Source organism: Sarcophilus harrisii, chromosome 2, assembly GCF_902635505.1.
Source record: "Sarcophilus harrisii chromosome 2, mSarHar1.11, whole genome shotgun sequence".
Classification (NCBI taxonomy): domain Eukaryota; kingdom Metazoa; phylum Chordata; class Mammalia; order Dasyuromorphia; family Dasyuridae; genus Sarcophilus; species Sarcophilus harrisii.
Genome location: NC_045427.1, coordinates 659,935,531 through 660,509,765, shown reverse-complemented (window position 1 = coordinate 660,509,765; position 574,235 = coordinate 659,935,531). Strand labels below are relative to the sequence as shown.

Genomic DNA, 574,235 nt, shown 5'->3' with positions numbered 1-574,235 from the left:
TACTCAGAATTTATCAGTTCTCTTTCTGGAGGTAGAGAGCATTTTTCATCATAGGTTCTTTGCAATCAGAGCAGTTAAATCTTTCACAGTTGGTCATCATTAGGATATTGCTTTTACTGTATACATTGTTCTCCTTGTCTTGCTCCCTTTATTTTGTATCATCTTATATAAATCTTCCCATGGTTTTTCCAAAAGCATGCCCTTCATCATTTCTTGCAACACAACAGTATTCTATTTTCTCTCTCTATATATATATCTATATATCACCTCATTTAGCCTTTCCCCAGTTGATGTGCATCCCTTTAGGTTCCAATTTTTGGCCACTATAAAAAGAGCTGCTATAAATATTTTTGTACATAGAGGTTGTTTTTCTTTGATCTTTTTGAGACACAGACCTAGTGGTGACGTTGCTAGGTCAAAGGGAGTGCACAGCTTCATAGCTCCTTGAACACAGTTTCAAATTGTTCTCCAGAATGATTGGACCAGTTCACAACTCTATCAGCAATATGTTCTTGCTTTTCCACATCCCCTCCAGCACGTCATTTTCTTTTCCCATCCTATTAGTCGATCTGATGGATGTGAGGTAGTACCTTGGAGTTGTTTTATTTTTTCTTTATTTGTGATTTAGAACTTGTTTTTTCTTATGACTTGATATCTGATTTTTTTCCTTCTGAAAACTGTTCATATCTTTTGATTGTCAATTGGGGAATGACTGTTGTTGGTTTTTATTTTTCTATAAATTTGGCTCAGTTCCCTGTATATTTGAGAAATGAGACCTTTATCAGAAAAACTTACCCCAAACACTTCCACTCCTTTCTCCTCAGTTTGCTCCTTTCCTTCTAATTTTGGCTGCATTGGTTTTGTTTGTACAAAGACATTTTCATTTAATGTAATCAAAGTTATCCATTTAACCTTCTATGATTCTCTTTACTTCTTGTTAAATAATAAATTCTTCCCTTATTTATAAATCTGTTTATGAAGTCACTCTTTATGTCTAAATCATTTTAATTATATCTTGGTATGGAGTCTGAGTGGTTGGTCTGTGTCTGCTATTTTCTGCCAGCCTGTGCTTTCCAGTTTTCCTAGCAGTTTTTGTTGAATAATGAGCTCTTGCCCCCAAACCCCAAAGATTTATCAAACACAAAGTAATTATGATCATTTATTATAAGATATTGTGTATATATTACTGCATATTGCATAATCTATTCTACTGATCAACCATTCTATTTCTTAGTCAGTTCTAGATTGGTTTGATCCTTACCACTTTGTAGTGTAGTTTTAAATCTGGTATTGCTACACTGCTTTCCTTTCACTTTTTAAAATGGATTCCCTTGATATTCTTGACCTTTTATTCTTCCAGATAAATTTTGTTATTTTTTTCCTAGCTCTACAAAATAATTCTTTGTAGCCTAATTGGCATGGAACTGGATAAATTAGGTAGAGTTGTCATTTTTATGACATTGAATTAGCCTTCCTATGAGCAATTACTATTTTCCCACTTGTTTATATCTGTATTTGGTAAAGAGTGCTTTGTTATTGTGTTTCTATAGTTTCTGTATGTGTCTTGGCAGATAGACTCCCAAATATTTTATACTGCCTGCAGTTTTTTCAAATGTATTTTCTGTCTGTCTCTCTCTTCCTACCGGGTTTTGGTGGTAATGTGTAGAGATATTGCTGCTATTTCTGGGTTTATTTTATATCCTGAAACGTTGCCAAAGTTATTAATCATTTCATTTAGTTTTTCAGTTGATTATGCATAGGCTCCTTTCCTAATGAGAAGAAATGTTTGCTTTCGGTGCATTTTGTTGCCATCAGTCTGGTTTGCCTGTTAAGACTAAAGAGGATTTTTTTCTTTTTGAGAATGTAAACATCTACAAAAAGTGATAGTTTTATTTCCTCGTTGTCTCTTCTAATTCCTTCAATTTCTTTTTCTGGTTTTTTTGCTCCAGCTATTATTTCTAGTCAAGTGTTGGATAAGAGGGGTGATAATGGACATCCTTGCTTCACTGCTTCTGATTTATCCCTGTTACAGATAATGCTTGACCTTGCTTTTACAGATACTATCTATCAATTTTAAAAAGCTCCCTTTATTCCTATGTTTTCTAGAATTTTTAAAAATAGAAATGGGCTTTGTATTTTGTCAAAAGTTTTTTCTCCATCTATTACTTTAATCCTGTGATTTTTGTAATTTTTATAATCGATATATTCAAATATGCTCATAGTTTTCCTAACACTGCCCCAGCTCTGCCTTCCTGGTACAGATCCAGTCTGCCCCTGGTGTGGGAGCTCAGGGATATAGCGCTTCCCGTCTGACATGCCATAATTCCGGGAATGGGGGGCCGGGCTCCTACAAGAGGATGGGCCCAGGGCTTCATTCTTAGGACTGTTTGAAGGCTCTTCCCCTTTGGCTTCTCTGGGACGTGAAGACAGCTCTTCCTGAGCTGCTTCTCCAGGCTCAGCCTCTATTTATGGCTCCTCAGCGAGAGGCAAAATAAGTCTGGGATTCATGAGCAAGGGTAGATCTGGGGGACAAAGAGAGTTGCTGCTGGTCCAGATTCAGCTTTGTGCTTCTGGGCCTCTGATGCTTACGGGACATTGACTTATGCCTCTGGTGAAGGAGGAAGAGAAAAGGGGGGGAGAAGAGGAGGCCCTGAGGAGGGGGGACTCAGATCAGTAGGGGGAAGGATGTCGGGGCTGTCGGCGCCATGTTTCGCTTCCTTGTAACACATGGTTTACAGCTTCTGTGAAAAGCGCTAGAAAGTTTTCTAAGTGGGATCCAGAGTGTTCAGGGGCTCACTGGGCTTTTGGAGGCATCGGAGCAGAGTTTGTCCCTCGCCGGGCAGTTCTAGAGCTCGGGGCAAGCACTGTGAGTGCTGCAGCGGTGCTAGAGCAGTGGCTCCTTGGGGCCCTACCCACGAGGGTCCCCTCTCTAACCTTACCCCGTCCTGCCTCTCATGGGCACCCACGGGAATCCCTTCTGGACATTCTCACCAGCGGTCGTCAGGCTGCCTTCTGAGACTGCCCCAGCGGGCAGCCCATGTCCTTCAGGGGAGCTGTCACGGGGACCCCAAAAACCTCCCCCTGGTTTTCCCAGTTCTGCTTTTTGGGCCCAGACCCTCTCCCAGGGGACGGCTCTCACCTCCCAGCCCTGCCCAGGCTCCTCTGGCTGCACCTCATGCAGTGGATGCCAGTCATTTGTGTTCCAGTGACTGCCCAGCAGGTCCACAGACTGTGGGAAAGCAGAGAGGGCTTCGGCTTGGTCGGGGTGGGGCAGGAGTGAGCCCTTCCCCTATTGGCTCCTGGGGTCCCTTGGGGACTCGCACCCATTCCAGCCCTAGAGAAACAAGTCCGAGACGGGTCATCCGTGGGCACGGGGCCAGTGGCGACCACCTCTGCTGTCCGTGGTGCTGGGCCCTGGAGGTCCTGTTGGTTTTTGGGACACGGTCCACAGTGTGACTCTGAATCAGAGGGGGTGTGGATCCATATCAGCCCCCAGATACCCGCCAGCTTCCGTGAATATCAAGAATGAAACAATGACTTTAGATAACCAACTTCATTCATTCAGTCACAAGATTCACCAGAAGTCTAGATGGATGAAGAAGATAAGAAATAACAGAGAGAGCCCCAGCTGTGTGGGACAGGAGGGCATGTCCAAGGGACAGCAGAAGCAGACAGGAGGCAGGAGTTCCCCCCCTCCCCTCACTTCTCTCTGGAGGCCCCCTAAGTCCTCTCTCGGTCCTGAGCTTTCGGTATCCCCTCCCCCCTTCACTGATGGAGCAGGTGCCAGCCCCCATGTCTCCCCCCACAACCTGCTCTGGGCAGTGAAAGGGGAGGGGCCGTCCCAAAGCTCAGTCCCAGTTTTGATTGGCTGTGGGTGACCCCAGCAGCTCACACGCTGCTGCCGAAGAGCCCCGGCCTTGTGGGCTAGGGGACAGTTGTCCCAGAAATCGGGGACATGGGTGAAAGTCGGCTCTTGCTGAGCCGGAGACAGAGCCGACAGCGCTTCCTTACGGACGAGCCCCTTCTCAGCGGCTGCTGGGGCTACTTTCTGAGGCAGAGGGAGTTCCGCATGAGTGGAGGCTGCTGGGAAGATCCAACACGGGCACCTGGAGTCGGGGCCCAAGATGACCACGTGCCCTAAGGCGAAGCAGGGAGGCCGAGGCCGTCGGTCCCGCTTCTTCATAAATGGATCAGGCCAAGGACGCAGCCTGGGCCTCGGCGGCCGAAAGCCATGAAAGATGCAGGACGTTCTATTTCAGTCCCTTGGCCCACATGGAAGCAGAATTCAAGACACCGGTGGGGAAGTGGCCCTTCCCACTCAGCGCTCGGCCCTCGTGTTAAGACGACCCAGTTTTTTCACAGCAAACCCAGTTTCGGTTGCCGGCTTCGTGAAAGGAAAATCTTTCTCTTGAAAAATAAATATTTTAATAACTGAACTTTTCAAATATTTATCAATCCCAGGAAGCCACAGCCTCCTGGGCCATGTTTAGCTTCAAAGTGGAATTGACTGGAAATGTTCACAGAGTCAGAGGAATTCTCTGCCTCGAGCCTCAGGCGGGGGATAATCAGCAACAAACCAGGGCCTGGGGTTCAATTTTTTGGCCCAAGCACCCTCGGAATCCACTAATGCAGACGTTCCTGCAGAAATGGGGAAAGAGAGCCCCAGCCAGTGGGAAATGGGAGGCCTTGGGGGTGCGGGAAAGCTTTCAGAAAGACATCGTTGAGTAAAATTCAGGAATTTCCTGAGAACTTCACCAGTAAAAGCTAACGACCCTGCAGGGCAGAGTGCCCGAGGAAATGCCTCCTGGTGCCGGGCTGTCTGGGCCAGGGGGGCTCTCACTTCTCCAGAAGAGCCTGGAAATTATGGGGGCCACAAATAAGAAGGGTCTCCCACGTGCTCAGCAGAGTTGGCTCCAGTCCTGGGCTGCCTGCTAGTCTAGTCTCTGTGTCGCAGTCTTAACACAGGTCATGGGTCACTAGTGGTGATCCCATCCGTCTCTCCATCCGCCAATAAAGAGTGTTTATTAACAAACTGCACACAGCCATGGCAATGATGACTGACCTGGAGTTATGTTTGTTCCTGAATCTGTGATTTCATAGCCATGCAGGGCTCCCAGGGGAGGAAAGCCCCTCTGCTGATGCTGATCTGCACATGCTCTATCACAGAGAGCCTAAAACAGCTGTCCTGGGCGAGGGGCTCACCAGCCTACCCATGTTCTCTGTCTCCAAGCGACGCTGCTGTCTTCACTCCACCTTGGTCATTGGGACACTTTTAGACTGTTGGAGTTTTTCAGGCATTTCCCAGATATCTCACTGAGCCGGGGAGCCCATCAGTTTGGGGGAAAACCAAGGCCCCCTTTATTTCAATAGAACTAGTTCCTTTGTGATGCTTTGTGTTTTATGCATTTAGGCACAGGGTTCTGAGAAAGGCCACAGTGGCCTGGCTGCCAGAGGGGACTCAGGGAGTATCAGGGGCCCCACTTGGTCCAGGCCTTGGCCGTGGTCACACAGCCGGAGATTCAAACCCAGGGCTCCTGTGTCTCCTACTCTTGTGGGGTCTGCTTCAGGGCTGCAGGCTCGGGTTGGAGGAGGTGGCTCTTGGCACTTACCAGCTGGGTGGCCTTGGATGGAGGCATCCCCCCGGAAACCTCAGCTTCCTCCTCTGTAAAGTGATGTAGTCGGACCACCGAAGCAGGGGCTCAGGTCCTTGCCGGCCCCTGGTCCTGGGCCCAATTTCCTTCACCTCCAAAGTGCAGGAGACGCCACAGGGGCTCTGATCACCCACCTGTGAGGGCTCTGGGCAGACGCCTCCCTGCCAGGGTCAGAGCTGCTGACGTCAGCTGCCCCCTCCATTCAGGGCTTTGGTTTGTGGTGGAGACTTTGGACACCTAAGCAAACTCATTGCCTGTGCCCAGGGAAGGGAAGATATTGTGTGTGTGTGTGAGTGTGTGAGTGAGTGTGTATGTGAGTGTGTAAGTGTGTGGGTGTGTGAGTGTGAGAGTGTGTGTGTGTGGGGGGGGCAAGGGTAATTCCTTGTCATTGTCTCTCTGCCTTGAGTGGATGGGTGACCCCTCTTCCCTGGGGATGAAGTGGCTGGAGGGACCTTCAACCACCTTTTTCCTCCCATTATTGCTCTCTCTGGTGCACGTGCTCCCCGGGGAGTGGTTTCTGAGGTGCTTTGCCCTGCTCAGGGCTGGTTCTCCCTCCTCAATCCTGCTGCCCCCCAGTTTTGTTTGGGGCCTGCATCAAGGAGAGCCTGCATGAATGCAGAGTGGAATGCAGAGAATGGCCTTGGCCAAAAGCCCGATGGACAGGGAAGGCGCCTCGAGCCTCAGGTGCTCCCAATGTCTCTGCTCTATGGGGATTTTCTGGGTGAGCAGATGCGTCTGTGCATCAGGGAAGGGGTTGTGAAAATGCTACACATGGTATTTCCTGGGGGTTGGGAGCAGAGGGACGGAGGACCGGCAAGTCAGGAGGGACCACTGAGGCAGAATGACCAAGTGAGCAGCTAGGGGACGGGGCTGCCTCCAGGGAGAAAGGTGGAAGGGAAGAATCACCATAAATGCAAAGTTTTGGTCTTGGGTTCAAAAAAGCAGCAGCAGAAGTCCAAGGTGGGGAGTCTGTCTGGGCAAGGTCCGCAGTCTGTTTGGAGGCCTGGTGGCCCAGTCGGAGCTGAGAACAAGCGTGTGCTTTTTGGCTGAGATGAAGAGACCCCGGGTCTGGGGAAGATCAAGAAGCTCCTGCTTTGCTCTGCTCTGCTCCCATCATTTGGGAGTTAGACTTGGGCATTACACCTAGGATCAGGAAGCCCAATGACTCTGGACAAGACCCTTCAACACTGCCTGCTTTGGTTTTCTTATCTGTAAAATGGGGAGCACAGCAGCATCTCCCTGGGGTAAATCTGTACCTTGCTCACCCCCCATCATGCTTTTCTGTCCATGACTTTGGATGAAGGCTCCAGGGTTAAGCCCCTGCTTTCTCATGGCATTGTTGCCATTCACAATAAAAAAACAGAAAAAGTCTGGGGTCCACAAAACCAAGATGCTGCAGCATTAAAAATAATGTCTGTGGCAGCAGACTTTGTAAAGGGCTTTGAGGCGTACCATAAATGTTTTAAAGCACTTTGATCAATCAGAAATGAAGTACTTATTGTGTGGTGGGCACCGTACCAAATCTGGGGCGACAATGGTCCCTGCCCAGGAGGAGCTTACATTCTAGGGCAGAGATAGCAGATAACTGGGCTCATCCAAGGTGCAGCAGAGACCAGCAGTGGGGAACCCTGGGAAGGGCCTCCCATGGAAGGTGGTAATCAGGCTGATTCCTGAAGGGATTTGGGGATTCTGGGAAGCAGAGGCAGAAGGAAGAGCCTTCTGGCAGTGGGAAGGACAGAGAGATCTTGTAATTAAACCCAGTGCCTCCTTTGGGGTTAGTCTTGAGTTTATCCTGGAGATCTTGTCTGTCTGTTGTCCCCCCCAGGAGCTCCTCGAGAACAGGGGCTTCCTTGCACTGAGGGAGAGAACATCTGCCCATGGTCAGGAGACCCCTGGGAGCAGCAGCCACTGTAGCAGCTTAAGGAGAGTCTCAGGCCATTTGTCAGCCGGCTGCAAGCTGTGACACGGCTGCTTTGGGCCACGGCCTCCCCCTGAGCCACTGAGAGAAAAGAGGTGGCCCACTTTCTTATCCGCCTTACCCACACAGACGCAGAGATGGTGTTGGACCCAGAAAAGAGGGTCACCCCGAACGCCTTGCACACTCTCCCACAGAGGGCCTTGAAAGGTGGCCACAGAGAGCCTGGGAGGGAGGGGAGAACCCATTCCTGGGCCGTCATCAGCTGGTTACTGGCAGGGCCGGGATGGGAGGGGCCGGAGATAAGGGAGGCCAGAGCGTCCGGCCCATGTGGCCACTCACTCTTCCTGGGTCTGGCCTGGGCAGGACAATCCCCTGGTCTCTGCAGCGAGGGGCCAGGGAGGGAGGAGACCCAGATCTTGTTTTGGCCCCTCTGTTGGGCCCAAATGATGAGATGGGCCTGAGGAAGGACACCAACTTAGGGGTCAGAGGGAATCGCAAACACCCAGTAATCCCTGAGACCTCTTGGAGCCCTCAGCTCCGTGTTCCTGTGGCCCCCACATGCCCCAGGGTAGGGCTTCACAGCCCAGCTCTCTGCCACAGCCAAGGTTTAAAAGAAAGGGAAACTCTCAGAGCTGATCCGGCAGCATTCGGGGCTATGGGTGCAGACCATGACCCTCACCCCCACTCCCCCCCTCAGAGACAGGCTGGGAACCCAGTGGAGCACACGGCCTGTGCCCAGCATGGGGCGAGGGGTCAGCTTGGGACCAGGAAAAGTCCTCCCAGCCAGACTTAGGCCCGGAGGTCAGGGCGGCCGCCCAGCCGGGCAGACTTCCAAGATGGCTGGGAGATCTCAGATATCTCAAGGCGGGGGTTTTGTGACCAGGAAGTGTAGGCTGTTGTTTCATTCCAATTGTGCCCGTCACACGACTGGGCCATGGGCCCGTCCTCCTCCTGAGTCACTGGGCATGGTCTGGCTGGAGAGCTGCTTCCTGAAAGCCGGGGCCCAGCTGGGGTGGCTCTTCTGGAAGTTTGAGTGATCAGAGGTAATCCGAGTGATCACAGGCAGAGCCCCCATCAAGCACCTTAGCAAGCGAGGGGATCTGAGGGCCAGGTCAGCACAAAGCGGACAGTTACAGAGGAGGCGCTGGAGGGGGTGAGCAGAGACGGCTCAGGAGGGAGCCCGCTCTGGCCAAGCCTGGATTTGGTTAAGCCCAAACCATCTACAAACGTTTCAAAGTGGAATAAGAATAAGCAGTGGAAAAATGGAAAAGATCTGCTGCATTTTTACCCGGACGACGTTCCTCCCAGCAGCTCATCCCTCAGTCCCAGCAGAAATGGAAAATGTCATTGGAGAAAACAGGGTGGGAGCAGTTGGATCGGACCAACCATTTATGATAGGAGCTCAGTGCACCATATCGGGCCGGGGGTCAGAGGAAAAACCGAAAGAACCTGAAATAAAGCAAAAGAAATGCCCTCCCTGGCAGCCCACAAGGGGCTTGCTTTCTCTTCTCAGCGAGTCCCTGAGCCAGGCATGAGTCTACCCTGGGACACCACTGACCAAGAGTGAAAACGGAGCAGAGGCTTCCACCGGGGCCTTTTAATAGGTGCCTGTTGATCCATTGGAGAGCAGACGGCCAGTTAGTGGAGAGTTCTGGGAGCGCACTGTTTGCCAGCAACAAAAAAGGCTTTGAACCCAAGGAGCTTCCTCAGTGGCTCTCCTTTGGCCAGGTGGCGACCAGGTGGCGACCAGGTGGCGACCAGGTGATCACCCCAGTGGTGAGTGCAGGAGATGAGCTGCTCATCAACCATCATGAGGTCAGCTTAAAACAGTCAGAATTAGGCCTGCCAAAAGTGGTTCCCTCTCCTCTTAGTGCAGGGGAAAGAGCACTGGACCTGGGTTCAGACCTCTGTTCTTCCAAATAACATGACTCTTGTGGTCTCCATATCCTCCTGCCATGAAAAACCAGGAGGGAGGATTTGCCAATTCCTCAGATACCTCCTAATTCTTAGTTTCTGCCCCTTGTCCAAGGTGGGGTCCAAAGGAAAAAGGCGCCGGATTCAGGGAGCATTTCTCCTGCATAGATATTTGGTGGCAAACAACATTGTGCTGATGCTACCTGGCCCAGGAAAACTGCAGTACCTCCTGGGGCCGCCGCAGCCACACAAGGGTTTGGCTTAACCATCCACATGGGGAAGCAAAGTGGATGACAAGTGCTTTTTGTCCAACATGCGGTTGGATGGATGGGCTTTAGAGAGAGCCCTTTAGAGAGTGTGTGTGTGTGTGTGTGTGTGTGTGTGTGTGCGTGCGCACACACACACAATATGTAATAATTATATGTGTGTGTATCTATATCTATACACACATGGTCAAGTACTTGAGAAATCTGAATGGGGGGCCCAGGAGTGGGGAGGAGGGAGAGAGGGCCTGGTTTGCATTTTGGAAGAGGCAGTATTTTAAGGGCCCTGAAGCTAACCCCTCTTGGAACCAGAGTCCTCTTGGTAACAACCTGTTCAAGGCTATGAATCACAGAAGCCTGGTCTCTAAAGGACCCGAGTTAGAAGAGATCCAGAGGCTACCAGGTGGGTCTAGCTGCCTACAGTGTAAGGAATGGCACCGACGCTGGTGGGGATCCAGAGGGTACCAGGTGAATGTAGCTGCCTACAGTGTAAGGAATGGCACCAACGGTAGCGTTCAGAGGATGCTGTAGCCCTAGAGCTTCATGGAGCCGAGTCACTTCCCCGGCTGAATCTCAGAGAATGGCGAGCAGGAGCCCCCACGTCTGTCTGCATCACAGGCTGACTGTGGTGGAGATCAGATGCGATGCTTTAGGCGACTAAAATAGTCACAGGGATGACTCAGTGCTTTACAGCCCCAAAAAGCATCTGTGAGTGTGTGAGTGTGAGTGTGAGTGGTGTGTGTGTGTGTGTGTGTGTGTGTGTATTTTTCTTTGAAAGTGCTTCGCACCACGTGGCGCCCCAGGAACATATGTTCTCATTCTATTGTTATTCCGGCCGAAACCTCCCAGGACTGTCACATCCCCGTGTTCCACAAGCCCGGCTCCCGCGGCCGACATTCTATCCACATGCACAGTGTCCTCCCAGCTCGCCTCAGGATGAAGGACGGCACCAGAAGCAATTTAGCGAGAACACGAGTCGATCATGGCATCGCAGTTGTGTCGGGTGGGACAAAGGCAGGCAATTTCTAGGAAGAAAAATGGCAAAATTCAGGTTTGGCTTTGTGTCTTCCAGGTCCATCTTCTTGCTCTCCAGGATTTTCTATTCCAACATAATTCTTATCAGATGGATAGACTGGAGAGCCTCTCCCTGGGGCAGGGACCACTCAGAAAGCTCTCAGATGCGGAAAGTGGTTCTCAGTGGCCAGTGACCAGAAGAAACCCTCAGGGTCTCAGTGGGCCACCTTTTCACTCCCGACTCCTGGGTACCTCATCTCAGCCCTGCTTCTGCCATATCCTGGATTCAGCCTCCCTCTCCCCTCCCCGCAGCCCAGACTTCTCCCCATATGCCCGGAAGAGTGGGGGCTGGAAAGAGGGAGAAAGACCCTCCCTCACACTTTTGATCTTTACTACAACGCCCCCAAGTAGCTCCTTTTTGGAGGAGTCTCCCTCTCCCCAACCTGGTTCCAAAGTCTAACTTTTAAAAATGGGAGGTCTTAAAAATTCAGGTTGCATATTCATTTATAATAACACATTTTCTTAAAAATTAGAAATCCAACCACCAACATTTTCACATATAAAGGAGAGAGAAAAGAGAGATTTAGGTAGGAAGCCACAAATCTCCATTATGTTTAGCTTGTTTAAACAAAAAGAATGTGTATCAATGATCCGAGATAATTCCAAAGGACTCATGAGGAAAAATGGTCTTCACCAACAGAGAGGGAAGGAATGAACTCAATGTGCAAACTAGAACTAAATCAGAATTTTCTCACTTTTTTATTTTTCCTCTATATGTGTGTGTGTGTGTGTGTGTGTGTGTGTGTGTGTGTGTGTGTGTGTGATATGGCTAATACAGAACTACATTTTGCACGATTTCACATATAATTGATATATCTCTTGCATTTTTAGTTAATTGGGGAGAATGGGATAGAAAGAATTTGTAACTCAAAATTTTAAAAGTTGGTAAAAATCATTTAAAAGTTTAAATAATTAAATGAATATAAATTACATTTAGCATAATGATGTCAACAATTCTTGGCTGGTTTGTATTCCCTCCTGGGCATCCTTTTGCTCTCTCCTACATATATATATATATATGTATATATTCGATATTATTGAAGACTGATTTTTTTTCTTTTCTTGTCATCATTAGCCCCCCTTTCATCACTAAAAGCTCTTTCTTGCTCATCAGTTTTGAGCTTATTGTGGACTTACAGTTCCAGCAATTCTTGCCACATGGGGAGTTATTCCCTGAGTCAGTTCCTCTTTCAGGTTTATAAAACACTGGCTATCAAGCTTTATTGCTGGATTGTTCCATTGCATTTCTTTACTTTTTTTTTTTTTTTTTTTAGCTTTATAGCATAAACTGATGATGAGAAATACAATTCCTTCTTTTTCCTTCTGTCTTGAAGGTCTAGATGTTTTGCTCTTCCAAACTGATTTTGCCCCCTCCCCATTAATTATCCCTTTGGTAATTTGAATTGTCTTAGCAACAAATCTATAAGTTAATTAAGATGAGAGAGAGAGAGAGAAAGAGAGAGAGAGAGAGAGAGAGAGAGAGAGAGAGAGAGAGAGAGAGAGAGAGAGAACGTGGAACATATTTCCTGAGGTTCTCCCAGCTGGTAGGATTTTATCTCTAGAAATTGGGAGTCTTATAAAAAGGGGTTCCAGTCTTGCCCAATCATGAGTAACAAACATCGATCCACTTGTTTGTCCTTTTTTATTTAAAAGGTGCTTTGAAATGGTATCTATATAAATCCTAATATGCCTCGGCACATCGCCCTCTAGGTAGTCTGTAGATATTTTGAATTTTGTAATGAATTAGACCAACCACATATTCCTTCTTGGACGTACCCACTTGGAGTGAGAGAGAAGCCCGTAGGAGAGAGGAAGGAGCTGGAGTCTCTCATAAGTCTCCATATTCTCATGCATTGGGTCTTTGACCCCTTGCTTTTTCTTATGGAGAGTGAGGTTCTGGGGTCTCCTGACATTTGTCCCTAGACTTGCTGTGACCTCCCATCCCCTCCTCCAATCTCTCTCAAGAGTCTGGAGGAATTCTTCCATGGGTGAACTAACTAGAGTAAGGATGTAGACGCAGGCCAGATTCGAAAAGTTACCGTCTCCTTGGGAGATGGTGCCTGGGAAATAGAAAATTACTAAAATTGACTGTGGATGTGAGTGGCCCCCCAGAGGGGGCCAAAATGGGCTGAAGAGCTAACTGGGGGGGGGGGGCTGGGAGTCAGTGAGCAGCTGGAGGCCAGAATCTTGGTCAGGTAAAGGGATGAGGGAGTCCAATAATTCAGGGCTTAAGAAGTCAGACATCTAGGGGCGGGGGGTCAGGGTCATTGGCTTGGGGCACAGCCTTATGCATTAATCTCATAGAGCCTCCTAGACAGCCCCTGCCCAGACCGAAGACCCTGAGCAGTGAACATTAGGGCTAAAGGGACAAGGAGCAACAGAGCTTCTGAAAGCATGCTCTGAAAAATAAACTATAAAGAAAATTGGATCAAAAACTGTACATCAGCATTCTGAAATGACCAACAACAAACCACCTTTCCTTTTGCTCATCCACCTTAATGTCTCGGTTTAAAATGCCACTGTGATGTGGAGAGGTGAGCGAGCTGCAAAACCTTTGAGATGCCCAAGAGAATCCTCGTTAGCAGCTTTGTTGGCAGAATTGGGTTAGTCGGAAAGGCTACCATTTCAGAGGACTCGCCTCCACTGGGCTGTATTAACACAGCCCTCTCAGAAAGTCCCACTGAGATGATTAACTCCAGTTTTCATGCTGATCTAGTGAAATTGCCCTTAGAGGGGGTCCAGAGGCTGGCCGGGGCAGAAGTGGAACCAGAGCTCCTTGTTTCTCAGGCAGGAGAAATGGCTCCACTCTTTTGTTCTGCTCCTTGTCAATTATAACTGGAGACTTCTCACGTCTTGTCTTGGTCCTGCCTCATTGTCTTAGATTGTAGTATTTGGTAAAGTCTGGGCCAGAACAGATGGAGTGAGTGGGGGGGGGGGGGCGAACTGAGTGCTCGGGTCTCCCAGGCTGATAATATCTAGCATTGGGTTAAGTATCCTCACTAAACTGAGGCCATTCCCATTTGTTAAGGAAGCTCTTTATTTGTCTTGAAAAGTAGTCTACATTTGGTAGATTTTGACAATTTCATGTTTTGCTAAGGGGTTATAAACCTTTTTTATCTGCATAATGGACCCCTATGACTATCTCTGCTGAAACCTATGGAGCCCTTCTTAGATTCATATTTGTGAATGGTAAAATATATAGCTTTACAAACAAAATCAGTTATATTGAAACCCATCCATCCATCCGTCTATCCATCCATCCATCCATCCATCCATCTATCCCTTTATCTATCTATCTATCTAATCTATCTGTCTGTCTGTCTATCTTTGTCAGGTGTGTGTTTCTATGAATATACAAAAAAGTGTACAGACCCCAAGTCTGAATGTTGTTTAGGAAGCTGAGGCCTTTGACAACCAGACTCAGTTATTTATTAATGGTCATCAATTGGTAAACATGTATTTGAATTTTTATCTCTGTATGTCTTGGAGCAAGAAGAGTATTTTCACACATTGAGCCCTATGAGAAAATGGGAAGTGTGAATGATAGAGTTGATACAATTATCTTTCTGAAGATATCCAGAAACTATGTGGCTTATGTATCTGCAAGCAGTTCTCTTTGCTACGGACATCTGTCATCTTTGAAAAAATTATGTATTCTTTTTCTGAACTTATATAAACATTCACACACACACATACCCACTAGCACGTGCCTATATACACAGAAGAACACAAACCAGAGGATTTTACAGGCATCCAAAAGTCTTCATTTTATACCACTTGCTTTTTTAAAAACTCCATAATAAATTCTATACATGACTTTCAAAACTGTCCTGCTGATTTGTACTCCTTTCAAACTTCCTTCTGTTCCTTTTTGTGCAATAAAAAGTGTCAATAATCTTTTTTTCCCTGTAACTATTTAATTTTAAAGCTATGGTCTTTTTACCAGAAAATCTTGAAAGTCTTTTATTCCTCTAAAGATCCATTTACTCCATTTGGGTTATAATTGGGGGCAGCTAGATGGTGTAATGGATAGAGTACTGAGCCTTGAGTCAGGAAGATTCACAGTCCTGAGTTCAAATCAGACACTTATTAGCTGTGTGATCCTGGATAAATCCCTTTGCATCGGTTTTCTCATCTGTAAAATGAGCTGGAGAAGGAAATGACAAGCCACTTCGCCAAGAAAACCCCAGTGACTAAACAACAACAAAGGGTTTGCAGATGAAATGATCAGCTTTGTAAATGGGCTTTACTAAGCCTGTATCTCTTGCTTCTTGTAATCTTGTCTTTCCAAGCTCTCTTTTTCTTTAGAGTTGAAGCTGCCATGTCTTCAGTACTATTGTCCTGTGAATTCCCTTTGGATGTGTGTCGCAGCTTTTCTTTGAAGTGGATATTCAGAATTTTTCCCACAACATTCCTAAGACTTTTAATTTTTATGGTTGGTAACAGTAATAGCAACACTACAACGGCTAGCATTTGTATATTACTTGAAAGTTTACAAAGGGATTTATATGTACCGTCTCATTTGATTTTTGCTGTGGGGTAGGTTGCATTACTATCTCCATTTTGCAGATGCATAAACTGGGGCTGAAATTACGTGACTTGCTGGTTAATGTCTGAGGTAGGTTTTCTCGACTCTCCATACACTAGCCACTGTGTCATTGGAGTGTCTTTCAGCATGTGATTGGTAGATTCTTTTTTATCTTGACTGCTGTCTGGTTCTAATATATCTCGGCAGTCTTGGATTATATATATATATATATATATATATATATATATATATATATTAATATGGTGTCTAGATTTTTTAATTATGGTTTTCAGGAAACCTAATCATTCTTAAATGATCTCTCCTCAATCTATTATACTATCCAGGACAGTATTTTTCTTTATGGCACATATATTATATTTTCTTCCATTTTTTCAGACCTTTGATTTTGTTCTATTATCTGTCTAGTCTAATTTAATCTAGTCTAATTACTAGGGAGTCTGTTACTTAGGTAATATTGACTAATTTCTATGCTAATTTCTCCTCTTAATTCTTTCTTTGTACCTTTTATTTAGTTTCTTATCTCTTGTTTCATAAGAAAATCCTTGTGGAAAATCCTCCCCCCTTTTTTATTTGACCTTTACTTTTAGTTTGGAGTTTTGCACATCACTATGGTTATATTTGTTAGTTTTTTGTTCTTTTTTTGTACTGCTTGATGGCTTCTTCAGTTTCCTCATTGCTCCAGCCTTAGCACATGAGTGGGGACTTTGTGCAGAGTCAGGCCACTGTACTTTTGGGTGTTTGGTCTCACCTTGGCTTCTCTGGGTCCCTGGGTTGATCTCCACCTCCTGGGGGGTTGGGGCTCCCTGGATTGTAGAGTCTGAGCCTTTTGGATCTTCCAGATCTTCTCTGGCATCTCTGGGAAGAGTGCCAGGGGCGCCCCGGTCTGAACTCTGCCCCCGCTTGTTGATGCCATTCCTGATAGCTTCCATGGCTGATCTCCGGGTTCCTAAACACCCAAGAACTTCCTCTGCGCTAATTGCCTTAGTCTGGAGCCTCAGAGGCTACATGTCACTGGTCAGTCCTCGGCTCTGCTGGCAGATTACCCTGCATTGGCTCATTAATGGCCCCTTTCCCTCTTGCTGTTGGGCTTCTGGTTGGCATTTTGTGTTGTTCTGGAGAGGTAAGAATTCACTTCCTGTGGCTCCTTATTGGATTTCTTGCTCATTATTCAATGTTATTTGAAGAGTTTTTTGTGGAGTGGGTATTTGGAAGCGAGGTGGTCTGTTTCCCTTCAGGCCACTGAGTTGGCTGGAAGTCCTGTAATTTAGTCTTGAGTCAGTCTGCTGCCGAGCTAAAAGCAGACTGTCAGAACTTTGGCCAGACTCCGGCATTTGGAAAGAACATCTCTGAGCACATCAGCCCTTTGTCAGCAAAATGCTCTGGAGCTGAGAGTTGTTGATGGGGAGACAACAGTAGATGACTGGTTCAAGGATTCTGATTCTTTAGAAAGAAGACAGTCAATATTTGGATGGACTCTTGAAATCTGACTAAGTGTCTCTGCTTTTGTTTTTTAGTGAACTTTGACCACTTCCAGATCCTCCGAGCAATTGGCAAGGGGAGCTTTGGAAAGGTAAGACAGCTAGGTCCCTTGGAGTGGGCTCCTATGGGAATAAGAGCTATTCTTATTATTCTCCAGACGCTTTTTCTTCCTAACCAAGCAAAATGTCCCGAATGGTTTTTCGTCTGCTGTATAAGCCTAAAAGATGGTCCTGGTAGAAAAGTCTTCCTTCTGGCCATTTCCTATATATTTCCCTGAAACCTCACTAAAGGGCACATATGATCAGTATTGCTGCCGAGAGAAGGACCTCTCCTTGTTACCCGTGATCTCCATGCCTTCCTCCCCTTCAGGAAGTCTAGACAAGAACCCAGATCTTCCACAGGTCTCCTACAGACATGGAGGAAGTTAAACCAAGAGGAGCTGAGACCGGCCTGTGGCTGGTCGGGGAGTGCTGGGCTCACATGCTGGTGAATAGGTTCTTCCCGTCTGTCCAGTGGATGCGGCTCTGCTGATTCTAGGAGCCAGGCTGTACTGGACAGGGCAGGGCTCTCTCCATGAGAACCATGATCCTGCTCGGTGGCCACATCCCTTCTCTGGGACCACCCTGGGGGCCCGGGGAGAGGAAGGCTGATGTCTTGCCAGGGGGCAGTGTGTGGGTGTGGGTCCCGCCCGGAGCTCTTGTGTTCTCGGAGCAGGTTGGCTGCCCCGGGTCCTAGGGAGTGCTGCAGCTCGAAGGCCCCAGGGCTTGCCATGATCTGCTCCTTCACATGTAATGAATCATCTCTGATGATTTCCTTGGTTTTCCTCTTAGAGTTTGGGATAGAAACTGCTTCTTGGGGTTTGCGGTTTTTCTTTCTTGGCCAAACCCATTTCCTCCTCTAGGCCTCTGTGTCTACATATTGGGGCTAATTATAGCTCAGAAAAAGGCTTAATAAGCTTCCAAGAACAGTAAAAATAGTTCTGGTAAAGGATCTTGGTTGTTTCATTGTAAATTAATCACTTCCTCATGGTGGAGACTTCTTTCCAGCGAGCCTTTAAAATGTTCTTTGGGAGAGCCTCTCATCTTCTGGGAAGGCGGCTCTGGCACAATCTCTGCTTAGCAGCCAGGTGGTACAGTGGATAGCACGTGGGGCTCGGAGTCAGGAAGAGATGAGTTTGAACCCTGCCTCAGACAGCTATCGGATCTACTTAACTCTCTCTGCCTCGGAATCCTTATCTGTGAAATGGGATAATAACTTCTACCTGCTTCCCAGGCTTGGGGTGAGGATCAAATGAATTAACATGGTTCAAATGCCTCAAAAGTTTTATATAGAATCTCTTATTCTTGTCGTTCTTAGTCATGAATAAGCATCGTAATGATGAGTATTATTTTACTGGATCCACTTGCCCTTTTCTCCCGTTGCCTGGACGGTGAAACTCCGAGGAAATCCGGCCCTTGGAGGAAGGGAAGCTGCATCTATGAGGAGCTCCCTGTGCCCAGTGAGGGTGGCCCTTCCCCACCCGTGGGCTCAGAGACGGCCTGGAGCAGGGACGGGAAAGGCCACACAGCCAGGAGGGGTCAGCTCTCCATTCTTTCCCAAGGCCCGTTTCTGGGGCACGACAGCTAAAGCCCTTCAATGCCGTTAATTATTCTCATTTCATCGTGTGGAAAATGATGCCGTGTCCCATCGTTGAAAGATTGGGGGCAATTAGGCCTCGGGAAGCCTTTCTGCAGGAATTCGTTAGGAGGAGAATCTATTTCTGTCCCAAGCACCGTCAGGCTGCTAACTCTCCCTGAGCCTGAAAAGGCGTAACTAGCTGGACCGGCATCATCTCCCGTAACGCCGATGATGAGCCACAGGAGCCAAGCGGTTTGGGGGGACGTGAAATTTGATCCATGACTGGGCTCCGCATGTGAGAGGAGCCCCCATCAATCTCTCCTTGCCTCAGTTTCCTTATCTCTAACGAGTATCTGAATACTCGCCATCTCTGTTTCTCGGGATTCCCGTCAGAACCAAAGGCACGGCAGCAATTTGCCAAACCTGGAGTGGGGCTGGAAGGTTGGCTGGGATCATTAAAAACATCTGGCTCCGCTGCAGAGGCTTGGCTGAAACCTGGCACTCGGAGCTCACGGCTTGGTGGCTCACGCTACCCTGAGGGGGAAGGCGGGAGCACACCTGTCCCAGGCTCTCAAGCTGCAGGTGCTGGTCCAGGGGATGCCTGAGGGCCGCTAAGCCCCAAGCCCATTTTACCCGATTCAGCGGGGCCACTCAAAGGTCCTTACCCAGCCATTAGAGGCATTTTCTAACTTGGCAAAATACTCACCCACGTGAGAGCGATCCCAGCCAATGAGAAGGGAAGCGCTAAGAACCCAAAACCAGGGCGCGCATTTATTGGTGGGGAAAATGGCCATGGATGACTGTTGGCTTGTTGCTCATCCTCAATGTGGATTTCTCAGCTTCTAGTGGATGTAGTAAGAGAAATGAAAATAAATGGAAAATGAAGCTCTTGTTATGTGCCAAGAGCCGTACTGAATACTGGGATGGAGGAGGAGGAATCAATGAGTCTCAGCCCTCAAAGAGCTCATGGGTTTTTTTTTTTAATTTTCAGAAAATTGGACATAAAATTTCCAGTAGACGAGTATCTATCCTTTCTCCCTCCTGCCCCCTCGCCCCATACACTTGAAGGACGATAGACTTGCAGACTCCTTGTCACAAATATTCAGTGTCAAGAAAAATAAAGGATCCCGTTGGCTCTGCCCCAAATGGAGCATCTCTGTTAGCAGGTGGGGGGCATTCTAAATCCCTAGTCTGCTACGATCATGGTGGGTCATTGCACTGAGCAGAGTCCCGGGTGTTCATTTTATCAGGCTGTTGTTTGGTATAAATTTTTCTGCTGATTCTGTTTCCTTTTGGTTGTCCCGGTTTAATGTAAGGTTCAGAGAATGCCTGTCTCCCTGCCCCTTCCACTGCCCCCTCCCCTTCCACTCTCAACCTCCAATAGCATGCGCTGATTTCCATTCAGTCTCCCCAATTCTCTCTCTGAATGCAGATGGCATTTCTACCCAAAGTTTATTGGGATTGTCTTAAGTCACTGAACCACTGGGAAGAACCGAATCTTTCACAGTTCATCATCATACAACCTCGCTGTTACTGTATACAATGAATTCCTGGTTTTGCTTTCACTCAGCATCAGTTGGTGTAAATCTTTCCAGGCTTTTCAAAAATCAGCCTGTTTATCATGTTTATAGAACAATAATATTCCATTACTTCCATATACCACGACTTACTCAGCCATTCCCCAACTGATGGGAATCTTCTTATTTTCCAATTCCTTGCTATCACACAAAGAGCTGCTATAAACATTTTTTGCACATGTGGGTCCTTTTCCTTCCTTTATGATCTTTTTGGGATACAGACCCACTAGAGACACTGCTGGATCAAAAGGTAAGTACAGTTTTATAGCCCTTTGGGCATAGTTCCAAATTACTCTCCAGAATGGCTGGATCAGTTTACAACTCTACTAACAATGTATTAGTATTTTGATTTTCCCCCATCCCCTCTACCATTATCATTATCTTTTCTGTCATCTTAGCCAATATGAGAAGTGTGAGGTGGTACCTCAGAGTTGTTTTAATTTGTATTTCTCTAATCAATAGCGACTCAGAGCATTTTAAATATGACTATAGATGGCTTTAATTTCATTATATGAAAATTGTCAATTCCCCCATTCAATTTTACTGGACATGTCAAATTTACTGGACAAGCTTATAACTTTTGGAGTGTCATCCCCAAATCTCTGCTTCTCAGTAGTAATAGAAACTAATCTTGTATGATTCTGAATGTATCTCCTCAGTACTTGAACTCTTTTCTTCTGGCTGCTTGCAGTCTTTTTTTCTTTGTCCCGAGAGCTCTATGCTGTGGCTATTCTATTCCTGAAGTTTTCATTTTGGGGAGGTGATGGAAGATTCTTTCTGTTTTCACTTTGCTCTTTATTTCTAAGAGATTCAGGCAGTTTTTTTGATGATTTTTTGGAAATACTATATCCATGTCTTTCCTTCCTTCCTTCCCTCCTTCCCTCCTTCCCTCCCTCCCTCTCTCTTTCTCCTCCTCCTCCTCCTCCTCTTTTCTTTTTTTTTCTTCTTTCTATTTATACCTTCAGGTCATATTATTGTTGTTCTTTAGTTGCATGCTACTTTTGGGGGGAATTTTTTTGACAGAGATTCTGGAGTGGTTTGCCATTTCCTCCTTAAGCTTATTTTATAGATGAGGAAATTGAGGCAAACTTGTCCAGAGTTATACAGCTGTTAAATGTCTGAAATCAGGTCTTCCTGATTCCAGGCCCAGCACTCCATCCACCGGATCACTAATTGCCCCAGATCACCTACTGATTATTAAATACTCTCATCTTGATCCTTTGCCAGTTTTTTTTTAAAGAAACACCTTACATTTTCTTCTATTATTGTTTCTTTTCATTTTATTTTAATATTATTGTCTTAAAGTCCTTAACTTGTTTCATCTGTTCTACTTTTTTTTTTAATAATTTTTTATTGTCAGAACCCATGCCAGGGTAATTTTTTACAACATTATCCCTTGCACTCACTTCTGTTCCAATTTTTCCCCTCCCTCCCTCTATCCCCTTCTCCAGATGGCCAGCAGTCCTATATATGTTAAAGAGGTTACAGTATATCTTAGATACAATCTATGTGTGCAGAACCGAACAGTTCTCTTGTTGCTCAGGGAGAATTGGATTCAGAAGGTAAAAATAACCCGGGAGGAAAAACAAAAATGCAAACAGTTTACATTCATTTCCCAGTGTTCTTTCTTTGGGTGTAGCTGCTTCTGTCCATCATTGATCAATTGAAACTGAGTTAGATCTTCTCTTTGTCGAAGAAATCCACTTCCATCAGAATACATCCTCATACAGTATCTTTGTTGAGGTCTATAATGATCTCGTGGTTCTGCTCATTTCACTCAGCATCAGTTCATGTAAGTCTCACCAATCCTCTCTGTATTCGTCCTGCTGGTCATTTCTTACAGAACAATAATATTCCATACATCTGTTCTACTTTTCAGAGAGTTTATTACTTAAACTCTCCTTGCCACAAATATTCAGGTATGGTGGATATGGTGGATAAAGCTCTGGGCCTGGCATCAGGAAGACTTATTTTCCTGGGTTCAAATCTGGTCTCATATACTTCCTAGCTGTGTGACTCTGGGCAAGTCATTTCACTCCTTTGTCTCAGTTTCCTCATCTGTAAAGTAAATTGGGGAAGGAAATGGCAAACCATTCTAGTATTTTTGCCAAGAAAATCCCAGCTGGAATCATGGAGATTTATATACAGCTAAAACGATTGAATAATTACAGCAACACTTTACTTGGGCAAGGTTTTTTACTTCTTGTGCAAAAGTGTAAATTACCTTTCCAAGTCTTTTCTCCATAGTTCTGATATTCCTCTATACTTTCTTCTCTTACTCATTTGATGTATAATATTATTTTAATTCTTACATTATTTCTTTCAGGAATTCTAATTGATATTAGAATCTAAGCTGCATTTTTCTTTGTGGCTTCTACATTTGGAGTTTGGACATTACTTTCCTTTTCTGGGTTAGACATTCTTAGCCTTCTAGAAGCTCTTTCTCTCTTTTTTTGTTTAGTCATTCTTCCATTTGTTTACTTTGGATCCTGGTGTTGCTGGGCTCAGTGAGACCTCTAAAGGCTGAGTGTGTGATTCCGGACCGGGGCCTGAGCTTGAGATTAGCTCTGGGCATCCTGTGTGCTGGCTCTGCATTTATGGTCCTTCTGGAAAACCTCTTGCTGCTGACCTGGACTAGGGCTGAGTACTTGATTGATTCAGGGTGTCCTGAGCCCTTCTGGGTTAACTCAGACATTTAAGTAATTAAGTATTAAGTTGGGTTAAGTGACTTGTTCAGGGTAACCCAGCTAGCAAATTAAGAGTTTGAAGCTGCCTAGATTTGAACTCAGGTCCTCTTGACTTCAGCATCCCCTCTGTCCACTGCAGAGGCAGCTAAATGCCTCCACAGACTCTAAGTATTGAGTCTATGACATTGGCCCACTTCTCTTGCCCTGGACGCATTACAGACGACAGTCTGAATCAAAAGGTCCTATTCTACAAATAAACAGAAAGCTGCTCCTTCAGTGTCATCAATCAGGGACTTCAGCCTTCACTGGAGCCAAGGGGGACAGGGTGTGTAATTCTGCTCCAATCCTTCGCTCCTAGCACTTCGCCGTTAACCAGGACGTTGCCCAGGATGGAGGAACAGACCTTTCCTGAGAACATGTTAGTTACATAACACATCTTTTTACATAAAAACAAGGGAGAAGCTTGCCCCTTCATTCCCTCAGTGGGATAGCATCATCAGTAGTGACAGAGAAGGAAGAAGAAAAGCAGCTAGAATATTCTGAAGCTTACAACAGGGAAAAACAACAACAAAACGGAGTCAGTAGTAAAACCTGTGACCTCCAGGATCCTTGCACACATAACTCCCATTTGGGCAGCAACCGAGACTGATTAGAAATCCCAATGGAGGCAGGCAAAACTGACCACAAATTTTTGCTGCAAAAAACATCACTGCGCTTTATTTCTGGGAGGTTAGACCATATATTAGAGCAATCAGATCGGTATTAGGGGTGAAGGAAGGTGGATATTAAGCTGGTACCCTCAAGAGGAAGTCTGGGAACCAGGGGCTGAGGAAGCTGATGGAGAAAATTTGGGTGAAGGTTAACAGAGAGAGAAATGAGTGATTTTGTCATTGGAGTAGGTTATAGGCCACCTGCATGGAAAGAGGAAATAGATGGAGAGTTTGGGAAATATCATGTGCCTGGTACTGAAGCACAAATAGCATCTGGACATCTGTGGGAACTCTGTGCCAAGAACAGAGCAACAAATAGCTTCTTGACTTAGTGATAATTTCATCCCTCATAAGGTGAAGGGAACAAGGGAAATTCTATTCTGGATCTCTTTCTAGCTAATAGGGAGGGACTGGCAGCTGGAATGGAAATGATTCTAACCTCGGGAGGAAATGACCCCATCTTCCTCGGAGAGTCGGTGCCAGAAGAGAGGGAGTCTGGGCACAGTATGACAGTAAGATCCTAGATTTGGGGAAAGAAGCTTTCAAATGGAGCAAAGGAAATATAAATAAGGTTCCCTGGTTTAAGATGGCTTCAGGCCCACCTGCCCAAGGGGAAGGAGAGATGCTGTAGAATGAAATCTGAGGACAAAAGCAAACAAGTTCCACAAAGAGGAAAAATAGAAATTCTCTGAAGACACTGATGTGGATGCACAGGAAACTCACCAACTGATGTAGATTTTAAAAGAAATGTGTACAAATGGGCACCGGGCCAGAGAACAGAGAATGAATTTAAGGGCAAGACAATTCCATAAAAAAACATCTTGCAATTGAAATCTGAGAATGAGCTGAAAGTGTTAAGTGAAGCTGGGAACCAAAAGAGGTTTGGGTTTAAAAAGAAAAAAAAGGAGCAAAGAAGGGAGAGGGTTTCTGCTTGATGTGGGCAGGACAAGGACAACGGAGGAGGCAGAGCAGGTCGCTGGGATTTTGCCACGGAGAATTGAACTTTGCACTTGAAATGATGGAGTAACAGGGAATCGGTACCCAGCTGAGCAAGGTGATGGGAGTAAAGGATGTACCCAGATGACCCAGATATAGAAAGAATCCAAGTCCCTTTTATTGGCTAATCTGCCTTGGCAGTTACCAAATGACTCCCCAGCTGTTATTGATAAGCCTGCTCTGTGATGCTGGAAAGAGCAAGGGAAACAAATGGGAGAAGGGCTCACACTCCAACCCTTGCCGAAGGAAGAGGGCAAACTGTGAGCCAACGGGCAGCTAGGGGCGCTGCCGTGGATTAGATGCCTGGCCTGCAGTCAGAAAATCCAAGTTCAAAGCCAGCCTCAGACACTTACCGGCTGGGCGGCCCTAAGCCAGTCACTGCACTGCCTTCTCTGTAAAAGGAGGAGAGCGATAGCAAGGAGTCGCTAAGGTTGTTGGGAGGATCAAGTGTGATAATAACTGTTAAGTGTTTAGCATAGTGCTGGCAGAGAGTAAATGCTATAAAAAAGTTAGCTGTTCTTTTTATTCCTAGAAAAGTTCTAGAACAGAGTAAATAGTAACTTTATGTCTAGAGGGGGAAATAGTAATTACAAAATAATCACAGCATGGGTATGTCAGGAACAGGGTTTGCCAAATTAACTTCACTTTCTTTTTTTAGAAAACAGTTTGCTAGCAGATGTAGGCAATGATGTGGACATATAGTTTTTCTGAACTTTTAGCAATAAATAATCTGTTACTCTTTTTGTTGAGAAGGAAAACCATGAATGATGGATGTATCCAATGGGTCTCAGATCCCTGCCTGCAGTCTGAGGTAATGGCCAGATTATTCAATGGATCCCCACCAAAAAAAAAAAAAAGTCGCCCAATAATTATAGAAATCAAACAAAGGGAGGAGAAACTGCAGAGTGTCATTACTTATGTCATTAGGATTTGAATTGTACTTTGCAATCAGTTCTAATTTGGGGCCTGGGTCCCAGGTTTGGGCACCAGGCCAGGAACCTTGGGTGAGTGCTCCGACTCCCTGGGTTATGTGATGGACGCAGTGAAGGTTGTGTTCTGGTCTCTGTGTCCTTCTTATATCTTGCTGTAGCTTGCCCCTGGTTACCATATCCTTCTTATGATCTTCAGCCCAATAGGGAGCCCACAAGGCTACATGCTGGTCAGCGTGAATAAGATCCCAGACACAGACAAGTTTTTTATGAGGCACAGTGTCCCTCTGATAGTTTCCCCCTTCCCCCCCTGTCTTTGGAACAGCTCTCACTCCAATAATATGGTTTTTCACCCCCATAGTATGACTTTTACCAGTCAGGACCCCATAGCACTCACCCATTGAGGAACTCTGGGAAAGGTGTAGGGAACCCACTACCTGCCCCACTTCAGAACAGTTCTGGCTGTCATCTTTTCCTCCCGTCCCGCCAAAACCCGGCTCTGAAACGTTTCCCTCTCGCTCTTACTGCTACATTCTGGGCTCCAGAACTGGCCCTTCTCTTGAGGGCCCTTGAAATAAAGGAAGTCAAGTGTTCTGTCCTGCCTGAGCTGCTCTTCTCCCAGACGAAATATTCCTTTGCTACATCAGCGTTTGGTGGGATCTCGTGTCCTTTCATCATCCTGGGCGTCTTCCCCCGGACATTTGCAATTGAACGATATTCAGAGTCACAGGAACCATGAGCTCCTTCAGATGTTTCTTCTGCAAACCAGAACCCGTCCGTCTGGCACAGCCCTTGCAGATTCACAACAGGGAGTCGGCTCAGGGCACTGAAGGTCAGATTCACTTTGTCCGAAGGTTGCACGGGTGCCAGTGGGAGGATCCAGCTCTACACGTTTCCTCCCTAACCACCACATGACCGGCCCGTGTTCTCTGCCCGACCACATTCTGCGTTCTTCTCTAAAGTTCCTCCTGTCTTATAAGTCACAGCCCGCTCACACCCACAATGCACCTTCCTGTTGCCTTCTGGGGGATGGTCATCTTCAGCTCTTTGGAAACTGCCATTCTATGCCTCCCCAAAATATAGTATTGCCCCTGCTTCCCCTCAGACAGCCAGGCTTTTCTAGAACATCTGCTCTGCAAGTCAGCGGGGAGCTTTGGCCTTGGAACTTGGTGAGACTGAGGCTATTTGGGAACTGAATTAATCTGTGAGCCTGTTGCCTTTGGGAGGAGCCTCAGAGTTCCCTTGGTTGGGAAACTTTGGACCTTAATGTTGTAAACGGGACCCCCATGAACGTGTATCCCACAGGATGCTCTTGGAAGCCGTTCTTCGATCTGAGTGATTTGTGATGTCAAATACCCTCCAGCCTGATACCGTCATTGATAAGGGATGTCCCCAAAGCTCTGAAGGGAGAAAGGCCTTTCCCAGAGCTCCTCAATAGTAGATACGGATGGAGGTGATGCTCAGAAATGGGGGAGGGGTGCTTTGCCCCTCTCCTCGTTCCATGCCCAAGTCTTTGTGTGCAATCAGGTTGGGTCAGCCAGGGAGACGGTCACAGAAGTGAGCAGAGTGTGCTTTGCAGGTCCCCCCTCCCCACTATAGGCCCCTTGCTCTTCCCTTTGGAATATATATGGTTTCTTCACTCCTCTCCCTCCTCAGCTGCTCAAGAGCCTCACTATGGCTTAGCCATTCTCTGTCCTATTCTCTCCCCCACTATAACATGACAACCCACTTTTCCAGGGTTTAGAAATGTACAGCGTGTCCCCTGCACCCTCCACGAGATGATGAGGATATAGAAATTATTACTGGTGTTTGCTGGGTGAGGAAATGGAGGACCAGGAAGGCCTCCCTCTGTGCCCATCATCCCACACATAGAGAGGGAGAGAGCTGAGCCTCGGTCCAAAATCAGCGTTATGTCAGCCCTGACGCAGGGACCTTCAGTAAAACAACACTGATAATTATTAATAACAGCAACAATACCTTTAACGGCTTTCTGCTTCCCTTGCCTCAGGGTCCTGCTGGATGACAGGCTGGCTAGCCCGAGAAAGAAATGCAAGATGAGAGGCTGATGAAAGGCAGGAACAGCTGCTTCCCCCTCTTGGCTTCCACGGGGACTGAGCCCGGGAGAGCTGTGCCCTGGGGAGCAGCAGGGGAGTTCTCTGTAATATCTGCCTCCCGGGGAAGGGACAGTCAGGTCCATATGTCCCTGGCCTTCCTTCCAGAGCCAACTGCCAAAAGATTCATGCCCGGTTCTCTCCCACTTTCTAGATTTCTCTCCCCATTTCAACTGATCCACAGCCACATAAGACATTTTATGCTTGGTCTGAGGAATACCATTTTTGCCCCAATCCTGCTATGGCTCCCTATCATCTGCCTAGAAAAGAGCCTATTTTTTTTTTAGCTTGGAGCCCAGATTGCCCCCTCCCCCCATCTGGAGTCACCCTATTTTCTAGACTTATTTCACCTCATCCCCCTAATTCTCTTTGTGCACCAGCCCGACGCGGCTCTGCTCCCTGTTGCCCACACGTACGTACATGTACCCCTGCTCACGCTGCTTCCACTGCAGGAAATGCCCTTTGTTCAGCATTTTGTGCCTTGAATTCTCACCTAACCGTTAGAAAATTAGCTGAGATGCCGTCTCTTCCATAGAGCTTCCCCTGCCCACAACACGTGAGAGCTAAGACTATTTATTGCGGGACTTTGTCGTATCCCTGTCAGACTGAGCTTCCCACGGTCGGGGAGCAGGTTTTACCTGAAGCCGGTGCCTCCCCCATGTCCAGCACAGGTTCCAATGCAGTCAGTACTTGCCCTTGGAAGCTTGCCTTTTTTTAGGCAGGTGCCTCCCACCCCTAAATATAGGAATGACTAATAGTGGTAATTTCAGGCATCGGGGAGGGGGCTGGGCTTGTGTGTGGTTCTGGGGGTGATCCGTGTTTCAGAGGCTAACCCTGTGGATAAAAGCTTTCCCTGTGCACGATGGTAGAGCTCAAAGAGACGCTTCCTTAGTGTCTGCAAAGCCCTTGTGGAAACAAGAGGGCTCCACAGATGCTGCTGTGGCCTCTTTGAGGAGGACAGTGGGCAAGCTGGAGGTGTCCAGACCAGGGTGGCCAGAGGGCTTAACACCCTGTCCGATGAGGATCCATGAAGGAAGTGGGATGGTCGTTCCGGAGGAACCGGCCACTTCCGGAACCTCAAGGGCTGTCACACGAAAGGGAGCTTAACCTTTATGGACCCACAATGTGGACCTGGAGAAATCGCAGGAGATTCCCAGGACAAGGAAGTTCCATGGATAGAAGGAAGACCAGGAAAGAACTATCCTTCCATGCAGCCAGCCGCCTTTGGAGATGGGAGCTCCTGGTCACCTGACCTTCAAACAGAGGCTCCGGGACCACCTGAAGAGGAGTCAGGGAAAGCATTCGCCCTTTGGAAGGGGCTCAGAGGAGACTGGGATTGTGGATCATCTCATACTTAATGTTCTACAACTCAGACTGGGAAAAGTGATGGACACTGAGCTGAAATAAGGGCCTGGTTTGGGCCAGTGCCTTTAGGGAAGGGCTTCTTTACCCTTTGGTGTCCTGGACTACTCTGGCCGGCTCGAGAAGAAGCTCTTCTAAGAATTAGAAAATACAGGGCTTTGATCCAGCAGTGCCATTACTGGGTCTGTATCTCAAGGAAATCATAAAAGAGGGAAAAGGACCCACATGTGCAAAAATGTTTGTAGCGGCTCTTTTTGTGGTGGCAAAGAATTGGCGAGTGAGTGGGCCCATCCATTGGGGAATAAGTTATGGTATATGAAAGTAATGGAATACTACTGTTCTAGTAAATATGATGAACAAGGATTACAGAAAGGCCTGGAGAGATTCACATGAGGTGATGCTGAGTGAAACAAGCAGGAATACACAGTGATCAATAAGAGCAAGAATGTGCGATTTTCAGCTCTGAAAGGCTCAGTTCTTCTCAGTGATCAAAGCAATCTCAGCTTTGGATAGAAAATGCCATCAGCCTGCAGAGAGAGAGCTATAGACACGGAATGTAAAGCAACACATGCTCCGTTCACTTTTTTCTTCTTTTACCTCTTGTGATTTTTCTTTTTTGTTCTGATTTTTCTCTCCCAATATGGTTCAGAAGGAAATGTTTTAAAAAATGAATATGTGTATAACCAGAAAAAACTAACCCAAAATACCATACTCCATAATTGAAGAAAATGCTAAATGTTAGCTAGAGATGAGTGAGAATGAAGATAGGTTTTTTTCAAGTTCATTGAACTTTTTTTTTTTTATTAAAGCTTTTTATTTTTCAAAGCATATGCATGGATAATTCTTTGACATTAACTCTTGCAAAATCTTGTGTTCCAATTTTTCCCCCCACTTCCCCCACTCTTTCCCCTAGATGGCAAGTGATCCAATATATCTTAAACATGGTAAAATATATGTTAAATCCAATATATGCATACATATTTATACAATTATCTTGCTGTGCAAGAAAAATCAAATAAACCAGAAAAAACATGAGAAAGAAAATAAAATGTAAGCAAACAACAACAAAGGAGTGAAAATGCCATGTTGTGAGCCACACTCAGTCCCCACAGTCCTGTCTCTGGGTGCAGATGGCTCTCTTCATCACAAGATCATTGGAAATGGTTTGAGTCATCTCACTGTTGACGAGAGCCACATCCATCAGAATTAATCATATAATCTTGTTGTTGCTGTGTACAATGATCTGGTTCTGCTCACTTCACTCAGCATCAGTTCCTGTGAGTCTCTCCAGGCCTTTCTGAAATCATCCTGTTGGTTGTTTCTTACAGAACAATAATATTCCATAACTTCCATATACCATCACTTATTCAGCCATTCTCATCTACTCAGTTTCCAGTTTTTGGCCACTACAAAAAGGGCTGCCACAAACATTTTTGCACATGTGGGACCCTTTCCCTTCTTTAATATCTCTCTGGGGTATAGAGACTTTTGGGGTATAAGTCCACTAGAAACACTGTTGGGTCAAAGGGTATGCACAATTTGATAACTTTTTGAGCATAGTTCCATATTGTTCTCCAGAATGGTTGGATGTATTCACAATTCCACTAATAATGTATCAGTGTCCCAGTTTTCCCACATCCCCTCCCACTTTTGTCATTATCTTTTCCTATTATCTTGGCCAATCTGAGAGGTGCATGATGGTATCTCAGTGTTGTCTTAATGTGCATCTCTCTGATCAATACTGATTTAGAACACCTTTTCATATGACTAGAAATGGTGTCAATTTCTTCATCTGAATGTCTGTTCATATCCTTTGACCATTTATCAATTGGAGAATGGCTTGAATTCTTATAAATTTGGGTCAATTCTCTATACATATTAGAAATAAGGCCTTTATCAGAACCCTTGAATATAAAAATGTTTTCCTACCTTATTGCTTCCCTTCTGATCTTGTCTGTAATTAGTTTTGTTTGTACAAAAACTTTTTAACTTAATATAATATAATAACTTAATAACCATTTTATGATCAATAATACTCTTCAGTTCTTCTTTGGTCACAAATTCCTTCCTCCTCCACAGATCTGAGAGTAAACTATCCTATGTTCTTCTAATTTATTTATAATCTCATTCTTTATGTCTAAATCATCAACCATTTCGACCTTATCTTGGTATATGTTGTTAGATGTGGGTCAATGCCTACTTTCTGCTGTACTAGTTTCCAATTTTCCCAGCAGTTTTTGTCAAATAGTGAGTTCTTATCTTAAAAACTGGGCCATGGAACTTCTTAAATCTGTACATGCATTACTTTCAGGAGCTCTCATTTAGAGGAAATCTTGTCTGTGTTCTAGCCCTCACTCCAGAGGACCACTTGTCCACTTCAACTTCAACTACATTGACCTTTGGACTATCAAGATGGACACTTTGAATACCCTCAAAACCCCTCCGTGAGTTTTATAGCTGGTAAATCTGCTCGCTGGTTTTATAGCTGCTAAAGCAGTCTTTGAACAGCCTCAACTTTGGCTCAAAAAAGAAGACCTGACCAGGAAATGAGAAGGAAAAGAATCCAGGACCTTTCCATGGTTTTGATCTTAAGCCTTCAGTCTGTTATTATTCATCCTTCATACTCAAAAAAGACCAATGACATAACAATATTGGGAGCAATGTGATTGATCAGACCAATGCAAGCTTGAGAGGCTCTACCACAGGATGGGTGCAAATAGTCCATCTCTGCATTTGGGCTGGAAATCTAGATCTGCACATCCCATTTTTCCTTTGTGCTCCTGAGATTCTGCTTTCCTCATGGAGCACACTGTCTTTTCTGATGTGGGAATACCAGGCTGGGTGGTCTCCCACATCTTCCTCTTATTCTGCCCTCCTTGTGAGTGCTTGCCTGTGGTGATTCTGGGCTCCACCCTGCTCTCTAATCAGATGGCAGAGGCTTCATCTTCCCCTTGGGATGCCCAGAATCCACTTTAGTGCTCTCAAAACATTAGTGAGTCTTTCTTGTCGCATTGGCTGTAGTGTATGGGATATATGGCAACGTGAAGGTTTCCCTGACTAGGAACCTTAGTCAGTCTAAGGATAAGTTAAAAGATCAAGCTCTGTGACCTTTTAATGGTTTTCCTGTGGAAACCATCGTATTCATTGTGATAATGAAAGCATTCAATCATATTTCTCTCATTGCAAAAAAGGTTTTTCTCTCTCTTACATTATGTCTAAATTTCCTTCATTGCAACTTTCTCGCTTTAGGGAACAAAGAAGGACGTCTAATTTCTCTCCCATAGGGGTAATGCTGGAAGAATGACATGCAGTCATTAAGTCTTCCCTCTTCCCTGAGGAAATTGGGGTTAAGTGACTTCCCCTGGGTCACCCAGGTAGGAAGGGCTGCATCTGACCACTGCACCACGTGGTGCCCCCAGTCATTGAGTCTTAACTTCTTTGGTGTCTGGGTGTTTGGTTAGACCCCTCCAGTTGCATCAACTGATCTTTATATAGTGTGGACTCAAGGTCCGGAAATATGTATCCAGAAAAAAAGACAAATTCATAGTGATTTGAAAGTCCAGGGAGGTGCTACTGCCTGGAGATTCTGGATTATTCTATTCAGAGTTCAGTTTGACCTGGTTTAGGAAGTAAGACGTGGACAAAGGGAGATTTCAAAAACCTTGTTTCCTCGGTGCCCTGAAAAGCTAAAAGCGAAGCTAAAATAGAAAGATAATACGTGATGGCATCAAGAGCTTGCCAGTGGGCTAAGGGTGTTCATCCTCAAGAATAGAGAAATAGATTTTCTGTGTTAAAGCCTGCTTCGTGGCGCTCCTGTTTAACTGGCCACTGCTGGTAGAAAATGCAAATCATAATTCTGGACTTGGTAAAGCGACAAATTGTAATCAATAGCTATCTTTGATCCTCAAAAATAAACTTTCACATTTTAAAAAACAATTTTAATGTACATGACAGAATGACACAGTGTATAGATAGTCTCATATATTTTTATATTTATATTTATGTACCTTAAAACACCTTACAAGTGAACATCATAGATGACTGGTCCTGCTCTGAGCTCTCTTCTCTCTCTCTGTCTCTCTGTCTCTGTCTCTGTCTTTCTCTGTCTCTCTCTCTCTCTGTCTCTGTCTCTGTCTCTCTCTCTCCCTCTCTCTGTCTCTCTGTCTCTGTCTCTCTGTCTCTATCTCTCTGTCTGTCTCTCTGTCTCTCTCTCTGTCTCTATCTCCCTCTCTCTGTCTCTGCCTCTATCTCTCTGTCTGTCTCTCTGTCTATCTCTCTCTGTCTCTGTTTCTTTGTCTCTGTCTCTGTCTCTATCTCCCTCTCTCTGTCTCTGTCTCTGTCTCTCTCTCTGTCTCTGTCTCTCTCTGCCTCTCCTCTTCCTCTTTGTTTTTGTTTCTTTGTTTCTCTCCCTCTCTAGCTCTATTTCTCGACCTCTCTCTGTTTCTCCATCTGTCCCTCCCCACCCCCCTATCTCTCACTCTTAGCCGAGGTTCAGAGATTTCATGATATCAGAACCTTGCAGCATGAATCACTGAGCGGTTACAGGAACTCTCTCCGGGAGATTCCAAGATGGGCACATAGACTATGGGGGCAGGCCGGGAGCTTTGACTCAACCAGTCCGGTCTTCTCAGGTTACGGAGGAGAAAATGTTAACTTAAAAGAGCTAAGAGACCACTGTGGCTCAGGTATAAAGGCTCCTTTGGAAGCCCTCTGCCCCCATCTTCATTCTCTGAGCATACAAACTGTTAATGCTGCCAGGGGATGAAATGTGAGCTTCTGACAAGGTCATTGGTGGCCACAAAGCCTGCTGGGTAATGTGAGATCTGGTTTGTTTTTAATGCAGGAAATTAAATTCTCCTCAAATGAACAAATGGTCAGTATAATCAAAAGCGTCAGGGATGTTAACCCAGGCACATGAGCCCTTTCCCTCTGCCGGCTCATTAGAACTGGAATGATGCGGGGGCTGAATTTAACTCCTCCTTAATTCCCGAGAATGATCTACTGCCCATGGGGATATGCCCTCTCCTCTGGGCTAAGACTCTCTCTGACTGAATGCAAAGGGCTTCCGAATGAAAGGCAGCCAGCTACTGGCGGCCGTCACTCCTGACCCCCGGACTGTCCATTTCCTTCATAGCATCACTGGTCATTCTGCCTAATCTCTGATCGCAGCTCTTCTGGGGACAGGAGTGAGCTGAGCTCTGGGGATGGAAAGGGGTCTGCTGTCCCAATTGCCTGAGCACCCAGGCTCCTCTGCTAACCCCAGGGCTATGTTTTCTCTCTAATAACCCAAGACAATTCCATTTGTGCTGAATCATGTTGTCCCCTGGAACTGTTGGTTATGACCTCCTGGTCCAGGTTTTGTTAAAGGCCCTTTTGTCTTGAGCCCTGAGTGACCCCCAGAGTCCTAAGCCCCCTCCATGCCTCCGCTTGTGCTCCCTCAGTGTATCTGCCATGCTCCCTGCAGACCTGCCCCACCCTCTGCTGCAGATGGGACTCTGGATCCTCCCTTTGGAAGGGGGACTTTGGGAGCCACGCCAGGCGTAAACAGGAGGGCTGTGGACCTCTCAGAGTCCACGTCTTCTCTTCCCAAACTTGCCCCTCCTCTGGAGCCCCCTCCCTCTGATCCTGCCACTGACCCAACCACAATGATCTGTGAGTAGAAACTTTACAGGAACTAGGTCCTCTTAGACCTTCCTTGGAGGGTCGGGATCAGATCTGAGCTCAAAGGCAGGAAAGAGAAACAGACCAGAGAGAATCTCCAGCAGGGCGACAAGGACAGCGCTTTAAAATAACTGGGGCTAGTTACCCTGAGAAAGCTTGTGGGGAGGTGAGAGCTGCCTCCAAACAGTTCAAAAACTTTTGGGAGAAAGAAGGATCAAATTCCTTGTCTTCCTTGAGGGCAGAATCTGGAGTACCAGGTGTTACCCTCAGTGCCAGGATCCTCTGTCACTTAGCAGTCCCCAAAGTGGGGATGGGCTACCCTGGGAGGTAGGGGGCTCTGTCTGCTTGTTCACATGGAAGCTGGATGACTGACCACTTCTCAGGTATATCATGGGAAGGATTCTTGGAGTAGCTGCTGAGCTGCTTCTTGACTGTACAATTCAGTGATTCTGGGAAATCTCTTCCCTCCTCTGGACCTCATTTTCCTGCTCACTTCAGAGATCTCTAAGGAGGAAGCTCCCGGCACTGACCTTCTATCATCAGGGGGTATAGACGGATTCCACTCTCAATGCACCCCCCATGGCTCATCTTCTGGCTCCTGAGATAACTCATTGCTTATGAAACCCAGACCTGATGTGGGAGACCCAAGGGAGAAGAGGAAAAAGACATCCCTGAGTCCTTTGTAGCTGTGCCTGAAACTGGGTCCGACCTGTTGTGTCTCCTACCCCTCTGAGAACAAATCTGCCCCCTGTGATAGCATTTAGTTTCACTTGTTTTGAATGAATATTATTTTTGTCATTGAACTTTTTTCTGACTTATCTGACATCAGTTCCCCTAAGTCTTCTCATGTTTCTCTTTATTCACCATCTTCCTAATATTTCTTTGCTTTCATGGAACACAAATTTGTTGATCCATAACCCACTTCAATGGGGATTGCCCAGGAAATAGGAAATCCCCAAAGTCTCACTGTATCTCAAAAACTTGTCCAAAAAATATTGAGTGCTTTGGGGATGGGGGCAGGGAGCTTTGAGAGGGAACCTTTTTCTGGTACCAGTGAAGATCTGGATATGTCCATCACTTCAGTGGAAGTGCCACATTCAGGAAACTGCCACAAATGTCTGCCATATTGAATTCTTGCTCTCTTTTCCTAAATTCCCTTCCTTCTCTCTCTCTCCCCTCCAACTTTTCCTGACAAGCCATTTCCCAATCCCAGCTGCCCCCCTGGGTTTTTTGTTAGTTTATTCTGGATCAACAAACTGGAGCCATTTGTACTTCATTCGGGCCAACTTCTGCCCCTGGACTCTTTCCTGGGGTCTTCTTAGGTTGTTTTAGGAGAACAACTGCTTTACTCTGACTCCAATTGATTTCTGCTGCTCTACATTCTCTGAGTCAATGTTCTGTCTTTTTCTATGGAAGAAATTTGGAAAACCAAAAGCTTTTAGACTTACTCCACCATCTTCTCCCACCATTTTTCTAAATTATATTAGTTTAATTCAGCTCACCTTTATATAGTGCCTACTGTTTGTAATGCCTGATTTGACCACCTAGGAGAGAAACAGAGCTTAGATTAGATGGGAATCCTTATTTTCATGGAGCTTCCAATCCAATTGGGAGCCATGATACCTGTCTGTCCTTATGTGCAAATAATAATCCACAGACTGTTAGATCTTTCTTAGAGATAAGAGTGATTCAATCCCTTCCTTTTCTTCACTTGGGGAAAATGAAACACAGAAAGATTAAACACCTAGAGAAATATTATTTAGGGAGACCAAGCCAATATAATAAAAATGATAATTCTATTTAAATTAATTTACTTCTTCAGCACTGTACCACTCAAACAACCAAATAATTATTTCACAAAGCTAGAAAAAAATCATAACAAAATTCCTCTGGAGGAACAAAAGGTTGAAAATATAAAGGGAATCAATAAAAAAAACTGGAGAAAGGTGGATGAGAACTACCAGATTTCAACGTATATTATAAAGTGGTAATTGTGAAAATGAAGCATTTATGTGGGTCAATGGGTAGAACACTGGACCTGAAGTCAGGAAGACTCATCTTCCCTGAGTTCGAGTCTGATCTCAGAAACTTACTAGCTATGTGACCCTAGGCATATTTCTAAATCTCCTTTGCCTCAGTTTCTCATCTGTAATTTCTCATCTGTAAACTGAGCTGGAGAAGGAAAAGACAAAATACTTCAGTATCTTTGCCAAGGAAATCCCCAAAGGGGACATGAAGAGTTAAATACAAATGACAAGAATCAAATTTGACAGAATTTGACAAAAATCAAATACTAAATAATAACAACCATTTAGTGTTTGATAAACCCAAAGATCCAAGCTTTGGGGATAAGAATTCACCATTTGACAAAAACTAAGGGTAAAACTAAAGAGCAATTTGGCAGAAATCAGGCATAGACCAACATCTCACACCATATACAAAGATAAGGTTAAAATGAGTACATAGTTTAGACATAAAGGGTGATGTCACAAACAAATTAAGGGAGCATGAACAGTTTTATCTGTCAGATCAGTGGGTAAGGGAAGAACTCGTGGCCAAACAAGAGATAGAGAACTTTAAAGGATGTTCATGTTAATGGATAATTTTGATTATAGGAAGTTTTAAAAGTTTTGCTGTGACAAAAATGCAATCCAGATTAGAGGAGACGCAGGAAGCTAGGGGAATTTTTTTTACAGTAAATTTCTCTGATAAAAACTTGATCAAATATATAGGAAACAGAGCCAAATTTCTAAAAATGAAAGCCAATTTTCAATTTTAGTTTTCAAAGTACCACCTTACACCCATCAGAGTTGCTAACATGATAGAAAAGGAAATGACAAATGCTAGAAGGGATGTGTAAAAACAATGCACTTTTGGTGGAGTTGTGAACTGGTTCAACCATTTTAAAGAATATATTTATTAAACATATATATTTATTTATATTTATATATAACCTCTGACTCAGCAACATCCCTACTATGTATACCACAAAAAATCAAAGAAAAAGGAAAAACACTTGTATGTATAAAAATATTTTTAGCAATCCTTTTTGTGGTGGCAAAGAATTGGAAACTGAGCAATGCCTATAAATTGGGGAATGGCTGAAAAAGTTATATTAAATGATTCTGATGGAAAATTATTATGCTATAAGAAATGACAATCATGCTGATTTAGGAAAAACCTGGAAATTCTTATTTGAACTGATGCAAAGTGGTGGAAGCAGAACCAGAACTTTATACATAGCAACAGCAATATAGTAACAATGATTGACTATGAAAAACTTAGCTACTTTTGTTCAATACAATGATCCAAGACAATTCTGAATGACTCATGATGAAAAATGCTATTTACCTCCAGAAAGAGAATTGGTGAATTCTGTGTGCAGATTGAAGTATATATTTTTTTATTTCTTCCTTCCTTCCTTCCTTCTTTCCTATCTTCCTTCCTTCCTATGTTCCTTCCTTCTTTCGTATCTTCCTTCCTTCCTTCTTTCGTATCTTCCTTCCTTCCTTCCTATTATCCGTCCTTCCTTCCTTCCTTCCCATTATGCTTCCTTCCTTCCTTCTTTCTCCCCCTCCCTCCTCTTCCTTTTTTCTTCCCTCTCTCCCTCTTTTCCTCCTTCCCTCCACCCTTCCTCCTTTCTTCTCTTCCTTCCTTTTTTTTTTCTTTTTCTCTTTTTTTTTGCAACATGGAAAAGATGTTTTACATGATTTCACATGTATAATTGATAATATATTATTTTCTCAGTAAGTGGGGAAAAGAGAGGAAGGGTGAAAATTCAGAACTCAATGATTTTTAAAAAATAAATACATTCATTTTTTAAAAGTAAAAAAGACATTAAATTACTTGAACAAGACTCCATGGACCTAGACTTGTACTCAAGTCCCCTGGATAAGGGCCTTCCAGGGCACCATGACATCACTTTCTGAATCCAAAGCAGTTGGTGGGGCTTTCTCTGGAGCCACTGGAGATTCATGTTGATAGAACTCTACCCCCTCCTCCTCATGATCAAAGGTGCTGGTCCTCTGAAAAGGTCAGCTATTATTCCAGTCCCCATTCCCGGCCAATATGGCCCCATGGCCATTTTATTCTTTCTCTGATTCCTTAAGGAAGGGGACCGAACATAAAACCACAGATCATGGCCCAGAGATGGGAGGGCCTGGGTTAAGCCCCAGCTCCCCCCTGCTCTGCCTGTGTGACTTGGGGGTTTCTTTGCCAAATGAAAGGGTTAGATCCTGAGCTTCCTTTGAGCCCTAAATCCCAGAATTCTTGGTTAGAACCCTGACAGAGCAGGCAGGTAACAAGGATTTGTTGAGCTGCAAAACCTTCCACCTCTGAACTCAGGGGCCTGCATCTGAACCCCGGCTCTGCCCCTTATACTCAATGTACGGGCCGGGAGAGCTTGTCCTGGGCTCTGAGGGCAGGGGCTGGGATGATCTCCCAGGTCTCCTCTGTCTCTCAGGGTGAGGATCTCGTGACTGGGACTCCACCATTCCCACTGAGGGACGTGAGCCTGTGCTCCTGAGATGGGGCCTGTGCCCGCCATTTTGCCATCCGTCGGGGGCCTGGCTGGGTGGGGAACAGGCAGGGCCGTGACCAGGGAGTGGAGGAAGCTGGGCCCTCCTGCCTTATTCCCCAGTTGCCGGCATTGAATTCTAGGCTCGCTGTAGGAGGCCGCGAAGGAAGCTCATCTCAAGCCTTTGCTTTCTTTCTTAGAAGTCAGGGTCTGTCCGGGATGGTGGAATTGTTCCATTAAATCTGCAAGTGGGAAAACAGGTGGAGAAAGGCTTCCAGCAGAGCGCAGATGCCATCTTTCAGCAGCTCCTTGGGAAAACTTTTTTCTTCCCTAATTATGTCACAGTCTGTCCCACGTGGGCAGGCGAGGCTGGCATCTGAGCTGACTCTGGCATCCCCTTTGGCAGAAGCCGCCTCACTCAGAGAGACAAGCAGCGCAATGAGGAGGGCTGACTGTAGCTCGGGTCCTTTCCTCCGGGACACTCAGGCTGGGGGAGTTTGGTTTCAGCACAAAGTTCTCTTTCTTCATTGGGTTTCCCCAGCAAATAATTTTATCCAATGATGGGGAAAGTTGCCAGAGATAGCTGAGACCTCGCTAGAGGTCTCGGGCCTAAATTTCTTCTTACCCAATTGACTCCAGTCCCTTTCAGAGCCTGGACTTCTTTGTCAGTTGATGAGGTGGGATGATATGAGAACTAAGGACTGAGTGGCAGAATCCCAGTGTTGGAAGAGACCTTAGCAGCCCTTCCTTAAGCTCATGCAAGAAGAAACATTTTGTGTAAGGCTCCCTGACTCTTAAAAAAGATGTTCATTTCTTTCCCCAATAGATAAAATGCCTTTTTCTTCCTCCACCTTCTCTCTTCCGACCATAGAACAAAAAATAAAAAAGAAAGCCCTCATAATATGTGATATGCAGAGTCAGGCCGAACCCGTTCCCACTTTAGCCATGTTCAAGAAGATATTTCTGATTCGAGCCCATCACCTCTCTGGCCAAAGACGTGCATTCAGCTTTGTCACGGTCCTCTGCGATGATGGGCTGCGGGGCTCAGAGAGCCTGCCATTGTCCAAGGTGACAATATGATAGAGTCGGGAGGATTTAGGGTTAGGGTTACCCTAACCCTAAATTCACGCCTAAATGCTTCTCCTGGTTCTATTCCCTTCCCTCTGGACCAGTTCAAATGTGTCTCCTTGAGTTTCAATGAAGCTTCCTTTTCATCATTTCTTTCAGCACAAGAATATCCCATTGTGTAAAACAATTCCTTTTTTTGAATCTCTGTTTTACTTAACTTTTATTGAAGTGTTTTTATTTTCAAAACATATGCAAGAACAATTTTTCAACACTGACCCTTGCAAAATCTTGTGTTCCAATTTTCTCTCTTTCTCTCCACCCTCTCCCCTAGATGGCAGGTAGTCCAATATATGTTAAACATGGTAGAAATATATGTTTAATCCAATATATGCAGACATATTTATACAGTTATCTTTCTGCACAAGAAAAATCAAATCAAACAGGAGGAAAAATGAGAAAGAAAATAAAATGCAAGCAAACAACAAGAAGGTGAAAATGCAATGTTGTGAGCCACACTCAGTCCCCCCAGCTCTCTCTCTGGAGGAGATGGCTCTCTCCATCACAAGATCGTTGGAACTGGTCTGAATCATCTCATTGTAGAAGAGCCACGGCCATCAGAATTGATCATCATATAATCTTGTTATTGCTGTGTACGATGATCTCCTGGTTCTGCTCACTTCACTCAGTCTCAGTTCATGTAAGACTCTCTAGGCCTCTCTGAAATCATCCTGTTGATCATTTCTTATAATGCAATAATATCCTGTAACATTCATATACCATAGCTTATTTTCCAGTTGATAAGCATCCACTCAGTTTCCAGTTTCTTGCCACTACAAACAGGGCTGCCACAAACATTTTTGTACATGTGGGTCCTTTCCCCTTATTTATGATTCCTTTGGGGTATAGACCCAGGAGAGACACTGCTGGATCAAAGAGCATGCATAATTTGATAGCCCTTTGGGCATAGTTTCAAATTGCTCTCCAGAATGGCTGGATCCATTCAAACTCCACCAACAATGTATCAGTGTTCCAGTTTTCCCACATCCCCTCCAACATTTTCATTATCTTTTTCTGTCATGTTAGCCAATCTGGGAGGGATATAGTGGTACTTCAAGTTATCTTAATTTGCATTTCTTGGGTCAATAGTGATTAAGAGCATCTTTTCAATTTCTTTGTCTGAAAGTCGTTTGTATCTTTTGACCATTTATCAATTGGAGAATGGTTTGAATTATTATAAATTGTATCAATTCTCTATATATTTCAGAAATGAGGCCTTTTATCACAACCCTTGAATGTATAGATGTTTTTCCATTTTATTGGTTCCCTTCTAATCTTGTCTGCATTAGTTTTAAAACAATTCCTTTAAACAGTTGCTTAAAGTGGTGGTAACTAAAATGTATCTCTTCTCATGGATAAAAAACTACTCATGTAAGTGCTTCCTGCCCCCCCACAGATCTGTGAAGTCGGGTCCTTGCAGTGCCCCTTTGCCCCCGTGGTTCTGCTTTGCTTTGGAGGAAGGTGGAGGTGCCGTTACCCATGCTGCGCACTATAACTCATTCCTCACCTCTTTTCCTCTACTGACTTTCTAATACAACTACCACATTCAGGGATATTCCAGTGAATCCTTTCCCAAGATGAGCATTTTAGTGTGCTCTGGGTCTTTGTCAACCTTTCCCTGATTAAGACTCATCTGCTCAATGTTTCTCCCATCCCATCTCATCTTATGCGTTACTGGGGTGTCGGTGGTCCTTAATGGCCCAACACCATAACCCAGTTCTGTTTTAACAGGGACTTCTAGGGCCTTCACCCGGAGTCAGAAGGTGAGACTCCCAGTAATTGTATGTGTTTGTATTTGGGGAGAATGTGGTGTGGGTGATGAGGATGGGGGGCCTTTTCTGCTCTAGCTTCCATCCATAGGGACTCGTCCTGATGATGAGAAAAGAGGAGTAGCCATGGGGATCCCAGGCCGGAAAGCTTTAAGTGCACTCTCCTGTGAGACTATGAGAGGAAGCCCCTTGGGGCAGGTGCTGCCTTCCATCCATGATGAAATGGCTGCTCCGAGATCACCTCTGTCCGCTCACTGCTTCTCCAGACCGGCCTGCTCCACCTTCCCAAGCAGAGAGCTCTCTGGAAACCCCAGAACTCGTGGCCTCCAGAATAAAAAGCTCCCTCAGCTTTTAGAAGGGGCACAAACTTCTTCCCAAATGTGGAGGCTTTGAGATGGCCCCAAAGACAGCACCAGCATTTGCTCAGCGGCTTGAGTCCAGGCTCCCACCTGGCCTGTTTTTTGGTTTGTTGTCCACCTAATTATACATTCGACCCTGCCCAGGGCAGACTTTCTGATAGCACAGATCACTTTAAGGCAGGTTTTCTATCAGATAGAAATTCAGTTTTTATAGCCCAAACCTGAGGTTTTGCTTGAAGGCTGCTAAAAGTGAATAGAGGTTTTTTGTTCTGTCTGCCATGGAGGAAAGAGCTAGAAAGAGACTTTTTGTGAGCCAAGCCCTCTGTGACCCATCCTTCCCTGGAAGGTCCCTGGCGAACATTATGTTGAGACGTCTCAGCCTTTTCTACATCCACCACAGGAAAATGACCATTGGTGAGAGAGTGTCTGAGAGCAGCAGCTCAGGTAATCAGCAAGAAATTCCGAATTCTTCACATTTCAGAGATTTTCCATCTTTCTCCCCCATTCCTGATGGCCAGAGTTTACTAGGAACGCCACTTGCTGCTGTTAGTGGGAAATTCCATTATCTTTTTCAACAAATCTTGGCTCTGACATCACCCAGACCCCCCTTCTTCAGTGAAGAAATACTCTGAGAAGAAAGGGGTTGGACTGGCTCATTTGGACAGCAGTACTAAATTCTAAGTTTGTATTTTTGTACTAAATACGATTACGATCCAATCACATCCCCATTGGTCATGAGCCTACCTGGGCCTTTCTCAATATCAAGCCCTCAAAAGCTACCTGGAACGATGGCTTTGTCTGCAACTTCTGAGACCGGGCAGGGCCTGGGCAATGGTGGCGTTGACCGAGCCCCCTGAGGCAGTTCTTTGTTTGGGATCAGATGCTACCAGGGCACTGGCTTCCTTTCCAACACTGCTTGTGGCTCAGGATGACTTAACTGGCTGAACCATACTGGGGTTTAAGGACCTCTTGGAAGGGATGGCATGTCGGTTGGATTCCACCTGACAGAAGAACCTCATTTTAATCAGTGCCAGAAGGCTGGGCTGTAGAAACAATGACGAGGGGTTCCCATGGGGCATTGGCTGGGGTACTCCCAGTCCTAAATGTTGCTTGGGCCTCGATGCTGCCAGAAATTGCAAAAGCCAATGAGCATTTTTTTATGGCTTAATTTAATTTAATTTTTCATACTTTCAGGAAAATCCCACCAGGTCACACTTACATTTGCAGATGTGTAACTAAAGGAGACGTGGATTCAGTCCAAAGGGAGCGACCAAAATATATTTTTAGTTCAGACACCACTTTTCTCAGAGAAAGATGTCTGCTCATTGCCAGTGTGACAGAACGTCTTAAGCAGACTTGGCAATTACAATTTATTCAGTCTGGACTTAAAGTCTCTCTGGTATTTACCACTCATGTGACCTTAGCCAAAGCCTTTCCCCTCTTTATACCTCAGTTTTCACAGCAATTAAATGGGGGAATTAGTGATTCCTTAGATTCTTTCGTTTGTAATTTCAAAATTCTAATCTGAGGTGGTTCAGGGGATAGAGATCTGGACTTGCAATTAAATCTGGCCTCTGATTATGTGGCCTCAGATAAATAATTTGACATCTTCCTCTTCAGCTGTTTTATTTGTATAATGTGGATCATAATAGCACTATTTGATAATCATGGTAATATTAGCATACAGTAGGTCCTATATAAATGCTTTTTCCTTTTCTTTTCCCTTCTCTCCTACCTTACAGAGTTGTTGTGAGAATCAAGTCAACAAACATTTATTTTATGTCCATAGGCATTGGGTAGGTGCTGTGGATACAGAGAAAGGCAAACACAAACCACAAGCAAAAAATCCCAGTTCAGTCAGAAGGAGCCCCCAGACAATATGCAAAAACCCTCTATGTACAAATATGGTATGTGTGGAATAAATTGGGAATGGTTGACAGAAGGAAGACACTGGAGTTAAAGGGGATATGGAAAAGTTTCTTGTAGATAGTGGGATTTTAGCTGGGACTTGAAGGAAATCAAGGAAGAAGGTGGAGATAAGGAAGGATAAACTTCTAAACATGGGGACAGTGACAGAGTCAGGAATGGAGGGCCTTGTGCAAGGAACACAAGATGGCCAGCTCAAAGGCTCAAAAATAGAAGTGGGAGGTGGAGACAAATTAGAAGAGAGAAAGGGTAGGAAGAGACCAGGTTATCAAATGAGATAGGATGTGTCAAGTGATTTATAAACCTTCAAGTGATACAGAAATGCTAGTCATCATCGTTGTCATCATCATCATTGTTATCATCATCATCATCATTGTCATCATCGTCATCATTATCATCAGTATCATCATTGTCATCATCATTGTCATCGTTGTCATCATCATAATCATCATCATCATTGTCATCATCATCATCATCATCGTCATCATCATTGTCATCATCATCATCATCATCATTGTCATCATCATCATCATCATCATTGTCATCATCATCATCATCGTCATCATCATTGTCATCATCATCATCATCATCATCATTGTCATCGTTATCATCATCATTGTCATCATTGTCATCGTCATCATCATTATCATCATCATCATCATCATCATAATATTATCATCATCATTGTCATCATCATCATCATCATTGTCATCATCATCATCATTATCATCATCATCATTGTCGTCATCATCATCATCATCATCATCATTACCATCATCACTATGATCCTAGAATGAATTTTTTTCCAGAGCAGAGAAAACTGGAGAATTGATGACTCACAAAAAGAGGATTTCCCTTGCTTCAACAACAGTGTTTCTGTGTTGGTATATATTATTTCTTATCTCTTTTCAATAATCATTTCTTATTCTTATCATGTGAATGATTCCTATTTTCCTTCCCCTCCCCAATAGTCCATATTTTGGGTAAATTATTTTTTCAATCAATAAAAATCTGCCTTCTCTCCCTTCCATCTTCTCTCCCGATTTCTCTGTTGAGAAAGTAAAAAAAACAAGAAAAACCTATGCTGCTACAAACATGAGTAGTCAAGCAAAACAAATTCTCGTGTTGGCCATGTCTAAATCTGGTTTTTGAGTTCATCATGGTTGACTATCATGGAGTCCACCATGGATTCGTGGTTTCATCATTGTATTGATCAAATTTCCTAGATCTCTTAAAGATTTTTGACTTTACCTGATTGTTATTGTATAAATTGTTTTCTTGGTTCTGCTGACATCGCTGCATCAGTTCATACTATTCTTACAGGATCCTCTGATTCCATTTCCTTTGTCATTTCTTATGGGACATTCACATACCACAACTTGTCCAGCCATTCCTTAGTTAGTGGGTATCAACTCAATGCCCAATCAAAGAACCATTGTATTTTCTGGGTCCATTTCCTCTTTCTTTGATCTTTTTATTGTACATATCTAATAATGATATTATGGCATCAGTAGGCAAGCATACTTTAATAGCTCTGGGGCACAGTTCCAAAATGCTTTGCAGAATAATTGGACCAATTCATAGCTCCACTAACAGTGCATTCATTGACCTATTTTCCTCTAGCTCCTCCAGCACCAATTATTTTTTTTTTCTTTTTGTCAACTTTGCCATTCTGAGGGATATGAGATGGAACCTCAGACTTATTTTATGTGCATTTTCTAATTATTGGTGATTTAAAGCATTTTATGTGACTATTAATAGCTTTCTTCATCTGAAAAATTGCATGTTCATATTCTTTGATCCTTTTTTGATGGCTGAATGGCTCTTATTTTTACAAATTTAAATGTTTGTTTTTTTTTTAACATATCTTAGAAATGAGATCTTTAGCAGAAAGATGTTGCAAAGATCATTTCTCACACTTGCTTCTCTTCCAATTTTTGCTGCATTTGATATATTTCTGCAAACCTTTTTAATTGTATGTAATCAAAATTGTTTACCTTTTTTGATCTCTTCTTTCTTTGATATTTTTTCATCATGAATCCTTCTTTATTCACAAATCTGATAGGTAATTACTTTCTTGTTCTTCATTTCTTATTCTTCTTATGTGACTGATTCCCATTTCCATTCCCTCCCCAATAGTCCATGTTTTTGGTAAATGATTTTTTTTCAATCAATAAAAATCTACCTTCTCTTCCTTCTATGTTCTCCCCCAATTTCTCTATTGAGAAAGTAAGAAAAACAAGTAAGAAAAGCCTATGCTACAAACATGTGCAGTCAAATAAAACAAATTTTTTTGAGATGGACTAGATATTTGATCTTAAGTTAATCAATCTCTGTTTGCCTCTGTTTCCTCACTCTAAAATAGGGAAATATTTGCCACTACTTTTCACAATTGCTATAAGGATCAAATGAGAAAGTATTTATAAATAGCATGTAGTAGCAATTATATTATGCTTTTCCTCATCCATTCTACTTTTTTTGTCTAAATGTAATGGACCATTTGGAACTTATTTTGGTATATAGTATAAGATAAGGATCTAATTCTAATTTCTACAAGACCGCTTTTGAGAATTGACAACTTTTTGTTGGGTAGCAAGTTACCCTAATAACTGTGTATCCGAGTACTATTTATTTGCCATTGAATGTTGTACGTAGCCAATATGTTTCATTAATGGACCTCTCTCTCAGACCTCAGAACCAAATCATTTTAATTATTACTCCTTTGTAGCATAGTTTAAATTGTGATAATCTTAGGTCTCTTTTCTTTCCACTTTAAAAATATTTTTTCATTGAGATTTTTGATCTTTTGTTCCTCCAGATGAAATTTGTTTTTAGGTTCTATAAAGTAATGTTTTTGGTAGTTTGATTGGTATATTACTGAATAAGTAAATAAATTTAGAGGAAATTTTCATTTTGTTTACTCACTGTAGTCATGATTAGTTAATTATTTGTCCTATCATTTAGATTTGTTTTTATTTGCATAAAAATTGTTTGGTAATTATATCCATGTAGTTTCTGTGTGTGTCTTGGCAGTTAGACTCCCAAATGCTTTATATTTTCTGATGTTGTTTTAGATGGAATTTCCCGTTTTATTTTTCCCTGCTGGATTTTATTGGTAATATACAAAAATGTTGATGATCTCTTGAGTTTATTTTACATCCTACAACTTTGCTGAAGTTGGTAATAGGTGTGGTTGGTCTTTTAATTGACTTCCTGAGGTACTTTAAATAAACTTTCTTATTTGTAAAATATGATAATCCTGTTTCCTTTATTGCTTAATGCTTATTCCAGTGGTTCTCAAAGTCTGGCCCAGAGCATCCTGGGAATCTCTGAAATCTTTTCAGAGAGTCTACAAATTCCTAATTAGTTTTTATTTTTAATGTGATCAATATCTATAACTATAAACCACGTAAATAAACTCTTTGGACAGGTCATTTTTAATAGGATAAAGATATTGAGAACAAAAGTTTGAGGATCACTGGCTTATTCCTTCAATGTTTTATTTTTTTGTTGTTGCTCTAATTAATATTTCTAGCACTATATTAAATATTAGTGGTGGTAATGGACATTCTTGCTTTGCCCTTGATCTTATTAGAAAAGTCTCTAGTTTATCACTGATATTCTTAGGTAGCCTTCCTTTCTACTTTTAAAAATGATTTTCCTTAAGATTTTTGGTCTTTTGTTTCTCTAGATGAAATATGTTATTGTTTTAGGCTCTGTAAATTTAATGTCATCTCTTAGTTTTAAAAAAGATATTGTTTATCATATTGAGGAAAGATGCATTTATTCCCATGCTTTCTAGTATTTTTTAATAGAGGGTAGTATCTTGCCAATAGTTTATAATACATTTATTGAAATAAACATATAATTTTGTTTTCTTTATTATTAATATGATCAACCTTGTTGGTAATTTTTCTTATTTTGAACTAGATTTGTATCCCTGATATAATCTGACTTAATCATACTACAAAATATTTGTAGTATATTACTACAATATTTAAGATTATATTTACTTAAAATGTTTGCACTGATATTCATTAAGGATATTGGTCTATACTTACTTACATTTTTTACTCTTTATTGATTCTCCCTAGTTCAGGTACCCTGACCATATTTGTATCGTTGAAAAAAGATTTGAGGATCTTTTCTTTTATTTTTTTTAAAATAGTTTTTATAGTAGTCTTTCTGATTCCAGATCCAGTGCTCTTATCTACTATGTACCCTATCTGACTGCACACCTGAAAAATATCTATGCTATTTTGTATTCCCATTCAGTAATATTTAGAAATCTATTATATCTAAGTTTTCTAAGCTTCTATTTTGGTTCTTAATATCTAAAAGGGGGAACTGCCTGCTCCCATTATTGTCTATTGCTTTCTATAATTCACTTAATTTTTAAATTTTTAGATATTATGCCATTATGTACATATGTATTTAATACTGATATCAATCCACCATCTATGGCAATTTTTAGCAAAATTTCTCATTGATCTTTTAAAAAATTAAGTGTATTTTTGATGTTTCTTTGTCTGTGGTCATGATTGCTGCCCCTTGTCTGAAATATAATAGATTTCATTCAAGCTCCTTGATTTTGCTCTTTATGCAATTTTTTTAATAAATGAATTTCTTTTAACCAACAAATGTTAGTTTCTTCTGTCCTCTTCTGTTTTATGGGTGAATTTATCCCATCAACAGAGCAATTACATGTAATCTTCCATTCTCTTTTTGGATAGTTTTGTATCTGTTTTTCCATATCCTCTTTATAAAGAAGGAGTATGCTCAGCATTAATGCTTTAAGTTTGATTAAATCTGCTTCGGCTATCTTATTCTTCTACTCTTTCCCTCTCTTTATACCCCATTACACATTCTTATATTTTTTTCTCATTTTGTTTTAAACCACTCTTTGAAACCCACCATACTTAACTAGTTTTTTTTCTTAGTACTAAGATCTCCCTTTTTTACTTTCCCTCTTATTATTCCCTTTATTTTCTTCTTCCCCTCATGTTTATTCTTGAGTAACTGCATTTTTGTAACCAAATGGTGTGAATGCTTTTTTGTCTTTTGACTGTTGCATTTGAGACTGAAGTTAACAGTGTTACTTGCTTCCTATCTTCCTTCTTGGTTATGAAGTTTTTACTTGTATACCTCAATTATGTGAGATAATTTTCCTTACCTCATCAAGGTCTCCTTTTCCCCCTTCTTTTCATTTTTATTTTAAGATCATTAAAACTTACAAAATCATTCCCAAGTTTTTTGTCTTAGTAGGCTCCTTTTATAGTTCCTTTAATTATTGTTGTTAAACTTTGTTCCTGTTAAACTTTGTTAGAGTCAAGTTGTGATGTGTCTGATTGTGGCTGATCAGACCGGTAGGAGTTTAAAATGCTCATGCACAAATAGTCCCTATGAACATTTGGGGTGGCTTCTCTAACTTTGTCTATCTTGTGTTTCTTCTGAGCTAATTTAATTCTGCTTTGCTAATAAAGCACAACACCTTCTTTAATGAGGGTATACCATGTTGGGCAGTCCTGTGCCAGTGTTTCCCACATCATACAATCAATTCTAAAATTCTTAAGAGAGACCTTGAGAGTGTCCTTGTATCAATTTTTCTGATCATCTTGTGAGTACTTGTTTTGTGTAAATTCTCCATAAAATAGTCTTTTTGGCAAGCATACATTTGGCATTTGAACAATGTGGCTAGCCCGATGGAGTTTGAATGCTTGGTAATTTAGTTTGAGAAAGCACTTTGGTGTTTAGTATCTTTTTCTGCCAGGTTGATCTTCAATATCTTCCAAAGACAATTCAAAGGGAAGTGATTGAGTTTCCTGACATAACATTAGTAGACTGCCCCAAGTTTCACAGGCATACAACAGTGAGGTCAGCACAACAACTCTGTAGACCTGCAGTGCTAGTCAATCTAATACCACTTCTTTCCCATACTTTCCTTCTGAGGATCCCAAACATTGCATTAGCTCTGGAAATGCATGTGTCAACCTATTATTAATGTGGACTTCCCTGGAAAGTATATTGCAAAAGTAAACGAACTTATCTACAGTATTCAAAACTCCATTTGCTATAACCTTTGGTTCCATATATGGATGGTGTGGTGTTGGATGATGGAGTAATTCCTTTGATATTAGGTACTGAGTGGATTCAAGTATCATCTTTCCATATTAGAATGTTAACAATTTATCTCTTTTTTAGTTTTTATGATTGTTTTCTCCTATTTACTTTTTTGCATTTCTCTTGATTTCTGTTTGTATTTTAAAATTTCTATGTAGTTTTTCATCAGAAGCATTTGAAAATATTTATATTATATATTTATATATGTATATTATATTAGGATTATACTCAGTTTGGCTAGGTATATTATTTATGGTTGTAAGCTTATACCTTCTGAAACATCAGATTCCAAGCTCTACACTTCTTTAAAGTGGTAGATGATAAATCTTGTGTACTCCTGATTGTGGATCCTCAGTCTTTATATTCTTTCTAGTTGCTTGCTATAATTTTTTCTTTCACCTGGATGCTATAGACTTTGACTCTAATATTTTTTGAAGCTTTCATTTTGGCAATTTTTTCAGGAAGTAACTGGTAGATTCTATTTCCCTTTTACCTTTTTAAAAAAAGATTAAAACAAACATTTTATTTTTCCAAATACACATAAAGATGGTTTTCAACATTTACCTTCACAAAACCTTGTGTTCCAAATACTTTTCCTTCTCCCTTCTTCCATTCTCCCCAAGAGAACTAGAAATCTGATATGGATTAAGTGTGTGCAATTCTTCTAAACACATTTCCATATTCATTATACTGTTCAAGAAAAATTAGATCAAAATGCTTTAGCTCTAAGACATTTGAAAACTTTTCTTTTATGATTTATTGAAATACGATGTTTTGGATTGTTTTTGGTCATAGCTTTCAGTTAGGTCAATTAATTTGTTTTTCAGATCAGGTATTTTTTTCTTTTATTACATTTTCTTCTATTTCTCAGTTTTTTGCCTTTAAAGAATGTTTCCTGTTGTTTTGTAGAGTCACCATTAATTTGTCTATTCTAATTTTCTGGGATTTTGTTTCTAGGGTAAGGTTTTATACTTCTTGTTCCAAGCTATTAATTCTCTTTCTAATTATTTCTTCCATAGTTCTAATTTCTTTCTCCAGCTTTCCTTTAGCACTCTTTTTAATCTCTTTTCTTAAAACAACAACAACTCCTGCTTCATCTCTTCTAAAAATTCCAATTAAACTTGTGCCAAATTTTTGGGGTTTGTTTTTGAGACTTTGCTTATAGATATTATAGAGTTTTCCTTTCTGGGATTTTCTGTTGAGCTTCCTTTGTCACCACAACAGTATTTTCTGGTGGGATTCTCTCTCTCTCTCTCTCTCTCTGTCTGTCTGTCTGTCTCTCTCTCTCTCTCTCTCTGTCCCTGTCTTGGTCTCTGTCTCTCTCTGTCTCTGTTTCTCTCTCTCTCTGTGTCTCTCTCTCCCTCTTTCCTGTGTGTGTGTGTGCGCGTGTGTGTGTGCGCGCTCTCACACGTGTGCATACATGTGCACACATGCTCATTCTTTCAGGTACTTCCTGACTTCTGACTTTTTGTTAGGACTAAGCTCTATATGCCCCTGGAGAAATTATCTGGACCGAGTTTGTGTCCTTATACATCTTTATGTTGTTTTCTAGAAGGGGAGGTAGTAACAAGTGTTGTGTTATTCCAGTATCTCAGGGACAGATCAAGATGGCAACCTGCAAGCTTTCAGTTCTCCCAAAGTGATATGATTCAACAAACTTTAATTTTCTGCTTTCTTTGTCTGATCTCTGAAATTCTTGACCTGGTTTTGGGTCTCACCAACACAGCCATGGGCTTCCCCAGGTTAGAGATCCAAAAAGACTTTTGTTGGACTCATCTGGACAGACATGTGGAAAGCTTTGCTGGTTTGGTAATAGAACTGTAGGTTCCCCTTTTTTATAGGATTTTTGTAGAATTCAGATTAGGTTGAAAGCTCACACAAAGATGCCATCTGCTCAAAGTATCGCGTCAAACGGCTGATGCTTGCTTGATTTTACCTATTCCTTAGCCCACTCCTCAGACTAGGTCCTGCATCCATTTCAGATCTTGGAATATCACCTTATACCCAGGTCCCCTTTTCAGTCCATCTTGTTTATGTCAAGTGGAACTGGATAGTGAGCCACAGCGTTACCAGTTGGCATCTGTTACTTCACTCTGAGTAAGATTGGGACCTTTTGTATGGGTTTGGGGTCTTTTTTGAACTTAACACACGTCCCCATTATTCTTCCAGTTGTTCTGGAATGCTCTGTGTGGCATATTCTTGGCTAAACCTTGTCTTCATTGTCCCTGGACCTATCCATCTCCTCATGTCAAATTGGACTTGATGTGATTTTTTCCCCGGATTTTTGAATCAGTACTTGATCTAGTTTTGTTCACTTGTTCAGTTATTCCTTGTAACCTCATTTGGGGTTTGCTTTGGAGAGCTACTGGAGTGGTTTGCCATTTCCATCTCCAGCTCATTTTGCAAATGAGGAAACTGAAATAAACAGGGTTAATTAAGAGACTTGTCCAAGGTAACCCAGCTTGTGAGTGTCTGAAGCCATATTGGAACAAAGGAAGATGAATCTTCCTGATTCTTGGCCTGCTACTCTATTACACCACCTACCTGCCCCACTTGATATAGTAGATTTTCTAAATCTCCGTGGAGGAGTTGTGCTGGGAAGCTAGCCTACACTTCTTGCTACTCTACCTTCATATCACTGCTTCCTAATAGCCCATTTCCCTGACATGTATCTGTCACTAGAACTGAAAACAGCACCTGGAACATGGTAAACAATAAGTATTTGTTAAGTTGACTCGATTTGACTCTAATGGCATCTTTTAAAGGGACAGAGGTTCCAGGTGCTCACACCCACCCTAAGCCTCCTCACATTCACTGATCACCTACTTTATGCAAGGTACTGTGCCAGGATCCAAGTACAAAGAATGGAACAATTCTCCTCACAAAGAACTCCCAATTCTAAGAATTTGCATTGTCTTGTCATTGCCTTTCTTGGAAGATACCAGTGAATACAACAAACGCATGTAACTTAATTGATTAACGGGATTCAGAGACAAAAGGGACTTAAAGATCCTCTTTTTCAGCCATTCCAGTTCACTAAAGAGGAATATTACATTTCAGAGCCATTCAGCCATTTAGTGGTAGACCTGGGAAAAGATCCTAGTGTTCCTGATTCTCGGACTTGTGATCGCATTGCTGAAGGGCATTCCCTGCAGGAAAACACCCTTCACCCATGCAGACCAGCCCTAGCTTTGCAATTGAGTCCTGGAGAGTTTTCTGGAGCTCCAAGAAATGATTTTCCCAGGGTCACACAGCACTGACAAGACTTGAGCCCAACTTTTCTTGACTCTGTGGTTGGCTCTGTATCCGTTACCTACTGCTGCATCTCATATTAAAGTTAATCATCATGAGTCACTTGTAGTTTGGGGCTTTCCATGTGCTCACTTTTGTTTTGCTTGTTTGAATATTTGGTTTTTCTTGGTTACTAAATGTAAAAGAAAAGAAAAAGGAGCCCGGCCACATTCCCAGTGACGGCACACCATGGCCCTCTGAAGCTTTGCTGACATTTCCAGGAAGAGCGTTCTTGTCCTTCCCGCCCAAACAGCATGGGTCAGTGATAGCTAGCAGGCAGACCATCTCCTTCGTGAGAAGAAGCCATTCAGATCCGTTGATGTAAGGCCTTACCCCCAGGAGGGAGGTTGGAAGAGGCTGGGACTTGGGCAGCCTCAGGGAGCTTTTAATATTTCCTTGTGAGTGTAGATAGAAGGGTGACATTCTCCCCTGGAAACCCTGGGCTCCCTCTCCCTTCCCCAGGTCGGGAGTTGATGTTACTAAGATACAAGCTCCTGTTCTTTTGTAGCCATGTGGAGGCTAATTATGGGGATGATGACAGCTTAGCTCGGATACGGGCCAGGAGCAGGGCTGGGACCTAGACCGTCGAGGCAGTCATGGGCAGCTATGGCAAGGTCTGGGCCTGCGAACAGTTATAGCTTCTCAGCTGGGAGTCTTCTGGGTCACTTCTCTTTACAAACACATTAGAATAAAAGCCCTCATTCTGGTTATTGAGACCAGAGACGAAAGGATGGTTATTTTCATTTTGCAAGTGAGAAAGCTAAGGCTCAGAGGAGCAATGACCATCCCGTGGTCAGTAACTGGCAGAATCGCTGCTTGTCTCCATCTTTCCTTCCCCCTAGCCCACGGCTCTTTCCACCCCTTCTGCAGAGGCACAGGAGGCACCGCACAGGCAGTGGGAAGCACATGCCTTCAGGTCAGGGCCTAAGGACTGGATGCCCCATGAGTCTTGTTCACGGAAAGTCAGGTTGCACTTTGTTTCCAGCAAGAAGAATAAGGAAAACTGGCCTCTAATGGGATAGCAGGTGCTTGTGCTATGTAGGTGTCAACTTCTGCTGCTGCTCCCACTGGTGGCCAAGCCACAGATAGATGTTCATCATATTCTCAGCATTGTGTGTTGGAAAGAATTCTGGACTTGGAATCAGCAAGTCCTGGGTTCAGATTTTACCTCTAACATATTCACTGTGAGACCCTGCTCACTTCTCTCTGTGCCTCAGTTTATTCCTCTTGTCCATAAAATGATGACAATAATGTCTGTTATCTTTTGAAAAGAGTAGTTGGGAAGATCAGGTTAAAGTACCATAAAGCATCAGTTATTATTTTTTATGATGATTTTTGTTCTTTACACTGTCTGGTTTTTTCTTTCTTATGTAAAATCACTTCTGAATTCCCTTCTAGCTTCACCACTGGATGATTTTATGACTCAAAATGTGATAATATGATGTGTGTTATTGTTTCCTGTCCGCTCCCTACTATCTGACATTTTCTTTCTTTTAAAAATATCTATTTAAAATTAAATACAAAATAAGAAAAAACAGAAAAAGAAAGAAAAGGAAAACAAAACCAAAACAAGGTCATGTGTCAAGCAGAACATCAGGGAGGATTCAAAATATGTAATAATACATTTTCATTTCAAGAAAGCATATATGATAATAGAAGAAATTATATTCATGACTGTCCAGACTTTCTTTGCTTCTTTTGTTCTCTGCTGTGCACTTTTTATTTTACTTTTCTTTCCTTTCATTCCCTCTACTGCCCCCAAGCAGAGTATAGTTAAGCGTGAATATATTTATATGGAATATATATATATATATATATATATATATAATATACATGCCCACACACATATATGTTCCCCCTCCCACATACATATATGTTGTCATACAGGAGCCACCTGACAGTGGCTGCTGGAGATCTAACTCAGACCTGTAGAATGGATCTCTTCATGTGAGAGGAGGAAGATGATGACACAAGGAGACTGAGAAACAGTTGCTGTTCTCTGACTTCTCTCCTCTTTCCTCTGCCTCCAATTTACTTCATTCCCAATTCACAAGGAACCTCTGCGAAGGCTGCTTTGCAACTCTTTCAAGTTTATGATTTACAGCTGCGGAGGCTCTTGAAGAATTGACCTGCCCCTTCACCCAGGCATGGTTTGTAACACATATACCACAAGCACACACATGTATATAAAATGCATATATATATATATATGTGTGTGTGTGTGTGTGTGTGTGTGTGTGTGTCTGTGTGTGTGTATGTGTGTGTGTGTGTATTATAAATGCCCATACATTTTCTATGGGGCATTATCCTTCAGAAGTTTTCACTGTTTCTCAGGCTATCAGGAAAAACACATGGGAGCTGTCCATGGCAGACTTATAAAGGCACAAATTCAAGTCATGGGATAGGATAACAAAGTAATGGACACCCATAGAACACTTCCAGGTTTGCAGAGCACTTGATATATATCAGCTCATTTGAACTTGTTGACACCTTGTGAGGGAGTTCCTACAGAGATTATCATACTTATATTAGAGAAAACTGAGGATCAGAGTGGTTAAGGGGATAGGGATCGGGACTGGAATTGTGATTTTATGTGTGTCAGGGACTCCCAGGGAGTGACTATCCCTGCGAGTTAGGATTCTCTTTGATAACTCTCTTTCTTTGAGGGTCACCAAGAGTCCTGAGAAGTTAAGGCATTTTCTTAGTCACTGGTCAGAGGCAGTGCTTCCTGGTCCCAAGACCAGCTCTCTTTCTGCTAAGCTACATTGCTTTTTCAAATAATTAGATGAAATTTAATAGACATAATGTATGAAATTGAAAGGGGCTATGGAGCTGTCTATACTAATCTATATGTAAAGAAGAATGACTTCTTGAATATCCCCAATATGGAGCCAAATACCTCCTGAGAAAGTCCCTTCCTCTCTTGTATATGAGGGGTCCCTGATATCGCAGAATTGGAGAGTTGGAAAGGATCTCAGGGAGAATTGGAAAGGATCCAATTCGACCTGTAATGCCAGAGAAACTGAGGCAGGAGAGAGATTAGAGAGTTTTCAATATTTTCTTAATTGGAGAGTATAATTGACTGGACAGGACTCTCGTCTCAAATTATCCAGTCAGATAAAGATATACTGGGACCAAGGAATCCATGTTGGTCCCAGGGCTGGGGGAGACTGTCATCTCAAAGAATCCAGCAATCAATAGCAGAAAACCAGCTTCTTAAATACCCCCTCTAGAAACAAAGAACCAAGAAGTGCGGGAAAACTTCTGTCAGGATGGGGGGAGACCATAAATCCTAAAAGCCCAGAGACAGGATGTCTGAATACCCAGAGATAAAGATGTCAGGGAGGTATCTTGGGATATTTTAGAAGGATAGTGTACATTCTTGAGGACAAGGAAGGGTCAGGCAGTCTGCTCTTCTTGTTTATCTTGCTAGCAATTTATAACCTTAGAGTAAACAGTTCCCAATCTTTTTTTTTTTTTTTAATTTTATTATAGTAACTTTTTATTGACAGAATAACAGTTCCCAATCTTAATGGACCAGAGTGGGTTTTTACAGTTTTAAGGAATTGAGACAAAGGAAACTAGTTCAAGGAAACCGAGTCAGAACAGTTAAAGAGAACTGTGGCATAACAGACCCAAACAATACAAGAATCAAGCTGAAATTTTCCTTTTTTCAATTTCCATGAGTGCCATGTAAGAGATGGAGCAATGGGCTTGAAATCAGATAAGGTTCAATGTAAACTCACACCTTAGAATTTTCAGAAAATCAGCTTCACAGGTTTGAGATCGGAGCAGACATGATCAGACAACAATTTGTCTGGAAAAGATCTAGGGGGTTTAATGGACCACACGTTCAGTACAAGTCAACCACGTGATATGGCAGTCAAAAAAAAAAAGCTACCTCAATGTTACAGTGAATTAAGAGAGGCTCGGATCTAAGAAGGATAAAGTGAGGATTCCTCTGTGCTTAGCCCCTATCAGGCCACATTTCAAGTACTGTATAAAGGTGTGGGTACCACAATTTCAAAAGGCTACTGAGAAGCTCTAGAGAGAACTGATGGAGGGACAAGTAGGTGCTGAAGACCCTTGAGTTTGGCCTGGGGAAATCTTTAGGAAACAGATATAATTACTGTCTGGGAGCATTGGAAAACCTGAGATGTGGAAGGGGGAGAATTGATTTGCTCTTTAAGTTCCAGAGAGCAGCATCAGGAGCCATGGGGGCTGGGGTGGAGCTTTCAAAGAAGCAATTTTAAATTGGTTGGATGAGAGGCCTCTAGCTCTGCTATTTTGCCGTGGGTGTTCTCCAGACTGAGTGCCGGGCCGTTTGCAAGCTGAGATAAGTCCCTCCCCTTCTGTGGGCAACAACGCAACCCCAGAGCAACTGGGCAACAAGCAGAAGCCTGTGCCTTTCTGAGGAGCTCACCTAAGGTCCTTTCTCTCTCCAGAGCCGGGAGGAGTGGCTGAGGCTCCCCACTGACAAGGCTTTGAGAGAGCCCGAGCCCAGGGAGCAGCTGGTTTAGGCGCTGTCCAATTCCTTTCAGCCTGATGTTATATTAAAAAACACCCCCCCCCCCAAAAAAACTGATCCTGGGTAAATAAGAAGGCTGTTACTGAGAAAAACTGACAAGCTGAAGCAGAAATCTGGGAAAGCTTTGGAACCTTGCCTGTAGTTCTCTGACACTAAGGATGACATCAAAATCTCTCTGGTCCTTGCCTCCACCTTGCACCTAGAAGGGTGAGGTTTCTCTTAGCTCCCGGCCGGCAGAGGAAAGGAGGGAGCCAGACTGGGAGGCCGTCAGTTCACATCTTCTCCCTTCCCTTCTAGGTGAAGGACACTGGACCTGCACTCACCTTTCTAAGCTTTGCCATAGCCAGTTTGTGTGTCTTCCCTCTGCGTCCCCAGGTGAAGGCAGGGAGCTGGCCCCGGTGATTCCTCAGGGTCTCCGGCAGCTCTCTGAGTCTGGAGTGAGAGGAAGAAGCCTTCTGTCCCCCAAGAGAAAAGCCTTGGGCTATGGGAGCCCCTGCGGATCATCCCTCCAGAGAACAGGCAATATCAGCAGGGGAGGGTGGTTAGAATGCAAAAGGAAACCGACTGCTTTCTCCATTTGTTTTCTTGTTCCCCTTTCCTGACTCCCCCAGAACCCCGGGGCTTCCCGTGAAGTGCCAAAGGAGGCCTCCGTCCTTGGTGGATGGAGCAGCTTCTGATTAGAATCCACAAGCTTCCCCGAGCCCTCCGCAGGTGCTGGGGAGTAGTCTGATTCCAAATTGAGCAGGAAGGTCACTGGCTCTTGGAACTTGGTCCTAGGAAAGGAGGGCCCGGACAGCATTCCCGGCTCTGTTTGAAGCTCCCTGGACTCAGGGAAGCATTTGGGCCGTGAGGGAGAGCTCAGATATAAACAGTCCCCGGCTAGAACAGTGCTGATGGTTTCAATACAAACTCCCCAGGGGGCCGTCGGGCAGGATGCCCTCGCTGAAGTTTAGTGGCCAAAGAAGGAGCAAGTCATGGAGCCTGCTGAGTTGGGAGAGAACGGCCCTTTGTTGCTAAGATACTCCACTCGGTCAGGTTTTAGGCATTATCATGGAACTGGCTGATCGGGACTCATTAGCCCTAGAGACAAAAAGATGAGTCCAAATCTGGCCTCAGAGGCTTACAGCTGTTTGACCCTGGACAAATCACTGTAACTGTTCGCTACCTCAGGACCCTCAAACATCAAGAGGGAATAATAAAAGCCCTTACTTATTTGGAGCAAAAAAAAAATCGTATTTGTAAAGTGTTAAGAATGCCAAGTGGCTTGTAGTAGGTGCTTAATGAATGCTTATTTCTTTCCTTCCTAAAAGGGATACATTAATGCTCCCCACTATTATTTCCCTGAGATTCCTTTAATTTTCCCCTTACGTATTTAGATGTTATGCTACTTAGTGCATGCATATTAAGTATTGATTTATTAAGCTGAGTAAATATCATGCTGTTCCTGGTTTACTTTTTAAAATCATGTTTAATTTTACTCTTGCTTTGTCTAAAATCATGATAATCCACTCTTGCTTTTTTTTTTTTTTTTTTTTTTTTTTTGCTGTTGTTTTTACCTCAAGCACAGTAGACTCCGTGAATCTTTTCTATTTCAAAGGTTTCTTGTAAACAACATATCTCATTCTGCTTTAATCCATTCTATGATCTGCTTAGTTTCCTCTTCCCTCCTTATAAAAAGAAACATAAAAAGAAGATCTTGCTTACCTATCGTATTCTAGCTCCCCTAATCCTTTTCTTTTCCTCTTACCCCATCCTGAATTACAGGCATTTGCTTTTGTTTCTTTCTTCTTAATCCTCATACTTGGAGAGGATATTGGAGTTTGTTTTTCTTATAACTCATGTTTCCCTTTTAAAATCACCTCTTCTTGTCCCCACCTATATCCTTTTGAATTTAATAAACTCTATGTCTAAAGTTACATATGTATTCAATCTTTTTTTTTCCAGTTTTTATGAAAGTGAGATTCATTTGATGCCCTTTCCCCCAATCTCTTCCTCCATGTTTGTATATCCTTCATTTAATATATTTCATTTATCTTTGATAATTAAATTTCATTCCCTTCTTTATATTCTGGATTTTTTTTCTTTTTCCCCTTCTCTTACGACCATCCAAATAGAAAAAAAAATCACTCTATCCTCTTTTTTTCATGCCCTCATCAGAGAAGGTGCTGTGCTCCGTGAGCAAAGCAGAACTGAATTAGCTTAGAAGAAACCCAAGATGCACCAAGTTAGAGAAGCACCTGAAATGTTCATAGGGACTATTTGTGTCTGACCTGTGGTGGAGCATTCTGAACTCCTAGTGCGATGATCGCAGTCAGACACACTGTAACTGGACTCTAACATAGTGGTAAAGCCGACAAGACTGATTGAGATGAGACAAATGACCAGGTCAGAACAAAGGCACATTAATTACTGATATGGGACCTGTGAGTGACTTCTGAATTTCCAAACTGAGGTAGGAAGACTGAGTCCCAGCCCCTCATTCCATCTCCCTCCTTCCCTATATGTACAGATTCATGCACACACACACTCACACACATACTCACACACACTCATACTCACACACACACACTCACACACCCACACCCACTCACACACACATTTACACACACTCATACTCACACACACACACTCACACACACTTACACTCACATGCACTCATACACACACACTCACACACATACACTTACACACACTCACTCACATACTTACACACACACACACACACTCACTCACACATGAAAGACGCCATATCCTATCTCCATATCAATTGTTAGTGCTTTCCCTATGAAATTACCTTCCATTTGCTTAGAATATAGTAAATACTTAATAAAGTCTTGTTGTCTTGAACAAAATGTGATACAGGGATCCCCAAGATGTGTTGTATGTAAAATGCTCTTCTAGTATGTCCCTGCCTCTGTACCTTAAAGTTCAGAGATGTTTTTCATTATTCTTAGAAACAATTGGTTCTTTTTTCTTCTCACTGGCTTTTAAAGTTACTCAGAGTTTGACTTTCTTCTGATAATTGTTTCCTTTATGTTATTTAAAATAAAAAAGTATTGCTTAAGAATCTATATGCTAGGCAGTGGTAACCTCTAGGTTATAAAGCTAAAAAAAACCCCAATTACTTCCCGCCCTCATAGTGCTAACATTCTGTTGAGGAGGGGAAATCTCTCCCCAAATCCAAATGTATGCTGTTTCTTCTTGGCTTTACCGATGTTTATAATGGGCAGGTATTATTTTTCACTTCGGATCCACTAGCTGGCCACAAGTCAGAACCTGCGACCTCTGTCCAGCTCTACCAGAGACAATGCACCAAAGCAACAATATGCCTGCTGCTTGTTAAATACAAACTCCCATTTTGGGCCCTCTTTGCCAATTGGCATGTTGGAGGGTAAGCTTTTTGAGATATTTTACTCCGTATTTCACTTATCTCAGGGTTAGTGGGAGCATGTTTTTGTGTGGCCATCTCTAGTTTACAATCTTTCCTTCTTTTGAAAATGGTACATGTATATGTAGACATATATATATGTACATTATCTGTGTGTATGTGTATGTATATATGTCTGTCTGTCTATCTATCCATTCTCTTACCCCATATTTACCAGGGACCAGCTCTTGGTAATAGTGGGGCGTGTGTGTGTGTGATGGTGAGATACATGTGTGGCGCTTGTAAGTGTGTGTGTATGTATATGGCTAATGCACGGGTTACATGGGGTATTTTATGCTCTTTACCTCCTCCCAACTTGCCTTTGCTTTGGCACATTGAATGCCCAGAGGGTGGCCACTCTCCTGAGTTCCTGGGTGTGTGTGGGGGGTATTCCTGTGGAGACCCACACTTAAGTCTATAGCTTTCAAGATGCAACCGGTTTCGCTCCTCTTTAACAATGGGCCAATAGCTCCAATTAGCTCACAGAAAACCCCAGAGTCCTTAGATGATCTCTTTGCATCCTCTCTGCTCATCAGTCTGGTTTTATGGCACACTTATGTGCTCTTCCTTTCTCCTAATCTCCTTTTCATTGGGTGTCATTGTTTCCCTCCACATTTTCCCCTTCCATTTCTGTCATTCTCTCTCTCTTTTTCCTGCAGAAAACGTGCTGTCAAGGAGAATGTCTGTCTGAGCCCTACTTAGACTTGCAGATTTCTTCCTAAAGAGTTCTGATATCCATCCTCATATCTTTGCTCCTTCCATGAAGTTCTTTGATGAGTTTGATGAGATACCTTTGCTTTCCCCAGGGGATTTGGCTTCATCTTTTTTGTTGTGCACTACTGAGATTGCTCTTTTCTTTCGGTGTTTGTTTATTCCTTCTCCCCAGTCTGCTATTATCTGTCCCTTTCAATCACTGTGCTGATTTTTCTGTCTGTCCTTGCAGAAAATATTCCAACCTTATCCTACCCCCTTCTGGGTCAGCCCCATTTTTATGCAACTGTGAGGTTTTCTGAGAACTCTTCACAATTAGTCTCTGATTCATCTTCTTCTCATCCTATTTCCTGGCCACCTATTCCCCCTTGTCATGTATTAAATACCCACAATTTTAAAAAAACCTACTAGGGAGTTTTCTGCATCAAAGGCTCTGCTCTCACTTTGTATCCTTTGGAACAGAAGGGAGCTCTCCCTGTCTCTCTGTCTCTCTCTGTTTCTGTGTCTCTCTGTGTCTTTCTCTCCATCTCTCTCTGTCTCTGTCTTTCTGTCTCACTCTCTCTCTCTCTCTTTCTCTTCCCCTACCCTGCTGTGCATCTCTCCCAGGCCCCTATTTCTCTGCCATCTCCTTCAGGTTCCCACAATCAATCCTGATTGCCCATTTTGGTGACTCTAGGACCCCGGGACAGCCCACCCACCAGAATGAGTCAGACCAGAGCCAGAAGAACAGGGGGGAACAGGTTCAGGAAGTCCCAGTTGGAGAACGGTTCGGAAGAAGAGGAGCTGCCATGGGCCTCGCCTTTCCAGGATTTCAGGGCCCTTTGGCTGACTGATCTCATAGTTTCGGGAAAGTCTGAGGACGAGGTCCTCTGGGCATCTGCATATTGCATTTTGGGAGGAGAGGATTACTAATCTGGCCGGAATCACCCAACCATGAATTTAAAATCACAGGATTGTCACTTTAGAGCTAAAAGGGGCCAGAGAGACCGGCTCATCCTTCCCCTCATTTCACAGATGAGTAACCAAGTGACAGAGAGATGGTTCCTTTCCCAGGGATGCACAGCTATCAAGTGTCAGAACTGGAGTTCAGACCCAGATTTCTCCTGATATCAACCTCAGTTCCCTTCCCTCTGTCTTGACAGAGGGGGAAGAGGGCCCAGAGAAAGCCACGGTCTTAGCCAAAGGCACACAGTCAGTTGTGCAGCCAGGATGGGAACCATGGCTCTTCTCTCCCGTCCTTTTGGATTGGAGTTGGAATAAGGAATAGTCTGAGCATAAGCATAGATGGCCTCAAGGGCTTCCCACAGGCGTATAGAAGTGGGTTGGGTTTAGAATTCTGGTGTTCATGCCTTTGTTGTTCGTTTGCTCAGAGACCCTGCAGCGACTGTACCCGCCTGAGCCAAAGAGCTCTTCCCAGTCGTGGCGAATGGAGACAGAGCGTGTCATAAATCGACTCTTTAAAAGAACCTATTGGTACAAAAATATTCATAGCAGCTCTTTCTGTAGTGGCTAAGAATGGAAATCGAGGGGCTACCTCACCTGGGGAGTGATGGAACAAGCTGTGTATGACTGAGGAGGAATACTATTGTACTGCAACCAAGGACAAGCATCTGGCATCACACACTTAACGCTTCCCAGCTGTGTCACTCTGGGCACGTCACAACCCCAATTGCTTCAGAAAAAAAGAAAAACAAAAGAGAAATGACAAGCAGGATGATTTCAGAAAAACCTGGAAAAACTTCCACAAACCGATGCAGGCAGGAGAACATTGGGCCCACTTTGGAAATGTCTGATTAAGGACTTTGGGGGTTTGGTGACTTTTCCACAAGGCAGAGAAGAACCAGCTATTTTCAGTGGATGAAGGTCCTTTTCCTCCCTGCACGTGGAGCTCCCTAAAGTCTTTGGTCCCCAAGAGTCATCTCGGGAGGAAAGTGGGCCCACTTCAGGTCCCGGGCGCCTCTCTGTATCTCCCACATCACCTCATTGAAGATTTAGTCATTGAAATTCTGCATGTGGCTCAGAAGGCATCAGCAGCTGCAAAAATGAATGATAATGAGCTAATTTCAGTAGTAATAGCCTCATTACCATTCAGCTGCTGCAGTTTCCAGGCTTCTGGCTCCCAGGAGAGCAAAGGAAAAGGTTCCATCTTGTTTTTCCTTCTCTTTCCCCAGTTTAGCCCAGCTTGCTCCGGTAGCCTTGGGGCCTTCTTTGTATCGTGATGTCCTGTCGAGTCCAGTGGAGGCCAGGGATGTGGTGAGGATTAGTGAGCAAATCCAGTTGCATCTGGATTTAAACCGTGACTTCACCAGAGTCAGTATGTGACCCCATACAAGTGGTTCCCCTTCTCTGTGTCTTAATTTCTTTCTCTGTACAAAGAGAACCCCCCCCCCCCCCCCCCCCCCCCCAGACATCCATTAGAAGCTCTATGGTCTCCACTCATAGACACAAGGCTCAGGACTGGCTCATCTTTAAACCCACAGCCCCAGAGAAAGTGAGCCTGACAAGGGACGGAAACATTTCTGCTAAAAGACAAACAAGCCAGGGAAGGACTCAGTGTTCTGAGCAGGGTTTGCTCAGTTCATCACTTGATGTGCAATTATCTGATTGTAATTCTAAATATATTGAGAGGGAGACAAGCACTAATTAGAGGCCTTCTTCAGGAAGGGTTAGGAGGAGCAATCCGGTCCACCCATCAAATAGCTGGCTTGCTGCCTGAGATAACTGTTTTTCAATGCAAATGATGATTTTATCGAAAAAAATTAAACACCTATCATGAAACTCAGCGGCAGAAGCTGGCTGGAGAGATGGGATGCTCCAATTAGGAAAACAAGTTAAGAAGGAGCGTTTCCTTCCCCTCCCCTGCAAACCTCACTCCTCACCCTTTAGCAAATCACTTAACAGCTTATGTTTCCCTTTTTTAAAAAGGAAAGGGGGAGATTAGGTGATCTCAAAGGTCCCTTCCAGCTTGCAATTCTCAGACAATCTACCTGATCTGTCTCTCTGTTCAGATGCCATCCTTCCGTTCACTGACAGTTACCCAGGTCCGCCCATCAGTCAGCCAAATGAGCACCCCCTCTGTGCCAGGTTCTGTGCTAAATGTTGGAAATATAAAAAAGGGCCAAAGGCAGGTCCTGCCCTTAAGGAGCTCACCTTGTGATGGGAGAGACAACATGCAGATCATTATGTACAAAGAAGCCACAGCCAGGATACATTGGAAATTACCCAGAAATATCATTTTGTCCCGAATTATCTCCCCCTTCTCTGTTTTAGATAGTTGAAATCCCAGTGATGGGAATAATTCCTTAAATTAGTGACTTCAATGAAATTGATTATCAATCCTTAGCTCTTTTGTGGCAATTATTTGACTAGATTCTGTTTTCCTAACAGCTAACTCGGAGCGAGCTTAAAGAGATATATAAGAGAATTACAGCATCTGAACTGGAAATAATCACAAGGCCATCCAGCCCAATCTGTACTCCCTCAGAAACACATCTGATAAATGGTCACTCCATTTTTGCTTGAAGCCCTCCAGGGAGGAAGTGCCCACTCTTTCCAAAGGTGGCTCACTCCATTTTTAGACAGCTCTAATCTTTCGGAATTTTTTCCTGTCCTGAAGTCTCATTAACCTGACTTAGCCCTCACTCTTACCTCTCCTTTCTAGGACCAAAGTAGAATCAGGCTGCTGATTCAATTGGCCATCCTTTCAAATACCCAAAGACAGCTGTCTCATTCCTGTAAATTTCTTTCTTTTGTTAAACATCCAGAACTCAATAATCTTACCTCATTTTCTCATCTGAAAAATGAGGAGGGTGGGCAAGATGGTACCTCAAGATCATGTCCCATTCCATCTTCTGGGGCCTCCCTAATGCTGCAGCTCAAGATCTAATTTTTATACGACTGTCCGTATCATCACACCATTGTGTGAAATTGATTCTGAAATTTTGGGGCCACTAAAACTGCCCACTCTTTTTTCAGCTTAATTGCTAGCTAGCCACGCCTCCTCCGTGGCTCCTTGTGAAATGGATTTTTGAAACTCCAAAGTCGCATCTCAGATCCATCATTGTTAAGTTGTAGATGACTGGATTCCAACAAATGCCGGTTGCCTTCCTAGATGTTCTCCAGTTCATCACAGTTCTCTCTGGCTAAGGATTCAACTTCTCTCTCTTCTCTCCAGGATTCTGTTCCATCACACATTTCAAATCCTTATCCTTATCATTTACACTGTTTCTTAATAAGTTTATGCCCAAAGCAGACCATTTATTATAAAAACTTTGCTCAACTTCTCCCCGCCCCCCGTATAATTTACTGACATTTCTTTCCACTAGGAAGCTAACCATTAAATCATCCTGAAAGGTCTGATATTCGAGAAACATTCATTAAACACACACCATGTGCCGGATACTGGACTAAACAGGGAGGATACAGAAAAAAATCTGCATCCAAGGAGCTAATGTCCAAAGGGGAGACAACAGGCAAACAGTGAAGTGCAAAGAGACAGGACGGATAGGGAGCAATCGCAGAGGGAAGGCAGTAGAATTGAGTGATCCTGTAGAAGGTAGAATTGTAGCTGGGGCCTGAAGGAAGCCAGGGAAGCCAAATGATGGAGAGAAAGAGGGACAGCATTCCGGGCATGGGGGATAGTCTGTGCAAATGCCCAGAGTCTAGAGATTGTGTAATGCCGGAGAAACTGAGGCAGGAGAGAGATTAGAGAGTTTTCAATAGTTTATTAATTGGAGAGTATAATTGACTGGACAGGACTCTCATCTCAAATTATCCAGTCAGATAGAGATAAAGATATACTGGGGACCAAGGAATCCATGTTGGTCCCAGGGCTGTCATCTCAAAGAATGAAGCAGCCCCGAATAAGAGCGGCCTCTTCCTTTAAATAACCCTAGAGACAAAGAAGATATAAAGGTCCGAAAGTTCCTGTCAGGTTGGGGGGAGACCATAACTCCTAAAAGCCCAGAGACAGGATGTCTGAATACCCAGAGATAAAGATGTCAGGGAGGTATCTTGGAATATTTTAGAGGGATAGTGTAAATTCTTGAGGACAGGGGAGGGTCAGGAGTTCTGCTCTCTTGTTTATCTTGCTAGCAATTTATAACCTTAGAGTAAACGGTTCCCAGTCTTAATGGATCAGAGTAGGTTTTTACGACTAAGGGGATTTAACAGAACAGCTAAGGAAACCGAGACAAAGGAAACTAGTTCAGGGGAAACCAAGTCAGAACAGTTAAAGAGAACTGAGGCATAACAATTGAGTGCCCTGCTTGAGGACCAATAGCATCAAAGTACAGGGAGGGAATAAGGCATAAGAAGCCTGGAAAGGTAGGATACAATTTGGGAAAGGCTTTGAATGCCTTTCTATTTGATTCTAGAGATGATAAAGAGCCGCTGGGGTGTGCTGAGTAGGAGGAGGTGACAGGTTCAGATCTGTGCTTAAGGAAAATCATTTTGATTGCAAAGTGGAGAATGGATGGCATTGGAGAGAGACTTGTGGCAGGAGAACGTCCAGAATGCTCCAGTTTCAAAAGACATGGGGCTGTGACCCCGGCAAAAGCCAAGGTCTCCTCTTCACCTTCTCACTCCCTTCCTTCCCCTTTTTGGGAATTTGTTTTACTGGGTCAAGTCATTTTCAGAGATCATAGAATAGTGAGTCTAAAGTGAAGCAAAGGGAGGTGGGAACAGATCAAGGGGAGGCCATGGCCCCTATTCAGAGCTCCAGGCGCCAGGACACTTTTTAAAGGCAGGATTCAGGAGAAATCTATAATTTCTCTTTTCTTTTCCTCTCCCAAGTCCAGAAGGCTTCTTTAACACACAACTAGGATTAAGGGAAAGCAGGCTAAGCAACTAACTACCCAAGGAACAACATGTAGGAAGATGCTGAGGCAGCAGTGAGAGGGATTTTTCAACAGGGCTTTATGCAAATGCACATTTTTAAAAGCCAGGAAAACCCTAAATGCCCTGGAGTGATCTCCTTTGGTACTGGAGCTGTCCAAAGTCTCCAGGAGGCAGCGGCACATCAGGATCTGATTCCCAAATGTTGGGTGTCAGCCACATAAAGACACGCTCTGGGCCATCTGTGCCCTCATCCCGGCTTTCATTGACAAAGTTTTGATTTGGGAAACTTCCGTTTAGCAGCCAAGAAGTGTTTGCATTTCAGACGGCAGAGAAGCAATGGCATCTCCAGAGAATGCTGCTTCTTTTCCCTTTTTTCACTTAAAACAAAACTTGCTGAGATCCCTTCTTTTCAGCTCACTCATAATTGCTCATTGTATCCCCGCTCTTCCTCCTCCCAGAACCATTTCTGTAACAAAGAATAAAATGTTTAGCAAAATACCCCAGTATAATGGAAGTCCAATGACTCTGTCCTAGTTATTATTCTTGTTATCTGCCTTCTCTCTCCAAGAGTACCAATGACATCATGAGGGTCAAAGGGGGACATCTTGACTCGCATGTGAATTGTAGTTGAGAGGGACAGAGCCACAATTATCAGCTTCCTTCTCTTCTCCAGTCACTGAAGCCCAGTGGCAAGAAAAGGTCAAGACAACTGGCAATGGCCCAGGATGCACAGGGTCATCTCGATCTTTATAACTTAAGGTCTTCCCCAGGTCCCAGTTCAATGTCCAATGGTTGGTAAGATTGAGAGAGAAGATGGCTCAATCTACCATCCCAAAGAGAGCAGTCTCAAAGTTTCAGGGCAGGACAGAAAGCAATGATTATTTACACTCACGCTAAGCTATCAAAATCTAAACAGTGAATCTTAAGAGACTTGGGTCGGGGCTATTCATTGAAAACCCAAGTGATTTGAGTTTTAAGGTGGAGTCAAGTAGCCTACCTGTAAGCCAACCTACCTGTAAGCCATAAAATGAGTAAATAAGTAACATGAAGCTCCGCCCTACCTCTGTCCTAGAAATCTCCCCTCTTCTACTTTCTCTTTTTTAGGATTTTTAAAATAAAACTTTGAATACCAAATTTTTTTTCCTCTCTCTCTGATCTGATCTTAGAGTACTTTCATCTAACAACCTGTCAATGATTCTAAAGTCTTCTGACCTTACAATAGCCTTACAAACATTACTGACTGTTGGTCAGTGATAATCAAGTTTCTGAGACAATAGTGAATAAACCACACCTCAAACCTACCTGTAAGCCATAAAATGAGTAAATAAGTAACATGAAGCTCCGCCCTACCTCTGTCCTAGAAATCTTCCCTCTTCTACTTTCTCTTTTTTAGGATTTTTAAAATAAAACTTTGAATACCAAATTTTTTTTCCTCTCTCTCTGATCTGATCTTAGAGTACTTTCATCTAACAACCTGTCAATGATTCTAAAGTCTTCTGACCTTACAATAGCCTTACAAACATTACTGACTGTTGGTCTGTGATAATCAAGTTTCTGAGACAATAGTGAATAAACCACACCTCAAACCTACCTGTAAGCCATAAAATGAGTAAATAAGTAACATGAAGCTCCGCCCTACCTCTGTCCTAGAAATCTATCTCCTTTCTCTTGGTTCTTTGCTAAACTCTTTTGGAACTTAGCCAGCCGGCTTCAACTGGTATTACAATTAAAACAAACTTTACCCCCTGACTTGGAGATAGATTCAAACTGCAGATTCTTTTGAGACACCTTGTGACACTGGTCTGTGACTCCAACCTTTTGGAGTCCCTTCTGAACTCCGACAAGTTCATCCTGTTCACTTCAGTTTCCGCATCTGTAAAACGAACTGGAAAAGGAAATGGCAACCACTCCAGTGGCTTTGCCAAGAAAATCTCAAATGGAGGCGCAGAGTCAAACATGACTGAGACAACAGCCACCTCTGTTTATTCCATTTTGTAGGAGTTTTTGATTTCGTAGTATTTGTTCATTGTTTCTTTATTCAACTTCATTCTATTTCTGGAACACAGTTTGCTTAGCCATTCTCCTGTTGATGAGCATCTACTGTATTTCTTGTTCTTCTACATAACAAAAAAGTTCTACAATAAATAGTTTGATGTATATGGAAGTGTAAGCAACATATAGAGTTGTATTTCCACATAGAGACAAAGATGCCAGATGACCAAGGTAGTTGTATAAAACAAGATATTGATCCATTGAACTGATAAACTGATAAAAATCACTTCAAAACAATAAGTGCATGAAAAGGAATTGCAAGTTTTAAGTGTGCATATTTAATGAGTTAATTAATATTAACCTCTCCCCAAAAGGGAAGTTTTCCACCATTTTTGAGCATGGCTTATATGATGAGGAAGGGGGAACATCTAAAGGAGGAATATACAATGGGAGGACCAAGAAGTCCCTTCTTATGTAAGTGCAGATCCACCCAGGGACCGCCCTGGGTGGGTCACTCATTTCTTACAAGAACCATAAATAAACCAACTGACTTCATAAGCTCCTGAATTTCTTAGTAGCATATTTTTTTAACATAACCACTAATTCTGTTTTTTTATGTCCTGTTAAATTCCCAACAATAGAACTTGTAAAAAAAAAAAAAGCAGAAAGTCGTCATTGTATTTGTATAAATCCAATGCATACCAGAAAGGTTGTACCAATTCGTGTTTCCACCAACAATGCATCAGTGTCCCTATCTTTCCACCCCACCAACATTGATTTTTCCCATCTAATGCCATCTTTACTAGTTTGGCTTCCTCCACAGTTCTGTGTGTGTGTGTGTGTGCATGTTCTTTGAACTGACTCATCATGTTTTGTTTGTTTTTCCCCTTTACTCTGGAGCTCAGCTATTACTACAGGTGATGCTAAGAATTTTGGGCATTTGGCCAAATCCCAGATATAATCAACAGTGAATTTAACCCCCATGGTGTGTGGTTGGTTGGTGGTTGTCCTTTGTTCTGGAAGAGAACCAAAATGACATCACTGTGTTAGAGTCGAGTTACAATGTGACTGTGGCTGATTGGATTAATGTGAGCTTGGGATGCTCTCCCACAGATCAGACACAAATAGTCCCTACGAACATTTGGGGTGGCTGCTCCAAGAGCTAACAATATGATAAGAAGTAGGGGTTTCTATTATTGGGATGCTTTATTTATACCTCAGAGTTGTTTTGGTTACTTAAGCTATTAGAGAATTTAGCCTAGTGGATTAATGAATCCTGCCTGCTAGAAATGCTCTGGCTTTGTTACCACTGATGAATCAATTATCTCAGTCAGGGAAAAGCATGAGAATCCTCTGGTCCCACCTCTTTGCCCAGATTTCCCTCTGAACTTTTACCAAACCAGACCGCTCACCTTTCCCTGGATGTGACATCCCCTAGCTGGATATTTCTGCTTCAGCTAGCCTTGCTTTTTGAATTCCTACCCATATTTTTCAAGGTCTATCTCCAATGCTACTTTCTTTTTTAAATTTCTTTAAATTTTTTAATCGAAATCAATTTTATCTTCCCGAATATACTAAATATACTAAAAATATTCACCGTTGCAAAACCTTGTGCTGCAAATTTTTATCCTCTCCCCCTTCACCTCCCTCTCCTAGACAGCAAGCAATCCAATGTAGGTTAACCATGTGCAGTTTTTCTAAACATATTTCCATATTTGTCATGTTGCACAAGAAAAATCAGATCAAAAGGGAAAAAAAAAACTCAGAAAAGAAAAAAACAAGCAAACGAACAACAATAAAAGATGAAAATACTATGCTTTGATCCACCTTAAGTCTCCATAGCTTTCTCTCCCAATGTGGATGACTCTATCCCAAATTTATTGGAATTGGCTTGAATCACCTCATTGTTGAAAAGAGCCAAGTCCATCACAGCTGATCATCACATAATCTTATTGTTGCCATGTACAATGTTCTCTTGGTTCTGCTCACTTCTTTTTGGCATCAGTTCATGTTCATATTTCTAGGCTTTTATGAAATCAGCTTGTTTCTCATTTCTTATAGAACAGTGGTATTCCATTATAGTCATCTACCATAGCTTATTCAGTCATTCCCCAACTGATGGGGGCATCCATCGATTTCCAGTTTCTTGCTGCTACAAAAAGGGCTGCTGCGAACATTTTTTTGCACATATTGGTCCTTTTCCCTCTTCTACTTTCTCTTTTTTAGGATTTTTAAAATAAAACTTTGAATACCAAATTTTTTTTCCTCTCTCCCTAACTTCCCCCTCCCTAAGATGGTAAGCAATTTGATTTAGATTTTATGTATATTCATGCAATCATGTAAAACATATTTCTACATTAGTCACATCATGAAAGAAGAAATAGAACAAAAGGGGAAAAACCCCCACAAAAAAAGTCAAGTGAAAATAGTATGCTTCTATCTGCATTCTGACTCCATCAGTTCCTTCATTGGATGTAAAGAGTTGAGTCAATCATACTTGATCATCCTACAATGCTGCTGTTACTGTGTATAATATTCGCCTAGTTTTGCTTACTTCACTTTTCACCAATTCATGTAAGTTTTTCCAATTTTTTCTGAAATCTGCATACTCATCAGTTCTTATAGCACAATATTATTCGGTTACATTCACACACCACAACTTATTTAGCTATTTACCATTCGATGGGCATCCTCTCAATTTTCAATTCTTTGCCACCATAAAAAGGGCTGCTATAAATATTTTTGTACATGTAAGTTCTTATCCCCTTTTTTATGATCTCTTTAGCATACAGACCTAGCAGTGATATTGTTAGATCAAAGAGTTTGCAGTTTTATTGTCCTTTGGACCTAATTCCAAATTACTTGCAAGAATGGTTGGATCAGTTTGCAACTTTACTGATAGTGCATTAGTGTCCCAGTTTTCCCACATCCTCTCTTACTTTATTACTTTTCTTTTCTGTTGTATTAGCTAATCTGATAGGTATGGGTTGGTTGCTCAGAATTGTTTTAATTTGCATTTCTCCAATCAAAAGTGATGGAGAGCATTTTTTTTATGACTATAGATAGTTTTAATTTCTTTATTTGAAAACTGCTTGCTTGTATCCTTTGACCATTTATCAATATTCTTATTAATTTGTCAGGTCTGAATATATTTGAGAAATGAGGCCTTTATCAGAGACACTTGTAAAAATCGGTTCTCAGATTTCCTTATACTCTTGCTTGCATTGATTTTATTTGTGCAAAATGTTTTTAGTTTAATATAATCAAAATTATCCCATTTCATAATATTATCTCACTCTTGTTTGGTCATAAATTCTTCCCTTCTCCATAGACCTCACAAGTAAAGTATTCCTTACTCTCCTAATGTTTATGGTATAACCCTTTATGTTTAAGTCATGTATCCACTTTGGTTTTATCTTAGTATATGGTATAAGATGTTGGTTTATAACTAGTTTCTGCTGTACTGTTTTCCAATTTTCTGAGATTTTTTTTTTTTGTCAAATAGGGAGTTTTATCTTAGAAACTGGGATTTTGGAGTTTATCAAAGACTAGATTATTATGATCATTTATTACTGTGTGTACCTGAATTATTACACTGATCTACCATTCTATTTCTTAGCCTGTATCAAATAATTTTGATGATCAGCACTTTATAATATAGTTTGAAATCTTTTATGGGTAATCCACCTTCCTTTGCATTTTTCATTAATTCCAAGACTGCTACAGAGGGTGAGCCTCAGGGGGATGACATAACTTGGATTGTGACTGGACAATTTCCCTGGAGAGTGAGACCATGGAGTTGATTGATCTCTATTAGTGCTTTCTCTCTGTTTGCCCCAGGGATCAAATTTATGAATTCTTCAATTTCTCTGTATCCAACATACCCACTATGCAAGACCTCATCAGTATCATCAGCAAAGAGAGAGAGTTTTATTTCCTTATTGCTTAGTCTATTCCCTTCAATTTCTTTTTCTTCTTTTTTATTGGTAATATTGAATAATGGTGGTGACAATGGTCATCTTTGCTTCACGTCTGATCCTGTTGAGAAAGCTTCCAGTGTATCCCTATTATATGTAATGTTTGTGGATGGTTTTAAACAGATACTGCTTATCATTTTAAGGGAAGCTCCATTTATTTCTATGCTCTCTAGTGTTTTTTAATAGGAATGGGTGTTGTGTTTTGTCAAAAGATTTTTCTGCATCTATTGAGAGAACCCTAAGATTTGTGTTGGTTTTGTTTTTGATTTGGTGAATTAGTTTTCCTAATATTGACCCAGCCCTACATTCCTTAGCAATTCATCTGGTCCTAGAGATTTTTTCTTAGGGAGCTCATTGATGGCTTGTTCAATCTTTTTCTAAAATGGATTAAGTATTCTTTTCCTCTTCTGTTATTCTGGGCAATATATGCAAGATCATCTATCTCACTTTCTCCTTCAGAGCCCTGTGGGTCTAGTGGCAGGATCTAGATCAAGATGACTGGACATGGCCCCGGATGCAGTGGAAGATCTGGACCTTTTTAAGCTAAGGTCTTCAACAGGTCTCAGTTTGACTGAGGCCATACCCATTCAATGCTTAGGGTTGGTAGCCATTGAGGCAAAGAATGGCCTCTTTCAAGTAGCCAAAAAAAAAAAAGTCTAAATAAATAAATCTGGAAGAGGAAAACCCTCAGGGTTCCTGGCCCAAACAGAAATGATTGTTTATTTGGATTCATTCTGATTGAATCAAGTCTCAAGCAATGACCAATTGGGGGCCAATCAATGAGAGTCAGGGTGGTTTGGTTTTAAGGCAAGATCCTTAAGAAAGAAATCTTGTCAGAAAACCCCAAGATATCTGAGGAAGTTTCATCCATCCGAAAGAAAAAGAAAGTTTTTTTTAAGAGCATCTGCAGTTAAGGGTATGATAAGGGGAAAGAAGAGAGAAAGGGAGGAAGGAAGAGAGGAAGGGAAGAAGTTTCACAATTGGAACTGGTCCATAGTAGAGGAACTCTCCTCACAGAGATCGTTGTTTGTCTCTCAAGACATGGAACAGTTAAATGAATGAAAAAGATCACATAACCTAAGTTTGACTCAGAGGTAGGACTTGAAACCTACTATGATGGGACAACTAAATGGCACACTGGATAGAATATGAGCCCTGGAGTCAGGAGAACCCGAATCCTAATCAGAGTTTTAATCTACTTACTAGTTGTGTGACCCTAGTGTAGACAGATAGAGAGAGATTTATAGTAAATATTCATTCATTTCACTTAGATTGCCAGATTTATTGGCATACAATTGGACAAAATATCTTCTAATTATTGTTTGAATATACTCTTTATGGGTTGTGAATTCATTTTTTATTTTTGATATGAGTAATTTGTTTTCTTCGTTTAAAAAATCAAATTAATAATGGTTTATGTATTTTATTGTTTTTAATAGAAATAGCTTAGTTTTATTTCTTAATTCAATGGATTTCTCACTTTCAGTTTTAGTGATTTCTCCTTTGATTTTTAGGCTTTTTAATTTGGTGTTTAATTGGGGATTTCTAATTTATTCTTTTTCTAATTTTTTTAGTTACATGTTCAATACATTTATATACTCTTTTTCTATTTTATTGATATAAGCATTTAGAGATAGAAAATTTCCCCTAAATATTTCTTTGACTATATTTCATAAACTTTAGTATTTTTTCTCATGATTGTCATTCTCTTTCATGAAATTAACAATTGATTCTATAATTTATTGACTTACTCATTCTTTAGAATTAGATTATTTAAATTTCCAATTATTTTTTAAATTATCTTTCTGCTTGCTGCCTTTTATGGAATGTAATTTTTGTGATCATGTTCTGAAAAGTATGAATTTATTATTTCTGCCTTTCTCTATTGAGTGTGAGTTTTTATGCCCTAACATAAGGTGCTATGTACTGCTGAGAAAAGGGTATATTCCTTTTTTTCTGTCCTCATTTAATTTTCTCTAGAGGTCTATCATATCTAATTTTACTAAAATTTCATGCACTTCCTTAGCTTCTTTCTTGTTGATTTTTAGGTTACATTTATCAGTTCTTAAAAGGAAACAGTTTTATTGTTTATTTCCTCCTGTAAAAGTCACTTAACTTCTTTAGAAATTTGAATGCTATACTCTTTGATCCAATAGTATTTCTATTGGGCTTGTATCCTAAAGAGGTCATAAAAAAGGGGAAAAGACCCACATGTGCAAAAATGTTTATAGCAGCCCATTTTTTATTGGCAAGGAACTGGAAACTGAGTGGATGCCCGTCAGTTGGGGAATGGTTGAATAAATTGTGGTATATGAATATAATGAAATATTTTTGTTCTATAAGAAATGATTAGCAGGATGATTTCTGAAAGGCCTCGAGAGACCTACATGAACTGATGCTAAGAGAACATTGTGTACAGCAATAACAAGATTATGTGATGATCTGTGTTCATGGATCTGATGAGTTGGCTCTTTTCAATAATGAGATGATCCAGGCCAATTACAATAAGTCTTATTGTATGACTTATTATATCATTAGACTTATGATGAAGAGAGTCATCTGTATCCAGAAAGAGGACTATAGGGACTGAATGTGAATCACAATATAGTATTTTCACCATTTTTGTTATTGTTTGTTTGCCCTTTTTCTCATTTTTTCTCTTTTGATCTGATTTTTCTTGTGCAGCATGAAAAATATGGAACTATGTCTAGAAGAACTGCACATATTTAATATATATTGGATTAATTGCTGTCTAGGGGAGGGGATGTGGGAAAGAAGGGAGACAAATTTGAAACACAAGGTTTAGTTAGCAAGGGTGAATGTTGAAAACTATCTTTGCATGAATTTTGAAAATAAAAAGGTATTAAAAAAAGAGATTTGGATGCTATACTATTTGATGCATATAGATTTAGTATTGATATTACTTCATTGCCTATGGTGCCATTTAGCAAGATATAGTTTCCTTCCTTATCTAATTAGATGTTTAATTAGATCTCTTTTTCCCTTTTGCTTTGAGATAATGAGTGATATCCCTGCATTTTTTTTTTTACCTCAGCTGATGTCTCATAAAGTTATTAGCTTCCACTTGTCTAATTCAATTGTTTTCTTCAGTTAATTTTTTTCTCCTTTTCCATTTGTTCAATTCTGCTTTTTAAAATAATTATTTAATTTAAAACTTAAATAGAAAATGGAAAGAGAAAAAAATTGTAATGTACATAGTAGAACATAAGAGGGGATTCAAAATATAAAGCAACAAATTTCTATTTCGAGATAGCCTATATATCTTGGGCTGGAAAAACATCTCACCATTTCCTCTGTCACAAATTCATTTTGAGGTTTGATTTAAAGTTATTTCAAGGGAAATTAAAGAAATTTCAGGCAACTTCCTGCCTTTTCTCTGCCATCTTGGCCCTGCCTCCAATACCACTTTTTCAGGAACTCTGTCCCTTTCCCCCATGTGGAAGTCATTTTTCAGATTCTTCAATTCTTAGAGTGCTCTGTGTGAATTCACTCTATCTATCTATCTATCATCTATCTATCTATCCATCCATCCATCCATCTATCTATATCTATCTATCTATCTATCATCTATCTATCTATCCATCCCTCTATCATCTATATTTATATATTTATCTACCTATCATCCATCTATCTATCTATTTAAGCACATCACATATATTCCCACACTTGACTCTGGGCACTTTTAAGTTTGTCTTATTTGATTTATGGTTTTTTTTTTCTTTTTTAGTAGGTCTTTCTTTGAGACAGCCAGGTAGCACAGTGGTTAGAATAGGTGAGTACTTCCTGGAATAAGGAATACAAGTTCAAATCCGGTCACAGACACTAGCTGTGTGATCCTGGGCAAATCACTTAACTTCTCTCGGCCTTAGTCCTTTACTCCATAAAATGAGGGTAATAATAATACTCACCTTCCAGCGATGTTGTGAGGATAAAATGAAATAATATTTGGGATGCACATAGCAAACCCTAATTCACAATATATAAATCCTCACTATTATGGGGACTTATTCACCTACAGGTGAACTTATTAGCAGAGATCTTGCATTGTCTATATTGTTGTTATAAATGCCAGTTATGTCCCCTTTTTGCTATATATATGTATATATACACATACACACACACACACACACACACATATATATATATATATATATTTACTGAGGCAATTGGGGTTAAGTGACTTGCCCAAGGTCACACAGCTAGTTAAGTATCTGAGGCTGGATTTGAACTCAGGTCCTCCTGACTTCAGGGCTGGAGTTTATCTACAGGGCCACCTATCAGCCCTTGCCAAAAAAAAAAAATATATATATATATATATATATATATATATATATATATATATATATATTTTTTTTTTTTTTAAGTGTAGTTCAGGTAGAACCATCCTGGGCCACAGCTCTCTACAGCTGTTCTTCTTTTATGGAATATCCTGCCTACTATTTCACAGGTGAATCACTACATTTTCTAATTGACTAATAGCACTGCAATGTGAGCTTCTTGTAGACTTGCTGGCACACCTCTGGCACAATGCCAGTGGGAGACAAGATAATGGGGAGGATGGGGATCCTATTCTCACATTTTCTTTAGCTCAGTTTCTATATTTTGAATTTTTTTTTATCTTTGTAGCTTAGAGATTATGAGTGATTAGTGTGGTGATAACCATTACAAATATTGTTTCTGCATTTTCATGGCTCAACGTTATGGTGAAGACAATCGTGGGCAGTGATTTTGTGAGTGTTAATGATCTAGTTCATTATAATTTATTTTTGGATTTTCAAAATTATTTTGAAGCTTGCATTTGTAGAATAGAGATTTGTCATCTTAGTTTATGAAAAATAGACTCCTTGTGCATCGCCATAGCTACCATGTCATCTCTTGCTAGGTATTTGTTGCTGTTCGGTTGTGTTCTGCTCTGCCCCATTTGGGTTTGTTGTTTGTTTTTTCTCTTGGCAAAGATAGTGGAGTGTTTGCATTTCCTTTTGCAGCTCATTTTATAGATGAGGAAACTGAAGCGAACAGGGTGAAGTGATTTGCCCCAAATCTCGCAGCCAGAAGTGTCTGAAGGTCGATTCCCACTCAGGAAAATGAGTCAGCCTGACTCCTGGCCTGGTGCTCCGTGCACTGTGGCACCACCTAGCTGCCCTTGCTAGGTATTTCATAGGTGCTAAAATTTCCCAACTTGATATACAGTTTCTTTCATTTCCTTTCATAATCAGCGAATTAGTCTGGCCTGGCCTGTATTTCAGGCTATGGTGCAGAATTGCTTCAGTTCCTCCTCTGTGAAATGAATGTTAAGGAAAAAGGAGAAGGAAACAGCCCCAGGATCTTTGCCAAGAAAACCCCAAGTGGGGTCACAAAGAGTTAAATTCGACTAAACTATTGAACAACAATAAGTACCTAACAAGGATCACCTGCTCGCTAGGGTTTGGCACGAAGAATCTGCTATTTTTCATCAACTAAATTCCTATTCTCCCCTCCTGCTTCTACAAACAAATCCACACAATTTAGCCGTTTGTGGACACGCCTTTCTCACCATACTTTCCCCTTAGTTAATTTGGATGTTGCCCATAGAGGACCCTTTGATTCCTTGGATCTTAGCTATTTCATGGGATCCATCAGGGGCAAAGCACTTTCAGTCATGCTCGGGAAATAAAGTCTCCAGTTTTTGCTCCTGGAGTAATATCTGTTTGGATGGCATTTCTATCCATCTTTAACCTGCTTATCATTTGCACTGTCCACCATCAGTGCTTTTCCTTCTTTTTTATGAGGTAATTTTCATCTTTGTGTAGCTGCCTTAGGTCAACAGGTCCTGTGTTTCATTATTATTTTACAATTTTGTTGTTATTGTTTGTCCTTCGCTCTTGAACAACAGAAACAGGTTTTATTCAAATAGTTCCAAAGTTCATTTTTATTTACATTTATGTTTCCAGAGGTGTACATTAGTAGTGCAAGTTCCAGAGGTATGCATGAGGAGTGCAAGTTCTGGAGCTGTGCGTGAGGAGTATAAGTTCCGGAGGTGTGCATGAGGAGTACAAGTTTTGGAGCTGTGCATGAGAAGTGCAGACTCCGGAGGTGTGCATGAGGAGTGCAAGCTCTGAAGGTGTGCATAATGAGTGCAAGCTCCAGAGGTGTGCATGAGGAGAGCAAGCTCTGGAGGTGTGCATGAGGAGTGCACAAGTTGTAACAAATGTCAACCATGTTAAATGCAGCCTTCCTGTTGATCGTTGACTTCAGGATGCCAGCAACTCTCTTAACATGCAGGGCTACAAATTTTTCTTTGAGAACTTCTTGCTTGCTGTGTCTTGCCTAGAAGGAGCTAAGGTATTTTTGAGAGCAGCAGAATGCTAGAAACCCCCCCTGCTGGTGGACAGAAATCCTCACCATTCCCTGATCAAGCCTCTGGGACCCTCTGATCAGTACAAAGTATGAATGACTGACTGGCTAGCGCCTCCTCCTGTTGCTAGAGAAGAGGGAGAGATGGGAAGTCTTCTGAGAAGAGAAAACAGCTTGGGAGGGCATGGAGGCCGACATGAAGTTAATGAGCAAATAGGATCCGGGCACAGAAGTGTGGAGTGACTGCCATGAAAAATAATGGAGTGACCACCTCCATCAGAAGCAGCTGATGGAGCTCTAGAGAGGACCAGCTCTGCCGGACACAATGAGCAGACGAGGCACGGGGCTAGCACAGCCCTGCTCCCCTGGCTCTTCTTTCCCTTCTTCTACATCTGGAAAATGGAGATAATAATAGCGCCTGATTCCCAGGCTTGTTGTGAAGAAATGATATTTGCGTTTGAGGTGTTTGTGACAGGACTTAGCACGTAGTAGGCCCTTAAAAACAAACCTTGCTTTTCTTCTTTCCTTCCTACTTTGGAGAGACTTCTCATTGTGATGCAGCCAGCAAGTGTTGGAGCCAAGACCGCAGGGCTCCTTCCCGGCTGCAAGAAGAATCCTATGAGAACTGTCGTCTTCTCTTTTCCCCCCAATGATGCAGGTCCCTGGGAACACAGGCCGCCCTTGTGGTTCAATTAATTATTGCTTGATTGATTCAGGTCTCTGGACTCTTTCCTGCCCGGTGATTGTGCCATTCCTCCCTTTGCCTTTTACCTTTGTGAATCTTGTACCTTCCCCTCTCCGAGGCAGTCCCCGCTTCGGGCAGGTCTTTGTAGATGGGGCTCCCTGGAGCCAGGGTCCCCGAGGCTGAGCTCCATCTCCTCCCCGCAGAGGTAAGCCCTGCACTCAGCTCTTACCAGTCGAATCCCCTCTGAGTTTCAAGGCTCCCATTCTCCAGCTGCCAAAACATGGAGGGCTCCCGAATTGTCAATCATGAAGCCTGGGAAGCTAAGAGCGTGATTCCCAGCCCCCTTTCGGAGCCCCGAGTTCCTCAACAAATGTGAACAAACAGATGATTTGGTTTTTAATGGATGCAATTACAGTTCATAAAACACATTTATTTTGATTGCCCGAGGCTTCTGCGTTTGAGCATTTCCTTCGTTCTGGCTCCCTGTTTCGGAACTTCCGCACTCAGGAAATCAAGGAGCCTGGGAAACCCAGACTCGGGAAAATAGCTATCGAAATGGGCCTGTGCCAAGGCCTCATTTTGGCTGAGGGGTTTCTTGCTCCAGAGACCCTTCGCCGATCCCTCCCGAGAAGCACAGAATAGGCCCCCTTGGGCACTGACAGGCCCGGGAGCCGGCCACTGCCGGGGAGGGATGCCCTCTGCCATCCCTTGCCCACGAGGCAACGGCTGTGGTGATGTGGAAGTTCTAAGGATGCTGTTCTAGCCAGCCCAGGATGAGGCCCTTAGGCAGGCTGTGTCCATGTGCCCATCCTGCCCATCCTGTCCCATCAGGCTCAGGAAAGGGAAGACAAGCCAGGAGGGTGACACAGTGTGGGCCGACAGACACTGACTGGGATCCTGGGTCCCACTGCTCCTCGCATGTGGAGCTACAGGAGAGACGACGCAGGCTCTGGAGCCGGGGTCTGGGTTCAAATCCCACCCCGACGATGCTCATTACTTGTGTGACTGTACATCACCTTCCCGGGACTCACTTTTCATATTTGTACAATGAGTGGGTGGGACTTCCGAAGCCCGTCCAGCTCCAGACAGACCATCCCTTTTAAAGTGTTTCGGGCACCGCACAGCCCGGCGTGTCCCTGAAAGCTCACACGTGTGCTGAGTTTTTGTAAATTAGAATCGTTTTTTCTTGCAGAGATGTAAGATCGGCTCCGAGATGCTTTTTAAGGTGAAGTTTTTCATGGGAAGGTCTTTCTTGTAACTAAGGCCCTTTGACAAGCTCATAGTGATCTACATGAGAACAGGAAGGGGATGGCCCTTCTCACTGTCGGCAGGGCTGGGCTTAGGTAAAGCTGAGGCTCAGTGGGGCTAGTCTAGGGGCAGCCCCTGCTCAGTCACCTCCATTCCTGGGGCCGTAGTTTCCTCCTCCATCTATCCAAGGCGGGGTGGGGGGGAAGCCGGAGTCTGTGCTCCCGGAGTCTGTGCTCCCAGAGAGCCCTCTTCCTGTGAGCGCCTTGTCTGGGATTCTTTCCTCCATTCTCTCTGTGCCCCTAGGTGTGCATCGTCCAGAAGCGGGACACGGAGAAGATGTACGCCATGAAGTACATGAACAAGCAGCAGTGCGTGGAGAGGGATGAGGTCCGGAACGTGTTCCGGGAGCTGGAGATCCTGCAGGACATCGAGCATGTCTTCTTGGTGAATCTCTGGTGAATATCTGCGCGCAGCCGGAGTTTGCAAGGAGTGTTGGGTAGGGACGGTCCAGAGGGTTTTCTCTAGGGTCTGGGAGGAAAATGCACCTGTTAAGTCAGCCTCAGGGGTGGTGCTAACCAAACTTTCTCTTCGAAAAAATACCAAGAGCTTTTCATTTTTCAAAGTAAATGCAAAGATCATTTTTACCATTTACCTTTGCAAAACCCCGTGTTCCAAAATTTTCTCCCTCTTCCCCTAGACACCAAGTAATCCAATATATGTGTCAGCCATGTGCAGTTCTTCTAAACATATCGCCACATTGATCATGCTGCACAAAAAAATCGGATCCAAAGGGAAAGAAGGAGAAAGAAAAAAGCAAGCAAGCAAACAGCAGCCACAAAAGGCGAAAAGGCTTCGCTGTGCTCCGCTTTCGGTCCCGTAGCCCTCTGTCTGGGGGCAGACGGCTTTCGCCATCACAAGTCTATTGGCAATTAACCCAAACTTTTACTGCATTCATGGAGCTGGAAGAAGTCTAAGGGTCACTTAATCTCTCTCTCTCTCTCTCTCTCTCTCTCTCTCTCTCTCTCTCTCACACACACACACACACACACACACTCACACACACACACACACACACACACACACACACACTTCAATTAGCATCTGCTCCACTGGTCATCCCTTATAGTCATAGAGATGACTTCCCAGACTGAAATACTTCTCCCTGGCCGCTTCTCCAAGCTGTATGTAGACTTCCTCATTAGAATATTCCTCGAGAGCAGGGTCTATCTTGCTTTTTGTCTTTGTATTCCCCCATTCCTTCCCACAGAGCCATTAATTCATTGACATAGTCCATCCCACCTCATATAACAGATGGGGAACCAAGGCACAGAAAAGAACAGGAACTTCCTCAAAGTCATACAGTTAATTGAGGGCAGATTTGGGTTTTCAGAATGTTGCTGTGGAGCTGGAGAAGGGTGATTACATATCCTGTGAAAGGTGGGGTGAGCGCCTCCAAGCCGCTGGGGGCAGTGGGTGGGGGAGACCCGACTGGATGGGCTGCGTGGGCAAGAATGAGAAAACGGAGGATGACCAGTTGGCTCCAAACCGGAGTGGAGAGCAATGATCTCGGCAGGAAATAGGCAGGTAGGAAGCAGATGGACTTCAAGAGGAAAATGATGGATTAAACATGTGATGGGATCGAAACTTGGGGTGTTTAAGATGCCTGTGGGAACTTGGTCCTGTACTGCCGAGCTGCAGGTCAGAAGAGAGACCATGAATGGCCAGAGGAAGCTGGCAATCACCTACCTAGGAGTGATAATTAAACTCTTGGGAACCAAGGAGATCTCAAAGTGAGATAGTATAGAAAGGAAGTAGAGGAGGATGGGGTGGGGGGTCAATGGCCATGAATACGCAGCAAAAACAAATCTAAACAAAGGAGGGAGGACGAGAGAGTGAGTGATGAGAGGAAGAGAAGGCCAACAAGTTTCAAATGTCAAATAGAGATCATTCCACCAGAAGTATTAAGTGAAGTGCCCAAGAAGGAAGAAGCCAGAGAAAAGACGACTGGATTGAACAGTGAAGAGGTCGCCGGTGCTTTCTGGCCAGTTTCCACTGATGGGAGGACACGGATCCCCCACACAAGGGCTGAGCAGTGAGTGGGACGTGAGAAGTGCAGCCAATCAGGGTGGGCAGCTTGGGGAGGTGCTTGGCAGACTGACCCATCCTTGACTTTGACCAGCTTTACGGAGCTGCCTGCCCAGAGGGCTCGGTCCTACAACAAGTCTCTGGTATGATGAGCAAGGGAACTTGGGGATTGATGATCCCGGGGCTCCTCTGGGTTTTGTGACTAATTCTTTGACTGCCCAAGGCCAGACGTGTTTTCAGCGAGAAGGAAGGACTGCCCTGCTCCTGCAAAGGCACATCTAGTGCCATCTTCCTGCACATGACTCAGAAGATGCTCAGATACCATGTTGCTGGGTGATCAGTTGCGCTCATAGTTCATTATGGGGCATTAGTCACTTCTGACTCGAAGGCTTAGTAATGGGGATGCAGTGTGGGAGGAGGGTCCCTGTCAGGGTAAGCAGCCAGACCAGTCAACCCACTGGTTCTCAGCGTGGAGAAGGCACCTGACCTAGGAGTCTCACAAAGCTGAAAAGCAGTTTGTGGAAGGCCTGACACAGTGATGGAAGACTCGGCTTCCCTGGGCTGCACCGCGTCTGCCTCGAGCACTCACCCTATTGATTGGGCCCCACTCACTCTCCTGTGAGAGATTTGGTTACTGTGGTGGAGTTCACTGTGATATAATTGGGAAGAAATGGAGGCCCCTTTGGCCTGGCTGGAGCCCCCCGAAAGCTAAGTCCTAGCTGCTTTGAAATAAAGCTCAATGTAGCAAATGCCAGGTGAGGCGATGGAGGTGAGGAATCTCTTGGTCCTTCTCCATTATGCTCTTTCTCCATCACCTCATCCCGCTGTCTCAGGAGACACGGAGACCCCCCAGGGAGAGCCAGGGGACGCCCCCAGAGTTTGCTACATCACATCAAACCACCAGGTTCATTGAGCCGCCTTTCCCTAAAATAACCGTGGCTCAGGTCAAGACATCCCCTGTGGAATAAGAGAACCATTTATTCCAACAGTTATTTATGAAGCAGCTGGAGCAGGCGCTTGGAGAGCCCCAGAGGCTGGGGAGACTTCGGTTAGACAAAGGCGTCCCCTGCATCTCAAGAGTCCCCGGTCATGTTGACTCTGTCCTGCCGGTGATGGGGATGACCCTGGAAGAGAGCCTGAGGCCCATGACTGGGCAAAGGTGCCTCGCTCAACTCCAATCTGTGCAAACAAAGGCTCCGGCCTTTCTGTGCCCGATCTGCGGTTGAAGCTTCTAAGCTCCTATTGGTCTGGTCAGCCACAGTCAGACACACTCTGCTTCAACTTGAACTTGGAGATGGAGTCATTTTTTCTTTGAGGACAAAGGAGGACAGGCCCCTCGAATCCCTCCAAATGCCCCTGGCTCAGGTACAACCTGAGTGATTGATGGGGAGCAGGATGCTGCTCACCCACTGCTCCACGCCCAGTATTGTCAGAGTGACCGAAGCCTGACAGTGAGGACCCACAAGGGATTTCAGGCAGCTTTTGCCTATTTACAAATGTAATCAGTCTTTTAACTTTCATTTATCTCTCCATCTGTGTATTTTTTTGCTTGTTTATCCTTCCTTCCTCCCTCCCTCCCTCCCTCCCTCCTTTCCTTCTTTCCTTCCTTCCTTCCTTCCTTCCTTCCTTCCTTCCTTCCTTCCTCCCTCCCTCCCTCCCTCCCTCCCTCCCTCCCTCCCTCCCTTCCTTCCTTCCTTCCTTCCTCCCTCCCTCCCTCCCTCCCTCTCTCTTTCTTTCTCTTTCTTGCAATTAAGGTTAAGTGACTCACCCAGGATCACACAGCTAAATGATTTTTTTTTCAAATAAATATCTACCTTCTCTCCCTCCTAACTCTTCCTATCCTCCTGTTGAGAAAGCTAGGAAAACCAAGCTCCCCTTCAAATATGCATAATCAGACAAAATAAATTTTTGTGATGACCATGTTAAAAAGAATCGGTCTGCACTGAATCCTTTATCTCTCTAGAGGGAGAGTGTGGTCTGTTTTACCCTAAGCCCTCTGGTATCATGGCTGTCTTAATCTTTTTGTAAGAAGGCGGTTTGACACCATGACAAGAGTGGCAAATTGGGTCACTGGTTCTGGATTCAAATCCTGATCCTGCTACTTAGTAACTATGTGATTGTGGGTAAGTCTCATCCAATCTCTGGCTCTCCGTTTCTTCTCCTGACAAATGAGCATGCTGGCCTGGGTGATCCCTCTTTCAGTCCTTAGTCAGGGACTTTGTCAAGGCCATCATCACGTGATCCCTCCTAGGCTTGGTGTCATGGTTTTATTCACATGACACCATCCATTTGCAGGCTTGGTGGCTTCTGGGCACTTGGCCAAAGGGCTTCCAAGATGGGAGACGCTTCATCATCTCTTGGCTTTGCTGTAGTTACTCCTTCTTAAGGAAATGCTCATTTGGTTCTCTTCCTGTGATGGACAAATTCAAGTTTCCCCCAAAAGAATTGATTTGAGGGAACAGAAAAGCTGCCTTCAAATATTTGAAATAAGGTCACATCAAAGAGGGATTAGCCTTGTCCTTCCTGTGCCTGGAGAGGGGAACCAGGAGAAGCTGTGGAGAGGTTGTATTAGGTTTAATGTCTGTTCCTAGCCCTACCAGCCACCTGGGAGTGGCCTGGGCTGTGAGGAGAGGTGCTGAGCTCCCCCTTCCTGGAGGGATTCAATCAGAGGCTGGCTGTTGGGGACATCCCAAGGGTGCCCATTCTCTCTGGATCCCGCGTTCCCTAATTCTGTGGCATGGCTAGGAAGGGGGGGGCTTTCTATCAACGTGCTGAATATGGGCAGACTTATATGGGGGGGACTTCCCACTTTCCATGTCTAGTCTGTGTTAGGACTCAAGAACTTCTCATGGAAATGTCTGCCTCTTTCCGGGCCCGTGGTGCTGATGGGCCCTCCCGGCCGTGTCCTCTCTTCCTCCCCCAGGTATTCATTTCAGGATGAAGAAGACATGTTTATGGTGGTGGATTTACTCTTAGGGGGAGACTTACGCTACCACTTGCAGCAGAATGTGCAGTTCACGGAGGAGACGGTCAAGCTGTACATCTGTGAGATGGCCCTCGCTCTTGACTACCTGCGAAACCAGCACATCATCCACAGGTAAATGGTCCCAAGCGGACAAGCTTGGCTGTTCCCGGAGGATCATGGGATGGGCTTCTAAACAATTAGTCGGTCCTTGGAGGGAAGCATGCACACTGTAAATGTTTGGATTCATTGCAATTCTATTCACGTCATTCATTCTATTTGGACTCACTGCAATCCTATTCACTTCATCCATTCTATTCACTTCATTCATTCTATCTGGATTCACTGCAATTCGAGTCACTTTATTCATTGTATTTGGATTCACTGCAATTCTATTTACTTCATTCCTTTTACTTGGATTCACTGCAAACCCTATTCACAACATACTTAGCTAGATTGGCAGTACAGCCTAGTAGAGAGAGAGTCAGCCTCAGAATCAGTCTATAAGTTTTGTCTCTAAAACTGGCTGGGTGACCCTGGGCATTTCTCGGTCATACAGGTGATTCCCTAGGACTATAAATGAACGAGAGGAGTTTCCTCACTAGAATTCCTCTTCGTTGATAAAGCTACAAGTTTGGACTCCTTCCCTGAAAGAGATATTTAGTAATCTAGGGTCTGTTCTCGGTGCTGGGAATATAAATAGGAGCTTCTTTTCTTCTGGGAGGTACAGCAAGTATGCAGATATAAAAACAAACAACAGCACTCTGCGTAAATATAAAGGATTTTTGGAAGGAGCGAGCATTAGAAACTAGAGGAATCAGAAAATCCTTACATCAGAAAGGCCACCTGAACAGAGTCAAAGTGTTTGAGGCAAAGAGAACATTTCCAGGAACTGGGGACAGCTTCTGTAAAGGCAGTCGGGTGGCCCAGTGGATAATGGGCTAAGCCTGGCCAGAAAGATCTGAGCAGACACTCACCAGCTGGGTTACCCTGGCCCTTGTTTGCCTCAGTTTTCCTATTTGGGAAACGAGCTGGAGGAGAAAATGGCAAACCGCTCTAGTATCTTCACCAAGAAAACCCCAAAGAGGGTCATGAAAGGTCAGTCTCTACTGAAATAAGTGAACAACCACCTGCAAAGGTGGGAAGGTGGGAGATGGGATGTTGTTCCCCTAGCTTGGCTGGAATATAGCATGCAGGGAAGATACATAATAGGAGAAATGAGTCTGGAGAAGTGGGCGGCAGACACATTGGTAAGGGCTTTATGCGGCAAGCCAAACAATTCGTATTTTTCTTAGAACCAGGATGGAGTAAAGTGAACGATCTTGAGAGGGAAATCACAGGGTCCTAAGTTCACTTCAGCAGCTGGGTGAGGATGGGTCATAGAGAGGGGAGACAAGGGAAAAGGGGTTGGATCATAGAGAGGGGAGACAAGGGGAAGGGGGTTGGATGAATATTCAATCGTCATTGAGACCAGAGTTGACAAAAGCTTGAGCTGGGGGAGAAGCAATGAAGGGGAAGATGGGGATGGATAAGAACTATGTTGTAAAGACATCTGTCAGGTGATTGGACGCTTCAGCTGGGATGGTGACAAAAGAAGGGTGGCTCTGAGGGAGGGCTGGGAGGGGATGTTGGGTTATGAGGAAGTGTTGGACATGTTGCATGGAGGCTTTTGGGGTTCGCTGGGATGGGGCCCCCAGTGGTAATGAATAGCTGAGTATGAACCTGGCTCTCCCACACCCTCCTTGGGGAAGAGGTGCAGATTTCCAGGGATCCAGGAGAGAGCTCTCTCCATTACGGGAGAATATTAGCTGCGGTCGGTCCGGGTGAGTTGGCTGTCCACAAGCAGAGCCAGTCAGCCCTTGTGAACGGCGTGGGAATGCTCTTTAGCCAATCGCCCCAGTCCTGAGCTGGTTTCCTGCCATCACTCACCACCTGTCACTGAGCCCATCTGCTGTGTGCACCAGAAATCCAACTATTTCTGTATTAGCTCAGAGCAGATGTAATCAGGAAGGGAAAATGCCAGTGTTAATGTCATTCTCTGATGTCTCACCACGGAGGCCGGAGAGCAGCCGCCGGGCCATTCCAGGTCCTGCCAACCTTGACGTGGCCTCTAAGTATGGCATCTGTGGCCCGTTATGGCTCAGTACGTGGCAGCTCGTTCGGGGCAGGAGGGGACCACGGGGAGAGCACCCAGGGAGCCTCCTGACAAGGACTGAAGGCTTTGGGATCTCTCAGGAGCGGGGGGGGGGAGGAGAACCCACACACCAGTGGGAGGTCAGGGGTCTCGAAGCAAAGCTTTGTTTCCTTGCCTTCAATTTACAAACCACAAAAGAGATTCCATAGCTTTAAGAATCCCCTGCTTCAAATAATGTTTTGGTCATGTATACTTATTGTGTATCTAATTTATATTTTAATATATTTAACATCTACTGGTCATCTTGCCATCTGGGGGAGGGGGTGGGGGGCAAGAGGTGAAAAATTGGAACAAGAGGTTTGGCAATTGTCAATGCTGTAAAGTTACCCATACATATAACCTGTAAATAAAAGGCTATTTAAAAAAAAAGAATCCCCTGCTTCATCTGGGAGTCACCGGGACAAGTCTCTCTCGCTGAGTGGACACCCTGGGAATGGGGCTACGGCTTCCTGATGATTCTGAAGCTGGTGAGCTCTTCACTGGCCCCTGGGTTGGACCTGAATGGTTTCTTCCGTCTTGTCCCCTTCCTCATTAGAGAGATGAGGTAAATGACTTCTCTAAGGTCACATGGAGCTAGAATTTACTTCCTAGGCCGGTTGGCAAACTCTGGGGGCACGGGGAGATGTTCTGGGACCCAAAGAGCATTGCGGAATCAGTGACTAAGGAAGCAGTTCCTCTTCTCTGCCTCATGTGTTCTTCTCTCCTTCTGCAGAGATGTGAAGCCGGACAACATCCTCCTGGATGAACAAGGTGAGGGACCAAGCCCGGCCCAGGACTGGCGGGGGGGATGTTGGGCGGGAGAGCCCCCAGCCAGACCCGGCTCCAGGCAGGCCCCCTTTCCACAGTGGCTACAGAATATTGGTGGGTCTGCCCGGGGAGCAGAATTCTACCTCCTGATCTCCCGGGGTTTGCCAGTAGCCAGCGTGTCTTGGGGAATCCTCTGTGGCTGGCCGCTCGCCGGTCTCTCTTAGCCTGACATTGCTGTCCAGAGGTCCGGCCTTTGAGTTAGAAATTCGTGTTCAAGCATGAATGTGTGACCTCGGCCAAGCGGTCTGAGCTTCCTGGGCCTCGGTTTACTCATCTGTAATTCAAAAAGAATGAGCTCGTGATTTGCTTTAAATCTCTAGGAAGCCTGAGTTTTACTCCCAGATGTCCCTGGGGCCCCTCACCCTCCCTGAGAAGCTTCTTCCTCAGGTTCTCTAACAAAGGTCAGAGGGAGCCCCCCAAGATGGCCCCCCTCCCCGGAATTAGGGAAGAGGACGCGATTGCTGCCAGCCCTGTGTCCTAAAGCGCCACCTTTGAGGCAGAGAGTTGGCTGTACAGATAACAGACATTATAAAGCATCCCCTATGTACCGGTGCTGAGCACTTTACAGATCCTATTTCTGGTGATCCTCACAGTGGCTCCAGAGCTAGATGCCTTTATTATCTCCATTTTACCGTTGAGTAAACTGAGGCAAATGGCAGTGACTTGCCCAGGTCACACAACTAGTGACTTTCTGAGGTCAAATTTGAACTCGGGCCTTTCTGACTTGGGGCCGGAGGGTCTATCCCCTGCGCCCGCTGGGGGCCTGCGATACCTGCCTCTCTGCCTGGCCGATGATACCTTTCCCTCCCGACCTGTGAAGCACAGTCCTCTCGGATTATTCAACAACCATTGGAGACTCACTGTGTGCCAGTCCTGGGATACAGAAACACATGGTCCATAGTCTCAAATAAGGGGGAACAACACATGAACTACTCGGTGGGTGTGAGCTCTAGACCAAGCAACTGGAAGAGAGCTCAAAAGGGTGGGCACTGGGGGGAAAGGGTGAGGAGGGGGAGGGGGAGGACCTGCAGAAGGTGAGACTTTAAGGAAGCCCTTTTGTTCTCTGTCATTAAGGCTGCCTCCCTGGGAGAGGAAAGAAGGAGCCGTGTATCCATTCCTCTTTCTTTCCCATACATACAGCCACATATGTGTGTATATATACACACAGACATATATTTATTTTTATATTTGGGTAACGTTATGCAAAAGAATAAAACTTCATTTTAAAAAAGAAGCTCCCCTTGTTGGATTGGAGGAGGCGGTTCCCGGCCCTCATGCAGAGAGTTCAGAGAATTTGCTGTGAGCCCAGAGGAGGGCTGAGAGCTGCTTGGGCCGTCGGTGCTTCCTCATGTTCTCCCAGATATTTAGCTTCAAGCTTAAACATTTCTTTTCCCTTGAAGGACATGCTCATTTGAGTGACTTCAACATCGCGACGATTATCCGGGATGGGGAACGAGCAACAGCACTAGCGGGAACCAAGCCGTACATGGGTGAGGAACAAGACTTAGCTTGGCTCAGGAGGCAGCTTCCTGGCCGGGCTTTGAAAGGGGCCCATGGAAGAAGGGTGGGGAAATATTAGGCTGGGGGCAGAGCCATTCAATCAAGGTAAAATGCCTGGGGAAGAGCTTTGTTGCTGCCCCCAATCTGATTTTGAATTATTTTTCAGTGGGGGAAAAAAAAGCAAAACCATAGAATCATAGATGTAGAGCTGGAAAAGATCTCAGCTTATTTAGACCAGCCTCCAGTTTTATAGAGGAGACAGCTGAGGACCAGGGTGCTGCAGGCACTTGTCCAAGGCCACCCAGCATGACATGTTAAAAAGGATGAAAAGTCATGATCCTTGACCTAAATATGTTGGTGGTAACAGGTTGAGGGAGCAGTAGTTGAGGTAGTAAGTGAAAACTATGGTGATTAAACCATTGCCTTCTCTTTTGTGGGGGGAAGCTCCAGAGATCTTCCATTCCTTTGTCAACAGAGGGACTGGCTACTCCTTTGAAGTGGACTGGTGGTCAATGGGCGTGATGGCTTATGAGCTGCTCCGTGGCTGGGTACGGCTTTCCTCGTTGGCATATGCATGATGTCTGATGTCACTCATTCGAATCTCCTAGATTCACAGACTATCAGGGAGGGGCCTGGAGGATCACCCGGGCCAATATCCAGCTCCCTGGGGTGTGATGGAACCTGGGATTCATGGAGGGAGTAATTGATTTCTTTTTCAATGCAACTTTCATTTTCGCTTCTTTTATAAGAAAAACAAGTATTTGTTTTCTCTACCTGCTCCCTGCCATATTGGGAAACACACACACACACACACACACACACACACACACACACGCTCTTGTAAGAAAAACAGTCGAAAAAACCAAATCCCATGTTGACCAAGGCTAAAAATGTATGTCTTATTCTATACTTTGAGCCCATCACCTTTCCATAAGGAGAAGAATGAGTAGCTTGTCTCATCATTGGTCCAATCCTGGTTCTCTAATTAGAAATTCATTGTCTTCTTCTTTTACAAAAACTCAAGAAATATTTTAGTCAGTTACACATACATTTTTTACTTGGAGTTGTAGATACAAAGACAGAAATGACCTTCTAAACCTGAACAATTCTTTTTACTGTGGTAGCTTCCTTTAAAGCATTGTTCCATGGGTAGCTCATTCATAGTCCATCAGAGCTCCAGAACAATGGGGGCAACAAATCTGGCCCTAAAATGGAAATCCAGATAGATTTAGGATGATCTTCCTAAGTGGGCCAGATTCCCTTTCTCTAGCAATAAGTCTGGTTCTAAAATGGAAATCCAGATGGATTTAGGATGATCTTCCTAAGTGGGCCAGATTCCCTTTCTCTAGCCTTAGCAAACTTTCCTGGACTAGAATCACTGGCTTTATCTTTTTTGGGGGAGACAGATGGGACCAATCCATGAGCCCATGTCTCTCTTACCACAGTTTGTTCTAATTAGACTTCAAAGTTACTGATTCAGCAGACCGAGGGCTCAGGGAGATCCAATCTCTTCCTTATCAGACTCCCTGACGTACTAGGAAGGAAACTGCTAAATAAAATTTTCCTTCTTCCTCTGTAAAGATAGTATTGCATCTCCTCAGTTACTTTAGCTAAATCTAACTGAGGCAGGCCAAAATTCTGCCAGCTTTTTTCCTTTCACCTTCTGTACCCCTCCAACCCTCACTCTCTTAATTATTCCTCTGGCCTTTCTGTCATTTCTAGAGTGTCATTTCTTGTTTCATGGTCTTTATTTAGTCTCTGAATTCTCATCAAATTTAAGTTTCTAGGTATCCCCTTTTGGGGTCACTCTTTTAAGTGGTTGCTATATTATTGGCTTATATGTCTCTCCTTCCCTTGATATTGTGCTTCACTTTTAGAAATACCAGCTCCTGCAAGGGACAAAAAGTATAATCATATTGCCTTCTGGTAGGAATGTTCTTGTGCTGCTGGTTGCTACCCTTGCCCTCTCTATGATCACTTTTTTCTCCTTTGCTGAGATCCTCTCTGGGTCCATGCCCTTCTACTCTTTGGGAGGGCGATCCACCCAACAGCTCTGATTTCCCTTTTTCTTGAAAAAGAGGAATGATCTCTCCAAGCAGCAAAATACTGCAGATTATACTCATTGGGGTCTTATTTAAACTGAGAGAATATTTCTCTTCCAACATCGGAGTGTCTTTCAGTGGAATGCCTTCTCATCACATCCCCTTTCTTTCCCCGTTTCAATCCATCCCTTTGTCTCACCATTCTCCTGTAGGTTTTCTTCTGAAAGATTATAGTAATTATTTCCCCTTCATTGTTATCCGTTGACTTGATTAGAATTCACCATATATTCCTCTCTTTTCCTCTCTTCTTCCCTTTTATGACCTCTTTCACTCTGCAATTTAATCACACACAGACATACACACATACACTCACTCACCCCCCGCCCCCCAATGAAACATTGGATCACCCCTAAATAGGTGATTGTGAGGTTTGATTCATGATAAGTGAGGCCTATTTCCTCAGAATCACTTCCTCTATTTGACTCACACTTTGACCCTTAACACACTGAATACCTTTAGAAAGAAATCATTTAATGGTTTCTTTCTTTTCATTTTGTTGACATTGTCAATGGTTGCCATGTTTATCTTTCTTGTATTTCTATTATCTGGAGTATATGAAAAGCAAATAATTGAATGATTCAATTTGTTCATGTCTGGTTTTCTTTTTAGGAATACTTTGAACACATCTTTTAATTGAATATCCATATTTTTTCATTAATGGTAAGACTCAGATTTGCAGGGTATGTCATCTTGGGTTGCATCTTGAGTTCCTTTGCTCTTCAGAACACATCATTCCATTCCCTTCTGTGGTTTTTGGTGAGTTCAGAATAGTCTTGTGTTATTTAAATTTCCTTTCCATTATATTTGAAATCTTTCTCCTTTCTCCTTTAGGGTGTGAATTCTATAGAAGGACTTTTTTTTTTTTTTTTTTTTTTTTTTGGCTTTAAGTTGTATCTCTAGCACTTAGCACTATCTATGGCTCATATTAGGCACTAAATAAATACTAGTTGATTAACTAGTCTCTTAAACAAATTGCTATAATTGGTCAAACTTACCAATGTTTCTTAAGAGTTTATAAAAGCATAGGGTTCCCCCCCAAATGTCAAGTACCAATTCATTTGATTGGCACATTCTTTTCTGTATTCTGAAGTTCTGGGACGTTTTCTTGTCTTATGTCTTGTGTTTTAATGTTCCGATTTTTTGATTTGTCATATTCTTCTGAAAGATCTATAATCCTTGAATTATTTCTTTGAATTTTGTTTTTAAAGTCATCAGTATGCTTTGCTTGTATGAAAATTATCATTTCTTTTGATGATAGTGGTTTTTGCTTCTCTTATTCTAGTTTATCATTCAATTCTGTGTATTTGAATCTCTAATAAGTGATTCTTTTTCACTTCTTTGATGAGGTTTGCCACCACGGATTCAAGCTTTTCTAGTCCAATAATTATTTTGGTTATATAGTCCATAAATCATGTTTTCACAACTCCTGTTTCTTTTTTAAGTGATTTATGAACATGTTGTGGCCTCATGCTCTCTTGGAAATGCAGAGTCATTTGCCTTGTCAGATACTGATTAATTTTCTTTGTCCTACAATACGTATTCACGGATATCTAGACATGGACGTTTAGTTCATCTGGAGGCCATATTCCCTTCTGCTATTAATATCTTCTCAAATGACTAGTTTACTTGTGCTCAAAGTTTTTAACTGAATTTTCTTGATCTTGAGATCTTTGGTGATTCCAGCCTTTTTTCTTTATATTCCCCTATTACTTACTTTCTCCTTCTATTTTGATTGGATTTTCCCTAGGATTCCAACCTCAAAATTACCCCAGCCTCCTCCGACACTGGGCATTTTATGTTTCATAATCCTTAGTCTCTGCCCCAAGTGACTTCCAGGGGAACAAAACCCTCTCGGCTGGATTGTGGTCTCCTTCATGGAGTGCACTACTCATGGTCCTGCCTCAGTTCCCCTGTTCTTCAGTTCTCTAGCTGCCCTTGTTTCGAGCCCAGAGCATTGCCACGCTGCGGTCCAAGTTAGAGAAAGCTTTTGGGGGTGGGAGCAGCGGGGAGGGCCACAGAGTGGCTTTATTGCCCGCATGTGTATTGGCTCCCGCAGCCTTGCTAGGGTTTGGGGCTGGTGGGGGGAGGGATGCCTCCTGGGTGACTTAGGAGTCGGGGATTAGCCTCCTCAGCTGTTTCACAGCTGCTGTTTTTTTAACCATGTGAGGCTCTTGTCTCCATGAGTAGAGATAGCCGGTATTTATCTCTTGCGCGTTATTCCTGCTTGGGAGAGCTTTGAGAGGTGCCGAGGATTAGAGAAAGTGTCTAGTCCTTCACCCTGGTGATCGCCGGGAGAGGAACTACCCAAACAGACGCTCCTTCTCGCAGGGCCGGGGGATGATGGGTTGCCATTTTCTCTACTTTCCAGAGACCCTACGACATTCATTCGAACAACCCAGTGGAATCCCTGGTACAGTTATTCAGCACCGTGAGCGTCCAGTATGCCCCAACGTGGTCCCAAGGGATGGTCAGACTCCTGAGAAAGGTAAGCTCCGCCTCCCTCTGCCCCGCAGTCCTCCCAGAACAGCCTCAGCAATCAGAGGCGAGGTCAGCGTTCAGTACCGGGTGCCCACAGCCCCCACCTGGCACGGAATTAGGGCTGCTCTTTTGTTACTTTATGTTCTAAAAGGTTTCAGTCTAATCGCTGTGATAGACCCCCCGCCTGGCAATCCACGCCATTAAGGAGACATGCCTTTTTTCAGTAGCACCTTATTCCTTGTTCCCTGTGGAAAGTTTGGGTTTGGAAAAGTGATTCAGTCTGGGCTGTTAGCAGAGGATCTGGAAGCTCGCCCCCGTAAGAATCAGCAGATTCAGAGTCACCGGGCCAGGTGTCGGGGCCTCTGGGGCCACCAGGCTTCCCGGCCCCGTCGGGGACAAACCTGAGCGCATCTTGGGCTAGGCCAAAGCACCGCTGGGAAAATGAACCCGACCCACGGAGCGGGCGGGAAGACGCGCTGAATCAGAACGGGGGCTCTTAGCCCTTTTTAGGACGCGGACCTTGCTGGCGGCGCCGAAGCCCCTAGATCTCGACGCTGAATAATCAGGAAACCCGGGAAAGGGAAATAAAGATGTATTTTCCCATCCGAGTTCCCTCCCCCAGACCTGCCCAAAGATCCCTTGGGAATTCATAGCCCAGCAAGAGACCCTGGAGAACGAAACAGGAGGAGGGTCGCCCGCCTCCGGACCTCACGGTGCTGGTGTGCGATGTCGGTCCGCGTGTACATGTAAGGGGAGACACACCCATTCAGGGATGAGCGAGCCCCACCCGACGGAGCTGCTCCTGGCGCAGGGAGGCTCAAGTTCCGCCCGCACCGCGCCCGGGCCCGGCCGCCCGGGCAGGGGAATCCGGCTCCGGGGCCCGCGTGCGCTGTGTCCTTGCCTCCCCTGCGGGGGCCGGGTGCGTGTTTATCCGCAGCGGGCTGGGAGAGCCACAGCTCCGCGCGGGACGTTCCGCGGCTGCTCGGCTTCCATGGGGCCAGAGAAGGAGATCCACAGGGCTCAGGTGCCACCTCCTGGCAGAGTGAGGGCCTGCTCCGGGGCTTCCCCAGGAGAGCTTCCGTCAGGGATGGGATGGGATGGGAACGGGGGCTCTGCCAGCTCCTTCCCTCTCCCCGACGGTAATCAGAGCTCCACGGTCCCAAGAGGTGATTCCATCCGACCTTCCCATTCTGTCAGGGGGACTGAGGCCGATCAAAGCCCCAGGCACCAGGTGCCACAGGCGGGAAGTCTTCTGGGCCCAGGGCCGGCGCCCCCCCCAAGCTGCTCTACAACATCCACCCTCTGTCCCCTGTGTAGCACCTGGTACATCGTGGCCACTTATTAAACATCTCTGGGTGCCCTGATGGGCTGGCCCGTCGCTGGTAACCCAGGCGCTCTCCCACGAGGAGCCGAGCAGGACAGAGACGTATTCAGGCCTGTGGATTCCGTGCCCACTGGCTCCCTCCCAGGCTGTCAGAGTGGTCCCCGTCGGAGCCCAGGGCCGGCCATCCCTTCTCCGGTTCTTGTTTGTGAGCCACATCTTCCTGATGGACCAGCTCTTCTGGGCTTCCGGGCCAGACTAAACTTAGCTGAGCAGGATGGAGCTGCAGGGCATCCCTGCGGGGGGGGAGTGGGCAAAGGTCACTGGTGGCTCTTGGAAAGCTGCCTGGAGGAAGGGGCTGCTCTGGAGCAGACGGCTTCGACAAAAGATGGCCGTATCCCCGCAGAAGCCTCTCAGGGCTTGGGGACTCCAGGGGATGCCCCCCCAAAGGCTTAGACACATATTCAAGGAGCCCCCTGAACTACCCCCCCCCATCCCGGGTTTGATCATACTCTTGGTTGTATCAGTGGGAACGCAGGTGCAGCCTGTGGCACAGAAGGCTGAGAGCTCAGAAAAGGGGTCCCTGGCAGCTCCCTCTCCTCAACACGGGGGTCTTGCTCAGCTCCCACAGAGATGAGCCGCGTTCAGTGGTAGCGCTGGCTCCTCAGCCCCCGACGCTTCTCCTTCCAGCTCCTCACCGTGAGCCCCGAGCACCGCTTTTCCAGCCTGACGGATATCCAGGCCTCCCCTTACCTGGCGGACATCATGTGGGATGAGCTGAGCCAGAAGAAGGTGGAACCCGGCTTTGTCCCAAACGTAAGGTCCCCATCGAGCCCCCGCCTCCTTTGGGTGACCCTTGCTTGAGTGGGGCTCAGGCGGCTTCCGGAGCCCGCCCCCAGCTGGAGCCCCAAAAGCTGCTGGGAGGAGGGCAGGCAAGGGGAATGCTGGGGGAGGGGGGGCTCCTGTGAGGCTCACGGGCCAGTGATGTCCCTGGGCACTCTCTCCACAGAAAGGACGCCTGCATTGTGACCCCACCTTCGAGCTGGAGGAGATGATCCTGGAGTCCCGGCCCCTGCACAAGAAGAAGAAGAGATTGGCTAAGAACAAGTCCAGGGACAACAGCAAAGACAGCTCCCAATCGGTGAGTGCCCCACGACAGATAAAGGGGGGCCATGATAGGGGGAGTGCCCAGGAAGAGCAGGGCTTGCAGAGGAGGAGACCCCCGTCTTCTCTGTTTGGGTGATCTTTCCACAGTCGGCCTTAGGTCAGATGGACACCTCCTTCACAAGTTCTGCTCTTTCTAATGCACCCAGACCCCTCCATCTTCATGGCTTCCAGCTGTAGCCACTACCCTCAGGTGGGGTTCTTTGGACCCCACCAGCCCCTGCCCAGAGAGTGGGATTTTTTTTTTGGCCCCTGGAAAACTGTAAGTGAATGTGAGGCCCAAAGTAAACCTTGAGGTTTTCCCAGAGGCCTTAGGGCAATTTCTAAATTGTACTGTGTTGGAATCCTTACAAAGTGATAACTGGAAGAAAAGCAGAGGAGACAGAGCTGGGAGGGATAACACTGGATCACAGCTGCAACGTCCAAAAGGTGTTGAAGGTGTTGGGCACAATCTAGTGCAGAGAAATATTGTTGGATGCAACAATGACAATTTACAAAATAATTATTACAAAATAATCTTGTATTAGCAAAAACCCAATTCACTTCACTTGGAAGGTCCCAAACCAAGCTTTCAGAGGCAGCGTGAGCCAGCAGCCTTTTCCCCTCACAGTTCGGTGGCCCGGACTGGACACCCTTCTCCCACTCCCCGGCCTGGACAAAAGCCACCACTTATCCACCTGATTCCCAGGAGCCACCAGTCCCCAAGAACAGCAGGCGCACAGAGGCTGCCAAGGGCAGCACTCAAACCCTCGGTAAGCAACAGCCACCGCTCCGCCCTCCACGCAGATCTGGCCTTCTTGCTCAGACTGTCAGCAACCTTCTCTGCTTCTTCTCCAGCTTGTCTTTCCTCGGGCTCAGCCGCCTCCTCCCTCCTGAGCGGGGATGGCTCCCGAGGTGCTGACCTGGCCCCTCTCCCTTAAGCTCTTGCAGGCTCCAGACTTCCCAGGATTCAATGACCATCTTTCCCCAGAAGCCGAATGCTTCACCGCCTACCCACCCCTAGGACCCCAGCCCGTCTATGGCAGCAGCAGAGGCAGGGATAAAAAATACCTGAGATTGCAGCAGTCGGAGGACCCGGGTCCAAACCCCGACTCTTCCGGTCACTTTCTCTCTAACACGCGTGGGTCACCTGCCCCAAGCCTCGGTTTCCTAATCTTTAAACTGAAGAGACGAGGGCGACGTCGTCCACGGTCCCTGCCCAGCTTCAAGCTGCGACCCCCGGTACTGACGGGAGGAAGCACGTGCTCGCTATCAGACGCTGGTACCCGAAGCCGAGTGCTGGGCGCCCCGTCTACGCGCCGTCTCTGAGGTGTGATGACGGCTCATTGTGGCCGGAACCTCGGCTCTCTCCCGAGCTCCGAGGCCCCGCATCTCTGCCCTCTCCCCGGCCCGGAAAATTTCGAGACCTTTGATCCAGTGGCTCAGCTGAGTTAAAGCCCCAAAGGAGTCTGGGACTGGGAGTGGGGACCACCTTGGGACACATGGAGAACCTCACTCAGGGAGCTTGCTCCGAACCTGGAAGAGACAGCACACCAAGAGGCAGGAGAAGCTTGAGCTCTCGGAACCTTGCCCGGAAGCGATCGCCTCTGAGCCAACAGGGAGAGGTTCTGTCCCTTCCACCCAAGGCTCCTGCTCAACCCCAGCTGAAAAGAATTCTATCAAAGCCAGTCAAGCCAGAGGCTGGAGGTGACAACGACAAGTCTGATCAATCGATCCCTCCAGAGGAGCTATCCCTGTCTCTGTGAAGTTCCCCGGGGGCTGCCGGGCCTGCCCAGCCCAGGCTGGGCAGCAGCATCCCATCGGCAAAGCAGCTTGCTCTGCGCATCCTAGTGCGGCTCTAGGAGCCCACCTGGTCCCTCCCAGAAACGAGGGTGCACAGCAAGGAGCCGGCCTGGCAGCCGAGCTGCCCAGCAGGGACTGGACCTGCCTAAAGGAGCCACCGTGACCTGGCAGGAGCACTCAGGTCCAACTCCCTCACTCACTTCTCCAGAGGGAGATGGCACATCAGAGCCGCGGATACTTCTGCCTTATGTGTGGTGCTGCACTATCATTGGTCATTGATATTCTGACCTTCCAGCCCGTCTCTCAGAATCAGAGTGGGGACGTGAAGTCCAAGTTCTGCAGGAAACTCCTTGTAATGACTATTCTTGCTCCACCACTTGGATAAACTTTTAAAAGATAATAATTAACACTTTAATTTATTAAATTTAATTACTTAATTGAATTAATTAATAATCAACGTTGATGCTTTAAATTTGCAAGTACTAAACAAATATTACCATATTTTATCCTCACAATATATTATAATTATGACTTACCTCAGTGACTTCATCTCACATTTCATCGGTGGCCATGTTTTACCTCCATCTCTCTCTAATCCATCTCACTTTCTTCCCCTGTCACCGTCCCCATCTCCTCCCCCGTCACCATCCCCCTTTCCTCACTCAGCCAGCCACCACCTTCCCACTTCTCCCCTGGATTAAGGCAGCAGACTCCTACTGGACGCCCCATCTCCTGGACACCGTCTCATGCTTCGGTTAAACAGATTCAGACCCTCAAACACACGCTGGGGGAGGCCCGCATAGGCTCTCCCCAGGCTGGTCACCAAGGTCTGCAGAGCTCAGGCCACTCTTGTCTCTAGGACGATTTCAGAAAAGGCAGGACTGGCGCCCAGCGGTCTGCAGGACAAAGGGCGGGCCTGAGGCCGGGAGGCTGGGGACGGGCTTGGGCTGGCCGAGCCATGCAGCTGTGGGACAGACTGGAAGGAAGGGGCCCAGGCCTTGCTCCTGCTCCTTTCTACGGCCCAATAATCACTGCTACTCTTACTTCTGGAGAGCTTCCCTCACAGAGCTCCTGCCCAGGGAGGCAAAGCCAAGGCTCCCATTTTTGGGATGAGAAAGCTGAGACTTGGAGGGGGCAACGTGGCGGTGCTGCCCGTGCTCATCAGTAGCAGCACTGGGGGAAGGGAGCCTCTCTGACTCACGTGTGTATTTTTTCCAACCAGGAAAATGACTACCTTCAGGAGTGTCTTGAGGCCATCCAGCAAGACTTTGTGATTTTTAACAGAGAAAAGTAAGTTGGGGGCCGGGCTTTGCCAGTGGCTCAGGGTGCGCAGCTCGGGGCTCACTGTCCAGCGGATGGGGTCTCAGGGTGAGGGGACAAGGTTTCCACAGGGCGGCTCTCATTGGGATGGGGGCCCGAGGAGCTCCGCCTGCACCTGGGGGCACGGGGGCTCTGGGGCGCTCTCTCTCCTGCTCTCGGCCTGGTCCGTTGCCTCTCTTTCCCAGCAGTGACCAGGGTCAGCCTTGTCTAGGATGGGCCGCTGAGCCGCCCGTTTTCCCTTCCTCCCTGCAGGCTGAAGAGGAGCCAGGACCCGGATGCCCCAGAGGAGGCCGCATCTGCCCCCGAGGCCCCAGAAGAGGCTGATCTGGACACAGACACAGACCTGGAGGGCTCCCACTTCCACATGTGCAGCTCCGTGTGCCCCTCGTCAGGGAGCAGCTAGGGCTTCTGCTGGGGGGCAAAAGAACCCAGTCCTCTGGCCTCTGGAGCCATGATTCTCAGGGGGCAAGGGTCAGCTTCTCTCTGGAGACCGGTCTGGAGCCCACTGGGGCAAGGCGGCTCCAGCACCTCTGGATTAGCTAGAGCCAGACTCAGAACAGCGTCTCAGCTCCCTGACTTAGTAGCTGTCCCAAACACTTGTGCCAGCTCTGAAGAGCGGTCTTTGCCGTGCCGCGTCCGGGCACCCAGGACTCTGCCGCAGGGGAACAGCCCAGGAGCCCCTGAAGCCCCGTCCCGGGCAGATTCCATGTTCTTCACTCAGTGGCATTGTGCAGAGCCTGGCTCCAGGCGTCTCCATGGAGGCAGGTCCACTTGCATGCAGTCAGCCTCCCAGGCTGCCCCGTTTGGTGAGGGGCCTGCATGGGGGTGCTCCCCAGGGGACGGGCACAGGGCCTGCCTTGTGTCTCCTCGGGGCGGGCAGCAGGGTCCAGTCGGTGCCAGCTGTACATACTGCCTTTTCCACTCTTTTGGAAGCCTTTTCTAGACAGGGCTGGGGCCGGCCCTCTTCCTTTCCCATGTGCCAGCCTCAGACTGCCCGTGCCGCTGGACTTGTGTCCCCCACTCGGCTGACCCGTGGTCCAGGGCCAGAGGATGTGGTCTGGAAGGGTGGGGGCGGGGAGAGCAGGCGCAAGGAGCCCGCAGTTCTCCCGGGCTCCCAGCTCCAGCCGGGCCTTTTGCTCCACTGCTGTATAGTTTTCACCTTCATTAAATTAAATGGTGAGGAATGAGCTGGCTCTGGTTGTTTTTGTTTTCCAACACTCCCCAGGGACTCTATGGTGCTGAGGGATGGAGCAGAAACTTGCTCCCTCCAGGAAGCCACGGTCCCTGTCCTTCTGCCATGGGGCCCTCATTTGGACGCCCCTGTGCCCAGGCTGGGGATCTTCCCGCCATTCTGTGCTCTGAGAGGGAATGTCCGGGATCTGCTAATTGGGGAGGGTCTTAAGGAGCTCCCACCCATGAATGGACCCGGGTCTCTGGATTGTGTACCATGGGGGATGAGAAAGCTGTGGTCAGTCATCCGATAACCGCTGAGTAGCCGCTGTGTGCCAAGCATTGTGCTAAGATACAAAAAGAGGCAGAAGATGGCGCTCTCAAGGAATTCCCGGTAGGCCCCAACAACAAGGGGGTCTTTCATCGCCGGGATGCTGGGAGAAGCAGCCCTCCTCCGGCCGGCAAGGCGCTCACCTTGCTGACAGGTGAGCGCCCATCTTCCTTTGCTCCGAGCCCATCATCTGAGATACAGCGATTCCCTAATGCTGAGCAGCATCATACACCTCATCTGGCCAAGGAGAGAAACAGGCCTCAGATGGGGAGGGGGCTTACCCAAGTGCAGAATGTCATTGAAGAGGGAAGTGGGGCCAGAAGCAGTCACAGGGTTGCAGATTTGGAAGAGAGCTTGGAGACCACAAGTCAAACCCCTGCCATGCTGAGAATCCCTCCTTATTGTTAACAGGAGATGGGTTGACCCTCCCCGAGTTTTCCTTTGAGCTCAGAGGATTCCTTTCAAAGTCCTTTTCTCTCCTCATCCACCTATCAATCATCCAGGAACAGGGGCAAGAGCTTCTCTTGGGGAAGATCTCTTATTTCCCCAAGTGAAATCTTTGAATCGCATCAGTCATGCTCAGAGAACTTGCCCTGTTGAACCTACTTGAGTCAGCTCCTCTCTCCTATAGACTTTCTTTTCAAGGAGAGAATTTTCAACAGGAAAGACAGGAAGCGGAGTGGCTCAGTTCCCCATCGGGGAAAAGAATGCTGCTTCTCTGCCTCACATGCCATGGAAATTGTGTTTGTGCAAATGCATCTCTCCATCTCTGTATGTATTTCTATTATTTCCATCTGTCCATTGCATCAATTCCTTTTGACTGAGCAATATCTATATACATCTATGTATCTTTCTCCATCTATCTAGTGATCCAGTTGTCTTTTATTCATTCTTCATCGTGTCCAATTCTTTGCGAACTACGGACGGTATAGCACACTAGGCTCTGCCATCTTCCACCATCAAAGTCTGTCCAAGTTTGGTGTTGATTGTTTCCCTGACACTATCTATCCATCTCATCCTCAGTCATCCCCTTTTCCTTTTGCCTTCAATCTTTCCCAAGACCCACTGGGTCTTTCCCACCGAGTCCTATCTTCTCATTATGTATCTAAAGTATTTCAGTATTTTGATCTTTTGGTGAATAACTTCAATTGATTTCTTTAAGTATTGACTGATTTGACCTTCTTGCTGCCAAAGGGACTCTTAAAAGGCTTCTCTATCATCACACTTCAAAAGTATTAATTCTGTGGCACTCAGCTTTCCTGATAGTACAATTCTCACAGCCACACATTGCTACTGGGAGAAAACAAACACAACGTTGACAACATAGATGTCGTCTGCAGTGATCGTTGAGCCCAAGAATATAAAATCTGACACTGCTTCCAATTCTCTTCTCTCTGTTTACAAGGAAGTGGTGATAGAAATTGCCAAGATCTCAGGTTTTTTTTGTTTTGTTTTGTTTTGTTTTGTTAAGCTTCACGCCAGCTCACTCTTCTCTTTCACCCCCAGAGTGCTATCATTTGCCAATCTAAGATTATTATTGATATTTCTTTCAGCAGCCGTAATTGTAGTTTTTGAGTCCTTTAGCCCGGCATTTAACACGATGTACTCTGCAAAAAGTTAAATAAATAAGGTGACAATGAACAGCCTTGTCATACTCCTTTCCTGATCTTCCTGATCTTATTAGTTGTGCCATGTTCAGTTCTAACTGTTGCTTCTTGGCCCACATACAGTTTCTCAGGAGACAAGATGATCTAGTGCTCAGATATTAGGATTTGCTACATTTTGTTGTGACTCCCACAATTAAAGGCTTTAGTGTAGTTAATGATCACACGTAGATTTTTTTCTGGAGCTCCTTTCCTTTCTCCATAATCTAGTGAATGTCGGCTATTAGGTCTCTAGTTCCTTTGCCTCTTCAGAAACCAGCCTGATAGTCCATTCATTCTCAGTCCTACATACTGTGGAATCCTAGCCTGCAGAATTGTAAGCACAGCCTTGCTGACATGTGAAATGAGTGCAATTGTTCAGTAATTCGATCATTGCTGGGTATTGTCCTCCATTAGGTTTGGGACATAAACTGCTCCAGGATTCACTGCTGTTTTCCAAATTTGCTGGCATATTGAATACAGCTCTTTCACAGCATTACCTTTAGCCTTCTTGTTAGCAGGACTTCCTCAGACTCACTGAACTTCATTCTCCAGGTGTTAGTCTCTAGGTCAGTATCATACCATTGTAATTATTGGTGATATTAAGATCTTTCTTGAATAGTATTCTCAACACATCTTCTTAGTCTCTTCTGCTTCTGATAAATCCCTAGTGTTTTTGTCTTCTATCATCCTCATTTTTTGCGTGAAATATTCCCTTGATTCTCTTAATTTTCTTGAAGAGATCTCGCCTTTCCTATTCATAAATACTATTTTTTATAATACTATTTGTTTATAAGTACTATTATTTTATTTTTACTTCTCTGCATTGCTCTTTTAAGAAAACTTTAGCTCTTCTTGTCATTCTTTAGAATTTTGCATTCAGTTGGGCTTCTCTTTCCTTTTTCACTTCCTCTTCAAGCTAGCTACAAAGCCTCAGATAGGCATTTTGCTTTCTTGCTCTTTTTCTTTGGAATATTCTTGTTGCTGCCTCCCATCCAATATTGTAGACCTTTGTTCATAGTTTTTCAGGTACTTGTATCTACCAGATCTGATTCCTTAAGTCTATCGATCAGCTCCCCTTCATATTCATAGGGGATGCTAGTCAGGTCATACCTATATTGTCTGATAGTTTTTCCTTACTTTCTTCAATTTAAGTGTGAATTAAAGTGTAATAAGCTCAGGATCTGAACCACAGTCAGCTCCAAATCCTGTTTTAACTGACTATAAAGATCTTTTCCACCTTTAGCTGCAAAGTATATAATTAATCTGTTATCTCTGAAGACCATTTACTGATGGTCATGTGTAAAGTCACTTTCTGAGCTGTTTAAAAAAGTTTTATGCTTTATCCAGGAGAGGAAAGCCAAGTAGACTGAAACAGCTTGTCCAGATGGTGCAATATTTAAACAACATCCCTGATGGGTCTCAAAAGCAGGAGGATGACGTCAGGGAACATGGGAAGGGGCTGGTCCACTTTGGCTTTCTGTGTTACTTGATTAGTCTTTGCTTGGGGGGGGTGGTTCTCTCAGAAGATTCCTGGGAGCAGCGTTACAGTCACTCTATGGGCAATAACATTATGTGTGCAAAGTGATAGTGAGTCCATCCACTCATCTGGACCGTGTGAGCAAGTTCTTTTTTTTTGCAGCCAATTCCTAGGAATCCGCAGGATATACCCTGGGAGGGGACCTCAGAGCTCATCAAACACCAGCCACTCATTATACAGAGGAACACTGGGCAGCAGCCCAGAGCAGGCATGTGACTGTCCAAGATCACCTGCGTGGTGTCAGATTCAGGATCTGAGCACAGGACTTAGACTAAGCTGGGAAGTCAGGACAAAGGGAGGAAGCTTGCCATGAGTGAGGTGTATCCACAGCTTGATTAATGTGGTCCCCAAAGTGCCCATTCCTTGGTTAAAAAAATTAGTGAAATGTCCATCCTCTTTCTAACATCCTTCTTTCCTTTCTTCCGTACCATTCTAATCATCTATTTCCCTCCCCTGCTCAAGAAGCTATTCTGACTCCTACAATTATAACTTTTCTCCTCATAAATCATGTTGTAGCTGTTTTGTATTTCATTTTATATGTTGACGGTGTCTATTTCTACTTAAAAATGTCCCTTGATGGAAGGGTAGAGGCTGACTTTTTTTTCATCTTTGTATCCCTAAAATCTCTAAGGACTGAATAATGGGAAGAGCTAGACTGTTCTTTCTAGACAACTATGGACAAAACACAAACTCCAATGTTCACCCTTCAAAGCTCTTACAATCTATCTTCAGAATACCTTTCCAGGCATATGTTACATATGTGTAACCTACATATGCAGATATGTACATATATGTGCATATAGAACATGCATATTCTAATATATGCTAAGTTTCATCATTCACAGATTCTGGGCTCCGGCCAACGTGTCCTGCATGGCATTCCATGGACATAGCATCTCAAGGATGCATCCAAATGGCAGAGGCAGAATTTTTGCCTTCACTCCTCCAAAACCTCCTCCATGACTACTTTTATTTATTTATTTAATTTTAATTTTAATTAATTAATTTTTAAAATTATAGTAACTTTTTATTGACAGAATCCATGCCAGGGTAATTTTTTTTTACAACATTATCCCTTGCACTCACTTCTGTTCCGATTTTTCCCTCCCACCCTCCACCCCCTCCCTAGATGGCAAGCAGCCCTATATATGTTGAATACGTCTTAGTATATCCTAGATACAATGTATGTGTGCGGATCCAAACAGTTTTCTTGTTGCACAGGGAGAATTGGATTCAGAAGGTAGAAATAACCCGGGAAGAAAAACAAAAATGCAAACAGTTTACATTCATTTCCCAGTGTTTTTTTCTTTGGGTGTAGCTGCTTCTGTCCATCATTGATCAATTGAAACTGAATTAGGTCTCTTAGTCAAAGAAATCCACTTTCATCAGATTACATCTTCATATAGTATCGTTGTTGACGTATATAATGATCTCCTGGTTCTGCTCATTTCACTCAGCATCAGTTCATGTAAGTCTCTCCAAGCTTCTCTGTATTCATCCTGCTGGTCATTTCTTACAGAACAATAATATTCCATAACATTCATATACCACAATTTATCCAACCATTCTCCAATTGATGGGCATCCATTAATTTTCCAGTTTCTGACCACTACAAACAGGGCTGCCACAAACATTTTGGTACATACAGGGCCCTTTCCCTTCTTTAGTATCTCCTTGGGGTATAAGCCCAGTAGTAGCACTGCTGAGTCAAAGGGTATGCACAGTTTGATAACTTTTTGGGCATAATTCCAGATTGCTCTCCAGAATGGATGGATTCGTTCACAACTCCACCAACAATGTGTCAGTGCATGACTACTTTTAAAAGTATGCCACGGGGCAGCTAGGGGGCTCAGGGGATGGAGCACCAGCCTGAAGTCAGGAGGACCCAAGTTCAAATCTGGCCTCAGCCACTTAACATTTCCTGGTTGTGTGACTCTGGGCAAGTCCCTTAACCCCAATTGCCTCAGCAAAGCAAAACAAAAAGTGTGCCAGACAAAATGCTGTTTGGAAAAGTAAAAAAAATCAGAATGAGAAATTTCCCATCCCAGGGAAGATTAGGATAGGCAGAAGCAGTAGTGACAGCGGCACAGGGGAACATCCTAGCACCTGGGGGCAGTAATAATAATAATAATAAACAAAATCAGAGTGGCCAATAAAAATTGGGAAAAGAAATGAGAGAAACACAAGAAAAGTATGAAGAGAGAATTAACAGCTTCGTAGGAGAGGTAAAAAATGCTCAAGAAAATAACTCCCTGAAAGTCAGAACTGGCCAATTAGTAAAAGAGATACAAAACATCACTGAAGAAAATATTAAAATTAAAATTGTTCAAGTAGAAGCCAATGACTTTATGAAACATAAACAAGTCAAAGATTGAAAAATAGAGGAAAATAGGAAATAACTCATAGGAAAAGTAATTTGAAATACAGATTAAAGGAAAAAAATCCAATAACAAAAAGAGAGCCCAGATCTCATATTTCAAGAAATGGTAATGAAAAATTGTCCAAAATAACAGAACCAGCAAGGTAAAAATTGAAAAACTCCACTCTTTTCCTGAAATCACCCCCTGAAATACATATCTTTAACTTCCATCTCTTTTCCCAGAACACCCATCTCTCTTGATGTTCCTCTTTTGTATATCAGCTCAAATTTATGCCTTTTCACAAGTTGTCTTCTGTGGTGGGATGCATTTGGGGCTCCCTCTATCTCATGGTTTTCTTCAAATCACATTTCTGGTGACACCTCCTGCAAGAAGGCTATTGTGATTCCCATAGTTACAATGTCTCTCTCCAGAAATTATATGGTATCTATTTTGAATTTAAATTCCTATGTTGCTGGTGCTTATCCCTTTCTAACTATAAGTTCCATGAGAGTGAAGTAGGCAGGAGAGCTACCAGGAGGATGATCAAAGATGGAGTTTCTCTTTTCCAGTTCTCAGTCCTTAAAATACCCTATTACATCATTACAGCATACTGATTATTTGTGAACTAGAGAACCATTACAATAACCATACTAAGCACTAAGTATATGTGAACTAGAGAACCATGATCTCATCAGTTCCACTGAGTTAACACCTTTATACTAGGGTCTCCCCAAAAGAAAATCCAGTAATGGCCCAGTATGATGATTATTTCCCTAAACCAAAGTAATGCTTAGCACACACAAGATGAAGTTTTAAAACCATAGTTTAATCCTGACTCCCAAGAGGTTAATACTTCACCAGATTAGCACTTGGTTTATCTGTTCTGTTGATCAACTTTTCTTTTGTGAAACCACAGTCAAATGGTTGAATGGTTCAACCTTAATGGTTGAACTTGAAATTGGGTATTTACACTGTCTATCTCCTCTCCTTGCCTTCTTTTCAGAGTTTCCTTTCAAACCACTGACCTTTGGTGCTTCCAGGTGATTTTCGGAATGGTTTTAGTCTCATTTCATGCGGTAAGCTCCTAGTAATTTGGTCGGTCATACCCTCTCCTCTTCTGTTTGATTAACAAGGCTTGAGGATGGGGAAAAGCAAGACAGAGGCTGGTAACTGGTAGAGACTGAAGGAGAGGGAAGAAGAGGGAGGGGTGTAGACTGAAGCTGGTGACGGGGGGACAGAGGAGGAAGACCGAAGGTTATACCTTCCTTTTGCTGGAGAGGTTGTCCATATAACTTCGTAGACAGCTGAGCTGAGAAAGGGGAGAAGTAGACCATCTATGCTACAGAGTTTAATTGGACACACAGGAACACAAGGCCAACCCCTATTACCATTTTAGAGGAGGAGGGAAGAGTGAATCAAGATAAGGCTTATTGTGCAATAAGAATCGATAAAACAGACAGATTTCAGAAAAATCTGGAAAGGCTTGTGTGGATTGATGCAAAGTAAAATTAACCAGGAGAGCATCAGGAATATCATGTGATGATCAACTATGAATAACTCAGTTCTTCCCAGCAATGCATTGATTCAAGACAAGTTCAAGATTCACAAAGGAAAATGCCATCTACATCCAGGTGAACTGATGGACTCTGAATTTAGATCAAAACATATTTTTTCACTTACCTTATTCTTTGTTGTGTTTGTAAAAATGAATGCTAAACATTTTCTTGAGTGTAACTGGGAGAAAAATAAAATTTCTATTTAATAAAAAATAAAGCTAGAGAAAAGCATTTTTTAAAAAAAGAAAAAAGTGAATCTGAAGATAAACACAAGAATCAAGACTTTAGCCTTACAATTGTAATATTCTTCTCTAAAATTTAATATTTTTCTGGGAGCAGGCTTTTTGGGGGCTTCTGGAGGCAGCTAGTAATCACCACAAGTGCAGCCAGGGATTAAAGTCCAAATCCTTTATTGTCTACTTTTAAGTCTTATCTCCTTCCTGGGGCCCAGTTAGCTTTCTTAGAGACCTCTCTCTCTCCTTGGTTCTGAGAGTTCCTGCCGCTAGTCCTTTGCCTCTGCCAACTTCTGCCTCTAGCTTCCTCCAAATGAACTTCTAATGGACTTCTGTGTCTGGCCCTGAGAGCTTCTTTCTTATATGCTGTACACTGAGTGTACTCCAACCATTATATCACTAGGAAACCATTATTTGTTGTAGGATTAAATCAATGATAAACTAGATTTAACCATTGTCTTCTCAATTCCACTTACTTAGCACCTTGTAAGAATCCTAACATACAATATCCAAAAAAGTATATCATAGTTCACTGGAACGTGCCTTTGGTGAGAGGGGAACATTTCATATTTCATGGAAAATTTGGGAGATTCATATAGGGGAAAATGCAATCTGATTAACTGAAAAAGTGCATGGGTGCACCCTTTAAAATTTAGCACAATTACTAAGAAGATATTTGGCAAAAAGGAAAAAAAATGTCTTTCAAAAGAATCTAGAGATGAACTAGATATGTAATCTTTCCAAGGAGAAGATAATATATTAATCTTGTAATGAGAGACAAAATTAATGTTTTCATGTATCTAGGGCTGGACAAATGATTTTTTTAGACAGAAAAAAGCGTCGTCTTCCTCAGAGTGTGTAAGTGTCTCAAAAGCAAGGACTATCTCTATTTTTCCATTTGCACATTTAGCACTTAAAACAGTGCTTAGAACTCAGTAAACATTTAGTAAATGCTTCATTTAGTCATCTCTTAAAAATCCTTATTTTTCTAAAACCTTCATCTCTCAGCCCTTTCCTAGGCCACCACTCTCATTCTGGTTACTTCTTGTCCTAAACGTGACCCATTAGTCAATCAACTCAACTCTACCCTGTTTCCCCAGATCTCATGTTTCTTTGTCCTAGCACCCCTCACGCCCAGCCAAACTTCAGCCCTGAATTATTGCCACCATCTGCCTCCTCCATTCCTACCTGTACACTGCCAAAGGGAGCATTCACTCTCACTGTACATTACCCTTACCTTGCAGCTTAACTTTAGTGAGAGACAAGAGGTAATTTGCTGTGAGCTTTTTCCTCTTCCATTTTCTTCTCACAACCGCCTCACATCATTGTCCAAATTCTTCTATATCCTACATCTGAATCAGCTCTTTTACTTGCGCCCTAGGTCCCATATCTCCTGTCAATTTCAGCAAGTCACCCCCATTATTATCCCACCCCACATTTTCATCTTTTCAAATGTACTCATCTCCTCCCTGCTATCTCTCCGATTTTGCCATAGATCTCTTCACCTTTGCAGGGGTCCTCAAACTTTTTAAATAGGGGGCCAGTTCACTGTCCCTCAGACTGTTGGGGGGGCCAGACTATAGTAAAAACAAAAACTTTGTTTTGTGGGCCTTTAAATAAAGAAACTTCATAGCCCTGGGTGAGGGGGATAATCAGTTTCAGCTGCCGCATCTGGCCCGTGGGCCATAGTTTGAGGACCCCTGCTAAAGCATACCATAAAGCCCACCATACTCTGATGCTTCTGTCTTCTCTTTCTCAGACAAATCCCTTTAAAATTCTCACTATAATCTCCTTTTAAAAAAATCAGGTGATGTTAGATGGATTCACAAGTAAATTCTACCAAACATTTAAGCAATAATCTTCTCTATATTATATAAAGTATTTGGAATAATAGATTCAAAAAGTTCTACCAAATTTCTTTTATTTCACAAATATGGTCTTGATACCTAAACCAGGGAGAGCAAAAACAGAAAAAGAAAACTATAAGCCAGTTTTCTTAATGAATTTTGATACAAAATTTTTTAAAATAAAATGCTAGGAAGAGATGTGTATCACAAAGATCATACACTATGAACAGCAGGGATTTATATCAGAAATGCAGAGCTAGTTCAATATTAAGAAAACTATCAGAATAATCAACCATATTAATAGTAAAACAATAGAAATCATATGATCATATCAATAGATCCTTACAAAGGCTATGACAAAATATATCCCTTCTACACTAGAAAGCAGCAATCAATAAAGCCTTTCTTAAAATGATAAGTTAATTTTTTTTATTTTTAGAGAATGAATTACAATTTAATACGTCAGTTGATTTCAGCATAGAAGATACAAAGATAAATGGAAGGAATATGACTTTGGAACAACGAACCAATTAACATTTGGTTGATTTGATGTAATTCCAAATAGTGCTAAGATAAATAATATTGTTCAAATTAATGTTTAGCCTCTTGACCTTTCTTTCTAACTCACATTGCTAACATTATGATGTCATAAATCCAATATCCTTAATTATGATAACCATGCCTTTTTAACTTTAGATATTTAAAAAGAAGACATTTCAAAATAATTAAACCAAAAATAGTTTAAGATTTAACAGTGATACAGTTTTCATCTTAGCCCTTTACTACATCATAATTAAATTTAACCAATTACAAAAATGATAAATTCCTTTAATGTATTTATACTATCCTATACATTTATATCTACAGCAAAGGTCTGTAACCTGGTTCAGGTTCTACACTTTGCCATAAAAACGTACTAGTGGATAGTAAGATATACTTTATCAATTATGAGTGGAGACATTTTCAATCAATTTTCCGTGCTGTGGTGAATGGTCGTGGTACTATGACAGAGCTGATTGGTGTTCTAAATCTCCTTCTGTCTGAGAGAATGTTTTTATAAGTTCCAGAAAACACTTACCATGTTCTGCCCAATCATAAAGTGCTGAAGTAGAAACAGAAAGGACCTTAAGTTCAAATCCTATCTATTGTTAAGAAGTAGATTGTTATGATATTATATTTTAACTAAGAATAATTAATTATATTAACTGACATAAGATCCCTTAGTAAGCTATGTATCGGAGGAATTTGAGTAAATCTCTGCCCGCACAGAAAAATTCAGTTTATTTCTCTGAATCTGGTTTTCCTTACTTATAAAATAGGTATGACATTATTTTAGTATTTCTTACCTTGCAGGATTCTTTTGAGAATTAAATTATATCATCTTGATCTTCACTTGTCTCTATCTATACCCATTTTTATTTTATCTATATACACATATGTATATGTGTATTCATATTATACACATATAATGTGCATTTATACACATATGCATATGTGTCTTTACATACATATTACATTTATATACACTATACATACATGAATACGTATGTTTTTATATATGCATGGATATATATATATATAATATATATATATACATGATAAATTTATTAAACTAAAACCAAGACAAGCATCATATGTAATGGGGATAAGCTAGAAGCTTTCCAAATAAGATCAAGAATGAAGTAAGGATATTTATCATCACCCTTATTATTCACTATTGTATTAAAAATGTTAGCTGTAGCAAAAAAAACCAAGAAAAATGAATAAAAATGAACAATAAAGAAATAAAACTATTACTCTTCACAGGTGATGTGATGACATAATTAGAGAACCCACCAGAACTAATTGAAACAATGAACAACTTCAGTAAAGTTGCAGGATACAAAATAACACCACATAAATATCAGCATTTCTATATATTAGTAATAATATCCAGCAGTGGATAACATAAAATCTTTGGAAGTCTGCCAAGAGAAACCCAGGGATTATGTGAACACAATTACAAAATAGTTGCGAAAACAAAAATAAAGATACATCTAAACACCTGGAGAAATATCAATGGCTCATGGATGGGCTGAACCAATATAATAAAAATGACAATTCTACCTAAATTGATTCACCTTTTCTGTGCCATACCCATAAAACGTCAAAGAATTTTTATGGAATTAGAAAAAAATAGTAACAAAATTCATCTGGAAAAACAAAAGGTCAAGAATTTCAAGGAATCAATGAATAAAAATGTTAAGGAGGTTGAACTAGCAGTTCTAGATTTCAAAGTGTATTAAAAAGTGGTAATTAACAAAACAATTTGGAAATGGCTAAGAAATAGTGTGATGGATCAATGGAATAGAGTAGATACACAATACACAGTAGTAGTAGTAGTAGTAGTAGTAGTAGTAGTGTAGATAGATATAGTAGTAGTATTGGTAGTAGTAGTAGTAGTAGTAGTAGTAGTGGTGATGGTGGTGGTGGTGGTGGTGACCCTAATAATCCAATGTTTAATAAACCCAAAGATCTAAGCTTTTTGGCTAAGAGCTAATATTTGATGAAAATTGTTGGGGAAACTAGAAAACAATTTGGCAGAAACTAGACATAGATCAATATCATTAATCCACATGGATGAGTGATTTAGACATACAAGGTGATATAAATTATGGGAGCATGGGAAAATGTACTTGTCATATCTATGGATGGATAAGAGAAGAGTGTAGCATTGAACAAAGGATAAAGATCATTACAAGAAGTAAAATAGATAAGTTTATGTGAAATTAAAAGCCTTTGCATAATAAAACGAATGCAGCCAAAATTAGAAGGAAAATACAAAACTGAGGGAAATATTTTTATAGTCAGTTTTTCTGAGCAATGCTTTATTTCTCAAACATATGGAGAACTGAGCCAAATTTATTTTTATAAAATAAGCCATTTATAAAGAACCATTCCATAGTTGATAGTCTAAGAATAAGAACAGTTTTCAGAAGAAGAAATTAAAACTATCAAGATAGTCATGTGAAAAAATGCCCTAGGGACAACTAGATGGCACAGTGGAAGATCACCAGCTCTGAAGTCAGGAGGACCTACCTTCAAATCCCGCCTCAGACACTTAACACTTCCCAGCTGTGTGAAGTCACAACCTCAATTCACAAACACGCGCACACACACAATAAATTACTACTAATTAGAGAAATATAAATTAAACCAACTCCTAGATATCACCTCACACTTGCCATCTAATAAGAAGAAGAGGAAACTAACAAATGCTGGAGGGGATGTAGAAAAATGGGGATATTAATGCATTGTTGATGAGGTTGTGAACTACTCTGGTCATTTTGGATAACAATTTGGAACTACCCTATAAATCTGTGCATACCCTTTGACCTAATAATCCCACTAGTAGGTCTGTGTCCTACAGAGATAAAAGAAAATTAAAATTATTTGTATATAAAATTTAATAATTTAACAAAATTTAATAATTGTATAATATCTCTAACAACTTTTTGGGATGGGAAAGAACTGAAAATTGAGGGGATGCCCATCAACTGGGGAATGGTCAAAGAAGTTGTAGTATAAAATTGTGATGGAATATTATACTATAAGAAATGAGCAGGATGCTCTCAGAAAAGCCTAGGAAAGGTAATATGAACTTAAGCAAACTAAAGTAAGTAGAAGCAGGAGAATATTGTGCACAATATGAGCAACATTACAAACATGAACAAAGGATGAAAGACTTAGCCATTCTGACCAAGAAAATAATCCAGGATAGTTCCAAAGGACCATAATGAAAAAATGTTCACCTTCAGAGAGAGAACTGATCAACACTGAATGAAAACAAGCATACCTTTTAAATTGTATTTTTATTGTTTTGTTTGTAATTTTTTTTTGCAATGTGGCTAATGTGGATATATATATATATATATTTTTTTTTTCCCCCTGAGGCAATTGGGGTTAAGTGACTTGCCCAGAGTCACATAGTTAGGAAGTGTTAAGTGTCGGAGATCAGATTTGAACTCAGGTCCTCCTGACTTCAGAGTTGGTGTTCTACCCACTGCACTGCCCCTGGATATATGTTTTACATGCCTTCACATGTATAATCAATATCCAATGGATCATTTTCTCAAGGTGGGGGAAAAGACAACAGGAAGGGAGGGAATTTGGAACCCCCAATTTAAAAAATATTAACATTTCTTTACATGTGACTGGGAAATATTTAACAAAATATTTGAAAAAGAGAACATGCTCACCATACTTTTGCCTTAACCTTTTCTAGTCTCAGTCTTTTCTAAACATACTACAGTATAGTTCTTTCCTTATCCTCCAAAGTCACCAGGGATCTCTTATTTGCTAAATCTGGTGGTCTTTTCTCAATCTTTATTCTTTCTGATTTCTCTTTGCCGTTTGATCCTCAACCAGCCAATTGGAGGCTCTCCTTTCTCTGGGCTTTTCTTGGTTCTCCTTTTACTTATCTGACCACTTCTTTTTAATGTCCTTTGCTGCCTTGCCTCAAGGATCTCCTCGGCCTTTTTCCTCTTCTCTCTCCACTCTCTTGGGGACCTCATTGGGAGTTTCCTTCTCATCCTTATGCAGATCACTCACAGATTTCTCTCTCCAGCCCTAATCTCTCTCTTGAGTTTACTCATGTACCACCAAATACCTGATGAATTCAGATGTGTCATCAACATCTTAAAGACAAACTGTTCAAGTCAGAATCAGTTTTCCTCCTCCTTCTCTTCTCTTCCCCCCTCCTTCTCTTCTCACCCTCCCTATTCCTTCCAAGTCCTGCTGCCTCCTCAGCACTTCAGCCTCCTCAGGTAAAAAAAAAAAAGGTACCTCCTGGCTGCTCCCCTTGCGTCTTCCACCTACTTCTAGGACCCCCTGTTCCCCTTGCTACAATTGTCTGTCTTTCATTCTCAGAGGACCACGACTTCAGGGAGGTGACGCCGTGACATGAAGTGAATTGGATTGAAGCGGGGTAGCAGCTGTGTGAAGTCGCCAGCCTCACTTACTCTCTCAGAGCCGTCTGGGTTCAGTGGCGAGCCATATGTCAGGACCTAGGGATGGCCCGACTGCAATGGGAGGCATGTTCCGGGACTGGCTTTGGCCAGAGATGGAGAGTAAGGGTAGATGGTCTCAAAGGAGCTCGAGTTTGTAAAAGGGAGCTCATACTGAATGTAACTTCTGAGTCAAATCAAATTCAAGAGTCCTCAGCTGAAAAAGAAGTGAGGGAAAGGTATGGAGACTTGAGGGAAGAGAAAGTTTGAGGGGGGAATGAGACAGAGAATTAGTTGGGGGGGCTGGACGTCTTCGGCGGTGGGGGGAGGGCACAGTTAATGAGTGGGAGCCTAGGAGGTGGATGAAGGAAGTGCTACACATCTGAGATGTGACAGAAGCGGGTCAGTAATAATCCAAGGGAGCGAGGGGTTCAGGAACCCCTTGGAGGGGAAACATGGTGTCTGAGCAGCAAGGTACTACGTGTGAGAAACTGGAGGTCTTGAGGGTGAAAGCAGATTTAAGAAGGGTGGGGCATAGGAGAGGTGAAAGGATAGGAGGTTAATGTCAAAGAGGAGGATCCATTTCTAAACAGGGTATTGGAGCATTTATGAGTAATGCTGAAAACTAGTGTGTGACCGAGCCTGAGATGGAGAGATGGAGTTTGACATGATATAAACTGAGAAATTGGTAAGTTAAGGGAGTTCAAGGGTGCAATTAAGTAAATATAAAAATCAGTATGGGGGCAAAAATGAGGGAAAAGAAGATGACGATGGACCAGGCATTGAACTGCCTGAGAAAAGGGGAAATCATCTGAGGATTAGTATATTATAGTTGGGATTAATTTGGGTGAAAATTAAAATGCTTGGAAAAATTTTGAGTGGAATTCAAAAGAAGAAAAGTTGGTGAATGTAAGAAATAAAGGAAAGATGGGGAGCAATGGAGACCAGGGGGCTATATGACTCCTCTCCAGGACCACTGTGTTGGGTGCTTGCCAAGCAAGTGGGGGATACAGATTTGTCTACATATTGTCTATGTATCTATCTATTCATCTATCGTTTATCATCTACCTATCTGCCTAGCTATCTATTCATCCAACCATCTATTCATCCATCCATCTATTCATCTATCTTTATATATTTTCACCTATCCATCCTATCCATCCATCTACTAATCCACCTATCTATTCATCTATCTATCTATCTATCTATCCATCTATCTATCTAATCTTTATCTACGTATCTTTTCTCTGCCTACTTAGCCATTTTATTTACCTCTCTTTAGACACATTTCTCCCCTTGCTAGCCTGTAAGCTTTTCAAGGGCAGGGACAGTTTCCCTTTGGTCCTTTTATCATTGAATCTAGAACCATAACTGGCACTTCCGTAGTAGGCATTTAATCAGCAAACATTAAACACCTGCTATCTGTCGGGGAGTGACTTCGATTTTGGTGACCCAAAACAAAGAGCGCCCAGTCTCTGCTTTCATCGAAAGAGACTGCATGAATCTTTTAAAATGCCATTGGGAATAGAATATGTATATGTGTAATATATATGTTAGATAATAATATATATATATGTATAAATACATACAGAGTGTGTGCATGTGAAACGTGAGCACAAGGCTGCTCTAAGCCCAAAGGAGCCCCGAATGTCCCAAGGGCCTTTGCCCCACAGGTGAGACAGAACAGCACCGTTTCATCAGGGGGACAATACAGCAGCCCCTGGTCAGAGAAAGCTCAGTTTGCCACATTGTGGGGAGAGCTAAGTAACGTAGGGATGAGGAGGCATAGAAATGAATGGGAGCTAAGACGGGCCTTCCCTGCTAGGGAGACTTGGGGTTGGGTCAGTGAAACCCCAGGAGTTTGCCCCGTTTCTTCCCAGCCACTGCTGGGCCTGGAGGGCTCAAAGGCAAAACTGGCAATTTGACCCACGTGTTGTACTTGGGAAGCCTGAGGGGCTCATCTCAGAGCAGGCAGGAAGGACCGATTCCTGCCGTGCCCTGAGCAAAGCCGGGTTTCCTTCCCCGCTCCTGTGTTCTGAATGCCTGTGGCTCTGACTGGGGCCAGCTCTGGGATCCAGCCCCTGGACTTCTCACGTGTAATCGGAGAGCGGCAGCCTGGAAACCCCCCAAGTCCCTTCCTTCCCCATCTGTGCCACGCAGAGCAGCCAGAAGGGTCTTCCTGAAGCACGGGTCTCACCAAATGGCCTCCTACTCAGTGAGCGCCAGTGAAGACTTCCTGCCCTGGGGTCAATGTACGGTTTGGCTCTCGAACCCGACTCATCCTCCTCTCCTTTCCCACCCCTCGTCTGGCCGAGTGTCTTGGGGCCCTCCCTCAGCCCACCCCGTGCCTTGTCTCCATCCCTTATATAATGGCCAGTGGATGTTTCTCCTGCCTGGAATCTCCGCCTCCTTTTCTCCTTCCAAAGTTTCGAGCTTCCTCTAAAACCCTCTCAAGCCCTGCCTTTCACCGGGGACGGGAGCCAGCCGTGCTCCGCCACCTCCGCCAGCGTCCCCTTCTAGCTTTGTCTAAAGTTGGAAAACTTTTTTAAAATTCTGAGTCTTAGATTTAGCGTGAAGTAAATTAGTGAAAGTACAAGTTCTTAGATTTATTAGGGAAGGCAATCAAATCTACTATTTGGAAACCAACATCCCAAAGATCTGGAATGACCTTCTGTCTGTCCGGGGGACTTTCCTGTGCAGCCCGTTCTGGACGCGGCGCCTGCTTTCCGGAGCACCCGCTCCCGGGGAAGGGACAACTGGGCCTTTGTCTGAGTCCTCACTTGCCATATATCGGAGGCTTAATAAAAGCCGGTTGTTGCTTGATGGAGCGCTGGGGCTTCCGAGAGGAGGCGGCGGGAGGGATGGGATTGCAGACCCCAGGGAGCAGCGGGACATAGAAGATCCTGCTCTGGAGAGAGCCAGGGGTGTGGGGGATGAAGAGCGCCTGAGGGGGAAGAATGGCTCCCTAGCCTTAAATGATAGGCTGGAGGAACATCATGGAGCCCTCCCATCAGTCGGTCTGTTCTGGGGGGCCTGCGAGAGCTTCTGGGACAATGCCTGGGGGCCCCGCGGTCTGGGGAGCTCAGCTGAAGGGGCTGCAGATGCTTGGGCTGGGGAAGGGAGGGCTCAGTGGGGACAGGGCTCAAGTGGCCGAAGAGGGGAGGTCGTGGGGAGGCAGCCTGGCTGGCAGTTGGGGAAGACATCCTAGTGGGGGAGCTGGCTTCCCATCCTTGCTGGTGTCCAAGCCACCGGGGGCTGGCAGCGGGAAATCATTTGTGGCTGGGGGGGACTTCTGTGACTCTGGGAGCCTCTCTGCTTGTGAGTGGGGGCCCCCCCGGGGGCAGCCCTAGGCATCGTGGGTGGGCAACGAACCGGCTGGTTCATTCCCTGCTGCCCTGGGAGCAGGGGAGGATTTGGGGGCTCCCCCCGAGGGGTGGCCAACCCGACCTTGGCCCAGCCTGAAGAGGGACTAGAGGCCTCCAACAGAGGGGGAGCTGGTGTGGAACAGACTGTTGCACTCTGGTCAAATCCCAGCCCCACTCCCGATGACCCGAGCAGCTCCCCCCCACCCCCACCTTGGGCCGGTTTCCTCAAGGGGCAAAGCCGTGATCTCTGAGATCCCTTTGCCCTTAACCCCATGATGGCGCCACAGGCCCCCGAGGGGGTGACAATGGGCAGGATGGTGGCCCCATAAGGGACTGTTACTGAGGGCCAGGCTTGGGGGGGTCCTTGCGGGGACCTTCTCCTCATGGCCAGGATGGCCGGCGGTGCTAATGGAGAGGAGGTGAGGGAGGCTCCGACTATACCCAGCCCACCAAGCCATCTCCTGGGCCCGAACAGAGCTGGGCTTGGGGAGTGGTGATGCAGACAGCTCAGGGAACCCCTGGCTCTAGAGCTGGCTCTTTGGGAACGGGGGGAACATCCCATAGGGCCTGCCCCCAACAGAGCCGGAGCTTGGGGAGCAGGAGTGGAATAGTCCAGGGTCTGTCCCACCATCACTGAACGGGGCTTGGGAAGCGCTGCCCTTCTCGGCTCCTCCCTATTCTCAGGGCTGCTTGGCACACGCCCCCAGAGCTGGCAAATGTGCCAGGCCCTCTCCAAACCGCTAGGGGCACCCCATCCCACGTGGCCCTGGTGCAACTGTGCTCGCTGGGGTCACCCCCTCCCCTCACTAATTTTTCCTTCATTTTGATTTTTCCCCTCTCGTGCTCCTGGGTTCCCCCTTGATTTGCCCCCGGGGGATTCAGATCCTTCCCTTCCACGGGGCCTGTTTCTCCAAGGGCGTCTCAGAGACCCCCGATCCCGCTCCTTGCTCTGTAACGGCTGTTACCCCTTCAGGAGCGTTTTGCAGATACCCCTTTAGGGAAGGATCTGGGGGGAGGGCTGGGTGGGCCAAGGCGGGACCAGCCCCCAGTTTTAGGCAGCCCTTGTTCTGTTCGGTGTTACACGTCCCGGACATTCGGTCCTAGCCCGGGGAGAGCCAGGGGCCGGGGCTGGTGGAGGGCGAGATGGGGGGTCCTTTAAGAGTCTTGGCAGTTTAGAACAAGGCCCCCTCCTTGGGCAGGGCAGGAACATTCTGAGGGGGCCGTTGAGGCTGGCAGTTGGAAAGGGGTCTTGTGAGGGAGAGGACCGGAGGGAGGGCTAGAGATGGAGGATGGGAGGCAGGCAGGTGTTGGGGGCAAACTGATCGAGCCGGGGCGCTCGCCCTGGGAACGAGGTGCAGAGCAGCCCTCGGTGCTGGCCGGGCCCCTTGCTCCCTTTGGAGGAGCTTGCTTTAAGGGGAGGCTCCTGCACCGGGGCTGGCTCTGAAGGGGAACGTGGCTTTCTCCCAAAGGCTGAGCTGGCCCTCCCCGGCTCACGTAGGGTCTCCTTATCTGTGCTCTCATGCCTCCCTTCTCCCCCTTGTGGGGCTTTTACACAGACGCTTGTTCTGACTCCTCCCGCTCTAAATCTGTGCTCCTCCTATCTTTTCATTTTTTACTTAGTCTTCCAGAAGGAGAAAGCTGGTAACTAAGCTCTGGGCAGGCCCTCTGTCATCGAGGGTGGGCGGGCCATAGGGGAAAGAAGGAGACTACCGGGAACCCGACAGTGGGGACGATCAGCCTGGCTCAGTTGGCGCTTAATAAATGCTTGTTGAATTGTATGTCCAGCTAGGAAGAGCCCATAAGCCCTGAGAAGCAGAATGAGCCTTGCCCGGGCAGGACACGGCCGGGGCAAGAAGGCCAGAAAGCTTTTGGCTAATAAAACCATGATCCTCTGGCGAACGGTCTTCCCGAAGGTCTTTTCTTGCGCCAAAGGCCCAGAGTCCAGAACTATTTGATTTCCCTGCAGTTTGATGCCATGTCCTCAATCTAACCTGAAAATCTGAGGAAGGGTCCCCTAAGCCCCGGGGGCCGAGGAGCGCCGCTCGGTCCGGCCCACGGCCCAGCCTGGTTTTCTCTTCTCCGGCCTCCACGGTCCCCACGGCCGGGAGGTGACCCTGGGTTCTTGCTGGCTTTGCCAGTGGAGCCAGGAGCACAGGCAGGTCCTACCAGGTGTGAAAGGCTTCAAGTACAGGCCCTGTGGTGGACTGGCTGCTTCTTGTCCAAGACCCAGCCTAGCTAAGTGCAGAGGGACTCATCACCAAAGCGCTCGCCGCCAGGCGGTCGCCGGCTCGCCAAGGCTCAGGCTGGCTGCCCAAGAAGGCAGGCCGGGCGGGGAGCTGTGCCGACCCCTCCCCCGGGCAGCCGCGGGCACGTGAGCCCATTCCAGAGGCTTCCCCCATGCGGGAGCACCTCGTGCCCAAGCCCATGCCCTGCAGGGGTGGGCAACCCGTGGCCCCCCCAGTTTTACGGAGGACCCTCTTCCAAACACTGTAAAGAAATTGGGAGGGGGGGCCTTGTACCCCAAGGGATGGAGTCGCTGACATTGTGTTCACCCCAGGGTTCCAATCAAAGCGTCCACGTCCATTTTGCCATGGCGGGCGGGGGACCCGGAGGAACAGGGGCGAGTGGGGCCTGTTTGTCTCTCCCCAAGTTTGTGCCCAGAAGATCCGGCAGGCAGAGCGCGCGTCCTGTGCAGTCAGGACGAAGCTCCTGTTCACCTGCCCTTTGTGGTTCCCTTGCTCTGGGCCCCAGTCCCCAACCAGCAGCCCCCCCTCTCCCTCAGGGGCTTGGCCCCCAGCCAGCGGCCCCCCTCCCTCCCAACCTGGCCCAGCCACAGGGGGCCCGGACGGCCAGAGACTCCCGGCCTCTCCCTCAGGGCCCGCACAGACCCAGCCTGATGGCAGGGGGGGGGGGAACGCACCTTTATTAGAAGGGTTGTTTGAGGGCCTGAGACACAGGTGAAGGCTGGGGGGCACAGTGGGGAAGGACGGGGCACGGTGCTCCCAAAGGTCCCATGCAAGAAATAGGGCGAGCGGGCCAAAGAAGCCCAGCTGGGGGGGGGGCTTGGTCCAGTTCATCGATTGGTGGGGACACAGGGTCTGCTCTAGCACTAGCATGCATCGGCGGTGGACTACGGAGAAGGCTCGCTTGGCAGTCGGGCTCGGTGGCCATCATCAGCGAGCTCACGGGTCCTAACATTTGCCTGGAAATGGGCAGCAGTGGGCGCTTGGCAGCATGGGACAGCCCAGCTGTGGCTGCCAAGGCCTTAAGGCCAGGCCCTGGAGGGCTTGATAGTGCTCTGGCAGTGTCCTGGCTGGGGACAGGGCCGGGGGTCCTGCCCTGTTAGAACAGAGTGATGGTCGTTTGCCGGACAGGGGTACGCCGGGCAGTGGGCACACCAGACAGGGGCACGCCGGGCAGGGGCACACCGGGCAGTGGGCACACTAGGCAGGGGCACACCTGGCAGGCTCCCGGGGGCCTGTGGGGGAGGCTACTTAAGGGTAAAGAGTGTTTCAGTTTTGTCTTTGTGTCTCTGTGCTCAGCCCAGGGTTCAGCCCATGGCAGACGCGCGGTCAATGCCCAAGGAAATGGAAAGGCATTGGACGAGGGGCATTTAGTGTTTGGTGCCCAGCCCACCCCACACCCAGCGAGGGGTCTCAATGTCTGAAGCAGCTACCTCCACGTGCTCTTCCTTGGAGGAGGAAGGCAGGCAATAGCTGGCTCTGGCGGGGCCCTGGCCCAGCACCAGCTCCCGGGCCCGCCTTTTCTCGGGCTGGTGGCTCGCACTGGGACCCAAAATGTTCAGAAAGGAAGGCCTACTGTGGGGAGAAGGGGCGGAGCAGGGCCCTTCGCAAGGGGAGTTTAGTAGGTGGCCAATGAGAAGCGGGGCCGAGGGCCGGCGCGGTCTCCCTAGGATAGAGATGTGATATTGGACCGTCCTCCCGGAGGAGCCATGATCTTCTGGGCCGGCCTCCGGGCAATGTGGTCGTCAGCTTGAGAGCCTGCGGGAAAGGAAGTGGAGATTGCCCACTGGGCCAGGGAAGCCCGGCTTTTGTATGGGCAGGGGCGGGCTGAGGGGGATCTTGGGGGCGGCTGGGGCTCGGAGAAGAGTGCATCCTGTGAAACATCGGGACCTCTGTGCCACTGACTGCGCCCAGGCCACAGCGTCGGCCCCCGTGGGTGTGTGTTCTCGTGGGTGTGTGCCCCGCTGTGGATGTGTGCCCCCTCCCCGTGGAATGTGCCCCCTGTGGGCGTGTGCCCCCCATGGGTCCCCTCGGGCTCAGATTTCCACTGACCAGCTGCAGGGTTCTAGTACACTGGAGGTGGAGCCAGGAACAGACCCACCGCAGCAGCCCTTTGGGTTCTCCCCAGTCCCTGGTGCCCCCTGACGCCACCCTCGCCCCTGCCCCCGCGGAGTCCCGGGCCGGGCGCTCACCGGACAAGCTAAAGCCAGACTGGTGCAGGTTGCGGATGGGGGGCATGCTGATCTTGCCGGGGCAGGAGGTGATCCTGGAGGACGGGGCCGGGGCCGCCGCCTTGGCTGACACAATCCCATCCTGGACAGGCCCATCATAGAGCCCCCTGGGCACGCCGTGGATCTCGGCCAGCTGGGGGCAGGGAGGGCAGAAGAGAAGGGGAAAATAAGGGCAGGGCCGGGTCTGTGCCACGGGCTTCCAGCCATCTTGGGATTAAATTTACCTGGGCGCTGGGGGCCCAGAGGGGCTGAGCCCAAGGCCCCGGGGCCCTCACCCCGGCTCCGCCCCGAACCGCTCATTGTTAATGGAACAAAACCCCGCGTACTTCCCACACGATGCTGATGGGGAGCCAGCACCCCCCCTCCCTCGCTCTGAATCCCAGGGGTGGCGCCTCCGCCGGCAGGCAGCTCCAAGAGGGGACCCCAGGAGAGCCCCCCCCGCCCGGGGCATCTGGTCCCCACCGTGCCAGGTCCCCAGTGGGATCCAGAGTTGCTGCACGAGTAAGAGAGGCGTCCGTCCTCTGACTTACTCACCTGGAGTTGAGCTCCCAGGAGACAGGGATAGGGTCCAGTCCCCCAGGGGCTCCCCCACATCTGACCGGAGGTTAGGACTCTGGGGAGAAGAGGCAAAATGCTTCCCCAGGGACCCATTATCAGGGAGCCTGGCCCCGACGCCGACCCTGCTGGGTTCCGGGGCCCGTGCTGGCTCGAGCCCGGAGGCCGACGCCTTGCACTGCTGGGCCCCGAGGACCCGGGCCCGTCCCTTGTCGGGCTCCTGACAATGCTGTTCTGAGGCCGTCGCTCCCCGTTCTCCCAGGGGGCTCTTCCCTTCCCCTCGCTCCCTGCGGGTGGCTCTGACTCAGCCCGGGTCCTGCTACGTCAGCTACTTACGGGCGGGGGTGCGCAAAGTCGGGCGGGCCCCGGGGCCCCCTCCACCGACCTGAGTGTCACGTGGGAAGAAAGGAGCAGGGTGGGGGCGGGTTGCACGCCCCGAGGCCCAGGGGGTGCCCACAACCCGTAGTTTTCACTTGAATTGTGTCAAGTGCCCCCACGCCGTCTCCCCAAGAGCGTCCACAACCGACTTCAAGGCTTTGCGGGACGGGTGGGTGCTCCCTACTTCCGGGCATGGGAAGTCACTGGCGCTCTCAGTGGCGGGTCCAGGAGAGAGCCCTTGCTCACCCGGGCGCTCCACGGAAGGACTGGGCCCTGAGGAGAGCTTGGGGGCTGCAGGGGCAGGTCCTGGCAGCTGCTGGCCAGGTCCTGGCTGCTCCTCAGCCCAAGAAGGGCGCGAGGAGCTGGCAGCCATTCCCTCTCAGGCAGGCTGCTTTTTGTGTGAGGAAGCCATAGAGAGATGGGCCCTGGGCAGCTGGCGCTTCCCGGGCACCGGGGGGCCACAGGCCGAGTCTCCGGGACCTTGCCCAAGCTGAAGAACCCGGGGAGGGGTGGGAAGAAGCCTGAGCCCGCGGGCCGCCGGCTCCCTGACAGGGAAGATCTTCCTTACATCAAGCCTCAAAGTGCTGTCCAGCCTCCTTTGTCTTTTTGTTCTTGAAATACCATGGGAGGGTCTCAGCTTGTCGTTTCCTGCTCTGTCCCCAGGGAGGGCAGGGGTGGGGAGCGCGGCAAAGATTTTTGAGGGAAATCACAAGTTGGCCAAGTAAGGAGGAGCCGTGGGGCAGAGTCCCTGCCCTCCGCCGGGAGAGCTGGGCCGGGCCTCCCACGGACACACTGCTCCTGCCTGGCCCGAACCTCCCTCTCCGGAACTCTCCGGAACTCTCCGGCCCAGCTGCGGGGAGCGCCTGCTCCCACCCGACTTTCCCGAGGCCATCGCCGCCGGCCCGAAGCTGCCCCGAGAGGGCCCGGCGCCCCTCACGGCCCAGCGAGCCAGGAAGGCCGGGGCCGGTCTGAGGGCTTCCGGCCGCTGGTTCTGAAAGCTCCCCCGCCTCGGCCCCGCTGGCTTTTCTTTGCACTCTCTCTGTCTCTGTCTCTCTCCTCCATACCTTTATCCACTTCTCCAAACCTCAAGGGAGGGGGAAGATTCCAGAGCCGGGGCTTCCCCTCCTTCCTCGGGCGTCCTGGGCCCTTTTCTGTGCTTTATATGGAAACCGCCCACGAGGCAAACCCGCTCCAGCTCTTTCTTTGCTGGTGCAGAACTCCCTGCCCCTCCGGCCAAGTGGGGGAAAGGCTGCCCGGAGCCGCCGCCCGCCTGACCTCCCCCGGGACCGCGGCGGCCCCGAACTCGGGAGCCGGCAAACCGCCCTGGGGCAGCATTCGTCAGTCACAGTCCGAGGATGAGGAGCCGGCGGTCTCCTTGGCCAGCGGAGCCCCGGGGAGACGGGGACAGGAGCCGGGCGGGGAGGGAAGCGCCCCCGGGACCCCCGGCTCGATGCCCCCAGCCCAGCGCCTACCACGGCAGCATCCTCTGTTGGGGTCTCCGGCCTCGGGCCCGGGAGCGCAGGGGGAGGCGCCCCAAACTCGGACCTTTGATGGAAAAAGGTCGTTTTCTCAGATAAATGCATTTGGGCCCTTGAGGACACCTGGGAGGCGGGGGCGAGGCGAGGCCCGGGAGGCGGGGGGCGAGGCGAGGCCCGGGAGGCGGGGGGCGAGGCGAGGCCCGGGAGGCGGGGGGGCGAGGCGGAGGCCTGGAGGCGGGAGGCGCGGCCACGGAAGGGCCCTCGAGGGCGCGGGGCGGGCGGGAGCTGGGGCCCTCGGAGCCGTGAGCCTCCAAACTTAGCTAGTCTGGTCCTTGACAGTCGACCCCTCGGGCCGACTCCCTCCTGTGCGAAGCCTCTCCCGCGGCGGCCGAGCCGGCGCTACTTCCATAGACTCTGAGCAACCAAGGACCAAGGGCTGCCCGGGGCGTAGCTGAAGATGGCAGAAGAAGAGTTAACAGACGGGGGCTATGACAGAATCTTCGGGAAGAGTGGTATGGCGGAGAGCGATCATTCACGTATTAGTAGGAAGTCAGTATCTATTCCTTCCGACAAGCAAGTGAGAACAGACTTGAGAGTTGAAAAGGATCCCAGGTACAGGGAGCTCACTGATCAGTACCAATGGGGAGGGAGAGGGGACGCGGGGCCCTCTGGGGAAGGGTCGGTCTGGAGAGAGCACCGAGATGGGAGCTTAAAATGGCCATAAAGCAGATGGCAGATGCTGGAACCCGGGCAACGGGAGGGCGAGGAGGCGGGCCCGGGGGGAGGGATCAGAGGGAAGGGACGGGAGGGCGCCGGGGCCCTCGAGCGAGCGTCCACACTGACCCGGGACAGCTCCCGGGACCCATAAGCCCTAGGTAGAAAGAGGAGAGAGGAGGGAGAAGAAAAATAGGGAGATGATAAAGAAACAAAGACCTCGGGGAGGGACGAGGGCCCGGCTCGGCCCGGCCGGACCCAGACGAAGGGAAGCCCAGCCCTGGGTTCAGGAATCTGGTTTCCCCACAGAGGGGGCAAGATCTCCTTTCCTTACCTCCCTCTCAGGCCCCATGCTGATGGATTCCATCTTTGTCTCAGTCAGCGCCATCATAATATATATGGGCTTCATCACACACCTCAACCCACATGGGTAATGGCCTCCATGCTTTACTCACTCCCTGGGTCTGCCCCCCAGGGACCAAGGAAGCGCTCCCACAGCCCCTGGGGAGCCTGGTCCGAGTCCTGCACAAGCTTGGCCAGGCCCCGGGTCCCTATTCTCCTTCCTCCCTAACTGTCCTCCCCACTAAAATACACTTTGACTGCCTTTCCATTAAGCTGGGTCAGGCCTCTGGAAGGCCCGCCTGGGTGGGCCCCGCCCCCTGGAAGGCCCATGTGGATGGGCCGGGCCCTCTGAAAGGCCCATGTGGGTGGGCCCGGCCCCCTGGAAGGCCGCTATGGACAGGCCCAGTCCCCTGGAAAGCCCTTGTGGGCGGGTCCAGCCCCCTGAAAGGCCCATGTGGGTGGGCTCGGCCCCCTAGAAGGCCACTGTGCACAGCCCCAGCCCCCTGGAAGGCCCCAGCCCCTGGGAGCCCTCCTCAGTCTGAAGGTCCACAAACCAAGTGCTGAACTTTTCAGGGTTCTCCCTGGGCATTGCCCTTTCTTGGGCCTTTGTCTCTATTTATGCCTTTGTATCCCTTACTCATTTGAGAAAGTGAGGATGGAGACTGGGGGCACCCCCAAGAACCCCACCCTTGATGATTTCAAATCCAAATGTTGCCACCAGCATTCTGCCCTCGCCCTCGGTGTGTCCGTCCACTTGCCTCACCTCAGCACTGTCCACTTTCCCATGGCTCCAGCAGCAAGCGGGAGTCAGACAACCTCAAGCAGTCAGTCCCCAAGGCCAGAGGGGACAAAGCCCTTCCCTCCAGGGAGACTTTCCCAGGACCTCCCTCCTCCCCTCAGGGCTGGCCTTGGGAAGTGCCCACCTGGGCCAAAGCCCCTCCTGGGCTCTGGCTCTGACCCACTTCCTCCCCCATTTCTTTGGGGTGCTGGGCTGCCAAACAAGGGGCGCACCCCCAGCTCCTGCAGAGCTGCCCCGGACTAAGGCGGTGATCCCCGGCCCCAGGCTGCCCCAAGATTGGGGGGCTGGGGGCTCCCAGCTGCTGAGCTCTCCTGGATTAGCCTTTGAGAGCCCAAGACCACATCTCAAAGACCCCCGTGAAGATGGCATGAGAAAAGTTAGCGGTAGCTCCAGCCACTGGGGACGAGGGGGCTGAGATGACCTTCCATCCGGAGAAGCCTCAGGAGGGGAAAGCCGGGGGGTTGTCCTGGGTTGGGGATCCTGGGAGGGAGCAAGGCTCCCATCCCGCCCCTGCAGGGCAACCCAGCTCGGGCTTCCCCAGCCCTGGGGAGATGAGCCCCAAGTGAACAGTGCAGTGGAGGGCAGAGCGGTGGGAGGCACTGCTGGGGCAGTGGGGGCACAGGCAGGGGTGCTACCCCGGGGCCGGGAGGGGGACAGGGCAGGGGCGCCATCCTGGGGGGGGGCAGGGCGTCGCCAGTTACAAAGCACTTTATAGTGCTTTACAGACATTGCTCCTCAGATGGCATTGCCTCATTGGAAGTAAGCAAAGGCTCCAGGGCAGCCTCTGACAAAAACCAAGGAGGTAAGAGAAAGAAAGATGAAGACAGAAGATGATGGCCATGAGGTCCGACCCTGGACCTTCAAGGCCCTCCTGCTACACTCCCCCAAGCTCCCCCCAGCCCCTGCTCCTGGGGCTCCCCTGCCTCTGCTCCCTCAGGGAAGCACAGCCTCCTGGTTATCCTGAGGAAGGGCCCTCCGGAGGAGCGACAGGCCAGCTTCTCCCTCCCTTTGCTGTGCTACTGTCCCCCAAAGGCCCTGAGCGAAGTGGCCTCGGGCCGTGTGGCCCCGGCATCGGGCTCTGAGGGAGGCTCGAAGCCTTGCGGGCCCTGCCCTCGGAGGGGCCGCTACATGATGGGCTGGGAAGAATCCAGAGCCCCGTCTGAGTGGCTGCGGGAATCCCCAGAAACTAGAAACCCGGGCTCCGCGAATGCCATTTCTTGAAAAGCTCAATGAAGAATACTCCCAGATTCCTGGTGAATGAGAATAAACGTCTCCTAAAACGCATTTATAACAACTTTGCTGAGTTCCACAAGGAACCGGGGGAATCTATTCTGAGAAAGGGGAGAGTGAATTCTGGCGGCTCAGATGTTCTGGGGAGGGCAGGCTGGCATGGAGCACGGCCCTTGGCTTTGGGGGGGGGGAGGCCAGTGAGATGGCAGTCAGCATTTGGAGGAATGGCCACTCCTTGGAAAGAGAAAGGGGAAAGCGGGAAATAAAAGCTCCCTCCACTTTTCCCCCTTAGTCAAGGCCCTTAAAGTGTAGAAGGAATTAAAAGCCGGGGGGAGAAGCAAAGAAGAAAGAGTGAGTAGGATGGAGAGAGGCATTTTTTCATTCCAGGAGCATTTGAAGGCAATAAACCATGCACAGAGTTCTGGGTTTGGTGCTGGGGAAGCCATCAATAAACCAAAAAAGAGCCCCAGCCTCTGAGAGCTTAGGGCTGCACGAGAGACTGGCATCTGTCAAAAACGGAGAGAACTTCTGCTCATTTTTCGGCTTCCGGGGAGGGCGGAAAGAGTGAGACGCGGGCCATAGAGCGCCCGGGGGAGGTCTGTCTGCCGGTGGGAAACACTCCCAAGAGAATTCAGCCCGTGAGCACCCCCGACATAACACCACCATTAACAGTTGGCGAGAGAGAGAAAGGGGTCACGTTGCGATCCATTCTACCTGATGCTGCCGAAAGGAAAATTCAGGGAGACAAAGTCTTCCAAAGTATCTGCCATGACAGATGTGGCCGGGGCCGGCTGCTTTCAGTCTGAACGTGTGGGATGAAAAAGGACAAAGAAATGGAAGCAGCAACAAAAAGCCAGCGTGTCGGGGTGGGAGGATGTGATGGAGCAAGCGTTTGGTGGCCGGCTATTAGCGTTCTACAGATCTCTGCTCAACATGATGGGAGGGCGAGGACCCAGAGGAGGCTGGCTCCCAAACCAAGGGAAGCTGGAGGAGGGAGTTTGGATGGCATCCTGGCAGCAGCTCATCCTCAGGACCTCCCTGAGTTTCACAGCCATGGTGAAGCGGGGGAAAGGGGTGCCCGCCCAACAGCCCGACAATGCTTTTCTTCCTGTGTCCACCTCTATCCGGAGCACCGCCTTGGCGGGAGCACACTTTGGAGAGAGCACCGCCTCGGAGGGAGCACCGCCTCGGAGGGAGCACACCTTGGAGGGAGCACCACCTTGGCGGGAGCACACTTTGGAGGGAGCACACCTTGGAGGGAGCGCCGCCTCAGAGGGAGCGCCGCCTCGGTGGGAACACCGCCTCGGAGGGAGCACCGCCTCGGAGGGAGCATCGCCTCGGAGGGAGCACCGCCTTGGAGGGAGCACCACCTTGGCGGGAGCACACCTTGGAGGGAGCGCCGCCTCGGAGGGAGCGCCGCCTCGGTGGGAATGCCGCCTCAGAGGGAGCGCCGCCTCGGAGGGAGCACACCTTGGAGGGAGCACCACCTTGGCGGGAGCATACTTTGGAGGGAGCACACCTTGGAGGGAGCGCCACCTCGGAGGGAGCACCGCCTCAGTGGGAGCACCACCTCGGAGGGAGCACCACCTCAGAGAGAGCCCCAGTCAGGACGTTGCACCTGGCCCTGGGCCCTCTGTCTCCTGTGGATCGCTGCTCCCAGCTCTCCTGGGCATTGGACACGAGTCTGGGACCCTCAGCTCCCACGTGCACCATCTTACTGCCATTTCATTCAGCCTAAGAACCTCAGCTCTCAAGACAAGACAACGTGATTTTGTGCCATTCTCTCTCCCCTCCCCTGGGATTTGTCCACTGATGGCCAGTCCCTCTACAGACTGGACCCGACGCCCGACCCAGCTCTGTAGCTCACGACTGTCCCTGGTGTGACGTTGCCTTCAGCCCAACTTGCGGAATCATGGAACCCTAAAATTTGGTTTTTTTAAACAAACTTGAAATTTACTTTTTCAATTTGGAATTTTGTCCTCTCACTCCTTCCGTCCCCGCGGTTTAGAAAAACGGATAGTCAAGCGAAACAAACTGCTGAATGAGCGCTGTCCAGAATCAAAGGGCCCGTCGACCCTCTGAGGGAGAAAGGTCCCCTGCTGCCTAGCAACCAAGAACTGCTGCCCCCCTCCCGTTCCTCATCCGAGTTCCATGGAACTTCAGTCAGATCATGGAAACCAGGTCTTCCCTCAGGACGCTCGGGGGCCTGGGAGTCCCTCTGATGCCGAGGAAGCTTTTCCTTACATCAAGCCTAAAATGCCTCTGCGGCCTCCATCCTTTGCTCTTTGTCCTTCAGATAAGATTGGGAAGGCTGCGGCCAGCCGGCCCCGCTATGAAACGGCCTGCTGTGTCCGCGAAGCCAGGGGCTGGGTGTGCGGAGCCCGGGCCTGGGCGCCCGGTCCTGGATTTGGCCCTAGGATGGAGGTAAAAGGCAGAAAGGAGAGAGGGAAGGGCGCCAGCCTTGTTATATTTAGTCACCACTTGGCCTAAGTAGGGGCAGGCCCCCGGACGGGGGCAGGGACCCCACGTACCTGGGACAGAATTCCCTCCAACGGGCCAGGCAGGGCCCCCACTGCCAGACTACACGAGAGTTTGGGGGCTGGAGGGGAGTTTCTTTTGGAAAGACATGAGGGTTAGAAACAGGATTAGGGTCCTGACCTTAAATGCTGGGGTGGGCTCAAGATGGAGAACACTCGCACACCTGTCCCAAGCTGCCCTGGGCCCCTATTTCTCTCCTTCCTTTCTTCTCTTGAACTCTCCCATCCCAGTGGTGGGAGACAGTGGGAAGAGAGTCCCCAGAGGACCAGTAGTTGGATGGCCCAACTGTGCTCTTTTCCTTGGGAAAAATTGCTCAGGGTCTGGCTCATCCAATGAGTCTGCCTGAGAAGGCCACCCGGTGCTGCCCGGGGAGGGGGGTCACTCAGCTGCCCGAGGGGGTCACTCAGCTGCTATGGGGAGCCAGCCAATGCTGCCCGAGGGGGGGGCCACTCAGTGCTGTCTGAGGGGAGCCAGCCAATGCTGCCCGGGGGGGTCACTCAGCTGCCGGAGGGGGGTCACCCAGTGCTGCCCGAGGGGGGTCACTCAGCTGCCCGAGGGGGGTGCCCAGTGCTGCCTGAGGGGGGCCACTCAATGTTGCCCAAGGTGGGTCACTCAGTGCTGCCTGGGGGGGGGTCACCCAGTGCTTCCCCAGGAGGGCCATCCAGTGCTGCCCAAGGGGGATCACCCAGTGCTGCCCAAGGAAGGCCATCTAGTGCTGCCCGAGGGGGGCCACTCAGTGCTTCCCGAGGGGGACCACACAATGCTGCCCCAGGAGGGCTACCCAGCACTGCCCGAGGGGGCCACCCGGTGCTGCTGGTATCAGCCCAGAGCCTGCCCAAGAGGGTCACCCTGCGCGACCCAAGGGGGGCCACCCAGCATTGCCAGGATAGACCTGGAGCCTGCCCGAGAGGGCCACCCTGTGCCGGCACCAGCCCAGGACTGGCCCAAGAGGACCCGGGAGCACCGGCCGGCCAGCAGGCTCCTGCTGAGAGCTCAGGTCCTCCGCCGGGCAGGAGCGGGGAAGCCCGCGGCTCTCTGGGGATCTTAGACTTCAGTTTCTTTCCTTCAGGAAGTCCCTGGGGCCTCTTCCTCTCCCTCACCCGGTTCTGGGTCTCGGTCTCAGCACTGAGTCTCTGCTTGTTTTCTGTTCTCTCTCTGTCCATGCCCTTCTCCAATTGAGAAGGTGAAGATGGGGTCTGGGAAGCTCCATCTGCCCTCAGCTCCCAGACGCCAGCTCTAGGATTCCAGGTTCAAAACCCCGAACCGCCATTGGCTCTCCATCTTCTCCATCCTGCTCCCGCCTCAGCACTGCCCACTTTCCCATGGCTCCAGCAGCAAGCGGGAGTCAGACAACCGCAAGCAGTCAGTCCCCAAGGCCAGAGGGGACAAAGCCCTTCCCTCCAGGGAGACTTTCCCAGGATCTCCCTCCTCCCCTCAGGGCTGGCCTTGGGAAGCCCCACTAGGCCAAAGTCCCTCCTGGGCTCTGGCTCTGACCCACTTTCTCCCCCATTTCCTTGGGGTGCTGGGCTGCCAAACAAGGGGCGCACCCCCAGCTCTTGCAGAGCCGCCCCGGACTAAGGCGGTGATCCCCGGCCCCAGGCTGCCCCAAGACTGGGGGGCTGGGGGCTCCCAGCTGCTGAGCTCTCCTGGATTAGCCTTTGAGAGCCCAAGACCACATCTCAAAGACCCCCGTGAAGATGGCATGAGAAAAGTTAGCGGTAGCTCCAGCCACTGGGGACGAGGGGGCTGGGATGACCTTCCATCCGGAGAAGCCTCAGGAGGGGAAAGCCGGGGGGTTGTCCTGGGTGGGGGATCCTGGGAGGGAGCAAGGCTCCCATCCCGCCCCTGCAGGGCAACCCAGCTTGGGCTTCCCCAGCCCTGGGGAGATGAGCCCCAAGTGAACAGTGTAGTGGAGGGCAGAGCGGTGGGAGGGACTACTGGGGCAGTGGGGGCACAGGCAGGGGCGCCACCCCCGGGAGGGGAGCAGAGGATGGGGGGAAGGGCGGAGAGCCCTCGTGGCCTCCCCCCAGCAATAATGGCTGCCATTTACATAGCACTTTATAGTGCTTTACAGACATTGCTCCTCAGATGGCATTGCCTCTTTGGAAATAAGCACAGGCTCCAAGGCAGCCTCTGACAAAACCCAAGGAAGTGAGAGAAAGAAAGATGGAGACAGAAGATGATGGCCATGAGGTCCGACCCTGGACCTTCAAGGCCCTCCTGCTCACTCTCACAAGCTCCCTCCGGCCCCTCGTGCTGGAGCTCGGCTCTCTGCCTTCTCAGAGCCCTCAAAAGGTCCTGGAGCCCCCAGGCTGCCTCACCTCCCAAGTCAGAGCCCCCCAGGGCCAGAGCACAGCTGGTCCTAACCTCCTTGTTATCCTTGGGGAAGTGCCCCCTTCCTCTCTTTGCCCAAGGATTCACCCCCTGGTGGTCCAGCTTCTGCTCCTGAGCAGACTGGACTCTGCCTTAGCCCTGCCCCTGCCCCTGGCCTCCTACTCCAAGGGAGCCCCGCAACCTTGCTTTGTGTTTATGTTGTTTTATCACAGCCAACGAGGGTTGTCTTCAAGGGAAGTCAGGGAGGTCTTTCCCGGGGGCAGGCGAGATGTCCTTGTGAAGTGTATGGCAGGGAGGGGGGCACCTGGCACGGGACCCTTCCTCCTTGGTCTGGGGGGCAGTCAGAACTTCCAAGGGGGCACTGAGGTGGGTGGCAGGAGGAGGGGAGATCCTCAGAGGAAGATCCTGCTTCTTTCTCCCTCTGGGGAGGGGAGATCCTGCTTCTTTCTCCCTCTGGGGAGGGGAGATCCTGCCTTCTTTCTCCCTCTTGACACGATGGCTTACAAATGTGGAGCAAGGTCAAGGAGCAAAGTGGGCGGGCTGAACCAAAAGAAAGAGGGTGACAAGGGAGCAGAGCGATGACTTTTCCTTTTCAAACTTACATCAAAGCGGAGGTTGATAGAGATATCTGGTGTTTGGCCCTGCCCCCGGACCATGTTTTCTGGTGAGGAAACATGAACCATCGAGATAGAACAGACAGATACCCACTTCAGGAAAGGCCTTCTGTAGGAGACAGGAAGAGGAAGAGAAGAGATGGAGGGGAGAGGACAGAAGCGGCTGAGAGGCCTGAGACTCTGTACTGCCAGTAAGATCAGAGGAGAGGCCCCCAGAGCTGAAACACGGCTCATAAAGCACCCCTTGGGGAGAAATCCCAATCCCGCACATAGTCAGGTGAAGTCGCCGGCTCTCACCCGTGGGACGGGCAGCTTGCTAAGTGGTGGCAGGCCCTCTGCCCGCAAACACCCAAGGCCATGTCATTGATGGCCAAAAGCTACCCTGAAAGCTGCTTTCCTTGGGGTCAAGAGAGCCGAGTCCAACAGTCTCAGAATTGAAGAATCTCAGGATTGACATGACCTCAGAGGCCATCTTGTCCAACCTGAACTTGATGGAGATGGAGCTCGCTCCCTCCAAAGGCCCCCACAAGTGGTCATTTGGTCTTTCCCCAAAGGCCTCCTGTTTTAGGAATCGGTACCTCTAAGAGCAACCCATTCAATTTCCCTAGCTCTCGTTTTTAGCAAGGCATTCCTTCCCTGAGCTGGCCCCTGGGCCCTGGCCTTGGTCCTGAAAGTCTCAGCCGGGAGAAGGAGGCGTGACCTTAGCAGTGACCATCCCTAGGATCTTTTTCATTAGACAGCAGACTAGGATGGGGGGGGGGGGGGAAGGAAGGAAGGCGGGCTGGGGGGAAGGGGACAATGCTGGAACCTTGAATGCAAGAAAGGGTGCCAAGCGGGGAGACGGACAGGCAAGGGCGCCATTCTTCTCTCCAGGGTGTAATCGGGGAATGGGAGGTCGGCAGGGACGGGATTAACATGCAGAAGGGGGGAGAAGGGCCTTCTGGGAGCAAGGCAGAGGATGGTTTCAAGGGGGGGCATCAGCCATGCTCAGGCAGATACCCTTAACCATGGCGGATGACCGGGGTGTGTGTGGGGGGGCAAGGCCTCTCGGTTGGGACATGGAGACATTAGAGACTAAAAGGGTAAGGAAGGTTTTCCTTACATCAAGCCTAAAATGGTCTCTGAAACTTCCAGTCTTCATTGTGTAGCATGCAAATATGATTGGGAAACTCGATACGTAAAGCTGTTCCCGGCCCAGTAGATCCAGTCAAATGTGTCAGTGAACCCAGGCTGGGTGGCCCCATGGGTCCCAGCATAGAGGTGAAAGTCAAAGTTGAGTTAAATTTGATCTACATCATCATCACCTGGGGGTGGGGTGAGTTCGGGGGTAAAGGGGGGAGTTCGGGCAGCTGGGCAGACCAGTGCCCACAGGGCCAGCTGGTTTTCAGGTGGGGTGACCTCTCTTTTGAAAAGAAAATGTTGGTGGCTCTGAGGAGGCCATATTAGGTGCCAACAGTCCTCCCACCGATGATAACCTGGGGCACTGCCACAGGATGAGTGTGGGTACCTCTCCCACCTGGCCCCCAAACCTCCCTTGGCCTCTTATTTCTCTCCTTCCTTTCCTTTCTTGAATTCTTCCATCCTACTTTTTGGGGCAATGGAGACAGCCCCCAGAAAGCAAGGCTCCCAGGGGCAGAATCCCCATAGGGCCATTGACTGAATGGGTCCTGCTTGCAGCCTCGGGAGCGAGGAAGCCCACGGGCTACTCTGAAGATGTTAGTAGACTTCAGACTCTCCTCAGAGCTCTTAGTGCCCATTCCCTTATTGGGTGGGTGTCTGTTTGCCTACCTGCCTCTGTTTCCCCTTCCTTTTGTTCGTGCCTTTATCTCCCTCATCCTCCTCTCCAGTCACGTGAGAAACCCAGTAGGATGCAGCTTAACTTCAAGGCCATTATGATTCCAGGATCAAAACTCAGCCAGCATTCCCTGTTCACTCCCCTGCCTCGGCACTCCTCAGCCTTACAAGCCTGAGAAGCTGACGCTCCTCCCTCATGGGGCCTGTTTGCTGGTGCTGTCCAGCCTCCCAAGGCTTCCGCCTTTCCCAATGCAGGACTACAGGAGGCCCCGATTCTCTCCAGGGAGACTTTCCCAGGATCTCCCTCCTCCCCTCAGGACTGGCCTTTGGGAAGCGCCCACCAGGCCAAAGCCTGGCTCTGACCCACTTCCTCCCCCATTTCCTTGGGGTGCTGGGCTGCCAAACAAGGGGCGCACCCCCAGCTCCTACAGAGCTGCCCCGGATTAAGGCGGTGATCCCCGGCCCCAGGCTGCCCCCAGACTGGGGGGCTGGGGGCTCCCAGCTGCTGCGCTCTCCTGGATTAGCCTTTGAGAGCCCAAGACCACATCTCAAAAGACCCCCGTGAAGATGGCATGAGAAAAGCTAGCGGTAGCTCCAGCCACTGGGGACGAGGGAACTGGGATGACCTTCCATCCGGAGAAGCCTCAGGAAGGGAAAGCCGGGGGGGGGGGTTGTCCTGGGTGGAGGATCCTGGGAGGGAGCAAGGCTCCCATCCCGCCCCTACAGGGCAACCCAGCTCGGGCTTCTCCAGCCCTGGGGAGATGAGCCCCAAGTGAACAGTGCAGTGGAGGGCAGAGCGGTGGGAGGACCGGCTGGGGCAGGGCACTATAGTGGGGGCACTGCATCCCCTGGGGGAAGCAGAAGATGGCAGGGGGGAGCAAGGTTGAAAGTGTCTCCACCTACTCTTGGAGTTCCTTCTGGACTCCCAGCCCTGGGTGGGGAAGCTCCTAAGGCCCCAGGGGGATGCAGTTGGGATTTGTGGGGAAGGGGCCCAAGGCCCCCGTGGGATACAGTTGGGGGATTGGAAATGGAAAAGCACCAAAAAGAAAAAAAAGGGTGGGGGGAATAAGAGACAGGAACAACTGTGCTGGGGACTAGAGAGACAAAGGGCCAGCCCCCTTCAGCCCACCTGCCACTAAGCGCTATGTTATTCTCTTGGGAACAAGTAATAGAAGTGGTATAAGATCATTTGCAGAGTCAGGATATAACAATGATAATTACGGCAGGAAAGCTTTTTCCTGGGGGTGAAAGTGGGAAAGAGAATAAGGGAAGGAAGGAGAAAGGCAGGAAATTGGTTGAGACATATTTCAGCAATCTCAAATTTGAAGAAAAATGGCCCTCAGAAGGCCCTCTGATGAGCAGCTACTGGTCTCCACTCCAGCTCAATGGCCGTCCCGTCTATCCCTGGTGACCTCCAGTGAGGGAGAACCCTCCCCTCCCAGGCAGAGGCCCATCCCCATGTCATAGGGCTCTGGCTTTTAGCAAAGTGAAACTTCCTTTGCCCCTGACCTCTCAAGTAGCCCTGGGAAAGGTAGCCCAGCAAGGCCCTTGCTTTGTCTGGGGACTGCAGAAAACTTACTGGAAGGGGGGAAGCAGAAAAGGCAAAAAGCCGCGGGCCTCTGTGGCCTTGGAGGGTGTGATGATGGAAGGGGACACTGAGGTTCTAGATCAGAAGTCAAATGTCAAAGGGAAGATGGGAGGGCAGAAATTCTGCCCCAACCAGGTGACCCATCTTGCTCAAGGAAGGCCGGTCTCCAGGACCCCAAGGCCAGCCTGAATGTGCAGTTTGTGTTTTTGCTTGGGGGGGGGGGGAAGGGGCGGAGCAGAGGGCACACTCCGGCACTTTCTGCAGCATCCCGGGTTGGGTCTGAGAGACTGGGGGAGATGCCGGTGAGGGGTGAGTGCTGGAGAGCTTGCCTGTCCCTGATTTTCTCCTCCTCTCAAAAGAGAAGGCTGGAGGACAAAGCCCCACTGTCTAACCTGCTTGTTCTAGAGTTCAGTTTCTTTCCTTCTGAGGGGTCTGGCCCTTTTCGGACCTTCACCTCAGTGTTTGTAACCTCCTCGGATGTCTCGGGCATCGGGTGCGCCCTCATGCCACCCCGGAGGGGGGCTACAGAGGATGGGCAGCTCCCCTTGGCCAGGAAGTCTCTGAGACTTCAGGATGAAGGCCCACTGGCAGCCCCTCGTAACTTCAGACCTCCTGCTCAGTCATCTTTGAGCTCTCCAAATTTTGACCAGTTGGAAGTTACAAATTTTCAGGGTCTTGAGACACTATCAAAAAAAAAGCCTTTGCTGAGACGCTCTTACTTTCTGTTTCCATCCTAGCTTCTTTCCTGGGCACCCGCAAACCTGCAGTGATTCTAAAAGCTGGGTCTTTGGGGGATTCTCGCTTGCGCCCATTTCTGTCTCGGACAGCCCCCTGGGAGGGGGGTTGACTGGTCTCTTAAGTCAGCTTCTGACCCACACCAGAGCCTCAGCCTCCCTGGGCCAAGTGAGCTCACCAAAGGGTCCGTTTCCAGCCAGTCTCCCCTCTAGCCTTGGCCTTAGGAGCTTGATGCCCTTAGTATCCATCTAGCCAAGGCTGTCCGGCAGGAGGAGGCCCGCTTCCTCCTGCCTCAGATGACTAAACGACCATGGCACAAGAACTCACCATCTAATGGCCAATGGGGAATCCCACCAAGCCTGGCCAACGGGGCACTTAGGGGATAGATCAGCTGGCTCCCGTCAGCCTCAGAACTGTTCCAGCTTGGTGGGCACGGATAGGGCTGCCCCTCTCCAGGCCTGGCCTTTGGGAACCCAAGGTCCCATCCCAAGGACACATCTGAAGATGGCAGGAGAAGAGTGAATGGCTGTGCAGCCCCCTCCTTAAAAAAGAAAATTAGTTTCTCAACCAAGTTTTTTTATTATTTTAAAAGTTTTTTTAAGGCTTAAAAAGGCTTTTAAAAGGCTTAGGATGGCCAGTGACCATCAGAAGATCCAGGAGGCCCTGGGAGGGGGAGGGAAGTAGGGCTTTTCTGGAGGTAAAAGACACCGAAAGGGAAGTGGGAGAACACCCCAGTTAGACCTTACTTATCCCAGACTCTCCCCAAGGGCCTTCCCAAAGGCTCCACTTACTCTAAAGCAAAGCCCGGGGCGAGGAAGAGGAGGAGGAAGGATAAATTCAGGCTGAATCTGGCCAACCTCTGGGTGGGTCCATATTGTATGTCCTCTGCTTGCCTGAACACCCCCTGCTGGGCAAGAGCTTCCCGACACCTCGCTCCTGTCCAAGGTACTTCCTGCCGGGGGCTCTGTCTGCCATGTCCCCACCACCTCATCTGGATCCCCTTTGTGATGCTCCCTGGGGGCTTCCAGCCCATCCCCAGACAGACCCTGAGCCCAGATGGGCTCAGTCCCCCCCCCCCCCCCCCCGGGACAGCCTCAACCAACCAAAGGGACGGATCTCTGAAGTCGGAGGACTTTTGTGTTCATATTCTCACCACTGCAGTAGAGTGCCTGGCACAAAGGAGGTGCTGAATAGGTGCTTGTTGAGGAATTAATTGGTGGAAATGATTCCAGAGGGTCCCTTTGTTGGAATATTGAGCCATCATGGACAAAGAACTGACCCCGAGTCCGGACTGCTGCTGCCTCATCTCTATGCATTTGGCTGGCCTGCCCTGGGAAGCAGCCGACCTGAGCCTGGGCTTGGGCCTGGTGCTGCTCTCTGGGGCAGGAGGGACCAGGCAGAACTTGGGCTCCTGTGTCTGGGAGGTTCTGAGGCCTCCGGGCTCAGGAGCACCAGGAATAGTGATGCAATCTGCGCCCTGGATCGCTGAAACTCAGCTGGGAGAGCACAAAATGACCCACCTCGACCTCAGCCTTGACAAGTAGTTCTCCCTTCCTGTTCCTAAAGCAGCCCACTCTCTTTGGAAGGAGAATCCCCCTAAGACTGAGCCCGGCTGACCCCTTGGCAGCCGCCACCCACCCACCGGTCCTTCCACTGCCTTTTGGGGCCGAGCGGCAATTTCTTCTTCCCCAAGAGAGCTCTCTTGCTCCCCCCCCCCCCACAATGGAAAATCATTTGAGTGAAGAACAACCTTCATAAATGGGAATATGAGTCACATTGGTGAGCAGTGAAAACTGGCTCAGCTGCTGATCTCGCTCAGATGGAAGAGGTGATCAGGTAGAAGATCTATCACCCAGCATGCAATTTTGATGAGGAAGAGTACGGGTTACCATCAGGGAGGGCACCCAGAGGGGCACTGGGGTGTGGGCTTGGGGTGATCTAAAAGCAGGCAGAGGGCAGGGGGTTGAGCACTGGGGGTCAGGAGAGTGGGGAGATGAGAGGAGCCTTTAGACAATGGAAACTGGACAGAGAAAGGGAGATGGAGTGGTGCCCAAGGGAAAGCTGGCCAAACCCCAACCTTGATGCCGGCGTGTAAGGGGAAGATCCAAACTTAAGAGGGGCCTTAGGGCAAAGTGCATGTAGAAAACTGGAGGTGGGGAAGGGAGGAGAAAAAACCTGGTCGGGGTATGGAATGAGGGCACAATGGACATTCCATTCTTTTCTGTTTCAGGCTAACCCTCTTCCCTCCGCCTTCTTCTAGTCCTAAATCTGGCATCAAGAGAGACTTGAGCCCGAGGAGGACCACGAGCTCCCGACCTGGTCCTGGTGTCCCAAAATTAGCATCTACAGAGACCTGTGCTGGAGAAGGACCACAAGCTCCTGAGCTAGTCCTGGTGTGCTAAAGCTGACATCTGCAGAGACCTGTGCCCGAGGAGAACCACGAGCTCCCGACCTGGTCCTGGTGTCCTAAAGCTGACATCTACAGAGACCTGTGCCCGAGGAGAACCACGAGCTCCCGACCTGGTCCTGGTGTCCCAAAATTAGCATCTACAGAGACCTGTGCTGGAGAAGGACCACAAGCTCCTGAGCTAGTCCTGGTGTGCTAAAGCTGACATCTGCAGAGACCTGTGCCCGAGGAGAACCACGAGCTCCCGACCTGGTCCTGGTGTCCTAAAGCTGACATCTACAGAGACCTGTGCCCAAGGAGGACCACGAGCTCCCAACCTAGTCCCGGTCCTGGAAGGGAGCGCTGTCAGTCCCCCAAATCATTGTGAGCAGGGGGAGACACAACTGGCAGAACAGAGCAAATGGGGATATGAAATGTGCCCTCAATGAGATCCTATCACTCAAATACGCTCCCCTCTCCCACCAAGGCCCAATGATGGACCGAAACTCCATAGACAATCTCTATTATGAGGAAACACGAGTTCAGGTGCGGCTCTGGCGTGTTTCCCTGCTTCGCTGTGCCCTCTGCCCCTTCCCCAGCCCCCAGAGAGGCTTTCTGGATCCAAAATGGCCACAGAAGAAAAGGAGAAAGATCCTGTCCTTCACCAGGGACCTGCAGCTAACTTCAATTCTACACGGAGATGAATGAACGTGTCCTTGGCTGAGGACAAAGGTTCAGCACCCAACCCGCCACCTGCCACTGGAGAACGCATTCCCGGGCACTCGGAGAGCTCGCCGACCGATCCTGGGGCAGCAGCGGGTGCCCTGGGGGGGCAGTGGGAGCACCCCGTGGGCAGCAAGCCGGCCACTTTGGCTGATGAGAGCATGCGATGGCAGGGGCAGGAGGGGAGGGGGCATCGAGAGCCACCTGGTAAGGGGCTGACGGCGGGCGGAGGGAGTTGCATTCTCTCCTATAGGCAAGGGCTCCGAATTCTAGATGCCGGGGTGAGGGGGTCAGACCAGTGCTTTAGGAAGACTATTTTGGCGGCTGTGTAGAGGGGACAGATCAGAGAGAGGAGGCAGGAACAGCCTCCACGTGGGGGCTATTGCCGAAGTCCAGGAAAGAGCTGGTGAGGGCCTGGTCTGAGGTGCTGGAGACACGGAGAGGAGAGTGGCAAGGAAGAGGGAGGGAGGAGTGCGATGGAGCATTTGGCAACTGATGGGCTACAGAGTGATGGAGGGGGTGAGATCGGGGACTCTCAGGTGTCTGAAGGGGCCAAGAGGGGAGATGCTGAACAGCTGGGAGTGGGGCTGGGCGGTTCAAGCTTGGGTCCCTCCCGCGGAGTCGGAGAACTTTGTCCCCCAGTCCAAGGAGCTGGGAGAAAGCCCTTGGGCCCTAGGAACCCTGTCCTCTCCTTCAGTGCTTGGCTCCCTTGAGCCTGGGGCTGCTTTGCCGAAGTTAAGCAGCGGTGTTCAGGCCAGGTTACAGAATGCGAGAATTTCCCTTGGAAGGCCCCTAAAAGACCACCGGGGCCGAGGCCGGCTTCTCGAGGACAGCTTGGCTTGCTGGGAAGGTTTTCCTTACATCAAGCCCCCCTTGACCTCAGTAGCTTCCACCCTCCGAGGCCACAGGACAGGTGCCTCCTGGAGCTATCAGCCTTGGATAAGGGAGTGTGAGCCTTTCCAGAGGCCTGCTATTCCTGGCAGGTTTGGATGAGGGCAAAGGGCAGTGAGCAAGAAGGCTCACCCTCTTCCTCAAGATCTACCCTCCTCCCTTCAGCTAATTATTATGGTCTAGGGCAGAGGTGAAAGTTGGAAAGGGCTCTCAAGGCAAAATGCACCTGGGGAAGCCACTTTTTCCCCAAAGGCTTTGGGAACAGGGACCAGGTAGAACCTGAGGTTTCCTGGCCCGGGGAGGGGGTGGGCATCTCTCCTGGTGGGAGGCCTCAGAGGGGCTGCCAGGCTGGGGCATTGCCCCTGCATTGTGGTACCTCTTCCTCCGCAGGGGTGCAGAACAGGACAGGGCTTCTTGGGGGAGGGGGAAGGACAGCGGACAGCTTTCTGATCCCCTCTGATCCTCCTGGGTCACGTTCCCTCTCCCCCGCCACCAACTGCTCCAGCTGTCCCTTCAATGATAGCCACAGTGCCCAGGGGAGGCCTTCGGAGGCCTCTTTGAGGGTTCACGTTCCTCCGGTCCGAGAGGATCATTCCTGCTCCATTTTCTCCTTCGGGAGGTCCCGAGTCGGGCCGGCTTTCACAGTCCCTTTCCTGGATGCTTTCCTCAGCCACTGTGGCCGCAGCATTGGGGGCCAGGGGAAGGCACGGGGAGCGAGGTCTCCCCTGACATTCTCTCAGCAGCTTTGCAGGGACTTCTAGGTTCAGATTCTGCTTGCTCTCCATTCCTTCCTGTGCCGTTGGGCACCTTTCCTTACTGCCTAGGAAGCTGTTCCATTAGTCTCTGGTAAATATAATTCTGGAGGGCAGGGCCGGTTCCCCCCAAGGGGAAGGCCGGCCCAGATTCCCGCCTCTCCCCTTACTGAAGGCCGGGCCTGCCTGGCAGTTTCTGCGGAGGCGCCCCCAGCCTAAACCACAGCCCTCTGGTCCCTGGTCGGCTTGCCTGTGCTGCTGTGGGAGACGCTAAAGTGCTCCACAGGCCAGGGCCGCCGCCGCCGCCCAGGGGACTTGCCCCTCGTGGCCGGAAGCCGCCCTCACCAAGGCCTCTAGAGAGCGATCGCCATACCTTCGTTTGTCGGAGCCCGTGGGAGTCTAGGCCAAAGAATTGATCACCACTGACCAACCTATCCCTGCCAAGACTGTGGATGTGGCTGGCCCCGTCCTTGGACAGCAGATTCTGTCAGGGTTTGGGGCCCTAGCTTATGCCCCCTCCCCCAGGTGGGTGGGCCCTGCCAGGCAGAGCTCGACCTTGCTTTTTGGAAACTACAGAAAGCATCGCTGAGGATGGCACAAGGTGCCAGTTCAGTCCACTCGGGATCACTTGGATCCCTCTTGATGGATTATTCTTGATGGATTAAAGGAGGATGTGGGGCGTTCGCACCTTAGGGGCAAGGCAGACACTTTCTTTCTCACACCTCAGTGAAACCAGTCTGGAGGCTGGGAAGCTTCGAGCAAAATGGGGGATCAGTGCTAGGGGGAGCGCGGGAGGAGGTCCGGTTCTCTCGGAAGGCAAGCAGGCCGGGGCAGGGCTCCACTGGGACTTGGTCAGAGCAGTGAGAGCGGTGGGCAAGGGTGAGGATCAAAGGGGGAAAGGTGGAAACCGTCTGCAGGAAGAGGGACGGAGAAAGCGGGAGCAGATGAGAAATCTGCTGTAGCTCAGCCTGGAGCCTGGAGCTGAGGGGCAGGCGTCACGGGGCTACAAAGGTAGGGGGGAGAGAGAGGGAACAGAGTGGAAGAGGGAGGGAGGAAGAGAGGAGGAAGAAAAGGGAAGCCGGGAGCTGGGAGTGCCAGTGACACTCAGCACCCGAACTGCTCCCTCCACAAATTGCTTTCATCCTGAAGCGAATGTCTTCAGGGATGTGAAGTTTAAGCCCAGCAGCCTGGGCTCTTCCCGATGGCCCGGCAGCTCCCAGCACCTTCCTGGTTTTGATCAGAGCTTCCTGCTCGCCTCTGCCAAATCCAGACAAGTGACCCCAGAGACCCCTTACTCTGACTGGTACCGAGGCTCGATCCCTAAACTACCAGAATCCTTCAGCAAAACGGGCCCACTAGGGACAGAAGCCAATCAGTCAACACAATCAATAAACATTTATTAAGCGCCTATTATGTGCCTGGCACTGTGCTGGGCACTGAGGATACACAAACGAAAAGGACACAGTAGCTTCCCTCAAGGGCACTCTACTGGCTCCAGTACCATCTTTCCTTAGCCTTAAAAGCCTAGTATCCATACAGAAACGCTGGCCCAAAAAGGAAATTACTCCTCCATTCCCTCATTGTTGGAATATTCAGTGACCGTGATAAAAAAGTTCATAATCTGGCAGTTATCCAGCAGAATGGTCCTTCTCTTGACTTGGTCAGTTTGCTCCCATCCAGATTTAACAAGCCCCCAGCCCCCCGTAATCCTCCTGGCTCAGTGGGACCTCCTATAATGTGCCACACGCAATAGAGCCTCTGTCCGCCTGAAGTTGTTCCCCAAGGACACACGAAGAGAGCATGAGAGCAGGAAGGAGACCCCCCCCCTAATTTACTTGGATGGGTAAGGACTTTGATTCCTAGAAAGGTGGGGGGAATATTAGTGACAACGTGGTAGGAAGGGCAAATAATTTCCTCCTGCATCTAGTGAGATCAGCCTTGCTCGCCTAGAAGCCGAGCACCGGCTCCCAGGAAGTTCTGAGCTGGAGGAGGACTGCGGGAGGGGAACGCTGTACAAAGGCCAGCTTGGGCAGCGGAGGAGAAATGGCAGCTCTGCATTGGCAAGGAACATATGGAGGCCACTGAGATCCCTGGGGTAGAGGGGGGGTGGGGCCCCAGATAAGCCATGTCTACCCCAACATTTAACTTGGGAGTCAACTCGTAGGATCTGTCAGTTGTTGGCTGGCTTAAGTTATAGGCAGGAGAAAGGTCAAAAGGGGGGAAGAAAAGGGCTGGTAGCTTAAAAGACTAGGAGAGAACAAAATAATATGTTGGAATAATACCCATATACGTATATCGGGGGGAAGCCACTGCCAAAGATGGATGTAAAACCATTTTCAAGGAGTGTGTCTTCCAAGTGTCGCTGTCCCTGGTCTATTGTATCCCGGGGGATCAGATCTGGGGTCACGCTCCAATAGTATGAATGCATACTGAGAGTGGGAACAGTTACAGATGAACGATATTCCTAAAATTCAGCTTGCACGCGACTAAAAGGAGTCTTTAACAGTGTTAGGTAGGCTGCTTGTATGTACTCAATGCAATTCATCAAGTATTGATCGTGCATTTCTTGTTAGCAAAACGTTGTGTTAGGTAGTGGGGATGCAAAGAGAAAAAAGAAGAAAAAGTCTTATATTGTACTGAACTCGTCAGCTTGGAAACTGATGAATAAGTATATAATGGGAGGATGCAAAGAGCCTGGAAAGATCCAGGAGGAATTCATCCCTAAAGGGATGGGCACCTGTGGGATTGACCCAAAGTGGGCTCCAAGTCAATGGAGTAATGAAACTGGGGGGACGGGGAAAAGGGAGCTGGCCAAGTACTCGAGAAGGACCTGATAGTCCCTTCAAATGCACCCCCGGCCAGCGACCGTGCTACTGTCATGGAAAACAGCTACTCTTGCCTGGGCAAGGCACGGTGTAGGTCTTCAGAAGAACAAAGCTCTGGACAAAGGCTGAATTCTGATGCAAAGTCCCTGCTTGAGACTCAGTAAGCTCTATCCTGTAGGAAGGAAACCTGCATTAGAGGTGTCCAGAACCTCATGGGAGAATCGGGGCTCCACAGCAGCCAGTAATAAAACCAGCAACTTCAGCTGTCTCAGCGCACAGAGGATGGCAACCCATGATGGGGTGAAGAAGCCGTTCTCGGGACTGAAAGCCAATTTTACTTTGGAAAGGCTTGTCAGTCAATGAATCTGGGGGGGAGGGAGCAGGGATGACAGACACAACATGCAGAAAGGAAATATGATACACAGAAGCACGGGGGAGGGTGGTGGGAAAAGCTGGGTAGCACTCTGTCCTTTGAGAAGAAAAAAAACAAATGACATGCAGGAGTCCTGAGCGGCGAAAGTAAAACTGGAGATGGAAGTGAGATCAGAAATAAGCAATAGGTGAGAAGTTCAAGTTTGCCCCGATGCAGAGAGGACCTGATGTCCTGGATCCCATTCTCATCCACCAGGAGGAAATGGTCACTAAGATGGGAAATAGGGGGATTCTGGGGGAAAGTAACTATTGCTTCATCTGAGAACTTCTGGTAAACCAGGAAAGGGGGACTGATAATATAGTCTGCCGTGCAAATGGTCTGTTTGTGAATAGAGCAGATGTCTCTGGGCTCAAAGAGAGGACAGACGGGAGCCTACAATTCTGCCAGGAAAGCCACAGGAGGAATAGGAAGCTCTTAAGAATGAAATTGTGAAGAAACAAAGAGAAATTATTGAAGAGACAGAGGTGGATGCGCAGGAAGCTCATTAACCACCCTAGATGAACAATGGGGACACGTTGTAGGATATGGGAATGAGGGGCCATGTTGCAGAATATGGGGATATGGGAACAGGAGAGGGCAAATGTGGTAAATGTGCCGAGGAGGAGGGGAGGCTGGCCAGGAAGCCCGGGCCCAGAAATGAGCGGGTTTCTGGGCAGAAGGAAGGAGGATAGGGTCAGGTCACCTCCCAGCACAGATGACAATGAGGATGAACAACAAAGGCAAAGTGGAGATGGTTAATTCTTCTTTTGTTTCTGGTTTCTCAGCCCTGGCAAAGGTTTGGGGACTGGAGGAAGCTGAAGAAAAGGACTGGTAGTGAATTGAAACCAAAGATAAGTAAGGAGACAGTAAGACAGCACCTAGATGGATGTCCTTGAGAGCTCCATTTCCCAGGATCCAAGGGACCACATCCTAAAACACTGCAAGGACCAACGGAGTGACTGCTGAGACTGTCGAGGATCTTTGAAAAATTACAGAGAACAAACAGGAAGGCGGCTGCGGGACTGGAAGGGGGGCAAATACTGAAAAAGGGAAGAGAACAGAATTCACCGACTGGAAGGCACGGAGCCGAACGTTCACACGATTTCTGGCAAAACTGAAGAAGGCGGGATTGGAGGGACAGTCAGGGCATAAATAGAAAAGAAGGCGGGGAGGACAGAGGGTCGGCATGGCTTCATCGCAAGCGGGCCAGACTTGAGGTGCTTTTTCTAAAAGGGGTTACTAAGATGGCAGATGAGGGGAGCGACGCAGGGGTGGTTCGTGTAGGTTCTAGCAGAACATTGGACAAGGTCGTGTTTTTCTTTTGACAAGATGAAGCTAAAAGGGCCAGAAAAGAAGTACCACGAATTTGGACGTCCCTAATGGCTGGCCAGGACCCGGCCAGGAATAGTTTACTATCAACTGAGAGGGAAGTCTCTAGTGGAACGCTCCTGGCTCTCCTGCCGAGTGAGATTCTCTGGCCTGAGCAGATAGCGCCCAGGGTCTGGTCTCTAAGCAGCAATGCTCTCCCATGGGCTCTGGTTTTAGAATCCTGAGTTGCTGGAGCCAAAGAATGATCCCATTCTGAGTGGTCAAGCCACTGAGAAACGCCAAAGTCAATGGAGGTCGTGGGGGCACCTGCTAGAACTTTCCCACCGCTTGCAGTTTTGGAGAATCCAGAACCGCGCCACAGAACCGAGAGAACAGTTAAATAACACTTTGCCTTTTTACCCCAGCGTCTCACTCTGCACAGAAAGTATGAGAGTCAAATGCATCCCACTGATACTATCCTGCCATTGACTCGACTTTGTATCTCCCCGAGATTTTGTATAACTGCCTAAGTCATGAAGTTCCTGGTCTCTGAATAAAGTTCAGAAGTCCAGTCTTCCTCTCCGAGTTAAGTTTAAAAGTTCAGTTTTCCTACACGTCACTTTAATGAAAAGAAACCTGTTATCTCTATACCACTAGATGTCCTTCAAGGAAGCCCGGTCCACTCTCTCGGTACCACGAGGCGGCCTTGTAGGTGATGGCATCGATCCGACTTTCCTAGTGACAAGATGGGAATAGCAGCTGCTGGGCTGATGCTTCTGGCTCAGTATGATATAGAACCGTTTTCCCCAGCTACGATTCTGCCGTCTGACTTTTGGCTGCTTCTTTTGTCCATAAAATAATGTGTCAGCTCTCATTCGGGGTCTTTTGGCTTTCCGAGGAGCCAAATAAAGCTCTTTTTGACTGGCAGCCTTACCAATAAACTGAATATTTTCAAAACTCTGTTGCTTCGGTTTACCTTAATTTCAATCATGACGACGGTAAGGGAGAGAGAGGAAGGTAAACATCCATGAAGGGGCTCAGTGGCCATGATGAGGGAGGGTTGGGAACACAAGAGCTATGCGGCCCGGACTCGCTGGAGCTGAGATTTTGTGGGTTTGGACCCTGATCCCGTGGCCATCAAGGGCTGGAGAGAGCAGACCGGATGTACCAGGAGCTCGTGCAGGTGCACATGAGCACACAATGCATGACAGGCGCACACGGCGAGCACCCCCCACACTGCTGACACACACTGTCCCACTGTTCCAGGGCTCCCGGGGACATCCCACTTACTTGGAAGGGAAGGGAAGAACATGAGGATTTTGGGGGAAATAGCAAAAGCTTCCCTGGGGAAGCCTGAGGGAAGTGGGCCTCCAAAAGGAGGGGACCCGCACCCCCAGATCCAGCCCACGGCCTTTCCAGTCGTGCCCAAGGAGCACGGCCCGGCCACGGCTGTGGAGCAGCCCAAAGAGCTGACCGAGAGACTCCTCGAGCCAGAGCTGGAGAGGGCAAGGGCTCGGGCCCCGCTCACACCACCCCAAGCCCAGGCCAAGCGACTGGGACCCACCATCTTTGTCTCCTTTCCTGGGGGGTCAGACCAGAGACACACACTTTGCCATCGTCCACCCTCTTTATCTTTCTGGGAGACGCGTTTCTTCTGCCATGAAGGGCCACAAAGCTTTTAATATTTCAAGAGAGAATATTGGCTTTTGCCACATATAAAATGACTGCAAGAAGGGAATCAAAAAGGACACGAGGCTGTGATGGAGTTTTCTGTGACAGCGAACATTTACGTAACTCTTACTATGGGCCAGCCCCCAGGAAGGAGGTGCCATTATCATCCCCATTTTACAGGTGAGGAAACTGAGGCAGGCAGCGGGAAAGGGACATGAACAGGGTCCTCTGGCTAGCAAGTGTCCACGGCCGAATTTGAGCTCTGGTCTCTCAGGCCCAGGCTCCCGGGCTCCGTGGCACCCCCGTTTGCCTATTTGTCCTCATTATGGGGATAGGGAATCGCACTGGCTACTTGCAAACAAAAGGCATCCATAAAACTAAGGGTTTTTGTGTTTTTTAAAGGAGAATAACAATCCCGAAGGACTGACTGACCAGTCCTAGATCACTATACCCAGTCTCAGAGGAAAGCCCGAGAGAACCGCTCTCGAATCGGGGACCCCTGCACCTTGCTGCTCTGTGGAAGCCCAAGGTCCGGGCACCTGCACAGGGGCCTGGAAGCTGGGGGGACCCTCCTCCCATGTGCCTGTTGGGTAGCCCCCAAACTCAGTGAATTCCCTTTCTAAAGCTACTCACTAGCTCCCCTCTGATGGGCGTTTCCCCCAAAGCCTAATTTCTGTTAAATTATAAAGTGCTGCTCAGGCTGCTCTCTCCTGGAGCTGAGAGGGAGCTGAGGGAGCTTGTGCAACCCCTCCGCCTCCCGATGAAGAGGGTCTGAGAAGTGAAGGGGCTTGCCCAGGCACACAGGTAGGAAGGCACCTGCTGGATCCAAGCTCAGTGTTCTAGCCACAAGTGGGTCTGAGGATCTCCTTCCTCTGTCTGTCTCTTTCCCTCTTTCTTCCTCTTTCTTCCTTTCTGTTTCTCTCCCCCTCATCCTCCCTCTCTCCTCTTTCTTTCTTGCTTCCTTCTCTTTCTGCTTCTCCTCCTCTCTCTCTCTCTTTCTCTTTCTCTATGTGCCCCCCTTCTGATCTCTTTGTTTCTTCCCTCTTTCTCCTTCTCTCCTTTTTCTTCTTTCTTTCTCCCCTCTTTCTTTGCCTCTTTTCTCCCTTTCTTTGTTTCTCTTCCTCCTCCTCCTCCTCCTCCTCTTCCTCCTCCTCCCCTCCTCCTCCTCCTCTTCCTCCTCCTCCCCTCCTCCTCCTCCTCTCCTTCCTCCTCCTCCTCCTCCTCCCCTCCTCCTCCCCCTCCTCCTCCCCCTCCTCTTCCTCCTCCACCTCCTCTTCCTCCTCCACCTCCTCTTCCTCCTCCACCTCCCTCTTTCTCCTCCTCTCCCTCCTCCTCCTCTTCTTCCTCCTCCTCTCTCTTGACCCGTCCTCCCCCTCTCCCTCATTCTCTCTGTGTCTCTGTCTCTTGTCTCTCCTTCCTGCCACTTCTCCCTGCCATGCTTGCTCCTTTCCTCAGCCTTGCCCCTAACTGTGCCCTCTCTTTCAGGCGCACAGGCTCTGGCTGCTCAAGCAGGTCTCTCCTCCCAAGTGCTAAGCACTTTGGGCACCCTGGGGACGGCGGGCGGTGCTTTTCCCTCTTACTGAAGCAGGTAATGGGCTCTGTCCCACAGCTTCCCCCCACATCCCTGCGCCTCTGAGACACCCCTGGTCCCGGGTCCTGGGCCTCACTTTGGATGGGGCAGTTCCCTAAGCGAGAGAGTGGCCACAAAGAGTCCAGCAACGCCGGCTGCCCCTCCAGAGGCTCTTTGCCAGCTGGGCCTGATGCCCTGCAGGAGCTTGTCCCTTTGTGCCCCTTCGTGCCCCCCCGCCCCGAGGATAGGCCCAGCCAAGCTCCCTGAGTGAGGGCCAAGGCGGTCTTACCCTGTTTCTCGCTTTGATCCGTTTATAGACAAAGTCCGGGAAGGTTTTCCGAGGAACAAAGCGCCCCGATCCTGGCGTGACAAATAGATTCCCATCTTCTAGCACGATTCTCCCTTGGCTGATGACCACGGTGGGGGCCCCTCTGCACTCGGTTCCCTCAAAGATGTTGTACTCCACATTCTGTGGGAAAAAGCCCGGGGTGAGTTCGGGAGCCAGGGGCAAGTTTAGGAGCCAGGGGCGAGTTCGGGAGCCAGGGACACGCTGTTCAGCTTTTTAGAATATATGGAGTGGACAAATAGCAGTGATTATGATGATGATTTTGTAGTTGTTCAGTCATGTCCGACTTTTCATGCCCCCTTTGGGGTGTTCCTGGCAAAGATTCTGGAGAGGTTTGCCATTTCCTTCTCCTGCTCATTTTTACAGATGAGGAAACTGAGGCACACAGCTAGCAATGTCTGAGGCTGAACTTAGGAAAGTCTTCCCCTCTCCTGACCCAGGGATGGGCCCTGGTTCCTGCTTGGCTGCTTCCCTCTGAGCTGCCTCCTGCTCTCTTTGGGGCATTTTAAAAGTGTTTCATTGACTCCAGTTAAGTTCATTTTGCAATTCAGACCAGCAGAAAAGGGATCCCCTCTTGCTGCTGGGGCCAGGGGTGCCCTGAGGGTGGAGGGGCCGGGGCATCCCTCCCTGCTCCCTGAGGGTCCCACTCCGGTGCCCGCCTGCTTGCTGGGGACCATGCCCTGGCCTTGGTCGGGCACAGAGGAGGCTCGGTGGCTGCTAAGGCGCCTGTTAACTCTCACCAAATGGCAGCTGCTCCCACCCAGGGCCAGCCAGGGGCCTCTGCTGAGCTGCTCTGAACACCGGTTCTTGGTCCTAGGAAAGTGAGTGTGCTGGGGACAGCCCGGAGCAGCCAGACAGGGGTGGACAGAGGGCAGGACAACAGTGCCAGCACGGTGGGTGCCGGGACTTGGGCCCAAATTGGGTTCAGTCAGCTACCAAATGGGTCACGGAGGCAAATGCGTTTCACCGTTCTGACTCAGTTGGGGCAGCCTTGAAGGCCCCCCCACCCTCCTGAAGTGGGATTTCCAGGTTCCCATTAATAGGCAATTATCGAGAGTTAGGGAGCACAGTGCTCTCTGACCCCAGGAGGCAAGCTGAGGGAGGGAGAGATTGGGAGGAGCCAGGGGCTGGGGCTCACAAACACACGCTGTGGATGCCAAGGCAGTTCCTCTGGGGGGCACCTCCTCATCCTGGCCCTCCACAGGGAGGGGACGTGACCCTCCCTCAAACGGAGGGGCAGGCCTTAAGGTACAGAAAATTTGAGTTCCAGCCTCAGACACCAGCTGGGGGGCTCTGGGGCAGGAATTTTCCCTATATCGCCCCAGTTTCTTCATCTATAAAATAGGGACACTAATGGCAAAAGATTATGAGGATCAAATGAGATGCTAACTGTAAAGTGCTTAGCTTAGTGCCTGGGACATAATGAGTGCCATGTAAAAGCTGCCTATTACTACCACTCCTGCTCCTGCTGCTGCTGCTACTACTACCCTAACTACTACTATTGCTACTACTACTAGTATTACAACTTCCACTATTATTACCATTACACCACCATCACTACCCTAATTACTATTACTATTACTACTACTGCTGCTGCTGTTACCATTGTCATAATCCCACCCCCACCTCTTCTCCTTTTCTCCCTCTTTCTCCTCCTTCTCTTCTCCCTCCTCCTCCTCTTCTTCTCCCTCTTTCTCCCTCCCTCCCTTCCTCCTCCTCCTCCTCCTCTTTCTGCAGACTTGGAGCCGACCGGTGAGCAGCTCGGGCAGCCCATCTTTGCCTCCGTGGATCAGAGGCACTGAGGGACGAGTGGCCGGGCATCTGCCTAGTTTCACGGGCAGGGGTCCAGGCAGGATGGCACGCCCAAAGCCGAGCAGTGCCGGCTCCTCAGTGCCCCCGACGGCGCCCTCCGGCATTTTTGATCTTCCGGCGGCTGGAGCAGGCGGGAGGTGAGGGGCAGGGGCAGGGGCAGGACCAAGCGGCTCTTACCAGATGGTGGCTCTTGGCGGAGATGACACTGGCAGCTTTGGGGTTCCATATGACGAGGTCCGCGTCAGACCCCACGGCTACCCGTCCCTTCCGAGGATACAGATTAAAGATCTTGGCGGCATTCGTGCTGGTCACAGCCACAAAGTCATTCTCGTCCATCTTTCCTGAGGCCTAAAAACCAAGAATAACTTTCTAAGGGCAGGAAGTCGCCAGCTGAGTCGGTCCCAGGCTGGTCGAGTGACCCTTTCCACAAGGCGTCGTGGAGCAGACTTCCTGCCCGCTCCCCGCCCTTAGCCATGCCGGAGTCAGAGGGAAGCGGTGGGAAGCCGGCCCCTCTGGCAGGGGGAGGACTGGGGCCGGAATGGTGTGGACGCCATCCCACAGCTTTCCGCTGGGCTTCAGGGAGGCTCAGTAATTACTTCGGCTGTGGATCTTTTGTACCTCACACTTATCAGTCAGGGTGGGAGGATCTCCCTGTGTGAACACTATGGGCTCATTTGCTAATCGCTCCCTCTCAGCACATCCGGGGTAGCCCGGGCCCTGAGAGGTTCGGCCATTGGTCCTCACCCCGCAGCCAAGGCAGGAGCTGCGCCGAGGGCTTCCCGCTGCCCCAGGCCCCACCCCGGCCCAACAGCCACGCTATGGGCTGGGGGACCACCTGTGGAACATGCTTCCACGTGTGCAATGAGCCAAGAAAGGCGGGTCTGGGATGGGAGCCCCTCCAGCTTCCCCCAGCAGCGCTATCCTCTGGCCGGGTCCCCTCAGGGCCTGTGTCTCGGCAAAGCCGTCAGCGGGGCCCTCCCGGCCCGGAGACCTACCACACATTTCTCCCAAACGATGGTCATCCTCTCCTCAATCCCATTTGTGCCTTCGGGAATCAGTGTGAAGTTGTCCTTGCCGACAGCTTTCTGAGCCGTGGAGAAGGTGCAGTGGGCGCTGCCAACAGCCTGCAGGTCCCCGCTGGAAGAGAAGGAACCGCAAGCATGGAGGCTTCCCCCAGGCCGGGCTTTCCCAAACGCTGCCTGGGCGCGGACTGGGCTGCCTCCTGACTGGGAAGGAGCGATTCCAAGCCCACCTCGTGCCTCTGCTCCTATTCTACATGCCAAGGACTCGACAGCTGGGTTCCCCTTTGGGAAAATGAGGGTGAAGGTCTCCACCAGCACAGGGCCTGGGGAGGGGGCGGGACGTTCGTCACTAAGGACGTTTCCCACAAGGCCACCTGCCCTTTCAGAGCCAAGGACCTATTTAGTCCTAGACACAGCCCGAATCCGACCTAAGGAAAGTGTCAGCTTCTCCCGTGGCCTTGGCGCTGGACAATGTCCGTGTCTGTGGCTCCCACCACGCTCGCAGAAGCACCCAGCCCTGGGCACACAAGCGCTTCTGAATCTGGGGGCAGCGGGCTGGGCAGAGGCGTGGAGAGAGGAACACGAGGGCTCAGTCACGGGGGCTCCAGCACGCAGCCCCTTACCTTGCAAGCAGAGATGAGAGGTGGTCGGGCGTCATGGGGTCCGGGCTTATCGGGGGGGAGGTGACAAAGGCTGCGGCTTTGGCCCAGTTCTTGCTCCAGTAGTGGGAGCCATCGGTGCCCAGGCCGGCGGCGAGGGGCTCTCCATACACAACAGTCCCTAAAAGCAGGTGGGAGTTTCAGGCCGGAGGCAAAGTCTTCCAAAGGAGCGGAGCAAGGCGGGGCTGAGGCGGGCAACGAAGCCAAACAGCCAGAGCCGGCTGACTACCCGCCGCCCGGTCCTGCAGCCTGGCTGTCTTTGGCCGGTCTCATTTGTGGGAAGCTCCGGGATAAAACCCGGGGCTCCTCGCCTCCCACACCCAGGCAGGAAAGCTCCTGAGCTATTTAGGGAAAGGACCAACCACCCAGGGAACCCCAAGCTACGAGATGGGAAGCTCCGCATGGCTGAAAACCCGACGAAATGCGCTGCAGAGGGAGGACGGGGACTCTTCGGACTGAAATCAAGGGCTTGGGGGAGGGGGACATGGCAGGGAGTATTTGGGTCAAGTCTAAACAATTTCATCATGGGCTGGGCCCGCAGACCAGCTGAGCAGAGGGAGAAATGGACGCCGGCACAGCACAAGCCTGGCCCAGAGGCGTGATGGAAGGCCTCGGCCAGCCACGAGACACCGGATAAAGCTCTGGGATCAAAGCAGGGAAACTCTTTGTTCATTAGTATCTTTTCTTCAGGAGGCGGCACCGGGGACAACTGGACGGGAATGACCAGAAGCACAAAGTCCCTTTCGTGTCTGCTGCTGGTTCAGCTCTGAGGCTAAGATGCCCCTCCCAGGTGAAGCTGCCCAAGCCTGGATTGACTCCCCCTGCCTCAGTCTCTCCCCATGAGCAGGCGAGGCTGGAGGGCAGAGTTATGCTCCTTCCCAGAAGGCTGACGCGGGACCCTCAGATCACTGCCCTTCGCATCTGCTGCCCTGCCTGCTCTCAATGCCATGGAACGAGACAGCCCCGTTCTAATGGCCCCAGGGGTCCCATCCTACCCTCCTGCCTCATTTTGCGAGTTGTCTCCCCTTTATACTATAAGCTTCTCAAAGGGGGCACTATCCTGTTAATTGCAACCTCAAATCTTAACCCAATGCCTGGCACATGGTGGGCACTTTATTAGATTGGACCAAAGTGTGTAGAGAAGAAGTGGGGAACATCTTGGCAAGCACCTGCCTCGGGGGAAAGTGGATTTTAAAAGTTCAGGTCTCCCCCTTTTACATTGTAAGCTCCTTAATAGGGGGAACATTTTATTAATTGCTTCCCCAAATCTTAACCCAATGCCTGGCACATAGTGGGCACTTTGTTAGATTGGCCGAAGGGAAGAAGTGGGGAACGCCTTGGCAAGCATCTGACTTGGGGGACTAAAAGTTCAGAGAAGACACAGGAGGCGGCTTCCTTGGCAAGCACCGGGTTTTAAAAGCCAAAGTCACAGGTAAGTGGCTCAGGCCGAACCATCAGGAAGAGAAGGCGGCCCAGGAGGCGGGCCAAGCTGTCAAGAATAAAATGGTCATGACGGACCAAGAACAGGAACTTTCTGAAAAAGGCGCCGGCCAGCTGAAATGGCCAAGATTCGTACAGAAGATGGAAACCAGAACCCTGCCCGTTGGGGCGGCGGGGTGAAAATGGGCCCCAAGGGACAAGGGACGGCCGGGGAGCCCGGTGGGGCTTTACTGAATGGTGCTGGAGAAGGGGAGGACCAGGGAAGCCATCTCAGCCCTGCCAGGAGTGGGCAGCGTGGAGAGAGCCCATGGCAGAGAGACGTGGCTTTTCTCTGCTGAGGAGGAAGTCGGGCTTTGCTGTCCAAAGCTCAAAGGGGGCTCTCTCTCATTCAGCTTTTTCAGGTGCTTGGTTCTCTGCAACCCGTTTTGGCGTTTTCTTGGCAGAAAGGCAAGGGCCACAAAGCTGGTATGTGAGGCTGGATTTGAACTCTGGGCTTCCTGACTCCACTTCATCCACTGCATTATTAACCAGCTGCTTGCCAGACTGTTGATACTCAAGATGGGAGTGCCTGGGCAGTGGTACGGTGGGCAGAGTGCCAACCCTGGAGTCTCAAAGTCACTTAACTCTATCTGCCTCAGTTTCCTCACCTGTAAAATGAGCTGGAAAAGGATACAGCAAACCATTCCACTTTGCCAAGAAAACCCCCAAAGTTGGACATGACTGAAAAACAATTAAGCTGGCCATGCCAATGAGTTCTAGCCCCCTCGTGGGGGTGGAGGGTGGTCTCTGAAAGATTGTGGGGAACAATGTACTACCAGGCTGGTTAACCGAGAAGGTGGTTCCAGTTTCCAAAGGGCAAAAGAAAACATTGTGCAAATGAGGGGCCAGTGTTGTAGACACTGGGGCCCAGACAGATGGGCTCAGTAAGCCCATAACAGGCCCATAAGAGCCAGCCTTGTCCCCCCCTTTCCCAAAGCAGCTCATGCCAGGCCAGCCTCGCCCCCTTCAGACAAGTCGCTACCATCCAGCTGTGGCCACAGGGTACAGAGAACGAGGCTCACGTGGCCAGATCCAGGATTCAGAGCTCGTGCTGGGAAGGACCTCCTAGTCTAGCCCTTCACGTGAGAGGAAGCGGGTCCACAAAGCGGAAGGGATTTGCTACAAGTCATACAGACAAGATGGACCCGAAGGATCCATGTAACCCCTCGGATTTACCCGGGACAGCAGCGGAGGCTAAGCCTCCAGATAATGTTCAGCACCGTGTCTGGCCCGTCTGGATCTCTGTTCTTAAAAAAGATCTGGGCAGGAGAGAGCCTGGAGGGAAATCTTTACCAAAGACGTTGGGGGAGGACCTGTGATTTCATAAAGTCCTGGTGTGTAACCTCAGCCACGAGCAGCTCAGCCGCTCGTCTGCAAGCTCTCGTCCCACGTGGCTTCCTGGAGCGCTCACTTGGGCAGCTTGTCCAGGGTCCCACGGTTAGGATGCGTCCCAGGGAGGACATGGATATGCTGGATCCTGGATCCAGTTCTCCCTCTTTGTCTGGCTCCCTCTCCCGATGAAAGTCTCAGCCTTGGCTTTGGAAAAGCCAAATACAGGACAGTGAAGGCGGGTGAGGGAGTAGTTTGAATGAGATCTGGGGGTTTGGAGGACCACCAGGGAGTCAGTAAAAAGGGTGGGGGATGTAGAGGTTGGGAAGGAGAGCTCGTGACGGAAGGCTGCCTCAAGCGGAGTCTGGCATCAGAGAATGCCGGGGGGCCGAGGCCTCCCTGGGACAGCTCGCACCCGAGTGCTGTGCTCAGGGCTGGGCGCCACACGGCGGAAGGGACACTGATAATTCGGCCAGCACCTAGAGAAAGGTCGTTTGAGGCAATGATCTATGGGGATTGGGGTTTCCCCTTGGCAACAAGCCCCCACACCAAGGGGCCTTCTCCAAGCACAGGTTGGATGGCAACTTAGGTGTGACAAGGACCATCCTTCTTCAAGCTTGGCTGGGAGTCTGGAGCTTCTGGGATCCTGAGAAAGCTCTCTGGGCCGTCCCACAGACGCCATCAGGAGCCGGGGGACATTGTGGCAGCTCAAGGCCAAGTGAATAAAGGGTGGATGGGGTTTTCAGTCAGAAATCTGCCTCTCCACTCACTCCTTTGTAGTTTTGGGCAGATGATCTCAACTCCAGGGGTCTGTTTCCTCCACAGTGATATGAGTTTTGGGCAACAAGATGCCTCTGGAAAAACTGGATTCATTCAGTGTCTTGTTTTTTCTCTTGGACTCAGACTTGGTCCCTCTGTCTCCTTTGCTGGCCCTCCTCTCCATGCTCCCTAGCCATGGGGCCCTCAAGGCTCTATCTCGGGTCCTCGTCTCCAGATATATTAGCTCGTCAGCTCCCAGGGATTTAATCACCATCCACTCCCTATCCCTCCCCAAACTTTCTCCTGACCTCCAATCTCACTTTCCCAACTACCTTCTGGAGATCTCAAACTGGAAGTCCATCTTAAACTTAAATCAGAACCAGATTTCTTTTTACTCCTAAACTCCCCCCACCAACCTCCATTACTCCAGAGGTCTCACACTTTTCTCAGTCCCATGGTTTACAACCTCAAGTCATCCTGAATTCCTCCCTATCTCCCCCTACAACCCCCTCCTCTTCTAATTCAAGGCTCACCAATATCACCTCTGCAACGTCTCTGGAACATGCTCCCTTTTCTCTCCCCCAATTGCCTTCTACCTGGACTACTGTAACAGCCTGCTGGGGGTCTGCCATCCTCCATCAGCCACAAAGCAATTTTCTTAGAGCCAATATGCTCCAATCATATCATCTGCCTGCTCAACAAACTCCAGTGGCTCCCTATTACCTCCAGGAACAATTAAGAAATGCCTTCAAAGTCTTATAACCTGGCTGCCTTGTCCCTTTCTAATTCCTTTAGACCTTGCTCCCCATACATATTGTCATCCAGTGATACTGGCCTGCTGGCAATTCCACAAACGAACTCCATCTCAAAGCTCTGGACACCATTCCTGGTCATCCCACATGCCAGGAGTGCTCTCCCTGCTCCATTCCAACTACTGACCTCTCCAGATTTAAGTCTTGCCTAAAATCCCACTTTCTACAGGAAGCCTGCCCCAGTCCCTATTGATTCAAGTGCCTTCCCTCCACTTCTTTACTTGCATATAGCCTGCTTTGTATATATTTGTATGTTGTCTTCTCCAGTGGATTGTAACTCTTTGGGGACAGGGATGGTCTTGCCTTTCTGTATCCCCGTCCCTTAGCATAGTGCCTGGCACATGGGTGTTTAACGAATGTTTACTGGTTGATTGCTTTGAGTTCCTTTCACTATAACGGACGTTCAGTAGGGTTGGAGAAGAGATCTGCCTGGAGATGGTGTCCTTGGGGGCTGCTAACGGACAGAGAGTCTAGGATTATTTGGTCTGATCCTTGTAGAGACAGAGCTGCAAGCAATGTCCTTGGGCAGCTGGAAAACAGACCTAGAAATCCTAGTCCTTACCCTTGCGCCTAGCGTGAGCAATTGTATCTGCTGCTCCTTTGCTCATCACTTTGGTGACGTAGAGGGGGCAATTGGCCTGCTTGGCAATGGTGATTGCTCGGTACACAGCTTCTGTCTCCACCTGTCAAAGGAGGGAGATGGAGATAGAATGAGCGGGGAGAGGAGAGGAAAAGGTAAGGGAGAGAGAAAAAGCACTTCCAGTACCTTCTGGCTGGTCAGGGCTCTCTGCAAACCAACCCTGTCCTACCCATGGAGATTATAGTGGGAGAAATGTGTGGCTGCTCTGGCAAACTGGCTGGAGGAAGGAAGGGAAGGGTTTTACGCGTCTCATTTCCCATTTGGCTTCTGAAGCCCTGCCATTTAGGGGAATTGAGACTTCTGGGTACATGAGACTCATGATTGTTGTTGGAAGGCTCTGAATCGGGTAGAAGTGCTCTGGTTCTGGCGAGGCCCCAAATCTATCCAACATAGGCAGCCAGGGACTAGTGAAGAAGAAAATCTGGAATGGTGGGGTTTGTGGCTGGAGCTGCTAAGGACAGAATCCTGATGTCCCAGGGAGAAAGGGATCCCAAGGCATCTTTTGGGATATCTTGGCTATGGAGATATGAGCAAATGATATTCCCATGAAAGGAGATGAGTGTCAGAGCCCTAAGGGAAGGCACTGATATTGGCACTTAGCCAGATGGACATAGGAAGACATCTCTTACCTCCTCAGGGTGGCTAAGAACATGGCCCTCTGGTCCAGTAATCCCAAGTTCCAACAATCGTTTCTGTTCCTAAATCACACGGAAAGAAACAGCAAAGTCTGCCTTTTAAATCATCAGAAATCTCTGTGGTATCTGAGTTCTGAAGAGGTCAGTGACTGCACTGAGCGAATCGGTCTTTGCTATTCCAAGAAATGACTATTGGAGTGTTTGCCTTTTTGCTAATGTGTTTGAAAATTTTCATAATGGCCATTGGATGACCTGGATGACAAAGAACCAGATAATAAAGAGAGTCCTCATTAACTATTATATCATGGGTATTTCCTTTTTAATCAGGGCAAACTATAGAACTCTTTTCCTCTGTTTCCAGGAAACTCAAAGGCAAATTCAGCACCCACAGGGTGACTATTCCCAGCTTCCCAGTACTTTCTCTTCCTCTTTTAATGGATTTCTGTCTTAATTGCAATTATCTTGTTTAATTTTGTTTCATTTTCTAAGTCCTCTTAAATTCATTCTGGACCTAGATAGGAATGTGAATCAGTCAAAAGAATAAGTGGGACTTCAAAGGAGTAGTTGAGAAAATTCTGGGTCTGGAGGCAGGAGAAGACCTGCATTTATATCCCGAGTCAGTTCTTTGCTAGCTGAGTGATTTTGAGTAATCACTTCACTGCTCTGGGAATCAGTTTTTCCATCTGACAAATGGGAGAAGAATTGGAATAGTTGGGATTTAAAATCTCTTCCCAAATCTAAAATCTCTGATGTTAGTGCCATCACATAACACACACCTGCAAAAATGGCCTTTGGGAAAATCTGAGGGCATGAGGACACCAGTAACAACTCATTGTATTAGTGTCTTATCACACAGTAAAAGTGTTTGCACTTTCACAAAAGTGACTGCTTTCATCCTCCCAAAAGACAGGGTACTGTCAACCAAAGCAGGTGGGCAAGGAGCAGCATTTTCTCCCAGTGAAGTCACTGAAGCACAAAGACATGTAGTCAGTCCAAGGTCACACAGCTGATTAGTTGAAGAACCAGGAGGAGAACTCAGTTTTCCAAAAGTTCAACCCTCTGGGTACATCCTTAAGGGGTGCAATCAAGGATCATAACACTTCCCATTTATCTGTGCTTTGTTTGTTAGAAAGTTACTAGGCACTTTCTTTGCACCAATCCTAGGTAGAAAGCAGTGCAAGGATAATTCTTACAAATGAGGAAACACATTTCCTCACAAAGTGACTTCTAAAGGTCACCCACCTGGAACCCAGGTTTCTAGTTTCCAAGTCCAGTGTTCTTAATACTTTACTATGCTCAAGTACCAATACTCACAGGCCCCAATGACAAAATTTTAATCATTTCTCTGGGGTATGCACAGACTTGATGCCATCACCTCATAGAATGCATCTTCTTAGAGCTCCAGTAGCCAAAAGGGCAGCTTCATTTGGCCATAAGTAACTAAGAACATATGTAGTGTTGGCCCCTGGGAGCTATTCTTAGAAGGTTCATAGGTGTTGAGAAGGGCAGACCTTGCTCCTGGTGTAGGGGCAGAACTCTGTGCACTAACATCTCAGCCACCATGATGCAGAACTAAGCTGAAAGTTCTGTGCAATGAACTATAGTCCAGGACACAGGAGATATACGTTGTTCTATGGAGCTCCAAACCCAGGAGATGTTTTAGTCATCATTGGGGCCATCCTGGTATTATCTAAATACCAGGACTTGCCAGGTTGAGGGAATGACACAACAAGGACAGACTCAAACTCGGGTCTTCCTGTCAGGAGCCTCTGATGTCAAGCTCCAGAGAGTGGGATACTTATTATTCCCTATTCTAAACTATTCTATAGTACTTTGAGAACTAGAGAATAAGTCTGTAAGTGCCAGGTTTCAGCCCTTCCTAATGCTCCCTCAGATTCAAACTCTCCCTTGAGCCACATTTTCCAGAGGGTTTTAGTTCCTAACAGTCCTCCTATTTCCGTTTCTCTGCCCTCTCCTCAGCAAGCATGAAAAGGTCCCAGTTTATTCCTCAAAGCCCCAGGAAGTGCGAGCCTGGTACTGTCCATGGTCCTAGGGCAGCCTCACTAAGGGTTGGACTCCCTCTGGGCTTGTCCCAAGGAGAGAGAGAGAGAGAGAAATTGCCCTTGTTTGTTGTGCCTCAGTGGTCTGACTTTTCATGACCTCATTTGGGCCTTTCTGGCAAAAACACTGGAGGGATTGGTCATTCCCTTCTCTGGCTCATTTTATAAATGAAGACACTGCAGCAGAGAACAAGTGACTTATCACACAGGTTAGAGCCAAGAGAGGTGTATAGTCAACAAAAACCTAGGGGAAAATGTGAAAATTGTCAGTTCCCTGGTAATGGTCTCACACAAACACAAAGTTCTTGTGTTTTTGTCCTTAATCTGTCAGACCAATTTGTCATGTATGCATTTGAACATATGTTCCTCTAAATGAAATGATACCTCATCAATAATATCTCCATTTTCGGCATGAACTTGTGCGATGGCTCCCAGTTCTCGGATGATGCTGAAAATTTCATACATCTGGCAAGGAAAAGAAGAATTCAGTATGTTCTTACACATGGAGATCTCACCCATAAACATCTTAAGAACATTTTTCCTTTGCCTGGTTCTATTTTAAGTGAAAGTTACCTGGCCATCAGTACACTGGTATTTGTCTTTATAGGCCATGAAAACTTGGAAGGAGTTCACACCTGAAAATGACACCAAAAGAACCAGTCATTTCATGTCTTTACTAAACTGAGGAGACACTTGTTAGTGACATCTGATTAGCTTTCTCTCAAACAGAACCTGGGCCAGACAAAGCTCAAAGTAGGGGAGCTCTGAGGCCTCTGCCTAACCACCAAGTGAGCACTCACCATAGGAGGGGCTGTTCATTCAATTTTGGCTTGAAAATCTCCCAGAACCTTGAAGGCATCCCAAGGAGACAGCTCTGCGCTCTCTTGGGGTGGGATCCCACTACCCTTGGAGGCATCCCAAGGGGACAGCTCTGAGCTCTCCTAGCCCCATTCTGGGCTGTGCCCCGAGACTTAGAGGAGGTGACTGGCCTGTCCCACCCCAAGGCATTGAACCTGACATTCTCACCTTTGTCTTTTACCAAGGCCTCCAGCTCCTCCCTGAGACTCTCGTGCCAGCGGGTGATGTCGATGTGCAGGGAGTAATCACAGCATGATTTGCCGTCGGCAGCTTCTCGCCACTGGTCATAGGCAGTGAGCAGGTTCACCCCGGGTTCAGGGAGCACGTGGTCCACTGTAGGAGAAGACAACCCAGCAGTTGTCAGCCTTGGGCCTGTCCCTGTCCCAGCTGGGGTAGGGGTTAGGGGCCCACGTGTGTCTACTGCTGGATCAGGCAGTTTCTGAGAGGAGGCAAGTGAAGGGGCTAATGGAGCTCTAAAGGAGCCCTGGGGTGAGGGATGGTCTGGCTCATGGCCAGATGGTTTGAAGCTCACCAGAAGCAGTGAGCTGAGTGTGTGCCTGGGGACTCCTGCTCTACTTCAGGGTATGCTCATTTCCCTCTCAGTTTTTCACCTGTTGCTTAATTTCCATGACTAGTTCCTTAAGGGCCTAATCTCAGGAGGACTAAGAGAGGTGGCAAGTCTGCAGCCGAACACTGCATTTGTTACATCTCTGCAGGTGAAATGATCAATGCTCCACAGAGACTGAGCTTCCCTCTGGGGCTCTGCCCAACAAGCCTTTGGAGAAGGGGACAGCCCTGTTATCCTCTCCCCGCTTTGGGGTGGGGGTGACTCTCTGCCCCTCAGGAGGGACAGAGTTCAAGGATGCCGCCATTGTCCGTCTTTGTAAAGGTAAGGGGAACAGATTGTCCTGTGACAATCACGGGGGAGGAGGGGGCGTCTCTCTTAGTCTTTGCTGGCAAGAGTCTCGCCAGAGACAATCTCCTGAATAGGCTGACCCTACATCTGGAAGAAGGTCATCCACCTGAGAGCCAGAAGGGGCTGAGGAACAGTCGACATGGCGTTTGCTGACTGGCGACTCCAGGAGAATTGCCCCGAGCAGGACAGAAGTCTGTATATAACACCTGTAGATCTGACCAAGGCCTTTGATACTGTCAGTAGTGAGGGGTTATGGGAAATTATGTCAAAATTTGGTTGCCCAGAGAAGTTCATCAGTAAATGTCAGTTTCATGATGGCGCGTTTGCCCGGGTTCTGGACAACGGGCAACGCTCTCGAGCTTTCCCAGTCACCAGTGGAGTGAAAAGTGGCCGCGTGCTAGCTCCCTTGCTAAATTTCTAACACGATCTTTTCAGATGCCTTCAATGAGGACAAACATGGAATGAAAAAGTCAGCAATTGCAACTTAAAAAGGCTCCGAGCCCAGACTAAAGTGGAGGGAATGCTGGCGAGTGATTTCCTGCCTGCATCTGGTGCCCTCAGTGCAGCCTCTGGAGCTGAAATTCAGAAAGTAGGGGGCGACTTTCTGCTTGTGCTAACTTTGGTCCAACAACTCAAGAAAAGCCAGGGCCTTCATCAGCCGGCACCGCCCCATCCATATGCGGAACCACCGGCTACAGCAAATGGTGAAGTTCTGATGCTGTGGGTAAGTGCGCTAACCTTGGTAGCCTGCTTTCCCGAGATCCACACTGATAATGGGATTGCCACAAGCATTGCCAGAGCTAGCTCAGGACTTGGGAGGCTCCGAAGGAAAGGGTGGGAGAGGAGAGAGGTTAGACCGACCACCCAACTGAAGGGCTACAGGGCCCTCGGGCTGACCCCACTGGGGTATGACTGGGAAAGCTAGAGAGCACCAGCGCCATGCCAGGACCTGAACGGCTTCCCTTAGAACGTCTCAGGAAGATTCTGAAGCTCCTGGCAGGAGGAGACAGAGACCCTGAGGTCCTTTCTCAAATGAAACTGCCCAGAATTCCAACCCTACTGCAGAGAGCACAATTCTGTCCGGCTGGCCATTGTTCGAATGCCAAACGTGCGGTTGCCAAAAAGAGTATTTTCTGGAGAACTCACACAGGGCAAGCGCTCACAAGGTGATCAGAAAAAGAGATACAAGGACACTCTCAGGGTCTCTCTTAAGAACTTTAAAATTGATTATATGATACGGGAGATGATACGGGAGACCCTGGCACAGGACCGCCCAGTATGGCGTGCCCTCATCAGAGAAGAAGCCGTGCTCTATAAGCAGAACAGAACTGAGCTAGCCCCAAAGAAACCCGAGATGTGCAAAGTTGGAGAAATCCCCCCTCGATGTTCCTGGGGACTATTTGTGTCCAACCTGCAGCATTGTGAACTTGGGCTGATCGGCCATAGTAGGACACACTGGAGCTGGGCTCTAGCATAGAATGTCATTTGGGTTCTCTTTGAGGACACAAGACAACAACCATTGCCCATCAGCCAATCTCTTATTTCACAGATGAGGAAACTGAGGCTCAGGGATTTGCTTGAGGTCCCACAGTCACTAAGTGGTAGGATATTGTACAACTTCTGAAGAAGAAAAGGGAAAGGGGGCCGGGAATGTGTCTTCCTTGGGGGCCCTGGCTCACAAGGTGGACTTGGGGGGGGGCGTGGTTTCCTGGCTACTCAGTCCTATTCACTATGAATTGACTGCATTGTCTGAGATGCAAAAACAAACACAGGCAAACTCTGACCCCAAAGAGCTGCTTTTCTCTCTGCAAGGAAGGGAAGCCGCCCGGAGCAGGTCAAGGAAAGAGAAACAGGAGTGATTCAAGGGTCTAAGGTTTGCAGGGGAGGGGGCCCCTGAGCTTGGGTGGGAAGGAAGCTACCAAGGCCTCCTGGGAGTGCAGGAGAGATGAGGAGGGGGCTATCCAGGCCATCTGCCTTGGGCAAAGGATGGGAGACAGAGGCAGGAAGGAGATGGGGGGGGGGTCAATCTGGAATGAGAAACAAGCCTGAAAATGCAAGGTGGCATCCCCTGGGGGTAGCTCTGAAGCCAAGGACACCCCTGGCAGGCGATGGGGAACCCCGATAGCTTTTCTGTAGGAGAATGAGATCAACAGGTGGTCTAGCCTATGGCTTAGGAAGACTGATGTGGAGGAGGGTGATCTAGGGGTGGGAGGATGAGCCTGGGGGCTAGTTTCGGGGTCTACAGCTAGCCCAGATGAGAGGCGAGCAGAGGCCATGTGGGTGGAGGTCACTGGGTAAGCCTAGGTGCCTGGATTTGGGAGGAGACAGAAAAGAAGGAGTTGAGGATGACTCCAAGGGTGAGTCCCCGGCACGTGGATGACCTCTGTGGCCTCGGGCCCCCCGATTCCCCAGAAATGAAGCCGTTCACGGGCGGGTGAGGGTGCAAGGAGCATCCCACAGAGCAGAGTGGGAGGACTCGAGGGCCAGCGCCCCCGCTCACACTTACAGATCATGGTGGTTCCTCCAGCTAGGGCGGCCTTGGTGCCATGATGGAAATCGTCGGCGGAGCTCATCCCCATGACGGAGACCTGCAGCCGCGTGTGGACGTCTACTCCGCCGGGCAGGACCAGCAGGCCGTAGGCATCGATGATTTTGATACCTCCGGGAACAATGAGGTTTTCTCCAATTTGTCTGAAAAGAACAGGTGAGGTGATAATAGAGTGGATTATAAAGAGAAAATGAGCTGGTGATAAGGGTCCGCAGCCAGAGACTCCCGTGGCCCTGTGTGAGAGGTGATGGCGTGTGTGGCTGAGCGTCTGGCTTACGGGGAAAGATCTTGGGGGTCTCCAGGAGGCAGTCGGGGCCGGCTCTGAGCGTCTGATCTCACTTTCTCCTCCTCCCCTACCTGCATATCAGGGACCCTCGGTTTCCTATCTCCAGGCAAAGCCCAGGCCAGAGTAATGACCAAGATGTTCCTAAAGTGCTTTTAAGCGTGCCGGGCTCTTTCCATACATCATTTCATTTGTTCTTCACAAGAAACTTGCCATCATTCCCATTTTACAGATGAGGAAGCTGAAGCTAACCAAGGTTAAGTGGCTTGTCCAGCTAGAGGCGTCTGAAGGAGGCTTTTCCTGTAGTTCTCTGCCCGCTCTGCCGGGTTGTCTTAGGCCTCCTGGTCTCTGTCCACTCAGGACCTCAAACCCTGAGCAAAATTCCTTCAGCAAAGCCGGCTTCTCTCCAAGGTTGGGAGCCGGTGGTCATTGCTAGGGTTCTTAGGGCATGGAGCGTTTAGGGAAGACTAGTACCTCTGGGGGGCTGCTGGGCCTTGTCAGGGCTCCTTTCCACCTTTGGGGCCCACCTGATCCAGCTGACACTCACCCACAGCCCCAAGAAGCTGCAGCACACTCGGCGGCCACATCCCGGGACAGCGTTTTGGCAAAGGGGCTAAACCTGGCTGGGGGTAACCGAGGGGTCTCAAACCCTTTGGTGAGTTAGGGGGTGTCCACCCCAAGCCCGTAAAGCTTCCCCTGTGGGGAATGGGTGGAGGAGAAGTTTGCTCCAATGGCCATGAAGCCCCCTGAGGCCCATGGATGGCATGCTGGCAGCTTTTCTCCCCTCTCTTGGGAAGCCTTTCCTCAGTGAGCGAGGCTGGTGCTTGGAGGACACCAAAGACTCAGGAAGGCTACGAGCAGGAGCTGCCAGAGCTCAGGGGAGGAGGGAAATGGGGTGGAGGGTTCCTCATTTCACAGAAGAGAGGGGAAGGGGCTTCTCCAAAGTCACCGGGCAGTGACTGGCAGAGCTCAGACTCCAAGCCAGACTCACCAACTTTAAATTTGCTTCTGGGCTGGGACTCTGTGCAGTAGGACCCTGCAGCTCCAGGGGCTTTCAGACCCAGACCCTCAGTCCCTGCCCCCTGACCTCCAACCCCGTGAGGGTGACCTCTCCCCCCAGAGCTGCTTGGAGGCAGCACTATCCTAATGGTTAGAGGGGATTCAGCAAGTCTCAGGCCCATAACCAGGGGAAACAGGCTTCCTTATCCCCCAGGACTGAGCCAGGCCAAGGAGCTTCAGTGTCCCCCACACAGTGGGCGGGATAAAATGAGCCCCCGCTCCCCTTCATGGGTCATTTAAACTCTCTGAGATCAGAGATTCTCCTTTGGCCTCACTTTCCCCTCCAGAGCCACCTGGGCCTTCTGGTCAGATCAGGAAGCCTGGAGCTGGTGGAGAGCAGTGGGAGACTGGGCCTTTTAAGCCTCTTTATCTTCTTTTATCTCTTTTATACTCCGTGATTCAGGTGAGGTGAGCCCTGAGGCAAAGAATGACCTCTTCTACCTGGTTAAAAAAATCAAGCTGGGAGAGAAAGACCTTGGGATTTCTGACCAAAACAGAAACAATCAGTGCCTACTTTCACTCAAACAGCCCAAACGATGACCAGAAGGGACCTGTTGTCGGCCAATCAATGAGAGCCCCCAAGCCCTCTGGATTTAAGGGATGGTCCTTGAAAAAGCCCATGAACCCCCAGATATCTTGGGAGGTTTCAGCAAATCAAAACTAATTATTTTTTTTTGGTCAGAGTACCCACGGGTAAGGGCATAATAAATGCTTGTTAAACTGAGTGATTGAACTGACTTTCCCTAGATATTTAAGTGCTTTACATCTGTCTGTCTTTGTTGTCTTTCTCTTTGTCTCTCTCTTGTCTGTCTCTCTTTCTGTCTCTGTTTTCTGTTTTCACTTACTCCTTATGGATGCACATAGAAATTCAATGACTTGTTCATATCAGGGCTAAATTTACGTTTCTTCTGTCTCCAAATCTACTGAATTCTGCTGCTTCCTCCCTAAGCAGGAGCCCAGACAGCTTTTTTCATTCACCAGGAAAATGGACTTTTGGTATCTTCCTTTTAGCCATTTGAACCAAGCCTGCAAACCTCTGGCATCTTTCCCAAACTTTGGATGTATAGATAGATCACTGGCCCAGTGACCAAAAAAATTATGCAGGGGATGGGGATGAGAGATTTTCTTTTAATTACTTTGGTTGAAAAGCAAACAGGTTTTCATAGAAACTTACTTTATCAAGCCATCCTCCAAATACACGTCAGCATAGAATGACTGATCATCGTTGACTATCTTCCCGCCTTTGATCAGAAGTCGGTCACTCTATTGGTGGGGAAGAGGGAGAGAAACACATAGATCAGAATGCTCCAGATAAATCGCTTTGATCATCAAAACGTTCATGCAAAAAGTCTCTAGAGCGATAGGGAATGTAGCAGATGTACACTTATCTATTCAAGACAGATTGTAATGGGAATGAATGCCAAACTCTGGCATCAGATTTTTTCCCCTGAGGCAATTGGGGTTAGGTGACTTGCCCAGGGTCACACAGCTAGGACGCGTTAAGTATATGATGCACATTTGAACTCACATGCTCCTGACTTCAGGGCTGGTGCTCTACCCACTGAGCCACCGAGCTGCCCTGGCATCAAACTTTTAAAACCTATTTTGTTTGTACAGGAATGTGCAAGAAGATATTTTTGGGAGAAAGGTGATTAGAAAGCAGTTCATTCAAAATAGACTTGGGAGTCTTATTGGGCAATCTTCTCTTTGACATCTCTTTCAATATCTGCCCCTCCTAGTTCAACAACTCACTTGAATGTCCCAGGACATTCATTCACCTTCACTTCACCTCAGCCACCCACCAAAGTGGTGGGTCACCATCACTGACATCCATCACACCATGATCTCAGTCTTTGAAATTCTCCTGTCTGGTCTAAAGCTCCTATTCTGGTAGCTTTCTCTCTGCTTCTCTCTACCAATACCTATCCTTTGCCTTCTCTGTGACAGCCAGCACCTCCACCTTCTCTCCTTGCCTAGACCGCTATCCTTGCTCTAGGCTTGCTTTCCTCCCTTCACAGGCTCAGTTTTGTAGTGGACACTGTCTTCTGCCCTGTCATCTCTTGCCTTCATGTTCTATGACTGTTCATTGGTTGTCTTTATAAACCATGAGTTTATTATGATCATATTTCTAAATTATGTGGTATAGTGAAAATTTGGAAACTGTTGTCTAAGAAATGCTGTTAAGAGGATGATACAATTGTATCATTAGAAATTAACTTCATTTGATAGTATGCTATTAATTACATTATTAGAAGCTATTGTCATAATGTTAAAACCTATCAAATACTTAATTAGATGTATTTTGCTTTAAAAAGAATAATTACTTATTATGTGAAATAAGTATGTTAAAAAAAAACCCTTGTAAAAATCTCATCTTTAAACTTCCCAGGTTCTTATCTGCCCTTTAAAAGAACTTGCCAAATTAAGACAACTCTAAGATACCCCTACACACCTGTCAGATTGGCTAAGATGACAGGAAAAAATAATGATGATTGTTGGAGGGGATGCGGGAAAACTGGGACATTGATGCATTGTTGGTGGAGTTGTGAACGAATCCAACCATTTTGGAGAGTAGTTTGGAACTATGCTCAAAAAGTTATCAAACTGTGCATACCCTTTGATCCAGCAGTGTTACTACTGGGATTATATCCCAAAGAGATTATAAAGAAGGGAAAGGGACCTGTATGTGCACGAATGTTTGTGGCAGCCCTTTTTGTAGTGGCTAGAAACTGGAAACTGAATGGATGTCCATCAGTTGGAGAATGGCTGAATAAATTGTGGTATATAAATATTATGGAATAGTACTGTTCTGTAAGAAATGACCAGCAGGATGATTTCAGAAAGGCCTGGAGAGACTTACACGAACTGATGCTGAGTGAAATGAGCAGGACCAGGAGATCATTCTATACTTCAACAACAATACTATATGATGACCAGTTCTGATGGACCTGGCCATCCTCAGCAACGAGATCAACCAAATCATTTCTAATGGAGCAGTAATGAACTGAACTAGCTATACCCAGAGAAAGAACTCTGGGAGATGACTAAAAACCATTACATTGAATTCCCAATCCCTATATTTATGCCCACCTGCATCTTTGATTTCCTTCACAATCTAATTGTACAATATTTCAGAGTCTGATTCTTTTTGCACATCAAAATAACGTTTTGGTCATGTATACTTATTGTGTATCTAATTTATATTTTAATATATTTAACATCTACTGGTCATCCTGCCATCTAGGGGAGGGGATGGGGGGGGTAAGAGGTGAAAAATTGGAACAAGAGGTTTGGCAATTGTTAATGCTGTAAAGTTACCCATGCATATAACCTGTAAATAAAAGGCTATTAAATTAAAAAAAAAAGAACTTGCCAAATGTTATGAAATTTGGAAATAAGGAATTGGTTTACTGAGATTTTGGAATCCCCTCTTTCATCACAACAATCACTCCCAAAATGTGAAGAGAGGACTTACAAACTTAACTTAGAATATAGAAATGATTTATATGCTCATCTGTGATGATGAAAATTTGGGAATTATACTCAGAATAGTGAATATTGAAGTTGCATCTTAAGCCAAATTAACATCAACAGAATTTTCTTAAAATTTTATTTTGCCTTAAGGGATTAATATATTATTATTATTATATTATAATATATAATATTATTATGTTATAATATATAACATATTATATTACATTATAATATATAATGTATTTATATTATATTCTATTACATATATATAATAATATATAATATAATATATTAATATGTTAAATACTGTAATGCTACTAACCTGTGTTAGTTATATTGCTATGTGCTTATGTAATTATGTGTAATAACTCCCATATTGATGGATATAATGTATACCTGTTTCAAGTGCCCTTCAGAAACCCACTAATCTCATTTGATTCCCCATTTCCTTTGGTGTTTTCATCTCCCTTCCTGAGATGTCAGGAAGGACGTGATCACCTCCTTTTATGGTGTTTTCACCCCTTTTTTGAGAAATCAGGGAAGGCATGATCACCTTTTTGGGGTTCTCACCTCCTTGAGAAGTCAAGGAGGTCATGACCACCTATGTTCTAAAACAAAAGAAAGCAGGAGATGTTATGGGCTAGAATTCTGAAATTGAAACAAGGAAGCTTACAAGGTACTAAGAGGAATTGATGAGACAATGGTTATCTAGTTTAGCATGGTTCAATATGGTTGATTTAATCTTACAACAAATAATGGTTTTGTAGTGATATAATGATTGGTTTATACTCAGTGTGGAGCATATAAGCAGGGACTGAGAGCCACAGAAGGGAAGCTTTCAGAAGGCAGAGAAGACAGGAGGGAGCTCAAGCTCTTGGAACCAAGGACAGCCATTCATTTGCTCTTCAGTCAGGCCACTGGTGGCAGGATCTCCTCCTGCATTTTTCCACTGAGACCAAGACTGGTCTGAAAGGCTCTCCAGAAAACTGCCCAGCATCAGGAAGGAGATAATAAAGGATTTGAACTTTAACATTTGGCTGTACTTGTGGTAATTACTCTGACTGGAAGGAAGGCTGCCCAAAGACCACTAAGAAAACCGAACCAGAGAACATTACATTTTGGCGCCCAAACAGGAACTTGATAGAGTTGGGAGGTGTGAATTTAAAAATGTTATTTGTTTAACAGAAGAAAATTTGTTACTCTGGAGACTTACAGTAAATAGCCATATATTATATACATTCACTGTCTATGTGAAATTCTACAATGTGATTTAAAAAAAAATTCTAATGATTAGTTTTTTCCCCTCAGGATGAATTTTTAAGTAAGAAACAAAAAAGAAAGGAGTCTTGATTTTTTATGCTATGATTAGTGAAACTTATTATTTGCGGTAAAATATTTGAGGTAAAAATTGAGGTAAAATTTTGGAACTGCAATTTGGTGTTCTTCTGAGTTTTGAGTTCAGATACAGTAGTCTGAATTACCTGAAATCATAGTAATCTATCATTCAAAGAAAATGCCATGAACAGCTTAAAGGGCATATGATCTGAAAACTGTTATAGGTGGTTAAGATTAGGGTTGAGGCTAGGGTTAGGGTTGGGCCTGTTACAGATTTGTGCCTGGAAAGGATAAGATAAACAGCCTAGCAAAATAATGGCAGAGTCCTCTTGACTTAGTTTCCTTTTGTATTCTTTCTTTCTTTTTGAGCAGGAATATTTCCCACCTAGTTAATTCTGAGTCTGGGTATTATACTTTGTGAATAATATAGAACTTTGCTATATAATTGGCTCTTACAAACAAAAGAAAACAAAACAAAACCTGACTCTTATCTGAAATCTAATAGAACTAAGGATGCTTTATCTTGTTATACTTATGATAAATGACTCTGTAAGAGGTCACAACCTTATGCTTGGGAGAAAAGTGTCAGTGCTGTCACAATCAAAATCCTTCTTTTTATAGCAAATCTCTAACCATGTTAGGTAAAACTGTAATTTTAAAAAATGAATCTTGTTTTTGCAAAAGTCAACCATCTCTGAAATTCTACAATGGATTAAAAAATAAGACCTTACTGAGTAGCCCACTTTAATGTTCTTCCTATCAGCTCCATAAGGTCTGAACTGATTTTTTGTCATATGAATTAATTCTTGGAAGACCAATCTGATTATATTCTGTCAGGTTTTTCACTAAATGATGCCAAGTTTTATAACTAGGAAACTTTAGCAAATTTACCTCGAGCATCTCCACAAGTGACCTGAAATCCAGAAAGGTCAAGGAAATACCTCCACAAGCTTTTCCTTATCCATTCACAAATGCCTGATTTATGTGCAAGAGATACTCACCAGACATCTGAAGGAACAGATCATGGAGACTGCCAAAGGCTTTGACACCCCTGAAGCTAAAAGCACACTGAATTTATTTATTCATCCTATTGTGATTTTGCTTGTTTTATTAATTCTCTCTGTGTTATGGACCTCTTACCTATTCTACAAATAGAATATAATTTCTAGTCAGACGAACTGCTTAGAGAATTGTTAGAAAATTGTGAGACTATTAATAGTTTCAAATTGAGAAACTGAAGGGTTAAATTTTATGTGTATAACTATAACAGAATATCATAATAAGGGAAAGTAATTCATGACGACCCACAAGATTATAAAACATAAAAAAGAAATAAAGTAGGTGTGAAAATTGCTGAATTACAAATACAAAAGAACTCTAGATGGTCTCAAAAACAGTGGTTCTACTCTGTTCTAAGAAAAAAAAATTAGATCAATATTATGTCAACTGGGGAATAATGTTTGGTAAAGAGAAGAAACCACATTGTTTGACTGAGGATGTAAAAAATGGGACAATTTAAGAGAATTTTATAGTTTTTCTCATAGGCTACCTGTATGAGAGCATTCTAGCTCCTGTATATGACAATAATTTTTTTTTATTTATTTGAGATAATTTCTGCTTCCTGATTTTTTTTACAACACAATATCTTTCATATTCTGTTCTGGGTCACCTTTTCTCTATACACTCTTTAAGTTCTTTTTTGAAGACTTTTTTTCTTGCTTTTTTTTGGTCATCTCATCTATGCTTCTGGGTTAATTATTATCTGTAACCTATATGCTCAGTCTTATTCTACTTTCTCAATTGTAATCTCATATTACTAGTTGCCTGCTAGAACTTCCTACTGATCAATCAATAAACAAGCATTTACTAATATGTCAGGCACTCTGCTAGATACTAGGTATGTCAAGACATATAGTCCATGCCTTTCTGAAGCTTTTGTTCTACCATTGCCCTATAGGCACCTTAAAACTCAAGCCCAGTTTCACTCATTAGCCTCACCTCTACATCCACCCCTCCTTGAGACTTTCCCATTTTTTGTTGAGGTAATGATTTCTCAGACCAGGGCAACCCATGAAGCAAAAGAAAACAGAAGACAATCCCATTCAGTGCGATTACTTAGAGCTTCAGCACTGAAGTGGCAGAATGGTAAAAAACATTGATGGGGGAAACGGGAAAGAGGAAAATAAAAATCATAAAATCATGTTTTCTTATCTCCAGAAATTAACAAGTTGTTACCTGACTAATGAGTGGACATCTTCCTAGAAAAACAGAATCATATTAATCATGGCATTCGCAATAAAAATGAAACCATAAAGCAAAGAGAACTGGCAACTAAATGAAGAGATGGCATTCAGTTTTCCTTTGAAGACATAAAAAATGGTACTGGTAGAGCTGAATTCACCAAATCTCAAAAGGCAATGACTAACAAATTTCATGAAACTCTGGGTCAATCTTTAATTGCAGCACTTTGGAAAAGCCCTTCTAAAAAAAACTACTAAAGAAGAATGTCAACAAAATATGTATCAACATGTGTTTTAGAGATTGAGGAGGTACAATGTTCAACAAAGAACTAGATATGATATTCCAAATTAAATTAACATGTGCTTTAAAATTTGAAGAATTCATTGCAGTTGCAGGTAGAGTGGAGAACAGTGAAAAAGATGTCAGAGAATGTAGTTTAGGATGAAAAGATGGGAGGGGCCAATGACAGAAGAGCTTCACATCTGTGTCATAAAAAAAAAAAAAACTTCAGAAAAAGAATTGGAAGACACTGGTCATGCAAAGCACCAAATAGCACCATTAAAAAAGAAATTATATTTTAATAAATATGAAAAGATTGGTTGAAGAGGAAATCAAATACTTAAATAACCCTATCTCAGAAAAATAAATATAGGTAAAGAATTAGTTCTACCAAATTCCTTTTATTTCTTTCATTCTTTATATGGTTTTGATACCTAAACCAGGAAGAGCAAAAACAGAGAAAACAAATTATAGACCAAGTTCCTACTAAATGTTGATGCCAAAGTTTTAAACAAAACACTAGCAAGAAGATTACAACAATATATCACAAAGATCATACACTATGACCAAATAGGATTTATACAAGGAACGCAAGGCTGATTCAATATTAAGAAAACTATCAGAATAACTGATCATTCTAAAACAGAAAGCAAAAACCACATTCTAATGATAGATGCAGACAAAGGCTTTGACAAAATAAAACCCATTCCTAAAACCCCTGACCCATTCTAGTGTAAAGCACTAGAAATCTTTCTTAAAATAATAAGTAGCATTTAGCTAAAATCAATCACTGCAAGTACTATTGTGCAATGGGGATAAGCTAGAAGCATTCCCAATAAGATCAAGACTAAAATGAGACTATCCAAGTATGAGTTCTAGTTCTTTCAGTATTGTATTATTCAGTATTGTATCAACAATGCTAGCTATCACAATGAGACAAGAAAAAAAGGAATAAAGTAGGAATTAAAGAAACAAAATGATAATCACTCTTTGCAGATGGTATGGTCATACCATATATTTAGACAAACCAAAAGAATCAACTAAATAAAACTAGATGAACAACTTTGGCAAATTTGCAGGATATAAAATAAACCCACATAAATCATCAACATTTTTATATACTACTAATAAGACCAAGCAGAAAGAGATAGAAAGAGAAATTCTATTAAAATAACTGCAGACAATATAAGATATATGACAGTCTACTTGCTAAGACAAAACCGGGGATTATATGAAGGCAATTATGAAACAGCCTTCACACAAATAAAGACAGATCAAAACAACTGGAAAAATATTAATCCTCCATGAATAGGCCAAGCTAATATAATAAAAACTACACTATGTAATTTAATTAACTTATTCATGGTTATACCAAACTACCAAACAATTATTTACAGAGCTAGAAAAAGGAATAACAAACTTCATTTTGACAAAAAGTCAAGAATGTCAAGAGAATCAGTGAAAAAATAAAAGGTAGTCTAGATTTTAAATAGCATTATAAAACAGTAATCCTCAAAATAATCTGGAGGTGACTTGATGATGATAACGATGAAAAATCCTATCCACCTCCAGGGAGAGAACTAATGAACTCTTGAGGGCACATTGAAGCAGACATTTTTCACTTTTCCTATAAAACCAACCCATCAGTTGGTAGAGGCTACAACATGTCCTATCATTCTTTTAAGCAATTTGGAATTTTTAAATATACTAACCTAGTTATAGAAGAAATTAGGGCTTGACCCACACCTAATACCACATACCAAGATAAGATCTGAATGGGGTTCATGATTTAGACATAAAGAGTGATAATATAAGCAAATTAGAGGAACATAAGACAGTTTACCTCTCAGATCTGTGGAGAAGGAAGGAATTGGTGTCCAAAGAAGAACTAGAACTCATAACTGAACACCAGATAGATAATTTTGATTATATTAAGTTAAAAAGTTTTTGTACAAATAAAATTAGTGCAGACAAGATTAGAAGGGAAGCAATAAACTGGGAAAACATTTTTACAGTCAAAGGTTCTGATAAAGGCCTCATTTCTATAATATATAGAGGATTGATTCAAAATTATAAGAATTCAAACCATCCTTCAATGGCAACAAGATTATATGATGATCAATTCTGATGGACATAGCTCTCCTCAACAATGAGATGATTCAAACCAGTTCTAATTGTTCAGTGATGAAGAGACAGGACTGTGGGAACTGAGTATGGACCACAACAAAGTGTTTTCGTTTATTTATTTTTATTTTTGTTTTTTACACTGTTTTCTTCATTTATGTTAGTAGAACTATCAGACCTGGATTCTAAAATCATGGTGCTAGATATGCCTATAGAGGAAGTAAAAGTATTACTAAAGATTGGAAAAGCAATCAGATTAGAACAAGGATGTATTCTTCCATAGATCTGTATGGGAGTCAAAACAATTTTGAGGCCATGAGACACATATAAGGTAATTAAAAGAATAGAAGATACCAATAGAGAAAGGGGAAATAAAAGCAAAACTCTTGACTTCTTTGTTATTGAAAAAAAATATAACAAAAAGACCATTAAGAATTATCAAACTGTATGCTACCTTTATTGTTTATGCAAAATCGGGTCAATTTAAGCGATATTTCTAAGGGTTCTTGTAACTCTCATATTATAGAAATCCATAGGTTCCAAAAGAACTTGTTTGTTTCAGCCATTCTCCAATTGAAAAATGGTCAAAGGATATGAACAGACAATTCTCAGATGAAGAAATTGAAACTATTTCTAGTCATATGAAAAGATGCTCCAAGTCATTATTAATCAGAGAAATGCAAATTAAGACAACTCTAAGATACCACTACACACCTGTCAGATTGGCTAAGATGACAGGAAAAAATAATGATGATTGTTGGAGGGGATGCGGGAAAACTGGGACATTGATGCATTGTTGGTGGAGTTGTGAACGAATCCAACCATTTTGGAGAGTAGTTTGGAACTATGCTCAAAAAGTTATCAAACTGTGCATCCCCTTTGATCCAGCAGTGTTACTACTGGGATTATATCCCAAAGAGATTATAAAGAAGGGAAAGGGACCTGTATGTGCACGAATGTTTGTGGCAGCCCTTTTTGTAGTGGCTAGAAACTGGAAACTGAATGGATGTCCATCAGTTGGAGAATGGCTGAATAAATTGTGGTATATGAATATTATGGAATATTACTGTTCTGTAAGAAATGACCAACAGGATGATTTCAGAAAGGCCTGGAGAGACTTACACGAACTGATGCTGAGTGAAATGAGCAGGACCAGGAGATCATTATATACTTCAACAACAATACTAGATGATGACCAGTTCTGATGGATCAGGCCATCCTCAGCAACGAGATCAACCAAATCATTTCTAATGGAGCAGTAATGAACTGAACTAGCTATGCCCAGAAAAAGAACTCTGGGAGATGACTAAAAACCATTACATTGAATTCCCAATCCCTATATTTATGCACACCTGCATTTTTGATTTCCTTCACAAGCTAATTGTACAATAATTCAGAGTCTGATTCTTTTTGTACAAGCAAAATAACGTTTTGGTCGGGTATACTTATTGTGTATCTAATTTATATTTTAATATATTTAACATCTACTGGTCATCCTGCCATCTAGGGGAGGGGTGGGGGGGGGTAAGAGGTGAAAAATTGGAACAAGAGGTTTGGCAATTGTTAATGCTGTAAAGTTACCCATGTATATATCCTGTAAATAAAAGGCTATTAAATTAAAAAAAAAAAAAAGAACTTGTTTGTTTGACTCTTCTTGATATCTCATGGAGTCATTGGCTTCCATTTGCTCCTTTCTAGTTTTTAATGTGTGACTTTCTTCAGTTAGCTTTTGTATGTGTTTCCATTTGATCAATTCTACTTTTCTAAGGTGTTGTTTTTCATCAATGGATTTTTTTTTTCATTTGGGAAATTGTATTTTTTAAGGAATTGCCTTCCTTTTCCAAGCTATTGACTGTCTCTTGTATACTTTCTTGTTTTCTTTTTTTTTATTAAAACTTTTTATTTACAAAACATATGCATGGGTCATTTTTTCAACATTGACCCTTGCAAAATCTTCTGTTCCAAATTTCCCCTCCTCCCCCCAACCCCTCCCCTAGCTGGCAGAGATTCCAATACACATTAAATATGTTAAAATGCAGGTTAAATCCGATATATGTAGACATTTTCGTACCATTACCTTGCTGCACAAGAAAAATCAGATCAAGAAGAAAAACTGAGAAAGAAAACAAAATGCAAACTAATAATAGAGTGAGAATGGTAGCATTCTCATCCGATCTTTCCAATCTGATTTTTCTTGCATATGTTTTGTAAATAAAAAGCTTTTTAAAAAAGACTAATCTAGTCCCCCCCCTTTCTTTCCTCTTTCCCTCCCTGGCAAAAGTGAGGGCTGCCCCAAGACCCCCGGCTCGGATGCAGGAGAGCACGGGAGTGGTGAGAGTGCCGGAGTGTTGAAAGCCCACGGCTCACTCCCTGCCACCGCTCCCCAGCCCCAGATGGACCGGTTCTCCTCCTTTACTGAGAGGCTCCTCGGTTCTGCAGGAACCCAGAGCTTTTGCGTGGAGTCCGGCTGCCTGGCAGGACCCCGGATCTCTCGGTCCCTCTTGTCCCGACTTCCCTCACTTCCGGTGGGGCCGAGAGACCCTCTCTCCTTCCCCCCAGCAGCGCGCGCTGGGGTCTCCCAACAGTCTTCAACCTCTTCCTCAACAACGTCCTAACCGTGTAATGTGACTGCCAGGTGCGAGCCCTGGGACCGGAGAGAGCGAGGCGGACGTTGCCAACAGCAGGAGCGCTGCTCCGGCATTTCCACAGAAACTGCGGTTTTTAAGCTCTCGGCACAAACCTGAAGGCGAGTCCTGACCAAGGTTACTGTTGTTTCTCCTTTGTTGTGGAAGGACATCAGGGACATCAGGGAGGTGATTCCATGACGTACAAGTGAATCGGGGGCCAAGAAAGGGCTGCACAAAATCACCAGCCTGCTTTCCTTTCCTCGGGAGCATCTGGGACCTTGGCAAGATGGCCCCAGATGCAGTGGGAGACCTTGGCCTTTTAGAGCTAAGGCCTTGAAATAAATACAAGCCTTACAGATCAAAATAATCAAGCTGAAAAAGGAATGGATTTTAGGTGCACAAAAACTGGAAGACTTTTAGTATTTTGTTAATCAAAAATCAACAAGTGAGAAAGCAACAGAGTCCTTTGTGACACCATTAAAGTTTTCAGATATCGTTAAGAGCAGGGCTATGTGACTGTTGTGTTAATAACTGAAGAGGAATAGACAGGAGGAGTTCGAAAATATCTGGCAAATTCTCCGACTGATAAATGGTCAAAGAATACGAACAGACAATTTTCAGATAAAGAAATTGAAACCATCTCTAGTCATATGAAAAGATGTTCTAAATCACTATTGATCAGAGAAATGCAAATTAAGACAACTCTGAGGTACCACTACACACCTCTCAGATTGGCCAAGATGACAGGAAAAGATAATGATGAATGTTGAAGGGGTTGTGGGAAAACCGATACATTGTTGATGGAACTGTGAACAGATGCAACTATTCTGGAGCGCAAAAAAGGCAAAAAGTTATCAAATTTTCTACCCTTTGTCCAACAGTGTTACTACGTTATATCCCAAAAGGAAATTATAAAAAGGGAAAGGGACCTGTGTGTGAGAATTTTTTTTGTTGGCTAAAAACTGGAAACTGAATAGTCCATCAGTTGGAGAATGCTGAATAAATTGTTTTGAAAATTTGGAATATTATGTTCTGAAAAGCCAACAGGATAATTTCAAAACCGGAAGACTTTGGGAACGATGCTGGGAAATAGGCAGGACCAAGATTATTCTTCAACAACAAACTATATGTACCAGTTCGATGGATCCATCCCACAACGGACCCAAATAATTTAATGGACGAAGAACTGAACCAGCTATGCCCAGAAAAAGAACTCTGGGAGATACTAAAACCAAATTGAATTCCCAATCCCTATGTTTTCCCCTCATTTTGTTTCCTTCACAAGCTAATTTACAAATATTTGAGTCTGATTTCTTTTCTAAAACAAAATAACGTTTGGTCGGGTATATTATTTTTCTTATATTTTAATATATTTAACATCTCTGGTCACCCCATCTAGGGGGGGGGGGAAGATGAAAAATTGAACAAGGGTTTGGAATTTTAATGCTGTAAAGTTACCCATGTATATATCCTGTAAATAAAAGGCTATTAAATTAAAAAAAAAAAAAAGAACTTGTTTGTTTGACTCTTCTTGATATCTCATGGAGTCATTGGCTTCCATTTGCTCCTTTCTAGTTTTTAATGTGTGACTTTCTTCAGTTAGCTTTTGTATGTGTTTCCATTTGATCAATTCTACTTTTCTAAGGTGTTGTTTTTCATCAATGGATTTTTTTTTTCATTTGGGAAATTGTATTTTTTAAGGAATTGCCTTCCTTTTCCAAGCTATTGACTGTCTCTTGTATACTTTCTTGTTTTCTTTTTTTTTATTAAAACTTTTTATTTACAAAACATATGCATGGGTCATTTTTTCAACATTGACCCTTGCAAAATCTTCTGTTCCAAATTTCCCCTCCTCCCCCCAACCCCTCCCCTAGCTGGCAGAGATTCCAATACACATTAAATATGTTAAAATGCAGGTTAAATCCGATATATGTAGACATTTTCGTTCCATTACCTTGCTGCACAAGAAAAATCAGATCAAGAAAAAACTGAAAAAAAACAAACTAATAATAGGGAGAATGGACATTCTCATCCTCTTTCTCTGATTTTTCTTTATGTTTTGTAAATAAAAAAGCAAAAAAAAACTAATCTATCCCCCCCCCTCTTTCCCTCCTGGCAAAAGTGAGGTGCCCCAAGACCCCGCTCGGATGCAGGAGAGCACGGGAGTGGTGAGAGTGCCGGAGTGTTGAAAGCCCACGGCTCACTCCCTGCCACCGCTCCCCAGCCCCAGATGGACCGGTTCTCCTCCTTTACTGAGAGGCTCCTCGGTTCTGCAGGAACCCAGAGCTTTTGCGTGGAGTCCGGCTGCCTGGCAGGACCCCGGATCTCTCGGTCCCTCTTGTCCCGACTTCCCTCACTTCCGGTGGGGCCGAGAGACCCTCTCTCCTTCCCCCCAGCAGCGCGCGCTGGGGTCTCCCAACAGTCTTCAACCTCTTCCTCAACAACGTCCTAACCGTGTAATGTGACTGCCAGGTGCGAGCCCTGGGACCGGAGAGAGCGAGGCGGACGTTGCCAACAGCAGGAGCGCTGCTCCGGCATTTCCACAGAAACTGCGGTTTTTAAGCTCTCGGCACAAACCTGAAGGCGAGTCCTGACCAAGGTTACTGTTGTTTCTCCTTTGTTGTGGAAGGACATCAGGGACATCAGGGAGGTGATTCCATGACGTACAAGTGAATCGGGGGCCAAGAAAGGGCTGCACAAAATCACCAGCCTGCTTTCCTTTCCTCGGGAGCATCTGGGACCTTGGCAAGATGGCCCCAGATGCAGTGGGAGACCTTGGCCTTTTAGAGCTAAGGCCTTGAAATAAATACAAGCCTTACAGATCAAAATAATCAAGCTGAAAAAGGAATGGATTTTAGGTGCACAAAAACTGGAAGACTTTTAGTATTTTGTTAATCAAAAATCAACAAGTGAGAAAGCAACAGAGTCCTTTGTGACACCATTAAAGTTTTCAGATATCGTTAAGAGCAGGGCTATGTGACTGTTGTGTTAATAACTGAAGAGGAATAGACAGGAGGAGTTCGAAAATATCTGGCAAATTCTCCGACTGATAAATGGTCAAAGAATACGAACAGACAATTTTCAGATAAAGAAATTGAAACCATCTCTAGTCATATGAAAAGATGTTCTAAATCACTATTGATCAGAGAAATGCAAATTAAGACAACTCTGAGGTACCACTACACACCTCTCAGATTGGCCAAGATGACAGGAAAAGATAATGATGAATGTTGAAGGGGTTGTGGGAAAACCGATACATTGTTGATGGAACTGTGAACAGATGCAACTATTCTGGAGCGCAATTTAAAACTGGGCTCAAAAAGTTATCAAATTGTGCATACCCTTTAATCCAGCAGTGTTTCTACTGGGCCTATATCCCAAAGAGATCTTAAAGGAGGGAAAGGGACTTACATGTGTTTGTGGCAGCCTTTTTTGTAGTGGCCAGAAACTGGAAACTGAGTGGATGCCCATCAGTTGGGAACGGCTGAATAAGTTGTGGTATATGAATGTTATGGAATAATATTGTTCTATAAGAAATGACCAGCAGGATGATTTCAGAGAGCAGAGAGACTTATAGGAACTGATGCTGAGTGAAATGAGCAGAACCGGATCATTGTACATGGAAACAAGATTATATGATGATCGATTCTGATGCCTGTAGGTCTTCTCAACTAGATGATTCAGGCCAATTACAATGATCTTGGGATAAAGAGAGCCATCTACACCCAAAGGGAGGACTATGGGACCTGAGTGTGGATCACAACATAGCATTTTCACTTCTTTTGTTTTTGTTTGCTTGAATTTTATTTCTTGTTATTTTTCCTTTTTGATATGATTTTCCTTGTAAATCAAGATAATTATATACATATGTATGTCTATATTGGATTTACATATATTTTTCCATGTTTTAAAAAAATAAAACACATGGATTCTCAAAAAAAGAAAATATCTGGCAACAATTTTTTAAGGCAATAGGAGGAATTGATTTGCCCAGGATTACAAAGGTAGTAAGTGTCAAGCATCTAATTACTGATTTGAACTCCAAGTCCTCCTGATTCAGGGCCAGTGCTCTAACCACTGCATTACCTAGCTCTTCCTCCAATAACAGAATCTTAAACTTATCACTGAACTCATGAATTATAAGAATGCCTTCAAGAAGAAAACAAACCCCCAAAACTTTCACATCAATTACATCAGAAAATTGAGAAGAACCAGCATAAGGCAGCAAAGCCTAAGGAGGAAATCCTCCCTGATTCACATATAGACTTTCTCATTTCATGGACTTAACTGACTATGAAGAAAGGACAACCTACATATAGAGTGCAATGTAGAGAGCAAACATATAACTGATTTGAAGCACACTTTGTGTACAAATGAAATAGCAAAAGATCTAAAGTCAAGTGCATCAAAACCACTATGAAAGTGAAATTTTCATAGCAGATACTTATGATCAAACATTATCAACTATGACCAATATCCAAGATACCAACCATTAACCCATCGAGAAACCATCTTTTAACTTTGCTGTAGTTGCTGCTGAAACACTTGACTTGGTGTTCAAGAAGAATATGACACTCAAAGTGCTTTGAATCCTCTCACTGAAGAACTGAACTAAAAAACGGGAAGCAGTGCCAAAGAAATAATCCTTTCAGGAATCCACAGAAAAAGATGATGGTTTGAAATTTTCAGATTCCTCTCTAAGGATTCTGTCAGAAGTTGACTGAATGGCTCAGGCATTTTCTCCTGTTTTATGGACTGATTCTAATAAGAAAAATGGCTTAGACTTGAAAAGACCTTGTCTCTTTGTCTTTTAGAGTCTGGGAAAAAGGCCTATCTTAAAACTTACATGTCCTCAGCAATACTTCTAATTGCAGACCACAGAAAACTACATCGATATATGAAAAAAACACTAGTCTTGTTACATGCATTCATCTTGTTTTTCAAACAAGCACCGTTATTGATCACTATTCTTGCATTAAGCAAATGCTTGTGAGAAAGAATATAAATGAATTCATTACACAGGTTGAGACCGATAATTCACAAGATAAAAGAAAAAAGGGGGGTTTGTGCCATGGAAACTACTGGGAAGCAAAGAAGCTTTCAAAAGGAAGGCTGAAGAAGAAAGTGAATATTGCCCTCAAACCTATTTTCATAAAGGGGTACTCATCAATCAATCAATGGAGACTTGGTAATGGATAAAACCTTAACCTGATCGATTTTCAGTTAACTACCCTCATGGAAATAAAACCCAAGGAAACAAGATTTATAAAAACTAATTTAGGCAAATGGCTTCTCATGATGCTTTCAAACACATTACAAAGGATCTTCCTTTTGTGACACAAACTTAAATGGGAGCTACATTAAAGTAGAGGTCATAAGAAAAACTGTTTCCAGGAATACATTGTTATGTTCCACAATAAATCATCCCGATTTAAGAAAAAATACAGCTACAAATAAAAGAAAATCCTACCTTCAAAATCTCTCTACTTCTGCTCAGTGTCTTTTTGATGGCCTGAAAGTTACTATTGGTTATGAGCCAATAAAAAAAAATGAAAGGCAGGATGAAACATAAACAACACGAACTTGCCCCGGGTCTTCACTTAAATCCTTGTAGCATAACTAAAACACAAATTCTACAAATTATCTCTTTACAAGATAATCAGGATAAATCATCCTTAGAAAGTATCCAGTGAAGAGCTGTAGTTTCAGCAGTAGATATTTCTCAATATAAAACGGATATTACTGTAATAGATGTAAAGGAGGATAGTCAAGATTAGGAGGTGAGACTATGGGCATGGATTGTATGTTGATTAGTGAAGCTATGCTTTTAAAAATTAAGAAGCAGGAGCAGAAGAGGGAGAAAAGTCCAAAATGAGAAAGAAAAGTGAATGCTCACTTATCAGAACTGTTTAATCTGCCAACATGAAGAATATAAGTTTATTTGACAGATGATTCTCTACTGTGTGAACCAGAAGAAAATCTCTTTAAGTAGAAGATGAAGATTTATCAGTTGCTACAAAGAAACTAAGCAGTCATGAAGACCTGATATATCAAAAAAAAGCATTTGGGGAGTCTTTATTTTAAAGATGATAAAAGACCATGTTGCAAAATTCCTATCACATTGAAGAGGTATGGAAGGAAGAAGAGCGGAGAAAATGGCTCAGACATACAAATAAAGGATGTGAAATTCATTATGAAGATATTCCAGAAGAAGAAAGAGAAAAGAAACTAGCCTTTTTTTTCAAGACACCATTTCTACTATATTCCTCCCAACACACCTGAAAATTTCTGGGAAGTTGGGTTTCCTCCAACTCAAACATGTGGGGACAGAGGATGTGTTAAGGAAGCTCTTGATCCTCATCCACGCCCCAAAAGGCAGCAGCCTTACAATGTTTTCTTCAAAAGATGAAGAACACAAGATACAGATACTGAAGAAGTTGCAAAAGGGGCCAGAACAAAATTCCTCATTTATTATAGTTCAAATTGAAATACAAAACTGATTTCTTCACCTCTGAAATCTGTTAGAATCTGATTTACACTAATCTAAATACAATACACTAGGAAATAGGTAAAATAATTTTGAGTCCATTTATTGTGTTTGTGCATTTTTTTCTTGATTTTGCAGTGTTGAAACAATGAGGTGCTTCTATTTTATCCTGTGTAATTTCAAGGAGTGGATTTTATCCTTTTGGGATAAAATCTAAATAAACATTAAAAATTATGATAAAAAAACTTAACTAAAACATCCTTATTCTGACCCAGAGATTTCATTGCTATGTATATGCCTCAAGAAAGTTAATAATAAAAACAAAGACTATATATCCACATGAAACTCTTCATCACATCATTTTTGGTCATAATAGAGAACTAATAGTAGATGTCCATCTCTGGTGAATGGCCAACAAAATCCTGGTCCACGAATGAATGGAATGGAATATGATTTTGGTGTGAGACAAGATGGGTATGAGGAATAAAGAGAATCATTAGAAAACTTATATGAAATGATAAAAAGGAAATTAAGCATAATCAGGAAAATTGTACACAATAACAACCATAATACAGGGCACAATAGATAAAGTACCAGGCCTGGAGTCAGGAAGATCTGAGTTCAAATTTACCCTTTGACACTAGCTAAGTGAACCTGGGCAAGTCATTTGACCATGTTTGGTTCAGTTTCCTCATCAACAAAAAATGAACTGGAAAAAGAAAGGGCAAACCACTCCAGTATTTTTACCAAAAACTCTCAGATGGGGCTCACAAAGAGTCAGAAATGTCTGAAACTACTAAACTACTACCACAATGCAAATGGGAAAGAACAAAAATTAATTGAAATTGAATGCTTTGAAATGATAATGATCATTCCTTACCCACAAAAAAGAGATATTTGAAAGCGTCTCTCTACTTTTGTGTGGTTGGGTTGTAGGGGGTGAGAGAAACTATAATTTCAGGCTTTTTTTGGATAGATTTGTTAGTTTTTCTAAACAATTCCCCCCATGTTTTTAGTCTTTGTTATTTGAGATTGCCTTCCGGTGAAGATGGGGAACAATACATTGGAAAATGAATATAATATAAAAACAAAAATACATCAATAAATTTTAAAAGGAATTGTTTATGGAAAATAGTATCACAGATGCCATTGGAGAGATGTAAGATAATAAAGAGGGTTTGTCACATGACAAGGACCTGACCCAATCAATAGAGAGGCTGTGCTTTGTTGTTATGTATGCATTATTTATTGAGGAACCTAGGGAAAGGCTGACAACACATTGAATTGAAATAGATGGAAGATTTGTAGGAAGATATAACCAAAGTCCCATATGATGAGAAGGGATGGATAAGCTGTGATCTGCACTTTTGGAGGGCATGCCCATGTCAGGGAGATCAGAAATTCATTGAAGCAGTTAAATTTGTAAATGATGGGTTTTGGACAGACACTGGGTTTGATAATGAACCTCATTGGGGACATGACTAGGTATGTTCAGCTGTTCCACTTAACTGTCCCCTATGGCTCCAAAAAGTTGTAGCAGTCACTCTTCAGTAAATCATTTTGGCAGACAGGCTAAGCCAGACTGAAGGCCTCAAACCCTGTGGTGAGTTAGGAGGTGTCTACCCCCAGCATGTAAAGACATCCCTTGGCAGATGAGGACAATTTGTTCCAACTACCACGAAGGCAGGTGAAGCAATTATTGTGGAACCCTTAGAGCTTGGTTAGACATCAAAGACATCTATTGCATTTTGAGTCATCACCAGTAATTTTGACTGTCCTGCTACTGGACAGTGATGACTCTGGAGGGGAGAGTAAGATTTACAACTTAAAGCAACTCTGCCTCACTTAAATCCAATCAAAAGATAGCAGCGTACTATTTTACCATTTCTACCCTCAAAAGTCCCGTGGCAATGGGTGAGTGATGAAGCAGCGGTGCAATACACTGGAGCTGTGGTTGCAACCTTGCGCATGGGGGACCCAGGCCAGTGGGTCATCTCACTGGAAGTAGTGGTGGGATTTGGCAGTTCCTTGAGTGTTTGAGCAGCCTTTGAAGGATTATACTGCTCACCTCCGTATTTGACAAAGGGTACCTAGAAAAGACACCCTAAACATTTTCTGCTTATCCACTCCTGGTCTGATTACTGAGGCAGGCAGGGATCCTCCCTGCAGCTGAAACACTAAAAAATGTACAAAAACTTCTGCAAAATTGATTATGCTCCCCATTGGTACCTGGAACGTGCATATAAACAACACAAAATCCAGTAAACCTGAAAGAAAACGGCCCCTGTGCAAGAGAATTCAATAGTATTGCATCCAAATAGCAGCCCTTGGTGAAACAAGGCTGGTAAATAAAGGCCAGCTTACTGAAAAAAGAAGCTGGAAACACATTTTTTCTGGAGTTACTGCAGTGGAAAAGAGTGTCATGAAGATGGTATAGGTTTTGCAGGCAACACTAATCTAATAAACAAATGCTCACATGCCTTCCAAAAGGAGATGACAGGTTCATGATAATGTGACTGTCACTTGCAGGGAAATGCCACATCACCATCATCAGCACTTATACTTCCACCATGACAAACCTTGGTGAGGTCAAACAAAATTTATGCCCTAACCCTTATTAATGTTCCAAAAGAGGACAAGCTTATCATTCTGAGTGACTAGAATGCTAGAGTAGACTCGGATTACCAGACATGACAGGATGTCCCTGGGAGGAATGGGGTTGGAAATAGCAATAGTAATGGCAATTTATTATTGAACATTTGCACATCTCAGGATTTTCTCATCACCAACACTGTATTCCATTTAGCTAAACTCAATAATACTTCATGGATGCACCCTTGCATTGGCTGTAAACATGATAGACTATGATTATAAAAGAGAAGAGATAAATAGGATGTGAGAGTGATGGAAGGCAATGGATAGTGTAGAGTGCTGGACTGTTTATAGACTTATCTTTTCCAAGTTGAATGAGGGCCATCTCCACTCATCTTGATCTATATCTTACTGATGAACTCAGATGACTCTGGAGGGGAAGGGGAGGCAGGTGACCTTGTACAAGCCCTCCCTCACTTAAATCCAACTCACTTGCATATCATGGCATCACTTCCCTGTGTCATGGTCCTCTTCCAGAACAAAGGACAAATGAGTTCAATATTTGCATTCAATAAAAGCAGTGGCCCAAGGCAAAAAGACTACTAGAAGAATTAATGTCAACACATTAGAGCACTTCTCTGAGAGGGAACACTTTGGTGCCAACTTGGAGAGTTAAGTTGAGTCCACACCCAGCTGGTAACAATGGAACAGAAAAGGAATGGGCAGCTTTCAGAGATCTGGTGTACAGCACTGCATTTGCTCATTTGGGACAGAACTTAAGCAAATATCAAGACTGGTTTGATGAAAATGATGGGAAAATTCAGAAGCTGCTAAATGAAAAGCGAGAACTCAACAGGATATGCCAGCAGGATAGTTTATAAATCTCTAAAAAGGCAGCTCCATCAAAACTATGATCAAGAGATGATGCAAGACTCTTGGCTCAGTAAAAGGGCAGATGAAATTAAGTTTTCTACTGATAGTAACAATCCAAAACATTTTTATGATGCACTGGCAGCAATTTGTGTACCAAAGACTTATGGTGCATCTCAACTACTTAGTGCCTCATTGATTAGTGGTATGGGCATAATCCTCAAGAGCTGGGCTGAACATTTCCCTAGTGTTCTCAAAAGATCATTATTAAAGGCTGAAGCTATTGACCATTTACTTCAAGTTGAAATCAATTACTCCCTAGCTGAAGTTCCAACTGAAGAAGTTTTGAATGCCATTAGGTTACTTTAGTGTGGCAAAGCACTGGGAGCTGATTCTATTCCAGCTGAAATGAATAAGGTGGGAGGTCCACTGTTCATTAAAAGCTGATTGAAATTGTGACAAGAAGTTCTGTCCCAGAAGTTCAAAGATGCCTCCATTGTCCATCTCTATAAAATTAAAGGGAATAGAGTGTCTTGCCAGAATCGGCCTTCCTAGGCTGATCCTTACATCCTTCTAAGAGCCAGTGTGGCTTCAAAAGGGACCAAGGAATAGTCAAGTGTGATGGTGCTAATAGCACCCTGGATACCTTAGAATCAGGCGGAGTCAGGATAAGCAAAAGTCCTTAGTCTTTGTTCATGGTCTTCAAAGGAAGGATTGGATTGGATGGAAGCAGAATCTCCACAACCTTCCTTCTCCCTCTTCTATCGCTAAAGTGACCCTGGCTTGTCTTACTCCACCACCTAGCCCCTCCTACAATTCTCTGTATGCACCAATTATCGAGCCAGCACAGGATAGTGGGAAGGGTCATTCCCCAAGCACGTGCCCATAGAATATTGGCCAATCGCTAATTAGCCTTAAGTGCTCCAACTGACCTCAGTGCAACGACTCAGGAGTTTCTACCCTCTACAATCAACATGGTACTCACTGCCTGACCACTCCAGGAGAAAGGCTAGGAACAGAACAGCATCTGGATACAACACTTGTAGATCCGACCAAGGCCTTTGAGACTGTCAGTGAGGGTTTCTGGGAAATTGTCAAAATTTGGTTGCCCAGAAAAGTTCATAGCATAGAATGTTAATGTCATGATGGGTGCTTACCCAGGCTCTAGACAACGGGCAATGCTCTCAAATTTTCCCAGTCACCAGTGGAGTGCAACAAGGCCGTGTGCTTGCCCCCATGCTTTTTAGCATCATGCTTTCAGCCATGTTGTCAAACCCCTTCAGTGAGAACAAACCTGGAATAAAAGCCCGCTTCTGCACTGATGGTACATTCTTCAACCTGAAAAAGGCTACAGACTAAAACTAAAATGGAGGGAATGTGGGCGCATGATTTTCTGTTTGCATATGATTGTGCACTCAATGCAGCCGCCAAAGCTGAGATGCAACAAAGTATGGATCTGTTCTCCGCTGCTTGTGCTCATTTTGGCCTAACAATTAACACCAAGAAAACCCAGGTCCTCCATCAGCCAGCACCACGCCATCCGTATGTGGAACCAGTTACAGCAAATGGAGAAGTTCTGAATGTTAAGTAGATAAGTTCTCTTACCTCAGAAATATGCTTTCCAAGGATGTCCACATTGATAGTAAGATTGACCCATGCATTGCCACAGCTACTCAGGGTGTGTTTGAGAGGCTCCAAAGGAAAGTTTATGAGAGGAGAGGTGTTCGATACTACCAGACTGAAGGTCTACAGTGCTATTATGCTGACCTCATGGCTGTACCAGGCCTGTGAAACGTGGACGGGCTACCAGCGCCATGCCAGGAAAATGAATCGCTTCCATTTGAATTCTTAGGAAGATTCTGAAGATCAACTGGCAGGATCAGGTACCAGACACTGAGGTCCTTTCTTGAACTAAATTGTCACATATTCCAACTCTACTAAAGGGAGCACAGCTTCACTGGGCTGGCTACAGCATTTGAAAGCTTACCAGAAAGTTTATTTTATGGAGAACTCACACAGGGCAAATGCCCTAAGATGGTCAGAAAAAGTGATACAAGGACAGTCTCAAGATTTCAACAACTTTAGAACCGGTGCATTACATGGGAGATGCTGACGTCGGACCACCCAGTATGGCCTTCCATCATCAGAGGAAAAGCTGTGCTCTACGAGCAAAGTAGAATTGGATTAGTCTAGAAGAAACATGAGATGCACAAACGTTAAGAGAAGCACCTCAAATGTTCACACGGTCCATGTCTAACCTGCAGCGGAGCATTCCGAGTTTGTAGTGGTCTGATGAGCCACAATCGGATAACCTGGGACTGATTCCAACATAGTGATGTCATTTTGATCCTCCTTGAGAACAAAAAATAACAACCAACCAACTGTGGATTTCAATTGGAAGCTGAAGGCTTGGGCGTATCAATTTTTTACTTTGGAAATACTGATTCTTGGGATTTGTTGTAATGGGGTTTCAGTTACATGGTATTAGAATGAAATTTGCATTGTATGACTTCTGTGTTATCTTTTAGAATGACTGGATATTTACATTGGACTTGAACTGTACTGTTCTTAGTGTAACAAGAATTATTCCATGAAGCATGATGCAATTCCTTGACATTTCTGGTCAGTCACATGAAGACTCCAGAGCTTGCTTCCAACTCTTTAGTGACAAGTGCTGAAAAGATTGAACATTTTAGTATAATGTGGCAAACTATCTGTGGTCTTTTCCCAGCCTATAACAGTGACAGAAGAACAACGTGCTGCATTTATCGACAGGAAAGTCAGCAATTGGCTCTGTTTCTTCTTATTCAGTTCATCAGGTTGTGTTAATGTACTTTTAAGATTCCCTGGGGAAGGGGAGGGGAATGACTGGCCTTTCTCCCTTGTAGCATCATGGTAACCATGTTCATGTGGAAGCTAGGGCAGGATACTCAACTAGGTGAGAGCTTAAATCTTGACCCCAGCTGTCTTTTATGCTTCAAAATTTGTTCTTTCTTGATCTTAGATTTATATGTTTCTCTCCCAAATTTTACAACCAGGCCCGAAGCCAACTTTTGTAGGGGTCCAGACCTCCTGGGTCTCATAGTACTGGAACCTAACAGTGGTAGGATAGGAGATCCTGGCAACTAACTACTCCACTGCTGTTGGAGAGAAAGGCCACCAACAAGAGGATTATGTCCAAGTCTGGCCATTTTACCAAAAGACACGTACATTGGATTGTTGGAAAGAACTAAAGTGAAATGGAAAATGCCTAATTAGCAATCCTGCCAACACCTTTATGTTCTAATGAGATTTAAGTGTCAACCTCCTGACATAATATTGGGAGGCTGGTAACCTAAACCTAATTCTGAGGGTTGGCAAAATAACTGGCAGGCACATAGTAAGTGCAAAGTAAATGGCAACTATATGATGATAATTATGTCACTGGAGTTGAAAGTTAAGTTACCGAAGTTTTCTTTGAAGTTTCTGAAGTTTTCTTTGAAGTTTCTCTGTTAATGTGCCCTGTGCGGCTTTGATATTGAGCTTTCTTCTTCGGTGTGTGAAATAAATTGCGTATCCTAAACCTGATCCATAATGAACATTACCTATTTTTGACTTCCTTTTTTATGGGGGAAACCCAAAGCATGAATCATAATCCAGGCTATAAGGAAATGCAATTTCCAGAAAATAGAGCAGGGGGGCAGTTAATGAGCTGAAGAAATTGAGAAAAGAGTGCTTAAGACCAACTCTTTCAAGATGAGTCCAAGCATTGTATATAACAATAATAACTATCATTATCATTATCAATTATTGTAGTATTTATACAACACTCTAAGGTCTGGAATGGACAAATTTACAGATAGGTAGTTTTTATCCTCAAAACTACCCGGGGGAAGGGGAGAGATAATACTGTTATCTCCACTTTATGGATGAGAAAACTGAGGCAGAAAGAAGTTAAGTGACTTGATTGACTAAGATCAAATAGCCAGCACCTATCTGAGATCAAATTTGAGTTTAGGTTTTAGATTAAATTCAGGCACATAACAGCTGCTCATACTCTAGTATTGTTACTGACTGACCAATTCTTCAATTGCTCTCAAGTCTGTTTGCACCTCTCCCTTTGGAAAGCCACCACTCTGGTTAAGGCCTTTATTTCATCTCAGTTGAACTGTAGCCTATCCTTTTATAATCCACCCTCCACAAACTCCTTGAATGCTTTTCCTAAACTGCAGATCTGGCTGTACACACCCCACCCATTAATAAACTCCAGTGCCTCTTATTACCTCTGAAATCAATCCTCATCTCCTCGGCACAAAATTTTAAGCCCTTCACAACCAACCTGTCTTTTCCACCTGATTACGTATTGCCCCTCTTCACACTTAGGGCTTCAACTGGCCTCCTTACTGATTGTGCACAGCCTAGAACTCTCCTCTTTTGCACTGCCTGTATCCCCTATTTCTGGACCACATTCTCTCCTCGTCTCTGCTTCCTAGAATCTCTACTTTAGTTTGTGGCTCAGCTCAAACATCATGCTCTACGTACATTGTTTCCAGATCATTTTACAGATAGCTACAATAATGGTAGTGGTCAGAAGAATCCCAAGATCTGCTGGACTGGGACTCTTTCTTTGGATCTGAGGTTTATTTTGGGTCCATGGGAAAGGATACAAGAGTCACTCCTCTAGGGGCTCTAAGTAATGAGGAGAAATGGCTCCTGGTTTCTATTAAGTGAACATCTTTGTTGGGATACAACCAATGCAAGCTCTCTCTTTTGGACTTTCAGTAAAAGTAGAGGAGGACTACCCTCCATACACCTCCATTCCAAAACACAGCAGTAATAGCAACCATACACAAATGGCAGCAGGAATATCATTGTCTAGGTTTACCTCAGGCTGGACCTCACAGGAATAGCTGCCTCTTACTTTCTGGGTTGTTTTCCCTAAACTCAGGTCAATGAACAGCAATCCTGAGACATTACCACTTCTACTTCCATGGGTAAACTTGAGAATTCAAGAGATCAAAAACTCAATGGAAGTTTATTTCCATTGGTTATTTCCAGAAGGTTATTTCCATCACAGTTTCACAGAGAAGAGCACCACCATCTGTGGAGAGTCCTTGACTAAAAACTGCTTGGCCAGTCAAAAGTTCTGGACTGAGAGCTGCCCAGATAAAGGCAAGAAAGACCTGTTGAACAGTCCAGCTACTCACCACCTCCTCCTTCCCTGGGATAGTACCCCAATAGTAGTAGGGTAGGGTTTCCTGTCTTAAATGTTTGACAATACACACCTTTGAGTCTTAAAACAGTTTTAAGGTGGAAAGGTGGATGGAGAGAGAGATCCTAGAACTATAATCTACTTTGTACTTAGGTACAAAGGATATTGAATAGAAAGGAGCCACTGATCACTTTTAGGAGGATCCAGGCATGAACTTCTAATATTCACACTTGATTTTCCCCCAAACTCAGTGGTAGAGGCAATGGTCCAGAGAGGGCGTGAAAACAGTTTTTGATCCCCTCTTGTTGTTGTCAGAATGGAATCTAATTCTGCTTGAGACAAATGGTTGGAGCCCTTTGAGTAAGGAAACCCTTAGAGGAGATTTAGGAGACACTAGTGGCTCTCTGGGACAATTGACTGTGCACTTCTCCACTGAAGAAATGATTTTCCACTTCTGTCTTTATATCCCCCATACTACCTGACCCCAAGCAGAAGCCTTCAAAAGTCTTGTGGAAACTCTGAAGGATTTGATGAATGTAATGATAAAGCAGCTTTGTAGAGGGATGAAGATGGATCAGGCCAGGAAAGAGATGTCCCTCTGATCCAGAATGAGACCTGAACACTGGAGTGTGACAATGAAGGGATTTCTTTGGCTGGTCTAGGCAAGTTATTGGGAGGGTTTTCTAAATTTGTCCTATGGAGGGAGAGGAGGAAGGAAAGAAAATATAATGCTTGTAAAATATATTTTTAAAATTAAACATATTGGAAGCCACCATGAAACGAATGCTTGTTCATTTGTTCAGGAGGGTAGTTAACATTATTCTTTCTTCTTTTTAACATATGGAGAAATCGAGAGAGATCCAATGACCCACTCAGGGTTTTAGAGTGAGAAAGAGGAGAGAGGGGAAAACTTTATCTATGGAAGATCTCAGAGCCTTGCATGGAATAAACACTCAATCACCATTTGTTGAATGGATGAATGAATAAATGAATGGATGGATGGATAGATGAATGAATGAATGAGTGAAATGATCCTGATTCACAAGGGTCCTTAAGGTTAACCTTCATTTTTTTGATGGATTCCAGATGGTTTTGCTCAAAATTTCTGATCTTTAATAGATTTAGGAAAATCTGTTAGTGAATAAGTGATGTCAAAAGTGTGAAAAGTGACACGTAAAGACGTTGGGGCAGGTTGTAGTTTCAGACATGGATACTCTTCCTCTGCAAACTGCTGACTCCGTCTAATAGAATTTTGTGGGTGTCATGGACCCCTTTGGGAAAAACTATGAGATCCAGACTTCTCAGAACTATGCTTATAAAAACAGAAAATAAATCACATCAGATCACAAAGGACACTAAGACGTATTTTTCCCGGTTCAATTCCATAGAACCCAAATTAAAAAACCTTGTGGTAAAACAGAAGCTTCTTCATGGACAGAATGGTCTCATTTTTGCATCTGCACATCCAGCCCTTAGCACTTATTTGCTATTTGGTACATACTAGATACCTAAATGCTTTATTCATTTGTTCATTCATTTATCCATATCTGACAAATAGATCGTCCTGAGGTAAGTAGACTAAGGTAAGCCAAAATTCCCCAAGTGCCCTTTGAATTAGAGAGCTGTATGTCTCTTTATTGACAGGGGAGGAAAAGTGACTCCAAAGGTTCCTAAAGCTCAGTCAGGTCGGTGGAACTGAGGAAATGAACTCTGGCTCTAATTAGTGGATCTGGATTCAAATCCCATATCTAACACTGATTATCTGTGTGATCTTGTCACTTAATGTTCTTGCTCCTTAATGTCTGGCAAGATGATCCCCAAAGGCCCTTCCAAATCCATGATTGGAAGTCCTCAATTCCCAAGACACATAGCTGGCTTTTCTAAAGCCTAGCTTAGGTCACAGATCCAAGAGACAAATAGCTGTCCATCATGGCTCCCTCCCCCTCAGCCAGCACCTCAGTTCCTTTATTCTATCTTGTCATAACCCACCAGGTTCCCTGGTGACAGATGAAAGTCTGCCTTCCCATTGCCAGTGTTAGAGAGAGCTGCCAGTCTGAGGCACTAACTCCTTCAGCCGTGAGGAGTCATTGGTCTGATAGCCCCTGATCATTTAGCAGCTCGGGGGGCTCAGGGCAGGAGCCTTCCATAGAAGACTCCATTTTGAATATGTCTGAGGAAGGATGCAGAGGTCTTTGTTCGGAAAAGCCGTGACTAAAGCAAAGTCTCAAGTTGGTGAAGGAAATGTGTGCGGACACAGGCTGTCACTTAGCCATAAGGGTACCGGTGGAAGGGAGGCCCTTGGGTAGATCATCAGAGTGACTTCTGACTTTCTAGGGCAGTTTTTTTGGTCTTTTATTTTTGATTCTGATTTTGCTTCTCCAGGCATTTGCTGTAGATATTTTTTCATTTTTATTGACATCCTATATCTACATTATTACTAAAAGAGTAAAAAAAAAAAGAGTAGAAAGGATGGTCGATTTCAAGCTGGAAGGAAAATAAAAGCTTGTCCCGTCCAACCCCGTCCTTTTTCATATCAGAAAACAAAGCAGCTTGGAGTGGAAGGTGCCAGGTCCCGGGACTTTATTAGCCTTCCGGTTCTTTGTTGATTACTTGGTGCCGTGTTCATATTCCGGGAAGGATTTTGTGAGCTCTCTCTCCTTACAGAAAACCAAAGCCACAGAAAATGACGGAAACCCAGTTCCCCATATTCACCTACAGCTCCCAGGGCAAGCTCTAGAGCCCAGACTTCACCGCTTCAAATAGGTTCCGGATCCACATACTACGGACCCAAGAAATAAAAAGCCAAGAGACCGTGCTCTGGTAGAGCCCAAAGCCAGCATCAGCTCGGGCCGGGTGTCCCAGGCAGGCCAGGTGCGGCTTAACAAAGGCATGGCAAGATTTACGACTGTCTTTCCTTGGGGAATGCCCAAGCCCGGGCCCCTCATCTCCAACGCCTCCTGCTGTCTTTCCAGGGTCTTTTCCCATTGGACCCATGGCCGCGTGCCAAACAAAAAGCAGAACATATGGAAGAAAGCAGACAAGGGCTTTCCAGGAATCCCCAGTGTTTCTCCAAATGTTGTTTCCAGCGGGAAGAGAGGATGGTTCCTGGTAAATATAAACAGTCCTAACCCCAACCCTTCCACTCAAAGATGCTTCATCAACCAGTCGGATCCGGGAACCCGAGAGCCCAAACAAAGGCAAGATCTTCAGGCTCGGAGCCGGTCCCTCCATTGCCCTCCTAGCCCAGCTCCCAGGCTGCTCCCCTCCCCCTCCCCCTCCATCCCAAGGCATCTCTGGTGGTGGGCAAGAGAAAAGAGCAGAGCAGGAGGGAGAGGAGGAGGGGAATGGAGGGCTGGGCAGGGCCTGAGCTCGAGGGTTTAGGAGATGCCTCCCCGCAATACCGGCTTTCCCTGAGGCTGGTTGGGAAGGGCCGGAACCCCGTCCCAACTACGCTCAAAGTCCCCCATTCCCTCTGACCCAGGCCCCCGCCGCCCTCAACCGTCCCCGCATCCCTCAGGCCCCAAGAAGAGGCGGCAGGAAGCGGAATCGATCCGCAGCCTCCGGGCGGGGGGTTCCAGAGGGGATTGGTCCCATGGCCGGACTGAGCCCCAGGGAGCCGGATGGTTTGGAACCCCTGAGGGGGTTGGGGTTTTGAGGTTTTCCCCGGCCCGGGGACCCGAAGCGAGGGAAGGGGGGACCACGGGAGGGGGGGGCTAGAGCAGCGGCTGAGCCCCAGATCCGGGAAGGGTCCTCTTCCTCCTCCTCCTTTGGGGGCCCGGGGCTTCCGGGGAGGAGAAACATAGGAGGAGGCGATGGAAGGATGGAGGAAGGGCTGGAAGGAGGGATGCAGAGAGGAGGGATGCAGAGAGGAGGGATGCAGAGAGGAGGGATGCAGAGAGGAGGGATGCATAGAGGAGGGAGAGATGAAGGAATGGGGGAAATGGGGTGGGGGGAAGCTGGGGACAGGGAGGGTGGGACGGAAGGGAGGGGTTGAAAGGGGGGGCAGGGGGGGAGGAAGAGGGGGGGGGGAAATGGGGGGGGGCGGGGGGGACGGGGGGGGGGGACGGGACAGAAAGGGGGGGGGAAAAGGGGGGGGTGGGGGGACAGAAGGGCTGGGGGGAAGAAGGTTAAAGGGGTGGGGAAGAGGCAGGGGACGGACAGAGGGCGGGGGGACAGAGGGGGCTGGGAGGAAGAGGGTGACGGAGGGAGGGGTTTTGGGGGGAAAAGGGCGGGTGGGGCGGAAGAGGCAGGGCTGGGACGGACAGAGGCAGGGCTGGGACGGACAGAGGCCGGGCTGGGACGGACAGAGGGCGGGCTGGACGGACAGAGGCCGGGCTGGGACGGACAGAGGGCGGGCTGGGACGGACAGAGGCCGGGCTGGGACGGACAGAGGCGGGCTGGGGGGACAGCGGGCGGGCTGGGCGGAAGAGGCGGGTAGACAACCGGGGGGCGCGAGGGCGGGTGCGGAAGGCCGGGCTGGGCGGACGAGGTGGGGGCCAGGAGGCGGGCTGGGAGGGCAGGGCAGGCTGGGAGGGACGAGGCCCCTGGGCCGAGGGCGGGGTGGGAGGCGGGCCGCTGGGTGGCCTGGGCGGGAGCGCCGGAGGCTGGGGCGCCTCACTTGCTCCCTTTCCGGGGGCTCTTCTTGCCCTGGCATCATGTTAGCCCCGGGGGGAAAACCCCGGGCGGGGCCCGCCGCCTCCCCGCTTCCGCCGGGGTGCGCCCGAGGTCCCGCGGCGTCAGGGGGGGGATGGGGAGGGGAGGGCAGCGGGGAGGGGCGGGGCCGTTCCGGGCCCAGCGGCGGGGTTGGGGCTGGTTGCCCCCGGGGGGCGAAAGGGCGGGCGGGGACGGGGGGGGGCTGGCCCGGGGGCCCTCGACCTGGCCCCCCCCCCTCCCCCGGGCCCCTTCGGGGCCCGCCCCCCGGCCACAGACCGTGGGGGACCGGGGGGGGCGGGGCAAGGGCGGGCCCCCCGGCCCGGCCCCCCCTATTCCCCCCCTCCCCCCTGCCCGGGCCCCCCGAGGCCGGGCCCCCTCTAGCGGGCCAAACCCCCCCCTCCCAGTTTGGCTGGGGGGGGGCGGCCAGGACCAGGGCGCAAAGGCGGGGGCGGGCCCGGGCCCGGCTCTGCCCCGGCCCCGGGGGCCTGTGTCCCTGGGGGGGACAGGGGGGGTGGCAGGAGGGGCGGGGGCCCTGGGGCCTGGAGGAGTGGGCGCGGGGGCGAGGAAAGCCTCCGGAGGGGCGGGGGGGGCCGGGCCCGGGAGGGGCGCCCGCGGGACAACGCCGGCCTCCCGCCTCTCGGGCTCGGCCTCTACGGCCACAGCCGCGGCCCGGCACAGACGTACAGAAGACCCCGCAGCGGAGCGGGTCACTCCCAGAGGTCGGTCCCCCTCCCTGCGTCCTCGCGCCCCCCGCACTCCTCGCTCCTCCTCTGCAGGGGCTCCCAAACTCGCAGGCCTCGGCGCTCTCCCTCCCCCTCCCCCACGTTCTCTCGGCCTTTACCGCCCCCTCCCCAATCCCCCACCAGGGGCCCCCGCAGCTCAGGGAGCGCGCCCTACCTGGGGCTGGCCCGGAGGAAGCCCAGCGGCAGGCGGAGGGGCGGGCTCGCAGGGTCCCGCGCCCTCTGGGCCGGCCTCGGGGGCGCTGCTGGGAGTCTCGCTGGCCCGGGCGGAGCTGGGAGGCCGGCGGCCGCCCCCCGAGGCGAGGCCAGGCGAAGAGAAGGTCAGGGTCTTATTCTCGAAGGCGTCTTGCACGCTGCAGAACACGCCGCCGAACTTGTGCCTGGCTCGGGGGCTGCCGCCCGAACCCGAGGAGCCGGAGCGGGCGGGCAGCTCTGGCTTTCTGGCCCGGGGGGCCCGCTCCTCCGCCATGGGGCCGCCCAGGGGCTCCTGCACGCGCCCGTTGTGGGCCGGGAAATGGCCCGTGGCCAAGGTCCGCCAGCCCGGTCCTCTGGGCGGCCGAAGCTCTGGAGCTGTCCGGGAATCTGTGGTGCTGAAAGCAGCCGGCCCAGCCTGGAGGTCCGGGAGGCCCGCCCAGGTCTCTGGGGGGAGGGGACCCACCCGCCCACATCTCTGGGGGGAGGGGACCCACTCCTGCCCACATCTCTGGGGGGAGGGGACCCACTCCTGCCCACATCTCTAGGGGGAGGGGACCCACTCCTGCCCACATCTCTGGGGGAGGGACCCACCCTGCCCACATCTCTGGGGAGGGACCCACCTGCCCACATCTCTAGGGGAGGGGACCCACTCCTGCCCACATCTCTGGGGGAGGGACCCACTCCTGCTCCACATCTCTGGGGGAGGGGACCCACTCCTGCCCACATCTCTGGGGAGGGGACCCACCCTGCCCACATCTCTAGGGGAGGGGACCCACTCCTGCCCACATCTCTGGGGGAGGGACCCACTGCCCACATCTCTGGGGAGGGGACCCACCCTGCCCACATCTCTGGGGGAGGGACCCACCTGCCCACATCTCTAGGGGAGGGGACCCACTCCTGCCCACATCTCTGGGGGAGGGACCCACTCCTGCCCACATCTCTGGGGGAGGGACCCACTCCTGCCCACATCTCTGGGGAGGGGACCCACCCGCCCACATCTCTGGGGGAGGGACCACTCCTGCCCACATCTCTGGGGGAGGGACCCACTCCTGCCCACATCTCTGGGGGAGGGACCCACTCCTGCCCACATCTCTGGGGGAGGGGACCCACTCCTGCCCACATCTCTGGGGGGAGGGCTCCCACTCCTGCCCACATCTCTGGGGGGAGGGGACCCTCTCCTGCCCACATCTCTAGGGGGAGGGGACCCACTCCTGCCCACATCTCTGGGGAGGGGACCCACTCCTGCCCACATCTCTGGGGGGAGGGGACCCACTCCTGCCCACATCTCTAGGGGGAGGGGACCCACGCCTGTCACTTTTCTCGAAGACTTCTCGGCTCTGTTAGAGCGAGGGGCGGGATGAGCGTGTAGAGAGTGGCTGGAAGGGCTGGAGAGTCTGAACATTCAGAACTCCTGACAAGCCTCCTCCAGCCACTCCATTTTCTCACCCCCAGGATCTGCGCCCCCTCCCCCTCACTCCCCTGGGTAGCTTCTGGGATTCACCAGCATCCTCCAGCAGCAGGAGGACCGCCCATGACCGAAGCCCAAGTTACAACTGTGGGTCCGAGTGTTAAGAAATTGCTCCTTGAAATGCTGCTTTTCTAAGCCTCTCCTCATGGCTATGACATCATAGTTACATCATCATGCCATCATTATCGCCCTGGGTGGAAACGGATCTTAGGGATGGAGAATGATGACTATATTTCAACATTAAAAGAATCCTGTAGATCTCAGGTGTCCACGCAGCTCCATCCCCCCCCCCCCCCCCCCCCCCCCACGCCCCCCCCCCCCCCAGGGTCAGCCAAACTCAGCTTTTAGACTCTGCAGCCTCTGGCATCTCCCCGCCAAGCCCTTCACCTTGACCTTACACATTGTTGGGCACTACATTACTCCAGACTCACATCAGGTACCGGAGACTTAGAGCCGTTTTTCCAAACTGGAACAAATACTTTCACTTTGGGAAAATAGTTGAATATTTTCTCAGAGAGGGACATAATAGACAGCTCCCCGACCAGAGAAGATGCTGAGTGGGCCCTCCTGCTGACCTCAGCCACATGATGCTTTCTCCCGGTTATCACCCCCACTGCAGGACCGACCCTGTGGCTCTTGTCTCTTCTCCTCCCTTTTTGTGATCTGGAAGAACCTGATCATCACCCTTGCAAACTTAAGAGGCTTTGTTACTCAGAGAAGACAAGTCACTGTAACACAGAAGTGAGAGTTATCATGGTTGATCAAATTGATAAATTCTAATCTACTTCTTCCCAGGCGGGGGTGGGGGGTGGGGGTGGGAAACTGCTATTTTAAAGGTTTCAAACTTTTTATTAAAAAGTTTGCAATAATTTATTATTTTACAAATGAATAGAAATTTTCAGATATATCATATGAATCACAATACAAAAATATGTGTAAAATTTCATAGCTGATCAACATCCAGTCCTCTTTTAGACCTGCAAATGACAGTCATAGCGCTAAACAAACAAGTAGATATGAAGAATGGGGTTATTAAGATATTACCCGAGAAAATGCAAATAAGTCATGGCATATTTATCATGAGAAAACAAGATCTATAACTCAGAACTCGCATAAATGTACAATAAAGCTTTTTTTTTAAAAAAAAAGATAGTCAATAAACCCATAATTTAATACACAGATTCACACTATGATTTCCTGAGTTTAAACTAAATCCCTTCTATGTGGGCTGAAACATATGCTAATTCTTAAGGTTTCCACATGATGACAATTGTACTTGCTTTTAAACTGTCACAGAGACCCTCAGGCAGATTCCTAACTACCAGAATCCCAGCTGATGAGCTGTGTAAGGCACTCGAGGCCATACTGAAGGCTATAGATATTTCTAGAGGGGGTCCTTTAAATCCTAGTCACAGGCCTTTACCGGCCTGACCCTTAGAGCATAGATCTCAAATACCCAGCAGACAGCAAAGGACGCTGCAATTTAATCGGGCTTTAGTTTAGACAAACTCAGGAAGACAAGTGTTGTTTGTATCTCAACAAAGCTTGGGAATAGTGACCATAATGAGTATGCAGTTCACATTTCTTAATGAAATATTTCAGGTGACTTTAGCATCTTTTCAGGAACTGTGTTTAGAAGAAATACATTTGCACGGGTTTCTCAAGTTCCCAAAGAAAGCATTTAGTATATTAGTAATCGATTCAGATGTGTATGTAGTGGGAAAGGGGAGAGAAATGTCAATCCAGCTCCTCCTGCCTGTGAATAAAAGTTAAAACGAGAATCTGGGAGACGCACCCTGATTTACAAATACAAATAGGGGTTGCAGTTGCTCCTGGAAACACGAGGCTCCCAAAAGGTCCATGAAGAAAGGAAAAATCCTTCCCCCCAAAAAATCTCCCATTTGGAGAATAAGATTAAGAAAAGGGTGCACGTACCCATGAGCAAGAATGAGGTCTTCAAATGAATGCAATGAAATCCATGTACTGGGCAACAGAAGAGGCTGTATTGAATAAACCAGATGGGCCTCAGAAAAGATCCAGAGTGGCCACTTAGCAGCCTTGGGTTGGGGGCGCTATTCTCTGAAAACATCCAACCAGCCTTTTTTGTTTGTTTGTTTGTCTTTTCTATATACATACCTTTTTACATATAAACATCGACATTTTTATAAGTATCAAGACTTATTTACATGCTTCTCTTTCCTATACAGTTAACTTTTTTTTTAATTTTTAAAAAAGCTATGCTTATGGGAGTGAAGTTATGGGGCAGGAGAAAGGAGTATTTTAGACATATCTACAACATGCAAAATCATGGTCCAGGTAAAGAAAAATGAAATGTACTTCAGCTCACTTCAGACACGTGTCCTGACACTGGTTGGGGCAGCAAACGCTCTCATACAGACCCACGGCGGGGCCGGCAAATAGCAGCACTGAAGCCCCTGGGCTCCCCTAGAAGAAAACTAGGGCTACCTGGTGGGCATTTAATTTAAGGCCTATTTAGAAATGCCTGCATAGTACATTCCACTGAATTTCAATCCAAGAGTTCCAGAGCAGCTCAGCTTCCAAGGGAACAGCATTCACTGTAGCTCTAAGCAAAACAAATGTGAGAGGCTGATGGAGTGAGTAGAATCCAACCTACTGGGACATTAAGGATACCTTGAAATATGAAACTATGACATCAAGAGCACTTATGAAAGCACTCACAGTGTGAGCAATTTGTCATGGGGTGGGGGATAAATGGTGTGGAATGGTAACCAAAAGGTATGGGCCCTTCTCATCTATAGACCTGTTAATGGTACATTTCCCCAATCGTCATCCTGCGCCCACCAAAGAAGATACACTTCAGTCCTCGGTACAGACAGGGGTCAGTAGACTTCCTTCTGATACAAACCCTGGGAAATTCCAATCCTATCCAATTCAGGTGGATTTTCATACCATGAGCAGAAAACAGTCTCTAATATTGATATATTTCACATCAAACACTTTCAAGCAACTCCATCTTCTTTCCCCTTCACTAATCCCCAACTTAAAACTCACTTATTCATGCAGGTTGCCTTTCTTTCCTAGTCCATTCAAAAGTCTAAATGATCCGCACTCTATTGCATGCTAAACACCCAATGTTCCAACTGCCACAGGATTTTTTTTTTAAAGCTTAACATCCATGTGCTGTCTTCTGGCTTCCTTAAAATAGATCCCACACATAGAAACCATAGTGGGACCTACATTGTCAAACCGATGAAAGATGGAAAGGTGGAAAAGGAATCAGCTCCGACATGTGATGTTTCCTCCAAGTTTTGAGGAGTGGCGTGGGACAGCAGAAAACCCCAGGAGACGGACTGAGACGGCCGGCTTGGAAGAGAAGCCACACCCGGGAGGAGGGGCTGCAATAACTTGCTGGTTGGCTCTGAAAAAGAGTTGAAAAAATGACATTGTTTTTTAGTATAAAATGTAAATTGCTTGATGCTTATCAGAACGGTAAGATATTGTGGAGCTGCCTAGAGGAAGCTTATGATTTTAATACAAAAATCCTTGTTGTTCACAATGAATACTAGTGGTCGATATTGCCAATAATATTTTCTCAGAAGGTCTTAAAAAGAGTCAGGGTAAAAATAAGCTGGATGGGACGGTGATCACAATTCATTAGCGTCATATGCTCGTCTGGCTCATCCAAGTCGATTAAGGCAGACAACCGAAGCTCTGTTTGGGAATTGTCAAGGAGTCAATCAACCAGAATGAATTAAGTGCTTACTGTTTGTCAAGTTCTATGCTGGGAATACAAAGGAAAAGATTCAAAATAACACAGTTCTTGTCCTCAAAAAGTGCCCATTCTAAAGAGGAAAAGTAAGGCTCCAAATACAAGGCAGACCCAGCTTGGAGAGAGGGAATAACTAGAGCATAAAAATCTCAAGTGCTTTTCAGTGTCTACCCCCAGGGCTTTGCACAAAGCAGCAATTATTAAATGAATGCAATGTTCATTGGATGCAAAGTCTAGGACATTGCCTGTTGCCACCCCTTGGCCGGGAATCAGAGAACTGCAAAACCCCCAAAGATGTGGGAGGTAAAAATGGAAGCTCCCTGAGTGCCTCAAAGGATGATGGCACATTTTAATTTTGAAGCTAAGAATTCATTAGCATGTGGGATTCCAGCATTATTATTAGTGTGTGAAAAGTGAATGACTTGCCCAGGATCATACAATCAATGTGTCAGAGGCAAGTCTGGAACCCAGATCATCGCGGCTCTGCAACCAGCTGTTTGGTCATCCACTTGGCCATGTCTCCTGGGCTTGTAACATGCATCTACGAAATGTTTGTTGAGTGACTGATCTAGTCCAAGACAGAACCGGTCCATACCACAGTCAAGGTCAGTGGTCATCCATTCTGTTTGAAAACCATTTTCCTGCTCCTGTGCAGGAGCAGGCAAACTGCATGAATAAGTGAGTTTTAAGTTGGGGATTAGTGAAGGGGAAAGAAGATCGAGTTGCTTGAAAGTGTTTGATGTGAAATATATCAATATTAGAAACTGTTTTCTGCTCATGGTACGAAAATCCACCTGAATTGGATAGGATTGGAATTTCCCAAGGTTTGTATCAGAAGGACGTCTACTGACTAGCAAAGGCCTAGTCCTTTGCTCCAGAAGTTCACCAAGTAGCAACACAGAGACTAAAGAGGGCGGGAAGATGCTGAACCATAGGACAGAGTGACAAACACTCACCTGGATTTCCCAGAAAGACTAGACAAGGAGCAGCAACCAAGAAGCAGCTGCTATTGTCTGCAGACACCCTCAGATCTTTCCAGAGAAGGCAGGAATCACTAAAGGATCACAAAGTGAACCAGAGGAGAGAAAAACAAGCAAGCCACCGCCGTCACAGATTGCCTAGCAAGCTCTCCTCCCCCTCCTTTTATTTTTGAAGTGCTAAACAGCTGTTTTGTGACTAAGATAGGTCACAATAGGTAGAGAGCCACGTCCACAGGCAAGAATTGATTCAAATTATGAATCTGAAACTTGAATGCTTAGACCAAAGTACATCATTTTCCTGAACTTCACTTTCACCATCTGCAAGATGGGATAATGTTTGCAGTAGCTACTTCCCAGGACCATTGTTAAGTACCAGATGGGCAATCTCTGTCAGGCTATAGAAATGCCAGGTATCATCTTCCGTTGGAAATTGGTTCTCACGTTTTACTGCTTCTGGAAAACGCTGGCGGGAAAAATCAGTCGTTCTATCACCAGCCCTCCCTCTACCTTTTATCTTCCTGTCCTTTCTCTGAAGTGACCAGGACCTTTGCTGGGCCCATTCCCTTCTTCATAGGATTTATCTAGTGCCAGAATCGTGATATCTCTAGGAAGAGAGGACTCTTTGGGGGTGGGGTTTGGCCCATGGTGGAGCTCCCATGATAGAGGCCAAGGTGATGGAAGCTCATTCATCACCCAGCAGGAGTATGTCCCAACCTTTGGTTGGGCTCTCGGAGCTTTTGTTTCTGCAGGGATGGGGCCTCTATAATGGCCAATATCTCTAGCACAGCCTACTTTTTGGAAAGCTCCACCTTGGGCTAGAGGGCCTGGCTTCTAGTCTGGGGTTTTACTCTTGAGTAAGTTATTAGCAAGTTATTCTGTCTCCTTTTCCTCATTCCCCACTCTGGACTTTGGGTTCATCTGTAAAAAATGATTAACTGATTCCGACTTGTTGACATAGTAACAGATATTGTTTCCATGCTAGAGATGTGGAAATTGAGACATAGAATGTTGGAATTGGTCCATAGCTAGTAATTGTGGAACCAGGATTGGAACAGGTTTCAATTGCCTCATGCAGCATGTTCACTGCTTGTACTTGTCACACAGCAAGACTCAATGAGCGTTTGCCATCTGAACATTCAGGAATAAAAGGTGATAGTCTGCTGCATGCCCTTCCATCTGCACTGGGGTCTTCTATCACTGATATGTTTGTGAAGTTAGGCTTTCTCTGGGAATGGACAAAAGGAGGGAGATACAACCTTGGGGCCTATTGCTGACATTAACTGGGGCAACATGGCCAGGACTGGTCCTTGGAGAGGCTCATCATGGAAGGGGTGATGTCTCTAGCATGCTACGTTGTGGACAAAGGTTGGGCGGCTCCAAGGCAAACTCTGGTATATGTTAGATGGACAAAAAGCAGACTTGAGTCACACACACACACACACACACACACACACCGTTTCCTACCCAAGAATATTGAACAAAACAACATTCTGAATTATTTCAAACTAGATCCTGCCACCCGGGTTCATAGTGAAAATGTAGATGAGATATGAATTTAACGGCAAAAGAGAAAAGCTTCCTGTTCATGGTCTGGGGAGGCAGCTGTGAATAAGAGCAAAGTCTCTTATAACATCGGGGTCCCAGTGACTAGGGTCGCTCGGGTCATGAGAGGCCAGAAGTCAGACATGCTCAAAGTGACTTCTGTCACTTATAGAGTTCTGTTGTCAATCTGCTTTCAAGCTTCAGTCTCCAGGGATTCTGGCCTTAGAGTGAGGATTGTAGATTAATTCTGATCCAATATAATGCCACAAGGATTTATTAAGTACCTACTGTTTACCAGGTCCCGTACTGGCACTGGACAAAAGACAAAAACAAACTATTCTTCCCCTTGAGAAGCTTCCATCCTATCAAGAGATACAATGAGTAAACATAGTAGTAGGAAAGTGGTGGAAGTATGATTGAATCACTTAGAAGTATTTAGCTCAAAGAACAAAAGACCAGGGAAATCTCAGGAACTTTCGAAGGGCTTAGCCCAGTGCTGGCACCTATACTCTTTTTTTATTCTTACTATTATCACCATGTCATTATTAGAATTCTCCTCGGGGAGAGGGATTAGAATTACTTCATGTGACCTTAAAACATGGTCAAGGGCAATAAGTAGAGGCTGCAAAAAGGCAACTTGATTAGGGAGCTCCCCTCAACTTCACTTCCTAGGTAAAATTCCACCTTCCATTATTAGGGGATGAAAGAAGAAATAATTCACTTTTAGGTGGGTTGAGTTTAAAATGTTTGTTGGATTTCCACTCTGAGTAGTCTGGATAGGCAGTTGGAGATGTTCAGGAGAGAAGGTAGAGCTGTTCAAGTGAAGTTGAGAAAATCAACCTATAAAAGGATGATCACTGGTGTAGAGGAAGAAGAGAGAGCCCAGAATGGAATCTTGGGGTCACCCAAGACCTAACCAGAGATTCCACAAAAGAAACTGAGGAAGAGCAGTCATCTAAATAGGAGGAGAACTGGGAGAAAGGAGTCCCTGGGACCCTCAGTGAGGAGAGAGCATTCAGGCATAGAGGGTGCTCATCAGCACCCAAGGCTGTGGACAGCTCCAAGAGAAGCACAGAGGAAAAGGCTTTTGGTACAAGAAGACTTTGCCCCAAGAGCTCATGTTCCTTCTGTGGGTAAAAGACACTGGACTTTTCAAGAATAACTAGTTAAATTAGGAAACCATTAAGTCATAGGTTTCTCTGCTTTTCTCTCCTCCTTCCCTTCCTTTCTCCCTCCCCACCATAAACACACACACACACACACACACATACACACACACACCCCTTGTTTCCTGAGGAGCTATGACTAGCTCTCTCTGCAAGTGGAGTCCTCACAGTGTCTTCCCTTGTACCCCCTTCTAAAACCCTGAGGCCCCAAGCTTCTTGATCACATGCCCGCCCACCCCCATTTTTGTCTTGGGCATATTTCATTCATTGTTGAGCAAGTCCGGATCATACAGGAGTCTGACTTCAAGCACCAGGTCGGTCTCATCTCCAGACCCTATGATCCTTGCCCTGTCAAGTACAGAGAGTCTGACTTCAAGCATCAGGTCGGTCTCATCTCTAGACCCTATGATCCTTTACCCTGCCAAGTACAGAGAATCCAGCAGCAGAGGAAGGAGCCCAGAGGTCAAGAGAGAAGCCACAGATTTCTGGGGCCTTTGGCCTCCACTTTATTGGGAGGGGGAAGAGTAGTAACTAGCAGAGCTCAGCAGGATGGAGGGTGGGATTGTGGGAAAGAGCCAGGCAATGTGACAGAGAGCAAGAGTGCGCATGGAGGAAGCTGGGTGCCAGCTGATGAGCAGCCAAGAAAGTCCTATCAGAGCTGAGAGGGGCAGTGGGAGGATTAGATCCTGCCTTTGAGGAAGAAGAGAAAGCCAGAGAAAGAGAGAGAAGTAGAAGGGAGAACAGCTGGGTCTGATACAGCGAATCAGCAGGGCATCTGCTGTGGCTTACAAGGGGTTAAGTCCCAGCTTCCCCCAGAGCCTGCCAAAGGATTCTTCTGGCTGCTGGAGCCCTGACAGCACCGCTCAGGCTTTAGGGGAATGTTGACATTGAATCAGCTTAGCTTAACTTTTATTTTGTTGTTGTTGTTGTTGAGGCAATTGGGGCTAAGTGTCTTGCCCAAGGTCACACAGCTAGGAAGTGTTAGCTCAACTTTTAAAAGAAATGTTGAAAGCCATCTCCCTTTTTTGGTTGATTTTCCTGAAGCTCATGGCCTTGTTCCTGCGTGGTTCAGCTCTGCTGTATTTCCCAGGACCCAGCTAGGGCTCATGCTCTGCCTGGGGCTCATCCCCTGGTAGATCCAGAGCAGATGCCAGATTTAAGCCCAGGCCTCCAGATTCTAAATTGTTCATGTTACTCAATTTAGGGTCCCCCTAAACTCTCCAATGGTTCTGCCTAGGAAAGACTCCCATTACTGTAATGTCCACTTGGGCTCCTTCTTCTGGCCCTCTCGGCGTCTCTGTCCCCCTGAATAATGGGGCAGAGGGTCCCCCAGCCTCCCTGCAAGCTCCAAATCTGGCGAGCCAATGCTAGGCACCCCCCTGTAAAATGTGCGTTGGGCTGTTCTCCCTAGGAAGCGCCCAAACCAGCACCAGCACCATCCTTCCCAACCTTCTCAAGGCTGACTGGGCGCCCGTCCTCAGGCTCTGTGGGCACCAGCCTGCCTCGCTTTATGTACAGGAGCCGGGGCTCCGGATTCAGGGCCAGACAAAGACTGAGAACAAATCACTGGAAACAGCCTTTAGGGGGAGAGACAGACCTCAATGGAACTCTAGCCCAGGGTCATACATAGATTATAATGAAAATCATCCCCAAACCACCCCCCCAGCACAGCTCCATTTTTGCCTGGATAGATAGAAGTTTAAGGAAGGGTTTCTTGGATTAGCCTCTGGGAAACACTTTATTCCACTCACTTGATCCTCAGGACAGCCTGAGGGATCAGGGAGACAGGGTCTGGACAGATGGAGTCAATCAGTTGTTTACCAAGTGAACCAGTAAAGGCCCGAGTGGAGAACAGCCCCCCAGCTGTGAGGGGCTTGGAAATGCTAGTCAGGCCTTGGCCCTGGGGATCCCCGGCACTCCTGAGGTCAGGAGCTGAGCTTTTCAGAGGAAGAAAGCCAAGGGAACATTAACAAGCTAGCCTTAGACAAATGGGTTCTTCCCCCAAAAGAGACCAAGCTCTGGAACTGATGTCCCCCCTTTCTTTTCAGCCTACCCAATGGGAAGGTTTATGTGGGAGAAAGCCGGGAGAAGCCCTTCAGTTGCCCCCTGTCGGGGCAGATGCAAAGACGGGAACTTTGGGCCGATGGCCTCCCAATTGTGGAAAGAACAGGAGATGTGGGATCAGGGACCTGGGTGAGAATTCTCAATCTGCTCCTTGGTACCTGTGTGATCAGAACAAGCCACTTGGAGGGCAAACGGGAAAACGGATATTCCAAGGAAATCGAGAAGCTCTGTCTGGAGATGGAGGGTTCATGGGGAGAGTTCTGAGCTCCTGAGCCTTGAAAGCACCGGCATCCTTAGCCTTGAAATCACCGGCAAACGGGAAAACGGATATTCCAAGGAAATCGAGACGCTCTGTCTAGAGATGGAGGGTTCGTAGGGAGAGTTCTGAGCTCCTTAGCCTTGAAAGCACCGGCATCCCATGCATCAGGAGGAGCTGAAAAGGCCTGGGCCATGAATGGGACTGTTCAGTAAAAGGAACTGTCAGCAAGAGCTCAGAGAGACCCGGGAAGAGCCACACGGTTGGATGGGACACGGCTGAGTCAGGACGAGGAAAACGGGAGTCGTGACGACTACAGATTCATGTTCATACACTGTTCATAGAAAGGAAAAAGGGTCTGTCCCTGCAGACCGCCCGGCTTGTCATAGGAGAGATGAGGGGACGGACGCCCCGCCTTGGGGAGATGAGGGGACAGATGCCCCACTTTGGGGAGAGGAGCAGGGAGGGACTCTGCATGTTGAACACTGCTGACACTTTCAGGATTGGGGGAGGTTCAGTTCTGCTGAGCTGTTTCTTGGGGACCTTTGGGGAGGCTCTCTGGGTGAGCTAAGAGGGATCAATAAGTAAATAAGTAAGTACCTACTACGTGCTGAGCATTACGCTGAGCATTAGGGACAAGAGACAAGAGAGTCCCTTTCCTCAAGGAGCCCATGATCTAATGGGGGAGACGACAAGCAAAAAGACATGCAAAGCAAGCTCTATTCCGGGCAAAGAGGAGATAATGAATGGAGGGAAGACGCTGGAGCTAAGAGAAGCCGGGAAGGCTCCGTCAGGTGGGATTTTTAGTGGGACTTGGAGGAAGCTGGGGAGGATTGTAGCTGGCGCAGAGGAGGGAGAAAGGCCAGTGGGGGGGCTTGGGCTGAGACACGGAGGCTCTTCTTCATGGAACTGCCAGGAGGCCAGGACTGGGCTGGGAAGGCGAGAGCAGGCATTGTGTGTTTGCTCCTGGAACTGATAAGGAGCCACTGGGGTTTGTGAGTAGGGGGTAACTGATCAGGCCTGACCTTTGAGAAAATCCCATTAGTGGTGAAAGGATGGACTGGAGGGGGTAGACTTAGACAGGCAGGGAACCCCCGCCCCCCGCCCCAAAGGTGCCGGAGTCATCCAAAGGAAGAGGATGGAGGACAGATCCCAATGAAGAATTAAGTACCAGCAGCCCTGGGGGCCTCCCTCCCTCATAGCCTCTGCTGCTGGCAAGATCTAACCAGGCTGTGGGGATGGGAGGGCAGCCTGGGAGGTCTCCCACTCCCTGCCACTGAACCACAGAAGCACCCCTTGGTTTTTAGCACATCTCCCCGTCTGTGCTTGTGAGGTCGCACGGCATCTTGCCGAGGAAGACGGAAAGGAGGCAGAGGAGGGGGTGCCCCGCTGCTGCCAGCTGAGCCCCCTTCCCTCTGAGCGCTGACCCCGCGCCGGCCTCAGAACTGGCCTCAAGCCACAGCAGCAGCGGTTGTCAGGACCTTTCGCTTCCTGCCTCACTGCCCAGACTTGAGTCCAAATGGCGCCTCTGTCAACTCTGCGCAGTCAGGTCGCTTCGGAAGGATGGAGCCTGTCCCCGGGGCTGCCGGCGCCTCCTCTGCAGCCCAATTACTCGCCCCCCCCCCCCAAAGCCGGGCGCCTGCCCGCCCTCATTCCGGCAGCTTTCAGGAAGGCTTGAAAGCTGGGCAAGGGCTGGAGGCTGGAGACATGAGACTCCACAGAGAAGCCCAAGCTCAAGTCCCCGCCCTGGGACAAATGTCCTCTTCTCCCTGGGTCTCTCTGTAAAGGAGCGGGAGGAAGCAGCCAGTCTCTGCGGCCCCCTGTCCTACTGGCCCCCAGAGTCCTCTCGCCCCAGGTGGACACAGAGAGACCGAAAGCCGACGGCTGGCCATTCCCTCTGACAGAGGTAGCCCTTCCAGGCCGGGCCCCCCGGGGAAGTCAGCCGGCTCCAGCATTTCTCCTGAGAATGGGCCGAGTCCTGCGGCCGGATCATGGCAGCCCTTGGTGCCCCCTATGTCTGTACCGAAGCACCGACACCTGGCTGTCCCCGTGGGGAGCGGTGGTCAAGCCAGGCCCCCAGCACGGGCTGCCCTATGGGAGCGGGAGGAGCAGGCCCTGGCCAGCCTGGGATCCTGCTGGGATGCAGGTCAGGCAGGGCAGCAAGGACTTTGGGCCCTGCACTGGGAAGGCTGAGCTGCAGGAAGAGGGGGAGGCTGAGCTGCAGGAAGGGGGGGAGGCTGAGCTGCAGGAAGGGGGGAGGCTGAGCTGCAGGAAGGGGGGGGGAGGCTGAGCTGCAGGGGGTTGGCTGCCAGGGCTAAATCAGGGTGGGTCAGAGCCCTGGGATGGGATTAGGGTGGATGTGATTGTGTCTACCTGGGGGAAGGCAGAGAGACAGAACAGGAGGCACACACACAAATAGAGAGGTCCTCACGGAGAAGGCCGGGGAGAGACAGTAGAGCAGCAGAGATGGGGGAGAGGGGAGCGGACTAAGCAGAGGGTTCCTCCCTTTGAGCCCCTACCCTGTCTGGTCTTGCCCTAGCCCCTGCCCCTCTTCCTTGGGCTGCTTCTCCCTGTGTAGGAGGCTGCGGGCTGGATGATCTCAAAGAGCTGTTCCAGCTCTCGGGTCTTGCAGGGACGGCCAGTCCTGCGCTTCCGTTTGCGTTAAAACACATGCGCCCCAACCCCTGGCAGTAAAGCTGGAACAGCCCTTCACGGACAAAGGGGGCAAACGGTTTTCCCCAGAGTGATCCCATGGGAAAGGGAGGCGGGCTCAGAAGCAGCCACAGAGAAACAGAAATTCATCACGAGACATGCATCGAAGCCAGGCTTGCCGTGTGCCAGGGTAAGCATGCTACAAGTATCATCTCACTGAAAGGGCAGTTATTATTCCCATTTCTCAGATGCAGGAACTGAGGCGGACAGGGATGAAGTGACTTGCTCAGGACCCCACAGCTGGTGAGAGTCAGAATCCAGACTTGAACTCCGGTCCTCCTGACCTGACAGTTTGTTCACCTTATTCCAATCAAGCATAATTAAAACAGCCCTGACGTGCCCAACGAGCCTGCCCGGGGCTCGCTTCTCCCTGCCGCGCCACGGCCATCGTCTGGGTGGGAGAACCTCACGGGAGGCCAGTGGGGTCTGGGCCCAGCACCTGAACGCGGCTTAGCCGGGAGCGGCCCTGAAGGCGGCTCGACAGCTTCAGGCTGGGGTCGGCGCTTGCTTGGGATCACCGGCAAGTCCTTAAGCTCTGCAAGACTCAGTTTCCCCTCCCCGGGAGCTCGGAGTAGAAATTCCTCGCCAGGCTCGGCGAGCCCCTCCCCTTGCAGGATGCTATGTGTTACCTCAGAATCCCTTGGGCCCTTTCTAATGGCCCAGAGCCCCTTTCCTCCTTACCTTCGCTCAGCTCGTCGGCAGGGTTCCTCCGAACTTCCTGGGGAGATCAGGGTGTTTCTCCTGCTCCTCCTGGAGGAATCCATGGGGAGACTGGGTAGCGGAGCACGGGCTGGGGAAGGGCGCTCTGAGTGTCAGGTGACGGGCCTTCTCTGCCGGACCTGGAACATCCCGCCTTGGCCGGGCCGGTTGGGGATCGGGCACTGCGGCCGGGGGGGTGGGGAGGGAGCCTCCTCGTGGCTCCTGCGTCTCTGTCTCAGACACTGTCTTGGGTGGCTCACCCAAGGCAGGCCTCGCGTCGGTCGGCCTTCTCGGGCCCTGCATCAGTCAGTGTGAATTCTCGGGCCTTGCCGTTCCCGGGCCCTGAATCAGTCAGTGTGAATTCTCGGGCCTTGCTGTTCTCGGGCCCTGTATCAGTCGGTGTTCTCGGGCCTTGCCGTTCTCGGGCCCTGTATCAGTCGGTGTTCTCGGGCCTTGCTGTTCTCGGGCCCTGTATCAGTCGGTGTTCTCGGGCCTTGCCGTTCTCGGGCCTTGCATTGGTCAGTGTTCTCTCCCTGCTCACCCCCCAGGAGTCCACTCACTTGCCCAATTTCCTGGAGCCGGTTCCATCCCAGCCTGCTCTTTGCCCCCGGCTCAGCGTTGCTCTGCCTTCCTTGGGGGCACAGGAGCATGTTGGGCTGGGGGACACAGGTCAAAATTGAATGGACCGTAATTGTTATCTAAGGACCCGGTATGAGCCCCCTTGTTAGGCCTAATCTTGGAAGCCGGGGTCGTCAGACGACCCGGGGACGGTCAGCACCTGGCGGCAGCTCTCCTCGCCCGGCTGCTCTCCCTGCCGGCTGCCCCGGGCCACGTGGCAAGCAGGAGTGTGGCCCGTTCCATTCGCCCGTTCTCGTGAGGAGGAGAGGAGGCGGCCCCCTGTTCCTGGGGATTCCAAAATGGAGGGATCTCGTCTCCCTTCGCTCTTCCCGACACACGCATCCCTTCCCGCCCCACCCTTGGCGGCCAGAGGTCCCATTCTTTCCAGCGTCCTTCCTTCGAGATTTGTGTTACAACAAGTAGCAGGGATGTGCAACATAGCGCACAGGAGGTGGGCACTTCTGTACAGAAGCAGAGAGAGACAGAAAGAGAGGAGCGGGGGGGAACTCCCTGCACGGCAGGGACCAGGAGGAGGACATCGCCCTCCAGCCGAGCTGAAGGCTGTTCCGGGGGTTCTGGCTCGTGGAAAGCGGCCGGTCACCCGGGGGCGGGCGCCGAGGAAGAGCCGCCGAGCTGGAATTCACCCTCTCTCTCTCCCTGCCGCTCCAGGAGGAGGTCACCGAGAATAAATCCTCTTCTGGCTTCGGGGACAGAATCAGGAGACAGAGTCAGAAGCGAGGGTCCTAACGTCCGGGGGTTTGCCTTGGCGACCGTCGCTGTCCGTTCCGAGGAGAGAAAGGGGTCGTCCGTCTTCTTTTGGAAGCTGAAAGATCCAGAGAGACACGGATGAAGCCCCAGAAAGTGGGCAAGATGGCGGAGGGTCAAAGACTCAAACAGGCTACTCACCCCTTGCGGCTGGGCGCCCGGGTGGACTATGACCAAAGGATGAAAGCTAAGGAGAAAAATAAAAACAAAAATAAAAACTGAAAAGAAAGGGGGAAACGGAAGAAAAGAGAGAAAAAAGAGAATTTACAGTGTGTCTGGTGAAGAAGAGCCCACGTGTCAAGGCGGAATGGGGCGAGCTGCCACTCAGAAAGAGGCAGGTGACCCCAAAGGGGGGTGAGGAGGGTGGGGCTTGGGGAGGCCATTTGTCCACAGACAAACAAGTCCCCGGCCGAGGAATCCGGGCCTTCCTGGCTTAGGGGGTCCCGGGGCAAAGACCTTGAGCTGAAGGGGCAGCTACCAGAAAACCACTGGCCATCAATGCACTGATCATTAGCAAACTATCGATTAGTTAACTATGATTAAGAGATTATTAATCGCCCAGAAACTCTGTCTCTTGGGCTTTCCATATGTAACAGAGGCTAAGGAAACAAGAGCCTGGTGAGGTCGAGGCCCAACGTTACACAGACAGGAAGCATTTGAACTGGATCTGAATCCAGGTTTTTTCTGGCTCCAGAAAGGTCTTTGTGTTAGGCCTTTGGTCCGGCGACTTGAGAAGCGAATCCCTCTTGTCCCTTCCGTTTACCAGCCATGTTATTCTGGCCTCAGTCTTCTGAGTTTCTGAGCTATCTCTGAGCCTCAGTTTGCTCCTCTCTAAAATGGGTCCATAGCCTACCTAACTTTTCTCATGGGGTTGAAGTGGCTCTAAAAGTTAGAGCAAATCCGCCACGTGGAAGCCCCAAGGAGCTGTCGCCTGTGATGAGTTTCGGGCACAGACAAGGAAGCGAGTGAGTCTCTGGGCTGTTTTTGTGTCAGCTCCATGTCGTGCAAAGTGGGGCAGAGAAAGTATGCATGGACATGGAGAACACGGTTCAGGGTTCAAGTTCAGGGCCAGCAGCGGCCAGCCAAGGTGTCCTTCCGCCGGGGCATCCGAGCCTCTCCTATTGCTTTCCACACTCGTACCTGGGATGGAACGGGTGGGGCCCCTGGCTTTCAGGGGGCTTCTCTCTAAGAGGGAGATCGGGGCCTTCCCACAGCTCATTCAGGGCTTCAAGAGCTAAGGTCACTTGCCCAGAGTCCCATGGGAGGGCTGGAAGCCCGGACTTCCTGAGCCCCGGCCAATGCTCTGTGTCCTGAGCACAGGACTTGTCCCACTGGCCAATGACCTAATTCCCCCGCGGGCACGTGGCTCCTGGCCCCGGGACTCCTGCCAGCCAGGCCCCGCTCGGTTCATGAGTCGGCCCCACAGGGGCATCAGGCCTTTCTTACCTTTTCCTCCAGTTCCTTAATCTGTCTTTTCTGGGCTTCGATTCTCTCTTCTAGCTCCTTTATCCTCTGCAAAGTGGAAAATCAAGAAAAAATCCCTTAAAAGTCACCAAGCTTGTGAAGCCAAAAGAAAAAGGGAACATGGGGACCTGTGCCTGCTCACAAGGCCGCGTGCCAAGCCCTGAGCGGAGAGGCCCCCGCAGACCGTCACCCACTTCCAGAGGCTGGCAGAGCGCCCAAGGGAGCGGAGGCCGGAGGCTGGCCATCAGCTCGGTGGGGTTGGCACGGGCGGCCCCGCGGGGCCAGGCCTCGTCCCCCAAGCTCTGCCCAGCACCAGAGAAAGCCTCATGAAGCCCTCGGTGGGTACCTGCTGGGCGTGCTGAATCAGCTCCATGCGTTCCCGCAGGATCTGGGCATCCCGCTCGCGCAGCTCGCTCATGACCTGGCGTTTCCACTGCTCCACCGCCACCTTCAGCTTTTCCCGCTCATCGTCCGACAGGATCTCTGCCATCTTGGCCCCAGCTTCCTGCTGAAGGGCATCATAAAGCATGGCCTCCAGCTCCAGGATTTGCTGAGGATAAAGAGCAGGAGAGAAGTCCTTGCCAGGTTCCCTCTCGGGGTGGCAAGGATTCTCGGGCGCCCGGTGGGCACGGGTGGCAGACTGAAAAATGCAGAGCCAAGCCAAGTGGGGGACCGGAACGCCAAGACGGGGCCTCTCGGAGAGGCAAAAAGATGCTCCAGCAGGCTTTGGGGCAGGATGGCCCCCTCGTCAGACTTCCCCATCCTCCCAGTTTCCTTTGTCCCTTTTATCCCAAGAGACCCACTTATTCCACAGTCCCCCTGCCCACTCACCCCCCCCCCCACGAAGGATCCCATGTTTGCTCTCTCCCAGTCACAAAAGCTTTCTCCCCTTCTGCCATCACTGCTATTTCTTTCCATTCTGCACAAGATTATTGGATAAAGCCTCGAGACTTGAGAACTGTTGATGAATATACTGCACAAAAGGATCCATTAAAATAAATATATTAATAGGAATGAAATCCCAGTGCTCAGAGACAATGGGAATTCTCTGGTCCCAGAGGCCAATGAAGGTGGAGGAGCAGCCTTTTCCCCGAGCCACAGACTAGAGGGCACTGGCAGTGCTGGCAGGACGTTTTAGGTTTGGACACAACTTTGCCTGCAGCTGCCTCCTTGCTTGGAGATCTCAGGACATCCCTCTCCCTCCCCCACTGAAATGAGGGGAGTTCTGGGGGCAAAGGGTCTTCCTTTGGTACTGCCAGGAGTACCCCTTCCCAGGAGAGTGGATCCAGGCTCCAGAGATTGCCCAGAGTCTTCCGATCCCATCTCCACACCCTCGAGGCAGGGAGTTGAAAACAGAACTCCCGATACCACCTTCCCTGGAGATCCAGAAGGGGCCCTGGAGCTCGTCTAATTCAACTCTCTTCCTTACAGAGGAGGAGAACGAGGTCCGGAGAGGGGGCTGCCTGCTCAGGGTCAGATAGGGAGTAACCTGCAGAAATGGGACTTGAACCCGGATCCGGCCTCCAGACTTAGCTCTTCCCTTGACTCGAGCTGAACCTGCTCTAGATGCTGGAGACCAGAGAGCCCATTCACTAGGATGGTTTCATCTTGGATTCCCAGTGCAAGAGGAAACAAATGAGTCACCCTTGCTAACCCAGGAAGCAAATGAGAGCCAAGGCTGGCAGAAATAAAAATATCAGGGCATGGTGGTTTGGGCATATGCTTTAAAGTGATCATTAAGTCATAAATTAATTAAATCGATAATAACAATTGTCAATTATTCCCAGCCCCAAGATGCTATCACCAGCAACATCAAGGAGACTGGGTATTATTGTTGTTATTGTTATTATTCTTAGCTAGCTTTTATCTAATGCTTTAAAGTTTACAAAGTACTTACAGTTTTGATGCCTTATGACCCCCACAACCACCTTGGGAGGGAGGTGATATCATTGTCCTTATTATAAGATGAGGAAATGGAGAGTGAAAGGGTCATTTAGTCAGTTCTTCTGACACAAGGTCAGGGCTCTGGGACTCTGGCTTCCCAAGTGTATAGACAAGTGAAAAGGAGCAAAATGGCTTTCAAGCAAGCCCAGGACTCTCCTAAAAATTCCCTCCATTTCCCATTTTTGTGTCCTTGCAGTGATCACTCAGTGCCTCTGCTTAGAATGGGTCTCTCATCATCTGTGCCTCATGGCTTCCTCCGAGGCTCTGCTCAATTGCCACTTCCTACAGGAAGCCAGTCTGACTCCAGGAACTACTTTACTCTATTTTGCTTCACTTTTTTCTAAGTATTTGTTGTTTTCTTCCAATAAAATGGAATTCCTTGAGGACAGGGGTTTGTCTCTGTATCCCTAGTGACTAGCACAGAGGCTAGCACATAGGAGGCACTTGACAAATATAAAGTGAACGAATGAATGGGCAGATGGGTGGATGGATGGATGGATAATTTTTTCAGCATCCTAATGATAATGAATATAAGGTGGCCATGGAAGGCTCATTTCCCCAGAATGGTGCTTTTGATCGGGTTAGCTTGGGACCAGAACGAGTCCAGGGAATCATTGCTTGGTTTTTCTCTAGAGGTCAAAATGCTTGATTAACATCCAGAGAATTTTTCAATCGGAACAAAATGTGAACTCCCATAAACTTTGTTGGAAAGGCAAACTCGTGAACCACCTTCCCCCTTTAAATATAGCAACTTCTTCAATGAATGTTGCTCTTTCCTTGGGCAAAATCATTATGAAAATTACTTTGTGGTTTTCTAAAAATTCCAGCTTGCCTGGAGACATTGCAACCTCCCATGTGGGAGCCTGTTCCCATCTTAGGGATGGCATCTGGACCTTTTCCCACTGCTCTCCTGCTTTGGCTATGTATACAGTTAAGAAAGCTTCCTATGGGCCACAGATTTCAGGGGCTGGGAGGAAAATACTCTTTAACTACATTTAAAAAATGAATTATGATAATTTTCAGTCCACAGGAGCCTCTCATGACTTATCAAACACAAAATTGGCAGGACTGGGAAGCTAGGTTTTGCCCAGACCAAAACCAGCCCTCTGAATATACTCTACTCGAGCCCATTGTTACGGAAAATATTTAAAAGAGAAGACGCTTCATCATACAACACTGCTGTTGATGCAGGAGGGAAAAAATCCTGACTTAGCCCTCTAAACTAACCCCATTCTAGGTCTGGCTTTTAAAAGCTTCCTGGATTTGGATTGCATCCTCTCTCTTTTCCTCTTCACATTCCCTACACTGTAGAATAACTGGCAGATGGGATGCTATGGAAAGAGATTTAGATTTGGGTGTGAGTCATCCCAGTTCTGTAGATACTCTGACCACAGACAGGTTTTTTACCTCTCGAAAGTGAAGTGCCCATCAGTCTAGTGAGGGGATTGGACTGGATGATTCAAGGTCTCTTCCAGCTCTAAATCTGTGGTCCCAAGTTTGGAGACCTGCATTTTCTCCCCAATGATCCATGGGACTTTGGGAAAGTCAGCCCTGTGTCCTGAGAGACAGCTCCTCATCAGATTTCCCTCATGGGGAAGGGACAATCAAGGAGGACAAAGGAGACAATCATAAGACTAAGCTCCTTGTGGGCAGCAACTATTTTGGCTTCATCTTTGTATCCTCGGTGCCTAGCACAGTGCCAGGGTTACTGAATAAATTGGGTAATGGATGTAAATTGCTTTGTAAGCCTGAAAAATAACATCAGTCAATGAATCCAGGTAGATGTCCCCTTCCCCAGTGAAAACTTCAGCCCTCCCTGCCTTCTAATCTGGAGGGATTCTAGCCTTCAGGTGGCACGTAAATAGCAATTGTTTCTCGTCTGGACAGATGTTCTGACGTCTTCCTCTCCCAGATTTAGAAAAGGAGGAGATCTTTTTTTGTGAAGGCAAACGAGGCCATCTTTTGCCCCAAATCTTACCTAGCCTTTAATGCCCAAATGGGTGTTGCCTCAAGCAAACCTTTGGCTTAAAAAGGCCAAGGTCTCCCAGTGCATCAGGGGCCAACCCCAGTCATCCTGACTTAAATCTTGGTTCTGGAGGAGAGAGTGAGACTGACGAGTCTGCACAGCTCCATCTCCCTGAAATCCAATTCACTCGCAAGCAAAGACATCGCTTTCCTGAGGTCACTGGTCCTCTTCCAGAATGAAGGACGAAGCCCTCATACATTGTATGCAAAACACACATGCATATATACAATTACAATGCAACGCACATACACATACATGATAAGTATGTGTGTGCGCGCACAAAAATGTGTATCTCTTGGGTCTTCCACTAACCCGTTTATAGAATATATACATAGATCGTACACATGTATATGTAGACATAAACATGGACTGTTCCTGCTCATTTGAAAGTAGGTGTAGCTGTGCTTATGTAAAGTGGGTAAACATAAGATCTGAATCTCCGAAAATAGACTCTATTCCCTAAATATGTTTTTCCGAACAAATGGAGAGATCTTCGGTCCTTCAGCCCACAGCCTTCTGGCCGTGACTGAGATATGAGTTATCTTGGGAACTTCCGCTTGAGCCTCAAACCTAATCATCCCTAGGTCTTTGGAAATCTTATTGTTAGTGAAGAAGCTCCTCCCTTCCCATCCAGACTATGTTCAATCTAGGCAGATGAAGGCAAACCGGACAATGAGAAGTCTGAAATAAATGATATCCGAGGACAGGTTGGAGGATGAGCCCTTGCAAGGAATCTTGGGAAGAGCTTGGATGTGGTCAAAGGTCACAGGACTAAATAAAAGCAAATGTGAACCTGACTTTCAGAAGGAAAATGGCAGTGTTTGCCAACTCAAAGCCAACAGAATCGGCTTAATTCCCGGAAAAGTTCCCAAATGGATTAATGCTGTGATGTTAGAGGAAGAGTTAGAAAAGGGAGACGTCATGTCAACAATGGTGAAATATCTGAACTCTTTAGTGGGTGTTTTGCTTCTATTTGTCCTCCCAGGAGAATAATCTTTGGACTAGGAAGAATAGAATGAATAGGATGTGATGCAGATTCATGTTAAGTAAAAACACAATCACATAATGTCTTGTGACTTTCATGAATTCAAGTGATTAAGTTACTTCTTAGAGGACTAAAAGAATGGGCAGAAGCGATGGTTCCATTGCTGTCTTTCTCCCTATGAATAGGTCAACCAGTGGGTCAACTAACATTTAAGTGTCTACTATGTACCAGACCTTGTATTAAAAAAATAGAGATATGGAGAAAAGTAAAACAAAAGATTGTGAATTAAAAAACAACCACATGAAAGATTGTCCCAGGTCAATAATGATAATTAAAGGAATTATATTAAAGGAATATAAATTTTTTTTTAAAAATTAAGGTCTCTCTTTTTACCCAGGAAATTGGCAAAGACGAGAAAATATGGGACTAGTCAATATTATGAAAAGACAGTCACTGTTTGTGAAGCTATGAACTGGTCCAACCATACTAGAAAGCAATTTGGATTTATGCTACAAAAATGATTAGAAATAGAATATCCACACCCTTTGGAGATTCCCATCACTACATATACCCTAAAATATTAAGACAGAAGGGAAGGTCCCACGTATCCAAAAGTACTTCTAGTAGCACTTTTCCAAGTAGAGAAGAAAGGCAGACAAAGTAGAAGTCCATCAGCTGGGGATGGTTGTGGAAAACAGTGTTACAAGAAACAAAGACTGAAGCTGGTGAAGAAGCATGGAGACATGTAAACTGAGAGTGATGGAAATAGAACTTGGAAAACTGTATTTAATGACTATAACAATGTAAGTGTAAAGACTAATGAAAAAGGAAACAAATCTGAATGTTGGACAATTATAGCGGTTAAGTTTGAAGAAGGGATTTAAAAATGTACTCCATTCTTTCTTCCTTGAAGAGAGTGATTATGGATGGAATATTTAATATGATGGCAGTTATTTGTTTTGGTTGTTTGTTTAGACCTGCTTTTGCTCTCTCTGACTTTTTTATTCTTTGTGCCAGTGAACTCTCTTGATCACACAGAATTATTTAAAAATAAAATTAATGTAAAAAAGATAACAATAAATACCTTTAAATGGAAAAAGATACTGGACAATGAGACTTTTTTCTAATTGTCATGAGAGAGAAGTAGTTTCTACAAACTATAGACTGGTCAGTTTAACTTCTATTCTCAGAAAATAAAATAAAAAACAACGTTAGTGAGATTTGTAGGCATCTCAAAAGGGAAGTAGCGATCACCAAAAATCATCAGTGCCACATCAAATACAGGTCACGGCAACCTAACCTCATTTCCTTTTCTTGACAGGATTACTAGACTGGAAGATCAGGGAAGAGCTATAAATATAATTTATCCTGATTTCAGTAATGCATTTGACATTATGTCATACCGTTCTTGCAGAAAAAGGGAGAAATGTGAGTGTGTAACTGTTTAGTGCCCTGGGATGTGTTGGAATTGCCAGGAAGCCGTTAAAAGCTCTAATCTGAATAATGGGGAAGAGGCCTTTGTTTTAGTTCTCCAGGGATCTGGGGATGTCTGTTATTGGCCATTTTAACTGATAAAATATCTTTCTTCTCAAAATTCCAGATGTCCTAAAGCTAACGTATTAGATGACAGAATCGGGACCCAAAAAGAACCCAACAGACTAGAACATGGGATCAAATCTAAAAAGATAAGATCCATCAATGTTAAATATAAAATCTTATATTGGTGTTGTAAAAGCCAACTCTATGAGTACAAGATGGGGGAAATATTGAAATAAGAGTCAATCTGGAAAATATATGGAGATTCTGGTGGGTTGCAAGGCCAACAAGAGTTAATGATAGGACAGCCTAGAAAATGATTTTGTGGGTTTTGGCTTCCTCCAAAGAGTCCAGTGTCTAAAGCATTTGGGTGAAGGTCCTGCTGGACTTGAACTGAGCATATCACACCTGAAGTATCAGTTTGTTCCATTGTAGATGCTACCATTTAGGAGAACTATATATATTTCTGAGGCAATAGGGGTTAAGTGACTTGCCCAGGGTCACACAGCTAAGAAGTATTACGTGTCTGAGGCCAGATTTGAACTCGGGTCCTCCTAACTTCAGGGTTGGTGCTCTATCCACTACACCACCTAGCTGCCCCTAGGAAGAATATTTATAATGTTAATAAGCTAAGAAATGGTGCAAAAGCTGAGCTCAGAGGGATCCCCGTAGCTACTTAGTCTAACGCACACTCGACCGGGAATACCTGCCCTTCTACCCTAGACGTGATAAAAGCTGCCCAGCTTGAATTCTAATTTGTTACTGAGGGATAGGCTACAATTGGCAGAAAGTTTTTCCTGATGTCAAATCTATTTGCAGTTTCCTTTGCCATTTCCCTCTATTTCTCCGAGTCCTTCCTCACCGGGCGCAAACCAAAGCCTTCTCAATGTGCCTTTCAACCCCTTGAAAACCAACATTGAGAAGTCCCTTGAATCTTCTCTCCCCGGGTCAGTGCCCCAGCTTCTTCCTCCACATCTCACTGGGCAACATCCTGCATCTTTCACTGCTGGTCATCCTTGCCCAGCTTCCTGCCCTGATTTAACCCTAGTGTTCTTCAGCCTGTTGGGAGCCTCCTAATGTGCTTCCCCAGATCCCTTACATGTGTTCTGGGAAGAGCGGAGGGGGCTCTCAGGACGGGGCACCAGAGCTCTCCCTGCAGCTCTGGGACATTCACCTTGTGTTTGACTGCCAGCCCTGCCGGTGGCTGCTGGAGGTGCCCTGGATGGCAGGTCACCCTCAAAGCCCTGGGGGTTTTAGTGGGGGCCCTTGGCTCTTACCTTGTGTGCTTGGTCCAGAGCTTGCTTCCTGTAGTCAAGCTCTTCATCCAGGTAGCCCTTCTGCTTGCTAAATAGCTCCTGAGGACAGAGAGAAGGTCAGCACTGGGTCGGGGTGCCCGGGCGTCCAGGTGCCCGGCTGCCCGGCTGCCCAGGTGCCCGGCCTGGAATGCAACTTTGTGTCAGGGTTGCGCCTACCTTCTCATTCTCCAGATCCACCATCTTTTGCTGCAGGGCAGACTCGGTCACTTCTATCTGTTGGAGCCACTGGACGAGAAAGACGACAGAGTCAAAGGTCATGAAAAATGCGGCCAGAGAGGACACCCGAAGGCATCAGGAGACAGCCAAAAAGGGCTGAGCGGGGAAGGAAGCGAGGAGTGAGAGCTCTCAGGGGCTCCCCAGACCCTTCACAGGGAGCCCCTCGCAGCGATCCCTGATGCGGGAAGGGTTGGCTCTCCCAGCTCTAGTCCTGAGCCCAGTCCCGGGGGAAGAGGGTCTGCCTGCCGCTCACTCACCCAGGCAGTAGAGAGGGGATGCTACGTGTCACTCAGCTCTGAGGCTCTTCCAAGGCACCTCTGGGTCATCAGGCTGAGGGCACTGAAGAGGCTGTTAGGGCTGGGAACCTTCCCCCCTACCACTTCCCAACCAAGCTCTAGTTTTTCTCCTCTGGACAAAAGAAAAAGGTTACATGGGGGGGGTGTTGTTGTTGAGGGGAAGGGAGCATCTCTTGGCCCCAAGCTTCCCAAAGAGAATATGGGAAGAGTGACTGCTTTGGGGCATCTTTCTAACCCAAACTCTCCCAGAGTGCTCGACTCCCCCGTCCCTAGCAGGCACAAGCACTGGGCAGGCCATGCTTGGACCACGGGAGATGAGGGGGCAGGAGCTAAGTGTGAGGGGTCAGCAGGAGGCAAGAAGCTGTGAGGTCCACGAGGAGAGGGCCGCAGGACTGTGGCCCGGGTACGTTCCCAATGAACAGTTGAAGCTGCCTTTCTATTGGCCCAAATTTTACAACACTCTTCAAGGCTGCATTCATTGCTCATCTTCTCCAAAACTCGAGCTCAGCAGATGTGGACATTTGGGCACCTTGCGTCCCAAAGTCTCAAGTGAATCTTACATGGACAAATTTTATCATGGATATTGTTTGTCCAGAAACAAGCGTCATCTCGCACCCTTTTCTGTGCCGGGGCATCGTTAGTGGGTTTCCATGTATGCTCCCCTTCCCCTAATTCAGAATAACCACACCTTTGTCACCTGCACAACCATGGCTCCTTAACTGTGTACGAGAAAAGGGGCGACAGTTCCAACGGACTCAGGATGAGACTGGGGGTCTGAAAATGGGATTTTCACTCTTTCTGTTGTTGTTGGCTTGCTTTTTGTTTCTCTTTCTCTCCCTTTTTGATCTGCTTTTTATTGTGCAACATGATAATTATATAAATAGGTAGGGAAGCATTGCACATGTTGAACATATTGGATTACTTCCCATCTAAGAGAAGGAGTAGTGGGAAGGGAGGGAGAAAAAAAATGATAAAACAAGATTTTGCAAGGATGAATGTTGGGAAGTATCTATGCTTGTGTTTTGAAAATAAAAAGCTTTATTTAAAAAAAAGAAGAAAAGAAAAGCATCAAAGTGTCTGTTACCTTCTCAGCCAGCGTCAGCACTGTCCTTGCTTGGATGACAATGACTTGCTCCTCATTGGTCAGGTTCTATAGGCAGAAGCAAAAGAGAGAACCAATGAGTCCTAAGTGCTCCACGGTCCCCAACACCACACAGTCTGGAGAAGCATTTAGCAAGCCCGCAGAGCCCGGTTTTCTTGCTAGCAAAGGATCATCTCCTTATTTTCCTTTGTTTCTAGACATGGTCACTTTTCTCAAATTTCTAAGACATATTTGCTTTTCAGCTGTAGACATAGCATCTGATTTTCCCCCATTCACCCCTCTCTGGCTCACAATTCTTCTGGCTTATTAATGATGCAATCTCATGTTAGCTGCCGGAAAGGAGAAATCCTGGCCCCCCGGGACACCATTTGACACCTGGAGTCACTTACAGATTGTGCAGAGATGCAAAGGCCGGAGGGATGAATATTCTGCCCAAACCCACGTCTCTGAACATACTTTTGTGTTGTGGACGTGGTGAAATATACTCCATGAATTATTAAAATAGTGCCTGGGAACCAGGAATGAGCAGTGGAATATTCAGGCCTGGAAAATGGTCGGAGCGTCGGGCATTTCTTAGAATCTCCAGTCAATATGTTTTATTTATGCCCCGGCGGGAGGGATGGAGGCCTTTATTCCAGACTCCCAGACACGCATTCATGTTCTGACAATGGCATTAACATCTTAATGTGGACACACCGGGGACGTGAGCATCCAACAAAGGCTCCGAGCCTGGGCCACACACTGGCAGCGCTTGGGAAATCCCCCCAGGCTTGCCAGCCCTCACTCAAGACCACCCACGGCCATAGCTTTTGGGTGCCGGCCTCTGACGTCTGATTGGTCAGATCTCTTCCTTGGTCAGTGTTCCCCTCATAATTACAGCAGGGCACAGAAGTACTCAGACTCCTGTGGCCCCTGTGCACAAAGGGGCTCCTCCCTCTCAGGCAGAGAACACTTTGCAGGCTTTAGGGAGGGGGATACTGTTGAGAGGAAAGGGACACAAGAAAGACCACCCCCACCCCAACTCTCTGGGACTTCCCATTCGCAGCTGGGTAAGTTGCCAATGTGCATTGGGAGAGGGACTGTCCACACCGAGAGCGCACCACACTGCCCACGTCGGTTCAGTTTGTTGCTAGTTTGTTGTTGCTGCTGCTGCTAAGGGGAGAAGCACTTTCCTAGTTCCTGAGAAAGATAAAAATGCAGACTGGCCACTGGATTCTAAGAGCTGCCGTCCCCCTGGTGGGAGAGGGATGAGGAGGTGCAATCAATGGGCAGAGATAATTTGAGGAGGGAGGGAGCACCGATGACCAGAAGGATCCCAGGTCGTGGGAGGTTTCCCAGAGAAGGTCCAGTGGGGCCTGAACTCAGCTTTCAATGAAGTCAAGGATTCTGAGAAACGTGGCCAAGGAGGGAGCACATCCCAGGCCATTTGTGGGGGCTGAGTCTTGCCCCGGGTCAGATGCGAATGGTAAGATGGGAAGTTCAGGAAATAACTTCTTGTCCCATTGGCTGAATGTAGATTATGGAATGGGAAGCAGAGGAAATAAATCTGGAAACACATGAAGAAAAATTGCAAACTAAACTCTGTCTTGTTTTTTTTCTAGAGGCAACAGGGAGCCACTGATGGTTTTTGAGCAGGGGAGTGACATAAGACTTGGGCTTCAGGAACGTTCCTTTTTCAGGTGGGGAAGGTTGTTGGGGAGCAAGGAGAGAGTGGCAAAGATGGTACCAATGAGGATTCTGTAGTCCAGGAGAGAGGTCACGAGGTCCTGAACAAAAGAGAGGGATGTTGCAGAAGTAGAACTGACAAGAGTTGGAGGCTGAGGGGATGTGGGGAGTGAGGGAGAAAGAAGGAATGACCGAGGGGAGAACCTGAGCAACTGGAAGAATAAAGATGTCCTCCAGAGCAATCGGAAGGAGTGGGATTGGGGGAAGAAAAAGGGTTTTCATTTTAGACAGGTGGAGCTTGAAGTTCTAATGGGATGTTCAAGTGTGGACCAGTCTATTACATTACAGACGGAGAAACTGAGGGCAAGGGAAGTTAAATGTCTCGCCCGAGTTCACACAGATGGTAAGTGGCGGAGGTGAGCACCAGGCCCTGCCTTCGAGTGAGGTGGGGAGGAGAAAGACTACGTCTGCACACCCTGAATTAGGCACCATTTGTGTTGAGTGAAGCCCTCATGAATTCATGAAGTAACCAAGAGGGAAACAGGCTTGGAGAGCACTGAGGGTCAGGGACCAGGAGATGGATGATGACATGGAAAAAGGGACAGTCAGGAGGGTAAGAGTAGAATCTGGGGGGAAAAGTGGCCCAGAAGCCTCTGGAAGATTGAGGAAGCCACTGGCAGAAGCAAAGGCTGCTGGGAGGTCAAGAAGACTGGTGGCCAAGAGGGCGCGGCCGGATTTGGGAAGGAAGAGCTCGTTGGTGATGCTGGGAGAAAGGCCTCCAAGGCGGCTGCTACAGGGGGATGCTCTTCTCTGGCGCCCAAATGGGCAGGGGCAGCAGGAAAGAGACAGAATCTGGTCTTTGCCATCGGGGAAGAAGAAGGGGCTACGACACAGGGGTCAATTGGTGGCCTTTGGACATTAATTAACACGGTTCAGGTAGTCGGCTGGGAGAGTTTAAAATAGAATCCGGTCTGTCCATTCATTCATCCAGTGATAATGATTCCAACCAACTGCCCTGCCAACCAAACAGCCGACCCTCACTCAGCGATCAAGTAATAAGTGCCTGCTGTATGCCAGGAGAGGGGGGAGACACAGACAGGAGGCACGTCTGGTCCCTGGTCTCAAAGAACTTGCTGACCAGTAAGGGGAAGATCAGGGGCCTGCACAGATAATTATAACTTAAATAAGTGTGTGTGTGGGGGTGTCACAGAGTGACCCTCATCCTCACGGTGGAAGCGGGGACTAAGAAAGGACAGAAAGGGGCCTGGACCCGGACAAGACAATCAGAGCACTCTGGTTTCAGGTCCCCCCTCCTTCCCATTGGAAGCTCTCTTAACAGGTGCTACCACATTTTTCTCACTTATTTCTCTGTGTCTTATCTCCCCCCCCCCATCTCCCACCCGTGATCTGCAAGTTCCTTAAGGGCAGAGACCCGGTGGCTCACTTCTGCTGCGCCTTCCTCAGCTCCCGCCCCAGTAGGCTCCCGGCACATGCTCCCTGAATAAATGGGTGAATGATGGATGAAGGAGTGACTAGAAATGACTAGAGTCTGTGGTCCGAAAGCCTCCCAGCCGGTGACCTGAACCACGTTAACTCCTCCCCAGGCACCCAGCCCATCCCACGCTGCCGTAGCCACCTCCTTCCCCTTGGGGACCAGCCTCAGCAAGCAGCCCCTCACCTGCTGCCTTGGCCATTGGAGAACCAGACAAAGGCCGATCTACCCGAGCAGTCTGGAGGATGCTCTGCTCTCCTGCACCCCTGCATCCTCTCCCTCCTCAGTCTGGCCCGGGGGCCACAATCCCACTTGGCCACCCCAAGTGGGCAGAGATCATCCCCCCTAAACCCCTAGGGCTAATTTAGCCCCAGGACCCGCCAGGACCGGCAGATTTGCAGCCACCAGTGCCCGTAACGTGAGCCATCAGATTCAGGTTTGGGAGCCCGTTCCCCATGGTCAGTCTCAGCACGGCTCCGCTCATGTCCCACGAGTTAGAGAGAGACCCAAGAGCCTGGGATATGACAAGCTCAGAATCAATTCAGGAAGTCACCATGTCCTGTGATGGCGCCTGCCCAGAGGGGGGAGCTTCCCTTCAGGGTTTATCCACCAGACTTTGGCTCTCGAAGAGTTTATGTCTCTAAATAGAGCTCAGAAAGTGGAAGCGGCGGATGGAAGTCCATCCAGAGGATCCAACCTGGACACCGGCTCCCCCTGGTCATCCGCTGCATCACCAGGGGGACCCTTTGAGACCAGAGTGTGGTTATCTGGGACAGTCGGAGCATCGGCTTTCTGCCCTGGGGGGAACAGAAGCCCCCGTCTCACACGTCTTATGCTTTGTGTGCTTAGGGAATGTTGGTAAGGCAGCCATGGGACACACAGCTGGAGGAAGTAGGAGCCCACCAGCTCAGGGGGCAGTCCCAGCCCTTGTGGGCCTCGGATCCGTACTTCCTCCCGCTGTGCTTCAGTCACTCAGGTGTAGGCAAGGGCCCTGGACCTGACAATCTCTTCCAGATCTAACCTAGTTCTGATCCTGAGACACCAGCAAGCAGGAGCCGGACCCCGGGGCCAAGCCAACAATCCCATTCTGCTCTGTTAAGGGACTGCCTGTCACCCTGGCTCATGTTGGTCGGGAGGCCGTGGGGAGAAGGGAGGCCACAGGGAGGAGGGAGGCTGCGGGGAGGAGGGAGACCAGCTGATTTAGCACAATTTGCTCCAAACCTCCCTGCTTGCCGCCTTCCCCCTTTCACTCGCAGCCAGCTTCTGCAATGTCCTGACTCCCCCCGAGAAGTGTTTAACTTGGTTTTGTCAGCCCCAGGGGCCCGAGCTAGGGTTCCGAAAACCCCACGGCATCTCTGAGGCTCTGTCTGGCCACCCCACCCTCTGCCACACCCGGCTCCCCCCTGCCTTAGTGATGGGCTCAGACTGTCAGCGTGGCTCTTCCCCCGAGGCCTCCGTAGTGGGAGGTCCTCGAGGGCAGGGCCATGCTCCGTGGGCTCTGTTTGGCACTTAGGGAACGGGCAGTGCAGCCAGCTCTCAATTACTCCAGGGGTGGTTTCTCAGGGAAGGCCGTTCAAGGTCCTCATTTCTCTTCCTCCATCACGTGGCCCATGTTTGGGTCCTGCTCTTGACCTCCCTGTTACGGACCGGACAGGAGCAGGCAGGAAAGAAATTCGGGTCCAGCCAGAGGCTACCTGGTACCTGCCCCAGGACAGGTCTGGTTAAGAAGAAGGCCGAGTTCCTGTGTGCCAGAGGAGACCCGGAGAGGGGAGTGGGGTCCTGGGCATTTTGGTAGCCCGAGCTCTTTGTCTCCGCCCCCTGCTCCGTTACCAGGAGTAATTGAGAGTTGGACGGCGGAGTTTCTGCTGCCAGGTGCAGAGCCCCTTGAGAAGCAAAGGGCCTGGGAGGGGGGAGCTAAAGCACCCATGGAAATCCAGAATCTAAAAACAAACAGAGACTCAATTAGACAAAAATAATTGGAGGGAAATCAAATGCATTCAAAGTGCTATAAAAAAGCTCAGTGTTCATCCTTTTTGCCTCCAATGCCTTGGACAACGGGCCGGGTTCAGATGAGTTGGCCCATTGCACAGAACATGCGCAGAAAAAGTGTGGGGACATTTCCTCTAGAACCAAGATGGAAACGCCAAATAAAATGGCGAGCCGGATTCTGAAGGCGGGTGTTTCTTCCTCAATGAGTCTGAATCTAGACTGAAAGCTGCGAGGGCCCCAAGAGGCCATTCTCTCATTTTACCTAATTCAAGGGGGGTCCTGTGGGAAAGCCCCAGAGTTGGCGTGGAAACCACGCCCCAACTCCCTGGGGGTTTGAAGGGATAGAGGGATGGATGGAAGGAAGGAAGGAAGGAAGGAAGGAAGGAAGGAAAGGGAAGGAAGGAAAAGGAAGGAAAAGGAAGGAAAAGGAAGGAAGGAAAAAGAAAGAAAGAAAAGGAAGGAAGGAAGGAAGGAAAAGGAAGGAAAAGGAAGGAAAAGGAAGGAAGGAAGGAAAGGGAAGGAAGGAAAGGGAAGGAAGGAAAAGGAAGGAAGGAAGGAAGGAAGGAAGGAAAGAAGGAAGGAAGGAAAAGGAAGAAAGGAAAAGGAAGGAAGGAAGGCAGGCTCCCGGGAGGCCAAAGCATGCAAAGTTAGTAAAGGAACATACACTTACGGCGTTATCCCCCAAAATGTCCAGCTTCTTCATCAGCTCCGCCACAAGGATGTCCTGGTCAGCAGAGGAAAAGCGGACACAGTGAGCGGGAGGAGCGGGGGCTCCAGGAGGGCCGCCCAGGGGAGGGGCCGTACTGACCGTGACTCCTTCGGCCTCACAGTAAACTTGGAGAGGGCTTTTCCCATCCACAAAAGGTGTGTGGTGAAAGGTGATGGCCGGGGATTTCCTCTCCCGCTCCTAGAGTTAAAAACGAAACAAGCGTTGGGTCCTGGGCATCTCTGCCTCTGCCTTAACCATGGACAGGGGCCAGTTTGGCTGATGTGATGGAAAGATCACGGAGCGTGAAAGACGGGGAGGGGGCACGGGGAGGGGGATTCTGCTTCTGCCACACAGCTCCACATCATTCGGCAGCCCCTCCCCCAGAAATCTCCTGGTACAGGAACAATGGGGAGCCCCGGCTGTTCTCAGGCAGATGTTCTCCCAGGCAAAGAACCCCCTGCCCCCGGGCAGCATGTCCCAGTGTTGTGGGGGGCAAAGCAAAGTCTTTGGGGGCAGTGGAAACAGAGGCCAGGGTGGTGGAAACAGAGACTGGGGCAGCGGAAACAGAGGCCAGGGGCAGTGGAAACAAAGAGAGGCCGGGGGCAGTAGAAACAGAGGCCGGGGCAGCGGATGCCCTTTATCCCTCCTTTGCCATCTGCCCTCACACACTGGTCCTGTCCGCCGGCGGTTTCAGAAGGACTGAGCATGAGAGTAGGACCACTAAGGGTGGACTGCGGCTCATCGCCAGCCCTGCCGCTCTGGGCCGGCCACAGGACTCCCCTAATGGGTCTCTGAAGAGCCCTGTCCCTTCCCCCCTTGGTCTCCACGAAGCCTTGGCCTTCAGTGGGTGCCGTGGGAGCCCAACGCCTGTGGCCCGGGTGCTCACCTCCAGCTCTAAGATCCGGAACTCCAAGAGCTCGTTTTGATCTTTCACGTCCTGGACGTCGTGCCTGAGCCGCGCCTCCTCTGTCTCCATCTGCTTTATCTAAAAGAAGGGAACAGAGTAACCCGGTGACCGCTCTCGGGCTGCGTTTCAAGTGAGGCGAGCGCTTGTCCTCCTGGAGGCGGGGAGGCCAGTTGGCCCAGGACCTCGTCAGCCGGGCTGGGGCTCCCAGGACAGGGCAGAGCGGGACAACCAGCGCTATTTGTGGCCTGCAGAGGCTGGAGGAACCGGACATGCTTAATGGCTTTGGGGTCAACGCTTCCCAACCCTTTGGATTAGGGCCCCCAGCAGCCCAACCCTCGTGGCTGTTCCCAAGACAATCTGCTCTTTGTTTCCGTAAAGCAGGGGCTCCCCACAGCCACAGAGACCCTGTGGGCAGCCGGGGGGGGGGCACAAATGAAGAGGGACTGATGGGGGCTGACTGTGCCTGGGCCGAAGGGACTCCACGTGGTGATGCTGACCTGGGTTTTGTGGCCTCAGATGCTGTCTGTAAAACCCCAGAAATCATGGGGGATTTCCTGAGAAATCCACCATGATGGACCCCGGCTTGGGTGCACATTTGGAGACCCTGCTCCCCTCCCTAGTCTCCCCCGCCCCCACAGCCATCCTGTGGCCCAGTGCTCTCATGATGTGACCACGAGCTCTTTGGTGAGACTCAGAGGGGGCTCGAGTTCTGATTCTGAGAAGCCCAATGAGTGATTTTTGTGTGCGAAATAAACAGGATAAAATGTGTCCCTGCAAGAGGTAAGGAAGCAACTGTAGGCACGGAGATGGACTTGACAAGCGGCCACACTGATTCCTATGTAACTGCTCATTTTGTCAGCAAGACCCCAAGAGCAGTTACTTCTTCACAGCCAAAGGACTTTCACCGGTCCTAACCCTAAATTTGTACTAAATTTAATCCTCCTGGGGCAGAGCCCCTGCTGCTCTGCCCTAGTTACGGCTCAGAGCAAGTGTTCAGAAAAGACTATTTAGGATGACTCTCTCTGACTCCATATGTAGCAGGTCTGAGAACCGGAAGACTTGACGGTTCTACTCCTTGAAAACACAGTAAAATAGTCCCAAGAGAGGCAGACTTTTCTGAGTGCAGGGATCCCCGAGGTCAGGAAGAGGTTTCTTTGCTGTCGGGGGATTCAGGAACCCTCTCAGGCAAGTCTGACTTCTCATCCGGGGTACAGCCAAAGGCCCGCGGCTGGGTAGAGCTTGCTCACGCTGTGGCCAGAGGTGGCTCTCCCCCCACCTCCCAGCTGGGGAAAATGGAAAACTAAAATACAAAAGCCATGACAAGGAGCAGACTTTCCTTGTTGGGCGGCTCCTCAGCTGAATGTATCTTGTGGAAATGCTGACGAAATATTCTTTGGGGTGAGGGAAAAGGGAGTTGTTGAGGATCAAAACAGCTTGTTTTTAAAGCACCAATTTAATATTTTTTTTGAAAGACACAAAGGAAAATAAATTTCAGAAGGAAACATGAATGGGGTTTGTTCTACCTTGTGAAATTGATTATATGTAAAAAAAAAACTACTTAAAATTCAGTTTCAAAGGCAATCTGTTTTTCGGTTCTTTGTGTTTGTTGATCATTGTATAGTAAAATATAAATATAAAAAAAGAAAAATATTGGTGCCATTTTCCCGGTTCCAGAAGCCAAGTTGAAGCTGGAATCCTCAGGCAGAATCATGGGAATGGTTAGGAAGGCATCCAGCCGGCCTGCAGAGTCTCCTGGGTTTAGGGGGTCCGGGCTCCTGGGGAACAATAGTCTTTAAACTCATGAGCAGAAGGGTGTGACCCTCACCTTGAGGGAAGGCTGTTCTCTCTGGCTCAGTCTGAGCTGCCTGGAGTTCCAGAGCTCTCTGCTCTACTCAGATGCATAGATAGCCAGAAAAGGTTCATTAAAGGAAGACGGTGTTTTAGAAAAGAAATGTCCCTCGTGCACGTCCAACCGAACTTTTTCTATAAAAACCATGGACGCAGGAGAGCGAAGCTGGAGCTCAGGATAATGGCTGTATTACCAGTAACTCTGCACCTGGGTATAGCCTATACTATGCCTACTAATAGAGCATTTACCCAGAGCTTTCAGGTTTGCCAAGTACTTTCTATACCTTGTTTCATTCAAGATTTACCAAATGCTCATTTAAAGTTAAACTCGTAAATATAATCAGCCACTTTGCTGCATTTTCTCAGACAGTTACTAACCCCCCTTTTGAGTTAGATTGAAGACTTGCAAAGTCTAACTTTTCCAAGTGACCAGAGGGAAACACCCTGAGCTGCTGAAGGGCCAGCCTTGTGTGGAGCTTGCTGCTGATGCGAATCCTGCTACTCTCATCCACAGCCAAAGGATAACATGGCTTAAACCACTGCTGGGATTAAGGACCGCTGGAGCCTGAAGCATCCTGGGAAGCCCGAGGCTGCCAGCTGTCAAACCTGCATTTTGTCAAGAACCAGCCGAGGAGCGGTTCACAGAATCGTGGGGTTTGAGACGCCTCAAAACCAAGCTGTGTATGAAAGGCCTGACGGGCAACTGTCCAACATCTGGCTGAAGATCTGCAAGGACGGGGAGTCACCACCTCCTGAGCAGCAAACCCCACTTTGGGATCGCTCTCACTGTCGGGATAGGATTCTAATTTTAAACAAATATGTTGAGGGCTAGATGGATTCACCCGGGGGTTGCTGGAAGGCACAGTGCCACGCTTGGCACTGAGTTCCAATGTGGCCCTAGCCATGTGACCCTGAAAAAGTCCCTTATTCCTGACTGCCTCAGTTTCCTCATCTGTAAAATGAGCTGGAGAAGGAAATGGCCAAACCCCCAGTGGGGTCAAAAAGAGTCAGACAAAACCCTGATGGATTCACTGTCCCCACGATCTTTTCCTTTCCAGAGATGTGAGAGGACTCAGGTTCTGCCCTCAAGGGGCTTAAAATTGAGGGGAGCGTGAGAGGAGAGGCAGAAAGGTCCTCATTCATTAGGAACGTGGGTGAAGGTGAGACACCGATGGATGGCATCAGCCAGGTGCAGGGGGAGCACGGCTGCGAGGAACCGGAGGAGCCATCAGGCACGAGGAAGGAAGGCCCGGAGAGGGCTGCCTGCGGCTCAAGGTCATCCACTGGGAAGGGACAGAGGCATAATCTGAACCCAGATCCTAGGCTTCCCCCCTCAGAGGAAACCCCAGATGGGCCAGGTCTAGAATGAAGTCTTCAGGGAGTCACTGTTGCAGGGCGCAGAGATGGCACACGTCCCCTTCCCATGAGCCCCGGGACCTCATTTCACCCAGAGGTGAAACCCATGTAGGAATCAGTAAATGTTGGCCAGTGAATGACTGAACGAACGAACGAATGAATGAATGAATACATGAATGAATGAATGAAGGGCAGAGTGAACGAAGGCCATGGTACCTTTTCAACGAGTTCCTGATTTCTGCGATAGAGAGCCTGCTTCTCTTCTATCCATTTCATGTCCTTAAAAACAAGAGTTGATTGTGAGACAGAAACACGGCATGGGGCGAGGGAACCAAAATCAAGGTGAAGTCACATTGCAAGAGAAATCCCAGCTGCAACCAAGCGACTCCCCATCTGCCCCGAACTGTCTGCTTGGCCCTGGGGAAGAGAACGGGGAAGGTCGCCCAAGTCTGAGAGCCGTTAGCTCCCCAGGAGTGTCTGTGGGCGGGGAGTCTCTCAGAGACCGTGACCTCTTCAATAAAGCTGCCGACAGCTCTGGAGCCCGACAAGGGGACAGACTGAAGCCAAGGCCTGGTGGCTTCCGACTGGGCTCTAGCAGGGCCCCTCACCAATCTGGGGCTCGCTGCAGGAGATCCCTGGGGTGCGAGCCCATCGAGGAAGGAGAGCATGGATGGCTCATTGTTCAATGGAAGTCATAAAAGGGTGTTTTCCAAGGCCCAGAACTTCTCAGAGAGCTGTGGGAGAATTAAGTATGGCCCCAACTTGGGCAGGACGTCTCAAAGAACCCATCGCCACATCTCTTTCACTGAGACCTTCACCTACAAGTTCAGGCTAACTGACACACTCTTCCTGATAATGGTTAATGGTAAAACTTTGGTTTGGTCAATTGACCAAAACAGTCACATCCAATCCCTGGTGGGTAAAAGCTAATTATTGGGCCTTCTCCCTCCTGCCAGTACAGGAAGTCTTTCCTAACCCTTTTAATGCCCATGTTTTCATCTGCTAATCATTTCCCACTCATTCTGTACATAACCCGTCTGGTCGATATATGTTTGGTTGCTGTCTCCCCATTAAACTGTGAATTTCCTGAGGGCAGGGGCTGCCTTTTTGCCTCTTTTTGCATCCCTAGTTTGGCCCAGTGTCTGACACATAGTAGGTGCTTAACAAATATTTATCAATTGATTGATTGACTTTGGATGCAAATAGGTTTGTTTCTGATTCATTTGGGGGGAAATCATGGACTAAGTTGTGTTTTTGGCAGCTCTCACAGTCCTCTGTATTTTTTCCAGATTAATGAAACATCATCTTGAGAACTTGCCCGGCCCCTTCATCCTTTTCCTTCTTCCCTGAACAACATGATGCAACACCTCATTCTTAGGATTTTCACTTGAAATCCTTGCAAAGCAAATGAATTGCTGTGTTCCCTGTAAATTGTGCCACAGTATGCAGAAATCCCAGCTCGCTAAGTGGCCTAATTCCTGGGGCACCCAGGTTTGGTTGGCAGTGTCTGTTCATCATTCCCGGGCACTTAACTCCTAAAGTGTCTTTTGTCCCTTTGTCCCCATACTGGTGTCCACACGGTGGCAGTGCAGGTCACTGGCATGGTCTCTGCTGGTCCTAAACTGGCAGGACTGGCCCACTGGCCATGGGGATGGACCACCGAGCCTGCAGGTCAGCTGCCTAACACGCCCTTTACCAATGAACACTGGGAATGAAGGCAGGGATTTTTCCAGAAGAGATTCCCCCAAGTGAAGCCCCTGGAAACTCCCACCTGGTGAGCCTCCCTTTCAGGGAAATAAGAGATCAGGGTAACCCAGAAAAGATGGCTTCTCTCTTCCCAACCGGGGATTCCCCAATGGACAAAATCTGAACTCAATCAATACCTAGTCACTTACTAGCTATGTGACCCTAGGCAAGTCAATCTGTTTGTCTCAGTTTCCTCATCTGTCAACTGGGAAATACCATGAGCACCTATCTCCTGGGGCTACATACTTTATCACAATTTATAGAGAACACAGCAATTCATTTGCTTTGCAGGGATTTCAAGTGAAAGTCCTAAGAATCATTATTTTTTCCTGTCATCTTAGCCAATCTGACAGGTGTGTAGTGGTATCTTAGAGTTGTCTTAATTTGCATTTCTCTGATTAATAATGACTTGGAGCATCTTTTCATATGACTAGAAATAGTTTCAATTTCTTCATCTGAGAATTGTCTGTTCATATCCTTTGACCATTTTCAATTGGAGAATGGCTTGATTTTTTATAAATTAGAGTTAATTCTCTATATATTTTGGAAATGAGGCCTTTATCAGAACCTTTGACTCTAAAAATATTTTCCCAGTTTATTGCTTCCCTTCTAATCTTGTCTGCATTAGTTTTGTTTGTACAAAACTTTTCAGTTTGGTATAATCGAAATTTTCTATTTTGTGATCAGTAATGATCTCTAGTTCTGCTTTGGTCATAAAGACCTTCCCTTCCACAGGTCTGAGAGGTAAACTATCCTGTGTTCCTCTAATTTATTAATAATTTCATTCTTTATGCCTAGGTCATGAACCCATTTTGACCTTATCTTGGTGTACGGCGTTAAGTATGGATCAATGCCTAGTTTCTGCCATATTAGTTTCCAATTTTCCCAGCAATTTTATCAAACAGTAAGTTCTTATCCCAAAAGCTGGGATCTTTGGGTTTGTCAAAGACTAGGTTGCTATATTTGTTGACTGTTTTATCTCTTGAACCTAATCTATTCCACTGATCAACTAATCTATTCCTTAGCCAATACCAAATAGTTTTGGTAACTGCTGCTCTATAATATAATTTTAGATCTGGTACAGCTAGGCCACCATCATTTGATTTTTTTTTCATTAATTCCCTTGAAATTCTTGACCTTTTGTTTTTCCATATGAACTTTGTTGTTATTTTTCTAGGTCATTAAAATAGTTTTTGGGAGTCTGATTGGTATAGCGCTAAATAAATAGATTAGTTTAGGTAATATTGTCATCTTTATTATATTTGCTCGCCCTATCCAAGAGCATTTAATATTTTTCCAATTGGTTAGATCAGACTTAATTTGTGTGAAAAGTGGTCTGTAATTTTGCTCATAAAGTTTCTGATTTTCCCTTGGCAGATAGATTCCTAAATATTTTATATTATCAGTAGTTACTTTAAATGGAATTTCTCTTTGTAACTCTGACTGTTGGATTTTGTTAGTGATATATAAGAATGCTGATGACTTATGTGGGTTTATTTTATAACCAGCAACTTTGCTAAAGTTGTGGATTATTTCTAATAACTTTTTAGCAGAATCTCTGGGATTCTCTAAGTATACCATCATGTCATCGGCAAAGAGTGATAATTTGGTTTCCTCATTGCCTGTTCTTATTCCTTTAATCTCTTTCTCAGCTCTTATTGCTATAGCTAGCGTTTCTAATACAATATTAAATAGTAACGGTGATAGTGGGCAACCTTGTTTCACTCCAGATCTTATTGGGAATGGTTGCAGTTTGCCTCCATTACATATAGTCATATGAAAAGATGCTCCAAGTCATTATTAATCAGAGAAATGCAAATTAAGACAACTCTAAGATACCACTACACACCTGTCAGATTGGCTAAGATGACAGGAAAAAATAATGATGATTGTTGGAGGGGATGCGGGAAAACTGGGACATTGATGCATTGTTGGTGGAGTTGTGAACGAGTCCAACCATTTTGGAGAGTAGTTTGGAACTATGCTCAAAAAGTTATCAAACTGTGCATACCCTTTGATCCAGCAGTGTTACTACTGGGATTATATCCCAAAGAGATTATAAAGAAGGAAAGGGACCTGTATGTGCACGAATGTTTGTGGCAGCCCTTTTGTAGTGGCTAAAAACTGGAAACTGAATGGATGTCCATCAGTTGGAGAATGGTTGAATAAATTGTGGTATATGAAAATTATGGAATATTACTGTTCTGTAAGAAATGACCAACAGGATGATTTCAGAAAGGCCTGGAGAGACTTACACGAACTGATGCTGAGTGAAATGAGCAGGACCAGGAGATCATTATATACTTCAACAACAATACTATATGATGACCAGTTCTGATGGACCAGGCCATCCTCAGCAATGAGATCAACCAAATCATTTCTAATGGAGCAGTAATGAACTGAACTAGCTATGCCCAGAAAAAGAACTCTGGGAGATGACTAAAACCATTACATTGAATTCCCAATCCCTATATTTATGCCCACCTGCATTTTTGATTTCCTTCACAAGCTAATTGTACAATATTTCAGAGTCTGATTCTTTTTGTACAGCAAAATAACGTTTTGGTCATGTATACTTATTGTGTATCTAATTTATATTTTAATATATTTAACATCTACTGGTCATCTTGCCATCTAGGGGAGGGGTGGGGGTAAGAGGTGAAAAATTGGAACAAGAGGTTTGGCAATTGTTAATGCTGTAAAGTTACCCATGTATATATCCTGTAAATAAAAGGCTATTAAATTAAAAAAAAAAAAGAAAGTCCTAAGAATGAGGTGAAGTTTTGAAATATTATCCCAGATGTCACATCATGTTGTTCATGGAAGAAGGAAAAGGATGAAGGGGCCGGACAAGTTCTCAAGATGATGTTTCATTAATCTGGGAAAAAATACAGTGTACTGGAGGAGCTGCCAAAAACACAACTTATTCCATGATTTCCCCCCAAATGAAATATTTGAAATATTAAAAAATATTTACACTATTTGTAAAATGTTTAGCAAACCATAAATTATTAAATTTAAGCCTGTGTGGGATGGAGAAGCCACTGGCCTGAGAAGTTTAAATCTGACCATTTTCCAAAAGGAAAGGAGAAAAGCGGCTGCTTTCTTCAGGCCAGTGGCCTTCATTTTGGTTCCTGTTGAAGTTCTCAGATATAAAATTTAAAGGATAGTTAGTAGATACTTGGAGAATACAGCAGCAATCATGAAGAATCAACATGACTTCCTGAAGAAAAGGTTATGGCTGCCAGACTCGCCATGTTTCTTTCTCTTTTTCTGACAGGTTACCAGACTGGTAAATTGAAATTTTAGCAAAGTGTGCAGCATGATTTCTCATGCTACATTGCAGGAAGATGGAAGCATATAAGTTAAATGACAGTACACTTACAGGGAATTCAGAACAAGCTGAATAGCTGTTCTCAAAATATATGAACACTAATGGTTCATCAGGAAATTGGAAGGAGGGGCCCTGGGAAAAACTCCAGACCTACGTTTGATCCTCTGCCTCAAAGGAGAAGAAACATATTAATATAATTCTCAGATGACCCAAAGCTGGGCAGCATAGCTAATACTGGATGACAGAATAAAGATAAAAAAGACCAACTGGATAGAACATTAGGCTGAACTGAACAATTTTTAGATTAAATAAAAATAAATTTAATGCTAAATTCTGGAGATTTTTAAAATCATCATTCCAAGTTTAAGAGAAAGGAGGACCAATCGGACGGCATTTCCTTTGACAAAAGCTTCAGTGGCCTGAATCCTTAAAAAGAGTCAACAGGACACGATGATAGCCAAGAGATCCAGGGCCATCCTAGAGAGCACGGAGAGAACAAGCAAGCTGTGAGCACCAATTCCAGCAGACAAGGGAGGTAATAGCTCTTTGTCACCTTTAAAGTACTAGGTAAGCTGCTCACTCAGACGGCAATTGATGGTGGTCTTTGGAAGTGGCTGAGAACATGGGCAGAGCTCCTTGTGGACATTATTCTGCAAACTGTTAAAAAGCCACAAAAAACTTGAGCCAAAGACAGGATCACACACCTGAGCTATGTTCAAATCAACAGTATTGGTTTGTCATGGATAGGAAACCAACTTTAAAACTGAAAATAGAGATTCAAAGGAAGATGGCCGCTTCCCACAATCACCTTCTTGAGGGGTCCATTTTCTCAGGGAATTAGACTTGGACCCTTAAGGCTGGCTGGGCTCCATCTCGGCTTCTGCCTAGCTGCAGAGGCACTGAGTTCTGCCCAGTTAAGGGCTGTGTTTCTGTCCACTCTCCACCAGGCTAGACGAAAGCAGAGAATCGCTGGCAGAAGAGTGACTGCCAGAGGCAGGATCTTTGTTGATCCCTGAAATGAGTCTTCTTTGGTATGGAGAAATCGGGCCCTGCATGGAGGTGGTGGTGGTGGGAGTATCCAGCCAAGGAAATGCTAGTGCCCTTGGAGCCATGAAGCAGGATGCATCTGATAGAGCTCAAAGAACATCCAGAGCCCAGAGGGGAGTTCCAGAGGTTTCTCTGAGCCTTTAGCTCTTTGGGCAGCAAGCAGTGAACTATAGGCAGAGTGCCCAGGGTCCTAGGTGGACAGAGGTGTGGCAGCTGAGCCTCTTCAGAGAAGTTCTTAGGAAGGAATCTGGAGAGAGTAACCTTACTGAGGCTGGCACCACCGGGTTCTGAGCCCTCCTTGAGGACCCAGAATATTGCCCTGCTACCAGATGGCTGGGGGGAGGCAGCCGTCCTCAGATGACCAGGGATAAGGTAGAAAGTGGCACCTGCCCTTGGACATATCCACGGTGAATTTACACACACATACACACAGCACACACATGTATGTGATATCTATGTGTGTACATATACATGTATAGCTGTATTTGTATCTATCTCTATTTTCCTTCAGCACTCCGGACAGCTCCAAGGCTCTGGCTAGTGAATTCACTTCATTTCTATTCACAAACATTTATTAAGAACTTACTCTGTACCAGCCACTGTGAGCATGGTGGACACAACAAGAGAGAGAAGGACCCCTCTCTGAGAAGCTCATGGTGACTGAACCTTAAATTCAATGTGTGACTGTAAATCAATGTAAAGTTAGTTTTGATTGATGGCAGAAGAGATCAGGGCAGATTTTCTAGGGTGGGCATTAAGCCACAAAGGAAGCTGAGGATTCTAAGAATCACAGTGGGGAGAAAGGGCAAAGTAGGGCTTAAAAATGTATTTTAGGCAAAGGCATCGAGGTAGGAAGAGATTGAATGATCAGTTCAAGAAACTAGCAAGTCGTTGGGTTGGAATGGAACAGAAATGAGTCTGGAAAGGGAGGGTGGGATAGACTGTGCAGATGCCAGGTTAGAGAGAAGGGATTTCAGCCCTCATGAACCACTACAGGTTGTTAAGAGTTGTTAACTTGGTCATAGGAAGAATTTGACATAGGAGACGCTGGCAAAGAAGCACCCACAGGGTGCGTCCACATCAAGGAAGGTGCTGTAATCTAGGATCTGAGCAGAGTTGCTGAAACTTTGGAAATTCACTTTGACAGGGATGGAATTAGAAAGGACCTTTGAGATCAGCCTCATCATTTGAAGAAGAAGAAACGAAGGGCTGGAGGAGGATATGCCCCAGATGGAGAGAGCAGAGGTCAGGGGTGACTGGGAGGGGTGTCTTCTCACTCTCTCAAGGGAGCTGTTTCTGGGATCCTCCCTCTAGAGTGCTGACCACAAATCCCAGAGAAGCCTCGTTCCCACGGTGGGTCCCCTCTGGTGCTGCTATTTGTCCTGTTACATTTGGATGGAACTGGGATTGCCTCACTGTGGACACTATGCCCGCTGCTTCCACTTCCTCCTGAGGGGTATCTGCTCACACTTTCCCCTGTTATTTTGGGCCTAGAACCACCACAATGAGTGTAGTTTCTGTGAAGCAGTGTTCCAAGTAATGCCCCATTCCCTACAAAACAACATCTGGAAGTGGCCCATTTTTGAGCTGGCTGATACCCAACCCGTGTGTTGAAGGAAGGCCTTCCTGAGCAGATAAGGGAGGGACTTCCCAGAATTTAGGAACATCCCTCCTCTGCCAAAGCACCCCTTGTTGAAACTGCAAGTGCCCTGGCCCATGTGTCCAGCAGGGTGCATTTGGCACGACCTTTATGATCTGTCCTACCTGTCCTTGCTCAGCCAGGGCTTTCTCCAGGTCATCTATTCGCGCTTGGGAGCGCTGCACTTCTGCTTGGAGCTGCTCACGAGTCTGTTGGACGGGAGAAAAGATACATCAAACTTCCTCTCATCTCCTGAGCCAAAAGTCCTGTCAAGTGGTCTGGCTCCCCACGTCTGACTGAAGAAAACCACTCTGCAAGTACCTGAGGAGCATCAGGGCTATGAATCTGCCTTGAGGGAAGGGACTGAAATAAGTGGCTACTGATCAGAAGAAACACACGGATTGTCATAGTCGGAGAGATCTGACCCACATGGAGAAGGTGCTTAATGTTTGGTGACTTGCCTTGTTTTCTTTGTTAAGGCATCCATTAGCCAAGGAGTATTGATTGAGCAGCTATTGCTCCAGCCTGAGTGCCAGAGTGCCAGCTGTGGCTCAGAGATGGTCTACTCCAAACTTAATTAGTTCTTTAAATAATAAACCAAATATAAATAAATAAACAAATAAATGAAGACGATCTTTGAAATCACCATCAGAGTAACTAACGGGTCCTCCCCACGATCAGCAGCCATGGATCAAGCTCTCATGGGGCCCAAAGCAGGACATCTGGTGCCACTGGTCACGGCTGCCATGATCTCTTTTGCTAAATTCCCCCTTGCTTCTCCTTATGCTAACCGCCCCTGGAACTGAGAGCTGTTAGCCATTCCAATTTTCATCCTAACAGTTTAAGCAGCGGCTTTTCTTTGAGCAATGATGCAGCCACCTCACATGTGTATACTTCCTTAAACATTTTCAAAGTAATTTCCTCATATTCACTTTGTGAAATAGTCAGTGAATCACCTCCATTTTACAGCTGAGGAAACTGAGGATCTAACTGATGAAGTGACTTGCCCATGGCTCTCAGCTAGTAACTACCAGAGGCAGGGGTATCTACGTCCGAGTTCAGCTTTCTATGCACTCTACCATACTGTCTATCTAACCCCAAATATCCTGGCATAGAGGGGACGGGAGTTCTGATGAAGGACAAGCTTACATGCTCGTAGGACTCTGTGGGAATGGGGGGAAGATTTAGTGGGGGGGTTCTCTAGGGGGATCTATGTCCCCACCAAGAGAGCAGTGCCCATAGCTCGGGGAGGCTGGAGAGAGGAAATGAGCACTACGAATGCCGTGATCTTGCTCCAAGTCATCCCTGCTTCAAACTTCCACTCCTACTTTCCAAACTTCTCTGATTCAAATTCAATTCTATTAATATTAATGAGTAGCTATTCATGAATTTGATAAGGAGCAGCAAGCTTGCTGGAGCAGCTTCCCCTCTATGTCCCCTCCTGTCTCCCTTTAGCCGGCGGCAGCTACTTCCCAGAAGGCCAAAGACCCGGAGAAGTCTTGTTCTCACAAGGGTCCTCCTGGGCGGTGCTGTCTGAATGACGGTGCCGAGGAGGGCAGTGGGCCACGGAGGCAAGAAGAGCCCAGTGAGAGGATGTCAGGGATGGCGGCCGCAGTTTGCACCTCCATACAGAGAGACACAGACTATTCACATGTGCTCACACACATGGGCACACAGGTGAGTATTTACATCCAGCTGTGTTACGGTGACAAAACCTCATATGAACTAACATCAAGCCCCAAGGAGGCTGCTGAAGGGATGCTACGCTGTGTGCCCACTTTGCCATCTCCATAATCTCTCTCTAAGAAGGCTCCCCATGCATGTTGAGGGCATCCCTGATTAAGGAGGGAGGAGGCAGGCAGATGTTCCCAAATGGTATTTTTGCCTGAACAAACCAAGCTTCAGGCTTACAAATGCCCGTGTCCCCCTCATGATCCTGTGACGCTGAACGTGCCTGGTGCTCTCACCTTATCCGCACTCTCTGCCCCTCTGACTAAGGGCAAAGCCATGGGCTCCAGAGCACTTCTTTAATAAAGGGGTTCAATATTTAACAAGTATGGGGCTGCCTGCCATCTGGGGGAGGGGTGGGGAGAAGAGGGGAAAAGTTGGAATAGAAGGTTTTACAAGGATTGATGTTGAAAAGTTACCCAGGCATATGTTTTGTAAATAAAAAACTATAATAATAAAAAGCTATTAAAAATAAAAGGGTTCAGCACAGTCTTCTCCCCAGTTCCCAGCAGTGACACTGCTTTAGAGCTTCTCTATCATACCCCATGCTTATAGCTTCCTTTCCTGGTTGTCTTTCCTCATTAAATTGTAATCTCCTCAAAAGTAGAGACTGATTTGAAAAATTGTATCCCTAGTATTTCGTATATGACTTGGTGCATAGTAAATGTCTAATAAACGTTTGTTGATTGGCTAAGAACTGAAAGTTTAAAGAACTACAAGATCCTACTGTGTTTATCATTAATATTTTTAAACATGTGACTCAGTTGAACAAATTGCTACCTTTATGTCCCTCATTCAACAAGAAGTCACTCACATCCAAGTTAAGATCGCAGAGAGATTCTTCCTAAATGCATCCAGCCACTAAGAGTTCTGGATAAATACATCCATAGGAGAGTTCTGTTCAGTGATCTTTAGATCATTAACATTAATGGAGAAATAAAGCAGGAACAACCCGGAAACAGAAGCGTTTGCCACTGCTCTGTGATCCAGAAGGCATGGCCATGAACTGTTAGTGGAGCTTTCCAGTCCTCACCTTCTGCACTTTCACCATTGTTCTTCACAAAAGGGGGAGAAAATGGCACCCACAAACTCTACAACTCGGAGCTTACACATTATCAAAGGGATGCTTAGTGACTAGCAAAGGGAGCGCTGAGGACAAAGGTTTCACCAGTTTTGGTCATTGCAAAGGATCAATAAGAGGAGAGATTTTTGACAGTTATTAAACTTGCAGACTGGAGTGTTGGACTTGACAGAGATTACTTGAATTTTAGCAAAGCTCATTGGTGTCAATAAGGCACCTCATGCTGGGTTTTTATGGGAAAGAGGGAAAGATGTGGAAAGGAAGGAAGGAAGACATTTAAACTGATTGCCTTTGTGTGGAGGGGAATGACTCCCAGAGTGGGCAGTGATGGCTCGATATCCACTCAGGGTAGAAACGCCAAGGGAGCCGACAGGCTCTGGATTGTTTGACACTTTTTCATGAATTTTGGAAAGTGCTAATCACACATTTATTAAGTTTGCAAAGGACATCAAATGGGAAGGAGAGTTAACATATTGAATGAAAGATTTGGGAATCAAAACTATCTTAGGCTAGATCATGAAAAAAATCATAAAATGAAATTTCATCAAAAATGTTCATTTTATGTAAGTGTTCACTCTAGAATGTTTTATATGTGGGTTCCAAAAATCCGTTTAGCAAGAACAAGATTTGGGATGCCTGGTTTGAAAGCCCATTCTTCTGAGAAAAGGAGTTTCCAGATTTTAGTGACCAACAAGCTCAATGGGAGGTCACACTACGACAGCAGCTGAGAAGATGAAAGTGCTCTTAGGCTTCATCGAGAGATGAGGTTTTTCAGGAATAAGGAGATGCTAATTCTTGTTTGGTCAGTTAACATCTAGGATTATTGTGCTTGGTTCTGGGGGACCTTTGGAGAACAACCAAAGCTGGAGGGTTTGTAAAAGAAGGCTTCAAGAATGGGAAAGGGGGGACAGTTAGGAGGTGCAGTAGATAGAACATCAGCCCTGAAGTCAGGAGGAGCTAAATTCAAATCTGAACTCAGACACTTAACACTTCCCAACTGTGTGACCTTGGACAAGCCACTTAACCCCAATTGCCTCAGCAAAAAAAAAAAAAAAATGGGTAAGGGCCTCGAGATTAAATCATCGCCCAAGGAAAGAAGCTGAGGGAAGAGATCATTGGACACACTGGTCAAGGATGGGAGGGGTGAGAGGGTAGCACCCAGGGAAGAAGCTTAACAAGTCCAATACTTGTCAGTGGGAGGCTACTTGCTTTGGTCCTTGATAAAGGTTGTTTTTGGCAAATTATCTATTTTTTAAAATAATTATTTAAAAATTAATTCTTGAAAATATTATCCAGAATATGATTGTTTTGTCCAATCTAGGAACAACAGAGTTGGGGAAGTTACATAGTAAATTCCCAGGAATAAGGAGAGTAGACTTGGAGAAGCAGGACGCAAGAAAAAAAAAAGTTTTCCTGGAGATGCTCTGCTGGATATTCTAATGCTGGATATGGATGCACATTAACTGAAGGCTCAAGTTCTTTTTGATCAGTTGAGCCCCTGGAGGAAGGGCCAGATGGCTGCTTGGGAAGGCCTCAGATTAGACCAAAGGTCCTCAGCCATGGGGCCTGGGAAGGGAACCATGAAATGATGGTTTATTGTCAGGAAGCATTTGATTTCTCTATTTTATATCCCTGCATACCTGGGGTTGCACAAAAATTTATCAGGTAAAAAGGCATCATGAGCGGAAAAAGTTGAACAAGTCCTGATTTATCGCAGTGCAGCCCAGATGTTTCTCCAGCACTCACCGAGGAGAAGAGCATGATGGGTGGCCTTGGAGGCACCTGTTGATGGACCACCTTGTGGGAGATTTTTACAGATTAAAAATAACCAAGAGGCACAAAGGTGTTCTATGGGAAAAGACCAAGTCCAATGGAGCTGCTACTCTTCCATCTGGTCGACTCTCTCCTTCCCTCTCTCTCTCCCCTCTCTCAAGCTCTGTCTCTGTTTCTATCTCTCTGTCTCTCTCTGTCTTTATCACTGTCTCTCTGTCTCTGTCTCTCTATTTCTCTGTCTTTATCTCTCTCTAGCTCTCTGTCTCTCTCTGTGTGTATCTTTGTTTCTCTCCCTCCTCCACCAAATATGGACTCGATGTCCACTTTTCTTCTGCCAAAAGTCTCCTCCAGAGGTGCTGGGTCAGGGTAGGGGGAGGATGGGAGTCAGTGGGACCATGAGCTTTATCTTCATGAAATTTAAGTCATTTAGACCTTAACTTCTCGTTCTGCATCCAACGTTCCTCCCACTTGTTCCTGCAACAAGGCGTACGCGCGCTGCAAAGCCTGGTACTCCATGGTCAGCTGGCGGAATCTCAGCTCCGTCTCTTCTTTGGCCATACCCTAAAGACAGAGGGAGGGAAGGAGGGAGGGAGGAGGAGGAGGAGGAGAAAGAGAGAGAGACAGAAACAGAGAGAGAGAGAGAGAGAGAAACAAAGAGAGAGAGAGAGACAGAGAGAGAGACAGATTATGAGTGTTGTTGTTTCTTCCATGTTTCAGAAAACATAAAACAATGACTGCTTTGATTAGTAATTAATTTTGAAAGGGATGATGTATTCAGGGGTCTCCATTTTTTCCCCAGGAAGCTTAGTCGGTTGTTTTGCTAACAAGCCTGAACTCGATCCCTGTTTACTATAACTCTGGAACTTGGGCTTTTGGAGAAGAGCTAGAGCAGAGTTGCCAAGTCCCAAAGGCTGGTCACAAAGTGGGGATGAATGCGACCAGCCCCAAAGGGGGAGAGCCATTACCTCCTCCAAGTCGTCATCCGGTGTGCAGGGAGTTTGGTCGGTTCTGTCCGTCTGGTAGGAGATCGAGGAACCATCGGACTCCAAAGATGCTTCTTCATCGTATCCAAAAAACGTCTCCACGACCGGCTTCTGACCAGAACACAAGGCATTAAACACGGCCCGAGGCACCAGAGCTACCAGAAATGGCTCTGGAAGGCCCAGAACGCCGAGCTAAGATGGTGGCCAAGTGCCATCCACTTCCCAAAGGTGACCCCCAGAGGCCCGGCCGACCACGGCCCTCTGGAGGGCAGCCCAAGCCTGTGAAAATGGGGAGTACGGACAGTGCGTTTAATCTAGACTCTCCCATGCTGGGGGGCCCTTAGGTGGGTGAGAGCGGCCCCCACCCCCACATCCAGCACAGCTGCCCGAGGCCTTATGCCTGTAACAGGGGATCCAGGCCGGACCCTGGACATCAGACTCTGAGCAGGGTCTCCTGCAGTTTCGCACCCAGCATGTTCTGACTCAGAGAGACCAGAAGCTCTCAGGGAGGAGCAGAGGGAAACATGATCCCCAGTTTTTCTCTGATTTCCCGTCTCCATGGATGACCTAACTCCCGCATTCGTGGAATCCGGGGAAGGTGCTCTGGGCGACCTCCTGCCCTGAGCCGGGCCACGGCGGGGCCACATTCGGGCCTGACTTGGTCTGAGCCTGAGCATGGACATCCGGGGTCCGAGGGGTTCAGTGGCTTCTCGCCAGCAGCGGCTCCGGCCCCCTCTGCCAGCTGCGGGAGCGTCGCTTGCCCAGGGGTCAGTCCCTGCCTCAGAGGCACAGGAGCCAGTTCCTCCGCCTTTGCTTTCAGACCTGGGCTCTTCCAGGACGTCGTCTCCCCCACGGAGGGGAAGCTCCTCGAGGGCCGGGCCTGCTTGCCTGGCATTCTCTGCTCCTTGCCCAGCATGGGCACAGGCCCAGCAGCTGTGACTAAATACACACGTGTTGATGGAAGGACAACTGAGGAGGCCGAAGACAGCTCATTTCCCTTGGCCAAGGACACATCGTGAGTCCGGACGGGCCCAGGCGCCTCAGGCTCCCGGCCTTGGGTGACCCTCTGCTGCCTTTGGAAGCTGACCGGCTGCCACTGGGAGACCCCCAGACCCTGCCCAGCTCCCCAGGGAGCCCTCCGAGGGAGGCACTCTGGCAACAAAGGGGAAACCGAGGCAGAGAGAGTGAGAGGCAGGTACCGCCCTCTGGCAAAGCGGAGAAAACCGGCCTGTTTCTTTGGCCTTTCCCTGGGATTCCAGCGGAGATTCCGGACCTCTTCTGGCTCTTCTGGGGAGGGAAGGTCACCTCCTCTGAGCTGGGGCCCTGCAGGAGGCTCCGGGAGTCCAGGCCTTGTGATCGCCACCATTGCAGCCTCTTGTGATCGGCCCCATCACGGCCATGGCTTCTGTGCAGACAATGAGGCTCCAGGAGGAGGAGAGTCAGTGTCTGCCTGGAGCCTTTCCCACCCCGCCCTCGCCCAGGGAGGGACTGAGGAACGACTCAGGCGGGAGACGAGGATCCAGAGCCAGAGAGATCCCAGGGGGCTCCTGGGCCGGCGAGCCCCAAGAAGGGTCCTGGGCAGGCCCCGGGGAGGGGAGGGAAAGGGAGGAGGGAGCGGGGGGAGGGAGGGACTGTAAAAAGGGATCCCAGATGGAGGGGGGTGTGAGTGTGTGTGTGAGAAAGTGTGTCTGTGTGTGTGTGAGAGCACAAACGTGAGCACATCAGGGTCTGTAGGTGTGCAAGGGCACGCCCGTGTGGGTTGGTGAGTGCATGTGCATGGGGGGGCATCTGCGGGCATCTCAAGCCTTCCTGGTCTCTGGCACAGGGTGCTCCCTGGTGCCAATGATGCTCCCTGTGCCAATGGTGCTCCCTGTGCCAGTGGTGCTCCCTGTGCCAGCGATGCTCCCTGTGCCAATGGTGCTCTCTGGTACCAATGGTGCTCCCTGGTGCCAATGGTGCTCCCTGTGCCAATGATGTTCCCTGTGCCAATGATGCTCTCTGGTGCCAATGGTGCTCCCTGGTGCTGATGGTGCTCCATCAGCACGGGGCCTTTCCCACTCCTGGACGTCCATGTCAGGTTGATGTCACTTCAGGCAGATCCCCCCGAGCTCCCGGGGTCTTCCACAAACCTTGCTCCGTCCCAGCTTAAGGCCCACTGGCCACCGACCCTGGTGCATGCTCCCTCCTGCCTCCCTCCACTCTCCCTAATGAGAACTCCCACTGCCAGCTTGATGAGAGCCTATGAGCCCCTCCCCCCGGCTTTCCTGGAGGGCAGTTTGTAAGTGGAGGAGCCTGGGAAACAAGGGGACCTGCCCATCCCTGCCAGCTGGGCTTTCGGGGCTTTGCCATGGCTCCTTGGGACTTCCCTCGGTGCCTGGGCCTTCTCCCCTTTAGGAGAGCCTTCTGGGCCTCTGTTCTGGGGTGGGCAGGCAGGTTGTGCCTCCTCTGTCTCCGGCTTCTGCGCCTGGGCCAGGCCCCGCGCCTCCATCTGGCCCCGAGAGTCTGGTTCTTTTCAGGGCTCACTGAGGAGCCCCAGCGAGGGGCCGGAGGGGGAAGGCCTGCTCAGACTTCCCAGGCCACACGGCCTCCTCCTGCTCAGCTCACAGAGTCACAGGGAAGCCCAGGACCCCGGGACGTTCCCGCCCTTCTTGGTGCCTGATTTTGGGGGCCTAGGTGCTCCCTTCAGGCCCCCCCAATGCATCTGCCTTTCTCTCCTCATTGTTAGTCTTTTACCTTGGGGAGTTTGGCCATTTTCTTCCTCTGCTTCCTGAATCTTAAAAGCTTGTCCCGTTCCTGCAAAAATCAGTCAGTCAGTCAGACACTTGGGACGACTCCATTTGGTTTCGTTAGGTTCACCAGAGGCCATGGCCTCTCTCTGCCCGTGGACCCCAGGACCCCAACCTTGGGGGGCTGCCCGCAGCAGGGAGGGAGGGAGGGAACCCTAAGGAACCTGCTGCCCAGGGATGTGCCTCTAGGATGGGCTGGAAGCCAGACTCAAGCCCAGGGCCTCCCCACCATCCCACAAGCCCGGCTTGTGTCTAAGCGGGGCCAGCAGCCTCACTCCAGAAGTCAGGAGCTTTTCTCGTGATACTGGGCCTCCCCATCCGGCAGGGCCTCCTATCCCGGGGGTGAATCCCGGAAGCTGCTGAGGGTCCCCACTTATTTCCCCTGTCATTTCCAAGGCCTTTGGGAGCCGGGCCCAGCCCCAGAGACCAGGTGGTAGGGGCGCCTCCCTAACCCGTGCACTGGAGGCTGCTCCCAGGCCTGCTGAGACCCCCTGGGGCTGGGGCTCTGCCCGGGAAGGCAAGAGGGAAGCCTGACTGGGGACCGCCGGAAATGGAGCTGCTGCTCTCTGGGAAGTGGGGGAAGGGAACACAAAGACAGGGATGAGCCCGCTTCAACGAGGCGGCCATGGCAACGTCGGAGTCCCCAGACGTGCGAGGCATGGGACGTCCCCTCCCAGAGGTGGGTCTGCCGCGTGTCCCATGGACACTCCCGTCGGCCAGAGCCGCCACCCGGGGCCGTGTATTTAAGGGCCCATTTTATCACCCCCAAAGGCCATGGAGCCACTCCCAGCCACTGACTTCCCAAGACCATCATGTAAACAAAGGCACCATGGCAGCCACTGTCTAAGACGGAAACGCAGTAAACAATTGCGTGGCCGGCGTCTCCCCGGAGGGAGGAGGGGGAGGAAGGGCGGACACTCACCAGGACGCTCTTCACGTATCCTGCCGTCTCGAGGGTCTGGGAGGGAAAGCAGACTGGGCAGTTACTGGCTCTCTGAGAGAACCTGGCTCTTCAGGGAACAGTCCCGGCACTATGGGGCACAAGTGGCCCGGGAAGGGGCTTTGGGGGCTGGGAGCCTGAGGCCTTTCCCCAGCCCGAGGAGTCTCTTCCTCCCCTTACCTAATCCCCATAAAAGGCAGCTTGCACCTCTGAGAAATAACGACAGTGGTGATAACTGGCCTTTACATAGTGCTTATCACATGGCGGGAACCATGCTGCGCACTTTCCAAGTATTATCATTTGATCTCCCAACAATTCTGGGAGGCAGGTGGTATTATCACCCCGTTTTACAAAAGAGGAAACTGAGGCAGAGAGCAGTGACTCATGGGGGTCACACAGCTAGAAAGTATCTGAGGCTGGATTTGAACTCAAGTTCTGCCTCCAAGTCTGGCGCTCTATTCATTGGTCACTTAGCTGCCTGAAGATGAAAGCCGAAGAGAAGTTCACGTGGGGAGGGAAATCCTCACCCTGTGGATGGTGGGACATGACGGAGGGCAGCCTCCTGATGCAGCGAGCAGGAATCCCCTTCGGAAGCACTTTTTTGGGGTCCAAGATGCCTCCCTCCCCCTCCCCTAGGCACAGAACGACCTTCCCCTTTCCCATTTAAGTCTGGAGTGTGGCTAGGAAGGAAGCCCTTCCCCAGGACACGGGGCAGAAGCTGGGATCCTCCGTCTGCTTGCCAGTGACTATAACTAGGATGGCCCCACAGGCAAATTTATTACCCCCACCGTGCAAAAATGGCGCCCTGGGCAGACCTAAAGGGACGGCCTCAAGTTACCTTGGACAGCTCATCTATCAGGTTCTGCTGCTCTACCATTTGCATCCTCAGGAAGTCCACTTCTCTCTCCTCTTGGCTCTGGTCAAGGTCATTTAAGGAGCTCGGTCTCCTGATGGAGCCAGCTCGCTGTCTCTAGGGAAACAGAGCAAAGGGAATTGGGAGTGGCCATTTCCAATGGTGTGAATGAAGAACATTTTACCCAGAAGCCCACGGGAGAGGCCTGAGGCAGGGCGAGACCCCCGTCGGCTCCGGCTCCATCGCCAAGCTACCCTGAAAGATACTATCATGGGTGTGGTGCTTTCCCTCTGAACAGGGACACGTGTGTCAGTATTGTCCATGTCCATGGTTTATTTACTAAAATGTTTAATGCAATGGTTGTATAAGGTTTAAATCTAAGGGTGGGAGATGGAAAAGAATAAGCAAAACGATTCACACCCGAGGGAAAGTCAGAATCCACTCCCCGAAGGAGTTGGAGCCCCCTGCACCCTTATTCCAGGCACAAATGCCGTCGGTCTGCCTCCCCCACACCTCCCTCAGCCATCCCTTCTTCTCATCGCTTTTGTGTCCCTGTGGGGGGGCCTCCGTGGTGCTGCCGGGCTGTTTGCTGACTTCCCCAGTCTGGAACAGGCCATTCTGTACGAGCAGCCAACCACCTTCCCCCAGAACATTTTCCTTGGTTATTGTCACACTGACACACCGTTTCCCTCAATTAAACCTGAGTTCCTGACGGACAGAAGCGTGACTCCCACTCGGGACCTCCTGCAGCCAGGAGGCCCCTAACCTTTCCTCGGCCACTTGCAATAAACCTCACCCCCAAGCAGATTGAACCCAGGGTTGGAATCATAAGAGGGCACATCCGTAATGCCCAAAACAAAGCCCCAAAGTCTGGCTAATGATTGGGGGCCAAATTCAAAGAAACATCGTTGGGACTGAGTCAGGACCTTGAGCGAGCTAGGGGAGGTCACTCATCCTTAGAAGAGATGGGGTCCACTGGGGCCTGAGTGAGAGAGAATCCTGGGCCCGCCCCGTGGCCCAAGTTGGGGCAGGAAGCCCCTGACACATCTCACCATCTCTAGGTTCTCTTGCGTCACAAACTTCAGCTTGTTTTCCATTCTCCGTAAAGCGTGGGAGAGGTCTTCATTTTTTCGACTCAAGCGTTTGTTTTTGTCTAGCAGGGGTCTATACTGGCTTTCTGCTTCCCTCAGGCGCTTCAGCTGAAAGAGAAAAATGGTCCCACGAATTATAAATCAGGAGGACAGAGGTGGATGAGGGACATTCATTATGTGTCTGGAGAATTTACTTAAGCAAACTTTGGCTGGGACCACCCAATGCCCGGGCAGCCCAGTGAAAGCCGGGAAAGTGTTGGGATTACAAAATGGCTCTCCTTGGGGCAGCAGCCCCGGAAGGGCCTAGTCCATCGGCTGCATTTTCAGATGGGGAAATTGAGATTATGAGAAGCAAAATACTTGTACAAGACAACAAAGAAGAAAGGACAGGATTCAAACCCAGGGCTTTCTGTGTCTGAACCATAGAGTGCAGGGGAGCAGAATTGTAGGCTACAAAGAATGGGATTGTTGCCTTTCAGAAGATGTTGGCTGAGAACTTATGGCTGAACAGGTGTGGTGGACCGATCAGAACCCTGCCCACAAAACCTCCCTGCCCCAACTGGACGATTGTGAAGTGAGTGGGAAGAACACAAGGTTCCAGAGTCAGAGCACGTGCCCAATTCATCCACTTGGTGTTGTTCTCTATGGGGCTCATGATAAGTCTTTCTTTTGCCGCCATATTGATTTTCCCTCCACCCTTCCTGTGTTTGAAATTTCTGGTTTTCCATCAGCCCCTTAAGCCGTGGTGGGGGTTAAGCCACCTTTAAAAGCTGGAGTCAGACTCCCAGCCATGGTGAGCTCTCCCAGTAGCAGTAATGAATAGGACACAGCCCACATCCTTAGAGCTTGGTGAACATACAATAGATGCTCGTTCAGGGGGAGTCTTTAAAAACCAGCGGCTTCATGAGGAGAACTTCAGGCAGCGGGTTATTCTGAGAAATTCATAATAGCCTTCATATGGCTCCCCCAACATGCAGTAGGAAGAAGGTCTCAGTAGGTTCTGAGATCAGACCCAAGACCTCCTCTCCATACCATCTGGGGCCTCTCAGAGATAAGTGACTCTGATAATAGCGAGAGCTGGAAGGCAGATCTTCCCAGATGGACGGCACAAGCAGTGGATCAGATACAGGTTTATTCATCAGACCCACAGGATATAAAACTGACAATTACCTCCCCTGATCATTCCATGAGACTTCTGCAGGGGATGTAAAACTTGGTCATGAAGCTACAGTCTGAAAATGAGCCTCTTCCTACATTGTCAAAATAAATGTTTTGTTGATGCTCTTTAAAAACAGTTGTCATCCCCCAATATATCCCTCCTTCCTTGTATCAAAGAGACACGTTTACTCAATCCACTGCCTCAGTCTAGCTTTCTTCTGACCTGCAGTCCATCAGACTTCCCTGCTGTTCCTCTGAGGTCATGATAAATCACTGCATTGAGCAACGGTCTGCCATCTTTCCTTCTTGTTTCCCATTTTTGTATTGTTCTTTGAGTTCTACTTGCTTCCCTCTTATATCATTTCATACAAGGCTGGGTGGATTCCATTCCATTCACATTTAGTTCAACCATTATCCAAAAAGTGGGTCCCCCTGCTTGGCTTCAAAAACAGGGCTGTCCTAGACAGGTTTCTACAAACTCTGTCTTTGTCACCTCGAGACAAGCACATGAGGTGCGATCACTGGTTCCCAGGCCGTGTACCACCGAGGCACTGCGAGCATAATTCCAGATTGTTTTCCAGAATAACTGGATCCCCGAGAATGGAATATTATCCTATTTTTATTGGAGGATCTTTCAACCTCTGGAGAGGAACTACTTAATAAGGTCAATCTCAGCTCTGCCAGAGTTCAGCCCGTACCAGTGCTTCTGAGACACGGGGGATGCTACCAGGGCACCGGGAACAAGACTAGCTGTGGGCCACTCAGGATCAGCCATGAGATGGACATTTCAGATCGTATCTCACTCATTTCTGCCTCCAAGACATTCATAAGGACCACTGAGGCCATAGTCACAGATGGCCCATAGCTGAGACCACCAAAGGCAGCGGGCCACTCATTTAAGGTTACTGCACCACCTCAGCTAAGAACAATGAACAGAAATTCAAGCATGATGGAGCTGGAGGAGATAAAGATTCACAAAGGGGAAAATTAGGTCTGGGCCTTTCTCTATCGCCAAGCAATTGATATACTGAAGGGATCCCCAGCAATATCATCCCAAGTGTCCCAAGTCCATGTCTAACCCCATATCCAGTCAGCAGACAGGACAGATGGAGGGAATCTTAGAGACTTATTTAACAAACCAGGTATTACTATAGCAACCAAATTCCTATATCTAAAATTTCCCAGGATTCCCAGGAAAGAGTTGCTCCTCTTTAGGGATTTTTTTTGCTCTCCCCAGCTCTTTTTATTCTCCTCCTGTTTCCTCCCCTTTCCCAACCTAAGTAGTTTTCAGGGTTTGGCAAGAAAATAGCTTCTTTCACCAAGAAGTTAGAGATTCCCAGTCTCTTCATCGAATCAGAGAGTTTCATCATTGAGAAGGATCTCCATGTCCACTTCATCCAACACAGACCCGAAAAAGACGTCTACTACACTGTATTGGACAGTTGGCTATTCAGTCTACTCAAAGATTCTCAGTGAGAGGAGTCTCAAGGTGGTCCATTCTCCTTTGCCCTCCCTGTCATTATTAGGCCTTTCCCCTGATATCAAGCCCAAAGTTGCTTCTTTGACACGTCTACTCTTTGCTCAGTTTTGCTCACTAGAAGCAGGCACGTGAAATCTGATCTCTGTTCCCTAGGAAACCCTTCAGATACAAATGCAGCCAGTCAGAAATAAAATCAGTGGAGAGAAAATGTGGGAATCTCTCTGTATGTCTTTCTCTCCATCTCTCTCTCTCTGTCTCTGTTTTCTGTCTCTGTCTGTCTGTCTCTTTCTCTCTCTGTGTGTGTCTCTGTCTCTGTCTCTGTGTGTATGTGTCTATCTCTGTCTGTCTCTCTCTCTCTCTCTCTCTCTCTCTCTCTTTCTCTCTCTCTCTCTCTCTGTGTCTCTGTCTCTGTCTGTGTCTCTCTGTCTCTGTCTGTCTGTCTCTGTCTCTCTGTCTCTGTCTCTATCTCTCTGTCTCTCTCTCTCTTCCTCTCTCTCTCTCCTTCTCTCTCCTTTTGTGTTTGTGCATGATCAAATGTGTGATAAAAACATTGGATGAAAGCAGGGCTCCCCGTTCTCCCAAAGACCACTCTTAACTCACCAGTTCATTTCTCTCTTCAGAAAGCAGAGCATTGCGGTCCTCCAGCTTCCTTATGATCGCACTTAACTCAGCAATTTTAAGTTGGAAGCGTCGGGCATCTTTCTCATCCAACTGCTGTTCCTGAAACAAGAATCCACTGCAAATAACTGCCCATCGGCCCAGGTGCCTCCAGCTCCCCACGTCCCAGACCGCTCCAAGGAAACCATCCTATTTCTTTTTCGTGCTCTGCTCTGAGTCCCACGAGCTCATGACTATGGTCCCAGAAGGATGCAACCGAGGTCGCTATATTGTTGCGGATTGCAAGATGAGAAGGGAAATGGAGGAGAGCGGAGATGGAGGGAAGGAGGCGGATGTGAGGGGAACATGGGCCACGGACAGATGTCACAGAGGTCAGACATATGGATGAAAACATTGAACTTTCATCCAATGTTTTCCACGTTTGCCACCGTTGGACTGAGTGTTCTCCATCTGGCAAAGCCTTCCTAACTGGAGTTCCTGGCTCCGGGGAAAACTCTGGGTTGCTATTTGGTCCAAAGCTAAGCTGGCCTTTTATTGGGACCTGGGGCCACATCTATTTCCTTGAATGCATCTGTGCTGTCCGTGGGGGTGGAGATGCTAAGTCAATGCCTCTTCTGCCAGGGGTCATTAACTTATTTTTTAAAATGCTTTGAGCACTATATTTCAATATATTATATTCAATATATTTCCTTTGTGACCCATGCATTTTGTCTCAGGCATTTAAGAACACTATTCTGAGAAGGTGCTCCTCTGTCACAGAAGGTGACCCAAAAGGTCCGGGACACCACAGCCATGAAGAACTTCTGTCCCCCATAAAAGTGACTGGGGTTCATCCAGAATTGTCCTTACTCTAATAGCCAGTAGTTTCTCACACTAAGTCAGCTAACTAGCACTAGGGGGAGAGAAATCGTGTTTCTGATCTCCAAGCCGGGGCATGGTCTAATTAGGTTAACGACTGCCAGGTTGTTGCCATCTTGGGATCTTATCCAATAGAAATACAGCTTTTGATTGAATGTCAGTCCCTGAGATTACTGGACAGTGAGATGGACTTCCTCAGTCAACAGGTGCAGGAGAGGCTGGGAAGGAGGAATTTAGCCACCGGGGTGATTCTCGACCCTTGGATTTAAGCTACGGCTCCCCAGAATGCTAACCGGGAACCCTCATTGCTGACCAGCGGCAAAGACAGGTCTGAGCTGGACCCCAAGGGAGGCCGGCTGCCTGATGGTCTTCACTCACTAGCAAATCAAGGCAGAAGCAGAAAGGTGGTAGCGTCACCTAGCCAGGCGTTGGGTAGAGGGGGAGGGCTCAGGGCCGCAGAAGGGCCGGGGTGGGGGGCTCGGGGCCGCAGAGGCCCAAGTGGAGACAAACCAAATCAAAGCAAAGGGGAGCAGCACGTCCACCCCCGGCCTGGAGGGGGAAAGCCAAAGTCCCTAGAGAAGCATGAGTGGGTGAGATTGGTGAGATGTTCAGATGAGGCTGCGCTCTCCGTGGGCTGCAGAGAAAAGGGTTCTGAAGACCAGCAACCACCGTTAGCATCCTGCCGGGCCCGCAGTTAGAAAACCTGAGCGACCACAGTCAGCGAGTGGAGTTTGCCAAGTGAAGGCCCTCGTCTCAGCTGCGAAAACGGTCAGAAAGCCAAAGCCAAAGCCAAAGAAATCCCTCTCTCCACCAAAATGAACCGAACCAAATCCCAGGAGCCAGAGCCCCTGGGCGGGTGAGAGTCGCAGCTCTTTGAGGAGCCGGCCTTGGGTCAGGGCCACGGGGAGATGCTTACAGGGCTTCCCGAGTGGTCTGAGGCGTCTCCTGCACCACTGCCATAAGGAAGCTCTCGTTTGGGGCTGCCCAGGTGCCGATCGGCCTCTTTGACCTGAGATAGCTGCTCATCTAAAGCCTCTTTTTGGAGTTGAAGTCTCTGAGTATGCCCGGCTTGGACCCCTAACTCTCTCTCCAGCACGCAGACTGCTCTGTCTTTAAACTTTATCTCCTCCATCTACAAGGAGAACAAAACACAGTCACACACCCAAGCATGGTACAGGTCTGCAGTTACCATAGAAACAGGAAGCAGCCTCCGGAGCAGAGCCCAAGGCAACCGTCTGCCAATCCTGCGTGGGCATGGAGGCTGCCTGGCTCTCCGGGAGACCTCAGGCCCTCGGGGAGAACTCAGGCCCTTGGGGAGAACTCAGGCCCTCGGCCAACTGGGAACCTGGAAGCCATTCGGCTTGGGCCTGGGCTCCTTGGCCCCAAACTCCTGTGGCCGTAGCCACCACTCCTGTGAATCTCACTGCACCAACCCTCAGAGCAGCAAACTGAAGTGAACCTCTCCCAGACCTACCTTGGCTCCCTTCATTCACTGGGGCCATTTTCTTTCTCAGATCATCGAAGGTCAAGGAGCTTTCATCCAGGCTCAACAGAGCAAAAGCACTCTGCCAATGGTCCTTGGGGGAGTGGAAGGGGCTGCCATTCTGCTGCCCTTCCCTCCATTGTCTTTGGGGACCCTTCTGCCTCAGCACCAGTTGGTCTGTGCTCAAACCTGGAACCTCACTTGAGTGCACATATGGCATAATTTTGAAGGGAGGCAGCCTGGTTGTAATGTAGTGTAGTGTAGTGTAATATAGTGTAGTGTGTTGTAGTTGTAGTGTAGTGTAATGTAGTTGTGGATATAGTGTAGATGTAGTGTAGTTGTAGTTGTAATGTCATTGTAGTATAGTGTAGTATAGTTGTAGTGTAGTATAGTGTAGTATAGTTGTAGTTGTAGTGTAGTTATCATGTAGTATAGTGTGTTGTAATTGTAGTGTAGTGTGGTATGGTGTTGTAGTTGTAGTGTAGTTTGTAGTGTAGTTATAGTGTAGTGTAGTATAGTTGTAGTTGTAGTGTAGTGTAGCAAGATCTGCTCCCACCTCAGAGTAAAGAAGACTAGGTTAGAGACCCCTACCAGCGGTGGGAGCCCCTTCCTCCCCACCCCCCGCAGGACTTCAGGCCTTTCTCTAAGACTTGACATTACTGAGCAAGTGCCAGTCTGGGTGAAGGAAGTTTCCTCCCTGGGAGCTCCCTATCATAAAAAAAAAGTCCCAGGAGAGTAGCTCCCGACGGCACCTCAGAAAATCATACTCCCGTTACCGGTACATATTGTTGTGATTTTGAATAATACCAGTGACCTCTCCTATCTCTGCAGCACTTGCTGTTTTGCCAAGTGGTCTTCTCCCCTCTTCAGCAAGAGCACATTGTGCCCACTTTAGAGATGGGCAAACAGAAAATGAGTTATGAAGGTGACAAGTAAAAGCTGAAGGCTAAGAGCTCCTGCCAGCTTTGGGGGATTAAAAATGACGACTCCATATGAAAGTGTGAGGACTTTGATTAGGGAGGACTTTTAGGAAAGGGAAGAAGTAGGCGGGGGGGGGGGGGGCCCTCCGGCGCCCCCACCAAACCCCAAGCCTTGAGAACACACCCAGGGGAAGCTTGCTTTGAATTCCATTGTTTCTAAATGGGCTGCTTCAGCCAGATCCTCCCTGAATAATGGTTTCAGAGCCACAACATTGTGTATCCCCCAGCAGCACTTTCCCCCTCTGCTTGTGATCACGTGTTTCCAGGGGCCGTCCGCAGGGTCTTTGGAGAATCAGAGACAAATGGCTCACTCCCCAAAGGACCAGGGTCCCATCCTGGGTGAGGATCAGTGGCCGGGACAGATCCTGCAATGGGAGCATTTCCCACAAACTCTTCCTCCTGCAGGGACTGAGAGGGAGACAGAAAGACGCCCTCCCCCTCTTTTCACAGGCAGCTTTCTCTTGGAGATCCTCACCCAGCTTCTGCTTTGGGGCTGCCAGAGACGGGGCTTGTGTGCGGCCAATGGGACGCTCCTAACAGGAACAACAAAGCACCGGGGGCTTTCTCACAGAGGGGGCGCAGAGGAGAGAGCTTCTAGCAGCCACGCTCATCAACCAAGCCTGAAAACCCGGGTTATGATCTGAGAAGCGTCCTGTTCTACCACCTCCCCCGGAGCAATGAAGAACAGTGTCAGCCACGGGCCTGAACTCCCATAAGACTTTACTAGATATTTGTAGAATCGATGAGTGGATGGATGGATGGATGCATGGAAGGATGAATGCATGGATGGGTGGGTGGATGGATGGAAGGATGAATGGATGGAAGATTGGATGGATGGATGGATGAACTAGTTTAAAAAGACATCTAGCTTTAAGTGACAGAGCAGAAATGGAAAATTGGATTTTTGTTACTTTCAAAAACAAACTTATTCGTCAAGGTTCCTTGATGAATAAGTTTGTTTTTGAAACAAAGGGAGGGAATGTATGAGAAACTGAAATTTCAGAGGAGCAGGCTCCATGTAGGAGCCATAGACACACTCATCTTAGTTTAATACAGACAGCTCAGGAGAAATCTGGCCCTTCTCCCCAATGGAACAGACAAAGACTTTCAGGCTCCAGGGATGGGAAATAGTGTAAGCTCCCTCTGTAATTTCCTGACCATCAAAGAAAATGAAAAGGTGAGCCGGGAGGGAAGAATAAGGAAGCACAATGATTTACTGCTAATGTTGCAATTGTTGCCCAACTCCCAGCCACGGAAACACAGCTCACCCTTTGTGAGACTGAAAATGCTGAGGCTTCTTAAGACCATATGCTCCTGCTGCTGCTGCTGCTGTGTGTGTGTGTGCTCCAGGAAGAGGCACCAACAGGTAATGCGATTCCCATTAACAAAACATCCCCTTGCCAGGCAGTCTACGTATATCCACAAGCACTCCCGGTTCGTGCCATTCTCACTGCGATCCCGGGGAGGATCCGCTCTTCTGTGACCAGAGCTGTGGACGATGACTCCACCTTTGTTTCAAAGCCCAGTCTTTCCTTTCTGGTTTTGGAGATCCCTCGTTTTTATAGATTTTTAGAGTTTGTGAAATGCTTTCCTTACAGCCCTCTCTTGTGGAGGTAATTATTATGCCCATTTTACAAATGGAGGAACCGAGGCTAAGAAGTGAAGTAACTCCCCAATGGCTGCACATGCAGCTTTTCTCCAAGTTAGTCTTTGAACCCTGGTCTTCTAAATCACAGGGTCATAGAAAGGGACCTCCAAAATCATTGAGTCTAAGCCTCTTGTTTTACAGATAAGGAAACTGAGGCACAGAGAGGGAGCCACACCTTCAGTAAGTATCTGAAGCAGGATCCAAGTCTGAGCCTTCTTCAAGCCCAGCGTTCATCCTGCCTCTAGATTCCGGTTCAGAGCTCACTCCGCTGATCCACCAGGAACCTCAACCATTCTGCTCCAGGTACACACGGACAAACTGTATCTTCTTCCCGAGTCTGCCATCCATCCCGAAGAAGTTCCTTCCAATCCTTATTAGCTCAAATTTTTCAGTCGGGTTTTCCGGCCGTCTGGCAGCCTCCTTGTCCCCAGCCTTCGGGGGTGGGTGCCACCCGTAGCCAGGAATCTCTTGGGCCTGCTTTGTGAGCCAGGAACCAGAACTCCAAATCTCACTTTCAGACTCTTCCTTAGCTCCATGCTCCCTCCCCACGATCGCTTCTCTCTTGCGAGTCCGTTTTCTTCAGTAGGCAAAGTGGAGAGGACCCATCTGTACCTCGGCGGCCTTCAGAGCTGGCCCACGGCTTCATAAGAATTGACCATTTAAGAAGTTTCTTCTGAAAATGCCATTTGTGTCCATGTGAATCGCCAGAAACGGGCAGCGGAAATCCACTTGGAGAAATCCGTTCTCTGACGTGTCTTGGATACGGGTCTAGAAAGATTCTTCCACTGGCAGGAAATTTAAGCCAGCTGCCTCCGACCCCTGGACCGTCCTCCCAGCTCCTCTTCTTCTTAGCCTCCTCTTTCCCTTTGTCAGGGGATCCCTCTCCGGAGAATTTCTGCAGCATCCGCCATCGCTCTCGAGACGACGAGCAAAATCTTCTTCCTTAGGACATCCATCCGGCTTCTCCTGAAGATCTCAAATCTGTTTTACAAACCCCTTTTCCACCATTATCCGAAGAAAGGTCACACCCCCTCCTTCACCTCAGAGCCCCTCCTTTCCCCTGCTACAGCCTTGCTTCTGTCTTTTTTTTTTTAAGTTTGCTTCTGTCTTCTTAAAGAACCATTCTTTCTTTCCAAAAACTTCCACCTTTTCTTGTGCTGTCTTTCCCATTAAAACATAAGATCAGCAGAGACCATCTTTGCATCCTCAGCATTTAGCAAAAGGTCTGGCACACAGTAGGTGCTTAATAAATGCTTGTTAAGAGAATGACCGGTGAGAACCTGCAAAGGATGATTCAGCATCAAGCATGTAAAAACAAAATCTGTGGGACTGACCCCAAGGGTCAGGAGTCCAAGAGCATTGGACTTACCCTGATAAGAGCCTCCACACAGAGACAAAGGCTGGGGCTGGGGTTAAACTCAGGTGTGGCCCTTGCCGGCTACAACCACAGGCAGCTCACTTAGCTCTCTGGCTCTCAGTTTCCTCCTCCGTAAAATGGGCAGGTGGTAGTAGAGGGCTTCTAGGTCCCTTCCAGCTCTCGGGCTTGGCCCCTAAATTCAGCTGCCACAGGAAAGGGGACTCGAGAGCAGGGGTCCTTGGTTTCGTCTTCAGTCTAAGAGTCAGGTCCCTGTCGCAGCTTCTGTGTGAGGGAGTGACTCTGGCGGAGCAGGGGTGGGCTGGGAAGCAGGGGGCTGCTGTGACGGTTCTTCCCGCGCTGGGCTGGAGGAAAGGTCTTCAGAACCAGCTGTTCTTCATTGGAAAGCTGGGCCCCCTTTGCCCAAGGTTTGTTCCAGGACACGTTTTTTGCGTTTTATGGGAGCGTGAATTAGGCACGAGACTCCAGGGTTCAATGGCCGCCTGACCTTCGACCCCTGCCCCGAGCCACTGCACAGACATACCCCCAGGGTCTGAGGGAGGCTCAGGAAGGGCCTCGTTCCAGCTGCGCCCAGAACAGCAAGCCACGGAGCCAGGGGGGGGGAGAATGGGGGCGGGGAGAGAATGGGGGCACGCGGGGAAAGAGCAGCCGGGCCGGTCACAGGCAAGCTCTGTCACTGCCCTCGGACAGAGGGATGAGCTGCCCGGCCGGGCTGGAGAACCCACAGCCTCTTCTGCAGAGATGAGAATCCACACCTGGGCAAGGCCGACAGGTTCCACAAGGGCCCCCTGGGGAGAGGCTCCCTGAGAGAGACCCGAGCGGAGGCCACGGCCTCTCAAGCTCCCCATACTCTGTGGGGAGCAACATTCCCAGCTTATGGAAGAAACACAGAGACCCAGAAGGGGGCACTGGCCAGCAGGGAGCTGCTGCCGCTGAGTGGCTGGGGCAGGATTTGAACGCGGGTGGTCTGGCTCCCAGTGCAGCACCTCGCCAGCAGCCGCCCCCTGTGGGGCCGACTTTTTTGGCCACCAGAACTCTCCCAAAGAACAGGCAGCGATCCGCTCGGGCGCAACTAGATGGACTGAGGAGACTGGCCAGTGGTCACCTCCTTCTGCAGACGGGAACACTGAGGTACAAGGTCACTCAGTGAGGAGGTGAGCAGTGGGACCAGGGCTGGATCCAAGCCCAGCCTGTTCCAGATCAGACCTTGATAGATGAGATCCTGTGGGTAGCACCTGGCACCCTCTCTGCCCGGCAGCTCCCCCGTGCCCGCCAGCAGCCTCCCCTCGGTGCCCTGGCCTCAGCTGGCACCCTCTCTGCCTGGCAGCTCCCCCATGCCCGCCAGCAGCCTCCCCTTGGTGCCCTGGCCTCAGCTGGCACCCTCTCTACCTGGCAGCTCCCCCATGCCTGCCGGCATTCGGTCATTCCCAGATTAATGAGCAGGTGCTCCAGCTGACTTCCCCCAGAAGTCATCCCTCCCTCCCCTGGGTCCCACTCGAAGCCAAGAAAGGGGAAGCCCCGCCCGCCTCTGCTCCTGGCTTGAGTGCAGCTGGAGGCTTGTTGAAAGGCTTTTCTGCGTGTTTGCTCTGGTTTTCCGAAGGCAGCCCCAGTGGGCCCCGTGCCATTGTGGCCCCTCCGGAGGCCTGGGCAAGGACCCGAGAGCCAAGGGTGAGGGCGGCTCGCCTGGCTCAGGTGCCCCCTGCTGGGCAACCGTGTCCGTGGAGCCTGAGCTTCCTCCCCTGGGAGGTGGCCCAGCTTCCCCAGTGTGGGCAGCCCCGGCCACACAGAAGGTGGATGTCAGTGCACTGCTGCTGCTGCTGCTGCTGCTGCTGAGAAGGAGGATGAAGATGAAGCCAGACATTCCCTTTGGTGCTGGCAAAGGGCCTTACACACATTATCTGATTGGGCCTTGTTACGGACCTGGGACGTTGGAGTAATGCTACTCTACATAGGTTCTCCCCATTTCACATATGAGAAAACTGAGGGGTTCAATGACTCACCCAAAACGCCAGCAGATTGGAAGCAAAATGGGGGGCTGGGAGGGACGAGGATGCTGCTGAAAGTGGGTGCAGTCAGCTGACAAGAAAACACCCACAACTGTGGAAAACCAGACCCCGGCCTGAGAGCGGCGGCGGCCCAGGAGCAGCAGGGTCCCGAGGGACCCCCGGCAGCCCAGCCCAGGAGAGTCGGGGCTCTGCAGAGGGATGATGCAGAAGCACCCGGGAAAGGTCATGGCCTCTGGCCAAGAAGGCCGGGAAATAGATAATTAGAATGAGAAAATGGCTTCTATGATCATCCAAGTGTAACCTGTTCCAGATTGCTTACCCTCTCCAGAAGGGAGGGAATTTTAAAAAACAAATAATAAAAACTGTTTTCACAGGTAATTGGGAAAATATTCTTTCTTTAAAAAGTAGGTAATTAATGATAATATAATTGACCGCGATTTCCATCAGAGCTGGTAAAAAAAAAGTAATTTAAATTAATTTTATTGAATTAATTTTTAAAAGGACCCTCCCAAGTCCAAAGGCCGACGCTGGGCCACCATTTCCCAAAGCAGTGCTGCTGATGGGTGGAGAGATGCTTCTCTTCCTTGCACCCCAATTTCAAATCCGATCTCACAACGGTCAGGGGTCTCTGATGGACAGGGCTTTGGCGAGGGGCTGGGGATGCAAACAAGGACAGGACCCCAAGCCATCACGCAGCCTGTGCCTGGATGAAGCAAAGCAGGGTAACTTGAGGGGGCAAGAACAGCGGCAGGGTTCAGGAAAGGCCTTCCAGAAGTGGTTCCAGAGCAAGGCTGGAGCTAGACTTCTAAAAGAAAGCAAGAAGAAGGGAGCGGGTCCCACACCTGAGGCCAGTCCGTGCAGAGAGAGAAAGGGAGGCTGATGGGAAATGCGTCCAAAAGGTCCAGATTTCGGGATGATTGAGGGAAGACAGAGTTGTCACCTCGGGCCAAAGTCAAGATCAGTCTCAACGGTTCAGAAGCTGCCGGGTACCCAGAGATGCTTCTCTTTGTGCACATTTGATCAAAGATTCACATGAAAATCTGCTCGAAAAGCAGGCATTGCAGGGCAGTGAACGATTTACCGCATCGGGTTTCAGAGTGCCAGAAAAGACGTACTTTCCTAGGACTATAACGGAGTATCCTAGTGCTGCTTTGGTAATGGTGGCGTGGACCTCACAACTTGGAACCTTTACAATTAGAGTTGGAACCGATCTCCAAACATCCGTCCGATGCTTTTATTTTCCAGCTGCACAAACTTGGGCATAATCAATGAATAAACGTTTATTAAGCTCCTGCCATGAGGCAGCACTGTGCTAAGTACTTGGGATGCAAAGAGACAACATGCAAACAAATATATAAACAAGATCTATTCAGGATCAATGGGAATAAGTAAGAGAAGGAAGGCTCTAGAAACAGGAAAAGGTGGGAAAGGCTTCTTGTAGCAGGTGGGACTCGAAGGCTTAGGGTTAGGGTCAGCTCAGGGAAGCCAGGAGGCAACGGTGAGAGAGGGAAGCAACCGGGGGAAAACTGGGGGAAATGCCAGGAGCCAAAAGATGAAACATTTTGTTGGAGAAGAACCAGCATTGCTATATTAAAGAGCACATGGAAAGACTGGAAAGGTAAAAATAGACTAGGCTGTGAAGGACTTTGAATATCAAACAGAATTTATATCTGAACCTAGAGACGAGAGGGAGCCATGGGAATTTCTTGGGTTTGGGGAGAGGCCGACATTTGAGGGAAATCACTTTAGTGGCTGAATGGAGGCTGGATGGAGTGGGGAGAGACTGAGGCAGGCCGACCCCCAAGCAGCTCTTGTTGGGGTGAGGGCCTGCGCCAGAATGGGGACAGTGTCAGAGGAGAGAAGGGGGAATATTGGAGAGAAGCTGCAAAAAGTGAAACTGGCAATCCTGGGATGCGGGGGGTGATCATGAGGGGAAGGGATGAGTGGAGGGGTGACAGTGCCCTGTAAAGTCACAGGGAAGGGAAGAAGGTGAAAGAGGACGAGCACTGTTTGGGACATAATTAAGTTTAAAATGTCAGCTGGACATACAGGACTGAAAGGCAGCTGGGGTGGACCCAGAGAAATCTGTGAATCGGCGAGAGAGATGGGAGCTGCTGAGCTCACCAAGAAAGGAAGAGGGCCCAGGGCAGAATCCTGGGAGACACCATAGTTAAATGGTTTGCCCAGGGTCGCAAAGCCATATTTCTTTCCTTCACATACAAACAGCTGACCCTAAGGAGGAAAGGGTCCATTATATAGGGACACTGAGTACTTTCCTTCAGTGGGAGAACTAGAATCCTAAACAGGACCAAATGAGCAAGAATTACATGGGACCCAGAGGGCAGCACAGGCTCAGGAGCAGGAGAGGCTGCCTGTGGAATCGAGATGATGGCCAGGAGGAAAGAGGGCTAGATGTGCTTACACACAAGCTTTGCTCCTTCTCTTTAAGTCTTGATTTCCTCACCCACAAAGTGAGCAACTTATCTTAACCAGTCTCAACAGCCCCCTCCTGCTCTAAAGCTGTGCTGCTTTGTGCTTTTTCTGTTGGGTGACAATAAAGTCCCACGTACGGTGCATTTTTAGCCCAAATGCTAGCAGAGGGTCCAAGGCTCCTTCCCACTCTTCTTTGTGGGGAGCCAGACACGGCCACGTTCTGAAGCGGCTGGTGAAAGCACGGGGGGGGGGGGGAAGGGAGGGGGCTTGTGCCAAAACAGCCGTCAGTCCCAATACGGAATCGCCATTACACAAGCTCGGAGCTTTGCTTTGGATTCAGAAGGCATTAAAAACTTCGGGAAAATACATCCAGTGCTGGACGGGGCAAAAATATGAACTGGGGTGGGCTGGAACTGGACCACAGGCTGCATTGTGGGTAAAGTACGTGGCACTTTCAGAACACCTCCCTCTCTGGGCTGCATATTCCTTATCCGTACAACAATCATAGCTCACATCGTCATTTTTAAGTTACCTTTAAAGTAAATCTATTTAAAGATTTACAGAATTCTTTCCTCATGTCTACCTTGTCAAAGGTGGATAGTCCCATTGTACAGGTGAAACAACAAAGTCTCAGAAGTGAAATAATTGCCCAAGATCACACAATAAGTAAAAGGGGTTTGTCTGCTGGTTAAATTATACCATCTCTCACAGCCCTGCCGGCTCAAAAGAGGCAGCGCTCTCCGTCGCTCAGTCACACCTGTAATTAAGAGAGAAACTCAGGGGGCCCTGGCTGGCATCGTGGGAGCTCCAGCTCGTGGGCTCTCAGCCTCTGGGTCTCCAGATCTCCTCCTTAGTGGAGGCAAGCCACCAAATGCAGCTGGAGATTTAGAAGCTATTCTCGGCGTGGCCACCAGGGGGCACAGTGGGTAACGCGCCAGACTCAGAGTCCGGACTGTCTGACCTCCCATCTGCACTCAGACTCCCAGCCCTGCTGCTGCTGCTGCTGCTACTATTGCTGCTGCTGCTGTTACTGCTGCTGTTGATGCTACTGCTGGGACTGTAATTTCTATTACTGCTGCTGCTGCTGCTGCTGCTGCTACTGTTACTGCTGCTGCTGCTACAACTGTTACTGCTGCTGCTGCTGCTGCTGTTACTGCTGCTGTTGCTGCTACTGCTGGGACTGTAATTTCTATTACTGCTGCTGCTACTACTGTTACTGCTGCTGCTGCTACTGTTACTGCTGCTGCTGCTACAACTGTTACTGCTACTGCTGCTGCTGCTGCTGCTGCTACTATTACTGCTGCTGCTGCTGCTACTATTGCTGCTGCTGCTGCTGCTGCTACTGTTACTGCTGCTGTTGCTGCTACTGCTGGGACTGTAATTTCTATTACTGCTGCTGCTGCTACTGTTACTGCTGCTGCTGCTACAACTGTTACTGCTGCTGTTACTGCTACTGCTGCTAAGACTATGACCTGTATTACAGCTGCTGCTGCTATGACTATGACTTGTATTACTCTACTTCTACTTGCACACAAATAATTACAACCTAAATATATAGGAATGTATGTGTGTGTGTATATATATAAGATCTCCATTTTATAGATGAAGAAACTGAGGCAGCAAAGGTTAAATTATTGGCCAAGGTCACACTCCATGTCTGAGACTAGATTTGAACTAAGCTCCTCCTGACTCCAGTCCCACTGCTGCACTTGGCTTCAAGTTGTGTGTACTTTGACTATTCTTTCCCAAACAAAACATAGTTGATCACAAGAGAGAAAATAAATGAGTTTAACTCCACAGACTGCATGAATGCATCTGGGATAAGAAAAGAAGTGGTTGAATGAGAAAAACAATCTTTTATGGAATTTCTCTGATGCAGATTTGGTTTCTAAGATATACAAAACATTATTAAATACACATGACGAATAGTCATTCCTCAATAGATAAATGACAAAAGATATGCGCAAACAGTTCTCAAAAAAAGAATTGTAAAATATTCACAATCACATAAAAAAATTTTGAATCACTAACAATAAAAGTGATGCAAATAACAATCCTGAGATTTCATTTTGAAAATTGACAGAGGAAAAAAGATGACAATGGTCAATGTTGGAAAGACTGTCGAATGATAAGCACACAACACATTGTTGTAAAATGGTACGACCATTTTGGAAAGCAAAGTGAGATTACGCCATGATCTGACAACTTTCCTGCCACCATTTCCCCAAATATTTAATAAATTCTTCGTGCACTGTAAGAATCCTTCACTCATAACAAGAGACCACAAGGCAAGAGTGGGCAGTAATAATAATCAAATGCAAAGGGATGGTAAATAGCATTACTTCGAATATGTTTTAATTCATCACATATTTCATTTTAAGGAAAGGTTCAATCACGGAGTTGAATTGAACTGAAAATATCAGAGATTACAAGTTTGCCAAAGTGGGACTCCCCGGGATAGTAAACATCCCTTCTCTTCAGACAGAGCCATGATTCTAAGAAATAGGATGCATTTCCTGGTTTTTCTGATGCTCTTTGACTTTGCGGCAGAAAGCCTTTGCTGGGAAACACCAGGGTTGCAGATTCCCATACGACTAAAGCCAGAAATGGAAAGGAGTTGGGCAAATCTGGTGACAGAAGTGTGGGGCCCAGAATTAGGAAGTGAAAAAGTCATCCCAATTTTTGTACATTTCTAAACCACCAAGGCCCCGCCTGAGCAGTGGTTAAATGACTTTTCCTCACTGTACTGACCCCCACCCCCTTTTTTTCCTGACTACATCTCGCACTGGGTAGTTTTGGGAAACCAAATGGCCACATTGGGTGCACAGAGGAAGGCCCCTAGGAGAATCGCCTGGCCCGGCCCAGCCCACCAAGAGGAAGCAGGAGCCCCACACATACCAGCCTGCGGATCTCTCTCTCACACTCTCTCTTGATGCGGGAAATCTCCTCCTGGTGAAGGTGGTACACGCTCCGGATTTCCGCGGCCTTGATCTTGTCGGCCTGGATGACCAAGGTCAAGGCTTCTTCCACCTGCTTCTTGGCCCCCTTGAGCTCGGAGATCTCTTGCTGCATCTTGATCTTCTCGAACTCGAAGCCCTTCTTGGCCTCCTCCCGCGCCTCGGAGATCAGCACGGTCTTGACCTTGTCCGGGGCGCTGTCGCGGAGCGCGCTGAGCAGCGCCTGGAGCCGCTGGTTCTCGTTGTCCTTGATCCTGATGACGCGCAGCAGCTCGGTCTCGTGCTGCCTCAGGAGCGCCTCGCGCACGGCCTGGAGCTCCTTCATCTTCTCTTCGTGGAGCTTGGCTTTGAGCTCCGTCACTAACACGGTGTTCTTGTGCTGCTCGTGCTCTTTCACCTGCCGGATCTCCTGGTTTTTCTCCCGCTCGGCCTTACTGACCTGGAGAAAGAGAAGGCCGACATTAGCTCACGCTTGGGGGTGGGGGGAGGGGAGGGGAGGGGCGAGAGCTGGAGGACCAGGAGGCACCCCCAGCTGGGGAGACGCAAGGCTTATGGGGAGAAGGCAGCCTCGGCATGGGTCTTTCCCGGCAAGTTTCCACGCAGGAAATTTCCCCGAGAAAGAACCCAAGTCCCGTGGGCAGATCCTGGAAATGGGCCCAGCCCGAATTGGCCGCCCCTTAAAATTCAGAACGTGAAAAACTCAGGGGGACCTGCGGCGAGACGATCGAGGTCCACCTCCAAAGAGAACGCCGGGGGCAGAGCCAGGTCAAGTCTCCGTATACGACAGGACCCGTTTCCGCAAGAGAAGCCACGTTTCATGATGGAAACAAAAACTGGCAAGGAGCTTTTCCCTCAGTCAGCCCAGTTAGGAGGATGAGGATCTTCCCAATGCACAGTCAGTTTCACTGCTCCAGGTAAATTGTCCCCATCTCCAATCTTACCGCTGACGTTCCAAGTCAGGTCATGTGAACAAAAGGGAAATGCATAATAGGGGATCTCGGAGTCGGGACATCTGGGGCTTGACCTGGGTCCGCTCCCAAGTCAGTACAATCCATCCCACAGATTCATGGAATGTCGGCCCGAAAGGATCTGGGGCCATCTAGACCACATCCAAAGTGACTAAGAGAATCTTCCTGTCGGAAGAATCCCCCCATAAGTGGCCCCAAAGCTCCAGGAGAAACCTCCTGGGACACTTTCTGTTTGCTTGGACATCTCTGCCTTTATTGCACCACTGCTTGGAACGGAGTGAAAACTTCATTTGGGGGATTTAGCAGATCTTGCACATAGATATCAAAGGGAAGCTTCTGGACTGAAACAAATTTGACATTTAAAATGATCCAAGAAAAGCCCTCTCTGGAGAGACCTGAGCCAGGAATACCTGAGTTATAATCAAATCTCAGTTACTTACCAGTCATCTAGCTAGCTAGTCACTTGCTAGCTGAGCAAGTCACTCAATCTCTGTCTCATCATCTGTTTCATCATCTGTGAAATGGGCTAATAACAGCAGCTCCCTCCCAGGATTGATGGGAAGATTAAGGGAAATATCCAGAGTTTTACAAATCTTTAAACACTATATAAATGCTAGCTAGCTATTGTTGTTGTTCACTCTCGGTCTTCTGACACCACAGTATGTTACTGCCTTGATAAAGCTCTGTGGATAGAGCATCCGATCTGGAGAAAGGAAGATCTGAATTCAAATCCAGCTTCAGACACTTACTAACTGTGTGACCCTGAGCAAGTCACTTAACCCTGTTTGCCTCAGTTTCCTCATCTGCAAAATGAAGAGAGCACCTACATCCCAGTGTTGTTGTGAGATCCAAAAGAGAGTATCTGTAAAGTATAATGCCTGGCATATAATAAGTACAATATAAATGTTAGCTAATTAATTTTCCTCAGGTTATCACATGTTATTTCATGTTTCCATACGCTATTGTGCAGTTTCCCATCAATTAGTACACCTCAGTTCCTCTGATTTCTTCCTACTCAGACTTTCTTAAGCATAATGATATTCCATCCCACCCATGTGCAATGCCATTATCTTCCCCCAATCCATGGCTATCCATTCTGCTTCTACCAAATTGTATTCCAAGAAATAGTTTGGCCAATTAGCCTGTTCTCACTTTTGACCTCTCTGGGATTGATGCTGAGTGGTGGGACCTCCAGATTCAAGGTTATGTAGCGTTGGAAGATTTTTTTAGTACTTTCTTATTATTTCCCAGAATACTGGACTCATTCACAACTCTAATTACAGTGTGTTAATGTGCCTGAGTTCTCCTAGTTTTCCCCATAATTACAACTTTTTGTCTTTTGCTATCTTTACCAATCTGATAGGAACGAGATGAACCTCAGCATTGTTTTAACTTATGCATCTCTTATTAGTAGTAACTTGGAACGTTGTTTTTACAAAATTGTTTATAGCTTGCATGAGAAAACAGATGTCAAGTACTTTGCAAACTTTAAAATATCATTCGAATGCTGTCTGTTATTATAAGTATTTTTTTGGAAACTGCCTGTAAAAACCTCCTTTGGTTACCCGACTTCTGCAGAATGATCTTAGTTTGATACCTGAGTCCCCAGTCTTGCACCTCAGATTTTGAACAGAGAGATCTGTTGGAAAGACTTTTCCTCAATCAATAGCTTCACTTCTGACTCTTTGTGATCCCATGAATCTTCACACATCAATGTTATTCATGGGGTTTTCTTGGCAAAAATCCTGGAGTAGTTTGCCATCTCCATCTCCAGAGGATTGACTCGCCCAGGACTGCATTGCTAGGAGGTTTGAATTCAACCTTCCTGACTCCAGGCCCACTGCCACTGAACCATGCAGCTGCTTCTTTTGATTTCAGAAACATTGATTTTTTTCAAGAAAAAGCTTTTTAATATTATGTAATTGAAAGTCTACTTTGTCTTTCATAATTCCTTTTATCCTTGTTTAAGAATTCTTCCCTACTCATGGCTGCAAAAAAGTGACTCCTCCAATTTTTTTTTTAAATGACAGGACGATTTAGGACATGGGGAATGAAATTTATTTGGAATTTATTGCAGTATGTGGTGTGAGTTGTTGGTCTAAACCTAATTTCTGCCAAACTGATTTCAATTTTGCTTAGTAAATAAAATCCTTACCTTCTTTAGTAGTTTGTGCTCTTAACTTTTACTGAAAACTAAGTCACCAGGTTTGATCACTTCTGTATCTTGCTTATCTAGTCTGTTTCACTGACTGAGCCTTTTTAAAAATATTTTTAAGCATATAATTTTTTTTCAGTTTTCAATATTTACTTTGATAGGATTTTGAGTTCCATTTTTTTCCCTTTCTTTCCTCCTCTCACCCTTGCTCAAGATGGTAAGTAATCTGATACAGGTTATATACATACAATCCAATTAAATATATTTCCACATGAGTCAGGTTGTGAAAGAAGAATCAGAACAAAAGAGAAACATCTTTCTTTTTTTTAACCTGGACCAAACCAAGTGATGATTCATGTTCTAGTTTGAAATCTGGGTCCTTTATTCCCCATTATTCCCCTTTGGATTCTTGAAGTTTGTTCCTACAGATGAATGTCTATAGTTTTGTCTTATTCTATAAAAGAACTTAATCTTAGTAGAATGCTACCAGCTTATTTGGTACTAAAACATATAAATTAATATCCATAGTTAACATTTAAATAGCACTGTCAGGTTTGCAAAATATGCAAATGTCTCATTTGATCCTCCCAACGACCTTGTGGGGGAAGATGCTATTATTATCCCTATGGTAGAGATGAAGAAACTGAGCCAGGGAGAGGTTTAATGACTTGCCATGGTCCCATGTATCTGAGTAAATATCTGAAGCCAGAATTATTCTCAGGTCTTCCTGCTCTCTCTCCCTGTGGTCACCCAGCTGCATAGTATAAAAAGAGAAGTTTGGGCCTTAGTAATATTAGTAGTAATATTACTTAGTAATAAAAAAAACACAACAAAAGAGACAAATGAGAAAACCTCAGTAACTCCTAAAAGTACCTTTGCCTCTCTATCTATCTAGACAAAACTCTTCTCAGGGAGATCCCAGAGTCCTCTGGTTCTAAAGCGGGGACATCCCCCACTTTAGAAAGCGTTGGGAAAGATCGGGCTTTCAAAGAAATATTCAACAATGAGCCACGTCTTTACCATTTCACAATTAACCAACAGAGATGAAGAATGTAAGTATCATCATACTTACTGTTATTTACTGAAAAAGAACATCCAATTGCATGGAACAAAATGCTCTTCACAATACAGTGTCTCTCATCAAGCCATCAAGAGTATTCAAGATTCCCCAGAAGAGAAGCCAAAGAAATTCCCCTGTTCAGTGATGCTCTGTTAGTAAACATCAACTGAGGCAGGAGGATGCAGCTCCACAATGTAGGGCCGAGGCAGAGCCAGATCCAGGGGAGACCCCCTGTGCCTGGTGAGGAGGGCCTCCAGATGTTCATTCTCTGGATTCTATCAAGTGGTTTGGGGACACCGAGGGCTGCAGAGATCTGCCCAGGAATCGACAGTACTGTCAGTCAGGACTTGAACTGGGTACTAATAAAGAGCCAGCATGCTATTTTTACCTCTCTCCCTTTTCAGGATGAAGTTAATTTATCCTCATTTAGTCCTTTCAAATCATGAGTATAAAATGAAACCGCTCATTGAAATCTCTGTGTGAGAGGCAATTGGCAGAGTGGATAGAAAATTGGTCCAAGAATCAGGAAGAGATGAGTTCAGGTCCTATTTCTGATCCAAGCTGGCTGTGTACTCCTGGGCAAATCCTTCAGCATCTCAGTGCCGCAGACGCTCTCGAAGAATATCGGTCACCAACCTGTTGCTTCTCTGTTTTAGGAAAGAAGTTTCTACCCTGGGAGTTCCAAACCAATGAAGTTACAAATTGGACTAAAAAAATTGGGAGAAGGGAGACTTAGATAAACACTCGTTGTTCTGATAAAACAAATGGACTAAGTGATCATCCACTGGACTTTGCCCTCATTAGATCTCATAAGTCTAGATCTGGGACTCCAGGTTTTAAAAGGACTCTGATAAACTTGTGAGTGTGTTAGCAGGTATGGAGAGGGTGGGCAGAGGACCAGGATGGTGAGGGGCCTTCAGTCCATGGCATATGGTCATGCATTGAAGGAACCGGGCAGGCTTAACCCAGAGAAGATTCAATGGGGACGCAAGAGCGGCTTGACAGCTCCTTGTCAGACGTGTTCTGGTTGGGATTCCTTTTATGTCTGAGACTACATCATTCCATGATTCTGTGACTTTATTTCCCTGAAACCAATGAATAATCGTGTGCTCCGTTCTCATTGTAAACAACATTCTATTCCCTGAGTTTTTGAGGAGGTGCCTCTAAGATTGCCTTGATCTCAATAAGTTTCTCGATGCTGAACAAATCACATCCCCGGGGCTCAGTTTTCTCATCAGTAAAATGAGGGGATCGGACTCCCTGGTCTCTGGTTCTTGCCAGCCCCCTCTCTGTGAGACTGGGAGCCCCTGAGAACACCCATTCTGAACTGTGCTTCCCTCGGGCCTTGCTGCTCCCACCAACTCTTACAACAGTTTGAGAAGAAAACTAAGAAAGCCCAGAACTCGTGTATGCGCTCCCCAGCTGGGCAGCCTACAGACTAAGCAGAAAAGGGCTGCTCCCCGGGAGGGTGGAAGGGCCAGTACTTCCCAGGGGCCAGCTGTGGGACCCCTGGGGAGCTCGCTCTCTCTTGTCAGCAGCTGGTCTGAAGACCAAACAACAGCGCCTTTGTAAAGGTCACCCACCCCAGCACTCACAGGACAGTGACCCATTCTGAAGCTCCATCGTTAACCCCCATAGAACAATCAGCATCTCCAGATGCTCAATACCATCCTTGTCTTGGTGGAGGGCACTTAACTCTTCAATAGCCTTGCCTGAAACCAGGCTTTCCAGCTCCTGCCCTGGGTCCTTGTGCTCCTGCTAGGTGGGCAGTCTCAGTAATGACCCCTGCAGCCACCCCACCCCATCAGACTTCCTCTGGCCCTTTGGCCATCTCTGTGCCATGAGGCGGCCTGCAAGGCAACTCCACCCTCCGACCTCTACCTCCGAGGCCCAAATTAAATCCCTACCACGACTCCTGGAAAGGATGTCAGCACGTGCCCTCTGACCCGAATCCATCATCCCTGGGACTTTCTAGTCCAATAAATCCTTCCCGTGACCATCGCTCCCATTAGAATGGAAGCTCCCAGAGGAACTGTGTTTGTATCTGTGTTTCTAGCACTTAGCACAGTGCCTTGCATATAGTAAATATTCAGCAAACCCTTCTTCTTACAGTCATTCAGTGCTGCATCTCGTGGTTGATTTGACCGGCAAAGCCCCAGAAAATAATAAAATTCAGTTGGTGACCCAGTCTGAGCCCAGACATAGTAAGTATATATATAGTAAACCTGAGCCAGACAATAAGCCATGTCCTAAGAATCACTGTAGACACAGGCTAATTGTACACTATTTCAGAGTCCGATTTTTTTTATACAGCAAAATAATGGTTAGGACATGTAGACTTATTTTGTATTTCATTTATATTTTAACATATTTAACATGTGTTAGTCAACTGCCATCTGGTGGGGAGAAGGAGGGGAAAAGTTGAAACAAAAGGTTTAGCAATCCTCGATGCTATAAAATTACCCAAGCATAGAACTTGTAAATAAAAAGCTACTAAAAAAAAAAAAGAATCACTGTAGACAGATGTGGTCAGAGATGTCACCATCTCTGTGCTTTAGCTGGTGAGGACCTCTGAGAATCACTCTTGCTCCAACTTTGAACAACAGCTTCTGAGACCAGCCCAGAGCAGCAGCCTTTGGGACCGGCCTACTGGTCATTCCCTATGAATGCACATCACTCACAGCTGCTAGGATGGATAAATGGGACAAGGATGAGCCTATCACCAAAGAGGCTTAAGAGCCATTTCTATAACTTTCAAGTACTGGGATTCAATAAATGGTTTTTTATTCAGCTCTTTGAAGAACAAAATTTTTTGTCCCAAGAGTTCCTTGGAATGTCTGTCTCTGTCTATCTCTCTGTCTCTCCATCTATCATCCCAGCTACTATCTATCATCTAGCTATCTCTCTACCATCTATCTTTCTATCATCCTAGCTACCCTCTACCATCTGTCATCTACTATCTATCCATCTATTATTCTAGCTACCATCTATCTATCTTTCTATCATCTATCTATCTATCACTTATGTATCTCTTTCTACCATCTATCATCTACCATTTATCTATTATCTATATATCTATTTATCTTTTTACTATCTATCATCTATTTACCATCTATCTATCATTTATATATCTTTCTACCATTTATCATCTATCATCCCTCTATCATCTATATAGCTATTTATCTTTCTACCATCTACCATCTATCTACCATCTATCTTGCTATCTAGCTATCTATGTATCTATCTACCATCCTAGCTACCATGTATCCACCATCCATCTACCATCTATCTACCTATCATCTATCTCTATCTCACACATACACGTATGCACACATATGCATACATACACATCCATATGTATACACCAATCACCATCATTACTGTGTGTCACAAGTGGCTGACAGGAGTCTGAAAGCTGCAGCTCTTCCTGTTTGCTTCCAACCGTTGGGTGTGAACCCTCCCTTTTCCACAACGACATCATGGAAAAATCCAAATTCACCCAGGGGGAGAATTTATCAGGGAATAAGGAAACAACAGGATGTGATCATCCTGGTGAAGCCGCCTTCCCTCCCTTTGCAGAGGACGGCTCAGTCCATCCCCCTATCCCTGCTTCCCGTGTCTGGGAGGAAGCATCTCACACTGTTCTCCACACTACCACCAACTCACCTTTGTGATGCTCATCTTCATAAACTAGCAGTTGGATGACCCTGAGAAAACTCTTCCCCCTTTCTGGGCCCCTGATTTCTCCTCTATAAGGGGAGGGGTTTAAAGAGAGGGAAAGAAAGGGACAAGGTCCCAGAGGACCTAAACATCAGGTCTGAGGCTCTTCCTGACAAGGAGGAAGCAGAAGCAGCTGGCTGCCCCCAAAATGGACAGCAGGGGCCCAGAGGCCTTTGGAAGAGAAGTCACCCTGGGCCAGTCAGAGAAATAAGAAACAGTGATGGTGGGGGAGGGGGGAAGGGAGGAAGAGAAGAAAGGGGGGGAGGTCCCTTGCTCTGGGCATCAGGGCAGCCTTTCACTGGGCTGGTCGCCAGAAAAGGGCCACATATCCAGGACACACCTGGACCCCTTTCCAGCCTTGGCTGCTTCCCAGTCCTGGAGCTTTGGATGGTCGTGAAGGACGCTCCTAGAGCGACTTTCCCTTGGCAGAGGTAGGAATTAGAATTACTTGAGCCACCAAAGATGACGAGGCTGGCATGAGACAGGCCAGTCCTGGGGCTGTGGGAGACTGGATGAAGCCATTCTCCGGAATGAAAAGGACCCGGTACAGTGAGCCCCTCTGAGCAGAGCAAGACCCCCTTACTGCTGTCAATAAGCAGAACAGCTGCCACGTTTCCAGCTTTCCACTCCTCTGAGCTTTTGGAGGTTTCACGCCCATTTGTTCCTTCCAACAGCCTGGGAGGGGGGTGTTACTATCTCCATTTGACACATAGGGAAACTGAGGCTCAGGGAGGTTGAGTGGCTTGTAAAAGGCCACACGGGGAGTGTCCCCCCTTCTGCCTTCCAGCTCCTGAGCCCGGCAGCATCTGCCTCCCTGGTCACGCCCAGTCTGGAGCTTTGGCGGCTCAGGCTCGGTCACCTCCAAGAAGCCTGCGTGGGATAACGAGAGCGGTGACTCATGAGGTGGCCCCCCAGGGGCATTCGGGGGCAGGGCTGACGTCAGGATGGGTCTTTTGTAATCGGCCCATGCTCCATCCCGGGGACTCTCATTAGAAAGGTCTCTCTGGACGTCAGAGGGAGCGATGCGACATCCGTGACTTCAAAGCACGAGCCAAGAAAGCACGAACCTACTGGCTTTGGGGGCCGCTTTCTGCTGCCTCGGACCCCGCTGCGAGTCTTGGGACCAGGGGCTGCTGGGTGGCCTGGAGATGCTGGCTCACGGGAGTGTCTGAGAGATTTTGGAGGAGCCCTAGTGTGGGCGTGGCCAGGGTCCGAACGTGGGAGTGGCCAGGAATCCGAATGCGGGCGTGGTCAGTGGTCCCAATGAACAAATCCAATCCAACAAATATCAGAGAACCCGGACATCCCAAGGCGAGGCTCTATGCCTGGGGCTTCATTTTGTTGATTCTGGGGGTGCTGGGAGAGGTGGCCGGCTCCGGGCAGGATGAGTCCCACTCCCCAGCTCAGGGCTTTGCACCATGTGAGCCTTAAAGAGCAATGGTTATCGCCGCCTGGTTAGAGGAGAAACCTCGGTTGAAACTGCCCCCCCGCCTCACGTGCCCCCCCCATGCTCTCAGGGCAGGTCTGGGGCACCAGGAGAAAACGTGGGGGCGTATGGGGTGGGGGTGCCCCAAGTTCCGCCTCAGCGCCTCCCCAGGGCCGCCGGGGAGCAGCTAACAGGCCGCTACCGCAAGCCAACCGCGTGCAAAAGCCAAGAAAGGGAACACTCGACTGTTCTAGCCCTTCTGGGAGCTCTTGAGGGGCCCAATAAAGGGCCAAGAGCCGCCCACCTGGGGCAGATCCCCAGCCCGGCGCCGCGAGGGCTTCTGCACCAGAGCCTCCAAAACCAAACCACGGAAGTGAATTTCATCAAAAACTGAGCCGTCAAGTGGCCCCCAGCCCTCCGACTCATTCCTCCCTCTGCCGCAGGCTCAGGACGGGAAAACCCTTCTGATCCACCCTCTGAGGGAGCTTCTGACAACGTGCAGGGAGCCAGAACAGCCAGGGGTCCCGGAGGCCAAGGCCTGGGTTCAAGTGATGACTGCCACTGACTGGCTGCGGGATCATGGAAACGTCATCTCCTTCTCTAAGCTTCCCCTTTATAGTGACAGGGTCGGACTAGAAAATACCCGAGGCCTCTCCCAATTCTACATCTAGGACCCTGTGGGCTCTCCCTGTCTCATCTCTGTGTGTGTCTCTCTCTGTCTCTGTATATCTCTGTGTGTCTCTCTGTCCCTGTGTATCCCTGTCTCTCCTTCAGTCTCTCTCACACACAGAGGGGGCGGAGAGAGACAGAGACAGAGACAGAGACAGAGAAAGTGATATGTGGAAAATGTTTGCTTACAAAATGTCCGCACCAACAAAAAGGCCAGCTTTGGTCAGACAAAACACGGAAAACTCCCAGAGGCCAATTAGATTGATCACGCGAAGGGGGAATGAGCACAAAGTCTGTGCAGAGCTGGAGGCAGCGGGGCCGCTATGTGTCAGAGGCTTCCATCCCCAGCTTGTCTCAGATGCAAGTGCAATCGCCTCCTACTCACAGGAAGGCACCCAAATGCTAATGGTCCCTACCAAGGGACTGCTGGGCTGATTGGCTTGATTGGCTAATCAAGAATGCCTTTTGCCAAACGATTTAACAGTCCGGGTCCCTGAAAACATCTACACTCGAAAGAAACCAATACATTGGCCAAGAAGCAGGGAAGGTGCCTGAGCCTCTCGGGGAGACAGCAAGCAGCTTCTTATCAATTTGATCATTGCTGACTGAGTCTCCAACAGGGCTAGGAATACTCCAAGGCTCTGAACTTGACCTTCTGTCCTTCTCCCAAAATCCTCTCCTTCAAATACTTCATAAGCAGCCATGGGCTTAATTATAATTTAATGAAGGTGGTTCCCAGATCTACACAGTCAGTTTGTGTGAAAATTGTATCTTGCTCTGATCCCCCTTTTCTAGTGTTAGAGTGAATTTTTTAAGTGTTCCACATAAAGTAGTAGAGTGTAGAGGAAGAAGATGAGGGACCAGAGGACAGAGTCATTACATTTAACCATCACTGGTCCATTTATAACTCTGGAGAGGACCTTTCTGGCAGATGCTGAGGTCAGAAGCCAACCTGTCTAGTGACCTTATCTCCCTATGACTCTTTGAAAATATTCCAGTTTTTACCTGTTGGACATTTCAGGCCTCACATCCTGGCCCTTTCCTGCCTTTGCAGCCTTGTTATTATTTTTGGGAGGTATACCAGTAGGTTATACTTAATTTTTTGCTCTATTAATGTTTTATTGTTTATATTGTTATATTTTATTTTCCCCAATTATATGTTTTAAAAGTTTTCTATTTGTTTGCTTTTTTTAAGTTTTGAGTTCCAAATTCTATCTTTCCTTCACTTCCTTTCTTTCTTCCTCCTCCTCCCTGCGACAGTAAACAGACATAGGTTATACATGTGCAATTATGTCCATATTAGAGAAGACTCAAATGAAAGAAATAAAATAGCATGGGTCAGTCTTTCTTCAGATAGTATCAGTTCTTTCTCTGGAGGCAGATAGTATATTTTAGTATGAATCCTTTGGGATTGTTTGGGATCATTATATTGCTGAGACAATCCTTCCTCAAAAAATATTACTGTTAGGATAGGAAAGGCATGTGTGCACATGTAGAGTGTGCATGTGTGTGTGTATATTTATATATGTATATATAAACATATCTTTGCTTAACTGTAGTTTGCTTGGGAATAGTGGGGGGGCATGAAAGGGGGAAAAATAAAGTAAATAAGGTGCATACCAGAGAACCAAAGAACCATTTATAAGGGAGAAAAAAAATTAGTTATTCATGAATATAATTTCTTCTGCTGATATATAGACTTTCTTGATCTGCTAATTTGTTATTATATATTTTGAATCCTCCCTGATGCTCTATTGGGCACATGATAATGTGCTCTTTTCTTTTGCTTTATTTTGTTTTGTATTTCTTTTTTTTGTTTTTTTTTTACTCTTTTTTTTTCCAAATAAAATTTTAAAAGTATTGCTGTTACTGTGTACACTGTTCTTCTGGTTCTGCTCATTTCACTCTGCATCAGTCTGGGTAAGTCTTTCCATGTTTTCCTGAAATTATCCTGCTTGACAGCTCTTACAGAACAATAGTTAGTATTCCATCACAATCCCCTATCACAGCTTGATTCCCCAATTGATGGGCATCCTCTCAATTTCCAATTCTTAGCTTCCAAAAAAAGAGCTTTTTCAGCCTTATTCTTCATCTATCATGCCCTCTCTGGGCCCAAGTGGTCTTCTTCCGGCCTTGGCCTGTGGCATCCCATTTCTCATCTCAGTGTCTTTACGTCGGCTGGGACTCCTGCCTGGAATGTTCTCTTCCCCTCTCCTTCGAGTCTTGAGATTCTTAGTTTCCTGTAAGATTCAGGAAGCACACTTCTACATGAGCTTTCTGGGATTGCCTCCTCCAGCCCCTGTTATAATCATTCTGTATTCATTTGGGTAGCAACCTGTGCAGATACTATGCCATCTGATTGAGTGTGTCTGCTTTTGGCTCTCCAGGTTGCTGGGTAAGCGCTCAGTAAATGCTTATTGATTAATTGAATGAATTCAAATTTTCATTATGAAGAATTATAGAAAGGTTATTTGTCCTTGGAGAGCTCAGACTTTGTGATCAGTGAAAATTATGCAAGGAAAAGGTAGAAATTGTGCAACACATCATTGCAATCTGCATGGATTTAGCACTTACTGAATACCCAGCCTGACTTGTCCTAGGGACCAGAATTTTAGCAGCAACTAGTGATGACAAATCCCTATACCACAAATACAGATCACAAACTCAGCTCAACCCATAAACTGCCCTGGAATCAGATCCATATGCTGGATTGTGTCACCCACAGTCCCCTGAATATAAACTTGGTTCATTATAGCCTCAGATTAATTTATGTCAGATGTTGCTGGACCAAATGCTCTCAAAATATGGAAGTCTCCGTGAGGAGGCCCAAGCTACTAAGTGAAGGAGGAAGAAAAGGAGGAGGAAAAGAGGGAGGAAAAGGGGGAGGAGAAGAAGGAAAAATAGTAGAAGAAGGAAGAGGAGGAGGAAGAGTAAGAGGAGGAAAAGGAAGAGGAGGAGGAAGAGAAGGAGGAGGAGGAGGCGATTATGAAACATGTCATCCTGGAGTTGTGACTGCTGGAGCTGTTGGTGCAGAGCTGACATTCTCCCACTTTCCACCACTTCAAAAGGCAGATGGTTCATCCCCCGTACAAGAGACAGTTGAGCCCCAAATCAAAAAGGACGCTCAAAATGAGCTACTTGCCCAAGAACTGCTTCTATCTAAGCACCAGTGAGCAAACTGAGAGAATGAGAAAATACCTGAGAATCGTTACCAGTCGAGGGAGCAGAGCATCCTTTAGCGTTTCAGAGCCCTCTGCCCTTTGCCTACTTTCTGTCCCCTCCTCTTCATTTGCCATGGCCAGCCTGGTAAGGAGCCTCTCGGGAGGCCTGCTCAGGCCTTGTACAATGGGCTCCCACTGAGCCGCCACCAGAAGCCCGGCATTACCATCCCCCAGAACCTTTGGATGCCCGTGAGGGGGCTTCAGAGTATTCCGCATGATCCAACTTCTTCCTCCTCTATTGAATTGCCCCAAATCTCACAACTAATTTTGATGGATAGATTGAGCACCTATTTTCTTTTTATTTATTCACAAGCATATTATTTCATTCAAATGAAATACAAGAAGTTAGGAGTTTTTGGAATGCCCAGCACCTCGCCCCCAGAGCCAGGCACCTGCCTGCTGAGGGAATGAATGCAGCCATCCCTTCTCTACTGGGAGTGCTTTCTGCACGCCTAACAAATCCTTCTCTTGCAAATGGAGGTTGTTATTCATTTTCTTATTGTCTAAAAGAGCTTCTGGATGCCCGAACCAAGATCTTCAAAGAGATTCTACTGTCCCAAATCTCCCCAGGAAGGCAGCAGTCTCTCTCCCATGCACACCTATCATTGGTCAGCATCTTTCTAACAATCAATAAGAAATCTTGCCGCGATCTTGGCAGCCCCACCTTGTGCATGTCCATTAGGCTCTTCCTAATGGAAGCTAATGGACCTTTCAAAAGTTCCTGAGACATCCGGCCAATTTAGGGTTTCCTGTTACTTCCAAATTTCAGCAGGAGCAAATTTGGGAGTTAGTAAGACAAGGCCTTCCTCCTGAGCTCTCCTGGGTGATCATGGGAGGGCAGAGTCCCATGTTAGCTTATTCTCAACTGGCTTATGGTAAAATTCTGGCTCCTCCTGAGGCTCAGGTCTCGCAGCGCCTCCGCTAGAGATTTGTGTCCTGAGCTGATTCGCTTGTGAGCTTTTATTTCACAGGCAGCCTGCACTTATTCTTTGTGAACATGGATCCTTTTAGAGGAATGGAAGCTCCTTGAAGGCAGGGACTGTCACTTTTGTGCTTGTATCTTCAGCACCTAACGGAACACCTGCCTACATTAAATGCTGGAAAATGCATTTTGATTTGTCGACTGATAGAGCAGAACCTTAGCATGGAGCACTGGACTCAGGGTCGGGAGGCCTGGTCTCCTTTCCTCTCTTTGCCATTTAGCAGCCATGTGACTTCTGTCACTCCGCTCCATCTGGAAAATACAGGAGTTGGACTATCTACCTTCTCCTAGTTCTGCCATTCCAGGATTTAAATTCTTCAGGGACAGAAAATGACCGAGGCCATTTGGAAGCTGCTTCTAGCTATAAATTGAGGGTGGGGAAGCAGGGAGAGCTCTCCTGGTGGCTTCCATTTCTCCTGGAATCAGAGGCATGAACTTGTTCTAAACTCTCTTCCAGCTTCATGGCTTAAATGAAGTTGAGCCTGAGCCCTCCCCTGCCCCTGCAACTGCTTTTCCATTGACTGAACACACTCCACATTTATCTCTGAGCATGTGATAGAATGCAAGACTCTTGAGGACAGGGACAGTTTGGTACTTGTTTGAATCTCCCGCTGCCTGGCACAGAGTGGGCGCTTTTAAATACAAGTGAAGGGAAGATTAGGCACCGAGCCCCTCCCCATCTCAAGAACACCCTCCTGGGTCTTAGTGCTGAGCAATGGGGCTAGTTCCCAACTTTCCACTTTTGTACAGTCTCACAAACCCTCTTTGCCACGAAGGGAGAGAAGTTCTGGAAACCGCTGTGACCTGAGCCGCTTTCCGCTTGAGCTCAGAGATTGAAATGGAAAATGAAGGTGCTGCAATGTTAAAAGTGCGAAAAGGTGTTTCTGAAACTGGAATATGAGAAGAGCTCAGGAAGAAAAGTCCAGTCGCCATGGAAACAAAATTAAGAACAAAGACTTCAGAATAAAAGGGCGCTTCAAGCGACATCCAGAGCCAGGGAGGCAGGCGCTGGGTTCGTGTTACCCCCGGAGGAGACCGGGTACCACTGATCTTTAAATTGGACAGAATTAAATCTGACAAATAAATGCCAAAGGCAGGTGGCCACGAATAGTGGAAGGGCGCCAGACGTGGACAGCAGTGGGCTTGAAAGTGTTTCTTTAGTTGGGAATGTTCTCGTTCTGGGCTTACCTCCTTGACTGGCCTCAGGAAGAGTCAGACCCATAGCCTGTGACTCTAAGCAGGGCCGTCCTGCAGCCAGATCCTACAGGATCATGAGAAACTGCTTTTTAAATTTTCAGTGTGAGCCCAAACTCATGTTTGAGGTGCTCAAACAATGTGGTCTTGTGGCCATGGTACATGGTACATGGTATAACATGTCGTGGTACAAATCAAGGATTGATTTATTAATGTATTGATTGCTTAGACTTAAGAGAATGATAGAGAAAAAGTTCATAATGTGTATTAAACTTAAAAGCATATATATATTTTTCTTTTAAAGAGCTGGTTGTTTAACGTTCACTAGCACATAAAGACGAGCACACCATCTAGACCCAGAGAGAGGACTGTGGGAACCGAGTGTGGATCACAACACGGCATGTTCACTCTTTTTGCTGTTGTTTGTATGCATTTTATTTTCTTTCTCATTTTTTTTTCCTTTTTGATCTGATTTTTCTTGTGGGCATTTATTCCTGTGCAGCAAGATTAGTGTATAAATGTGTATGCATTTATTGGATTTAACATATATTTTAATATGTTTAACATATATTGGATTACTTGCCATCTAAAGGAGGGGGTGGGGGGAATGAGAGGAATATTTGGAACCAAGGCTATGCTAGGGTCAGTGTTGAAAAATTATCCATGCATGTGTTTCAAAATAAAAAAAATTAATAAAAAAAAAAAGACTAGCCCACAACTGCTTTAGGGGCATGGGAAACAACTCTCATTGGATTCCCCAATTCCTATTACGCCATGACCTAGGACATAAAACAGACAATGGTGACAATCCTTCAGTGCTTCTATCTCTGACCCTATGGATGTGCCTCCTCCCTTTTTATTGGTGCAGAAAACCTTTGTATCCTGGTCAGCGTTCCTATTCTCCCACAGATCCTTCCTCAAAGAACTGTCTAACAAGCCAGAAGCCTTCCTCCACATTTTTGTACATCTCATGCCATCTTTAGTCTGTCTCTCAACTCCCCCAGGCTTTTTTCACAAAGCTTCCTGCTCTCCTGATCCCCAAGTGGCCCATTTCCTTCAGAGCATGTCCCCTGCCACTGTTTGCATGTAGGTCAGAACTGGAAGTACGCTCTTGCCTGCTTGTGTCTCCCCCGCATCTTGCCATTGAACTTGGACAATGTGGTGAATGAGTATCAGTCACTGAAGACCTTTGTGATCATTCACATCTTTATAAGATCTTTACAAGGACTGTAGCAAATCTCCAGGGTATCCTTCATAAGAACAAGAAAAGGCAAGCTCTCAACAATGATATTCTAGGGTAGACCATAGCTTTATAGTCACACAATTGCTGTAAAGAAGAAGAGAATACAAGAATCCAACATGTTTCTTATTTATTACAAAAAAAGAACTTGATATGAAAGAGCAAAAGAGGCCTCTGGCCCTTTCCTTCGAAAGGAGTCTCTCATACTACGTACAATCTTACCGGATTCTTTTACATATACGACGACAGTTGATGTTTTGAAAATCCCCTCTGACGATTAATGTCAAGGGAAGTAGAGAGCAAGGAAATCTGGGGCCGCCCATCAACATTGTCACGATCATGAAGAATGCCCTTTGTCAGGTGCAAATGGAAGAGGAATCCCCCATCAGTGGGAATACCTTCTAGGTGTTCTGGCTTAAGGATAACCTAGTACTTATTTCAACAACCACAGCAACAAATGTTTTCCTAGAAACTGTGTGAGGTTGGGAGACTGAAAACTCAATTATCTCCAAGGAATCAAGGTCTTGTGTGGTCATCATGAATTTATTTTAGGGTCACTTTGCCATTTTCCTCTTTTGAGCATTTGAAAAAACAAAAAGGCATTAAGGACTTAAAGCCAGCTTGAATAGAATGTGTCCAAGTTGTGTCTTTTGTGCCATTCCTCATTCATAGCAGTGCCTTAGATAAAGACAGAGCCATCATTCTTTCAAGTGTGCAGATGGCACAAAAGTAGGCAGGACAGCAAGTGCACTGCAGGAGCATTTGCTATATTAGAATGATAGGATGAATCTAATAAAATGAAATTTAATAGGGACAAAATTGAAACCCTATACTCAGGTTTTAAAGAAAAAAATTAACTTCACAAGTGTAAAAGGTCTTTTATCATTCCATCTTTTCCTGTGTCTTTATTGGAGAACTTTATTACTCATCCTCACTTTATTCTCCATTCCTTTACCCTTTATTCTTTCCAAGGCTATCACCTCCATACTGACTGTGCTCCCCTCCTTCCCTTTGTTCAGCCCCTCAATGATTTATTCTTTTCACCATTATCCTTTACCTGTTGACTCCTGGACCTACTGCTGATTTTGTTTTGTCAAATCTTAGCCCTGAATGATTCCCATCATCTCCTTTCCCTTCTCTCTTGTTCATGTGCTATTGAATGGACCTGAAAGTAATCATAAAACCGCACTGCCAGAGTCGACTACAAATTTGTTTCCCAGTCTCAATCGTGCCTTCATTACAGCAAGTCAGCCGTTCTGTTCTTTCCTCCATTCCATCCTCCAAACCTCCTCTGACCTCAAGCCTGCTCTGACACCTTTCCTTCTACTATCTCAGATGACAACCTCTCCTCATATCACTAAGCAAAAAATGTTGACCCTGCTCTCTGAATCTTCCCTTCTTCCTGCCCCTCACCACACATCATTCAGTATCTTCCCTACTGTTTTAGAACATAAGGTGGCCTTTCTCTTGGCCCTCTGTCTCTCTCTCTCTACACCCCCTTCTCCAGGAAGTGGGTCTGAGCATGATTCTGTCCAGTGATCTACAGTCAGTAGCTCCCTGTTATTTCCAGGATTAAATATAATTCCTCTGTTTGGCACCTAAAACTCTTTCCAGTCTGGTCCCTTTCACTTTTTCAGTCTTGGCTTTACTTTGATTTTACTTAACAGTTCCTTATACATGGAACTCCAATTTCTGACTCAGCGTCTTTGCCAGGGCTTTTCCTCATGCCTAGAATGCTCAGCCCCCTCACCTCCATTGCTTAGCTTCCTCGCTTCTTTTGAGATTCACCTCAAACCCTACCATGTACAGGAGGTCTTTCCTGCCCCCTCCCAGCAGCTGGTAGGGGCTTTGCTTCCCATATTACTTTCTGTCTCCCCCGCCTGCATCTTCAACACACCTTGTTATTTACATGCTTTTTGCCTCACTCTGAATGTATGCTCTTTAAGAACTGGGGCTATTTTTTTGCCTTTTTTATTTATTCCTAGCATTTTGTACAGTGCTTGGCACATGGTAGGTGCTTAATAAGAATGAGAAAAACAGTATTTACCCAAGAATTTACTGCTACAAAATATATGTTACGAAACACTGCCTACATTGTCCCCCATGCCTGGAATGCTCTCCTTGCTCTTCTCTGGCCATTTGACTCCCCTGGATTCCCTTAACTCCCAACTAAATTCCACTTTTCACAGGACTCCCCCAACTCCTCACAATTCAAGTGTTTCCTGCGTAAATGATTTCTTATTTATCCCGTATATGACTCTTGTTTGCATGTGGTCTGCCCTATTAGATTATAAGGTCCTCGAAGGCAGAGCCTGACTTTGGCCTTTTTGTATCCCAAGCACTTAGCATGGAATCTGGCATACAGTAGGCATTTAATACATGTTTATGGATTAATTGATTTACAACTCTAGAACACAAATATCACTCTCATTTCGCAGATGATAATACCTACCTATGGTTACTGTTACACCTGGGCTCTTAAATCATCAGCAATGGGGAAGTGGCTCCAAGATGTGGAGAGAAACAAGAAGTTGCCTGAGCTCTCCCCAGTCTCTCTCAGAAACAATGCTAAATCACAATTTCTAAATGGCTTCTGGAGTGACCAAACCCACAAAAAGGCAGCCTGAACCAACTTCCCAGAAGGGTAACTTAGAAGAACTCCAATAAATGTCTGTCTCATTTGGGTAAAAGAAGAGAATGGCTCAGAATATGATGCAAGAAGTCTAGAAGAAAAGTCTTAGCCACAGCACAGATCAGCAGCTGAAACTCTTTGATCCTGATCAGCAGGCCAGTGGCTCAGCAGGTCAGCTGAGTCAGGCCTCTGACCCTGGCACAGGAGGCAAATTGTGAGCCCATGAACCAAGGCACAACAGGCTTGAATAGCCCAGTGGGAAAGCTATCAGCACCTCTGGACCCAGCTCAAACAGTTAGTGACAAGGTCCTCATCCTCCCATGAAAGAAGCCTAGGACAGTCTCCCCTGTGCCGAGGAGCAGAGCTTACCTTAAAAAATGAGCAAAAATATGAAAGAGCCCCGATTATAAAAAGCTATTATGGTGACAGAGAAGATCAGAACACAACTCAGAAGACAGCAATGGCAAAATGCCCATATGAGAAGGCTCAAAGGGGAATATGAATTGGTCTCATACTCAAAAGATTCTTTTGGAAGAGCTCAAAAATGATTTAAAAAACGAAGAAAGGTAGAGGTAGAAGAAAAGTTGGGAAAAGAAGTAAAAACTATGCAGGAAAATGATGAAAAAATAATCAATAGCTTGGAAAAGAAAGCACAAAAATTGACTAAAGAAAACTCCTCCTGAAAAAATAAAATTGGCAAAATGGGTGGAGGAGCAGATGGGGACAGAATCCCCTGAAGAAAACACCACCTTTACAAGTAGAATTGATTAAATGGAAAAATTGGCTAAGATGACAGGAAAAGATAATGCTGAATGTTGGCAGAGATATGGGAAAACTGGGACACTAATGCATTGTTGGTGGAGTTGTGATCTGATTCAATCATGCTGGACAGCAATTTGGAACTATGCCCAAAGACTATCAAACTGTGCATACCCTTTGATCCAGTAGTTTTTCTACTGGGTCTGTCTCCCAAAGAGATCATAAAGGAGGGAAAGGAATCAACATGTACAAAAATGTTTGTGGCAGCCCTTTTTGTAGTGGCAAGGAACTGGAAACTGCATGGATGCCCATTAGCTGGAGAAGGGCTGAATAAGTTATGGTATATGAATGTCATGGGATATTATTGTTCTGTAAGAAATGATCAGCAGGATGATTTTGGAGAAACTTACATGAATTGATGCTGAGTAAAGTAAGCAGAACCAGGAGACAGCAAGATTATATGATAATCATTTCTGATAAACGTGGCTTTTGCCAACAATGAGATGCTTCAGGCCAGTTCCAATGTCTTATGATGAAGAGTCATCTACACTCAGAGAGAGAATTGTGGGAATTAAGGGTGGATTTACAACTTAGTATTTTTACCCTTTTTGTTGTTGTTTGCTTGTATTTTATTTTCTCATTTTTTCCTTTTTGATCTTATAACTTTGTGCTGCAGGATAATTGTGAAACTATGTATAAAAGAATTATACATGTTTAATATATATTAGATTCCTTGCAGGAACAGGGAAAAGGAAGGGGACAAAAAAATTTGGAACATAAGGTTTTGAAAAAGTGAATATTGAAAATTATCTACGCATATGCTTTGAAAATAAAAAAAGTTTTAATAATAATAAAAATACAAAAAACTCAAAAAGCTAACTGAAGAAAATAATTCATTAAAAATTAGAAATGAACAAGTGGAAGCTATTGACTCACTGAAACATTAAGAATTTTTTAAACTAAGAATTGTTTAAAAAAACAAATTTTTTAAATGAAAAAATAGTAGAAAATATAAAATATCTCATTGGAAAAACAATTGACTTGGAAAATAGATCTAGAAGAGAAAAATTGTAAATGATTAAGACTATCTGAAAGCTATGATTTTTAAAAACAGCCCAGACAACATCTTTCAAGAAATCATCAAGGAAAACTGCCCTGATGCTCTAGAATCAGACAATAATCTTTGAAAAAATTCACCAATTACCTCCTGATGGAGACCTCAAAATGAAAATTCTAAGGAATATTGTAACTAAATTCCAGAATTATCAGGTCAAGGAAAATACTGCAAGTGGCAAGAAAGAAACAATTCAAATATTGAAGAAGCACAGACAGGATTACTCAGGACCTAGCAGCTTCCACATTAAATCATTCAAGGGCCTAGCATATGATATTCCAAAAGGAGCTTGAACTACAACCAAGAATCATCTACCTAGTAAAACTACCTAACATAATCTTTGAGGGGAAAAGATGGATATTCATTGAAATAGGGGGATGTTCAATACTTTTTGATGAAAAAACTAGAACTAAAAAAAAATCCTATCTTAAAATACAAGACTTAAAAAAAGCACAAAAAAGGTAAATAGAGAAGAAAAATGTGTTATTTAAAGGTTAAACTGTTTACATTCCCATGGGAAAATGATACTTGTAATTCTTGAGAACATTATCTTTATTAGATTAGTTATAAGGGGTGTACATAGACAGATGGTATGAGTGTAAGTTGAATTTGATATGATGATATAAAAAAATAAATTAAGGGGTGGAAAAAGGACTAAGAGGAAAGAAGAGGTAAAATGGGGATAAATTGCATTGCATGAAGAAACACAAAAGATTTTATAGCAGAGGGAAAGAAGAAAGGGAGATGAACCTTAATCTTATCAGATTCATTTCAAAGAGGGAATAACATACACACTTAGTTGGATTTAGAAATCTATTTTACCCAATAAGGAATTAGGAAGGGAAAGGGAAAGGGGGCAGATGATAAAAGAGAGGACAGATTCAGAAAAGTGAGGATCAGAATCAAAACACTAATGAGGAGGGAAAGAGAAAGGAGAGAGAAAATTATAAATGAAGGGAAATAAGATAGAGAGAAATACATAGCTATAATCATAACTGTGAATGTGAATGGGATAAACACTCCCATAAAACAAAAGCATATAGCAAAGTGGATTAAAAGTCAGAATCCTACAACATGTTATTTATAAGAAACACATTTGAAAAAAAAAGAGATATACACAGAGTAAAAGTAAAAGGCTTGAGCAGAATATATCATGCTTCAGCTGAAATTTTTTAAAAAGCCATCTGAAATAAAAAAAAAAAAAACTCTAAGATCCAGTTCCATTTGATAAATGAAAAAAAAAAAAACTGGGCCCCTAAAGAAGTAAAAAAGTTTGCTAAAAAAAATTAGCAATTCCTGATTTCAGATAAAACAAAAGCAAAAATAGATCTAACTAAAATAAAGAAATTATATCTTGCTAAAGGATACCATAGATAAGGAAGTCATATCAATCAAAACATCAGCAATGCATGAGAATCTCATCATGTCAGAAATGTACCTGAAGTTCTCTCTGAAAGACCTTTTTTGTCCTTACAGCCCTTACTCTGTCTGATCCCTCTCAACATAAGGTTGAAACCAAGCATCCTGAGAGACTACAGGTTCCTAAGGAAGGGACTTCTAGGCATAATTACTGTTCTTGGTTGCTTCCGTACTGGTTCAGACAAAGAAAAATACATAGACACACCAACTGGAGGACAAGCTTCCTCCAGGAAAACACAATTCCCCTCTGCCCTGAAATCTTGTCTAGATCTTACTCTTAGTCTTAAGAAGTTCAAAAGTCTGCTTGCCTGATGAAAATGGCAGTGACCAAGACTTCCTTTTTGCTGCTCCTAGGCAAGGCTGCCTTACCATATTTCTGAAAGCCAAGTGGCTCTAGGATGCTTTCTGGTGCTGAACCAGCCAGCTACAGCCAGTTTTGCCATAATTGCTGGCCATGGTCCTGGTGTATCCGCAGTGCAGATAATTCCTAGACGTTACATAATGTGCCTAGGGTCTCACAGTCAGGAAATTTCAAAGGCTCAAGCAGATCTGATCTGAAGCCAATGCATTCCCTCTAGAACACACGATATTTGTGTCAGCAGAGTCACAGAGTCACAACATTTGCAGATGGAAAAGCACCCAGAAAACTCTAAGATCCAGTTCCATTTGGTAAATGAAAAAAACTGGGCCCCTAAAGAAGAAGGGATTTTCCAGGGGAATACAGAGAGGAAAGTAAGAGATACAGGACTTGAGCCCAAATTCTTAAATGCCAAATTGCTTTTTTACATAGACTGTTATTGTCCTTTATTCTATGCAAATAGAACATTGATTTATATACACAGCATTGACAAATTATTTAATGTGTTGAAGGATAATTACTGGTCAATGAGTCATAGAAATTAATGACAAATGTAAATCAATAACAAGACATATCCAATCAATCCAGAGACCAAGAAAGCTAAGGATACAGCATGGATTTCAGACAATCTGTCAAGCCTCTCCTCCCCCATAATATTTCTCTCACTCGGTGGTTTAGAAAAAAAAAAAAAAGAAATGATTTTCCTTCTTGACATCATAACATCATTGAAATTATTTCCCCAAAGCAATCAAGAGATTTTTTTGTTGCTTTTGTCTTTCATTCACAACACTTCCTGTGCCCACAGTGGGCAGGCTGTAAATGGAAGTCTGAAACACATCCTCCAAGAATCTTTCTTTCTAGGCTATTGTTGTGTATTTCTGATTGAGAGTCCTCCTCATAATGGTGCAAAAACTAGACAATCAAAATGCTAAAACTCCAAGACCAAAAACAGTTCTCTGATGGGCCTGAGTCAGGTTTCATTTAACAAAATGAATTCATTTAACAACGTATCCCAGAGAGACAGAGGAACTGAAGGCACAGATGGAAGCTCAATCAGGCTGCCAAGTTTCATCTACTTGTAGGCTCTCTGTAAATCTTTGGATTCCATTCCCTTAAGGATGAGGCAATTTGAAAGCTAATATATTTCTTAGAAAAACACATACACAAGGATCTGACTTGTATCATACCCAACATGCTATTTTATGAGTTCTTCTGATATCAAGATGAGAGCAAACATATTATCAGTTTCTATTCCATCCTGGACAGAGAGTCTGGCTAGTCTCAGAGCTGCCACCAACTCACCGCATGAACCTGAACTTATAATATAATCAGGCTTCAATTTTTTCTTCAGGCAATCTCTAAAGTCTTTTCATTTTGGATCTTCAGGCAATCTTCAGGCAATTGACTGAAGTGATCACAATGCACTTAGAAGGAGATACTATATATATGGCTGAGATTTAACTATCAAGGAGAGCTGAGGGAATTTCTCTAATCCAACAATATAAATTATCTCTCAGTAATGACTGAGAAAAATGTCCAGTCAGACATAACATCCACATTATTTCCTTCTTTACATTTTTAGTAGTTTGAAAAACCAAGAGCACTTCTAAGACTGTTTTAATCTGGGTGAAATCCAAGGCAATTAAATGCATAACATTATTTTATTTGGCCTCTCCTCCAAAATAACCATGCAATCCAATTCAAAAAGCATTTGTTGTCATCCAGCAAACGTCCGACAATACCACATAAATAGTCATTTAAAGCCAAGAAGTCATGTTTTGCCAAGGTCACAAATTCCAAAGTGGCAGACTGATTTAAAAACTTTTTTCTATAAATCATTTCATGTTCATCTCAGTGAGATAACTTTTCCCCATCCCCATCATTGTAAGAGGCCTAACTATATTTGAATCATAATCAAAGTGCAGGAATACTGAAATTATTCTTTTAAAAATGTACTATCAAAGAAACAGGAAGGAGCGTTACTTGAGGTGGCATTCTCCAGTGCCAGGTGGCAGTGGAGGGGAGGGGTACATTAGACAAAGGGAGATCTAATGTCCTTTTCAGTTCTAAAACTACGATCCTATATTCCAGGAAATGAACAATTAGAAAAGAAGGGAGGACAGTTACTAAAAGTGTTTGAAGAATAACAGAGAGATAAATGTGGCACTTTTACCCATTCAATATTCATGAGTCCCTGAAGAAAGATCTATCCAGTCTATTGAATAGAACCTCTATGGAGGTTTGATGGGAGGACGTGATTAAGCTTGGAATGGTGGCTATCAGCTCTCCCTAGAGAGGGCCCATGTGGGTGAGATAATGGATCCAACCAAGCATGAAAAAAGAACAAGGCTGGAGGAACAGAAGTTTGATCTCATTCCCAAAAGAATTGTTCTTTCTACTTTTTGTTTCTTGCCTTCAGCCAAAGATTCTTGAAAAAAAAAAACTTTACAAGGAAATAAATGGGAGAAGGCATCCTCAACCATCTTCTTATTTCCTATCCAACATCCAAGGGTCTGCTTCTGCAAACTCACCTGATCAGGGAAGGATAGAGAGAGAGCTTCACAGGCCACCCCTGAGGAAGGGACCAGATGGACCCAGTCACCATGTTGGATTTCTCTCCTCCTCCTGCATACATTTGTGACTGTCACATGGGTGTAGTTTCTGGTATAAATTATATTGTAGGACCACCTCCCATTCCCTCTTCCACACATCAGTAAAACAAAAGCTATTTACAATGAATATCAAGAGGAATCATGTCTGGGCAGAAAGGATTCAACAAAAAAGCAAGATGCTTCTCTTTTGCTAGAAAAAAGTGGGATACTATGGATAGGGGGAGTAACAGCTACAGAGATAAACAGGTACAAATATAAACAGAGAAAAGAAGTGAGGAGAGGAACAGAGACAAAGTGAGGGAGTCAGAGTCGCACTTGGACTGTGTACATTGGAAAGAGCATTAGATTTGGAGTTATGGGGTCTGAGTTCACATCCTGGTTCTGACACTTCTGTCTACTTAACATGTGATCTTAGGAAACTCATTTTGCCTCAGTTTCTTTCTCTTTAAAATAAAGAAGTGGAGCTATATGGGCTTTATGATTTCCCTCGGAAGTCAGTTTCTCCCACTAACTACCTGGTTTGCTCTCATTTCCTATTTGGGGACCTCATTTTATTCATCTGTAAAATGAAGGGCAGTGAGAATAAAGTATAGCAGAGCTTTCTCTCAGCACTAAATTCCATTTTATCTATCTTTGTTATTCTTCCATTTTCCTCATTTTATTATTTGTGGTGATGATGGTGATCCCTTCTAACTCTAAAGCTATGGTCTTCTAAGATGAACAATTCTTATTTGTATATTTTCCATGATGTCTAAATCTTCTCATTTTGTCCATTCCATATAATAATCAACTTTGTTCAGCTCTCCCCCTTTTTGAGATGATATTTGTATGTATGATGGAAAAAAGTTTTTAGGCTTAATTTGCTTAAAATTACAGAAAATTTTGTGATATTCACAAATATCACAAAATACTTGTGAACCAAAAGTCTCCATTGGTTCACAAAAGATCAAAGGGACAGAGATAGTCCCATCGCAGCCCTTATCAGCCATATGGTCTGACTCCATCTCCAAAATTTGGTAGTTCTATAACTACCCAATCACAATTAATATAATTGAAGCTTTTGATTCTTCCATACCCTTTCCTTCCTGTGATCTTTAGTCACTCAAGCTGGTGGATTCACTATCTGCATTAACAATTTCCTAGTGGCTAGCTTTCTCAGCCAGGCCCTTTGAAACAAATTAGGAATGATTAGATAAAGTATGAAGTGCTTACTATATGAAAACAGTACATTCAGATGATCATTCATGGACAGAGCACCAATATGACCGAGCACACTCCTTGGGCCCTAGTTCTAATTCTGGGGTGAGGGCTCCTCCTTCCTTTGTTGTGCCCAGCAGATATCCTTCAGAACGACTGCAGAGTATTTCCCAGATACATTCAAGGTGCTTTAACCAGTACCAATGTATCCTCCATGGCACAGGATATCACTGACTCCTGCGTAATGATCCTTTCATCATCTTCTTATCTTCTCTATATTCCAAAGAGCCCCTACTCTGGAGCTATGAGCTCACAAGACAAAGAAGAATGAGCTCCCACAAGTCTCTCCTTTCTGAACCAAGAATCTATTTCTCCATTCTCTTTTTTGTCTCAGAAGTGAAAGTATCTCTCCTTTGTAATCATTCCTCCCTGTCCTCCAGCCCTTTTAGATCTTTGCTCTCTCAGATGGCCTATTCTCTCTCAGTAATCTTCTGTTCCTCTTGCTACAATGGCTCTGTCCTTTCTGCCCTTGAGCAAGCACAGAAAAAGCACTTAAAACTGACCCAGTGCGGCATCCCCAGATGTCAGGTTAGGGTGAGAGATTCTGCCCTCATTCTTTCCTTTTCACAACCAAATTTTTCAAAACAGGGTTTGCACCTTCGGTGATCCTCCACCTCCTCAGCAGTTATTTTCTCCCTAACCTCTTCTAACCTCATTCTAACCCCTTCATATTCTCATAAATATTACCAACGATTTCTCAGTTGCCAAATCCGATGATCATTCATCAGCTTTATTTTTTTTCTTATCTTATGATCCCAAATGGACAATAAACTCTTTTTATTTGATGTTCACAATACCGCACCTTCTGGGTCCTCTTCCCATCTCTCTGATAGTTCAGTTCTTTTGTCTTTCACTGCCTTCTCTTCTTTCTCCTTGTCTCAAAAAAGAAACATCTTCCATATTTATTCCTTAGTCCTAAGTCTATCTTTTCTGTCGCTTTTGGGGGCTCGCCCTGTCCTGATTTCATGGGGATGCTTCACACAGCTGGAAGACATCGCACTTCTAACAAAAAATATCTTGCACAACATGTAAGACAAGTGTTCATCCAGTCTTTGCTTAATAAAGACAACTAACGAATACAAGCCCAAGGCCGCCCAATCTGCCTTTGGAAAGATCTCATGGGTGGCGGATCCTTACACGTGTCTAGACCTGACCCTTCTTCCAAATAGAATATCTGCTCAACATTTTGACTTGGATGCCAACATGTTTAATCCAAAAACATTTTAAAGTTCCTAGCTTCCAGGAGAGAAACAAGATAGTGGACTAGATATTTTCTCTGATCCCTAAGACCTCTCGATTCTCTCCAAAATAGAAGTTATGTACCAGAGATGCAGCAACTTCAGCTACCTCTAAGGTTTAGGAGAGCCAGAATTTTTTTTTAAAGTTTTAAGTTTTAAGAACCCCAGGAACGAATACCATGATAACAGAAGCGAGGCTGTACTAGCAGACCCAAGGATGTTTACGTCAAAATCCACCCTGCACCCTCTCCTCCCTTCCCTTTTGTTAGTGCTATGGAGACCCTGGCTCCAGGGTACAGAGGTTTACTCAGACCTCAATGGCCAGCTAGGCCACTGCCCTTTATGAGCAAAGGATTTCTGGGGACTAAAAGAAGACCAGCCCCGCAAATCTCTCAACCTGTGGTCTCAGGAGAAATTGGCTGAGAAATGCCGGTGGCGGGCCAGAGAACAGAGGAGCAGAAAGGGCAGGACAGTCACCAGGACAGGAAAACCTGTGTGTTCTTTGGGGTGGAAGGAGATAGTGCAGCACTCCACCAAGACGGAATTAAAGAGCACAAGGCCAAGCTGAAGCCAGTAGGAAGGAAGGAAGGAAGGAAGGAAGGAAGGAAGGAAGGAAGGAAGGAAGGAAGGAGGGAGGGAAGGAGAGAGGGAGGAAGAGAAGGAGGGAGGGAGGGAGAGAGGGAGGGAAGTAGAGAGGGAGAGAGGAAGGAAGGAAGGAAGGAGGGAGAGAGGGAGGGAGGAAGGAAGGAAGGAAGGAAGGAAGGGAGGGAGGGAGGAAGAGAAGGAAGAAGGAAGGAAGGAAGGAAGGAAGGAAGGAAGGAAGGAAGGAAGGAAAGAAGGAGGGAGGGAGGAAGAAAAGGAGGGAGGGAGGGAGGGAGAGAGGGAGGGAGGGAGGGAAGTAGAGAGGGAGAGAGGAAGGAAGGAAGGAAGGAAGAGAGAGGGAGAGAGGAGGGAGGAAGGAAGGAAGGAAGGAGGGAGGGAGGGAGGGAAGGAAGGAAGGAAGGAAGGAAGGAAGGAAGGAAGGGAGGAAGGAAGGAAAGAAGGAGGAAGGAAGGAAAGAAGGAAGGAAGGAAGGAGGGAAGGAGGGAGGGAGAAAGAGAAGGAGGGAGGGAGAGAGGGAGGGAGGAGAGGGAGAGAGGGAGGGAGGAAGGAAGGAAGGAAGGAAGGAGGAGGGAGGAGGGAAGGAAGGAAGGAAGGAAAGAGGAAGGAAGGAAGGAAGGAAGGAAGGAAGGAAGGAAAGAAGGAAGGAAGGAAGGAAGGAAGAGGAAGGAAGGAAGGAAGGAAGGAAGGAAGATAGGATAGAAAAGAGGATGATGTCCGAAGCAAATGATGAGAGAAGATTTGAAGGATGACGAGGACTAGAGATGATATTTCTCCAACACTCCAACTCATTGCAGTTGGAATGGATCTAGGACAGAGGACCAATAATGATGAAATGAATGCAAGAAGAACAAGTGAGCAGAGGAAGAGTGTATAAACTTGAAGTCTCTGAGAGAAGGAAGGAAGGAAGGAGAAGGAACGCAAAATGTAAGTGAGGTTGATTAGTTGGTGGAATGCAAACAGTTTGTAAGAGAGTTGAGATGGGGAGAGAGAGGAGGAGAATTGGAACCCGAAAGACCGTTTCCAAGAGAGTTGTAAATAATGCCAAGAAGATTGAGTGAGAGAAGCGAAGAAGGAATGAGGATGAAGAAGGAAGGAAGGAGGAGGATGGAGGATTGAATTTTAGGGAATTGTCTAAAGAAATTTGAAGGAGGAAGGAGGAAGTGAGGGAGAAGGGAGAGGAATAGAGGATGAGGGTAAGTTATTGATATGAGAAAGAGGCAAGGAAGATTAAGTTGAGAGGAGAAAGGAGATGGGAGGGTGGAGGATAAATACTAGAATTGTGAAAAGGAAAGGATAAGAGGAAGAAAATCTTACCCTAAGGAAGAAGGAAGGGAAGGAGAAAAGAGGAAGAGATATAGGAAGGGAAGGATAGCGAAGAAGGTAGAGCTAGAGATAATTAGTGAAGCAAACACTTTAAATGGCAATGTGAAAGAAGAGAATGAATAAGAGAAGAATTTGATAGAGGGAAATTCCTAAGACTCTAGCACTGTGGATAAATTTAATTTCTCCTAACATAAGCCTCATTCTCAAATATCATAGAGACAAGATGAATTTGATGAGAAGATACTGACCTAATTGAAAAGCCAAAGTAAAGGCAATTTTCATGAATTAATAATATACTTATCAAATGAAAAAATACCCTAAATCACTATTGCCATGAAACTCTGATTACACCTCCAACCTCATCTGGCTAATATGAGCGAGGAGAGCAGTGGAGATGATGAACTTCCAAAGAACATGTAGCAGTCCGATTAGTCTTGGTGGAATTTGCTCTTCTTCTTCTATTTTCTTCCCACACTCGTTTGTAAGAGAGTTCCTGAAGTTGGTGGAGAATAGGCAGAGACTCTTGAACTCCCCCCAAAACCTTTCCCAACAACTTTAAATAATTCCCCAAACAAATTCTGCAGTGAGAGAACACACAAAATGGTGGGATGAAACACAGACAGAAGGCAGGGATGTGAATTGAATTTTTATGGGATGATTGTCTAAAAGAACATTTTAAGGGTGAGGAAGAGGAATGACTGGGAGAAGGGGAGAGGAATAGGCAGGATGGGGTAAATTATTTTATATAAAAGAGGCACAAAAGAGCTTTCTACAGTTGAGTGGGAGATAAGGATGATGGGAGGGTGGGAGTGTATAAATCTTACTCTCATCAGAATTGGCTGAAAAAGGGAATAATATACACAGTCAGTTGGGTACAGAAATATATCTTACCCTACAGGAAAACAGGAGGGGGAGGAGAATATAGACGGTGAAAGAGATAATAGGAGGAGAGAGGGTGCTGATAGAAGGTAGAGCTTATGGAGCAGGTAAAAGTCAGAAGCAAAACACTTTTTTTAAATGGACAGAGTGAAAGGAAAAAGAGAATAGAATAAAGAGAAGTAATTTAGATAGAGGGAAATCCAAAGGAATCATAACTGTGGGGAAAAAATTACAAGTTTCTCTGATAAAGACCTCATTTCTCAAATATATAGAGAACCAAGATGAATTTATGGAAATAAGAGCCATTCCTTAATTGAAAAATGGCCAAAGGATAAGAACAGGCAATTTTCAGCTGAATTAATCAAAGCTATCTATAGTCAAATGAAAAAAAAATACCCTAAATCACTATTGCACATGAATACATCTCTGAGTCACCACCTCTCACCTATCATACTGGCTAATATGATAGAAGAGGCAGATGACAAGTGAAAGGGAGATGGAAAAATTGAGATACTAAAGAACCACTGGTGGAGTTGTATCTGATTCAACCATTCTGGAGAGCAATTCGGAACCACGATGAAACCTTTAGAACCATGATACCCCTTGATCCAGCCATACCGCTATTTAGTCTGTACCCCAAAGAGATCATAAAAATGGAAAAGGACCCACATGTACAAAAACATTTATAGCAGCTCTTTTAGTAGTGACAAAGAATTGGAAATTGAAGTGAAATCCATCAACTGAGGAATGGATGAACACGTTGTTGTAAATGATTGTGATTTAGTACCATTGGGCTATTAGAAATGACAAGCAGGATACCATCAGAAAGACCTGGAAAGACTTACATGGATTGATGCAAAGTGAAATCAGCAGGATCAGGAGAATGTCATACAGAGTAAAAGCAATACTGTATGATGATCAACTTATCTGTTCTCAGCAATACTATGATCCAAGGCAATTCTGTGTAACTTGTGATGAAAAATGCTCTCCACCTCCAGAGAGAACTGATGGAGACTGAAGGCAATTGAAGCATATTTTTTCTTTTATCTTATTTCTCTTGAGTTTTTCATCTGTGTTGTCCATAGAGTCACAGGGCAAGTACAGAAGGGACGTGCTGCCCCACCCAAAATTGTAGCCAGGATCAGGGGGCAGCTACCTCCCCTCCAAAATGGCCAGAGCCCAGCTCCTTCATAAGCTCCCAGTGACAGAGAGCCTTTGCCTTCCGCCAGGCACTAGGAATTTAAACTTATAATCATCAGGAAGTCATCCCACGGGGAGAGAAGCAGAGAATGCTTTAAAGTCTGAGACTCACACACAAACACCTCTGGAAATGGTGTCCCTTGGGAACCCTAAGACAATGTACTACAGAGGAAAATGGGATTTAAGCCCATAATGAGCCAGGGACAAGGAAGGCTTTCAGGGTAAGTGCTGGAAATCTGATTAGCCTTGAACAGTGAGCTGAAGCCATGTGGTTCCCAATCCAGATGGAGAGTCGTGCACTCGGAGGTACCCACCCCAAGCCCCCCATTTTTACAGCCATCATTCCAAAGAGAAGCTTAATTCCATTTGTACTCAACAGACCTGTTTGTTTTTATATTCCTGCATTTTTTCCTCTCAGATTTTGAATCTCCTTCCATTTAAAGACTTTTTCTGGATTGAATCTTTATCTTCTGGCTGTTAGCCTGCCGTTCGCCTCTGCCCAATGAAATTTAGTCTCTCGTTTAGTCCTGCTGATAGGAGACGGGGCACCTGAGGAGCAGGGGCTTCTTTGTGCCTCCAAACCTGACGACCCAATATCCCGGGTGCTCGCTCCGCCACTGGGCATTGGGTCAGGCTCCCTTTCCATATTCTTTAGCACGAAGCAGCAATCTCTGCTGCCCCAACCCGGGACCACCTGAGACCCACAGAGTGAGATTGGCTGTACTGAATCGACTGACTCTGATGAGGAAACATGAAGACATTAGAATGGGCCCCAAATCTTGCCTTTAGGAAAGAAAATGAACAGAAGGGTGACCAAATGACATGATGCTAACACTTCTTAGCCACAAATATATGTCCTTGAGAAAGACCTCCAGGGTAGAAATTAACAATTTTTTCGACTTTGTCATTTTACTGTTTGGTCTCACCCACGACCCATGGGTTTTGCCCTCAGCCTAGGTGTGTTGATCCTATAATGATCCAAGGTTCTCTAGGTGAAGAGTCATATAGTTCCTCCTCCTATTACAACCATGGGGAGCTGATGGCAGGGTCCCAGAATCCTAGACCCTCAGTACTAGAAAGGAACCAAAAGTTCATCAAGTCCAACTCATAGCCTAGAACAAGAACCTTCTCAGTTAATCCCTCCTGCCAATGATCAGAAAACCTTTGCTATTAACGCACCATCCAGAGACAAAGAACTCACATCTTTTTAAGACAGGAGGAGTTATAAAGATTTTTTTCTTTTCTTTCACTTGACCCCAGCTGCATCTCTAACCTACCCACCCTCTGCTCCTTGCTCTGCCCTCATCTCCAGGATCTTGGCTCCAATCAAGCCCTATTCTGTTTCCCCCATGGTGCCTTTCCAAATCTGTGGTTATGGTGTAATATTTCTGAGGAAACGGAGCTCAGGAAGGATTTGTTTCTAACTCAGGCCCTAGAGAACAGAGACATTAAATAAATCTCTCTTCCTGACAAACTGGACTGCGCTGGAAACCGAACACCACAGCCCACGGGGTCATTCTGCAATGTGACACTTGTCACAAAATCTCCAACAGCACGAGCTTCACCATTTGTAAAATAAACCTTTCCTGAAGACCAAGGGGAGCAGGGCAGTGAGGGAGTGGGGCCCAACACCTCAGCAGGGCAGGGGGAAATGCTACTGACATTGAAAAAGCTGCCTGTTTGTCTGATTATCTCTGGAGCAAGGAGACATCACTGGAAGGGCCTTTAATGGGAAGAGAATGGGACACATACGTTCCTGATGTCAAAAAAGAACTTGGGCATATATTTATAGGGGGATTTAATGTATACATATATATATATATATATATAGTATACATTTATACACACACTACATATATATATATACATGTGTATGTACGGATATGCTCTCCTGATCCTTTTCACCAGACCATTAGCTCCACGAAGGCTCTTCCCTCCTGAATCCACTTTTCCACATTCACCACTGCTTAAGAAATCCTCTCAAAATGCTGCTCCTTTACCATGGCACTCCTCTACCCTCAATATTCAGTAGCTCCCTACCGCTCCCTGCCTAACTCTGTAACCTGCCTCCAAGCTGCCTTTTTAGCCTCATCTCACATTGCTTCCCCGTTTGTTCTCTGAACTCTAGCCAAACTGACCTTCTTTCTATGTCTCACTCTTCTGCTCACTTTTAGCTCTTTGTCCACCATGGCTCTACCGCGTACCATCTGTGTTGTTAATATATAGGCAATGGAACGAATGGGAGATCTTTAGCCTGGAGAAAAGATTCAGGGAGGAAATGGAACTGAACTCAAGTGCTGGAGCTCATTTGTTTTGGAGAAGGATGAACTCTATCCTCGTTGGCCCAACTGGACAGACCCAGGAGCAATGGGGAGGATCCCACTGAGGCAGATTCTGAAGCAACTAAGGAAACATGACCTAATCATTGGAACTGATTTAAAAAGGCCCAGGTTGCCTCAAGAGACAGAATTCCCCATCACTTAGGTTTTCAAGGAGAGCTTGGATGACCATTTATAGAGAAGATCTGGACACAGTAGTCTAGGGACTTCTCCCTCTGAGACTTTGTGGAATCTCTCCTTCCTTCAGGGCCCAAAGATAGTGTTGTTTCCCTCAGAAAACCTTCTTGCAACTGGCCCAGAGTGTGTGGGGGGAGACGACATTTTCTCCTGCACAGATGTCTCTTCATTTATCTTATCCATGAGCCTTCTTGGGACTTCTCACTCTCTTGTGCTGTCATTCTTGTGCTGCTATTAACCCGGAAAGTCTGAGAGCAGGGATGGGTCCCCTGCCTCCACACTGGGCAGCACCTCTGCCAGGCCAAGCCCACACTGGCTCCTTGTTTTGTTTTCCAGAGAAAGGCTCGTGTCTTGCTCTTCTTTGCCACATGCAGAATGAACCCTAAAAAAACAGCTGGTGAATAATGAAGTTCGGCCTCCAGGGTCTGACCTCTAAGGTTTGGGACTCTGGGGTATTCGCCCTCTTCAGAGAAGAGGTCCCACGCTAAGCACTGAGTGGCCAAGCATTAGGAAAAGCCAGGAACCAGTGAGAGACAAACATAGCCAGCCTTCTCCAGCATTTGCTGGGGTACTGGAAGAAAGAACAGAGAGTTGCTGCCGATGCCAGCACAGCCAGGTCTGGTCATGGGTGACCATCACCTAGCTTCTTCCCATCCCTGCTTTCCCACTAGAAATATCTTCCCCTGCTCCCCTGATAGAAGCATCCTCCCCACTCCCCTGATGGAAACATCCTCCCCTGCTTCCCTGAACCTCTTCCCCTCGCTGCTGCCAGATTAAGACCGTGTGTGTGTGAGTGTTTGGGAGGGGACTGCCGGGGTGTGGGTGACTGAACAGGAGCTGAGGCTTCTTCTAAAAACCCAGCTCCGTGGGCTGGTGGTTAAGATCCCTCAGTGCTGGGGAGCATCCGGACACCTGGATCATACACACCAAATCTCAACACACACGTATACACAACACAACACACAGAGACGTGCACACACACACACACACACACACACACACACACACACAGCACAAGCACAATTCCTTGCTTGCATGAAGAGACATGAAACCAGAGGCTACGTCTGCTCTTCCTGCTTGAAGTCTGCCACTAGTCCCTGGGGGACAGAGCCCGGTCCTAGCACCCATCTCATAGCACCCATCTCACTCTTCTCATATTACAGAACCGGGACAATGGAGGGAGGAGGGCTCTCAGCTCTTCTCTCACTCACCCCCTTTGGTTTTCTGATGAGATCCAAAGAAATTAAGTAGCCTGCCCCAGAACCAGGGCCTGTGGGAGGGCGGGAAGCTTCCATGGCCCTGGTCACAAGGGGCAGACGGAGCCTGGAGCACTTTCTCTGCCTCAGAAGCTGGGGCTTCTGTTGTCTCCCACAGTGACTCTTAGAAGCCACGGGTCGTGACTCCTAATGTGACTCCCATCATGATGGGTTAGAGTCAGGGTTAGAGAGCTCCGGCTCTTTCTGGGCTTACTCCTTGTATGACCCTTGGCCACCTTGTAAGATTAAGGGGCTGGAGCACCCTGCCCTAATCCCAGCATCCTCCGGGGTTTGGTGCCTCCTGCTCTTTGCCCCATGAGGGCAGACCATGGACAGCAACTCGGGCAGCAGGGACTCCTTAGTCAGCATTTCCACCCAGACCCTGGGGGGCGGGCTGCTTCGGGACAAGCAGACTTCCAACAGGTTTGGGGTCTGGGGTCCTCCATTGAAAGCTGGACTGGCTTCTGAAGCATCCATTGGTTCTTTCTCTCACAAAGGGTGAGCTCCTTGTGCAAGTGCCTCTGGGACTCAGAGGTTCGCCAAGGTCAATTCTCCCCTGGAGATTTACAATTCCCATCAGAATAAAGACTTGTCTCTACCTCACCCACAAGTCCCATAGCTCTTCACCAAGTCATTTAGGCTTTCTGGGCCTCAGTTTCCCTCATCTCTCAAATGGGGTCAGGGAGCCATATATTCTTTGTCTGATGGGATTGCCCTGAAGTTGTAAGCTCTAATTATTCCTCCAATGACTGGGCCCTTCCTTCCTCTGCTCTCCCGGCCCCTTTTGCCTGCCACAGCTCTGGGTGCCCAAGCCCCCGCAGCCCCGGGGCCCACAGACACTCCTACCTTACTCTTCTCTTGCTGGAGCTCTATCTGGATGTCTGTGAGCTTGGCCCGGAGGTCCTCATTGGCAGCTTGCAAGGCGGCTAAGGCGTCGGGCTTCTCCCCCTTGGTTCGGCTGCTACCGCCCTTCTTGGACATCGTGAAGTTGTTGCGCCAGGTGGAGGGGAGCCCAGGGAACCCTCACTCGAGGCTCCGGGAGTCTCCGTTCAGCCTGTGCTGCGCTACATGGTCTCACCCACCTGAAAAAGAGAAAACCAGATGACGCCTTCGGTGGAAAAGGAGACAAGACAAAGAGCGAGTGTGGGATAGCGGCTTGAGGCGGGCTTAGGTCGGGGTGATGCCGGGCGCCCTATCGCTACCCCCACCCGACGGGCAGTCCCCAAACCGAAGGTGGGGAGGTTTTTAAGCAGGGGGGCAAACCCCGGCAGCACTTCAGCCAGGTCCGGTGCTCCATTCCCGGGCCTCATCGGCAAGCCCCCTGCCCCCCCAGCAATGAGCAGAGAGAGGTTCTTGCTGCAGATAAATCAGTGGAAAACAGAGAGAGCCCAGTCCCCTCCATGGGAAAAGATGGAGCAGTGGGAGGGACAGGGAGGGGGCTTCTGCTGCCCCCTACATGAGCCTTGGGTTGCTGGAGACTGGATTGGAGCAGCAGGGGCTGGCGGGGGGGGGGAGGGGAAGCAGAAACAGGCGTTCTCTGGATCCAGCTGAATCCTTGGTCCCGGTCTCAAATGCCAGGGACCCACTTTGCTACTGGTCCTCATTCTGATCAGCTCTGTATGCCGGGGCCCCAGAACTCCTCGGCCAGTCGGAAAGCCGAGATTTCTGTGAGAGACCAGAATCAGACTCAAATAGCAAGGGAGTGCGGAAGGCCAGTGTGAGGCAGCATTCCACTGGTGGCTTTAGAAAATCCTGAGAAGACTCGCAAGAACTGAGGCAGGATTAAGGAGCAGAACCAAGAGAATGTGTACACAATTACGGAAAAAGCTAGGGGAGAGTAACCCATGGGTTTGGAGGAACCTCCCAAGTGAGCGCACAGAATCTCCCAAGGATCACACCCGGCTCTCTGGTTCTGGAGAACTGAGGGAGGGGAGCTAGCTAATAGCCAACACTGACCGTCTCTGGTGTGCTGTCAGGAGGGAGACAACCCAGAACACACAACATAATGAACACTAATGAATTGTTTGAGTGTTTGGGGAACCGACTCTACCATGACAGAAGCGAGCAGAACTGGACCCACCCCTGGGAGCGAAGAGCACGGCAGCTTCTCCAGCCACTGGCGTGAACCCCCAGACAAGTCTTGGAGCTGCAGCTCCCCCCACCGGGGACCTTGCCCGTGCTCTGCCCGTTGCTCACAATGTGTTTCAAGTGTCCTGTTTCCCCAGTTCTGCAGCTAAGCCTAGAAGGCCCCTGAGCTGGGCAAATTCAGAAGCTTTCTGGGATGATGCAGGGAGAGCGAGCTTTCAGTCAGCTCTTCTCAAAGACTTTATTCCATATGGCTCCATACACATCTTAATGGAAACCCTCCCCTCCCGATTTTATCCGTGGCTCCCTCTTATCTTACTCTTTTCTCAGAAGGGTTGTTCCCTTTGCTTAAGCCTCCCTCAGCATCTCCCCCTTTGCCATCTTCACATACTTATGGAGCACGTGCTCAGTCATTCTCCCTGCTTTCTGCTCTTCTCTGAACCCCATTTGGACTTTTCAAAATGTCTTTGTAAACAAAAATAAATTCAAATAAACAAATAGAAAATAAAATCTGATCTGAAATCACAGGCTCCAACTACACAGTCCCCGCACCATTCCCTTCATTCGTACATCACCACAATTGTGGCCCATTCCTCATTGTCTCCCAGCCCCAGCCTCCAGGGGAGTGACAAAGCAGGTCCTGAGTTCCAGGCAGCCTGACACCACAAAGCTCTCTCCCTGTGCCTTCTCAGCAAGGAGGGTCTGGATGGACTGTGCAGGCCTACCCTGCCTCTTGGAAAGCCATCCCCTGGGGTAGTTTTCTTCCTGTGGGGAGTGGGGGGGGGCTGCAGTGCCTCTCTTCTTCCAGCACAGCACAAAGAGCCAGAAGAAACCACGGGGGACATTGGGTGCAACCCCCCTGACTTTACAGATGAGGCCCTGGGAGTTTAGTGCTCACCTCAAATCACACAGGCAATAAATGACCGCGTGGAATGGGAGGGGCTTATCTTTGAGGGATCCGTAAGGGACAGAGGCCAGATTTGGGTCCAGCTCTGCCCCTGCCTCCTTCCACTCCTTCAGGCACTAGCATACTCTCCCCTTTCATACATTACTAAGGAGAGGAAAGTCAGTAGGCTGGCAGCACAGACCATGGAGCCCTGTGGGCAGCCGCCATACTCTGAGCCTTCCCTTTAGAAGCCGTTCCTGAATTCTCCAGCTTGTCTTGTTAAAGCTGCTTCATTAGCTATTGATGATGAAGCCCATGGAGGGAGCCTGCAAAATGAGCCTGACGGCCCCAGGAAGGCTGCTGAGCTTCATCTGCCATTGGTGGGGCCTCCATGTTTGGAGAACAAAGGCATGAGGAGCTGCTGGCAAAGGTTTAAAAACCAGCTCAACATGCTCGCTCTCTCTCTCTCTCTCTCTCTCTCTCTCTCTCTCTCTCTCTTTCTCTCTCTCTCTCTTTCTCTCTCTCTCTTTCTCTCTCTGTCTCTCCTTTCTCTCTCTCTCTCTTTCTTTCTCTCTCTCTGTCTCTCTCTATCTTTCTCTCTTTCTTTGTCTATCTGTCTCTGTCTGTCTGTCTGTCTCTCTCTATCTCACACACACATACACACACATACACACACACACACACACACATGCACACACAACACTTTTCAATTAAACTGGCAATATATCCTTCTCCCTCCCTTGCTTACATCTAGATAATCCATAAAATAACCGCTCGAGCCTCCGCTGGTAAGATTTCTGCAATGTTAACAATCGGCTGGTGGGGCCAAACTAGCCTGGGCACCCCCAGCACAAGGGCTAATAGGTAATTAAGCTGCCTAAGCGCTCATCAATTATGGAGGAGAATGTGCACAGTAATTGATTCTAATTTGTGCTCAGGCTTGGTAAAGAACTTTATCTATGCCTCGGATGCTGAGAGGAGCTTGACAGCAATGACTTTGGGATGCAAAGCCACGGTGAGCTCAGGCCAATTAACAAAAATAATGCAGAATGGGGAAATGAGCCTAGGACTGGGCACTGGAAGGGAAACTGAGGCTCAGAGAGGGAAGGGACTTTGTCATCTATCAAGGGTATGAATGACTAGGAAAGGGGATGAACTGCCATGGGTGAGAACAAGGGAGAACAAAAAGAGAGCCATTGGCTGCTCCAGCCTCCAGAAGAGAGCATCCAGCAAAGGAGAACAGAAAGGGCCAATAGCTGCTCCAGTCTCTATGAGAGTACCCGGAAAGAGAGAACAGAAAGAACCAATGGGCTGCTCCAGCCTCTATAAGATAGAACCCAACAAGGGAGAATAAAAAGAATCAATGGGCTGCTCCAGCCTCCAGAAGAGAGCACCCAGCAAGGGAGAAGAGAAAGGACCAATAGCTGCTCCAGTCTCTATGAGAGCACTGAAAAAGTGAGAACAGAAAGAACCAATGGGCTGCTTCAGTCTCCCTAAAAGAGGACACAGAAGACCTCAGTCAGCTGGCTGGTTTCTCCATGAACAACGTACAAGTGGACAAGGTGGCACTGGCTGAAGAGGATGAACAGATGGAGGACTTTAAACCTTGCTCGAGCCTCAGGGATGCCGAGTTAACAACTACAGCACCTGATAGGAATGAAGCTGGCCAGTCACACCTGATCCTGCAAAGACTGGCGGCACAGAGGGAGCCACTTTGATGTGGAGCCCCTGCAGGCTCGCCAGTCAGCCAGGCAGCCGAGCTCCTGCCACAGCAGCTGCTGAGTGCCCCTGCCACCTGACTGGCACCGCTCAGCGGCCCCCAGGCACAAGTAGCCAGGATCCTCAAGGTACCAAAAGCTCCTGTCCCTTTCAGAAAGATGCACCCGTAGGTAGAAGAAGCTCCAATTCATCCCCAGCCCTGACCCCAAGGCAGAGAGAAAGATTTTTATCCTTTGTCAAGAGGATCCCAGGGAGCATCAAAAAAAAGGGGGAGGGAAGAGGAGGGCTTTTCGTCCTCCTCCCTGTGGGACATCCTCCCCTCTGCTGGTCCCTCTTCAGAGTCCTGTGCTAGGAGCAGAAGAGGAAGGCGTTATTCTAGACATCTGCAGTTAGTCAGCAGCCAGCTGAAATACTTCTGAAGGGAAGAGGATTCTTCTGTTGTTGTCGCTGCCGTTGAAAGAAGAGCTTCTATGAGACTTCCTTCCTCTACCAACCTCCCTTTGTAGTTATTTATTTTTTCATCCATTCATTCAAGCAATGTTAGGAAAGGCTCTAGAAATGCTTACTGAGCACAGGACCTCTGGGTATGTTAGATACGAATATCAGAAATTGGGATGGCCCTTCCCTGAGGAAGCTCATATTCTTAGAGGCTAAGATAAGAGCTCATCGGGGGTTCTGGAGAACCCCAGCCTGGGTTCTGGAGCAGGGGACACATCAGACTTGCTTGGCCCTTGTTCTTGAGCGCTTACAAACCTAGATGGGATGCTAATTAGAATAAAAAAAGCACAGCACTTCTGACACAGAGGAGGCTGTCCAGGTACCAACAGGCTAAGACTTTCACCAGGTCCTGTCCACAGATAGTACATGGATATGCTACAGTGTCCGGCATTCTGTGAGACAAGCTGGGAGGCAGGCACTCAGGGCCCCCAGGGCAGCAAGTGGCCCGGGTCCTTTGTGTCTTCCTTCTAGAATCTCTGCCCCTGGGGCTGCAAAGCTTGGGAGGCCAGGGTCAGCCTCCCTAATTTCAGGTTCATGTCAGTAGAAACTTCCCTTCAGGGAGATCTGAGCTCCAGATGGCTGGGGGAATGGCTGCCACAGGAGGCGGCGGGTTCCCCTTCACTGGAACACAAGCAAAGCTACATAAGGACTAGTTACCTGTGTGTGTTACAGGAGAGATGCCTTACAGGTTGTGAGCCAGACAAGATGAGGCGTTCAGGTGCCTCCTCTCCCTTTGATTTTGCAAGACACGTTTAGGGAAAAAGTGGAGAGAGGCCAAAAGCCATGTTCGCACCTGTCCCAGGTGAGAGGAGCATAAGAGGTGGTGGGAAAGGGTGAAAGGTGTGAGACACACTGAAGAGCCAGTCTGCCAGTCAGTCCTCTCCTTCCCTAGGCCCATAATTCCATCTCCTTCTGTGGGACAGAGACCTGTCATCTAACTACGTCATTACTGCTCACCATGCCGTCCTTCTGCTCCCTCTCCTTACCCTGGGGATCTGCCCTCTCCAAGTCTTTCTTTTTCTTTCCATACCTGGATACAATGGAAAGGTCTGGGTTTGAATCCTGTCTTTGACACTTAACAGCGGCCAACAATTCATTTGACCTTTCTGACCCCAGCTACCATGTTCATCTATAAAATGGGGATAATGGTCGGAAATGAGGATGGCACTTCATTACCTACCACTCATGGATGTAATAGGGAAAGTACTTTTGTCTTCTGATTAGAATTGATCCTTCAGTCTTAAGTAGAGTAATCAAAAAGGGGGGAAGCTTCTTTGGCCACTTAATGCAACATTGGATAAAAAGACAAATTTAATAAAAGAAGAAGAAGCACTTGCTTGGAAGGATTAAGATCATCTTTCATAAAGAAAGCTCAAAGACAGGCACTTCTCACTCCTACATCTTCGGCCCTTCTGAGTGATGCTGAGTCTGGGGAGACCATGAAACCTTTTTGAAGAATCAAGGTTTTCCCCAAGGAAGGAGTGAGAAAGTTGATCATCCCTCGCCCATGGAGACATGGGCAAGGTTTCTATGACACTGGGTCAATTTAAGGGATCAGAGTTAGATCAGAAGTTAAATGGTGAAAAATTTTTGCAATAAAAATCCCTGAAGATCTTTTCCATTTTGTTTCTATTGCCCTCTATAGAGGGTCACAGTCAGTGGGGAAACTCTGGGTGAGGTATAAGACCCTTCAGCCCAGAGGGAACCTGCTGACAATGTCTGGTTCAGCTCCCCACCTCCCCTAAGGGCTCTCCACCTTCCTGAGAAGTCACAACCCGTGTTGAGATTGAAGCAGAATGATACAAGCTGGAAAAGTAATACCACATGGCAAACTACATACAATAGCAAGTTGTTTATGTGGTTCCACCTGTGCAGTATATCCTTAGCACATGCCCAGCTTTTTTGTTACTTAAGGATATGAGAGTATAAAAGGGAAAAGTCCTTGGAATAAATGGACTCCATTTTCCCACCATCCTCGGGAGTCTCGCCTCATCACTTCTCCCACTAGGAAAGTATATTTTAACCACCCTGGCATGGGAGCTCCAGAAGGCATGGTACATTTTGTCACCCCAACTTGGGGGCTCTAGAAAGCAGGATATTTTAATCATCCCAGTGTGGGGGCTCTAGAAAGCAAAACACTACAGCCTTCCTTCTAGTTTTATCATTAAATTCCTTCAGATTGGCTTTATTTAGTTGGGTCTCTTTTCAAGTGTTTATTTTTATTGTTTTTCCCTCTCGACTACCCTTTGTTGTGTCACAAAGTGGTGATGCTCATAAGTTTTCACCATCCTTCTCTGTTGTATAACAAAATTAGTTTATATTCTTAACAGCGTTTCCTCTGGCTGTCATTTCCATTTGGCAGGTAAGCCAACTGCTGACTAAAGCATGCAGGTTGCTAAGTATAAAAAGGGTTATTTGAGAAGGGTCAGAACACAATAGGGGGATAAATACCTACATTCCTCCATAAGGAAGTGGAAGATTACTAAGCATATGTGGAGAAGGCTAAACAGCATCTAGGCACTTCCTGAGAAATAACATAAAAGTCCTTACAGTCTCAAAGGCTGTCCACTGAAATCCTAAACCACTAAAGGGGATTAAAAAGGTGTGGGAGAAGAAAGCAGTAGCTGGAGATCCCCAAATCACCACTACTCTCTTCTACAACACTGCCTCAGTTCCCCAAGAAAAAATCTCCAGGGCCAAATGGATTTACAAGTGAATTCTATCAAATGTTTAAAGAACAATTAATTCCAATATTATGTCAACTATTTAGAAAAATGGGTAAAGAAGAAATCCTGCTATATTCCTTCTATGACACAAATATAGTACTGATACCTAAATCAGGAAGAGCCAAAACAGAGAAAGAAAATTATAGACCAATCTCCCTAATGAATATTGATACAAAAATTTTAAATAAAATATTTGCAAAGATATGACAACTTATCAGCAGCATAATACACTATGACAAGGTAGGATTTAAACCAGGAATGTAGGGCTGGTTCGATATTAGGAAAGCCATTGCCATAATTAACCACATCAATAAAAAAAAATCAACAGAAATCATGTGATAATTTCAATAGATTCTGAAAAAGCTTTTGACAAAAACCAGCATCCATTCCTATTAAAAATAATAGAGAGCATAGGGAAAAATGGAATTTTCCTTAAAATAATAAGCAGTATTTATCTAAAACCATCAGCAAGCATTATTTGTAATGGAGATAATTTGGATCCATTTCCAAGAACATCAAGGGTGAAACAAGGATCCCCATTATCACCACTATTATTCAATACTGCACTAAAAATCTTGGCTTCACCAACAAGAAAAGAAAAAGAAATTAGGAATTAAGAATAGGCAATGAGGAGATAAAACTCTCACTGTGCAAACAATTTGATGATAGATAATCTTAGAGAAACATCCAAAAACCTACTTGAAACAATGAACAGCTTTAGCAAAGTTGCAGGATATAAAATAAACTCCCATAAATCATCAGCTTTTCTATATATTACTGACAAAACCCTTCAGAAGAGATAGAAAGAGAAATCCATTTAAAATAACAGCGTAAAATAAAATATTTTTTGGTCTACCTGCCAAGACAAACCCAGGAACTAGATGAACACAATCACAAAACACTTCTCACACAAATAAAATCATATCTAAATACCTAGAAAAATATCAGTTGCTCATGGGTAGGCCAAGCTAATATAATAAAAATGACAATTCTACCTAACTTGGTCTATTTATTCAGTGTCATACCAATAAAGTTGCCAAAAAAAAATTTCATCGAGCTAGAAAAAATAATAACAAAATTCATCTGGAAAAATAAAAGGGCAAAAATATCAAGGGGATTTATGAAAAAAATTATTAAGAATGGTGACCTAATAGTACCAGACGTAAAATCTATTATAAAGCAGCAGTCATCAAAACCATTTGGTATTGGCTAAGAAATAGAGTGATGGATCAATGGAATAAATTAAATACACATGACACAATAATCAATTACTATAGTATTTTAACATTTAATATAAACATCAAACTTCTGGGATAGCAGCTCATTATTTCACAAAAATTGTTGGGAAAACTAGAAAAAATGTGTGAGAAACTTGACATACACTTTTATCTCACATCCCATACCCAAATAAGGTCAAAATGGGTACATGATTTGGAGATAACAGGTGATTCCATAAACAAATTAGGAGAGCAGGAGACAGTTACCGTTAGAATCCTTACAAAATGTTAAGTCATCAGAGTTGATAGAAACAACAGTTTACCTATCAGATCTTTGTAGAAGGGAAGAATTTATGACCAAAGAAGAACTAGAGAACATCATGAAATATAAAATGGACAACTTTGATCACATTAAATTAAAACGATTTTGCACAAACAAAACCAATGCAAACAAAATAAAAAGGGAAGTCCAAAACTGGGGAAAATTTTTTTACAGCCAGTGTTTCTGATAAAAGTCTCATTTCCAAAATAAAGAACTATGTCAAATTTATAAAAAATGTAAGTCATTCCCCAAATGATAAATAGCCAAAAGATATGAACAGGCAATTTTCAGATAAAGAAATTTACATGAATTGATGCTGATTGAAAAAAGCAGAACCAGGAATACTTTGTATACAATAACAGCAAGAATGTGCAATGACTAACCACAAAAGCCTTGGTTCTTCTCAGAGGTTCAGTGATCCCAAGCTGTCCCAATAGACTTCGGACAGAAAATGTCGTCTGTATCCAGAGATAAAACTAAAGAGACTGAATGTAAACCAAAACATGTTATGTCCACTTTTTCTTCTTTTTTTGTTTTTCTTTTCCTCTTGTGGTTTTTCCACTTTTGTTCTGATTTTTCTCTCCCAACGCATTTCATTAAAAAAAAATTAAAAATTTAATGTACATTATAACCAGAAAAAAAAAACAATTCAAACAAACAAACAAAACCACTGCCTCAGTGTGTCTGCTTAGGCCTGTTGGCTGTAATGTAGGGAGGAAAGGGACTGGATTCAGAAGCACTTTAGATGTTGCCACAAACTCTGCTCTGCTCCATGTTTTCTTAACTTCTCCTCAGCCCTGGGGAGGGCAGGGGGGAAGAGGAAGGAAAATTCAACCCAAAGCTGGGTTTAACTAAGGGTTTGAATTTGGCTGTTGATGGTCCTATGGCAATAGCCATTACAATGTTGTTGGCCTTCTGATGGAGCCAGTTGTTCTCATTATTTAGGGGGAGCTATGAGAGAATTTGGTAGCAGTAAGACCTGAATTAAAGTCTTATTTTTCTAGCTGTATGTTATGTAAAAATAGGGAACCAGTGGAGCTTCTTGAGCAAAGAAGAACATGGTCCATGTGATACTTTAGGAAACTCATTTTGATATCTGTATGGAGGTTGGCCAAGAGACTGGAGACAGGCTGGCCAATTAGGAAGCTATTGTAGTTTTCCAGACAAGAGGTTATAAGAGCCTACATTAGTTTCCTCCTTTGTAATTTGAGGGAATTTGGGTTGGATGATCTCTAAGGTCCATTCCAATTCAAAAAGTCTTGTGGTCCTACACACCTCTCACATTGGCTAAAATGACAGGAAAAGATAATGATGGATGTTGGAGGGGATGTGGGAAAACTGGGACACTGATACGTTGTTGGTGGAGTTGTGAATGGATCCAACCATTCTGGAAAGTGATTTGGAACTATGTTCGAAAAGTTATCAAACTGCGCATGCCCTTTGACCCAGCAATGTTTCTACTGAGCTTATACCTCAAAGAGATCTTAAAGGAGGGAAAGGGACCCACGTGTGCAAAAAAGTTTGTAGCAGCCCTTTTCCTAGTGGCAAGGAACTGAAAACTGAGTGGATGCCCATCAGTTGGAGAATGGCTGAATAAGTGATGGTATATGGATGCTATGGAATATTATTGTTCTATAAGAAATGATCAGCAGGTGAAATGAGCAGAACCAGGAGATCATTGTACATGGCAATAAAGACTATACAATGATCAATTCTGATAAACATGGCTCTCTTCAACAATGAGATGATTCAAACCAGTTCCAATTGTTCAGTGATGAAGGCAGCCATCTGCACTTAAAATGAGGACCATGGGAGCTGAGTGTGGTTCACAACATAGCATTCTCACTCTTTTTGTTGTTTGCTTGCACTTTGTTTTGTTTCTCCTTTTTTCTTGTTCAGCACAATAATTGTACAAATATGTAAGCATATTAGATTTAACATATATTTCTACCATGTTTAACATATATTGGACAATTTGCCATCTAGGGGAGGCCATGGGGGAAGGGGGGAAATTGGAACACAAGGTTTTGCTAATGTTGAAGAATTGTCCACACATATATTTTTTTAAAAAATAAAAAGCTTTAATTTAAAAAATTAAAAGAAAAAAAAGATAAACGCTAAAAAAGTCTTGTGGTCTTTCTACCAGGTATATTTGGCTGCAAGTCCTCAGCTGCCAGTCCTATCTCTGAGTGTCTGAGCTTCCTGGCTCACAATCCAAAACCAAAATTAATTAGGAAAGGCACTTTCTGAATGTTTCCAAGTGATGTCGATATTCTGCTGTCCTGGTGGAGAACCTTCCACTGAAGGAGACTAGAGTATTTTGTGTCTGCTGACAAATACTGCACGCTGACAAAATACTTTAATGGTAACTAGCAGATCTTCCAAAAGGAAGAAAGGAGATTCCAGGGCTCCTGAGCCCCTTGATGATCAAGTATTCATTACTCTGGCCTTACTTACTTTTGCATTAATATTTCAACCTTAGCATGGCTGCTCAGTCTCTTTTCCCCCCAGATTCTCAAGCTGCACCTCCATTCACCACTCCCACTTTCTATGAAGAAGGCATTTGTTGACACTTGTCAACCCTTGCAAACCCAGGAGTCCCCAGCCATTCCCCCTGCCCCTTCTGGCCTCTTCTGGGCTGTGGAAACTTGTGCACTGCTCTGGGAACTTGGGACAACCCAGACTGGTCCCTCTCTGCCCCCTTGGGTCCTAGACTTCTACCTAGAACCACAAGAGCCTATGCAACTTGCCAGTGGTCTCCCAGCCAAGCAGTGTCAGAGGAAGGACTTTAGTCCAGGCCTTGCTGCCACCGAATCGATCCCCTCACAGCTCCCCCTAAACAATGAGAGTAACTGGTTCCATCAGGAAGGCCACGTTCCAACATTGCAATGGTCACTGCCATAGGAGCCTCAACAGCCAGACTCGACCCCTGAGTTAAACCCAGCTTTGGGCTGAGTTTTCCAGCCCCCAGAGCTAAGGAACAGCTAAGAAAACATGCAGCAGAACAGAGCCTGTGACAAATAAGTGCGCTCCAAAGGGATTCTGTGTGACCATCCTCAGAGGACTGCTATAAATAGCTCTGCTCTCTCAGGAGAAGATGCTCCTGAACTGAAGCTCCATTGTCTCTAATGGTGAGAGCTCTCCCGGAATGGAAGGCGCTGCCTCCCAGAGGAGGGTCTCCCCCTGAATGGAAAGCTTCCCATTGACTTCAGACGACCCTGGTGGACATGTTGGTGGGACAATCCCAGTGGCCTCTGAGACCCACCTCTGGTTTTCTGTAGGACTCTGTGGAACCCCGAGAAACTGTAGTCTCAAGGGAAAAAAACCAGTTTGTTCAAGATCATCTAGTAAGTCTGGCAAATATCCAAAGTGGGATTTCACTCTGTCAATCTGGGATTTGCAGGAGCCTGGGGCATCACCCCCTCTTAAGAGGTAGGTCACAGACTCTAGGACCTCACACCAAGCTGGGAGGAGGAGGAAGCAGACTCCCTGACTCTCACTGTCATGTCCAGAACTTCTCAGTGCCTCCATCTACCACCCAACAACCTCCCCTTCTCAGATGGTCCCTCCATTTATTTTTATCACATGGTCACAGAGATCCTTGCCAATCAGGGACGAGCCCCCAGATCATTTTCCCTCCTTTCCAAAAGGGCCCATAGTTTCCCTCACTTTCTCAAACCCGACCTGATATTTGAAAACTTCAACATGCATGTCTACATTCCCTCAATTATCCTGGGCCTCCTGGTTTACCTGCTCCTCTATACTGCATGATCTATACTTTCATTCAGCCTCGGCTACACACAGGGATCTTCCCCCTTGCTTTCACTATCACTCCCCAGTGTACCACCACCGTGATTTTGAACACTGACTCTCTACTCAGCCTCCTATCTTCCACTTTCCCTCTGCCTCATACCTCCGAAGCCTGCTTCTCACCTCTTTCCTTCTCACTTCCCATCTCTCCTCTGCCTTACTCATCCTAAGCTGATTCTTCTCTTCACTGTAACTTTTAGTCTCTTCATCCTTCTCTATTACAGTCTGTCTTCCCTGTTCTGGTCTCACTTTCCGTCCCTTCCTAAACTTGCTCTGAAAACTTCCAACTCTGTGTCACCTTGTGACATCCACTTTGGGTTATCCTATTTTGAATGATATTCAATACTGCCAGAAAAAGTCATACAGCAACAAATGAATCAATGAGTGAGTAAATAAATGAAAAAAGACATTTATTAAGCACTTACTATGTGCTTTACATTCTATCTCAGAGGAATGGGTGGCCTTCCTTATTTTCAAAACTAATTCCTTTTTTGTGTCCCTGGTTCTATCTCTATCTTCACCAGGTTCTCAACCTTCAATCATCCTCTTTCTAGCATTCTGACACTTTTAATCTCTCACTATTAATTTGATGCTATCCTCCATCTACCTACCATCTTTTTAAAAATCCTTTACCTGATATGAATATTATGGAATATTATTGTTCTGTAAGAAATGACCAACAGGATGATTTCAGAAAGGCCTGGAGAGACTTACACGAACTGATGCTGAGGGAAACGAGCAGGGCCAAGAGATCATTCTATACTTCAACAACAATACTATATGATGACCAATTCTGATGGGCCTGGCCATCCTCAGCAATGAGATCAACCAAATCATTTCCAATGGAGCAGTAATGAACTGAACCAGCTACGCCCAGAGAAAGAACTCTGGGTGATGACTAAAAACCATTACATTGAATTCCCAATCCCTATATTTTTGCCCGCCTGCATTTTCGATTTCCTTCACAGGCTAATTGTACAACATTTCAGAGTCCGATTCTTTTTGTACAGCAAAATAACTGTTTGGACATGTAGACTTCTATTGTATTTAACTTATACTTTAACATATCTAACATGTATTGGTCAACCTGCCATCTGGGGGAGCGGGTGGGGGGAAGGAGGGGAAAAATTGGAACAAAAGATTGGCAATTGTTAATGCTGAAAAATTACCCATGCATATAACTTGTAAATAAAAAGCTATTTTAAAAAAATTCTTTTCCTGGCTCTACAATTCCCTAAAAAGACCATATAACATTCTCATTTTCATAGGCAAAGTTACTTTTGAAAAAGCCATCTACACACATTGCTTTCACTTCCTAACTTCCCACGTTCTTTTTATCCCCATGCAATTTGGCTTTTAACCCAACAAATAAAGCTGAATTTTCTCCAAGACTACCAGTGATCTCCTAGCCAATGAAGCCAGAAGTCTTATCCTCCTTGACCTTTTTGCACACATTTGACCCACTCAATTCTCTTGGATACTCCATTTCCATCGACTTCTTTTTGATCTCCCCCTGCCTGTCTATGAATTCTTTGATCTGAGTTTTAGGCATATCAATTTTCTAACTATTTTGGAGAATGTACTAGAGATGAACAAAACCAGTCATGGAGACCGATTAGAAGACATGGACAAAAGATTTGACAAAACTTGGAAATCAATTATCTATCGGAAGCGAGGAATAGTGTAGAATGAATGACAGTGAGAGTTGGGGAGCTGGATAATAAGGAGGGTGATATCCTTTGCAGAAAAAGGGAAATCTGAAATTGGTACATTTAGGGAGAAAGCATGATGAGTTCAGTTTTAAACATGTTGAATTTTAGATGCCTATAGGACAAGCAGGTAGTGATAGCAAATAACTGCTTTCAAGACCAGGGGGATACAAAGTTCAGAATTATTGTGATAGAGGTGTGATCATTGAATCCATGATCAACGCCTGATCATGAGATCAAGAGAGAAAGGAAATAGTGCATTTCTCATGCCTAGTCTATTTCAATCGTCCCTAACTCATGTCTGAGCCACACTCCTTTACTCTGTCAATAAATTACACTGGCTCCTTATCACCAATATGACCAAATATAAAATCCTTTATTTAACTTTTAAAGCCCTTTACAACATGGCTACTTTTTACCTTTTCAGTCCTCTTATACTTTACTTTCACCCCTCTACAATCCAGAAACACTGACCTTTTTGTTCTTCACACAAGACATCCCATTCCTCCTAACTAAATCAATGCAGCTAAAATTAGAAGAAAAGGAGGGAAGTGGGAAAAACTTTGCAGTAAATTTCTCTAATAAAGATCTAATTTCTTGAATACGTATAGAAAATATGAATAATTTCCCAACTGATAAATAACCAAGGGATATGAAAAGACAGTTTTTAGATAAAGAAATCAACTTTATCAATAGTCATGAAAAAAAATACACTAAATCCACTAACAATTAGAGAAATGCAAAATTAAAAAAAAACACTGCCTCATAACCATCACATTGACCAAGATGACAAAATAAAGGAACATGACAAATGCTACAGAGAATATGGAAAAACAGGTAAATTAATGTAAGGTTGGTAGAGTTGTGACCTGGTTCAACCACTCTAGAAAACAATTTGGAACTGTGCCGCAAAAGATATTACATGCATATAATCTTTGATTTAGTGATATTGCTATTGGGTCCAACCCAAAAGAGATCAAGATGGAGAACAAATACTCATATATGCAAAAATATTTATAACAGCTCTTCCTGTGGTAGCAAAGAATTAGAAATCGAGGCCCATCAATTGGGGAAGTGGCAGAACAAGTTGTGGTATATGATTGTAAAGGAATACTATTATGCTATAAGAAAGGATGTTGGGGAAATAAGCAGAACTAGGAGAACAATTTAGTCTGTTACAGCAACTTTGTCAGAAAAGCAGCTCTGAAAGACTTAGTAACTGTGATCAACACGATGTCCCACCACAGTCCCCAAAACTAAAGAACACGCCACCCATTTCCAGAGAGAAAGAGATGATGGGCTCAGAGGGAAGACTGGAGTCATTTCTTTTTCTTTCTTTTTCTTTTTTTCAAATTTCAGAATATGGCTAATGAGGACATTTGTTTTCTGTGACTTCATATTTATACGGGTTTTCTATTTCTTGCCTCCTCAATGGATGGGAGAAGAGAGAGAATTTGGAACTGAATCTAAAGAAAAATTAAATTATTAAAAAAAAAAAGAACCATTGCACCTCCCAACTCTGGTTTTTCATTGGCAGTCTCTGACCCCTGGAATTCTCTCCATCCTCAGTTCCTTTCCTTGCCCTCACTAGCTTTCTTCAAGCCCCAAGCCAGATCCCGCCTTCTCCAAGAAACCCTTCCCAGTCCTCCTTTATCAAAGTGCCCGAGTTATGTTAAGTATCTCCAATGTATTATTCTGTATATATATCTTCTTTGTACAGAGTTGTTGGGGATAATAACAGCACCTACCTCTGGTTGTGGTGATGACTAATTGAGAAAATAATTGTAAAGTGCTTAGTATAGTGCCTGACACATAGTAAATGTTCTAGAAATGGTACCTATTATTATTATTAGCTCATTCCATTCCCCTTCCTTTTGCAGGCCGAGAACAAATAGCCACCTCCTGCCCACAAAAGTCTGAGCCAGCTCACATTTCCAAATTGCTGAAACACTCATTCATCATCAGTGGGTGGGACATGGCTCCACAGGCAATAAGGCCATAAGATGTCATCGACCATTTTAGTAACGTGACCAGATGGGGAAGTCACCTCACGTCCCTGTGACTCATTGGGCTGACTGGACTGCTACACTGCCACCCTCCAGGAAATGGCCGCTTGATTACATTGATTGATTACATTGGCTCCTTCTCACCAATATGACCAAATATAAAATCCCTTATTTATTTATAGAGACGTTGTAGAACATTCATGCTCAAGTCAGATGACCTGAATCATCCCATCCTTTGCTGATTCCCTCGGCCGCCCCTTCCAACTCTACGGAGCACGCGTGCCCCCTTCCAGGACATGAGAGTTTAAAATAAACCTCCTCCCCCAGCCACCTGTGATAAAGGTTTAAGACGCTAGAAGCCTGTAATTTTGGATTGTCAAGGAAGTTCTAACACCAAGGAAGACTCAAAACAAATGGACGATGCAAACATAAGAACAATGAAGGCCTACGTGTGCCATAGGATTGCAGACACCAGGGAGTCGAAGCTAAAATGCTGGTAAATATGAGGCTTTGCTTGTGAAGCTGGACAAAATGCGCCCCTCTAAGGGGCCGCGGGGTTCAGCTGCCGAGTCAAGTCCTTGGATGCTGGGTGCTCAGGGAGAAGGCGGGGCCAGCAGTGGGGATGCTCCCACCAGTGGCAGGTCTCTGCTGTTCCCGTCCTTATGTTCCCTCACATGCCTCGCCCAGTTACTTCCTTCCCTCCATCCACAGGTCCATAGCCCCCAGTGCCTCCAGCACCCCCAGGGTCCCCCTTCAGGTCCCCTCCCTGCCCAGTTACTGTCCGGAGGGGGCCAGGTGCAGAATCTCCTCTCTGCTCCTGCCAAGTCTCCTTCTGAAGCCGTTCTCAATGGCCCAGGTTCTTGGGGGAGACTCTCCGGGCGGGCCGGCCTCTCCCCAGGGAGCCCAATAAATCCTGTGCCTGACTTCCTTTCAGTGAATTCCTGCCTCTCATTCTCAGCCTCTCATTTAAAGTCAGAACCCAGGGGTGGGTGACCTGGTTATGGACCTGACAGGGCAGAACTCCGCCCAAGGGGGACACCCAAGGAAGAGAAAGCCCTTATGCAAAGGGGGGGTCCCCCAGACACATCTGCTAGCCAGGGACAGGCCCATTCATGCAGAATGTAGGGTCTGCAAAGCTTCTCCAGCCCCCTGTGAAAAGGGTAAGGCCGGGATCACTCTGCCCATGCCACAAATGAGGAAGCTGCGGGAAAGGGGGGCTGGGCATCGAGAGTTCCCTGTTCTTCCCCTGGGGTCCTTTCTGTCACACCCTGTGGACTCTTCAGTCCCCCTCAGCCGGAGCAAATAAACTGCGGGGCCGGTGTGCCAGCCCACGGAGGCTTTTAACAGGCTTTTGTTCCCTTTGAGAAGCGGGTGAGCTTCTGGTCGGTGACGTCTCTCTCGTATTTTCTGAGAACAGCTGACATTTCTATGGCCAAGCCCTGGCCACCACCACAACCTCTCAGGAGGGGCAGGCACTGTTAGTGCCATTTTACAGATGGGAAAAATGAGGTTCAGAGAAGTTAAGGAGCTCAGAACCCCACAGCGAGGAGTGTTGGAGACAAGTCAACTCAGTTTTCTGCTGTTCTACATTAGCATCTATGTGTTCCTAGGATCATACTCATTCTTTTGACTCTGCTTAACTGACAGGGAGAAAACCCATCTTTTCAGGAATTCTGGGTACAGCAGCCTCTCCAGTCTAAAGTTCCCATTGCTATTTTATCCTTTTGGACTCTTCCGGTTTCTTTCATGGATTTCTAGGTTTTGGGGTTTGATCTGGGCCATTCAATCTGGCTTGACATTCAAAGTCTTCCACAGCCCAGCTACAATTTATCTTTCGAGTCTTATTTCCCAACTCCGTCCTCAGTTCAACGAGTCAGATAGGACAAAGGCGTACATCGGCTCCACTCCCACTAAGGAACATCCTCCCTCAGTTCTACCCCAACCCCGGCCTGCCATGTCATGTATATTATTATTTTTTTTTATTGTGAAAGGTTTTTTAATTTATTAAAGTTTTTTATTTACAAAACCTATGCCTGGGTAATTTTTCAACACTGACCCTTGCAAAACCTTCTGTTCCAACTTTTCCCTCCTTCCCCCCACCCCCTCCCCCAGATGACAAGTGGTCCCATACATGTTAAATAGGTTAAAGTATATGTTAAATCCAATATATGTACACGTATTACTACTCAAGTCCAGCTCGGGTGTCCCTTCATCCACCGAGTCTGCCGTAAGCCCTCCTCTGAAAAGCCTTTCTCTGACTCCCTCTTTCACTGTCACATTTAGACACGATCACTTTCTAGCATGTATGTTGTTATTTATGTGCACAGCTTGTTACCTGGCCCAAAGGTCAGCTCCCTGAGAGTGGAATTATGGGGGCTTTAGCAGGGGAGCCCCCGCGTCAAACCCACAGATCCACACAGAGCAGGACTTTGTAAAGTTTGTGGGGCTGAAGTGAATCTGACTTCAGCAGTTGATGCTGTATTGTCAATGAGACACTGGGCAAGAGAATTAGCTTCTCTGGGCTTTGGCTGAGCCTGTGTGGCCCAGCTCTAATTAACGGGGTTGGACTTGATGACCTCCGAGGTCCTCCTCGCTCAGTCACTGATGTGAGGATTCACGTCCCGCCCTAAGCTTTATGGAGGAAATCCCTCAGGAAGTGTGGACCCTGCTTCCAGCCCAGTGTGACCGCTCCCGCATGTAGACATGAGGACATGTGGGTCCTCACTCAGCAGGAGGGAATTGAGGCTCAGAGACAGTCTGGGTCCCACAGCTGGCTAGAGGTAGAGGCCGTACTTGTGCCAACCTTCCTGACTCAAAGCCCAATGCACTTTCAATTGCCCTGCCCCACTCCCAAATCACCTTGCAGAGTAAGGATGCTGAGTCCCGTTCCCTGAACCTCTCTCCTTCCCACAGACCAATACACGGAGTCCCTCCTGATTCCAGGGAGCCCATAAAGTTCTCCAGGCAACAGCAGGTGGCCCACTCTATGGGCCCACGCCCTGAACCCTGCCGAGGTGCCAAGCAGAGAGCCTGGCTGGCACAGCTCAATGTCCACGTCCAGCCCAAGCAGCAAAATCTCCACCAGAGGATTGTCCTCCTGGTCAGAGACTCGTGAGCACGGAGCTTGGGAACCTGACACCCCCTGAAGTTCTGGGCCTTTCCTGGTCAGTGGATCCTTGGACCCTTGGACCCGTGTCAGAAAACCCCTTCCCAATCTGCTTCAGAGTAGAGTCTCAAGTTCCCTCCTCATGTTCCTGCCTTCCAGCTCTCAGAAGCCCAGCATTCTGGTGGAGGAAACAAAACCGCTGTGGTTAAGGGGTCCGAGCTGGGAAGGACCTCTGGGATCACTTGTACCATCAGAGATGTTCACCTCCAATTGCACTGAAGAGTCTAACCTGGGAAGGACTTCTGGGATCACTTGTACCATCAGAGATGCTCACCTCCAATTGCACTGAAGGGTCTAACCTGGGAAGGACCTCTGGGATCACTTGTCCCATCAGTAATGCTCACCTCCAATTGCACTGAAGAGTCTAACCTGGAAAGGACCTCTGGGATCACTTGTATCATCAGCAATGCTCACCTCCAATTGCACTGAAGGGTCTAACCTGGGAAGGACCTTTGAAATCATCTTGTACAAACCAGGGACACTCATTTCCAACTCCCCTGAGGAAGCTGGGGCTCTCAGCCAGGATTTCCTCTTTTACCCCATCCCTCAACTGTGACCCTTCGGCATTGTTCCCCATTCTTTCCCTCTTTGCTCCAGTCCTGATGAAAGTGTGCTCCTCATCCTTAAAAATACCGACTTCTGTTCTTGTGGCCATGATTCCAGCTCCTCCTCCAGCCCCTCAGAAAACCCTACAACTGGCTCTTTCCCTCTCCTCTCCAGGCCCTCCTCAGCTACTAGAAAGCTCCCTCCTGGACCTTGCCACCCCTTCTCCTCCTGGAGTCCTGACTTTTTTCTCCCTGTCATAACCAAACCCCTAGAATAAATGGCCTGGCTACAACGGCTTCCTCTACATCCTCCCCTTCCACGGCCCCTTGCTCTCTAGCTTATCCTCGCCACTCACCTGAAACTGGCTTCTCTAGGATACTCAGTGACTGATCTCAAAGCTGCTAAATCCAAGGACGATTGTCCTCCTCCTCCTCCATACTTTAAAAGTTACTCAATGGAGAGCATGGAGCAGCCCAGTCACTGAGTCAGCAAAAGAATCACCAGGCATCTGTGGGCCCAAGGCAGCCAAGGCCGAGGGAAAGGATGGCCCATGTGTATGGAAATGTGGTTAAAAAAGGAACTACAAACAGCATTTGCCAGTCAACGGTGGTCTATGAATGGAGCGGGAGATGGTCGCCCCGTAAGAAACCAGAGAGCTAGGGAGAATTTGGGACTCGGGAGGACTCCTCTGAATCGATGCAGAGGAAAGCAAACTGAGAGAGCACAATTTACATGGGACCACGATCGTGTAAGACGATGGAGTCAGAACTTTGACCAGGACAGTGAAGGCCCAAGGAGCCTCCTACCCTTGACAGAGAAGCAGCGGATCGTGGGCCAGGGTCAGTGGAATGATTTTGTTTCGCTAAGATGTACATTTTTGTTGCAAGAATGGAGCCCTTAGAGGAGGGAAGGAGGAGGCCTTAAGGAGCCAGGAGTATGTTTGAAAAAGCAGCAGCAGCAGCAATAAAACATTTGAGAATTGTGCTAAACTTGATTAAAATCACACTGGGATGGGAAGTAGGGTTGAAGAGTGTGTACTTTGTCCTAGGATAATAGGAAGTCATCGGAGGATTTGGGGGTTTAGAAGGGGAGGGACAAACCAGTGGCTTCTCATCAAGGAACCCCACTATTTTAGAAACATGAAAAACAAATCATTTATCCTGGATCTATATGCAATATGGTGGCCCACAAAGATCACACACACCATATAGCAAAGGTTAAGAGCTCAAAGCCAGTCAGTGGAGGTTGAGAGCGCAGAATTCCTCAGTAGAACGGACCCACAATATCCTTGCTCATATGCACTAGGTTCCACCAAGACACTGGTTTAAATTACTCTCTCACAGCTAAAAAGGGGCCAGATCAGACCAAATGTTGCATTCTGTTGCACAACATGTTTGTTCTCTGACGGGAGGGTAGATCCCTTGAGGTATGGAAGGGCTTTGGATATAAGATGCTGATTGGTCAGAGCCGGCTGTGCCCCAGGGCACATGAGCCTCCTCTGCTGCTGGGAACAGACTGATAGACAGTGCAATCTGTAAGTCCTTGTGAGGGGAATGGCTGTGAAAGCTACAGGGGCTTTGTTTTTAGGACAGTTTCCATATGCCCTCTGATGAAAAGCTGCGCTCTTAGAATCCCTGCAGGCCAGTGGGAAAGGTAAACACAGTCTAGAGCAGTATTTGAGAATCTATAGTATAACAATCTCCAAGTATGTGACCTAAACATAGAATCACAGCATGGAACCATAGATGGACGCCCACACATGCATGAACAGGACGAGGCGCCTTTTACGGTACTGATCTTACTTTAGGGGAATCATAAAAATAAATAAAAGAACAGTTAGGAAATTTCATGAAGTTTAAAACCTGTTGCTAAAAAAAAATCAATACAGATAAAACAAGGTAAGCTGTCACTTGGGGGAAAATCTTTATCTAATAAAAGTTTGATATCCTTTTTTTGGTAGAAAAAAAAGACCAAGAGCCATTCCCTAACTCATTAATGGTCAAAGGATGTGAAGAAATGATTTTAAGGAGACCTACTGTGAGTGTTTAACAATTGTTTGTTATGTGCATTTCCCATGACCCAAAGACAATTCCAAAGATGGCAAAAGATAGAAAAAGTTCACGTTGGAGTTACTTGATGAAACAGGCTACCCTCCCACTCTACCCCTCATCTCCATAGAGAGGTGATGAACTCAAAGCATAGGAATTCATTTTACTTTAATGAACATTTGTAATAGGGTTTATTGTTCTTGTCTTCTCGGTGAGAGGAAAGAAAGAAGACAAAGAAGAACAATCTTGATTTAAAAATAATGGAAGAAAAAATTTTGAAGAAACTCCCAGAAAATAAGCATACTAATATATTGTTATTAGAATTGTGAATCATGAAAATTAATTTAGAGATACATGAAAAAAATAACTAAACTGTATCCATTTGCCCTTTGACCAAATGATCCTACTATTGGACAAATACCCCAAGGAGATTAAAGACTAAAAGGTCTGGGTAATATTCATAATAGAGAGCAAAACCAAGATGGCAGAATAAAGGCAGAGACTCTCCTGAGCTTCCCAAATTTCTCTTTGAAAAACTTCAAAATAATGTCTCAAAATGAATTTTGGACAGCCACAACCGACAAAAGGACGGGGAGAAACAATTTTTCAGACCGAGACAGGTTAGAAGGTTGACAGGAAAGCTCTGTCTCACTGGGATAAGAGTAAAGCAAAGTCTAGCAAGGCTGGGCCCCAGTAAAAAGAGTAGCAGGCCTGAAGGATGGCTAAATCAGCAGCTTCTGGAGCTTTCAGTCCACAGACAGTAAAGGGGTCAAATAACTCTGGGGGCTCTAGGGGTATCTGGGGATGCTCTGGGGGCACTAGGTGCAGAATTCTTGTCCATACTCAGAGTGGGGTCACAGTCCTAGGGTGAGAAGGAGCACTAACATGGAGGGCAATGGGGCAGCAAAAATACATCTCCTTAGATCACAACACCTTGGAATAATTGAACATACAGATCTCCCAGAACTAGTTCTAAAAACAGATACACACACACACACACACACACACACACACACAAACATGAAGCTTAGGATAGTGCCCCTCTACCCCAGAAGCAGAGCCCGATTTTAACATAAAATGAAAAGTCAAGGCATAAGTTCGGAGGGGAAAAAAGCAAAAAACAAGAAAGGAATTTGATCATAGAAAGTAACTATGGTGTCAGAAAACATCAAAATAAAAACTCAGAAGAAGATAACAAAATTAAAACTGCTACATCCAAAGCCTGAAAAAAAGTGAATTGTCTCAGTTCCTCCCCAATTCCCCCCAAAACAGAATTCCTAGAAGAGCTCAAAAAGTATTTTAAAAATAAAAAAAGAGAGGAAGAGGAAAACTTAAGAAAAGAAATGAGAGCAAGAAAATTATGAAAAAGAGTCAACAGCTTGGTAAAGTAGGCAGGAGCACACACACACACACACACACACACACACACACATCTAAACAAAATAACACCTTAAAAATAGATTAGACCAAATGGTAAAAGAGGAACAAAAATTCACTGAAGATTAGATTTCTTTTTAAAAGAAAAAGTAGATATGCCCAAAAGACTATCAAACTGTGCATCCCCTTTGATCCAACAGTGTCTCTACTGGGTCCCAAAGAGATCTTAAAGGAGGGAAAGGGTCCCACATGTGCAAAAATGTTTGTGGCATCCCTGTTTGTAGTGGCCAGAAACTGGAACTGAGTGGATGCCCATCAGTTGGAGAATGTACAAATTGTGGTATATGAATGCTATGGAATATTATTGTTCTGTAAGAAACGATCAGCAGGAGGATTTCAGAAAGGCCTGGAGAGACTTACATGAACTGATGTTGAGTGAAATGAGCAGAACCAGGAAATCATTATACACAGCAACAGCAAAATTATACAATGATCAATTCTGATGGTCATGGCTCTTTTCAACAATGAGATGATTCAGGCCAATTCCAATGATCTTGTGATGAAGAGCCATCTGCACCCAGAGAGAGTAGGCACTGAGGGTGGGTCACAACATAGCATTTTCACTTCTTTTGCTGTTGTTTGCTTGCATATTATTTTCTTTCTCATTTTTCCCTCTTTGATCTGATTTTTCTTGTGCATCCTGATAATTGCATAAATATGTATACATATATTAGATTTAACAATTTTTAACATTTTTCAAACATTTTTAAACATGTTTAACATATATTGGATTATGTGGATTATGATCTTTCTTGTGCAACAAGACAACTGTATAAATATGTACACATATATTGTATTTAACATATACTTTAACATATTTAACACATATGGGACTACCTGCCATCTGGGGAGGGGATGGAGGGAAGGAGGGGAAAAGTTGGAACAGAAGTTTTTGCAAGGATCAATGTTGAAAAATTACCCATGCATATGTTTTGTATATAAAAAGCTGTAATAAAAAAATACATATATTGGATTACCTGCCATCTGGGGGGGGGGAGTGAGAGGAAGGAAAGGAAAAATTTGGAACACAACATTTTACAAGGGTCAGTGTTGAAAAATTACCCATGCATATGTTTTGAAAATAAAAAGCTTTAATTAAAAAAAAAGTGGAATTGGCCAAATGGAAAAAAGGGGGGGGGGAAACTCTCTGAAGAAATAATTGCTTAAAAATTAGAATTGGGCATGTGGAAGCTAAAGATTTTATGAGACATCAAGAATCAGGCAAACAAAATTTTAAAAATGAAAAAAATAGAAGAAAATGTGAAATACCTCATTTAAAAACTCACCCAGAAAATAGATCAAGGGGAAAATAATTTAAAAATTATTGTACTCCCTGAAAACCATGATTTAAAAAAGAGAGGCTAGATATCATCTTTCAAGAAATTATCAAGGAAAATTGCCCTGGTATCCCAGAATCAGAGAGTAAAATAGAAATGAAAAGAATCCACCAATCATTTCCTGAAAGAGATTCCAAAATGAAAACTCCCAGGAATATTATAGCCATATTCCAGAATTCCCAGGCCAAAAAGAAAATATTGTAAATGACTGGGAAAAAAACAATTCAAATATCATGAATCCCCAGTTAGTGTTACACAGGATTTAGCACTTTCTACATTAAATAATCAAAAGGCTTGGAATATCATATTCCAGAGGCCAAAGGAATTAGGATTACAACCAAGAATCATCTATCCAACAAAACTGAGCATGATCCTTCAAGGGAAAAATAGGTAATGAATGAAATAGAGGAATCCCACGCATTCCTGATCAAAAGACCAGAGCTGAATAGACAATTTGACTTTCAAATATAAGACTAATAAGCACAAAAATGCAAACAGGAAAGAGAAATAATATGGGATTCAATAAGGTTCAACTGTTTACATTCTTATATGGGAAGATGATGCTTGTAGCTCCTAAGCACTTTCTCATGATGAGGACAGTTAGAAATACACATAGTATACATATATACATACATACATATATATATATATATATATATATATATACACACATAGAAAAAGCACGTAAGTGTGAGTTGATTATGATGGGATGAGATCTAAAAAAATTAAATTGAGGGGTAAGAAAGACAGATATTTGAAGAATAGGGAAGGGAGAAGTAGATTGGGGTAAATGATCTCACATAAAAGAGACAAAAGACTTTTTACAGCAGAGAGAAGAATAAGTGGTGGAAGACAACACTTAAACCTTACTTTCATCAGAATTTCTTAAAAGTTAATAACTTAGGTGGTTATAGAAATTTATCTTATCCTACAGGAAAGTAGAAGGGGAAGGGATAGGGAGTGCAAATAGAAGAGAAGGTGGATTGGGGGAAGTAATGCATAAAATTAAAACACTTTTGAAGAGGGATATGGTGAAAGGAGAGAGAAAGGAATAAACAGAAAAGAAATAGGATGAGGGAAATAAACAGTGATTATAAAAATAATGTCTCTGATAAAGTTCTCAGTTTTCAAATATATAAAGGAGTGAGTCAAATCTCTAAAGACACAAGTTATTCTCCAATTGATAATTGGTCAAAGGATATAAGCGGTTTTCAGGTTAAGAAATCAAAACTATCTACATTATGAAAAAAATGCTCTAAATCACTACTGATCAATGTAAATTTTATCTTATTATCTGCTAATTTCATATACACTTAAGATAAATTTTTCTAGAAATTGTTGGGGGCTTCTTTTGGATTCTGGTAAATTTATTTATTTTAATACACATTGCTGTATTAATCAGGTTGGGAAAGAAAAAATCAGAGCAAAAGAGAAAAACTAGGGGAGAGATTAAAATAACAGAAAAAAAGAAGTGAACAGAGGATGTGTTGATTTACATTCAGTCTCCTTAGATCTTTTTCTGGATGTGGACGGCATTTTCTGTCCAAAGTCTATTGGGATTGCTTGGGATCACTGAACCACTGAGAAGAACCAAGTCTTGCTTAGTGGATCATTAGCCCATTCTTGCTGTTACTGTACACAACGTATTCCTGGTTCTGCTTGTTTCGTTCGGCATCAGTTTGTGTAAATATTTCCAGGATGTTCTAAAATCAGCTTGTTCATTATTTTTCACAGAACAATAATATTCCATCACCTTCATATACCACAACTTATTCAGCCATTCCCCAATTGATGTGGGTCTCTTCCCCTCCTTTAAGATCTCTTTGAGATACCGACCCAGTAGAGACACTGCTGGATCAGAGTATGCAGTTTTACAGCCCTTTGGGCATAGTTCCAGATGGCTCTCTAGAATGGTTGGATCAGTTCACAACTCCACCAACAACGTATCAGTGTCCCAGTTTTCCCACATCCTCTCCAACATTCATCATTATCTTTTCCTGTCATCTTGGCCAATCTGGGAGGTGTGAGGTGGTACCTCAGGATTGTTTTAATTTGCATGAAAAATGTAAATTAAGATGATTCTGAGGCACCATCCCACATTTATCAGATTGGCTAAGATGACAGAAAAGTAAAATGACAAATACAGGAGGGAGTGTGGGCAAATTGCCCCCTAATGCACCCACTGGTGGACTCGAGAATTGATCCCACTCTTCTGGAAAGCAAATCAAAACTGCAACCTTGGGAGGAGACTCATCATGGCTCCAAGGCCTCCGTGGTCACCGAGCCCAAGCTCCCACCTCCCGAGCCGGGAGAACAGTCCGGGCTCCCAACTGCTCCTCGGGTTCTGTCCCGCAGCCTGTCCTGACTGCACTAAGCTCCCCCAAGCCTTGGCCCCCCGAGCCGCAGCGGCTCTGCCCCTGGCACCCAGACGGCACAAAGCCAGAGGCCTGCACGGGAAGGCGGGACCCGAGGGCAAATGCTGCCCCGAGGCCTAGAGCTCTGTGCCCCTGGCCCGACTTGTCGCTTTCCTTGTCTAAAAAGTGAAAGCTGTTCTCGGCCCCCAGGGCCCCTGGGATGGGAATCGGACAGCGAGGATCTCAGCGCCGCCTGCGGAGAGTCCTCGGGACAAACTGGGCTCAAGCAAACGGGGACCTGGGGCCCAGAGGCGGCGAGGCCCTTGTCCCTGGGCCGTGGCCGGGAAGCTGGGCCACAGACGGATGGGGCTCCCCCCAAGCCCCTGACAGAGCCCGGTAAATGCGAAGCTAAGGCAGCAGCCGCTGCTCTTCGGGCCAGAACCACAAAGGTCCTTTATCCCCAAAGATAAACAAGCAGGGGCTGCTCGGCCACCCAGCCCGGAGCTGCAGGGCCAGAGCGGCCCCCCCCGCCCCCCCCCCGCCCCGATATTGAGAATCCCAGCAGAGCTCAGGACAACCTGAGCCCCTCCCCTCCCCCTCCCCCACCAGGGCCAGAAACAAGCTCCCCACGACCGCGGAGAAAGGGGCTGCTCTGCGGGAAGGGGGGGGGGAAACGCCCGCCCTCGGAGGCGCCAACCCGGCCGAGCAGCCCCCTCCCGGCCCCTCCCTCCACGCTGGGGCCGCGCCGCCCCGAAGCCCCCCGGGCGCACACAGCGCGGAGCCGCCTCCGCCAATACGGGGTGCGCAGGGCTGCGGCTTTCGGGGGAGGAGGGCTCGGCTTCGGCGACCCCGGGCCAAAGCGGCCGCGCCCCCTCCCGCGCCCCGGGCTCCCACCTTTGCCGCCGTCCCGGCTCCCTCCGGCCAGCCTCCGGCCGCCCGCCGCCCCTCCCGCAGCTCGGCCGGCCGCCAGCCCCGGGGATGACTCAGCGCGGCCGCCGACTCCCCGTTTCAGATGGAATTTCCCAAGCTCCGGCGGTATCCGGGGAGCCCCGCTCCCCCCAAGCTCCGGACCCTCGGCTGCGGAGCCCCCCCAGTCACCAGCAAGGTTGAGCGCGAGCGCCCCCGGTAACCCGGCCGACGTGCGCCCCCCCGGGCTGCAGGGCTCCGGGACGTGGGTTGGCTGCATCCATTCCGGGAGAGGCAGCGGGGAACCTTCGCAGGTCTGCCCTTGCCCTGAGAACCCTGCCTCAATTTCCCTGATGTGTCAGCGGTTACTTGGAGCCCTGCATCATTCAACACCTGTTGCTGAGCCAAACACAAGCCCCCCAAGTACTGCCATGAAAGCCGGGGAGACGCCAACTTCCCGAATTCCTCCCCTTGACGCCTCGGGGCACAGGGCCTTGGGTCAGGACAGCCAGGACCCAGCCTTGGACTCTGCCCCTCCCCCACTTGGGTTCATGCTGGCCCTGGGCCGGGCCGCCGGGGCCTCAGTGTGCTTCTCTGCCAGGAAAGGGGGCTGCAGTCAGTGACTTGGGAGGTCCCATCCTAGCATCAAACTCAAGGAAATCATTACAGTCCCTGAAAGTGAAGAGGAAACATGGTGGTTGGGGCAGTGGGACCCACGGCCCAACTCTGTGCCAAGGAGAAGGCACCGGGCCCCCAGCCTTAGTTTTTGGATCCCTAAGACAAGCATGAAAGTGCTGAGCTTGTGGTCAGACCCGAGTTCCGATTCTCCCTCCCATAACACCCATGTGGCCCGGAGAGTATTCCTCAGTGAAGGACACAGGGCCCTTCCTCAGGCCCTCCCAACCTCTGATTCGGAGCTCCCCTGCCTCCCCCCCAGCTCCCACGCTCCCCCCTCCCCCACCAGTGCCACCCTGCATAAAGAACAAACTCAGCCCTTACTGGGATCTGGGTCCCTTGATCAATCAACACGTTAATCAATATTTATTGTCTCCCTTATATTTCAGGCTCTGTGCTAAGCACGGGGGATACAAAAAAAAGGCCAAAAGCAATAGCACCTTAGCTATCTCCTTCATGAGACTGTTAGGAGGGATCTGTCATCATGGAGGGGCGAGAGTCGCCGGGTTGGCACTTCCCCGTCTCCACCTCCACATCTCATCCCCCGGCTCTCTGAACCTGCTCTGACAGTGGCTGTCATCAGAGGTGAGAAACCTGGGGGTCGGAGGCCCTCGGGGGAGCCTCCAAATGTAGGTGACTCCAGTGCCCAAATGGTGTGGAACAGCAGGAACGTGGCCCCTCACTTCTGCAGAGAACGGAGGGACGGTTCTCCTGGTTCTCAAGAGGTCTTTGCGAATTGGGGAATCAGAAAGGGGTCGGCCAGTTTGCACCATTTTTTCATCTTTTTTTTCCTATTCTTTGCTCCCTTTCAGAAAGGGAGAGGAAGATACCCAAACATATAAAGCTGATGGCAATGCCAAAGTTATCAATAAAAATTTAAAATTAAAAATAAACACGGTCCTTCAAGCAACATGAAGCAAGTTCTCCTGTCCCTGGGGTGATAGGATGGGATGGCGCCCTTCTTGAACCAAACACCTGATGTCTGCTTTTGTCTTTTGTTTTATAAGGCCTTTTTCCCAGGAGGCTACTCTGGAAAAGAGCCCATGGCCTGGAGCTTGTTCCCCCTGCTTACTGAGCAGAAGAAGCAAAAAAAGAATAATAACAATATCTGGAGTTACAGGACTTCCCAGTTCCAAGGTTCTGGTACACACTTGTCCCCTTCAGAGGCAGGGTGGAATCTGTACCTGGAGTCAGGGAGCCTGGATTCAAATCCATCTCTTATCCTTTGGATCTGTGTGACTCGGTATCTTGTAAGATGGGGACAATAATGGCCCCTCTCAGTCTCTCAAGGTTGCCGTGACAATACACAACAATATCAGTTATTACGATCACATACGTTTCTAGAGTCGGTGATTTACAATCCGGTGACCCAGCGAATCTCCAGTCCGGTCCCTGAAAATACCCAAACTTATATGTCATCTTCAGTTGGGCCTTTTACTCAAGATGGCCGAACCATAATCCAGGGACCCTTCTTGGAAGCGGGAGGAGACTGAGGCAGCAAGCTTCATTCCCTGCAGCGATGGCTGACTTCTTTAACGGGGGCTCCAAACAAAAGGCGCTTGAACGCTGGCTGCCCCCATTCATCATGCAGGGACATGGTTCCTGTCACTGGCTGGGTTCTGCAGTAACCTCACAGCTGCAGCTGCCTTCATGTTGGCACTCGGAACAAATCCCAAGCTGAACAGTCAACTTGGGCCCCGTTCAGGTTCCGCTGGCCCTCCGCAGAGTGACTTTGAGCTGGATCCCTCGTGTCCTTCTCCATCAGCTGAGGGGGTGAGCGTCTAGGGGCCTGGTATCCTTGGAGTTTCATTAATAGGTGTTTGGTAAAGCTGTCACCCTCCTCTTCCTGGGATGAGGAGTGGGGGCAGGCAAGAGAGCAGTAGATGCCTGCCTTAAGCCACTAGAGAAATGGGTCTGTCAGCATGAGCCCTCCACTTGAGCTCAAGTGTAGACCACTCACCCACCATATCTTAAGAGAAGCACTTCAGCATCTGGTAACCAAAGCACCTTCTCTGGTGTCCACACCTAGTGAAGAGCAGAGATTAAGGGGTAGTCCATGGCTTCCAGCTGTTCTAGCTCAGGACCTGGAAGATCCTTAGAGTACAAAGTCCATACCCTAATGAGACCTCATCTGTATGTCTGGAACCCTCTAGATCCTCACAACTGCTTTGGGGATCCCCGGCTTCCTCCAAACTCCTCGAGAGTTGCCTTTCCTACTCCTCCAGGTCAGTCTCCCCTCAGAAGATGCCCTGTATTCAATGTAAAGGCACACTATATGAAGTCCCTCTTTACACTCCAGAGAGGATTTTTAATATAGATTCCTGCCCTCTTCTCTTGGTTAACTCGCCTTTATAGCAAACTCAGAATTCTATAAAACTCATTTTGGCTTTATCTGGAGACAAAAGCCATTCAGAAATTATATGTGCTGATTGAAATTTAGAGAGAGCAGATATCTTTCAAAAATTAGTGGGTCCAGTTTCCCTGGCCATAATAAGGCCATGTTATCTGTTTATTTTGAATGTTATCTACTTATATTTGAATGTTACCTATTTATATTTGAATGTTATCTATTTATTTTGAATGCTATCTACTTATTTTGAATGTTATCTATTTATATTTAAATGTTATCTACTTATTTTTATAGAAACACAGATGAGTAGACATCTCTACACATCATCTCTCCCCTGATAAAATGTGAGCTCATTGAAGGCAGGCCTTGCTTGGTTGACTCTTTGCAACCCTCCTGCCTCGGACCTTGGCCTGTGGAAGCATTAATGTCTCCAGCACTAATTAAATTGAGGCAGATAAGCATCAGCTGGTCCGTTATTTACTCCAAGGCGGAACCAGCCCGGCAGCCGGGCTACTGAGTCTGGGCTTTTCTGAGTCCTCACACACTGTGCAGGTGATGGAGCTTGTAAGTTCATTCAGATGATTGTCTCCGAAACAAGAGCAAGGGGCAGACATCAGGGGATGACACCGAATCCCCTCCCGAGGCTCAGTGGACCCAGTTCTAGGTCTGACGAAAGAAGGAACCAGGTCCCCACTCTGCTCAGTGGAACATTGGCCCGATTCCCTAAGAACCAACTGAACAGACCTTTTGGGTTTCTCAGAGAGAGCTTCTCTTGCTCACTGTGCTGAATGTACTTGCTGGTTTTGCCATAAAACATGTAAAATTTACAGAAAAGAGCAAGGAAGGAGGGAATCCCAAGGAGTCAGAAATAAGCCATAAATGGAAACCATGAAGAGCAGTCACTCGGCTCCAGTCTCCCCCATCAGCAAGAGAAGGAAGCAGCTGGAGGGAGGGTCCTAGGCCCATAACAGGCCTTTACTGCAGCAAGAGGCCCAGGATGTGGCAGGCCTGGGGCCCAGCCGGAGGGGGGCAGCTTCCCCCAAGAGCCAGCTTCCCAGAGGCTTCCACAGCTTGGGCTGAACCTGACCCCAAGTCTCATCAATCTGGGGGACCCGCTCCTTCCCCACTGCGGAAAGACCTCCCATATCCAGGCTGCAGCTGACTGGGGACAAGCACAGGCTGGAGACAGGCTAGAGGCAAGCAGCGGTTCTTCCTTAACATCAATCCTGCTCTGACCACAAAATCAATGTTTCTATAGAGGAAATGGAGCAACTTCCCCGAGACTGATCCATCCCCTGCCCCCAGGCACCGGGAGCTGCACCGAGCAAGGCTTGGGATCAGGATTCTGGCCTCACACACCAGCTGTGGGACCCTGGGGGCTGTTTGCCTCAGTTGCCTTATGTGTAAAATGAGCAGGAGAAGGAAATGACCAAACTGTCTGGTATTTCTGCCAAGAAAATCCCAAATGGGGGCACAAAAAGTTGAGCACATCTGGAAAAAACTCAACAATAACAACCCAGGACTTACAGGGGCTTTACATAAGAGTGTGAACACAAATCCAGGGAGCTGGACAGCTGTCGGGTCCCGGGGGGGGGGGTCCTCTGGAACTGTCTGGTCTAACCTCGGTTGGACACGGACCCCAAGGAGCCTAAGCTTTGCTGAGGGGGGGAAAACATTCTGAGGCTGAATTAATTTCCATTCATTTCTCCTGAGGCTGAAATTGTAACCCCTGCCCCTTGGGAAAGGTTCCAAGGAGGGGGGGAGAAATGTCCACCTGCCTCCCCGGGGAGCCCTCCCTGTCCCTCCCACTGACAACAGATTCACTTTGGGCGGGAAGCCAAGGGGTCGGGAGCTTCTGGGGAGAAGCTAGACATAAACATTGATTGCACATCAGCATGGCCTCCCCCCGCCCAGCCCCAGTCCCAGGGGGCACAAGCTGAGTAAAATCTGGGTTGATCCCGCTCTTGTGGCTGAGAGATCCGGGACTCCCAGGATAAACAAGAAGGATGCTGGCTTCTCTTCCAGCACCTCTGCAGCCTTCCCCATCCCACAAATGTTTCTTGTCCAAAACAAACCCAGGTGAGTCCGGGGTTCAGAAGCTACCTTGGCATTGAGAAAGTCTCCAGAGCCAGAAGCGACTCGGACCTTCCTGAGCTGGGTCTCTATCCGCTGAATGACAACCTCTCTCGGTGTCCGAATGTTCATAAGCACTTCCTTCTCACATCCCCCTCTCTCCAATTAAACTAACCACTTTTTAAGAAAAGGTGCCATGATTTCCTACCTCGTTTAAATGACGGTACCCAAAGTAACTCTGGAATATGGGCAGGAAGTGACAGAAGAGAAAGTCCAGTTAAAATAACTATGGAATATGTAAAACACTTAGGTGTGTTCCTAAAACATACATGAACTTGATGGATATAATTACAAAGTATTCTAGAAACAAAGACGACATCCAGGGGGACTAGGATTGGGAAGACAAGTTCAAATCTTACTAGTTCTGTGACCCTGAACAAGTTAGAACCTCTCTTCCCCTCAGTTTCCTCAGCTGTAAAACTGAGGTCATCACTCCTCCCTCCCAGGCCTGTGGTGGGGATCAAATGAAATAGCAAAGAAAACAGTAGGCGATTAATAAATGCTAGCTGCTGCCATTGTCATCCTCAGATCTAAATAACCAGAGACAGATTGATCGCTCATAGATTGGCCAAGTCCACGTGACCAAAGTCATTATACCACCCTAGCTAAGGTTTTTAGTCAGTGCCGTGCCAAGCTACCCAAGGGTAACCCGACAAAGGAGAAAAAAATAATCATCAAAGTCATTTGCAGGAACAAAAAGCCAAAAATCTCAAGGAAATGGTTTTGATTTTTGCTTGTTTTTTGTTTTTTGTTAATAGGAGAACCAGATCTAATGAAGCAGAAAGGTCGATCAATAGAGCCGATGATGTACAAGGGCCATAAGTTAGTGCCTGGAACGCTCAAAGCCCTCAGTCCACTTCTGAATCAAAAACTCATGATTCAACAAAAACTGCTGAATAGGCTGGAATCCAGTCTGGCAAAAAGGAGACAGAGACTGTACCTCCCACCTACTACAAAAGAAGTACTTTCAAGATACTTAGTAAAGGTTCCCATGACATCATAAAGTAGAGAAGCCAGTAAGAAATACTCGTCAGATTCATCGGGAAGACAAGAGTTCCCAGTCAAATGCAGGACAGAAAGGATGATAAATGGACACCTCGGATGGCATAAAATGTCAGTGTCTTTGCACAGCTTAAGTTAGAAGGGAGGAAGGGAAGAACTGGAGGCAAGAGGGAAACCGTGCAGCGAGTTTCTCCAATAATTTCTACATTTCTTCCTATTATGCTCTAGCCTAAATGGAAAGGAAATTATAAAAAAGGGTGAGCTTCAGGAAAATCTAAAACACAAGGATGTGCTTTTTGCACCTCATCCAATACACACCTAGTTTGAGTCCAACTGGGTAAGAGTTCAAAGCCTTGGAGACCCCAAAACGCCTGTCCCTTCTCTCAATGATGAGAGCAGGTCTATCAGGAGCTCCTGAGGTTGTGCAGCCTTACTAATATTGGGACAGTGCCGGGCAGAGGCCAAAAGGGTCTCCCGTTAAATTCTGCTTCTGCTACAAATGAGCACAACCCTTGTTCTGAACTTTAGTTTCCTCTTCTGTAAAATGGGAGTAACAATATCTATCACTTGTCTCTTCTAAAGCTGCTGTGAGAACCAAATGAAGCCTCAGACATCATGAGGTACTACTCTGCCTCGGCTCCAGGCTGCCTTTCTAGTACTGTTTTGTGGTAGCCTCACCTCTCTCTTCCCTCCGTGTGCCCTGTAATTCAGCCAAACGGACCTGCTTGTATACCAGGGGTTTACCATTCATTTCCCACCTCTGGACCTTTGCACAAGCCGACTATGATGTCGAGGATGCATTCCCCATTCACTTCCACCTCTCTTCATGAAAGGCTCAAGTATCATCTCCTCCAAGAGGGAAGCCTTTGTCCCCCTGAAATTACTTTGAGCATATCTTATGATTACTTGTCTTGTTTCCTTTTCTTTTTTTGTTTTTTATTTTCAAAACATGTGCATGGATAATTTTTCAACATTAACCTTGCAAAACCTTGTGTGTCAATTTTTCCCTCCCTTTCCCTTACCCCCTCCCCTCGCTGGCAAGTAATCCAATATATGTTAAACATGGTAGAAATAAATAAAAGGCAAGTCCAATATATGCAAATATATTTATCCATTATCTTGGTGCACAAGAAAATCAGATCAATTATACACGGCAACAACAAGACTATACAATGATCGATTCTGATGGACTGTTCTCTTCAACAATGAGAGGATTCAAACCAGTTCCAATTGTTCAGTGATGAAGAGAATCGGCTACACCCAGAGAGAGTCCGTGTTCCATTATTTGTTGTAGGATTAAATCATTGCTAAACTAGATTTAACCATTGTCTCCTCAATTCCACTTAGTGCCTTGTTTCAAGTTCTGGCCCATAACATCTCCTTGTAGGATTAAATCAATCATACTGAACCATCGAAATGAGATAACCATTGTCTCTATCAATTCCACTGATTTAGTACCTTGTAAGAATCCTTTGTTTCAAGTTCAGAGTTCTGGCCCATAACAGGAACTGAATGTGGACCACGACACAGCATTTTCATGCTTTCTGGTGATATTTGCTTGCATTTTGTTTTTTTTCTCAGGCTTTTTTTTCCTCCTTGATCCGATTTTTGTTGTGCAGCAAGATAATTGTATAAATATACATCTACATATTGGATTTAACATATATTTTAAAATATTTAACATGTATTGGACTACCTGCCATCTAGGGGAAGGATCAGGGGAAGGAAGGGAAAAATTGGAACAGAAGGATTTTCAAGGGTCAATATTGAAAAAATACCCAATGTTGAAAAATTTTTGTAAATAAAAAGTATAATAAAATAAAATAACAAATGATTAAAAAGGAAAAAAAGAAAAATCAGATCAAAAAGGAAAACATGAGACAGAGAATAAAATGCAAGCAAACAACAACAAAAAGAGTGAAAATGCTAGGTTATGATCCATACTCGGTTTCACTCTTTAATTACCCGTCTTCATGAATATTATTTCAATCAACAGAATGTAAGAATTTTGAGGGCAGACCATTTCCTTTTGCTTTTGGATCTCCTGGACATGACCTAGTGTGTGCCACATAGTAGGTGTTCGATAAGAGGTATATGGGATCACATTGAAGCATGATTTTTGGACATCTCACATGACTTTAGACATGAGAACTACTGGTCTTTCCACTTCTGTTCATTGTGTCTAATACAGGCCTGATGAGAAGGCAACCATATTGTGAAGCACAAACAGTATCTTTTCAGCAAGGTCAGCACAGTCGTTTTGATATGACTGAGCACACTTTGCTTCATTTTGTGTGAGCTTCTCAGAGACACAAGAAATAAAGCATCATCCTGGTCAGCTTCAAGATTCCAGCTTCAGATACTCACTCTCTGACCAAAGATGTCCTGGAAAAGTCACTTTACCTCTGCTTCAGCCTTCTCTGTAAAATGGGGATAATAATAACACTCCTCTCCTAGGGCTAGTGTCAGGATCCAGTGAGATGATAATTATGGACTTCCAGGTCACATGAGCAAAAACAATGGCAAACTAGACATTTTCTCCCATTTCTATGACGTCTCAAACCTCTCAAAAACAGAAATTCCGTGCTAAGTTAAAGCAACTTCAGATGTCTCCTTAGTCTAGGACACCTGGAACACAAAAGGGTTTTTTTTAAATCCGAAAACTAACCTAGTGATCCTGAGCTGCTTCAGAAACCCTCCCTACCTCTTGCACTCAAGGCCAAATTGGCCCAAGAACACAAAACAGGCCTTGTAACACTCCATTTCACCTCGTTTCTCCCTTCCCTCTTTCCAGCGCCTCAGAAGCTCCGGCTCCAGGCTTCAGACGTTTGTTTAGGACCCACCATTCATCTCAGCCACATCCCTTCAGGGCAAAATCTGGACAAGGGCTGCAACCCAGAAGCACAAGTGCTGAGGGAGACCTGGCTCTGAACTAGCGGCTCAGAGAACTGAGGAACAGAGGGAGCAGCACAGGTCACCATGTATGTGGGGGAAAGGGAGCCTGTGCAGCGCTTCGCCAAGCCTGATCTGCAAAGTCAGCAGAGGCAGAGACCGAAGGTGGAAGGTGATCTGTGGATTTCCAAGTAGATGGAACCCAAGAAGTTTTGAGATCTAACCTCTAATGAAACTACAGTCAGAGGGGAGGGAGTCAAGAAATGGATAATAAGGTAAATGAGGGGTAGTGTGAATAAAGGTACCAAGGATTGCAAGGAAAAAAATCTCGACAAGCTTGAACATAAGATAAATAAACAAGAAAAACCAGAAACAGCAAAGAAAACATGAACCTCAGAGATAACTGTAAAGAGTTAGCACAGTGCCTGGTACATAGTAGATATGGAGGAGATGACATATATATATATGTCATCTTCTCCATATCTATTATTAATTGTTATATTTATATAATAATTTATATCATATAATATTTATATAAAACATATTGTATTGTTATATAATAAATATATATTATTAATAATGTTATTGATTAATTTGTTATTATTACTAATTACTGTTACTGGTCTATGAAAAGCTCCTTTTATGTGCCATTTATAAGACTCTGTCTCTGATTTAAAGGGTTGCTCTGTATGCATGAATGTGGTTCAATAGAAATTAGGAAATCTGCTCTATTCAACCACAGCTAACAAGTAAGTAACTGGTAACTGTGAGAGTCCTTTTGGCAGGGACACCTGAGAGATTCATGTTCTATGATTCGAGACAACAGCATCACTAAAACTGAGCAAAGAATTCTCTTCAGACTACTCTAGACCACACTACACTACACACACACACACATTCACACACTCACTCACACACATTCACACACTCACTCACACATATTCACACACACACACACTCTCACAGACAACTCACACATGCTCATGAACACACACACTCACATACACTCAGACACACATACACACACACACACACTCTCTCTCTCTCTCTCTCTCTCTCTCTCTCTCTCTCTCTGAGGGGCACAAAGATTCGAACTGTTGAAAAGCCATGGCATTCTTAGGATGCACACGCTCATCATGAGCCGTCCTTGGGAACTCTGGGGTTTCTCACTGGCATTCAGCCAATCATTTGAGTAAGAGGTTGCTTAGTCCCTGAGGGGCTTTGGGGAGCTCCCAGAGGACCAACCTGCCCACTGGCGCCACCCTTTTCTGTTCTCTGCTCTGCTCTTTAGGTCTCTATTTTCCACCAGGAAGAGGAATCTTTGCACTGGGTGCCTTACAAGTTTTCCTTCCTAGGCTTCTCTTGGGCTCCAAGTTACTGAAGCTTCCCCGAGGCAGAGAAGGGTCTCGATGGCTACCACGTCCTTCTCCAAATTAAGTGAAAAACTGAGAATTAAGCAACAATTATTATCACTGTCCCTGGCAGCTGTCGTTGTAAGTATAGCCGCAGCATTTTCATGGTGACTCTGTGACCCCATTTAGATTTTTTCTGGGACAAATATGGGGGGTCATTTCCTTCTCCAGCTGATTTGGCAGATGAGGAAACCAAGGCAGGCAGGGTGAGTGACTTGCTGCCAGATCTGAGCTCAGGAAAATGGGTCTTCCTGACTCCAGGCCCGTCTGCTATTCACTGTGCCAGTCAGCTGCCCACTCAATGTCTACCTCTCCTTTGAAGTCAAACTTGAATTTCACATCTTTTGGGAATTATCCTTTCCCCCAGAGCCCCCAGAATCCTACATTTGCACCCCTCTGGAGAAGTAAGCATGTGATATTGTCTATGGTACCTGTACTTGTGCCGTTCCCTATCTACCCACCACTAGACCGTGAGTTTCCATGAAGGCAAGAGAGGCTGTTTTACCTACAAGTCATATCTCCCCCAGCGTGCTGAGCACAGGACTTTGCACACAGTAGGTGTTAAATAAATGCCATTGTCCTAAATGCCAAGTCTTGCAATGGGTTGAAGAGATGCAAAAACAAAGCAAGCTCCGGATCCGGTGGGAAGAGGGAGAGCTAAGACACTGCAAACGACCACAACAGAAGTGATGTTGCAAAGGCAGGATTTGGACTCCACCTGAGTTTTCACCTCTTGTCTCCCTCTCAGCTTCTCTGAGAGTCAAGCCCTGTGATGGATGGACCACTTTGTCTCAAACGGACCTAATGCTGGCTTTCTCTTAAACATTTCCTACAGAAGGGGAGATGGTTACGTGTGTGGGCTGACTTCAAAGGGCAATGCTCTTTACCAAATACAAGGAAATGAATGGTCCAGCTGGAAGCTAAGCAGTCCAGAGCTGTCCATGGTGAGAGCCTGAGATGTCAGTGCTCAGCCTGCCCGCAGAATGGGTACGCTGACAGTGGAGGGACAGTGGAGGCTGAAAATCCTAAATCGGACTTAAATCAAAGTTCGGTCATAAAAAAAGCTGCCAAAAAACCCATAGGGACTAGGTAGGAGGGACGAGAGGAGAGGGGGAAATGCTCCCTGCAAGTTTTGTTTATAGGGCTCCGGGACAGCCTGGTCCATGTGGATCTTGGAACAAAATCAGCAGAGAGGACGTTGCAGAAGTGAGCAAACTCTGCAGGCACTTTGGGGCTCAGGGCTCCCCCACTGTCCCAGTTGAGACAAGGAGAAGCAGCAGGCTTTGGTGAAGCAAAGCTGCCCCCCTCTTTCCCCGTCCCCCCTTTCTGAGGAAGTGGGCTTCAAGCAAGAGAAGCTGAAGGGCTACCCAACATTCCTGCCCCTTTTCATCCTCCTGCCCAGCTGGAGTCAGAGGCTCGCCGGTTTTGGCTCATTGCCTTCCAGTTATTTGGGGGCAGAAGCCAAATTTCAATAGAGATGAGCTTTTTCTTACAGTCGTCTCATTTACAAGGCTCTCGAGACAGGATGTCAATACCTGCCCAATGGCCTAAATGCTGAGAAGCCCAAATACTCCCCGAGCTCTGCCCCTACAAGGAAAGGTTGAACTAGCAGTTAATGACATTTCTAGATAAAGTACCCATTTCTGGGGGGGCCACAGTCTGATCTAAAGGGACTGATCCTGGCCCAGAGGAGCCCAGCCTGGAGGCCTTTGTCTCCTCCGGGTGCCAAGGGAATAAGCTTAGGACATCCTTTCCTATTTGATGAAAGCAGGAAGATAGAATGTCAGACCTGAATTCAAACAGAGACGCAGACACCAGTTTCATGACTCTAAGCAAGTCAATTAACTTTAAAATGGAGATCATGGTTTTGTATTCCAGGGATGTTGTACGAATCACAGGATATTTGTTAAGTATTCAGCACAGTGCCTGATGTCAATATTGTTTAAAATGCTTGTTTTCTTCCTTCCTTTCTTTTCTCTCTCCCTCCTTCCCTCCTTCCTTCCCTCCTTCCTTCCTTCCCTCCCTCCTTCCTTCCTTCCCTCCTTCCTTCCTTCCTTCCCTCCTTCCTTCCTTCCTTCCTTCCCTCCCTCCTTCCTTCCTTCCACAAAGAATGAGACCCAACAATTCTCATATTCTATGTCTGGAAGTCTTGGGCAATAAAATTAGCCCATATCCTTAGAATTCAAACTCTGCACTTTATATCATAGTTCTTGTGGAAATGACCTGCATGGAACCCAAACCAGTTCTTGCTGACAATGAGACTCTTCTCCATATGTTCATATTCACAGATGACATTGTACACATCTTGTAAAGCCCTGGAACGCTTCCATTTCCCCCCAAGGTTTCCCTCTTTTAGCTCTAGAACTTTCCCTCTGGTTATTATTTATTTTGTATGTTAGTGCTCTCATACACAAATAGAAATGGGGGTCACTGATCTATATGTAAGAATCCCTGTGTTCTGAATATTGAATTAACTTTAAAAAATAATGTTATCTGCATTTTGTTGTATTTTTATTTCATAAAATATCTCCCAGTTAGTTTTTGTCTCTTTGGGGCCGACATCAGGAGTGTTATGGGTCACATGTGTGGCAGGTCTGCTGTACATTTTTTGTGCACAATTGTTTGCATGTCTTCCCCCATTAAATTATGTATTCCTTAAGAACAGAGATTGTCTTTTGCCTTTCTTTGTATCTCCAGTATTAAGCATAGTGCCTAGGATATAGAAGATACTTAATAAATGCCTGGTTTGACTGACTATTTTTAACTTCATGGTTCAACCCAAGAAAATGAAATGGTTTCCCCAGTAGAAATAACATGAATGAAGCATTAATATCTGCTTTGGTTCTGTCCCTAAAAACCATAACATCTTTCCAGCTGACTAGCAGCTGAGAACTCCTCTATTTGTTTGGTTCCCCTATTAAAATGTGAGTTCCTTGAAATCAAGGACTGCCCTGCTCCTCTCTTTGTAACCTTTAGACTTATCATAGTGCTTTTTGTACATAGTAAGTGCTTAATAAATGACTTTTTCATTCATCCATTTTCTTGTAGTTCCATTACCCCACCCATCCATTAGTTCTTCCCCCACAACTACCTGTATACCTGCCCAGGTGGTCTGAGTATTTTTTTAAATCCTCTTCATGGAGGACTCTCACTCATCACATTTTACTACAAAACAATAATCATCAAAACTCCTTGGTACTGGCTTAAAAATAGAAATGGACTCACGGAGTAGACTAGACAGAAGAATCAGAGACAAATTCAATAACCCAAAGACATATAAACCCCAAAACAAAGCACTTGAGTAAGAACTTCCTATTGAACAAATCTTTATGGGAAAATAGCTCAGAATAAATCCAGTTGAGACTGGCATCTTCTACTTTGAACCCAACATCTACAGTCTCCCCCACAGAAACCATGACTGCTGGTACCAACCATATCTTTAAGAGGAAATGGGATCTAAAATGACTGTAGACGATATAAAGTCTGGGATTCTACCTGACAAGACAAAACCAGGGACTATATGAACACACTATAAAATACTTTTCACACAAATAAAGTCAAATCTAAACAATTGCTAAAATATGAATTGCTCATTGATAGGCTAAACCAATATGATAAAAATGACAATTCCATCTAAGTTAATCTATTTATTCTGTGTCACACCAATTAAATGATCAAAAATGATTTTGTAGGAAAAGAAAAATAATAACAAAATTCATCTGAAAGAACAAATACTCAAAGATATCAAAGGAATTGATGTGGAAAAATAGCATGTGACCCAGGAAAAGGATTCTGGGAGATAACTATGAACCACCACTACACAGAAGTCCCAATCCCTCTATTTTTGTCCACCTGCATTTTTGATTTCCTTCACAGGCTAATCATACACTATTTCAAAGTCCGATTCTTTTTGTACAGCAAAATAACTGTTTGGACATGTATACACATATTGTATTTAATCTGTACTTTAACATATCTAACATGTATTGGTCAACTTGCCATCTGGGGGAAGAGATGGGGGGGAAGGAGGGGAAAAATTGGAACAAAAGATTTGGAACTATCAATGCTGTAAAATTGCCCATGCCTATAACTTGTAAATAAAAAGCTATTAAAAAAAGAAAAATGACATGTGAAAGAGATAATCTTGTCATTCCAGATCTCAAACTGTAAAACAAGTTCATACTGGCTAAATATAGGAATGGTGGCTCAGTGGAATAGATTAAGTACAAATTATACTGTAGCAAACGACATAGTAATCTGGTGTACGGTAAACCCAAAGATCCAAGCTTTCGGAACAAAAAACTTATTATTTGACAAAAACTGCTAGAAAAACTGGAACACAACATGGCAAAAATTAGGTATAGACCAACATTTCATGTTATATACCAAGATAAGGTCAAAATGGGTACATGATTTACACATAAAGTGTGATGCCATAAACAAATTAAGAAAACATTGAATATTTTATCTGTCAGATTTATGGATAAGGGAAGAATTCAGGTGCAAAGAAGAAATAGAAAGCATTACAAACAAAACCAATATTATAAGGAAACCAGAAAACAGGGGGAAAATATTTTGCAACAAGTATCTTTGATAAAGGCTTCATCTCTCAAATACATGAATCAAATTTATAAGAACATAATCATTCCCAATAGGCAAATGGTCAAAGGATACAAACAGCAGTTTTCAAATGAAGAAATTAAAGCTATTTATAATTATATGAAAAAAATGGTTTAACAATTCTCAGATAAAGAAATTGAAACTATTTCTAGTCATATGAAAAGATGCTCCAAGTCATTATTAATCAGAGAAATGCAAATTAAGACAACTCTAAGATACCACTACACACCTGTCAGATTGGCTAAGATGACAGGAAAAAATAATGATGATTGTTGGAGGGGATGCGGGAAAACTGGGACACTGATGCATTGTTGGTGGAGTTGTGAACGAATCCAACCATTTTGGAGAGTAGTTTGGAACTATGCTCAAAAAGTTATCAAACTGTGCATACCCTTTGATCCAGCAGTGTTACTACTGGGATTATATCCCAAAGAGATTATAAAGAAGGGAAAGGGACCTGTATGTGCACGAATGTTTGTGGCAGCCCTGTTTATAGTGGCTAAAAACTGGAAACTGAGTGGATGCCCATCAGTTGGAGAATGGTTGGGTAAATTGTGGTATATGAATGTTATGGAATATTATTGTTCTGTAAGAAATGACCAACAGGATGATTTCAGAAAGGCCTGGAGAGACCTACACGAACTGATGCTGAGTGAAATGAGCAGGACCAGGAGATCATTATATACTTCAACAACAATACTATATGATGACCAGTTCTGATGGACCTGGCCATCCTCAGCAATGAGATCAACCAAATCATTTCCAAAGGAGCAGTAATGAACTGAACCAGATATGCCCAGAGAAAGAACTCTGGGTGATGACTAAGAACCATTACATTGAATTCCCAATCCCTATATTTATGCCACCTGCATTTTGGATTTCCTTCACAAGCTAATTGTACAATATTTCAGAGTCTGATTCTTTTTGTACAGCAAAATAACGGTTTGGTCATGTATACTTATTGTGTATCTAATTTATATTTTAATGTACTTAACATCTACTGGTCATCCTGCCATCTGGGGGAGGGGGTGGGGGGTAAGAGGTGAAAAATTGGAGCAAGAGGTTTGGCAATTGTTAAAGCTGTAAAGTTACCCATGCATATAACCTGTAAATAAAAGGCTATTGAATAAAAAAAAATAAATATTAAAAAAAATGGTGTTAAGTCACTACTGATTAGAGAAATGCAAATTTTTCTAATGTTAGTGAACACTAGTTCACCAACACTTCTGAGGTACCACTTCATATCTATCAAAGGGGCTAATTTGACCCCCAAAAAAGGAATTTGATGTTGGTGAAAATATGGGAAAACTGGGACACTAATGTATTTCTGGTGGAGTTGTGAACTGATCTAACCATTTGGAAGAGCAATTCAGAACTACGCTCAAAGAGTCATAAAACTATGCATGTCTAAGGCTATATCCCAAAGATGTCCAAAAAAAGGGGGGGGGAAGCACCTATTTTTACCAAAAAAAATATTTATAGCAGCATTTTTTATTGTGGCTAAGAATTGGAAATCAAGGCATGCCCATAATTGGGGAGTGGTTAAACAAGAAGTGGTATATGATTGTAATTGAATATTATTGTGCTATAAGAAGTGACAAGAAGTTAAACAAAATAATAACTAAATCTATCTGCAAGAACTAAGGGGCAAGAATATCAAGGAAATTAATGAAAAAAAATGCAAAAGAACATAGCCTAGCTGTAGCAGACTTAAAACTAAATTATAAAGCAGCAATCAGCAGAACTGTTTGGTACTGGCTAGGCCACAGGGTGATGGATCGATGGAATGGATTAGGTACACAAGACAAAATAGAAAATGATTATAGTAATCTATTGTTTGATAAACCCAAAGAGTCCAGTTTCTAAGATAAGAACTCATTCTTTGACAGAGACTGGTGAGAAACTGGAAAAGGCATGGCATAAAATGAGAATAGACCAATAACGCAAAATAAGGTCAAAATAGATTTAGACATGATTTAGACATAAGGAGTGATACCATTAACAAATTAGGAGAACAGGAAAGAGTTTATATATTCTATCTATGGAGAAAGGAGGAATTTATGACCAAACGAGAGAGAACATTATGAAATACAAAATGAATAATTTTGATTCTATAAATTAAAAAGTTTTAGTAAAGAAAATCAAGATTAGAAGGAAAGAAAGCTGAGAAACAATTTTTACAGCCAGTGTCTCTGAAAAAAGGCCTCATTTCTCAACTACATAGAGAACTGAATCAAATTTATAAGAATACAAATTATCCCCCAATTGATAACTAGTTAAAGGATATGAATAGGCAGTTTTCAGATGAATTTAAAGCTATCTATACTCATATGAAAAAAGTGCTCTATATAACTATTGATTATAGAAATGCAAATTAAAATAATTTACACCTATCATCTTGTTTAATGTGGCAGAAAGAGAAAAGAGTCAACATTTGTTGGAGAAGATGTGGTAAAACTGGGACACTAATATATTGTTGGTGGAGTTGTAAACTGATCTAGCCACTAGTTCAGTAATGCATGACTACTACTTGATCTAGTTGTACTCCTACTAGTTCTGTATCCCAAAGAGACAGTGAAAAAGGGAAAAATACCTACCCGTACAAAAATGTTTATAGTAGCTCTTTTTGTGTTGGGAAGAAACTGGAAATTAAGGGAATACCCATAAATTGGGGGATGCCTAAACAAGGTGTACTATATGAATGTAATGGAATATTAGTGTGCTAGAAGAAATTATGAGCAGGCAGATTTCAGAAGGGCGACAGTAACAGCAGTCTCCAGACCTCTCAGCCCACAGCTCCAAGAATGACTTTTAAAAGGTCAGCAGGAAAGGTCTGAGGCACTACAGTGTGAGAAAAGTCCCCAAAAACCAAGAGTGAGCTTTGGGAGTCACTGAATCAATAGTGGCGGCAGCAGCAATGATAGCCATGGCTTCCAGAGGTATCAGCCCATAGGTAGGGGAGTATAATGGCTGGACAGAGGGAGGAGACAGTGGTCTCTTTGCTGGCACTAAAGCAGACTTTTGTTGCTTTGCCCATACTAAGATCCAGATAGCCATGCTGGCTCAAAATACAAGTCCTTAGGAAGATCTCTTCTGCCGCACAAAACTGCTGAAGCTTGAAACATTGCATCTTCCCCTGGAAATAGAACCCTACTTTAATAAAGGAACTTACTTAAATAAAGCCAAATAATATGCTAGGAAAATGAGCAAACAACAGAAAAAGATTCTGATAATAGAAAGTTACTATGGCTACCAAAAAAAGATCAAAATACATACTCAGAAGATAAAGTCAAATTCCCTACATCCAAACCTCCAAAAAAAATGAATTTGTCTCAGGTCATGGAAGGGATCAAAAAAGACTTTAAAAATCAAATATGAGAGGTAAAGGAAAAATTAGAAAAAGAACTGAGAATAGTGCAAAAGGAAATACAAAAAGCTAATGAGGAGAAGAATGCCTTAAAAAGCAAAATTGGCCAAATGGGAAAGGAGGTACAAAAGCTCACTGAGGAAAATAATTCCTTAGAAATTAAAACTGAGCAAATGGAAACTAATGACTTTATGAGATATCAAAAAACAATAAAACCAAAAGAATGAAAAAATAGGAAAAATGGGAAATGAGTATGGACCACAACATAGCATTCTCACGCTTTCTGCTAATGTTTGCTTGCATTTTGTTTTCTTTCTCAGTTTTTTTCCCTTCTTGAACCAATTTTTCTTGTACAGCAAGGTAACTGTATAACTATGTATACTATAGTGAATTTAACATATATTTTAATATATTTATCATGTAATGGATTACCTGCAATCTGGGGAGAAGTGGGGAGGAGAGGATAATTTGGAGCAGAAGGCTTTGCAAGGGTCAATGTTGAAAAATTACATGCATATGGTTTGTAAATAAAAAGCTTTAATTTTTTTAAAGGAATATGGTAGGCTGGGGAGCTATTGGAGCTATTATGAAGCCCTTTCAGTGAGGCTCTCCTCAATCCTTTCTAAACATTCCTATTCTTCCCTTGATGTGCTATGGCTGTGAATCAGGAAACACTAGGATTTCTGAAGAATTCTGAACCCGAAATTAGGGGAGGACATGTGGGTGCACAAGGACAGCCTACTGGCTTCATACAAGAGGAGGGGACAAGAGAGAGAATACAGCAATTGGTCACATAGTAAGGAATGACCACAAGGGAAAGACAAAAGATGGAATCCATGTTGGTTCTCAGGTAGAGGCAAAGAAACCAGCCCTCTGGTGGAGCAGATGGAGCCCTTGAACTCATTTCACAAATATGAAATATAAATATTTCAATCAGGGGGAAGACGCCTAGAGGACTTTCATCTCTGCTGGTACAAGCCAGCCCACAAAACCACAACAAAGCTCTGGCTCTATCTGGGGATAAAAGTAAGAACTGAAAAGGGACAAAGTGTCTACACTCATCCACCTTCTGGCAAATTGGCTCACTACTCCATTAAATGGAGTAAGTTAGACATTTGTAGAGCCACGGGCAACTCTCCTAGGCTCAGAGTTGCAAAGCAAGTGCATGTCTATATTGTTAGAGAGTTTCCTCTCTGCAAATTTCCTACTCAAAAGAAATCAAAAGTCTGAATGGAATAGGGAGAGACAGAGATAGAAATAGACACAGAAACAGAGAGACCTAGAAACAGACAGAAAGAGATAGAAAGAAAAAAAAGAGAAGCTTAAGAAAAAGGAGAGAAACTGAAAAGAGAAAGACTGAAAGATAAAGAAGAAAGACTGAGAGACAGAAAAACAGAGGTAGGGAGACTGATATGAGAGACACAAAAGAGACAGAGACACACTGAGAGGGGGCAGTGATATTGTCTGAGGTCAGAAGAAAGCATGTAATTAATTTAAGAGTGTTCCATAGGTCTAATAAGTCCAGAGCCTCACCATAGTGGACATCCTCTCCTTGAAGAGTACAGTTAACAATCCATAGACTCATTGATACTACTTTCCTCCATAAAGACCTCTTACGGAAGCCAAAGGCCTTCACTGATGTTCACTGAGCCTGTGGCCAGGCCAGAGGCCATTACTCATTATGTAATCAGTCACCTCCTATTCTGGTCACCCATCTATTTGGTATCATCTCTTCCACTCCTCTCTGAGACAGAAGGAAACCTTTATGGTCACCTGGTCTAGCCCACCCCAAAGGCCAAGGCAACGGAAAGCCCCTAAGCCCTCACTTCAGAGGTTTCTGGCATTTTACACCCCACAGGGAAGTCAGCCCATGCCCGTTCTTGGTTTCCCTGCCCTGAATGTTCATTTAAGGTCACAGATGGACTTGGTAGGGAGAGTCAGAAGGTAGGGCCTTCCAGAAACCTTCCACAAGTAGAGCAGGAGTAAAGCCTGTAAGTATTGGCTCTTTGAAGGCTCCCATTGCCTTGAGCCTGAATCTCTTTCCTATAGTAAAATTTACTTAAATTTTTTCTCTCCAAATCCCACATGAATAAAAAGTACTGTGATTGTAACCCATTAGCACTGACTACAAAGATTAATGGATCTGAATTAATCATTGAGATTATACAAAATCTAAAATTACCCAGAACAAGAGATTAACTTTCCCTCAGCCCAGACCCCACCATCTTTACAGCTTTTCACCGGACAATCACATTAACTGAGCATGATTATAAATGGGAAGGGGATGGAGGGAAAAAAGCCACCTCTAAGCTCTTGAAAGCCACATTCTAAAATTCTTCCTCAGTTTCTGGACTCCCGCCGCCCTAAATCCCCCACAATGCTTTCAGGATCACAGCACTGTCACTTGGAAAGGATCTCCGATATCATTCAGTGAGGACAAGAAGTCTCCCTGTGGGGGTGAGAGAGATCTAGGGATCTCTCCCTGATGTTCCAGCAGAATTGCTTTCTCTAGTTTGGAGACTCAGAGCTAAGAGAGGAATAAAAAGGACGGTATTTCCTAGAGTGGAGTATTAGCCTTTATGCTGGGAAACCCATCTAGGAAAGTGCTAACATGAGGGGCAAAGAGAAACGGTTGAAAAACCACACCCCTCCTCCACTGCTACCAAAGGTAAGACAAAGTACTCTTGAGGGGAGGCAGAAAGGGTTTCCAAGGACTGGTGCTGAGGACTATGGCCTCCTCCTCTAATGTTCCATCTCTCTCTCCTTACTAGTTCCTTCTCTGCCACCTACAAACATTTCCAAGTGTCTCCATCCTTAAAAAAGGAAAAAGAAAAAGCAACCTTGCTGGAGCCTCCCATCCCCACTAGGATCTCTGCTCCCTCTTGACCAAACTCTTTGAAAGAGCTCTAGATATTGGGCCTTTATGTCTGCTACCCCTTCTTCTTAACTGTCAGCAACCCAGCTTCCCCCCTCCATCATTCAGCTGCAGTGGATGGCTCCAGACTTGTCACCAGGCTCTTACTTGCCAGGTCTAATGACTTTCTGGAGTGCTCATCCTTCTCTCTGCTGCAGCATTTCTCACTGTCTTGACCTCTTGACTATTCTCCCCTTGGGACATTCGTCTCTCTTAGTTCTCTTCCTATCTGTCCGATTCTTCTATCTCTTCATCCAGGTCATGTTCACTTACTGTGACTGCCCCCCCCCCCCACTGTAATATTTTGGGTTCTCTCCTCTTTTCTCTCAAATCTTACTCGATGACCTCTTCCCTAGGGCCCAAGTATCATCTTTATGCAGTGACTCCCAGATCTATCTATCCAATATCACAAGATTTCTTCTGGATATTTAGAGTTGGATTTTCTATAAGGAGCTCAAACTCAACACGTCCAACACAACTCATTTTCTTACCTGACAAACCCATTCCCCTTCTGAACTTCCCTATATCTGTCAGTGTTACCATGTCCTTCCAGTCAATCAGCCTCAGTATGTTCCTGGACTCTTCAGCTTCCCTCATCCACCTCCCCCATATTAAATCAGCTTCCAAGCCTTGTCATTCCCCCCTGCACCACATCTCTTTGCAATTTTCCTTTTCTCTACTCCTGCTACTTCCTCCATGACTCCCTATGGTCCCCATCACCTGGCTGTTGTGACAGCTTCCGTTTGGTGGCCCCACCTCAGGATTTTCCCCTCCTACTTCATCTCTCCCAAGAGGCTGAGGTAATTTTCCTCAAATATACATCTCACCACATCCCTGTCCTATTCACCAATGCTAGTGGCTCCCCATGACTGTAGGGATCAGATCTTCTCTTTGCCATGTGAATCCCTTCACAACTTGGGCCCACTTGATTTTGGTTTACTTACATATTACTTTCTTCCACATTCTCTATGGTTCAGTCAGGTGATTTTCCTGCTTTTCCTCACCCCAGACCTCTCTCCTCCATGCTTGGAATGTTTTCCCTCCTTGCCAGAATCTGGTTTCCTTCTGTATCTCGCCCAAATGACCCTTCTGTGGGAGGTCCCTGAGCTGCCAGTGTCTTCACTGCTCCCATTCACGCACAAATAAGTAATACAAGTACAGTTACTCTCTGCCTGCTTTTCTATGTGTTTTGTACATGTATGTAAGTATGAATTGTGCCGCACAGTGTTTCTCTCAATAGAACATGACCTCCTTGAAGGCAGGTTTTTTTTCAGTTTTATCTTTGTATCTCAGGCACTTAGCAGTGGGCCTCACACATAGTAGAGCAACTAATAATTGTTTGTTCATTGACTGAATAAATAGCACTGGATTTGGAGTCAAAAATGACTCCACCTTTGTCTCATCACTTTGTGTGCTCTTGAGGGAAACCTTTCTTCACCGGTAAAATGAGGGAGTGGACACATGAGCAAAAATGTTTGTGGCAACTCTTTGTAGTGGCAAGGAAATGGAAAGTGAGGGGATGCCCATCAGTTGGAGAATGGCTAAGTTATGGTATATGAATATTATGGAATATTATTGTTCTGTAAGAAATGAGCAGCAGGATGATTTCAGAAAGGTCTGGAGAGACTGACAGGAACTGATGCTAAGTGAAATGAGCAGAACCAGGAGATCATTGTACATGGCAACAACAAGATTATATGATGATCAGTTTTGATGGCCAAGCATCTTTCCAACAATGAGGTGACTCAGGCCAGCTCCAAGAAACTTGTAATAGAGCCATCTGCACTTTCAAAAGAGAGGGCTATGCGGACTGAATGTGGATCACAACCTAGGATTTTCATCTCTTTGTTGTTTGCTTGTTTTTGTTTTCTTTCTCATTTTTTCCCTTTTTGATCTGCTATTTCTTGTTCAGCATGGTAAATGTGGAAATCTGTGTAAAAGAATTGAACATGTTTCACGTATATTGGATTACTTGCTGTCTTCGAAAGGGAATGATGGGAAGGAAGGCAGAGAAATTTGGAACACAATGTTTTACAAGGGCAAATGTTGAGAAGTATCTTTGCATGTATCTTAAAAGTAAAAAGCTATTATTAAAAAAAAGAAAAAGAAAAAATGGGGGGTAGAACTAGATACCTTCTAAGGTCCCTTCCAGGTCTAAATCTCTTATGTGGTGAAAATTGAATTAGTCAGTTTGCCTGGAACATAAAATGGAGATTCATGGGAAATCAGGCGTGAAAAAGATGGAGCCAGACTGTGGAGGGCTTTAAATGATAACTTAGGGCTGGGGGCAATAAGGAGGCCTTGTAGCTCCTCAGCAGGAGAGTACTACATCAGACCCACATTTTAGCAATAGCATGTTGATGGCTGTGGACTGCATGGACGAAAAGCTGGAGAGACTGGATACAGAGGCAGCAGGTGGGAGGCAATGAAGACAGATTAAGCTACAAAGCTCCTGCTGCCTAGGGGATCCTGGTCTCTATCTTACACCAACAAGCAAATGAAGATGGGGTTTTGATCTCTGGAGAAAGAATGAAAAGGCAAATGGAGTTAGGAAAAGCCATTTGAGTTTTCCTAGGGAACAAAAGCCACTTTGAAACCTAACCAGCCAAGGAAAGATAACTCAACGGGGGTTTTCCAAGGAGGTGGTCTTATTAATTATTTCAAATCTCTTAATGGCCCATGTGAACCACAGCCTGCAAAGGGACTATAAAACCAGGGGAAGGAAGGAAGCAGACACCCGTGCCTCAGGTTGGCCAAGTCCCTGATTAGAGATGGAAGCATCAGGACCAAGGACAGCTCTACTGTAGTACCTCCAAAATCCAACTTCTCTAAGCATTGGGGTATCAGAGCCCCTCGAGCCAGTCTTCAGGTCCCCAAAGAGTCTGTTGTGGGCAAATTAAATCTTAAGAGTTAATAGTTTGGTCTATTCACAGCTGGTCTACAGACCAAATAGCCTACTAGAAGCAGAGAATCCCTTGCACAAGTACAAGGAAAGAAAGACAGAAACAGATCGACAAGAGAGAAGGAGAGGGAGAGGGAGAGGGAGAAAGAAAGGGAGAGGGAAAGGGGGAGAGAATGAATATTACTTTATATTTCAGACACCAGTCTGGGGGGCTACATGTGCATTAGTGTAGTCACCTTCAATGGAACCATCTGACACTGACCAAAGACACACATCCTAGAACCCTAAGGGCCCTAATAATAATAATTAACATTTATATAGCACTTACTGTGTACCAAACTTACACTAAGCATACAATAAATTTACCATTATTAGCTCATTTCATCCACACAAGGATCTTGGAAATAGGTATTATTATTATCCCCTTTCACAGATGAGGAAAATGAGGCAAACAGGTTAAATGACTTTCTGAGAGTCTCATGAGTAGTAAATGTCTGTGGCCAGATTTGAATTCAGGTCTTCCACAGCACGACCTATCTGTTTCTCCCTTCCCTGAGAATCACAGCCCCGGCCTCCAGTTGACGGGAATATACATCCTTTATTTGTTTTCTGATATTCTCAATCAAATTTAACTTGAAAATAAAAATCGACAACATAGTGAAGCAAATCTTCCACTTCTTGTCCCACTGAAATTCACCCAACTTCTTACCAACCAAATAAATTCTTGGGAGGTTTTTTGGACCACCGTGACATCTCATAAACATAGTATGTTTCATTAACTCGTGAACAAATGCTCCAAAGCATGAACCATGATTAGAAAAATGTCGCTCAAAACAATGGTTCCCCTCATACCCCGAAAACTGACTGAATGGATGATATCAATGCTGGAGGGCCAGGGAAAGCCAGGTTGTTGGTGAAGCTGTCAATTAGCACAATTATAGAAAGCAATTCCAAATTGTCAAACAAAACGACTTAAATGTCTATTCCCTTTGACCCAGAGATCCCACTGCTAAACGTCTCTCCCAAGGAGGTCACTGACAATGAAAAAGGCCCCAGAGCCTGATAGCAGCAGTATTTGTGTTAGCAAAGAACCGGAAACAAAGTAGATAACCGGCATCTGGGAAAGGATTAAACAACAGTCTGGGTACCGGAATATCCTAGACTCTTACAGACCTGATGGCCACAGAGAAGCCTGGGAAAGCTTTTATGAACGGATGCAAAGTCGGGAAAACAACCCACAATGACTAGCACGATGTAAATGGGAAGCTTGAGCCCCGCAACACGACTGAAAGTGAATGTTTCCAAACTATAATGAAGCAGCCTGGCTCCAAAGAGTAGGTGGGAGAAGTCCCTTCCCTGGTTCTTCTGCAGAGGCTGGGACCAGAGATCTGGCACAGCGTCACCCATTAGTCTGGTTTCATTGTGCTGACCAGTTTTTCTGATTTTTTTTCTCTCTCTCTCTTTGAGCAGAATTATAGAGAGGGAAATCTAGGCAAAAACAAAAAGCATCAAAACAAATCTCTTTTAGAAATAAAAGGGGATATTCAGGGATGTTGAAGTCCATAGGAAAATGGAGTCATTTTCACCAAATGCTGTCAGTCTGAAAGGAGACTGGCCAGTCCAACCCCTTCCTATTAAAAATGAGGAAACCCATCCCCAGGACATTCGGTGGCCCATCCCATGTTGCCAAAAAACAGAATTTGAACCCAGGCCCTTTCACTCTAGAACCAGTGGTTTTGTTTTTTTTTTTTTCTCACTGTACCGTGTGTGGTCTCGAGCCAAATGAGTTTGGCACAGAGAAAATGTGGCTAAGGATTCCCCACGACTGCAGCCAACTTTGGCTTCTAGGAATTGGGGATTGTGGACCACAGCTGGGGACGAAGGATGGGGCAGCTCCGCAACCCCCAGGAAGTATCTCGGAACTCTCCTCATCATAAGCACAGGGTTCCGGTGAGCTTTCTGGAAGCCAGATGATACTTTCAACAACCCCCAAATCAAGCTAAACTGGAGGCAGAGAATCTGAGGAACAGCTCAACTGGCTGGGAGGAGGTGAGCAAGCTGCCCCCCCCCCACCAGAGTGACAAAAAACACCTCGTCCTCCGGGCCAGGGAAGCCGGCCTCCCGGCATCAAGCCTATTAATAGAGACGCCCCAAAGTGCTCTTGGCTCCAGGAGCTGCAGTTCAACATCACAGAACCCGTGGCCTGAAAGGGATGTGGAGAAAGTATCTCGAAAGGAGTAAAGGAGGCAACACCTTAGGGGGCCCTTCCCTCCCCTCTCTGGGCCTCCACTTCCTTTTCTGACAAAGAGAGGATGCCATGACACTCTTCCTTCTCCACCTGCTTTATCCAGAAGCCAACAGAGGCCACGCGAGCCCGGCCCTCTCCCTGTCCCTGACCAAGCAGTCCCCCGGATTCTTAAGAAATTCACAAAACCAGCATATACCCCTCTACACACACACACACACACACACACACACACACACACACACAGAGACACACACATACTCCCCTATACTCACACACACACACTCACATACACATTCTTATACACACACTGTCACACACACATACACACACTGTCACACACAGACACACACACACACACACACATGCTCCCCTATACTCACACACACACACTCACACATATACACATTCTTATACACACACTGTCACACACACATACACACACTCTCACACACACACTGACACACATACACACACACATGCTCCCCTACACTCACACACACACATACACACACACTCATACACATATACACTCACACACTCTTACACATACACACTCACACACACCACACAGTCACTCACATACACACTCCCACACACATTCTCACACACACACATACATACTCACACACACTCAAATACACACACTCACACATACACACTCACACTGTCACACATACACAGTCACACACACACACTCACCCACACACACATACACACACTCACATTCTCACATACACACACACACACACTCTCTCTCTCTCTCTCACACACACACACACACATACACACACACACACACACACACTCTCCACTATGCTACATTTCTAGTTTGTTTTTCTCATTCTCCTCCCAGCAGGCACAGAGAACAGGCAGCTCTCCCTGCCCATGCCCTCTCCCTGCCAACATGTCTCCCATGCATGTGCCCGGATTCCCCTTCCCTCATCTCCCCCATTCCAGGGAACGGCAGAGCTGAACATGAATCACGTCTGAGCTGGAGGTATTCACAGCACCCTTCGAAATCCTACACAAGAAACAAGGTCAGGCAAGGGACAAAGACTTCTCCTTTTCTGGGAAGTATTCCTGGGCCCAAGCAGGCAGAAGGGCCTGGGCAGGAGCTGGGTCCCCGAGCGGCATCAACTCTCCCAAGGCCTCTTTGGGCCAGGACCTGCCACGGCAACCACGGGTGCTTTAAGGAAACGTCTCTGGCAGTCAGGCTGGGCTCCCGGCTCCCACCCACTGCAACCTCCCCCACTGAGTTCAGCCCAAGGGAATTCCCAGAACAAACTAACATTGGGAACCAGAGACTGGAGAGGAATGAGACCCCAAAGCCCAGAAGCCCAGCCCTCCTTTGGGCCTTTGGAGCAGAGGATGTGGCATCCCTTCTTCCCCCCAAACCTAAAGGACTCTAAGGGGAGCAGCCACCCTGAACCCTAAGTGCCCAGACATTGTTGGTGATGAAATCTGCTCCTTGGGCCTTCCCTCTGAGTCACCCAGGAAGAGGAAAGCAGGCTGGAACTGGGGAGGAGGCTCCTAGCTCCATGGGTGAGCTGGAAATGTTGCAGAGGCTCTGGGGAGCCCCATTTTGGGGGGTCTTTATCCCTCAATCAGCCTTAAGATGATGGAGTAGAGAAGGGGGCAATTTGGGCTGCTCAGAAGCAAGCTCTTCTTTCCCAGCTGCACATGCTGACGGGCCCTCCTCTGCTCCCCCAGCCCCAAGCCAGAGAAGGAGGTGAGGGCAGCCCTGGCACTACTGCAGCCCAGAAATGGGTGGGGGCAGGGAGACAGGGATGCAGAGATGGAGGGATGGAAGGATGGGGGGATGGAGAGATGGAGGATGGAAGGATGGAGGGATGGAAGGATGCAGAGATGGAGGATGGAAGGATGGAGGGCTGCAGAGATGGAGGAATGGAGGGATGCCGAGATGGAGGGTGGAAGGATAAGGGGGTGCAGAGATGGAAGGACGCAGGGATGGAGAAATGGATGGAGGGCTGCAAAGATGGATGAGTGCAAGGATGAAGGGAGGAAAGGCAGGAGGGAGGGACGCAGGGATGAAGGATGCAGGAAGCAAGGTGTCGGGGAGGCAGAACCACTGCTGCAGGGCCCGCAGCCCCTCCCAGGCAGCCCCGGCCTCCGCCCCGCAGCCTCGGAGGCTGACTCCTGGAGTCCGGAGCTGCGCTCCAGCGTCCCCAGGCATCCCGTCCGCCTTCCCTTTCCTCTCCGCTGCCCACCCCCTCCTCCCTCACCTGGCCGCGCCCGCGCCGCTCTCCGCAGCCCGCCCGCCCCCCTCCATCCCTCGGAGCGCCGCGAGCTCACCTGGCCGGGTCGGGGGGCCCAGGGCTGCTGGGCCGGCCGCCTTCGGGAGCGGGGCGCCCTCATGCCCCTGCGGGCGGGCGGGGCCGGGGATGCCGGGAGCGTCCCGGAGCGCGGGAGCGGTCAGCTCAGGTCAGGTGAGGCCCCCTCCCACCCCTGCTCTCGCTGCCCGGGAAGGGGGAAGGCTCGGCCCCCGCCCCGCCCCGCCGCGCCCCGGCCCGGCCCCCTCCCACGCCCAGGCAGAGCAGTGGGCGGCCGCCTCGCCGAGCCACGTCGCTCGCTGCCTCCGCTGCCGCAGCCGCCGCCGCACCAGGAGCGCCCGCGCGCCGTCCTCCCTCCCAGGGGCTGGGCTCCGAGCGAGCGAGCGGAGCCTCCCCGCGCCGGGCGCGTCATCCCCAAGCCCGGCCCAGAGCGCGGCCGGCCCACCCTCCGGACCCAGGGGAGGAGGGGAGGCAGGCGGGAGCGGGCCCGGGCGGGGGAGACGGAGCTGCCCCCCAGGGAGCGTCAGCGCTGAGGCGGCCCAGGGTTCCTCCGCTCTCCCTCCTCCCTTTCCCTCCCTCCTCCCGCTCTCTCCTCCTCGCTTTCCAGCTCACCATCTCCTTCCCTCTCCTCCCTCCTCTCCATCTCCTCCTCCCCATCTTGTTCTCCTCCTCACCTCTCTCCCCTCCCACTTTGTTTCTCCCCCCTCCTCGCCTTCCTCCTCCTCCTCCTCTGTGCTCTTCCCTCCCCCTCCCTCACCTCCTTCTCCTTCCCCTCTTCCTTCCCCTCTCCACCTTTTTTCCATCCTATCTCCTCCTTCCCACTTTCCCTTTGCTTCTCTCGCCTCCTTTTCCCTCCTCCTCTCCCTTCTCCTCCCGCTCCTTCTTCCTTTCTCCTCCTCCTCCTCCCTCTCCCTCCTCCTCGTTCAGGAGTGGCCGTATTTCCAAACATTGCCAGAAGGAGAGACAAGTTGGATGGGCCAGAGCTCTTCCGGAGAGAGGAACCTGGCCTTCCGCACCAGCCCTTGGGTGCCCAGAATGAAGGAGCACCAAGGGCTCGGTGGGAGGGCAGAGCCAGGGCCGTATTGACCACGTGAGTGGCTGTAGACAAGTCCAAGTCCTGGGATCCTTCAGGAGAGCGGGTTTTGTTCCTGGACTGCTCTGTGCCACAGCTGGCACCAGCCTCTGCTCATCCTATCCCGGAGGTCAAACGAGGCCCTGAATCCTCGAGGTGGGGATGGTTCTCTTTGTTTTGGTGTCCCCGGGGTCTCCTGAAAAGTCTACCAGCCCAGGGCCAGACAGCTAGGGGCTTAGAGATTGGTTGTTGGAGTATGTGCCAGCATGCCCGCTGGGGACGTCCCTCCTCATTCACGGGGCACCGTAGGAGCTCCTGCCCATGTGAATTCACTTTGTTTGGTTAAGAAAACCTGTCTCTTTTGGAATGCCTTCTTGGCCAGGGAGCCTGGCTGGGAGCTGAACCCCTGGGGCAGCCTGGTAGCTCAGTAGATAAACTGCTTGTTTTTCTAAAGTCTTTTTTCAGTTGTGTCCAACTCTATGTAACCCCTTTTAACGTTTTCTTGGCAAGGATGCCGGAATGGTTTGCTATTTCCTTCTCCAGCACATTTTACAGATGAGGAAACTGAGGCAAACGGGGTGAGGTGACTTGTCTAGAATCACACAGTTGAGAAGTTTCTGAGGCCGGGTTTGAACTCAGGAAGAAGAGTCTTAATGAGTCTAAGCCCAATGTTCCATGCACTTCTCCAAGTTCCTGGAGTTAGAGAGACAAGTTCTAATCCCAATGCAGATATTTGCTGACTCTGAGACCCCGTGTCATGCAGATGTCCCATCCCCTTCACTGGAAAGCTAAAGAAAAAAAAGAAACAGCCCACGTTGGAGGCCGTATGAGAAAACAGGGACATGTTTGTTCCTGGGGGGCTGGGGGGGGCTGTGAATGGCCCCTTCTCTTCTGAACTTCAGTTTGGAATTAAGACGAGAGAAGTCAGACACTCAGACAACCTGATGATGTCTGTGACTCCAGAGACAGAAAACAGGTCTTCGCATACCATCCCACACCCCTGGAGCGGTTAGGGGACTGTTTGGGTTAGAAATTTTAAAAAAAAATGACTCCAAAGTACCAAGATCGGGGCCATCCCCTGGGGCCAGAGTGAAGCCGTCAGAATCCGGGACCAGAGTGCGTTGCCCATCATTCTCTGTAAGAAATGGCGGCACGCAGAAAAATGAGCAGAAGCATGGGGCAACTGGGGCATGTGACTACAAAAGGGGAAATGGGGGAAATGGGCCAGTGACAAGGCAGTGGAACAGCCCACGAAATGTCAGGTAATGAGCCTCCTTACCCCCCCTGTTGGGAGAGAAGCTGGCAGCCCCAGAGGGAGGTGTGCACTCACTGCCACGGGCTCTGTACAGAATGGGGCCGAGCTCAAAGAATCGCTGATAAAAAACAACAGGCGACAGTACAGCGATTGAATGATGGGACATTTAAGTCATGAAACATGGGCCTGAACCCTCCAAGCCAGAAGATGCTATTTTTCTCCCTGTAGTTCACTGCTCTAAGGATTGACAACATAAGGGACCAGACGAAGTACCTGGAGTCGGGGCAATCTGGAGACCCGAGAGCTACCAAATACTAACCGTGTGACCCATGCAAATCACTTAATCTTTCAGTGCCAGTAAAACCAGCAGAAGTCAGTGGCTTCTCAGGTCTCTCCCTGCTCCAAATGCATCATCCTGGGATGGGGGGTGGGGGGGAAGGTTTCAGCTCTCCTATTGGCCCTGGAACTGACCACACCCATGAGACAATCCTAATTGTCCTCGGAACATGGAGACCTTGGGAGGGCCCCACAGGGAGGAGCCCAGGAGCTGACAGGAATGAAGCAAGTGCTTGATCAGCTCGCATCAGAAAAGGACTGAATTGGAGGCTGCCAGCAGAGCCTCCCTGTAGCATCCTCGCCCTCTGACTGGCTCCTTTCTGGCTCCGGGGGATTATCTTGAGGTTCAGCTACCCCCCAGGAGGCAGATACGCTCTGCCACACACAACACATCCATCCCTTTGAGCCCCAGTCTGGGAAATGCAGCCAGGGGTCAGGAAGGCTACAGGTCAAAGCTGACACTGGCAACGGCATATGGGCGTTGGCTCTTGGTTAGAGGTCCCATCGTGCCCAGCTCTTCGGGACCCCATCAGAGGCGAAGATCCTGGAGCGGTTGCCATTTCCTTCTCCAGCTCATTTTACGAAGGAGGAGACTGAGGCAAATGGGGTTAAATGACTTGCTCAGGGTCACACACTAGAAGGGTCTGGCGTCCCATTTGCATTCAGGATCTCCCTTCCGGATGCGAAGTCCGGCGGGCTCTGCACTATGGCACCCCCGGCTGCCCTATAGGGTCGACTATGGAGCTGCATTAAGAAAAGTGAAATCCCGGGTCCAGACTGGGAGGGAATTCCCAGTTCTGCTCAAAGCCCCCACATCCGGTTCCTCCTCCCCACCCCAGCCTTCCCTGTGCTCTGACCCAGCCGCCGTGGGCCCCACCCTTCCGCAGCAAACCTCTCTCTCTGCCGCAGGTCCTGGGCTCCTGCCTGCCCGGCAGAGGGAACGATGGAGGGGCCGCAGCAGAGGCCGGGGGCTCCCTGGCTGCCTTTGTGACCCTGGGGATGCCTTGTGTGACTGTGGGGGTTAGATAATGCCCAGCTCCCTTCAGCTGGGAAGCCCTGGATTCTGGGACTCTGCAGGGCCGCGCTCCGGGGCCTAATGGGGCTCCCCCCCCTTTCCTTTGCTCCAGAGCTGGGCCCAACAGGGCAGTGGGGTCTGAAGACACCCAGGGCTACTTATGGCTAATTCTCTGTCCTCTGACTCGTTGGGACGATATTTTATTGATTTTTAAACTACTGCTTTTCTGACCCAATTGGCTTCTCCAAGGGAGAGCGGGAGGGAGCCCAGAGTCTTCTGTGCTGGACATTGCAGGGCGCTTTTTCCTGTGGGGGCCCCCTCTGGGTCAGGAGGTGCAAGGCAGCCCAGGTGCGGGCTTCCCAGCAGGTCCTTGTGATCTGGGGATGAGATCTCTCTTTGCCCTTCAAAGCTCCGGGCAAAGAGCTGCCCTCCTCCAAACTTTCCAGGCTTCTCATGCCTTATGCCAACCTCAGGGCGTAGCCAGACACAGTGAGCCCATGACTGGCTTTGTGGCTCATCCTGGAGCAAGCCCCTCCTGTCCTGACCAGTGGGCCTGGCTGCCCTTACAAGGCTGGAGCCCTTCCCTCCCTCTCCCGAGCTTCCTGGCTCCCTACGAGACCCAGCTCCACCTTCCCCTTCAGCCTTTCCCAGTCCCCCTAAATCCTGGTGTGGGGAAACCTCCCCCAAAGAGCCTCCTCCTTCCGCCTGCGGATCCCTGCGGAGAGCGGAGCGTCCCCGCTCAGGAAGGCCCCTTCCACGCAGGGAGGGCTCTCAGGGTGGGAAGTTCCTCCTGACGCCCGGCCCACAGCTGCGCTGCCCACAAAGTCCTCCCGAGGCCACTTTCCTCCCCCCCCCCCCCTTTAACTTGGTCTCTGGTCCCTGCTCTGGACACTGCTGCGGGCCTGGCGGCACCGAGAGGCTGCATCGGCCCTTAGGGCGGGCGGGGAAGAGGCGGCCGCGCCTCAGGGGTGTCTGGGGGCTGGAGGGGAGGTCCGGGCTGCCCTGGGAGAGCGCAGGGGAGGGGGGCGGGGAGGGGGGGGCACCGGTCCCTTTTCCTGCCCCGCACTTGCGCCAGGGTGACCCGGGCCATCCTAAGTGGCGCAGGGCGGGGAGAGCCGGGAGCACCGGCTGCGCTCGCTGCAGCCTCGGCCTACGCAGAGCCGGTGGTGGGAGCCCGGGCCAGGCGGGGCCAGGAGGCTGCGCAGGCTTGGGGCCGCGCTCCCCGGGACCCGGGCTCAGGGAGGAGAATCCGGGGGGGGGGGTCGGCGGGGGGGATGCCAGCCTTGCTGCCCAGCTCTCCCCGTCCCCCCCTCCTTCCTCCCTCGCTCTCAGAGGTGCCCGTTTCACCATCCTCCGAATCCAGGCGGCGGGGGGGGGGCCTGGGGGGGGTCCGCCCCGAGAGCCGCTGGTCCCCCGAATCCGTTTGCCGTTCGGGCGGCAGAAATCTTGCTCAGGCGCGCCACCTGCTGGGAAGATCTTGCATTGCACTCTCCCTGCCGGAGGATGCGCTGGTCCCTCTGGGCTGCGGGGGGGCGGAGGCGGCCTTCACAGCGGGCTTAGGGTTTCCCCGCGGCTTCCGCGGTCTCAGGTGATCCCCAGGAGCCTGGGAGAGTCCGTGCAAGTATGGTCCCGTTTCACAGATAAGGAAGCGGAGAGTGAGCGGGGCTGAGACAGGTCCAGGCCTCCGCACTGGTCTCAAGCAGATCTCCCCCCCCCCCTTTCCCTCTTCTCCCCCTTCCCCGACCTCAAGGTCTCAACAAAAAGCCTCTCTGCGTCCTGAGCCAAATGGCCTCTTCCCAAGGAAGGGCAGACTATGGACAGCTCCCAAGGTCGCCCCTCCACCCCAGGCCCCAGGGAGGCTTTCCTCCAGCTGGGAGCACCGGCTCTGGCCCCTCCTGCCGGGAGCACCAGCTCCGGCCTCTCCTTCCCGAGACTGTCCCTCTGCCTCTCAGAATCCCCCAGGCTTCTCCAGAAAGGACCCTTGGGACGGACTCTCCACAACCAGAAGCGTACCCTGGGGTGGTGAGGGAGCCCCGGCCCTTCCCTCTGTGCTCCGGGTGACTCTTCCCCTCCAGGAGGTCACCGGCAGCTGCCCCTCAAGGCCTGGGCCCTGAAAGCCCCGGGCATTTCTCCTGCGCTGAGGCTGGGGCCACGAGGCTGAGCCTGAAAGGACCAATGAGCGCACCCCCCACCCCCCACCCCCGTCCCTGCCACTGACCCTCCTTGGGAAATATCGACCGGCCCCATGATGTTTGGGTCCCCAGACTTCCTGCCTCTGTGCTCCCCGGAGCCTGCCAGGAACCCAGAAGGGACAACAGGGATTTCTGGCAGCAACACGTGCAAGGCCAGTTGGCCCCGAGCCAGAGGGAAGTGCCAGCTTCGGAGAGGGGGATGTGCCAGTGTGGGAAATGCAAAACGGCTTGGGTTTCTGACCCCTTTCAGCCCAGGCCCCTCCTCTTCCCCTCCCGGAGCCAGGCCCAAGCCCTTGAACACTGCTTTCCTCATACAGTCAACAGGCATGAGATGGGCTTCTGGCCTGGCAGCCGCCCCTGGGCCAGGACGCTCACCCAGGAACCCCATCTATCGCGCTGCTGGGGAGGCCTGGAAATGTGTTCAGTCAGGAGTGGAGGCACCCGGGCTTCAGGTCCTTGATTTCCATCTCTAAGACTTCAGGCAACTTGGCCAAATTCTCTGGCCAAGGGTTTTTCACCTGAGAGATGAGGGGTTGGGCCACATGACCCCTGGAGTCTTTTCCCACTCTAGCTCTATGAGCCCGGGGGCCATCTTCCTTATTAGATCATTTTCCAGGACAAGTATTTGCCGAGTCCCTTGCCCAGCTAGGCTAGCTCTTGGTCTCCTCACAGCACAGCTTTCCCATTCCCTCGCCCCAGTGGCTAAAAGGAAGCACAAGGATCCCCAAGCACCCTTGAGTATGTTCTGCTCTCTGTGGAAATGCTCCATCTGTCACAACCTTGGTCCACTCCCCCAATCCCCCAAACGATGATTGGCCCCTGTGAGCCTCCTCTTTCCTCGTTTCCTCCATCAGTCCTCCATCTTTTCTCATTTTTCCCAAGGACTACTGAGGTGTTTTTATGGGAAGAAGGTCTCCCATGAATCCTGGCCCAAGCGGTGAAACAAAAAAGCTTGGAAAGCAGCATGGGAAAGAGCTGTGAGGTAAGACACAGGCCAAATCTGCCTGTTAGCAGGGGAGGTTTAGAAAGGCCCCCTCGAGATAAAAATGGGTCATGGGGAGGGGGGGGAGAGAAGCCAAGCCCAGAACACTCCTCCCAAGTCCAAACAATGGCCTTCTCTTTCCCACTCCCTCATTTCCTCCCTTCCTCTAATTCCATCCTTCCCTCCCTCCCCTTTCCTTCATGCCTCCCTCCTTTCTACCCTTCCTTTTTTCCTCCTTCCCTCTTTTGTCCTCTATGCTTCCTTCCTTCCCTTCCTCTCCTTCCCTTTCTTCTCTCCCTCATCGTCCCCATGCCTTCCTCTCTGCTGATGAGGTTGCCACCCACACTGCCAGGGCTGTCTCAGCGTTTGGGAGGCTCCAAAGGAGTGTTGGAGAGAGGAGCTACATGACTACCCAAGGGAAGGTCTACAGAGTCATCGTGCTGACCTCATCGTAGTAAGTCTGTGAAACCTTATCGGTCTGCCAGCCAGGCTAGGAAAGTGGATCCCTTCTATTTGAATTGTCTTAAGAGGATCTTAAAGTTCACTCGGCAAGATAAGGTGCTGGATAAGGACGACCTTTCTCAAACTAACCTGCCAAGCCTAGAGAGCCTGTAGGGAGCACAACTCTTACTGATCACGTTCAAACTCCAGCCATAGAGCTATTGCCTAAAAGACTATTTTATGGAGAACTCACACAGGGCAAGCACTCACCTGGGGGTCGGAAGAAGTGATGTGAGAACGTTCTTGCGGTCTCTCTGAAGAATTTTAGAACGATAATGGAACATAGTCGACACTGGCACAGGACCACCCAGCATGGCGTGTCCGGAGCACATATGCTGCTCTGCTGTATGAACAAAGCAGAATTCAAAAGAAATGTGAGCTGTGCAAATTTAGAGACATCTCTACTCCAAATGTTCATATGGACTATTTGTGGCTGACCTCTGATAGAGCATTTCTGAGTTTCTATTGGTCTGATCAGCCACAGTGGGATACACTGGAATTTGATCTTAAAATAGTGATGTCATTTTGGTCCCCTTCAAAAATGAAAGACAACAACCAACCTCTTTCCTTTTTTCTCCCTTTCTTCCTCCCTTCCTTTCCTCCCCTCCTTTTCTTCCTTCTTTCTTCCCTTCATCTCTCCCTCCCATGGTCCAGGCTATTTTTCTTGTCTAAGATGTAGCTCCTTCTCTCCTTCCCTCTAGCAAAACATTGCTCTCATGGAAGACCTTATTTAAGAGCAACTTCAAGCCTTCTCCCATAGAGAGTGGGGACAGAGCCTAGATTCAGTTCAGGGCAGCCAAGAATTTCACCTGTGGATTCTCCTGTATGTTTCCGTATGGCTGATGGGGTAGAGGTTGTGGGGATGGGGAACAAATAGGGAGTGACTCCCCTAGATCCCCTAGATTCATAGCATGGTATCTTAGCTTCATATCAGGTCCACACTAACCTTGGACTTTTTTTGTTTGTTTTTATTTTATTTATTTTGTTTTTAATTATGAAATAAAATAGGCATTTCCATAACAAAGTAGAATTCTTTTTAAAAGATGATTGCAATGAAATCTATTATGTACAACTTGTTATTCCTTTTAAATACCTAATAGTTATCATGTAAATTTCTTTTTTCTTCCCTTCCCTCATTCTAGCCCTAGAGATGTCTACCATTAGACACAAATGTGTGTGTGTGTGTGTGTGTGTGTGTGTGTGAAAAATCATTCTACTTATCAGTTCTTTCTTTGGATGCAAATAGCCTCTTTCTTCACATGTCTTTGTAGCTAATTTGGGTATCTATAATAGTCAAAATGATTAGTTATTCAAAGATCATCAAGCTCATCATTTCTTACAACACAGTAATATTCCATCACAATTATACAACCATACCTTATTCAGCCACTCTCCAACTGATGCTCATCCTCTCAATCTCCAGTTCTTTGCCACCACAAAGAGAGCAGCTATAAATATTTTTGAATATATAAATTCTTTACCTTTTCCCCTTATCATCTTAGTACTATAATTCCAGATCACTCTCCAAAATGGCTGGATCACAAAAATGAATATCCCAATTTTTCCACATTCCCACCAACATTTCTCCTGCCCCTTTGATAATTTTTTGCCAGTCTGATAGTTGTAAAATGGTATCTCAAGGTTGTTTTAATCTGTATTTCTCTAACCATTAATGATTTAGACCATTTTTATTTGAATACAAATTATTTTGATTTCTTCAGCAGAGAACTACTTGTTCATATCTTTTCACCATTTATCACTTAGGGAGTGACTTATAATCTTATAGAATTTACAAGATGTTTATATATTTGGATTAAAGACTTTTATCTGAGAATCTGTCTATAAAAAATTCCTTCTCCCCAGTTTTTTGCTCTCCTTCTGATTTTGAGCACCTTTGTTATATTTGTTCAAAACCTTTTCATAAATATAAGCAAAATTATCCGCTTCACTCTCTTCTCTCTTTTTTATTCATAAATTATTCATGTAACCATAAGTCTGATAAGTACTATGTTCTATGTTCAAGAGTTAAGTGGATAATTTCATATCCATTTTGACCTTATCTTGGTAAATGGTGTATAATATTGGTCTATGCTCAATTTATGCCATACTGCTGTCTAGTTTTCCCAACAATTTTTGCCAAATAATGAATTCTTATTCCCAAAACTTGTGTTCACACTTGCCAAATACAAAGTTATTGTATTTAGTTGATGCTGTAAATTGTATTTCTGCTCCATTCCACTGATCTAGTTTTCTATTTCTTAGCCAGAATCAGTTTTCATAATTATTATCTTATAGTTAAGTGGTGTTAAACCTCTTTCATTGGCAATTTTCATTAGTTCCTTTGATATCCTTGACTGTTTTTTCAAACGAGTTTTGTTATAGTTTTCTAGTTCAGTAAAATATTTTTTGATAATTTAATTGGGATGGCATTGAATAAATAAATTTAGGTAAAATCATTTTTATTATATTGTCTCTGCTTATCCAAAAATAATTAATATTTCTTTAATTATTTAAATCTGGTTTTATTTGCACAGTTTTTTTTCCTTCATAATTTTGTTTATATAGTTCCTGTTTTTTTTAGTAGGTGTTTGCTCTCAGGTATTTTATACTGTCTGGAGTTATCTTAAAAGGAGTTTCTCTTACCATCTTTTCTTGCAGGCTTTTATATGTAATATATAAGAATGCTGATGATTTATTTGAATTTACTTTATATCCTGCTACTTTGCTAAATTTATTATTTTTTGTTAGATTTATCTAGTTCTGAGAGGGGAAGATTAAAGTCTCCCACCATTATATTACTATTTGTCCCCACCTATAATTCATTGAACTTTTCTTTGAAAAATGTAGATACTTTAGAATTATTTGCATATAGGTTCAGTATTGATATTGCTTCATTGTCTATGCTATCTATTATCAAAATATAGTCACTCTGTTTATCTCTTTTACTTAAATTTATTTTAGCCATAACTTTGAGATTGTGATTATACTCCTTTTTTTTTTTTTTTTGCTTCAGCTGAAGCATAAAAATTTCTATTACAACCCTCCATTTTAATCTGTCTGTTTTCTCATTCTTAAATGTATTTCTTGTAAACAGCATAGTGTTGGATTCTGATTTTTAATCTGTTCTACTGTTTCCATTTTATGGGTGAGTTCATCCTAATTACATTCAAAGTTACAATTATTATTTGCCAATTCCTCTCCATTCTATTTTTTAACCCATTATTGTCCTTCTCAGCCTCTCTTTATTCTATCTCAGTTGTCTTATCCTCTCCCCATACCCTCCTGTTTCTTAATCTACCCACCCTTTTAAGAGTCCTTCCCTTAAAAGGACCCACATTTGCAAAAAAAAAAATGTTTGCATTAACATTTTATATAGTAGTAAGGAACCAGAAACTGAATGGAAGTCCATCAGTTGGAGAATGGCTGAATAAATTATAGTATATGAATGCTGTGGGATACTATTGTTCTGTAAGAAATGATCAGCAGGATGATTTCAAAGAAGCCTGGAAAGATTAACAGAACTAATGCTGAGTGAAGTGAGAACATTGTACATGGCAACAAGAAGATTATGTGATGATCAACTGTTATGGAGTTATCTCTTTGATACAATGAGGTGATTTAAGTCAATTCCAAGGGTCTAGTGATGGAGAGAGCCATCTGCTTCCAGAAAGAGGTCTATGGGAACTGAATGTGGATCACAACACAGTAGTCTTACTGTGTTTTTGATTGCCTTTTTTTTAATTTGACTTTTCTTGTGCAGTATCATGTGAAAATATGTATGGAAGAATTACATATGTTTAATATTTAACATTGGATTACTTGCTGTCTAGGGGAGGGGGAGGGGAGGAGAGGGAGAAAAATTTGGCACACAAGGTTTTTCAAGAGTAAATATTGAAAATTATTTTTGCATATATTTTGAAAATAAAAAAGTTATTTTAAAAAGAGTCTCTCCCTTATGCTCATCTTCACCTTCCTAAATTTCAATCTATACACTCACATAAGTTCCTCCTTTATCTCCTCCCCCTCCTAAATCTCTATACAAATTTCTAAAGAAGCCCCCCCACCCTTTATTTTGTTCTCTAGTTCTCTTACATTTTTATAAATCTAGATTTGTGTGCCATTTTAGATGTAAATGTTATTTTCATATCCCATGAGAGTAAGATTCCAGCACTACCCACCCTCCACTCCCACCTTCACCTGCTTCCAGAGCATCGGTTCTTCCTTTTATGTTCCATTGTAAGACATAATTGCTCCTTTTTACCTTTACCTTCCTAATTTTGTTTTTTAGAATCATTCCAACTTACTCAACTCAAGCTGACCTTTCTTTCAAACTATCTTAGTAAAGATGACAATCTTAAGAATGTTGATAACATTTTCACATATAAGTAATCAGTTTGACCTCAATGAGTCCTTTACAATTAGTCTTTACTGTTTTCCTTATATTTCTTTTGGATCGTGGATATCAAAATTTCCATTTAGTTCCAGTTTTTTTGGCACAAATACCTGAAAGTCCTTCATTCATTAAATTTCCTTTTTTAAAATTTTATTCAGGATTATACTCCACTTTGCTGGGTGTCATTCTTGGTTGCAGTCCCGGCTTGTGAAATATTGATTGTATCTCCGTGGCTTTTTTTGGTTGTTGCTGGCAATATTTTTTCCTTAACCTCAGATCTGTGTACTCTACATTTCTCTTCGGTTCCCATGGGGAGTCCTTCGTAGCTCTCTTAGAAGGGAGCAGAGGATGAAACTGGAGAGAGGAATGGCTGGTCCAAGGTTACACAGGCTCCTGCCTCACAGAGCAACCAGGATTTCACATTGCAGTTCGCTCAGACCACCAGATCCTTTTCAGAACACCTATTGTCTATTCAGGCATTCTCCATCTTATATGAAAGGAACTGGTTTTTTTTTAATCCAAATGAAACACTTTTGTTTCTACTCAATTTCTATATTAGATTCAGGTCAGTTCTCAAGCCTGGAAAAATATTTAAAATTCTACTGCTGTCAATTGAGGAGAGAGAGACAGAGAGACAGAGAGAGAGAGAGGAAGGACCTATTTTGGGCAAACATATTTCTAGCAGCTCTTGTTGTGGTGGCAAAAAAAAAAAAAGGAAATTGAGGGGATGCCCATTAATTAGCAATGGCTGAACAGATCGTTGGAATGGAATATTGTTGTGCTATAAAAATGACAAGCAATATTACTTTAGAAAAAATGGGAAGATGTACATGAACTGACGCATAGTGAAGTGAACAGAAAGAAGAAAACACTGCATACAGTAAGAGCAATTATTTGATGAAGAATTATGAATAACAGCTATTATCAGCACCACAGAGATCCAAGACAATCCTAAAGGACTCATGAGGAAGTCCTAAAGGACTCCGAAGAAAGAATAGATGTCTGAAGAAGGGAGGGAGGGAGAGAAGGGGGGAAAATTGAATTTGAAAGTCAAAACTTTTTTTTAAAGAAAATGTTGAGGTCAGCTCAATAGAGCACTGACCCTGGCATCAGGAGGACCTAAGTCAACACTTATTAGCCGTGTGACCCTGAGCAAGTCACTTAACCCCAATTGCCTCAAAAAAAATCTAATAAAATGTTAAAAAAAAAAAAGTTTTAAGGTGTAATGGAAAAAAATTATTTTTTAAAAAGACTGTTCTCTGTTATGCAGTGTTTGGACTATGTATTCCAGTTCTGTATTATGGGGAAATGTGACCAGCTGCCTTATCATGACTATCACAAATTATTAAACAGAACAGGACCAAGGACAGATCCCCAGGCCATTCCATTGAAGACCTTCTGAACTATTAACAATTAGTCTTTTGTGTCTCTCTGGTCTTCTAACCGCTCTGAATCCATTAGCTTGCCCTTTTTTCCTAATCCCTATCTCTCCTCCTCTCCATCTTCTCCTTAAGGGTAGTCTGAGAGATGTTAACCTCCAGGCAAACTACATAGCCTGAGCATTGCCTTCATCCTCTCTTTTAGTAACCCTGTCAAAAAGAGAAAGGAGGTTAATCTGACCTGACCTGACCTAATCATCCTCTCCCCTTTCGTAGCCCGACTCTCTAGCCTGAGCCACCCTTAGGTCTCTCCCAGTGCCAGGCCCAAGACCACTGATCCTTCACCACTTCAGCAGCTCTCTTCCTGGCCAGCCTCCAGGGGCAGGGCTGGCACCTGGGGGGCACATGGCATCGCCCAGAAAAGATGCCCATGGACCTGGCTGAGTGACGGAATCTATTTTGATTCTAGCCCTGATTACTAGAATCCCATCGCCTTGGAACAAACAAGTGATTACCCTACTAGACATTGCCCAAGAGGCCAAGCCCCACCCAACCCTACTCCTCGAGGTAATCCCTGGCTGCCTGGAGGCCATGAACTTGAACTGAGTTTGGGGACTGGGAGCTGCAGCAACTTTCTTCTCAACATTCAGTTTGGAAATTCTTGGCCCCCTGTGAGAAGAAATGCCCTCAGTCCCAAGCTTGGGGAGGGGGCCGGGGGAGGACAGAGACACCTGGGAGCGTTTCCTCCCAACTCTGGATCTTAAATTGAGCTTAGTCAGGAAGGAGACTGACTCCTCAGCTCAGAGAAGGGTTAATGTTTCCCTGGAAAGAGACACAGAGGCAGAACGGGGCCTTCCCATTCCTGGAACTGCGGGTACATTCCTGCCTTGAAAGGATGCCTGGGAAGGGGGTGGGGAAAGGCAGGTCACACACGGGACTGCCTTACCTGAACTCACTAGGCACGTCCCTCCCCTCCACCCCCGCCTAAATCGCATCTTACAAGAGCTTACAAGGGCTTGACAAAATCTTGTCACAACCAGGTAACGAAATCAGGAAATCTGCATTTTAGCATCCAAGTGTTCAGCCTCATCCCCGATGCAAACACGTGTATACCTTTGCCTTGGAAAAAGAGCTTTTCCTCCATCCAAGAAAGCTTTCAGAGGCCACAAGGCCGGGGGCTGGAGTCAGAGAAGGGTTCACATCCTACCCCTCCCGTCCCTTCCCAGGCAGGGTTAGTTCCTTTCTGGAACTGCAGTCTCCTTTCTGGAGATCCTGTCTGGGCTTCCTGGTCTTCAGCTATTAAACGAAGGCTTCCTCAAAGCCGCCTCTCACTGAAATCCTGTGATCTGGGGAAGGGCCTGGGCAAGGGCCGCGCTCCAGTCTGTGCCACCGGACGATCACATATGTGACGTCCACTGAATCAGGTCAGCCGGACCTGCGCAACTCCCAGAATCCTTTTGGTTCCCGCTAATACGTGTCCCTGACACGGTGAGATAAGGATGGGAGAAGAGGGAACTCTTAGCAAAATGAGGCAAGGTTCTTGAGGAGACACAGCCATTGTATAGGCCTGGGGACGGGAAGGATAGTCTAGGACTTTGGGGTTCTGAGGAGTTGGGGCAAGGCAGGTTCTGCTGGCGTGAGTAAAAGGAATTCTCTGTCCTGGATTGGGAATGGGGGGAGGAGGCCATATGGAAGAGAGGGAAAGCTGGGCCAGAGCCCAGCTGGAAGCCGTGGGAGGGCGAAGCAGTTTACCCCCCCCCCCCCCATAATCTCTCTGGTCCCTCCCTCCTAAAGGCCTGGGATGGAGAATCCAGTCCAGATCCCAACAATTCCTTCAAAGGTTTGGTCTATGCAGCCCTCCAGCCTCCCCCCAATCCCAAAGGTTCAGAACTCCGCTCGGTGAGCTCCCGCCCCTTCCCAGGCCTCTGTGCTCCCCTGTACCCGATCCCCTCTTCCTCATCTCCCCCTTCATCCCACTCTCCCCTGCCCTCCATAGATAGTGGACCTGGGCTGTTGCTCCCTGGGGGCATTTACTGTCGGTAGACAACCTCCCCTTTGGGAAAATGGCAGTTTAGGGGGCATAGGGATGGGAGTGATGGATTCAAACTCTGTCTTTGACATTTACTTGCTGTGTGACTGTGAAGCCCGTCCCTAGACCTTTTCCAGCCTCAATCTTCTCCTACATAAAATGGGGATAACGCCTACCTTTGGGGAAAAGTTGTGTGAGGTCCAAATGCACAACTGAATGTGAAACGTTTTTCACTCACATCACCACCTGAATTGGGCCCCTGGGAGACAGCTGGGTGGCTCAGTGGGTAGCTAGCTCCCCGAGCCCGGGAGCCGGGAAGACCTAAATTCAAATTGGGCTTCAGCCGCTTAGTGGCTGTGTCACCCCGGGCACCCCTGCCTTAGTGCGGGCTGAGCGACATCACCAGCTTGTCACTGTGGCATCCGTGGGCAGCGTGTGAGGGCCGGGGCCCGGATCCCCCCTCCCTTGGCATCCTTGGGCAGCGTGTGAGGGCCCGGATGCCCCCTCCCTTGGCATCCGTGGGCAGCGTGTGAGGGCCGGGGCCCGGATCCCCCCTCCCTTGGCATCCTTGGGTAGCGTGTGAGGGCCCGGGCCCGGATCCCCCCTTCCTTGGCATCCGTGGGCAGCGTGTGAGGGCCCGGATCCCCCCTCCCTTGGCATCCTTGGGTAGCGTGTGAGGCCGGGCCGGATCCCCCTCCCTTGGCATCCGTGGGCAGCGTGTGAGGGCCGGATGCCCCTCCTGGCATCCGTGGGCAGCGTGTGAGGCCGGATGCCCCCTCCTGGCATCCGTGGGCAGCGTGTGAGGGCCCGGATGCCCCTCCTGGCATCCGTGGGCAGCGTGTGAGGGCCCGGATGCCCCCTCCCTTGGCAGCCGTGGGCGGCGTGTGAGGGCCCGGATCCCCCCTCCCTTGGCATCCGTGGGCAGCGTGTGAGGGCCCGGATCCCCCCTCCCTTGGCATCCTTGGGTAGCGTGTGAGGGCCCGGGCCGGATCCCCCCTTCCTTGGCATCCGTGGGCAGCGTGTGAGGGCCCGGATCCCCCCTCCCTTGGCATCTGTGGGCAGCGTGTGAGGGCCCGGATCCCCCCTCCCTTGGCATCTGTGGGCAGCGTGTGAGGGCCCGGATGCCCCTCCCCGGCACCTTCTCCTCCCTGACCCCGGCAGATTCAGCCCAGCCCTTCACTCTGGGTACGCGCAGCCGGGTCTCAGGACGGCAGGCCCAGGAACGGGAGTGGGGGGTCAGGCCTGGCATTCTGTGGGTGCCCAACAGATGCCAGCTTTGCGTGCCGGAGAGAAGGGCAGGGTTTGATCGGCTCCTCGAGAGGCCCCAGGGAGGACCCGGCCCCGCGGGCCCCTCATCCTGGGGCCAGGACCCAGACCGGGACAAGGGCCGTTTCCTCGCTCCTGCCCTTCCCCCTCCCCCGTGATGGGGGTGGGGCTCTTCCTGGGGCAGATCTCTCGGGGTGGGGGTGGGGGGCAGGGAGCCCGGCCTGGTCCGTCAGAGCCTCCCTCCCGGAGTCCAAGGCGCCCCCTCCCCCAGTGTTTACAGAGGACTCGCCCCGCCTCTTCCCTGTCCCCGCAGCCCCAGTGTCCAAGGCCTCCCCTAAGGGTGGGCAGCGCGCCCCCCCTCGGGCTCCCAGGCGGCCCCGCGGCGGGTTACGGCCACCGAGCTCCCCTCCCCCCGCCCGGGCCCCAGAGCCCTGGGGGGAGGGGCGGCCGCCTAAAATAACCCGGCCCCGCGCGGCGGGAGGGGGGGCGGGGCGCTTGTTGTTGTTGTCACGTCGCAGTGGCCGCGGGGGGCGGGGGGAGGAGAACGCGTGACCGACCCCGCCCCCCACGCGTCCGCCCCGCCCCGCTCGGCCAATCCGGGGCCCCGCCGCCCCCGGGCCCAGAGGAACCGGGGCGGGCGGCGTTGGCGGCCCTGGGGAGAGAGACGGAGCGCGGCGGGCCCGGCCAGTCAGTGTCGGGGTCACGGTCGGCGGCGGTACCTGCGCCGGCTGCGGCCCGTCCCCTCCCGCCTCACCGCGGCCCAGGAGCAGCGGCACAAGCGGCACAAGCGGCCGCCGCGACCCCCGTGAGCCCCGCAGCCGCCCCCGGCCCCCCCGGCCAGGCCGCGTTCTCCGCCGGCTCCCGCCGAACCCTAGCCCGGGCCCATGGCGCAGAGCGGGCAGCCCCCGCCCGAGGAGAACCTGCAGGGTGAGTGCCAGGCTGGGCCCCGAGGCCTCCCCCCCATCTCCGGGATCTCTGGGCTCTCCGAGAGGGGCAGCGCGCGCCGGTGCCTGGAACCCGGGCCCCGGCCCCCAATCCCTGGCCCCCCATCCCTGGGCCCCTCCCCCCATCTCCGGGAGGGGCAGCGCGCGCCGGTGCCTGGAACCCGGGTTCCCCGCCCCCCCCCAGCCCCTCCCCCATCCCCGGGCTCTCCCGGGGGTCAGCGCGCGCCTGTGCCCGGAACCCGGGGCCCCGAGCCCTCCCCCCCATCCCCGGGCTCTCCGGGAGGGGCAGCGCGCGCCGGTGCCTGGGACACCCGGAGGTCTGTGGGCGAGGGGGAGGGGCGTGGAGTTCGGGCCCGGGAGCGCCCAGGGGCCCGGGCTCCAGGAGTCGCTGGGCGGATGTCCGCTCGCCCCCCCCCCCCAGGCTGAGGTTGCGATCTCGCGCTGGGAAAGGCCGCGCTCGAGCCCGGGGCTGTGCAGAGAATGGGGGGCTCGGGGCCGGGACCCCGAGTCGGCTCCTCCCCCTGCCCCCCCAAGCGCCGGGTCTGCCCGCCGAGGCCAGCCCCCGCCCCTGGTCCAGGACGGGCCGGGAGGCTTCCTTATCTGCCCACTTCAGACTGAGGATCATTCCCGGGGCCCGAGGGAGCCCCACCCTCCCGAGCCGAAGGTGGGGAGGAAGCCCAGCGGGGCCTTTTTAGCCGGGAGGGAATCCGCGGAGGGAGGGAGGGCCAGTCCACTCCGGTCCATAAATCAAATCCGGCCCCTAAAACGGAGAGAAGCGGACCCCGGGCACCGGGCCCCTGGAGCCCCCGGCTGCGGGGCGGGGCGGCTGACAAGAGCCTGCTGGGGGTTGGACTGGAAGCAGAGGCCCCGGGAGGGAGGCCGGGACCCGGGAGGGAGGCCGGGACCCGGGGAGGGGAGGCCGGGACCCGGGGAGGGAGGCCGGGACCCGGGGAGGGAGGCCGGGACCCGGGAGGGAGGCCGGGACCCGGGGAGGGAGGCCGGGACCCGGGGAGGGGAGGCCTTCCCTGCACGTCTGCGGTAACTTTGTTACCTTCCTCCATGGGTCCCTCTGAGTGAAGCCCAGAATCTGAACCTGAGCGTCGGGGAGGTTACTTAGTATCCCTTGTCCCAGAGCAGAAAACGGGAGGGGGGAGGGGCTCGCCCTCAGGCTCCTGCGGGCAATTGCGGTTCCTCCGAGGGAACATCTTGGGCTCCGTGAGAGTAGCCCGGGCAGAGTCCGCGTCAGGACCTTCCCAAAGTCAGACCTTTAAACGAGGAGAAGCTTGGGGCAAGAATCCTCCAGCTGGGGGCAGGGGGCACCCTGGAGCCTGAGCTAAGCTGCTAAGTTAGCCTGGATGTCTGAGGAGCTCTCAGGTGGGTGTGGGGGGCGGCGGCCACTTCCCCCAGCGTTCTGGCTGCACTTCTGGGGGACTCCGTGTCTGGGCGGCTCAGATCCGGGGGAGGAGGTTCCCCTTTCCATCCTTTGTCCGAAGAGGTTCATGGCCCAGAACATCCTCAGTTGAGGAGAAAAACAAACTGGTCTTGAACCGGGCACTAGGAAAAGTCTGACTTCTCTGGCCGCTCTCTAGAGATTGTGCAGTCATTGGGGAACCGACGTTCTTCAAGTTTGAAATGACTTGTTCTTAAAATGTCTCATTTTCTTCCTTCCTTCCTCTTTCCTTCCCTCCCTTTTTCCTCTTTCCTTCCCTCCTTTTCCTCTTTCCTTCCTCCTTTTTCCTTTTCCTTCCTTCCTTCCTTCCTTCCTTCCTTCCTTCCTTCCTTCCTTCCTTCCTTCCTTCCTTCCTTCTCCTTCCTTCCTTCCCTTCCCCTTCCTTCCTTCCTTCCTTCCTTCCTTCCTTCCTTCCTTCCTTCCTTCCCTTCCTTCCCTTCCTTTCCTTCCTTTCCTTCCTTTCCTTCCTTTCCTTCCTTCCTTCCTTCCTTCCCTTCCTTCTTTCCTTCTTCCTTTCCTTCCCTTCCTTCCCTTCCCTTCCTTCCTTCCCTTCCTTCCTTCCTTCCTTTCCTTCCTTTCCTTCCTTTCCTTCCTTCCTTTCCTTCCTTTCCTTCCTTTCCTTCCCTTTCCTTCCTTTCCTTCCTTTCCTTCTTTCTTCCTTTCCTTCCTTTCCTTCCTTCCTTCCTTCCCTTCCTTCCTTCTTCCTTCCTTCTTCCTTCTTCTTCCTTCTTCCTTTCCATGTTCCTTCCCTTTTTTCCTTCCTAGCTATCTTCCTTTCTTTCCTTCCTTTCCTTCCTTCCTTCCCCTTCTTCCTCCCTCCCTCTGTTTTCATGTTCCTTTCTCCTTTCTTTCCCTCTCTCCCTCTTGACTGGATTCAGCCTTCCCCGACTTTATCATTACCGGAAGCCCAGCCTACACTTGAACTTCTTGGACCACTAGGTCAACCCCCTCCTTTTCCCATTTTTGAGGGGGTTGTTAAGGCTGTAGGTCTTAGGTTGGAATCTGGAATAGCCCCTCCCGACAAAGGATGCGTTTCTCTGGAAAATTTCCCAGCCCTCTTAACAACTGGTAATGCTGCCAGCCTCCCCCCACGAGTGAGAACTAGCCCTGTGGCCTCTCCATTTCACATTGGTGCCTGTCTGCCTTGTCTGGGTTACTTGGAAGCCCCATTGGATTGGGATTAGCTATTTCTAACAAAAAGGGAGTGGGCCAGTATTTCCCATATTGCACAAGGCACTGTGCTAAGCCCCGAGGATAGATGCTACAAGCGGCATCTACCAGGCAGTGAGATGGCTCAGTGATTAGAGCGGTGCTCTCTGGAAGACCCCTCTAAGTCTCTAAGAGAGACTAGGATGTGATTTCCTTGGGGTGGGAACATGGAGTTGCTTGGGGGGGGGGTGTGATTGGTCCACCTTCCCCATGACAGAGCTGGCACATCGAGGGTCTGTGTCTAAGGCAGGTCTTAAGGCCAGGGAGGTGTCCGGCCCCCTTGCAGAGCCCCTCATTAGCTGCTCACCTGTAGAATGGCAGCCCCGTCCTGGGAAAGCCCGGGCAGGCCTGAGGTTATTTTCTGACTCACCCAGTCGCAGGCTCCTGGGCTTGAGCTGGGAGGGGCCTTTGGGGCCATCTAATTCTGACTCTGGCTCACTCGGCCAGATCCCCGGCAAGGAAGGGGCAGAGCTGGGCCCGGGCTCTCCGTGCCAGGCTGCTCTCGGGCTTCCGTCCAATTCCATTTGGCTTTTCACTTGCTCGTCGTTTATGTGGCTTTTCGGCATTTGCTCATAATTTCAGTTGGTCACAGGTAATGGGCTTTTAAATCTTGTTTAGCTCAATCAGCTCTTCCCAGGAGCTGCCTTGCATTGGGCACTTTGCCTCTGCATTAAAATCTAAATTTAAACTCTTTGGGAGAACACAGTGGGGGCCTCCTAATGCTCCACTAACTTCCTGCTGCTCCTAGATGTCGGAATCAAACTGCTGAATCACGGGGGGTGGGGGGTGGGGTGGGAGGATGGGCTGGCTAGGACTTCACAGGGGGCTGGTTCCCTCCACCCCCATTAGTCCATCCAGAACAAGCTGGTGACACATGTAAACGCGTGCAAACTCGCCTTCAGGCTCAGCCTGCGTACGTGCAGCCCGACACAGACTCCCCGGGGCTGGATCACTGCTGGAGCCCTGCTGGAGCCGGCATGTGGGATCAGCAGCTGCCCCGTGGGAACCTGGGTCACTGGACAAAGGCAGGGGGACCGTTCGGTCCCAGTGTGTGTCGTGGCAGTGTTCCTCCTCACCGAACGCCAGCCGTCCTAATGCTGGTCCAGAGGTGGAAAGCGTGAGCCAGCAGAACTGCAGCCAGGGCCAGTTTCTTATCCTGGCCTCTCCTAGGAGGCTCAGGGAGCCTCCGGAACTGATGTCATGCTTTAGCAGGAGCCTTTCCTTTTGCTCTGCCTTCTGAGAAACCATGCATTGGGGGTGCTGGGGTTGGTTCCTTTTCCTCCTATAGCTCCCAACTTCTCAGCCTAAACGAGGTGTCTCGGGGACAGCTCTGGGAGAGCTTCGGGACCAGCTGGCCCTCCAGCATCCATCACCTTAGCTTAGACTGGCGAGGGCCTCCGGCTGCTGGTGTCTGCCTCCTCCACAGCTCCTCTGTCTGCCCCGGCCAGCTTTACCTTCCCGGAGATTAGGACTGGGTGCCTTTATCTTAACCTCTGTGGCATCTGGCACAGTATGTAGCACACAGTAGGTGCTTCATGAGTAGTTGTTGATGGGCTGATTAGCCCAACTCCGTCATTTTCAAGTTAGGTAAATTGAGGCCCAAAAGAGCAAAGTCTCCATCTTCTCCCAGGTTCTCCATGGCAGGGAGTGACCTTGGGTCCTCCTTCCAGATCCAGTATTCTGTGTATCGGCCCTCCCTGTTGCCAGCACCGAGAGCAGCAGCCATGAAATCTTGCTTTTAGGAAATCAGAATTAAGAATGATTTTAATAGTGAAATTATAACTCACCATGGCTTACATTGTGCCTTAAGATTTACCGCACGTTGTTCATACAAAGTATTATGGTAGGTGGGGTCCACAAGAGCTGGCTTTCGATAATGGAAGGGCCGGCTTTCTTTTGGAGAAGGAGCTAATGTCATCTCTTCTGCCCGACCTCAGAGCAGAGCTTGGAGCAGTGTGTTAAAGGGGCAAAAAGGCAGGTGGAGGCTTAGAGTCAAACCAAATTTCCCCCCATTAAAACTGCAGAAGACTGGGCTATCTCGGGAGAAGCTGGGCCCCTTCTCCCGGAGACCTCTGGGCAAAGGCTGGACCATTATATTCCAAGCGGGAAGTCTAGGGGAGCATCTTTAAGGCAGCATGGGGATGAATTGCCCATGGACCTCCCTTCTAAAGCTTACATTCTGTGGAGTAGCTCAACCTTGGAGACAGAATACGGAGGGGAGAAAAACAAAGCATATATACAGATGCTTGTTTCAGCGCTTTAAAGTAGATGGGAAAGGGAGTCATAGACCCAGCCTCTTGGGAGGAGAAGGGAAAATTGAGAGCCAGAGAGGAAAAGTCCCCTTAGCCCCAGGTAGACTTGAGAGAAGCCCTTGTCAAGGGACCAGAGATCCTTACCCTGTGATAGCCCAGCCTGCCCTGCTTGAGGAGTTTATGGCTTGTCCCTGACTGACTTGGACATCACCCAGTTTAATGCTCTTTTAAAAATTTCCTACATAAGTATCTCCAAATAAAGTGAGCATTTCCATATGTAAAGGAGAAGAAAGAAATGCAGATGAACCGCAAATTTTTCCTGGCCTTTTCTTTTAAGCCTGGATAAATTCCCCTTGTAACTTTAAAAGGAGCCTGCTTATCTGTTTCCTTCTCACTTTGCTTCTCTTCTGTGCAATTTAAAAAAAAAGTTTAAATCACCCACTTTTTCTTTTGGGGCACTCTGAAGTCTAGGTAACCTTTTCTTTCACCAATTCTTACTGGAAAAAAAATTTCCTTGTCACGATTATATGTATTCAAACAAAAGCTCCCTTGTAGATCATATCCAACAATGTTTCATTCTTTACCTTGAGGAGATCCTGAGTGGGCTAACGTTCAAACCCCACCTGGGTTGGTGTTGATGACAGGAGTTCTGAAGTCTTTTTTTTTTAAACAATGTTGTTGTATAAATGTTCTGCTCACTCTTCTCCCAGGTCTGAATCAGTTCATAAAAGTCTTCCCAGGTTTTTCCAAATATCTTCTCACTTTTCATTATTTCATGTGGCACAAACGTATTGATATAATGGTTCCAAGGGTAGCCCCTGGGGAAGGTCATTCAGTTCCCATTTGCTCTCCCCTAGCCCTCCAGCGGTCAGAAGCATCTCTCCAAGCAGTCCATTTCACTTGGTGTTAAGGTTCCGAAGGGGTCCCCAAAGGTCGGGACACCGGTGTCCGAGGTGGCTCAAAAGAATTTGCAGACTTGAACCCTTACCTAAGTCAAGGGGCAAAGTTGATTATTGTAATGTTGAAGCTGCCTAAGTTCCAAAAGAATTTAACAAGGTACCCAGAGAAAGAAGACAAATTTATCCAGTTCTTCAGGGATCACTAATTTGTCTTCCCTAAAATCTAAAAGAAGAAATTTATTGCTAGAACCCAGAAGACTTCTATCATTGCTGGACAGATCCTCCAGAACAATAGTATTCCCAGGTCAGGGGGACCTTAGGATCACCGATTCCCAAGACAGAAAACTTTAGAGTCACTGACAGATGGACAGAACAGAAGTTCTGACCCCAAAGTTAGGGGGGCCTCCCTACTCCTCTCTCCTGTAGAAGCTATTCTCCATTGGGAAAGAGCTCTCGGGCTTGGGAAGCTTCCCCTGGTCTCTGACTGAAAGTGGCTGTAGCTTCCACCAGTATTCTTGGTTCTGCCTTTTGAAACGGCCACAGAGTCTGTCATATTCCCTTCCAAGCAGCTCTTCCAGCCTTTGTTTTTCTGACTCGAGTGGAGCCAGAGCTCCTGGAGATCAGGAAAAAGCCTCATGGGACAGGGAGCCCGAATCCCTAGATTTTTTCAGTGCTGAGCTCTCTAAAGGACAGCGGATCAAAGGATGGGAGTTGGCCCAAGTGCAATGAACTGCTGCACATTGGGGATAGCAAAAAAGGCCCCAAACTGTCCCAGCTTTCAGAGGGCTCCATCTGGTGGAGATGATCTAGAAGCAGCCCTGTGAAAATGGGGTCTAGGGAGGGTGAATGAGTTTTGAGGGAAGGCACTGGCATTGAGGGCGTCCAGGCTGGGGCTTGAAAGAGGGAGGTGGGAATGAGTGAGAGCAGCCCAGGCACAGGGACCGCCAGTGTGGAGGCTGAAGGTGGAGTGTTTTGTGCAGTTGGCCAAGGCAGGACAGTCACAGAAGGGGTGTGGGGGAGGGCATGGGAAACTTCCTAGTGTCTGAGAAGACTGAGGAGGTGAGAAGGAGCCCCAGGGGGAGGGTTTGGGAGTCCCTGGAGTTTATTAAACTGAGGAGTTGACAGTCAGTCAGCCCTACCTTTAGGCAAGATCCATTTACTGGAGGTCCCTCCAGCAGGCTCTTGCCCAGGAGGTGATGAAGGCTGGCCCCAGGAAGAGAACCTCTGATACTCCAAGCCCTGTGCTCTTTCCGATCTCGCTGGAAGATCTTACGTCTGTTTCCAGTTCTCTGACCTCCCCTTGGATTTTAGAAAACAGCCGCTTGCCCTTAAGGCCCAGCTTCCATTTCCCAAGTGCCTCGTTGCCCGTTGCATCCCGAGGTGCTCACTTGGGAAGCCGGGCTCGTCCTTGGGTATTTTCCCCACATTGGGGACTTTTCTCAACAGCTACAACTAACGTGGGAAAATTTTCAGACTCAGCCAGGCTTCGGGACGTGTGTGGAGCATTCTAAAGGGCCGAACCTGGACTCTGGCCACCTCTCGTTTGCTTATCCATCCCCCAGGCTCCTTGAATGAAATGGGCCATCGGCCGGGCTTTCTCTCACAGAAGTGACATATTTAGAGACAAAGGGCTCCTTGTGAGCAGGGCCTGGCGTCCCTCGCAGCCTTGCACACTGGGCAAAGGCAGCTACCGTGCCGGCTGGACTGTATCCACTGCTCTTGGCAGGAAGCCCCAGGGAAAAGGGGCTCAGCTCTTTGCAGAGCCCTGGGCCTAACCCGGGACTCTGTGACCTCCTAATCCAACGTCCTGCCTTTTTAGATGCAAAGTCAGGAGAGGTGAAGGGCTCTCCCATGTGGTGAGGAGCCGAAGATGGTCTTGGCGGCCTGGTGGAAGGCTTGGCGGTCCGTGCCGGGGGATGGCGACCTCTGGCTTCAAGCTGTGTCCTTTGCCATCAGCCCCAGACCTTTGTGACTTCTTCCCACAAGTTTGGGTTTTTTTGTTTTTATAAAATTTGTCACTGTTTCCCATCCCCCAGTTCACAGGCATTTTCCCCCGGTTCTTTGGGCCTCAGTTTAGGGAAAGGCCAGAAATTTGCCCCCTCACTGTAAACTCCACTTTTTCAAATTGCTTTGAGTTGTCCTTTATGCTCAGGGAGGACCCCGGTGACGTCACAGTGAGGGATTCAGCCTTGGCAGCTGACGGGACCAACAGGAGCTTGGAAAGCTCTGCCCAGGGTGGGCACAGATAGGCTGCAGGACCTTTTCGAGCAGAGACGGCTCCCGCTTTGTGCAGTTAGAAGCTGGTCTGCCTTTCAGGGAGCTACTGAAACCTGTATCCAAAGAGGCGAAGGGAACCAGCATTCATTAAGCCGTTTCAGGCTCTGCTAAGCCTTTATAAATACGATCTCAAAGCACAGCTGGCCAGCTCCCCGGACCAACTGGACTCTCGGTTGAATCCTCATGGATTTGTTCTATTGTCATTCCCTCGATGCTATGAGAGAAAACTTTTTTGATGGTTTGAAATTTGGTGAATTAAGGGCTTGTTCCATGTTGATGACAGTATTATGAAGTGCTTTGGCTTTGTCCCCACAGGTTCTTGGGTGGAGCTGCACTTCAGCAGTAATGGCAATGGGCACAGTGCTGTGCCAGCCTCCATCTCGGCCTACAATGGCGACATGGAGAAGATTCTTCTGGATGCACAGCATGAATCTGGAAGGAGCAGCTCCAAGAGTTCTCACTGTGACAGGTAGGCTTTCTCTGGGGGAAAGGAACAGGAGCAGACTGTGCTTCACAGCCCAGGAGGACTCAAGGGCCTTTTCTGGGTGTATGTGTCCTTGATGTGACGCCCTCAGGGGCTAGCGATCAAGATGGCGCCAGAAAAGGAACTTGGCCTTGTGGGTCAGGGTTGGGACAGACCCTGACCAAGGATGGATCCCATCTAACATGGGCTGGGAAAGGCCGATTTGCCTTGTATCTTATAAATAGCATCCAGGTCTTCAAACTAAGAAGGATGAGAGAATGCAGAAGCCGCCCAGGGTCTCCATTAAGTCAGATCCTGGGCAGAGGAACTACCATAAGGAAAAAGAATAATTGCAAATTGCATTGGGGGACTCCCAGACGTTTACAGTAAGCAAAAGCCAAGACGGGGGGCAGGAATCAACGGACCAAAAGCATTTGCTGGAAGCTACTGGCTGCTAGTAGCCAAATAAGGCATCCTATAGGATTTACTTAAGTAAACTTAAGCCTACAAATGAATTTATACCTAATACAGACAAAGGCAGGTTGGGTAATTTGGTGGAGGCGTCAAGGAAAGCCTCATGTTTAAGCTGAGCTCTGAATGAGCCCAAGCATTCTGAGACGTGACGGCGAGGGGCCATGTTAAAATGACGACGGAGATTGCTGCCGTACGGCATCTGCCGAAACAGATTCACTCCCAAAGCACAGTGTCTGGTTACTTCTTGACTCACCCACGTGAGTTTCCCCTTTCAAAAGGCAGAGGAATCATCAAGGGGACGTATTTTGCACCTGAATTTCACAAACAGGAGCGCCCCGCCTGCTTGCCTGCCGGGGTGGAAACGAAGGGAAGGAACGTCCTAGCCGGAGCGTGTGAAAGGAGCGGGAAGTTGGGTGTAGGGCATGGCAGGTGCCGTGGAACGAGCCCGTTGGGAAAGGGTTTTGTTGGGCACGGAGGGTGCTACAGACTAAAAGTCTCTAGGCAAGCCGGGGATCAGGGGCAATGAAATTCAAGGGGAAAGAAAACTAACAATTGCACTGAAACATAATGGAGATTTTCCTAAAAATCAGTGTGAATGCCGAGGAGTTCAGCATGGAATTTTTATAAAAAGGCAGAAAGAGGGAGGAAAGGAAGGTTAGTGACGGAGGATGGAGGCGAGTGTGATATAAGCTCATGAAAAATGTCAGGAGTCCTCAAGCCTAAAGGTGATCTGGGGAAGGTAAAATGTAAAGGAGCTGAATCTTTGGGACGGGACCTGCTCGGGCTCATGGGGCGGTGCTGATTGGCCACAGGGAGAAGCAGGACTGTTGAGTTGGGGTTGCTCCTGTTTTCTCTGCAAGGACCATGACCCTTGTGCTGGAAAGGATAGAACAGTGACAGAGAATTCATAGCCAAGGTGAATGAGATAATGAAGGTGCTCTCCTTGGTCCTGAACCTGATGATCGTTGGGGAAAGCCAGAGAGGGGGCTGGAGGGGACTCCAGGCCTTTGGGTTTCAAAGTGCCTTTAGGCGGCAGAGCTCAGTGGGTGTCTTAGTGACACCTGTCGCCTGGCAGATGCTCTCCAGGGGGTTGGGACCCCAGAGGGTTCCCCGTGGTAGCCATGCCGTGACGAGGACACAGAGGACGGAAAGCAGAGGTTCGCAAAGGTCTCGACGAGCTAGAACACTAGAATTGGTCTAACAGCACAGAATTTGGTGTAGACAAGTACTCCATGATGGGGTAGGAGGAAGCATGCTGGGAAAAGTAATGGGTGTCAGCCGTGGGAAGGAACATCCCAAAAGGCTTCATTTGAGAGGCTGAGCTTCCAAGAACAGGGCAGGGGACAAGCCTGTGGCCCTGTGTCTCACCTGGGCTGGGTCAGCGATCAGTTCTGGCCCCACGGGTTAGGAAGAACATGGAGAGTGCGAGGAGGACCAGGGCAGGCCGATCTGTCCCGTGAGAATGATCTGAAGGACAAAGGACATGGGAGGCCGGGAAGTGAGGTCAGATATTTGAAGGAATGGTCAGATTGACCCCAGAGGTCAAAGCCAACATTGATGGGGGGAAGGGGCAGAGCTGGCTCCCAGGCTGACTTAACAGAAAGGGGCTCAGTCCTTGGGGCATCAAGACCTTCCCAGCCATCCTGGGGGTGGGATTCCGACCCTGCCTTTGCCTCCTTACTCGAGGATCATCCGTCTGTAGCTTTGCTCTCTGCTCCCTGGCACCTCCCACGGACAGAAGGGAAGCTAACAAGATTTCTCTGCCCTTTGCCCCCAGCCCACCTCGTTCCCAGACGCCCCAGGACATTAACAGAACTTCCGAAGCAGACGCTCACAGCATTGGAGAGAAGAACAGCTCCCAGGTGAGAGGGCGAGGAGTGCGGAGGATGGGCCCGAACGGGGTGTTCTGCCTCATGGGCATCGCGGCCGGGATCCGGGCCCACTGAGCAAAGTCTTGTGCGCCGCCCGCGGGTTCTGTTGGCGCCGGGGGCCGGCAGGTGGTTAATGTTTGGGCAGCTGTGAGCGAGCCCAAGGCCAGGCCGGGATCGATGGCCGTCACGTGCGGAGGGAACACGAGGTGGAGTTTGCAGAGCTCCCCCCCACGTTTATTTACACACCAGGGAATGTCCCATGGCTTCATGTTGTCACGGCCCGGGGGCCCAGGCTGCAGGGCGGGGAGGGGAGAGGCTGGTTTGGGGAACTGGGGGATGGGGAAAGTCCCAGCTGGCGTCTCCCAGGGTCTCCCTGGGCCTCAGTTTCCTTGTTTTTGACTTATGCTAGAAGGTCACTGAGGTCCTGGAGAATTTCATGAAATGTGTGTCATACACACACAGGCTTGGTGGCCAGCTCTGACCACCTTGGGCTTGAATAGTGTGCACACACACACTCACACTCATACACACTTAGATACACACACATAGTCACACACTCAAACACTCGGATACACACACACACACTCACACTCATACACACGCTATACTCAAACACATTCGCTCAGATACACACACACTCACACATAGTCTGTTGTTGGGAAGTTCCTTCCCCAGGCCCAGCCTCAGGGGGATTTCTCCCGCCAGCGCGCGTGGCTACACCGGGAGGCCGGCTGGTTTTCTCGGGCTGTCCGGGGGCCCTTTTCAAGTAAATTCCATTTGTTTCAGTCGGAAGAAGATTACCTGGAAAGAAGGAAAGAAGTGGAGAGCATCCTGAAGAAAAACTCCGACTGGATCTGGGACTGGTCCAGCAGGCCTGAAAACATCCCCCCAAAGTGAGTGGGGATGAAACATGGGGAGGGGGGAGTCCCTGGGGGAGGGGAGCAGAGGAGAGCCATGGATGGGGGGAGTCCCTGGGGGAGGGGCAGAGGAGAGCCATGGATGGGGGGAGTCCCTGGGGGGGGGGAGGGAGGAGAGGCTGTGGATGGGGAGGGGAGTCCCTGGGGGAGGGAACAGGAGGCCGTGGATGGGGGCCCCTGGGGGAGGGGAGCAGAGGAGAGCCGTGGAGGGGGAGCCACAGAGGGCAGTGGTTGGAAGAGCAGCGGAGGAGGGGGCTGACTGCCCGCTCCCAGTCCGGGAGCACTGACCCCTGGCCCTCGCTTCCCTTTGTGCAGGGAGTTTCTTTTTAAGCACCCAAAGCGCTCAGCCACTCTCAGCATGAGGAACACGAGTGTCATGAAGAAGGGGGGCATCTTCTCAGCGGAGTTCCTGAAGGTCTTCCTCCCGTCCCTGCTGCTCTCTCACTTCCTCGCCATTGGCTTGGGGTGAGTACCATCGGGGAATCTGAGCCGAGGTTGGAGGGTGAGGGGGCCCGTGGTCCTGCTTTAGGGGAATCGCTGACATCCGGGGAGACCAAGGCAGGCCGCCTGCCGCAGGCCGGGTCAGAGCGCAGGGGGAGGACTCCCCCACATTGGGGTCCCCGTCCTTCCTCGCCCCGCTTCCTTGAGGGCCGGGAGTCTTTCCGGGTTGACCTGCATTCCTGGAGGGCGTCGGGAAGGCCCGAGGTCACTTGTGGTCTCGGCCCCTTGACCTTTGCTGCCTCAGTTTCCGCCTTTGTAAGATGGGGTCACACCGGCCCCTGTCCAGGGGCTCACGTGTCAATGTCAGTTCCCCCAGGTTCCCTTTAAATCCATTTCTAGAGGAAATCTTCCAGCACCATCCCTACGTCAGCCATTTCCCATGTGTACGTGTTTAATGATCGCGTCCCCCCCAGAGGGCAGGGACCGGCTTTTGTCCCTTTGGCGTCCGCCCGGCACACAGAAGGCGCTCACTAAGTGCTCGTTGGCCGAGTGCACTGAGCAGAGCACGGGGAACGCTGCCACCTTGTTAGCACAGAGTTGGTGGCGGGGAAGCCTCGGCCCCCGCAGCGAGGGCAGGACAGGCCCCCCACACACGTGGCAGCCGCGTGATTGGCTGAGCCGGGCTCACCCTGGGGGAAGGGGGGTCTGCGCTCGTCTCCGTGACTGATGGTCACCGGCGTGGGGCTCCTCGGGCGCACCTGCAGGAAGTCTTCCTTAAGCTTAGCAGATCAGATCAGCCTTTTCCTTTCTGGCTCTGGGCTGTCACGGTGAGGCGAGGGGGGGCGGCAGGTTGTCTCCCCTTTTTCACAGGGAGGGTCTTTTGTGTCCCCCTTTTCTTCGTGTCTCCAGATCTCTGCCTGGCACACAGTAGGTGCTTAATGAGTGCACACTGACTTGGCAGCAGCTCCATGGGCGGGGGGGGGTTGTGTGGGGTGGTGAGTGAGGAGTCGGGGGTGGCCCGGAGGTTTGGGGCCCAGTGGGGAGGGTTTGGGGGAATGAGGCCGAGCTCCGCTTTGGCGTTTCCAGCTGTTGTGGGGGTTGGAAGGTGGCTGGACGGGCCCATTTGGAAGCCCTTGGAATGAGGACCCTAAAAGAAGGTCCTGCCTGCCCTGGACACCCCCACCCCCGCCCCCACCCCCTGCCCCCAAGTCCTGTGGGAGGAAGCAAGTGGCGGAGAAGGGTCTGCCTGGGCCCCAGCTTGGGCGCCGCCCACCAAACTGTCGTTGCTTCTCCCTCAGGATCTACATCGGAAGGCGGCTCACCACCTCCACCAGCACCTTCTAGGCAGCAGGGCCGGAGCGCGGCGGGCGCCGTCTCTGAGCATGCAGCAGGGGACCCGGAGGAGGTCCCTCCGTTCGGGATGGCTCCCGCGGCTTGTGTTCATTTGTTGTGTAAATGTCGTGTTCCTAGTTCAGTAGAAAGGGAGGATAGTCCGTGTATTCATTCCCCCAGCACAGGGAGCAGCTCAGACGGATCCGGCCCCTCTCGGGGGTCGCCCTCGTTCTCGGGTGCAAGCCCTCCCGTCCCGATGCCGAGACCTGGACTCCTACGAGCTCCCCGAGCTCCCCACTTCCCCATAGCAGTCGCTGCTCCTGTGAACAAGTGAATCATGTCATTATTAAAAAGCATTGTGTTTAGGGGCGCTGTAGTCACATGGGGTCCCAGAATGCCTTCCGTGCCCATTTGCCCTGCCTGTGGTCCCAGAACGCCCTCCATGCCCATTTGCCCTGCCTGAGGTCCCAGAACGCCCCTCCATGCCAGTTTGCCCTGCCTGGGGTCCTAGAATGCCCCTCTGTGCCCGTTTGCCTTGCCTGAGGTCCCAGAACGCCCCTCCATGCCCGTTTGCCCTGCCTGGGGTCCCAGAATGCTCCTCTGTACCCGTTTGCCCTGCCTATGGTCCCAGAACGCCCTGTGCCCATTTACCCTGGCTGTAGCAGCCACTTGGCAAAGACTCCCTGCCCTTCTTCTGGGCACAGTGGGGAGTGAGGGAGGAAGCCTGCGAGGTGGGCCGCTTGGCTTGGCACAGTGTCCAGCAGCAACGGATGTCTCCTCTGGCCCCAAAGCCGACTTGTTTCCCGCATGGGGCCCGGCGTGGCTGGCAGCGTAGCAGATGGTCCTCCCTGCTGGCTCAGCTCCCTGCCCTGTGCTCCCCGCCAGGCCCACACTGTGCCCTGAAGCCCCTGAAACCGGAATGGGAACAAACGCCTCTAGGTTGCCAAACCCTTCCATGGCGCCCACGTTGGGGGCCGGTTCACCCGAGTCATGCGCCCCCTGAGCGCCACATCCTCCCTTGTTCCCTGGGGAAAATCTTTTGTGAAAGGAGGTCACGTCTGTGCCAGGCTGGACACACTCTGGTTTCTCTTCGTCTCTGACGTCCCTCCCGCTCATCTGGGCGAAATAAATGCGACCTTTTCATTTGACAAGGAAACTGCTCCTTCTCTGCCCTCAGCCGCCCTCCCCAGGCAGGAACGGGCCCCACGCCGGCTACCCTCGTCTGGTCAGGCCGTTAGGCCCCTCCCCCAGCCCCTCTGAGGTGGGGAGTGCAGGCCCCCAGAAGGAGGTCCCTCTCGGCCCCCTGCCCATCATTAAGTTCGGTGCCCAGTAATGGCCAAGTGCCCAAGTACGTAAAAAACGCCGGATCTTCGCCGTCTCTCCCCTTTAGCGCTGAGGAGTTCCCTCGTGCCCAGAAGCCCCTTTCCTGTAACAGAATAGAAAGCCTGTCCCCTATGGGGACGCCTCAGCCCGGGGGCTCTGCAGGGAGGGCGGCTGTGGGCAGGAGACCTCCCGGCTCTGACGGGCCTCACTGCTGACTTCGCTCCCTTGGCCTAGAGCCTGCCCTTAGTCAGCCTGTCGGTCCACCCAGATTCTCCTCCAGTCTTGGCCATTTGGGGCAACTGAGGCCCCAAGGTAAGTGAGACCGTCAGGATCCGTGATGTTCACCCAGGGCAGACAGCCTGATCCCCAAAATGTCCGTGATGCTCCGAGCGACACTGCCCGACTCCCCACTGATGAGAAACTGCTTTTGAGTGGATGCAAAGGACCTACTGTGTGCTGGGCACACAAGCTGGGGAGCAGGGCCTGGGGCTCCAGGTGGTGACAGGGAGTTGGCAAAGCCCACTGGAGGGTCACAGCAGGGCAAGCACGGGGTGCCCAGCTTGGCTGGTGGAAATGCCCTGGTCATGTCATTGTCATGTCCTTAAATGGCCTAAAAGGGGCCTGGACACGAGCGGTGGCCAAAGGGGACCCAGACACCAGCTGTGCCCCAAAGGGTCTGTGGGCTGGTCATGCTAAGGAGCACTTGGGGTGGTCCCTTCATGTCCTCAGCCCCCCTTTCTCAGGATCTCCACCTCAACCCCACACAGAGGACAAGCTGGGCAGCCTCCCAGTGATTGGCATGAGGCGGTCGGGAAGAGCTGGGCTGAACACAAAGCCATGGACAGGGAGCCTTTCAGCCTCTCTGGCTGTGTCCCCCCCTCCTCACTTTGTACAAAACCCAACATGGCGGCATCCAGCGTTCATAAAAGCCCAACAGCGGAGGAGCTTTGGGTTGGGCTGTAATGTCTGAAGACCCGGATGTGGCCCCCGTGTCCCGCCCTGCCCCTCCCTTCCCCAGGGATGCTCCAGAAAGTGAGGCCATTGAATGGGATGTTCCGGACTGTGGGGTAGAGGTCGGGCTCACCCAGCCGTGGGGGAGAGGAAAGGGGCGGAACTTGCAGCGTTCCCCCTGCATCGCCCAGCTCTGCTTTCAGGAATCCCCCAAAGGTGTCCCAGCTGACTGTGGCTGGCTCCCCCCAGCCCAGGGCTCGGGTGGCGCTCACCCTGCCTCCGGGTCCCTAGTCCTCTGTCCTTGAGACCTCCAGGCCTTCGGGGCGATGGAGCCCACATCACTCGATGCCAGGGAAGGCCGGGTCTCGGGCCCTTTCAGCTGTCACTCTGTTGGGTCCGGCAGCTTGTGCCAGGGTCTGCCACTGCCCTAGTCGTTCCTGAAGCTCTAACCCTGCTGCCACCCTTCCCTGTGCTTCCCTGGAGGGCCCTCGTGACCATGGGAGCCTCGGGCGGCCGCCTGGCTTTCCTTCCTCCCACCCCATGGCTCGGCAGTCTGCCTTTATCTCCCCTGTCTCATTTTAAAGGTCAGGCTGAGCAGGAGATCACTGACGCCTGCCGCTCTCTGGTCCTTTGCCACCATGGCAACGATCCCCTAATAGGGCGGGCAGGAAGGCCCAGAAGAAGTGGCAGAAGTTGGCAGACCACCTGGCCATGGCCCCCAGATCCTGCTACAGAGGCCAGGGGGGAGCAGTCCTCCCCAGCCCATGGCCGGAAGAGGGCCACGTGACCTGGCAACAACATATCCAGGGGCTCCGGGGCCAGTCCCACTGAAAAAGGGAAGTTCTCACCTCCAAAGTCTCACCATCTGGACACCATCTGGGTGATCGGCACCGAAAAGGACATGACTGTGGCCATTCTGCCCGAGCCCATTCCTGGGCTGTCCCACAAGCCCCGTGTCCTCAGCTTCCCAGATGGGCTTTGCCGGTGCTTATCCCGGGCACCACGGGTTTGCTTGGAGACGTTTGTGCCAGGCTGTGGGCTGGCTCCCTGAGGGCAGAGACCGGCTGCCAGCTGTGCCCGGTTGCCAGCTGTGCCCGATATGCCGCTGCATATGATATGCCGCTGCCGAGCACCCTGAGACTGATCCCCTGGGATAAGGGGGAACCTCCCTTTTTTCCTCAATGATTAACTGGCCCCATCTGGTGAATCTGAATTGGCTGCCATTGTTCAAAGCCCCTTATCTCCTCCCTCCCAGGGACCCATTCTAAAGCTCCCCTGTGCTCCCGGTGACAAGCTGGCCTTGCTTCCCTCCTTCTGACTCATTGAGACTGGACTGGATGATGCAGCCTCCAGGGCACCCTTCTAGAACTGCCTGTTCTCTCGCTCCCCGGTTACTGACGGGGAGCTGGAGTCCTCCTGGCTCCCTTCAGCCACCATCACTTCCTATGGACTCACTCAGCCCGGATCTACCCTGTAGTCACAATTCTAGGGCTACTGTCAGCCAGCCTCCGGGACCCCAGAGGTCTGCCTTTCTAAAACATTCAGTGATGGTCCCTTCTCCTCCTCAGCCCCCCTTTCTCAGGATCTCCACCTCAGCCCCCCACAGAGAGGGTCAGATCCTGGCTCTCGCCTTCACCCACAAGGGTTCCCCTCTGAACTCTGGAATCCCCTTCCCCGAGTCATTTTACCCCCACTCCCTTGTTTATTATTCTCACCATGTGCCTCCTGGCCCAGTTCTTTCCCACAGCCTTCCCTCTGCAGTGTCTGCTCCTGGCTTCCCCCATCTTGACCCCTTGGAAGACTCTGTGCGCTGTCTTCCCTCCGGTCCCTGGGCCCCTTATCCCGTCAGGAGTCTGCCTGCCAAGCCTCAGCCTTGGCTCACCACCCACCCCTCGGTCACTCCTTCACCTGCTGCTAAATGTGCTGACTGGCGACCCTACGAGGCTGCCCTGAGCGCTGGGACACAAAGAAAGGGAGAGCCCGGCTCTGCCCCGTCTAATGGAGGCGGTGGCAAACATACACGGGATCAGCTGGAGGGAATGGCAGGCGAGCAGAAGGGGAAGAGGAGCAGGGAGAGGAGTCCAGGATGGGGGACGTGCCCAAGCTCAGAGATGGGGTGCCATGCCCTGGGATTGACAAGGGACCAGTATCACTGGACTACTCGTGTAAGAGAAATGAAATGGAGGGACGGGGCCAGGCTGGAAAGGCTTTGGGTGCCAGAGTAAGACTTAGCTGGATCCTGGAGGCGATAGGAGCCACTGGAGTTTATTGAGTGGGGCATGGGATGGTCAGACTTGTTCACTTGGGCAGCTGAACGGAGGGTGGACTGGTATAGAGAAAGACTGGAGATAAGCAGACTCACCAGCAGCTTTGCATGTATCTCTGCAGGCATTTTGAGAATCAAAAGCTATTATTTAAAGTAAACAAGTAAAATAATTCCTTAAAAAATACAATTGATATAATGCAAAAAAAAAAAAAAATCCACGAAAGAAAACATCTGGAAAGGTAAGATTAATCAAATGGAAAAAGAGATATAAAAACTAGAACTGGGCAAATGGAAGCTAACGACTGAGACAACAAGAATCGGTCAAATAAACAAAAATGAATGAAAAAAGGAAGAAAATGCAAAATACCTCATTGGAAAAATATATCCAGGAGAGAACCATTTAAAAATTATTGGCCTACCTGAAGGCCATGACCCCCCCCCCAAAAAAAAAAGTCTTCCCCTCTCAGAATTAGATAAATCTAACCACAAAATAAACAAACTAGGGGGATTAGTTTCTATGATGAATTCTTTTGGCCAATTTGTTTTTTAGGATTAGATTATTTAGTTTCCAATTGGTTTTTAGTCTATCTTTCCATGGTCCTTTATTGAACACAATTTTTATTGCATCATGATCTAAAAAGAAAGCGTTTACTATTTTTGCCTTTCTGCATTTGATTGTGAGGTTTTTATGCCCTAATACATGATCATTTTTTTACATAGATGCCATGTACTGCTGAGAAAAAGGTATATTTCTGTCCCTATTCAATTTTCTCCAGAGATCTACCATATCTAATTGTTCTAAAATTTTACTTTATCTCATTAACTTCTTTTTCATTTATTTTTGGTTAGATTTATCTAGTTCTGAGAAGGAAAAACTGAGCTCTCTCCTAGGATAGTTTTATTATCTATTTCCCTCTAACTCATTCAACTTCAAAAATTTAGATTATATATAGAATCTATCTATATATCTCTATATAGATTCTATATTTGCACATATATGTTTAGTTTTAATATGAGTTCATTGCCTATAGTACCTTTCACGAAGAGAGCTTTTTTCTTTATGTCTTTTAACTAGTTAAATTTTTGCTTTTGCAAAATGTGACATCATGATTGCTAGCCTGCTTTCTTTGCTTCAGCCCCAGGGGCAGGGCTCTGCTGCTGGGTTGCTGTGAACACAGGGACTCTGCTAGTAGGCCCCACAGTGGGGTCTCACTGATGGTCAGCCCCAGGGTGATGCTACATTATAGATCAGAAATGGGATCAAAGCCTGGCTGGTGGTTTGTGCTTGACCTTGTTGATCTGCTCCCTTACCTAAGGGATGCCAGTTTGCAGGTCTCACTGGTGAATTGCTCCAGGATTAGAGCCTTGCTGCAGACCCCCTAATGTGAGGCTGGCTGCTGGCCAGTTGCTAATGCTGCTGTTGTTCTGGAACCTCCATCCCCTCCTACCCCTATAGAGGGCCAGGAGCTAAGAATCCGTTTCAGGTTTTGAAACTTGGCTCATCTATTTCCCTCTTGATTTGAAATAGCAGAGACAGACAAATATATTGATAAAGATCCTGGTGACTGAAGAAAAATGCAATGAGCTATATAATAGATTAAAGACATACCTTTGAGCTTAGGACAGGAAAAGCAGCTCACAATGGAGACCTAAGGCATTTGGGAGAAATGTACTTGAGGACATTGCTCTGATGATTTTGCTCTGATGTGCATCACAGCTATTTGCAATTTTGAAGTGGCCAAAATCTGGGCTTAATCATTTGCATCTCAGTAGACTGAGCTTGTTAGAAAGAATATGGGATATAGAAGAGTGTATTTTGTATCGACTCTATAAGCATTGGAATCATATACATATATATATATATATATATATATATATATATGTCTCTCTGACCAATAAATTTGAAGATTTCATAACAAAGTCTTTCGCCTTGGCCCCCTGATTTCCACATCTTTATCACTATTGGAGCAGAACTTCAACACTACCCCAATAGGAGATACCTTTCCTGTAGGGCATATTATAAGCTGCTGCCCTGCTCCTGGATCCAATTCCTTTTTTTCCCCAAAAAACATATGTGTGGACAATTTTTCAACATTAGCATAAAATTTTGTGTTCCAATTTCTTCCCTTCCCCCATGCCGTCCCCCAGATGGCAAGTAGTCCAATATATGTTAAGCATGGTAGGAGTATATGTTAAATCCAATATATGCATCATATTTACACAATTATTGTGTTGCACAAGAAAAATCAAATCAAACCAGTAAAGAGAGAGAAGCAAAATAAAAGGCAAGCAAACAACAAAAAGAGAATGCTACATCGTGAACCACCCTCAGTTCCCACAGTTCTCTCTCTGGGTGTAGATGGGTCTCTATCACAAGATCATTGGAACTGACCTGAATCACCTCATTGTTGGAAAGAGCCACGTCGTCAGAATTGATCATCATATAGTCTTGTTGTTGCTGTGTACAATGGCCTCTCTGAAATCCTCCTGGTGGTCTTTTCTTACAGAACAATAATATTCCATAGCATTCATATACCATCACTTATTCAGCCATTCCCTAATTGATGGACATCCATTAAGTTTCCTGGATCAATTCTAAGGCAGGTTTCTAGTTTGAAGGGGAATTTGGGTTCCTTCCAGTGGGTTCCTTATTCACTCTACTATTTTAGCACTGGAAGTTTAGGTCTTTTTTTTTAATATTAAGATTCAAGCCAGTTTTTACACCCACCAAGATTCTTCTAAATTTCTGTTCACTTTCTGCCATCAGTGTGGTACCATCTGCATATCTGAGATTGTTGATATTTCCTCTGGCAAACTTAAATTCCAGCTTTTGATTCTTCCAGTCTAGAATTTCACACGAAGAACTCTTCAGACAAGTAAAATAAATAAGGGAACGGTGGACAGCCTTGTCATACTCTGGTTTTTCCAATTTTTGCCCAATCAGTTGCGTGTTCAGTCCTAACTGTTACTTCTTGACCACATACAAGTTCCTCAGGAGACAAGTGAGATGAGCCGGTGCTCCCATCTCTTTGGGGACTTGATCACATGTTCTGTGAGACCCTCAATCACAAGCTTTAGTCAGTGAACCAGAAGGAGATGCTTTTCTGAAGCTCCCTTGCTTTCTCCAATGAGTTCTAATGCCTCGGCTTTTTCATTCTCGGTTATATATTGCTGAAGGCCACCTTGCAGAACCCTAAGCATGGCCTCGCTGCCATTTGAAATGAGTGCGATGAGCATGGCAAGCTGAGCGTCGTCCTTCTTTGGGACTGGGACGTGTATCGAGCTTTTCTGGTCCAACGGCCACTGCTGAGTTTTCCAAATTTGTTGGCATTTGAATAGATTTCAGCATTTTAATAGCATCATCTTTTGGGTTCTTAAATAGCTGAGTTGGAATCCTAGCTCCTGCAGTAGCCTAATGGTATAGAAATACTTCTGTGCCCTCATCTGTGACATGGAAAGTTGGAGGAAGACAGGGTCCGGGGGCACAGTAATGACTTCGGTTTTGGACAGAATTCAAGATGTCTACTGACTATGCAGCTCAAGGTGTCTCAAAGTCAGCTGAGGTGCAAGACTCGAAGTCAGGAGAGAAGTGGGAAATGCCAGTGAAAACCGGCTGTGTCGGCTCTCACAGAGACCAGGAAAGCAAGGTAGAAAACATCGATGTATGTGGTCAAGACGAGTTTAATATGTCTATGCTCTCCCTATTTAAGCCCTTCCTATTTAAGCCACAAAATTACTAAGGAAACACAAAGCAGACAAACCAATCAGTGCATGAAGGGGCAATGCTTTGTGTACTAGTAGAAACAGGGCTTTCTCTTTAGAAACAGCTAGATCCCCCCTGGCCATCCTGATTTATGACACACCCCCAACACACCCGTTCCTAATTCTTCTGTCTTTGCCCATCTGCTGGCTGACATTTAGGGAGGTTCAAGAGAGGTTCAGAGCCAGGGCAAGACAACCTGAATCCTGCATCTAAGCAGGTCTTACTAGGTAAGTACTGTTGCCTGGGCACAGAGAAGTTAGGGCAAGATGGATTTGAGAATTATTAGCGAAAAGATGATCATTAAATCCTTGGGAGCTGATGAGATCATCAAGTGAGGTTGTATAGAGGGAGAAAAGATGAGCCAGGACAGAGCTCTGGGGGACACCTGCAGCTAGAGGTGTTATCAGGAGGAAGATCCAGCAAAGGAGACTGAGAAGGAGCAGTCAGAGAGGGAGGAGGAGGCTCCCCCAAACCCAGAGAGATGAGGGAACCAAGGAGCAGAGAGACCAAGAGTGTCACATGCAGAGACACAGGAAAGGAGAAGGACTGAGCAAAGGTCGTTAGATTTGGCAAGAGAGTAATCACCACTAACTCAACGGATATTTTATTGAGCAACTAGGTTAGCTGACTTTTCCACTTCTGCCCCGATCCCTTTGCCTCTTGCTCCGAGAGGTGACCTCTCAGGCATTTGCTGTTTCTCCTCTTCAAATCACTTTGTGGCCACTGGTTAATTCCATGCTGCCTACAAATAAGCCAGTTTTCCCATTTCTAAGATCTGTCTCTCTCTCTGTCTCTCACTGTCTTTGTCTCTCTTTCTCTCTGTTTCTGTCTCTCTCACGCTCCCCCCCCCCAAACAAAAAACCTTGAGTGTACCCTATCTTTATCCATTCTTTATCCATTCACAACCTCCCCGTTCGTCCTGCTTGCCACCTGACTTTTGGCGTTGACCTAAAACACGCTCGCTAAGGTCTTCAGCAATCTGCTAAAGCCTCTTCCATTCCATATTCTATTAAATTGCTCTGCTGTTTTTGATATCAATGGGCATTCACCTTTCGGGATAATCTGCTCTTTTTTGGTTCTATTAATATTATAGATATTATCTATATAGTATCTATATATCTATCTATATATAGATAACAGATCTATAATATTTTATAGCTATATTATGTATTACAATATATAACATCCATTTATCTATCTAGATATAATCTCTATTATAGATATTACCATATTATCCCAGATCTAAATTAGTTGAAACTTGACAGGCCTTCATGAAATGCCCACTGTGTGCTGGGAAAAGGTAAAGAAACCAAACCAAACATTTGAGACTCCTGCATACGCAGTCAAGAATCCGGGTTCCAATACCGCCTCTGCTACTCTTGGAGTGACCCTGAGTAGAGCACCCTGAACCTCTCTGTACTAGAAGCAGGTCGGACGAGGTTTCAAAGGTCCAGTTTATCACTCCAGCTGTGACCCATGAAACAGCCCCTTTCCCCTGAGCAGCTTATGTTTGGGAACTCGTGACCATCCTAGGCTCCCCACTGCCTCCCCTCCCCCACATCCAAAGGCTACGGTTTCTTCTGTAAGCTCTGTCTCTTCCTCTCCTCCACCACCTCTGGGGCAGTCCCTGCCCCTTGGACCTGGACTACGGCAATAACTGCCTGCCTCAGTCTCTCCTCACCGGACTGCGTCTTCCATTCAGCCAACTGATCTCCCTAAGGCGCAGGGGTGGTCACGGTACCCGCTTATTCCATCAGCTTCCGCGGCTATTGCTCACCATTGTTAGGAGCGAGTGGACGATCCTGCCAGGTTTGGAATCCTTCCCACCCCGGCCCCTTCCGAGAGCTCAGTGACACCGGCCCCTCTCGGTCCCTGGGGCGGGGACGGTCTCTCCGCTGTCCCCATCCCTGGAATCCTCTCCCTCCCGCGCGGTTCTGGGCGCTCCAGCTTCCTCCAGATGCTCCCTGCCCGATGCCTTTCCTCCGACTCCCTGCGCTTTATCTCCTCCGGGGCTCCCCTGTCAGCCCCGGGAGGCTGTGAGCCCCCCAAAGGCAGAGAGCCTTTGGCCCTCTTTGTAGCCCCGATGGTTGACCCGGTGCCTGTGACCCAGCATTACTGATACTCATTGTTGGGTGCAATTACCCAATAAACACACCAGCAACGTATGGCGTGTAAATATACACACGATGCTGTCAGAACGTAGTGTAGATGAGATACCTACATGGGCATATGCGCTATATTGTGTATAACATAGCTGGCCGTATAATGGGCACAAGTAAAATAGAGTTAGTGCATCGACAGCTTGTTAAGAAATGCGCGCTGGCCGGCAGCTCATACGCCAAGAGAAGTTCCACAAAATCGCTTTGGGGGGTGGGGGGAGGGGGAAGGGAGGGGGGCTGCTATGAACAGCGGGGAGGGGGATCGGAACACGCCTTGGAGGCGGCATCGGAGGCGGGGCTTCGCTCCAGGCTCGTTTTACGGACCGCGCCGGGATGCTCGGTTCGGACGGCATCTCCGAGAACTCGAAGGGGTCCGGAATCCTTCTGGAGACCCGGATATCGAGGCTTTGAAGGCGTCTGCATTCGCACCGAGAGGCCGTGCGGGGGCCGACGCTCCTCGAGCAGGCGACGGTCCCGAGGCGCCTCGGGGCTTATTGTCCGCGTGGTTGCTGCGTGGCGAGTGGATGGCAAGGAAAGGGCGGGGGCGCTTGTCTCTGGCGGCGTTCAGCGCCCCTCCCCAGCGCCGTCGGGGCTCCAGGCTTACTGACCCCGGCCGGACCACTACCTACCCGCCTGTAGACCGCCCGGCTGCTCCTTTACCCCCCTCCCCCGGCCTGTAGACCGCCCGGCTGCCCATTTAGCGGCCCCAGCTTCCGGGCTTCTGTCCAGGCTCCCGAGCACCTTCCTTGCGGTCCCTCAGGCTCCGAAGCCCAGGTGACTCTCGGCTCCCCGGGCCCACAGCCCCTCCGTAGTCGTGCCGGTACCAGACTCTCCCTCTGTCTTCTCCACGCCCAGGCCTCTGCCTGAATTCTGGGCGTCCCCCGGACTGGGCAATCCCCCTGTCCCCAAATGGTCTCCACGGGGGACCCCGAAGCTGCCAAATGAACCTCCAGGCTCGAACTCCTCAGTGCTTTCCGTTTGCCACAGAACAAAGCCCTCAGTCTGAAATGGGACCCCTTCAGGCCCGGGGCTCAGGGCCTGCAGCCATTCTGGATAGCCCGCGCTGGGGCAGGGGAAGGAGGGACCGACAGGGTGTGACCTCCGTCCTCTCTTCTCCCAGCTTTGCGCCAGGTTGGCTCAGGGCTGCCTCCCGGACAGCTCTCCCGAGCCTCTCCCCAAATTGTTATTTTGATTCTAGTCACCACCTGCGCCGTGCTCCCAGTAGGACAGCCTGCAATTTGAGGGCAGGTGCTTGCATTTTTCTCTGGTCCCTAGCCCACAGTAGGCACTTGGCATTTCACCTGGCTCCTGGGGGCACAGTGGGTCTGCAGAGTGGCTCCCACTCCCCCATGAAGCTATGCCCACGTGACTAGTTTCACCCACTCCAGTAGACTTGGCTGACATCGCCCCCAAATTTTCCTGTGAATTCAAAGCCTTAGTCCTCCAGAGAAGTTAAGTCCTTGACTTCTCCATATTCCCCTTCCCAGCCCGCTCATTTTGGTCTCTACCTGGTGGGCTGTTAGCGTGAGGCACTCCGGGTGAAGCAACGCCCTACTCTGTGGAATGGAAGCTGGGCTTAGAAAGCAGGCCGGGACAGAGCGCGGGGTCCTCGCAGAGCCAGCCGTGGGGCAGGCAGAACTCGGCACTGTGCCCCTCCCCAGCTTAAACTTCTAAGTGATCTAGGGTGGGGTCATGGAGGCTGGTCCACTGAGCACAAAGACAAAAACCATCTCCCAGAGTGCCAGAACACAAAGGTTGTGGGGATCCCATCTGGAGCAGGATAAAGGCTTTTCAGACAGACTCGAGCTCCAGGAGAGAACGGCCAGCACAGGCGCCAAGGACGGAGAAGCCTGGGGCTTGTTTCTCATCACAAAGAACACCCCAATAGGGGATGACGCTTCAGAATATTTCTGGCTAATCCTCGAGCCGGCCAAGCAGGGTGGCCCCATCTGAGCAAGAGAGGACAGAAGGCCGGTGGCTCCCCTTCTCTGGCCAGAAGACCAATTCTTTGCTGGGACGAAGGAGCCGGCTAGAGCACGGGAAACACTCGGGGGACAACACTCCTCTGTCCTTTCTCCAATGCTGCTGCTTGCTAGAATGTTAACAACTTCTGGCGACGCGGTTTGTGAAGAATCTGCAGCAAAGGCCAGACCGGAACCTCCAAGCTGGACAGGTTCCAGGGACGGACCCGCTGCCGGGGAAACGGTCCTTAGTGGGCCCCAAACTGCACCCTCCAGGGCGAGTAACCAGACATTTCACGGCGGACCCCAAAGTGGCAGGGAGTGGGGCTCTCGGAGCTTGCGAGCACCTGTCTGGCTCTGACTTGGGAGCAGGTCCCTTCCTGCAAGTCTATACTGCAGAGAAGTTGCCAGCCTGCACAGCAACCTATCCTTCTAATCCAGGAGTTCTTAATCTCTTTTTGTATCACAGACCATTTGGCAAATTCCTGAAGTTCTGGGTCCTGTCTCAAAGTTTCTAGAAACACAAGAGATACACAGGACTGCAAAGGGAAACAATTCTATTGTAAGTTATCAATATAATTTAGCCTTCGCGGTGCACCATCCCCTCCCCCCCAACTTCATGGGTGCCAGGTTAAGGTGCCCGCTCCAGGTTCTATGTTCGATGCCCCCTGCTAGGGCAGGTATGGATGAAACCTTTGAGCTCGTACAGAGGGATACCAAGCACTGAGAGAAGGGAGTCAGAGACCACAACCACCAAGGCAACGAGGGAAGGCTTCTTATCAGGTACAACTTGGAGGGCACCCAGCGGGCCAATCACCTGTTAACCCTGACTAATCAATACAATGTCCACCTCCAGAGGCCCCTTTATAAAATGCTTCCCCTTACAGAGAAGGCAAAGACTAGATCAAAGCACTTTCTTTCACTTGTTTTCTCTTGCTTTCTTAGGGGGGAGGGCAAGATGGCTAAAAAGGAAGTGTATTTGCATGATTGTACATGTATAATGCATTACTGTATTTCTTGCTTTCTCAATGGTGGAGGAAAGGTGGATGGAGACAGGGTTTGTAGAAATAAAAATTAAATTTTGAATGAAAGATGGCGTGGGATTGTTTTAACATATCATTGGGATCCCATGGGTTGAGGACCTCAAGGTTGTTGGTGTAAAGACCTTGCCAGGAACATTCCAGTGAAGGATGTGTCCCAATTTAGAGTGAGAAGTCCCAGACTAACGCCACTCAGAATCCATCATAATATCCTTGACAGCATATGGGAACCTTCCAAAAAGGTCCACTAAGGTATCCACAGATCCCTGATCTAATAACTTCTTGCCAATCTAGAGCAGGGTAAAGGCTTTTCAGACAGACTCGTGCTCTAGGAGAGAACGGCCTGCACAGACGCCAAGGACAGAGAAGCCTGGGGTTTGTTCTCATCACAAAGAACACCCCAATAGGGGATAACACCTCAGAACATTTCTGGCTAATCCCTGAGCCGGCCAAGCAGGGTGGCCCCATCTGGGGCAAGAGAGAACAGAACGCTGGCTAGTGGCCCCCCTTCTCTGGCCAGAAGGCCGCTCTTGAAGACCAATTCATGCCTCGTTTCACAGGAACTCAGGTTTTAAATATGGAAAAATATCCAAGTACACAGTGAAGATCCAGTTAAACATTTAAAATTTATTAAACTTTTTGATCAAAATAGTTGAACAAGTATATACAATCCCATTGTATTCGTACTGAAATGTTAGGAACAAGTTGGGCCACTGCTTCCCCAGCCGGCCCCCTACCCCAGGACCTGCGAATGCATCACAAACAGGAGGTACAGGACTTAAGGCCTTCTGGGGGCGGGGGGGCTCTCTGAACAGATCTAGCCACACACAAGGTCAATGAGACACACTTTTGAAGCTCCTGCCCATGACACGGGAGGCACCAAGTCGCAGTTCGGGTTTATTCTCTCATCTCCCAGCAGTAGTTCCATAGCACCCGTCACCCAGGAACTTTTCTACCTTTAATTCGTCTTGGGATAGCCCGATTCCTCACGTCAAATATCGTACTCCGCTAACAAAATCTTTATGAATTCATACTGATGGTTTGCATAACAAATTCTAGATGCTGGCTTGAATTGCAATATGAAACTCGGCATGCAGATAACTGTACCAATATTTTATATCCCTGCCCTCCCACTCCCCCAAGTACTAAAAAGATTAAAAAAAAAAAATTGAACATCAGGTATCCCAACTGTGGCAAATCTGAGGCAGATTAAAAACCAGCTTTTTTTAGTATTGGAGCAGCAGCGACAATGGTCATTATTGGCTTTAACCGGCCGTCTCGGGCCTCCTCAGCTAGCCACCTGACGTCACACAAGCGCAACGACACAAACCCACGGCCTCGTGGGGGCGGGGGAGCATGTCACACGGCACCGTTCTGTCAATGAATGATTCAGGACAAAATCTGGTCACAGCTTCCCGTCAGGATGACTTTGCACAATTTGAAATAATACAAGAAAATAAAAAGACCGATTCGTACTTCCAGATTTAAAAACACTTTTTATAGTTTCTTATTTTTATTAAGTGGTTCCACCAGAAGGTGTGGTTAAATACAGTGGGAGAGTAAATACACGTGAAAAACCTGCTGCCGGACCCAGCTCAAGCCCTACCGAGGCACCCGATGGCAAAACCACCTAGAGCCGGACAAAGGCCGGAAAAGCAATGTTTGTCTCGTCATCAAGTGCGCCGTGTGTTCTGAAAGGCCCAGGCAGAACAGCAGAGAGAAAAGGGAAAGAACGAGAGAAAAAGAGAGAGCTTGGGTAACTTTCCTCCGGAGTGTTAGATTTTTGGTCTATAAACTGGAAAGGAAGGCTCAGACTTAAATAAATACATTTATTCTCTATAAAGGCCTTTATTGAACACTTGCTTCTGGTGGGTGTTTCCCACCTCGGGGAAGGCAGTGTGACCGCCAGAAGCCGAACCCGGCCAGCTTTTTGCCTTTGCCAATCAGGGGACGTGAATGCGCCAGTGTTCTTCACGGAGAGGACGATGGGGTCTTTTCTTTGAACAGAAAAGCTCGCGGGCTTCCCGAAGCAGGAGGAGGACGACGTCCCCGGCCGGGCCGAGTCTCTAGTTGGCTTTGTCCTGGAATATGTACAAGTTGTTGGTGGCTGCGACGGCGATGATGTTGTCCAGCGGGTGCCATGCCGTGTGGAGGATTTTCTTGTTAAAGTCCAGGCTGTCCACGCTGATCTCGTCCTTCTTCCTCTTGCCCCCGGTACACACTTTCCGGGGCTTTAAGATGGCTCGGGGTTTGCTGCTTTCTCTAGATGCTTCCAAAGTGACATCCCTCCGCATGCTTCTGTCGAACATTCTGAAGAAGTTGTTATAGGAACCGGTCATGAGAGCGCTGTTTGGGAGCAAAACAAAGGGAGAGTCCCCCAAGTCATCCGTCAGCCCAGTGAAGCCCCCCAGCCCCCTCCGGGGATTCCCCAAGGGCCCCGGCCCCCTCAGCCTGGAAATTCCAAATCAAAGCCTACAATTCTCGCGCACTAAAATCCTAGGCAGGGCGTCTGGGGGCCTGGGCGCCATTAGTGCCACAGACCAATTTTTATGTGATGTTTGGCTTCTTCAGTTGGGCAACATCCTTTATATGTACAAATCAGGCCGGGAGCTCGACACATCCTGGCTGGGGGACGTTCCCCCCAGAGCCATGGGCGGCGGTGGCGGCGGAACCCCAACAAACACTGTGGAACTTTCTAGCCTAGCAGAGGGCCTCTGGCTGCCTCCTCCCCAAAGGGACTTACCCGCTCTAGGGAGCCGGGAGGACATTGGGGAGCAGAGACCATGGGATGCAGCCACACCAAGCATGCCCCTTGGCCCCGTGGCTCACTTCGGGATGCTGGGTAGTGTCCAGGCCCTGACAGAGCTCGTGATGACCTGGACTTTCCCAAGTCAGCTCAGAGAAAGAGAAGGGCTTCTCCCCGAGGCTCCTGGAGGGTGCCCAACTCACCTGTCGGAGCCACTCCAGCAACACTCAAACTTGTCAAAGATGCAGTCATTTTCATAGAGAGAACAAAGCTTACTTCGCAGATATTCGTGAACCTGAAAAGCAGAGCAGGTCCAGGTTGGAACGTTTACTTCTCAAAGGAGAGGAGGGCTCCTGACGTCCCCCCGATTACCTGATACGTCTCCACAGGCCTCGTTTCCATGTTGAGATCCCATACTTTAACTGAAAGGTAGTCTCTCGTCATCATGTATCGACCACTGTGACTAAATTTAACATCAGATATTGAAGAAATGATTTCTGAAAAGAATGACCTACTGCTGGGATCTTCAGGTTCTTCAAAAACTGGAAATGAAAGAGCAGAGTCGTTAGAGCCCGCTTCGTGCAGCCGGCAGCCTTCAGCCCTGGTGAGCCTCCCAAGGGCTCTAGGACGAGGACGAAGGCTCCTCGAGAGGCCTTCAGCGGACACCGTCAGCAAGCGTCCTGGCCAGCCTGTCAGAGGCTTTCGGCCACTTACTGTGGGCAGGACCTGCTCCCGTCCTGGCATCCGCGCTCTGGGCAAGGAATGAAGGAGCCATGACTCTTCTCAGAGAGTCTGAGGAAGGCGGTGAAGACTCAGAGGTCCGCCCAGTGACCAGACAGATGTCCAAAGATGGGCATGGGCTGCCTGTCTGGCACCCTAAAGCATTCTGCATCTGATGGACCCGGCACAAACTAGAATTCAAGCCCGGGGCTTCTGAGCTTTTGCCCACTCGCTGCCAGGCCCCCCTCTGTACCCATCCCCGAGCTCCTTTGACCTCATCTGCTGGTGATGTCTGACTGGGATGTCAGAGACCTTGAGACCCATCACTGATTTCAGACTGCTCGAGCCAGAGGCCGACAGATTCTGGAGCTTTCCTCTCACTCGCCATTAGTGGCCTTTCAAGGTCACGAACTCGTGTGCTCCCAAAGAGCCTGGGGCCCGGCCGCCCATGGCCCGCAGCGTCCTGGACAATGTGGAACATCTGAAACAAGCCTCTCCTTGGATGGTCCCCCTGTCCCCCACTAACTAGAAGTTAGCTCTCCAACTCCAAGAACAAAGCCAGGCCCACCGAAGCACGTGTCTCCTGTTTGAGTAAACGGCTTCCCAATGGTCTGAGCAGAGACCATCCCGGAGGGGGCCCTTTTGGCGGGAGCTGATGGTGCCGCTGAGACGAGCCATTTACACTCCATTTACACTCAGTGCTCTCTTGTGGGCACAGACTAACGGCCATTTACCTCTTAGGTTCAAGTATGACCCCCAAAGAGAAGAACTTTTTTGGGGGAACAGATGACATTTGAGAACCGTCAGGCAATAATCATGTCTTGTTCTGCCCCAATGTATGTACTGTGGCTCCCTTCTATGGAAAATGGAGACCGCCTCCCTCCTGCTCCGTTACTTTTGGAAATCAAATTAGTTTAAGGAGGCAGGTTAGCCTACCAATGCCAATCACGTGCCAAGGGTGGCGTTCTCGCTGCACGTACTCCCTTTTGGTTTTCCAAAAACAGGGACCCCATCAGCTAGAGTTAAAAATCGGCTTGCTTTCTCCAGCCGGGGCTTCATCTAATTCAGTGGCGTAAAACACGCCCTTCGCACTCAGATCCCAAATGAACAGAGCACAGTCTGGCGGCTGAAAATGGTCACAAGGGAAAGGGATTCTGGTTCCTAGTCTGGTCGAGGTCACAAAGGCCCTGGAGATGGCCCCAGTTCTCAGCTATCTCTGATTGAGCACAAGCTCCTGGGCAGACGTCCTGGCTCAGTCATACCCCAGCCTTCACCCCATCATTTACACGCAAAGGGAGAGAACTATCCAACCCTACCCTAAGTCGCTGGCTCGCGCTGCACGTGTGAGAGCAGCGGGCGCTCAGAACTCCCCCAGCCTCATTCCGGCCCCCTCCCGGCTGCCGGCGCCCCCCGGGGCGGAAAGGGACTCACATTTGGAGTGCCGATCGCACAAGGCCGAGGAGCGCATGTCGCAGAGCCTGATGGTGCCTTTGCTGCTGCTGTAAACAAACACGTTACACTGATGCGGGTGGAACTCTGCAGCCGTGATCACCTCGGTCAGCTCCTCCATGTTCACGGGTTTAATGTCGACAATGTCTGCGAGCGTGGGGTCAAGGTAATCGGCTCGGGAGGTCTGTCGGGCAATGGATTGTTCGATCTGGGACCATCCACCCAGGGGAGGCAGGCTCGGGGACCACTTAGGCCACGAGGCCTATCCTTGTACCGGCGGGGGCTGGGGGCGGGCGGGGGGCTACGTGGCTGGCCTGGATGAGGGCGGGGCAGGCACCCACAGTCCAAGCTTCCCTCTGACCAGTCAGAAGAGCCATTGAGCTCAATTCGCTCCAACCTCATCTGAGCCCAAGAGAGCGAGAAATAATTACAGTTACAGCCTCCCAGGTGAAGGGGGCAGCAGGGTGGGTGCACAGGGCAGGAATGCAAGCCGGCCGGTCTGACCTCCTTTCACAAGACACTCCAGCCAAGCAAGAATGGCGGTGGAGGCAAGGGTTTGGCCCAGCAGGCCCAGACCTTAACAAAAGCCTAAGTCTCCAGAGACGCGGGGATGGTGAGGGGCGGCCCGAATTTCCCCCCTACACGGGGCCAACACGAGGCTGCTGGCTCAGGACCTTGGACCGGCAAGCTCCCTGCTCAGCCTTTCCTTCTAACTCCTGGCTTTGGGACCACGGCCGAGTCCCTGAACCTCTTGGAGGGGCAGAGAGAGCAGGGGGTGGGGAAGCCCCTCTCCCGTCCTCATGTGCCAGGACTGGTCAGAGACCCCAAGAAGGCTGCATCTGGCAGGTGCCATTTAAATTTAAGCTAAGCAGAGGAGGGCTCCTTGCCCCACGGGCCCAGGCTGTGCTGGGTGCCCGGAGGGTTGCCTGACATGACCCAGCCTCAGTTGTCTCAGAGCAAGCCCTGACTTCCAAATCCCCGGCCTGCAGTCTTCCTCTCCATGACTCGCTGTCCCAACGTGGAGCCCCCTCCTCCCACTGCCTCCGTGCCCCAGAGGCCAGCAGCCTTCACCCCTTTTTGGGCCAGACCCTCACCACGGAGACATTTCCTTCTCTGCGCCGGCATCCACAGCGTCCAGTGTGGAGCCCGGATCACGGACGAGCGGGGACAGGAGGCCAAAGAGCCCTAGGGAACATCTGAACAGCTGCGGGATGGGGGGGATGGAGGGGATGGAGGCTGGAAAGCCAGGGCTTGAATTCTGCCTCAAACTACCAGCAGCGCGGCCCTGGGCAAGTCAATTAACCTGAGGTTGTTTAGGGGTCGGGACCTCGCGGCCAGAGTTCAGTAAAGATCAAACAGTAACTGAGGTTTTGCAAATCCTAAAATCCCACGCCTGGGCCAGCCGCAACAAGTGACATCACAAGCACGGAGAGGCTGACAGAACAGCAAGGTCTTGCCGCTGCTGTTGAAAACTTCCCCAGAACACGGCAAGTCGGGGAGGAGAGCGGGGACGCACAAGATGGAGGCGGCCCCCTCGGTGTCCCTAGCTGGTACCTCGGGTTTATTTATGGCTGAGACATGGACGCTCTGTACTGCCCTCTGACAAGAGCCCCATCCCCTGAGCGCCCACCTCCTCTGTGTGGCACGGCGCTGCTGGCTCCTGCCCAAACTGCCAAGTTTGTTTGGGCCAATGGACCTCTTCTGTTCCCACCACCTCACCCCTAGGACGCTCTGGGGGAGGAGTGGCTTTCAGAACCTCTGACCTCCCCTCCCCACTCTGAGTAACCGCTTGTTACCCCGTCACCCCAAGATGTCGCATACAAGCACAGAACGGCAGCTCCTGGAAGGCAGGCCACTGCCTTCTATATCTGGGCCCTGCACTCAGCCCAGCATAAAGGGCTCCTGCCTAAGGTGAGAAAAGGCTCTGTCCTGGACTGCCCACAACATGGCAACTGATGCCGACATCTGGACCATGAGCTCCCTGACTCCAGGGAGAATCCGCGCTCGGAGCTCTTCTGTGTGCCCAGGGAGGACAGAGTGCATCCAGACACAGAAGGCCCCTGCGTCATCCAATCGGGACACAGCTGGGCAAGCCTGGCTTTGAACCTCCCTTTTGTGGTGGGGATTCTGAGCCCTGATTCACTGCGTTCCCCGTCCCCCACCCACCCCTAAAGCTCCCCCCAGATGAGGCACGAGCCGGCAAGAAGGATACTGAAGCTTCGATCGGTGATCTCCAAGTGCCACAGATTGATCCTCAGGTCGTCGGCAGAGAGGTACGTCTCATGGTCGCTGTTGACAGAAATGGAGTTGATGTGATAGGTGTGCGCATTGGCAAATATCCTTCGAGGGCTTGCTTCCACCATGAGGTCCATGGGCTTCAAGATGGGAACCTATCACGCCAAGGCAAAGACAGAGCCGCCGTCAAAGCAGTGGCCCCTCGAAAGCCACCCCGGGGACCCTGCTTTCACTGTGCAAACCAACCCTATAGGCCCCCGGGGGACGGGGAGGACACAGGATCTCCAGGGGATGAGGACATAGGCCTCTGGGAGCGAATACAGGCCCCCAAGGGATGGGGAGGACCCAGGCCCTTGGACTAAGGTTGGTACCAGCCCTGCGACCTAGCTAACTGCTGCGACATCTCCTGACTAATGCCCACACTCGTGTTGAGGGAAGGAGCTCTCAGGGCACCAGGGCCCCAGCCAGGAAACAAGCCTGGCTTTCCTGAACTTGCTGGTCCGGCCCGGAGGAGGGGAGAGTACAAGGATCTCCACCCCGTCACCCTTCAGCACCACCACCTTGGGAAACACAGACAGAACCCAGGGTAAAAAATCAGTATCAAAGCTACCACCAGAAAAACCCAGCAACAGGGCAAGAAGCAGGGGTTCTACCAGACCCGGACCCCTGGGCAGGGCACCAGTGACCCACAGAAGGATGACCCGACCCAGGGCACTGTCCAAGGTGCCATGAGCACTTCTGCAAGGCCCAAGTTCAAGCAGGGGCCGGGGGTGCAGTGATTTTCCTCCAGCAGCCAGTTGCATCTTTAGGAACTAAATGTGCACTATCTATAAGTCACTCTCACTGAGGAGACCAAGCACGTTGCCACGGATAAGGCACTTACTGTGCGCCTGGAATCATTTAAACAAGAAAGGGGAGCAGAGACCAAAGCGGCCCCCAATGGTTGGGCCAGTGGATGGGAGGTCGGGGGGTGAGAAAAGCGTGGCTGCAGCAAGATGGGGCGAGGAGGGAAGCTCTCCAGCTTCCGCCTGTGCTCCCAGATTCTTATCCTGCGAGGACTTTTGGCAGGACAGAAGCAATCCGGACCAGGACATTTATAAAGCCAAGGTGATCCGGGAGCTCTCCCGCTGCCTGGAGAAGCACAGGCTGCAAACATAAGGAAAACTTGTTTCTGGAAATGTTTATTTCTGCCCTCGTTAAGTAAAATGAAGGGTTAAAGGTGATTCTCAAGCAGAGTGATAACGTGACCGTCTCCCTTGCCTGTTTTCCTAAATACAAACACAAAGGGGTCAAAGATCCGTTTCTGCACAGGCAGATGGACAACTCTCTCTGAGGCAGCCGTGGTACAAGGCAGTGTGGCTACAGACAGGGGCTATGTGCTCCAGGCCATGCGAGGGAAAGCTCTGTCTCTGAATCTAAGGTACCCTGGGGTTGGCTTCAAAGATCAGACCCACCCGTCACTAAGGCAGCAGACCCCTGGAATCTTTCTTGGAGAAATCCAGGCTGAATAAAAGGCCTCTAACAGCCACACTTCCAGGTCAGAAACCATTCACTTCACTGGGAACTGCCCTTGGAAGCACTGATGGAGCCTGTTCAACGGAGTTAAAAGTACTGGTCCACGGAGCTGAGAGCCATCTGAACCTGACAGTGTTTTCCAGAAGCTGCAGGTTCTTAGGAAAGCCGTGTCCTGCCACTAGGACTCCAGACAATTTTCTCACTTTCAGAGACCTGATCTCCAAAGGTGGCTGCCACGACCCCTTGGTCACAGCTCAAGACCCAGGATCCTGTGACAGCCGTGCATCTGCCAATCCACTCACTGTTTTGTTAGCTTGAAGAGAAGTAAAAAGGTGGTAGCCCTTGCTGCTTCCCTCCATTGAGGATCCTGACAGCAAAAGGAGGAAGGAAAGCAAGGGAGCAGCCATGAAGCCCTTGGGGTGCGCCCCGTGGCCCTCGCTCTCACTTCAGCAATCTAAAACGTGTATTAATTCATCAGGGTCTGGGCTGAAGCTTCACTGGTTATCAAGATTTTGGGAAGGAACGTTTAACGCGCTTCACTGCTTATCAAGATTTTGGGAAGGAACGTTTAACGCAAAAAAAGATGTTTTTCAAGCACATAAACTGTACCCAATATTGGCTTCAAATGTGGAACAAAAAGACCATTTGCAGGAAACACCACCCCAGAGCCTCCTCCAGGGGGCAGCACCAACTGAAACACAAACTTCTGGGTACCCCACTCAGGATGCCTTTAAAAAAACAAAAACAAAACATCTAATGGCCCTGGTCCAGGCGGATCTCTCATCCCTTTAAAAAAGGGGGAGGAAACATTTAGGGTTAGAGTCAGAAGGATTTCCTTGGCAGGCCCTGAACTAATCCTGCTCCTCCAGGGCACTGAGCTCTGGAGTACCCGTGCTCTTTCTGCCCTTGGAGATGGCCATCGAGAGGAGCCTCAGGACCAAGGCCATTTTCTCCCTGTCCAAGTCTTCAAAGAGATTCACTATGGGAGGAGGAGCCCATCCTGGGCCCACTGTAAAAGCCCTTCTGCTTCACCGGCACATCTCTGTCGGTCTATGCCTTATAAGCCAGAGCTACCTGAGGGACTGCTGAGGCGCAGCCCACCCTGCGGGGCACCCCCGAAGAACCCTGGCTCCTAGCTGCTCTCCTACCAGCCTCCTGGAGGAGGAAATGGGTGAGGGGCTCTCCTGATACCCTGGACTTTCTTACCAATTTTTAAAGAACTTAAACGATGATACGCTGTCAACATTACAATTCTTGCGTTGTACTAGGGACTCGCTCCATATACAAATGATTCAATTAACATTAATTACTGAGACATCCAATCAAAAGTCTTGAAGGACCCAGCTCTGTAAACAGAGACTTAAGAAATTTATATTAATCTACCCAGAAATTGTATTAATTAAAATCAAAAGAAGTCTGCAGATCCTAGGAACAAGTCCTGCTTTAAGAAAAAGGTCCCAGGCAGGGCTCCTCTCGAGCAGACCACCTCGTGTGATGGAAGCTCCCTACTTTCTGAGGCAGTGTTTGTTAAATCTGCCCATCTCCTCCTCTGGGGGCCTTTTGGGATCTCTCTGGAGTTGTCCCCAAAGTAATTTGTTTTCTCCCCCAGCCTTCTGCTGTCTGCAACTGGGATCACAATGTCCTCTAGGAGGTCAAATAAACATGGGAAAGAGGCCAAAGAGAAGGACAGAGTCCTCTGGCAATTCCATCAACAACCCACTTCCTGAATCGCCTCCCCCCCCTATTCCAGGGAGCAGGGTTGGCACAACCACGTGCTCCAACCCTCTACAGCCTGTCAATCAGCAAGCACTTACTAAGTGGCAGGTCACCAGGCTGCAAGAGATGTACAAAGAAGATGCCAACTAAGAGAACCCTCAGGGGAACACCGCCCCGTGGCAATGCTCCCTTCACCTCACCTTCCAAGCACTCACCAACCACCTACTTGGGAAGCCGGACAGGAGCAAAGTCCAGCCCCGCAGCCTCCTGCTTTCTGATTGAGACAAAAGACGTATCGATACGTACAAGGGAAAGAGCATCAGGGACAAAGTAAGAAATGTACCCGTAGTGCTGTGATTCTGAATGGATCTCGGAGTCTCCCGTCTTCATCCTTCAGGTTATAACCTTCTGCTCTCTTATCCCGTTCACTTATTTTCCATAATTTAATAGTTTTATCTGAAAATAAAAGGTCTCGTTCTTTACATGCGGCCGAGAAACTCGCTCCCTGGCCCCGGGAGGACGTAGGGGCCACCAGAGGCTGGCAGACCCTTCCCCCACCCTGGGATTTCTGCACTGAGGGAACATCCACAAAATGTTGAGGACACAGAATACGGGTTCAATATTTTTATCCTGTGACTAATCCCATTAAGCTTCCCATTTATCTAATGATTTCTATAGAAGGTTTAACTCGAGGGGAAAAAAGTCAGACAGGCTCAAAGCAGTAGCAGCGGAGGAACCCCGCCACCTGAGAATCCCGGCCAAGTGGAGCTCCCACGGGGGCAGGAAGCCTTACCGTTAGTAGACAGCAGGAAGTGAGCAGCGTTCTGTTGCGGCAACCACCTAATCTTATTAATTTTTTCCTCAATTTCTAGACTTTTCAGATAGTCAAATTCAGGTTCGTGACTTTGAAAGGTACTGTAAACATTATATTCGCCCCTAGAATGAAGACGGCTTTTATTCTGAAAGGAAAACATGACAGTTGTTTTAATGAACAAACAAGTGTCCAGAGGGAGGAAGCATTTATTACGTAATCTATGAAGCCAAACAATCCCACATAAGGAGGAAATTAGAGAACAAATTATGTATCAAGGGCCAAGCAGGTGTTAATGTTAAAGCTGGTTAAAGGGAACTCCTAGGGAGAAAACTCCCTCCAGCAATGTGGCCGGAGCTGCCATGAGTGACCTTCCAGGGTCACTTAGCCAGTGCCGTTCTTTCCCCATGGAGTCGGGCTCTCCCGGCCTCAGGAAGGGAGGATTACATTTAAGAAAGAAAAAACTTCTGACTATCTGTAGGGAAAACCACCTAATCTTCAAAATATAACTGGCACTCTGTGTGTGGTCCTAATCACTACTCACGCTTAACTGGGGCATGGCAACATATGGCAAGTGCTGACTACGTGCCCCACAGCTGTGCCGAGTGCTGGAGACGGCTACCCTCAAGGGGCTCACAATCTATCGGGAGAGACAACACGCAAACAAATGTACCCAGAGCAGGCCGGGCACAGGACAGAGAGGTAGAGGGAAGGCTTTAGAATGAAGGGGGAGGGGAAGAGTTTCTACAGAAGGGGGGAGCCAGTAGTAGGAGGAAGGAGAGCGTGTGGGCAGGTGGGGCAGCCAGAGACAACATCCGAGCCCAGAGGTGGAACATCTTGTTCGTGGGGCGGCTGGAAGGCCGAGGGGCTAAGGTGTGGCTAGGTGGCCGGGGCTTTGGCCCCTGGGGGCAGCAGGGAGGAGGGATCGGGGGTTAAGGCCCCTACCTTAAGTTGGGGGAGAAGGGGCACAGGTCAATCGACACCTCGTCGCCATATTGGTTATGAGGGGAAAAGGCAGAGGTCCAGATGTGTCCAACATCAAGAGCCAAAGGGACCGGGAAAACACTCAATAGGGAAGATGGGAGGGGAGAGGACTTAGGGGAAGAGATGAGCTGTTTTGGACACGTAGGTTTAGAAGGTCTACTGGACACCCAGTTTGAAATATCTGGAAGGCAGCTGGACATGTGAGACTGGAGCAGCAAAGGCAGAATGAGGAAACTGAGGATCTTTGAGTGGACAAGTTATATTTTGGCATCTTGGATAAGAATAAACATATAGGAGATGCTTTTAAAGTTTATGAGAGCTAATTAAAAAACTTCTAGGAATTATACAAAGTAATCTTGGAAACTGGGGAAACCACCAGAACGGGGGGATCACCCCAAAATGTGTAAATGGTGATGTTGCCAGTGGCCTCCCCTCCAGGGCCAAGTAGAGACAGCAGTGTCGTTCACTATCTGCGCCTCAGTGATGACAGTGGTCAGCGTCTGACCTTACTAACCAATCGTCTGGGACGACCTACCCCAAAGTCTGAGGACGCATCATGTCCCTGAGCCTTGGGAGGGGGGAGGAGGACGAAGGGGGTTCACGGGCCTGCACCAAATGGAAATGAGCGAGTGGCTGGGCCCCACCACCACCTTATTCACTCGCCAGCTCGTCTGGGGCAGCTCAGAGATGTTGCGTTTTTGGTTTTTACCCCCAACACCTCGAGCTCCTTAGCCCTCTTCCTACAGTTGATATGACTGCAAAGGGAGCGCTCGTACTCAGGAAGGGCCCATGAAATGCAGCCCCTGGGGATGGGGCCCGACCCCCCCTGCATTTAGCTCGGTTTCCACACCTTTTCTAGAGACCCGAAAACCCAGGTTCAAGTGCCGATACTCCTTTTCTTTGTCTGTAAAATGGGGCTTCCATTCCTGGTCTGTCTGCCCGAAGGAGTAAAAAGCTGTCTCCAGGTTTCTCTGTCTGCCAAAGGCTCTGGGGTGCGGTCCCTGCTTCCAGCTCAATCCAGCAAGGTCATCCATGGGGCCTTTCTGGCTGCCTCTCCACTGGGCCATGAGCATCTTTCTCTGAATCCCTGGGTCATGGCCGATGGCCCCAGAGTTTCCAGGGGGTCCCCGGTCCTCTTGACCTGGCTGCATCCTCCCCTCTTTTACACCCGGTGTCCGGCACATCCCAAGTGCCCTCGCCCATCTCGGGGCAACACTGTCTACCCTCCTTCTGCTGTGACCCAACTGAGGGGTCATCTGTCCCCTCGTCCCTCCTCATCCTCCCACTCCTGGTTCACTTGATGCTTTTCATCTAGGCCCTTCTAGGGTACAAAGTGCTCTTTAAAATGCCTGAGACCCAGGCAGGTGCCCATGTCTGGGAGGCAGAGGGAGGGGCTGAAGTTCTGTCTCTAATGGTTACTGGGATAAAGCCCCCCACCCAGCATGCTTTTCTGCTGATGACCTGCAGAGAGGCCAGCAGCCACCCCATCCTCCAGATTCTCTCCTCATATCTATTTTCCAAGGAAATTCTACTGAGACAAAGCAGCCACTAGATCACAGGAAGCTTGTCCCGTGGAACTTTACTTGTGGGCACAGACAGGTACTTTGCTCCCGACACTGTCCATACTTTGCTTTTTGAAGGGCAACATGTGTACGGCCCGTTAGCACCTAGCGGTGTGGGTCTCGGTTTCCTGACCTGTATAAAGGTGAGGGGGTGAAGCAGAGATGAGCTCTGAGGTCCCCGCCAGCTCGGGTGCCTAAGGTGTAAGGGTCACTTACTGCAGGGGCCACCTCTGTAAGGAGCCCGGGACTGGAAGCCCCGGAAACTCGGTTTTCTCATTTCTCGATTTTATGGGTGGTGAGAACTGCGGCCTGGTTCTGTCACTGAATGACAACACCAAAGCACGGAATGGGAGACAGCTGGCGAACTGCAATAGCTTTTATCAGATGTTTTTGCTTAATTTAAAAAAGAAAAAAGAAAAATTCTACAGAAGGCAATGGGAAGTGGTCAAAATATTAAAAAGGAAAAAAACCGGCTAACCCCAGGGCCCTTTATCCCAGCACAGGGAAGAGACCCATCTTTGTCAAATGAGACCGTTTTAAACATTTCTATTGGCAGGTGCTCAGAAACCCGAGCCGGATAAAAACCAAAGCTCACTGTGGTAGACACTGAAATATCTCGACTTTTCAGCCAAATTGGTTCAAGTGATGTGGTCGCCAAAGCAACGATGAAGATTTCGTTTTCTCTCACTGAACACGGAGCCCAGGACAAGCGGGGAGGAGGCTTTTGGGCAGAGCTGGGGCCATCGAGAAAGCCAAGCCGGGGGGACTCCGGCTGCCTGGGCTACCAGGCCATGCCAGGCCACTGACTACATTCTTTTGAGAGAAAAGATTGGAATAATTAACAAAAAATAACCAGAATTTGGAGGGGGTGGGTTTGCACAAGTGATCAGCTCCTCCTAGGGGCACCACAGCGGAATCCCTAAAAGGAACAGTATCCGAAGCCAAAAAGCGTAGGATGTACATGGGTGTGGGCCCGGGCGAGACCTCGCGGCCGCCCCCCCACCCAACAGAGCAGCCGAGCGTTCCCTGTGAAACCATAAAGAAAATCCTCCAACTTCAACGGCCAAGGTCGGGGCCGGCCATCAATGCCGGACGATCTGCCATAGACCGGAGACTCCAAGTTAGATCTGGTGCCATGAGCGCTCACCTATAAGCCGTTGCCCCCCAGGTTTCAAAGGCGCAGAGAGGGTGCCTGGCCGAGAGGTGGGGGTGGGCCCGTGGGAGCGCGCCCGGCGGAGAACCCTGCGTTGCCCGGCCCCCGTGTCCCCACCCCCCACTGGCGACATCAAAGAATGGCCCCCCTACAGCTTCCGGTAAGCAAATCCTCGCTGCTAGCAGGGGCGCCAGCATTGGCTGCAGAACACAAACACATCACCTTCTTCTGCAGTTAGAAGACTCCCTGCGGGACTCAAGGGGAACTCGGACCCTCTGGCCTCCGCATCCACATGTGTAATGCAGAGCAGATCAAGGGGCAGGGGGAAAAGGGCAAGACCCGGCCCCCCGGTTTCCCCCGCGGGGCCGCCCAGCCTCTAGGCTCCCCGGACAACAGAGACGGACGGCCTGATGCCGGCCCCCCTCCCCTCGCCATCCTTGTCTGGGCGGCTGCTGGCTGGAGAAGCCCCTCCCTCCTGAACTTGGCTCGAGAAGCCAGAGTTTCCAGGAAGCTGGCCACACCCCCCCCAGCCCCCCCACTTTTACAGGAAATTCGAGGAGCTCCCAAGAGAAGAAATGGGTCCAGGGAAGGTGCTTAGGAAGGTGAGAGGCATCCCTGGAAACCACGGACCATCTCTCCCCTTCCCCGGGAAGCAGGGGCGGGGGCCGCTAACCTCGGCTGGGGGCGAGGGGGCGGGGGGGCAGGGCCGGCTGGTCCGGCCCCCCTCGCTGTCTTTTAGCTGCAGAGTGCCTTTTCTGCAGGAAGTGCTGCACCCGCCCTGGTAGCATGGAGGGCCGGCCTCAAGAGCCACTTACAGGAAACTGCAGACTGAGCCTCCTCTGATATCCCAGGCCAAGCAGCTTCAAGACCGGCGCCGCCAGGCATCAGCTAGGCAGAAGAGAAGACAGTTACTGGGGGGGCCGCGGGGCCCTTGGACGGCTCCAGAGCCCTCCCCGAGGGGGCCCCAGGCCGTCCAGAGCCGTAAGAACCTTCAGGGCCTCACCCTCACACCGACCCTGGAGCCTGGCCGGCACGGGGGGATCCCCTCCTGGGCCCGCCATTGTGCTTCTTGTGTTGTGCTGGGCCGACACAAATGCGCGCGTGCGCACTCACAAAACACACACACACACACAAAACTTGTCCAGTTGGCCATTCGGACTTTTCCTGGCAGGGATGTGGCCCGGTTGGCCAGTTTCTCCTCCAGCTTATTTTACAGATGAGGAAATTAAGGCAAATGGGGACATGGCTTGCCCGGCCTGTGAGCTCTGCTCTTGTTCCTCCAGGCCCAGTACGCTGCCCATGGGGCACGGAACATGGTGGCAGCTCCACAAGGATGTTCGGGGTACTGACCGTGGGTGACCCTGAGGCCGCCCAGGTATGTGAAGCCAGAGAATCTCAGGATGTGAAGTTTCAAGCTGGGCGGGGGGCCAACCTGGGCTGACTTTGGGCTGAATCTAGTAACGACCCCGAGGACGAGAGCGGCGAGACTCAGCGGGTCTCATCTCCCACGAGTCAGGACAGGTTGGGGGGGCCCGGGGACCTACTTTCTCCTGTCTCAGGCCCGGGACACCGTGATGACTGACAACTGTAACTCCTCCCAGTTAAATGTAGCCTGCGCAAGTATTAGACATTGCACCCTTGTTATTTCACTGTAGAAAGATGCTAAATTTAACCACCTAGAGTAAGAAAATGGCTCTACTCGGGCGGCTGACTTGTTTTTTTTTTTTTTTTTTTTTTACAGAAGGAGCACAAATAAACCAAGAACTCTCTGCAAGTCTCTCCCAGAATCCTTTTAACACTCCAAGGTCCAGCTCCGACCTGCTTCCACAGAACGCTGACACTGTCCGAAGCGACCACATGTATCCTGCGGTTCTTAAGTCACTAACCTCTTGTTCTTTCTGAAATATAACCACTCTGCCGCCCTTGTCTCCAGTTGCAAGAAGATCTCCAGAGTAATTAAATTCGACAGTTGAAATGATATCAGCTGTTAATAAAACACAAATAGAAATTACACGATTTATTTCAGAGGAAAAACAAAACCAGGCCAAATTTAAAAGGCCCCAAACAGCAGTAAACAGAAATCCAGCTCTTCCTGGAAGAAGCAAAATCCTCCCATACCTTAAACTGAAAACTTTTTGTCATCAAAATGAATTGTCGCCCCCCCCCCACCCCCGCACAAGCACAACTTGAACAGTTTGGAGCCAAGGGTCCAGAGTCACTGGGACAGGTCGGCACCGACAAGGGGGCTTTCTAACACTAACCCTCATCCATAAATGTTGGGGACCCACTCTCTTGGGGGCAAGGCCAAGAGGCAAATCAACTCCCACCACTTTGAGCCAAAAAGGCCTCTGGAAATCATCTAGTCCAAGGCACTTGATCTTACAGAGAAAGAAACCTGCTGATGTGTAGCTAGAAAGGCACTTTTCTGCTTCCGCCCATTTCACAGAACACCTGGAGCACAAAGACCCCTCTCAGATGGCACAAACGTGCCCTGCCTCTGTTTCCCACAGTAGTGAACCCCATTTTTTTGGGGGGGCCGTCAGCCAACCTCTGTTCCAAACGTACACAGCGTGTGCGTTCCTGCCCGGCAGCTCTCACTCCCGGGAGATGCCGGAGGCCAGGGGGCTGCCGACGGACCGTCTGGCTTAGATCATACACATCACCATCAGGAAATGAAGGACAGGTGCATTATTATTATTACCACATCATGAGGTTCTTTTTCAACTAAGAAATTTTAACAATCCCCGTGTTCAACTTCCACGCATCTGGGAAAGAAGCCATGTGTCTCTACGCTCGCCAAACACAGGAAAGAATCGGCGAGTTTGGCCACTGGCTGCTGACATCAGCGTCCTTGGGACTTGGGCAAAGGAGGAAGTCTCTTCACTAGATTTCTCTTAACTACTGCCACTAGCTCAATTTGCTGGAAAAGTGAATCGGTTCTGGGTGAGATGCAGAGACCGGCACTGGGCCACAGAAGAAATGGAAAATCATGTTGTAGGAAACGGTAAAGGAAGGGGACAGCAAGAGAGAGGGAGAGAGGGAGGGAGGAGAGAAAGAGAGGCGGGGAGTGTGGTGTGCTGGGCTAAGTCACCAGCCTCACTTTTCCCTTCTGGAGAAATACAAGGTAGCGCAGATAGAGCATTCCCGGTCTGGAGTCGGGAGGGCCCAAGTTCAAACGGAGTCTCAGACAATCACTTACAACTCCACTTGCTGCAGTTTCTTCCACTGTAAAAGGGGGATCATAACAGCCCCTCCCCTCCCAGGGTTATTGTAAAGATCAAAAGAGATGATAACTATAAAGTGCTGAGCCCAGGAACGTGGTAATAGCCCTTATATTATTATATTTTATTTCATCATATATGTTATCGTCGTCGTAATTATTCTCACAGAGTGTTGAAAACGTAACTGAAATCTCCCATTCCAAAGAAGAAAACCTGAGGTCACAGGTCTCAAAGCCTCGCCTCGCAGACACCAAGGAGGAAGGTGTGGCCCCCGGGCAGCTCTGGGCTTTTCTGCTCCAAGCCTGACTGTAATTAGTGGAGCCCAGCGTCCAAGAAAGGGTCCCTCTAAGGGATGTGGAGAGAGGCCCAGGGATCCCAGGCCCCCCACACTGAGCCACAGGGACACGAAGCCCGGAGGGGCTACCCCATTTCCCAATGCCGCACGGGCGGGAAGGATGGAACAATTCTTTCTGCCCTGATTGGATCATGCTGTATTCTGGCCACTCGCAGCTCAAAGGCCAACGGGAAGTGAAGTGGGGGAAGGGGGTGCTACAAGATGAAAATCATGAAGAAGTTGGGGCACGTTTCACCCGGAGACGAGGCTGGAGGGTCTCCAAGGCCTCAGAAGGTCTAACAGAAGAGGGAGATTTGCTCTGCGGCATTAGGGGCAAAAGCTCCTCCCCTGACCAAAACTGACCTCTTCAGCCCCAGGGTCTCAGGCTCCCAGCCCAGGAGCCATCCATGTCCAAGCCAGAGCCAAGGCCTGTGGTCTCCCTCACACCTGAACCATGGCAGCAGCTGCTGGGAAGGGGGTGGCGGCCGCTTCAGGCCTCTCCCCACACCAGCCCAGTCTCTACTTGGCCACTAAAGTAAAAGTCAAGCTCTGATCTGATCGTATCCCTCCCTACCCCCACTTAATAAACTTCCTTACCTTCCCCTCATCTCTGTTGGGTATTCGGACTCCTTCCAGCCCGTCCACTTGATTCACTTCGGCATGTTCTGCAAGCCAGCATCGGGCCACCTGGTGGCACCCCGCCCAGAGGGCACAGTGCCAGCCTCCGGGCGTTTTCTGGGGCCATCTCAGTGCCTGGAATGCCTTCCTCCCCCTTCCCTCTGCCTCTTAGGTGCTTCCACGCCCCAGCTAAAATTCCACCTTCTGCAAGAATTCCTTTGAGATCCTCCTCCATGACATTCAGCCTGTTCTGGGCTCAGTTCGCTCCCAAAGCTGGGGGCGTCATCTCCTTCCGGGCACGCGTCCCTGCGTTTCGCCCAGTGCCGGGCTCACAGGAAGTGCCGGAGAACCGCTCGCTGACTAAGAGGATGGCTTCCTCACCTTGGCCCTCTCCCCACGGGGAGAGCTGCTCAAGCTCACGTGGCCCATCCCAGCCGAGATTCAGGAGGTACGGGGCCGAGGCCGTGCTCTTCTGGGAGCAGCCGCACCCGTTGGATGAGGACGGTGTCTCGGACAGACACACGGACTCCGGCCCCCTCCTCTGTCCCATCGATCGCTGGGCTCTGGGCACCGTGTCAAGGGCATCACGTCTGGCCCTCCAGATTGGCCTTCAGTCCTGGCAGCTCAGAAGACTCACAGACGACTCTGGCCATTTGTCAAAACGACCACAAATTCTCCTGGTTTCCGGCCTGTGGTTAGATGACTTTCCCCAAGACTGTATCTAAGGCTGGAGTTGTAACTTCTGGGCCATTCTTCCTCTGGGGAAGGCAAGGCCAGGGATTACATTAATGGTTGTAATACTGACTCCCTGCTAAATATAGAGCACTGAATGATGTGCTAGTTGGGAAAGTGCATCAGGGCTCGCTCCCCGGGGGCGCGCCTGTGCTGGAGGGGAGTGGTTCTCCTTTCAAGTCATTTCCATGACAAAATAGTACCATTTTCTGATAAAGAACAATTAGACAAATCCCAGCCAGGACCCGTTCAGCTGCTTCTGCACAGAGGCTGCCCCCAGGACGGGGGCTGAGGGCCCTGGGCCGGAAGCTTGGATATTCCCAAGGGCCTTGGTCTGCATCCATCAGGGCCTGGGGGCGCATACACATTTACGAGGGAGGCGTGTGGAGACATTCGGAGGGTTGGGCTGACGGATAGTCAGGGTTCTATTATCCTGGCTTTCATGGAACCTGAGGTACGTGGGTCAAACCCAAAGGAAAAAAGCTCTAACTCTGCCCAAGACTGGACGAGGAAGAGCTTCCTCCAACACCTAGAGCACCCACAAAGGCCGTCCCTCATCTTTGAAAAGCTGGAGGAAGACCTCTATCAGGGAAGCTGGGAAATGCTCCCATCTCCCATCAGACCCCTCCAGCCCATCCTCCGCTCACAGGTGCCGAAGGTCAGCAGTGGAGGTACCCAGCAGCCCCCTGCTCCTCAGCATGAGCCCCCTATGGAGGGAGGCCACTAGGTTTCTTGCCCAAAGAGGGATGCTGAGGAAGCCACCTTTTTGGCTCTGAAGCGGCCGCCCCACTTTGGTCTCCAGCCTTCAATCAGCCTCCTTGGGACATCCAAGTCTCGTGGCCAGGTTTTCCCTTTCTTTTCCCCACGGAGAGCGTCATTGTCCCAGAATCACTCGGAAAGGGCTCAGCTGCCAAACTTGGGTGTCGCGCGGGATGGAAGGGAGCAGAGAAGCGGAGGGATGAGTTCAAAAGGCAGCAGCTCTGTGGTTGGGCTCTCTCTCCTTAGAACAGCCCAAGGTCATAGGGGGGAAGCGGGGGGCTTATGCACCCTCCAGGCGACGGCACTCTGAGGGCTGAACTAGGCCGCCAATGGTTAGGGGCTGCAGTGTTAACTATGGAAGGGAATGGAGATTCTGGGTCAAAGGGTGGGGTGGGGGGTCTGAGTGACTTCCCCAGAAAATTCCCAAGTGTATGTCAAGGTTAAGCTGCCGTCCTGTGGCCCCAACACAGGACTGTGCCCGCCAGAGGCCACTGACCCCCACGTACTTAACAGAACGGCTGCCCAGGGCAAGTACCCTCGTTACACACTTAGATGAGGCCCCTGAACTTTTCTAAGGAAGCAGTGCACCGGCTCTCGGCTCTCTGTGACATCTGAGGTAACATCCCGGTCCTTCACAGAAACCCCAAATCACGGGGCAAAGCTAGCTGGAAGGCAGCTTCAGATTAGCAGACAGTCAAGAGCAGGGAGGACAAGTGTACAAGGGAGCAGGCAATGCTTGGAAGCTTTGCACCCCCCTTTATTCCCTCCAGACCCCAGGAAACCCCATCCTGTGCCCCCACCTGCTCAGCCTCCGCCAGCATCCCAGCTGAGAAAGAGCCCATTTCCTTCCCTTCGTCCTCCATCCCGACGTCCTTCCTCTTCCTCAATAGGACCAGCCCACCAGAGGACCACCGGCCTTTCTTCCTTTGAAGACATTTCAGCTTCAGAGGAGTCTCTTCTCTCTTTATTCAAATGTTAGCGCTACATTGTCCTGCAGTTTCTTCCCAAGGATCAAATAAGCGGTCCTTTCTCTGAACTCTTTGTCTTTGTATATCAAAGTTGTTGCTCCTCTCTGATCTTTCATTAGGAAGGCTTGGAAATTTTTAATGCCGGAGGAGCGGCCACAGGCCTAGTGGGGCCCTAACCAGATGAAAATGTAAGTGGGAAATCCCTAACGAGATAAATAACAATGCAGTACAACCCAGAGCAGAGATGCTGGGGGTTTTGGAAGCCAGTGATAAGGGCCCCCAGGGGGATCCCACTGCTCCACAGCTGCACAAGATTCACTGCTGGATGACCACCCTTTGCTCTGCGGGGCGGCAAGCTCCGGAACACTGTCTTCTACCACCCCGGATTTTCTGCAGTAGCTCCTAGGTCTTGGGGGAGCGCGAGTCCAGGTCCTTGGAGCCAAGTTGCTTCTTTCCGGTTCTTTGACATTCCGGGACTCTGAGTGGGACAAGCTGGGTATATGTTTACTCTGTGCAGTCATTCTAAGAGACCCGGGACGTTTTTAATTTATGATTTCATGAAATAGAGTCCAGCTTTTTGTTTTTTTAAAAACCAATATGATTTTCAGAGAGTCCAACAATTCTCAAATTCTCTGCCTTCTATTTTAGTTGTTTTGGAGAGTAGTTATCTTATACTTTATTTTCTTTTCCTCCTTTAATCTTCCGATTTTCATCATTGATCAGAGAAATGCAAATTAAGACAATTCTGAGGTACAATCTCACACCTCTCAGATTGGCTAAGGTGACAAAAAAAGACAATGATAAATGTTGGAGGGAAGGTGGGAAAACTGGGACCCTAATACATTGCTGGTGCAGTTGTGAACCGATCCAACCATTCTGGAGAGCAATATGGAACTATGCCCAAAGGACTATCAAACAGTGCATCCCCTTTGATCCAACAGTGTTTTTACTGGGCTTGTATCCCAAAGAAATTCTAGAGGAGGGAAAGGGACCCACATGTACAGAAATGTTTGTGGCAGTCCTTTATGGAGTGGCAAGAACCTGAAACTGAATGGATGCCCATCAGTTGGAGAAAAAGTTACGTGGGTGAAATGAGCAGAACCAGAAGATCAATGTATACAGTGTATACAGCAACAAGATGATATGATGATCAATTCCGATGGACGTGGCTCTTTTCAACAAGGAGGTGATTCCGGGGCTGCTAGATGGCACAGTGGATAGAGTGCTGGCCCTGAAATCAGAAGGACCTGAGTTCAAATCTGGCCTCAGACACTTAACACTTCCTAGCTGTGTGACCCTGGGAAAGTTATTTAATCCCAAATGCCTCAGCAAAAAACCAAAACACCAATGATGTGATTCAATTCCAATGATCTTGTGATGGAGATGGCCATCTGCGCCCCGAGAGAGACTCTGGGAACTGAGTGTGGTTCACAACATAGCATTTTCCCTTTTTTTGTTGTCGTTTGCTTGCATTTTGTTTTCTTTCCCATTTTTCCTTTTTGATCTGATTTTTCTTGTGCAGAATGATAATGGTGGAAATACGTATAGAAGAACTGCATATATCTAGAACTGTATATATCTAACATTGGATTACTTACTGGGAAGGCAAGAGGAAGGAAGGGAGAAAAAAACGTGCAACACAAGTTTTGCAAGGGTTCGTGTTGCAAACTATGCATATATTTTGAAAACAAAAACTTTAAATTTTATTTTAAATATTAAATTAATATTTCAATAATTAATAAATTATTAATTTGTTAAATAAAATAATTAATAAATAAATTAAATATTGAAAAATAAATATTTAAGTTTATTCTAATCTTTCTTTCTTGCTGCCTCATGGAAGCTCAGTCTCCCTGAATCTTAATGGTTCAAGCTGTCAGCTCTTCAGGGCCTTCTTTGCTGTCTCGGGACAGTGCTGGGGATCTCAGAGTCCCCGATCCTGTGCTACCCCAGTAGTTCCCCAAGTCACCACTCTTCCCAATTCTAGTCAGGATGGCCTGGCAGTGCTGGTCTTTGTCCCTGTGGGTTGGCGCACCTGTGTAGTGGAAGATGTTTTCAAATCTCTCATGTGAGGAGGGGAAGAGGACCCTGGACCTGGAGGCAGGAAGCGCCGAGTTCAAGTTCAGCACTTACTGTAACTCTCCATTTTCCACTTACTGACCGCAGCAGCACAACCAGTTTCACTCCAGAGATCATTCTGTCTGCCCAGGGGAGGCAGAGCGACTTCCACCCATGTCTTCCTCAGTCTCCCCTTCTCACCCCCTATTCCTGCCCAGGCCTCCTTTATAAAGGGCAGCCCTGACCCCTGCTCCAAAGGCCAAGTGTCTTCTGGTCCTCAGGCTCCTTCAGTCTCCTCTGGGTACCATTTCCCCCCATTAGACTGCAAGCTCCAGAGGACAGGGAGAGCACAGACCTGGCTCACAACAATGGTGTCAGCAAGGTTTGCTGAATCGATCTACAGCTGATAGGGGCAGTTCAGTCCTAGTGGACAGGGCAGAATCATGAGGACCTGAATTCAAATTCAGCTCCAGACCCTGACCATGACCTTGAGCAAGCTACTGTTTGTCCAAGTTTCCTCAACTGTGAAGTAGTACCTCCCTCCCAGGGCTGTTACGAGGCTTACATGAGAGAACATGTTAGTGTTCTTCTTCTTCTTCTTTAGTTTCCTTTCCTCAACTGGGGATAATTAAGAGCGCCCAACTCCCAGATTTGTTGTGAGGAGAAAATGAGGTAAAATAGGTAAAGGGTCTCACAAAACTTAAGGGTTATGGAATCATTTGCTATTCTCCTAACGGGTGGAAAGTCATCTCGCCTCTTGGCTGATCAGAGTTGGACCAGATGGCCTCTGAAGCCACTTTCTGCTCTGAGTGACGATGCTGCTGGTCAGTGTGACAAGCATTTGGGCCTGCAAACTGTTAGTTCTTTAACTTGTTCACATGCATGTTTCCTCTCTCCCCCTCCCATTCAAAGCTCTCACAGAAAACAAGAAAACCTTATTCCATACAAGAACAGCCTCTGAGTTTCCTCCTTCTAGTCATAGTCCTCAAGCAGTCGTCCAGAAAACCGTCACACAATTCAGCTGGATATAAAAGTAAGCCTCAAGACCCACTCTAAGCTGCTGCTCCTCTCTCCCCTCTGCCCTTCGGTCAATGTTAGAGCATTTGAGAGATAACAGAGATGTTAGACGCAAAGCAAGGGAACCATCTTGGAATATATCTAGTCATTCAGGAGAGATTTAGTTACAAAGAAAGGATCAGAAAGAAGCATCATTAAGACAAAACTCAAAATGATAAATACACTGGTTCTTAAACAAAAAAACCACAATCTGGATTAATGAACAACTTTACTCAGAGAATTATTACTGAATACCTTATTCAGCCTCATTCAATAATCTATTAAGTTCACGGTACTTTCATAATTCAAGTTAATTACAATTCCTCATGGAGCAACCTGTCTGAGTGTTGCTCAGTAAAGATAATGAAAATCCTCAAAGTCATTACCTTAGAGTCCAATTTTTCCAATTCCTCAAGTTTTAAGATTCTGGCTACCATGTTACTAAAGGAAACAAATCGGGTTCCAGGACACAGGAAGCTAACCTTCATTTTGGCTCACCCCATGGCACAGAATCAGCAAACTGGAAGGGTCCCCAAGACACCTGGCCCAGTCCGTATCCCAGGCATCAAAGCCTTACCCAACACCCCCTAACCAGCCAGCTAAGTTTACTCTTTGGAGTCTAATCGTACCAGGCCCAAACATGCCTTCCCACTTCACTCCACTGCTCCTTTCTCTGGAGCCCCACACAACAGACTTTTCACTATTTGGGGACAGTTATCATGGGCATCCCCCATCCCTCCCCAAGAATCCCCTTCTTGCCTTGTGGATCCTGCACCTTCTGAGTGACAGGCCACGTTCCTCAAAATTGGGTTAGCCAGGATAGGACAGGGGAGGCCCAGGCCATCCTTTCCATCAGGACACCCACCGGATGCCTCTTCAGGCTCCCCTGTTGGAGCACCAGATGAACAAAAGCAAGGTGGGGGAGAGGGAGGAGGGCTGAGAGCAGGTGGAGTTTGGATAACACTAACAGTCTGGAGAACATTCTGCACTGCTAGGATACCAGCCTTGAACCGTTTGTGCTGGAGGCACGCCCATCCCATTTCTATAGGTAGAAAATGGAAAAACCCTTTCTTATGCTCAAGGATGCTCCCAAAGCCAATCTAAACTCAGGCAGAGCTTCCAGGGGACAGTGGCCCTTGCCCACAGTCGTGGTGCTGGCAGAATCCCGAGAGCAGAGCCATGATGCTGTGAAAGCCGACTGCACCCAGCTGGATGAAGTCCGGTCCCCAACATGGAGAGCGCAAACCGGTCTGCCAGGACCTAAACAGATGACAAAGCTGTCTGCTGAGCAGCTCCTGTCCTCAGACCTGACCCCCAGAGGAGGGCCAACAGGAACAGGGAAAGGGGTCTCAGCTCCCCTGGAGACATCATTGCAGGGGCTTGCTGTCTGGAAAAGCTGCATTCTGGAGAGCATCTATGGGGGACTTAAAGGAAACTGGGGAGGTCCGCAGACAGAGCAGAGGAGGGAGTACTTTCCAGGCCTGGGAGTCAGCCAGAGAAAATGCCCAGAGCCGAGATACAGGCAGTGCCAGGAGGCGGGCACCACTGGATCAAAGGATTCAAATGGGAGACTAAGATGTAAGAAGCAGGAAAGGGAAGGGGGCTGGGTTACGAAGGGCTCTGAGGGCCCCACAAACCATTTCCTATTTGCTACTGAAGTTTCCTGAGGAAGGGGTGATGTAGTCAGAACTGCCCTGGGCTGGAGTGAGAGAGGCAGAGCCTCCACCAGGCGCCTGCCATGGGCCAGGCATGGGATGAGAATCTGCACCACAGGGGGCCTGCCCGCAGCGAGAACATCCTGCACACATTCACATTTCTGGGCCCACGCATCCACACCCTTCTTCTGTGGAACTGTTTCTCTTTTGGTTATTAGAAGTTTTTTCTCGGGAGCTTTCCCTCTCTCGACTTCCCTGGTAGCAGAGTCCCGGGTCGGGCCCAGAAGGTGGCCATCGACTTCAGCCACGACCAGGGCAGTCACTTCTCCCGGGCTCAGCTTTGTCAGCAAGTCGCTTCTCTGCTGGCCAGAGTCAGGCTCAGAGAACGGTTCATCTGATCCCTCGGAAGATGAAGTCACCACGGTCGCAGGTGATTTGTTGGTAGTTCTCCTTCCGGTCGACAGTGAGCACCAGCGATCACCCCAGCCTCAGTATTTCTGGACATTAACCACCTCAAGTGACCTCTACTGGCACCATGAACTTTCCGTGAGATAACCAGAGGCGGCACGGAAGGCAAATGTCTTCTGGTATCTTTGCCCCACCCACAGGCTTCTCAAAAAAGACTAACTTGAAATATTCATCCATTTCCTGATAAATAATAAAACTGTATCACTCAAAATATTCTATGGATGGTTACAAAGTTTTAAATACTAAATTAAGGATTTATATGCTCATTAATAACAATAACAAATCAGGGCTTGGGAATGGCTCAAGAGTCTTCCTATGGTGGGTGTCAGAAACATACTACTAAATGCAGCCAAACCAGAGGTAAAGTCAAAATGGCAGAGGACAGGCAGCAGCCCAAGGGAACATCCCCTCCAAATAACTTCAAAATAATGCTTTGACTTTTGGAGGAAAAAAAAAAAAAAAGCCAACAAAAGCTGGGAAGAAGGTGGTAAAAGATCAGAACACAGACCAGGAAAGCTATGATGCGACACCTCTCCCCAAATCACACCACCTTGGAAGCACCAAAAACTTGTAGACCCCCCAGAACAGCTCTGAAAACAGCAACACAAAAAAGCTCAGAGCACTGTTTCCCCACCCTGAGGTGAATAGAGCCCAACTTTAATATAAAGCTCAAAGTCAAGAAACAGGCAGGAGAATGAGCAAACAACAAAAAAAGAATCTAAGCGTAAAAAGCTACTTATGGTGGCAAAGAAGCCTAAGACATAAACTTAGAAGATAACAACGTGAAAATAACTACAAGCAAAATCTCAAAGAAAAATGTTAATTGGACCCAAGCCCAATAAGAACTGATGGAAACCTTAACGATCTCAGACTGACAAGAAAAACTAGGAAAAGAAATGAAAGTGATTAAAAAAATTGAAAAGAGAATTAATAGCTTGGTAAAAGAGGCACAAAAATACTGAAGGGAATGCTACTTTTAAAAGGAATAAAAGAATGACAAAAATCCACTCAAGAAAGTAACTCCTTCAAAATTAAATTGGGAAAATGGGAGCTCATGACTCTGTGAGACATCAAGAAAACATTAAAACAAAGTCAAAAAGAATGGAAAAAAATAAAAGAAAATGTGAAATAATCTTATCGGAACAAACAAGTGACCTGGAAAAGAAATCCAGAAGAGATTATTTAAGGATTATTATCTGAAAGCCATAATCAAAAAAACAAAAACAAAAACAAAAACAAAAAAAACCTAGACATCCTATTTCAAGAAATGACTAAGAAATAATGCCCCAATATCTTACAGCCATTGGGCAAAATAAAAACCAAAAGAATCCACTATCACCTCCCGAAAGAGATCCCCAAATGAAAACAAGGAGTTCTAGCCAATTCCAAAACTCCCCCAGGTGAAGAAGAAAATATTCCAATCAAGCTCTAGAAAAAAAAAAAAAAAAAAAACAAAAAAAAAACAATTCAAATACTGTGGAGCCACAGTCAGGATTACACAAGATTTTGCAATTTCTACATTAAAGGAGCAGAAGGTTTCAAATATGAAATTCCAGAAGGCAAAGAAGCCAAGATTAAAACCAAAATTAACCTACCCACCAAAACGGACCATAATCCATTTAATGAAACAGAAGACTTTGAAGCATTCCTGATGAAAAGACCAGAGCTGAAGAGAAAATCTGACATTCAAACACAAGACTCACAAGAAGCATAAAAAATAAACATGAAAGAGTCATTAGAAGGATCTCTAAAGTTATCGACATTTCTACCTGGGAAGATGATACATGTAACTCCCAAGAACTTAGGCAGAAGTATCCATAGAGGGGAAGCTCAAATGTGATTCAATTATGTTGGAATGATCTCAAAAAGAGGCAGGAAAAAGAGGAATGCACTAGCAGAAATGGGAAGGGAGAGGTAAAATGGGACAATTTTTCTCATATTAAAGAGATATACAAGGAAGAACTTTTACAGTAGATAGGAAAATGGGGAGGGTGGCAGGCAATGCTTGAACCTCAACTATAGGAACTGGTTCAAAGAGGGGAGAACATAGAGATACATTTGGTTAGGTATAGAAATCTATCTTATGTAATAGCAAAATAAGAGGAGAAGGGGATGAAAAATTAGGGCAGGAAGGGATAATAAAAAGGAGGGTGAATTAAGGAAAACAGTGGTCAGAAGCAAAACAAACTTGAGGAGAGACAAGATAAAGGAAAAAAAAAGAAGATAATGAGAGAGAGAAATGCTCAGTTAATAATCATAACGGTGAAGACAAATGTAAGTGGGATGAGCTCACTCATGAATGGAAGCAAAAAAAAAAAAAAAAAAAAAAAAAAGGTTAGAAATCAGAATCCAAAAGCATGCTGTTTATAAGACACAAAAACAGAGTTAAAATAAAGGATTGGAATAGAATCTATTGTGATTCAACTGAAGTAAAAGGCAGGGGTTATAATCGTGATCTCAGACAAAGCAAAAGCAAAAATGGATTTAATTAAGAAAGATAATCGGGGAAACTACATTTTGTTTAAAGAAAATACAAACAATGAATATCAAAAGAATTTATGGGCAAATTTCTCAGATAAAGGTCCCATTTCTCAAATGAGTCAGATTTATAAAAACAAAAGCCATTTTCTCAACTAATAAATTGGTCAAAACTATGAATAGTTCTCAGAAGAAGAAATCAAAGTTATCTATAGTTACATGAAAAAATGCTCTAAATCACTACTGATTAGAGAAATATATTAAAACAACTCTTGAGGTACCACTTCTCGTTCATCAGAAATAATAGCTATTGGAGGGTATCAGGGAAAATACAACCGCTGGAGGAGTTGCGCACAGATTCAACAATTTTGGAGAACAATTTGCCACTATGGCCAAAGGGCTTCCAAAACACTACCCCGCTGATCCAGCAATACACTACTAGCTCTGTACTCCAAAGAGGGTAAAGAAAAAAAGAAGAGCAAACCTACAAACAAAAATACTGATAACAGCTCTTTTTGTTGTGGCAAAGAATTGGGAACTGAGGGAATGCTCAATAAATGGAGAATGGGCAAACAAACTGCAGTATATGATTGTGCTCTAAGAAATGATGAAGCCGGCAACGGCAAGATTACACATGGCCACTCTCAACAAAGACAATTCAGGCCAGCCCCAATGATCTTATGATGAGAACCGTCTACATCCAGAGATCACTGTGGGAACTGAGTGTGGATCACAACATAGCATTTTCACTTCTTTTGTTGTTTGCTTGCTTTTATTTTCTTCTTTTTCTTTTTGATCCAACTTTTCTTGTGCAGAAAGATAATTGTATAAATATGTACACATATATTGGATTTACATATGTTTTTACTATGTTTAACATATATTGGATTACTTGCCATCTAGGGGAGGGGGTGGGGAAAAGGGAAGAGGGGAAATTGGAACACAAAGTTTTGCAAGGGTCAGTGGTGAAAAACTATCCTTGCACAGGTTTTGAAAATAAAAAGTTCAATAAAAAAGAAAGAAAAGACATATAGCAAGCAAATTACATAAATGTAGTGTTACCAACAATGCCATGAAGGTAAGAAATGGTTTAAAGACTATTATGGAGAATATGCACGATTGGAAAAGGATAGGGTCTGGTCCTAATGTAAAACAGGACACTAAAAAACAAGAGGATGATTTCACAATGTTGAACAGATCCTCTATGAAGAATTTATGGAAAATAATACATATTTGTTGTTGTTCAGTTGTGTCTGTGCCTTTGTGATCCCATTTGAGGTTTTCTTGGTAAAGATACTAGAGTGGTTTGCTGTTTCCTTCTCTAAAAGAATGAATATATAAATGAATGAACGAAGCATTTATTAAGCACTTCCTATGTATAAAGCTCTATGCTAAGCAGTAGGAATGCAAATACAGGGCATCCCAACCTTAATTTAGTTTAAGAATAATTCTACAATTTCTAGTATTTAATTTTGAGGACCTTATGTCTTTCAAACAAATCAGATTTATTTAAGAAGCAAAAAATAAAATTGAGGAAGTAGGTAGTTTAAAAAATACTAACAATAAGACAAGCTCTACACGAATTGATGCAAAGAAAAGTGAGAAGAACCAGGAGATCTTTGTGCAAAACCGGGTGATTCTGATCAATACAAGGATCTAGGCCAGTTCCCAAGGCCTCCTGATATAATACGCTGCCCACCTGCAGAGTCAGAGGAGCTGTGAGTACGAAATGAAGAGTTATTTTCCTTGCTTTTTTCATGAGGTAGTTAATATAAAAATATGTTTTGCATGAAGCTTCATATATGGGTATAGCAGGTTTGGCTCCCAACTATTGCAATAAAGTGATAATCACAATTGCTGTGACTCACAGCAATGTAGTGATCTAAGACAGTTTCAATAGACTTGGGATGGAAAATACTATTCTCATGCAGAGAGAGCACAGGAAAGAGGGAGAAAATATTTGTTTGCAACAAAAACTTTTGAAAAGATGAATGTTTGAAAAAGTGTTTCAAAAAATAAACTACTCCTGGGGAAAATCAAGCAAATCCTATTAACTTTTTGGTTTCCCAATGCATGTAAAAATTATGCGTGGCCTTTACTGTAGCCTGTGCAACATGTTAAGTCAAAAAAACCAACAGACATTTTTAAGTGAAAAAAAAAATACTGCTAAAAAATGCTAACCTTCACCCAAGCTTTCAGCAAGCTGATTTTTTATTTTTTTGCTGACAAGAGTCTCTTGCCTTGATGTTGGGGTTGCTGGAGCCTGAGGTGGCAATCATAAGAACAAAATCAAGTCTGCCCCACTGATTGAATCTTCCTCTCACTTGAACACACCACAGTAGAGTCATTAATTGGCTTTCCTGCAATATTCCGACTTCCAGAGGTACAGGGCATCACGTGCCAGACTTGGGGATGAGAAGATTCCTCTTTCCAACTTCCAACCCGGCCTCAGATACTCTCTGGCTGGGTGACTGGGGAAGTCACTTCACCCAGTCTACCTCAGTTTCCTCATTAGTAAAATGAGCTGGAGAAGGAAATGGTAAACTATTCCTGTATCTTTGCCAAGAAAACCCCCAAAGAGATCATAAAGTATGGAACACAACTGAAAAACGACTTTTCAATTTCAATATTGTTGAGTCTCAGGGAACAGAGGCCCAAGGAAGAGTTCCTGATGCTCCAAATAACAACATCCCAGATAATTGTAAGATCGAACAACATCAAATCTGAGAATTATCCAGATGTGACGCACAGACAGGATGGGAGTGGAGCTGTTGGAAGATGGCGCTGAGATCTTTGCTTGGGGCCACCCCCCCATCCCCACCTTCCCATACCTGGGAAGCCCAATAGAACCAGGTGCGCCTGCACAGGAGAGCATTTCCTGGCCTTCTCTGTGAGTGGGGAAAGAATTTGGGATGAAAATTTTAAAGATTTAATAAGTGCAACTGGCCAATGTCTAGAAGGCAAGAAAGATAAAATAAGCAGGGGTCAAGAAATGACATTTTGGCAATAACCCTAACTCTAATTGTTTGGAGAACTGTGTACTCTGTTTCAAAGTAAAGCAGAGTGGTTGAATGATAAAGTAGTGAAAACACAAACCTTGAAAGCCATTTCAAAAGCTGCTCAAAGACTCTCTGATACAGAGCACGGCACAGACCTAGCACCTGCCTGGGCATGGCACTGTGCCAGGCAATCAGGGTCCAGAGGGTACAAACCACACAGCTTCTGCCCCCCAGGAATTCCTAGTCTAGTCCTTGGAAAAACAATCTACTGCCCTCTAACTCCACCCACCAATTCTGTTCCTGTAACACCCATTCCCTAGAGGTTCCCCACACATTGAAGGAAACCAGCCATTAAGTCTTCAGGTCTTCCTTCCTGCCTGTGGTCAACAACCCTAACCCTCCCTCCCTCCTCCTTTTCCTCCCATCTCCCTCTCCCCCCAACACCCTCCTGCCCTAGCTGGAGAAGACTAAAGACACACAAATAACTGGAGATCAATAACCAGGATTATCCGGCAGGGGTGCCAGCCACCGCCCAACAATATTCCAGTCTTGTCAATCACCATCATGAGCCCCAATCTGGGACCCTAAAGACATGGGGTCTAACTATGATATTGAACAGATTTCCTGAGTAAAACACGGCACTCTCCGTTTCTCCACCTGTAAAATGGGGCCAAGGATAACAAATGCCATCTCAAGTTTGTCATGAAGACTTTTAAAAAAGAACCACGTAAAAGTGAATCACTGTGGAGAGGGGCATAGAACTGGCAAGGTGTTTTGGGCCACAGGAGAGAGCAGCTGGAGGGGGAGGGGGAAGGGCAGGACAGAGTGGCTGTGAGCGGGTGAGCATCCAGCAGGCGCCAGGACTGCCCCCCACTTCACTCTGGCTTCCTCCTAGCACTCTTTCAAATTACTCAGATACAACCACTCAAAAAATTTCTTAAGTACCTACTAAGCCTTCATTGAGCCTTTCCAGAGGAGGAGGAAAAGAGGGAGCCTTCATTTTCTCCTTCCAAATATAGAAAAACCAAGTTTGCACAAAAATGGAAAAGGAGGATGCAGGAGAAGAGCAAAAAGCAAATTGTGGCTAGAATCTCTGAAGAAGAACAAGAGTCTCTCTCATGGGAGAGCCAGCCCATGCCCCAATCCTGAACCCAAAGAAAACCACCCAGACATTGTGTCATGTACACACTCCGGGAAAAGGTGCCACTGATGCCCTCAGCAAAAGAAGCTGTCCTGGACCTGTGACCCCCGAGGGAAGAAATTCCCTCTAACAAGACAGGTCAGCACCTTCTCCGAGGACAGCTCCCTAGAACAGCAGGTAAAAAAGGGGAAGACTAAAAGCCAGTCAGATGGCATGGACGGGCCTGGAGGCAGGAGGACCATCATCGGATTCTTCCTAGCTGTGGGACCCTGGGGAAGGCACTTCTGCCTCCGTTTCCTCATGTGTCAAATGAACGGGAGAAGAAATGGTGAACCGTTCCCAGTATCTCATACAGAAAACTCCCAATGAGGTCCTGAAGAATCAGGCAGGACTGAGTAACAAAAAAAATAGCAGTACTATTCAAATTATTTAACTCTTCCCAAGGGCTGCCCCACACGGAGAAGAGACTAAACCCCAACCACCACAGCCGCTGCCGCCTCCCTCTCTCCTTCCATAAGGTGAAGCTTCTGGGCTGGGCCTCAGACCTAGACTCCCGGGCCCCTGGAGAACGTTGGGGAGGGATCCCAGGAGCTCCCTGGGCCTCCAGGCTCCCCTGGGAATCACCTCTTCCCTTGGAAAGGCCCAGTCCCTAGCTTCAGTCAATGTTCAAAACATGCAACCAATTTAATCAATGATTAGTAATAGTGAGACACACAAATAGCATCCTGAAGCTGATTCTCATTAAGATGCTGCCTTCAAAATTCAAAAGATAAGGGCACTCTAGGCATAAGCACCGACTAGATTTCCCAATGTTAGTTGGAATTAAATGTTTCTGATAATTGTAAAATTCAATGAAAAGAAAAAAGACTCAGAATGGAAATCTTAAAAAATCAGAACCTTTCCCACATCTGCACAAAATCAGCAAAGTTATGTTGTCACAAAATGCCAAACTTTTATTAGTCGAAGTTTACCCAGCAGAGAAGCTTGGTTTTTAGAAGCAATTCAGAATGAACTGAACTAGAAATGCACCAGCAGCGCCCATCCCCGAGTCCTCCCCTCTCGGTGGTGGCTTCCTATCTCCTCCCCCCCTTTCCGAGGTTTCTCTTGGGCAGTTTGGCTGCAGAGGGAATTACCGAAAACCTGCTGCAAATGGGCGAGCGCTGTGGCCGGCTGTCCTCGTTAGGACTTCATTCCAAATTGGGTTTGAAGACAGAGCTCTCCTATCGTTTGGTGCAGCTCGTAAATGGGGTCAAAGTCTCAGAATGCCACATCATGAGACCCCCCCCCCCCTCAGCTTTTTAAAGAGACGCATGGGTGGGGAAGAGCTCCCCGAGGGCTGGCACCTGGACGCCAGACTGCTCTGCGGAGGCTCCGAGGCCCGGGCAGGACACACTGGCATTCACCTTCAAAGGCCCTTTTCCAGCCGGTGTCACCTTCTGGCATCTGGATCCGTGAGCATGAACGCGGGCTCTCTCTTCAGCTTGCTTACTCAAGGACTCCCGAGTACCATCCGAAAGGAGATGCTTCCCGAACCACTCAGCCCGGAACGGCCAAGTCTCCCAACGGTTATCATCAGATGGGCGTTTTCAGCAGCACTTTAAACGGGAAGACGTGCTCTTTATGGGGCTTCCGAGCCTCTGACAGGCTCTGTGCAAGCTCTCGGAAGCCACGGGCAGCCCGGCACCGGGACTCGCGAGGTAACGAGGACTTCTTCCCAGCCCCCCGGGACCACGGTGCAGCGGCCTGAAAGGGGAGCGGGGCCGCCGGCAGCCTTCCTTCACGTTGGGGCAAACCAACGCCCTCCTGCTGCCAAGTTTTGCGAGAAGATGGAATCGGTGACCGGAGCTGAGCTGGAGGCCCTGGCTCTGAGCGGGGCAGACGGCAGAGCCCGGGAGCCTCGGAAAGGACGGACAGCATCCCACGGGGCTCAACGAGGCCCCCGCAGGAGCCAAAGCCTCCGGGGAGAGGAAGAAAGAGAAAAAAGGTGCTCTGGAGCCACCGCCGCGTGAGGGAGGGGCCTGCTCTTTTTTCAGGTGGGGTGGAGTCCGGGCACGGCCCCTCCCCAGGCGTCTCGGCCGAGCGCGCGGGCTCAGGGAGTCGAGGAGGGAAGCAGCTGCCCCGAGCGCCCGACCTCTTGTGGTCCATGTGCCCCTGACCCAAGGCCTGTGACCTTTAGGGCCCAGCCCATCGGCCTCCCCATGGCCGGCCCCCCTTCCCGATCTGACCCCCTCCCCGGCACATGGAGGGGAGAAGGTCACAGAGGCTACTGTGTGCCGGTTGTGTAGACCCGATCCCACCAGCTCCTGGGGCCCGGCCTTCCCCGGGCTTCCCACAGAGCAACCCCGGACTGGCCCTTTCCCTGCCAAGGCAAACCCCAACTGCGGTGGCCCCGGCTCCTTCCCTCAGACCCAGGCCCGGCCCCAGGCCCTGCCACGCTGCTCCCCATCACCCCGGATTCCGGGGGTCCCGCCCCTGCCCCCCTGGATGCCGAGCCCTGCCCGCCCCGACCTGTTCCGCCCCTTTGGGGCCAGGGGGGGCATGAGGGTCAATTCGGCTGGCTGGTGCCTTCCTCCGGCGGATGGAGAAGGGCTGGGCCTGGGCTGGGGAGCCCACACCTGAGGGAGAGGGGTTGCAGGGAGAGGCCGCTCCCCAGGGAGGGGGTGGGAGGGGGGAGGAAGCCTTCCTTCCCTCCCTGCCAGGGCGCCTGTCTCCCTCTAGAGTTCTTTCCAAACGCCCCGTTCCTCAGGCCCGCCCTGCCTCCCGCGCACTCCTGGGGCGCTCCGCCCTCGGAGCAGCCGGGACCCCTCCGGGGAGGAGGGAAGCGCCTCCTGCGGGGCCGGAAGGGTCGGCAAGGTCGTCCCCAGAGAAGAGGGGAGCAAGCCGTCGGCCCCGGGGAGGGGGGAGGGGCCGGAGGAGGGGGAGGGGGCGGAGGAGGGTGAGGGGGCGGGGGAGGGGGAGGGGAGGGTCCGAACGGTCGCACGAAGGGGAGGAGAGCCGGCGGCCCGCACGGCTGGGGGGAGGGTCCGAACGGTCGGCGCCGGCGGCGGGGGGAGAGGAGGGAGGGGGCGAGCGGCCGGCCCGGGGCGCCCTTACCTTCGGCTACGTCCTCGTCGATGGCGCCCTTCACCTGCGAGAAGCACCACTGCAAGTCGCTGCCGCCCATCGCGGCCGGGCCGCCGCCCAAGCCGCCGCCGCCGCCGGCTCCTGCAAGGGCCAGGGCCGGCAGCCCGCGCCGGGGCGGGGAGGGGCCCCGGGAGCGGGGACGCGGGCCCGCGGGAGGCCGGGGCCGGGCAGGGGAGGGGGCCGGCGCCACCTGCCATGGCTTCCGGGCCGGGCCTGGATGCTGGCCGGTGGGCCGGGGCCGGGGGCCGGGGCTGGGCCGGGGCCGGGGCCGGGTGGCGGGGCGGCGGCGCCCTGGCTGGGCCCCGCAGCCCGCCTGCGCCTCGCCGGCCGCGGACCGAGCGCCGCCTCCCCTGCAAATGGCGCCCCGAGCCGGCGCCCGGATCGATGGCGTCACCGCCCTCCGGCCGAGGCCCCGCCCCGAGCGGCCCCGCCCCCGAGCCCTCCTTCCGAGGCTGCGCTCCATGCGCCGTCCAGAGGCCCCGCCCTGCCGCCGCTCCGAGCCTGCCCTAACCCCTGAGGCCCGCCCCCGAGCCCGCCTCCGGGAGGCCCGGCTCCTGCAGGTCCCCCCCCTGCCCCCGTGGCCCGTGACCACGCCCCATTCCCCGGACACCTGCTCCGAAAGCCGCGCCCCTCCCCCCACCGAGGCCCCGCCCCAGCGTGGGCCACGCGCCCCCCCACCGGGCGCCGCCTCCTCTCCGGACCCCTCCCCCCAGGCGGCTTCCCCTTCCCCTGGGAGAGAGGCTGGGGGAGGAGAAAGAACGGGAGGGGCGGGAATGGGGGCTAGTGCAGGGGGGCGGGGAAGGAGAGCGAAAGCGGGCCTGGGAGAGTCAGGCCCATTTCACGGGCCGGGAAACTGAGGCTCAGCGGGGCTGCGCGCTCCTCGGGGTCTCTGGCTCGGAACGAAGGTCACAGGAGGCGGGGCCCGGAGCAGTGTTGGACCGCGTCTAATGGGGATGAAAGGACGGGGATAACTTAGGGTCTCGTGCCCCGGCCCCTGCGGTCTGGGCTGCGCGGAAGCGCCCTCGGGCTGCCGGGTGCCCCCTTTCCCTGAGGCGGCTTGAAGGCGCCTCCTCACGGTCTGTGGCTCCCACCTAAAGGGCCCCGCTGCGGGGCGGTCCTCTCGGGGGTCCCGCTCATCGCGACCCCCGGGGGCTTTCTTGGCAAGAGAGGAAGGAGGGGCTGCCCGTTCCTACAGAGGAGCCCCTCGTCAGTCCGAGGCTCCGCTCCCCGGGCCGAGAGGGGCTGCTCGGGTGAAGCCCAAGGAGCCCCACATCAGTCCGAGGCTCCGCTCCCCGGGCCCAGAGGGGCTGCTCGCGTACAGCCCAAGGAGCCCCTCCTCCGTCCGAGGCTCCCCGAGGATGAGAGGGGCTGCTCAGGTGAAGCCCAAGGAGCCCCTCGTCCGTCCGAGCTCCCCAGGCCGAGAGGGGCTCCCCCTCCTCCATCTGTCTGTCTCCTACTTGGAAGAGACCGCAGCTGCCCAGCCCCCCAAGCCCCGCTCCAGCTCTCCCAATGGGCGGTCAGCCCGTCAGCGGCCGCCCGCGGCCTGCTCCTGCTTCCATGGCTTGCTCAGGTTTTCCTGACACCAAGCTGCCATCTGTCTGTCAGCTCCCCTGCCTGCTCCAGGCCCTTCCCTGGGGGCCAGGCCGCAGGGAGCCCACCCCTGCTGCCCTCGGTCCTTGCAGAGCGCTCTCCAGGCTGTGAGAAGGGCTGGAGGCTCAGGGACCTCCCTGTCCCATGCTTGCGTTAGGCCTTCCCCTGCTGTCCGCCTGCGTGCGCTCTGTGACTTAGCAGAGCTGTTCTGTGTGTCCCGGGGGTCACACACTGATCACTGACGCAGGTGGGGCATTTGATGAATGGCTTGCGGATAGTCTGCATTATTCAGTTGGCCTGGATCAGAACACTCTAGTTTTAATCAAAGAGGCTCCGATGCGGTTGGAGATCCTCTCACCTGCTCTTGAGAAACTGGAAAATGAAATTTTATAAAAGTCTTGCATGGACTTATCATCAAAAGCAGTTGGTGTGGAAGGAGAGAAGAAACAGCCAGGAAGCTGCTGCAGAAGGCCTAGCCTCCTTGGCCCTGCTGATATGTCCTGGGTCGGGGGTGGTCCAGAATCCTCAGTTCTGGGTCTTGACTCATGAGAAGCAATCTTCTCACTCCCAGAAGAAGCAGGACAATGCCATTTCCCCTATGTTGGGATTTCAACCTTGATCAGGGGATCTCAGTCCAACTGAGACAGTTTCCCCCCGAGATTGACGGACAGAGCACTATGCCATGACTCAGAAAGACCCGAGTGCAAACCCTGACTCAGATTAGAGCTGTGTGATCCTATGCGAGCCACTTGAGCTTTGTTTACCTCAGTTTCCTCCATAGTAAAATGGTGACAATAGCATCTGCCTCAAAAGGTTATGAGAACAAAGAATGATCCACACGTGCAGATCAGAGGGGATGCTGTTTGTAAAGAGCCTGGCAATGGAGCTGCCTCAAACGTGGTCCAGCCCAGTAGCATCTCCTCGCCAGGATTGCTGTAAGGATGCAAGGAGGTAATGCAGGTACACATTCACTGTTATTGCTGAAGGAGCCCTTGGGACCCAGTGGAAGCCTTGATTGCAGGCTTTCAAAGGACCAGGAATGGCTCTGGAAGTGAAGGTCATTGTGCACCTCAGTATGGAAGAGCTTAGATATTGTGGGAGGGAGTGTCTATTTTATTATTCTCATTTTCCAAGAGCGGGTACTGAGGCTCAGAGAGCTTGGATCCCTGTTCTACAGCTAGTAAGAGAAGCAAGACTTGAAAATACACAAAGAAAAATCCTCCTTTCCCTTTGCCAAATCCCTTGGGCCAAAAATCAGCCTTAAGGCATTCGTTCTGGTTCCTGACAACCAAAGGAGCTGATGGTGTAGTGTAGACCCACCCTTGGCCCATCTTCTGCACGGCGGCCCCAGCTTTTCCCCCACTTAAGAACAGGCTGGTTCAGCCACACAATTTGGAATCTCTACTTTCCTCAATGATGTCACAATTACTCTTCCTGAGCCTATTTAGAAGCAGCTGGGCCAGTAAATTCAGCAGCCTCAGTCACAGCCCACGGATCTCTTAGAGAATAGCAACGGTCTCACTGAGGAGCGGATGAGGCGTTCTGCAGGCACACGTGAGAAATGGAGAGCATTAGGTAAACACAGGGCTATCTTTAGATGACTGGTTTTAGTATCTGGAAAAACAAGGACTTTCATAGTTATGAGAAGATAATTAATTTGGCTTAGAGAATCTCCCTTGATTTAGAGGTTTCCAAGGCAGTGGAAAAAACTGGGACTTGGATTCTGGAGGCCTGGAGGCGAGTCTTGGAGTCAATACAGGCTGTGCATTGAGGAAGGACATTGATTAGCTGGACAGAGTCCAGAGAAGGATGTTGAGGGTCATGCCTTGAATGCAGGACCTGGGGATGTTCAGCTTAGAGGACGAAAGACTCTTCAGGGAGATGAGAGTGAAGCACTGCTTTGTGGAAGAGGGATTGGGTTTGTTCTGTTTTCTCCCAGGGGCAGATCCTGGAACAGTGGGGGGGAGTTTCAGAGATACCAGTTTAGCCACTGAGGTAGCCAGTGGAGAAGCCTTCAGGAGATCATGGCTTCCCTCACGGGAGAAGTCTTCCGGCAAAAGCAAAATATGGGGCATGTGGCAGAGACCTGGGGGAAGATTCCTGCCCAGACTCAGGCTGGATTAGTGTGTCTGTGAGACGGTAATCCAGGTGGGGATGTTCAGCAGGTAGTGGTCAAGCCCTCTTGGGCTCGGGAGAGCCTTCGGATGGATAACAAAAGCTGGGTGTCATGGCACAGAAATGATCACTTAACCTGTGGGAGCTGAGGAGAGTGATTTTTCTTAGGTACAGATCCAGTTTGGTTACTCCCTGTCTCAGAACCTCCTAGAGCTCCCTACTGATTCTGGGGCAAAATAAACCATTCAGGGCCCTTCCCAGCTCTCTCCCACCAATCTTTTGACCCGCCTTTGTTACACATCATCTCCTTCCTTTTCTAGGTCTACAATCCAGCCAAATCTACTGCTTCTCCCAGCTTGGTTTGCATTAACCACTACAAGGCCTTCTTTGCCCTTGAATTGCTATCGCTCCCCAACTCCCCAACCCCAAATCTCCCTTCCAAACATAGCTCAGGCATCACCTTCCACCCTAAACTGTCCCTCCCTCCCTCTTTCCCTCTCTCCCTTCTTTCCCTCTCTCCCACCTTCCAGCTCTCCTTTCTTCCCTCCCACTCTGTCTACTTCCACTTCTTATATAGAATTACTAGGTTTTTATTGGTATTTTTTCTGTATATATGTATCCCCACCTTTCTTTTTCATCGCTATTTTCACACATGCATGTCGTCTCTGATAGAGCGAGGGAAGGGCCTGTGACATTTGTCTTTATAGCTTAGCTCATTGCTTGGTAAATAGTAGACAATATATGTCTTTGCAGAGAGTAATTGAGATCACGAAGAATGGAAATGTAGAAAGAAGGCAGGACAAAGGCTGAAGGAACTGCCACCCTTGGGGGAAGGAGAGGTGATGCTTTGGTAAAATAAGGCAGAGAACTCAGCAGGTAAAAGAAAGAAGAAAAGCATCGGAAGGAGGGGTGTCCCCAGGGGCTGAAGCTTCTGAGAGGCTGAGGAAAAGGAGGGATGGTGGGGGTGGGAGGGAAGATGGCCTGATCATCAATAAAGTAGGTTCCAAAGCCATCTCACCAAGGGTTGAAAAGAAATTCGACGGCAGCAAATATGACAAGTCAACAGGGAACAGTCAAAGAGCTTTACTGGAGGAGATGGAGGAGACTGGAGAAAGACCACAGGGAGAAGTTCTTGAGCCAGATAAGGAAGATAGTGAGGATACGGACTCAACCAAGACAGAATGTGGCCCACAGATGATCCCTCGGTTCTTCAAAGAGCAGGAAGTACATTCCTTGTGTTCTCCTCTGCTTCTGCCATTGTAAAGATGAAAAATGACTCGTGTTTTTGCTTCCACTTTGATTATGCTAATTACTTTTATTCATTTATTCTGAATCCAAAATTGTGATAACTTCTTGGACTTAAAAAAAGGGGCTTACCCTAATAACTGGTATTGGCACACATTATAACTTGAGGGTCGGTCACTTGACAAGCCTTTATTAAGCACTTACTGTGTTCCAGACACTGAAGACTCAAAGAAAAGCCGGAATATTGTCCCTGGCTTTAAGGAATGCATGGGGAGAAAAAAGGCTATTAATTATGGACATACAAGATAAGCTCAGAGGCAAGTGCTAGAAGTGGGGAGTGAAGCAGGAAAGGCCCCCTCCAGAAGGCAGAATCTGAACTGAGCCTTAAAGGAAGCCAGGTCAGTGGGGAGGCTGAGCAAGGCAAACACTCCGAGCTTGGGGTTAAGGCATCTGGGGAGAAAACTTTGTGTGGCAGGAGCAGCAAGGAAGCCGGAGGGTCAGTGCTTAGGTGGATTGTTGAGACAATTGAGGCAGAAGAAGAATGGGGGAAGTCGAAGGCTTTTATATTTGATTCTGGAGGGAAGAAGCCGCCTCTGAGCTTGATCATGGCAGTGATGTGGACCAACTTGAATTTTGGGAAGACTCTTTTGCAACTGAGGGGAGAATGGGGATAATGGAAGAGTTCCTCACTTAGGTGAGGGGAGAATGGATGGAGTGGGGAGAGGCTTGAGGTAGGGAGACCCACTGAGGCTATTGCAGTCTCAGTGGGAGGTACTGAGGGCTTGTACCAAGGTATGGTCTGTGTGAGGGCCCAGAAAGGGATGCAGATCAAAGAGATTGTAGAGGCAGAAGTGATCACACTGGGCAACAGTCTGGCTCAGAGGATTGATTGAAAGCTGGGAGAATGGTGGTAGCCTTGGTCACTGGGAAAGTAAAAAAAAGGAAGGAGTTAAGGGGGGAAAGAGAGTGAGTTCTGACTTGGACACATGGAGGCTGAGATGCTTATGAGGTAACCAATCGAGAAGTTCAAAAAGTCAGTGATAGACCAGAGTTCAGGAGACGCTTCAAGCTGTTCCTATGAATCTGGGAATCCTCCCCCTAGATAACGATTCCATGGGAGTTGGCACCAAGTGAGAGCCGCCCGAAGATGTCTGAGAGCCATTCAGTTAGCTGCCAGTGGCGGCGCGGGAATAGGGATGAAGTCGTGGATGGGAGGAGGGATCTGAGGTTGGGGTCTAGCAGGGAGAAGACTGTGTAAGTGCCTGTGGAAGAACTGAGGGCTGGGTGAAAACCGAGGACAAAGAATAAGCTGAGGTGTTGTGAGGCAGAGGGAAACATGGAATGACCAAAGGAAGGAAGTTTGGAGTTCGGAAAGGGAAGTAGAACTCTTGTGGGAGATGGCGAGACCTGGGGGGTGGCCATTTCTGTGCTTCGGTAGAGAAGGAGCAATGAACTCTAACCTGAGCTATTTTGTATGCTTTATGAAGCTGGAAAGCAGCCTTTTGTATGTGAAGGCTGAAAAAGTTGCACAGCCTTTGTGGGGGGAAATGGAATCTTAACAAGGTCGTTTGGGGGAGAGGGTCTCTTTACTGTAGGGGCTCTGGCAGCATATTGGCCCTTATCTGAGCCAAAATCTAGGCTTTAGCTGCCATAGCACATAGACTGTCTGGGGACAGTAATTCCTTAGAAGATGCAGATTGGGCACCAAGTGTCTCCACGGCCTCCTTTACAGAAATGTGAAGGCGATTTTTAAAACAATCAAATCGTGTCCCAGCATGCCTTGTCCAGGATCCCAAAGGCTGCTTTAGCATCCTCAGTACTTCTTGGACCCATAGCCCATTCATTGTTGGCCTGTCATATCCTGCACACACACACACACACACACACACACACGTTTGGATCAACCAGTGGCAGCTATAATGGCTTTCCTATGTCTTTTGACATCCTGGACTACTGGAATTCAGAAGAAGCGAGAACTCCACTCAGTTTGGCTTTGTTATATCTGTCAAAGACACATGATTCAGGGTCAGGAAGAGTAGACCAACATTTACGATTTGTGAGCGAACAGGGATGATAGGAGGAGGAGAAAGGGGATCATTTGTGCACATAGAGAAATTTACCTTGACATTTGGAGAGACCCAGGTGAAGGAGCACAGAGTGCGGAAGGCGCTCGCAGATGGAAGCAGGACAGGGCAAACTCCTGGCAAATGTCCCACCACCGGGTGTATGTAATAGCTCCCCACAGAAGCATTGGATGCTGGGGAGTTCTACAATAACACCAGCAGTTTATGCATGTCTACCTGGATAGATTGAAAGTATTCTGCTGCCCCTGGTGCTCTGGGAGTTATCGACAATCTATACCTCACATCTGCCTCTATCTCGGAGGTAGAAGAACCGAGTCATTGTATAAGACTATATTTAAATGATAGATTTTGCTCTGAGCCCCCAGTTTTTCATTGATATTTTCTTAGTATTCCCTATATCTCTCTCCCTTCCACTTCTAAAGAGCCCTCGTCTATGGCAAATAGTAAGTTTTTAGAGAGGGGGGAAAATCCAACACAATTGACATATATATTGGAATGAAGTGGGAAAATGTGCAGTGTGCAGTACTTCTTGACTTGCCGCCCCCAGAAAGGGCTGGGTTGGTGGGAAACGTGCAATGTGCTGTACCTCTTGCTGCCCCCAGAAAGGGCTGGGTTGGTATCTTCTTGTTTCTCTTAATTCTTGCTCTTTATAATTTGGTTACATTCATACTTCATTTTGGGTGTGTGGTTCTTTCTAGTAACATTGTCATTATGTAGATTATTTTCTTGGTTCTACTTGTTTCCTTCCATATCACAGTTATGTAGTCTTTCTAGGCTTCTCTGTATCCAGCACATGCATCATTTCTTACAGCACAGTAGAATTCTAGTATTCCTCATTTTGTTTTATCCATTCCCCAACCGAGGGGAATTTACTTTGTTTCCCTTTCTCATTTATCACAAAAATACTTCTGTAAATATTTTGGCACACATAAAGATTTTTTTTTCTTAATTGATAGCTTCTTTGAATATAAGTCTTTGAATATAAGCTTTTTATTTATTTGTTTTTTGTTGAGGCAATTGGGTTAGGTGACTTGCCCAGGGTCACACAGTTAGGAATTGTTAAGTGTCTGAGATCAGATTTGAACTCGGGTCCTCCTGACTTCAAGGCTGGTGCTCTATCCACTGCACAACTAGCTGCCCCATGGATATAGACAATTTTGTTTTCTTTGCATAATTCAAAATTACTTTCCAAAATTTTACTATTTTATTGTTTCACCAAAATATATTATCAATGTCCCTATCTTTCCACAGCCCCTCCAGCGTTGACTGTTGACATTTTAGATCATTTTTTTTTTTTTTGGCCAATTTGCAAGTCTCAGGATTGTTTTGATTTGCATTTCTCTTATTATTAGTGATCTGGATTATCTTTTTCCCCCTCTGTGATTGTGAATACTTTGCAGTCTCTCTTTTGAGAACTATTTGTTTGGATACCCAACCCTGATCGGAGAAATTTGATCCAAAGTGTTTTTCACTTATGGGTCCACATCCTTTCTCATCTTCTGTGTTCTGGTTGTCTGGGCAGAAGTATTTCAGTTTCAAATATTGAAAGTTCTCTTCTCTTCTGCAATTGCATCGATCTCTTCTTTGGTTAAGAATTCATCCTCTCTCCCAGCTGTGAGAGGTATGGCCTCCTTCTTTGCTAATTGTTTTGTTGTATGAGCCTTAAAATTTAGGTTATGCTTTCCACATCTCGCCGTGTCCTAGGTCAGTTTAATTCAACAAGCATTTATTACATCAATTACAGAGCCTACTGTGTGGTAGGCACTTCACAAGACTCTGAGGATACAAATACAAAAATACTATAGCCTCTGCCCTTAAGGAGATGCTTATATTCTATCGGGAGGAAATTGCACACATATACATCTCATTAAATGCAAAATATGTGCAAAACAGTTTCCAGAAGGAGGGGCCAGATGGAAAAGCAGCTTGTTAACAATAGAAAGGGTTCCAATTGGCACAATTGGATAGGAGAGGGTAGGATGGACTAGGAACCCAGGAGGATGGGCTTGTCAGAGAGAGAGAAAACAGCGAGGGGCGGCCAGGGAAAGCAGCTTTGATCAGGGCAGCCTGTGACTCTCAGTCATAGAGTTTCTGAGTGGGGCCATTCCGGTAGCAGGAGATTATCATAATAGCAATGGAGTTTTGATTGAGTTGCCAATCTGGAAGGAGGGGGCAGTAAAAGGGAGGGGGTGCTAGGAGGCCACCTGTGCCCAGCAGGGAAGATGGTGTTCCTTGGAAAAAGCTGGGGTCGGGATCCCGAGGTTCTGCTGGTTATGGAGGGGTTCTCACGCATCTTTGAGTCATTTGCTTTCCTTAGCTCTACCCCAGGGTGTGGATACTATGTATGGTTTTTATTCTTAGCAAAGATTTGATAAGCAAGAAAAGGTGACAGTAATGAGTCAAGTGCCCAACGGTGCAGAGCTGGGAATTCCCCAGAAGCCCCTCACGGGAGCTGGGAATGCTGGGGAGTTCACAGTGTGAGCTGGTTTCTGCCCAGAAGGGCAGTGAGTGTGGGTTAACTAGAAGCCATCAAGGCCCTCCCCAAACCTAAAGCTGATTTTGTTTGCTTCTCTCAGTTATACGAACCCTGTGGTTCCTGTAGGAGGCTCTTCTGCATTGCAAGCCAGGCTGGGCTGCTGGTCAGCAGAGAAAGAGGCAGAAAGTCTGGGGGAGCTGGGGACATGAGGCTCGCAGCATGGAGCTGGGGCTGCTGGCTCTCGGGTCTCTGCTGCGTGGCAGGGAACTCCAACCTCTTCTGGCCATAACAAGGCGCATGGCTCAGCTGCGGACCGGCAGAGAGAAGCCTTGTACCACTGGTACCTCGGCCTCTCCTCCTCTGGGACCTTGATGTTCTCGTCTCCCTGCCGCAGCTGCCCCTCACTTCTTTACTCTCTTCCCCAGCTCAACCCCAAAGCAGCAGGTGGAGGATGGGCCAGCAGGACTGGTGGGGCAGCTTCAGACAAGGAGATAGATATTTTGGGATTGGATCTAGAATTTCTTTGGCATAGGGAACTCTTGGAAAGAAAACACCCCTTACCAATTCAGATCAGCATCTGCTCCACAATTTATAGTTGGAGAGAGATGCTGAGGGGAGGGGAAGATAAACGATTTGTCCAAGGTCACACAGTCAGCCTGCATCTTTCTGATTCTGACCCCAGCTCTTTATTCATGACTCCATGATGCCTCCCAGGCACATAGAGATGTGTGTTTAGGTAGAGATGGATGAATCTATAGAATCTATATGACTCTATAAATCTCTGCCTCTGAGGGGGGGGGCAGAGATGGCTAATTCGAGAGCTAGCTAGATATGGATGGATGGAATGGTGAGTAGATTAAGAATAGGAGAGCCCTTGATAAGGAGTTGACTTTGACAGGTGGGCAAATTGGATGGATGATAATTGGATGGAGAGGTGATGATGGACAGATCATTAGATGAGAGGTAGATGGACCAAGCACTGATGCTCCTGGGGCTGCCCACCATGGCCTGCCAAGTTTGTCAGAAGATATCTCAAAGAGAGCTTGGATGCAGGAGACCCTAAATCACCTGTCATTGACTCTGAAATAATTGTGTGTGTGTGTGTGTGTGTGTGTGTGTGTGTGTGTGTGTGTGTAAGAGAGACAGAGACAGAGAAACAGGGAAATGGAATAGATGTACTTTTCAATGATAGAGTGGAAGCGGCAGTGAGTATAGTGCCACCAGCAGTGAATATAGTGCCACCAAATCTGCTTGGGGCTTGGGCTGGGATCCCAGAATCTCAGAACAAGTCATCTCTAGTCCCCAAACCTTCCCACTACCCCATGACATTTTTGACCCCTAGATCTCCAGTCTTTTCCTGAAGACCTCCAGTGACGCATAACCCTCTCAGGACCAACGCAGATCACTTCATTTTGGGATGGCTTTAAAAGATGAAGGATTTTTTTTTCTTTGACATAAGTCTAAATATACCTCTGTGTAGTATCATTGTTCCAAACCTTGCTTTCTGAGGCCATTCAGGACAGGCCAATCCCTCTTCCACCAGACAGTCACTCAGTTACTTAAAGAACAAACCAAACCAAAACAAAGCAAAACCATTACTGGCCTGAATCTTTTCTTCGAGACTAAACTGTTCCAATACCAGAGGATCAGAGGATGCTCCTGTGTTCTGAATCCCACGTTTTCTTGCAGCGGGTGCTGTCCATCTTTTCAGCACCTTCCTAAAGTGCGTGGCCCAGACCTCAGCCGGATACTGGTTAGGGCTACCTAGGGCAGAGGGGCGTGGTGTTGGGGACTCCTCCTTAAATCACTGCTTGATCCTTTGAACTCGCAATTTGCTTGATAATGGAGGAGGGATGGTTTCTTTTTAAAATTCTCTCTCTGCATTACAAGCACTGAGTGGGGCAAATAGTGAGCTCTAAATAAATTCTTGATTTCTTGGCTGATCCTTCTCACTTTTCCTTCCCCCTTCTCCATCCCTGACAGCACAGAAATCAGGACAAAGGCTTTGTCAGATGACATAAAGCCCTTAGAATCTCCAGGGCTTTTTATTTTAACTTCTGTTTTCTTGGAAGAGTTGGGACCCCCAGGAGACCAGCATCAAACTGTCTCCCTATCAGGATTCCACTGGTACTCCTGTCGGGGTGGAGTATCTAATACTATTGGTTCAGACTCCCATTATGGTGCCTTAGCCATCGATTGGTACCCCAGTATCATTTAACCAATTACGACCAATTAGCTTTTGTAAAAAAATATTTGCTGAGGAGCAAGAGCAAGACCAGAAGCAGAAATTTTTCCTCCTGGATGCACACTCCAGGCCACTTTGGTCCCTGGGTGTAATGCAGTTACTACAGAGCATTTGCCCCTACCAAATTCACTTCCCATTGTAGCATGGCCAATGGATAGAGCTAATCCGTGGCATCTTGGAGGGAATGGGCCCTGGTCCTTTTTTCAATGTCATCTCTCTCAGCCTTTCGAAGCTCCCAAGATGACAGCTCAATCTGTTCCACCTCTAATCCTTTATTTACCCAAGGCAGAAAATAACTGCTTCAGGCACTGTAGTGAGTCTGTGAGAAGCTCATGGCTTCAGGCTGTAAGAGGAGCCAAGCTCTGGCACTATAACCCTCAGCAGCAGGAGGGCCATATGCTGATGGCTTCATGCTGGCTCTAAGGAAGCAAGGGCGGCCCTAAGGACCCTCCCTCCTCTGGAAGTCCATAGAGGTTTAGCTTCTTGGTTGGCAGCCAGGAAAAGAGAAAGTTCTTAGAGGTCCCAAAGGATTCTTTTATGCATGTTCAATTCCCGCTTGGCTGCCGATCAGTGCCAATCAAAACCACACTGTTAGCTGCCTGGAAACAGAGCATCTCTAGGTGCATCAGACAGAGCAGAGCCACGGCGCAAGCTCCTAAGGACCTGGCTGACTTGGCCAGTGCCTCCTGTTCCACCAACATCTTGGCATCTTGTAAATCCTGTGTTGTAGTTATACAATAGAGGCTTTCATTACCACTCTCAATGGAAAGGAGCAGGGCAGGGGAAAGAACATTAGGTCTTGGAGTCAAGTCCTGGATCTAACCCTTTGTAAGTTAGGAAATTGGACTCTGGTTATAGCCAGAGTCCTTCCCATCTGTGATATTCTGTGGCCCCTGTATGTGAGGTAAGGCACAGGGCTCCTTAAGCCATGACAGTCCTTTCAGGTTTCCAGTTCAAATTCTAATCTGAAGGCAAGAGTTCATGTCTGATTGAAAGTACTTATCATTTCATGGGATTAAAAACCAAAATTAAGCTCTTAATTTTTTTCAGTGTAGCAAATGAGTTTGAGAAAAACCTTTCCAAAAATACAGTTTCATATTGACTCTAGAGAGTGTCCCTCTCTGAGTCTTGGGTCCTCCCAATGATACATGGGGCTAGCTGGCCTTGAAATTCCATTCAACTTGACATCTTTGGGGCTTTGCAGTTGTTTGGGGAAAGAAATACTTTTATTCCAGTCCTCAAGGCAATGCACAAGAGCACAGATACTTTATTTTTAGGGTGTTTTATTCTTTTCAATTTTATGTAAAGACAATTTTTACCATTAATTTTACAAAATGTAGTTCCACATTTTTCACCTCTTTTCCCTTCTCCCCTCCCCCACTTTCTAAGACAGTAAGGAATTTGATATAGGTTGTAGATGTGCAATTACATAAAACATACTTCCATATTGTTATGTTGTGAAAGAAGAAACAGAGCAAAAAGGAAACACACACAGAAGTGAAAATATATTTTAATATGTGTTCAGAGCCTATCAGTTCCTTCTCTGGATGAGAAAAGCAGTTTCCATGATAAATCCTTTGGACTTCTCTTGGATCAATGTATTGCGCTGAGGAGCTAAGTCAATCATACTTCATCATCACACATTACATTCATATATCACAAGTTAGTAGTTCAGACATTCCTCAATTAATGGGCACCCTCTCAATTTTCAATTTTTTTTTTGGCCACTCCAAAAATAGATGCTGTAAATATCTCCCTCATCTGGTGAGTTGTCTGTTCTTTTCCCTGCTCTAGTCCTCCCAAGCTCCTGCCTTGCTCAAGCTCACTGTTCTTTGTTCCTCTAGTGACCCAAGTCATATCAGATCACTCTGATAAAGCTAACCTTTTTGAAATTGCACATCTCTGTTAACTGGCCTCTCCGCATGCCTCTGCTATTTTAAACTGCCCACCTCTATAAAATTGCAACTACATCTTCTGATTGTTTTTTTTTCCTAGCTCCATGCCTCAGTAACTGTATGCCTCACCAAGCCAGTTAAAATTAGATTTGTAATTTGTTAGACTTTTTTGTGTCTCTATCTATCTTGTTTTATCTGTATGTCTTTGTAAAATGTAAAATATCTGTGTCATGTACAATCTCCATGAAGGTTCTATTATCTTGAAAGATTTAAAATGTAGCCAGCCAGGAAAATTTCTAAGGGCTGTGGCCAGAAAATTTAGAATGCTGGGAAAGATTAGTGAACTTTCATAGTTGAAGCAATTGTCCCAGTAAGCAAGACTAACTCCCACTTTAGGTTTTCTGTGGGTGATTCATATGGAAAACAAAAGGTCAAGAATTTCAAGGAAATTAATAAAAAGATGCCAACAAAGGTGGCCTAGTTGAAACTAGCCTAATACTATGTTAGGAAGCAGAAGTCAACAAAACCATTTGATATTGGCCAAGAAAAAGAATAGCCAATCAGTGGAATAGGTTAGGTTCACAGGACAAAATAGCAATCTAGTGTTTGTCAAACCCAAAGACCCCAGCTTTTGGGATAAGAACTCACTATTTGACAAAAACTGCTGGAAAAACTGGAAATTAGTAAGGCAGAAACTATCCACACCTATTACCATATAAGATAAGGTTGAAATGGGTTCGTGATTTAGCCAGTGGTGATATAAGCAAATTAGAACAACAAAAGATAGTTTACCTTTCAGATCTGTGGAGAAGAAAAGAATTTGTGACCAAAAAAGAACTTGTACACATTATTGAATGCAAAATAGATAATTTTGATAGTTAAAAATGTTTTGTACAAACAAAACCAATGCAGACAAAATTAGAAGGGAAGTAATAAACTGGGAAAACATTTTTACATTCAAAGTTCTGATAAAGCCCTTATTTCTAAAATATATAATTGACCCAAATTTATAAGAAACAAGCCATTCTCCTATTGATAAATGGTCAAATGATATGAACAGACAATTTCAGATGAAGAAATTAAAACTATTTCTAGTCATATGAAAAGGTGCTCCAGATGACTATTGATCAGAGAAATACAAATGAAGACAGCTCTGATGTATCACTACACACTTCCCAGATTGGCTAAGATCACAAGAAAAGAAGATGATTGTTGAGAGGGGATGTGGGAAAACTGAACACTAATACATTTTGGGTGGAGTTGTGAACTGATTCAACCATTCTGGAGAGTAATTTGGAACTATGCTCAAAGGGCTATCAAACTGTGCATACCCTTTGATTCCAACGGTGTTTCTACTGGGCTTATATCCCAAAGAGATTCTAGAGGAAGGAAAGGGACCCACATATGCAAAAATGTTTGTGGCAGCCCTGTTTGTGGTGGCAAGAAACGAACTGAGTGGATGACCCTAAGTTGGAAAATGATTGAATAAGTTATGGCATATGAATATTATGGAATGTTATTGTTCTGTAAGAAATGATCAGCAGGATGATTTCAGACCTGGAGAGGCTTACATGAACTGATGCTAAGTGAAATGAGCAGAACCAGTAGATCAGTTTGCATAGCAACAGCAAGATTATAGATGATCAATTCTGTTGGACATGGTTCTTATCAACAATGAAATGATTCAGGCCAGTTCCAATGTGTCTTGTGTTCAAGAAAACCATTTGTACCCACAGAGTACATTGGGAACTGAGTGTGGTTTACAACATAGTATTTGTATTCTTTTTGTTGTTTGCTTGAATTTTGTTTTCTTATTTTTTCCCCTTTTTGATCTGATTTTTCTGAAGCAGCATGATATTTGTGGAAATATATAGAGAGGAATTGCACATATATTGCATCACTATCCAACTGGGAGAGGGAAGGGAGGGAAAAAATTAGAATGCAGGGTTTTATAGGGGTGATTATCCAAAATTATCCATGTATATCTTTTGAAAGTAAGCTTTAATTTAAAAAAAAAAAAAAGGTAAATGGTAATATTGAGCAACTGAGTCATTCTATTATAAATACCTAAATTACCCACAAAGATTCTGTGAAGGAAGATACTGTTTAAATCCAGAAAAAGAACTGACACACATGTGTGTGTATATATATATATATATATATATATATATATATACCCATATATGTATGTACATATATGTGTGTGTGTGTTTATACACACATTCAGTTTTGTGTTTAATGGTAGCTAAAGTTTGGAGTGAAAGGGGAGGAAAAAAAATCACATGATTAACTTTGTTGTATAAAAAAGGAGTAGCAAATTGTACATGATGGATCTGCAATTCAGGTGGAATCCTGTTTTTCTATTCCCCTTTGTTATGGAAATGCTTGTTTTATTTCTTAAATTCAGAATAAAATACATTAAAATTTTTATAAGGCATAACCCCACCCCCAAACTTCGGAAGTCATGAGATTGTGTACTTGCCCACCTTAGTTCTCTCATTGAAAGTCTGATAGTTCACAGAAAAAAAAAATTAGTAAGGCACAAGATTAATAGCCTCATCATTTTAGGGCAATCAAGGAAGATAGCTAGTTTATAAATAATTACAGAATAAAGAAAAAAATGGTAAATGCTTTGCATTTTATACTAACCTCTTGCAAACCTTAAATCCTTAAATGATTGTTTCCACTGGAGATTCTTTTTGATTCTCCAGTTCAACCATCCTCTCTCTCTCACTATTAACTCCTCTAAGATTATCTAAGATCACATTTCCAAATACAGGTGATGAAAAAATGAAGGAAGACCTGAATTATATTCTGTTGCAGAAATTTATTAGTTGTGCTTGTTTCTTTTTGCCCCAGTTTCCTGATCTACAAAGAAAAAATTAATAATGATACTCACCTTCCAGAGTTGTTGTGAAGATCAAACTAATATAATGACTATAAAGTGCTTAACACAGTGATTGGCATATGTTAAGCACTGTTATCATTTTTAATTGAATGTAATTGTTCCATATCCGATAACTCTATAAAGTGGTTTTAAGATGCCAAAGGTAGTAAGATTAATAATTTTTATGTGTGACAATTTGGAAATGCAATTGATGTCCATTGAAGTTCATTATTATTATTGTATTTCTAAATTCTCTAATGTAAAATTTGAGACACGTAACAAAAATGCTATTGGATAAAACACCTTTTTAATCTGGGTGCTGTTTTATGTGAATTGGGCTTTTAAAAGGATGTGATTAAAATAGATATTTGACAATTACTAAATATTTAATGAGGTATATTTTGTATAAAGCAGCTAATAGTGATATGTAATACCAGATTTTTATTTGAAATTCTTTACAATTATGAAAGCATAAAAGGTTGTTTAAATATGTAGCTTCAACATTTCAGTGATAAGTCAATGATCAGATCTTTGCTATATGGTTGAAGTCCCAGAATATGGGTAGTTTTAATTTATAAGTAAAGGAGAAATGAAATGTTAACTATTAGGGAAATATCAGTAAAGATATCCAAGTCCTAAGCTGTGGTTAGTGAAATTTTGCTATTTTAGGTAAAAATTCCTGGAACTGTAATTTACTATTGTTTTGAGCTTTGATTACAGAGATAATTGTGTGAACTGTCATAAAGCCCAAAGTAGAAAATGACATGTGCTGCAGTCTGAGAACTGCTGAAGGTGGATGTCTGTACCTGGGAAAGGTTTTGGGGATGACTTTGGACATGGCTTGGATAGGATCCCTTTGACTTCAGGAAGGAAATGGCTTTTTCCTCACCTGGTTAATTCTGTTTGCCTTTTGATATGCTGTGACTACATGACTGACGGCCAGATATGACTCCTACTTGGAATCACACGGAGCAAAGGGAGTTTTTGCCTCTATTATGATATGTGACTGTTATAACTATGTCTGTCTTTTTCCTTTTCTAGCAAATTTCTATAATCAAGAAGTTTTCTGAGTAAAATATGAAATCTATTAAATAATAGATGATTCTAGAACATTATTGAGTTACTATAATAGGATGCAGGTATGACCATATGACAATTTTAATCTATGTTTGTGATTTACTATAATAGGATGCAGGTATGAACATATGACAATTTTAACCTATGTTTGTGATCAAATTATAATGTGGAAATTAAGGAGGGAGGGAGAACTTGGAGAAACAATTAAACAAAGTAATAAGACAAAGATGTAATATGAAATTTTTCTAAATAAATGGAACAATAAATTTTGAGAAAAGCAACAGGATTAGATTTTTCTCTAAGGACTATATACATGTGTATGTGATTGACTGTATATGATTGACTTCCAAAATTTATCTTTCATAGAAATGCAGGTTTTGAGAATGTTTTAGTAATAAGTTCTTAAAACTGGATCAAGATTTTACATATAAATTATATGCATGATGGCAAAGTGAAATTATTTTCCCATTTTCTAAAGCATCTCTCTGATAATTTTAAAAGGCAGAAGAGCTCATTTTACAGTTAGATCTTCATAAATTTTTAAAATATTATATCAGGTATAGGATTTAGATAAAGATAGAAACAGCAAATGGCATATAAATGGAAATTCTCTGAAGTTTCAAGAATAGAGAATCAAATTTAAATGACTGTACTAAATTATATTGTGAGAATTATCTAGGAACTTCTAGATTGGAAACCAGAGAAGCAAAGCCCTCTTTAGATTTGTCCTGAGAATAAAGCCTATGGTCAAAAAAAAAAAAAAAAAAAAAAGATTTCTAGGGATCAGATGACTACAACGAGATTCAAAATGTGCTGGTTCAATGGATACTTGTAATGAGTCATCAGAATGCAAGGAAACTTGATTTTAGTTATATTTAAATTTGCTTGGTTGGTTATTTTGGTGTCATGTAAATCTTCCTTCTCCAAACTAGTCCATTGTGAGACTTCTTAAATAATTTGATCTGTACCTGACTTTAATTATGTAATTATGGGAATTGTGAGAAATTTTATTGTATTGTTTGGACGTCGTCTTGTGTGTCTGGGAAACTATCATTTCTATTGTTTAGACCACAGTCTTACCAGAAACTCAGATTCAAAGACTGATACCCCTACCAGATTCTTCTGACCACTCCCACATTGGCCAAACTTGTGGACTAGTAGTTCATCAGTAGCTCATCTGAAGAAAGCTCCTGCTCCTGAGTGAATGGTAGAATCTTCCAGGGACCTCAAGTTTCATCTAGTTTGGACTGAGAAGCAGCCAATATCAAGATGAGATAGCTATCCCAAGATTCCAGATGAGGGCCGAGTGTACTGTCCCTCTTCCCTTTTGTAATTGCCCAACCACTAAGGCCCTGATTTAAGTGTGTGTTGGCGTTTTCTCCTCCTGGATTTGTGCCCTATCTTTTCTGTTTGCAAGCGAATAGCAGTTAGTAATGATATCTGGCAACTACTTCAATAGGTCTCCTGAAGGAACTAATAATCTTGTGGTCAACATCTCACCCTGGTCCCACTGGTCTGTCATGGCATCTTGGTTTATATCTGCCTTGCCCCTATTGACCAGAAGGGGAGGGGTTTTGAGGACCTTCTTCTCTTTGGCTAAAACTGCGACATGTCATGATATTAGGAGGCACCCTGTTTTCCAGAACTAAGGCCCAGCAAGCAGGCTATGCCCTGAGTTTGACATAACAATCCTTTGCACTCACCTGCTCGATAATCTCAGCCTTTGACAAAATCACATAATTATTGGATCGCTTTGACCAGTACCAAGTGTTCTCTGAGCTCGGACAAGTTCTGGTTGTGCAAGTCCTGCTGTGAATCAGACTTCTCGGATTGTTGCTGTTCCCTCTCATTTTCAGGGATACAGCTCACTGTGCAGCCATAGGCATAGATATGGAGGTTTGGTCACACTAAGAGTGATCCCTCTAGGGGTGGGGTCCCGGCACATGGATCCTTGTTTGTAAACTCTTCCCTTCACTTTGAAATTAAACTTCTGATCCCCAACTTTCCCGTCTTCTGCCTGCCCTGTTGGACTTCAGCCCCCCACAGGTTAGAGGCTGGTTCAGTCCAGTTGACACAGACCCAGGAAGGATATTGCTACATCAAGGGTTTGCACAGTTTAGCTGCCCTTGGGGATGGTTCCAAATTGGTCTTCAGTGTGGATGGATCAGTTCACGAGTCCACCAGCAGTGCATTGGTGTTCCAATTTTCCCCCATCTCCAACATTTATGGTTCCCTTTTCTGTCTTGGCCATTGGGGCAGGTGCTTTCAGACACCGTCTGGACGGGCTGCGTGCTGGGGAGCAAGGACTAACGGGAGCTTGGAAGGAGTGGGAGTTCAGAGGACAACATGATCCCACAATCAGAAGGGTTCAGAGGGCACTGGGTTTATAGGAGGGGCCAATGCAGGAACCAGGGATGAGGTGGAACCAGGACCCTGGGATAGGTAAGGCACAGGAAACACCTGAAGACTGGATCGAGTCTGATGTAAATCCACTTGCAGACTTGGGTTTCCTGATAATCTTTTTAGGTGAGCTCCCCAGCTCCCCGAGGTCTGCCCTCATTTCTTCCCTAGGGCCCCTGGGACTGGGCCAGCGCCTCCTTCTCTGCGGTGCCAGTGCCCCTCTCTCCGCAGTGGCCAGTGCCCCCCTCTCCATGGGACTCCTACTTTCTCTTGAAACTCAGGCTTGAATTCTCTCATAATTGTGGCTCTTGAATACTTGGACCAGTGTCTCTATATTTACTCTTTTAGTTTGTTAATTTTTTTTTTTTGGCTGAAGCAACTGGGGAAGTGACTTGCCCAGGGTCACACAGCTAGAAAGGGTTAAGTGTCTGAGACTAAGATTTGAACTCAGGTCCTCCTGACTGAAGGGCTGGTGTTCTATCCACTACACCAACTAGCTGCCCTCTAGTTTGTGATTTTAATTAAAATAGGTAATTTGAGGTCTAAGAACTGTTGGCCTATTTCCCCCTTCTCTCTCCTTCCCCTGTATTAACCTAATCTCTTTGGGAACTCCTTTCAGTTACAGTATGAGCCAGCTTGCCTTAAGTTTCTCTAAGCCAAGCCCAGTGTCCCTCTGTGCCCTCTTCCTTTTAGGCAGGGGGGTGACCCTTGATTCTCCTCTGGCTCCCTCTACCCTTCATCACTCCTGCCTCTGGGATCATCTCCAAGTAACCCTGTGTGGGCATGGTGCCTTCCTCGTTGGACTGTTGCTTTCCTGCACTTAAGTACTTAATAAATGCTTGTTGATTCTGGTTCTTCCCCCCCACACCTCTCTTGTCCAGCCCAGTATTCCCCTAGCCCACCCTTCCACCTCTCCTGCAGTGGCCTGATTTCAAACTTTCTCCATCTTGTTCTTCCTACCCCGGGGGCTCCCTGGCCAGGGTTGGTGATATCCATATCCGAGAAGATGAGAGAGCTAGGTCAGAGATAGATCAAGGATAGACTGGAACAGAAGAGACTCTTATCAAAAGCTTTGCTAAAACTAAAGTCCGTTCTATTTTCAGCAATCCCCCTGCGGTCTGGCCACACTGTCACAAAGTCGGGGGGGGGGGGCTGTTCAGCCACGGACCTGCTCCTGAAGCTGCTGGGCGCCTCTCTGTGGCTGCCGGCCCCTCTGCAGACATTTGGTCCTGCCACGGGCCCTCCCTCTTGCGCATGCATCCCAACTCGTGTCCAGATTCACTCACAGATCTTCCCCAGGAGATGAGCCCCCGATGTTCTGGGGCTGTCCGCAGAGCTTCAGACACTACACGGAGACCCAAAGGTGCCCGAAGCTGTCCCGGGAATGAGCCAGCCCCGCTCTCTAGCCCCACTTATAGCAGGTGCGCTCCCGCTTCTCCTTCTGGACAGTGGCTAGCACTTCTCCTACTCCAGCGCTTTGGGAGTACTCTGGGTAACGGTTTTACCCGCCCTCCACTCCCTGGTGGTCCCTTGTGAGCCATCGCCAGGAACCAGTTTTCCAGCCTCTACAAAGTGATGTTGCTGTTGAAGTCTGACCAAAGTTCCGATCTTTTCCCCAGCATGGGATAATCACTGCCCCCCTCTCCTTTCTTGGGTTTGGAGAGAGTGAGCTCAGGCTTAGTGTGTGTGGGTCCTTCTGAGCTCTGGTCCTGAGGCTGGAGGCGTCCATCCCTTAGCCATTACTGGGCGGGATCCTGAAGGTGGCCACCTTAGGCCTGGCAGACTCCACTGCTAGATTGCCTGACGGCTTTTGAAGCCTCCAGGTTATAGCCATCTCCACCCCCCTTCCTTTAGATACAGGAAAATAATCATAAAGAGACCAATAGCTGAGCCTTGGGTCACGTGTTGGCTTCTGTCAGGGAAGGCCCTAAAGTTGCTCATCTTGGAAAGAACCAGGCCAGAAGGAGCAGGCCTGGGCTAGCCTCTGCCTTTTGAATGTACTCCAGGTCTAGCTCAGCCCCATTAAAGGGGGTTCTTTTTATTTTAGAGTTAGTGCTGGAACTTATGGACACACTGGCTGTGCTGCAAAGGCACCGAGTGGATGCTTGGGCTCTTTGACAGCCTGCTGAGCTCCCAGGGGCAAGGCTCACCGGCCACTCCCCCGTGTCACCCATACCACTGGCCTGCAGAATTTCCCATCAGTAACAAGGGTGACCTGCCCTTCTCACTGACCAGCTCTTTATTGCCTCAGTGCAGCCTGATTATTGGCTTTTCCAGGGGCTGATTCCAGGTGGTCACAGGAGAAGCCCCGTCGGAAAAGAAGGATCTCTGACAAGAGAGAAGCTTGGGGCCAATTTCCCGGGGGCCCAGAGCCTCTCTCCCCCCATTGGTTTCCAGGCCCAGGCCCTGTCCACGTGTAGAGCCACCCACATGTAGCATGTGTGCACCTGTGATGTGACGTGCATCGCCCATCTGACTGCGTGCCAGAGTCTAGGTCCTTTGAGCGATCTAAGGCGTCCAGGGTACCCAGTCACCTTCTGACTAGTTCTGTTCTCACCTCGGGCACCAGCTCCCTTTTTAGGCTCTCCTGCCACCCCTCCAGGGCAAGAGGAAAGAGTCTCTGTTCCCTGAGAGAAGATACATGGGCGCAGCTTGGGGCAACCCTCATAGTAAATGAGGAATACAAGAAATTTTATTTTACTTTATTTTTTTGTTTAAAGTGATGACGAAGGTACCTTTGCTGCAGAATGGTCATGTGACCCTTAATGAGTGAGTCACACTGAGCTCCTTGGCTGAGTCCTGGGAAACTAGGTCGCTCTTTTTAAGGAAGAAGAACTGGGCGTGTTCTCCATGGCTTTTTTTTAAAAGTGCTATTGAATGTTAAACACTGAAAATTCATTAGGTTTGTGTTCTAGGCATTTTTTTATTAAATTTTTTTATTTTCAAAGCATATGCATGGGTAATTTTTCAACACAGACCCTTGCAAATCTTGGTATCCTTCCCCTTCCCCTTCCCCCATGCCTTGTGGTGTCTCTCCTACCTCTACTCCTAATGGCCAACTCTTTTGAGGGGCTAATTCCCTTTCCGGATTTAACCTTCCATCCGAGGGCCTCCCCCAACCTCACGGGGTGTTTCCTTTTTCTTGGTAAAACTCCTTTTTACGAGTTCCACAAGGGAACCTTTCCACCATTAATTATTAAAACCCCTTCCTATGCTCTATTTCCTATTTACACTCTGGGTATTTATTATATCCCTTCATTTTGTCTGTAAGTTCTCCCCTAAATCAATCTGCCTTTTGCCAAAGGGAATGACCATGGCGAATTCTTCACATGACCAGACCCCGGCATTTGGCGTTTCTCCTAAAGCATCTTGGTGTCCTCCACCATTGGTGTTCACATCAACCACATTCACTGGACACCTTGTGTGTGGGTGGAGGGGACCTTGTCTGGTCCGGCCCAGGAGCATAGCACCATCTTCTCACTCAAGCACCAAGCTCCACTTGGCCAACTCCCACCAAGGCCAGCTGCAGGCAGTGAGCTTCCGGTCAGTCTCTGGGACTTTCAGAGCAGCTGTTGCCACTCATTTGCTAAGGGTTGATATCCATGTGGGGGAAGAGCTGCTATCAGCTGCCAGGTGGGGAAGAGCTGTTCCACCTGATCAACCCATATCCCTGAACATCTGATATCTTTTCCCTCTGTTTCCACTGTGTTCATCCTTCCTGAAATTAGGTGAATAAGTATTAGGCCAAATGACAATGTGAGTTTGGAAAGGTTGAAGCACTAAAGGTTCCCTCGCACCTGGAGCCCTGAGGAGCGACCCAGTGGTCCCAGTGGTGAATCAAACCAGTAGCAGAGATTGTGTCAGAAAGAAAGCTGATCATCACCACCCCCAAAATGAACTTAGGGGACTTACCAAGGGGGGATGCTTTGTTACAAACTTTATCATTATTAAAGCTTTTTATTTTTCAAAACATATGCATGGATAATTCGACATTAACCCTTGTAAAACCTTGTGTTCCAGTTTCTTCCCTCCTTCCCCACCTCCTCCCCTAGGTGGCAAGTAGTCCAACATATTGTAACAAACTTTTTAAAGAGCTCACTCTGCCTATGGCCCAAGTGGCTGGTGAGTGGGCTCCAGGTCTGGGAAGTTGTGCTCATGACACTTTCTCAGGAAATCTCCTGTTGTGAAAAGTAATAGAAGTTTGTGATTTGATTTTGGAGAGATAACATATGCATTGCAGGGGCGGCGGGGGGGGGGGGGGGGAGGAACAGTACTAAGAAGCCCCTAAACCTCATATGGGTTACCCTTTGACCTCTGAGAAAGTGTTTTCTCTCACTGAAGACTGGATGAGATGATGGATATCAGTAAAGTGTTTTGTAAACCTTTAATCACTACACTTGTGTCAGCTATTATTATTTCCTCTCTTTGGAATCTCCCTGGTTCTTTAAGTGGTGAATCCTTTAAAACTCAATTCAAATACCATCTCCTCCAGGGAGGCCACCTTGACCTCCCTGAGAACATTGTCCCTTCCTCTCTTAGGCATTTCACTGGTTTGTCTGAACTAAGTAGCGTAGGAATAATATTGTCCCATCCTGAATGTGTTGCCTGCACCTTACTGCCAATATGAGTGAAAGCTGGTAAGGGCAGAAATCTGGAACTCAGTCCTCTGAAGGCAGAAAAACCCAGGAGAGGGAAGGAAGGAAGGAGGGAAGGAAGAGAAAGAAAAGGAAGGAAGAAAGGAAAGGGAGGAAGGAAGGAAGGAAGGAAGAAAAGGAAGGAAGGAAAGAAAGAAGGAAGGAAGAAAAGGAAGGAAGAAAGGGAGGAAGAAAGGAAGGAAAGAAGGAAAAAGAAAGGATGGAAGGAAGGAAGGAAGCAGGAAAGAAGGAAAGGAAAGATGAAAGGACAAAAGGAAGGGAGGGAGGAAAAAGGAATCAGCTGTACGTTTACTGAAAGCTAGGGAAGCTATTCTGTTGCATGTACCCTCCAGTTCACTTGCATTTGACTAGAGCTGAGTCCAGAGGGAGCAAGCTTAGTTTTCCTCTGAGGAAATAGCCAGACTCCAGGAGCACAGGTCATCAAAAAATAGTCACTTAAATTTGCCCTAAATTCCCAGGCAGAACTGCTCCCTCCAACAGGTTCCGTGCCCCGTCGCTCTTGAACTTTAGGCCACAGCATCTGTGAGGTGGCAGGGACCTTCACACCACCTAGTTTAACTTAAACTAGAGTAGCCATCACCTCTGTGTAACGGGGCCTTTGGAGCGTGCCCAGACCACCTAATAGGGAGGCACCCTGCCTTCCCTTCCTTACCCTATAGATGAGGCAGTAGCCTCCTTGGATTGGCTCTTAGCCCTAGGCCAGAGAAGGCTGATGAGACGGTCTCTTTCTGGCTCACATGCTTTCCTGCTATGTCTAGAGGATGAAGGTCCTAGTTTACCTATGGTGTGGGAACCAGGAATTGAAACAGTGAAGGGAAGGGACATTTCTTCCTTTTATCCTGGTTCTGAGAAATGGGTCTGTGGATGTTGATTTCTGTTCATTTGTTCTTAGTTTCATGTGCCTGAGATGGGGCTCCTCACTGGATATAGGAGCCACAGTGGCCTGGGAGCCAGGACTGTGGCTGGATTCATCCAGGCAGTCTGGCAAGAGTCAGAGGTGCCTGGGACTTGAGCCTCCCTCATCCTTGGGAGAACACCTTGGATGGAGACAAGAGGCTAGGCTCCTCTGTCCCCGGCCCTGCCTCCCTCTCCAAGGTTTCTATTTCGGCTCCTGCCCGACCCCCCCTCCCAGTGACAGAGCAAGGTTAATCCTCCTTGCAAATACTTGAAAACAGAGCTGGGACTCTCAAGCCTCCTCTTCCCTCAGATGAAGGCCCTCCCTCACACACACCTTTCCTGCACGTTCTCCAGCAATGGATGCTCACCTTCCTGACAATACTCCTGATGGCCCAGGGCCCACCACCTTCTCCTCCCTGGGTCTTTTGTTTCCCTCAGTTCAGCCCCAGATCACATCAGCTGTCTTGCTGCCACGCCAGTCATAAGCCTTGGTCTCCTTTGTCGGGTCTGGTCCATCACCCAGAGTGCTCGCTGAGTTCAGCCACCCTGCCTTGGGATATTCCATTATTCTGTGGCACCCTCGGCCTTCCAGCAACAAAGGTGGCCATTCTTGTGCACAGCCTGGCTCTGTGAGCACAGCCCTTCCCTCTTCTTATCTGCCTCCCCCCACAGAGAAATCCGGACTAAGTGGAGCCCACATTGATTGAATGGTCTCACTAGGCACCGGGAGGGATTTCCAGCCTGCCTCCATTAGAATCACTTACAGAAACAGTCCCCAAATCCCTCGCCCTCTCATCTCCACCTGGGAGCATTGAGTAGCAAAGCAAGGGGGAGGGAGGGGCCTGCACGGGGAGCCCCAAAGGGCTGGCCGGGCTGGCTGTGTGCACTTAGCTAGCCAGAAGTGGTTAGGAAAACCCATTAAGTCTTTTGGAGAACTCAGGCCCTTCTAAATTTCACAGTCCCCGACACCCGTGAATCTCTCTGAGTTTCTGTACGTCATCCCCCTGAGATGCTGCTTATTTTAAAGCAGACATTTAAGACGCGAGAAGCCGGGTGATCAGGCTTAGCTCAGTTAAGCGTTTTTCTAAAAGAAATGGGGCCCGGGAAGAGGTGATTTCATTTTAAGAATCAGAAACTCTGAGCTCCCAGACAGAAAGGGCATGGGGTTTTTTCCTCCTAACAATAGAAACAAAAGTGGATTGAAATAAGCTGGGATTCCTGCTCAGAAAGCAGAGTAAAGCTGCCGAGAAGCATTTCCCTCCTCTCGGAGGCCACTTGGACGGGAAATCGGCCTAATCACGTCCACTCTCCCCCCATTTGTCTTCACAACTTGGGAATTCTGAGGGGAGACGGGCTTTGTGCATCAGAGGCTTCCCAGCATTACCAATTCATGAAGCAGATGGGAGCCGCTGACAGAATGACTTCAGATCCAAAAAGAGAAACTCCCCTTCATTCTATAGGCTTGGATACCGTGGCCCACTTTCCCCCTCTTCATTCCCTCTGATTAACTCCAATGCAGGCTTCGGGAAGGTCTGGGGGTCTCTCCTTTATTCTGGTCACTGGCTTCTAGTCTCAGACAGTGGTTTGGGAACGGGCCCCCACACCCTTCCTCCACTTCTTCACACAGACAGCAGGAGACTTCCAAAGGCCCAACTTCTCCCCCAAGCAGGGGCTTGTGTCATTGACCAAAAAGGAGAGTAATAGCAGCGGCAGCCATGGCAGGGTGCAGTGACCTCCCTGTTCAACTCCCTCAAGTCACATGCTCCCCACCACAGGGCCTCTGGTGAGGGGGAGCTCACTGCCATTCTGAGCTTCCCATTCTAAGCCAGCTCCTTAGCTGGGCCTTTTTCCTGTTTGAAGCTTAAAGTAGTTCCTGACGCTTTGGGTCATTGCCCCCAGTTCATCCTTGGCAGACTAACCCAACGCGGAGCCTTCTGCTCTTTCCCGAGGCTCTCCTGTAGCCCGGGCCCTCCAGCTGCCCATCCTGCTTGGGAAGCACGGAGTCAAGAAGAGGGGACATGGGACAGCGTGTGTGACCCTGGAGGACGGGGTCAGCTGAGCTCTGGGGACAACACAGCCTTTTTGTCCGTGAGATGGGAGTTGCCAACGGTCTCACCATGTTGGCCACACCTAGAATTACACAGGAGTAAGGACCTCACCCTGGATGTGGAGGAGACGACCGAGGCTAGCTGGTGCCTTTTCAGGCAGGGAGGACACGAGGGACTGACTAAAGCCAGTATGGCAGAGGTAGATTTCGAATTCCTGCCTCCTGCCTCCAAAGGCAGCCTCTTTTACACAGCACCCTGAGGCCCCCACTTTGGGTTTTGGAGAACTGGGGAGGCTGCTTTGTGGACTCGGTGTATTGTTGTTGAGACCCGAGTTCCGGCAGGAAAGGCCTGAGACCCGGAGCTTTTTGGGGGATCCCCGGTGGCTCCTGCTCTGGCCTGGGCTTCCTCTTCCCGGCAGCTGCTGGGCTGAAGATCGGGGCTCCTGGGAAGCTGCCTGCCGGTGCTCTGGGGCCGAGGCCTTTGCTGAGGAGGATGCTGCCCTCTTCCGGCTGAGCTGGTGATGGTCAGCCTCTGTGGGCCTGAATTATGTTGCAGGGAAAGCCGGGACAGAATCGGCCTTGGGGGTGTAAGAGCTGAAAGCCCAAGGCCACGGTGGTGAGCGGGCAGCCGCCCCTGGGCCGGCTCTCTGCCATCGGCCTCTTGTCTCAGTTGGATCGGCCACCAGCCTCGTCCAGCGCCCCCTCCTCTGCCCCCACCAGCCTCCTCCAGCCCCCCCCCCCCCCCCCCCCCCCCCCCCCCAGCCTATACAAGGTCAGGCACACATAGGCCACATGGACATTGGGAGGTGCTCAATAAATGCTGCCCTGTCATAGCCCGGAGGGGAATGGAATGGAAAGGTGCTGTTTCTGCAGAAGGGAGGCAGAGGATACAGAATTTCCTTTTTGACTCAGCTCAGACCAATACAATTCAATTAGCTAGCACATGTTCTTATCTGTCCACCCCTCTCTCCCTCCCTCCATCCCTCTTTCCTTGCCTCTCATTTTCCGCCCATCCCTCTCTCCCTCCCTTTTTTCTTCCATCCCTCCCTCTCTTTATCCATCCAGATAGCCATCCATTCAGCCAGCTGGACACATGGCCATGTAGCCATCATTCCCACAGACATCAAATGGAGGACCAGAAAAATCTTAAATGGGGCGGGACCTAAACAGACCCTCTCTTTACCCCTCTCTGTCCCTCTCTATCAGACTTCCGGACTTCTCTCGAAGGCACGACCATCTGCTGTCTCTGGCTCCCTCCCTTCCTCCTGTTTCTCCTGCTCTTCTTGCAGTCTCTGACTGTTTCTTTCTATTCTGGTCTGTCTCTGATCTCCTCTCTTCTCAGGCAGCTGCACCTTCCGTCTCAGTAAGGTCTCTTCACCACATGGGTCTCTATGCCCCAAGTCTCTCCTCCATTCAGCTGCCAAAGGGCTTTTTTCCCAAGTAGAGTTCTGATCATGGAGCTCATGTTCTCCACCAGCGGGCTCTGGGTTAAAACATTAACTCCTTTGTTTAGCTTTCAAAGCCCTTTGCCAGTGGACCCCGATTTACTTTTTCAGCCTCACTGGCTATTACTGCTGTTCCTGTGCCTCCAGGGATGGCCTCTATCCCTATCAGCCCACTCATCATCTTCACGTCTGGGCATTGTTGATTCCCCATTCCCCGAATACAATTCCTGCTTGTCTTTGTCTCACAGGTTCCCTCTTTACTTTCAAGACCCAGCTGGAGCCCCATCTTCTGAGGAAATGGTGGAAGGAGATTTGATTCCAGTTCTCCAACAAAAAGTAGAAGGGGGAAAGTGAGAGTGGTTCACCGGCCTGCAGAGTGCAGAGCTTTTCTGGCACTATTGTTAGTCTGATTTTGGAGCAGGGCTGGGGAGGGCAAGGGAGAAGGGGAAATGGCCTATCAAGGAGAAGGTTTTTCTTGGATAGAAGATCCAAGAAAACAAGGGGCACAACTGATCAGAGATTCCTTACAGCTCTGAATAATTCCTAGCATGTCCTGGGAGAACAAGTGACACACGGGGAGGTCATGCATCTGTAGCAGGAGCTGCCAGTCACTGAGCCTTCCCTTGGATGGGAAAGCCCCAGCTCAGGCTAACTCTGACGAGGAAGGCCTCAGCTTACCTCGAGGCCCTGGTTCTTGTAAAATGATCCCGTGGCAGTTCTTCCAGATGACTTTCAGTGCCCTGCTTGTCATGGCCACAGAACTGTGATTAAAATTGTCCAACCTACAATAAAAGGGACTGAGGCAGATTTTTGAGCCAATGGCACTTTATTAAAGCATGCGTGGTCCTCTCTATGCAGTGGATCTCAGATCTTCTTCATCCCCTCAGATGCCCCCTTCTTCATGGACCTTGTACTTATTGAATTCGATACTTTGTGCAAAAGATGCAAGGCAAAATACAAAATCTTATCTGTTGCCATGTTGATGAGGACAATACACCCTCGTCCGTAAGAGCATCTGCATTCCCTGGGAAAGACTCTCTTCCCATATATTATGCACCTTTTGGATGCAAAACCTACATTCCCTGGGAAAGACTCTTTTCCCACACCCTATCTCAAGTATGTTCCTTTCGGATGCAAAGCCCAAATTGTTTTGTTTCTGTCTCCTTGCAATTCTCTGATATTGCCCACTAAGAGAACATCTTGGTGTCTCTCTCTTTAATAAAGTGCCTTTTCTTATCACAGCCTTTTGTGTAGCGTTTCTCGCTGCGAACCCGACCTAACTTGGTGTTTTGGAGAACTAGGAGATCTACTCATATTCCTGTCACGATCCATACCTCATCACAGGGAAACCGAGGCAGGACTGGATCAGGATAATTAGGGAAACTGAGTCAGGACAATAAAAAGAGAACTGTGGCATAACAGTTTGGTCATAAAATCTGAACAAAACAAGATGGAGACAGCTCTGTCAGCAGTGGTCAGGAATGGAAGATATGGAATAGAATTGGAAAAGCTTAGAGTTAGCAAGGAAAAAGACACGTTCCCCTGGAGATTAACCATGAGAAAGGAAGTACTCCATGAGGTGGGAGAAAGCCATTGACTGGCAGGTTAGACTAACCAGATTTAACTAGAATAAGGAGAAAGTGCCATTAAAGGGAAAGCACCATGAGGAAGAGAGAATACTTCAAAGTGGGCTTAGAGCTGAAGAGAACCTAGCAAAGATTTTCATCCTAACGAGATCCTTTATAGGGGTTTCTCAGGCACAAGGCAGGAAATCAAGAGGGAGAGTCGGAGAGCTAAATGGAAGGCACCTGGCCAACCAGGTCCCAGCCCTGCCCCAAAATATGCCGATCTAAACAGTCTGGGAAAGCTAACTTCCTTTTTGTATGTAATTATGGTTGAGAGAGTTTACAACTGTCTTAACTTAGGGTAACAAAACAGTCTGGGAAAGCTAAGTTCTATCAAGGGGGTCTCAAAGGTTGTTGTGAATGTCTTTAAAGATGCTAATTAGATTGGAAACAGCATGAGTGATTTAACAATAGACTTCACATTATTCAATAGGAATAGGACTGGGGGTTCTTCCTGACTGGGGAAAAGAGTAAGTCACATCAAAAGGATGAAGGAACAGCAGTGAAGGCCGAGCAGTAGGTCCCAGGTAAGCCGCTGGAGCTCTCTATTTGCTAAAATAAGCATCGAACAATGCCTTGATTTGGCTTAAAGTTAATTCCAGGCCTCTAGATTGGGAAGAATCAACAAGGGGAGAGCATTTCTGGAGCTGGTGGCTGGAGTGGAAATGAGGGGGATTTTGGTGGTGGAAAAGTGGGAAATAATCGCTCCTCCCTCCTAGAGCTGGTGACGGAGGACAAAGCTGGGCAGAGTGTAGATAGAACCCCTGAATTTTATGAAAACAGACTCCCATAGGGAAAGACAGATGGGAGAGATATTTGAAAGATATGTTTAGGAGATGGCAATAAGGTCAAGTAACAGGCAGTTACAAATCCCCAGCAATGACCAGTGACAACCAGTAAAATGCAGACTCAGCAAGGGGCAGCTTACAGGAACACAAAATAATTCTAAAAATGCTAACTGGTGGAGGAGGGATGGATGGTCCCAGAAGGGCTGGGGAGGAGAAGATCGGAGTAAATAGGATGATTGGGCGGTCGTGTTTGTGGTCTCTGAGGAGCCAGAGGCAGCATGGGGGGAGAGCTAGCAAATGCTCTCTTGCTAGGAGAATGGGCTTTCTTCCCCTCCTGCCCTGAGTAAGTGGGCCTTGGGGATTCTCCATCAAGTTGATGTCCTCCAACCTTCCTCCATGTTTGCCATTGTGTTCATAGATGAAAATGTCCCTCCCTTTGTGTGGGACGGGTGCTAGACCTCCCTCATCCAAACTGACTACTCAGAGGCATCTTTAGATACAGACAGGAAACATTTATTTGGTCCTTGCAAGGAGAGGTCCAAACATACCAGCTGAACACACACAGAGCTTTTCAGCTCGAATTTCCCAGCATTGTATCTGGCCTGGTGAGCAGGAAATAATGAATTGGTTAAATCACAAAAGATTTATGTTCATTGGATGGATTGAAAAGGAAGTAACCACTGACCAATGGTCAGCAATGCTGTCTACTCCCGGTGGGCCATGTAACTTTCCAAAGCTTAGGCCTAAAGTCTGCCCTTTTCTTCCCTACAGCCCTCTGAGACTAGGGATCACGTGATTTCCTGAAACCTAGGCTAGGTTCGGACCCATTCCATCTCATAGACTTTTGGAGAAATCTTCACCTGGTCCCCTTCACCTTAAACAAAGTGGTGACCCTTCAAGTGGTACCCAAGTGACTTTCTTTCCTTGTCAGGAAGAAGCCCAGTCGGCTATTCTCAGACACAACCAGTTCCCAGACTATCCCGTTTTGAGGATGAAACTCTTGTCTATCCTTTAAACCCCAGGGTATTCTTATACAGCCTTTGAGAAGTTGATTAGCATCTCTTTAGGCAGGTCTGGGACTTGGTCTGTCAGGTGCATTCTATCTGGCTCTTTGATTCTCCCTCTGGCTTCCACCTTTACTTCCTTAGCTTCCCTGAGAAAATCCCAAGGCTGTATTTCCCCTATAGCTTTCTTTAGCTAACTCTTATTAGTCTGCTAACCTCTTCTATGAATCTAACCAGTCAATGGCTTACTCCCACCCCACCTTTTCCTTTCTCCTGGTTAGTTGTGACTTTCCCTGTTCCCCAGTTCCCCGAGTTTCATATGTTCTCCTTCTATTTCATATTTACCATTCCTGATGTTCGTATCCCTTCATTTTGTCGGAACCTGGTCCCCTAAATAAATCTACCTTTTGCCAAAGAAAATGGCCCTTGTGAATCTGAACTGGGAGTTTCCACTATTACCTCATCAGTATCACTTCACCAGGCTGAGCTGGCAAGATTCTGAATGAAGAGATGCAGCCTGTGGTGCCCCCTGCTCTTAGTCCAGCTCAAACACAAAAAGACTGGCCAACTTTAACTTGGGGGAAACGGCCTCTCGAAACTGGGGGGAACACAAACGTGAGAGGAGAATTGGGCACCCCGCTGGGCATAACTGGGGGGGGGGGCTTTTCTAGCAGCTTTCTCACAGAGACTATTTAAGAAAATAAATAGACCGAGGATGAGTCTTACCTGGGGCTAAGAGGACAGCCTCAAGGGCAGCAGATGAAAGATGGATCTGAGCCTTTAGGCAGGCAGAGGTTAATGACAGGGGTCCCGGGTGGCTATTACAGTGTATTTCACAGGCCACTTGTCAGCCATTCATGGGAATAGGGGTGAGAGCTGGAAAAAGCTTTAGATGAGCTTTGAGTCTAGAAGCTTTGGTGTAACTTTGTGGCTCAGCTCCAGGGGAGTCAGGTTAAAGTAGAAGGAGGAATAAGAGAGACAGCAACAACAGCAGCAACAAGAGATACAATAGTAATAAGCAGCAGCAGTAGGAGCAGCAAGAGATATAATAAGTAACAACAGCAGCAGCAAGAGAACCATTAGCAATTGCAGCAGCAGCAAGAGATACATTAGCAATTGCAGCAGCAGCAAGAGATACATTAGCAATTGCAGCAGCAGCAAGAGATACATTAGCAATAGCAGCAGCAGCAAGAGATACATTAGCAATAGCAGCAGCAGCAAGAGATACATTAGCAATAGCAGCAGCAGCAAGAGATACTTTAGCAATAGCAGCAGCAGCAAGAGATACAATAGCAATAGCAGCAGCAGCAAGAGATACATTAGCAATAGCAGCAGCAGCAAGAGATACATTAGCAATAGCAGCAGCAGCAAGAGATACATTAGCAATTGCAGCAGCAGCAAGAGATACATTAGCAATAGCAGCAGCAAGAGATACATTAGCAATAGCAGCAGCAGCAAGAGATACATTAGCAATAGCAGCAGCAGCAAGAGATACATTAGCAAAGCAGCAGCAAGAGATACATTAGCAATAGCAGCAGCAGCAAGAGATACATTAGCAATGCAGCAGCAGCAAGAGATACATTAGCAAGCGATGCAAGAGATAGCATGCAGCAGCAGCAAGAGTACATTAGCAATAGCAGCAGCAGCAAGAGATACATTAGCAATAGCAGCAGCAGCAAGAGATACATTAGCAATAGCAGCAGCAGCAAGAGATACATTAGCAATAGCAGCAGCAGCAAGAGATACAATAGCAAATAGCAGCAGCAGCAAGAGATACATTAGCAACAGAGCAAATGCAATGCAGCAGCAAGAGATACATTAGCAATGCAGCAGCAGCAAGAGATACATTAGCAATTGCAGCAGCAGCAAGAGAACCATTAGCAATTGCAGCAGCAGCAAGAGATACATTAGCAATTGCAGCAGCAGCAAGAGATACATTAGCAATTGCAGCAGCAGCAAGAGATACATTAGCAATAGCAGCAGCAGCAAGAGATACATTAGCAATAGCAGCAGCAGCAAGAGATACATTAGCAATAGCAGCAGCAGCAAGAGATACTTTAGTAATAGCAGCAGTAGCAAGAGATACAATAGTAATAGCAGCAGCAGCAAGAGATACATTAGCAATTGCAGCAGCAGCAAGAGATACATTAGCAATAGCAGCAGCAGCAAGAGATACATTAGCAATTGCAGCAGCAGCAAGAGATACATTAGCAATAGCAGCAGCAAGAGATACAATAAGCAACAATAGCAGTAGCAAGAGATAATAGTAATAGAGATACATTAGCAACAGCAGCAGCAAGAGATATAATAGCAACAATAGTAGCAAGTGATACAATAAATAGCAACAATAGCAGTAAGAGATACAGTAGCAGCAGCAGGAATAGCAGCAGCAGCAGCAGCAGTCGAAAGAGATACAGCAGCAACAGCAGCAGCAACAACCCCTATTCATCCCTTTTCTCTCTTCCCTATTAGAATTGACTTCTACAAAAGAGATGGGGACATCCTAGCAGAGGAGCGTGCCAGAGGTCAAAGGGGTAGGGAACACATCTCCCAAGACACTGATAAAGTGACTATGGTGTACTTAGCTCTGTGCTCACCCAGGTGAGAGATGAAGATGAACACTCCTGACCTCTGTCCCTGTCCCATCTCTCTCTCCTTCCCCTCAAAAAGACATACGAAACATTAAGTATTCCCTGTATAGCAGGCACTGGGCTAAGAGCGTGGGATATAAAACCAAGGAACAAAGTGGAACCTTACAATCTAATGGGGGATGATAACCCAAAATGGGAAGGGGAGAGGAGGGTATGAAGAGCTTAGGTTGAGGAGGTGGCGGAGGGATATGAGCAATCCTAAGATTCTACTTAAAGACCTCTAGGGACAGGGAGCCTATCCCCTCCCAAGGGAGCTCACTCCATGCTGAGATAGTTCTTATTGGGAAGAAGCTCTTTTTATCAAGTCTACACTGACCTCTGCAACATCCACCCTTTGCTTCTGGTTCAACTTAGCTCCATACAAAGAAGGAGACAGGCCCTGTGTTCAAGGAGCAACAAATGAGCATATATAGGATCATTTCAAGGAGAATCAATACAAATAGGTACAAAGCTGGATGTGTTATCTCCCCTATGATTCAGGTAGCAGACCGTCCATTCTGCCTGGTCTCTGCAGCCTCATAGAGGGATAAAAGAAATTAGGCCTACACAAGCTATGCAAGGTCTGTCTTTAATTCTCTGCATCTGCCATAGGTCTCCATAGGGGTTCCTCTCCCTGAAAACTGGAAATGAATCCAGCTGCTCCTCAAGTAAGATATCCCAGTGCTCTGGAGGGATCTTTTGTGGAGCCATCAAAGTTGTCCATGGAGAGGAGAGAAAAATATTTGCAAGTCAGTGCAGAGTGAAATAGAGACATACTGTAGAAAAGCAAGTTGTGTTCCTGTTGCACGGGGAGGGCGGGAAGCGTTCCTTCAAGGCTACGGGCTGCTGAGATCATCTCCAGCTCCGAGATTCTGTGATGATCTTAAAAATGCTTTATCTCTGTCTCTATATTCATAGCTCTGTCTCTGCAAACATCCTTACCTGGGAAAAGGAAGCGGTGACCATGCTATTTAGGCAGCCTCCGGTTTATTCTGCAGTAAACATCCTGACGTTGTAAAGGGGATCGAGAGCTGGCTTGGTGGTCAGGAAACCTGGGGGCGCGTCCCACCTTTGACACGTCCCGGCTGTGGCGCTCTGGGCACATCATCAAACCTCTCTGTGTGCCTGCTCACTTTGGAAGTGAAGCAGAAGGTGCCGGTCTGCAACTGGAAAGAGATTTCCTCACCTCGAACTCCTTGTACCCAGGCGGTTTCATCAGTAAATAGATGTATTTCTATCTAGGGATGAATAGACATATTTCACACATGCAGGTATATACATACAAATATATATTGTTTATATACATTTAGACTATGCAAATTTATATATAAAGAATATACTCTGATCGTATAGACTTTATGTGCCTATTTGCATATAGACTATATATTCACTTCAGTTTTTTTTTTTATTGTATCTGACTCTTCATGACTCCATTAGGAGGTTTTCTTGGCAAAGATATGGAGCAGTTTGCCACTTACTCCTTCAGATTGTCTTACAGGTGAGGAAACTGGGGCAAACAGGGGGAAGTGACTTGTACAGGATCATACAACTCCGAAGTATCTGGGGCTGGGTTTGAACTCGGGAAGATGAGTTTTTCCTATTCCAAACCTGATACTCCAACCACTGTGTTATCTAGTTGCTCAGAGATTGTGTACGCACATATTAATAACAGTTATGTTTACACACATACATATAGGCTAGGTCAATACAATATAATATAGCTGATTTAGACATATATATACATGTAGACAAGCGTACACATATATACCCATTGTTTGTTTGCCTTTTGTTTTTAAAGAAACATGCTCATTCCACTGTGGGGAGCTGTCATAGCTTGGGGTAGACATGCCCCTGACTCATCCATGTCTGTGAGGCCGGTTGATTACCCTCCGTCAAGAAGTGGCTGCTGGGAGGGCTACAGCTTCCTGGAGTCGGAGCCGAGAGCTGAGTGACAACCAAAGACACCAAAGGGAGATGAGCAAAGCCACATAGTAGGTGTGTTAGTCCTTTATGAAGTGCTACACACACAAACACACACACATGCCCAGAAAAATATTCAGTATACATATAGCTTATGTTTACAAATATACACAGACTATACACACATATCAACTATACACAAATATACATAGTGACTATGTATACATACACACACACTCATACAGAGAGACAATATGAATACATACATACATATTCAACTGTATATAATAAATTTAGGCTGTAGATATACATATACAAACATAGCTCATACACACAAATATTCATAGTGACTATACATACACACACACACTCGTACAGATAGATAATATGAACACATACATATTAGACTGTATATAATAAATTAGCCTGTATATGTACCATACAAATATAGATTATACACACAATTATACATAGGGACTATACATATACGCACACACATTCATACAAATAGACAATATGAATACACACATACATATTAGATTGTATATAATACATTTAGGCTGTATATGTACCAAGCAAACATAGATTATACACACAATTCTATACATAGTGACTGTACATATATACACATGCTCATAGAGATAGACAATATAAACACACACATATTAGACTGTATCTAATAAATTTAGGCTGTATATGTACCATATAAACAGATTATACACACATTTAGACATGAACGTACACATGTAAAACAGACCATACCCATATAGAACACACACATTTACACACATACTCATAAACTACATACATACAATATAAACATTGCATACAAATATACATATGTATAGACCTCACAAACATATACATAGAGACAATATGACATGCTCTACAGATACACAATCTGCTGCACATATTATATACACATGTGTAGCTTATACACATGTGATATGAAAATCAACTATATATATATACACATGCATATAGATTCTTTATAGAAACAACATGTAAACAAATACACACACATATATATGTATGTATATATATTTATACATAGCTTGTACACATATCTCTATAGATAACATTTGCACACACATATGGGCTGTCTATGCACAGTTATTTAGAGATATAAACATGCATCCATGCTCTGATGTATACAAAATTTGAGAACATCCCCACAAGGCGAGCGCTTACACGGAGCTCAGAAGTCAGCCAAGGACACTCTCAAGGTCTCTCTGAAGAAGTCTGGAATGGGTCATGAGACAGAAGAGCCCGACCAGCATGGCGCAGCCCAATCAGAGGGGGCCTGCTGCTCTGTGAGTGAAGCAGAATTGTGGCAGCTCGGAAGTGTGATACTCACCAATGTGGAGACATCCTCACTCCAAATGTTCACATGGACCACTGATGCCCAACCCGGGCTCGAACCTTCGGAGCTCCTACTGGTCTGCTCAGCCAGTCGGGCACATTCCCTGACCCGACATCGTTATGTTGCTGGCGCCCTTTGAAAACAAAGTATGAACAATAACCAGAAGGACTATCATGAGGATCAGGTGAGATTATTATAAAGTGCCTGACACTCTGTAGGTGCTTCTTCCCTTTACCCACCCCTTCTCCCCCCATCTTTTTGATGAACTGATTGAGTGACAAAGTAAAGGTAGATAGAAAGGCAAACTGAGGGTGAGTGGTTGGCTCATCACCGAGCTTCCCCAAAGGGCCAAAGGATGGGTAATAATCCTGAATATCTCTTCGTTAGGGCAGGATCAGGGAGAGAAGACACTCAGAGAAGGGAGGGGCATGGGGCTAGGGAGGGGTAGGGAGTGGTGCTTCAGGCTGGCATGCTTGACTCTGATGAAGGGAGAAAACATCTGATCAGCTGCCCCAGGGCTCCTGTCTTCCCCAGCCTCTGACCTTTCCTGGCGGCGGGGGGATGCTCAGGGACCATTTGATGATTGAGCCAGAGTGAGAGCAATGTCCCTTGACTCTGAATTTAAGGACCAGAGGGGCTCAGAGCAGGAACAGCTTCATCACTGGGCTTTAGCAAAGAAGGGAAAGCCCAGCACCGCTGATTGCTGGCTTGGCCACAAGATGGAGGCCTTGTACCTCCTTTGAGAAGCCCGATTCAGGCCTGGCAGCATCACTGCTGTGCAGCTAGCTTGGAGACCCTCAGGAGCAGGGGGAAAGCAGGAAGGGTGGTTGGGATTTTGGAGGTGAAGGCTCCCAAGCATCCAGCATTCCCCACTCTTTCCCCCTTAGATGAAAAAGCCAGTTCAGAAAGGGAAGAACCTGTGAGCCAATGGGGAGTCAGATAGAGAAAGAGAGGGAGCTGTGGAATGTATGGGCTCAGAGAGGACCAGCACGTCTGGTGAGAGGTTTGCCCAGTCACTTCGGGCTGCTCAGCCACCTTCGGGACCCACCTGTCACTTAGCTCTTACCTGTGGTTCCAAAAGCCATCGCATGCACATGGCCACCCCCTGATAAAGCTGTCCTGGCAGACAGAAGCTGAAGATACTCATTGGGGAGGTGGGGGGTTGTGGACCCCAGGCATGGGAAGACCACCCGGCTGAACAGGTGGATGGGAATAATTTGGTCCAAGAGGCCTTGTAGGTGGCTAAAGCGGCCATTGAGGAGTCCCACATCAAGGGGAGCAAGGTCATAGGCTACTTCCCTGGCCATTTTCAATTGAGTTAGTCTTGTCACTGAGCGCCGGTGACCTTGGGAGAGAGAGTTAGACCTGCAATTTTGTGCAACTCTGCCTCACTTAATGCAATTGAAACATAAGTCAAAGGACATCACCCGTTTCATATTGTCACTTCTATCTATCTCAAAAGTCCTGTGGCGACAGGTGAGTGACAAAGTAGCAAGTGTGGATACAGTGGGAACTGTGATTACAACCCTGCACACAGGCAGCCCGGCCATAGGGTCATCTCACTCGACTGAAGTAGCAGCGGGATGTGGCAGCCCCCTGAGCGTCTGAGCATCCTTTTTTAAGGACCATATCTCTGGGATTAAGAAGGGGATAGAAATGTGCCCTCAAGTTATCTGCTTCACTTGACCCTGGTCTGATTACTACAGTAGGTGGGGAGCCCACCCTGAGATACAAAACCTTTTGCAAAAATGATTCCCCTCATTATCGGCACATGAAATATATGCCCACTTAGAGATAACCCCAAATCCAGCAGAGCTGAAAAACAAACAGCTCTTGTTGTGAGAGAGCTCAGCAGGTCTCACATCTGAATAGCAGCCCTGAGTGGAACAAGGCTGGCAAATGAAGGCCAGTTTACTGAAATAGGAGCTCGTGTTTTTCTGGAGTGGGTGAAGTGAAAGGGGATGTCCTGAAGCTTTTGCAATCAAAACTAATTTAGTCAATAAGCTGGTATTCCTTCCCAAAGGAGTAAATGACAACACAATAGTAAATGACAATGTGATAGTAAATGACAGCGATCGTAAATGATAAAGCGATAGTACTTGACAAAGCGATAGTAAATGACAAGGCGATAGTAAATGACAATGAGATAGTAAATGACAATGTGATAGTACATGACAATGTAGTAGTACATGACAATGTGATAGTAAATAACAAGGCGATAGTACATGGTGAGATAGTACATGACAATGCAATAGTGGTATGGAAGGAATGGATATGAACTTGAATAGACTTCAAAATATAGTGGAATATAGAAGGTCCTGGTGCATTATGGTCCAAGGGGTCATGGAGAATTAGACATCACTGAAGGACTGCCAACAATAGCTTAAAGAGTTCAAACTATTCTTGGTGTTGATATTCCTTGTCCCATCCCCAGGGACTTCAGCCCAATTTGAATTGGTTGAAGCTCAGACCAGAACAACTTGCTCTTCTGAGACAAGGGGTTGAAACAGAAAGCCGTAACCTGATTTTCATTCACTAACAGCATGAATAAGACCAGGGACTCTTGGAAGGGTTTGATGTTGCCATAGTCAGACCCCTAGCTTCAAGATGGATAGCTGACCTTGATGTTGTTCATGCTCATTCAAGATGTGAAGGCAGAGCTTTGTTTTTAAGAGCTTCATAGGGTCCCTACACCTGAACTCATGCTTAGTGAATTCAGGATGCTAAAGACTAGAAAATCCCATTTGGGACAGGTCAAGGACCATGTCATGGGACTCTTGGTGTCCTGATTGCCTCAGGAATGACTCATATTTCCCATGAAGGAAGGTCCCTCTCGTTCATCACTCCCAACCTAAAGATTCTCAACATCTCTCCACTCCTCCTTGTTTTATAAACAAGAGTTCTGAGGGGAAGTGACCTGTCAAGAGCCATCCAACTAATGGTATTCTCTTGACTTCAGCTCCAGCACAACTGCTCAAGTTCTGGTCCAAGCAGAACCTTGGGCTGAGTGCCTGGGGATTTACAAAGGGAGGGAATCAGAGCTGGAAGGAGGGGCTAGGACACTGTATCAGAAGTGGAAAGAGCAAATGAGATGAAGGCAGAGAAAAGTCTTTGGGTTTGGCAATGAGGTCACTACTGTCCTCACAGAGGAGAGTTTAGGGGTGGGGAGAGGGAAGCTGGACTATAGAGAGCCAAGGGAGAAAGGAGAGAAGACAGTGGCTGAAGGATACCTTTCCAGTGTGTCCAGGCCTACCCTGGTCCCTACTGAATGAAAGCCAGGTCTGCTACGTATTGTTTCTCCTCTAGCATTCTCTCATGCCCTTACAAGGTTTTCTGCCATTGGCTCAAGCTTCCGCCAATTGTGTTCTTTCACTTTCAGGGGGTATCCTGTACCCCACTTAATGGTCAGATTAGTTTTCTTTTTCTTTCTTTTTTCTGAGGCAATTGGGGTTAAGTCACACAACTAGTAAGTATCTGAAGATGGATTTGAACTCAGGTCCACGAGCCAGGGCTTCTGCTCAATATATTGTGTCACACAGCTGTCTTTTAGATTTGTTTTACAGAGGAATATTTACTTCAAAGGTTCAATTTGGTTGGTTGTTGACCTTCATTCTCAAAAGAAGACAAAAAGTTCATCACGATGTTAGAGTCCCATTATGGTGTGTTTGATTAGATGATGGGAGATGAGCTTGGAATCCTCTACCACAGGGTGGGCATAAATAGTCTCTGTGACTGTTGGGGTGGATTCTCTAATTTTGGACATTCTGTGTTTCTTTGGAGTTAATTCAATTCTGCTTGGCTCAGAGGGCACAGTATCTTTTTTGATATGGGTGGTTCTGTGCCAAGGTTTCCCATGTTGCACAATTGATTCCAAAGTTCTTTGGAGAGACCTTGAGAAAGTGCTTGTGTCCCTTCTGACCACTATGGCAATACTTTCTTTGTGTGAGTTCTCTGGAAAGTAATCATTTAGACAAAAATACCTTTGACTTTTCAACAACAGCTCTCTACAGTAGAGTTTGAACGCTTGACATTTCAGATTGAGAAAGGACCTCAGCGTCTGGTATCTTATCCTGCCAAGTGATCTTTAGAACCTTCCCAAGATAATTTAAATGGAAGTTTCCTGGCACAGTGATAGATTGTCTAGATTTCACAGGCTCACAACAATGAAGTCAACACAGTGGTTCTATAAACCTTTACTTTGACAGGCAATCCAATACCTCTTCTCTCCCAGTTTCCTTTGAAGATTCCCAAACACTGAGCCAGCTCTGATAATGGGTACGGCAATCTCATTATCAGTGTGGACATATCTGGAAAGTATACTGCCAAGATAAGTGAATTTATTCACAGTATTCAAAACTTCTCCATTTGCTGCAATCCATGCCTTCATCTATGGATAGTGTAGAGCCGCCTAGTGGAGAACCTGGCTTCTTGCTATTAAGTATTAGGTCAAAATTAGCACAAGAATCGATCTAAACTCTGTTGCACTTCAACTTCAGAAGCTTCCCTGAGTTCACAATCATCTGTAACAAACAAACAAACAAGCAAATAAAAAAATACATTTCATGAACCAATTCTCCCTCTACTTTGGTCTTGGCTTGTAGCCTTTTCAAGTTAAATCATTTACTGTCATTGTGGTAGCTGACCTTGATGTTGTTCATGATCATTGAAGATGTTTGACAGTGTTGCTGAAAACACCATGCTAAAAAGCAAAGAAGCGAGCACACGGTCTTGCTTCACTCCATTGGTGACTGAGAAAGCACAAATATGTTGGCGTTATCCAGAATCTGGGCAAGCATGACATTATGGAACTGTCATACAATAGTGATGAACTTTTCTGGCCAACAAAATTTTGACATAATTTCCCATAAGCCTTCATGATCAACAGGATCAAAAGCCTTGGTCATATTGACGAATTTATATTTCTCCTGCAGTTGCCAGGCAGCAAACACTACTTCAACTGTTGCTTGGTCTTTCCTGAAGCCAAACTTGCCCACCTTTCAGATGAAGGGCCACTTTATTAGAGAACTCTGGTAAGAATTTTTCCAACAATGACTAAAGAGAGAGAACCCCTCCCCTCCCCCGGCTACCTTGTGATTGCCACAGGACAATCTATTTTCTTTACCTTTATAGAGATGGACAATGAAAGCCTCTTTGAACTCCTGGGAGAGAACCTATAACCCAGAAAAGTCAATCGGCTTTTGTATGCTCAATGGATCCTTCATCTTGTAAATCTTAGTTGAAATAGAATCAGTCCTGGGCATTTTATGACCTGAGAGGAGCCTAATGGTATTCAAAATCTCTTCTTCAGTTGGAACTTCAATTAGAGAGGGATTGGATTTAACTTATGGTCAAGTCAGGAGTTTTAGTATCAAATGATAATGGTTTATTGAGAAGCAGCACGCTTCCATCCTCAGTGTCTATGTCCCCGCTATGACAAATCCCAATGAAATCAAAGAAACATTTCTTCAATGTCCATGTGCTGAAAGAGAACAAGCTTATAATTCTGGGTGACTTTAATGTCAGAGTAGGCACAGACTATCAGATAAGGCAGGGAGTCCTTGGGAGGAATGGAGGTGAAAATAGCAACAGCAATGGTCAATTACTACTGAAGATGTGAGTATCCCATGACCTTGTCATCATTAACATTGTCTTCCATTTACCTAAATGCATTAAAATGTAATGAATGACTCTTTGCAGTATAAACATCGGCGCTTAATAGGTTTTGCCATTATAAGGAGAAGAGACAGGATGTGATAGTACCAAAGGCAATGTATGGCACAAAGTGCTGTACAGATCACAGACTTATCCTCTCCAAGCTAAATAATCACATTCAATAAAGCCGTGGCCCCAAGGCAAAGATGACTAACCGAAAACTTAGTATCAAAGGATTAGAGAGATTCTTCCAATGAGAGCAGTTCATTGCCAGCTTGAAGGGAAATTTGAGCCAACATATAGTTGGCAACAAGTTGTGCAGTTTCCAGAGATTTGGTGTACAGGACCGCATTTGCTCATGTGGATCAGAACATTCACAAACAAGACTGAATTGATGATAATGATGGGGAGCTTCAGAAGCTGCTAAATCAAAAATGAGAACTCCATAGCATATATCAGCTGGATAGTTCATCAATCTCTAAGAAGATAGACTTTAACTACTTCAAAAGCAAAGCACACACAAAGCTTAGAGAGATTCAGAATTCCTCAGCAATAAGAATGTTAATGAAATTCAATTTTTTGCTATAGCAAAAATACAAAGCACTTTATGATAACCCAGAGGCTATTTATGGGCCAGAGACACATGATGCATCTTGGTATAGATGGAACCACATTGATTAATGATAAAGATACATTCCTAGAAAGATGGACTGAACACTTCCATAATTCTCTCAACTTTGAAGATATAGCCAAACAAATATATAAACATTATCCCTCTCCCTCAACACTTGAAGACATAATCCTCTTTAAAATCACCTCATAATTAATGAAAAAATGCAAATGAACATGGCCTAGTTGTGCCAGACCTAAAACTATATTACAAAGCAGTGGTCATCAAAACGATTTGGTACTGACTAAGAAATAGAGTAGTCAATCAGTGGAATAGGACAAAATAGTCAATGACTATAGTAATCTATTGTTTCATAAACCCAAAGACCTCAGCTTTTGGGATAAGAACTCACTATTTGACAAAAACTGCTGGGAAAATGAGAAACTAGTATGGCAGAAAGTAGGCATTGACCCACAACTAACACCGTAACACAGTCAAAATGATTTAGACATAAAGAGTGACATTATAAGTAAATTAGAAGGATAGTTTACCTCTCAGATCTTCAGAGAAGGAAGGAATTTGTTAAAGTTTTTGTACAAACAAACCCAATGCAGACAAGATTAGAAGGGAAACAATAAACTGGGAAAACATTTTTACATTCAAAGGTTCTGATAAAATCCTCATTTCTAAAATATATATAGAATTGACCCAGATTTATAAGAATTTAAGTCATTCTCCAAATGATGAATGCTGAAATGATATGAACAGACAATTTTCAGATGAAGAAATCGAAACCATTTCTAGTCATATGAAAAGGTGCTCTAAATCACAAATTAAGATGACTCTGAGGTACCACTACACACATCTCAGATTGATTAAGATGACAGGAAAAGATAATGATGAATGTTGGAGGGGATATGGGAAAACTGGGACATTGATGCATTGTTGGTAGAGTTGTGAATTATCCAACCATTCTGGAGAGCAGTTTGGAACTACACTCAAAAAGTTATCAAACTGTGCATCCCCTTTGACCCAGCAGTGTTTCTACTGGGCTTATTATCCCAAAGAGATCTTAAAGGAGGGAAAGGGACCCAAGTGTGCAAAAATGTTTGTGGCAGCCCTTTTTGTAGTGGCAAGAAATTGGAAACTGAGTGGAAGCCTATCACTTTGAAATTAGCTGAATAAGTTATGGTATATGAATGTGATGTAAGATTATTGTTCTTTAAGAAATGATCAGCAGCATGATTTCAGAGATGCCTGGAGAGATTTATATGGACTGCTGCTGAGTGAAATGAGCAGAATCAGGAGATCATTGTACACAGCAACAACAGGATTATATGATGATTAATTCTGATGGATATGGCTCTTTTCAACAGTGAGATGATTCAGGCTAGTTCCAATGATCTTGTGATGAAGAGAGTCATCTACACCCAGAGAGAGGATTGTGGAGACTGAGTGTAGATCACGACATGGAATTTTCACTTTTTATTGTTGTTTGCATTTATTTTCTTTCTCATTTTATTCCTTTTTGATCTGATTTTTCTTGTGCAGCAAGGTAATTGTATAAATATATATGCACATATTGGGTTTAACATCTATATTTCTTACCATGTTTAACATATATTGGATTATTTGCCATCCAGGGGATGGGGTAGGAGGAAAGGGAGGAAAGATTGGAGCTCAAGGTTTTGCAAGGGTTAATGTCAAAAAATTGTCAAAAAATTATCCATGCATATGCTTTGAAAATAAAAAAAAAACTTTAATAAAAATAAAATAAAACCACCTCATAATTTAGGGAGGGGAGAGGGATGAAGTTGATAGTTTACCTCAGTACCTTTGTAGCATAGTTCTATCAAATTCTAAGTCAGAAGTCCCCTGGGCTTGATTCTTGGTATCTTGGCTTCTCAATTTGTTATCAACTTCACCTGACAGCTATAAAGTGAATCTCATAGTTTTAATGTGCATTTCTCCAATCATTAGAGATATAAAACATTTTAAAAATATTGTTATTAATTGCTTGCATTTCTTGTTCTAAAAAGTGCCTGTTTCTATCCTTTGATCATTTATCAATTGTAAAATAACTCTTGTTCTTATAAATTTGTGTTGATATCTAAGATATTGGTATAAAACCTTTATCATAACAATTACTTCAATGATATTCCATTACCTTTTAATTTTAACTATTGGTTTTTTGGTGCAAAAAATTTTAAATTTTATATGGTTAATATGGTCCATTTTATCTTCTATGATTTTCCCTAATCCTTTTATGCTTAAATATTTTCCTCCATATATAGATCTAAAAGGAAATCTCTTCCTTGCTCCAATACTATGATTATGGTGTCCCCTTTTACGTCTGCCATGTTTAAAGGTGTGACTGATTGATTTATTTATTCAATCTTTATTAAATTTAGTCATTTCACTTCCCTTACAGAAAGTGAAAAGATGCTTAATTAATCAATCTCAATCGTAAGTCTTAGATCGTGTTCTTTAGCACAGTTTGGACGCTTGGTAGTTTAACTTAAGAAAGGACCTCAGTCTCTGGCACTAAGACAATTCAAATGGAAGCACTGCAGTTTTGGGGCATGGGGATACTGTCCAGGTTTCAGTCATATGACAATGAAATCAGTACAGTGGCTCTGTAGACCCTCAGTCTGGTAGTCAGTCTGATGCCTGTCCTCTTCCACGCTTTCCTGTGGAGCTTTCCAAGCACTGAGCTAGCTCAGGCAAAGTATGTGTCAACTTCATCATCTACGAAGATATCCCATCCTGCCAAGGTAAGTGAACTTACCCACAGATCTTAAACCTCCTGCACATATATGACTGATGGTTCTACAAATGGATGGCGTGGTGGTGGCTGGTGAAGAACTTCTATTTTATTGGTATTGTGTTGGCCCAAAGTCAGCACAGTCACTGGAGAATCGATCCATGTTCTGTTGCCCCTTGACCTCAGAGGCTGTATGCACCTTACATGTCTCCCTGAGCCCCTGAGGACTTTGCCTTCCTCTTCTATACATTATTCTTTAGTTTGTTCCAGGAACACAGCCCAGAGGAAGGAACAGAAAATGTAGCTACAGATGAGCTGGGCAGGTTATGTTTGTTCCATGTGACCTTGGTCGACTTCCTTCCCACCCTCAGGTCTCAGTTTTCTTTTCTGTAGGACGGGAGAAGTAGACTGGATGTTCTTGGAGGCCACTTACATCTCTATATCTTGCATCCCTAAGACCTTATAAGTATGCATTACTTACCTTTAAATGGCTGCCATGTTTCTGTGGGGTCCCAAGGCCAATCTGGTGTGTGTGTTCCTATCATATGCCCTGGCTCTCACCCTGTTGAGAGACTGTTGGTGGCACAAATGTCTTTGTATTTCTATTCATCCTTATACACATCAGAAGACATCACAGTGGTTAGCAGTGGGTTTAGTCTTGTGCCCATCCCTTGGAGGAATAATGAGGGTATTCAGCACCTGTCTCCAAGGGTGAGGTCACTGACAAAATTCAATTTTCAATTAGGCCGTAATTGTGTGTCCAATATTCCGTACAACCCAAAGGAGACGCCAGGAGGAAAATTTTGTCGTTAGGGTGTTTTTTTTTTAAAAGGTTGGTGATAGAATCAGAATGCTTTTTACTTTGGTTTGAATAAAACAAATCTGGGTTAATTGGGAAAAACAAAGGAGACTTAGGAGATCTCAGTGTGATGGGAAGACAATTTCCATCACTGACAAGACGCTTCCATGGCTGTTATTCATTTGTGGGTCGGAGGAAGTCTGGAGCCCCCTCAGCTTCCTCATCAGCAGGAAGGGGGTTTTCATTTGGTGAGCAGCCAGGTGGTTGATGCCCCTGAACAGCCTCATGTGGGACGCCCCAAAATGTCTCGAAGCCTGGCAAAGGCAGGAGGGCTGACCCCTAGGGAGGATTTCATTTGATTCATATTTCATTTCATTTTCTAGCACATGAAATCCAAGGCATGTCAAAGCAAGGAGAAGAGAGACAAGGGAACAAATGAGACACAAACAGCTGTGGACAAAGGGTTTCCTTTTGGGGTTTTTCTACAAAACTAGTAGATTTTGTGCCATCTTCCCTCTCCCTCTACCACACAATGTATCAGTGGGTCCCCCCTCCACAATTAGAGGTGGGGGTTGGTGATATGGAGCGGGCAGTCCTGAGAGAACTCCTTATTCTGCTGTACTTTGCTTTTCCTCCTGCCTGGGAGATGAAATCCTAGGACAGAATTGCTCCCAGAAATGTAGGCTCAGCCTCTCATTTTCTGGATGCCCCCTGATGAGGGGAGCTGAGTGTGGAAGCTTTCTCTGACTTCAAAGGGAGCCCCCTGCTTGGACAGCACCACGGGAGCCGGCTTCCCCGGTGGGCTTGACGAGACAGTGGGCCCGGCTACCGCGGACAAGACTGATTGATGGCATAGTGGGGGGCAGGTGAATAATGGTCATTTCTCTACTGCTCCCAGGAAGCACTGAGGGGAGAAACAGCGTGAGGGAGTTGAATCCCTCATCCCTTTTTGGGGAGAGCCCCAACAAACCGAAGTAAATCCGGAAGAGGCAGGTCTTGAATCTATGGCGTATGAGATTGGGTTGTTGGGGCTGGGGGTGATTAGTTAGTGCAGAGGAGAAAAGGCTTATGGGAACATGGGGACTGTGTTGAGGGACTTGGAGAGGTAACAGATGTAGTTGACTTTGCCCCAGCAGGCTGAAGCAGCAGCAGGTGGGAGTCACAGGGAGACAGACCTAGGCTTAGATAAGCGAGGAAAGCCATAAAAGAAAAAAAGCCATAAAAGAAAGCCATAAATGGGTTGCCCTGGTGGTGAGGGCGTATCCTTCAGGTGGAGTCCTTAACAAAGCCGGAGTGATGGCCTAGCATGGAGATTCCTCTAGATGTCCTGCGATGGCCTCTGGGGCTCCTTGTGATGGCCTAGTGTGGAGATTCTTCTATATATCCTATGATGGCCTTGGGGCTCCCTGTGATGGCCTCAGGGTCTCTCCCTGTGATGGCCTCCAGGGCTCCCTATGATAGCTTCCAGGGCTCCCTGTGATGGCCTTGGGGCTCCCTGTGGTGGCCTCCGGGGCTCCCTGTGATGGCCTCCAGGGCTCCCTGTGATGGCCTCTGGGGCTCTCTATGATGGCTTCCAGGGCTCCTCCCAGCACCAAGCTGGGATCCTGCTGAAGACACGTTCTGGGTCCTAGGGAACAGCAGGGCCCTCTCCCTCAGGCAGCTCCATGTCTGCACTCACCGTGGTGCTCTGCCCAGGGCTGAATGCGGGGACTTGGCAGGGAGAGGCAGGAGCCTCCGAGGGCTGCACGGGAAGTCTGGCCGGTGCTCAGAGGCGCAATCTGCACCCAGACGGTGCCCAAGCTTTCTTCCAAATATACAGACTCCCATGTCTCTGAGGGCATCCAGGAGCTTGACAAACATCTGCAATTACAGTCAGAGCAGCAGAGGAAGAACCGGATCCATGAGGGGAAAGCTCTCTTGGGAAATGGAGGAGTCTTGGGTCTGCCTCCCTCCACCATTCAGTCCACTTTGGGCACGTGGCGCTGTGAGACAAGGTCTCTGACCAGCAGCGGGGCCGCCTGAGGAAAGATGCCCGAATATAGTCCTGGGGGCTCAGTAGCCCCTTCACCCACAATGCTGGTTCTGGTCCGGTGGGGACACAGAGGGGCACCCAGGAGGGAAGGGGGAGCCTCAGGAAGACTTCTATTACTACCACCACCACACTACTACCACTGGCCAACATGTTTATTGTCTTTTAAGGTTTTATAAGCGCTCACAAATATAATCTCTCTGGCACCTCACAATAATCCTGTGAAATTGCTCTCAAGGTCTATGAGTTCCTTAGGTTTTTTTTTTTTGGTTAATAACAGAATGAAAAACAACCCAAATTTTATTCTCTCTAATGTAGTGATCATTCTTTTTTTTTTTTTTTAAATTTAATAGCCTTTTATTTACAGGTTATATGTATGGGTAACTTTATAGCATTAACAATTGCCAAACCTCTTGTTCCAATTTTTCACCTCTTACCCCCCCACCCCCTCCCCCAGATGGCAGGATGACCAGTAGATGTTAAATATATTAAAATATAAATTAGATACACAATAAGTATACATGACCAAAACATTATTTTGCTGTACAAAAAGAATCAGACTTTGAAATATTGTACATTTAGCCTGTGAAGGAAATCAAAAATGCAGGTGGGCATAAATAGAGGGATTGGGAATTCAATGTAATGGTTCTTAGTCATTTCCCAGAGTTCTTTCTCTGGGCGTAGCTGGTTCAGTTCATTACTGCTCCATTGGAAATGATTTGGTTGATCTCGTTGCTGAGGATGGCCAGGTCCATCAGAACTGGTCATCATATAGTATTGTTGTTGAAGTATATAATGATCTCCTGGTTCTGCTCATTTCACTCAGCATCAGTTCGTGTAAGTCTCTCTAGGCCTTTCTGAAATCTTCCTGTTGGTCATTTCTTACAGAAGAGTAATATTCCATAACATTCATATACCACAATTTATTCAGCCATTCTCCAACTGATGGGCATCCATTCAGTTTCCAGTTTCTAGTCACTACAAAAGGGGCTGCCACAAACATTCGTGCACATACAGGTCCCTTTCCCTTCTTTATAATCTCTTTGGGGTATAAGCCCAGTAGTAGCACTGCTGGGCCAAAGGGTATGCACAGTTTAATACCTTTTTGAGCATAGTTCCAGATTGCTCTCCAGAATGGTTGGATTCGTTCACAACTCCACTAACAATGCATCAATGTCCCAGTTTTCCCACATCCCCTCCAACAATCATCATTATTTTTTCCTGTCATCTTAGCCAATCTGACAGGTGTGTAGTGGTATCTTAGAGTCGTCTTAATTTGCATGAGTTCCTTAGGTTAACGCTAATACAAACTTTTAGAAATGAAAGAGGCAGAAAAAAACCATTTATTCCCCCAGGTTCATGTGGGAGCCCCAAGCTGCCATCACCGTCTCAGAAACATGGCTTGTAGTGAGCCCAGGGGCCTTGGCAGAGAGGGGGAAGCGGGCGGGGCTTGTGCCTGCTGATAGCTGGCATGAGAAGGGGGACAAAGGTCACTCCAAGGACGGTCGTAACGAGAAAAGGGACCACCTGGCCAGAGTGGGGTACGCTGGTGTTGCTGATGAGAAGAACTGGAGGGAGGCTCCCCCTGTCTGTGGAAGAGGTGGCCTGGATGGGGGCAGTGCCGGACAGAGTTCCCTTTCCAAGGACATCACAGATCTATGGATATTTGTACTAAACAATCCCGGGGGCGACCAGCTTGGGAGTGTTGTGAGCCAAGAGAAGTTAAGCATTCTGGGAGCAGCAACTGGTTTCCATTGGTTTGGTCATCGGGTCGATCACTGACCGGCTTGGATAGCCTGCTTTGGAACATGGCTCCAAGCCTGGAGGCCCAGGCCCGGTCGGCCAAGCCCTGTGGAGTCCGTGATGCCGGCTTTGACATCCTGCTGAGATCTGACCTGGATGTGGCCGAGGGACGTCCCGAGGAGGGAGGACCAGAAGAGATTTCGCCACAAGGCATCAGTCGGAGCGATCCCCTCCATTCCTCCTCATCTCGCTGTGATATCTGTTATCAAGAGCATCTTTAAGGACACTGAAGAAGCACTTGATTTATTCCCATCATTTTGCTCCCACCCTTCTCAATTATCTGCCATTATAAATAGCCGTGTTTCAGACAGGTCTCCTGAAAATCCCGTTCCTTGGCTTGGAAATTCATTCCTATTTAATTTGGAGCTTATTTTGTGTTCAATATTTTAATACTTATCATTCCACTCAATACACCAGAACTAAGGAGAAAATAACTCCCTGGGAAAACCGGGAATCTATAAATAAAATAAGTAGAAACAATCAATGAGAAATCCAGGACTGCCCTCAGACTCTCGGAGCCAGACTTCCTGCTGGAGGACTTGGCTTTTAGGTTATTAGGGCCTCGGTTCAGGTCTTAGATGGAACGGGATGCTCTGAAATCTTGGGAACGACACCCAGTCACGTGAAAATGCCGTCTTTCCTTCTGTAGCGCTTCAAGGCTGAGTTTCTGAGGGGGGGGATCTGTGCATTTGTTTTGTTAAAGGCATGATGACAACTGCATTTCACTCTCCTTGGTTTCCTTGGCAATCCCCTACATTTTATGCATTTATAATATTATTTTGAGAAGGGGGCTGCTTCAGATTGCCACGGGGATTTGGGACATAGGAAATTGGGAAGAAAAGAGTCCCTGCTTTAAGGATTTAGGAATCTTTTTATTTTTTATTAAAAAATTTTTTTTAACATTTTCTTTTTGGATTTATTCTTTATGGGAAAGGCTTTCCTCCAGACTGCTCAAGGGAAGGAGATAAAAATTGTTATTTTACTGTCTTTAAAAAAATGAGCAAACTGAGGCTCAGATTTTTTCTCAGGGAATTTTCCAGGAAATGAAGTCAAGGTCATTGGGTTCCACTTGACACCCTCCATTCAAGGTAAGCTGATTGCTCCCTCCCCCAGGCTGTCAAGGCTTCAGCCCTAGAGGGCACCCTTCATCAGGCCTCTGAGGTCCGTGGGTGAGCCCTGGCTTTAAGTGTCTCCTTGGATACACTCCCTCTGGATAGAAGAAGGAAGGCTCTGGTGGGCTGGCCAAGGTTTTCCTCAGTGCCCTAAGCAGGCCTCATGGGGTGTGTTCTAGAAAGAGCGAAGGAGACCCAGCATTTCCTAGAAGCTGAGCTTGTACCCTGGCTCTGTCCCTTTGCCTCCCGTGAGACAGACAGGGAAGCTCTTGAGGCTTTCAGCCTCAATCTGAGGGCAGCACCCAGGGCTCTAATCCTCCACAGCTAGTTCACCGAGAGCGGCCCTGCCTGGAGGGGGACAGCAAGACTGGACCTTGTCGGGGTCTCAGCTCTCACTGAGAGATCTCGTGCTCCTCACTGAGTTTCCCAGCTGTCTGCAGGAGGTTAGAGTGGTTGGGACTGAGCCGCCATTCCACTTTGGGCCACTCCCTTGCCCTGCCATCCAGGGCTTGGTGGGCAGGTGGGGGCGGGGGAAGGAGGGTTTCCAAAGGGCAGTGCTGAGGTCCACAAGATCAGACTTGCCAAGGAAGCAAGTGATGAAAAAGGAAGAAATTCCAACCAGCCGCTTCCCTCCTGGGGGAAGGCACCCTGCCCCCCCCCCCAGCTGTCTCTTGTTGAGCATTACAACTTCAAATTAATTCAATGGACATTGCCCATCCGGCTCCCTGCCCCTTGTCACTGTGAAAGCCTTTATACGGCCAAACGTGGAGCTTCCCAAAGCTCAGCAGCTGGGACTTTCAGAAACACGATATTGTCTCGTGGGCAGCTGCATGTGGGGCTCACAGAAGAGACAGAAAATAATGTCCCCTTTTGGACTTGGGGCTCAAGGATTCCCTGGTGATTTTTAATCAGGATGAAGATGCAGTCCGGCCGCTCCCTCTCGTGGATCGGTGCCAAGGTTTTCCCATTCTGTTCCACATTGTGGCGAGGCCGGCTTAAAAATACAGCTTATTAGCAGTCTTAATAGGAGGCTGAAAGAAGGCATTCAGTGGAGGTAAAATCCTGGTGAATAATGAAAAGCAATTACAAGTGTTTTAGGGGTGAGAAGTCAAACCTGTGACTCCCAGCAGTCATGTGGGAGTTTGATTAGGAACAGTGGGTTTTGGGGGGAGGATGAGGCGGCGGCAGCAGCAGCAGCAGCAGCAACAACAACCATGGCTGTCCAGCTGCAGCATGAGCTACTCCTCTGTCATTTGCTGTTTGCAGTTCTCCCATCTGTTGTGGAGACAAGCTCTCTTCCTGTCCAGGAGTTTCTCTTGGAATTTTAGACTCAAAGCTCCCAGGCCTTTCTGCTGCTTCGGGAGATGTGGCGAGAAGCACCTGGCTGCCCTTAGTAGACTGCGATCCCCTGGCCCCGAGAACAGCCTCCTCAGAGCTGCCGCAAGTGATTGCTGAGCCCCGATATTCAAGGGCTCCCCAAGAATGGGAGGCTTAGCAGGTTTGGAGCAAGATGATTTTCCGATTTTCTGAAGCAGGAATTGGACAGAAGGTGCCAAGTGGAACCCAATGACCTTGGCTTCATTTCCTGGAAAATTCTAATGTTGAAGGTATAATTAATACACTTCTAGAAAAAGGAAATTGTGTTCACACAGAGGCAGTGATTAAATCAAGAAGAAGGCATGCTAATAGAGTAGTGGATCCGTGGAATAAATTAGGTACAAATCATATTATAGTAAATGATCAGAGTAATTGAGTATATGATGACCCCAAAGACCCAAACTTTTGTTACAAAAACTCATTATTTGATAAAAACCGCTGGGAAAATTAGAAAGTGGTATGGCAGAAACTAGGGGTAGACTTACCTCTTACACTGTACACCAAGGTAAGCTCAAAATAGGTACATGATTTACACATAAAGGTTGAGCCTATAAGCATTTTAAGAGAGCATGAAATAGTTTATCTGTCATATTTATAAGTGGAAGAATTTAGGATCAATGAAAATATAGAGAGTAGCCCCGTGACCCTTGGGCAGACAAAGGGAGTGTGTGCCCTGGTTTTGCCTGTGAGAAGGCAAACCGGGGACCCCAGGCCCCTCGGAAGAGGCAAGCTTGTGGACACCTGCTCTTATACTGGGCTGACTATGGCCTCCTCTGTCCCCTTCCTGTGCCCTTTTCCTGTGGTTTTCTTTGAGCCTCTTCTGGTCCTCTTCTGTCCTCTAGAGGACAACACTAATTGAAATGTGAGGATATCTTTTGGAAGTTAAGTAGCAAGGGAAGTGGGGACTTGGAAACCGACAAGGACGCAGGACCAAGCTCCAAGCGCCCAATAAAGGTTGGCCATTGAGTGTCTGCCATTATAGGGAGGTCTCTGAGCCGGCCTCGGGCCGGCCGCCCCGCCCTGCTGCCTGAGGAGCCCCTGAGACAAAGGGGCCGGGATAGTGATTTGCTCCTGCTCTGCTGGGCATGGTCAGGGGTACACCTCTGCTGCCTGGTCCTGTGACCACTCCGCAAGGATGATTTCTGCTAATGACACTGGAGAGAAAGGGACAAAGTTGAGGAAGAGGGGCCAAGGCCCCCACCTTGAAGCCCCCAGAGCCATCATTATTGACTCCCCTGATAACTTCTGTGTCTTAACCCTTGGCAGCTGCCCTTGGTTTCCCCATTGTGAATGAGAGGGTGACATAATTAAGACCCGGACTGGAAGCCTTGTCCTTCTCTCTTCTACCACCCGGCTTAACTGGCTCCAGGGGAGGCCTGGTAGGCAGCCCATGGAGTAAGAGCTCTGGGGGTCTGGAGCGGCAGCTGCTGATGCCTTCCTGTCTGGCGTTTCCCCCGTTCTGCCTTGGCTGCAGAGGCAGGAGGCCATTTGCTAGGGCAGAAGCACCTGGTAAGAGGGGGTGCCCCCAAACTCAAGACTGGGCATTTTCATGGGGGCATCCGTCAGCCGATAGGTGTGCTTTTTATACAAGCCCATCCTTCCAACCGCGTTCCCACAATTCAGTTATTTCAGTTTATCTCAAGCAGGAGGAAAGTCTCACTTGTCTGATAAAATGTCATTAGTCAGTGTTGTGAAAACAATGACTAATTGTTGGGTAATTTACAAAGTCGGTGATTTTATTCTGGATCAAGGAATAAATCGGGTTTCTGCTCCGATTGTGTCTAAATAAAGCACCGTAAGCCAGGTGCCGAAAGCGGGGCTCCTGTGCTGGGGGATCCTCTAAGAGCATTTCTCAGGGCTAAACGGTCTCAAATTCGGGACAAGTTGGTTTGTGCTGAGATAGCCCATTTTGGTCCATTGTTTTGAACAGGAGACCTGGTTAGGTTAACACCCTAGACATTTTTCAGGCCCTGGGAGGCCATTGAAGGGGCCCTGGCCCTGAGATCTGGAGAAAACAGACTGGTCCACTGGGAAAGGAAGAGAATCTGGAGGGAGCAGGGGGGAGACCGAGGCAGGGGGTGGGGGTGGAGCGTGGTACAGCCTTAGAGAATGAGGGCTCAAATTCTCCCACTTAACTCTCTATTTGATCTGTAACAGGCCACTCAAACCTTTCTGGGTGTCAGTTTCCTCTTCTGTACAACGCAGGGGTTAGAGTAGGGGGTCTCCATGCTTCTGTTCAGCCTAAATCAATAAGCCTACAAATGCCTATTTCAGTGCTGTAGATTACTTTGGGCAAACCAGTTAACCCTTCTCCCTTTCATTTTCTTCCTCTTTGGGGGGTGTGCGTGATTATAACTGCCCTGTCAAGCCAGACACATTGTGGGGATCCCAGAATGTCAGAGCTGGAAGAGAGCTCAGTTCATTCAGCTCCCTCATCTCAGAACCCTGCCCCACTTCTTCCAGGGCCTATTTCCTTTGAGGGCAGCTCCAATTAGTAGGAGATTTAAAAGTTTTTTTTTTTTATATCAAACAGAATCTTTTTTATCCATTTATCAATTCATTCATTGATTCGTTTGTTTTTTTTATTTTGCAGCTTCTTCCTGTTGTCTCTAGTTCTGCCCTAGGGACCAAGCTGGACCCTCTGATGAAAATCCTTATCCTGCTCCCCTTCCTCCAAGTCTTCTCTTTTCAGGAAAAATATCTCTTATCATGTGGATCACAACAGAGCATTTCCATTCTTTCTGTTATGGTTTGTTTGAATTTTTGTTTTCCTTCTCAAGTTTTTTTTTCTTTCTTCTTAGATCCAATTTTCCTTATGCAGCAAGATAACTGCATAAATATGTATACATAGATTGGATTTAACATATACCTTAACATATTTAACATGTATTGGACTATCTGCCATCAAGGGGAATAGTTGGGGGGAAGGAAGGGAAAATTTGGAACAGAAGGTTTTACAAGCGTCAATGTTGAAAAATTACCCATGTGTATGTTTTGTAAATAAAAAGCTGTAATAATAATAATAAAAGGAAAAATATCTCTAATATTTTTCCAACTGCTGGATTCAAGGCCTTTCACTCTCTCAGTTCCCCTCTTTTGGAAGTCCATGTGTTTCCTGAACTATGGCCCCAGGATTAAACTGAACTAAACCCAGAAGTGCCAGGACTAGGCCTAAAAGTTTCCTGGAAATTTTATCTCTGTAAATGTAGTCCAAGATAGAATCGGCATTTCGGGGGGTTGCCATAACATAACTTTGACTTATAGGAAACCTGCAGTCCACTGAAACTTCCAGATCCTTTTCAGGTCTAGCCATGTCTTCCTTGTCCAATGAGCTATGGATGGGCTTCCCTTCACCCGTACAAGTCTAATGTTTAAGTGATACATGAATTACTTGGGACAAGTGATCACTGACATGGCTTCATTTCACGGCAGCAGCGGTTATCCATTTCTGCTTCTCCGGACGCTTATAGAATGACTTGGAATTTCCGATGTGGACTATTAAATTTCATCTCGCCCCATTTATCTTTTTTTGTTGTGTTTTTTAATTATGTGGCTTTTAAGAATGACCTTTACTCCAAGGAAATGTGCAAAAGTTGTAGCTCTTCGACAGCACGCTTCAGTGACTTTTACAGATAGGACATTGGCTGTTGGTGTGTTAAAGTCAAATGTTCAAGGACCATGTTCAAGGCCATAATGAAAAAGGATCAACTAATAGCACAAAAAAGTAAAGTATAACGGAGAATGAGAAACACTGTCAAGAACTAATGGTCTTTTGCTGCCAAACAGCAGCCCAAATCCTCAGAAAACAAAATCCTTCGGAGAAAAGGGACAGTGAGAGCCATTGGTCAGAAAAGTCTTCTGCAGCTCTTGAAGTTGGAAGGGCAGCAAGAAGACAAAGGAAACTAAACAAAATATAATTACCAAGAGCTGCTCCCCATTACTCTGAAGAAAGGGGATGTACTGGGGGTGAGATGATATAAAGGCTGGAGGACTGAAGATAGAAAAAAATGTGAATTTTGCTGAGAGACTCCCCTTCTCATTCATGGCCCACCCAAACTTCCTGTCAGAAGATGACCCTGCAGTGACTGGACATCTTTGTGACACTATGAATTATCTACCCAGCAAGGTTATGGGGATGCCTGAAAATCTTGTCTCCATGGTGATCTCTGAGAAATACATTGAGAGTTTGAGACCTAGATGTGTTCTAGAATCAGAACCAGTTCCCGCTTTGAGGGGTGGGATAGTGTGGGAGAGATATACTGCCCCAGGATCTTGTACTGCGTCTCATGTCATGAAAGATTAGGACATTTATCCAAGAAGAGGACATCAATATTCATCAGCGGGGTGGCTTGGGAATGTGCCTGCTTTAAACTCCAGCAAAAACCTGGGGGCTGGAAAGCTACACTTGGAAAAATGTGCTAAGCATTAAAGGCTGTTTAATAACCAATGTGGAAAAGTATGGTTTCATGAAGCAGGATTAAAGAACATGTCAAAATCTTATCTTCTTCCTGCCAAATCATGTAAAACAAGAGATGAATATGTTGCCAATTATAAGCTTTTTTAATACAAAAAGTTATAAGGTATGTCTAAAACACCACTTAATTATTTTATCTTGTCACAAGTGATTTGCACCCCCTGTCATTATAACTGAATTTTTTTGGGGAACACTTTATGGACAGGTCACTTGCTTACAATAACTTGTTTATATTTTTGTTTTGTACGTGTGTGTGTGTGTGTGTGTGTGTGAGAGAGAGAGAGAGAGAGAGAGAGAGAGAGAGAGAGAGAGAGAGAGAGAGAGAGATGGCTGAGGCTCACTGAGAAAATCTTCAGGACAGTTCCAGAAACAAATGGGAAAATAGGGATGACATGTATGTTGTTCTGTTCTACGGGGCTTTAATTTCTCCTATTTGGCCTCTATATTCTCTACATCTCCTCAGATCTATTCATCCAGGCTGAGCTCTTGCCTCTTGGGCATCTCAAACTGGATGTCCTATAGATACCAGATGCTCAGTATTCTAAGACTGAGCTTATTTTCTGTGCGTCTTCCTTGCTCCCAACCCTCTGTTTTTCCTAATTTCTCTATCACCATGCAAGATACCAACATCTTCTTAATCATCCATGATCTTGACCTAAGCATCATTCTTTACTCCTCTCTCTGTCTCTGTCTCTTTCTGTCTCTGTCTTTTTCTATCTCTCTGTACCTCTCTGCCTCTGTCCCTTGCGTTCTGTCTCTCTGTCTCTGTCTCTCACTCAGCCCCAATATGTGTTCATTTGCCAAGTCCTATCCATGCTACTTTGATAACACCTCTGACACGGTCCCTACCTTGGCCCAGTCCTCACTATCTCATGCCTGAACTATGGCAATAGTCTGAATCTCTCCCTATTTCAGTCTATTTTCCATTCAACCATCAAATTGATCTTCTTAAAGGACAAATATAAGCCCTAATTCACCCCACACCTCCCTCATTCAATAAAAACCCCAATGGTTCTCTATTAGTTCAGAGATCAAATAAATAACCCTATGCCTGTCTGTCAAAATCCTTCATAGGAAAGGATATCTCCTTTCCACAAGTCTCTTGTCCCACTCCACTCTTCATTTGGGTTATTCTAGCCTCTTTGGCATGTAGGGTGCGTTCAGGGAAGGCTCGTACCTCTGGCTCGAGAGCTGCTCCCCACCTTTGGCTTCCACCTAACTCTCCCCTGTGGTTCCAAGAAACTACAGCACATGCAGTGGCCACATCGGCTCAACCATTTTGGCAGATGAGTTAAACCAGGTTGAGGATAACCAAGGGGCCTCAAAACCATCAGTGTTGTGGGGGTATTTACCCTCAAATGCATGAAGGCTTCCTCCAGCAGAATGGGTAGCTGAGACAAGTTTGTTCCAATGATCCTGAGGCTCCTGAAGCAAGTGCTGTCCATGATGTTGACCTAAGCACCATTCTTTCTTTCTCTCTCTCTGTCTGAGAGACTTAGAGCTTATTAGTGAGGTCTCCCATTGTATCCCAGTTGTCTTGACTTTTGTTCTAACCATTGGACTTCAATGATTTTGGAAGAGTGAGGCTTTGCTCCTGGATCCTGGAGACATGGGCTGAACACTTCCATCGGGTTCTTGAGAGACCATCCTCAATCAATGCTGAAGCCATTAACCGTATACCTCAGCTTGAAATCAATTCCTCTCTAGCTAAACTTCCAACTGAAGAAAAGGCTTTGAATGCTGTTAAGCTCTTCTCATGTGGCAAAGCAGCTGATGCTGATTCTCCTTCCTCTGAGATTATTAAGGCGTGAGGGCCACTGCTCAAACAAAAGCTGACTCTATGACAAGAGGAGATCATCCCCGAGGAGTTTAAGGATGCTTCGATTGTTCATCTCTGTAAAGGTAAAGAAATAGATTGTCCTGTGGCAATCACAAGGGGTGTGTGTGTGTGTGTGTGTGTGTGTGTGTGTGTGTGTGTGTGTGTGTGTTGTCTTTCTTTTAGTCATTGCTGGCAAGATTCTTGCCAGAGTATTCCTAATAGGGTAATCCTTCACCTGGAAACCAGTCATCCATCTGGTAGCCAATGTGACTCCAGAAAGGGCCAAGGCACAGCTGATAGGTATTTGCTGCTTGACAACTTCAGAAGAAATGCTAAGAAACTGAACCCTGAAGTCCTTTCACACAAAGCAGGTGCTCACAAGGTGGTCAGAAGAAGGGATACAAGAACACGCTCAAGGTCTCTGAAGAATTGTGAAATTGATTTAGAGACATGGGAGACCCTGCTATGGGACCATCCAGCATGGTGTACCAGCGTCAAAGAAAGAACGTCTTCGGTGAGCAAAGCAGAATTGCACTAGCTGAAAAGAACATGATATGGGCGAAGTTAGAGACATCTCTGCTCCAAATGTTCATGGGACGATTAGTGTCTGACCTCAGGTGGAGTTTTCCAACTTTCTATTGATCTGATCAACCACAGACAGACATGCTGTACCGTGGCTCCAACAGAGCAATGTCATTTTGATTTTCACAATGGACAGCAACAGACCGACTCAGCTCTTCCTCACACATGAATCTCCTGATTCCCAGCTTTTGCCTTCTTCATGCCTGAACCTCTCTTCCCTTTCATCTCCACCTCCTGGAGAGCTTCCTAGCTTCCTTCCAGTCTTCCAATCTCCATCTTTTTTTACAAGAAGCCATTCCTGATCCTATTCAGTCTTCATGCCTCCCTTCTTCACCCACTCACCCAGCATTTATCCTGGGGGTGCATCGTTGCCTCCCCTCAGTAGACCTTGAGCTCCTTGAGATCAGGGACTGATTTCTCCCTTTCTTTGTGACTCCAGGGCTAAGCACGGTGCCAACACAGGATCAGTTTCTTAGGAATTCTTGTGGACTTGACTGTATTTTGAAAGCTTTTGATTTCATGTAGTCTGAGGATTATGAAGGGTTGTTATATCATCGGTTGATGGTGTTGTTCCTAATTTCATAATCCAATATTTGGGTGTGTGTGGACAACCTCTCTGTCTGTAACTGCTTCACTGCTACTCTACCACAGTAAGTGAATTTTCAAAGGTATTTTGGGTTTGTATTTGTAATATGGCGATTTGTCATTTGTTTATAAACCACGAGGGGCATTCTGGGGTACAATTCTAGCCACTCGAGCACATCTTTCGAGTAGCTCTGGCATTTTTGTAACTTGAAAAGATATACTGGGAGTTTGGCAGAGACAGGATTTGAAATCGGATTCTCTGACTCTGGAACTGAGGCTTTTTCTATTTGGTAATATTTGCTAGATCTTGTGCCATGTGCCTGTTCTCAGTTTGTTTTCTTGCTTTGGGAAGTGATGTCTGCTTATTCCACAAGTCCTTATCAAGGTTTTGTTTTAAACCTATTTATTGTGTCCTTGAAGAATGTTTCAATTTACTCTCTATTTCTCTCTGTATTTCTGTTTTTCTCTGTTTCTGTCTGTCCTTCCTTCTCTCTCTCTCTCTTTCTCTGTCTCTCTCTGTCTCTCTCTGTCTCTGTCTTTCTCTCTCTCTCCCCCATCTCTCTTTCTCTCTCTCCCCCCCTCTCTCATTCTCTCCCTCCCCCTTTCCACCTCCTGTTCTTCTTTTGGCAAAGAAGTGTTCATTTTTTCCAGCTGTCTCATAGTGATAGGAGATGTGTTTCGTTAATATTGCATGGGTTTTTGCTAGGATCCTTTCCCAATTTGTAGTGCCCTTTTTATATTTCCACAGATATAAATTAAGACTGATATTGCATAGGGGGTTTGTTGATTTAAATATGTTCTTCCCATTAAGATTTAATTAAAGCAGTCAAAATAAGTCTCTTAACAGATTCAGCCACAACCTTCTTTTTCATACCTTTATGCTCGATGTGTTTTGTCTGGAGGAGTATTTCCCAGTATCACTTCCATCCTTCACTTTCACCTTCATCCAGTGGTCAAATAGTCTCTCTGATTCCACCTCAAAACCACCCGTCTCTATTTTTCCCTAGTGTACATTAAGAATTCTACATTTTACGAGCCCTACTGTCATTTTGACAGCACCGGAGAAAGTTTCCACAGGACAACGAAACCGTTTGATGGGTTTCTGGTGGAAGCAGATGGTCTGCCATGTACAGTGTTTTGGTTTGATTTTCCCTTTTAATTGGGAATTCATTGTTAGTTCTATTCATTGTTAGTTAAAAAGAGATGAGAATGAGTTTATGGGATTAAAATACCTCCTTGGAAAATGCCATATTTTATTTCAAATATATTTGATATTATTGTTTTGATGCCATATTTCAATAGGAAGAAATTTCCCTATGTGAATAGCAAAATCTCTATCTAGCACTCTCATTATATGCCACTTTATTCTACACACACACGCACACACACACACACACACACGTATGTTTGTAGTACATGAGTAAGCCACAAGTATGGAATCCTCTGCGATAATTATCAAAGATAGCTTAAATGTTATGGTGCTCTTGGGCAGCTTATTCAGTAATTATTGAATTTATGATAAGTTGCCAATTATCATGATGTTGATGTCAGCATTATTCTGCTCCTTCTTCCTGGTTCCTTATTCATGTATTGCAGCCTTCTCCCACCCAGCATGAATCCTTTCTTGTCTTTTAAATGATACTCATTTTAAAAATTTTCAGCGACTTGTGGCCATGACTTGCTTTCCTAGAATCTTGATATTAAAATTTAGATCATTATTATTATTATTTTTTTAAAAGATGATAGATTTGACATGTAGTTAAAGGGGAAGATTACTGGGATATAGTCTGAGTATTCTACTGGTATTTTTATGACAACAGGAACAAGTTGGGAAGGTTCCCAGCATACAGGGTGATTATTATCCTTGCAGGGAACTTCAGGGAGGGTCATGGATAAGAGCTGCCAGGGATGGAATGGGGGAGAGATTGAGATAGTCATTAATGGAAAGAGCAACTTTTCCCACAGATCCATCAAAATGTTTGAATATTATTACTACTATTTTATTATTATATGTTCTAAAATATATTTTTATAACTTCTTTTTATAATAGGCATAGAGTATATATTACTCCTAGTTCCTAAATAAATAAGGAAACTTGTTTCTCAAAGAGTCAGGCTTTATACCAATATTAAGGCTACCAAAAGAGGAGGGTAATAGTGTTAGAGGAAGGACTGGAACTCTGGCTTCCGGACTCTAAGCTCAGCACTCTACCTGGGCCACCATTCTGCCTCTGATGGTGACAGTAATGATGATGATAAAAACAATCATCGTCATGAAGTGATTTATGGGACTGAGAGAAACCAGGGGCTCCTGGAGTGCTCTGGACACTGACAGAGTTCTCCAAGGGAGGATGGCACTATTTATAGAGTGATTAAAGCATCTTAGAGCAGCCAGCTATTGGGTTCTTTAATAGAGCCCAACACCATGCCCCTCCAGTCATCACTGATCACAGAGCTTGGCCTTCGGTACTTCCCACTGCCTTCAAGTCTTCATGGAGATTGCATCAATTTCATCATGACTTTGGCTCCCTCCATATTTCATGTCTCCTTTTCATCTTCCTAGAGTTTGACAAAGAAAAATTACTGGCCTTATTTTTATCTGAGACACAAACATCTAACATCTATCTTCAGCCATCAACCTCATTACTTATTACTATTTTTTGGCTCTTTTTCTTTTTAAAGTCAGAATATAGCAGTGTTCAGTGGGAAAGAGAACTGGGCTTGAAGAAAAAAATGGCTCCATCTGCTCCTGTATGACTGTGGATGGTCAAGTTCTGGAAGTCTAAGTTTTCTCATCTGTAAAATGGGAAGAATAACATTATTCTATCACCTCATAGGCCAGAGTGAGGTTATAGTGAGATAAGAGATGTCAAAACATATGAAAACTGAAGTGCTGGAGTAAAGAATTCTGGGATTAGAGTCAGAAGGCCTGAGCTTCTCTTCTCCTCACACCTCCCCTGCCTCCATCCTCTTCCCTTCTTTCCTCTCCTTTCCTATTCCTTCTTCCTTCCTTTGACTCTCCCCTCTCCTCTCCTTTCCCCTCCCCTTTACTCTCCCCCATCTTCTTCCTTTCTTTCCCTTCCTTTCCTCGTCTCTCTTCCTTCTTTTGCTTCTCCCCATCCCCTCCCCTCTCCTTTTCCCTTTCCTTTGCTTTCCCTTCCCCTCTCCTCCCTTCCCTTCACCTCTCCCTTCCCTCCTTTCTCTGTCAATGGCTGCAGCCTCTCCTATAGTGGAGATTATGGGTCTGTGCTGGGAAACCATTGCCATGGCGATCCTGGTTAAATCCCAGCCCCCATCTGGACATCCATTTCTTTTCTTCCCATGCTTGATCACTTCTAAGATGGTTCTCAGCTCCTGAAGCCTCAGGTGGCCGAGGAGAGCTTCCATCACACCTGATGCTCATCACTGACTTCTCTGAGGATTCCCAGCGCTCTGGGACCTCCATTAGTCCTTGGAGGCGTGGAAGGCAGTTGGACCTTCTCCTTACCTTTTTGGGCCACCCACTGATGATCCCAGGGAGAGCCAGAGCTTAGAGATCCTTTGAAGAACACACTTAACAGGTGAGAAAACTGAGGCCCGGAGAGATGAAGCTGTTTGCCCAATGTCACAGACGTGAGGAGCAGACCTGGCGTCAAACCCAGGCATCCTGATGCAAACCCCGGAGCTCCTTCCGCATCTCCTCTGTCCCATGAAAGCCCACACTCTGTGGCTTCTTCAGGTCCAGGCCCTTTTTTTTGGCAACCAGATCTTTTCGAGGCTTTGCCTTGAAGGCCAGTGCTGCCAGCTTGCTGCAATAAAATCTGCCGCAGAGGAGTTCGGATAACACGGGATCCTGTCAAGCACAGCATGGAGCTGGGGTGTGCGGCATAGGGACAACATGTGTCGTTCTGAGTAGCAGAGGAAGGGCCGGATGCTTTGGGGGCCAGCTTGGCCAGTGGGATTTCCCTTTTCAAGTCACACCTGAGGCCAAAGAGCCCGGCAGCCCCGTGTTCCCATGTGTCCTGGTCTCGCTGAGGAGCTGTTTAAAAAGCGTGATATCCCTCCCTGAAGTGACTCCTGCTCCAACACTGCCTGGCAAAGGACGGGCGTAATCGATCCCTTTCCCAGAAACCACCCTGGGCATCTTTGAAGAGACGCCAGCGGACGCCAGGTGGGACAGACCTGCTCAGGACACGGAGAGACACTTAACGAGGGCTTGGAAGCGTGTGGACTTTGTGGGGCTCCTTCCAGAGTGACGGCTGTGACAGAAGCGAGAATCCTTGACTCCAGCCTCAAAGACTGATGCATGGCACCTTCCTCCCAAGGGGATAAACTCATCTCCTAGACCCAGGTCTCTCTCAGACCTTCCTGAGTGTACAGTCACATGGCAGTGAGACCTAGGAGCGCATTTCTGATGGCTAGAGCACCACATAAGCTTATTCCTTCTCTTGCCCAAGAGCCTCTGCCACTTCTCAGTCCCCTTTGGGGCTGGAGGCAACATGGCAGCTTTTGCATCCCATGCCCTGGGGGAGAGCCGAATGGTCCCTGTGAGGGGCTTGGGTCACCCCCTTTCAAGAGGCAGAGCAATTTTAAAGGAAGGAGATCCTGCTCTGCCAGCAGCTGCTTCTTTGCAGCCCCTCCTTCCCTGCCCCCTTTCCTGGTATTGGTCAAATATCAATGGGGAGAGAGCTGCCGACATGAACATCCTTTGCCTTTCCCAAACAGTTACACGATAGCAAGCTGCCCACAGAAGATTATGGCGTTGCCAAGGAGCCGAGAAGCCGGGGAGGGGGCGTTGTACAGAAGCTGGGGAGAGGGCTTCATGGAGAAGCTGGTATTTGGGCCATGAAAGAAGCTAGTGATCAGAGGTGAGGAGGAAGGTCATTCTCGGCAGGAGGGAAAGCCTGGGCCAAGTCATGGAAATGGGAGATGGGGGGGGCAAGGGTGGAGCACAGCAGGGAGACAAACAGCCAACAGAAGAGATCATGAAAGAGAATGATGAATACGTGGGATAGGAGGACTGGCCAGTGAGGGTCTTATGGCCCAGCACTGGTCCTACGAAGTCCCTGTTCAGTCCTTGGACCGCTTGAGGTGTGCATGCCCTGGATGCAAATGGCAGATGGGGGCAGGCAGAGCGTGGTGTCCTCTGAACTTTGCTACTGACACTGGCCTTTCCCAGGCCTAATGAAATTCGGCAAACGGTTGTGGAGTTCCTACTGTATACATAAGTTTATGTCCATGTGCAAGGGCTTATTCTTAGGGCTCAGAATACAAAGAAAAGCTGAGCTAAGTTATTGAGAAACTGGCTCAGGTGCAGGTTTGACTCAGGGTCCTCAGAAGCCCTTTTCAGAGATTCTTTGTTCCAACACTGGCTGACCACACACTGGGGACATGGATTGTCCCCATGGACAAGGGGGGCAGGGAAGGGGGGCTGCAATGAAGCAGCTGCTGGCAGAGCGGGATCTCCTTTCTTTAAAGTTGCTCTGCCTCTTGAAATGGGGTGACCCAATATGGAAGGGATTCTCCATCTCCCAGAGCTGGAAGCCCTGCTGCTTTTCAAGTTTGAGATTCTGTGGGATACCATTGGTAAGACCAGAATCCGCGCCTTGTGACCACCTGCCCTGGAGGCATTTCTCTGTCTACCTGCTCAGGAGAAATAGTGATTTTCTTGAAGGTTCTTGTCATGAAAACTGATGCTTTATGGCCATGATCCCAGCTCGTCACGTCTCTTTATACTAAATGGAGAACTTCTTAACTCTGACATTGAAGAGCAGTTTGTTTCACGTCATCGTCAGATCCCCACTCCATCTCTGAGCCCTGGTCTTGAGACATCTCTGCGCTCCTTCCTGAGCGGCCTTCTCCCCCTACCCTAATGGAGGGCACGTCACCTAGTCCTCCATGCCAGCTTAGTACCTTTGGGACCAGCTTGAGTGGGTGAAAGTCTTTGGGAGAAAAATAGAAAATGATTCCCATTACCTCTTAAAATAACTGAGTCACTGAAAAAGAAGCAGCCCCTCTTTGGAGAGCCTGACCAAATCAGGCCACAAAAATGACAAACGGTCCATTGCTCATCAGTTTAGGGCATTAAAAAGTCACCCTCAATTAAAAATCCCCACCCACTGACTGCAGAAGCTAAAAAAAAGGCCTGAGACATCTGAGGTGGTATCTACAGCTATAAAAGGGCCAAGTATTGACAAAAGAAAGTCTTTGAGACATTCTAATGAGGATGGAAGGAGCTTTAGCCATAGCTTTGCTGACTGCGAGCCCATAGGTCTTCTTCTGATGGATTTAGAGGGCAAACCAATTAAGCCAGGAGTCCTTCTTTTTCCTTATCACCCTTATTTGTGGCCTTGGGCGGGTGCCGGAGAGGGCAGGTTGGGTCAGTTGGCAAGCAGATTCTTCCCCATACTCACACCCAAGTTGCCATGGCTGTTTTGGGAGGAGGGCTGTACTTTTCAAGCCCAGCAAGGAAACAAACGGGCAGGAGGAGAGCATTATTTCACCAGGTCAGTGTAATCCTGAAGCTCTTTGGACACAGGATCGTGCATTCAAGAGGGATTAAAAGGCTAGGAAATGGATCAATCTCCCAGAGCTCAGGCCATAACAAGGAAGAATGCTTCAAGAAACAGGTGTCGCCATTTGGAGACTCCGTCCCCTCATTTCCTCACCTGCAAAATAGGGTGTCGGAGGGGCATGTGCATCTTGGCCACTATAAGCAGAATGGGGCCAGGGAGAGGAGCATGAACCAAAGCGGAGAATTTGGGTCAAGACCTTGATTGTTCATTAACTTTCTGCATGAGCTTGGGGAAATCCATCACCTTTCTGGGTACCTGGGTTGCAAGGGAGTTTTTTACGGACCCTTCTGCTCCCAGATCTTATGCTGAAGGTCTTCATATGGTTCCCAAACGCGTCATGTCTTTGAAACTCTCGCCATTTCGGTGAGGAGACCTGGGATGCCTGGGGTTGGGCTCGGTTGCCATTCTTGACAATTTGGAGCTGTGGGTTTCCGTGTTGGTTCAAATGTCAACTTTGGAAAGGATATTGAGGAAATCTGTTACTATTCACACCTTTCTTACACAAGAAGAGCCCTTCCTTTGAGACCTTGCTGTCCCTGAAGAACTGTGGCCTGTGTATATTCTGTCTGGACACTGGACCAGGAAGGGGGAGGTCGTTGCTGAGTCTGGGAGGCAGCACTTGGATCAGCAGTGAGTTTTCCCCTGAAAGAATGGATATTTCTGAGCAGGAGATGTTTGTCTTTGTTACCTTGGCACCCGACACCTGCGAGTGCCTTTTGCTCCCTTTAGCCCACTCTGCTCTGTCCTCCCTTGAATGGCCTGGGCTCCCAAAGGTTCCATCTTCATCCTGTTCCAACCACAGCCCTCCCTCTCCATAAACTCTCATTCCTTCAGTGTCTGATGGCAGGGAGATATCGTAAGGAAAGCCATATGAAAAAATCCTTCACACTCATATGGGAATGACTAATGATCACTAAGTCTTCACGGAATGCTGCTCACTTCAGTTTTTATAGGAGATGTTAACTCCTCAGAATCCAGACTTGGGCCGACTTTCAGGCCATGTACCAGAGCGAAGATTTTCAGCCCATGGGGGAGATCCTCTAGGATTTAGATGACCTGTGAGGGCCCTTGAAGCTCCGATATTCTGTGTTCCTCAGCACCCCTTAAATCACCGCGTATCCGCATTTGAAGCATGCAGCTACTCTGCCCTTGATGTGCAAGGAGAACCGCTCAGCTGCAGCCTGGTCCCTCATTGACTGCTGGACTGTCAGCCCCGAATTCCCCCTCCACCCATCCCAGGGAAGGCAGCTCACTCTTTTCAGAGAGTTCTTGCCAGTGACTTTGAGTGTCCTCTGTCCTCCCCATTGGGTCAGCGATGACTGTAGCTAGAGGAGGGGGGATCTGGGACTGCTCAGGGGGGTCCGGGCTTCTTGCTTACTGAGGTGAAGGCTAGATTTCAGCTCAGTTGGGACTCCACTATGTCCTGTCTCCTCCGGGCCCAGTTGGACCATAGTTTATTCAGGTGAGGCCAGGGGGACAGGCTGAGAATCAGCTCTGAAGCATTCACTAAAACAGAGGGCCCCTTTAACCTTGGTTTAAGCAGATTGTTTTCTACTGAGAGGGCAGTGGTTTAGAGAATGACAGATGGAATGATAGAATACGGGGCTATGGAGATGTGAGAGGGGAGAGAAAGGAAAAAAGGGAGAGAGGGAAGGAGGGAGGCAAGGGGAGAAGGAGAGGGGGAGAGAAAGAAAGAAACATACAGAGAGAAACAGAAAAAAAGAGAGAAACAGAGAAAGAAAGAAAGACAGAGAGAGAGAGAGAGAGAGAGAGAGAGAGAGAGAAAGAGAGAGAGAGAGAAGAGAGAGAGGAGAGGAGAGAGGAGAGGGAGGGAAGGAAGGAGGGAAAGAGAGAGAGAGAGAGGAGGAAGGGAGGGAGGGAGCAAAGGGAGACAGAGAGACGAGGGATGGAACATCCTATTGTGTGTTGTGTGCTTGCTGGATGTCTTACTCTAGGTGCATGTGGACATCAGAAGCCCCTCAGGAAATGTCAGAGAAGCGTTCTCTGCCAGCTAGCTGCCCCTCCTAGGAATTGAGAGGTGGCTTGGAGCAGCCTGAACTTTGGCCCTGGGAAGAGCTGACAAATGGGTCGTGGCTGCCGACAAACGGGCCATTTTCCAGTACAATTGGTTCCCCTTTCCCTTCTGCCTTGCCTGCAGTTTGAGGAGCAGATTGGCTTTCGGGGCTGGTTGGTTTCTGTAGTTTCTTGATGTTAAATATTTATTGTACCAAATATTTAGGAAATTTCTCGTGTACTCTTTCCTACGTTATGATATTTAGGGTTTTTCATTTGTCTTCCCCTTACCTTCTTTTCAGATATACCTGCAGAAGGAAGGAAACGAGCACTTATTAAGCACCTACTACATGTCAGGCACTGTGTTAACATCCTATAAATATTATTTCATTTAATGCTCAAAACAACTCAGGGAAAAACAATTTCCCTCATTTTACTGAGCATTCAGAAGTTAAATAACTTGCCCAGGGTCACACAACCAATAAGTGTCTGTGGTCAGATTTGAACGCAGGTCTTCTGGGCGCTACTATAGTCAGTTGTTTTGGCTTCTATAGAATTCATGTTGTTTTTAATTTTTTTTTAATGTTGCCTTCTCTTTCTCTTCTAAATTTCCCTTCCTTTCGGCCTATTTGCGTTACGTATTCCTCTTAGGGAGATTCTCCATTTTGATTTTGGTTTTTCCGGTTCTGGCAACACAACGTTGAAGGCTCTACTTTTTCCCCTTGGGAAAATTACTGGCTTAAATTGATTCTCCATCTTTCCCTCTATCAATTCTACTTCCTTTTTGAGTTACCCTGAGGTTTCTTCTTGTTCCAAGATTTTGAAGGAGATCTTTCATTAGGCATTATTGGTTCATTTTCCTTGATAATATTCTTTTAATTGTACTTTGTTTTTTCTTGAATGGTTTTAAGGGACAGTTTTCTTCTAGAATCTTCTCCATCAATTTATCTGGTTGGGTGCTGGGATTTTTTCTGAATTCAGGGCAGTGACTTAAAATTACCCCCTGTCCTGCCCATATGTTCAGCTCTGACCTGTAGCCACGGGAGGAGGAGGGAGATGGGAATTGCTTATGGACATTTTGGGGGTTTGCTCACTGATGGGGGGGCTCCATTGAGCTTTTACCGACCTTTTGCTCTCTCAACAACTTTCTCATTTCAATATGTTCCTTAAATTCCAGGTCACTCACCTTTTGGCTCCTTTATTTATTTAAAAAAAAATTTCTGAGGCAATCGGGGTTAAATGACTTGCCCAAGATCACACAGCTAGCAAATATTAAGTGTCTGAGGGCAGATTTGAACTCGGGACCTCCTGACTTCAGGGCTGGTGCTCTACCCACTGCATCACTTAGCTGCCCCTCGGTTCCTTTATTTTGAATGATGCTGCAGATCACCTAAGGCTGGGCTTCGGAGCTATTCAGCTCTTGCTTGGAGAATAAAGGGTTTTAGTCTAGGTTCTTGCCTTAAGTAACCTTAAAAGTGCTAAACTTTTCTCAGCTGAGTTTCCAATTATCTTCCACTTAACCCTGATGGAGGAACCTGCAGCATCTCATGGACCTCGGTTGCTCCTTCTGCTCTCCTTTATCATGGCAAATAGAAGCTGGGGTCTGCTCCTTCTTGCCAGGTAAGTTGGGTTAGCAGTGTTTGGGAAGTCATTGCACCTCTGGGGTTCCCCATGTGGGGCCACGTTTGATCCCAAGGCTGGTCCAATTGCCCTCTTTCCTTTTACGGGGACCGTGAACTTGGGCTCACTTGTGCCTGGAAAGACAGATGTCCCACTCCCTTCTGCCTTTCCCAGCAACACAGTATTTATTCCACTCTTCATATACTAACAGATTTGTACAGCGAAATGTAAAATATATAAAAAGCAACAGGATAATAAAAATAAAGGGAGATAAAATAATTTATAAAAATCTGTTATAAAAAACACAGAATAAAAGATCTGGAGCTGGAAGGGACCTTGATTTCATCTAGTAAACTGTGTCCTTTACATTTCTTTTTTGAATTCTGAATTTAATGAACACCAAAAAAAAAAAAAAATAAAAAAGACTATTTCCATTTACAGACTAGAACACAGAATAAGGAGTATGTGTGACACTGAAATTCTGTTATTTACAGCTTGCCTTGAAAATGTATATAATAAATTCAACATATTGATATCAAAGCAATCCTGGATGTCTGCATTGCCTTTCAGACTTCCTTTTGTTCCTTTTAGTACATTTTAGAAATGATTCAATGATTCCCTTTTTTTCTTTCGTTTGTCAACATTCTCCGCACCCTCCCACCAACCTTTCCTCCAAAAGAAAAAAAGAATCTTTACAGCAAATAAGCATAAACAAAACAAGCCCACACATTTTTCATGTTAAAAATATTTCATTCGATAACTCACCCTCTGATATAAGGGAGGTGAGTGCTCTAACATATTAATGTCTTCTGAGGTTAATTCTTAAGAATCCTATTGTACCTGGAACTGATGCCTCCTTATCTTGAGACTGAGGTGTAACCACTTTGCACCTGGGACAAGTTTCTTTGTTTGGAGGTTGGAGAGCTGAAGGATTGATTTGACCTAATATTAGATGAAATGCAATAAAATACAGTGTAATAGGAAAAAAAAGTTAAATCTTACACTATGGATCAAGAAATCAATGTGTGATATGAAAGACATTGCTCAATAGTTCATCATCTGGGAAAAATATGAATTTCTTTCACTGATGTGGGACTTCAAAGGCTTCAGAGACTCTTCTTTCAGATGAGGAAACTGAGGCTGGCAGAATTTGAGTGACTTACTGATATAAACAATAATTATCAGAGGGGGATCGGAATCTGGGCCTTCTGATTCCAGAGGCAATGCTTTTTCCCCATTGGATTGCAACACTTTTCTTAATGGATTACTGATTAATTATGAGCTAATGATGGGGATATCAGTCCCCAAAGGCGCATGTGAGCTCAGGCTGCTGCATTAAGGGAAGTGTAGGGTTCTTCCCAGGGACCCCTTGGGGGCACCATCGTGCCTAGGGTACAGGAGCCTGGAGTCAGGACTCATTATTCATTTTCCCGTGTTCCAACCCAGCCTCAGACACTTACTAGCTGTGTGATCCTGGGCAAACCCTGTTTACCTCAGTTTCTTCCTCTGTCAAATGAGAAGGAAATGGCAAACCTCTCCAGTATCTCTGCCAAGAAAGCACCAAATGGGATCATAAAGAATCAGACATGGCAACAAAGACTCCCCCACCCTTGTGGGACTAGAGAGATTATATTCCTACTTTATTTTATTATGTTTAGAATGCATCTTGGACATTTCTCTCCATCCTGGGAAGCCCACAGATAAGCTGAGGAGTGTGGACAGATCAGCCAGAACGGAGAAGGGACTTGGGTTCCTTCTTTGTAGGGGGGAAGAACTGAGAATGTTTAGCCTGGAGAAAGAGAAGGCTAAGGGAGGACACGAGAGTGACCTTGTAGTGTTTGAAAGTCTGTTGCACGCAAGGCAGATTGGGCTTGGCTTGTTAGGCTCCAAAGGACAGAACCAGGAGGATGGGAGTGTTATTTATAAATGTATGGAAAATACTTCTAACCATACAAGCTGTCCAAAAGTGGGCTAAGCCGCTACGGGAAGGGAGGACCCCCCCCCCCCCTTGGTGGAGGAAGACCAAGGGCTTGTTGACTCCTGTTAGAAAAATGGTAGAAAGGATTCTTGTTTGAGTTTGAGACTAGAGAGTCTCTGAGGTTCCTTATTGCTGATGATTCTCTGCTTTGAAAATGGGGATATTTGGTCATTTAGCCTTAGTATTTACACTTAGACATTAGTATGAATGAGACATCTGAGAGCGGGTTCAGTTGGGACAGGGATAGATTGAGTCCACTGGGTAATTAGAAGGAATTAATAAGGCTTCTATTGACTTTGGAAGAGAGTACATCTAAAGAAAGTTGTTTGAGGGAAACATGGCCACCTTTGTCTACCCAACAATTTCAGTGCAAGTCCTGATGGGAACGATCTTGACCTGGAAAGGCTTAGTTCCAAACAGAAGATTTTTCACCTTTGGAGCAGTTTGCTCTTGCTCTCTACAGGGAGCAGAATAAAGTCTCGGTTACTGATAACCACCCCTTCTAATGTGGGTTGGGGAAGACAGGCTCTAGCAGTCTGGGAGCGTAAGCATCAGCTCTTCCTCTTCATGATACACAGGTAGAAGGACCCACAAGGTGTCATGCTACAATCCCTCCAAAGCCTGAGGGTCCCGTTCCTATTCCGAGCCAGATAAGTGAAGACGACCATGAACCAAGATTCAGAACAAAAAAAATTTCTTTGGCTGTGGTCAGACATGGGTGACCCAATGCGCTATGGGAGCCCGGAAATGGCATCCGCTTTGTCTGTCTCATACTCTGACCCCGGGGGAGCCTCCAAGGCTGGCTACGTGTAGGTGTTCCCTGGCTTGTGAGAGCAAAGGAGGGATTCTCCCTCTGTCAGCGACAGAGGGCAGTGTTCAGACAGAAATCTGAGCCCGTAGCCACCCTCCCCTGGCTTTGAATGAATTATCAAAAGTGTATTTGTCAGATATTTAATAAAAGAACCAACAGTGGTTTCAATTTGTTAACGACTTGGTGATCAAAGCTGGATCTCCGTGGGAGATCCGCTCTCTAGGGAAAGGAAGGAGCTGGTCCTGAGGCCACCGAGATGCTAGTAGTCTGTCCACCGAGAGCCGGACAGTCCTAAAGAAAGATCTTCCCAGGGGGCAAAGAAGTCATTCTAGTTCTTTAATTACAGTTCTTTAGACAAATGTCCTTTCCCTTAATATCCACAGTAAATATAATGAAACCTGCTTCCTTCTCCCAGGCAGGAGCTCCAGTGAGGTAGAGGCAGCAGGTTACAATAACAAAGGGTGTTCCCCTTGGGATCACACCTACTCAGGGTCATAGAGCAAAAGCTACAAGGGAGCCAGAGGTCACCAAATCCAACTTGACCATTTTACAGAGGAGAAAACTGGGAGCTAAAACTGGGATTCATTAAGGGACTTGCTAAAGGTCACACAGGAAGTCAGCCACAAAGGTGGAACTGGCATCTTCTGACACCTGAAGCTAAGCACTCTCTACTGTGTGTGCTGTCACACAGGACTTGAGTTCAAAAACCAGCTTTGAGGCTTTCTGCCAGGTGACTTCTAAGGCCCTTTTTAGCTCTGTGATTCTATGAAAGACTGAGATGATAATTGTTTTTGAAAGTCTGGCATTCTCCATTAAAATGATGAATGATGTTGACCTGTGTCAACAAATGTTCTGGGTTAGAATGAAGGGATGGATGTGTTGGATGGATGAATGAATGGATGGATGGAGAGATGGATGAATGGATAAATGGATGAATAAACGAGTGAATAGATGAAGGGATGGATGGTTGAATGGATAGATGAATGAATGGATGGATCAATGGGTAGATAGATGAATGGATGTATAGATGTATGTGTATATGGTTGAATGAATGAAAGTCGTCATACTCATTTCGGAGTGCCTCTGATTTATTTTTTATTTCTTTGTCTTTTTACTGTCCCTTTGAATTTTTTTTTTACTAATGCTGTAAATGCATCTGTTATTATAATAGACGTGATTATTTAGGGTCAAATGAGCTTCAAATCTTCCCACTTTTTTCAAGCTAAATAGAGGCTAACACGAAGCCAAGTGAGGAAACACCCAGAGAGGTGACTGAGATTTAAGTCAGATCATTGGTTAGCCCCCAATGAAGATGGATCACTGACCTATGCACCGGGAAGGCTGCTGGAGACAGGTTTCATCATACAACAGAGGAAGGGAAAGGGAAAGTAAGGAAGTATCCATTAAGTTACTATGGGCTGGACCCTTTCCCAAATACAACCTCATCTCAGCTTTTCCCAGTGTCATCGCACCACAGAACTAGGGCTCCCAGGGAGCTTGGAGATCAGCAAGTCCAATCCCCTCATTTTACAACTGAGGAAACTGAGCTCCAGAGAAGAGAAGCTCATTGGGTCATAGGAGCCTTTGTTAGCACTCCATTAAACTCTGCTGGTAATACAGTCAGACCCCACAAGCCCTCTGCAGATTAAATCTATGAGATGAAACTAATAATGTGAAATTGGATCCAGTTTGATCGAATTAATCGAATATAATAATACATGTTCATAATATCACATCCATGCCATTGCCCTAACCTGCTGAACTCCTTAGTGATGATTTATTGCCCACAGCAGCCCATGACATTATGAATGCAAAGTCCTTCACTGAGATCTAGTTCCATTCAGCAAACCCTGTGAGAACTTATTACATTCTAAGTATAATATGTTGCCGGGGACTGTCTGTGCAGAGACACAGCCAAAACCTGCCTTGAAGATCTGTTCTCCTGAACTGTGTACCCAGAGATGGAAATTCAAGGATGGAGAAGGGAGAAAGCACTGAGTTCTAAGAGCATCAGGGAGGGCTTCATGGAGAAGCCAGTACCTGAGCTCAATGGCTCCTGAATTTTATCTTGAACAGAGATAATGACTCCGAATTAGGGGAGTAGATGAGGGGGGGTACCCTTGGGTCCAGAAAGAGGCAAGGGGTCAGACGATGGAAGGTCTAGTGTGGGAACAGTGACAAGTCCAATTTGGCGGCGACACAGGAGGAGAGTGATATCGAAGGGCAAGGTCACAGGATCCAGACTGGGAAGAGATCTAAAAGCTCCAGACTGAGCAGTTTGCGTAGAGATAATGGGGAGATGCTGTGGTTAGACCTGAACCTTAAGATGCTTGTTCTGGCAGCGTGAATGGGAGAGAGTGGAAGCAGGTGATCCCCAGGATGCTGTCTAGGTGAGAGAGGAGGAGGTAGGTCCTAGTTAGGAAGCAGCTGTGTGAATAAGGAAAGGGCGTGGAGGCAGGACCTGTTTGGAAGGTAAGATTGACAAGCCTTGGCCACTCATCGATCTTGGAGAGAGAGGGAGAGGAAGAGTCGAGGAGGATTTCAAAGCTGTGAATTCTGGTGGATGAGAGGACGCTGGGGTGGGGAGGCAGCTGCAGGGGCCGAAGTCTCCTCTGGGCACGAGCTGGAGGTGAGCGAGGGCTGCACAGGTGAATGTGTCTGGTCGCCAAGGAGGACACTTGGTGACGGAGGATTTGTTTCACCAGGAGCAGATAAAGAGCAGAGAGCCCTTCTCCTGAAGCCTTGAAAGTCAGTCAGACAGTGAAGGGATGTGGAAACCCCAAAGTCTCAGTCGAGTTGAGGCAATGAGCCTTGGTAAGTCCTTCTAGGTTCTGGGTGCTGCTGGGAGGCTTGCAGGACTAGGAAGTTGCTGAGGAGCAGTCGTCTCTCTGTCCTCTGCCCTGGTCAGAACCCACTGCAGGACCATCTCCAGTGATGGGCGGGTTTGGGGCAGGCAGAGGTACCTCAAAGAAGCTTCTAGGAGACTTTGGGCGGGGAGATGCCACAAGAGGAGCAGGGGATGTTCACTGTGGAAGACAAGACTGATGGAGGGGATGGCCACCCTCCAGGATTTGAAGGGACATGCCATGGAGGAGGAGACGGGGAGCTCTCCTTGGCTCAGACTCCAGCACTGACAGAAGGGGGCAGAGACAGGTCCCGGCTTCCTCTGCAGGGGAGCTGCTCACAGGTGGACGGGGCAGCTGGGGGCTGGCAGCCCACGTGCCCTCCCCAGGTTTCCCAGGCTGCTGGCTCTGGGAGCTTCCTGCCAGATGAGGCAGCCAGCTTCCCCCCAGGGGCGCAGAGTTATTACTTAATTAGTCTCTCACGTATGGGGGGTATGGATTTCTCTTTTGTAGAATGGGCAGAGCCGATTTCTCTGCCAAGGAGCAGCAAAAACAAGCAAACAGATAAACAGGGACAGGATCGTGTCAATGATCGCAATAGGATCTTTGACAGGTATTGATCCTTCATTTTACGGAGGAGGAATCAGAGACCTGGTCCTGCTGAAGGAGGGATCCGAGCCCTGATCCAGCTCCACAAGTGCCAGGACACCAACGGCAGATGATTCTCAGCTGTCTGGGCATTGTCCCCACCATGATCCACCTGGATCTTCATCAGCTTCAATGACAATGGCCAGGATAGAAAACTTGGGGTGTCCTAAGGGGCTGGGAAGGGTGATCTGGGCCTCATAGGGATCACACAGACTATTTTACAGATGAGTGAGGTCAGGGACACACTTCAACTGCCAAGGGGATCGTTCTAAAGCCTGTCTGACCATGTCACTCCCCTGCTCACTAAACTTCCTGGGCTCCCCATCACTTCCAGCATCAACTAGAAGTGCTTCTGACCTCTCCAGGCTTCTGACCTATTACTTCCACTCATACCCATTGAGGAGCACTGAGCCAGCCTGCCTCCTACTCTGTCATACTCGGCACTTTGTCATCCGTACCATGTTTTGGCTCCAACTTCTTCCCTGTCTTGAATCCAGGCTCTCCTCATTGCCACAGCAAAGAGTCTGTTACCTTCAAGGTCCAGGACAAGTGCTGGCCAGTTCAAGTTGGGCAGTGCTGCTATTTTTCTTTTCTTCCTCTCCTTCTTCTCCTTTCTTTCTCCCTCCTTCCCTTCTCTTCTTTCCTCCCTCCCTTCCTTCTTCCCTTCCTCCCTCCCTTCCTCCTTTCCTCCTTCCCTTCTTTCCTTCCTCCCTCCCTTTCTCCCTTCCTTCCTTTTCTCCCTTCTTTCTTTCCTCCTTTGTCCCCCAGCTCCCCAATGTTTGTGCTAATTGTCAAGGTCAGGACATACATGATAACGGAAGGCTGGCCACCAGCATCAAACAAAGCCATGCTTGGCCCCCCAGATTCTCCTTTCCCGTTTTGGGAGCCCAGGGCTCCGGCGTGTGTGGGCTCCCTCCCCTGAGAAGGCTCGGGAGGACGCTCCAAATCTGTCTTCACTGCCATTCCCTGCTATTTCAGCAGGAAGGCCATTTGTCTTACGTTGTCTATTCGTGTCCTAGCCTGGCCTCTCTCTTCTCAGCAAGTCACAGGAGCCGAGTCCCTGTCCCAGGCTCGAGTCCCCGGCTTCGCCCCAAGCTTGGCACTTCCTGCTTTGGGCTTCACGTGGGGCCTTTCCATGTTGGCTGTCTAACGGACCCAGGACTCAGAGCAGATGCTTAAGGGCGTGGACCATCCCCAGGGGCTGCCCCCCCTTTCCAGAGGCCCTGAAGGCAGAACCACAGAACTTGGCCTTGTTCCTTCCTCAGATGCAACATGTGACAGACCCTCCCCACAGTCCCTCCTCCTCTCTATTAGGGTGGGTCTGTCACATGTTGCATCTGAGGAAGGAACAAGGCCAAGTTCTGTGGTTCTGCCTTCAGGGCCTCTGGAAAGGGGGGGCAGCCCAGCGAAGGTGCCCTCTCCCCCTTCCTCCCACTGCTTCCCACCAGCTGGCTCTGTAGGAGTTCTACTCCCCCTCTCCTCTGCACCGCTATGAGCTCACTATCAGTATTTATTAGATACCTACTGTATGCTCAGCATCTCCTTCAGAGAGCCGCCTGCAGCTGGTATAATCCCTGCTTTTACAATAAGGTCGGGAGAGGTCTAATGAAGCATTTGCTGAGCCTCTTATCGATCAGATGCTAATTTGGAAAAGAATGGTCTGTGTTCTCTGTGGATTAACAGGCAGACGCAGCTTTTAAATGATGTGCTCTGGGCACTCTGTGTTCAAGGAGAAATCCATAGGCACTGACACCCCCTCAGGCTCAGGGGGAGCTTTTCTCACTCTTAGGGGATGGGGCAGCGCCACAGGGCCCAGGGCGAGGGACGTGTCCTCCCAGGTTGTGCAGTCCCTCCACCAGAACACAAGACCTCCATCTCTGGCTTTTGACTCCCTCCTCTAGCCCCTGATACAACACTGTTCTCCTCCCCCACCCCCCCGGTGCTGTCCCCACTGCTTTTTCTTTGCCAGGCCATTCACCCGGGCCCTCTTCTCTGGGACTTGAAGGGGAGGGGGAGGTCATGAGGAAGCCTGCCATCCACCGGGGGATCTGCTTGGCTGAGGTCGCCCACCCCCTGCCAGCAAATGGGGCTGGAGCCGGGAAGCAGCAAGAAGTCCTCTACAGTCACCCTGCCGGTCTTGTGGTCCCTGGGGGTAGCAGCAGGATGGTTCTGTCCCCTCGGTCCCCTCAGTCCCCTCCATCCCCTCCATCTCCTCTGTTCCTTCCATCCCCTCTGTCCCCTCCTTCCCCTCTATCCCCTCTGTCCTCTCTGTCCCCTCCTTCCCTTTATCCCCTCTGTCCCCTCTGTCTTCTCTGTCCCTCCATCCCTCTGTCCCTCTTTCCCTCTGTCCCTCCATTCCTCCGTTCCTCCTTTCCCTCTGTCCCCTCCGTCCCCTCTGTCCCCTCCTTCCCTCTGTCCCCTCCTTCCCCTCCATCCCCTCTGTCCCCTCCTTCCCTTCTATCCCCTCTGTCCCCTCTTTCCCCTCTGTCCCCTCCATTCCCTCCGTTCCTCCTTTCCCTCTGTCCCCTCCGTCCCCTCTGTCCCCTCCTTCCCCTCCGTCCCCTCTGTCCCCTCCTTCCCCTCTGTCCCCTCTTTAGAGCAATCAAATAGGAACCCCAGGAGTCAGGGCTGGAAGGCAAGGAGCTCTGTTCTTTGTTCTGCTTTGAAATTCCGAAGCCCCGCCTGGCTTTCCATGCTTTTGGCTTTGGGGGACCTCGCCGCCTGAGAAGAATAAATATTCCAGACATCTGTCCTTCATCCCCTGTTGTCCCCTTCTACGGGAGGTCAGCTCCCTGCTCGCCGAGAAGCCCTGGGTAATTTACAGACCCCTTGGAAGCCCTTGAAGGGAGCCATATCTGCCACGAGGATTTATGCTGCACCTCACGCGCTGTCATGGACCAAGTCTCTCCAAATGAAATTGAACAAAACACTTAATTCTGAAGGGAGGGAGCTGGGGAGAGCTGGGCTGGCGCGCACAGGCCCGGGCTGGCTCTGGGAGCCAGGAGGTTTCTGTCACCTTCAGGACGGGGTCCCTGGGCTCATGGATACAGACTTTATATTCCTTGAGGTTTTGATGGAATGGAAGCGCTCTGAGGACAGGGGCTGCTTATGCTTCCTCTCTGTATTCCCAGTATTTAAGCAGTGCCTTGCACAGTAGGTGCTTAATAAATGCTTGTTGCTTGATTCGTAATAAGGACTTGTCAGAGGCTGCTGTGTCCATCTGTCCTTGTGTCTCCGATGGCTCCAACCCCAGAAGCAGGCACGGGCCAGGGTCTGGGGGCATCCCCTGGCCTGGGTGGGCTCCCCTCCTCTCCTTACTGAGGCCTAGGTCACCAGCAGCTGCTGCTACTGCCCAGCTGGGCTTCAAGCAGGGGCTGGGACTTCACTGAATCACAGAACAGAGAAGCTCCATTGTTTTATAGATGAGAAAATAGTCCTTGAGCAAGGAAGTGACTAACCTAAGACCACGTGGCTCACGAGCCTGATTTTGAATTGTAGAAGTAAAAGATGTCTGAGGGAGCTAGAAGATTCCCTGTGGGCCTTTGGATCCCAACCCATTTAACAGATGAATAAACTTAGGGGGAACCATCTGGCCAGAGGGAAGCAGGATCTGAGAGGGTCCCACTACCTCTCTACTCTGTCAAGATCTGAGGAGCTGGGTCCCAGAGTCTCTGGCTCCAAACAGTGTCGGGAGATGACATGAGACTCCAGAGGTCCTTCCCTGGTCTCCAGTTCTCTGATTCTGTGGTACCTCTGAAAGAACTGGAGATGGATTCAGGAGAGACCTGGGTTCAAGTTGGGTGAGACTCAGTTTCCTTATTTATAAAGAGAAGCCAGTGGGCTGGTTTGTTACTTTAAAGTGCTGTCCCTGGTACAAATCAAAGTGTTGGGATGATTTTGGGGTGAGGCTTTCCTCCAACCACACCCACCCTTGGATAAATTACACATTCTCAGAGAGAGGCTCCCTGGGGAGCAGAAGTGAGTTCCTTGATAATTGGGACTGTTCCCTTTCTGTCTTTGGGGCATCGGCCAGAAGCATAGTGTCTGTCTTTACCAGGGCCCTTCCTTTCTGGCTCAATATCTCATTCACCTTCTCCATTCCTAGGAGCCTCTGATGAGCTCCCCGGAAGTCAAAGCAGCATTGGCTGGTGGATCAGGACCAAGGACAGGGGACGGTCTAGCTGGGGAGACGCAATGAAAGCGACTCTGAGACTGTTCTCTCCAAGTCATGTCCCAATTTAGCTGATGTTGGGAAAGGACCAGGTGGGAGGGGGGGTTTAGGGGGTCGTGGAGGGGGAGAGTAGGGAAACCACCAGGGCTGAGAATCAGGGGCAGGATTTCTATTCAGATTCTGTCATTGCCACTCACAGCTAGTGAGCTTTCCCAGAGTGCCTCAGTTGCCTCACCTGTGAAATGAGGGCATTGGACTGGATCATAGGATCGATTTAGAGAACCAACTAGTTCTGCCCTCTTACAGATGAGGAAACTGAGGCTCAGCTGGATTAGGTGAGCTTATTGGTCTCATAACTTATAGCAAAAGTGGGAATGGGAACAGAATCAGTACTTGCAGTACTCTACCTACTGACTGTCATTGCCTCAGGTGACTTGTAGGTTCCCTTCCAGTCCAACAAGTTATGATTACATCCCATTCTCTTCAATTTTAGCCGAAGGGCCTCAGAAATGTCTCTCTGACATCCTTTGTCCCAAGAAATCCCGGAGGTTGCTCTGTACCACTTCCCAGACTACCTGGGGGTTTTTGCCCACTTCCACTCCTCCCTTGCCCTGACAGAGGATGTCTGCCCGGCTCTCCTTCCCGAGGCTGTGGCAATCAGAGCCACAGCATGACTTGTTGATTGTAAGGGAGCAGATCTCTGGAGCCTGGAAGAAGCACTAGGGAAAATTAGGGCCCAAGGCTCAGTGCTGGAGCCCAGGGAACTGGGCTGACTTTAATAGCTAAATAGAAAGGTAAGATGATAAGAAAAGTCATTTAATGCTTATTCCCCTTGGTGAAGAAGGTGTGGTCTGTTTGGTGGGAGAAAGGACAATAAAAGCAGTTTCTATGAAACTCAGAACTACTCTTCAACTCATAGATAATGCCATGTGAGGTCTCCATTTCATCTGGAACCCTGAGGGAACATGGCCCCCATGGATTCTTCCTGAAGCTGTTTTCCTCTCTTTCTCTAACAGCTCAGAATTGGAGAGGGCGCCCTAAGTGGGAGAGGAGAAGATAGAATGAGGCAGAACTCAGGAGGAGACATAGATTCTGGGTGTTCTCAGTCTGAACCCACCTATTTCTGGGAGCAATGACCAAGGGTTCAACCATGATGGCGTCCCTGGGGAGTATTGCGCCTCCTTTGCTTAGTACCTTATAGTCCCATGAAATTCTTGTCTGCATTTCCCCATAAATCATAGGACCATGATGTGAGGCTGGGAGCAAAACCCCTCCACCCCATTTACCCCCAAACCTGTTAGATGAGAATATATCTCAGTCAACTAGTCCACCAACCTGCCAAAGATTTTGTGCTAACCTGAAAGTCCTAGAAAACCTCTGGAAGTGACAGTGCCCCAGAAATCTGTTCCATTTGGGAGGGGGTGATCTCACATGATGAGGCCTGACTAAAATCCCCAAAAGAGTCTCTAGCAAGTGCAGAGGAGAAGGCATCCAAGCCAACCCCCTGAGAAGGAATGGGGTGGAGATGAGGGGGTGTCCTCCTTCTCTCCCCCTCAATCACAAGAAGACCTCATGACCTTTAGAGATCTGGAAGACATCTTGCCTTCTCCTCAGCATCCTAGCAGCATCCCTGGACATCTGAGAGCAGTTTCTGGTAGTACTGAAGCCAGACTGGACAGTGACGTGAGCCGCAGGAATCTCTGTGTACTTGTGGGAGGGTGTTTCACAGCCTGGCTGGGGATGAGGAAGAGGAGGGTTGGACATGTCAATTGCACCAACTCTCCTGCCAGAGTAAAGCACCCCATTCTAAAAATCTAGCTAAGTCCATTTCACTAATTGAGAGTAACCCAACAATAATGGCCGGCAGAAAACCAAGGCTTGAAAGATGGAGCGCTTGATAAACAGACCCAACCTCGGGCACTGAGGAGAGCCCTCATAGAGAGAGAGCTCAGATCTCACCCAACCAGGCCCCCTGAGAGGAGACAGTACTATATGTGGAGGGAGACCTTGAGTTCTGGAAACATCTCTAGGCTATTGCTAAAGATGCTATGAGGGGGTGGGGAGCAAGAAAGTCCTGTAGAGAAAGAACTGGTGAGGAGGGGGGAGCTCAGTGGCAGCCTTTTAGGTAATGTTTACTTTTTAGATGCTCAAATCTGTTGCTCCTATGTACGGAAGGAATGGAAGTACTATTGGTGCCTTCTGAATTTCAGCGCACTAAGACAAAGCCCCAGTTGCTCCACCCTGGTGATGACTCTGAGGGTGCTCGGGTCTGAGTGAGCGAATCTTCATGGTGATATGGTCATGATATATGGTCATACACTTCCACGATTCCTAAAATGTGAGCGGAAGAATGAATCTTCAAGCCAGAAAAGTGGCTTCCAGTCTGCTATTTAAATGGAAACTTATGGAACATGTAACTTGGCAAACATAAAACCAGCATCTCCGTCAGAAGTAATTAAATACTTAAACACTGGGATTGTCCACATCCCGTTTATGAAATTGGGAGTAGCCTGGAGGCTGTAAAGGGCCCATCTCCGGACTCCCAGAGCCTTGGCTCCCCCGGGCTCGTGTGATTAGCAAAGTCACTCTCTGCCTTCCAGAAGAAAGGCCCAAGTAAGCCGTCTTTGCCTGAAGAACGATTAGCAGCCCCGGAGACACGTGCTGTCACTCTCCCTGGAGGTGCGTGTCTGCTCATGCTGGAGCTGGCCTCCTGGCAGCAGTGGCCACCCCTTTGGGAACCAGACAAAGCGGATCCTGGGCCAGCCACGGCCAAGCCAGAAGCAAAGCCAAGGTCTCCTTGCTGAGCTGGCTTTGCTAACTCCCGTTTCCCCTGGGCTTTGAATCTCCTAAACAGAAAGAAGAGGCAGTGGATGGCGCAGGGCGAAAACAGCCCGAGGGGAATGCTCTGCTCCTCCAGAAAGGTCACACGGACCTCCCTGGGAGGCTCAGTGGTCAGTCCAGGCCTTTTGCAGATGGATATTTCCTCAAACAGTCTAGCAGACGTGCATTGGGCTCAGGCCAGATGGTCCCGATTTTTAGAAATGCTTTTCTTTTCATGTGGCCCTTATTTCTGAACATGTCCCTCTCCTCTCCCTCCCCAGCCGAGCCGTCCATCGTTACAAAGATTTCAGAGGCATGGGGATGCAGAGCCGGGCCCAAGGTCCATGTGGAATCTTCCACCACTTTGGAGGGTCCCCCGCTGCTGGGGATCCCCCTACACCGAACGCAGTAGGCCTGCATAATGTCCTTGCACTGAGGGCCATCCTTCAACTCAGCGAATATTTGGTAAGTGGTTCTCCTGGTAGCAGGTGGAAGCTGTTTATGCCACTGAGGCCAAAAAGGAGACATTCTCAAAGAGAGCCCAGCCTCACAGACAGCGGCCCCTGACGCCTCAGCTCGCTGTGGCCTCCCAGGGCTGGCTGATCATCATACTCGGCCCGGGCTTTGGGCGTCTGAGGATTTGGGGCGTCTTTCTTAGGGAATGATCCAGCTTATCAATGACTTTCCTAAAGAATGGTCTTCACACTGGAAACTGAGTAGCCGCCCATCAGTTGGAGAACGGCTGAATAAGTTATGAGATATGAATGTGATGGAATAATATTGTTCTGTAAGAAATGACCAGCAGGAGGATTTCAGAGAGGCCTGAAGAGACTGTCAGGAACTGATGCTGAGGGAAATGAGCAGGACCAGGAGATGATTGTACTCAGCAACAAGAAGATTATATGATGATCAAGTCTGATGGACGTGGCTCTTTTCAACAATGAGATGGTTCAGGTCAGTTCCAAAGACTTGTGATGGAGAGGGCCATCTGCGCCCGGAGAGGGGACTGTGGAACTGAGTGTGGAGCACAACAGCATTTTCATCTCTCTTTGTTGTTGTTTGCATTTTGTTTTCTTTCTCATGTTTTTCCTTTTTGATCTGATTTTTCTTGGGCAGCAAGATACTTGTATAAATATGTATACATATATTGGATTTGACATATTTTTTTATTTTTATAGCTTTTTATTTACAAAACATCTGCTTGGGTAATTTTTCAATATTGACCTTGCAAAACCTTCTGTACCAACTTTTCCCCTCCTTCCTTCCCCCCCATTCCCTCCCCTAGATGGCAGGTAGTCCAATACATGTTAAATATGTTAAAGTATAGATTTAACCATTTGCCATCTAAGGGAGGGGGTGGGAGAAAGGGGAAAAATTTGTAACTCAAGGTTTTGTCAGGGTCAGCGTTCAAAAATTATTCATGCATATGTTTAAAAAAAACTTTAATTAAAAAAAAGAATATTGTTCAGCCCTAAAAACCACAGTCCAGCTGAAGTCTACTCCTGGTAGAAGATACTGGGATTATTATAACTTTAATCTGGGAAGTTTGAATCATTTCTCACTAAGGAGTGTTTGCAAATGCCTCCTGAAGGGGAGAAAAGCTAACAAGGAAGTCCAAGGCTCAGGATGTGGTTCTACTTCATGTCTGGCTTAGAATTCTGCTTCCACAAACTCCAGCACTGTATCCGTGGGCAGATTTCAGTCCAGTGAGCCTCAGTTTCCTTATCTGTGAGATGGAGGTTCCACAATCCATGGGGATTGTTGAATGAGCATTATTTTCATGCAGCCCAGGAAGTATTTTATGATGGTCGCTGCTCCCATTTGCTATGTCCACGTCCTGCAGAAAATCATCAGGAACATCCCCCAGCCCCTGGGAAATAATGGAGCCCCATTCTGATGGCTGCTCAGCTCTGTCCTCCTGGGGAACAGAGTTTATGTTGGGCCGTTTTCTGCAGGGGAGCACAAATGATGCATTTTCCCTCTCGGTCCATTTCCAGGCACCATTTCCAGCCACGGGAAGGAGGAACGCCGAGGGTTCTTGATGGAATTAGGAGTTTAGGAAATCCAGATCCTCCAGCTCCAAGGCCGTATTTTACAAGCCAGGCCCTTCTTGCCTCTGCACTTTCCCCACTGCTCATAAATCTGTCTTTTAAGAAGATAGGTGAGGGGAGAAAATTTTGTTTCAATAATTTGTGCGCCTGTTTAAGTCTGTCTGCTTAGATATTGTCCAATACATTAAAGCCTGGCACAAATCTCCTCCCTTTATGACTGCTGGCAGGCACCGCATCCAGCAGCCGAGACCCACGGGGACAGCGGGGCGGGGACAGCGGGGGATCGCCGGCGCTTCTTTATTCTGCGCTTACCTTGGGGAGTATCCAGGGAAGAGTCAGGGAAAGCCACAGCAGGTCCTAGAGAGGTGTGTGTGAGTGTGTGTGTGTGAGCGTGTGTGTGAGTGTGTATGTGAGCGTGTGTGTGAACATGTGTGTGAGCATGTATGTGAACATGTGTGTGAGCGTGTGTGTGAGCGTGTGTGTGAGCATATGTGTGAGTGTGTGTGTGAGCGTGTGTGTGAGCATGTGTGAGCGTGTGTGAGCATGTGTGTGTGAGCGTGTATGTGTGAGCGTGTGTGTATAAGCATGGTTGTGCACATATGTGAGCGTGTGTGTGAGCATGTGTGTGTGAGCGTGTGTGTGTGAGTGTGGGTGGGCACATGTGTGAGTGTGTGTGAGCCTGTGTGTGCACACATGTTTGAGCGTGTGTGCGCATACGTGTATGTATGGGTCGCTGTCTGGTAAAGGGAAGACTGGGCTCGGGGAGGCTCATGGAACCAGTGGAAGGTTGTAGCCTTCGGTCTTGGACCACTAAGCCCTAGGGCGAAACCTGAGGTCAAGGTCCTGGTCCCGGCAAATCTTCAAGCAGGGAGGAGGGGACTGCAAGCTGCTGCCTCTTCCTCCGGCTTCGGGCCAGGTGAGGGCCGCCATGTTAAGCTGTAAGAGGATGGCAGAGACTCGAGGTGGGGGCCTGGGGGCTCCAGGTGTGGCCCAGCTGACCCCGCACACACCATTTGTCTTTCTGGGCCTGTTTCCTCTTGGGTTGAGTGAAGGGCTAGACGTGAGAATTTGGGCTCAGATCCTCTGGCAATACCCCAGCTAAGCCCCTGTGAGTGTTTATGGAGAACCCATGGAGCACTCTGGGGAAACAGAGTCGTGGGATGGCCCCTGCCCCCAAGGAGAGAGACCCAGGGTGGGGGGAGTCGCTGGAGAAGCCCCATTAACATGACTGCAGGGGGACGGGCAGAACGGCTGCCAGTGGGGGCTGAGCCATGGCTGAGGGGGAAGGGCAGGAGGGGCATCTGAGCCCAGTTCTGAAGGGAAGAGAGGCCGAGGGCACCCGGGGATGAGCAGGGTGTGGAGCCCGGGCCAGAGATGGAGCCGGGACAGGCCCAGCAGCAGGAGAGAGGGCGGGGGCAGGGGGAGAAAAGCCCTTGGCAAAGGGCTCTCAGGGCTCGCTGTGGGGCCCCAAGCACGGGCAAAGTGGCAAAGGCAGCGGGGCCCCCAGGGAGGGAATGACAGGCTCAGCAGGTCTGGGGAGCATGGAGTACCAGGCCCCCTCCCTCACCACGCCCCCTCGGCCTGCTCTCACCTTCACTGCCACGCCCCCTCAGCCTTCTCCCCCCTTCCCCCCTCTGGTGACCCCCCAGAGGAGCATCTTCTAACTCTCCTCAGGATTGGCTGCCTCGGAGCTCCTGCCTGCACCTTTCTCCCCGTCAAGGCTGCATTTGTCTATTTAAAGTTGGGGAAGTTGGCCCCGAGCTCGGGGCGGGCAGGGCCCGGACACGCCGCAGGCTTCCGGAGGAACGGGACGGGCCTGGTTAATGACGCCGGCAAACTTCCAAGGGACGAGACATCAATCCTGGCAGAAGAGGCGCCCACGAAACCCCTGGAGGTTCAATTACCGAGTGACAGCTTCCATTTCTTCTCTGTCTTGTCTGGGCTGTTGGAACGCATGGTTCCCAGGGCGGCTGGCGAGCTCATTAGGGCCCGCGGAGTGAGGGGTGGGGAGCCCGGCCTCGGCCCTGGCTGCGGCAGCCCCAGCGGGAGCCTCCGGGGGCACACGGGCCCCTGCCTGAATGTTTGCCGAAGAAACAGCCGATGTCGATGGTTTAGGATTGTATTCCAAGCTGGGGACCCGGACACAAACCCCAGATGTGTCCCGATGAGGCAACAGCTCCCAAAAACGTCCCCCCCAAATCTGAGACGCTCCATCTCACTTCATCTTTGTTTCCATATCACCATGAATTAACAGGTCACTCAGACCCCCGGGTCTTTTTCAGACAAATGACTCTTGTATCCTATTGCTTCATATTGCGTTTGTGAAGTAGAACTGTGAGATGGAGGAAAGACTGAGGACAGTAAAGAGGAAGCTGAGACACAGGAAGGGAAGGGATTGGTCTCAGCTCACCCGGCTCCTCTGTGGCTGAGCTGGGATTTGAAGCGTCACCCCCTGGGCTCCCAACACATATTGTTCCTATCATGCTCCACGGAGGATCTGGGGCCCAAGCGGGCGATGCTGGTGTGGCTGAGGCAGCGGCACAAAGGCCCGGAACAGACCCAAAGGTGCCCCCGAAGGTTGGGGCTTGTCGGTGACGCTGTTTCCTCAGAGGCGCGTTCGCAGCCGGCTCCAGCTTCACTGTTTGGTATCCAGCTCTTCCAAGCCCCCTGGTGTGGCCCCAGCCCAGCCTGTTGTCTGTAGCATGTCTGAGGCCCCACGATCTGCTCGCTCTTCTGAGCTTCCATCCTCAGGGGGAAAGTGAGCTATGAAGGGAGGGAGGGAAATAGGGAGGGAGGGAAACAGGGAGGAGCTCACAGGGCGGCCCACAGACAGGATCATTGAAGATCTTAAAGGGCGTAAATGTGGTCCCTTGATGCTGAGGATGAAACCTGCTTGGATTGGGCAGCGAGGGCCAGCAAAGTAAGTGAGGGAGTGAGGGAGGGAGTGAGTGAGTAACTTGAGTAAGTGAGTGAGTATGTAAATAAGTAAATTAGTGAATAAGTGAGTGAGTAAATAAGTAAATAAGTGAGTAACTGAGTAAGAAAGAAGTGAGTATATAAATAAGTAAATGAGTAAGTAAATAAGTGAGTGAGTGAGTGACTAAGTAAATAAGTAAGGAAGCTGGAAGGGTTGTAAGTCAGTTGACCCAGGTGAGAAAAGTGACTGGGTAGGAAATAACTTTGGTCATGGTTAGAGCCTTGCTAGTTATGAGGCCCTGAATGAGGGACAGGGACATAGTTTGTAGGCAGATGGAAAATCAGGGTAATGGAGCTGGGTGGGATGGGGGGGAGGCCTGGCCAGCTCTGTGGTTGCTTCTTGTCCCCAGACCAGAGGCCCTGGGTTCCCCTGCCTCCACTATCCCTGGCACAGTGCAAGCTTTGTCTGGGGAGCAGCAATGGGAGAACAGGAGCCATGAACTTTACTCAGGGTCAGAAGGTGCTTGGACAGAAGCTTATAATGGCTGTGTCTGGTGTGTGGGGGGGAACATGCACGTGGCTCCATCAGTGTGATGTAGCAGGAGATGATGGTTCCCAAGAGATCATTTTCTCCAGATCCTCTTCCTGTCTGGAGATTGGGATGGGGCCAGAAACAGCTTTCTCTCAGCGAGCTGCAAGGCCAGTCTCTAGCTTGGACTCCACTAAGCACCGTCTCCCTAATCCCACTTGAATTTCCTAGGGTTCGGGTAGCTCCGATTTCCAGTGTCTGCAGAGCTCGGAGATTTAGTGTATGTGGATTCTGGGCGAGTGACCTCCAGGGCAAAGTCAAGCATAGGAGAAGGGCCCAAGGCCTCCTTGCCCAAACGATCTCTGCAGTTCACTTGCCAGTGGGTGGTTGGTTCCCACTTTGGTTTTCACTCTGTAGATTCTGTAGGTACAAGTTGTCCTCTCAGACCCAGGGAATCACAAAATCACAGAGTAATGTGGAGAGAAATGCAAAGTTGGGCTGTTAGGTACAAAAAATCAATTTCCTAAGCATAATATGGGAATTAAACATTGATCCAAAAGTGGATTTAGGTCATGAGTGGACTGCAGACTCCACAGGATCAGTCACAGGATGTGGAAGCCACGAGAAGCTCATGAGATCTTGCCAGAGTTTAGAGGCTCCTGGCTTCCAGGAATACAGAGAGGAGGGCCTCCTTCCCTTCCCCCATCACTGGACTTTATCTGGAGCTTTGTGTTCAGTTGCAAAAGACACTGATAAGCTGAAAAGATGGGGATGGTGATGTCCTAGAGACCAAGTCTTAGATGGAAGAACTGGGCCTGTTTAGCCCAGAGAAGAAAAGACTGAGGAGCCCATAGTGTGTGTGTGTGTGTGTGTGTGTGTGTGTGTGTGTGTGTGTTTGTGCACGTGTGTGCAGCTGTACTGGATCCTACCAATTCAAGTTGTCCTAAAGCAGAAAAGGCTGCTCCTCCTGGAAGGTCTTCAAGAGGCGGCTGGGCTGGCCAAGCCCTGCTCAGGCAGGGGAGAGTGGGGATTTGGTTCAGATTTAGGGTGCCCAAGATGGCTGCCATGATTCTTCCCTGCTTCCAGATCCTCAGAGTCTGGGAACTCTGGGCTTGGAACGAGAAGATCTCGGGCCACTTCTGGCTCTGCTGTGTGCTGTCTGTGTGATCTGGGGAAGCTCAATTTCCCTCAGTTGGTCATCAGCCGGTTGGGGGGAAACTGAGGGAAACTGAGCTTCCCAAGATGAACTCTGGGAATGGAGCTTTTCTGGAGTCCTATTATCAGTGTGCTTTTCTTCCTCAAATGAGCTTGTGGTTAATTATCTCACTGCACTCCTCTCACCCAGCTGAATGTAAGATTCTGGGGAGCAGAGGTTGCTTTTCACATTGCCTTTACATTACTGGCCCTCGATGTAATGCTTTGTATATAGTAGGTGCTTAATTGATGCACGGGGACTTGAATGCTTTCATTTGACAGCCATTTCAATCCTTGAAGACAGTTGTCTGTTTTCCCAGCTGAGTCTTACCTTCATTGTCTCCTGTGTAGACTGACCTTCAACTGCCTTTCTATTCTGGTCACCCCTGGCTCAGCCTTTGCTTAGTGGCCACTTCCAATCACTTCCAATGAAGTGACAATCAACAAAAAGCACTCATGAGCCCCCCTCTAGTCCGGGCTGGATGCTGAGTCTGGGGAGTCCGAGGTGCCAGGCCCTGCCCACAAGGAACTTTCACGCTGCCAGAGTGACAACGCAGAACTACAGAAGTGTAGACAGAAGCATGAATATGGGGATCTGACCCCTTCCTGGGCAGCTACTGGCAGAGGTCATTTTGGTCCCTCCTCAATTGTAGTGTGACTCCATGGCCAGAGAATTGTAGGGTGGCCCTGTGGCCAGGGAATTGTAGGGTGGCTCCGTGGACAGAAAATTGACGTGTGGCCTTGTGATCAGAGTATTGTTGTGTGGCCCCGTGGCCAGAGAATTGTAGGGTGGCCCTGTGTGGACAGAGCTCTGGCTCCAGACTCAGCAGACCTGGGCTCCAACCCAATGGGTAGATCAGGAAAGCTGTCCGAGGACCACCCCCTTGCTCGGAATCATGGGATTAGTGTTGGCGGAGCAGGGCTTTCTCCGCTGTTTAGACGCCAGCATCTCTTTCCGAGCTGCTCTAGGGCAGGTTTTGTTATACATTCACCTGCCAGGTGAGCAAACATCCTTCGGTTGGATCTCAAGGCTCAACATCACTGCAGACGGTCCCGGCTCCAGGCCCGGAGGTTCTCAGGGCTCTGTTCTGTCTGTGCTCGGAGCCGGAGCTTCTGGCTAATGACCAACAGGCAGATCAGGATGGCAGCTCCTGGTTCTGGCTGCCAACTCTCTGCGTCCTGAGCTGGAACAGACCCCCCCAAACAGCTGTGACTGAGAGGACAGCCGGAGCTCCACAGGAACAATCCTCCACCACGACACACAGACTGCCCCAGGGTATCAGAGTTCTGAGTCTAATTGATTGGCTGCCTGCAAGGAACAGGCTTATCTGTTCCCAATTGTCCTTGGGCATCAAAGCTTAGCACAAGCAGGCAAAGAACTTGCCATTCCCTAGCCCTTTATTGTCATTTCACTTTTCACAGAATGTCTGTAAGGTCTCCTTCAAGGCACCCCCATGTTGGTGAGAGCCGAGGAAATATAAGGACCAGCACACCAGGGGTGGGAGGTGGAGGAAACTTGGGGGACGGTAACACAAAGCCCTACTTGGCTTGGAAGTTTAGAAAGCTTGCCTTAGCGAGGGGACCTTGTGAGTGGGCAGGGATGTGTTGGGTGCTCCCAGAATGACTGATGAGTCACCAAGACAAAAGCATCACTTTTTTGTGCTTTAGTTGGGGCAGGGGTGAGGCAGCACGTCCTGGCTCTCCGTGGCTGTGGACACACCACTCACCTGCTCTGGGTCTCAGTTTTCTTTTCTTCAGACTCAGGGGACCGAACTAGTAACCCCTTAGCATATCTTCCTGCTCTAGGTAACAAGAGGTTTCCTTGCTTTGTCCCATATGTTACAGGAAAAGCCCCAATGTTTCTATTAAAGGTAAGGATAATTCTTGGGTTTTTATAGAGATATTATTGATCATATTAAGGAAAGGTCCATTTCTTCAGATGCCTCTAATACTTTTTATATTGATGTTTTGCTCACTTATATTGATTGGTTAGAAGAGAAGTCTTCTATGTGAGCAGGGGACAATCATTTAACGAGTAATAATGACAGGAATGAAAAAAGAAAAAGAAAGAAAAATATTTTGCAAATGGATAGAAAGAGACACACAGAAAGCAATTCTGCTTTGTCGAGTCATTTTTCTATCATGTTAAACTCTTTGTGACGACTTTTGGGTTCTTGGCAATGATATTAGAGTAGTTTGCCATTTTCTTCCCCAGCTCATTTTACAGATGAGGAAGCTGAGGCAAACTTCACAGTGCTAAGTGACTTACCTAGGGTCACATAGGCAGTAAGGGGCTGAGTCTACATTTGAAATCAGGGAGAGGAATCTTTCTGACTCCAGGCCTGCGTTTGTTAAATTTGACTTTTAAACTTTTAAAATGTGTCATTCATTTTGCACAATGAACAATGAACAAAAAACAAGTTAATGCTTTCATAGGCAAATCTTTTTTCTTTTCCTATTTCAGTTTTTCTAATTTCAAAATGAAAAAGAAAATTCATTAAAAATTTTGACTGTGAAAGAGAAGAAATATACTTCGGTAGCTGGAGATGCTAGTAAGGTTCTTTTTATTTAAGGATGGAGGAGATGAATCAGTAAACAATAGGGAAATGGAAAAAGAGAGGCTGAAAATTAGGGAGATGCAATGATTTATGCAACATATATCCAGAGGAGGCAGGAGGGAGTGAGATTAAGGCACAGACAGAAGGGTTGGGGTTTCCCAACGAGGAGAAGGTCCAACTCTTCCTCTGAAACTGGAGCAAAGTCGAGGTGATTTGGCAGGCAGAGACGGAGAGGAATCAGAATGAATGGCCTCGCTTGTTCAGCAAAGTTATTTGGCAAAATCCTCTGCTCAGAGGGAGGAGGAGGACGTGGGATGCAGCTAGTCTGTGGTGAGAACAGCTTGGAACAGAAGCGGAAGGAAATGGGGCAAACCAGAAAGTATGAAAGGATGGGTTGGGAACAGTGAAAGCCCGGTTGAAATTACGTAAATTCATAGTGGACCCGGCCAGAATAAAAAGCCAATGGTTGGTAAATGGATAAATGATAACGGGGTGCTGTGATAGAGGGGGGATTCTAACTCTAACTGCTGATTGATATTGGAGAGTGTACACTGGGAATGGGGCTCAAGTTGAGAGCATTAGAAAGACATCTTCGATTCCCTCAGGAGCTGCACCTAGAACTCCGAGGAGAGCAGGGAGGTTTGCCCTGGGAACCAAAAGTGCCTATGAGAGTGATAGTGTGATAATGGCCCCCAGAGTCTCTAAGGGCTCCCCCAATGCTATTTAACATCAATGTTCTTTAGAGATAGTGGTCTATGGTTTCTTCTCTCTGCTCTACCTTTGGGTTATATAAGTAGGGGGATGATCACATTTGCTTTATAAGAAGGATTTAGTAGGAAACCTTCCTTCTCTCTCTCTCTCTTTTTTTTTATGAACAACTTATGTGTTATTGTGGTTAGTCATTTATTAACTGTTTAATACACATTTGCTACTCATCTGGGCCTTGTTTTGTTTTTCTTTTGGGAGTTGATTTATTGTATATTCAGTTTCTTTTTCTGAGACTAGATGGCTTAAATGGCCTATTTTTTTTTTTTTTTCTGAGCAGAGCGTGTGTGTGTGTGTGTGTGTAGCATATCTACTGGGCTCACATTCACAACTGCAACTTGCTATGTCTAATTGGGTCACTAGACAACTAGGGTAAGGTAACCCCGAGGGGCTGAGGGTTGAGTTAATTATCTCTCAGAAAGGGGTGTTTCTAAGCAGCCAGAGCCAGGCACTTATTACAGAAACCTTCCTTGCAAGCAGAGGTGTATTTTTCCCTTGCTTGAACGTATGAAGCTCCTGGGGACACAAGGCTCAAAGAGTCTGTGTGGCCAAGGGGTAAATGCCTAGTTTGGGACAATTGGAAATCCCTTTCTATGTCTGGGGAGGTTTCATTTGGATCTGTTCAGGGTTACTCAGTACCGGGCACCCAAGGATGATGCCTTTAGGGCATCTTGAAGCGTTGATTCTTCAGTGTGTCTCCTTTGTCTTCCTCATGTCTCTCAGCTTTCAGTGATACTAAGGCATTAACAGACACCAGCTGTGTGGGACATTGGGCCAAGGTCATGGGAACTCCTTAATCTTCTAACTTTTTGAAGTGCTGTTTGTTTAATGGGGGAGGGGATGAAACATTCCCTTGTTCCCCCCAACTCTTTGCTGCCCTCTTGTCAAAGTCCAACGTTTTTCTCCTCAAGGCTCCCCCAAAGCTTGACTGACTTGCTGCTAGAATTCTTTCTCTAATATACACATGCCCTATTCAGTTCTTTTTGTCCAATCACAATCCATTTTCCGGGGCAACTTATTTCATCCAAAGACTCAAAGCCGGAGCCCTTTCTTCAAATTCACAATATTGATCATAAAGTTCATTACACTGTGGCCACCAAAGGCCATGTGATAGTGCTGACTTTTGGCAATTATTTCTGAGCTTTTAATATCTTAATGCATTTTCAGGGTTTTTGGGTTATAATGCCGGGCAGAGTTGAGAGGCAGGTGTCCTCTTTGCGTTTCCCCCTTTGTGCTTGCCAGAAGTTTAGCAGGTATAAGTTTTCCCACATTCTATTCCGCTTTTTTACTTTTCTGTTTATATTTTGTTATATTTGTATAGATTTTAAAAGGGCACTTTCAAATTCCCAACAATTATCGCTCTGCTGTCTGTGTCTCTCTGTAGTTCAATGAGTTTTCCCTTTAAGTACGTAGATGCTACACCATTCAGTATATTTAGTATACGATGCAGTGTGTTTAATATCTTGATTATTAGTAGTTTATTTATGATACTTTAAAAATAATGTAATTTCCTGTCTATGTCTCTTAGCCATCTCTCTTTTTTATTGTTGCTCTGTCTGAGATTATGATCTCTGTTTTGGGGGCTACCCATTTGTTTTTAAAATGGGTAAAATTTTGTGTCGTGTTTCTTGTCAATGATATTTTGTTGGATTTCTTTCTAATTTGCACTTCTCTCTTGTTGGTTCTGTTCTGTCTAAGGGAGGGGACATCTCCATGCCTCGGTGAAAGCTGTACTCCTTCCTGAAATGTTCCTGGTCCTCCCTGGGCCTCCTGAGGCTCCAGCTTTGTTGATGCTTCTCCCCAGGTTTGTGGTGACCTCCCACTTCTTTGTGTCTTCTCCTTTCCCTCCTGGATGACTCGGGGTTTCCTTTCTTTATACTTTGCATTTACTTACGTGGTGTACATGTTGTAAGCTCCTAGGAGAATGGTAACTTCTGAGAGCAGGGATCCCTATCACCTACCATAGGACCTCAGGCACAGCAGGTGCTTAATAAATGCAGTGAATCATACTGGAGGCGACTCTCTGCAGGGACTCAAAAGACCCAAGGGAGTTGAAACACAAACATGAACACCCCCTACCCTAGGGAAAGTGCCCAGGGAACTAGAGAGGGCTTGTTCTAGCCCCCCTCCAGGGCTCCCCTGGCTCCCTTGGGAGGGTCTGGGTGGCTCTGAGCCAGGGAGACGAGTTTAGGAATAATAGACAAGAAGCCTGGGCTAGTCCTGCTGCCCGGGAGTCTGGGGAGGGCCAGGCTCATCCCAGAATGCTTTCTCTATGTTTTCACATTTTGATCCCCCCACAAATTGCACCAGGGGTTTACTTGTATGCTTGGGGATGAAGTGGCATGTGCCAGAGAAAGCCTGAAAAAGGGCGTTTGTCCCGTCAGTGAATCTTCATGCATTTATTGAGCACTTATTGTGTGCCTAGCAAGGTGCCAGGTTTTCGAGCCCGGCTCAGCCCCAGGGCCACGGACCTGGGAAGGACCAGAGAAGGAGGCATCTCCTTTACGCCAGTCCTGCTATGCCGTCTGGTCAGCGTTTCTCTCCCTCACCCTTCCATTCCCCCTCCGTATGAGAGGGCCCATTGGGCAGCTCCTGCTGCTGGGAACTGACTTCAGGAGCATCCACCCCTAGCTCTCCTCCTGCACATGCTGGACAAGCCCAAGTCTCCTTCAGCAGCACAGCGCTTGTTCCTATGTCCTCCCCAGGCTAACCACCCCAGTGCTTCCACGGATGCTCGGACTGCTCTCCTCGGCTGCCTCCAGGTCCTCCGCTGTGACACCCACCCGTGGCCACAGGGTTGCAGGAGGCGTGGTTTGGCCCAGACAGAGCCCAGAGGAGCCCAGGCTGGTCATTTTTCTTGGTCTGGCCTAGGATCTGCTCATTCAGCGGCCATGCACCCGATGTCATGGGGTTGACCCCTCCCAAGCTTGCCAGCCTCCCAAACTCCTGGCTCTTTTTTAACCTCACATTTCTGTATTCACTGTCCCCCATCTTGTACTTCTTTTAAAAATCCAAGTGGGAGACTTTGTGTTTCTCTTTGTTCAATAGCTTTTTGCCCAGTCTGGCCCCGGCTTCTCCCTGTCAAGGCCTTGTGACCTTGACTTTTTCCTGCGGACCGCGTTAGTTCCCCCTGTGGGCCAGGGGCTCCCAGCCAGGGTGACAAACTTCTACTAAGCCGCTGATAGGGGACGAGTGATCTTCAGTGTCCGAGGGCCCCAGCGACTCTGGGCTCCTAATGACTGTTTGGAGGCGACTGCTCAGCCGGGTGCGAGTCTGGGACGTGGTCGGTTATTGTCCGGCCCACATCTCACCTTCGGATCCTGACAGAGTGAGCGAGTGAGAGGAGTTAGATGGGACGCTCATCAGAGGGGCCCAGGAAGGCTTCCTACATGGCCCGGGTCTTAGACTGGGACCTGTAGAATGGGTGGATTTGGGCCAGGTGGGGCTGGGAGAGGAGCCTGCTCCAGCAAAGGTGATAGTGTGAAGGCACATAGGATAGAAGCATCACCAAGTGGATCCCCAGGAGGGATGGGGATCAGAGGCTGACGTGGAAGTGAAGGCTCGGAGCATCCGATTCTAGGAGGTCCAGCTGCCTGGGGAGATCCTAGCCAGCCAAGGTCACCTCCATCCAGGGACTCTGCTGACAAACAGGAGCAATCAAGGGCCCGTCCATAATGGCAACCTGACCATTGTCACCAGTCATAGTAATAAATGCTAGTGTTTATGCAGAGCTTTCAGCTGGATGCTGCTCTGCATGTGTTATCACCACCCTCCTGTCACAAATTACGCCAGCTAGAAGCTAAGACCAAGCTAATTGCTTTGGAGGGCCATTCTTGGTTGGGAGTGGGGAGTGTCATCCAGGAGTGGGGTAAGAAAAGGATCAGTGATTCCTGGGAATGTGGAGGGGAGCGCCACTGATTCCTAGGATTGTGGAGGGGAGGGCCGGGGCCAGGAGCGATCTGGGACAGGGTTAGTCCGGAGGTGGGTGTCTCTTGACTCGATGGATTGAGAGTAGGGTTCCTCAGTAAGGCGCCAGTGAGGGGCTATCCCACGCCCAGCGTCCCCTTTAAATCTGGCATCTATAAACGTCCAGGAGCCCTGGCCATGCCTTTGCCCCAGTGTGTGGGCCCTTCCTTCCACCCTCAAGGCCGCCCCAAGCACACAAATCAGCCAGGCAGCATTTATGTGGCCCTGCAAGAGCTGGAACATCTGGATGCCAGGGTGAATGAGGAGAGGAGAAGGGCTTTGGCAGCTGGGGGAGGGAGGGCTTCAGCCTGGCAGGAGATTAAGCAGGTTGTTTACATTCCTGATGGTGTGCATGTGGGGAATAATGGAGTGACAAATGTTTGCTTCAGCCTTTCTTAGTTTTTAATGTCTTGTTCTTCAGCATCAGAGCTGGGCCGGCTTGGAAAAGTGAATTGTGGCAATAGTCACTGGGGGCTTTGGCTGAAACTGACCTTCAAGGCTCTGTTCAAATGATGCTCCTCCATGGAGCTTTCAGAGTCCTCCTCCATTTGCATGGGTCTCTCCTTTCCCAGATCCCCCATTAGTGCTTGGTCTTCTCCCATGGGCGTAATTAATTCAATAAGCTTTGGTTTAGTGCTAAACACTCTCTCCTGTGCACTGTTACTGTGGACAGTCGAGCAGCCATCAAGTATCCCCATGCCAGTCGCTCTGTGCGATGCCAAGTGTGACCCGGACGTCCCTGTGTATGCCTGCATCCGTGTGGAAGAAGGTCAGACTTCCCAGCCTCTGGGGTCATGGGACACTCTGAGACTCGTCAAAGCCAGACTGATTTGGTCCTGGCCCGTTTTGTTCACGTATTGGAGCGTCATGTGTTTTGACTGACTACGGCTGATTGATGGACCAAGGCCATGCTGACTTTTATCCTGGAAGCGTGAGGCATTCCATAAGGGAAGAAGATGCCTCATTTGGGCCCCAGCTGCCTGTGATCTCCATCTCATTAAGAGCTCTCTGAGGGGCTGAAACACCCCTGGGGAAGGACTGCTTATTACTTTGCTTCAAGTGGGAAGCCACCCCTGATTGGCTGCTGTCAAGTTTCTTCCCCCTCCTTCTAAGGCCACTGAAAATTAGGATTTAACAGGCTGGTGCTAGAGCCCAGCTTTAACTGGGTTTGGGCAGAGGGGAGATGGGGACTGTTGTCTGCAGGGGTGGGTGAATAGGAGTAGAGAGCAGTCCTCTCTGAGGACTGAGGAGGGAGAGAGCACGAAACTGGCAAGCTGAGGACGGGAGCCCTGAACTCAGCTAAGCCAGTCCTACCAGCTACAGGCAGTGGGGGACTGAGAGCAACGGCCGCTTTCTATTTTGACCCTCTCCCTCCACCCCAAACTCTCCTTTTCAATTGAATTTCATTTGAATTTGAATTTCTATTGAAACTATCAAATCCCTGGTCATTCATCTATCCTTTCAAATCAGCTCAGAACTTCATTTAGCAAAACCGCAAAGACCTATGGGAAATTAGGGTGACAAGATCCTTCGTGGCCCCCATCAAGTTCCTCTGATTGGGACTAGAAAAAAGGGCCATGTGGAACAGAGGGAGCCTGGAGCAAAGACCTCCGCCTCCATTGTCACAGGGTTCTTACTGTCCCTGCATCAGAAGTTGCACTCATTCCACTGCCTACTTAGCCGCCCTTTGTTCTAGACTCCTACATTTGTGGTCTCTTCCTACAGGCAACACTAGTCTCTCTAGATGGGGGCTCCGAACCTGTCTTTGGGCTCCCTTCTGGCAGTCAGTTGGTGAATCTTAGAGATCCCTTCTTGGAATCAAATTTTAAAAGTGGAAACTGTAGCCAAGGGAATCCCCAAAGTTAGTGAAAGTGAGGATGTAGTTTTCCCCCATCCAGGATCAAGGACCCCGAAATATCTTTGGATCCCGAGAGAAGGACTCTGGTGAATACTACAATCCTGCCATTCCCGCCAGACCAACACACCGGGCTGCAGGTTTTGGAAATGCTTCCTCCTCTAACCTCCCATCTGTTTGTGTCTAAAGTCGGAGCTTTCCTGGTGGCCGGTGAGTTGTGACAGCTTAGCCTGGAGTCTAGATTTGGGAATAGGGCTAACCTTCATTTCTGATTTCTTTGGGGTGGCCTTTTCCTGTAAAAGCTGTACTAGCTCCCGTGTGGAGATGGCAGAGGCAGCAGGGATGGAAGCCGAGGGAGAAACAACTTCTCAGCCTTGCAGGCCATCAAGGCTGCCATCCCAGGCTTTGGAGCAAGAGGAGCCATTGGTTCCAAGGAAGCCCCAGAGAGGTGAGGAAGCTCTGTGGATTAGACTTAGTGCCAGGACCGAGCATAGAGTAAACCTTTCTGCCTCAGTTTCCTCCTCTATAAAATAGAAATATTTACATTATATATTATAATATACATATATTTTACATATTACTATATTATAATATAATATATTAATATAATAGGAATATTAATATTAAATAGGAATATCCTCCTTGAAGGGAGGAAGAGTTCTATGAAATTCATGCAAGAAATAGAATTGGGATGGGATTTACAAAACCTTTTCTTAAAGAGTCACCTCAAAGTATAGTTCAATGGAAGCAGGCAACCTGCCTCATGGGAAATGGAAATGTCTTTATCTCTTATGACTTAAAAGGGCTCTGACTCAAAAGAGATCAAGCAATCTGTCCACATTTATTAAGTACCTACTATGTGCCAGACATTGTGCTAAGGGCTGGGGATATAAGAGCTCTTAAGGAGCTCACAATTTGATGCAAGAGACATCCTGTAAACAAGGGCATAGAAACAAGCTATAATAGGAAAGATTGGACATAATCTTTGCTCTCCTGCTAGGGAGGCCTGGGAAAGACTCATGTGGAAGGCAGGAAGCCAAGGAGTTGGAGAGGGCTCCTCGGGCTTTTTGTTCTAAACGAATCTGAGCGAGTTAGTGGAGGGCTAAGTATCCAGGGTGGATTCAGATTGGGGTCTTCTTGTCTCCTGAGGATTTTCCTGCTTTATTCTTTGTACCATCTGGCAACCTCACAACAAAAAAATGAATAAATGCAAGATATACGTATAGACTTTATGGGAGTGAACCCTGAAACTGCCCAATTGATGGGGGTGAACCCTGAAACTCTCCTCTGGGAGCCCACTTAAGTGCTCTCATTCAGTTGGAGATCTGGCCAGAGATATGGTCGCACCCTCTATTGAGTTGAAGATTTGCCTGGAACCACTCCTAGAAGCTTGAACTCCTAAGATAAATGATCTCTTTTCTATTAGAGATCGAAGCCTGGGGCATTGTCAACAATTGAGGGAATCTCTAATGAGCTAATGAAAGACAACTCTGAACTCCGAATCTTTGCAGACGTTCCAAGCAGGATTATGCTTGGCTAAGGAAGCTCTCTGCTTGGCAAGGCTGCCTGCCAGGACTTTTGCCCACTGTGAAGACATTCTCTTCTCGGTGTTAACCTTTCTTATCTCCCTGACAGGACTTTTTGCCACCAAGAAGTCTGTCTTCCTAACAGGCTGGCTTCTCGGTGCCAATAAAATTCCCCTTTTGCCGTAGATTTTCGGGTTTGTGAATTCTTTCACATCAGACCTGAGATTCCCAGCAGGGGGATCTCTCACCCACATATTCCCACACCTCGTCAGATTTGCACACACATATACATATACTTGTAAATTCAAGATGGATGTATATGTGTGTGCGCACACTTACAAGTGCAAACACACTTCTCATTCTTCATTCTCCAAACAATCTCCAAAAAGCATAGATGGAACCATATCACCCTTCCTCTTCAAGAAAATGCAATAGTTCCCTCCTCCACGTGTGTGTGTGTGTGTGTGTGTGTGTGTGTGTTTCTCTCTTTGGCATTCCAAACCCTTTTGAATCCCGACCTGTCTCTTTTTTACCTTTTCCGTCTATGGCTTACACTCTCCTCATGCACTTTGCAATTTCTTAATACTGGCCTTCTGGTGGTTCCACAACCAAGAATATTCATCTTTTGTCTTCAGATTTTATCTCATTATCCCTCATGCATGGAATTCCCTTCTTCCTCATCTCCACCTCCTGGCTTCTTTTAAGTCCCAACTAAATCCTGCCATCTCCAGGAAGCCCTTTCTCATCTTTCTTTATTGTAGACGTCTTCCCGCTGTTGATTACTTCCCATTTTCCCCATTTAACTCATTTGTTCATATTTGCGTATTTGTTGCCTCTTTACTAGATTGTGATGTCCTTGAAGGGAGGAACTTTTACCTTTCTTTGTATACCTGGGGAATAGCAGAATATCTGGAACATAGTAAATGCTTAATAAATTTCTATTAAATGTCTCACACAAATAAGCCAGTAAGAATCAGAAAGAACCTTGGTTGGTTGAACCCAAGTGCAAAACTTTACACATTTATTCTTATAACATTTCATCATGAAATCAATCAAGAATGATCTAATGGTCACGATTTCTTTGAGTCCTGGCTATTATCCAAGGTATTGGCTGTCCCTCCCAGCTTTGTCATCTGTCTGACAGGTGTTCTATTTCTTATAGGATCCTGAGAAAAATCTCAAAACACCACTGGACTGAGGGGAGATCCTTGAGTCCCTCCCTCCCCCCGCTCCAACAGAAGTCCTGCTGAACTGACATCGAGCCATCGATGATAATGTTCAACCAGTTCTCATTGAACTATGATTTCATTGTTTTACTATCCTCTCTTTTCCCCAAGAATGGCATGAAAGAAAGCAAGAATAGAAAGAAAGCATGAAAGAAAGCCAATGACTTGCTGGCATTTAGAAAATTTGATATCTATAACCTCTCCTGATCAGTTGACTTTCAGTAATCCTACCGAAAAAAAAAGCAAAAGGAAATCTGGCCAAGAGTTGCTTGAGCCCAGTTGGCTCCCATGTGTCACTGCTTCCCTTGTGTTAATTGGACAAATCATGGAATTCATGATTCACCCTGAGGTCCTTTCCTCTGGGCTTGATGGCCTTCAAGGGCCTCTCCAGTGAGGAGCTTTTGTGCCTGATGACTAATAGTGCTGGTGTTTTGTGTCAGGTCCGCTTGGGATGGTGGTGAGTGCCGCACAGGACCCTGCTACAAATCTCCCATTCACGGGTGACTTTCCAAGCAGAACAGAGCACATTTTCCTCTGCATTATGAAGCTGATCATCAGAATTCATTCTTCTCCCTGAGAAAAGAAGATTAAGTGAATCTGATAGATTGGTTGCCACTCCTCTTGAATTTGTTTGGGTTTCCCCTTTACAAATGCTAGAGTGGTCCTGCTCAAATAAATACAATTCGAAAGGATAACATTAAGCAAACCAAGCCCATTGTCAAAGGACACTTAAGTACCTTCTGTTTACAGAATCAATTGAACTCAGCAGAAAGCAAACAACTTCCTGAGAAGTGGAAGATGAAATTAATCATCCAATAAATTATTTACACCAATCTTTCTCTAAAGCGGCTCTGACTACAGTGGGGCTCTGGAGGAAGAACAAAGCTTCATGAGCTTTCAGTAGTAGGTTTGCTGAAGTTCTTAGCTCTCTTTAATCAATTCACTCCAAGCCTCTTGGTGATTATTTGTGCTTATGGTGGGGGACTTCAATTCATATTTCTATCAATGTTATTAACACTCTGTTGGACAGAGAGCCATATCTGGGTGCACAGTCTCCTATATCTCATGTGGGTTGAGATAGAAACTTATTTCTGTTTTAGGCAAAGAAAGCTTGTTTCTTGAAGAAAAAATAGAGTCACATTTATTTGGCACTGAAGTCACCCACTGGAAGGTTCATGGCCTTTGGGTCCCCTTTTGGAATATGGTCCTCACCTCTCTTTTAAGTCTTTCTTCCTCTCATTGCAGCCAAACTGTCCTGCTTTCTCTACTCTCTGCGTGTCATTTCCTTTTCTAGTTCTGGGCCTCCCCTCTCTATGGTAGAGCCTCTACCTGTCTTCAAAGTACAATCCAAGTACCACCTCCTAGGACTTTCCTTAATCTCCAGTCAATTGCTTTCTACTTGTTTCCCTCTGTTGTTCCCCACCTTTCTCTCTCTGTCCCTCTCTCTCTTGTTCTTTCTTTCTTGTTCTTTGTCTCTCTTGTTTGCTTTCTTTATACTTGTCTCTCTTCCTCTCTTTTTGCTTTGTTTCTCTTTTTCTCTCTATCTCTTCCCCCTTCCCTATCAGTCTCTCTGTTCCTCAGTGTTTTTTTTTTCTGGATCTCTCTCTCTGTTTCTCACTCTCTCAATTACTTTGTATCTACTCAATACATATCTTCCTTATGTATCTGTTGTATATTCTTCGTGTCGAGGGAACAACTTTGGACCTAGAGATAGAATATCTGTATTTGAATCACCCCTAGAATACTGGGAAAGATGACCTTTAAAAAGGTTTTCTCAGGCATCTATGGGGTTGCTGAATCATACTGATTGAAGACAACCTTATGACCTGGACTATCTTTGTGCAGGATTGCGACTATAGCTCCTATATTATCTGTACCAGCTGCTTCGTCACCTGCCTGTCATCATAGGATTTTGAGGTAGGTAAAAACAGTAAAAATGGTATGGATGATGTCTTTTGATTTGCACATAAATTGATTTAAGTGAGGCAGAGTTGCACAAAGTCATGGGCCTTGCTCTCTTTTTTAAAATCACCAGAGTCCAATAGCAAGACAAAAGTCACGATGACTGGTGATGGCTTGGGATGTTGTGGATGACCTTAGCATCTTCTATATCTAACCTAGTTCTACATGGTAGCACCTGCTTTAGCCACCTTTATGGCTATTGGAGCAAATTTTCTTATTATTTCCCTGAATGAAGTTTTTATATGCTTGGAGTAAACGCCTCCCAACTGACTGAGGGGTTTGAGATCCCCTTGGTTCCTCTCAACCTGGTTAAATCCATTTGCCAAATTAGTTTACTGGGGTGTAGATACCATATATGCAATAGCTTCTTGAAGACACAGGTGAGAGTTGAGTGTGTCAGGTGGACACCAAAGGTGAAAAGCTGTCTTGAAAAGGGCTTGGAACTCTCACCCAATAGTTACTAGTCTTCTCTGAACATATCCTACCTTCTAACAAGAAAAACAACAAATGACAGCAAAAAAAATAATTGAAAAGAACCATAAGAAAACTAAAAGTTGTAAAATCATAGCAACTAAGTTTGTCATTACTGAAGGACTTACTGTAAATTATTCCATATTATAGTTGTTTGCATTATAGAGGCAGTGAAGTGGTACAATGCATAAAGTGTTGGAACTGGACTCAGGAAGATCTGAGTTCAAATTCTGCTTTAGATATTTAGCTGTGTTATTTTTGTCTGTCTCAATTCCCTCATTTGTAAAAAGGATAATAATAATTTTTATCTTATAGGATTGTTGTATGACAAAAATGAGATAATATTGGTAAAGAACTTTGTAAGCCTTAAAATACTATGTACATCCTATTATTATTCTATTATTATCCTTAGCTAACTTTAGTCTGGCAGTTCATTCATCAATTCTCATGCCCACTGCGTCCAAATATTCTGTTTATTATTGCTATTATTATCCTTAATTCACTATAGTTATGATTGTTGCATTGTTGTCTTATTGCCTCTGTAGACAACAGGTTCCATGAAAGAAGGGACTAAGTCTTATTAAAAATTTTTCCCCAGTGCCATTCACAAGACTTTGAACACAGTGGGTATTTGTTTAATGAATACATGAATGAAAAAAGTTCATTTTGTTTAGTCTTCTCTCAGTATTGCACATTTATTATAATTGAGTTGAAGACGAGAAACTCTACTGCAAGTGGTTTATAGTATGTGACAATAAGATTTCCTTGGTTACTCATCCCCCCCCCCTTTTTACTTCTTCTAGATAATAATTCTGTATTAAGCAGAATATGTGAAGTCCTATAAAGTTCCTAAGCCCTGATGATTCTGGATAAATGGGAATTCACTGTGCTAGTACTGATTTAGGGAGAGTCTATTTTTATGCTCATGTTCTTCCTTGTACAAAAATCGATTTTTGGCAAAAATCTCCCATCCAATTAGTCAGTCTTAGGAAAAATATATTTACTCACTTCAGTTTGATATCATAGGCTCAGGAGTACTTTTCAGTCCAAATTAAAAGATGAACATCTGGGGGTGGGGTTCAGATATTTATAATTAACACTAAAATCTGGAGAGCCATAAACAATGATTTAGCAGAAATTGATGCTGCTGGAATTGCTCTGTTCACTGTTCTGTCTTGAGGACATGGAGGTCACTGGGTTGTCTGTATTTCTACTCAAACAAGATTCTGTGGTTTATGATGGAGTCTGATGCTGCCAGTCTTTTTCTACTTACCATGAATGAAGATTGTGGAACAAGAACCTAGAAAAAAAATAAAAGATGTAGATTAAATAATAATAAGAAGAAATTGTGAAGGTGACTTGGAATCTTGGCTAATGGGGAAAGATTGGCTTTCCCATAAAGCTTGTTCAGGGTGTTTGCCTGGAAAACATTTAGTACAGATTTCTGGAATAAAAACTATGAGAAAGATAAAAGGACTCTAGGAGAAGGGATGATGAGGATGGTCAGCAGGCTTCCCACAGCAGGGAGTTGACATGACTATTTGTACTTGGAAGACCTATAATTGTTATCCTGCTTCTGAAACCAACTATTTTTGTGACAATGCTCTGAGTCCAAATGAGATTGGATTTGGAAAGGAAAACTTGAGGAAAACCAGATTAAGTGACCTTTAGCTCCAGATCGCACTCCCTGCTTCCAAGGACAGAAATTAAACTTGAGGAAGACAAATGTAGAGCAATTTGATGTAATCTGGAGAAGGCAGAAATAGAATTCATGAGGGAGAAATACTGAGTAATTTGGAAGAGCATGAAAAATTATAGGAGAATCAGAAGTCTGTTTGAGGGGAAAAGATCAGAGGAGAAGATAATTGATAAGCCATAAAAATAAGGGGGAAAGGACTGAGAGAAGGAAAGGAAAATAGTCACAGTGTTGTCATCTGCCACAGTGTTGAGCTCATCGAAGGAAGTAAAGATGAGACAACTGGCTAAAATATGATGTCTTACTTTGAGATTTAAAATTTTAGATTAAAATATGGAAAGAGCAGGGTCCCACTTAGGGATGAAATAAACCTTTTAGAATTTGCAAAGAATGTATTTTTCTGGGGTCTTCAAAAAGTACTTTAAAAAGTTTAAAAAGGACAGAGAGGAAGATCATTGCCTATAAAGATCCACCAAGAAGATAGCATAGAGAGAAAACTACCTAGAAACTCACAGGAGACAAAATTTATGAAAATGGTAATAATAAAAGCCATGTCCTGAAATGTCTATACATAAATGCACAGGGTTTTGGCTATAAATATTACAACACCAACTAGAAGTCTTAACACAAGAAATTCATTTGACCTCATGTATATTATTGAGATTTTGTAGAATGAGCTTCATGACTAAAATGCGATTCAAAGTGGATATGATCTATTAAAAAGCAACAGGATTAGGAAAAGAAGTCATAATATGTTAAGGTGGTCTCTTTATGGGAAGCATAAGCGAGCAAGAGAAGCAAGCAAATATAGTGGAGAGCATTTAGATCAATGTAATGACACATAACAATGATGTTGTTGTTGGAACATACTGTAAACAACCTGGGCAGAAGGGGAAAACAAAGGAGGAATTGGAGAAACAGAGCAGAAGCTAGTTCCAGAGTTATGATACTGACACATGATATAGAAGGTCTCCCAATTAATTATTCAGCTGCCTTTCGTGGGGTTTTGTCCATCAAAACCACATCAGTCAACAATTTCTCCATCCATCTTAATGAACATTTGTATCATTCAATAGATATAGAAACCAGTCAGTGAAAATTTTATTCTAGATCTAATTCTCACCAAATGACTTCTAGGGTAGAAATATTGGGAAACTTAGGGTAAAGTGATCATTCTTTTGGGAAAAAAATTCCCATATAAATTTATTCCTGGTTATTCTTTATTTTGAAGACTTTGTTTTTAATGAGCCAAAGTCTGTCTTCTCACACTCCTCATATCCAACTGATATCAGTAAAATCCCCAAATCCATTACAGTTCTTCATAGTCAATCCAAACAAGCTACCACGTCAAAAAAAAAAGAAAAAAAATCTGACTTGCATTTTAAGTCTTATACGTCTCTATCAGGAACTGGGTAACATGCTGATAAGAGTTCATCATAATAGTATTCCATAATATTTATGTGCCATAATATATTCACCCATTCCCAATTTATAGGCATCCCTTAAGATTTCATTGTTTGCTACCTTGAGAAAAGCGATGAATATTTTTGTACACCAGAGTTTGTTTCACTTAGGACTAATTCCTCCCTTAATCTAACTGCACATTACTTTTTCCCCTTCTTTCCTTCTTCTTCCTCTTCTTCATTATCATCTTCTTTGTCTCCATATTCTTTCATCTTTGTCTTTTTATTCTTCTTCTTCATCATCATCATCATCATCATCATCATCATCATCATCATCTATCTCCCTCTGTCTCTGTTTCATATTTCCTCTCACAACTCTTTCCCTCTTATGTGTATTAAGGGATATAGCAACCTATGAAGCCAACAAAAAACCAAAATGATACAGCAAACTTTGGAAAGGTGTAACAAGTTGGATAGAGTCCAGGGGAGGGGAAACAGAATGGTGAAGGGTATAGTATTAATGATATATGAAGATGAGCTGAAAAATTTCTGGGAATGTGTATCTTAGAGAGAAGAAAGTTACTCTCCATCTCTCTGTCTCTGTCTCTCTCTCTCTCTCTCTCTCTCTCTCACTCTCCCTCCCTCTTCTTTTCCTTCTTTTTTCTCCCTCTCCTTTTCCTTCCCTCCCTCCCTCTTTTTCTCCCTCAGCCTCTCCCTCCTTCCTTGACCATTAAAGGGGCAGCTAGGTAAAGCAGTGGATAGAGCACCAGCCCTAAAGTCAGGAGGATCTGAGTTGAAATCTGGTCTCAGACACTTAACACTTTCTAGTTGTGTTACCCTGGGCAAGTCACTTAACCCCAATTGCCTCAGCAAAAAAAAAAAAAAAAAAAAAAAAAAGGGAATTGTAGAGGAGAGATTAGGCTTTTCCCCTTTGGGTCTAGAGGGCTAAAAAGGAAGCAATGGGTGGAGACCTCAAAGAGGTATTATAAAAGAATATTATATTATAAATTATTATTGTAATTATAAAAGAAAACCCTTCACAGTGAGAGATCTCCCCAAATCAATCGTGTTGGTTCCCATCTCCCAGAAGGCCTCCAAGCAGAGGCTGAATGACTCCATTAGTTGTTTGGTATGGGAGGCTGCTGGGCCCCTGATCAGCTCCTCCATTTTTGAGGCAGGAGGATGATGGGTGAATACGAAGGGCTGGGGAGAAAAGAGGCTTTTTCACTCCCAAGGGATAGCATGAGTTAAAGCACACAGAGAGGAGAAGTTGGGCTAAGTTTTCCCATGAATGACTTGGTAATTACCTGAGCAAACTACAGTTGGTTAATTATGTGGCAAATCTGTATCTGCCTGACTGATAAATAGTCCCCTAAAAGTGGTGAATATGATCTAGTGTTAGCTCTGATAGCAAAGCACACTTCATGGCATTGCTGATCACTGGGAAGATTCTGAACAACAGTAAGCAGATGGACAGGAAGAAGGGTGGGAATGGGCCATTAGTCATCTGTCCCCTGGAGAGAGGACATTGGGGACACCAGGACTCTCAGGGAGCGCTGCTGATACCATAATTTGCCCGAAGTGACAAAATACACGATGATATTAATGGTGAGAGGCTGAGCTGGGAAGGGAAAGACTGATTCCGCTCACATCTTTCAATTTCAACTGGGGGTGGGAAAGAAAAGGGAAGGGAATAAGCATTAATTAAGTGCCGGGCACTGTGCTAATACTTTAAAAATGGTATCTCATTTGATTCTCACAACCTTGTGAAGGAAGTTGTATTGTTATCCCCATTTTTCAGAGGAGGAAAATGAGGCAGACATTTTGTGTCTTGCCTACGGCTGCACAGGTAGGAAGCATGTGATGGGAGATTTGAATTTGTTTTCCTGATGCTGACCCCAGTGCTCTAGCCATTGAGTCACTCAGCTGCCATAACAGAATCATAAGTGAAATCTTGGCAATCGGGCCTCTGAGCTCCCCAGTATACCTAAACTCTGCTTTCTCTCAGGAATAATGCAGAATAAGAAGAGGTAAAGAACCGAGGTTGTTCTTCATGAAGGGAGATCACAGATCCATCCAAGTGTCTTTTTAAGCTAGAAGGGATTTTATAGATTGTCACAGTCACTTCCTTCCTTCTACAGATAAGGAAACTGAGGCATAGAGGAAGGAAGCCTTCTATGGCTAGTAAGTGGCCAAACATATTTGAAACCAAATCTTTATCATGTTACAGTCTCAGGTTTCTTCATTGAAAAATATCTGGAGTCAGATATATATATATATATATATATATATATATATATATATAATTTATTAGATCAAATTATTTTTGCTTGCATTATCTCGATTATCTGAGGGAACCTTTTGGTGGTGGGATCACAGTGTCTGGGCCGTTCTGAATGGAGAACAGTCTATTTCCAGTCAATAAAGAGACACAGGGGAAAGGACGTCTCTGGAGAAAGATGATGGTGGCATGACATCTCAAATTTGGAAGGAATATGAAATAAATCTTCTAGGAGCTTCATTCTAGGGGAGATACAAGATGTGTAGAATTAAAAAAAAACCAAAGTTGTATAAAGTGATCTCTATTGTCCTTCCCGACACTCCATGGGGCTGGACTCCTTTCCCTGAGGGGCAGCTTTTTCCCAGAAAGCAGTGAGATCCTGTCATCTTAGAGAGGGTGAGGATGGAACATACTGAGGAAGAAGGACTAGTCAACGTGACTTGGTATCAAGTGCAGAGCTAATCCCAGGCAGCTAGATGTAATGCTGGCTAGAGCTGGATCTGGCCGGGGTCACTTATTAGCTCTGTGTCTCAAGTACATTACTGCCTCATATTCCTCAGCAATTAAATGGACAGGATTGTTAGGCTCAAAAAAGGCAATCTTTGCAAAGTGCTTAGTTCAGTGCCTGGCACATAGTAGGTACTTCTTATGGTCACTCATTTCATTTGTGTATGACTTTTCATAATCCCATTTGAGATTTTCTTTTCTTGAGTGGTTTGCCACTGGCTTCTCCAGTTCATTTTACAATTGAGAAAACTGAGGCAAACAGGATTAAATGACTTGCTCAGGGTCACACTGCCAGAAAATGTCTGAAACCAGACTTGAACTCAGGAACACAAGGCACTGTACCCACTGTGTCACTTGATTGATTGCCCATTTGTTGTTGAATTCACCCAGTGCTCCATCCACTGTACCACCCAGTTGCCTTTCATGAATGTTAATTTCCTTCTAACTTGGGTTTCCTGATTCCTTACCCAGTTCGCTTCTCACTGAACCACCTTGCCCACTCCATTAACTGCTTTCCCCTTCCCTCCTCCTCTCAATTTATTTTCATTAGATCTTTGAATCTTGGACGTAGAAACTCTATAGAGGTGACCTCCTCCTTCTCACCTCTTTGGCAGCCCTTCCAGTGTTTCACTGGCTCCATTCATCTTAAGTCGGCAGCCCAGCACTTAACTCCGTCCTCCAAGAGCAGCTTTGCTTCTTATATTTTATGATGTCAACTTATTTTCAGTAAGAAGCAATTCTCTTTTAGGCTTGTAGATGACAAACTTGGGAAATAGAAAGGATCAGGCAGGGGCTTAGTACCTGGGACAGGGACCTCAGCATGGGACAGCCAGGCTTGTGCCTCAGGGGTCCAGAAAGACTTAAAACAGAGGCAGGCTGGTAGTGGGGGATCCTCTGCCAGCCCTCAGACATCTGGCCCTACGAGATCATTGTGTGGGGCCCTCGGTGGGGAAATTCCCTCATCAATGCCAATCAGATGCAAAATCTGAGACATAGAGTCAGAAAATTAGCAGGCAAGGCAGGCAAGAAGCATTTATTGGTTGTTTACTCTGTGCCAGGCATTGTGCTAAGTGCTTCGGATGCAAATGCGAGCAAAGAAGAAATGTACTTCCTTCCCCCAAGGAGCTCACACTATAATGAGGTTAGGTTCCACAAGAGAGAGAACAATTGGAGGGAGTGGGAGTAGAATGAAGTTATCTGTATGAGGAAGTGATTTGGAAATCCAGAATGTTAGGAGCAGAACTCAGGGGGGACACCAAGGATTTAACTACCTCCCCAAGGTTGAATAGCAAATAGGTGACCCAGGTCGCACTTGAACTGGGGTCTTCCTGACTTTAAAGACAGCCCTCTCTGCACTGGACCTTCAGCTCAGAGGATCTGGAAACAATGACTTGTTCTAATGACGGTGGCAAATTCTAGACTGAGTATGTATATGCACATGTATGTAGACACACATATACATACATAAAACGAAAGGGTGACACTATACATAGATGTAGTTTCTATATGTATGTATATGTATGCAGAGAGTGTCACCCCATCCTTTTATGGATGAGGTGAAACAGCTTGTCCAAAGTTTCCTGGGTAAAACCCAGTAAGGTGAGATCTGTTCAGAAGTTCCCAGCATCTGAATCCAGATCTCCGAGGGAGATTGAAGGAGGAGCTCCCATGGAAGTATGGCCAGAAGGACAGCTTGGGTCCTGACCATTATTTTACCACCTCTATGACCTTAGATGAGTTCCTTCTCAATGAGCCTCAGTTTTTCCGCCTGTAAAATGAGGAGATTCTCCTAGCTGTCCTCCAAGATCCCTATGAGTCTATATTCCAATGATCTCATTGCCTTGTAGCACAAAGCGTAAAAGGCTTGGGGCATGCAAACCGTGTCCTTCAAAGTCTTGTATCTGGTATCCCTGAGCTCACTTCCACAGAAAATCTTTCTGAAGCCATCCCTGACCTCCACAACGACGTCTTGGTTCAATTCTGGAAGTCAGTGGATGGTTTGTGATTCAGACACTCATTCATAACTATTTCTCATGACACCAAATACAGATTTTTTTTTCAGTTGGAAGAATGAGAAACAAATGACGGCCAAAGTGGAAGAAACTCCATTGTCATCAATCGCGCTCTCCCTTGCTGACGGCTGACGCTGGTTGTAGGTTATTGCTTCTCTTTTCCCAGCCACAATCCCTGCTAAAGGTAAGGCTGAGATGAAATATTGGCCCTGTCATCTTTCGGGGGATTAAGCAAATGTGTCTAAATAAAACATTGTTTTCACAAATAAAAAATCGGTGTCCATAGTTCTTAATCATATAGCCGGGCTACCTCTGGGCTCCCTGGTGTTTGTGTTTAATTAAGTCTACACTGGTGGATTGTGCTGATGCTTTGCCATAGTGTGGGGGTCACCCTGGGCTCTGGTTAATGCTGCTGAGCTCAGTAGCCTTGAGGATGGATGGCAAACCTCTTGTTCAAGGACCAGCATTGCCATATGAAGGGAGGGTCATAGTGGGAAGGCTGACTTCTGGAGGGGTCCATGTTAGGGGTTGGGTTTTGCCATAACTTCTCACTAACAGTGTTATAATTTGGCCCTTTTGTGCTTGAGACAAATAAGTGGCTCTACTGTATCCTTAGCTATGGGTGGAAGAAAACCACTGCATTCTAAAATAGCTAGAAATCAATATTTTAAGTATGGAAAATTTAATTGCGAGCAACCCTGCCTTCAAGGAATTTATATTCTAATGAGAAAAGACAATGCATTAGTGGGAGCTCAAAAATGGGGTGGTTTTATATATATATATATATATATATATATATATATATATATATATATATATATATATGTTCAGAGACTAAGGAGTGGATTGAGGCCCAATGAGTGGCTGGATTTGGGACTTCCTCAAATAAAAGATCCAGCCTACAATGGGGGGGGGGGGGTTGGAGAGGAAGCCAGGGAAGAGGCATTTGCAGGGTAAGAAGGTAGCTGTGGAGGGGGTAGAAAGTGGAGGGGAAGTCCAGAGGAAATGGTTGGAAGCTTCTTTTGGAATACTTTATCTTGCTATCCAGGCACTGAACTCTATTGCTTCTATACTCACAAATCTGGGCCCTTAGAATTGCAAAGTTCTGATTCCTTCCAGTCAGGTACTCTGATGGTCATCCATAAAGCCCACCTACTAGGGCTTGGAGGAGCTGCCATCTGTGCCAGGGAAGAGTCTTGCCTGAGGAGGGATGCTCCAAATCCATGAGCCACTTAACCCAGTATTAGTTTTTTTCTATTATTCTTTCAGCAAAGCTCAAGGTATTTGCATTTGTATTTTAGAATTAAATTGTCAACTACATCAAGGGGATTGCTGGCAAGAAAGGGATGAGAAGTAAATCCAGGAGGAATACTCTAGATACCTTGTCCCACTGCTGCGGGTCAAAATAGTTCCCAAGTTCAGTCATTTGTCCCTCTTGGTCACTGCTCATGAAGAAGAAAGTTCTAAAATCTTTTCAAAGGGCTGCCAGCAGGATCATTAGGAAGGCTCATTGAGTTAGCTCTGAGGTTCTCCAATAAGAGACCTAGAGCACTGAATCTAGGAGTGATGTAGAGATTGCAGAAATGACTGGAGGGAGAGGGAAGAGTCATATAAGAAGAAAACATTTTTAGATGAATGAATGAATGAAAATACAAAAAAGCATTTCTTAAGTGCTTTCTACATAGGGAGTAAGATAATCTCCAGATAAACAAAATCTAAGCAAGACAGTCCCTGACCTCAAGAAGCTTACATTTTAATAGGGAAAGGCCACACATAAAGGAGAGCTTGGACTTCCTTGCAGATGGTAACTTTGACAAGTGGTTGGGATATTGTATGGTATACTGGTTCCACAGTGTACAGATAAACAGTTCACATAGAGTTAAATATTTTCCACAGTGTCAGAGACCATCTTGTTTTCAAAGGTCATTCCATACCTGAAAAGGACTCCCCATTGGGACATTTTAGATTTTTGTCCATCCAGGCTTTCCTTCAAGTCCCACAATGAATCAGTTCTCCTTGGGCACCTTGATCAACCCTGGGGCTACTCTCTCAGAGAGGATGTCTCTCCTCAAATAGAGATTCAATTTTCTACTCTGTAACTTTGATTTCTTGTCTTTCATCCCACCCAACCTGTCCAGACAGAACAAAATTGAATTCCCCTTTCTTTATGATGACCCTCAAGTTTTAAAAAAAATTGGTCATTTTGTAGTCTTCTCTACATGACAAAGTGATCTGCACCTTCCTTTGGAATTAGATTATTTAATTTCCAATGAATTTTTTGTCATTTTTTCCACAGCCTTTTATTACATGTAATTTTTATTGCATCATGTTCTGCCTTTCTGCATTTGACTGTGAAGTTTTTATGTCCTAATACATGGCTAATTTTTGTATAGGTGCCATATATCACTGGAAAAATATATTATTTTTATCCTCATTTAATTTTCTCCAAAAGTCTATCATACCCAACTTTTCTAAAATTCTATTCACTTCCTTGACCACTTTCTTGTTTATTTTGTGATTAGATTTAGTTGTTCTGATAGAAGGAGGTTGAGATCTCCCCCAGTATAGTTTTGCTGTCTATTTTTTCTAACAACTCACTTAACTTTTCCTCCAAGAATTTGAATGCTATATTACTTGGTGCATACTGATATTGCTTCATTGTCTATGGTACCCTTTAGGAAATTTTAGTTTTTTTCCTTATCACTTTTAATTAGTTGTATTTTGATCTGAGAACAGGATCATTACCCCTGCCTTTTTTAAAAAAAACTTCATTTGAGGCATAATAGATTCTGTTCTAGACTTTTAACTTTATTTTGTATGCTTCAAATGTGTCTCTTGTAAACAACATATTGTAGTATATTCATTGTGCTATGTGCTTCCATTTTATGGGAGAGTTCATCCCATTTAAGATTACTAACTCTGTATTTCCCATCATCCTATTTTTCCCAGGTTATATTTTTTTCTCTCCTTTTATCCTTTCCCTTCTAACCAATATTTTATTTTTGACCACCATCTCCCTTAATTTGCCCTTCCTTTTTTCAGCCCCTACTTTCTTATTCCTTTTCCCTTTTCCTTTCTACTTCTGTCCTCCCTTCTATTAGCCTCCGCTTTTTTTCCCCTTTCCCCTCCCCCCCCACTTCCCTGTAGGGTGAGACAATTATATATATATATATATATATATATATATATATACATATATATATGTGTGTGTGTGTGTGTGTGTGTGTGTGTTTGAGATTTCTTTTTTGAGCCAAATCTGATGAGATTAAGATTCAAACAATGTTTATCCCACTCCTTTCTTTCCCTCAACTGTAAGAAGTCTTTTGTGCCTCTTCATGTGATGTAATTTATTCCATTTTACCTTTCTTTTTTTCTCCCAGTGGAATCCCACTTTGATCCTAATTTCTATCATCACATTTAAGTCAACTTGTACCTATATTCTCTAAGTATATCCTTTGTAACTGTCCTGACAAAGATACAGTTCTCAAGAGTTACATGTATCTTCCCATGGAGGGATATAATCATTTTAATCTTTTAAAATGTAGTTTTTTCCTTCCCTTTTTACTTTTTTATGTTTCTCTTCAGTCTTGCATTTAAAGATAAATTTTTTTTCAGCTCTTGTTGAGGACTATGTCTAAATGTGAAGGGGGCAGTTGTTTCTCCAAAAGGCCCCCTCCCCCCCGCCCCCCAGCTGTGAATCATAACACATTTGAAGGAATTGTGAATTAGCAATTCATAAGCAGATGTTGCTTGTGAATTGGGAATGAAATAAATTGGAGGCAAGAAGGAAGCGGAGAGAGGTCAGAGAATGCAACTGCCTCTCAGTCTTCTTGTATTGTTATTATCCTCTCCATGAAGGAATCTATTCCGCTGGTCAGAATTAGATCTCCAGTAGCCACTAGCAGGTGGCTCCTATAACAAGCTCTGGTCTTTTCATGAGAAATGATTCAAAATTTCCTGTTTCACTGAATGTCCACCTTTCCCCCTGAAAGATAATGCTCAAGTTTGGGTGGGTAGTTGAGTCTCAGTTGTAGTCCAAACTCCTTTGGCTTCCAGAATATCATCTTTCAGGCCTTCTGATGCTTTAATGTGGAAATTGTTAGGTCCTTGGTAATCCTGTTTGTGCCTCTTTGATATTTGAATTGTTTCCTTCTAGCTGCTTGCAGCATTTTCTCCTGATTAGATAGTCCTGGAATTTAGTGCCAACATTCCTTGAGGTTTTCATTTTGGGGTCTTTTTCATGAAGTAATTGGTGGATTTTTTTTAGTGACTATTTCACCCTCTGGTTCTAGGATATCAGGACAGTTTTCCTTGATAATTTCTTGAAAGATGTTGTCTAGGTTCCTTTTTTCACCATGTCTTTCAGATAGTTCAATAATTCTTAGATCATCTTTCCTGAATCTTTTTTGGTCAGTTGTTTTTCCAATGAGGCATTTTACAACTTCTTTTCTTCTTTCTTCTTCTTTTCTTCCCTCATTGAGTCTTTCACTTCCATTTGCCCAATTCTAATTTTTAGTGAGTTATTTTCTTCAGTTATCTTTTTTTAATCTCCTTTTGCATTTGGCCAATTGTACTTTAAAAAAAATTGTTTTGTCCCCCCATTTTATATATTTTATTTTTCAAGGAATTCATTTTACTAAATTTATTTTTTAAGTGGTTTTTTTTCCAGTCAAGTTCTCGGCTTCCTTTTATAAGCTGTTGGTTTCCCTGCTCCTGCAACTTTCAAAACTTTCCTGCATAGCTCTCATTTTTCCCCTAATTTTTCTTCTCTCTTTCTTTTAAAATCCTTTTGAAATCTCCTGAGAGAGCTTTTGAGCTGGAGACCAGTTCATATTCCCCTTTGAGGCTTTACTTAAAGGCATTTTGCCTTTAGTGTCCTCTTTTGAGTTTATGTTCTATTCTTTCCTGTCTCCATAGTAACTCTCCATGATCAGTGTTCTTTTTCCTTTTTTTTTTTTTTTTTTTTTTTTTTTTTTGCTCATTTTAAAAAGTTTAGCTCTGCTCCTAGGACACAGGAGAAATTGTCCTGAGCGCTTTTGCAGTGTAGTAGGGACCCTTCACTGAATGTACTGGGCCGTAGTTGGTGGTGCTACAGGCCTTCCCACTGTGCTGAATGCCCCTGACCAAGTCCTGTTACGTTGCGGTTCAGGGGCTCACAATTTGCCTGCTATGGTTACATTGGAGGTCTCACATCTGTCTGCTAACCCATTGGCTTTCTGAACCAGAATAGCAAGCTGCTGTAATTTAGCTGAGCCTTCCACTAGATTTCCTGTACTAGGCCTCCCCACACTGGGCTTTCTTGTGCTGAGTCTCTCCATGATGTGCTTGTGCTTCTCATTTCCCCCTGCCCAGTGAGACAGACCTTTCCTGAAGTCCTTCCAAGATATCTTAAACTGGAAATTATTATACTCGGAATATTTGTTGGTTCTGTTGTTATAAAATCCATCTAAAGGCTTGATTTAATGTTGCTTTTGAGGGAATCTGGAGAGAGCTCGGGCAATGTCCTGTCTACTCTCTGCCATCTTGTGACCTAAAACTTCTCCAAATCCTCGTTTGGCATAAGGTCCTCAGTATCCTGATGGCGCTCTCCTGAGCATCTCCTGAGTAAAGTGTGGCAACAGATCTGAACACAATCCTCTCTGAGCAGAGAATAGTAGGAAAGCCACCTGAAACCTCTGCCCTTTCTTATGCAGTCTAAGATTCTATTACCAACTCTGGCTGTCATATCACAGTGCTGGTTCATACTGAGTTTGTGGTCTACTAAAACCCCCAGATTCTTTTCAAACTTCTGATTAACAATGTCTCATTCATTTTGTACTTGTGAAGTTAAGTTTTGAATCCAGGAGTGAGATTTGATCTTCTTCCCTACCAAACTTCATATGATTTGGTCCAGAGTTTGACTCCATTGAGGACATTTTGAGATTCTGACTATACAGTCCAAATGCACATTGGACAAATACAGCACCCAAGCATATTTAGGGTTAGGGTTATTGCTGGGACTTTTTGTTAAGAACCTCCAGCCAAACTTGACCCAAATCATGAATAACCACTTCTTGATTCCAGATACAAGCACTTCCACATTAATTTTATTATCATGTAATCTATGTGTTTGTCTTTTCCACAAGAAATGCCATTCTCTCCTGAGTAGGATAACCACAGCTAAATGACACAGTGCAAAACGTTCTGAACCTGTAATCGGAATGACCTAAATTCAAATCCTGCTTTAGACATTTACTTGCTGTGTGACTCTGGGCAAGTCATTTAACTTGTATCTGCCTTAGTTTCCTCATTTATAAAATGGGGGTTATAATAACACCTACTTTCCAGAATTGGGATGATCAAATGAGATATTTGTTAAGCATTTTACAAACTGGAACACATGATAGAAATATGAACATTATTGTTGTTGTTGTTAATTCTGCATCAACTATGGGTTGAGTTTAATCTCTAGAACAGGACCTCAAATACCTCTGAGCTCAGGCTCCCCTCTAAGCTCATATTTTATGAACCTGCCATGATTTAGTGTGTGCCAGATTGCAAGGAATACCAAAGAGCCCAGTAATTTTTTGTCTGCCTTTTGTCAAAACCAAACTGGAAGTACTGATTGCAGAATGCTGGGGAGGGGAGGGAGTGATACTAACGCTGCATGTGGCCTTTTGGAAGAACATGGGTTATTGAGCAGCTCTGAGAAAAGAAAACAGAGTTAATGGACTGGTGATTATGTTTTCTAATGAACATGTTGGGTTAGTAATTCTTAACATTTCTGCAGTATATCATATTTCCAAAAAGCTTCAAACATCATTAATTAATCCACTGAAAAGTGGGAGGAAGGTCAGTGTTCTCAGCAGTGTTGTACAGATGAAATGCCTTGGATTCAAAGAAGAAATGATTCTTTGTTTTTCTTTTAAACTTTCTTTGAAAATGTTTTTATTCATTTTGAATATAAACATAAAAAGACAAAAAGGAGACCTTTTCCACATATATAGCATTACACAAAAAGAGGATTCAATATAATAATGTGAATTTCCATTTAACAATTTGCTTTTTTTTTAAATGATGTAATAAATACTATCCATCATTTTCAAAGCTACCCTACTTTTTGGTGCTTCCTTCTAAGTTTCCTTTTGCTCTCTGTTGTGCACTTTTTATTTTTTTCTCTCCTTCCCCATTTTGCCCTAGAGAAAACTACCATTAGATATAAATATTCATACACACACATATAAAACCACATTCTACATATTTCTATTTATCAATTCTCTTTGAATAGCATCTTTTTTCATAGTTCCTTTGTAGATGATTGGAATATTTATAATATTCAAAATGATTTCATTATTCAAAGATGTCCTTAGAACAATATTGGTGTTATTGCATATAATGTTCTCTTAGTTCTTTTCCTTTCACTCTTCATTATTAATTTTTCTCTTAAGTCAAGCAGCGCATCTTTTATAGCATAGTAGAATTCCATCACAATCCTCTACCACAATTTGTTCAGCCATTGCCCAATTGATGGGCATCTTTGCAATTTCCAGTTCTTTGTTCCCACAGAGAGCTGCTATAAACATTTTAGAACATATAGGGTTTTTCCATCTTCCCTGATCATTTCTGGAAAAAATCTTGCTAGTGCTATTGCTGAGTTAAAGGGTAAAGACAGTTTAAAGGGCATAATTCCAGTTTGCTCTCCAAAATTGTTGGACAGTTCCATTAAGAGTAAATTAGTATCTTAATTTTTTTCACATCTCCTCCATTTGTCACTTCCCTCTTCTATTGTTTTAGCCATTCTGATAGGTATAAAACGCCATCTCAATGTTTTAATTTGCATTTCTCCAGTCAATAGTGACTTAGAGAATTTTTTCATGTGACTATAGATATTTTTGATTTTGGTGTATAAATTAAAAATAGGAGGGTGGGGAAGGGGAAATGGAGGAATTCTTTAAAGGGTGTGGATTAGTAAGGTAGTTGTTAGAAGTAAAATATTTAGAAGAAAGAGTAAAAAGAGAGGGTGAGAAGGATAATAAAGAGGAACTGCTCTTATCCCTCCCTCTTAAAATTTCCTTCAGTCTTTTTATTTGATTTTTAAAGTTCTTTTAAGTCTTAGATAAAAATGATGGGCAAAATCCAAGCAGCTGTGGTGTTCTCTAGAATTCTTAAAGGGTGCCCCATGACACTTGGCATATTGGGAACACAATGGTACTATATGCCTCTCCATTGATATTTTGTTTCATTTTGATAAATTTTTATTATTTTATTTTCCCCCAATTAAATATAAAAACAATTTTAACGTTTGTTTAAAAAAACAATTTGTTTTAAAATTTGTTTAATTGTTTTAACTTTTGACTTCCAAATTCTTTCTCTCCCCACTTCCCCAATCCCTTCATGAGAAGCAAGTCAAAATAGGTTATACATGTGTAGTGATGGAAAACATATTTCTATATTAGTCATGTTGTGAAAGAAAGCATAAAAAACCCACAAAACAAAAACAAACCTTAAGAAAAAAATAAATTAAAATATGCTTTAATCTGTATTTAGACACCATCAGTTCTTTCTCTGGGAATGGATAGCATTTTTCATTATAAATCCTTTAGAGCTATCTTGAATCATTGTATTGTTGATAAGAGCTAGGATGTGTTTAGGGAAGACTAGTACCTCTGGTATAAGGGCTGCTGAACTCCTATTAGGACTGCTTCCTACTTTTGATGTGCACCGGATCCACCCGCCACCTGTGGTTCCAAGAAGCTCTAACATGCATGCTGACCAAAGTCTGTTAAACTGTTTTGGTAAATGGGCCAAACCAAGTTGAAGGGATCGGAGGGGTCTCAAAGCTTACATTGAGTTGGGGGGTATCTACCCCAAGCATGTGAAGACTTTGTCTCGTGAAATGGGCAGATTGTTCCAACAGCCATGGAAGCTGGTGAAGCAGGAGCTGTGGAGCACATCGAAGTCATCCACTGAATCTTGAGCCATCACCAGTCACCTTGTCTCTGTTCACAATGGTGGCTTTAGAAAACAGTGAGGTCAATACTTTGTGCAATTCTGCTTCACTTAAATATAATTTATGCATGAATCAAAAGACATCACTCAGATCATTTTACCACGTCTACCTCAAACTCTCTTGCAGAGAGTGCCACTCCGTTGGACTGGCCACTTTGTTCCAATGCCAAATGTACACTTGCTAAAAAGACTATTTTGTGGAGAACTCACCCAGGGCAAGAATGCACAATGTGATCAGAAAAAGTGATACAAGGACACTCTCAAGGTCTCTCTTAAGGACTTTAGAAAGAACTTTATAACATGGAAGACACTGGCACAGCACCACCCAGATGGCATGCCCTCCTTAGGCTCTGTGTTCTATGAGCAAATCAGACTTGAAATAGTTTGAAAGAAATGAGAGATACGCAGAGTTAGAGAAGCAACTCCACATGTCCAAATGGACTCTCTGGACCTGGTCTATGGCAGAGCATTC

At 47.1% G+C, this 574,235-nt stretch overlaps 7 protein-coding genes and 1 long non-coding RNA gene across 24 annotated transcripts; 5 read left to right on the top strand and 3 right to left on the bottom strand.

Annotated features, from left to right (window-relative positions):
- Window positions 1–16,584: 16,584 nt before the first annotated feature.
- On the top strand, window positions 16,585–103,266 carry STK32C (serine/threonine kinase 32C). The gene is made up of 11 exons (XM_031957066.1): window positions 16,585–16,939; window positions 82,668–82,819; window positions 87,373–87,546; window positions 90,318–90,355; window positions 91,813–91,902; window positions 92,357–92,460; window positions 96,383–96,499; window positions 98,504–98,629; window positions 98,823–98,954; window positions 101,982–102,049; window positions 102,332–103,266. Exons 2-11 carry the CDS (start codon window positions 82,701–82,703, stop codon window positions 102,480–102,482), a joined length of 1,119 nt encoding a protein of 372 aa, XP_031812926.1. The 5' UTR covers window positions 16,585–16,939; window positions 82,668–82,700; the 3' UTR covers window positions 102,483–103,266.
- A 21,565-nt stretch (window positions 103,267–124,831) lies between these two features.
- DPYSL4 (dihydropyrimidinase like 4) lies at window positions 124,832–203,820 on the bottom strand. 2 transcript variants are annotated; one of them, XM_031957065.1, is made up of 14 exons: window positions 203,208–203,820; window positions 171,612–171,700; window positions 169,054–169,238; window positions 165,800–165,964; window positions 165,347–165,408; window positions 165,158–165,238; window positions 162,708–162,776; window positions 162,001–162,121; window positions 157,024–157,180; window positions 156,374–156,515; window positions 155,556–155,726; window positions 153,510–153,689; window positions 125,545–125,716; window positions 124,887–125,110 (listed from the first exon to the last, which is right to left on the bottom strand). In XM_031957065.1, the coding sequence occupies exons 1-14, from the start codon at window positions 203,517–203,519 to the stop codon at window positions 125,019–125,021; spliced, it is 1,998 nt and encodes a 665-aa protein (XP_031812925.1). In that variant the 5' UTR covers window positions 203,520–203,820; the 3' UTR covers window positions 124,887–125,018. The 2 variants fall into 2 exon arrangements, with proteins under 2 accessions (XP_031812924.1, XP_031812925.1); XM_031957064.1 differs by having other exon boundaries at window positions 124,832–125,716.
- Window positions 203,821–205,549: 1,729 nt separating this feature from the next.
- Window positions 205,550–370,060, bottom strand: JAKMIP3 (Janus kinase and microtubule interacting protein 3). Of its 13 annotated transcripts, none has more exons than XM_031957059.1 (24): window positions 369,516–370,060; window positions 312,762–312,997; window positions 276,056–276,553; window positions 264,149–264,364; window positions 262,357–262,470; window positions 259,080–259,226; window positions 258,013–258,144; window positions 257,157–257,192; window positions 256,182–256,241; window positions 253,431–253,559; window positions 252,898–253,026; window positions 248,009–248,092; window positions 240,334–240,396; window positions 236,893–236,991; window positions 236,106–236,204; window positions 235,962–236,021; window positions 230,134–230,199; window positions 228,694–228,762; window positions 228,499–228,576; window positions 221,077–221,280; window positions 220,713–220,778; window positions 219,408–219,484; window positions 217,866–219,324; window positions 205,550–208,113 (listed from the first exon to the last, which is right to left on the bottom strand). In XM_031957059.1, the coding sequence occupies exons 2-22, from the start codon at window positions 312,894–312,896 to the stop codon at window positions 219,434–219,436; spliced, it is 2,535 nt and encodes an 844-aa protein (XP_031812919.1). In that variant the 5' UTR covers window positions 312,897–312,997; window positions 369,516–370,060; the 3' UTR covers window positions 205,550–208,113; window positions 217,866–219,324; window positions 219,408–219,433. The 13 variants fall into 13 exon arrangements, with proteins under 13 accessions (XP_031812919.1, XP_031812913.1, XP_031812917.1 ...); XM_031957053.1 differs by having other exon boundaries at window positions 219,408–219,453; XM_031957057.1 differs by having other exon boundaries at window positions 262,357–262,476; window positions 369,516–370,059.
- On the top strand, window positions 339,601–343,147 carry LOC116421048 (nascent polypeptide-associated complex subunit alpha, muscle-specific form-like). Its single transcript, XM_031949397.1, has 4 exons — window positions 339,601–339,781; window positions 339,992–340,177; window positions 340,391–341,302; window positions 342,954–343,147. Exons 1-4 carry the CDS (start codon window positions 339,601–339,603, stop codon window positions 343,145–343,147), a joined length of 1,473 nt encoding a protein of 490 aa, XP_031805257.1.
- Window positions 369,199–370,026, top strand: LOC116421047 (basic proline-rich protein-like). Its single transcript, XM_031949396.1, has one exon. It carries the CDS (start codon window positions 369,199–369,201, stop codon window positions 370,024–370,026), a length of 828 nt encoding a protein of 275 aa, XP_031805256.1.
- A 16,422-nt stretch (window positions 370,061–386,482) lies between the features above and the next one.
- On the top strand, window positions 386,483–400,676 carry BNIP3 (BCL2 interacting protein 3). The gene is made up of 6 exons (XM_031957048.1): window positions 386,483–386,840; window positions 395,260–395,413; window positions 397,659–397,743; window positions 398,539–398,645; window positions 398,985–399,134; window positions 400,409–400,676. The coding sequence occupies exons 1-6, from the start codon at window positions 386,798–386,800 to the stop codon at window positions 400,452–400,454; spliced, it is 585 nt and encodes a 194-aa protein (XP_031812908.1). The 5' UTR covers window positions 386,483–386,797; the 3' UTR covers window positions 400,455–400,676.
- Window positions 400,677–414,512: 13,836 nt separating this feature from the next.
- Window positions 414,513–450,487, bottom strand: PPP2R2D (protein phosphatase 2 regulatory subunit Bdelta). 4 transcript variants are annotated; one of them, XM_031957044.1, is made up of 10 exons: window positions 450,377–450,487; window positions 430,683–430,780; window positions 425,642–425,737; window positions 425,080–425,245; window positions 424,630–424,742; window positions 421,033–421,210; window positions 418,803–418,967; window positions 417,024–417,193; window positions 416,855–416,946; window positions 414,513–416,251 (listed from the first exon to the last, which is right to left on the bottom strand). In XM_031957044.1, the coding sequence occupies exons 1-10, from the start codon at window positions 450,444–450,446 to the stop codon at window positions 415,972–415,974; spliced, it is 1,428 nt and encodes a 475-aa protein (XP_031812904.1). In that variant the 5' UTR covers window positions 450,447–450,487; the 3' UTR covers window positions 414,513–415,971. The 4 variants fall into 4 exon arrangements, with proteins under 4 accessions (XP_031812904.1, XP_031812905.1, XP_031812906.1 ...); XM_031957045.1 differs by lacking the exon at window positions 450,377–450,487 and adding an exon at window positions 448,687–448,821 and having other exon boundaries at window positions 415,764–416,251; XM_031957046.1 differs by lacking the exons at window positions 425,642–425,737; window positions 450,377–450,487 and adding an exon at window positions 429,612–429,684 and having other exon boundaries at window positions 415,764–416,251.
- Window positions 430,078–430,889, top strand: LOC116422016. The gene is made up of 2 exons (XR_004232620.1): window positions 430,078–430,171; window positions 430,538–430,889. It is a non-coding gene; the product is annotated as an uncharacterized LOC116422016 (long non-coding RNA).
- Window positions 450,488–574,235: the final 123,748 nt, after the last annotated feature.

What these genes read in the sequence shown, in the direction of transcription:
- STK32C (XM_031957066.1), top strand. Translation starts at nt 82,701, where the DNA reads ATGTACGCCATGAAGTACATGAACAAGCAGCAGTGCGTGGAGAGGGAT. An exon ending in CATCCTCCTGGATGAACAAG is followed by an intron (nt 90,356 to 91,812) that starts GTGAGGGACCAA and finishes TTTCCCTTGAAG; the next exon opens with GACATGCTCATTTGAGTGAC. An exon ending in AACCCGGCTTTGTCCCAAAC is followed by an intron (nt 98,630 to 98,822) that starts GTAAGGTCCCCA and finishes CTCTCTCCACAG; the next exon opens with AAAGGACGCCTGCATTGTGA.
- DPYSL4 (XM_031957064.1), bottom strand. Translation starts at nt 203,519, where the DNA reads ATGGCGGAGGAGCGGGCCCCCCGGGCCAGAAAGCCAGAGCTGCCCGCC. An exon ending in GGCCTTGGTAAAAGACAAAG is followed by an intron (nt 165,409 to 165,799) that starts GTGAGAATGTCA and finishes TGTCATTTTCAG; the next exon opens with GTGTGAACTCCTTCCAAGTT. An exon ending in TTCTTAGCCACCCTGAGGAG is followed by an intron (nt 162,122 to 162,707) that starts GTAAGAGATGTC and finishes CTCCTTTGACAG; the next exon opens with GTGGAGACAGAAGCTGTGTA.
- JAKMIP3 (XM_031957049.1), bottom strand. Translation starts at nt 312,896, where the DNA reads ATGTCCAAGAAGGGCGGTAGCAGCCGAACCAAGGGGGAGAAGCCCGAC. An exon ending in CAGACCACTCGGGAAGCCCT is followed by an intron (nt 262,477 to 264,148) that starts GTAAGCATCTCC and finishes TTCTTGTTTCAG; the next exon opens with GAACAGCAGTTGGATGAGAA. An exon ending in CTCTGGACCAAGCACACAAG is followed by an intron (nt 221,281 to 228,498) that starts GTAAGAGCCAAG and finishes CTTTATCCTCAG; the next exon opens with CAAATCCTGGAGCTGGAGGC.
- LOC116421048 (XM_031949397.1), top strand. Translation starts at nt 339,601, where the DNA reads ATGCACCCACTGGTGGACTCGAGAATTGATCCCACTCTTCTGGAAAGC. An exon ending in CAAGCCCCTGACAGAGCCCG is followed by an intron (nt 340,178 to 340,390) that starts GTAAATGCGAAG and finishes CTCCCCCACCAG; the next exon opens with GGCCAGAAACAAGCTCCCCA. An exon ending in TGCCAGGAAAGGGGGCTGCA is followed by an intron (nt 341,303 to 342,953) that starts GTCAGTGACTTG and finishes TTCATCATGCAG; the next exon opens with GGACATGGTTCCTGTCACTG.
- LOC116421047 (XM_031949396.1), top strand. Translation starts at nt 369,199, where the DNA reads ATGGATGAGTGCAAGGATGAAGGGAGGAAAGGCAGGAGGGAGGGACGC.
- BNIP3 (XM_031957048.1), top strand. Translation starts at nt 386,798, where the DNA reads ATGGCGCAGAGCGGGCAGCCCCCGCCCGAGGAGAACCTGCAGG. An exon ending in GCCCGAGGAGAACCTGCAGG is followed by an intron (nt 386,841 to 395,259) that starts GTGAGTGCCAGG and finishes TTGTCCCCACAG; the next exon opens with GTTCTTGGGTGGAGCTGCAC. An exon ending in GAGAGAAGAACAGCTCCCAG is followed by an intron (nt 397,744 to 398,538) that starts GTGAGAGGGCGA and finishes CATTTGTTTCAG; the next exon opens with TCGGAAGAAGATTACCTGGA.
- PPP2R2D (XM_031957044.1), bottom strand. Translation starts at nt 450,446, where the DNA reads ATGGGCGGCAGCGACTTGCAGTGGTGCTTCTCGCAGGTGAAGGGCGCC. An exon ending in CTTCCTGCTGTCTACTAACG is followed by an intron (nt 424,743 to 425,079) that starts GTAAGGCTTCCT and finishes TTTTATTTTCAG; the next exon opens with ATAAAACTATTAAATTATGG. An exon ending in GATCACCGATCGAAGCTTCA is followed by an intron (nt 418,968 to 421,032) that starts GTATCCTTCTTG and finishes CCACGCTCGCAG; the next exon opens with ACATTGTCGACATTAAACCC.